The sequence below is a fragment of the Engystomops pustulosus genome, chromosome 5, assembly GCF_040894005.1.
Source record: "Engystomops pustulosus chromosome 5, aEngPut4.maternal, whole genome shotgun sequence".
NCBI lineage: Eukaryota > Metazoa > Chordata > Amphibia > Anura > Leptodactylidae > Engystomops > Engystomops pustulosus.
In genome coordinates this window covers 185,400,012-185,976,727 of record NC_092415.1, presented here as the reverse complement: position 1 = coordinate 185,976,727, position 576,716 = coordinate 185,400,012, and the positions used below count along the sequence as shown (strand labels likewise).

The 576,716-nt window shown below is 41.7% G+C and overlaps 1 protein-coding gene across 17 annotated transcripts; it reads right to left on the bottom strand.

Moving 5' to 3' along the window:
- Positions 1–117,602: 117,602 nt before the first annotated feature.
- On the bottom strand, positions 117,603–537,872 carry PARD3 (par-3 family cell polarity regulator). Of its 17 annotated transcripts, none has more exons than XM_072154020.1 (31): positions 537,539–537,872; positions 482,094–482,195; positions 406,385–406,565; positions 381,754–381,932; positions 377,504–377,635; positions 359,582–359,670; positions 357,975–358,058; positions 344,533–344,658; positions 340,119–340,498; positions 333,963–334,102; positions 331,765–331,893; positions 327,737–327,775; positions 318,615–318,803; positions 315,478–315,645; positions 305,744–305,894; positions 300,439–300,628; positions 296,925–297,076; positions 292,913–292,957; positions 282,330–282,557; positions 276,838–276,885; positions 276,724–276,762; positions 276,349–276,399; positions 275,620–275,667; positions 275,107–275,154; positions 274,696–274,918; positions 251,356–251,472; positions 234,338–234,595; positions 136,073–136,193; positions 129,069–129,196; positions 123,143–123,187; positions 117,603–121,664 (listed from the first exon to the last, which is right to left on the bottom strand). In XM_072154020.1, exons 1-31 carry the CDS (start codon positions 537,656–537,658, stop codon positions 121,274–121,276), a joined length of 4,341 nt encoding a protein of 1,446 aa, XP_072010121.1. In that variant the 5' UTR covers positions 537,659–537,872; the 3' UTR covers positions 117,603–121,273. The 17 variants fall into 17 exon arrangements, with proteins under 17 accessions (XP_072010121.1, XP_072010122.1, XP_072010127.1 ...); XM_072154021.1 differs by having other exon boundaries at positions 296,925–297,073; XM_072154026.1 differs by lacking the exon at positions 251,356–251,472.
- Between the last annotated feature and the right edge of the window lie 38,844 nt (positions 537,873–576,716).

The window sequence follows — 576,716 nt, the reverse complement described above, 5'->3', positions numbered from 1 at the left end:
CATTTGTTTTTAATCTTCCTCCCCAGGGTGTTAGCCATGATCTACCTTTTGTCATCTTCTATTAACTTAAAATGCCATTTGTATGCTAAAGAGTCATTTTACTCGAATTATTTTTTAAAGTGGCATCCAATCTCACTTTATGCTCCGTGTCATATAAAAAATAAGTTTTTCCACTTTAGATTCAATACTTTGCCTCCAGGCAATTAGCGCACAATACTGCGGACCATTCTCACGATTAAGTGATAATGTGCCGGCGCTTGCGCATATTGAAACAATGTTGCCGGCAACACAAGGTAATAGTCAGGTGTACGCATGCGCTATGTCGGCGGCTTACAAGTCTCGCGCGACTTGTCACATGACTTGACACGTGACTTAGGCATCGCGAGACTGCCACCGGGTCACATGACCAGCGGATGGCTGCCGCGATGCCGCGGACTCCGACAGCACTCAGCTGCAATACTAATGTAAGGTTTGTGAGTGGCTACTTTGCACCCTGGGGAGGGGCACTTATGTATTTATGGCGGACTATTGACCGCCAACATAATATGGACCCCTGAGGAAGTCGCATGTAGCGACGAAACGCGTGGGGACTCTTTGCCCACATGACCCTTTGCACACGCTGTATTCTTGGTCTATCACTTGGATGGGTAACCTTATATTTTCCACTTATCTTTGTTTACTCTAGAGTGTGCCGTTTTGTTCTGGTCCCTGTCACATTATTTTTTGCATGGTGTTTAAGGGAATTATTAACAGTCTATTTGGACTTTTCACTGTGCCACAAAAGCTCCCTTTTACAGATACCTTTTTCACAGGGAAGTAACAGGCTACTGATACATTGCCTTTATAGGGTCATGTGTTATGCATAGACCTATTGTGGTCATTTGCATGGGTCAAACTGTATGTACATTTGTACGTTTTAGGTGTTTTTAACAATATATATGCATGTTTTGTAGTGTTTATTATTTGTGACATTAATAAAGATTTGTATATAGATATTTTTGGCCTATACACACTCCCTTTTGTCTTTTCTCTGGTTACATATTGCCTCAGAGTGTGATGGCCGCTTGAGACATACTCTAAGTATACATTTGCTGTGCGGGTTTCCACGTTTTAAGGTATTTCGGTTCAGCTAGGTCCCTCTCTGTCCATAGGGACCTTTTTCTGAAACCCTTTGTGCACGCTGAATTGTATTTGTTTATTATTCATTTACTGTGTCAACCATGGACCTCAGAACTAGGGAGTCCTTTTGGTCGAGTCAGGCGGGTTCTTTGTTTGACTCCCCTAACACAGATAGAGGTACGGATGAATTCCAGACAATTACCAAGGAGCTTATGAAGGCACACAAAACTCTGACCAAAACCTATTGGAACATCAGAAGTCTGGAAGAATACATGAAATTGAACCTAGTCCCAAGGGGGTTAAGGGTTCAAATCTTTCCCTCATGGGAGGTTGAGGAGGAATTCAAATGTAGCTGGGAGAGGGGCTTGGCACAGTGCTCCCATATCATCATGCACATGTTGTTGACACATGACAAAGAACTCATGGCACAAACTAGAGAGCAGATCAAGGGGTTGGAAAATAAACTTAATGCATTTGATCAGACTACATTAGTACAACCCTTCAAAATTGAATTAAAGGACGTTATTGATAAATTGGAAAAAGACGTCATCCAGGGTAAAAGAACTAAGATGTGCAGGGACAAGACAGATTATGATAGACATCGTGCATACCATTGGAATCATAAGGGCAATCGGAGAAAGCTTTACAGGGGTCCCCGAAAAACAACATCTGTACAAGACAACACATCAAGTGATGATTTTTTATCAGGAAGCAGCGATATGGAGGCAAGGTCAGACGGGGCAGGTCCAGATCCCATAAATACCAGAAAGAGGCGGCCAGGACACACGACCAGATCCCCCTCATACAAGAGGGGCAAGAAACGTACCTAGAATTTCCATCTGAGACCTCAGGTACTAACAAAACTGACTTATGTATCATCAACTTGTCATCTTATGTATTAAACGCTGACGAGACCAAGGTCCTGAGTAAAGGTCTCACTTTCTCCCCAATGAATAGACTGGACAAATTTGAACTAATAAAGGACATATTTCTCTTCTGCAGACAGATAGCTTTCAAAGCCTTATACCAACAACCGTCACTCATTGAGAACTTTCCCGAGGAGGACCGACAAGTCTTCAGGGATCTGCTTGATTTACTACATGAAAACGAACAACAAGAACGTACAGGTAGGCAACCATGCCCTCTCCGGGTGCCATCTCAGATCACCCCAAACTGGGGTTGGTCCCGGCCTTACAACTTTTTTATAACCAGGTTGTACGTGATATTGAGGCCCTACCATTGAATAAACACACCCATGAGAATCTGACCCACAATGAAAGGATGGCAATTAAATCTTTGAGGAATAATCCAACCTTCCTGATAAAGGAGGCAGACAAAGGGGGGAATATAGTACTCTGGCCAACTGAAATGTATATAGACGAGGCTAGACGCCAACTTAATAATGCAGCTTACTATACCCCCCTACCCTCCGATCCGACGCAGTTTTTCCAGAAAAAGATGGACCAACTACTAGATGCAGCCCATCGTTATGGTATAATAACCAAAAGTGAACATCGCTTCCTAAAGGTCCCAAATCCAGTCACACCTACCTTTTACATGCTTCCCAAGGTTCATAAATCTCTCACACGTCCCCCCGGAAGACCAATTGTATCAGGCATAGGGGGATTGTGTGAGAGGGCATGCATGTATATAGACCATTTTTTGCAACCATTGGTATTGAAGTTGCGCTCTTACATCAGGGATTCGACTGACCTGATTGGCAAAATTTGCAATGTGACTATACCTGAAAATACCTGGATTGTGACGCTTGATGTGGAAGCGCTCTACACCAACACACCAGGATGGGCTGAGAGCCATAGCCTACTATCTAGACATGTGTTGCACGGGTGATCGCAGGCATGATTCTTTTCTGTTGGAACTTATGGAGTTTGTGTTAAGACAGAGTTATTTTACCTTTGACTCTAAATACTTCAGACAGATTTCTGGGACTGCGATGGGTGCACGGTGCGCGCCCTCCTACGCCAACCTATTTCTGGGTTGGTGGGAGGACGCGCACGTGTACCCATCGGAACAATTCACCCAGCATGTGCTGGGATGGTACAGATTCATTGATGACGTCCTTCTGTTGTGGAATGGACCATTGAAGCTATGTGAAGAATTTATTAGTGGCCTTAACAACAATGGACTGAATATCTTTCTTACCTCACATTTTTCACAGGAGAGCATTGACTTCCTGGACCTGAAGATATTAATCCGTGACCAACATTTACATACTGACCTGTATAGGAAGCAGACTGCCACGAATGCGCTTCTACATTATGGGAGTTTCCACCCGCGACACCTGAAGGATAGTATACCGGTGGGACAGTTCACCCGTATCAGGAGGAACTGCACCTCCAATGACGACTTTCGCAGAAACGCAAGTGACTTGACGGATCGTTTCAAACATAGGGGATACCCAAGGAAAGTCATTTCCAAAGCGTACCTCAGAACTGCACACAGCAGTCGTGACCAACTTTTGAGACCACGCGAAAAAGACACAGAGTTCAAACTGGGAGTCATAACTACTTACAACAATCAATGGAAAGAAGTCAGACAAATTCTAGAAAACAACTGGAACATTTTGAGAGCCGAAAAACGCCTGGACTCTTGGATCCCCGAAAAACCATCCTTAATTGCAAGGAGAGCAAAAAATTTGAAAGACAACCTGACAAGAAGCCATTTTCAACGAAACAAAAGAACTTTGGGACGCGGAGAGAAGATCAAGGGCTCTTATGCATGTGGGGGATGCACGGTTTGCCCCTTGATGTTACCGTTGAAACGGGTGACCAACCCTACCAACCACAGATCTTTTGAACTGTACCACTATATCAACTGCAAGAGCAGAAATGTGATTTACTGTCTCATTTGCCCGTGTGGAAAATTCTATGTGGGACAGACAACGCAAGAATTGAGAAAGAGGATACAGCAACATCTTTCGAGCATCCGGAACTCCACAAAATACTTTAAACAGGGTAAGGTTCTTTCCACTGTTGCAACACATTTCAGACTCTTCCATGGGGGTCTCACACATGGAATTAGAGTAGTGGGGCTGGATATGGTACAGAGTAACATACGTGGTGGGGATCTCGTGCCCGAATTACTGCGCAGGGAGGCCCGCTGGATCTATAATCTAGGCTGTATTGCACCCACAGGTATAAATGAAGATCTCCTCTTCACAGGATTTTACAAGCAGCGATAGGAGGTGTCCCAAATCGTTGGTGAGTATTACATAACTATACCTACTTCTCCAACAATATATTGTATCACATATACATATAGTGTTTCATATGTTTCCAATTGTTGTGCACACACACATACGCTTTCCTATATTGCGTCTCTATGGCCAATTTTGGCTCACCTAGCACATCACTAGGATTTCTATATTATGTGAGTTTATACTTACACATTGGTTGAGTCATATCACAGCTACAAACATTTATTCCTCACCACACTGGCACCCCCTCTGTGTGGGCTCTCTTATAGACTTGGACCCTTATGGTCCCCTATCACTACACCATGCAACTCCCCTGGTAGGTCACTCAGTTTGGACCCTTATGGTCCCTTACCTCAGCATCACTTATATTTTGGACCCTCATGGCCCACACTCTCCCCTTTTTTTCACATAGGGCCCCTCACACTTTCATTTCCTCCCTCCCCTTTTCCTCTCCTCCTTTCCTTCACTCTTCCCCTCCTCCCTCCTCCCCTCCTTCCCTCTTTCCTTCCCTCCTTTTCCCCCCCCCCTTCCTTTCCCTCTTTCCCTTGCACTCTTGTTTCATTTATATATTACTATCATATATAAAATATATTTTTCTATCTTATCACAGTCACGTCCACCTCCTTGTGCAATAAACTATTGGCTTGTAATAATAACAACCATATATTTTCTCTCTCTCAAGAAAAGGGGAAAAAAAACTCGAGTGGAGCGCTCAGAACACCATTTTTCATAATCTTCTACTAATACTTACCTGGAACTCTCCTAGTCAGCAAATTGAATTTTCCTGTCGTGGCCTCTTGGAACTTCCTTGAACAGAGTTCCCACCCCACTTCGGTATGGGGAACTCAATATTGGACTCATTGGATTGAGAAGATCGAATTTAATGGAACCCTATTTTAAAGGGTGTTAGTCTGCCATTACAAGAGAATGTAGTATAAATTGAATGAACTCTTTGGGAAAACGTCCACCTCTTGAACACAATCTATTTTTAGGCATTTTTGGGGACCCTACCTCAATCAAACGGACTACTGTTGGTCTGATGTCAACATGGATGGCACACAACTAAATGAAGTTATTTATTTATGATCTGTATTATAGATACTAACTATGAAATTATGAAAAAATTTTTCTTTATCCTGCATAACATGCATTTGTTTTTAATCTTCCTCCCCAGGGTGTTAGCCATGATCTACCTTTTGTCATCTTCTATTAACTTAAAATGCCATTTGTATGCTAAAGAGTCATTTTACTCGAATTATTTTTTAAAGTGGCATCCAATCTCACTTTATGCTCCGTGTCATATAAAAAATAAGTTTTTCCACTTTAGATTCAATACTTTGCCTCCAGGCAATTAGCGCACAATACTGCGGACCATTCTCACGATTAAGTGATAATGTGCCGGCGCTTGCGCATATTGAAACAATGTTGCCGGCAACACAAGGTAATAGTCAGGTGTACGCATGCGCTATGTCGGCGGCTTACAAGTCTCGCGCGACTTGTCACATGACTTGACACGTGACTTAGGCATCGCGAGACTGCCACCGGGTCACATGACCAGCGGATGGCTGCCGCGATGCCGCGGACTCCGACAGCACTCAGCTGCAATACTAATGTAAGGTTTGTGAGTGGCTACTTTGCACCCTGGGGAGGGGCACTTATGTATTTATGGCGGACTATTGACCGCCAACATAATATGGACCCCTGAGGAAGTCGCATGTAGCGACGAAACGCGTGGGGACTCTTTGCCCACATGACCCTTTGCACACGCTGTATTCTTGGTCTATCACTTGGATGGGTAACCTTATATTTTCCACTTATCTTTGTTTACTCTAGAGTGTGCCGTTTTGTTCTGGTCCCTGTCACATTATTTTTTGCATGGTGTTTAAGGGAATTATTAACAGTCTATTTGGACTTTTCACTGTGCCACAAAAGCTCCCTTTTACAGATACCTTTTTCACAGGGAAGTAACAGGCTACTGATACATTGCCTTTATAGGGTCATGTGTTATGCATAGACCTATTGTGGTCATTTGCATGGGTCAAACTGTATGTACATTTGTACGTTTTAGGTGTTTTTAACAATATATATGCATGTTTTGTAGTGTTTATTATTTGTGACATTAATAAAGATTTGTATATAGATATTTTTGGCCTATACACACTCCCTTTTGTCTTTTCTCTGGTTACAGAAGAATGCAAATAAGTTTTCCAAGGTGTTAAATGGAAAACAATACCTCCTTTTGCTACCTTGAAAGACAGCCCCCTTAACATCAAGTATGACTTACAAGAAGTCTTACATGATGTGGGATTAAGCCAAACCAGAATATCTATTCCATAAGGAACAGACTCCCAACTGTAGACAGCGCTGTTTCGACCAAGAATATATTACACAGTCTAAAATATGGTTTATCAACTCTTTAAAACAGAACAATCCAATCATTTCAGACAGAGCTGCTCTGACTTTAGCATCTATTCACTGTGGATCTTGTAAGCGCTGTCTGCTCCACTTCACTGGGTTTATCAGCTCAGTTGGGCTGTGCCTGGCATAGCAAATAAATTATTACTGCTAATCGATTTGCCTGCTTCCTCCAGACCTATTTATGAGACTCTGAACTAAAGGCTTTTCAAGTACAGAATATGCTGAAATATAAATGTAAATATATATATATCCAGATAGATAGATGCCACTATAATTACATTTATAATGTACAAGCAATACCGTAGATTTTTGCCCCCCCCCCCCCCATCACCCAATATATGAAACTAGCATTGTGTAGGGCAAATAATAAGATGTCGAGAAATATCCTTCCTGTTCCCCAGGACTTTTTTACTTTTTATATTTGTTGCTGCGCCGAATTTCTTATTTCTTTGTCGCCCTGCATTACACATAAACTTTTTAATAAACATAAACAAGATCCTGCCTATTAAGAAGGCAAAGAAAATAGGTACAAAACTACCTCTGGACTAAAATTTGTCTTACATCTTATGCCCCATAAAACGTGTACTAACACATTGGGGCTTATTTACTAAGGATCCGTGGACGCACTTTAGTCAGTATTTCCAATTTTTTCGTGACTTGCGCCACTTTGAAAGGTATTTAACTGGGGATTGTGTCGCACACAAAAGGATTGTGGCGTGGCTGCGTTGGCTTTCATGCAACAGAAACCCGGGGACGGGTCATCGGACGATCCGACTGATCCGGCCTGAGTGCAGGATTTAACTTCCAAATTGTGTCACAAGAACTAGCACTTACATGCACTGGGAAGAAGAAGGTGAACTCTGTCGGACCTGAGCGGGGAAGCGACACATGCAGGATATTGGGCGCACGATGCACTTTGGGGGAACACGTCAGGACGGGTAAGTAAATGTGCCCCAATAAGTTCCTGTTTTGTGCTTTTGATGACTTATACATTCATCATATACATCATATTGGTGTGGGTCCAATACTGGGGAACCCCACCCATTATCTATTTACTTCTACTTCTATTTACTTCACTGCTGATCAATGGGAATTGATCCAACTTTCTGAAGTGTTGGAATCAAGCCCATCAGGTACAGATACAGATGGAAGCCCTGCACTTTCAGGACCCTTCAGAAAGTATTGATGAAACAGGTATTCCATTATTTAAAGGAAATCAACCATTTAAAAAAAAAAACATCTAAGGATACTCACCTACGCTCCTCTTCATTCTGATCCCAGTGCTGTCCTTCTCGAGATGAAGGGGAGTATAGATGAGTATCCTTAGATGTTTTATTAAATGGTTGATTTTTTTTAAAGGTGTATGGTCATACAGTAGTGGAGATCCAGTAAGAAGATACACAATTTTCAATTCTCCAGTGTCTTAAAAGGTTTGGCCTCTTTTACTCATGTCTTTTGTAATGTGTGTGCAGGTGTGGGGTGGTGCAGGATATTAGGTAATTTACCAATATACATCTTTTAATAGTTCTGCTCCGCTTTCTTGATATGTAAGTGAAACCTCCTGTCTATTATTTCATCAACCCAGACATTCCTGTCCATAAAATGTCTGCAGATGGAGGGTCAAGTGATCCGTGGATCTGCTTGTGAGCAATTGCCCTGCCAAGAGCTTGATTTATATTCATGAATACTATCATAATGTTCTGACAGGGCAATTGTTAATGGACAGATAAGATCACATGACCCTCCATCTGCGGCCATTTTATGGACAGGAATGTCTGGCTGATGAGGTAAAAGACAGGAGGCTTCACTTCACATATCAAGAAAGCGGAGCAGAACTAGTAATAGATGTATATTGGTAAATTACCTAATATCCTGCCCCCCACATTTACACACACATTACAAAAACATGGGGTAAAGTGGCCAACGCCTTTAATCATGATGTATCAGCCATGTGTAAAAACATTTTTATATCAGTAGGATAACTCATCAATACCACATACGTGAAACACACAAAGAAATACATTGATAACTGTGTAATAGGGATGAGAGAATCTATTCATTGGTCTCTACATTTGGCACACACCTACCATTTTTCTTGCACTATATCGAACCCCAATTTTTTGCTGAATTGGATACATTTTTTAAAATGGTTCTAAAATGGCTTCATCTTAGGTGAAAGAAAATTTACAAAGTGAGATAAGACTTTCCAACTTTCAAAATAATTGAAGCCAGGTTCATTGACTGAATGTTTCGAAAAATTTGGCAAGGCTTTAAAAAATCATATTTTGGATGTTTCATCTTCAGTGTGGATCCACCACCCCTCCTGACATGTCTACAAATAAGAATTTATAGACTACAGTAAATTGTCATCGGGATATAACCAGTTGGAGCTGGGACTTTTGACACCCTAAGGGCTTTATGCGTACCCGACCGGATCCCGGGCAAGCACAGGGCGTGGATGAGGAGGGGTGAGGGCTCGTCCTCCCTCCATAGGCAGAAGAACGGCCTTTCTGATTATCTGGGGAATTGTAGGACAAGACCTGTACTTTGTGGCACAGTCAGGTTGCTTGACCTGGAGGCATTGAAATCTATGGGGGCCATGATCTGGACCCAATTGAGCCCTAAAACTATCCAATCGGTGATGAATGGCAGTAGATAGGGAAGTAGTAACATCCAATTGTCAATTTATTCCAAAATTTCTGGGAAAAATAAAAGAGGATTGGTACTGTAGAGTTTTAAGGAAATATGATTCTCAACTGAATGTAATACATTATATTTACAATTATTTAGTATATATGTCACATCCTACTTAACTGTTGATTGAATATTTGGCAAAATTTTTCTGACCTAAGCAAAACTCAACTTCCATTCCATGACAAACCCAAACACACGCGCACAACAAATTAACAATGACAATGTTTGGTCAGTTGAAGGCCAAAGACATATCAAACTACATTATCCATCTTCACCGTAGACAGATCTATACCAACCACCAATTATCCCAACATAGCACCAGCTGTTGCGGCTGAATAACAGCCGGCTGTCATTATGCAACTCTACATCCCTCACATTTCAGAACGATCACAATGAATTACAAAGGCATTAAATAGAGGAATAATTTATGAATTATAAATGCTACTTCGCAGCCAAGGGATTCATTGCAGTTCATAAATGCACACATTTACATAGAACACAACAGATAGTTCATTGTGTGCTCCGTGTGGGGAACAAGTTTGCGATAAGGCTTTTATCGGAGCTGCTTGGAGTGTGGAGTGGCACGACTTTCTCACAGCAAAGGCCTGTAATTATGGGCACGCACGCAGCCATCAGGCGGACAAAACCGCCCTATTCCAAACAATAAGAAGTGAGTGTATGGGCACTTAATGATGCATCAAATTCCATTAACTTGTCAGTGTGTTCCCAGGGCCAAATGTTGTCAATGCCACCGCCTTGTGTCAAAATGTTTGAAATAATTGCTTTCTATACTGTGTTATTGGAATGGATTACCCAACATCAAACATGTCAGCCTCCCAAGAAAATGCAACAAGTTCAAGAAATTTAATTTTTTGAAAGACAACAAAACGTCTTTCAAAACTGTAAGGATTTTGCAGATCCTATCACAAAGTTCTAGATAACGACGGCATTCATTATAACTTCAAGTATGCCATGGTCCACATGTGGAATGGCCTATACCCTATAATATAGGATATTTAGGTTTTAAGAGTTCATGTTGACTTCTTGACAGAATGATAGGTCAGTGACCACCAAACTACCAACAAGTAACTCACATTGTACTCTATGGCCATCAGCCCCATTCAAAGATTTCTTAATTGTTTTTCTGCATGATTCCTACAGATTCATGTCCCAACTTGTCCCAACTTGTTCCAGTCCATTTAAAGCACTGTACCATCTCCGAAAACAAATGGAGCCTCCAACCTACTAAGTAGACACTATTGATTTACAAAATGTTTTGATTATTAGCTTGGAGAAATGTATGGATGATCATCTACGAATGACTAGACCTTCCTTTGGAGGACATCTGATCCTTGTGTCGTGAATTGCCAGCGCACAGGATGAATACACATCCTATCCAAAACACACAATGCCCTTCCAGGGAGGACTTTTTCTCTTATGGCTTAGGTCTTATGACCCATTGTCTACATTAGAACTCATTCATAAAACCCATTTTATAAAATAAGTTCAATACAATAAGGCAAAATGCACGGCAAAATCACAATGAATGCGCAGAAGGGGTTGTCCTTGGCTGTTCCAGAAATGACCTTTTTGTCTTTACTAAACTAAATGGCACTTGTCTTCTCCTTCAGGACAAATTATACATCTTCTATCTGCTTCTTTGGGAAACTGTCCTTCTATGAACTGTCTGATAAGTGTCATAAAACATTCAATTAAAAAGTAGTGACATGTATAATTATGACAGTCCCTCCGTTCCCTTAGTGTCGTGATTAATTCAAGATTGGAATGGAGCCTGAGTTTAATAGAATAGTCCCACAGACAGAAGGTCTAAGTAATATCTTAAAATGTAACCACTGAAATTTCTATGTTACTCTACAAACCTTAACACTAGGAAGGTTTTTCAAGGACTATCCTACATCATTAACAAACACTGTTTGGGATATAAAATTGGCCACCCTTTCATAATAGGACCTTTTAGTGAAAAACCCAAAGGGTGTGCAACGGATATCCACATTCGGTAATCTAGGAACAGCCTCCAGACCTTCCGGAAGCCCACAGAGCAAGTTTCCTCAAATTACAGAAGACCCATACACAACTAATGTAGGTTCCTCAAAAATCTGTAAGTTGTCAATTATGCACTTATTAGAGCAGGGGCCTTGAGACAGAATGATACCAGTTATTCTTGGAATTGTTAGTTCTGAATATGGCCTTATTATACTTTTTCTCTCCTTTAAAGATTTTTTAAAATTTAGATAAAAATTTAAATGAGATCTAAAGTAAATCAAATTCCTACAAGATGTCCCCATTGTGTTAATATTCCTCAAGATCAACTCTCAAGAAGAAATACCTTGAATGTGATGCCACATTGTGTGTGTACACTGTACAAGGTAAGACATGATGGAAAAACAAGGCTTGTGTTCTGGCAGCAAGTTCCTAACGTGTTTTTCAATAATCTTAGAAACCAACAGAGTTTTCTTTTCAAGGTTATTTTCTTCCGCTCTATGTAATTTCTCGCAGTGACCTATTATTGTGTTGAACCGGCACAGCCCACATGTGACCTGACAGCGGGGTAGCGGACAGATGTTAGAATTTACAAGGTCTGTCTTTTTGTGCTTCAGTCCTGGAAGGAGTGGCGGTTTCTCGGAATATAATACATTGTCAATTTTTTTTTTTACCACTAGAAAACAAGGACTCTTCAAAAAGCCTAAATCTTACAATGACCTCAAATAAGCTGCTCCACTATGGGTCTACTGTGGGATGTAGTGAACGGTCAGGTTAATGATGGAAGCAAATTACTACTTTTAGAAAACCTTTCCCAGAATATCGAGTGAAAAATGAACATTTTCTTTATATTTTATTGGCATTGACATAGGTCCGTCCAGATAGGTATGAAACTATGAATGATAGTCATCATCTCGGTAATGAATTTTGACTCCATATCTTCAATCTACAGGTCCCCAGGAATAACTCCTAAAATAATATTCCTTTATACTGTGAAACTCATTACGTTCTGTATAAAAACTAATCTTCATGGGGATAATGTGTGAAGTTCCATAGATCTGGTGCACTTGACCATAATTAATTTGAGGTCAGACTCTATAATACAACTAGAGCTGAGAATTGATTAAAATATTCAAATTCAAAACACTTGAAATTACATTTCTTTAATTTGTGGGGGGGGGTTTTCCGGAATAAAAAAAAGTTATTTTTAACCTCAGGCTAAAATAGTTGGAGCATTCTCATCAAACTTTTTACTGATGTTCCAAAAATAATAGATGTTTGCATGTGTTAAAGATCTTATTTGAAATGGAAGACCATGATGTCAAAAAATATATGAAAGCCCTTTCTCTCCCATAAATTGTTCACAAATTTGTCAAAATCTGTGTTATTGAGAACTTCTCCTTTTTCAAGATAATCCCTCCTCCCAGATGTGGCACATCAAGATGCCAGGACAGGAAACGGATGATAAGATGATAGGACACGATTACTGCACCGGTTTGCCATGGGTTGCCTCAATAAAAGGCCACTCTAAGGGTAAGGTCACACACACCGCTCTGACTTTGTTAGGAAGTGGAATCAAATCGCACAGGGATCATACCAAGGCCTGATGGCATATGTGTTTCTATGCAAACGCATGTGATCGGTAACCAGCACCCAATTTAAACAATACATCGGGTGCTGGTTACTGATCCCATGTGTTTGCCTAGAGACGCATATGCGATCAGGCCTTGGCATGTCCCTGCGCTCTTTGATTCCACTTCTAAATGTAATCAAACATGTACGTGTGACCGCACCCCAAAAATGTGCAGGTTTTTTTTGAGGTTTCAGGGGTGTCAGAAAACCAGTATCTGGTGTCTCCACCATTTGACACTCGTAGCCTAACAAATCTCTTCCACATTGATTATTGATCAACACTACAGATGCCATTGAATATGAGAATTTTCTAACTCGATTCCAACATCAAAATGCAGTCATGGACCCCGATGAGGACATTGAGCAGGCAGATTCCTTGAAACAATTTCAGACAGTTTGTGCAGAAATTCTTTGGTTCTGCACGTCAATAGTTGCAGAAGCTGTTTGGGTAGGTGCTCCCAGAACATCTTGGAGGTATGATTACACTTGGTCTGCAGCCGGTTGGATCTTCTGCCAGATTCTCTGAAAAACCTTTGGGCAGAAGGTCTGGTGGATATTCCAGCAGTGAGGCTGCCCACCGCATGTTCCCTCAAGACTTGCAACATCTGTCGCATTGTGCTGTGAGATAAAGGAGGACATTTTAAAGTGGCTTTTTTTTTGTGCCCGCCTTAGGCACACCTGTGCAATAATCCTACCGTCTAGTCAGCATGTTGATATGCAAGACCTGGGAGGTGGATGGTTTATCCCGGGAAAGGTGTCAGTGCTCTCTTACACATTGAAAAATATTTGAAAAATATTTCAACAATATTCAAAAGAAAAAAGGCCGTTTGTGAGCTCAGCTCATAATAAATGAATTTTTAACCTAGAGGAAAAAAAATAAAGGTTGCATGAAAAGAATTTTTAACCAACTTGAAGTTTTTTCTTAATTTGCCTCAGGTGGTGTTAAAGTAAGAACTCATACTTGCCTCTAGTCCAGTGCAGCATCTCCCATCACCAATGACTGTTGGAGTGCACACACATAAGGGGGTAATCCAGGATTTTCTCTTTTATCCTATGGATCAATATGAGATTGGGGGGGGGGGGGGTCCCATCCATCTCACACACAGATCTGCTGTTTGAAGCCGTCAAAGAGCTCCACTGAAGGCCATGTTGTCTTCACAGACGTGTGAGTTCAAATTCTTCCATCACATGGCATGTTTTCAGCTTGAAGGAGTCAAGTAAATCCCAATCATGGCCATCGCATAGTGTAGGTCGCTGGGCTTGGGAAGAAGTGAAGAGGCACAGGGGATGTCTGAATGGCTGCTTGGTAGGATCTCATTGCTTGGATACAACCAATCAGCTACTTATAGCCTATGCATATTATATGGGTGTAAAAACATTTTTTTAACATGGAGTTTCCTAAGTATTCACTGGAAACACTGTAGTTTGTTTTCGTGTGCATACAAAGTTTGGCCATCAGATCCTACCCCTACTGCTGCCTGGCATTTGTCTTTAGATTAAAAACTTGGAACACACATATATATATATATAGTGTAGCTCTTGTATTGTTAGATAAGCAATAAGCAGACTGCATCTACTCAATTACCATCTGTATCAGCCTTCACCCTATCGACTTTCTTTCAATTTGTGCAACATGAACCATGTATTGGTGTATGACCTCCCAACCATGGTATACCAGCTTAAATTAACATGAAATCGTGTCTATATTACCAGGGTAGTACTACCATCTAGGACTACCACATTACAATATCTTAGTAAATGTAGAGTAACAGGAATGACAAGGTAAAATTGAATTATAATATAGGTGATTTGGGTGGTAGCCCAGGGCCCAATCCTAGGGGGCCTACGGCCACCCGAACCATCCATTCAAATTTGATACTATGAAGGACATTCACCCACAAGAGCCATTTCTGGACCTTTGAAGGTCCTCCAACTGTCCTGAAACTGCAGATTGAAAGCAGGTAGAAAGGATGCATCCTCAATTCCCCAAGAAGCTGATTCTAGTACCATATGGAGGAAGTGATTCCAGACTTGTAGGGTCTATAATATTCATCCAGATCCAATGGCAGTTCTGAAATTCCCCCTGTGGGCGCTATGGCACCTGTATCTACTAAGAGGCTCCGGCCTCTTAGTAAATTGGGCACTATCTCTGTCAGATCAGACATGTTTAGACCGGGTCTGACCTGGCCAAGTGTTGTGCTATAGCCTCCACCATAGTTTTCCTACTATAGTAAATTCAGTGGGCTGGGCATTCATGTCCACTGCCTGCCCTGCTCCCCGACATACCCAAAGTGGTGCACATCGTAAAAGCCAAGAAAACTGGAGGTGGGTTTGGGGGTTATATTTATGTGCATAATGAATCATCCCCGATTGTGTATGAAAGTGGCGCTACTTCCAAGTAAAAGACGCTTCTTAGTTATTCTTTTAACAAATCAATAATTACTTTTTAAAATAAGCCAGAGAACCCACAGGCTCTTCTGATCTCCTTGTTCTCCTTTGACGTCGACAGTGTAAATCCTTATCGACTGCTCTCTGCACTGAGATTTATAATACACTGGCTACCAAATAGGCACCTCCCCTGCCAGGAAGTCACTTAGTTCTAAAACAAGATATTCCAAAATTGTTCTTACATGTAGAAGGCTCTTATTTACTGGTGGTCACTTTGTCATTCGCAACGCTCCCAGTCACTTTTGCCGTAATGTGGAAGAACACTATAATTTAATAATGTGCTATTACCTTTAATGCTTTACCTCATTTATAGCGTCCGCTCGCGGTTACTAAAAATGTTCAGCTGTAATTTAATTATACACCGTGTCTTATTTCTCCAAATGCAGAATATCAAGGAGTAGATCTACCTTAATCACAATATTAATATCTAGGACAGAAGGAGGATATCAGTCACACAATAATCAGAAACATTCACAGTCATCATGAGATTAGATGCACAATCCTGGTTAGATTACAGAATTATTCCAGGGAGCCCATGTCCAGGTTATATGAATAATAAATGTAAGTTTCCTTTTACACTTTCGGCAAATACGGAGTTTATTTTGTTGATGAGTGTTGCATCTTTTTGAGGTTTTGGGGGGGGGCAGGTAATATTAATGGGACTTTGAAGTAAATGTGACTATGTTGACTAGACGTAGGCTAGAGAAAGTGCCTGTGTGCTGCGAAACGGCCCGTTATCTGCCGTGGCTTGTGTTATGGTATGTCATGTATGCTGCATGTGGAATAAAGTTGTTAAATGCATCGGGTGAGTGCCGCTCTATCTTTTTTATGTATGAAATGTGGCGCAGGGCCATTAAACTGAGTGCACCCAATTGCACTCAGTTTAAACTGGTACGCCAAATTATTGAAGACCATGTACTTTAATGAGGTAAACTGCACTAGGTCAGTTTGCCTCGCTAATGATCAATCTGGGCCACAATTTTTAGTTCATTCCAAAAATTTGGAAAAAAAATTTCTGCCATACATGCAACTTAGTAAAATATTAAAAAGAACCTTCATGACCCCCATTTAAGACCATTTAATCAAAACACAATGTGCATACATATACACGGTTGTAACTACAGGGGTATTAGCCATAGCAGCCGTTATGGCACCCACAGAGTCAGGGGGGCTTGGTATCTGGGGCAGGATTGGATCCAGGTTTCTTGGGCAATAGAGCCTCAGTGGGCCCATTTTCAGTAAACTCATGAATTAAAAATTCATAAACTAAAACAGTCTCCTGTTCCCTAAAATATTTCCTAGTTTATCATACCAATCATTTTATTTTATATAAAGCCCCCTCACCCCCTATGGCAGTGGTGGCCAACACTCGGAGCCCTCCCTGTGGGCACCCGAGCAATCACCCCAGCATGAAGTTCACCAGACAGGACTCAAAGAATCTTCCTATAAAATCTTCCTACAATGATAGGCGAATTTGCCCTCCTCCTTTCAACTGCATTGGTGTCTTTAGGAGGCTGAACGATTGAAAGTTGTCAAAAAACAAGGAAAAATAAATTACTGCTTAAATTGCTGTGCTGGCACTTTGCTATAAATAAGTGGCTTTTGGTTGAAATTTGGGCACTCAGGCTCTAAAAGGTTCGCCATCACTGCCCTATGGATTCATTAGATACAGCCTCCCTCACCTCCATGGATTCCTTATGTATAGCCTTATGTGGGCCCCCCGCCAGCTCCAGACCCCAGCACTTGCCCAGGTATGCCCAGTGCTTGTGCCGGCCCTGATCTGGGGTATTGGATGTGTATATACTATGTGAGTGTATTTATGCTATATGTCTGTATATGGTATTCTATGTATGTGTGTATATTCTTTATGTAGGTATGTACACTCACCGGCCACTTTATTAGGTACACCATGCTAGTAACGGGTTGGACCCCCTTTTGCCTTCAGAACTGCCTCAATTCTTCGTGGCATAGATTCAACAAGGTGCTGGAAGCATTCCTCAGAGATTTTGGTCCATATTGACATGATGGCATCACACAGTTGCCGCAGATTTGTCGGCTGCACATCCATGATGCGAATCTCCTGTTCCACCACATCCCAAAGATGCTCTATTGGATTGAGATCTGGTGACTGTGGAGGCCATTTGAGTCCAGTGACCTCATTGTCATGTTCAAGAAACCAGTCTGAGATGATTCCAGCTTTATGACATGGCGCATTATCCTGCTGAAAGTAGCTATCAGATGTTACAGGGTACATTGTGGTCATAAAGGGATGGACATGGTCAGCAACAATACTCAGGTAGGCTGTGGCGTTGCAACGATGCTCAATTGGTACCAAGGGGCCCAAAGAGTGCCAAGAAAATATTCCCCACACCATGACACCACCACCACCAGCCTGAACCGTTGATAATAGGCAGGATGGATCCATGCTTTCATGTTGTTGACGCCAAATTCTGACCCTACCATCTGAATGTCGCAGCAGAAATCGAGACTCATCAGACCAGGCAACGTTTTTCCAATCTTCTACTGTCCAATTTCGATGAGCTTGTGCAAATTGTAGCCTCAGTTTCCTGTGCTTAGCTGAAAGGAGTGGCACCCGGTGTGGTCCTCTGCTGCTGTAGCCCATCTGCCTCAAAGTTCGACATACTGTGCGTTCAGAGATGCTCTTCTGCCTACCTTGGTTGTAACGGGTGGCGATTTGAGTCACTGTTGCCTTTCTATCAGCTCGAACCAGTCTGCCCATTCCCCTTTGACCTCTGGCATCAACAAGGCATTTCCGCCCACAGAACTGCCGCTCACTGGATGTTTTTTCTTTTTCGGACCATTCTCTGTAAACCTTAGAGATGGTTGTGCGTGAAAATCCCAGTAGATCAGCAGTTTCTGAAATACTCAGACCAGCCCTTCTGGCACCAACAACCATGCCACGTTCAAAGGCCTCAAATCACCTTTCTTCCCCATACTGATGCTCGGTTTGAACTGCAGGAGATTGTCTTGGCCATGTCTACATGCCTAAATGCACTGAGTTGCCGCCATGTGATTGGCTGATTAGAAATTAAGTGTTAACGAGCAGTTGGACAGGTGTACCTAATAAAGTGGCCGGTGAGTGTATATGTGGTGTGTGTGTATACAGCATGTATGTTTATGCTTTCTTTATATGTATATAAGTATATAAATGTGTGTATATGGTGTCATGTATTTATATATAAGTGTATAAATCACATGTCTGAGTGTACAAATATGCATATTTTTTAAAGGGGGACAGGGGCGCATTAAGAATCCTGCTATGGGGTCCTGCCTCTCCTACGCCCCTGTGCACATAGAAGACAGACATACATTGATGTTTGTCTTTCCATAGAGATGGCCCTGTTATGATTTTTGCATCAGAGACCATGAGCCTCCACTAAATCCGCTGTACTGAGCACAAGCCGACATCAAACAGGGAAAACAAAGATCCCATTCTATGAAATATACAACAAATCCTGCGCGACTTTCACACAAGCCCAACCAATATCTGTTCACACCCACTGCTTCATGATGAAAATGCGATGTGGATAATGACTGCTGGAAAAGCTAATGAAATCCATAAACAATTGAATGTAATATTTGGAATAATTCCACTTCATTAGAATTCAGCGCATTAAGAGATAAACAAAAAAAAAAAGGATTAAAAAAAAAATAACGTGAAGATCCTAATCTGCGTTCGTTCCAGCTATGAAGACCGCGGGTTCTTATCACGCGACGCATTGTCTTGTGAAATATATTTCAGCCTGAATTACCCAAGTTGGAAGATTATTTGACTTTGTCTTCTCTTTGTGAGAAAGCAAAAAAAAAAAAAAAATAATAATTATTTGTTCACAGCCTTGACAGACATTGGATGCGGTAAAAAGGTTTATGACAGAAATCCATTCCAGGGGAGATGCGCGGCTTCTGTGATGTGATTTAGATCTGGTTTACACATGGCAGGACGCTCTCAATCTTTTTAACCTGTGTGATGAAAATGATAATTGCTGCGGAGAACGGGGGACGTGTGTTTGTATCTTGTGCAAGTCGCATGCAGGTGGAGTCTGGCGGGGGCGTCAAGCGCTGACAAATATGTATGAGCCCCTCTGGAGGCTGACGAGGACCAACATGAAAGATTTGGAAATACTCAGTCGATGACAGAGGAACTGATACGATGTTATTGTAGAGGGAAATAGAAGTGGATTTATATTCACAGAAAAATATATATACCATATATACTCGAGTATAAGCCTAGTTTTTCAGCACAAAAAAATGTGCTGAAAACCCAAACTCGGCTTATACTCGAGTAAATATAATATAGGTTTTAATAGGGTTTTGTGGTAGAATTAGGGGCCTCGGCTTACACTTGTGTCGGCTTATACTCGAGTATATACGGTATATACAATTTATACATCCAAGATGGGCTACTGCCAACTTTAAAGGGGTTGTCCATTTTCAGTAACATAATTGATATACCGTATATAAAAGCCAAGTTTTTGAGCACAAAAAATGTGCTGAAAAATCCAAACTCGGTGTATACGTGAGTAAAAATAAAAAAGATATTCAAAACTCACCTTTTTCCAGCGCCCCCTGCAGGTCCTTTGTTCGATCCGTCCATCAGTGGCAGGTCCATGTGATGTCGCAGGCTCCGTCGTCAGAGCTGTGCACCGCACGGATTTGCCGCTGACGGACAGATTTGTTTGTGTAATGAAAAGTGAAACAATTTTCCAGTGTACTTGCTGTATCAATTCCTCATGGTTTTCTAGATCTCTGCTTTACTTCCAATGGATAGAAATCTGTCCATGGTCATGTGATGTCACACAGGTGCACGGCTCATTATATCCCTAGCAGGGTCGGCTCCAAGTTTCAGTAGGCCCCTGGGTGACAGAGCCTCAGTGGGCCCCTTTGCAGTGAACTCACATGGCAGCATTAAAAGTTCAGAAACTAAAACAGTCTCCTGGTTCCTAGTTTATCATACCAAACAGCCCCTCATGGTTATTTTATATAAGCCCTCCTCTCTCCCTATGGATTCATTAGATACAGCTCTCCATCATCACCATGGATTCCTTAGGTACAGCCTTATGTGGACCCCCAGCAGCCCTGGGCCCCGGCACTTGCCCAGGTAAACCGAGTGCTAGTGCCAGCCCTGATCCCTTGTCATGTTATGTCACACAGTTGCACTGCTCATTGTATCCCTGGTAACGTGATGTCACACAGGTGCACAGATCGTTATATCCCTGGTCATGTGATGTCACACAGGTGCATGGCTCATTATATTCCTGGACATATGATGTCACACAGGTGCATAAGCTGTCATATTACACAACTCTCATTACTCTCTGTGATACTAATGGCTCTTACACTTGTGTGACATCACATGACCATGGACAGATCCACTGGAAGTTAATATAAAAGCTTTCTACAGAAGGACAGCAAGCAGAGATCTAGAAAACCATGTGTAATTGATAGAGAAAGTAGAAATTGTATAGCTTGTCATTACACAAACAATATCAATTATTTGCTGAAAGTGGACGACCCCTGTAAGTGATTAGACCTAGAGTAGGAAATGCAGAAGGTTTGGGAAATTAGTCAAACTAATTGATATAGGTATTTGTGGTTAAATATTTAGTTAAGAATTTATTCATAGTATTATAGTATAAAGTTGAAAACAGTTTATTAAGTCCAGCTATAATTGGACTGTGTTGATCCAGAGGAAAGCAAAAAAACCCTACAAGCTTAATGCTAACTGGCCCATAGTAAGAAGAAATTATGTTTCCGACTCCAAATTTGTCAATAACTCCTTGGATCAATATCACATGAACCTCTTCACGACCACCCAATGTAAATATATGTAGGACAGTCGTGAAGGAATTTATGGAGAGGGTTCACTGAGTAAATACGCGCCAGGCATCAGCTATATTACAAAGCTGCCGGTAGCTGCCCTGGCCACTGGTGGCACATGGATGCGGCCATTTTTGAATGCCAGTTGCCCCCCCCCATGTGATGTCATCAGAGGTAATCAATCGGTTCAATGACAGCTGGAGGCCAGAGACAGACTGTAATATAGAAGCTGTAAATAAACAATATACTGCAATAGACTTCAGGTACAATTCAACTAGCTGCTACCTTCAGAAGTTTTCTGATGACTCTGCTATAGTAGACTTCTTTACCGAACAGGGAGTACAAAGAATTGATCCAGGAATTTGTTGATTGGTGCCAACAAAACCACCTTAGGATAAATGCTGAGAATACCAAGGAGATGGCGGTGGACTTCCATAACTGCAGTTCTCCTTCTCAACCAGTGGTTATCCAGGGGCCAGACATTGAGGTAGTGAAGTCCTATAAGTACTTGGGTGTCCTCCTCAACAATAAACTGGATTGGGCAGAGAACATAAACGCACTTCACAGGAAGGGTCAGAGTAGATTATACCGGCTGAGGGCATTTGGAGTGCAGGGGGGCTCTTCTTAAGACCTGTCTCTGTCTGTAGTGGCACCAGCCATCTTCTTTGGTGTTGTCTGTTGGGGAAACAGCATCTCAGCTATGGAGAGGAGCAGACTGGACAAACTGATTAGGAAAGCCATCTTTGTCCTGGGGGTCCGCTTGACACAGTGCAGGTGGCAGATTAGAGTAGGATCCTTTGGAAGTTGAAATCTGTTTTGTAGAATAGCTCCCATCCCGTGAGACATTGGGATTGGGTAGCACCTTCAGTGAAAGGGAGCATTATCGGAGGTCATACCTCCCCGCTGCGATCAGGCTGTTCAACTAACAAGGTTATGCTCGCCACCTAACCAGTCCCTGCAGGTCCCATCCACAGACTGATTACCAAATTGCTGATTTGCATTTCTTTTTGTTTTCTTATAAATTTGTTCTGTCATTGTATATACATTACTCTCCCTTCTGCTGTAACACTGTGAATTTCTCCACTGTGGGACTAATAAAGGATTATCTTATCTTATCTTAATACAGACAATAGCGACTAATTGTCCAAATCAACACTTTTTTGCCATTTTGCCACCAATGAAAACTGAATAAAAAGTGATCAAAAGTTCACACAGTTGTCAAATAATATCAATGAAAACATCATCCCATCCCTCAAACAATGACACAGCTCTGTACACAGTATAAAACAGTTACAGGTGTCAGAATATGGAGATGCAAACCATTTTTATTGGTAAATGCAAGGTTTTTGCATTTTTTATAGGTATTAGGACATAACTAAACTACATAAATTTGGTATCCCTATGATTGTACTGACGCAAAGACTAAAGAAAAGTTGTCATCTTGACTGCTCATTGAAAGAAGTAAAAATGAAGCCCATTCTACCACATTTGGAATTGTTCTTCCCAGTATGTGGCATGGAATATTAAAATTTGCCTCTGGAAAGACAGCATTTTTGTTATAAAATCTCAGGATCCATGTCCCTCTGGAACTTGTACATCCACCATTACAACATCTCGGGGTAGAGAGTTTGATAGTCTCTTACAGTAAAGAATCCTTGTCTATGGTGATGGTAGAACAGCCTCTCCTCTAGGTGTAGAGGATGCCCCCTGTCTATGGTGATGGTAGAACCACCTCTCCTCTAGGAGTAGAGGATGCCCCCTGTCTATGGTGATGGTAGAACCTCCTCTCCTCTAGGTGTAGAGGATGCCCCCTGTCTATGGTGATGGTATAATCTCCTCTCCTCTAGGTGTAGAGGATGCCCCCTGTCTATGGTGATGGTAGAACCACCTCTCCTCTAGGTGTAGAGGATGCCCCCTGTCTATGGTGATGGTAGAACAGCCTCTCCTCTAGGTGTAGAGGATGCCCCCTGTCTATGGTGATGGTAGAACCACCTCTCCTCTAGGTGGATGCCCCCTGTCTATGGCGATGGTAGAACCCCCTCTCCTCTAGGTGTAGAGGATGCCCCCTGTCTATGGTGATGGTAGAACCACCTCTCCTCTAGGCGTAGAGGATGCCCCCTGTCTATGGTGATGGTAGAACCACCTCTCCTCTAGGCGTAGAGGATGCCCCCTGTCTATGGTGATGGTAGAACCACCACTCCTCTAGCTGTAGAGGATGCCCCCTGTCTATGGTGATGGTAGAACCACCTCTCCTCTAGGTGTAGAGGATGCCCCCTGTCTATGGTGATGGTATAACCTCCTCTCCTTTAGGTATAGAGGATGCCCCCTGTCTATGGTGATGGTAGAACCGCCTCTCCTCTTGGTGTAGAGGATGCCCCCTGTCTATGGTGATGATAGAACCACCTCTCCTCTAGGTGTAGAGGATGCCCCCTGTCTATGGTGATGGTATAACCTCCTCTCCTTTAGGTATAGAGGATGCCCCCTGTCTATGGTGATGGTAGAACCGCCTCTCCTCTAGGCATAGAGGATGCCCCCTGTCTTTGGTGATGATAGAACCACCTCTCCTCTAGGTGTAGAAGATGCCCCCTGTCTATGGTGATGGCAGAACTGCCTCTCCTCTAGGTGTAGAAGATGCCCCCTGACTATGGTGATGGCAGAACCGCCTCTCCTCTAGGTGTAGAGGATGTCCCCTGTCTATAATGATGGTAGAACCACCTATCCTCTAGGTGTAGAAGATGCCCCTGTCTATGGTGATGGTAGAATCACCTCTCCTCTAGGTGTAGAGGATGCCCCCTGTCTATGGTGATGGTAGAACCGCCTCTCCTCTAGGTTTAAAGGATGCCCATGTCTATGGTGATGGTAGAACCGTCTCTCCTCTAGGTGTAGAGGATGTCCCCTGTCAATGGTGATGGTAGAACCCCCTTTTCTGTAGGTGTAGAAGATGACAATAGTCTATGGAGATGGTAGAACCTCCTCTCCTCTAGGTGTAGAGGATGCCTCCTGTCTATGGTGATGGTAAAACCGCCTCTCCTCTAGGTGTAGAGGATGACCCCTGTCTATGGTGATGGTAGAACCGCCTCTCCTCTAGGTGTAGAGGATGCCCCCTGTCTATGGTGATGGTAGAACTTCCTCTCCTCTAGGTGTAGAGGATTCCCCTGTCTATGATGATGGTAGAACCACCTCTATTCTGGACATAGAGGATTCCCCCTGTCTACAGTGATGGTATAATCACAACTCTTCGAGGAGTAGCGGATGCCCCTATATCTTTCCCATATTTGAAAGATATCTTTACTGCCCAATTATATATTTGTACACTGTAATGGGATCCCTTCTTACCCACCTTTTTTACAAGTTGATTGACTCCTTTATTTAAAAGTCCAGTAGGTAGTCCTAATCAATGAGTGATAGCATTATATTCAGAAAGCTGTTAATAACTTAATAGGAACGCCCAATAGACTACTAAGGCAGCAATCAGCAACAAGCTTCTCTCTCAAAACCACATATCAACCTGTTCAGATCACTCTGCTCTAAACCAAACTGCCCATGAAATGGGCATTATTCTCAATATGACAGGTCCCTTTAACATCAGCTTACTGGAGACATCTTGAAAAATGGCAGAAAATCACTTCCTGCTGTTTACGGTCGTTCCTGCTTTCAGAGGTTGAAGGGCTGAACATGAAGACATACCCACTTATACGGTGTCCTCCCCCATGGCGGCCCACTGAGAAAGGGAAGAAATAGGTGCAATTTCTGTCCGTATGCTGGAATTGCACCTACTACTTGTGATAAATGACCGTTTTAAGCACTGGGCATCACAACCGAAGATTTGCACTCTCTCTTTATAGTTGTATACAGTACAGACCAAAAATTTGGACACACTTTCTTATTCAAAGAGTTTTTTGTATTTTCATGTCTATAAAAATTGTAGACCCACACTGAAGGCATCAAAACTATGAATTGACACATGTGGAATTATATACTTAACAAAAAAGTGTGAAACTACTGAAAATATGTCTTATATTCTAGGTTCTTCCTTTGATTACTGCTTTGCACATTCTTGGCTTCTCTTGATGAGCTTCAAGAGGTAGTCACCTGAAAAGGTTTTCACATCACAGTTGCCCTGTCAGGTGTAATAAGTGGGATTTCTTGCCTTATAAATTGGGTTTGGAGCATCAGTTGTGTTGTGCAGGTGGATACACAGCTGATAGTCCTACTGAATAGCCTGCTAGAATTTGTATTATGGCTCAAAAATAGTAGCTAAGTAAAGAAAAACGAGTGACCATCATTATTTTAAGTAATGATGGTCAGTCAGTCTTAAAAATTGGGAAAACTTTGAAAGTGTCCCCAAGTGCAGGAACCAGGCCACTGCCGCACAGAGGTCTAGCAGCAGACACATCTCTACAACATCTGGTAAGAGGAGACTGTGTGCAGCAGCCTTCATGGTAACATAGCCGCTAGGAAACCACTGCTAAGGACAAGCAACAAGCACAAGAGACACGAGGAATGGTCATTACACCAGGGGAAATCTGTGCTTTAGTCTGATGAGTCCTAATGTGAGATCTCTGGTTCCAACCATCGTGTCTTTGTGTGAAGCAGAAAAGGTGAACAAATGGACTCTACATACCTGGTTCCCACCGTGAAGTATGAAGGAGGAGGTGTGATGGTCGGGGGGGGGGGGGGCTTTGCTGGTGACAGTGTTGAGGATTTATTCAAAATTGCAGGTATACACAATGCTGTGTAAGGGCTATTTGACCAAGAAGGAGAGTGATGGGGTGCCAGATGATGACCTGGCCTACACAGTCACCAGACCTAGACCTGAACCCAATTGAAATAGTTAGGGGTGAGATGGACCGCAGAGTGCAGGCCAAAGGGCCAACAAGTGCTAAGCATCTGTGGAAACTCCTTCAAGACTGTTGGAAGACCATTTCAGGTGACTACCTCTTGAAGCTTATCAAGAGAAAGCCAAGAGTGTGCAAAGCACTAATCGAAGCAAAAGGTGGCTATTCTGAAGAACCTAGAATATAAGATGTATTTTCAGTTGTTTCACACTTTTTTGTTAAGTATATAATTCCACTTGTGTTAATTCATAGTTTTTATGCCTTCACTGGGAATTTACAATTGTTTTAGTCATGAAAATACAGAAAACTCTTTGTATGAGAAGGTGTATCCAAACTTTTGGTCTGTACTGTTTATCAAAATTTATACATTTGAAAAATGTTGAACTGGGTTTAAAACTAATAGAAATTCCGAACCTTAATCAAAACCTAATGTAGAAATCTTACCAATCTGCTCGTGGGTTTGTTTTATGTTTGGGCAAAGCAGTCCAAGTTTTTTAATGCCTATATATTTCAAGCCATGTAGTAGTAAGTCATAGCCTATAAAAACATGAGGTAATAGTATAGTGTAATGTCAACAGTGGATTTCTGATTGGGGGGGACAGTCCAAGAGGCGGCCATGGATGCTGCTCAGCCAGGACTTTGTTCAGTCATATATTTTATATTTGTCTCGTAATAGAGAACAGGTTGGAATAATAAGAATATTCCAAGATTTTCTATTTTTGTTGTAGTCATAAAATAGAATCCATCATGATAAACCAGGGACAGTTACTCATAGATTCAGACACTGTGGGGGTCATTTACTAAGGGCCCGATTGGCGTTTTCCCGACGTGTTACCCGAATATTTCCGATTTGCGCCGATTTTCCCTGTATTGCCCCGGGTTTTTGGCGCACGCGATCGGATTTTGGCACATCAGCGCTGGCATGCACGTGACGGAAATCGGGGGGCGTGACCGAACGAAAACCCGACGGATTCGGAAAAACCGCCGCATTTAAAAAACCGAAAGTGTCGTGGAGCTTGCACTTACCTTCATCTAGGATAGGCCGGTGTATTTCAGTGCGTTCCGATGCTCTTCAGCGCAGCAGCGCCACCTGGTGGACGTTGGAGGAACTACCTTAATGAATCCCGGCCGGACCCGAATCCACCGCAGAGAACGCGCCGCTGGATCGCGAACGGACCGGGTAAGTAAATCTGCCCCTGTGACTGTGGTAATCTTCTTATATTTGTTATCCAAAATCAACTTTAAAAAATATGCTAATTAGCCTGAAGGGCTTCGGTGTTGTTACCACAGCCCCTTCGTACTGCAACTTCACAGGCTATTACACTGTTTTATCCTCTTCTTTGCACCCTCCGCAAATCCTCCCTTTGCCTGATGTAATCTCACTGCTGCAGAAATTTAAGAACACAGTGGGAGGGGGCTCCTGTACAGTGTAACAGCCTGTGAATCTGGTAACACCCCCAAGGAGCATTTTGTGCTCATTAGCATAACTTTAGTTTATTTTAGGAGGAAGCAGGCCAAGAATAACAAATATATAAGATGATTACCACAGTCATGGTGTTTGGAGTAAGTGTCCCTGGTTTATCCATGTTGACGGTAGATTTACTTTAAAGGGGTTTTCCCACAAAACTTAGGCCTTATCCTGAGACCTCCACCAATCAGAAAGATATGCCCATCCTGTGGATATGGCCTAACTTATTTGGTGGGGAAAACCCCTTTAAGGAGTCTTCCTCCCTGAAGTAGATGAAATAGTGAAAGTTTTTAAAAGGTGTGTAAAGTCAGAATGCTTTAAAAAAATAGAAGTATTAAAGGGAGTCTGCTTTTCTTTCCTTTGTGTCTCACAAGCCGTCCTGGTAAATACCTCTTGTGTCACTCGCTTCCGACTCATAGATTGTAAGCTCTTGGGATCAGGGCCCTCACCATGTTATAACTCTGTGATGTCTTATATTATTGTATATGTCCCCCATGATCTGTACAATATGATGGCGCTGAATATTCTAAAGATTTTTTATTTATTAGTTTTTCTAACGTTGGGGGTCTTAACAATCAGACCCCCATCCAAATTCCTGTGGATAGAGAGTTAACACTTGTATATAACAGCACAACCCCTTTCATTTTGTAGGTGAGAAGCCAACACCAGTGTAAAGCATGTGCTGATTAACAATGCGTAATTAATATGCAATTCCCCGTCGCTTTTCCTTCTAACATGAAGACGAAAAGATTCATTTGTGCGTATATTTATATTTTACTTACAATTAATTATCTCTCGTTAATTACATTAGTTTTTTTTTTCCCCCACTTTAAATGGATTTCAGACAAAAAGTGCATTGAAGTAATGGAAAGTTAATGCATGGCAATAATTGAAGTATACAATATGGATTTTAAAATCTAATTTTTATCAATCCCGAGACTATTGGCATTCGACTACTCACAGTTCTGCCAGAGGTAATTCAATTATTTTCTCCCGATCCTCCACCATGTCCATTAAGTTGCGTAAACAACAAAGAAAAACTTGATGAATAATTCCAATTTTGGTGTCTTGCGCCTCTCTACAAAGCCTTGGTTCTTCTGATCTGCCCATTCCAAGTGCTAATGGACAGTGAGCTTTGAAGAAAGCCTCGAAAGGATTTACATCTGAATACACGACATTTCTGTATTTATTAGGAAAAAAATGTTTATTTTTATGCAAATAAGCTTCCATTAAAACTCCATTAAGATGACCTTTCATTGTATAGTCGTTCTCACAGTTAGGTAAGGAGATACGTTTTGCTTTGGAGGTGTTTGTGCAATCAAGGATTATCCGAGACCCTAATAAAAATACATATGTGGCCTCCATGGTTCCTACCGGTGCCCTGCACCGCCATCTCTCCGGTTCATGCCCGTTTGTTTACAGGGGCGCGGAAGCTTCAATGTGAACAGTTTTCGGCCTGGACGTTCCCACCACTGTATCGCTGTATCGGGCACTGAGATATGGGGACGGGTGGGCATGGCGGGCCACCGCAGCCGGTTGGAAACGGTTCACAGTGCACTAGAGAGACGGCAAGGCGGGACACCCGTAGGGGCCACGGAAGTAAGTTCAGGGTTATTTATTTAAGTAGCCCCCCACCAGTCACATATGTATTTTTATAAGGGTCTTGGACAACCCGTTTAACCTGATCCAAACTAGTTCTGTTGGTTACGGCACTTCCTACACCGTTTTAGCAATACTTGAAGGAACGCACCATCGTAAATCCCAAGCAATGGTTTCCTGTCTGGGAATTATTGTAATAATCGGAGGTATGAGTAGTGTTGTGTTTTCTTTATGTGTGTGAGTCTGGAGTCAGATTCAGACTGTATTTGAATACAAATTCTTGGATGGAAGGTAATGAAAGGCAGACAAGGGCATCCGTCATTGCCTTCCATTCTGCGAAGGAGACAGATCGGCCTGAACTTTTATAATAGAATATTGTGTAAGTGACAAGCTAGTGCCCAGATAATGAACTCAACGCCGGGGTGAGATGTAACCAACTTCACCAATAAGTGATAGAAGAAGGAATCAGGATCTGTATTTGCAGCTATGGAAAATAATGTTTCAGCCTAAAATTTTTATGCACGGTATTTTATTGATATTTGATGCAATATTTATTACCAGGCTAGCATCGTACTCCAATTTCTTTAAGTGTCTTGGGAGATTTGCGCAAAACAAAAATACTATTGACACAATCCTACTTCAAAAACTTTCTTCTTTTTATTCATAATTAGACAGTAAAAATATTTAAAAAAAAAAGTCTTAACTGACCAGTAACAGTCCACGTAATCGTTCCACCATGTGTAGACACAAGCAGCACCTCACCGAGAGTATAGCATACTTTTGCAATGTTTTGGAGGCTCCGCCTCTTTCTAAGGGTGTGGACTGTTACTGGTCACTTTAAAAAAAAATAAAAAATTATGCTATCTAACTATGATTATAGAGAAGAAAGGATGTTTTTAAAGTAGGATTGTGTCAGTGGTATGTTGGTTTTGTGCGAGTATCCCCGGTATCTAGGATATTGGGTGTATGATGTATGTGTGTGTGAAGTGTATATGCTTTATGTATGTATATGGCACTGTATGTATATGTATGTTTAAGCTATATGTATGTATATGTGGTGTGAATACTGTATGTATGTTTATTCTTTATATCTACATACTGCATATATAAGCATAATATTGTGTGTTTTTTTATTTATAGTATGTAGTTTTTATGAATAGTATGTATATTTTAAGGGGGAAGGAGGGCCCAAATCAGAAAACTCCTAAGGGCCCCAACCTCTCCTATTTACGCCCCTGATTGGCCTGGTAGCCAACTCAAGCTGGCATGTCTTAGTTTTAGAAAATTTTATAAAAAGGTAACATTGGGAATGTGGAAACATCCCTATATTAAGCATATTGCTCTGCCTAAGGTTGAAGAGCACCACAAAGGGTCTGGGTCATTATGTTTTACTTTGACATTCTAAGTGTGAACAGTGGTCTGTGTTTCCTGGCTGTATTGATTGATTACATCTCACCTATCACTCTCCAGCTCTTCTACGGGTCATCAACAGCTAACCGCTGTGACTGACAGAGCTCTGCTCCAATCATTCCTCGGGCTGGGACTCTGGCTTCACATAAATCATTCACTCACAATTAGTTCTGTGCTTGCAATAGTCATAGGCACAAATTTATCAAAAGTGGTGATATCTGCCTTAGTGCGTTTTGCCTCACCTATGTGCAGGTGGTGCCAAATAATTCAATAGCGACACACTTTTTTCAATTATCGGCACTGTTATCGGAAGTGTGCACCTTTTTCTTTTTGGTGCACTTTCAGTTTTTCCGCTCTCAGTAATAAATGTGTCTGCCTGTATTCAGACTACCCTTCTGCCTTGCAATTTTGTACTCTGTTTGCTCTCTCTGTTGTTACCTGACTCTGGTGACCATTCTTCTGCATTTGTTTAGTCTTGTCCTTGTTTCCGTGTTCTCTGGTGCAGGGAGGGATAATCTTCTAGTTCTCTACCCACGACCTAGGTTGGTACTGAAAATAATCAGGGAAAGCTGGGAAGGGGGTTTAGTCCTGGAGGCCACTTTCTCTGTCTGTGTCTAATTCCATTCCCAGACCCTGCATTAGAGTATGTTTAACTTTCACTACAGCCCAAGATGTGGACTCATAACTGCCCCTTCTTTGCAACAGTAGGGGTCCCAGAGGTCCACCCATGCAAATTATTTTTAAGTTTCCAAATTAGGTAGCTCAAATTTTAGGAGTCAAAATGGTCAAATTTTAGGAATCTCAAGCTTCTCCTGAAGTCCCAAGTTCCTCAACCATTCCATACAATATTTTGACATACCAACAAACCCTTCGAAGGCAACAAAAACAATCACTTAATGATCACATATATTAAAACCTTGTGACTTAGGACCACTGTTTCGTGTTTTGCAGAATTGGTCATTTTTTGAGAAACATATCGGAACATGTCTCGTCACAAGGAAAGATACTTGTGAAACCTGTAGCTAGGTGACAAGTAAATTTCAATCACAAAAAGAAGGCGGAATTCAAGAAAACAATAGGAAAGAATAGGATACCGAAGTTGTTATCTAAAATTAATATTTTTATTACTTCCATCCAAAATTAATTGGATAAGCGCCTCCACTTTACTCCTCGAGGGACTCAAATTGATTTGTCAATGCAACAAACCTGACAACCCAAAAACTTTTGTTCTCTTCTGCTTATGTAGAATAAGAACAAATGTCCTTGGCAGCAAGTAGAGAACTAAAAAAAAGTGATTCTTAATCAAAAAACTATTTTTTTCGGAGAAAAATAGATCTACCAAGTGCCAACTTCTCCACTCATTTGCATGGCTGAGCTTGCAGAGCACATTGTAAATCATAAGTTTTGCTCATTATCAGATGATAATAGAGACGCACATCTGTTAAACTAGGAAGGAACATCTTTTCTCCATGCAAAGTAATTATTTAGTGTACGGCTATTCAAGCTTTTAAGTGACAAACAAAACAAAAAAGGAAAAAAAAAAACAATTGAATCAAGCTGGAATTCACATACAATCCCCTGTCTAGAGAACCAAAAAATAATGTCCTATCAGAGCAAGCTGTGATTTATAGACCATGTAACAGCTGGGGAAACAAAGACAGAGAGAATAAACTTTATATTTGTATAGTAAGACAGTTCTTCCAACATACAGTAATACAGCACAAAAATCACTGACGTCCTCAGAAGACCTTGTTGTGTGCTGTCGCTTTAAATTTTTAAGATAAGGAATTTAAAGGGACCGTGTCAAACTGCACCAGATGCATCATCAAGCACCAGGCACCTTCATAGATTCTAAGAAAAATGTTGATTAAGAAAGATTGATAGATTCAGAGCACAGCGTGGACAAGCCCAATCAAATAGCTGGGGGCAAAGCTTTTCCAGAAAAAGACAGTCCCACTGGATAAGTACATCAAAAATAAAAAAAACACTCAAAAGTATAAAGCGAAACAGTAGTTCCTTTGGTTCATATACAGCATTTTGATCTATAAACAGTGTTGTATAAAATTTGATAGGACACTATGTACAATCTGCTCAGCTCCTCCTGTTCTATAACATGCTGCCTGCAGATAGGACACTATGTACAATCTGCTCAGCTCCTCCTGTTCTATAACATGCTGCCTGCAGATAGGACACTATGTGCAATCTGCTCAGCTCCTCCTGCTCTATAACATGCCGCCTAAAGAAATGACACAATATAAAATCTGTTCAGCTCCTCCTGCCTTATGACATGCTACCTGCAGAAATAACACAATATAAAATCTGTTCAGCTCCTCCTGCTCTACAACATGCTGCCTGCAAATCGTAAACTGTGTATGTTCTGTGGAGTTCCTCTTGCTCTATAACATGCTGCAAGCAGAAATGACACTATATAAAATCTGTTCAGCTCCTCCTGCCTTATAACATGCTACCTGCAGAAATAACACAATATAAAATCTGTTCAGCTCCTCCTGCTCTATAACATGCTGCCTGCAAATCAGAAACTGTGTATGTTCTACTCAGTTCCTCTTGCTCTATAACATGCTGCAAGCAGAAATGACACTATATAAAATCTGTTCAGCAACTGTTGCTCTATAACATGCTGCCTGCAGATAGGACACTATGTACAATCTTCATAGCCCGTTCTGCTCTATAACATGCTGCCTGCAGATAGGACACTATGTACAATCTTCATAGCCCATTCTGCTCTATAACATGCTCTTTAAAATTTATTTGGTGGCATTTTCATGGCGACTGGTTCCCCTTAGTATCATTTGTATGTATGAGTAATGTAGTAAATCAATCACATGATGGGGCTATAAATTGCTGTACACCCTCAATCACAGCAAATGGGAAGGAGGAGGCGGAAGACCCTTCTCACATTTATTTCTCAGTAGTGTAATATCCCGACATACACCAGGAGGTGACTCATGTTCTGTACATTCACTAGAGCCAGGTTCACATTGAACCAATTAACCATTAATTATTCACTGTCAAGAATCGGGAATGTTCTTAATAATCTACACTGCACTTTTCTATCTGTATATTTGATTTCAAACTTTCTCAAGGAGAATCTATTTTCCGTACAGACCTTGGCGTTGACTAGACCCAATAAATATGTATGTTTTCATATCACGCTCTCAGTTTTGGTATGTTAAAAAGCCATGACAGATTTATTCTGCAGATGGAGCCGGGACTATTTTACTCAAAGTAAATGTATAATACTCTGTAGTTGAAGTTTCTTATCCTCAGATATAAATGTCATCCTGGTGCTGGAGACTCAGGGAATGCAAAATAAATCTATTGCCCCCTTTATTGATGTAAACATTGATGTGTCCTCCGGTTATTAATATTGAAGGACGGTAATGGGCCTGACTGATTCTATAGATATGTGTAAAATAAGACTCCCAAATGTCCCAAAATGCTTCAAAAGGCTTTGTCATTGTCAGTTCTTGAGATGTAGAACTAGTATTGTCATATGGGGTATATCAGCTGTCAGTGGGGCACCGATGGGGCACTTGCCGGCTCTTTTGTATGATTTTGATGTCCTCTGCATCCAGTGACAGACGAGCCCACCATAGAATCAGAGGATCCTCCGGTGGGCCCGTTTCTAACCCAATAATACACACCATAGATACCACAGGGGCGGCTCTAATATGGAGGCCATTACAGTCTTCAGCCTTACAGTTGATGAAGGCTAGAATAATTACACCTGGTAGGTTCAAGGACCCCCAGACTGAAACTGACCATGGTTTATGTTGGTATTGCAGCTCAAATGTATAGAAATGAATGGAGGTTAGTTGCAAGTGACTTGTGAGGTGGTTTGGGAGATGGTAGACTTCTCATAAAAAGTTTTAATGAAAAGCATATGATGAATATCACACCAAGACACAAAAATACAAACAATGCTATTTGTCATACAAAATAAAAGCTGTAAAAGAAAACACACAAAAAAACAAAGGAAATAATTTTCCCATAAAAAATAAAAAAAACAGTGCTACTATATGCACTGGAAACATTCCTCCAATATATACCAGAAACCATGCTACCAGATAAAACAGTAATTGTGCTACCATATATACTGGAACAAGGTTGGCTCCAGGTTTCAGTAGGCCCCTGGGGGAAAGCGCCTTTGTGGGCCCCTTTGCAGTGAACTCACGTGGCAGCATTCACAATTCAGAGACTAAATCAGTCTCCTGTTCCCTAAAATATTCCCTAGTTTATCAGCCCAAACAGCCCCCTCATGGGAATTTTATATAAAATAACCAGGAGGGGCTGTATATAAGCCCCCCTCACACCCAATAAATTCATTAGTTCCCTCACCTCCATGGAGGCCATTCCTTATGTGGGCCTCCCCAGCAGCTCTAGGCCCCGGGACTCAGGACCAGGCATGCCCAGTGCTGGCGCCAAACCGGACGCTGTGCCTGCGTATGTGCCTAAAACATATATACCTTACTCTATGCTACCATATGTACCTAAAACATTCCTACCATATACAGGCGGTCCCCTACTTAAGAACACTCGACATACATACAACCCCTAGTTACAAACGGACCTCTGGATGTTGGTAATTTACTGTACTTTAGTCCTAGGCTACAATAATCAGCTATAACAGTTATCACAGGTGTCTGTAATGAAGCTTTAGTGTTAATATTGATTCTTATGACAATCCAACATTTTTAAAATCCAATTGTCACAGAGACCAAAAAAGTTCTGGCTGGGATTACAATGATAAAATATACAGTTCCGACTTACATACAAATTCAACTTAAGAACAAAGCTACAGACCCTATCTTGTATGTAACCCGGGGACTGCCTGTATATCTAAACCTATGATACAACATATATCTAAAACTATGCACCATATATGCCTGCAACAGTGCTACCAGATATAACAGACACTATACTACCGTATATACCTATAACAATGCTACCAAAGATGCCTGAAACTATGCCACCAGATAAACCTGAAACTATTCTACCAATGCAACCACTTTGATGCTATGCCACCAGATATACTACCATATATACATGAAACAATGCTACCATATATACATGAAATTATGCTACCAGATAAAACGGAAATAGTGTTTACGGATATACACCTTAAACTATGTTCCAATATATACTTGAAATAATGCTACTAGATGTACCTAAACATGAATACAAATTTTTAAAAATGACTCCTCCCACAAAAAACAAGACCTCACATACATATGGTTGATGATATGAAGGAATCAGTATTACTGAGCATACAAGAAAATCAGAATGATAGATACATTTCTTTTCTCCAGCTCATAAGGAATAATTGGCCCGGATTGTGTTATTGTGTAGCAGTATCTGTGTGTCGGGTTGTTTTGCAGCCACGTTGTAAATGCTTTATACACTCGCTGTATTTCTCAGCCAAACTGTTTAATTGGATTGACACGCTCTGAACCAACTGATTGAATAACATCCCTGTAAACAAAGAGATATTTACTTGGTGATAATAACAAGCAGATACCTGCAGAGAATACTTAGGATTTGTTACTCTTGTCTCTGGTAATTCCTTAGACGCCCCTCATCTATGAGAAATCCATTTCTTTCCTATTTATAACTTCTGTTTATCTGCTTCATATTATCATGCATAAAACCTCCAGAACATGCTGTGATAATGCTCTGCACAAGTTCTGAGATGTTCATAGCAGTAAAGGAACACCTACAGAATTTTAGGGGTCCTCAAATTACCATAATATGGTAATAATACTAATCGCCAAAAATAATTCTTCTAGGACAGACCTCCACCTTGTGTTTCCTTATGAATATATAAATGTTCACACATTTTCATAGGAATTCACAAAAATGTATCATGACCCCACCCCTGAGCAAGCATACAGCTTAAGATTTCATAACCTCACCCCGGAGCAAGCACACAGCTCAAGATTTCATAACCCCACCCCTGATCAAGCACACAGTTCAAGATTTCATAACCTACCCCAGAGCAAGCACACAGCTTAAGATTTCATAACCCCACCCCTGATCAAGCACACAGTTCAAGATTTCATAACCTACCCCAGAGCAAGCACACAGCTTAAGATTTCATAACCCCACCCCTGATCAAGCACACAGTTCAAGATTTCATATCCTACCCCAGAGCAAGCACACAGCTTAAGATTTCATAACCCCACCCCTGATCAAGCACACATCACAAGATTTCATAACCCCGCCCCGGAGCAAGCACACAGCTTAAGATTTCATAACCCCACCCCGGAGCAAGCACACAGCTCAAGATTTCATAACCCCACCCCTGATCACGTACACAGCTTAAGATTTCATAACCCCACCCCTGATCAAGCACACAGATCAAGATTTCATAACCCCACCCCTGATCAAGCACACAGCTCAAGATTTCATAACCCCACCCCTGATCAAGCACACAGCTCAAGATTTCATAACCCCACCCCGGAGCATACCTCTATCTTTTCACAAGAAGGAGGGGTGTTCTAAAAAAAACATCTGCTGTATTTTTTTAGTTTGTCTCATCCAAGTTTTATTCTGTTTAAATGTCTTTTAGTTTCAACAAGGTTTTATTGATGAAAAACATGGGAAAATGCCTAACAATAAGTCAAGGCGCAAGGTGTACCCCACGCAGGGGGAATAGTAATGAAAACAGAATTTTTTTTATATAAGGCAGTTTCTGTATCATTCAAAACAATAAAATATAAGTGAGCCATTGAGGGGACACAGGGGAAAGGAGAAAAGTAAAAATCTGTATAGTGTAGAATATGGATAGACCAAGACTATGGGGCACATTTACTTAAAGGGTCACCGGAATTGACTAAGATCGTGCGCCCGATATCCTGTATGTGTCGCTTCTCCGCTCAGATCCGGCAGAGTTCACCATCTTTTCAGTGGTGCATGTAAGTGCTTGGGCTTCAGACACAATTTAAAAGTTAAATCCCGCGCTCTGTACGAATCAGTCGGATCGACCGATGCCCCGCCCCCTTATTTGTCGCATGGAAGCCAGTGCAGCTGCGCCAAAAAAGGGTCCTGTGCACCACAATCCCAGCGCACTGACTTAAATAACTGTGCAAGCCTTTTTAGCCCCGAAAACGGCGCACAGTCTGACAAAAGTGCGCATGCGACGCTTAGTGAATGAGCCCCTATGTGTGGAGAAGTGCTGAAGCCATGCTGTTGCATATTGCACTGTTAGGGTGACAGGGATAGAGCTCTCTCCAGGGTGGGGGAACCTTGTGAAGCGATCCACGAGTTTCAGAACCTTTAAAACAGCTGGAAGGTGTCTTTCCTAGTCGCCTCAATTCTCTCAAACAGCATCAGTAGGTTGATTCTGTTCTTAACCGCAGTAAAGGAAAGGTCCAGAGATTTCCATTTAGCTGCGAATTCTATTCGCTAAAGCTATAAGTTGAAGTTAACGATGGGCTTTATTTTTAACCTTGTCTGGTTTATCTCCTAGTAGGAGGATTACTGGGGTTACAGGGGTTGTGTTACCTAACAGAGCGTGGATGAGGGTTTTCAGATGGTTCCAGAGGGAGGCAACTATAGGGCAGAGCCACCATCTATGGGCCATATCGCCCAGGGCATTGCAGCCTTGGAAGCAACTGTTGGGCTGGTGGCGGTACATATTGGCAAGACGTTCTATGGATTAACCTAAGAGAGGTCTCTGTTAACGAAACTTGCTGGCTGCATAGAGTGGTACAGCTGTGCCTCCACCTTGGCATCGAGAACTGGTGAACCAAGTCAGATTCCCATTGTTCCATAAAGTGGGACTTGATGGAATTGAAAATACTGTAGAGCAGTGATGGCGAACCTTTTAGAGATCCAGTGCCCAAAATGAGACCCAAAAAACACTAGCTTTTCTCAAAGTGCCAACACGGCAATTTAGGCAGTAACAAACTTATTGCTACCAGTATTTTGGAGCTCCAATCCAACCCTGTCCTCACCTTTTCACTCTTCGGACAGGACCAAGCAGCACTGGATGGGTCACTTTAAAATAGCAGGGCACTACTATTGGACTGCCTGAGACTGCAGGAAGATGCCATGTCTGGCAAACTCTGTGTCTGGGAGACAACCCGTGTGCCCACAGAGAGGTCTCCGAGTGCCATCTCTGGCACCAGTGCCATAGGTTCGCCACCAGTGCTGTAGAGTATAGCAGAGAGATTGTTCCTCTACCAATTGGGTCATTTATTAAGATATTTTTAAATGTCGTGTGGCAGTTTGAGGACGTTCCTTGTTGGATTGATTGCATAAAATGTAATAATTGGTTAGGTCGAAAAAATTCTGCGGGCGGAACAACCTAATCCAAGAATCTAAGAGAGGGACAAACTTTAAAGGAGTGAAGTGAAATATGGTAAAGGGTCTGCAATAAGCTCGGCGAAGGGCCTGTCATCCAGAATTGGCTTGGTAGTGCGAACGTATGCATTAGCGACATCCATCTGGGTGCGTTTTTGGGTGTGGCAATAGAGGCAACTTGGGCTACTTGAGTGTTTAAATGTCTTTTGCTCCTAGCACAAAAAAAATTTAACAGGGCCTCCCTCCCTAAAAGCGCCATTTATAATATGATATGATAGCGAAACACCAAGTACAGGGTCTGACTTCGACCCTTACGACCCCTAAGCCTATGCTCCTGATAATAATGTCTTCCTCCAAATAGATTTGTGCTCCAAGTTACAGATTACGTGTTCACCTTGTACCATTGTATAAAATATTATACGCTCTTAAGTGTCGGGGCTATTCAGACGGCGTATATTGAGTACATTTAATAGAAATAGGAAAGTAAAAGCTCGGAGTCTGCCAAATCGCATACAAATCATTATAAGAGAGTGAATAATAAAATTCCGAAAAACAATAGAATTTTCTTCTAACTCTATAAAAATAAAATCATTCTCGGTACAAATCAGAGTAATGGCTTTAAACCTGTACTCGATGCACCTCACATCCAATATTTCACCCTTTTTTTCTGAAGGATGTGTCTAAGTATGAAATTAGATCACAGCGTGAAGCCCCTACCAGGATAGATAATCAATACTCGGCCTTCTCAGATTTTTCTTATGACAGGAGCGACCCGCTGTTTTATGAAACCCTACAAAAATCATTGGTCCATTAGATAATCTCGAAGCCGTTCCAATTAAATCACCGACTCTGCAAACTGCTGATGTAATACAGCAGGACAACTTGTCAATATCCCTGGTAACTGTCATGGTTAACTATGAAATATAAAGGATACGGCGAGGCTGTAGTAAGCGCTCGGGGATGAGCAACCAAAGGTTTCATGTTCACTACATAGTAAAGTGATTTACTAATACAGAGAAAATTGGATTCAATGACAGGAAAAAAATAGTGCAAAATTTTGTTAAAATTATATTTTTGGGGTTTATTATGTGTATTATAGATATATTCACTAAAGGTAAATTTCTGAACTAAAATGCCCCATTTTTTGTGGTTCACCAACAGAAACCCTGTTACCCTTGTGGTCACAACTTAAACAGTAGATATATGTCCAGAATTCTTGCACATCGATTTCTTAGCTGATGTTGTGATGAGGCATCATGGGATTGATAGGAAAACACAGAAGGAAGTGGCAACAGGATATCATAAAAACAAGGAAGTCTTCTATTAAAGGGGTGGGCCACTTATAACATGTCCTGTGGATAGGGGATAATCTGGTGATTTAAGGGGTCCTAGTGATGGGACCCCCATGAATCACTAGAATGGTGGCCAATGAAACAATGTTGTGACTGATTTAGGAAGCTCTGTGCTGCGCTGTGTAATCTGTGAGTGCTACGGTATATAAATTAATAAATAAGGAATTATTATTATCACCCCAAAAATGCACACTGCCACTCCATTCTCTGTCTATGAAACTGACGGAGATAGCCCGGTACAGCACACAGCTATCTCCGTCAGCTCCGTAGAGATGAATAGAGTAGCAGGGCACACATGGTTTCAGCTGCTCTGTTCATTTGGGGTTCAATAGATCCCCTTTCTCGTTATCTGTGATCCATTACTGGAATCCCAACCGATCAGTGAGTTATCCCTGTCAGTGGATAGACAACCCCTTTAAGCAGAGGAGGGTCTGTACTGCAAAGAATAAGTAAAGTATATATAAATGGACTGTAAAGTGTAATATACAGGAAAATCAGTCCCTAATGTACATTTCGATAACACATCATCAGGTACAATCGACATTGCTGTCAGGCAGGGGCGGATTAAGACCTTCATGGGCCCTGGGCTGTATGAATATTATAGCCCCTACCAATGGCTTAACTAAACGCTGATGGGCCCCAGTGCGAAGTCTGTGCCAGGCCCCCAACTACAATGTAGGGTTTATAGTAATAGTCTTCTCATATGGGAAACTGACACCATAAGGGCCCCCTAAACCTCTTGGGCCCTGCTGCGACCGAAACCTCTGCACCCCCTCAAGTTACGCCCCTGGCCCCTACAAGTCTGAAATCACTTCCTACATACTTCCTGGTACAAGAATCTGCTGCTTGGGGAATGGAGGATGTGTTCCTACTGCTGCTTTCATTTTGCGGTTTCAGGACCTTTGGAGGACCTTCAAAGGTCCTGAAATGGCTCTTATGTACATGTGTATTGATAGCAGAAACAGATTTCATGGGTGAAAGTCCTTATCAGTATAAAATTTGGTGGGTTCTTGGGTGGCCCCCATTAACACCTATGGAGTCTGGAGGCGCTTAGGCTCATTTGCATACAATCTTTCATTTTGGTGGTAGATGCCCTTTAAGTGTCTTAAGTGAATCAAGCAAGAAAAAGCTGGAGAACAGACGTTAACAGGCCAAACATCTTGGGGCAGATTTATCAAGCTGTCTGAAAGTCAGAATATTTCTAGTTGCCCATGGCAACCAATCACAGCTCCCCTTTAAAATATTCATGAGCACTGGTAAAATGATAGCTGAGCTGTGATTGGTTGCCATGGGCAACTAGAAATATTCTGACTTTCAGACGCTTGATAAATATGCCCCCTTGTATTTGGGCAAAATGGTTTCACAACATGAGATATTTCTTTTCTTTTTCTCATATTATATAAAGTTATATGTTCTATATTCTATGTTCACTTCTTGTGTTGCTGTTCGCTAGCTTAGCTGATGTTGTAATGAGGCATCATGGGATTAATAGGAAAGCATAGTTTTCCTGAAATCAAGATAGAGTCTTCTTTTAAGCAGAGAAGGGTCAGCACAGCATTCCAAATATAATATTTGGGGCTCATTTACTTATCCGTCTGCTGGAGTTCACATAAAGTGCATTGTCCAATGATAATGCACTGTGCCGCGATTCACTAAGATCGTGTGCACGATATCCTGCATGTGTCGCTTCAGGTCCGACAGAGTTCACCTTCTTCTTCCCGGTGCAGGTAAGTGCTTGGGCTTGCCACACAATTTGAAACTTAAATCTGAATCAGTCGGATCGACAGACGGCCCGCCCCCACGATTTGTGTTGCATGAAAGTCAGCGCAGCCGCGCCAAAAAACTTTCGCCTGCGACACAATCCCAGCGCAGACACCTGTTAAATACCTATGTAATCACAGAAAAAGCTGCACAGTCTGGCGAAAGTGCAGCACGCAACCCTTAGTAAATGAGCCCCATTATGTATGTATTGTATTATGTAATATGCTCAAGGGCAGAATGATGGGGCAGATTTACTTACCCGGTCCATTCGCAATCCAGCAGCACGCTCTCTGCGGTGGATTCGGGTCTTCCGGCGATTCACTAAGGCAGTTCCTCCGACGTCCCCCAGGTGTCGCTGCTGCGCTGAATTTCCCCGAGGTCCGACGGAGTTCACGATCCTATTCCTGGTGAAGGTAAGCGCGTGTCCCGCGACACTTTTTATTTTTAAATGCAGGGGTTTCTCCGAATCTGTCGGGTTTCCGTTTGGCCACGCCCCCCCCCCCCCCCCATTTCCGTCACATGCACGCCGGCGCCACAATCCGATCGCATGCGCCAAAAACCCGGGGCAATTCAGGGCAAATCGGAAATATTTGGGTAACACGTCGGGAAAACGTGAATCGGGCCCTTAGTAAATGACCCCGATGTGTTCCCATTGGAGGTTATCCAGAGTAAAGAGAGACGCTCACAAGCGCAGATACCTCTCATGTGTAACTTCTACAATATTTGCCTAATGGATGAAAGGACATTGATGATTGAGATTTGATGATAGATGAATATAACAATAACGTCTGAGATGTCACGTCTCCTCACCGTAGTATCTCTAATGGAAGACCTTTACTTTTATAATCTCACTATCCATTAATCAAAGGCAAATAGCAAAAACATCAAAGAATAAATCATTTCTTCCATTAAATTTAAAATGTTTTTTTTTTAATTCACAAGCAAAATTCCTTCTCTAATTAACCACAACTATAGATTTATATCAACACCAGATGTTCCCCATCATTAATAACAAAAATAATCATCAGACATCAACAGATAAATTATCCTCCCTTCATCAGCAGATCCACAGCACAATGCAGGTGTTTAGATGTTTAATTAAATGGGAAATTTTACTGATTTCCCCCCATTCACCAAAATGGTAATAAATGCTGGAGAAATATGCAAATACGATAAATCATGAAAGCTGTAGATGTAGAAAACATGTCACATATATAATAATGTATAGAACAACAATATATACGGAGAAGAGTTACTGGTAGACCTTGTCTATGACATCTCAGATGGTTGTGTAGTCACTGCCTGTGGATGTGTTTGATTCCCATAGAATAAAGCTGATTCCTAATATCTATGGCTCGTAGGCCCAAACAGGAAGGGGTTGGATTTTGGGAACAATGCCCAGGATGCACCATTGAAGGAAATCATCCAGTCCAAAAAAAAACAAAAAAAGTAGAAATACTAGAAATACTCACCTCCGCTCCTCTTCACCTTGATCTCGGCGCTGTCCTCCACTAGTCTTGACAGAGCGCAGGGATGAGATGTCCGGTGCTCCAGGCTGCTTATTATGCATGCCCCAGCACGCCCCCGCATGTCCCTAATAAGCAGCCCGGAGCGCTGGACATCTTGTCCCCACGTTCTGGCATGTTTTTTATAACTTTCTTTTCTATGTGATCCCGGCGTTTCAAGACTAGCGATGGACAGTGCCGGAATCAGGATGAGGAGAAGCAGAGGTAAGTATTTTTAGGGGGGTTTTTTTGTATTTTTGCAACTGGTTGATTTCCTTTAACCCTTGTACCATTTACAGAAAGTACCTTTCCCCCAGCAGCCTAGACCTGATCCCCTCCTGTATTCAGCTCACCAGAATGGCAGCCAAATCTATAAAAAGCATCTATAACCAGATGTTCCCCCCACATAGCAATTTAAAAAATTGCAAAAAATACACATACAAGCTGTGACAAGTCAGTTTTAGAGACAGGAAGTTGGGGTGACACCTCAGATGCGCGCCTATCATGAACTAGGACAGGGGTTCTAGAACCATCTAAATAATAAATCTTTATTTGTTAAATGGATAATCTGTTCTTTTCAAATTGCATTTTACAATTGCATTTTTTTTGAGCTACAGAGCCATACAGGCAATTAAAAACATAGTTGATTACCTATATTTCTGGTTCTGTTTTACACAAAACCATAATCCTGTTGCAGTTTCTTTACAATGGCACCATAGGCATACTATAGAGGCCGTCTTAAGGAAAGGTGCATTTCATTCTATAAAAGTGACTCATCTCAGGTAAAAAGTGACTCATCTAATTGCATATGATTTTGATGACAAGTTTATAAATTTAAATAGACAACAGAGGGAATTCTAGAAAGGATAGATCATATCCCAGATAAAGGGGGGGGTGTTACTTTAGTGGGGTACACAAAAGATAGAATATTCATGATAGTTGACTTTCAGAATCCTTGACAATAAGTAACTGTAGGAAAAAGTCACAAACTCCACCGATCTTCTTTTATCCATATATCAATTATATCCAACTTTTCGAGTTCAAAGAATCCACCGTCCTTGCCCGGCTGCGCATCCTTTCATAGAGCGATAAAGGACCCAATCTTAATTAAAGACAAAACCTTAGTGTCAGGATAATATTGTTCATCAGAACTGAAGCTTCACTTCCAAAATGAAACATCTATAATCTAGAGGTTAATTTTAATGAATAATATAAAGAAATTGTAAAATGTCAGATCTCTGCTCATGAAACAGAAGAGCTGCTCACACACAGAGACAAGGAAAGCCAAGGTGAGGACATAGTCCGGCTCTGCACAGTGCGGAGGATACAGTACATAGATATGGAATATGTGTCTCATTTACTTATATACAGAGATAATCTGTGACCGTACAAAAAACTCTCTCTCTTTAGCTTTAACACTAAGCATCACCTCTCTACTGTGACATCACTATATATGTATATTCTACTGTGACATCACTATAAGCATCACCTCTCCACTGTGACATCACTATAAGCATCACCTCATTACTGTGACATCACTATAAGCATCACCTCTCTACTGTGACATCACTATATATGTATATACTACAGTGACATCACTATATATGTATATACTACTGTGACATCGCTATATATCTCTTGGGATTACCGCTCTACTGTGACATCACTATAAGCATCACCTCTCCACTGTGACATCACTATAAGCATCACCTCATTACTGTGACATCACTATAAGCATCACCTCTCTACTGTGACATCACTATATATGTATATACTACTGTGACATCGCTATATATCTCTTGGGATTACCGCTCTACTGTGACATCACTATAAGCATCACCTCTCTACTGTGACATCACTATATATGTATATACTACTGTGGGATTACCGCTCTACTGTGACATCACTGTAAGCATCACCTCTCTACTGTGACATCACTATATATATGTCTACTGTGACATCACTATATATGTATATACTACTGTAACATCGCTATATATCTCTTGAGATTACCGCTCTACTGTGACATCACTATATATGTATATACTACTGTGACATCACTGTATATCTATAGGCATTACCGCTCTACTGTGACATCACTGTAGGAATTATCCCTGCACTTTGGCTAGGTAGTGCTGTTGCATGGTGTCCTTAGCCTTATAGTGACATCACCATGTGAGTATACCTACTCGGTGATGTAATTGCACACATTTGCATGCTGTGACATCACTGTGTGCACAATGGGGCTTTCTGATAATACAGAGTTTATTATATTTTTGCAATGTATGTTTATAAAGATTTCAGCTTTTTGCATTGGCATCTGTAATCCAAAAACCTAGGATTTCAACCTACAAAAAATAAGTCTTTCGCCTCCAATTATGATTGTGACTTCCAACAATACAGACAAATGTACGATAATATTGGGGCACATTTCCTAAGAACCTTGCGCCAGTTTCCTGTTGGACTTTGCATGTTCTTTTCAGGCCAATCTACTTGCACAAGTATTTATTAAGTGTCTGAGCCACATTTGTGTCACATGTGACCCTTCACTGCTCATCATGAGAGTCTGACAAAGTGTTTTGTGCACCCCATGTTAAAGGTGCACCAAAAAAAAAAAGGTGCACTCTGTCGGGGCAGTACAGTGAGCTCCAGATTCATGAAGAACGGGTGCCAGAAATGCCCTCTACACACTACACAGGCAACTGCACATAGACTGCAGAATGCACTGTTCTTACCAAAATGTGGGCATTGTGTCTGTTTATTATCTCTGTAGTGTGACATCACAGTGTGTATTATCCCTGTACTGTGACATCACTGTGTGTATTATCCCTGTACTGTGACATCACTGTGTGTATTATCCCTGTACTGTGTCATCACTGTGTGTTTTATCCCTGTACTGTGTCATCACTGTGTGTTTTATCACTGTACTGTGACATCACTGTGTGTATTATCCCTGTACTGTGACATCACAGTGTGTACATTATCCCTGTACTGTGACATCACTGTGTGTATTATCCCTGTACTGTGTCATCACTGTGTGTTTTATCCCTGTACTGTGTCATCACTGTGTGTTTTATCACTGTACTGTGACATCACTGTGTGTTTTATCCCTGTACTGTAACATCGCTGTGTGTATTATCTCTGTACTGTGACATCACTGTGTGTATTATGCCTGTACTGTGACATCACTGTGTGTATTATCCCTGTACTGTGACATCACTGTGTGTATTATCTCTGTACTGTGACATCACTGTGTACATTATCCCTGTACTGTGACACCACTGTGTGTATTACCTCTGTACTGTGACATCACTGTGTATATTATCTCTGTACTGTGACATCACTTTGTGTATTATCTCTGTACTGTGACATCACTGTGTGTATTATCCCTGTACTGTGACATCACTGTGCACATTATCCCTGTACTGTGACATCACTGTGTGTATTATCTCTGTACTGTGACATCACTGTGTGTATTATCTCTGTACTGTGACATCACTGTGTGTATTATCCCTGTACTGTGACATCACTGTGCACATTATCCCTGTGCTGTGACATCACTTTGTGTATTATCCACGTACTGTGATATCACTGTGTGTATTATCCCTGTACTGTGACATCACTGTGTTTATTATACTTGTACTGTGACATCACTGTGTGTTTTATCTCTGTAGTGTGACATAACTGTGTGCATTATCCCTGTACTGTGACATCACTGCATGTATTATCCCTGTACTGTGACATCACTGTGTGTATTATCTCTGTACTGTGACATCACTGTGTGCATTATCCCTGTACTGTGACATCACTGTGTGTATGATCCCGGTACTGTGACATCACTGTGTGTATTATCTCTGTACTGTGACATCACTGTGTATTATCCCTGTACTGTGACACCACTGTGTGTATTATTCCTGTACTGTGACATCACTGTGTGTATTATCCCTGTACTGTGACATCACTGTGTGTATTATCCCGGTACTGTGACATCACTGTGTGTATTATCTCTGTACTGTGACATCACTGTGTATTATCTCTGTACTGTGACATCACTGTGTATTATCCCTGTACTGTGACATCACTGTGTGTATTATCCCGGTACTGTGACATCAGTGTGTGTATTATCCCTGTACTGTGACATCACTGTGTGTATTATACTTGTAATGTGACATCACTGTGTGTATTATCACTGTACTGTGACATCACTGCGTGTATTATCCCTGTACTGTGACATCACTGTATGTATTATCCCTGTACTGTGACATCACTGTGTGTATTATCCCTGTACTGTGACATCACTATGTGTATTATCCCTGTACTGTGACATCAGTGTGTGTATTATCCCTGTACTGTGACATCACTGTGTGTATTATCCCTGTACTGTGACATCACTGTGTGTATGATCCCTGTACTGTGACATCACTGTGTGTATTATCTCTGTACTGTGACATCACTGTGTATTATCCCTGTACTGTGACACCACTGTGTGTATTACCCCTGTACTGTGACATCACTGTGTGCATTATCTCTGTACTGTAACATCACCGTGCTATTAACATTTCACACCATGGTCCTGTATATGTCTCTGTGCACATGATTGTGATGGATAATTGTTCCTATTAAAAGATGTTTTGGAGCCTCACGAGAAACATCAGAGTAACTTCTTGCATTATATACTGTGGATACTTTCTCACCATTGCAAAACTTCCTGGAGGACTCTCTAATCGCATTTACCGTACCGCGATGGTAAGTAGCAGGAAAATCCAATACTCGTTCTTTTTTTTACTATATAAAATGTAAGTAATGAGACTGTGACGGATGAATGGCTTTTGGATAGATTTTAGAATGAACCGTTGTTCGCTTTTTTTTCTTTTTTTTACGTTAAATCAGCGCAGCGTTTTGGCAGCTCCCCACATGTCCCTCTTCAATTTGTTAAGAAATACGGAGAAGTCTATTTTAATGAAGTGCAGGTGAGACGGGTTAAAGACTGACTTTAATGTGTCAGACGGCATTAAGTAACTCCGTCTTTAAGCAAATCAAGAATGAGCGGCGTAATGGCATTTCCAATAATAATAATGAAGTTGATTGTCTTGAAACATCTCATTGATTTTCTATGATGCTCTAAATCCATATTACAAACAGAAAAACGTGCCGTCTGGATTTTTCATCTGATTTCAATTTGAGCGAAACAGAAGTCTATAGACACCGAGATGTCGCTTATATATTGGAAATCCTCCAAGGAAATCATTAGCCCAAGTGGAGTCCCAATTTTTGCTAATTAGTTGCTCTTCTAGTTGCGGCAGGTTTGCTATGTTCCATGTGAGGACATCCTCAGGTCCAATATCATAATGAGAGAATCTTTTCATTGGCTGTAGATTTGGTACAATTTTGCAATTTTTCAGGCACCAAACCTTATCCGAATATTTATTGATTGGCTGAAGACATATTTTTCAAAACGGCGGTAAGATAATACTGTCTTAGGAAGGGGCAAATGTACATACCAATTTCCAGGACAATTGGAGCAACATCAGTTTGGTCCAATAATATTCGCACCAATTGAATCTTGGATTACTGTATAAACTCAAGTACTCAAGTTCAGGACCATTTTTGCACTGCAAAAGCTCAACTCGGCTTTAACTCGAGTATATAAAAATAATAAACTTAGTACTTACCCTCCAGAACTCCCCACAGCTCCACCTGAGCTCTCTGTGGCTCCTCCCGGCAGTGCAGGCAGCAGTGCCGACTATGTCCGTGCACACATTATGAGGCAGCAGTGTCGCCACCCACTGACATCATACTGTGTGTGCAGGCAGAGGGCATAGATGTGCCTCTGTAAGTAGCCAGGAGAAGCTGTGGGGAGTGCCAGGGGGTAAGTACTAATGCCATACTGGGCATTTTATTATAAAGGGAAGCATGCTGGGCATTTCATTATAAAGGGGGGTATGGTGGGAATTTAATTATAAAGAAAAGCATGCTGGGTATTTCATTATTAAGGGGGGCATGCTGGGTATTTCATTACAAAGTGGGCCATGCTGAACATTTCATTATTAAGGGGGGGCATGCCAGGCATTTCATTATTAAGAGGGGCATGCCAGGCATTTCTTTATTAAGGGGGGCATTCTGGACATCTTATAATTAAGGGGGGCATGCTGGGTATTTCATTATTAAGGGGGAAATGCTGGATATTTTATTATTAAGGGGGGCATGCTGGATATTTCATTATTAAGGGGGACATGCTGGATATTTTATTATTAAGGGGGGCATGCTGGATATTTCATTATTAAGGGGGCCATGCTGGACATTTCATTATTAAGTGGGGCATGCCGGTCAATTCATTATTCAGGGGGGCATGCCGGGCATTTCATTATTAACGGGGGCATGCTGGGCATTTCATTATTAACGGGGGCATGCCGGGCATTTCATTATTAACAGGAGCATGCTGTACATTTTATTATTAAAGGGGACATGCTGGGCATTTCATTATTAAGGGGGGCATTCCGGGCATTTCATTATTAAGGGGGACATGCCGAGCATTTCATTATTAAGGGGGGCATGCTGAGCATTTCATTATTAAGGGGGGCATGCTGGGCATTTTGTTGATAATGAAAGACTACTGGACATTTTATCAAAGAGTAGTGGCATTTCGCAACCCTAAGTTAATATTGTTAATATATTAAGTTTTTAGCTGTAGCCCCCAGCATTTCTTGGGATAGTAAATAGTTATAACAAATAGTTGTAGTAAGTTGTAGAATGGGTTAACAAAAATATTTTATATCTATATCTTTATATCTATGTATGTATCTATCTCTACATCTATCTAAAAAAAATGTAAAAGGCTGCCTTTTTTGACTTTTCATATACATACTTGCTGTTGGACAAGGATCAAGGATAACATCCTATCTTTCGGCTCCCTTGGGCTGTGCTGTTGTGTCTCTATCTATATATATCTATCACTATCTATGTCTCTCTCAGTGTCTCTCTTTCTCTGTCTCTCTCCCTCTCTTCCCCTCTCTCTCTCCCTTACTGTCTATCTGTCTCTCTCTCTCTCTATTACTATTACCTTACACATAAGCTGTCTTATACTCATTGCCTATAGCAGCTCAGAGCTCTTATAAATTAGTTGTTCCCCTACTTAAATTCTAGGCACTTGTTGTGTCTGTTACACACTTACAGATTCATTTTAAGTTACTGCACAACCGCAGCATTATACTAAAACTGGTCTGGAAATATAGCAAAACTGGAAGTGATACTCACCGGTGCGGGCCAACAGATCGTTAGAACCAGGGTCTGTTGTACCCCCAAATGCATAGAGCAGTTGGTTGCACATGTGCCCTGCTGCTCTATTCTTTACTCTTTCCGTATGGTACTGAAGGAGATAGCTGAGCGTAATACTTGTCCACTTCCATCAATGCTATAAATAGTGAATGAAGTGGTAACATGCATGATCCGCCGCTCCATTCATTTAGGGTACAAATGGACAGGGTTGCACCTTCCATGAGGCAAGTTGAGCCTCTAGCCTCAGGCGGCAGCACCAGCAGCTTCAAAAGCACAGTCTACCACTACAAAGCTAACAGGCCACTTAAAAGAATCCATTTACAATACTTACTAAACAGAGTATGGATGTCTTAGCTATTGCCTTACCTACACTAGCATCACTGTACAAATGATTTCTGCCTGGGCAGGAGACACTGCATGATCAAGGCGGCACCTTTCTATAATGGCCTAGAGGCTACTGGTCCCCTACAATTGAGCAAATTTAGATTAGTAGATTTGTCATGAATGGAATGTCCCTTTAGTTCTCTGTTGACATTACTTGTTCCGTGAACCAAGAATAATTCTGTGTTTTATGTAAAGTAATAATGTGTTGCTACTGGAAATGTACTGATGGGGGCGCCACTGCTACCATCACTATGTCATGTAATACCAGGCCAAGATTTTCTTCACGCATTCTGAAGTCTCATCGTAAATGAAATCAGTAAATACTAATAATCAAGACTATCCAACAATAAGCCCTAATTTATTCTCCCCTTTTATATTGTTGTCAGTCATGATTGCCGCCTTCGGTTATTATTACCTGAACTTTTGTGCGCTTTCTTTTTTTTTTTTAGCTTGAACTTAGACATGAAAAAGGGCAGAATTTCCACGATGAATAAATCATCTACAACAATGATAAAAACACAAATGTAATAACACAATAAATGAAGTAAAAAGCAATCATACCAAAAAGTAGGGGGAGCGGGCGAGGGGAAAAACAAAGGTTATGTCAGTCTCTTCTCCGCGCTCATCGGCGACTGTCAGGCGACAAAAAAAGTGAAGAAAATAGGAGATTTATCACTGATAAGCAGGGGGAAGATACGCGCTAATCTTAAGTCATAGAAATCTGATGATAAATGGGGAGCCCCGTTCACGTTTTCAGATGGGGCAGCTGCTTAAAGATCCATTAACATTTCTTTAATAAGCTTTAGTGAATTACAGATTTGCATTAATGTGAAGTTAACGTTGCATTAGACCGGCCTCGTGAAGACGCTCGACTGTACAAAATATGACTTTTTAACTATTGATGATTTGTAAATGGGATGTAGCAGCTGGAACAATTAGAAGGCGGCTTAACAAACTTGCTCTCGATATTATAGGCGATATTATAAAGCAAATTTATTTCATATACTTTCGGAAGGAAATTACCATTAGTTCAGGCAATTTTGGGGAAATGAATATGAAGAGTCTGGTTACTGAGACCTTGGATTGTGCGGCAGATATCGTCAGAGGGATAATCCTGAGCACTACGGAATATTTCTGTGCTATTACTATTATTACGGGACCTGAAATGATCGTCAATGGATCATATAAGGGAGGTAGTAACTAGCAAGGCAACTTTAACCCATTACTGACTCGGTGTACAGCTTCTAGGTTTATAATATTTTTCCTATTCATTGCAATAATGCAGCTGGTCCCCTACTTAAGGACACCCCACTTACAGAGGGACCTCTTGGCCTTAACCTCTGGGGAAGATCTCTGGATGCTTTATTATAGTCCCAGGCTGCAATGATCAGCTGTATTGTGTCTTTATTGATAATCCTTGTTCCCATGACATAAAAACATTTTTGAAAATCCAATTGTCACTGAGACAAAGAAAAGCATTTTGTCTGCAGCTACAATTATAAAATATACAGTTCCCACTTACATACAAATTCAACTTAAGAGCAAACCAAAACCCCAACTTTAAACCCAAACCTATCTTGTACATAATCTGGGGACTGCCTGTAGATTTAGCTTTATTGGTCCCATAGGAAATTGTAGTGTACATGTCTCCATCATATAGACACACATATGCACACAAAAGAAAAATCATAGATAGATCAGGGATGTGTCACTTCAGTCTGATTTCAATCTGTGGTTTTAGGACCTTTGAGGACCTCTATGTGCATTGAGAACATATGTACGAGAACAGAATTTCATTGGTGGAGGTCCTTCTGAGAATAACATTTGTCCCCTTGAAGGCTTGGAGCTTGGCCTAGTGGCCTAACGCCTATATCTTAATCCACTATGGACGTGGGTCCACTAGGCTGATATGTATTCGGTGCTGGGTGAAACCAGGAAGCAGGAGCATTCTACCATTTTAAATTGTTTATTCCAGAACCCTCCCAACAAAAATTTTCCAGTTGCTACCCACAAAAACAAGAGCTCATTAAAATGGGTTGTACACACAGATGGTAAAAGATCAGAGAGAAATTAGTTAGATAGTCAAGGCAGGAGAAACTAGCTCACAGCATTAGGCAGGCTTAGGCCAAAGTGGGTGAAGTTGAAGCCTTCTAGAAAATAGTTCTTATAAGCCAAAGAAACCAATCAAAAAGGGATGGATAATAGCTTGGCAAAATACTGGGACAAATATACCTATTGCTAAGGCAGTGGAACATTAGGGGAAGACAATTAAACTGTGTCCACTGATGGAGGGACGAGTACTTTTATGTAACTTCCCTTATAAAAAGCTCACGTGTGAGGGGCTATTTGCAATGCCTTGGTGGTGAGCAGGAATCTCGGATTAGGAAAGGAGGCCGCAAGGTGGGAGTGTGATAATATCCCACTGCTGGGACACTCACTGAAAACGTGTACTCTGTATGGAAATCCAGCCCCATGGACATGACTGTGTGAGGACCGGTGGTATGGCCACACATTGTGCAGCCTTATGACGGCTCCCATAGAGGTCTATGGCACCCGGTCGCAGTGCAGTGAGCACAGTGTCCAATATTTTGCTGAAATACAGCAACAGTCACTCGTCTTTCAATGGAGAGGAGTGAGGAGTGCTCATGCCTTTCTCCTTCCTCCTCCACTGGACCATTTACTACACCCAGGTAATGGCCAAGGCGAGCACATGTGTGCATAAGGCCTTAGGGTGTCATTTTCCTGAAACACCATCACACGATAAATAAATGGATTCTCAATATAGTTGTCTGTCATGCCTGGTCCTCCAGAGACATCTTTTGTAGACTCACTCTGGCTCGTGGATAAAGGTCATGAACATGTGAACATACAACATTTATCCAGTAACTAAAGTAAAATTAAGTTTTCATGTCTGACTGTAAGCTGAATGGTGGAGACAACAAGGATCATGAGAATGGGGGTCCGGAGGATAGTTGAGCTTTGCACTCAGCCATGTCCATCAGTGCCATAGACAATTTATGGTGTGGCAGTGCGCTTGTCCAGCCTACAACTCCATTCATTTGAGGTATGACAGGGTTATAAAAGGCCCCGGATCTCAGTATCCAGGAGGTCCCTACTGAACAGCAAGTTATCCCGTATTCTATGGAGCGGTCATCCCTTAGATTTTTTTACCCATTAACTCCTTTGCCTCAAAAAAGGTGCCACATTTCTCCACTAAAAATCTCCACGCCCAGAGTTCCCCCGATGATGGGCCTATGGCTGATCCATAGTCCAAACTGAAGAGACATTGAACAAATATTCACATTCAAAAATACCGAATCGGTTCACCGGTTCTAGGATAATAATCCTTTTCTAACTCACGGGAGATAATAATATGTCAACATCCTCAAGAAAATGAAAATGTATCTAAGACAAACAGAACATAACAATTATTTAAACATATTGTTAACTCTGGGATTTGTTTTGCGTCACATTAAATTTATTCAGCATAAATATTAAAATCCATTATGTGCTGGATAAATGACCCCAGAGTTACTGGGATGTGATCCTAAATAAATTAGGCAAACATTAGGATTAGGCTAATTTGTAGAACCAGACAGAACATTGATAGAAAGAAACTACTCAGTTGGAAATCCATGTAACAGATTATCTTATAACTGGGTGGTTTTCTATTCATTGTTATGTCTCCAGATTTTCACGTGTAGCTAATCCTTCAGAATGAAATATCTGTCGATGAATACAAATGTGGCCTGGAGCTCACGTCTCTGAAATGTTAGATCTTGCCTGATGTCAGAAAGTAGCAAATTTTGAAAATTTCGTCATGCGTTTGGTAAGTGATGGGACCCAAACACAATGGGGCACATTTACTAAGGGTCCGCACACCGCATTTCCGTTGGGTTTCCCGACTATTTCCGATTTGCGCCACATTTAACAGGGGTTTTTGGCGCACGTGATTGGATTTTGGCGACTTTAATGCGACACAAAAATGGGGGGGCGTGGCCGTCGGACAACCCGACTGATTCGGACTGAGCGCGGGTTTTAACATTCAAATTGTGTTGCAAGACAATGCACTTACATGCACCAAAAAGAAGATGGTGAACTCTGTCGGACCTCAGCAGGAAAGCGACACAAGCAGAATATCGGGCATACGATCTTAGCGAATCACGCCGGACTTCATCATTGTCGGACAGTCCGGATCAGGGAGCACGACAGGACAGGGTAAGTAAATGTGCCTCAATATGGTTTATATGATAAACAAATCTCTCAGAGGAACGAAAAGTCTAAAAAGATGATGGCATCATTAGTTACAGTTACCTGGATTAATAAGGGAGGTGATGGCCCTTGAATAGGGAACAATGTCGTGTATAGGCAAGACAGCTCTACCAGAATCGGAGATGATCCTAATTCTGGATCACATGGAGTAGTTCTGCCTGTGAAATCAAATCATCCCCTTGTTGGAGCTTTCGAAAAAATGCTGTGGAAGAAGAATGTTCCGGTACTTTGGTCTATTAAAAAGTAGAGTGTGAGTACATGTACATGAGAGATTACCTATCAACTGCAGGCTGTGATGGTTTGCAGGATATTGTAGGTAGAAGACCATGCCACCATGTTACAGTCACTGGACCAAATGGATGTTGAGTAGGGACCTGCCATAACAAGGCATATGCACAGTTTTTTTTTTATAGTAAAATATTTTTTTAAAAAAAGAAAATTTATGGCGGTGAACAATTCCCTGAAACAGCATCTGTTCTTCATTTAGCTGTTAATATTTTTTTTAATGAAAAACAACTTTTAAAATATGCAAATGAGCATCAGGGGCTCCTTTGTATGTCACTGAAGCCCCTCCTGGCTCAGTTGGTTGTCACCGCTCTCTGGTAGGGGAAGGATGGGAGGTGGCAGGCATGAGCGCCAAAGGAAGCGTGGATAATTAGAAGCCGACAGAGCCAGAAGGGGCATCTGTGACGTATACGGGAGCCCATAAGTCCCATTTGCATATTTTTAAAAGGCGTATTTTCACAAAAAATAAGCCATTAAAAGCTGAATGAAGAACGTATCCCATTTCAGGGGTTCACACCAGTATGTAAGTATGCATGAGTTAAACCCACTAAATCCATGTGGTTGATTTCCTTTAAGCAATCAGGTGATGCAATAGGTGCTCAAGTTCCCTGCAGTGCCCCTGCTGGTGATAGAAGGTAATACACCAGAAATCCAGCAAACTCTCTGGGATATTGAAAAGTAAACAAAGTGAAGGGACTACAAAATGACTTGATATTCACATATAGGGTATTTTAGAATCATTTTATAAACTATATGCAACATCCCCCAGCAGGGCCTAGCCTTTTCTTGGGGTCTGGAGGCAGCCGGGGCCCAGAATACCGGAGTGCCTGGCGATTGCAGCCTAGAGCGTGCTGATGTCACGGAGGGCTGTCATACAGCCTGAATGGTCTCCAGCATGTGATGTGTGCAAGAAATATGGAGGGAGAGGCTGATGTTCTTCCTGGGGCAACCCCTGAGTGTCCGTAAGATAAGTCCCTGGGTGATGGATGGGGAAGCCCGTGGTGGTGACAGCCGTATCCAGGGATCAGATGTATTGGCAGGGGTGTTGCATATACATTCTTATTTGTGCATCAAATTATCATCCATCTCCATATCTACTGTTACAATCTCATAAGAAACATATCATGGAGATTTGCTTGAAGATTTGAGTCTAATAAAATAAGCAGCAGAGAACGTGTAATTGGAATAATACCTCTCTTCTCCCGGCCATGTTGTTGTGTGAGCAGCTTCTATGCAAAGCCCCACACGGCGTAATGAAATGGCAAAGAGCTAAAAGGTAAAAAGAATCAGCGTGATAACACTTGCCACCACAAATGTTAAAATGACCCCGCTGGGCAATAAAAATAATGTAATCCAAAATGTTACCAGTGGAGAGAAGTGATTAAGAGAAAGCTTCGGGAAAGGTGAAAAAAATAAGAGAAGGTTTTCATCATGAGAAAGAAAAAGGAACCGGTGCTGGATCATTTAAAGGCTGGTTGAACGTGGCCCCCAAAGACAGACGTCGGGGAAAAGAAAACGGAACTGATGAAAAATAGGATAGAATAGATATTGAAAGTCTAATTGTGTAAAACTTCTATGATTGCTCCGCTTTCAAATATTAGGATGTAAAAGTGACTATACTTCACAGGAAAACTCTAAAATGGCTATTATACAAAAGAATCCACGGCAAATTCTAAGGGACAAGGCATAAGGGACACGTGATGACTCAAATCTCAAACTTTTAACTATATTAACTATTATACGAGTCACCAATTTAAAGGAAATCTACCATCAAAATCCATCATGATAAACCGGGGGCATTGCTCATAGCCTCTTTGTGATATAGCTTCATAGACTGTTACACTGTGCAGGAGCACATTTCACCCCCAACCGCTCCCTCAGCACTTCCTCCCTCTGCCTTTTGTAATCTCACACAATGGGGAAGGGGAAGTGTGACAACCTGTGAAGCTACAGCACAGAGGGGCTCTGGTAACACACCCCAGAGCCCATCTGGCTCATTAGTAAATTAAATTTCAAAAGGAAGGAGGCCATGGATAACAAATATAAGATTACCACAGTCACTGTGCCTGGATCTATGAGTAAGTGTCCCTGGTTTATCAGGCTTGATTTTGATGGTAGATTTCCATTAACCCACTTCTCCAACCCCAAATCTTTCCATAAATTATCGGATGTGTTTTGTATTTCCCTCTTCTTCAATGCGCCCTGCACACATCAGCTGATACTTAATATTATTTTTTTGGATAATATGTTTCAAGCTAATATTGGGCTCTTCATCAGTAACATAACAGCAGGCTTGAAACACGTTCTTTATCTAAACAAAGAAGAATTTATTTTTGAAGAACAGTATCAGTCCGATCTGTGCGGTGAAGAAGAAGGAAACACAAAACACATCCGATTGCTTCCGCTCTTCCATGCTTGGTGTTCTGCTGACCACGGTAATTTTATTTTTAATAGTTTTTTTGTTTTTCAATAGTAGACTGTGTTTAAGGGATTGGATGAGGAAGTGATATAAGGGAAACCATTTCATATAACATAACCGTCAATGTTATTTAGGTGTAAAAAGGCATCTAGACCCTTCTTGAAGCTCTCTGCTGTCCCTGCTGTGACCAGCGCCTGAGGCAGGCTATTCCACAGATTGACAGTTAATTCCAGTAAAAAAAAGGTTTTGATATTTTGAAATATTGAAATTTTTATCCATTCTAACAGTTATGTTAGCCTGATCACTGTCACTATTTGGTGACATCAGTTATGTAATAGCCAATACTTTTGGCATAAACAGAGCTATAAATAAGGGAACATAAGGGCATGCTGTGGAACTAAGGGGCAGGACATAGGTAAAAAAAATTTTATTACCACATTTTTTCCTCAAAAAAATGATCTTAAAGGGGTTGGCCACTTTACAATAAATCTATTTCTTTTGACATGTCTCTGCATGTATATGTACCCATGTCTTTGCTTCCTTTGAGAGCTGCAGCCTTTCCATTTTCTTACCGTGGTGCCCTCTGCTGTCTCTCTCTAGGCTTTTTTGAATGGCATCACACCCTGGTTTTTCTCACTGACATAGACTGTGAGAGGGAAGGGGAAGGAGCAGGATGAGTCATAATCTCCTGCTTTTCAGCAGAGCTCAGACATGTAAACAAAGCAGCATGGGTAATCTGCACACAGCACAAAAGTAAGTAGCAGGGCTGCTGAATCACTTGATGAACATTCAGAGATTATCCACAAGGCAGCAGGGCACATGGGTAACTTATGTCAAAGATTACTGTTATCTGTTAACTTTTGACAAAGATGAGTCAGCCTCAGAGGCTGGAGGGGAGCATCATTTTCGATGGCTAATCTTGGGTTCTACAGAAGCTAGATCCCTGGGTCATTAACTGAAGCTCATATTGTGAATTATGAATTTACCTTTATTTGTGCTTTTTGTAGAGCACATCACCTGTGATTTTTACACACATTCTCCATTCCAAAGAAGGGGAGAATGATTTCAATTGACTCCTATCGAGTATTTATATATACCAGTCCAACTTAATAATGTATGCCTCTATATTACATCTGGATGAGCATCGTTCTGTATTTCAGGTACCCAATCCTCTTCCATTTAATACTACATCCTATATTGCACATGGATTAGTATTGTACTGTATCTAATGTATGCAATTTTCCTTTATCCTTTCTGGCCTCTGGGCTAATTCTGACTCTGTCTGTGTTCACACTAGATGGTTATTGCCGCAATACGATCCCCCACATATACTTTACTTATTGAATAACCAACGGGAGAGTAAATCCAATGTCACGGACCACATGATTAGATACTTAATTTGTGCCTCGTGGGAGATGACACTGTCCTGTCTTGTAGTTATTCTTGGTGACATGCTGAAGTTCTCTCAGTTTGTCTCCAATCCTGGGCCCATGTGATTGGTTGCCCAGATTCAGCCTTGGACAGCGTGATTGGCTGCCAAGGACGAGCCCTTGTGTTAAGGGAAGGCCCACTGTCCTCTGATTGGTGGACCATCGAGTGGGACCGCCCAGTACAGGAGACTGGGTGGAGCAATTCCTTTATATACGGCGCATGCATTCGCACGCGCACGGCCGCAACAGTGCCGAATAGACGTGTCGATGCAGCTGAAAAATACACTGTGTGCAGCCGCGATTATATACAAACCCTGTTAACATCTACATGCCTCTGATGCCGCAATACCCAGAATAGGATACTGCAGAAACGCGTCAGGCAGTGGGTGTATAGGCGGAATTTACAACTGGTTATCAACTTACATCAGTTGTGATTTTAGTTCCGCTAATCGGCACAGTGCTTGTACCCACAACTGGATCCAGCACGGCTGCTAGTGTCTTAAGCAGCAGTTTAGTCAGCAGTATAGGGAGATATTAAAGTGAATGGGATCCCAAATTGTGATCCAATCCCCCCTTAATACATGCTGAAAGCCTGAATTTTGTGTATGCATAGTGGCTAAAGAGTGGCCCCTTTTTTAAGGTTTTCAAATAAAGATTATATTTTAAAGTGTTCTACTCAGGCAGAATCAATATGAATTTACCTGCCTATACTGTATCTCTGGTTCTGTACATCACAGAACAACAAATCTGATGATGTTTAAAAGATTAAATTATCTTCTTTATAATACACATAACGATACCAGAAGCAGCTGCTATTGAATCTGAGATATAGGCCAAGTGATGCTCTTCACCCAGCCTCTCAGCTTGACTCATCTCTGGAAAAAAGATGCTCATTTTCATATAACTTTGGTGGAGATTTTTTTTATAAGCAAATGGGTGAGATTTCACATAGAAGAGGAAAATCTAGAAGTTTCATACCCTCCCCGGGGTGGGCTGGTAGTGTAGTGGGGTATATGTAGGTGAAGGGTTCCCTTTTATAAGATATATTATTGTTTTATGTGGAGGGGTAAGCATGATGTCCATGATGTGTCTGTGTGGAGGCCACAAGCTGTCTGCACTGTGCTAGATAATATCAAATAAAAGGAAAACATGAACTATAGATCATTCGTATTCCTATCATGGAAGCAGAATTCCTGGAGAAGCAGCTTATCTTTGAAGCAAGACATCACAGTGCTTATAATTTGCCCGGGACTTTTACATTTTAACCCCCCGAGCCTTTTTGGATACATTTACATTTTTATTAACATTCTGTGCTAAGTGCTTTGGCTTGTGTTTCAGCCGCTCATTAGCTATTATTAGTTGTTATTCAAATTTCTGTGATGATGTCTTTTGTGTTGCCCGTAAGGCTGTATGGCTCATAGTAATTAAACTAGATAAAAATATTGACTCAGGCAAAGAGTAAAATAAAGTGAAACACATAAAACTCTTCATTTAACCTGGTACTTAAAATGAGCCTGTTCTGGGTCAGAGGTAAAGAGAGAGTTCAGAATTTTATATTGCTATCATTTGTACAATTACTAGAATATTCAATATGGAGGCTTCGTGGTTAGCATTACAGCCTTGCAGCGCTGGGGACCAGCGTTCAAGTCCCATCTAGGTCAACATCTGCAAAGAGTTTGTATGTTCTCTCCGTGTTTGCGTGGGTTTCCTCCGGGTGCTCCGGTTTCCCCCCACACTCCAAAACATTCCGTATATAAACTCCAGAAACATAACCACGTATACACTACATATGCATAACACACAGGGGCAGCGGTGTAGCTTGCAGCTGATGGGCCCCAGTGCAAAGTTGGGACATATGGGTCATATGGGAAAGTGAGACCTTATGGGCTCCCAAAGCCTCTTGGGCCCGGTTGCGACCGCAACCTCTACACCCCCTCAAGTTACGCCCCTGAACCTAGGCCTCCTGTGTTAATGGCAATGTCCCTGTATTTTCTTGGATCCGCTTTAGTTTTAATGGTCAATTTGCTAGCACCTCCACTTTTTGTCTTTAGTAGTATATATATATATATATATATATATAAGAGTCAGTAATACATGTCACTGGCGTATAGATTATATTGTTTCCAGGTTCATTGCACTCCGTAATATAATATAATTAACTGTAAATTCAATTTAATTTCTCAACCTTTTCGATGATCCTCAGTGTAAAATCCTCACAGACGGCACAATATGCATATAATGACATTTTCGTCTTACATTGCAATATGTAATCCAAACAAATGAATTTAGATTGATCTCTCTTTGGAATGAGAGATTAGGTATCAGCAGGTGCTTCCAGCTTAGTATTGATCACTTTAGATGTCATAAGAGATTGCTGAGCTTCACTATTCCTTTCCATAGGAGCCGCACAGAAACAAAACAAAACATGAGCTGACTTGGTGACATTTACTGTTCGTTCTACTTGGGCTTTCGGAAGTTACTGTCAAACATTTTCATACGCAGAAGAAAGATTATAGACGTTTTCAGTGTGTTTGACTCCTTTATAAATCCACTGAATCCAATGATCTTGTTATGTTATGTTAAAGGACTAGGCAATGCCCAAACTTTTTGTTCTTGTGGCAAATATGCTGCCAACAGTAGTGTATTATAACATAGGGAGGATTGGGTGGTAGCCCAGGGCCCAAGCCTTCTAGGGGGCCCATGGCCACCCAAACCACCCACCAAATTGTATACTGAGAAGGATCTTCACCCATGAAATATTCGTACATCTGTTTATGTACTTTATACATAAGAGCCATTTCAGGACACACAAGGGCCATTTCAGGACCTTTGAAGGTCCTTCAAAGGTCAAGAAACTGCAGATTGAAAGCAGGTAGAAAGGACCCATCCTTCATTCCCCAGGAAGCTGATTCTAGTACCATATTTAGGAAGTGATTCCAGACTCATAGGGGCAATAATATTCATATAGCCCAGGGCCCATGGAGGTCTTTATCTGTCCCTAGCTGCCAACTGAGGTGTCTACCATCAGGTTACTTTCATTGCCCGATTCAAAACACATGCACATAAGTCTGTATTAATGTCCGTGTTTAGGGGGTCATGGGAAAGCAGTCATTGGTCAAACTAGATAATGGGCAACTGCTCAAAAGAAGGCTTTTTGGCTTCATAAAAACTGCAAAATGAAATATTATACTCTAACATACTCTAAGGAAAACATAACAATAAAAAATGCAACTGAAAGTACACTATTATATCTAAATGATATGATGGTAATGTTATCCATCTAGAAACCAATAAAGCATGGCCTGGTAACAAGGATATGCAAATCAGGGTCTCCAATGAATCCACCAAATCTAACCTCCTATAACTCAATGTCCAACTCTCAAGAAGCCTTGGGACATGATGGGGGATTAAGCCAATCCAGTTCTATTTCCTGATGTCCTAGATTTTTACTTTTTGAATACCGCAGATTTCAATATTCCAAAAATAGAAAAACCAGATATATTTATTGCAGCTGATTATGAAAGTTTAGAAGGTATTTTTATTCTGAAACTAAGCGGGAAGTGTTACTATAGCAGGAGATGTTATAATAAACAAGGTGGCACAGTTACTAAGGGGATGGCATAATAAAAATAGGGCACTGTTACTATAGGGGGTGTTATAATAAACTATGGGGGCCCTGTTACTATAGGGTGGAGTATGTTATAATTAACATAAGGGGGTACAGTTGGTAAGGGTGATATGTTATAACAGACGTGGGAGGTTAATATAGGGAGGATGTTATAACAAACTACGGGGGCACTATTACTATGGTGGATCCTCTAGTAAACATGGTGGCACTGTCACTATACTAAGGGGGCACTGTGACTGTTGAATATGCACTATATGTGCTATACTGACTACTGTGGGGACACTCACAATATTGATTACTGTGGGGGCACTGTGACTGTATTGGTTACTGTGGGGGAATTGTGACCATATTTGCTACTGCAGTTAACTGTTAATATTATGTGTGGGCACTGCTACTGTGGGTCACTGTTACCATATTTGCTAAAGAATAAATAATAATAATAATTTATTTATTTCTATAGATTCTGCAGTGTTGCACAGAGTTTGCCAAATCAGTCTTTGTCCTCATGGGGCTCACAACCTACCAGTATGTTTTGGAGTGTGGGTGGAAACAGAAGAAACCCACGCAAACACGGAGGGAACATACAAACTCTTTGCAGATGTTGGCCTGGATGGGACTTGAACCTGCTGCGGCATAGCTGCTGGCAACAGTTTGTGCAGCCAGTTCACCCATGAGCTCACAATCCTGCACCGAATACGCAATATTTATAAACAGAGCTTGGTTCTGCTTTTATGTATTAAAGGGAACCTGTCACCAGTAGACCCATTTTTAGCACTCCCACAGTCCCCACAGAGCATAGTACATACACTGCCAAAGTGTTTTTGTATTAAAAATTGGTTTTACAGAATAAAAGATATGTTATATTGTACCTTTCATTAGCATCTGCTGTGTGACTAGGCACTTGTCCACTGGGAGGGGCTGGAAAGGAGCTGTTTCCCCCCCACCCTTGGGAAACAGCTTCTCCATGTAACCTTTTCAAATATATGAAAACACCCATCACTTGGCTTAGCGACGCCCCCTGCTCCTCTACAGCCAATCCCGAGTGAGGGGAGTTATTCATATATTTGAAAAGGTCACATAGAGAAGCTGTTTCCCAAGGGTAGGGTGGAAACTGCTCCTTTCCAGCAATTCCCAGTGGACGAGTGCAGTTTAGTAGGGTAAAACCTGTTGACAGGTTCCCTTTAAAAATAAAACCTTTACAAGTCATATGGCTTGGTCATGGTCCCTCCAAGATTTAAGGCGGTCAGGGGCATAACTAGGAGAGGTAGGGCCCCATAGCAGACTTCTTAATGGGGCCCCCTTCCCGCTTAAAATTATATTAATCTCATATATATACACACATTTATATACCTATATACATAAACATACAGTTCTCCACTCATACACAGACATTTATACACTCTTACACATATAGAGCATATACACATCACATATACACACACATATAGAGCCATATACAGATGTACAGCATATATACACACATACAGTATTTACACACCATACACCATATACACATACAGCATATACACATCACAGATACACAAACATACAGAGCAATATACAGACGTACAGCATATATACACACATGAAGTATATACACACCATACACCATATACACATACAGCATAAACACATCACAGATACACAAACATACAGAGCCATATACAGACGTACATCACATATACACACACATGCAGTATAAACACACCATACATCATATACACATCACATATACACACACGTACAGTATAAACACACCATACAGCATATATACATCACATATATGTTATATAGATGTTATGCTGTACAATTTGCTGCATAATATGTATATAATGGTGCACGTCCTCCACTCTTTAGTGTAGATCAGATGACGTGGCCCCCTGACACTGTGGGCCCCATAGTAGCTGCTACCACTGCTACCACTGTAGAGTTACGCCCCTGGAGGCATTTGCCCTTAGTTTATGAGCTGCAGAGTTTTGAAGGTCAGGTATGAATTAGAACCTTTACTTATTGTCTGCTTTCCCTCCTATCATCATTACGGGTGCATATAGCATTTTGAAAGCCGCTATCTCCTGAAGGTAATATTTTCACAATCCACTTTCATCTCACCCTCTGGTGTAGTATTTATCAGCGTGTGTTTACATCTGCAGGTACTGATAAGGTAGAAAACACTACCTGACTAACATTATTAAGACGCTTTCCTTTTCTTCCCTTTAAACTGAGCTCCTTTCAGATGATTACGGCCTGCGGGCACTTAATAGTTATGAGCTATAAGATAGTGTTAATTTTCTCATGCTTCCTCCATCACTTTGAAGCCCTGAAATTGCTAAGCTGACATATATTTTGTCAGTGTGACAAAGAAATATACTGTGCGGTAGCGGAAAGAAAGGAACACAGGGAAATTATATTCTGGGAAATTCCAAATTCTATTTTATATGAAGTAATTATGTAGAGTGAAAGAGACAATGTGCAAAACATGAGCTCAACAATGCAATTTCCCAAAACTAATATATCACTATATGTAACATATGAGAGTATAGAGAAAATGAGCTTCTTTCTGGAGTAATGTATATATATATATATATATATATATATAGTCCATTAAGTAAAATACTCGGGGAAGGAATCCATATTTAATATAACAGAGCTCTTAGAGGACTTCCTTCAGTTTACTGATGGTAGACGAGTCCTAATAAGAAGTTTCTGAGGACTTCTTTTACTATAACTACAACATCCTCTGCCAGGGCCTAGACCAGTGATGGCGAACCTATGGCACAGGTGCCAGAGGTGGCACTCGGAGACCTTTCTGTGGGCACTCAGGCCATCACCCCAGGACAGAGTTCACCAAACAGGACCAAATCCATCAAATCTTCCTGCTGTCCCAGGCAACATGGAGAGAAGCTATAATTAAAGTCTGAATTTGCCCTTCTTCCAACTGTATTGGTGGCCACAGGGGGCCGATAGAATTGAAAGATGTGGAAGAACAGGTAGCAATAAGTTACTGCTTAAAATGCCATATTGGCACTTAACGGTAAATAAGTGAATTTTGGTTGTAGGTCGGGCACTCTGTCTCTAAAAGGTTCGCCATCACTGGCCTAGACTTTTCTTGGGGCCTAGAGACAGCCGGGGCCCAGAATACTGAAGTGGCAGCCTGGTAGTAGCTTCAGGCTGGGCTGGTAGAAATGAAGCTGAGTCCGGGTCGTGGACCTCAGCTCTGGGTCTTGAGACTCCAGAATTGTCCTGGGTGCTAGGCAGGGGTCTGAGGCACCTGTGGTTCCTGGTTTTAAGACACGGGCTGGTGCAGCACTGTCATGTGCTGCTCACTCTTCTGCTCATTGCCCAAACAGACCATGAGGTCTGGTTCTCTCAGAAGCCTAAGACTGAGTCCTGTGCTCTCACCCACCAGGAGTTCATATTCTCCCTTGGTCAGGTGGTAAAACTTCTCCAATGAGCTTCCAGCTTACTTCACAAGAACATCAACGGGCAATAACATTTGGCATTGTTACTCTTGCCTTACAAGGCAGTGGCTACCTGTATGTGTAGGAGTTACCTAATACTATGAGTGTCAGAGCAGAGGGACCACCCACCCAGACATGTGCTCAGTGTGTGTGTCCTCAGTCAGTGAGTGTGTCCTCAGTCAGTGAGTGTGTGCTGAGAGTGAGGAGAGTGTCATCCTGACACAACAGCAGGAGAATGACCACAGGCTAAATATCATCATCTGCAGCTCACAGAGAGGGAGAAAGACCACACCATCACCGAGGTGAAAGACTAAGGACCCCCAAGTCACCTAGTCTCCAGGAGCAGCTGGATGAATGTCCCAGTATAGAGGCCACGGCCTACAACAAGGAGACCATAGAGAAGCCAGAGGAGCTTAGACCCAGATATAAGGGTCCAGTGAAGATAGAGCACTGCCACAGGAACAGAGGAGCTTAGGCCCAGACATAAGGGTCCATAGAAGATAGAGCATTGCCACAGGAATAGAGGAGCTTAGGCCCAGACATAAGGGTCCATAGAAGATAGAGCATTGCCACAGGAATAGAGGAGCTTAGGCCCAGACATAAGGGTCCATAGAAGATAGAGCACTGCCACAGGAATAGAGGAGCTTAGGCCCAGACATAAGGGTCCAGTGAAGATAGAGCACTGCCACAGGAATAGAGGAGCTTAGGCCCAGACATAAGGGTCCAGTGAAGATAGAGCACTGCCACAGGAATAGAGGAGCTTAGGCCCAGACATAAGGGTCCAGTGAAGATAGAGAGCACTGCCACAGGAATAGAGGAGGGCAGCAAAGTGACAGTTTTGGGGCTTGGATCTTAAAGATACAAGATACATTATATGGACTTTGTAAACTGAGCCGTGAGCTGAGCCTGTTGGATCACCACTCCTGCCTCCTGGTTCTTATTTTACCATCAAGGGCACCCCGATTCACCAGCTATAAAGCAGGAGATTATAAGCCGGGTGTATGCCCCGGGGTTATACCAATCCACAACCCCCTTGCGACGCTACAGTGAGCCCCACATCAGTCAGCAGACTGCAGAGATTGGTGGGATTAACCCGCTAGCCACTGTGACCCTACAGCTAGCAAGTTATTCTAAGAAGCAGAACACGAGGGACCCGCCATCTTATAGCCTCTGCGTGGGCCACTACAGTGCCCGTGTTAACCCCTCAGCTGCCACCTTATGTGAGAGGGGTTCCTGCCTGCTGACTGTCGCCCATGGGCAAAACAGTGGTCCCGCTACCTGCACATGACTAGCAGTGAGGTTAATGGACATAATCTAAAAAATAGGGACACAGGGCAAAGGTATATTTTTCTAGCAGTTTGCCTTCATAAACTGTATAGAATAAGGTCAAAGGATTTGCAATGTTTAAAAATGAAGACTCCAAAAGATATCAAAATGTTGTACAACACCTGGTAGGTCCATCGGGCTTGTGAACCCTATTGCAACTCAGTCCATACTGATTTCTAAAATTACTCCACTAATAATGGGGTTTTCCAGGCTCAACCGGGCGGGCGGGTCCCGCTGCATGGAGAGGGCTCACGGGCTGAGCCCTCTCCATAGCCGGTATGTCTTTGCTGCATATTGCAGCAGCAAAGACTTACCGGTAACACCAGCGATCGGTGTTAATACAGCGATCGCTGCCGGCAAAGCTGCCGGCAGCCTCAAAAAGCGGCGCATGGACGATGCCATCTTGCCTAGGATCGTCACTCCCCGTGACGCCATTGTAGCCTCGGGTCTTCCGAAGATCCGAGGCTATTTCGTTTTAACCCCTTCATTACAATGTGCTGATTGTAATGAATGAGGAGGAAAATCCCCATATACTACCATACTACTACCACTAGTATGGCAGTATATATTAGGATCGATCAAACAACCTAGGGTTAAAGTACCCTAGGGAGTCTGAAAAATAGTAAAAATAAAAATAAAAAAAAAGTTTAAAAAATATATATATAATCTAAAAATTCAAATCACCCCCCTTTCCCTAGAACTGACATAAATATAAATAAACAGTAAAAATCATAAACACATTAGGTTTCAACGCATCCGAAAATGCCCGATCTATCAAAATATATTAACGTTTTTTTCAATGTGTTTAACCCCATAATGGAAAATAGCGCCCAAAGTCGAAAATGGCACTTTTTTGTCATTTTGAAAAATATAAAAAAAATCTATAAAAAGTGATCGAAAGGTCGTACAGTCCTAAAAATGATATCATTGAAAATATTATGAAATGTCGCAAAAAATGACACCACCCACAGTTCGGTACAACAAAGTATAAAAAAGTTATTAGCGCCAGAAGATGGCAAAATAAAAAAAAATAATTTTGTACAGGAGGTTTTAATTTTTGTAAATGTATGAAAACATTATAAAACCTAAGAATAAAGTAGACATGTCATTTGGGGCGCTCAGTGAAAGCCGTAATATACAAGCCCACAAGAAAATGGTGCAAATACGTTTTTTCACCATTTTCACTGCATTTGGAATTTTTTTCCTGCTTCCCAGTACATGGCATGAAATATTCAATACCATCACTATGAAGTGCAATTTGTTATGCAGAAAACAAGCTGTCACACAGCTCTTTACGTGTAAAAATAAAAAAATTATAGATTTTTTATGGTGGGGAGTGAAAAATTGAAATGAAAAAACAGGAAAGGGCCCGGTCCTTAACCGGTTAAAGTAATGATTACCTATCCATAGAACAGGCCATGAGTACTTGATTGGTGGGGCTCATCCAGAAATGAGTTGTTTCAGATGGAGCACATCCCAATATATAAACTAGCCAACACCGAAATCATATTAAAATATATATAAATAATTAGTAAATGTATCCATTAAAATGGTATAACAGAGACAATCACAGGTAAAATAGCCACAACACCACAGCTGTGGAGCTCAGACATCATCCCAGACAACCAACAAAACATCATATGTATTATCACATTGGTGTATTGCACAGACAAACAATGGTGACTATATAAAGTAGCTAAAGGAGGGACTAAAATGTTGTCAATGCCTGTTCACAAGCAAGTGCTCAATTTGTATATAAAAGCAGGAAAAAACAAGACACCTACCCATGTTAATAGTAACAGTTGCTGGGAGGTCATTGGGATGACGCCAGCCCCGACGTACTTTTTGGCTGGACATACGTCGTGGCTGAAGTGAGGAAGTAAGGAGTGCCAGTAATCATGACAAGGGTGAATCAGGGCAACAATTAGGGTTTCAGAGGTTTCCATAGTCAGGAAAGAGCAGATTCTAGAAATGTTTTTGAAGTGCATGCAGCAAGAGCATGCAAGTGATTGAATATACTGCGCAAAGGAGAGGTTGGAGTTATGTTGAGACGACAGACAAAAATGAAAGTGTCAGAGTTTCCTCGGTTTCAGATAGAAAGAGGACATGATGTTAGAGACAAAAGACTAACAATCACTGGTGTTCTGCAGTAAAGCAGGGATGATTTTATGTGAAGAAGTAAATAGTTGAGTATCATGAGCATGGTACTGAAAGCCAAATCTGCCCCCAAATGGGGGCTGTGTAGTCGGAAGAGAGAAAAGGACCAAGGACAAGGCCTTGAGAAACCCTGACAGCAAGTAGAAGAGGAGAGAAATCCAAAAAGCTATACAATGAGAATAGGAGGTTAACCAAGAGAGCGCAGTGTCCTTCAGACTACTAGAGTGAGGCATCCTGGAGAGGACATGGCGGTCTACAATATCAAATGCTGCAGAGAGATCCTGAAGAACTAGGAAAGAGTTGTAGAAAGAGCAGTTTCAACGGAGTGATAGAAACCGGATTATGAGGGAGTTGACAGAGAAATAACGGATTTGGCGAAAATAGACAAGACGTTCTATCGTAGGAGTTGCAGGAGGAAGTAGAGAAGTGTTATGTTAATCACGAAGATTAAAGAGGTTTCAAGGCACAGTAAATGCTTCTGACCTTCTACCAACACGGGGCTTGCAGAACCCATCAAGCAGTACAAATTTGGAATTTACAATAACATGACCTGTGACCATATACAACACCATGGGGCAGATTTACTTACCCGGTCCATTCGCGATCCAGCGGCGCATTCTCTGCGGTGGATTCGGGTCCGGCCGGGATTCACTAAGGCAGTTCTTCCGACGTCCATCAGGTGTCGCTGCTGCGCTGAAGAGCATCGGAACGCACTGGAGTTCACCAAACCATCCTGGATGAAGGTAAGCGCGTGTCGAGCGACCCTTTTTTTTTAAATGCAGCGTTTTTTCCGAATCCGTCGGGTTTTTTCACGGCCACGCCCCCTGATTTAAGTTGCGTGCGTGCCGGCGCCGATGCGCCACAATCCGATCGCGTGTGCCGAAATCCTGGGGCAGTACAGGGAAAATCGGCGCAAAACGGAAAAATTCGGTTAACCCGTCGCAAAAAACCCGAATCGGGCCCTTAGTAAATGACCCCCCTTGTGACACTTCTGCACCCATCTTGAAGTATTGGATAAAGAACAGATAATTCTTAAAAGAGGAACATAAAGAATTACATAAAATAAAAACAAGTTTGATTGAAACTTTTGCAGGGATATGTTGGTTCCCAATAAGAATAAAAAATTCTGAGTACATAGAACCATCTTGACATTTGCAAGGAGTTGATTTCTTCTTTAATATTGCTCGAAACCCTGCATGAACTTTCCTGTGAGCAGGATCACACCCCATTGTTCTCTTGCTCTTTGGAAGTAAATATCAAACTAAATGCAAAGATTTGCTCCTGTTGTTTGTTTGGAACCGGACTGAAAAAAAAATGTGTTTCCGTATGAGGCGAGAGCGCCGATTCACTCCGTCTCACGCAGTTAAGATTCGAGACATCACTCATTGGACTTTGTGGTTGTAAAGTGTAATTTATTCGTAAGGAAACAACAAGATGATGCTAATTAATAGATTATTATTTCCTTATGATAAAGTATTTATAACGGGGCATCAAGCAGCTGTTCTGTAATTATGGTGTGTCAAAAAACAGCATGTTCGGAAAGATATGCAGCGTCCTTTAAATCTCACTGACATCTTCTTGCTCATAAATTTATTCATGCATAATAAACAATAAAACAACTACAGCAACACAAATGCCATGAAACCATAGAAAACCACCTGTTTTCCAGCCCTGGAGCAGGAAATCTTAAATGAGTCACTTAAATGAGACTGAACTGAACAGGCCTCGTGACTTATATACGTGACATCATAAGCAGAGGTGAGCCAACCCAAGATTTCCTTTCGGGTTTGTCCCACAGAATCTGGACATATAGGCAGCCGAACAGTCAAACTGGCAAACTGACTCTGCTAGCTACTAGCCATGATTGGCAGGGGGACATTGCTAGCCATGGCTAGTTAGTTGGGGTATCAATTGGCCAGATTGGCTGTTTGGCTGCCAATCTGGCAATATGTTCAGGTCATGCAGCACAAAGCAATGGTGGATTAAAGGGGTATTGCCACAAAAACAAGATTCTTAAATATATTCATGATAACAAAATAACACCTTCTCTAATTCACTGTTATTAACAAAAATACAGCATTTCACAGGTATAAGTCCAACCTGTCTCTTTCAGTCCTGATGAAGTATGTACACAATTTTGGTTGTCCCTGAATATGACTGTAATCTTCAGACTAAGGTCAGATTCTTCTCATGAATAGCTTCTCTTGTCTGCACATTGCAGTGCTCTCTGCCTCCCCCTCCCCCCTGCATTACAAGACGAGCTCAGACACAGGGACTTCCTGCCAGCAAGCAGCGTGCAGTGACTAATAATTACTGAGACAGAGATAGTATGTGCTGCATGTTAATAAGATGGTGCTGGCACTGCATATGGAGTGCTGATGCTGTAAATATATTAATTAAGTGATTTTGTGCCATATAAAAAATATACTGTAGGTCACTGAGCTATCTTTAGGAGCGCAGTGTGGAGATGTGCTAAAGGGATCTGTAGTCAGAAGGCTGGTATATTTTTCAGCAGTAAATCATGGCAGGAGAAGTGCTCCACCAGGACGGAGCAGCACAGCACAGTATGAGAAGGAAGCAACTATGATATGCATGTACATTATACATTATATGCTTTTTTAATGCACTAACTGATATAGATATATACATTCCAGCCCCTTCAATAAGTGTCTCATGGATTGTCCATTTTGCGTTCTGGCTGATAAGGACATGATTGTGCGGAAGACCATCAGACTTTGCAGGTTCTTTTCAGGTCAAACTGCTTGTACAGATAAGAAGTGTTGAGACATCGTTGTGGCGCACGTTGTACTATACCAGACTAAAATTGTCATTTCGGTGCACAGTCGGACCATGCGCCACAGGTGCTCAGGAGAGGAGGGGGGGGGCAGATGAAGACAATCATTGCTCCTCCAAAGCCGAGCCGGTAAACGTCTAACAGCAAATGAAGAGAAGGTAGGAAAAGGTTTTCGGGCACTCAGGAGAACCTTTTCATACCTTCTCTTCATGTGAAAGGTGCACCAAAAAAAATTGTGTACTCTCTTGGAGCAGTGCAGTGGGCACCAGAAATCCTGAATCTGGCGCCCCCTGCACACTACACAGGCAACTGCACATAGTACACACTGCACTGTTCTTAGTAAATAGGGGCCATTATAATTCACTGATGGTCACAGACCTTTGAAGTGACAGTGAGACTCACACAATACTGAGAACACTTCAACTGGATGATCACCAGAGATGCTGTTTGTTAGATCCCGGCTAATAATACATTGTTTTCCTACCAAGGAGCAGCATGGAGATAGGTTGATCGACTACTGAAACCCTCAGAGAACAAGAAAGTTGATAAAACTGGTACATAAGTTGCATTCAAGCGCATGGTAAATATTATAATATTTGGAAAGGTACATAATATCCTCCTTATAAAATGACCATATGCCATGCACAGGTCATAGAAGTTCAATCTCCCACAATTCCATGAAATGTATTATCTGTGCACTTTATTCATGACATTTTTGCAGTACATTGAGAACATTGTGCTGCATCTTGTCAATTTGTCAACAGCAAAAACCTTAGCTGTATCTAAGGTGGGAGTACAATTATAGAAAATGCTGGGATTAATTTCCGGTGTAGGTTTCCCATGAATACGACATAATTTAAAGCCATCTCCATTTTCTGTAATTGACCATAGTAATTTTCCTATACAGAGTAATGAATAGCATCTGCTCAGGCCTGTTAGCTCCTAGGGAACAGAGTAGTCAGCACCTTCGTATTAAGGTCACAAGAGGAAATTTCTGCAACTTTCTCGGTCATCTCAATGGAACTTCAGAAAAAAAACATTTCTCATTAATAAAATAACGCACCAAAAAGGAATTTTTGAAACCGAATGAAACTTTCTCTGTGTAGTGATGATATATGTAAGTATTTAGAATATTAGAGTGAGAACTATTGGGGAAATGTACAAATGTTCAACGACGGTTTTGGGCTGCCTTTAGCCTGGATACAAGATAACATAAAGTTGGGCATGAAGACATGGACGTAGAAGTCTAGATGAAGGTGCCAAGACACCTGATGACCACCATGACTCCAAATTTACTCCTCCTATGCTCCAGATGATGTGACCACCTGTGTCTGGATGGTGGGCAGCACAACAGTTGTAGCTTCGTCGTTTTGGGAAGATCAAAAGATCTTCCGTGCTTTTTGGTCATCGTAGTTCTCTCAGTCCAATAGTCGAACCCTTCAACCTGTCCACTTAGAAAAATGTATTCAAGGTCATCATACAGGCATGTCCAAAAGTCAGTGATGTCTCACTAAGATGTCTGCCCAAAAGTAGCCTCTCAGTAGCTTCTAATAAAATAGGGGAATTAGATCTCATAAACATAAACATGTAATGGGGCCGTGAGCTAGCAGTTTATATAACTTGCCCATGGCCGGTGCATGAAGCTGGCGTGAAAGTTCTACGCTCAGTCCTGCCTGGCATAGAATCGTGCAAGCTATAGCAAGAAACAGGACTGACGGGCACAGCCCCCTTCACTTCCCTCCATGTCAAATTGGTGTGGAGGTGGCATAAGAGAGGTAAATAGTCACAATTTCTGGTCATGCACAAGGAAATGTGACTATTTGAGGGCCTATATTTTAGAAAACTGGTGAACAAGTCCTGATAAATCTCCCACATTGTTACAAAAATAATTCTCTTTTTTATGTGAAATACACATATTTACTCATCAGTGGGGGTCCTAGCAGTCAGCCGTCCACAAAGAGTAAATTATGACATATCTTTTTTTATTGTGGGAAAACTCTTTTTTATGCGGAAGGTCATAAAAACCCACACAAGTTCTCATGACAACTACAAAAAGTTTATAGTCTCTTATAATAAATCCAAAGACGGTTTGAGAATCAATTTAATCTCAAGATTCATTATAACTGGGAAGAAAGAGAAAGTACGAACAATGGTTGATTTATCATTTCCATAAGTAAAGGTCCAAGCGAATTCCACCGAGATCCTATAACTGAGGCCTACACAGGAGTCTTCTCAGTTGGGGGTTACTCTGATTCATCAAGATAAATATTCTGTGTATATTATCTTAGTAACACGACCAATTGTTTTCTATGAATATTTTAACTCATGAATATATAAGACATTAGCCAAAAAAGAGACAAAAATAGACAAAATTCTTGATCAGTGCATAGAAAAACAGAGATTCTCCAAAGCAGTGTCCTTGCCTGTATGGAAGATGAAAGATGTTTCTGATTAGTAGAGATAAAATAATCATGAGGAGGGAAGTTAAAATGCATGTCAGATTTCGGGAACATCAGAATAAAAGCCAGAAAGGAATAATCCTCTGATACCGAGTTTGGCCAAATGAGGTCGGACATGTTTCAGTTCTGTATGTGCTGAGCAGAGCATGAGAAAATCAATGTGATCCAAGACAAGTCTAGGGATAAAAAAAAAACAAGATAATGCACTACCGAAAAGCAGTAATTGAATGGAATAAACAATATAATTAACTAGTGCGGCTGGGGGTTGCTTGTATATCATTAGACTCGTTAGAAACAACGACTAGTATCTGCATGGGAAGAGCAATGTGCGTGGGGGGGGGGGGGGGACTGTGCTGATCCATATCTGTAAAACCGGTTGTTTTAATTCAGAATCAGATCTAAAATACTGCAGAGTATATTGATGTGAACAGTGTCCAGGAGACTGATTAAAATGGCACAGCTACTAAGCCACAGCAGGTTGTAACCTCTGACAACCCATTGGCACCTTTGCAACATAATTAAGTTGTAGTCCTAAGTACAACCTCTCTAACTAAAGACTACAGTCCTGAGGCAGATGTGGCAATATGTGACGATTATAATCCTTCCAGTCCACAACTTCATGACAACTTCTTCCAGTCGTGACTAATTACTGCTGAATTTGTCATCGGTTGCCCACAGCTCCTTGTATCACATCTCCACACTGTGCCCCTAAAAATATAATAGTCACTTACAGTAGAGTGTCAACTGGATAACAACACCGTGCTCCTAAATAATATATACCACAACTAACCAAGCTGTCCAGATCTAAAATACTGCAGAGTATATTGATGTCAACAGTGTCCAGGAGACTGATTAATATGGCAGAGCTACTAAGCCACAGAAGGTTGTACCCTCTGACAACCCATTGGCACCTCTGCAACATAATTAAGTTGTAGTTCTAAGTACGGTCTTCCAGGTCTGCCATTAGTTTATTCCTTTTAAATACTGTACACTATAAAAGACGTATTGCAATGTATGATCACTGTGATCAGGGCTGACATCAGGCAGAATACCAGTTTACATTTACTATTGTCCAGCTTGTTACATAAATATCATTGTCTTATACAATGAGGTTACCTAGAGATTACAGTCCTGAGGCAGATGTGGCAATATGTGATGATTATAATCCTTCCAGTCCACAACTTCATGACAACTTCTCCCAGCCATGACTTATTACTGCTGAATTTATCCGCAGTTATCTCCTTGTATCACATTTCCACACTGTGCCCCTAAAAATATGATAGCCACTTACGGCAGAGTGTCAACTGGGTAACAACACCGTCTTCCTAAATAATATATACCACAACTATAAACAACTGTACCTGTGTATTAGAGACACCAGCACAATTGATTATTTTAGTGATCAATAGTTTAGTACTGGACTGTTCTGTACTGGCCACATTGAGTATTAAGTGCAAAGAAAGGGGGTTCTGGAACCAAATTTCCTTTTGGTAGCGCCATGACAGCAGTACTCCCTTGATGAGAGCCCTGCCTATAATCAAGCAATTTAAGACTATATTGGGATTTTTAAAGAAGATTGTAAAGAAGAATTTATAAGAGTATTAAATTAAAAAAAAATCCTCAAAAAACATAACAAAAACTACAGTGATGGACATAACTAATCATAATGACCTGTTATTATGTAATGTATTAAGTTATAAAATTTTAAATATTGGCTTTAGCACAGATAGAAAAGTACTGGAGCGTTGCCTTCGAGATACAGAGAGGACATGACAGCAGTGACAGCTTCTCTCTGGAGAACAGGAGATACTTCATAACAGGATATGTATGGAGTTGGGTGTCATCACGAAAACTAACTGTGCTGAGAGAGTCTCCTACAGAGAATGTGCAGAGAGAAAACAGAACGGGGCACAGCATGAAGCGCGAATATCTAGATAATACTTCCTGGTACTCAAGCTGCTACGGTTTTATTTTGTGTAAAGCTCATCTTGGTGTATTATTATGTGCTGCTATGTTAGCGTTATAGTGACATGGCCCGGAAGCTACAGGCTTATTACAGACAATTGAATGGAATTGGATAAAGTGTAAAATTAGATTTTTTCGAAATTTGTGGTGCTGAAAATCCAAAATCGGGAAATCAGTTGTTCACTTTCTCTAAATAATTGATATTGTTTGTATGTTTTTTATCAATACACTTTCTGTATCAATTTCTCACATTTTTCTAAATCTCTGCTTATTTATTCAACAGGAAGCTTCATTGTTTACTTCCTGTGAATAAAAAACAGTCCCTGGTCATGTGATGTCATACAGGTGCACGGCTCATTATATCCCTAGTCATGTGATGTCAAACTGGTGCACAGCTTGTTATATCCCTGGTCATGTGATGTCACACAGGTGCATGGCTCATTATATCCCTGGTCATGTGACGTCAAACAGGTGCACAGCTCCTTATATGACAAAGAGTAATCAGAGCTGTGTGATATAACAAGCAGTCACCAGTGTGACATCACATGATCAGGGATATAATAAGCCCTCACCTTTATAACATCACATGACCTGGCACATAACAAGCTGTGCACCTGTGTGACATCACATGGATATAATGAGCCGTGTACCTGTGTGACATCACATGACCAGGGATATAATAAGCCCTCACCTATGTAACATCACATAACCTGCGATATAATGAGCCATGCACCTGTGTGACATCACATGGATATAATGATCCGCGCAGCCGTGTGACATCACACGACCAGGCATCAGGTTTCCGCCGACAGGAAGTAAACAATGAAACTTCCTGTTATATGACAGCAAGCAGAGATCTAGAAAACCATGAGGAATTATTACAAAAAGTATATTGGAAAATTGTACATCACTTTTCCTATTGAAAAAGTGATTACGTTTCATTTTTAATTATGGTTTCTCTTAATCATATTAATTGGTATATTATGTTTCTTGACCTATTAGGTGTCTTCCACACATTGCATATATCTCCGTCTAAGCTGGGATACTTTGTTAGTGTGGATTATTTATGACCAGATTCATTATTGATGCTTCATTAACAAGACGTCCGCTGGGATCTGTTTTCTTTAACATGTAGCAGGTCTGTGAGGAGAAATGAAGGCATATTCCGAGCTCATAAATTTGAACATGAAACTTTATTGTTTCTTCCTCCCTCACATCTGTGTTGTGTCTTATATCATAATGTAGCGCGGTAGAAAAACAGAGCCCGGTCTCAGTAGAGAAGTTTCAAATTATATGGTCCTGGAGAAGCCCATGAAAAACAATTCTATCATCAGGCCGGGCTGGAGGGACCTATTGAACTGTAACTTTGCACATGTTAAATTGGCTGAAAAATGGGATGTAGTTTATGGGGTAAATGTCTGCTTTTGTTCTGTGGAAACGTTTGGACAAACAGAAGTAAAATGTCTGCATCTTGCTGCATCATATTACAAAAAGTTTCATCAAGAGAAAATTAGACCAATGATATTATCCAGGTCATGGTTCTGGATATTCGCTAATGAAAGTACATGAGGTCCTCTCAGCTATACAGTGTATTTTCTATGCTGTTGTTTGTGTTCAAAAAAACTTGCAGAACTATGGTGGCACAAAGGAGACAACTTAGGTGTTACCTGCTCGAGGTTCAAGTTAATTTTTGGCAATGTTGGACTCTATGTTTTCTAGGGCCCAGCAGTAAAATCCTTTCTAGAGGCCCACCACTGTGCTTGTCTCCCATTCGCAGACTCCTTACTTGCCAAACTTTGCCCTTTTATAGAATTTTTGATATATTTTATGCCTAATATGAAGTGACTCTTTGCTATCCATCACTCATGCAGGGTCTAGGGGCCCGTCTAGCAAAGGGACAGTCCAAATTTGAACCAAAGGGAAAAAAAATACTCGAGTATAAGCCTAGTTTTTCAGCACAAAAAAATGTGCTGAAAACTTAAACTCAGCTTATACTCGAGTAAAAAGAATATAGGTTTTACCAGGTTTTTGTGGTAAAATTAGGGGCCTCGGCTTATACTTGGGTCGTCTTATACTCGAGTGTATACGGTATTTCATATATCCCAATCAGTACCAAAACTCCACACCTATAAGCATGCTATATCCCCCTCGGTCTCCTACTCTGCAGTTACTGGTATTACATAATGCCAACAATGAGGGGTGCCCTACTATGATTAATTCTACCCAAGAACCCATTTCTATAAACAAAGCCTCCAGGATTGCTCCCTAAACAACCGTGACATATTTCCCTTTGAAAATGCCCCACAGCTACGATAAGGCCATAGGGAAAGGGTCTTACATTTGACTCAACCTCAAATTTCACCCCCCACTCTAAAAAAAATAACAAAATATACCACAGCAAGTAATGGTTGAGAGGGCCTAACTTTAAGGCTATGTCCGGAACATGGCCGCCATCTTGAAAGCTACTATATTCAGTGTCGGACTGGCCCACCAGAGTACCAGAGGATCCTCCGGTGGGCCCCCAGAGGTACAGCAGAAGACAAGGCTACTAGAGTCTGTTTTCTAAAAGTTGTTGGAGGGTGGCCGCCAGCGTAAATTATCTGGTGGGGCCATGGAACCCAGTCCAACACTGTCTATATTGGATGAAAGGCAAATTTTCCCAATGGGAATGTGGTCATGTAGCATGACCAGAATTGTCTCAGTTGTAACTTTCTGTGCTGATAACTTTTGAACCACTAGAGATATTCTTCTCTAATGCTACATAACCAACTTCCCATTGGAAAAACTTGCCATTGATCTCTTATGGCAGCCGTGTTCCAGGCGCAGCCTAAAAGTTATGCCCCTTACCCATTACTTAATGGGTATTTAGATATGTCCTGTTCCCATTGTTCCTGTACATGAGTATAAAATACTGACCTATCTGTAATCCCTCGTTCTCTTATAGTAAACATATGCCTATAACACGTCAGTGAGCAGATCACGTCACACGCTTCCAGAGGATGGAAAGTTCGGCAGATTCATCATACAAACAAATGTAATGTTCCACAGGCCATTAAGACTCTGGTCTGTACAGTCTGATTGAATGAGTCACTCTCATAAAGGGTAAAAAAAAAAGTCAATTATAAGCCAGGACCAAAATTATTTCTGAAATGTTACAGAATTCGGTAGATGAATAAGCAGAAATGTCATTACAAATACAAATGAGAGAACATGATGACTTTATTCTCATGATTTATGGCAACTGTAAATTAGCTAAATCCTATATGGACACATACAGTACTAATTTTCCTCTTCTGTATATATAGGCACAGCACAAGAATACTACTCCTGTCCTGTATATATGGGCACTGCACAGGACTACTACTCCTGTCCTGTATATATGGACACTGCACAGGACTACTACTCCTGTCCTGTATATATGGGCACTGCACAGGACTACTACTCCTGTCCTGTATATATGGACACTGCACAGGACTACTAATCCTGTCCTGTATATATGGGCACTGCACAGGACTACTACTCCTATCCTGTATATATGGGCACAGCACAGTACTACTACTCCTATCCTGTATATATGGACACTGCACTGGACTACTACTCCTGTCCTGTATATATGGGCACAGCACAGTACTACTACTCCTATCCTGTATATATGGGCACTGCACAGGACTACTACTCCTATCCTGTATATATAGGCACAGCACAACAATACTACTCCTGTCCTGTATATATGGGCACTACACAGGACTACTACTCCTATCCTGTATATATGGGCACAGCACAAAACTACTACTCCTATCCTGTATATATGGGCACAGCACAGTACTAATACTCCTGTCCTGTATATGGGCACAGCACAGTACTACTACTCCTGTCCTGTATATATGGGCACAGATCAGTACTACTACTCCTATCCTGTATATATGAGCACGGAACTACTTCTCCTATCCTCTATATGTGGGCACCGCACAGTATTACTTCTTCTATACTGTATATATGGGCACTGCATAGTACTACTCGTCCTATATAGGGGCACTGTAAAGTACTACTTTTCATATCCTGTATATGTGGGAACGGCACAGTATTACTACTCCTATCCTTTATGTAAGGGCACAGTACAGTACTACTGCTCCTATCACGTAAATATGGGAATGGCACAGTATACATCTCATGTCCTGTATATATGGGCACAGCGCAGTACTACTTTTCATATCCAGTATACAGTCATGGCCATAAGTTTTGAGAATGACACAAATATTATATTTTCCCTCTGTTTTTATGTGTGTTTGTCAGATGTTTTTACCACATACAGAAATACAAGTACAATCATATTATGAGTAACAAAAGATTTTATTGACAGCTAGAATGAGTTACTGCAGAAAGTCAGTATCTGCAGTGTTGACCCTTCTTCTTCAGGACCTCTGCAATTCTCCCTGGCAGCTCTCAATCACCTTCTGGACCAAATCCTGACTGATAGCCGTCCATTCCTGCACAATCAATGCTTGCATTTTGTCACAATTTGATGGTTTTTGTTTGTCCATCCGTCTCTTGATGATTGACCATCATGATTGGCCATGGACCCAAAATCTCTATGTTTTGTTCCCTGAGCCATTTAGTTATCACCTTTGCTTTATGGCAAGGTGTCCATCACGCTGGAAAAGGCATTGTTGATCACCAAACTGCTCTTGGACGGTTGGGAGAAGTTGCTCTTGGGGGACATTCTGGTCCCATTCTTTATTCATGGATGTGTTTTTAGGCAAGACTGTGAGAGAGGCAATTCCCTTGGCTGAGAAGCAACCCCATGAATGGTTGCAGGATGCTTTACAGGTGGCATGAGACAAGACTGGTGGTATCGCTCACCTTGTCTTCTCCCAACAAGCTGTTTTCCAGATGTTCCAAACAATCGTAAAGGGGATTCATCAGAGAAAATGACTTTACCCCAGTCCTCAGCAGTCCACCCCCTGTACCTTTTACAGGATATCAGTCTGTCCCTGATGTTTTTTCTGGAGAGAAGATGCACTCACACCTGCCTGCTGCCATTCCTGAGCAAGCTCTGCACTGCTGGTAGCCCCATACCCAAGCTGAAACACTTGTAAGAGACGCTCCTGGCACTTGCTGGTCCTTCGTGGGCGCCCTGGAGCCTTTTTGGCAATAATGGAACCTCTCTCCTTGAATTCCTTGATGATGCGATAGATTGGTGACTGAGGTGCAATCTTTCTAGCTGCGATACTCTTCCCTGTTAGGCCAGTTTTGTGCAGTGCATTGATGACTGCACGTGTTTCTTTAGAGATAACCATGGTTAACAGAAGAGAAACAATGATGCCAAGCACCAGCCTCCTTTTAAAGTGTCCAGTGGTGTGATTCTTACTTAATCATGACAGATTGATCTCCAGCCCTGTCCTCATCGACACCTACAGCTGTGTTACTGGAGCAATCACTGAAACCATGTTAGCTGCTCCTTTTAAGGCCTGCAATGAAGTTGAAATGTGTTTTGGGGGAAAAAGTTCATTTTCTAGGCAAATATTGACTTTGCAATTAATTGCTGTTAAGCTGATCACTCTTTATAACATTCTGGAGTATATGCAGATTGCCATTATGAAACCTGATGCAGTAGACTTTGTAAAAATTAACATTTGTATCATTCTCAAAACTTTTGGCCATGACTGTACATGGGAATGGCACAGTACTACATGTCCTATCATACATATATAGGCACAGCACAATATTACTACTCCTATCCTGTATAATTGGTTTTCCCTACATCTTTGTAACCTTTGCACTGGGTGCACAAAGTGTATAAATACACAGTCAGTATTATCCACATATGCAGATATAAGGGAATTTATTAAGATTGTTAATTGAATGTTTTGTCCTGCCTCTGGATCCGGTATCTGAAAGTGTGCTGCGCCACCAGAAAGAAATGTAATGTCGGGCGCTTTTCTATTGAAGACTACTGTAATTACAGCCGGCTGGTGCATTGACCCGCTCCCTATTGTGCCCAATTTCGGAAAAAGTGTTGTGCAGAGAAGGAAAACCAATAAAAATGTTAGGAATATTTTTTTTACATGCTATAAAACTGGTGTAGAAAGCATAGTGAATGCCCCCCATAGTGTGAAGCACTTGATGTTAATATTTTTTGTTTCAGATAATATCCAAAAACCTTCTTCCTAAAATAGATGAGTAACCATGGTCTGGAGGGATTGGAGAGCAGATGACTACATCATGCGGCTCCATTAGACTACATTTAGCGTGGCCCGGTGAGATAAAACACTGACCATGGCGAGCGGGATCTTAATGCAATCTCTGGCTTGGCAGCGCACAATATGTCTGCCACTTAAAGAAACTTTCAGCGTACTTGATAGGCTGAAGACATATATAAATGGCATATTGTATCTCACCAGTGGTTATGATTTTATGAGCGCCGCACTCATATGTCAAGTGTCACGCCACCAGCGCTGTGTTTCCCAGAAATATTACTTTATATTCAAGTAAGTAAAGTTTTTGCTCTTGCATTAACCAAAATACTGCTATTTTTCTTCCCAAAGTCAGGCGCAGCACTCTCACAGCCGTCTGGCCTCAAAGTGCCTCTTCTTTATGCCATTTTTTCTCTCTTGATGTATTAGGCTGTTGCCCTATTAAACAGGAGAGTGATGACAAACAATAGGTCATATATAGATATTGATCTGATGAAAGCCTACTTCTCGCAGGATGCAGAGAATTCTCCTCCTGAAACGTACAATCTGAGCTCCTCAGTGGTAATAACCCCGGTACAAGCCACCTTAATGAAAATAAAGCACCATTTTACTCGACCCGGAGTGTTTTCAGCTATATATTTTCTGTCTATAGTCCAATATCAAGTAGTTTCCAGACACCACATAAGTAAAGCAGGAATTTCTCCATAACTGACTTGTATTTTCCACAGAAAACATGGCTGAAGCACATTTTCTCCTCCTATGGCCCAGAACTAAATAAGCATGGCCCAATCTGGTTATTTTGACAATTGTTGCTCTCCTGATCATAGCCAACAAATTGACTTTGAAAATTAAGCATACCTGGTGGACTCCATACTGTTCTATGTTCCTCCATTGTTTTATATACTTCTCTTATAAGGACTTTTCTATATTTTATATACTTCTCTTACTCCTTGTAAGACATGGGCAAGCCCTCCTCCACTAAGAACAACGTCTTGTCAGTGACCTGGAGTTTAGCCCACACAGTCTTGGGATGTAAGTTCAACAGACAGATTAGGGGAACCAGGGAGGAATGGGATGAATACTCTCCTAGTCCACCAGTGTACAAGCTATGAAAAAAAAAATCACAATTCTTACGCCACCTCCACGAAAAATGGGCAGGGAGTGGTCAGAGTGTACCATGTCGGGGTGCATGCTTTGGTTGCTCAAGGGTAGGGGATACACTGCATTGTCAAATTAACAATAGCCTGCGCCAAATTCTGGTGTACGCTACAACGCAAATCTCATTCATACAGGTCCTGTTTTAGAATTCATCTAGATACATGGTCGTGCGCTGGTTATACTAGGAAGACAGAGTCTCATGGTATATACAGTGTGACAAGCAGGGGGGACATCAAGAGCATGAGATGTCAGCTCTTGATAAATTCCCCCGTCGCATCATTGGTTTACCTGACCTACAAAAGAGGTAGAGTTTCATAACAGTCTCACATAATCCTCCTGTATTGTACTCTGAACAGAAGTAGTCACAAGCGGATGGCCATCGGTAAATGTAGTATATGGAACAACCTGACCAGCAGGAGTGTAACTACAGCGGTAACAGCCATAGTGGCTGTTACCGGACCCACAGTGTCAGGGGGCCCCAGCATCTAACCTGACATACTAAAGAATGGAGGATGTGTACCATTATATACATATTATGCAGCACATTGTACAGCATAATATGTATATCACAGTGCACATCTTCCACATTACACACCTGAGCCTACAACTCAGATAAGAAATTTGGAGGGAAAGGGAGGGGATACCAGAACGACAGGAATTGGGATTTCTTATCTCTAATTCCAGACATCTACTTCCCCCATGTGGTCGTCAGCTACTGAGACAGACTTGTGTATAAATGTATATATCATTGCATAAATGTGTGCGCATGAGTGTATAAATGTGTTTATGTGTGTAAAAGTGTATACATGTGTGTATGTGTATAAATGTGTGAGTATACAAACATGTACATTTTCTGAGGGGGTAGAGGTTACTATGGGACCCTGCCTCTCCTAGTTAGGCCCCTCTGATGACCAGGATTGTGTATAAGGGCAGTAAGGCTGGCTTTTTAAAGGGCCACCATGGCTTGTATAATATGTGTACTCACAGGGCTCTAATGATGACAAAGCAGCCATGTCACTGCTATCCACTCTATTCCTGGCAGAGAATGAAGCTTTGATGTTAACTACAATTAATAAGTAAGCTCTGAGCTTCTGATATTCACATCCATTGAAGTCCGGTAATGTGTTCCTCTTAAAAACTTTTAGTATTCAGAGAAATAGTGTTGATAATGGAACAGACTCATTTGTGCTGGCGGCTTGTATAATGATCAGTAATGCACGGCGTATGAAATCCCACCTATAGAAATGACTCCTCTCATGTCATAATGCAGCAGGGGGCTATTCTTTCATCATTATTTTGTGTATAATAAAGATGCTAAAATGTTGAATACTGTGGCTAAAAATAAATATTCCATTGCCTGCGTATGTATCTGGTTATTTATTGGGCGCACAGAGGTGATTCAGCCGCCTTTGTTACTGGGTTTTGTGCGGCATGTAATGTATGTGAGTCATAGCTCGGGAGTAGGTGAGTAATGGGATGTTATGTGGAGATGACTTACATTTATTGTATAGTCCACTTTACATACATGTAGAAAGAATTGTGGTAAAAGCTGTACTCCTACACATAAGTGCCTTAAATGGGATCAGGATTTCATCAGAAATCTCATCTCCGCTTTGAGGTCACTGAATCAGTGTTCTTATTCTTTACCTTGTAAATGGAGAAACTACAAGGACTAGTAAACAGGGGTCTACTTCTTCCAAAATCACCAAGTAAAACCAGTTCATGTGGGTTGTATTTATCCTGACATTTACAACATCACCCCACAGGGGCCTGGGCATTTGGCTGGGGGCAGCTGGATTCCCTTGGTGCCTGAGTGGATGGCTGAGCGTGGCCTAGTGCTCGATTGGGTCACAGACGCTTGATTCAAGTGGAACTCATTCACGCCAGGCAGGTGTCCGATAGGTGGGTTGCAAGAAAGAGGGAGATGGTGTAGGTGGATGAAAACAGTTCACCCTAGGGCACTCCCGGTGTATGTGTGTGTGAGGATCCCCGGGTAGATGGTAGAGGGGAGGCCCTTTTATGTGGCTTCCAGGGATCACACGGAGACAAGGGATGTGAAACATCAACTCACTGTTCCTTTATCTCAGAACACCAACTCGACAGAGGCAACAGGCCAAGGTAACAGTCTAAGGCCCGTTACACACTTGCTAGTGTGGTGTGATGAACTAGCATCACCCTTACAACGCGTGCTGCCCAGATCCCCTGCACCAAACGCTGCAAACTGGAGCTGAACTCAGCATGTCAGTTCAGTTCCGGTTTGTGTTGTTCGGACAGCACGCGTTGCGAGTGTGATGCGAGTTCATCGCATCACACTCGCAAGTGTAGAAGGGGCTTAACTGGTCCTGGTCCAAGGTCACTATCTGGATTGTGTTTGGCCAAGGTATCAGTCTAACTGGTTCTGGTCCAAGGTCACTGGCTGGATTGTGTTCGGCCAAGGTAACAGTCTAACTGGTCCAGGTCCCAGGGCGACCTCCGCGACCTGGCACAATAATAATAATTCTTTATTTATATAGCGCACACAGATTACGCAGCGCTTGGTACCTGTCCCCATGGGTCTCACAATCTACCAGTATGTTTTGGAGTGTGGGAGGAAACCAGAGGACCCGGAGGAAACCCACGCAAACACAGAGAGAACATACAAACTCTTTGCAAATGTTGACCTGGCTGGGATTCGGACCCAGCGCTGCAAGGCAGAAGTGCTACTCAATCATCCACCGTGCCGTCCAGAATGTTCCTGCAGCTGTCAGGCTATCGTTTTATAAGTGTTATAAGCACATTGACGAAGATTAACACAAAAGGATGTTGCTTATTGAGAAAGAGCCATGGTGTGGTTAAAAGTTGGCATGACCTAAGTTACAACACTTTGTGCTAATTTTTGGCATATATTTTCTGTACCGTTCGCCTATACAGTCAGCTGAGACAGTCTGGCTATCACTTTGAATCTCTGGGGCCTTATAATACACTAATCTACAGTATCTAGTTTAACTTTATCTTTATCTCCCGTGGTATGTCCCGGTAACGTCCGACATATTGTATAGTGTGATCAAAAAAGTGTCACGTTCTGATATATTTTCATTCCGCTCAGAGCACACAAAGATCTTCCATAACAAAGCTGAAATGTGGCCAAGTTTGGACATCGGCCTCGGACATCCAATATGCATTAGTCTCATCATGATACTCTGCTTGGGTTGACCTTCATGTTATGTGTATGGCTGTGCCCTTATTTTAACATCAAGGCAACAAATTTAAGGGGTTTTTCAGGGAATTTCTGCAAAACGCCTATGTGGGCCGCGGCAGGAGTGGCCAAAAATCGAATCGTACTTACCCTGCCTCGGCTGCTGGATCTTGTGTTACTCTGGTACTTCTGTTTTTTTTGCCCCCGCATCTGGCCAGAAATTTCAAGGGGTCACAGGCTCAGACCTGGACATAACGAAATGAGTGGCCTCCCATGTCGGAACAAGTGGTCTCCACATGGTCTGAGGAAACCTTTCATTGGCCAAAGCAGGTCCTTCGACCCCCGTAACCTTCACCCAGGTAAAAGATTGGAAACCGAAAGTGACAATGACAATGGGAGCCAAAACAGGTTACACTTCCTATGTTTTTGACAGTCAATTTTCATAAATTCTTGAGGAGTCAAGAAAACATTGGTTTATCCACAAAGTAAAATTGTGGCCAATAATGGAGCGTTGTTCTCAGTCTGAGATGTCTGCAGACAAGTTAATAGGGGATAAAGTTGCACAATGTCCAAGTTCAGCCGTATCTACTTGAAAGTAAAGCAGGCGACGAAGGTTGAAAGGGATCACTGCTGGTGAATGTGTTATTGTATGATGGCACAGCACATGATTAAGTAAGATTAAATGGATTACACCGGTGAAGGCTGGAGGGTCAGACATACTTGGTCTTGTACAAATCAGCCTTAATTGCCCCTCTATACATAACATATAGACAGATCCCCATTATCCATGTCCCGGAAAAGGCCTTAATGAACCTCTTGTGTATGTTCAGCACATTCATGTCTCTGCGGATTAAATGCAAACATTTGATCCAGAAATACTGGGAGTTATCAGCGCTGTGTCATTAGTGTGAGAAGACCCTCAAATATTTCCAATCTCACAGACATGGATTTGTTAAGTCCAAAGTGGCTTCAGAAGATAAACGATGGGAAACCAATTTATTTTAGCTGTAATATTCAGATTATCCCTCAGCACAGACATATATTTCTAGGCGATTATGGAGAAAATAATTCTTCTGTCTTTTGGTTCTTCAATCCTAAAATTAACATTCTCATTAGGAAAGGTCCCGGTTAGGGATTGTATTTGGGAACCTAATAAAAAGCTATTTCCTACAATGCAAGGTACCACCCATAGATAAGAAAGCCACTGGCGCCAATCCTGAAAAATAAGGTGACCTTTCCTTGTGATTTCAGAAAAGACATTTAAAGGGATCATTTAAGTCAATGACAGAATGCAAGGATCCCCACAGATCACAAGAAAATAGAGGGGCTTCTTGCATATTGGTAAATGGCAGTAGAAGTGTGTCTTGCTCGATAACATGCTGCCTCCATATAGGAAACTACAGTATGCGGAATCTGCTCAGCAAAATCATCTCTATAACGTATTGCCTGCAGATAGGACACTATGTACAAATTACTCATCTCCTCCTGCTCTATAACATGCTGCCTGCAGATAGGACACTATGTACAAATTACTCATCTCCTCCTGCTCTATAACATGCTGCCTGCAGATAGGACACTATGTACAATTTGCTCAGCTCATCCTGCTCTATAACATGCTGCCTGCAGATAGGACACTATGCACAAATTACTCATCTCCTCCTGCTCTATAACATGCTGCCTGCAGATAGGACACTATGTACAATCTGCTCAGCTCCTCCTGCTGTATAACATGCTGCCTACAGATAGGACACTATGTACAATCTTCTCAGCTCCTCCTGCTCTATAACATGCTGCCTGCAGATAGGACACTATGTACAATCTTCTCAGCTCCTCCTGCTCTATAACATGCTGCCTGCAGATAGGACACTATGTATCTGGTGAATATTTTCAAATATGTAGGATTGAACTCTAGATGCTACAATAAGCACCACAGTTACACCAAAATTTGGGTGCAAAGTAAACCTAAATATGGTACCAGTCCTATTTTAAAGTGTTTCAAAATTAGAACTAAATTGTTTGTCTGCCGCACTGGATCAGAATAATACTGATGTGGCCTTTTTCACAAATTATACTGTATTTAGTCAAATTGTGAAAAGAGCAAAACCTTCTTTGAACCATTGGAGTGACCCTAAGGGTCGTAGACCAAATCCTCCTATGGTTCTGGAAAAGCGATGACATTACAGGCGGTCCCCTACTTAAGGACGCCCAACTTACAGATGACCCCTAGTTACAGACGGACCCCTTTGCCCACTGTGACCTCTGGTGAAGCTCTCTGGATGTTACTTTAGTCCCAGGCTGCAATGATCAGCTGTAAGGTGTCTGTAATGAAGCTTTATTGATAATCCTTGTTCCCATTACAGCAAAAAATTTTAAAACTCCAATTGTCACTGGGGAAAAAAAAATTTGCCTTGAACTACAATTCTAAAATATACAGTTTCAACTTAAGAACAAACCTTCGGAACCTATCTTGTACATAACCCGGGGACTGCCTGTACATTACATTTTAGCAAATGATTAGCTTATACTAAAACAATGACCAAATACCGACACCTTGTACACTAGGTCTTATATGTACATAGAAAAATTCTCTGTAAGACTCATTTGCATCTGTCATTCTGCAGAAAAATCCAATTTTCCATTTATTAAAATAATTTGGGATCTTCCAGGCAGGGAAGGATGAAGCTCGGCTGCGGCCCAGCACACTGTGGCAACGCAAATGGACTCAGCAATGTGGAAGGAACACGTGTAGAGTGACAGACACAGAAAGTTGTTTCATGCAAGATAGGTAATGCAAAGTACACGGTGACATCCCAATCAGGAGCCAGCGCAAGGCAAGTCATGGGGAAAATTGTACACTTTCTTCAGCATACTGCTTCATTAGCACGGCCTACTGCACCCTCCATACTACAGCCACCACAACTCAGGACCAGGCCCGGGGAGTCGCAACTTACCAACAAATATTATTGCATATAACACAGTAATAAAGTAATGTTGGACTGTGTAGAAAATGCAGTTTCATTTAGATAGGGCAGTGTCATCACAGAACCTACACAATGTTAGTGAAGAATATATTGCACTTTCTCACTTTTGAATGTGAAATGTTAAGGCCATGGACAAACATACTGTCTGTGTTAACCACAGTACTGGCACCACCGGTATGGGTCTGATATGTAAACTGCATTTGGATTACAATAGGTCCAGGAAAAGGCACCACTTAAAGCGGTTGTGACATTAATAATATTTATTGATTAGTAAAGCCATTGCCCATAAGGGTTTCACATGTGAGTCATTGTCAGGCACCAGGGGTAGTGGATCCTCTGTACCACCACGGACGATGACGTAAGCCGACACCTGGAACCAGAGTCTAAGTGCTACCAGGTTTTCACCAGAGTCTGCAGCAAAGCAGATTGGACTTTCCACGGCGTGGTACCACCAGGTCGTTCCACAGGCGTGACCTTGTCTGGTGGCGTACAGAATCGTAAGGCACTCGTGGTCGGGGACAGACAAGGAGGTTGAGACAGGCAGCCAAGAATCAGAGTCAGAGCAGAAGGTCAGGACGGGCAGCACAGGAGCGAAGTCAGGAACGGAATTGAGGTCACAATGGGAAATCAGGATAATCGCACAGGGCATCAAACAAGCTTTCTCTAAGGCTATGAGGCACAAAGATCTGGAAGGGGCTGGGAATTTATCAAGGAAGGCTGCTGGCCAGCACCAATTAACGGCACACTGACCCTTGAAATTTTGCATAGCCGGTGCGCATGCATCCCTGCCTCCACGGGAGACACGGCTGGAAGCCGGCAAGGTGAGTGGCTTAGTGGGCCATACGGAGGCACATCGCATTGGACTACCAAGAAACCCTGACCCTGGCACATAGCTGGTATTTTGTTTGATTCAGACATGACGCTTGTCTGTGTTACGATACATTGAGCTAAAAGTTGAACATGTCCTACTGTAATTCTGACAAAAAAAAGGCCAATTGAAGTCTATAGGTGCGTAATGTAAAACTGACTGCACTACCAGGCATCCTAATGTGGTCTGTTATTCCTGCACAAGTTTCTAGGAAGCAGATGAAAGATTTTTTTTTTTTAATTATAGTTACAAAAAAAAAAAATCACATTATTGCATTGCCCTTGGACTGAACTCTGAACACACTGTGACCAAAGTCTTGTTACCATTAGATTATTTTCTTGTGGTGTTGCTCTTTTATTCCTTATAACAATTTATAAATAATAGTTAATAAATATATTTATTATAAATTTATAAATAATAATTAGTAATAATTGGGGGTTGGCAATTGACTTTTGTAAAGGGGGTGTGCACCTACATAACCCAACTGGTGACACCCATTTACAATTTTGAATTCTCCAAAGATGTTGAAAATGCGTGAGAAATATTTATGTGGTCCTTATTACATTACAACATAAGAAATATGAATTCATGCTTGTTTTTACCCCCACTTTTTCAATGACCTTCTCTATAGACTCATATGGAGGGATATATCATACACACCATATAAATCTGACAGGGTTGTGCCAACAGGCAGTCATACGCGAGGTCTGGCCTGCCCTAGAAATGTGCAATAGCCTGAGACAGGCAGGAACACCCTGTGTCGGTCCACTCCATTTCCGGGTACACTCCACCTCATGCCCTTCCACGACCACTTAGTGTGGACGTGGCATAAAAGGGTAAATAGAAACAATATGCGGCCGTTCCCTGGGAATTGCGCCTATTTCGGTGCTTGTACACCAGGACACAGAAGCCTTGATGAATCCCCCCTAGAAACCTAAACGGACTGTTCAAAAATAACGAAAAAAACCCTAAAACTTTCAACCTTTATTTTTGGAATACCCTGTCCTTATAAAGAAATAATATAGTGATGCGAGTTAGAATAAAGCAAGAGAAAACCATCGCTCTTGAATATTCTCTTTCCTATGTAATTGCCTGCGGTCGCCCTTGTGTGAAAGCCCCCGTTGGATTACAGGATTTTGTTGTATGTAAATTGAGGACTAAATGCATGGTAGCACCTTTTAGCTCTGCAATGCTGGAAATGAGTTTTTTAATAGGAAATTAGATTAGTAATATTTTAGTCAACATAAAAAAAAAAAAAAAGTTCTGCATGAAGATGAGAAAATTATTCGAGCAATCAGACTTCTAAATCCACGAATGAGCAATTGTCGAGATCTTTGTCGTCTGCTTTCTACAGAGTCAGGCGTTCTGAGTAGAGATTTGAGATAGATGTGTGGAGCTACTGTTACCATCCCCAGCTATGGGCTCGAAAAGAGCGTCAATAGCTCGGCCGCTATCCACAGAATTCATGAGATGATCCTCCTGGGAGGTTTTTACAATGGTTTGTATTCTGCTGACAATGTAATCACAAACATAACATGCGAAACAAAGTGCAGTATAATATGTATATAATGGTGCACATCCTCCATTCTTTAGTGTTAGATCTGTAAGAGTGAGACTATGGAACTCTCTGCCGCAGGAGGTTGTTATGGCGGACTCTATGTACATGAGAGAGGCCTGGATGCCTTTCTGGAGAGCAAAAATATCACGTGTTATGGGGATAAAACATTTATTTAATTCTTAATAGACTTGATGGACTTGCGTCTTTTTCCGGCCTTATATACTATGAGATCGGATATTGGGTCCCCGCGACACTGCAGGCCCCATAGGAGCTGCCATGGCTGCTACCACTGTAGTTAAATTCCACCATTCTAAATTCCACCTCACTACCATAGGCGGACAGATGCTCATTAAGTTGTCAGTTTATATAAAAACTTTAAGGAGATGGGAAGGGAGAGCAGAGAGTTGCAGCAGCTAGGTCTTCCCCAAAGCCTTGGCTGGAAGAAGCCTACATTGTGGTCTGGGAGGATTGGAGAACATATGTAATACAATTGTCATCTGTGAGCCATTGAATATAAAGGATATTTTTTCAAGTGTCTCCTATATGTAGGGGGACATGGGGAAGAATCAGGTTAAGTTCTGGATCCATTTTTCGTCTCTTGCTCTTTTGTAGGGAAAGAATTTAGAAAAATAATATGGATTTAGAGCAAAAATCTCTGCCGCCACATCTACTTTAAGGCGATACAGTACCATCGGAGAATTACTGACTTCATTATAGGAGATCTGTCAATCCCGGGTAAATCATTACTGCCTACTATCCACTCAACTTCTCCGTAGCATGACTGCAATCAGAAGGGATTTGCCTGTAAAAAAGAAATGATTGTTAAGAAAAATTAAATTGTTATAATTACATTTCTTCTGACATCAGGATGACAGCTGAAGCTACTTCTCCTTTTACTTCTGCGTGGAAAGTCAATGCCAGTGAAGTTCATCGTTCATACAGATTCAGGCGTCTATTACAGTCGCTATTTTCGGTGTTCGCAGTTTTCACGAAACCATTCAAACTCCATTTTTATCCTTATTCCTTCGAGATTAGATATGAAGTAACTTTTTTGTTCTAACTTTTTTTTTATATGCACCTTTTCGGTTCTCTCAATGGAAAATAAATTAAGGGTTAATTAGATAATGTCCTATAGACATCTCTACAGGGATACGATATATACAGTATATAGACCCTATAATAACACAAACTATACTAAGTGCATCATATAATGTATGATGTGGAGTCATTGGGGGAAATTTGTAAAAGGGGTTTTCCCACAAAGGAAATTGGGGTCTGATCATTGGGGGTCTCAGTGCTGAGACCCTCGCAGATCGCAAAAACGAGGGGACGTCTGTCATCGCTCCGTCAGATTAATGAACCAGACGGCCGCGCATGACCGTTCTGCTCCATAAATCTCTTTCGAGTTGACTGAGATCGGTGAGTGCTGCGCTTGGCAATTTCCGTCCATAGAGATTAATGGAGCAGAACGGTCATGCGCGGCCATCTGCTCCATTAGTCAGATGGACTCCTCGTTTCCGCGATCTGCGGAGGTCTCAGCACTGAAACCCCCACTGATCAGCAAGTTAGGCCCTAACCCATGGATAGGGCCTAACTTTCCTTTGTGGGGAAAACCTCTTTAAGACTGGAGCCAATCTTAAAATTCGCCCTGGCCGGCTCTCCAGCGCCAAAGTCTACTGAAAGGTTCCAACCTCTTAGTAGATAAGGGCGCAAACTCTGCTAGTTTGGGTCTTATACCAGGTCTGATCTGGCAAGGTTTTCTGTTCAGTTTTCTGGTGCTCGGGGCATTCACGCCCTTCCAAACCCAAAGTGGCATCAGGACAGAGAGGAAGATTTCTGTGCCTTCTACATTGTCGGAGAATCCATAATGAATCTGTCCCACTATACACTATAAGTGTTCTGTGGGCCTATTACAGTGTAGTGTTAGATAGGCCACAGTTATTGCACCCTCTTCCCTACATTTCTGTTCTCCAAACCCCTCTGTACCCAAGGCTGAGACAGCGATTAACACATCACAAGGCAAAGAGGATCCTGTACAAGGCGATTGACTAAAGTAGTTTCTTAAAGGACTATATATGGTTCCCCCATTGTTCGCATGACATAATGACCCTTTCGGCCCACAGGAATAACATACTATGCATTATTGTGGGATGTTTTCACTGTAGTTACCTCCATTATTGATGTATAGTAATAAAAACATACACTACATCTATAAAGTTTAGTATGCTCGATAACGCTGATAAACAAAAAATTTTTGAAATGAAGCAAGGACACCTGTAGCAGGTCAGATGCCGGGGCCCCCTGACATTGCGGGCCCCATAGCAGCTGCTATGTCTGCTACCCCTGTAGTTACACCCCTGTGCCAAAGGACTAGGTGAGTATAAAGTTTGTTTTTTTTAAACAATCTCTTAAAAATACTCCAAAGCAATCTGGGTCACTAACCCAAGGATCAGAAGTTTCCCTGACAGGTTCTCTTTAAGTGTAAAAGAACAGCACAGGACTAGTATCGAACAATCCTGGCGCATGCGCAGTAAAGAGATGAGGCCGGGGATGTAGACCTGACTTCATTACGCATGCGCTAATGATTTATCTGCACAGATTTCTGTAGGTGGTGGAGCTGATGTCAGGGGGAGGGGAGGCCTAGCTGACGGGCAACAGGCAGAGCTTGATTTTTTTAGACCTGGAATTTGCATCTTATTTTAAATGTGACTTTCTGGGAAGCAAGATGTCACATAAAGTAGATAAGGACAGGTCTATAAAACTGACCTTGCCTATAACACTCCAAAGCTGGAGACAGGTTTTCTTACATTGGAATTTACGCTTTATTCGGTTTAGGTTTCTAAAATTTTTTACTCTCTTGTCTTCACGTTCCACTTATGATTCTGATCTGATAAATAAGTTTTTTTCACTGCTACATCTGGGCCATTATTAGGACTGGCCATTTATTTTACTGCAAATGGGAACTTTCTTCCCTCTATACGGAGTACAGGCAGTCCCCGGGTAACGTGCAAGATAGGTTCCGTAGGTTCGTTCTTAAATTGAATTTGTATATAAGTCAAAACTGTATATTTTATAATTGTAGATCTAGGCAAAAAATTTTTTGGCCCCAGTGACAATTGGAGTATCAAAATTTTTTTGCTGTAATGGGACCAAGGATTATCCATAAAGCTTCATTACAGACACTTTACAGCTGATCATTGCAGCCTGGACTATAGTAACATCCAGAGAGCTTCACCAGAGGTCACAGTGGGCAGAGGGGTTCGTCTGTAACTAGGGGTCGTCTGTAAGTCGGGTGTCCTTAAGTCGGGGACCACCTGTAGTAGCATTTCTGTCCTTCTGATAAGACTATAGAGACTTATGTCTATGTATCCGAGGACACAAGACCGCACAGAGAGAGCAATATGTGACACGGAGGAGACTCGTGCCCTGACACATGTGCTAGTAATAGATTTTCCGTAGCGTGATGATGTCACCTCCGCCGCGCGCCTTCTACAACATAGTGGCGCTTTATTGCACTCATTTCATATTCACCGGAGGAACTTTTCAATTACGTGCACCTGCTGTGCCTCCGAATGTGTCCTGTTGTATTTGGATAAATATTATTGCTACATTTCATTGAAATTGTAATGTAAATTATACGCACTTCAAGGGAAATGGGGAAAAAATAAATTCTGGAGGGAAGCAATAAAACAAATGTAGTTGGGAGCTATAAATCCAAAAACCACAGCTTTATTTGGCATTAAAGCCACAGATCCATTACACGTAATTTAGGGAAATTTAGACTCAAAATTCAGAACCGATTTATTTTTTTAAGTAGTTAATTCAGAACAGACTGGAGATGAATGTCAAATATTTAATTCAGATTTGTGTTTTATGTCCCTCTGGGAGAATATTCCATGTGTCGCCTCTGGAGTTTTCCCCTCTAGATGCCTAATACACTGTGGAATGTGAGAGGGGAAATTTTTGTTTTAGCCAAAAGTTATTATTATTGATTAAAAAAAAAATCTGGAAAATTTTGGTCCTGACACAACTTGATAGGGAATGACTATTATGGGCTAAAATTACACAACAATTTGGGGTTATAAGAGGGTAAATATAGTGGAATTATCTTTGAAAAGTTCTGACTTATGGCAAGTTTGCTCTCATTCCATGGGGACAAGGATCAGTCCTGGATCTGAGCTTCAAAATGAAGTAATTGTTGCAAAAAGTACATTGGGAAATGTTTAACCTTCTACTATACAAAGCACAGCATGCTAAAATCTGCTAAAATCCGAATACTCAGTAGTTTTGACCATACAAAGCTGCAAACAGTGTTAGGTATTAGCCCCAGAGATCTGTCTACTGTGAAACCATACATTGTGTGTGTTGTTAGTAGCAGCAGGACTGTGAAAACTGTGTTAATATTTACATCAGCAGGATTGTAGCTGGAGCACTGAGGAAAGAGTCCTCACACTGCTGTGTATTCAAACTTCTCCCCAGAATATCCCCTAAACTTTAATATCTAACCAGAAGCCTGCTACAGCACTTATTCAGAGCAGAATGGTGGGGCTGTGCTGTGAGATCTGACACTCGAGTGCTTAAAGTCCAGCTACAATACTGAAATAAACATCACTGTCCTAATGCCACTAGCAACAAACACTAAACAGATTTCCTGGGCCAGTACTTAACACTGTTTGCAGCTTTATAAGGTAAAAGCAGCTGACTTGGTTTAAGGATCAATCGGTTTAAGGATTTTATCATGGGCCTGCAAGAAGCTAAATTAATGTAAATTTTGGTGCATAAAACAGGACTTTTATGGTGGGTCACACAGATTGGGGTTAACAGCCAAACATGTCTCCCATGGGCCAGATTTACTAAGGACCTTGCGCCAGTTTTCTGTTGGACTTTGCACGTTCTTTCTCCTGCAAACTGCTATCACCGGTATTTATGAAGTGTCTGCACCACAATTGTGTCACACGTGACCCATTTGAGTTGCAGCTGCACTATTCTTCATGCGACACAAATTTCTGCACTAAAGGGGCGTTCCGGTGCTCATTCGATCGTGCAACACATTTATCATGCAAAATCCGACAGAAGTGTGTTGCACGCCCAATGGCGGTCATTTACTAAGGGCCCGATTCGCGTTTTCCCGACATGTTACCCGAATATTTCCGATTTGCGCCGATTTCCCCTGAATTTCCCCGGGGTTTTGGCGCACGCAATCGGATTGTGGCGCATCGGCGGTGGCATGCACGCGATGGATATCGGGGGCTGTGGTCGAACGAAAACCCGACGGATTCGGAAAAACCGCCGCATTTAAAAAAAAAAAAATCTGTCGCGGAGCTTGCACTTACCTTCACTCAGCCCGGCTTGGTGAACTCCAGTGCGTTCCGGTGCTTTTCAGCGCCACCTGGTGGACGGCGGAGGAACTACCTTAATGAATCCCGGCCGGACCCGAATCCAGCGCAGAGAACGCGCCGCTGGATCGCGAATGGACCGGGTAAGTAAATCTGCCCCAATGTTTAAAGGTGTACCAAAAAAAAGAATGTGCATTGGAGCTGTATACAGTAAACGGAAGATTCATTTCCTACATTTCATCAATAGATATTTGGTTACATTCCCAAATACAATATGAGGCGCAATATCCCTGAAATAACTTTATAAGGATTCACTAGAACCCTTCATCATTCAGTAATTACCGGGAAAGATCCTTTCCGGGAAAATGTTTATCGGAAAATCTTCTAACCCTGTTTAGAATATTCCACACTTATGCACAGGGTTCAGGGAGGTAACGAGACAATAAGACATTCGGGGTGAGCCTTGCCAGGACATGAAGGGGATGCTATAAATAGTCCCTACTGTATGGGGCGGATCACTCACTTGTGACAGATTCCTCAGCATTTGATCTTGGCACAGCTCTACAAATCCTCGTCGGACAACGCACTGCGGGATTGCGGCAGGACCGGGTTAGTAAATCTGCTCCCATGTCTTTCTAGTTTGCATAATAAGCGCCACTTCCCCATCTGTGTCCATATGTAGGGAATAAGAAGCCGAAAATCTAGCGCTGACAACGGGGGATGAGAAGGAAGCAGGAACAATCAGCCAATAGGGAACCTCTATGAGAGGTGCCAATGCTATAAATCTGTATCAGGCCCCGATCACTCGGCCGTAATTGTCGCCGTGATCTGGCCACAATTTGTACAATAGAAGTCTATGGCACCCAGACTACGAAGTAGCTGCCGGACGCATAGTTTTCAGTGGAAAGGGGTGAAGGACCCTCACTCCCATATCCGCCCAGCCGTGTGTTATGTTGGGATCAGGTCCGGCCAAGCACAAGGCCATGTGGATGAGGCCCAAATTTGCATTATGGACGGATAAGAAAATTGATCTGATCCTCAGATATCAAGAGGCGACGTCTCAGTCTGGATCATCTGAAAAATTAATGATGGAAGCAACATGACACAAAAGAGAAGGAAAACTTCGCCGGCTAAGCTTTCGGCAGGCCTGTACATGGAATGGCCCCCTGGATCCACAGGCCTCATAGTATCCGCAGGGTCTTTCTCCGAGGTACACCACTAGTTATGGAGACATCTAAAACACATGGGTGGACAGGACCTATTGTAAAATTTTGTAGCAACAGCACCATGTAGTAGAAACAAAAAAATATAAAACTGGGCTCTCTCCATGATATTTTCTACAAGTCTGATGTGACTTTTTAGAAGGTTTCACAAAAAGACCTTGAAGTTCCTTGAATTCCCCTTATAATGACTGGCTTGATAAAATATTCACAGTAAGTAGCCAAAGTTTCATGCAGCCCATTGGCTGAAATAGCCGCACCTTTGACACCTGACATTGTGGATATGTTATTACATAATAATAATGTGTGAGCAAAATTAAAAATATTAGAAAAATTATAATTCTATTAATAAATCTAAGGATTAATATGGGGGAAAAATAAGAAACTGGTAAAAAGAATAGATTTTAATATTTGTTGATAAATTTGTGAAAACATGTACCATCATTACACTTATAGCCGACATGTTATACAAGAATAGTCGTAGACATCCACATATCCGCACATATTCCTGGATTCCTTCTCTTCACAGTCCCCGGGAGAGGCCATGAGGAAGAGAAAGAGAGAACTGATTGATCTTTACAATCAGGAGTCGTAAGTATCAGAGACTCCATCTCCATGTCACTGATGTGGATTATTTCTCAGAAACAGCGCCACATTCCTCCACTGGCTGTATCTGGTATTACAGCTCAATGTCACTAGAGCTGAGCGGAAATATCAGATGAATGTAATGGATAACGTGGCTCTGGTTATGGAAAATAATATCACAACCATTTATAACTCCTTACAATATTCCCGAAAGAAAATTATAGTATATAAGTCCTGATACTTTCCTATGTCTCTCTTCTGTCACAGTGCACGGCCCGACAGCCCGAAGGAGACCAAGAAGAAGAAGACGGACACCGGCCACTGCCAGAAGAACGGACGGCCTTCTTCACCCTCCTCAGTAAAATCCTATGTCTGATGCGGAGAGCCGAGGCCATTGTACAAGATTTAATGGGTTAAATATCCAGCTGTAAATTTGTGGCTGCCTCTGCCCCCACATCCGACAAGCACAGCACACATAACATACTGACATTATACATCCCCCCGCCCCCCGTGGCACTAAGCCTGCCCCAATGTGACACAGAGGGAAGGCGGGGGGAGGGCGCTAAACTCCTTCATCCCAACAGAGACCTGCTGCAATATTCTAGAGGCACCTGCAGGGGGAGCTCAGTGCAGGAAGAGATTGTAACAGTTTATATTGTTCTGAGTTAGTAGCACTGAGCTCCCCCTAGTGGTGACTGACAGCTACAGAATACTGGAACAGGTGATAGCTCAAATGGGAATCCTGTGTCACACACTGGATCCTGTATTATTAAGATTGGAATACAATTCCCGAGTTTTAATAAATCAGCCTCACGGTATTTAAGTTTACATTTTTTTTGGATATTAGGTAAGACATTGGAACATTTGTGAAATAGATGGAACAGATATAACCTTATTTCCATTGTTCGTAGAGGATGAGTTCATCAGGAGATTCCTAGACAGGGACAGCTGCCTCCGGATGTCGGACAAGGTATCATTATTATACAGAGGGAAGTAGGGGAAGGAATCAGTAACATCAGGATACATAGTATACAGGATATAGATAGGTGTATATACTGTAGGTAATAACTCTATTACCATTGTCTAATGCTCCTTCTCCTCCCCCACCTCCTCGCCATCGCCCTGGAGTATTTCCGGAGAGCCGAGCTCCGCACTGAGGAATATCGCACTTATTCCTTCCCCGTCTGTAAGTTTTCTTTTCTTTTAATATAGTAAATGATTTGTGTCCAGGATATTGATGACCGATGCGCACTGCAGGATAGATCATTAATCACCATCTTACTGGATAATCTTATCATCTGTTCTTCCAGGTTTTTAGGTAACCAGCTGGAAGAAGACCTGGATTTCCACCGTGAGATGTCCCTCTGGGCTTCTGGATTGACCTGGATCGGGAAGAAGGACCACCTGCCGAGGAGACGGGACGAGCTGCTGAGACGTATGGGATTCCCAGCTTGGGTTGGTAAGGAAACATGTGATCTGGTTATGGCACAGGACCCCGACCATTGGGCATGGAAGCGAGACAGGAAAGACCATCACAGCCGGGCCGTGCACTGGTGCCGGAGGGATCCACAAGAATTTGTCATCAGAGGCCCCTGGATCACCCCTCCACCCTGCTCGCTGTATGTCACCACTCTGCACCCATCCAAGGAGGAGGAACCTGAGGACCCAAGGACAAAGGAAAACCCTGGATGAGGAGGTAATGCACAAACATCACTACACACAATACACACACAATATCACAACTTACATACACCATGCTACACACACACCACTACACACTATACACACACACATAATATCACTACATATAATCACTGTACACACACATAATATCACTACACACAATCACTGTACACACACACAATATCACAACTTACATACACCATGCTACACACACATCACTACACACTATACACACACATCACTACACACAATCACTGTACACACATAATATCACTACATATAATCACTATACACACATAATATCACTACATATAATCACTATATACACACATAATATCACTACATATAATCACTATATACACACATAATATCACTACATATAATCACTATATACACACATAATATCACTACATATAATCACTATACACACATAATATCACTACACACAATCACAGTACACACATAATATCACTACACACAATCACTATACACAAACACAACATCACTACACATAATCACTATACACACACATAATATCACTACACACAATCACAGTACACACATATCACTACATATAATCACTATACACACACAACATCACTACACACAATCACTATACACACACATAATATCACTACTTACATACACCATGCTACACACACAATCAATCACTATACACACACATAATATCACTACATATAATCACTATACACACATAATATCACTACACACTATACACACACATAATATCACTACACACACACATAATATCACTACACACTATACACACACATAATATCACTACACACTATACACACACATAATATTACTACACACACTGAACCTTATGTTCTAGAGGCGACCGCCCTTAGTATGCACAGAGGAAGGGCAGGACGGCGGCCATGGTTTCCCTGCAGGTTTCCTCCACTGGGAGTTTTCCTGCCCTGAGTGTCGCTGTCCGCTCCTGGTGAGTGATGGGGGTCACCTGCACATAAAATACACTCATAACTTATAATAAACTTTACGTACTTTATACATATTCTCAATGTCTGTGTCGTTCTTTTGTTTCTTGTGTTCAAAATTAACCTAAAATCACAGTGTGGGTGATAGGAGGGCCGCAGGAAACCAATATCATCATCCTGTAATGTTGAGCATTTTTTGGTATAGATTTTGAGGTGAAAGACGACTCCAATCTCAGGGGCGCAGTGTGGAGACGCAGCCAAAGACATTCAGCAGTTGTAAGTAATCAGTCCTAGGCCCCAGGAGAAGCCATAATGCAGGCACATAACCTGTGGAGCAGGATTGGCCCTGGTGGGCTGCTATAGGACGCTTCTGCCTGATATAGTCACTATGGGAACGGCGGTAAATTCCTGCCACAAGGTCCATGGCCAATAATACACAGGAAATAATAAGGAAAAGGAATGGACAGTAACACACAGAATCCGGTGTCACCCATAAGGTGCATCGTGTTATCCGGCCTGCTCCGTATACCCGGCTCCTCTCCTGACAGCAGGGCACATGCGCAGCGCAGTGTAACAGAGCCACAACGTACAGGAGAGAGAAGAGTGGGAGCCGCCGCACTACAGGGGGGACACTGAGGGCTACTGGGGAGCACTCTGACTATTGCCTAAAGTGGACCAGTATCAGTGTGGGTTACTGTAGGGGGTCACCTACCCCTCACCCACCCCCACTCATGTCATGTAGCATCACCTACCCCCCTACTTATATCACACAGAACCACCTACACCTCACTCATATAGGAGCACCTACCTCTCACCCACTCATATCATATAGGAGCACCTACCTCTCACCCATCCACTAATATTACACAGAACCACCTACCTCTCACCCACTCATATCATATGGGAGCACCTACCTCTCACCCACTGACATCATATAGGAGCACCTACCTCTCACCCACCTGGCAGCAGCTGCAGTCTCCTCCTCCATCACTGATGAGCGGGTCACACATTGTACAGCAGACAAACCCATACACAGCACTGCCTAACCTGCTGCACAGCCGGGGGAGGAGCTAAGAGACGCAGGATACTGATTGGCTGAGGCTCACTGTTAGGCTTCACCTCGGTCCTGCTCTGAGGATCTAGAGCAGAGTCTGTTGGAGAGGAAGATAAGGGGCTGCCTGCACAGGAGATAAGGGGCTGCCTGCACAGGAGATAAGGGGCTGCCTGTACTGTGAAAACTAAGCAGGAAAACCAGCTCACCTCCCGTTCAGGACATGCCGAGCGAGGCACGGCCTCCCCTCTGCTGGGGTAAGATATGCAGGCAAACAAAGTAATGGCTCAGCCAGGCTCCAGGCAATGCGTTTAGCGTCCTTTATTTATTCATTGAAAAATGCAACATCCACGATGTGGAGAAACAGAAACAGCTTACGCGTTTCGGACGGATTGACCGTCCTTAGTCATAGCTAACACATAGTATCCTAACAAACATTAAATACTAAAAACAACCCCTAAAACCACGCCCAACTTCCGGTTGGGGCGTGGTTTTAGGGGTTGTTTTTAGTATTTAATGTGCAACACCCTCGCCGATGCAATGGCGAGGTAGTGCTTGCGAATACGTCCCACCTGTAGATAACACCACATTACACTACATGGTCCTTATAGGATCAAGGGGAAATTGCAGTGGTTAATCCTGCCTGGCAAGGCAGATGTTAATCTGAGATGTAATTATGTCAACCAATGTCTGTGTTACATCCTGTCTCTGTGCACTGAGAGGTAATTGGAGGAGCAGCCACCACCTGACCAAAGGGAGGTAATAAAACCTCTGGCCAGGAATGTTCTAGAGAAGTCTCTCCCAAGAGAGAGAAGAGAGCAGTCTCTCCCAGAAGGGAGAATAGACCGGTCCTAGTCAGGCCCTCTGGGTCTGCAGGACGCAAGCAGAGAGTAGTTAGCTGAGCAGCAGCTCAGAGACTCTAGCATACCAGACCAGTGCAGGAAGAGCCTAGCCCCTGCCTGAAGTGGAAGATTAGACTAGAGCTAGGGTAGTGAGGAAAGGGGTATCATCCTACCTTCAAGGGTGATACCTGAAGAGATCCAGGACCGAGCTGAAGCATCCTCTAGGACACAGCTGCCTCCCAGCCTGCCCTCCCCATCCAGGCTGGTGAACTACATCCTGTGGCTCCCTCCAAATACCTCTCCAGTACTCCACCTGTTAAAGACACGTTTTCTGCAGTTCCTGCCGGTTGCAATAAACGAACTGTAAGTTGTTTTCTTCAACCTCTGTCTCCGTCTGGTCCCTGCTACTACAACTACCCTCATCACCGGCACCCTGTCCATCACCCAGAGACTCACACTCGGGACATTAAGGGGTTGCCCCAGGGAGATCCGCTATAGCAGCCGCTCCCTCATCATTTCTTGCCAACACCACCCTGCTGGAGACCTGCCAGGCTGTAGGACAGCCCTCCGGTTCCCCCGTACCAAGCACCGTGACAATAGCGTGCTTGGGCCGCAACCGCCAGCCACTCCGGTACAGCGGGCCCCGGCTGTCTCCAGGCCTCACCTCAAGGGCTAGGCCCCGGTGGGGGATGTTGCAAGTGGCGTCACGAACAGGATTGATACTTCTGTGCCTTATTACGGCATTAAAGACTTTCCTTTATTAAAAGACTGTGCTGCCTAACCCTGCTGACATCCGGGTTTAGGCCCAAGGACTTGTGTGTTTCTGGAATGAACTGTGTTATACTGCTGCCACGTGCTGTCGAGCGCCGCTCCCGCACTCCAGAGGTTAATCCTGGCAAGAACTGTACCAGCTCTGCTACATCCGGCGCTGCCGCGCCTGAAGATTTTTACCTCAGAAACTGTGGCACAGCAAATAATTCCAGCCCGCCAAAACCTTCACTGGCGGGAAACCCAGATGACGCATCAAGCTCCACCCACGCGCGAAGCGCGCGAACCCCGCCTCCTGTGGCGCAGGAAAAATTAGAACCCGCCACAGCTCTTGGCGGGAAGGACTCGGACTCCTCCCACTGGCTCGAGGCGGACTTCCTGCCCTGCCTCAGAGAAGCGCCAGAACTGGAGTGGACTTTGGACAGAGAGGACAACGCCATGTGGGGTCATCCGCCTTTCCCTCCTGTGGAGCGTCCGGAGTTTTATGAGGTCTTAGAGACTATGGTGGTGGTCTCTGCGCAGCCCGTCCGAAGACCCTCCGCTGGACATCGGCTGCACCGAGGATTGACTCGGGCCTTCGTCACCAGGACATGCTACCAAACGGTGACGCAGTACCAAATCCCACCCGGGCGGTTCCTCGTCCCTATCCCGGCTACCATCCCGGTACCGCGGGTCCACGTGGAGGCGCCACGTGGGGAGGCCCCGACTCCTGCTGAGCCAACGCCTGGGCCTAGTGTGGCCGCTCCACCTGCTCCGAGGCCTACTACTCCTGCTGCGCGGCCTGCTAGCCCCGCTGTAGTGGTTCCTGACCCTCCGGTGGTTCCTGCTCCTGTTCCGGCACCTACCTGTCGTCCAAGGAGATCCGAACCTGAACCGGAGCCACGAGCCCCAGCACCGAAACCTCCGCAGCCTCAAGGCCGAGGTGAGGCCGCCCGTCGGCGACTCCGAGACGCTGTCTCGGACCAGCGACGCCGAGAGAAGGAGGCCCAGCGGTATATGGCCGGCAGATCCACAGCGGGAGCTTGGGTCGAGAAGAATCGCACCACCGGCATGGTCCGGTTCTTTGACAAGCGGAAGGGCTATGGCTTCGCCACCCAGGACTACACCGGACGGGAAGTATTTATACCCCGCCGGTCCGTCAAGAGACCTGATCTGCCGGAGAGCCTGCACAACCTGAAGCCGGGAGAGTGCATCGAGTTCTCCCTGCAGGAAGGACCTCGAGGACCCTGGGCGGCTGGCGTGATCCGGATCCCCGATTCCGACGAGGACCGCTACTTCCCGCAGGACGACTGGTATGAGGACGACGAGTGGCCGGAGTCTCCGAACACCTCTTCTTCCTCGGCTGCAAGTCCCCGGGCGGTCACCCACGTGAATGCCCCATCCACAGTAATTGTGAGTACGGGTCCCATTGCCATCCATGGGCCGGGCATGATACAGGGCGCCACCCCCACCAGTTCCCCTGCCGGGAGCATTGCCAGGTCCCGCGGCTCTTCTGTGGGAGAAGACATCCCGGCTAGCGAACCTTGTCCGGAGGTTCCATCTAGGCCCGCATCTCCCCTTGCCGGTTACCAATGGGGTGATGACCCGGCCCCGGAAGAACCGGAGCTGGAAGGAGCCGCGGCGCGGCCGCTGGGCTCCGTTTATTTTTTCCTGGACCCCTCTGTGGTCCCTGGCTCAGTTGAGCCCCCGGCTGGAACGGCCGACACCCCGGGCGACAGCGCTCGTCCCCCTGAAGGTCCGGAGGATGTTGCTGCACCTGCAGTACCCACTGCTGCCACCGGGTGTCCCCAGCCGGTACCTACTCCCGCTGAGGATGCACAGGATTCCCTGCAGGAGCTGGATCCTGTCTTTGCTGAACCCAGCGATACTGACTAATCCCTGAAGGGCTGTAGCCCTCTCCAGGTACTTTGTACATATTGTTTATATTTTTCCACTTTCCCCAAAGAGCCAGAGACAGTCCTGAGACTCTTACCCTTATTTATCTCAGTCAAGAGATTATACACTGTCATGTGCTATGATAGCACCCTTCCTCTGCCCCAGCAGAGATTTCTTCAAAGGACTCTGTCCCTCTACACATAGAGGAGACCCTTTGCTTCTACTGCACTTTTCCCCCACATCAAGGGCTGTACCCAGAAGATGGACTTTGTCAGTAGAGACCTTCTGTGAGACTTTTGCCAGATACTACCAGGGAAAAGTTGCTATGTCTATTGACTATTATTTTGCACTTAATGCCTTCCTTTTTAGGTACGGACATTCTGCTTGCACTTTTTATGCCTTTTCTTTACAGGAAAGAGACATTTACTATCGTGCTACTCTGAGTAGCCTATCTACTTCTGTAACGTTTGTAACGTTCAAGATGTGTACCCATTGGGCTGCTAAGCCAATGTGAGTTTACAAAAATATTTGCACACTGTCAATATATGCCAGTAGTATGCATTAACCCTTTCATAGGCTTTTCAGGTTGTAGTGTGGCTGTGTCGGACCGTCTTTTGTGTAAAACACTGACCGCTACCTGATCCCTCAAACTGAGGTTTGCACATGGGGGTAGTCCGTAAACTGCGGGTCTTTAGGGGACCGGGGGTGTTACACAGATAGCACCTGGATGCCACTCATACATGGGTAAGGTTGTCAGTCAGGAGGTACTCGTGTCGCATATGCTCATGCAATGCAGATAGACACCATATAATTGCCGCCAGGGAAGAAGCGTTGATCAAACAAATATACAGGCCTTGGTGCAAGGAGTGGATTACAGGACATGACACCACACCTTTCCTACTGTACAGTTCGGTTTAATGGCGTCAGCGACCAACTGTCATACAGCTCTTACATATTTTTGTCTTAGTCCGACACCAACCCAGGTGCCTGTCTCCAGGACCATGGGCGGTTTGTCCCTACACCTCACACAGCCTGCACTTCCCAGAAGTGCCCTTAGCCCCCTCTGTGCCCCAAAACAACTGTAGTCGAGCCGAGGGCGGCTCTTTCAATTGCCCCCGGGGTATGCAACACCCTCGCCGATGCAATGGCGAGGTAGTGCTTGCGAATACGTCCCACCTGTAGATAACACCACATTACACTACATGGTCCTTATAGGATCAAGGGGAAATTGCAGTGGTTAATCCTGCCTGGCAAGGCAGATGTTAATCTGAGATGTAATTATGTCAACCAATGTCTGTGTTACATCCTGTCTCTGTGCACTGAGAGGTAATTGGAGGAGCAGCCACCACCTGACCAAAGGGAGGTAATAAAACCTCTGGCCAGGAATGTTCTAGAGAAGTCTCTCCCAAGAGAGAGAAGAGAGCAGTCTCTCCCAGAAGGGAGAATAGACCGGTCCTAGTCAGGCCCTCTGGGTCTGCAGGACGCAAGCAGAGAGTAGTTAGCTGAGCAGCAGCTCAGAGACTCTAGCATACCAGACCAGTGCAGGAAGAGCCTAGCCCCTGCCTGAAGTGGAAGATTAGACTAGAGCTAGGGTAGTGAGGAAAGGGGTATCATCCTACCTTCAAGGGTGATACCTGAAGAGATCCAGGACCGAGCTGAAGCATCCTCTAGGACACAGCTGCCTCCCAGCCTGCCCTCCCCATCCAGGCTGGTGAACTACATCCTGTGGCTCCCTCCAAATACCTCTCCAGTACTCCACCTGTTAAAGACACGTTTTCTGCAGTTCCTGCCGGTTGCAATAAACGAACTGTAAGTTGTTTTCTTCAACCTCTGTCTCCGTCTGGTCCCTGCTACTACAACTACCCTCATCACCGGCACCCTGTCCATCACCCAGAGACTCACACTCGGGACATTAAGGGGTTGTCCCAGGGAGATCCGCTATAGCAGCCGCTCCCTCATCATTTCTTGCCAACACCACCCTGCTGGAGACCTGCCAGGCTGTAGGACAGCCCTCCAGTTCCCCCGTACCAAGCACCGTGACAATAGCGTGCTTGGGCCGCAACCGCCAGCCACTCCGGTACAGCGGGCCCCGGCTGTCTCCAGGCCTCACCTCAAGGGCTAGGCCCCGGTGGGGGATGTTGCAAATGTTTGTTAGGATACTATGTGTTAGCTATGACTAAGGACGGTCAATCCGTCCGAAACGCGTAAGCTGTTTCTATTTCCCCACATCGTGGATGTTGCATTTTTCAATGAATAAATAAAGGACGCTAAACGCATTGCCTGGAGCCTGGCTGAGCCATTACTTTGTTTGGCTGCCAGTACTGTACAGGAGATAAGGGGCTGCCTGTACTGTACAGGAGATAAGGGGCTGCCTGTACTGTACAGGAGATAAGGGGCTGCCTGTACTGTACAGCAGATAAGGGTTTGCCTGCTTGTTCCCGTCTGAAGAGTTAGAAGGTGTGCACAGGGTCCGATTTGAGCTAAAAAATTCTGGTAGCAATAAGTTTATTACTGCCTAAATTGCCGTGTTGGCACTTTGGGAAAAGTAGTGTTTTTTTGGGTCTCATTTTGGGCGCTCGATCTCCAATGGGTTCGCCATCACTGCTACAGACCCTACAGAGCTGCGGCTGTGGGTATGGATCTACAATGTTTCTTCCTGTTACAAGTCAGGAATTATCTTATACATTTCTGTGACTCCCGGTTATATGAACAGAACTTGTTGAAATCCATTTGTATGAGAGATTTACACATAGAGAAATCTGTCACATGTGAACATTCCCCTATAAGATGAGAGACGTTCCCCCACAGACAGTTCCTGGGACTGGGACATATAATGTGAGGCTTATTTTAGGCTCAGCCAGGAAATTTAGCAGGAAGTTTAGGTCCCTTGAATAAGTCAGAAGTGAATGTGTTAATATAGGCCTAAGTGACAGATAAATGACTTCTCAGTGGCCTCCATAATGATGAATGTCCTCAAGGACAATGAAGAGGAGCCAGTCAGGGTCTGTCCTGAAACCTGACAGCCATGTCACATCAAGTTCCTTAGTCCTGGGCTGGAAAACTCAATCAGTTATGGCCTGGAGGAAGTATCTGTCAGGCTTCCACCTTCTCAAACAAAACCTGACGTATCTCATGAAGACCCCTTACTGAGCGTCCCCCCTCCCCAGCCCTAATGGCCACAGAATGTATGGAGATAATGAACAGGAATGGCTTGTGGGCCGGTTCTTACATCATTACGACTATCAAAGGTAATGCACAAAGACATGGCGAGGCCTCCTCAGACACTTGTCTCCTTTAGGTGCTTTTCTCAGACAGTGGGCTACAGAAACTACAAGACAAAGGGAATATCACCGCGAAACGTCTCTCGTCTGGAGATGAAAGAACTTCTAAAGTATGGAATAGGAGCAGGAATTGGTGGAATGGAGACTCCTACAAAGACTCCATGACTGGAGGTGTAATACAAGGCTGATGGCAAGTTCTTCTGAAAGTCCATCATGTGAGGAATCTTCTAATTCTGTGAAGTTGTTGTATCTCTAGGTATTTGATATTCAGACTATGAACAAACATTCTGCATATCTCTGTATGAATCACCCAAGTTCTCATAGACATTCCCTATCCACATGCTGTTTGGTAGGGATCGGAATCCTAGTACTTCTAGGAAGTCGGGCCCCAATCTCCACAACATAAGCACAAGGTGCACACGTCTAATCTGGACCTCCAATAACCAGAACACAGACCCAGATCCCCAAGTGCAGGAAAACACTTTATAATTCTTGTTGCTCTGGCACTATTGGGTGAAATGGACCTACTAGGGACCTTCCCTGTGATCCAGGTGGTCTACAGAAAGCAACAGAAGTTCCTCCTCAAGTAGACTGTCTGGAGAGGATGATGCAAGGGTCGGCACCAACTAAGTTTTATCAGGATATTCTGTTTTTAGACAGATCAAAGTACAGTTTGGGCACATCAAAGGCAATAGTGAGGACTTTTTTTTATTTTTTTTTTATTTAAAGGAAATCTACTACCAGGATGAAGATTTGTAAAACAAGCACACTCACATACTGATGTGTGCCCCCTCTGGTAGGATTTGTTGTTCTTGTAGCTTCTTATGTCCTTGTTTTTATGAAAAAAAGGCTTTAAAAATTATACAAATAAGCCTGAGGGGCTCTGGACTCAAATAACAGCTACGGAGCCTTGAGCCCCTCAGGTATATTTGCATAATTTTTAAAGCAACAGATCCTTGGTTAACAATCCTTCATCCTGGTGGTAGATGTGCTGTAACTACCCAAATGAAAAATAAAAGTTTGGCTACATACACACGGACATATGCCTGCATGGCCGTAGCCTGGTGGTCATACTGGAGGGGGTGGGGAGGGGCTGTAAGTTGTGCACCAAAATAAAAAATACAACTGTCAAGCAAAAAAACAAGCCCTTATACAGAAATGTAACACATGATGTATGACTCCAAGAACTTGAACTGTGAGACACAAATAAGTCTTAAAGGCAAGTGTAACCTGATTTCCTAATAATGGGGGGCACCATCCAACCTAAGCCTCCTGCCAAGAGGAACCGTGTATAACATGCAATCCTCAGATATAGTGCATAGTCCTAACACTGCGGTGTATTATTATACTAACACTTCCGGGAGGCCCCATACACACACAGAGCAAACACAAGTGCAGGATTTCCTCCACTACATCAACGTGTTCACACATTGTCGTGTATCCAAACATTTATTTACCCCCCTCGGCTCGGTGCGACACACGCTCTGAATTTCCTTATTTTTTTGAGTTTCCTTCAACATTTCCCACACTTCAAGAAAACACATAGTGGCCATTGTCCTGGAGCCAAGAGGAAGTCCCATGTCCCGCGTTTTCCAAGTTTTATCTCAACACTTGATATACAGGACACAATAGGCACTCGCATACACCTGCATGCTCAGCTGTGCCAAGCCTGCATGTCTTCTGCACAAAATGTTTTATATTTTCTTATAAAGAGATGAGCAAAAGCTGGGACAGAGGAGATGCTGTGGATCTTGTGTTCTCGGACTTAGCAAAAGTATTTTGAGAAACATTTTCAAATTTGCCCTTTTTCCTATTGAAAAAAATATTTAAAATCATAAACAAATTAGCTGAGAACAGTCACTTTTTTCCTCAGGCTGAAGGAGGGGAGGGGGGGGGGGGCTTCACTTCAGATACCTTTTTTCGTGGGCTCTTTAGAAATTAGAACCAGGGTGTCATTATAAAACTAAAAATGTGATCTTCCAAAACATCACCAGGACTCTGATTCTCTGTGTTACAGAACTAGAGATAAAGGTAGCTTGTTATGGATCAAACGTCTGCCTCCCTCAGTGTATTAATCTCTGCTCCAAATCAAATACACACATATATATAGAGCTATGTGGCCGGTATGGGGTTGATTAAAACAATAAAATGTACGGGCAGTCCCCTACTTAAGAACACCCAACTTACAGACGACCCCTAGTTACAAACAGACTTCGGGAGGTTGGTCATTTACTGTACTTTAGCCTAAATCACACTGTAGTATAGAGTTAGGGGATATGGGCAGTATAGGTAATGTGCATAGGCGTTATCCCCGCTCAAAATACCATACAGCACAAAATTCACAACGTGAATGAATAAGAAAAAATATGAACTATATGAAACAATATAGTCCACTCCCATTGAAAAAGCCTTTTGCGAAACACGTGTCGGGGTCGGGCAGTGCATAGTCACATTCGTGGTATGGTAATTATGGCTTAGATTTGTAGTCTGCATTGTTGCACAGATACTCTGTGCTACTTACCATTGCTCTCTTGTCTGCCAATGTTTGTATTACCCTTCCACCTCTGATTTATACTTGTCTTATACATTATTCTATGATTACATGCACTGCTTCTCTGTTTTTAATCTATTTCCATTGTTGTGCCACCTTAATGTCTCTGTATACGTATTAATAAAGACTATATTGTTTCATATAGTTCATATTTTTTCTTATTCATTCACGTTGTGAATTTTGTGCTGTATGTACTTTAGCCTAAGCTACAATAAACAGCTGTAACAGTTATCACAGGCGTCTGTAATGAAGCTTTAGTGTTAATCCTGATTCTTATGACAATCCAACATTTTTAAAATCTAATTGTCACAGAGACCAAAAAAGTTCTGTCTGGGGTTACAATTATAAAGTATACAGTTCTGACTTACATACAAATTCAACTTAACAAACCTACAGAACCTATCTTGTATGTAACCCAGGGACTGCTTTACTTACCTCTGTGGTCCCTTCTGATGTGCAGCATTGTTGTCTCGCTGTGCCGTGCTCCTGTTTATTTGCAGGGGCATGGAAGCTGCGCCCAGTAGAGCTTTTGGTCGACCGCCCCCACCTGTCCCTGCCCTAAGTTATGGAAACGAGTGAGTGTGGCCGGCAACTTCGGTTGACCAGAAGCTGCCATCTCAGGCCCAAAGAGATGGCAGTGCGGGGCACCGGGAAGGACTGTGGAGGTAAGTACATGTTTGTTGTTTTAATCAGCCCTATCCCGGCCACATTTTAGTTTTTTTTAGCTCTAGGACACCCATTTCATTTATTATTGAACTACAGTGTATTTATCTCGTGTAGGAGGGGGTTTCCTTTCCGTTACACTTGGCTTTTATTGGTTCATCTTATTTGGTCAGACTTCCGCATCTGCGCAGTAGCAGGATGGGCATTAGCCAATAAATAACATGAGATACACACATCATGGTGGTCAGAGAAAGTAATGGATGAGCTTCTTCAAGGTCCTTGAACAGGGCCGGCGCCAGCATTGGGCATACCCAGGCAAGTGCGAGGGGGGCTTTATATAAAATAACCATGAGTGGGCTGTATGGGATGATAAACTAGGGAATATTTTAGTTTCTGAATTTTTAATGCCGCACGTGAGTTCACCACAAAGGGGCCCCCTGAGGCTCTGTCACCCAGGGGCCTACTGAAACCTGGAGCCGATCCCGCCCTTGAAGACAGGGGACTCCTCCTTGAATATTACAGGTGGTCCCCTACTTAAGGACAACTCATAGTTACAGACGGACCCCTCTGGCCACTGTGACCTCTGGTGAAGCTCTCTGGATGCTTTACCATAGTCCCAGACTGCAATGATCAGCTGTAAGGTGCCTGTAATGAAGCTTTATTGATAATCCTTGGTCCAATTATAGCAAAAATTTTGAAACTCCAATTCACTGGGACAAAAGAAAAAAATTTGTCTAGAACTTCAATTATAAAATATACAGTTCCGACTTACATACAAATTCAACTTAAGAACAAACCTCCGGACCCTATCTTGTATGTAACCCGGGGACTGCCTGTACTAGAAAATAAAGTCATATACATAACAGTTGAAGGGAACCTGTCACCACATTTGCACATATACTGCTAGTGACGGGTTCCCATAGAGCCTCACTGGTAAGTTCCTTAAAAGTTTACAAAACTAATTTTTAACATTGCAGTCATGGAAAGGAATCATTTAAGGATAAGGGCGATGCTTTTTACTCACAGTTTTTAATGAAGTATTTATTTTGGGTGGGTTAATTTACACGACAGGTTCTCTTTAATTTCATAGTCGGGAATGTTTAATTTTCTGTATCTCTCGTTTTATAAGACACAGAACCACAAGCTGGATGATGTTTCTGACAATGACAGTGATTCTGGGTAGAGATGAGTGGACCCAACGTTCAAGCTTGGGTTTGTCCACCTGAACCAGACATATTACCGACCAAGCAGCCAGCTTGGTAAATGGATGCCCCTAACAACTAGTCATGGCTATGATTGGCCAAAATTAGCCACGGCCATTTACCGGATTGGTTGTTCGGCTGCCAATATAACAATGTCTGGGTCATGCGGACAAACCCAAACTTGAACATCAGGTTCGCTCATCTCTAGTTCTGGGTACTATAGAGCCCAAGATAGGGACATCTGAAGTGAGACTCCTCCGGCATCTAAAAGTGACTCTTCTCAGCTCATTTACATATGATTTTGGAGTATGTGAAATGGATAAGATTTAATGTAAAAGAGAGAATGATAGAAACCAATTACAGCGACGAGTTCTGGATAGAAGCAGCAGCGGCCCGGAGCTGGATCAGTCCTCACACTGGACTATTGATTTATGCCGAGTAGATGACAATGACAATGACTTTTCCCACCACATCTTTGCTCTAGTAGTAAATAAACTGCAGGCGGATGCTGAACCTTCATTGTTTTATCCCTTTAATGTGGCGGTGGTTTTCCTCCTGTAATCTCAGGGCTGCGGTTTACGCTTCCGTCACGTCGACATCAATGATAGTGAGAGGAGAAGCCGCACGGAGAACTTTACCCTCATCAAAAAACAAAACCAAACAATGAAAAAAATATGGATTCCACCCGACTGCAGCGCGGACGCTCTCAGCCTCGGCTTTGTTCTCTCCTCCATTGACGCTTTCCAGTTGCCGCTAGAAACCCATGAAATTCCATTTTATCTTCTTCCCGAGAGGCTCCTCTGCTGCCTCCAAGGCTGAACCTCTTCTCCCCTGGAACATTTCTGTGCCGACTCCTCCACATCCAACCTCTCATTGTGTGTGCACCAAGGTGAGACAAAGCTTCTCTCCGAGTAATCTCCATTGTGTCTGTACTATATTAGGTGAGGGGTTTAGTAGCGGATTGTTGCTGTGTGTGAACAGATGCATAGAACACTATTACTATGTAATGAGTCTCATGGTGCTGTCATGTCCTACACCTGTATTATTCACAGGTAGAAACACTGCAATCCTCCCGTCTAGCGGGGAGTGAAGTAACTAAGACTGACGAAGGGATTACAGGCAAACATGGATCTCCCTGGTGACCCAATGAGAGCCGCGGCCAAAGTTATGGTTTGTTTTTATGAATTCTTCAAATAGGACCTATCACCATGTACAGGCAGCATGTTATAGAGCAGGAGTTGCTGAGCAGATTGTACGTAGTGTCCTATCTGCAGGCAGCATGTTACAGAGCAGGAGGAGCTGAGCAGCTTGTACATACAGGCAGTCCCCGGGTTACGTACAAGATAGGGTCCCGGAGGTTTGTTCTTAAGTTGAATTTGTATGTAAGTCGAAACTGTATATTTTATAATTGTAGATCCAAAAAAAAAAAATTGGCCCCAGTGATAATTGGAGTTTAAACATTTTCTGCTGAAATGGGAGCAAGGATTATCAATAAAGCTTCATTACAGACACCTTACAGCTGATCATTGCAGTCTGGGACTATAGTAACATCCAGAGAGCTTCACCGGAGATCACAGTGGGCAGAGGGGTCCGTCTTTAACTAGGGGTCGTTTCTAAGTCGGGTGTCCTTAAGTAGGGGACCGCCTGTAGTGTCCTATCTGCATGCAGCATGTTATAGAGCAGGAGGAGCGGAGCAGATTGTACATAGTGTCCTATCTGCAGGCAGCATGTTATAGAGCAGGAGGAGCTGAGCAGATTGTACATAGTGTCCTATTTGCAGGCAGCATGTTATAGAGCAGGAGGAGCTGAGCTGATTGTACATAGTGTCCTATCTGCAGGCACCATGTTATAGAGAGCAGGATAAACTGAGCAGATTGTATACTGTGTCCTATTTGCAGGCAGCATGTTATAGAGCAGGAGGAGCTGAGCAGATTGTATATAGTGCCCTATCTGCAGGCAGCATGTTATAGAGCAGGAGGAGCTCAGTAGATTGTACAAAGTGTCCTATCTGCAGGCAGCATGTTACAGAAAGAGCTAAGCAAATTATATATTGAACCAGATAGTACACAACACAATATACAATATATACATTACACTCCTATAGATTCCACTGCCTGTTCAATGTTACAGTATAACTTGGCCAATAACAATGAAGTAACAGGAGGACCAGACTAGGACAAGAAATGAATTTTATTCTAATGACTTATATACAAGTATAAGGCGAAATGCCGCTCTTTTCCCATGATCCTGGTAAAAAGGAGCGTTCGTCATCCCGTATCACTGTGCTTACATTAGTTCTCATCGAAACACTGTATACAATAACAAAAACCTCTGATAGACAGTTACATGTGCTTGACTCCAGATATACAGGGTTTTATTTTTATCATTTTCTTTTTTACATTTTTATTAAAACAAGCTCATGTGTGTGACCGGTGTCAGTAGCCAAATGTTATTAGGTCTATATTCATTATTATGCATGATTTTTATTTTTTAGATTTTTATTCCCCCCCCCCCCAATCTTTTCAGACGTGATATGTTCAGCTCGGTTTCCATGTTCAGGAAAGGATTTATAGGCACTTGTTGCGAGGGGTTTACACAGGACGTGTCATGTAACAGATTGTTTGTCAAACAGATTGACAGAAAGACTTTGATTCCCTTAGAAAGTTCTCAAAGAAATCGGATACAACATAGAAAACAATATTACATTGGATTATCAGCATAAGAACAGAGAAACCGTGGAAAAAGTCTGAAGACATCACCAGATTCCGATTTCCACATCCGTCGCTTTGTCTGGGCCGTCACAGTCCAGATACATCTTGGAGATGGAATAGAATTTTCTATACACAACTTTCACTCCTATCCACAGTCGTAGAAGATCCTCCGGCCTATTACAGTGGTTAAGATCCCGATTCCTTGTATAGGAAATAGTCACAGTGAGTCCAGAAGGAAAATTTGTGGTGTTACCCCCCCCCCCCCCCTGACCTGATCTATTGTAGCATCTAACAGTTTTGTGCATCCAATGTCTAATACCCACAGGCTAAATGTCTCCAAATGAAGTATCGGCAAAGCCACCGAACCAAATACAGCATTTCCCGGCATTGGAAGGTGATGGACAACCGGTATGGAGAAGCTGGATGATAGAACTATGGCAGGATGAGGAATGGGTGTTATTATGAGGAGAAGGAAAATCAATATTTGTAACTGCTTAAAGCAACAAGAAATCACTTTAAGTGGTTGGGGACTGTTGGGGTGATATTAGACCAGACGTAGCCGTAGGGAGGGCAAAGGTGAGGAAAAGGGCATGGAAAGGAGAGGCTGGAGGTAGAAGTTTGCCCATGAGAAGATGTGGTTAAAGTTGACCATACATGGAAAGATCACCAAACATGGTGGCCATACATGTTAGAAAACTGTTAGCTAAATTGTCATGTGGCTGGTATCTGTTCTGCCTGACTCTCCAATATCTGCTTTAGGAAAGGGGAATAAGAAACTTCTAGATTCCTCTGGCAGCAACTGAAGTCAAGTTGGAACAAGATGATCTGGTGAAGAGGTGGGAAACCTCCAGGAGAAAAGTTGGGAAACCCACGAAGAAGAGTTAGGAGGCCTCCAGAAGAGTCAGGAATCCCACTAAGAAGAGTTAGGAGGCCCCCAGAAGAGTCAGGAATCCCACGAAGAAGAGTTAGGAGGCCTCCAGAAGAAAAGTTGGCCAACCCTTCAATCAATGGGTTCAGTAGACATTTATGTAATGTGTATGGCCACCTCTGGGTGAACATATTTCTATTCCAAAGTCCTAGATGTCCCAAAGACCTTTCTTGTATAAAGGAGGAGCAGGTTACTAAAATAAAACCTTATGATGTAGGCCCGATACCAGGTAGGATTAGGTAACTTTACAAACAACTACCTGCCATAAAATATATTCCAGAATACTTTGTGTTGGGTTTTCACCAACTTGATATACATGGGACCGGTCTATAATATAGACATCAAAGCCAAATATTTTTAACATGAGAACCTGATGTGACGTGAGCAGCCAACAAAACGGCAAGAGGTTTTCTCCTGGGAAATAAAGTCTCCCACCTCTTCAGAAGATACACTATAGGCTGAGGCATGGGGCAGTATCAGGATAGCTGTATAGGGCAGGTAAGTTGGGTAAGTGAGGAGCAACTTCCTCTAACAGTGTAAATCTCACTGAGCATGTTTTACAGTTATTAGAAAATATAAGATAGGTCCTTAATATCCACCAAGTCTCCAATGCTTCATTCTGTGCTTCTGGCAAGATTCATAACACTGTGTAACAGTCTTCTCCATTCATTCACACATTGTCAACACATTATGTAGGGCATATGGAAGCGCAGGACAGCATTGTCTACCCTTGGTACAAAGTTAACATTGTTTTCCTATAGTTTTCCCTTTGTTCTGTAGTAAACCTTTCTCTCAATCTGTTTGGGCATGAAAGGACTTTCAGGGAGGCGGCCATTTTGTCACAACCAAATGAAACTGAGACATGTGGATAAATACAGGTACAAACTGAAATCTACTAAGCACTGGCTACCATCCATCCACTTACAACCCAAATTCACACCTCTATTGTCTTGTGGACTTTCCTGGTCCATAATTTTGAACCATCTAATGTATATGGAGATTTTCCCGACGCTCCATCAACAGATGTCGTAGGACAATGCAGGATATATTTCAACATCACAGATTTTCTGAAAGATGATAAGTCACCACCGCAGATGTCTAGCAATGGATTGTTCTACTCTCCATATAAAATCAGATGTCCAATTGTCGAAAATAACTATGGAGATGTTTGGGTAGGTAAGGAGAAATAGTAAATCGAAGGTGGATGACTTAGACTTCATCTACTTCAGTTGTAAGAAGACTTATCCAGCAAGATATTTATTTCAGGACAAAAATACCTATTGTCAAGGACTTAAGGGTCTGGGAGGTCCTTCACAAATCAAGAACTAGAAGGAGACCAGGAGGACACCTAACATGTCCACATTAATAAGTCCTTCATAAGATCTTGAGTTGGGAGAATAGTTGAAACTTGGGTGATGACTGCAGTAAATTCATAAGACCTGTAAAACAACGAGACTACAGGAATTTAAAAAAAAAACAAAAAAACAAACCATTTGTGATCTAAACATTTCATCGACATTCCTACAACTGATATATTTTCAATAGGGATTGCATCTTTAGTGGTAAAAGGAACAATTCTTACTTTCTTAGTTTTTTTTTTACAAATGTCTCTTGAGATGAAAGGCATTAAAGACAGTGATAACATCACATACATTAAATAAATCAAAAAAACACCAGTATTAGGTCTATGCATGATTAAAAACAACAACAAAAAGCAACATAAGTAGTGTCAAAAGGTTACATGACCAATGATGAGTTGTCCTGATAACACAGAAATAATACTTTAGTAAACCATCCAACATAAGTATAAAAAAAAAAAAGTAAAAGAAACCATTGAGTACAAACCAACTCGTTCCGTCCCCCACAATATATTAGGTCAGTAAAAAAAATGCATAGCAAAATAAAAGACTCTAGCGCGGCATGGCAGACTCTTGAAAATTAGCTGAACGTTATGATTTTCGGGGGCCAACGTAATCATCATCTGTGATTGTCTTATCGTGAAACATCCTTCCATGTACTGATCACTTCAGTCCAAGAGAACAAGGGCAGAGAAGAGGTCCACCGTTACGTTGCCCAAAAATGCGAAAGGCACTGAAACAAACATGATATGCACCGTAGTACCGTCCAGTTAAAAAATAATACAAAGTCTTTCAGGAAAATATCTGTTATTGCCTATTTTTTATTTATTTAGTGTTCATTGTCCCTCAGGAGTAAAACGGTCTTCCCTGTTCCGGTGGTAATCTGTTGAGCCGCGCTACCTGAGACGGAGATGGTGGTACGTCCTGGCGGAAAGGACCTTTAGCTTGGGCGTAGTTGGGATCAGAGACCTTCTTGTAAGAGTCATAATTATTTGCTGCATCCGAGGGCACTTTCTTTTTCAGCTGCTGTTCCTTTCGTCTCTGTTCCTGCCTGAGAAGTTCTTGAGCTTCCATCATAACTCTGGCGTTAAAGCCGTGTCCGCCCATGTAACCGTTCCGCGATCCCTGATAACTGGAATACCTGGGATTCTCCTTGGCACTCTGAAAACCTTCTCCAGGTGCATACACTTGGTCCCATGAGTCTTGAGACACAGAACTGGGATTCTTCCTACTTTGCCTGGACAAATACAAACAACAAATTAGATGTATGTATGAGTTGAAGAACGGGTTTGTATAGGCCGATGCTGGACATGACACATACACCACGGAAGCACAAAATGTTACTATATACAACAAGGGTAACGTAATATGTCAAATGTACAAGCACAACAAATGACCTATAGAACACATGGACAACACAAGGACAATAAAAGGAACATCTCTTCACTGGGCAACACCTAGCGGTATGATAACACCAGGAGGACCACACATAATTAGACTAAAGAGATTGTAATGAATCTATGTATCAAAAATCTAACAAAAATATAGAATATAAAACTGAGGACCAAACATAAGGGTAGGTCACAGTTCACCAATACTAGCACAACTCTACACAATGGGAAACATATTGCCTCACTCAATGAGCTTGAAGAACTTTGGGCACTAGAAAGTATATGGAGATAATATTTCTGGTGCAATGCGGTTATGTCCATCAGATGACTGGGCAGTAGTGCCAGGATTTGATGGTAATGGCCTATCCCAAGGATAGGTCATTAATATTTAGCTGGCTTATAATATGAGTCTCTAAAATTTCCATAATATGGAAGGTGGCATGTGGTGGCACCATGTAGATACCACAACACATAGGGGTTCTTCGGGATTGGGGCCACATAGCAGGTTAATTAGAATAAGTGTACCAAGTATAATCTACATGGCTCTGTCTTTGTTACAGGTAACAAAATCTTCAGAAAAATTTTTTAGGCAGCCGTGACTAAAGTAATCGAGCATTTTCGCTGCCAAGGTGACACATTTCAAAGAGGCTTCACTGGCAACTACTGGGCCGATTCTACTTGGTTCCTGTCCTTCATCGTGTCTGATGGATTACTTTCCATTCGTCCACCTCCAGCACTACTCCCTTGTTGCTGGCATTTCCCTTACAAGTGGTATTCCTGACAGTAGTGTCTGGGCTGGCTCTACACGCTGTGCCAAGCTACATTAAGTTTCAGTACTGTAGGAAACTGAGTTGTTTGAGAACTTCAGTAGACACGAGGTCATTGAAGTTACTGCCTGGAGATATGCAAAGCACAGCGGATGCCAAAAACCTTTCCGTTCTATGAAGGTCAGTCTATGAAACAACCGCGACTCTTACTGGTAGTTAAAAAAAAAAAAAAACTATTGGGTTGCTATATATAGTCAAAGTTATAGTGAAAACTGATAGTGAAGTCCTGGCTTCCAAAAATGACACCAGATCCTTCAATCCACAAGGGTGGAAACTACATCGATTCAAAATAAAAACTAAAATAAAGTCTATAAGAAATTGAATTCCTTTCACCCCCATCGTAGGGCACTGTTAGTTGTGTCATAGTGACCTTCATCTTCTACAGGTAACACTGTGGGCCATGTAATGGTTATCTATAGGAATGGTCACCAAGCTAACTTCAGAGGGTGAAGATCATGGAGAGGATGGGAAGATGCTGCCTACACACAGATGACTACCTGCCCAGTAATCCAAGAGCAAACCTCCAAACCGGGCAAGGGCACCTAGTAAAATAATTGCAGGTGCATTATTAGAAGGTGAGATCTGATGGTGCTGGCATGAACATGTATCACATTGACATATCACACACAACGTAGCCATAGTATCATTATTGTGAATTAGTTTACACTTGCCAGTGCTGCCTGAATCTCCCGGCCCCAACACTGCAAACCGGGACTGAACTCAGCATGTCATGTCAGTTCCAGTTTGCAGCGTTCGGGCTGGGAGATTCAGGCAGCACTCGCAAGTGTGGAACGGGCCTTAGGTTCACGGACTTTACATAGACACATTTACACCAATATTTTCTAGATTCTGGTCAAGACTCTACCAGAAGACAATAGCAGTAAGATTGGTTATCACAGCTCTGTGGCGTCAACCGAAATGAAAGGGGTTCTCCTAGGACTAAAACCATACGATAGATCACAAGTTCCTTACTTCTAGAGATCCTACTGATAATGAAAACTAGAGGCCTATGTCCCCCTTTGAATAATGGAGTGATGGAGTATACATGCCAACACTCCACAGGAACGTATGTGACTGCAAAAGGCAACAGACTTCAACTCTTGCCTATCTCCAGCATTTCCAAAAACCATGAACGGAGGTTGCCAACAGGAAGCCCATTCTTGTGATTGTAACTTTAAATTCATCTATAACCTATCCTATAGATTGTTGAGCATTTTCAATTTTCAGACCACCTCTTTGAAAGCAACAAGATAATCCCAACGACTTCTATGAAGGGATCTCAGTCGTTATGACCAAGCCCATAAATCAATGTATCCCTGATGATGATGGCTGCATCTCCACTAGAAGTTTAATAGTGACAAAGGCTGACATGGTCAGTGAGGTTAGTTAGGCAATTGTAGGTTGTCACAAAACTGTCCCACGAAGAAGAGGGAGCTGACCAACCTACACTCTTCTCAGAATTCTAGTCAGAGACTTGCCCAATATCATCGATGTTGGAATAAACACTCCATTCAAAGCTAATTCATTGAATACTACATGGTGCAGGACCTGAAAGGTGGAGCCAGGTTAATATCTAATGTATTCCTAGACCTTTGCTCCTCCCTTCAGGCCCTACAAATGATATAATTCAATAAATAAGCACTGGAGTGTTCCTTTAAAAGACATCCACCACCAGTTTTTCGGTGATAGACTGTCCTATAACGTATGCACATTACCTCTAGGGGATGATGAGCCCCTTTTCAGCTACATCCGAAGGGTGCGTATGATGGTGCAAATTAGCTTGAGGCGCTCAGGCTCACATCACCTGAGTGCTCCTATGCTAATTAATTTATGTACGCCACCCGGTTCATTAATATTCTCCCCTACTTCATCCGGCTGTCTGGAAATCTCGTGCATGGATACCTTGCAGAGCCGCACTGCAAACCTTCCAGCTGGACAAGGTAGATTTCCAGACAGCCGGATGACGTGCCCGGCTGTCTGGCCAGAGCAAGTGGTGGGAGGGGTGAATATTAATGGTATGAATATATTAAGCAGCGGAGGAGCCATGAGGCGCTCAGGTGACGCAAGTAAGAGCACCTCCGGTTAATTTGCATATTTTTAAAACCTTCTTTTCTACATTATACCGACCCTCAAGATTTAGCCGGAAACGGGCTCATCATCCCCTAGAGGTGACGAGCATAAATTGTAGGACCGCTAATTTAATGGCAGATGTCCTTTAAGTCTTCTTGCTTTATTACCTCGTAGGCCGTGTTTTAGACATCACATTTTCAGAGGACCATTGGACAAAAATTTCCAAACAACTGTTGCTGTATCATAACGTTGTGTGGTAATATACAATTTATTTCTGCTTAAACCACATATATATATAATTCTGAGGGGGAAAATTAAAAAAATCGCTCCGTGAGGTTTCATACCCACCAAGACCCAAACATTACAAGCAAAGTGGTTAAGATGATTTTAATAGTGAAGAAGCAAAGTTCTAGCTCTCATTGCATTCCCATTGATATCCTTTAATTTAATTTGGGATCACAGAGCATTACTGAATTTTCATTAAAGCCGGGGCCCTTCGATCATCATATTACTAATTGGAATCGGATCAGCCGCTCATCTCATCCAAGTATAATATCAATATATTTTCATTACTGTATGCGATATAAGAAAACAGCTCAGGCCCTGGGGTTTAATGAGCGGCGTGATCTAGAGTCCGGCTGCCTCCAGATTTACTGCTCAGCGATTGCAGCCGCTAGAAACGCTTCAAATACGACTTATGGATTTCGTTGGCATAAAAGGCAATGTATAAAAAGGAAATACACTGACACGGAGCAGGTTGCCAGCGCAAGACAATTAATCACACCATATTAATGAAATTATTTTGAAATAAATGTTCCATGACTAATGCCAAGTTTGCCTGGAAAGCAAAGCCACAAATATTGCCTAATGTGTAATACAGAACAAATGTGCAATAGAGGAAAAACTGCTGTATCCAAAGGCAGGGGCTTACCAACAGGGGTAGCAGCCATAGCAGTGTGTGTAATTGGAGTCTATATACTACATGTGTGTATATACTGTATGGGTGCATATGCTGTAAGTCTATATGTTGTATATATACTATATGTTTGTGTATATGATGCATGGGTGTATGTATGTATATATAGTGTGTATATACTGTATGTGTGTGTATATGTTGCATGGGTGGGCAGCACTACAGCCCTGCAACACTGGGGTCCTGGGCTCAAGTCCCGCCATAGTCAACATCTGCAAAGAGTTTGTATGTTCTCTCTGTGTTTGCTTGGATTACCTCTGGGTCCTCCGGTTTTCTCCCACACTCCAAAAACATACTGATAGGTTGATAAGATTGTGTACCCTATGGAGACGAGGACCGATTTGGCAAGCTCTGTGCAGCGCTGCTTAATCTGTAGGTGCTATATAAAGAATTATTATATGGTGTATGTATAGTGTGTGTATATAGTGTATGTATATAAATATTTGTATATTTAAGTATTATAAATGTGTGATTGTAACTCACATGTGTAAGCAAATACGTACAATTCTATTTTAGAAAAAAGGGGGGGACCCTATTCAGAAGTCTTCCTCCCCTAGTTACGTCCCTGAGAATGTTTAGACAATAAAGCTAATCCATTACTTTACAATTTTACTCAATTTTATTGCTGTTTTAGCTCCTATCACTCTGTGATGGTCAGTGTAAGATTCCAGAGTGTGGACGGGGACTCTAAGCAGACACTTCACGATTCCTCTGTGCTATGAGATACAGTGTGTTGACAATGTGCTTAGATTCTCAGGGTGCAGGGTTTAGCTACACTTTTATTTAGCTTCTGAAGAATCAGACACATAGAAAAAGAGAGGATACACACTGTCAGCTCTGCTACATCTCAGCTATAACACACACAGTGCCTCCCCTGGATAAAGACCTAATCTCTATCTTGTAGAGCAAGTCTATGCACACTGCTGCTTGCTGGCAGGAATAAGTGATGTGTCGTTCAGAAATGAGCTGGCTATTTTACGTGAACGATGGGATTGTCTCACTTTACCCCGCCCCTAACTGGCTCACCATGCCCCTCTAACCCGACACAAGTGGTGTGGAGTGGGGTGACTGGCTGGACTGTGGATCCCTACTATACATATAATAGGGAGCCGTTCAGGAGCTAGAAGAGCCGACTCTTCTTTATCAGTGGAGCCTAATGAGCCAGATTGCTAAAAAGTGCTATAATTCCCATCACTAGCAGGAAATGTCAGTGTCTGAGATGGTCTTGCAATGGATGGAGGAGAGGCTGGATGCAGAGAGTACTGCAGCATGCAGACAGGAGAAGCTATTCATGTGTATAATCCCAGGCGGATGCCGGGGCAAACAAAATTGTATACACCAGGACTGATAGAGGTAGAGAATGGTTGGACTTCTATCTGAGAAATGCTGTATTTTTGTTAATAACATTGAATTAGAGAATGTGTTATTTTGTTATCTTGAGTATATCTAAGAATCATTGGAATAGCCCTTTAAGATGGAAAAGCAAAAGAACGTATTCTAGCTAATTCTGCAGTAATATGCTTATACGTGTGACAGAATGCATCCCTAGCATAACTCTGTCTCTCTCCGCTTGCATTAAACCTTTAAGAACAGCTGTTCCTGTATCTCCGCGGTCAGCGGCTACCTCCAGCCATGCATCTTATGGCTCAGCACAATGCACACATTTACGTTCCCGTCTTTCCTTCCCTATGAGTGGCTGCTAGGAAAAGTTTAGCGTAATTGAACAACTTTTCAGATCAAAGGCTCGCTGGCGGTGACGAATCGCAATGTAATGCTGCTTCAAAAAGGAAAATTTATGCTCCAGAAACGCATATTTCCGGACTCTTATTAAAGGAAGATCCCATTTTTAAAAACAAAATGAGAGCCGGTTAAATCCCTCTCTCGATGCACGCACATGCATTTTCTGACTGTAGATCAGAATCTGTAGTCACATAGTCGTCCTTATGACCTTTGTACGTTTGGCTTTGAGAAAAAAAAAAAAAGCTTAAAGCTTATTAAAAGAAATCCTCGGTTCACCGGTCTTAGAGCTGGAGCTGGAGATGTGACTTAGGGTCAGGCAGTTCTGTGCAAGTTTCATGAATGGTTATGAATATGTATTAGCTGAGACCATAACTACAGAAGAGGAATGATACATTTTTAGCTGTAACGGTTCCAGGATTAGAATGTTGATAACATATCCAAAGATTAGATCCTATCCAGACAGCTTCACTCTCTTTGTAGTGGTCAGCGAGATTACGGCAGATCGGCTTCCATTTATTCCAATGGGAGTTAGGCTGCACTGACCTTATCTCGATTCAGCCGCTACACAGACAGTGGCGCTGTCTGATTCCTGTTCCATTCACTGTTTATCAGAGAAAAGCTCATCAGTGCAGGGTGCCAGACCACCAATAATCTGAAATTGATGAGCAAATCCTTAAAGGAAATCTGTCAGTTAATCTAAACCACACTGACTAAACATACATAACTGCTATTATACAGCTGTACAACTATCCCTATATTGTTCCTCCCCATGCCTGGAAAAGCTCCACAGTCGGTTCATAAAGTTGACCTACAATCTATGCATAATCTTGCTCTCTAAACTCAGTCGCACCTCCACCTTCCTGATTGACAAGGGGCGTGCTTTCTCTCAACTCCGCTCAGCTACCTCATCCTCCCCTTTCATTAGGAATGAGAGACACATTGACTGTGTGTAACTCACTAAAGAGGAATCAGCTCCCTCTTTCCCCTCTCCCTCGGGAATTCACTTCAGTGAGTTACACACAGCTCAGTGGAGTACTCAGCCGAAGAGGAGAATGTCCTAGATGACGAGTCAACTTTAAGAACTGTTGTTCTGCTGTAAGATATCTTTAATTAGTGTTGGATTGTTTAACTGAAAGGTTTCCTTTAAGCAAGGTCATCAATATTTTCTAGTTCAGAAAAACACTTGCTTTACTTCAAGTACAATGGCTAGGTTAAACAAAGGGACAAAGATTAGGCGCCTAAGCTAAATTTGAAGGAATACTGGTTTACTGGTAAACTCCTAAAAACCAACCAGACCTAACCCAACAATGCTCATACACTGCACCAAAAGGTTAAACCTAAAATAAAGGACATTTAAGAGCAATATATTTACTGTATTAAAGGAAAGCCAATGATTCCCAAAATATTTGGGAAACACACAGTGAGGCTGAGTAGTCTATGACTTGACAATATCCCATAACGTAGACGAACCAACTCTGTATTCAAGGCCACAAGGTGTAGGGGTGGGGGGTGGGTGTCACTCAGATTTATGGGTGCTGGTTCATAGTGATGTGCCAAGTAGTCTGTGGAGAAACGACTTCACTGCCTGAAAACAATCCATTATTCTACCATGAATGATGGGGGTAATGGAGCCATGTTACCTGGGTAATGAACTGTACTGGCGTTGGGCTTGCTGGAAGCTCTCCCGCTCCTCCTGTCTCTGCCTTTGCATCTGTACTTCCACAGACACGGAGTGCCGTCCGCTCTGATTATACGTCGTGTTGTTTGGCTGGAGAAAAACAAGGAGTGTGAAAAGTGATTTTCAAGCAAAACACAAAGATAGGGCAAGGCTGTTTGTTTGTATGTAGTTCATGCCATTACATGGATGGATGTTGTCCTAGTAGAGGACATTCACACGTTGTGTTTGACAAGGAATGTCAAACAATTTGACAAGTCCATGAAGGCTACTCTGGCGAGGCGCGCTCCTGACTTTTGTTTAGACTGGGGGGAGGGTCGTAAACAAATATCAGACATTCTAGAAGGCCTCATCTAATTAAAGTCACATGAAACTTTTTGAAGATCTGAACAGGTTTACTGGTAAAGGAGTGAGAAAATAGAACAGAAACCAATCAGACCAATTTTCAGTAGTGATCCTTATCGTAACAAAACCACCACGCACTTAAGGGCCATCACATTTGGTGAACCAGTCAAGTAAACCACTTTCCCACCAGTAGTGATCATAAATCTAAAGTGATATAAAGCCAACAATGCAAAACAAATAGAACTTTACCATTACCATAGCTATTAAGGTCCTTTGAGATAAGCAAATTAATTGATTAGGGGGAAGGTGTTTGGACTATATGATCAATTATTTGTACAATTTTTTGATCATTAACCTTTTACTCGGTTTCCATCTCCGAAGAGATGACATCAACAAGAAATGCAAATTGTTGAATAGCTGGATCGATCTTTTTTGGGACAGAAAAGGGTTCTTAGTGTTGATCGGACAGAATGAAGTCTAGTGGTTGGAGGATTTGATCATTATATTGTGTGGTGTGTAATATTTTACTATATAATATTGATGTAACTTTTGTTACATCTTTGTTGTGTTGGCTCCTCATTGTGGCCTACGCTTTACAATGGACATTTTGGTTGTTTTCATACAACGTTTCGGTCTATTACCTAACTATAATGTAAAGTGGTCCAATGCCCAGCATATCCATGCACCTGCACAAACAGCACAAGGTGTAATTACTAAATAGAAGCGGTCAATCCATCAAGATAGCGCAGGTCTCATCTGGTTGTGATTGTAAGGAGGAAAATTTCTAGGGGAAGGAAGAGAACCGTAGAAATTGTTGCCATGAAAAGAAAACTTGACCTGAAGAATGTCTACAGAACGCCATTATCAATAATGGCAAGAAGATGGCTCATGGAGTGATACAAGTTGACGAGAATAAGGGATGACTTGGAAGATGTCTCAGCAACACGAATGGTTGGAAAAATCTGGCATGTCCAGCTGAAAAGAATAAACTTATTGTCCTGCTGGGTCGGGCTTGGATTCCTTGACTCTACCAATGTAAAATGACCTGTGGCATCTCAAGATGGTCTATTTTTGAGAATAACCCTAGAGATTATTGACCGACTCCAAAGTCAGCTCCAAAAAGAGTTGTCTTCTTCTGAACTTTTGTGGAGAATAAGTGATTCAGAGCAGGAGCCCAATGAAGGTTCATCTGGTCCGTCTCTCAAATCTCTTTCAATTAAGACAGATATTCAAGCCTCATTCTCATCAATGTGGTCGAAAGAACATATCACATGTTGGAGGTCAAGAACATCTTCTATTTAGATTACTAAAGCGTAGTACGGGTGCTCTGTACCCAACCGTTGTCTAAAATACTGAGCTTTTCAAGGCCCTTCATAGTACTTGCTTACTTGGTTAGTGTGCTCGAGCCATTGAACGTTTCTGCATAAATACCAGTTCTATAAATCTTAGCGAGCGCACAATGTCACCCGAGCGTTTACAAAGCAGTACCGGGACTAATTGGAAATATATAATTATATGATATATTCAGTACAAGGAATTGAATTCCAGCCATTGTGCATCAAAATTACAACCCTGTAATTCAATAGCTCAGGAGATGTCCTTGAATGTGTTTCCATCTTACATTTTAAGGTTGCTAAGAGGAACATGCAACTTTTTTTTTTACATTATTAAAAGCCAGCGCAGCAATGGGTAGCAGATGTATTAATTCAGACAGAATGCAAGACTTCTGTGTACCCCCCGTGTGGTACACAAGATGAAAATTGAAAGCAATTCTCTGAAGGGCATTATGACTCTTGCAGGAAGCCTTGAAATGAATGACTGCCCCAGTAACTGCTGCCACAAAGTGAGATCTTCAAAGAATGCGCACCCCCCAAAATGCACTATAGCCACTTAAATCCGGGAAGGTTATTCTTTGTACCAAGTTACTGAACTCTAGAGGAAATTCTCCTATTTTCATGCAGTTTTAAATGACAGCAGAATTTTTATAAATGGCAATGGAAAGAGAAGTATTCCCCTCCCCCGATAACTATGGATTTCAGTAATTTAGCAAAAGTTTTTCCATTTTTAACACTTACAAAAAGAGTAAACGGTGCTGGCTGCATGTAGACTGGTGCAAAGAAATTCCTATATACATCGATATGATCCTTCGTATGGTAGTAATTACTATATACATGGATATCATGCTTCGAGGGCTCATTAACTCATTAGGACATCAGAAGTATTAGAAATAACCCAACATGTTGCTGGCTCTAAATATTCCCTACTTGTTCAGCCCATTCATTAAAAGGTCTGGTGCCCAGAATCAACATCTATCCCCTATTCACAAGATGACTGCTGGGACCCACACTAATCATGACAATGGGTTACCACATTATCTAGATCCTTGGAATCATACTTAGCATCTAGACCTTGCAACTAGATCTTTGGAAACCTGCAAGGCTCCATATTAAAGGGGGTTTCCCATGAAGAAAAGGTCGTCCCTATCCACGGGATAAGGCCTAACTTGCTGATCAGTGGGTGTCTCTGTGCTGAGACCCCCGCAGATCGCGAAAACCAGGGGTCCTTCGTTGTTTCACCAGATTAATGGAGCAGACGGCCGCGCATGACCGTCCTGCTTCATTAATCTCTATGGAGAAAGACGAAGATTGGTTAGTGTGGCGTTTGGCAATTTCCGTCAGCTCCATAGAGATTAATGGAGCAGCTCCATTAATCTGCTGGAGCGACTGAGCACTGAGACCCCGACTGATCAGCAGGAATCCCGGGATAGGGTCTAACTTTTTTTTTTGTGGGAAAACCCCTTTAAGATCCTAGTAATCCTGCATGTCCCTTATCAATTTCCTTGTAATCCTGCATGACCCCACATTGAGAACCTTGGAATCCTCCATGACCCTCATCAAGGTCCATGTAATCCTGCATGACCCTAATCGACATCCTTGGAATCCTGCATGATCCCACTTTGCGATACCTGAAATCCTGCATGACCCCATATTGAGATCTTTGGAATCCTGCATGACCCTCATCAAGATCCTTGGAATCATGCATGACCCCACATTGAGATCCTTGGAATCCTGCATGACCCCATATTGAGATCTTTGGAATCCTGCATGACCCCACATTGAGATCCTTGGAATCCTGCATGACCCTCACCAAGATCCTTGGAATTCTGCATGACCCCTCATCAAGATCCTTGGAAATCTTTACGACCCTACGTCAAAATGCTTCAAATCATGTATGAACCTACATCTAGATCCTTGGAATAATATGTAACCCAAAATCGGTAGAATCATGTTTGACCCTGTAACTGAACCACGTGACTCATGTGCAGACCTGCACCTAGAGATTAAGATCATATACAGCCCTGCATATAGTTGATTAAAATTATTTATAGCCCTCCATACAGGTGTCTGCGATCATATAAGATACCTGCATCTCTATCATTACCATCATTTTATCATTTTATTTGTATTTCAGCTAGGACCCATTTTTCAGTTGGGTTGCAATACCTCATCCAAGGGTGGCACCATTTTTCCTAATTTCATTCAGTCATTTTTACCATCATGGAAATCCTTTCACTTATACTTTAGATATCATGTGACCCTCTCTGGAATTTTCAGAAACTTTGATCTTCTCTGCATCTTTGGCAACAAGGTATGACGCATAGAAGGCTAACACATATATGGCTTCTAAGAGGTCACAGCTGGCTCTGGTCTTCATACAGTGAGATGTACAGTATGCCGTGTGCTTTGGTTAGATCATCTTAAAGCTGTTCTCGGCAGCAGAGCCCTCAGTTACACATGACGGAGATGAATCACTCTGTGAAGCACATGCCAGGATCTAAATCTACAGAGTGAAACGTTACCACCTGTTCTCCCGTCACATCTGAGGTGCAGCTTACCTTTGTATGCAAACCATTTCATTACAACTTATATCTGTTTGGTGGCTTTATTCATCCAGCATAAAAGTGGTTAAAAATAACAAAGATAATATCTGTTTTAAGGTTCCCATTCAGAAGGACGGCCATCTGCTCAGCGAAAGTATTATTTGAAGTCTGAATGTTAAGTATGTAAATGATATCGCTTGCATTCTCCAACACGGCACTGGAAAACAGACATCTGCTCAACAAGTATCGGAGCCCAGAGCTGCGCTGCCACTTCTACAAGGGCTTTTATTTAACTACTTAGTGATCAAACTTCTCATCAGTTTGGTCTTCAACAAGTGCTATGAGGTAGAAAATGAAGTGTACCTACCCTACTCTGGCTCCATTTTTGCTTCTGCCACCTGCTACGGAAATGTCTCAGTAATTGGACCCAGTATGTTCAATTGCCTCAACGTCGCTTGTTCTACATCACCAATGGCCAACAAAGCTAACGATTGGCCACAGTGTGTCCTGTAAACGCCAAGAGGTTCACCACAGGCGTCATTGATGGTGTACGGATGGCAGAAGCGTTGGTGGAATCGGGAGGCTGGGAATTTTGCTCCTCACTCCGGTCATGGACCTCATAGGGTTTTGGTTTCCATTTTTCAGAATCTTGAAGTCCAAACTGTAGCATTACAATGACGTAGCTCTCACCGCGTGAATAACTCGCAAGAGAGCAGAAAAAAAGCAGAAATATCTGCTGTACCGAGGATCGGAGAGAACTCCAAGGACATTCCGCCCCAGCTCTATCAAGGCATATGGCACAGATGTGAGCGGCTGATACAAAGATATTTCCAGTCACCAGGAGAAATTATAAACCTGACCGTGTCAGACATAAAACTAATACCAAGATATATTATATCTCATCTGCTCTCCTGCTTCTGGCGTATCAAGTTCACCTAGGCCATTGTCATGCATAAGACATCCTGCAGGATCTAAGAGAAGCGACAACTAAGTTAAAGGTCAAGAATCACCTAAATGTAAGATGATCAATAATAATAGGCACATTTTATTGGCTCTTTAACTTTGCAAACTTACAACACATGCAATTTGTAGATGAGATGACTTTTATAGACTACATTACTCTGATGACACCGGACAGAAGCTGAATAGCTGCAACTTTATATAGGGCTATAAGTCAATGAAATATCTCAAAACTAGCGGTGGTGCCAGGACTGTGATCCCAAACTCAACTCTAGGAGAAGGTGAAGCAGGATAGTTCTCTTTCAGAAGGATGAAAGCTGTTCCTTCAGTGCCACCTATTGGGAGTATCTATTCTAAAAATCAATGGCTGACCCTTTAACAGTCCTTGCTACATGAATGAAGATACGGTAGGCCCCATGCACTCTGCTGTTGTGGGGACACATGACTGTATTTTTAATATCTCTCGGACAACCCCTTTAACCGCTTCCCTCCCAGGAAACATTGACAGGCCTCCAAACAGGATGGTCTCCACATAAAGAAAAAGAACCCTAGAAGTCTATCACCTACCAATCCATGAAGGAAAAGAACCCCAACTCAGCAGTTAATCAATACTTCTCTTTTGGAGAGGAGGTTTTGCTAACACAAGGTCTGGACATTGACTTATAGGGTAACTACCTCCAAAAGGAGAAAAAAATGGTTATTCTATAAGCAGCACTTATCTGCATAATTTTTAACCCAGGAAAAATGATTTGAGCTAGAAGATTTCCTATGCCATCTTGAGGTCTCAAACAAGAAGAAACAGTAGCCCTTCAAGCAACCCCAACATATGACATTTTGATGGCTAATATGAATTTACTCCTTCATTAATAAGAAGATTAGGTAGGTGGCCCAAAATATTTAAAAAAAAAATCTAGATTTTCAACTACAGTATCTTATATATGACTGACTGACTATTAGTGGAATCTGACTTGGAAGGTGACATTTTTGACAGGTTTTCCATGGGTTACTCTTAGGTTTTGTGTATTTTTTTATTTTACTAATAAGCAACCAATCTGGAAAGAAGTCAAAAAAGCCTGGGGGTGTTTTGTCTATGGGCAACTCTGGATTGAGGGAATCGGCATGTCATAAAGTGAAAAGGTTTTCATTCATTAGTAACTCACAAAGGGACTGTTACTATAAGCCATTAACAATGGTCTTCCCGGGTCTATTGAAAGACGACCGTCAATTACAACTGAGTGACCACGATAAATGAGGGCCGGAGTAGGTCTTCAGAAGGGCACATTCAGGTCTCTGCACATACATTTTAATATACAGGCAAGGGGATGACAGCCGGTCCCAATATGCCCAATTTAGAGGAAGGAAGATAATGAATAACGTAGACTAACGTAGATCTAAACCACTGTTCCAAAAAACAAAAATATAATGAAACAAAGAGGGGCGTCAAAAAGTAAAAATTTTTTTTTTACTGTTTGCATTTCTCAGTAGAGATATTTTTAATTTCTGGAAAACTGAAATTCTTACGGCTCATTATACTCGCACATCCATGACTTTTGGATTTGCTTCATTGCAAAATAAACACAATTGGATACGGCGAAAAAACAAGGCAATCTGATATCACTTAAATAACTAGGCAGATGGTGAGGCCAGATATGAAATTAAATTATCCATAATGGACACATGCTGTGAGAATAAGGACACGGGTTGAAAGGTCATGAGCTGGTTGTATGACACCAAGGAGTAGGATCCTATTGATGAATAGCTAATGGATGTAGTAAGACACTCACCCAAGGTTGTTCAAAACTATATGTACGCCTGCGTTCATCCACATCGTCTTCATGCCTGGCTTGCTGGAATTCCTGACGAAGACGCTGTATCCGGTCGTGATTGCTTGGGGTTGATCGATTGCTGAAAAAAAATTGGGAAATTTCATTAGTGCCTTTCGGTATAATTCCTCTACATTGCTTGAACATTGGGAGAGAAATTGCTGTAATGAACTATAGTTACAAAAATAAACCAAGTAAACCTAAAGATTTGATGAACCTGTAAACGGAAATACAGACTCAATGAGATTGTTCAAGGAACAGAAGTGACCAGACTATTCATTGGCATAGGCATATTTTAGGCACCCGGTCCTTTTACAGTGGTATCAAACCAATAGAGCCCGGCATTGCATCAGAAATATCATTGTCATTAAGAACAAAACAAATTACTCAAAATAAGAGATATTTTTTTACAACTTTATGACATTGAATTAATAATGATAAAATTATTAACTATAAAAATTGAGAAAACGGTTTTAAATATGCACCAATAGGTAAAAGTTTCTTGCCATTGCCGGGCTTAGGATATAGATTTGATTAGACTACATCAAACGACTCAATAAGATTACTTTGCCTTTTGACTACTACAAAGAGGAAAGTAATGGATAGTCACAGTATATTCTTATTCTTTTCATTATAGAAGAAATATTTTTCACAACTCTGTGCAATGTATCTGACAACTCATACTCTGAAGCCCATTGGCCACAAATAAGTTTGGTCCAGCAAATGTTTAAAGGATTTACTCCAAAATGAACATCGAGTCGATGAAGTGAACGGTCAGACCGAATTCAGTTTTGTGATTCAAGGTTCGGTCGAACCAAACAATCTTGTGCCAAAAGGCTTGAAAATGTCAAACGTCCCGGTAAATTGAAATAATGAAAGGAGATGAGATTTTCTCTGAAGACTTAGCCTTGAATATTTTAGATTCAAGTTATTGGTAAAGCTTTCTGGACCTACACCAACTTCAACTCTTTGCATCTTTGTGTTGCTCTGCAGAATCCACCCGCCTGACCATGAAGAGCACCTTTAGCATATTGGGTGCTGGACCTGATCGCAATGATTGGTCAAGAAGGGTGGAGGCTGAAGATTATATTCCAAATACACCAGAATCGGCAAAGTAAAGCTTACCAAATGATACAAAAAGTTGGAGTTGGTGGAGGCAGTGAAAGGTCCTCTTCAAGGGCTTTAAGATCAAAACTATTAATTCTGTTCACCATTGTAAACGAAAAAGGGGTCTGGTTGAGTGTTGTCTTTGTTCCCAAAGTAAGGAGTCATGTTTGTGTTGTCTTGATCACTTAATACAATATCCCGCTACCATAGGCCCGGAGACAGAACTTTATATAATGCATTCTAGGGCAAAAACAGGAAAAAATGTCCATGTCTGAGCTTCTACGGTTAAATCAGTTTTTGGCTTCACAATAGGCGAGATTGACAATGAAAAAAGCTGGAGGACAGCGATTAGTGAAGCGCTCCCTACATTACGCCTTCTCGCTGTATTGAAGAGCTTTATTTTCCACACATGTTCACAGTCTAAACTTGTTTACTTGAATGTTTCACTGCATCGGGTCAAGGTAAATGCAAACCATTGACATTTCTAAGTAATATGATTTCAAGAGAAAACCTCATCCATATAATGTGCAATATAACATTGTAGAAAATTCTGCTTTGTGCACAGCAGCCAATACAAAGCCACGGGCACTTAAGCCTTGCTCTGGTCTCAAAGACGAGACTAGTGATGTTACGGCAACTTGTGCGTATAGGCCGAGCGTGAGGTGATCAACAAGTAAAATAAAAATTCAGGAGATTCAGACGAAGATAACATCTGCTTAACTTCTGGTCCTGCTTGTCCATAGTGCACCATACATGATGAAGTGTTGGTGCACACCATCAATGTGGAGTTGCAGTTGCAAAATTTGAATTGAAATGAACCAAAGTCAAGCAGGTTGTCCAGGAATAGATGCCATGTAGGGCACCTTTAGGTACATATAACCCCCTTTCTCTTGATCTTGTGGATTTTTGTTGGATACCCAGCAGTCAGAAGCTTGTCCCAAGTTCGTTAAAAGGTGACAAATGTTCTACAACTCGTATTTGTTAAATAGACTTGGCACTTTTGTAAGAAAGATGCCATTCTTTTCTAAATCTATAAGCCCTTTGCCACTTCTTTCCCCAATCTCTATCTCTAAATGTTATCTACATCTACAAGTCTATTAACTATGCACCCTATTTTTCTTTTCACTGTGACTGCAAGACAACTGGCTGGAGCAGAAGGTTTCCATCGCTGCCCTTGCAGCATGAAGCGACGCCCCTTTAAAGTGGTTGTACCAAGTCAGCAAGTTATCCCCTATCATTGCACACTACTAGCTGTGAAGCTATAAGAATGCAAGATCATAAAAACAAGAATCCCTAGCAATCTGGAGAATCGGGATCCTATCCTCACTAGGACGAGTATACATCCTGCAATTCAATACCATTGGAGTTTCAGAAATTGCCAAGCACAGAGTATCTCTGGTTCTCAGAGTCTAAGTCAGTGTCAGAGATGTTGGTTCTCTGCAATTTCAGACAGTCCCATACGTTTTGAATGGAGCTGTAGGATGCATGAACAACCTGCTGCTCCAACCATTAGTTAGACTCCTGTTTTCCCGATCGCTGGGGAGACCCTAACCGATTGCTTTGCTATTCCCTATCCTGTTGATTGTTATAGTTGATAGTGGATAACATGCAAACTTGGTAAAATCCCTTTAAGCCCAACCCCATAAATCAGACTAAAAGTGAACATGAAAAAAACCCTGTATACTCTGCAGGTCTTCAACAAGACTTCAAGAACATGCAGAAATGTTGATAACACGGGCAAGACACTTGATCATTTCTCCCTATGTTTAGTGTTCATTGATCCATCGGTTACACAACACTAAACATTGATCTAATATATATTTTAGTTATATTCATTTCTACCCATTCATGGAGCTTATTATGTGCCTAAATTTCAGCACTAATGTTATTCAAGCAATGGAGGGAACAAGAACAGAAGCAAGCGAAGTGTAACCTGCTAGGACTGCACTGCTGTGTTCAATGTTGCGGTCAATGGACCGATCAAACGATATTATATGGAAAATAATTCTGTGTTACAATATTCCCCTACTGGGGGCAGCCATTCATTTACCGGAGATTATATACAATTTAACCGCTTCCATAATACGTATATCAGAGATTATATAAGAACAAGAGAAAACAAGGTCAGCCCGAGTGTCCGCTATTATGTCCTGCAGAACGTTCCGCCATTAAACTCTTTGACGCTCGCCGGTTCATTTACACTTCAAAGCCGAACCACATGACGCTGCTTTCCTTCTTTTCACGATGACTAAACTGCTCTTTGCAATGCCCCCTAAACCCAGGAGATATATGGGCATTTTCACACCTCCAGAGACACAGGAACGGCACAAATTCCGTGTGTTTTCCAAGCAAACTGCGAAATTGATCATAATAATAAGCCGGATATTTCCAAGGCGGGATGCTGCAAAGTGTAAAACATTGCAGTTACCTGACGATGGGTAGTGAAGACCAATTTTAGTTAACGTTAAAAAAGAAATTAGAATTAAATTTTCATGGCGGCTAATTGAGAAGGCAAAACAACATTCGGCGCCGTTATCCTAAAGTGACGGCAGGTAAATCCAGTCTATATTGGAAATTTACCCTCTGAGCAAGGACGAGCGGGGAAAAATTTTCCGAATTTATAGCAACGGGCACGGTGTTACCTAGATACATTTTGTAATATTGTATTATACCATTATTATTTCACGGAAAGAGAGATAGTGCTCAGATACACAAGGTTTACAAGACCGAGGAATACTAAAGATGCCCATTCACAATTGATTCTCCATGTCTGGACCCGACCTATTCTAAGGATAGGTCATAAACAACCGACTTGTGGGGGTGCTACATTCATCCCACCCAAACATCAGCTGTTCTCAGAATGGAACAGGAAACGGACAGCTCCATCTTCCATTTAGTGGTCAGACCGGATTACTGCACATCAGCTATTATCTATAAGAAGTAGAGTGCTGGTGACCAACCACTACACAGAGAGCAGAGATGTTTGCCTCCTAATCAATTCTAGAGGAGAACCACTGACCTGTGGTGGTGCCGGGGGTAGGACCCCCACCAATCTGAGACCTATCCTTAGTATAGTATTATTGATATTATTGGGTATGGGCACCTTTAGAGTTCCTCTACGGTGTAGGGCTCATATAATCTATCCTATTCTATGGATATTTTATTAAAAAGTAGTTTGGGAAAAGCATTTGAAGTGAAGTATCTGATAAATAAAACTGTAGAACTGGAGGAGCTTCTTAGAAAGTCAAAACTCAAGTTTTAGTTAAACTTATTTCATTTATGGAGACATTCGGGTTTTTCAAGTTTAGAAAAGAACATATTTTCCTTAACTATAATGTAGAATTACGAGTTGACAGAAAGATTTCGATGGAGTCAGGATTCTCATCTCTAGTGTAGAGTAGATGACCTGTCTTGCATTACACAGACAGTCCACTGTTTTGGACTGGCGCTGTGACATGATTGATTTTCTCACATGGGATAAAACAAAATAGCTCTCAACAGGTTTCTTTGCAGATTACAGATCCCGAGCACAGGTAGACTTTCTAATAACTCTTTTTTTTATTTTAAAAGGAAAAGTAGAAATGAGACAAAATAGACAAACACCTGGAGTCCACGCATCTAAACTTCTCATAATTGTAAATTTTGTTGTGCTATAAATTTATAAATTTATAGCACAGATAAAAATTCTAAATCTATTTGTATTTATGCTAGATATTTGACACAGCACCTTCAATGAGTAGCTGAGAAACATGAGAAAGAAATAGAAGGAACACTACCTTTTTGGGCATTAACAAAATATAAAACAGAAATGAGGGAAGAATGGTTATAATAAAGTACATACAGTACAGTACACACCCACGGGCATACAGTACACACACCCACGGGCATACAGTACACACACATACAGTATACACACACAATGGCATACAGTACACACGCATACAGAACACACACAGGCATACAGTACACATACACAGTACACACACAGGCATACAGTACACATACACAGTACACACACAGGCATACAGTACACTCACACAAACAGGCATACAGTACAGACACGCACACAGGCATACAGTACAGACACGCGCACAGGCATACAGTACAGACACGCGCACAGGCATACAGTACAGACACGCACAGGCATACAGTACCATACACGCACAGGCATACAGTACACGTGCAGGCATACATTACACACACACACAGGCATACATTACACACACACACAGGCATACAGTAGATCACACAGACATACAGTCCATACACACAAAAAACACACACAACTTTATCAGAAGTGTGACAGCATAACTGTTCTAATTGTCCATGTTAACCAATCAGAGCTAAGCTTTCATTTTGTAAACAGCTGTGGAAAATGGAAGCTGAGCTCTGATTGGTTGCCATGGGCAACTAGAACAGTTCTGTTCTCAGACACACACATGCACACTGAATGTACATGCACATACATGCATATAGAAAATACATACACACATGCTTATAGTACATTCACACATACATGAATACAGTAAAACATACATAAATACACACACACATACTTTATAAAATATATTTAACATTTAAATAATCAAAAAGTATTAAAAAATTTATAGCTGTAAAAATGCCACCGCAGGACACTACACTACAAAGACAGATTGTAATATTTTTCACAACTCAAAATTAATTGAATCCTTAGAAAATGTATTATTATACCTATGCGTGAACTCATAATTGAACGTGATGCAAACATATTCCAGCCCAACCAGCAATTAATTTTGTGGAGTAAAAAAAAAAAAAATCACATTAATTTAATGAAATGATCAAGCGTCGTTATCTGGAAGTAAGATGTGAACACAAATATGATTATTGATATGATAATAGTGGCAGTAAGTCAGCATCTTAAAAGTGTTTTATTATTTTCTCTGCAGATCCTTTGAAGCAGAAGATTACCATCATAATTTTTATTTTAATTACCATAAAAGCCAAAGCAAAGTGTTCAATGTAAAAAAAACATAAAGATGTTTTATGCCGTCACACTAAGACAGGGGATGGGAGTCGTAATGTGGTAATATTTATCCTTCTAAAATGAGACAATCATTAAGAATGTTACAGTGAATAATTATTTTATTTTTATGATTTTTTTTTTTTGCTAGACCTTTTAGACTGTATTAGACAATGTTTTAGACAATCTAATTTCCCATCAAACATGTCTATAATTTTAAACCTTTCAATAGATTTTTCTCCCACCCCCCAAAGTGGCTTTATGAGAATCTGACATTATGTGCAATCAAGGGTGAAAAAAAAAAACCCTAACCCTAAAATTGCTGGATAGGCTAGCTCACTCCAAATAATACCTCCCAGTGGGAGCGCGGCGCAGAGAAAAGTGCCAATTTTTGTTTCTGCGCGAGTCCTCCTTGTAGGGGGTGCGACAGCACAACAATTTTGTGTGAATTTACCTCGCCTATCCAAGCAAAGATAAGACAAGGAACTAAAAAAAAAAAAAAAAAAAGTCTTTTTTTATAGAGTGGAAAACAAAAAAAAAAATCCAAACAAATAATCTGGCAGACATTTTTACCGCTCGCTGTGGGAGTGTGGAATTGTACTAGAAGGAGCTAAGATAGGAGGAGGAAAAGGCAATTTAGGCATTGGGAAATTAGGTATAACAAGGTATGTAATTGCAAAGTAAGACGCGCTACCTTCTCCCCACTGTGTGCTTTTATTGAAGTGGATACTGAGATTGCCTTCAAAAAGGTATAATCTTCTGTAATCATTTTTTGGTGTTCAAAGCAATTACGAATCAACGGGGAAAAAAGGAAGAGGAACAATGCCGCCCAGTCCTGGTGGTTTGACCTTCCTAGAATGCTATATTGGGCCAGGTGGGGAGTGGGTGGAGAGCTGACTGGTAAGAGCTTCCAACACAGAGCAGGTCAACAAGAAAACCAGACATAGTTTTTCGATACATATTGATGATTTTTGGGAGTAAAAATAGTGTCGTTTTGGATTTATGGAGCTAAATCCAAAATTACTAGAAATAAGAAGCTTGACTTTTGATACGCTTGGTATTACAGAGTCTCTACGCCAGGGTAAGTGTACAGCAAGTGTTTAATCCTCTGACGTGAATTCTTTTAAGTAAAGCTGGGATTGTTAAGTGACGCGACTTATGTGGCTTTTTTTTATCACGTAATGGAAACCTATTCATTTATGTAAACGAAGGAGGGTGAAAATATCACTTCAAAAATAGGCAAGTTTGCCAAACACGATAGTTGGGTAACACACGCAGGGTATTGGAGGCCATTTTAAAGATCCCATTTCGAAAACACATATAGCTATAACAATAGCTTAATAATTTTATTATTATTATTTTTTTTTTTTTTTTAAAGCAAACCTGCCACCAGGATTGTGATTTTAGGCTGGTGACAGGTTTAAAAAGCCTATGCTATGCTTATTTTTAAAAATGCCTTAGTCAGTATTCTGAAACATTTCCGTATCTTATATAAGTTTATTTCACATTACCTGGCTCCCTGCCAGCAGTGTGTGGTGAGTACCGGGGCTGCCTCCTCATGCATTCTTCCACTCCTCCAGACCATTCCCCTCCTATCCCTGCCTGTTTAAGGCACATGACAGGTAATGGAGAAAGGGAGGGAGCTGCATGAGTGTAGAGGAGAGCAGACTGAGACAAAAGCACACAGAGGTCACAGTTGCTCCTTTCCCAAGTCTCACCACACAATGCTGGCAGGGAGCCAGGTAATGTAATATAAACTATTATAAAGAACCAAAATGTTTCAGAATACTGACAAAGGCATTCTTAAAATAAGCATAGCATAGGCTATTGGAAGCTGTCATCAGGTAAAAATCACATTCCTGCTGAAAGGTTTGCTTTAAGTCTAAAGTGGGAGAATCTCATCAATAGGGTTTCTGTTTGAAAGTATTCATACTTAGTTGGAATTTTAGATACAGGGTCAAGTTTGTGTCTAAACTTGCAACCTGTAGCGCGATCTGCATCCCTTTAAAAAAAAACAAAAAAAAAAAAAAACAGGAGGCGTGTCTAGCTGGGTCTTAGTGGTCAACTCCACCCAACAGATTATGATTCGAACATAGACTATTATTCACTATTCAGGAACCCTCCCAATCCATAAAGAGGCACCTCCCTCTAAAACTGAGCGCATCATCTCTCTGGAGCGGACACAAGCCAACCCAGCAATACTGTAGACCAAAAGAAAGACACTATTCCGGTATATACCTTGTGTATGTGGGTCTAAGGAACAATCTGACATGTACAGATGTGAGCTGTGAACAGAAGAAGAAGAACTATTCCCCACAGTCATCCCGCCATTGCCGTAATGTTTAGTCAAACTGCTCTTTAAACCTTTCGGTGGCTTCCATTAGAATTATATACGGCGCCATGAAAAATAAAATCGGCGGCAGGTATCTCCTGCACTGATGCACAACTTGTGAGTATTTGGCAGGAGAATTGCAACACAATCCGGGTTATTGCGCATAAAGTGTCCTGATTAATAGAACACATCATCCCCTGAATAAATCATTACAAATACTCGTAGATACATTCGCGTTCCGTTGCGCTCTGCCTCATGGAGAAGAGAAACTGGCAAGGAGGGAGTTTTATCAGACACTTCGCAGGTACTCGGAGAATATCATTTACACTGAGACAATGAGGTAACAGAAGTCATGTGCGGGAGGGATTCATTTTCAGAGGCTATTGTACGAAATACCAAGGTACGCCGAACGCCAATGTCAAAACCTCGCCAGGCTCTTCATCATTTGTAAATTATTAACATCCTCCACTAATGAAGAAGCTTCCCTCATTAAACATTTACCAGCTATGTTTTAGGATGTTTGCCAGCACAGACAGAAGGTGTGTATGATAAATGGGCTTACAGTAAGGTGGGATTCTTTCCTGGGGTTTAGGGCAGGATAGACTCCGGGGTCATAATGTAATGGTGAACCTCAAGAGAGCAGGCCAGGTCAAAGGTTGGGCCCCTGGTAATGGCAACACATGGCCGTGTAACGTGAGGCTCCGGCCATGTTTCAATTATCTTTTTCAATTAGTTCCAAGGATCAATGAGTGCAGTAAAAAGCCTTGAGGAAGATGATCAGTGTAGACAAGGAGCGGCCATGGTTTACACATGTAACAGCTGTCTCCCAAAAGAGTCCGCAGACAGCTATCATTCACTCGAGTCTTAAATATTTTACAAATATTCCCCCACTGACCGGTCTACGACTTGTCACAGATCCTTCGTAGGAAAGCAAATGGTCTGAAGTGTAACAATCCCATCACAACATTTACTGGAGGGTCAGGAGGGGTCAATGTGCGACCACAGATGACCTCCCATCTAACTCCACTGATAGACAGGATGGTGAAAGTCAGAGGGAAGAACTACCTGCCCCGAATACTAAAGGTCAGAGAGGAGAAACCAGTTACACTCTCACGAGATTATCAGATCAAATATTCTGGAGCATTGGGCAATTCGTACATTTTAAACAAATTTCTACCATAGATTTAGAATTTTTGATTTGTTTTTGACGCAGGTTTTTCTGCGATGGTTACCAAATTAAATATAAAAACCTGGTTTAGGCAAAAAGCTGCAAAAACGCCAACACGCTCCATGTGTGTCCCCAGCCTTAGGTATAATCTAACTCCTACTTCTATGTCTGTAGAGATTACGGAGGAAAACCTGTCACCCCTACAACTTTATCCATCTGCATGTCACCAGATGACAGTGGCCATACACCTACAACGGCTGACGGCCAAATGTTGAGCTATTCATCTACAGTCCAATACACTTGTATACTTGGCGCTCATATGTTCTAAAAGAGGTGATGGGAATAAGCCCACATCCGATACCTCCTCTTGTGTTGTTTTTTTCTCCCCAGAGAACTAAATGATAGGAGCAAAAAAAAAAAAAAAACCCAACAAAAAAATTCACCTTTCAAATTAAGGGGAGAGTTAGGACAACGCTATGCACATCAAAGAATTGGTCTGCAAACCAAGTTGTTCCGATTTGGTTAATGTTAGGGTGCGTTCACAGCACTTTTTTTTTTTTTTGTATACACTAAGCACCTGACATATGCACTTACAAGACAAATACTGGCATACGGAGGGATAGTTTTTGCCTCCTGTATGTAAAATAATTCAGGCTGGAATGATGTAGGAAGCTACGCCTTCGGCAAGAGCGACATATGCGCTCAGTGGAGGAAATGGATGACTACGGGGAGTGAATACAGCGTATTGCATCACTACCCACAGAGTGCATACCTCACTCAGCAGGGGGGAGGTCCCGGTGATGTCACTGTCCATATTAGGTGACAGTGACATCATTAGGGGAACACCCTGTTCAACATGTACACTCCTCCACCCGCATTCAGGTGGTATTTGGGTCCCCAGGCGATGTATTACACTCACGTATGGCAAATAACAGGTGTGAACCCAGCGTTAATCTAATATGTTCGGGCATCTTTAGAAGCTATAACTTTTGTTTATGCTTTATCCGATTTTTGTTGTCTAAAGTAACTGAAAGGATGTCGGAAATTCACTGTTAATGTTAGGCACACCTTTATGTATGGTCTACTAGGGTCTCGCCCCTGATCTGAACCCCCCTTATCGTCCCCCACACGGGGTTTCCTGATATTAAGATCAAGTAATATTTTTTTTCTATAAAAGGTAAAGCCACACAACAACTACAATGACTGGGACTACAGTGTCGTGTCTACTTTAAGGGCTACTGTCTTTTACATTTATAATGTTGGATATAAATATGGACAGCGGGGAAAAAAAAAAGTTTGTTCCTAAAAATGGTTGTGAACAGAAGTTTGCAGTAATTTTTTTTGCAACAAGACTTCCCTTGGGGCGCTCGGAAGAGGAACGCTTGAGGCTAGGAAGCTTCGCTTTGAAGCAACTGGGTCAACTCTTGATGGGTTGGGTAGGGAATTCTGCTGCTAATTCTGCAGTCGGATACCGAAATGTCAAATCATGTTTCTTCCCGAGTCTAGAAGCAATGGGAATCTCTGTAACGCTGCAAATATATTCACTAACACATCTCAATAATACATCTTTTCCTTTGCACAAAAGTTTGAGCATCCGAGGAGAACTCCACGGAACAGAAGGAGAGAATCACATATTTTGTAAGGCGGATAATGAAGTCCCATGTCACCGAAATTAAACAGACGGCATCTCAATAGTGGAACACGGCTGTGGAGAAAACTTAATCTAACCTGCTCCCCAAATAATAGACTGGAGATACAGTTTTCTCTGTGATGAATATAGTTGACTGATATGTTACCTAAAAGGAAATTTAATATCATACAAACTAAACTGTAACCTGTAACCGGTTTACATGATCACTGTCCTTACACCATCTCGGAAGTCTACATTTTAGCTATGCAAAAAAATGTGCTGAAACCCCCCCCCCCAAAAAAAAATATAGGTTTTACCAGGTTTTTGTGGTAAAATTAGGGGCCTCGGCTTATACTTGGGTCGGCTTATACTCAAGTATATACGGGTACATCATGTTCATCAATCATGTGACTGCTACAGCCAATCAACTGCCTCGGAGTACAGCAATCTGACATTAAAGGGGTTGTTCACATACCAGCAAATAATTGATAACGTTTCTGTAATAAAGGGTTATACAATATTCCAAAATACTTTCTCTATCCTTTCCTTCCGTTCTTTATAAATCTCTGCTTGCTGTCATGCAACAGGAAGCTTCATTCTTTACTTCCTGTAGATAAATATGGCCGTCCCTGGTCATATGAAGTTACGCAGCTGCATGTCGTTATGTCACTGTGTGTTATCAGAGCTGTGTGATGCTAACGAGCGGTGCACCTGTGTGATATCACATGACCATGGACCAATGTTTATCGACAGGAAGTCAAGAATAAAGTTTCCTGTTGCATGACAGCAAGCAGAGATCTAGAAAACCATAAAGAATTGTTACAGAAAGTATATTGGAAATTTGCCTAACTTTACGCAAACAATGTCAATGATTTGCTGGAATGTGCTTAAAGTGGACAAACCCTTTAAGGATTGACAAAAGTGGAGAGGCAAAACAGCTGTCCCTGATAGGAGTCGTAGTGCGCAGGCCGTGCTGTATACGTTATCAGGATTCTGGCCTGTTCTATAGCGAAACTATATCATTGAGTTTCTGCCACGTCTGTAACAAAGCTCAGCCGCTATCCGTTCTGTGGAAGTCAATTTTGTGCATCGATTATTACATCTAAATAGCATTATAATGATATTGGATATGACACAGCAGTATACACAAACTAATGTGGTATGAAATTAATGATGTGAAAAGATGCTTCCAGATTTCACATTTACACAGACAATATAAGTCATATGGGACATGAGGGACTCGAAGCATTAGAGAAAATATGTGAGTGTATGGAGGCCGCTGCCAAAATGTGCTCGTAAAAAGTTCTGTAATAGAAGACAATACTCCCTGACTACTATAGTACGGCCTAACGCTGCTGGAAGGTTTCCATATATAGAAAAATGGCTGAAATTCCCCTTTAAGAAAACATGCATGTATAGCTTAACCAGATTGAACATGTCTTGGGTGGAGTTCAGGAGGAAGGTGAAGTAGTACGGCCGCCTTATAGCGAGAAAGTATGGCTATAGGTTACAAAAATATAAACCATTAGTCACAAAATTCACTGGATGGGTGCTAAAAGTTAAAGGGAATAAAAGCAGTCATGTGTTTCAACTGCCAGACAACCCCTTTAAGATTGAGCTACATCACGCGAGCGCCTAATATATGCACGCCCGATCCATGTCACCTGGCCGCACCCCCCAACTGTGACATCAACTGATCAGTGGGAGGGGCCAGGTACCATGAAAACAAAGGGATAAGCTTTGGAAATCTACCGTCAGTAAATCTGATGGAAGATGTCCTTCAAAGGGTTTGTCAGGGAATAGATATTGATAGGCCATCAATGTCTGATCGGTTGGTAAATATAAATTAAAATAATCAGCTGTTTGGCCTGGAATAAACACAAGTGTTGGCACCTATAGAAGTTAATGAGAACCACACCTGCAGTTACGGCTTCTGGCCACTATGCAGAGCACAACATTAAAGGGGTTTCCCACACAAAGTTAGGCCCTATAATAATAATATAATTTGAGGATGAGGGGGTGACACAAGAGCTCACAGTCTATGAGGAGGAGGGGATGACACAAGAGCTTACAGTCTATGAGGATGAGGGGGTGACACAAGAGATTGCAGTCTATGAGGATGAGGGGATGACACAAGAGCTCACAGTCTATGAGGATGAGGGGGTGACACAAGAGCTTACAGTCTATGAGGATGAGGGGATGACACAAGAGCTTACAGTCTATGAGGATGAGGGGGTGACACAAGAGCTTACAGTCTATGAGGATGAGGGGGTTACACAAGAGCTTACAGTCTATGAGGATGAGGGGGTGACACAAGAGCTTACAGTCTATGAGGATGAGGGGATGATACAAGAGCTTACAGTCTATGAGGATGAGGGGGTGACACAAGAGCTTACAGTCTATGAGGATGAGGGGGTGACACAAGGGCTTACAGTCTATGAGGATGAGTGGTGACACAAGAGCTTACAGTCTATGAGGATGAGGGGGTGACACAAGAGCTTACAGTCTATGAGGATGAGGGGGTGACAAGAGCTTACAGTCTATGAGGATGAGGGGGTGACACAAGAGCTTACAGTCTATGAGGATGAGGGGGTGATACAAGGGCTTACAGTCTATGAGGATGAGGGGGTGACACAAGAGCTTAAAGTCTATGAGGTTTGCAGCCAGATCTTGTGCAGTGAGCTCTGCAGATTTTTGTGGCCGATAACTTTAAAAAAAAAGCATTAGCAAAGCGAGTGTGTGAGCTTGGCAGCGAGTGTGCACTGATCCCAAGTGTGTGCAGTGTCATAAGTGTGACTTAGGTTTAAGGGACTTAAGTTTGAGGGGCTTTAGCAGGTAACTGCTGTGTTTTGTGTTACTCTGACTGTAGATTCTTCTTTCTGTGCATATTTATATTGTAATCCCCATTAGAATTATGGACTCCATAAGTGGCATTGCTACAAGGTGTACATCCTGTGCCATGTATGCTTTCCTTGAACAGCCGTTCGAGGGGGAATACTGCTGTGTGGGGTGTGTGAAAATTGCTCATCTGGAAGCCCAGATTCTGGATCTAAATGAGCAAGTTTCAAGGCTGCGGGCAATTGATAATATGGAACGAAGTTTGCTGCTCCTGGAGCACAAACTCTCTGGGGAAGATGGTTGTGGGGAGGGAAGTATGGAGGTGCAGAATGAGGGGGCAGCTAGTTGGGTAACATGTAGAAGGCGGGGTAGAGGGAAGAGTTGTAGAGAGTCTAGTCCTGATCTGGTGCACCCCAATAAGTTTGCCAGGCTGGCGGATGAGGGGGATATCAGCTCTGGGGTAGCAATGCTGCAGAAAGATGTGGCCGCTAGCAACCAGGGGAATGTCTGCTCCAGTAAGAAGGGTAATGGGAGCAAAGGCAAAGTCAGACAGGTGCTGGTAGTGGGAGATTCCATTATTAGGGGAACACACAGGGCAATCTGTCACAAAGACCGTGCATACCGAACAGTGTGTTGTTTGCCGGGTGCTCGGGTTCGGCATGTTGCGGATCGGGTTGACGGATTACTGGGAGGGGCTGGTGAGGAACACATTGGCACTAATGACAAAGTAACAGGTAGGTGGAAGGTCCTTAAAAATGATTTCAGAGATTTAGGCCATAAGCTCAGGGCAAGGACCTCAAAGGTTATTTTCTCCGAAATACTGCCTGTACCACGTGCCACACCAGAAAGGCAGCGGGAGATCAAGGAGGTAAATAAGTGGCTCAAAAGTTGGTGTAGGAAGGAGGGGTTTGGGTTCATGGAGAACTGGGATGACTTTTCTGTGGGCTACAGGCTCTACAGTAGGGATGGCTGCACCTCAATGGGGAGGGGGCCGCTGTTTTAGGGGAAAAAATGGCTAGAAGGTTGGAGGAGTGTTTAAACTAGAGACCTGGGGGGAGGGCAATTACACTTATGCAGGGCAAATAGACGGTGTACATAGAGAGCTGGGAAGGGTCATAGTCCATGGGGGAGGAAGGGGGGCTGGAATGAGATTGGGGAATAAGGACAAAAGGAATACGGACAGGGAAAACCATCTAAAGTGTATGTACACAAATGCCAGAAGCCTCACAAACAAAATGGAGGAACTGGAACTCTTGATGTTGGAACGGAAATATGATATAGTGGGTATCAGCGAGACATGGCTGGACAGTAGCTATGACTGGGCTGTTACTATAGATGGTTATAGTCTTTTTAGAAAAAATCGTATAAATAAAAAAGGGGGAGGGGTTTGTTTATATGTGAATTCTTGCCTCAAGCCCGTCCTGCGAGATGACATCAGTAACGCAAATGTGGAGTCCCTATGGGTGGAGATAAGAGGAGGGAAAAAGAATAATAAAATATTACTAGGGGTTTGTTATAAGGCTCCAAATATAATGGAGGCAGCAGAGGAAATGCTGATAAGTGAAATGGATGCGGCTTCAAAGCGCAGGGAAGTACTTATCATGGGGGACTTCAATTACCCAGATATTGACTGGGGGGCAGAAACCTGCAGGTCCTTCAAAGGTAGCAGGTTCTTGTCAACAACAAAAGACAATTACCTGTCGCAACTAGTCCTGGAGCCAACAAGAGGGGGGGCACTGCTGGACCTTATCCTTACCAACAGACCTGATAGGATATCAAAACTACAGGTTGGGGGGAACCTGGGGAATAGTGATCATAATATCATTGATTTTGTATTACGCTTTACTAAGCACGTTAGTGAAGGGGCAACCAACACTCTAAACTTCAGGAGGGCAAATTTGCAGCAACTAAGAGAAGATAATGCTCTCAAGGACAAAAGCCCCCCCCAAAAATGGGACTTTTTCTCATATATTCTGAAAAAGTCCTGTGAGAAACACATACCTTATGGGAAAAAGCATAAAAGGAACAAGAAAAACCCTATGTGGCTAACTAGTCTTGTAAGGAAAGCAATAAGCGAGAAAGATAAAGCATTTAAGGTGCTAAAACGTGAAGGTAGTGATGAGGCATTACAGGATTATAGAGAGAAAAATAAATCCTGTAAAAAGCAGATAAAGGCCGCAAAAATAGAGACTGAGCGAAATATTGCCAGGGAGAGCAAAAATAATCCCAAATTATTTTTCAAGTATATAAATGATAAGAAACTAAAAACAGAGAGTGTGGGTCCCCTTAGAAATAACATGGGGGTCATGGTGGAAGGAGATGAGGAAAGGGCCAATCTACTGAATGTCGCCTTCTCAACTGTCTTTACCCAGGAAAATCCCCTGGTGGAAGACACAATGAGGAATAATGTTAATTCTTTTTATAATGTCAACAGTTTAACCCAGGAAGAGGTACGGCGCCGCCTCGCAAGCACTAAGATAGATAAATCACCGGGGCCAGATGGCATACACCCCCGGGTTCTGCATGAATTATGTACCGTGATAGACAGACCGTTATTTTTAATATTTGAAGATTCACTGAGGACTGGTTATGTTCCACAGGAATGGCGCATAGCAAATGTGGTACCAATATACAAAAAAGGATCAAATAGCGATCCTGGAAACTACAGACCCGTAAGTCTAACTGCTGTGGTGGGGAAAATATTTGAGGGGTTTGTTAAAGATGCTATCCTGGAGTATCTCACTGTGCACAACCTTATAACCCAGCGTCAGCATGGGTTTATGAGAGATCGGTCCTGTCAGACTAATCTGATTGGTTTCTACGAGGAGGTAAGTTCAAGACTGGATCTGGGGGACGCTGTGGATGTTGTATATCTGGACTTCTCAAAGGCATTTGACACCGTGCCACATAAAAGGTTGGTATACAAAATGAGACTGCTGGGAATAGGAGAAAATCTGTGTATCTGGGTAAGTAATTGGCTTAGTGATAGAAAACAGAGGGTGGTCATTAATGGCACATTCTCAGATTGGGTTGATGTTACCAGTGGAGTGCCACAGGGGTCAGTATTGGGGCCACTTCTTTTTAATATTTTTATTAATGACCTTGTAGTGGGTTTACACAGTCAAGTTTCAATATTTGCAGATGATACTAAGCTGTGTAAAGTAATAAATACTGAGGTCGATAGTTTAGCATTACAGAGGGATTTGTGGAAGCTTGAGGGATGGGCAGAGAAATGGTTGATGAGGTTTAATGTAGATAAATGTAAAGTTATGCACTTGGGCCATGGAAACAAAAAGTATAATTATGTTCTAAACCGTCAATTACTTAGTAAAACTGAAGCTGAAAAGGACTTGGGGGTATTGGTGGATGGTAAACTTAATTTTAGTGACCAGAGCCAGGCGGCTGCTGCTAAAGCAAATAAAATAATGGGATGTATCAAGAGAGGAATAGATTCTCATGATAAAGACATAGTTTTGCCCTTATACAAATCCCTGGTCAGACCACACATGGAATATTGTGTACAGTTTTGGGCACCAGTGTATAAAAAGGATATAATAGAGCTGGAACAGGTGCAAAGGAGAGCAACCAGGATTATTAGGGGAATGGGGGGATTAGAATACACTGACAGATTACAAAATTTGGGATTATTCAGTTTAGAAAAAAGACGACTGAGGGGAGACCTCATTACAATGTACAAATACCTGAACGGACAGTACAAGGATCTCTCCAAAGATCTTTTTATACCTAGGCCTGTGACCAGGACAAGGGGACATCCTCTACGCCTAGAGGAGAGGAGGTTCTACCATCACCATAGACAAAGGTTCTTTACTGTAAGAGCAGTGAGACTATGGAACTCTCTGCCGCAGGAGGTTGTTATGGCCGACTCTATGTACATGTTCAAGAGAGGCCTGGATGACTTTCTGGAGAGAAAAAATATCACGGGTTATGGGGATAAAACATTTATTTAATTCTTGAAGGTTGGACTTGATGGACTTGCGTCTCCTTCCAGCCTTATATACTATGATACTATGAGGATGAGGGGGTTATAGAAGAGCTTACATTCTATGAGGATAAAGGGGGTGACACAAGAGGTATGTATAATAGACCAGCCATTCTTTATAAGGGAATAGAATAAAAATAATTTAATAAATAAAAATTCTGCAGCTTGAACCATTAATCAGCCGCCATCTTATATACAAAGTCTAAAGTAAGTGGGACTGCAGAGAGTAATCTTCCGGATAACAGACAGGGGGAGTACCCAGAATTGGTTAAAAAAGAGTTGAAGTTGCATGCAGTTACGAGTGTGATAGGCCTGCCCTGTCCACAGGATAGGGCCTAACTTGCTGACCAGTGGGGGTCTCACCTCTATGTAGATGACAGATTATATGTATGCTGGACTGACCAGATGATCGGGAGAAGATGTGTTTCCCCCCTGGTACACTTCCCTCGATAAGACGTTGATGTTCTATTAATCACATAGGCCGACAAACTAAATTCCCCCCTTGAATATTGGTGCCTACTATAGAAGACTCCTCTTTTTGGGTGTGAACATATCTTACCACAAACCAATTCAGATTTTCCATCATGTCCGATATGAATATATGATTCCCCTGTTTGGAAGACACAAGCTTCATAGATATATATTACATCAACAGCCGTCACGAACTCCGTCCTAAACAGAACGTGTCCGCCCATAAGATTACCGGGAAAATAAGTGTCTTATCGGGACGTCAGCTCCTATTAAACTGCAGATTTAAGTCTCCGGCAAGTTAAATATTTGATTTAACTCCTGGTCGACACAACCTCGGTTGGCAACAAGTACGCCTTTTTATAGAAATACATTTCTAAACGCATGGAAATGAAGCCATACATCAGCACGGCTGGCAAGTCTTCAATAGTTCATACATAATTTAATAGCGCAACAAATCATTTCCTTTACACTCTTATTTAATAACAATTCTCAGCCGAAAAAATTAAATCTCACCGTCTAACGCAATCTGAAACAAATGCTAAGATATGTAAAAACCTTTCAAAGATATTTCATCTGCCTTAAAACACTAAGGAACAAATGGATCTGTCAGAGCAAGGCCACCGCTACGGCTGAGAACGAACCCGCCATTAACCGTTCTTTAAGCCTTTCGAAAATTACATTTGATGTAAGTATGGCAAATAATTATAGAGGCCAATACACACACAAGTTCTGAAAAACCAGTCAACAACAGGACTCGAGACTTGTCATTAGAGAGCCGGGAGAATAGATATCCAGTCCTCCTCGTGATACTTCAATGATTGGTTTTCATGGTGTGAAGTGTTTCCTCGGCTTTGCGGGAGGTAGAGGCAACACTTTTCTAGACCGACTGCTTATATGTGGTCATTTGACGGCACAGACAATAAATCGGTGTGTAGTTAGATGGAATATTCCAAGATATTGGGATTTTAAAGAGTATTTAACCAAGTTTTAAACTTACAATACATAGAAGACATGAGGAATATACAAAGAAATGGGAAACATTGCGAATCAACCACAATAGTTAGATGGATGGTTACTGGTCCTCAAAACCTTTGGCACTGATGGATCACATCAATTAATTACCCATTCTTAGCAACATTGAGATCTTATAGCAATTTCTCCTATTGAATCACAATCACTGTGCAGGTCTCTAGGACCATGGGCACATGGCTAGAAAACTACAGGTGGAAAAGAGAGATGGGACCATCAGGAAAACTGGAATGACGGTTGATCAAATTGCTCCTGGACAATAACACTAAATAAAGGCTTAATCTGGACCAGACATCACTCCCTGTATTGTGATCATGACCTACAATTAGTATACCAGTCAGGAGCATCATATGAAGCTTGAATTACTGGTGCAGTAGGAACACGGGACAGTAAGAAACTTCTCATAAACGTTGAATAGATCAGTCATGGTCGTTAAATAACAGTAGACTTGATCTGGAACCCTCATGGCCCATAATCAACATGCCAGCCCAAACGCTTAAGGTGCACTTTGGATTCAAAATGGTGAACTATTGGTGCATTAGCAAACTGGGACGACTGGGATACATCTCATGAAGGTTGATCAGATCAGCATCCCAGCCTATAGGTCTGGGCCTAGGTTTAAACCTTACATTCATATCAACAAAAAAATTATTGGTGCATTAGGAAAATGGAACATTTGGAAAACTTCATGAAGGTTGATCACCAATGGAACCAAAAGTTCTAGGACAGTGGTGGCGAACCTATGGCACGGGTGCCAGAGGTGGCACTTAAGAGCCCTCTTTATGGGCACCTGTGCTATCAACCCAGCATGGAGTTTGCCAGACAGGACTCAAGGCCTCTTGCAGTCCCAGGCAGCCCAGGACTATAGAAGTAAGCTACAATTATAATCGAAACTTCTACTGTATTGGTGTCCTCAGGTGCCTATACAATTTAAACCTGTGACAGAGCAGGGAATAATAAGTTATTGCTTAAATTGTCGCATTGGCACTTTGCGAAACATACGTGGGTTTTGGTTGTAGTTTGGGCACTCAGTGCCTAAAACGTTTGCCATCACTGTCCTAGGACAACATTGCTGTCACATTGATGGATAGCTACTTGTGCGTTAGGGAAATAGGACAAATCGGGAAAGTTCTCATGAAAGTTGATCAAATTACAGCCCGTCTGGGACTACACAGGTTGCACTATGCATTATAAGGCTAATTTGGAGAATCATCCCCTATTAAATGAGCAAAGTAATGAACCTGGTAACTTTTGTCTTCCTTGCTGCATTCTGATTGATCTGAATCCTTTTACCAGTCTAATTGATTTAAATGGATCTGAATGAACATCATTAGGTCAGGATACTAAGGCAACCATCTATCTACAGGCTGACCGCTGGGATGCTCTCCATAATCATTTTACTGTGTCGGTGATTGGGGAAACTTGCATAATTTGGAGAATGATACTGTCACATGAATGCAATGCGCTGGAGATCATATAGAGCAGTGATGGCTAACCTATGGCACTGGTGCCAGAGATGGCACTCAGAGCCCTTTCTGTGGGCACTCAGGCCATCACCAGAGATGACTCCAGGTACCTTCCTGCAGTCCCAGGCAGCCCAGGTCTTGCTGTGCACAGAGCTATTTTAAAGTGACAGTGCTACCTGGGACTATTTTCTGCTGTATTGGTGTCCTCAGGTGCTGGTATCAATGAAAACTGTGACAGAGAAGGGAGTATAAATTACAAATTAAATTTCTGTGGTGGCACTTTGCGATAAATAAGCGGGTCTTTGTTGTAGTTTGGGCACTCGGCCTCTAAAAGGTTCGCCATCACTGATATAGAGGATCATGTACCTGTCACATACATAGCTATATGCAAAGACATGAAGGATGATGTGCACTGAGGCATAAAAGAGAGGAAGAAGCAGGCGACAGTCTAATCTCATCTGCTTATTGGTGTCAAATACGTGATCAATCTGGACACAATCCTTTATCATAGTGGTGCTGGGACACACTGGACATATGTTGTCAGGTCTTCATGTATGCACATCTACAGATTACAGTCAGGTATCCGTGAATCTGTAATACCATGCTGTGTCTCTATTAGTATTAGGGATAATACAGCTATGGACTGGGGAGTCACTGTCAGGACATTATCTATGGCTTCCTACAACACATCACATAGAGCGGGCTGGAGGGGCTACGACGTGCTGCTCACTAAACTCATACAACGTGGTGCCACAGATTGCAAAGGATCATCCAGAAGTAGGTTATCATCAGGGATTTGTCTGCGGTTTTTAGCTTCACTTCCACTGAAGTGAAGATATGCCTTAATTATTGAGAGGTATTGTCTTCGTAATAATATTAGAGCATCACCCCCATCATTTCCCATATCCAAATCAACTGTAGATGGAGTCACAGACTACTAAAGCGTGGTGTGTACATAGAAATCTTAGAAACTTAAAGGCGTTGACCACTATTACAAAACTTTACTAGGGTAAACAGAAATAGAAGACCCTAATAGGGTCACCCATGTAGGACTTACCCTAGTAAAGTTTGTATACAGCTTCTGAGACTGGTAGGTCATGTGCCCTTTGGATGACAATATTAATACTTCCTGTGATGTCCTGTATCCATGTGCCGGAAGCTAGCCTGACACAGATCGACACAAGAAGCTGTGAGTCCTGCCGCTGGCAGGTGAAGTTTACACAAACTTTACCAGGGTAAGTACTATATGGGCGACCCCAAGGCCAGATTATAGAGAAGGGAACCCAGGGCACAAGCCCCAGGGCCCCCACCAGTCATAGGCCGGGCCTGGGTGACAATATTAGGCTATGGTACTTACCCTAGTAAAATTTTGTAATGGTGGCCATCCCATTTAATATCTACAGCATTTTCACAGTAATGAAACTCTGTGAATTGAACAGTAGGGCACTGGGTTATTAAGATTTTTTCCCCCAAGAACTGTACAGTTAACTTGCCTCAACATTATATGAAAGCCAGAAAGTAGGAGGTATCTTATACAGTTCGTCTTCACAGTGGAATTTTTAGAAATCATTTAGGGGATGCAACATTACACATGTCATTGCACAGACGCCCTGGTGTGTGAACCCAGCAACATCTGTAACAGTGCCCCCCCCCCTACCCTAACCATCTATAAGTCATTTATAGATCTGTAATGCTTTTATGTGGATTTTGGACCCCCTCGGGTACCAGGGCCAGATGCGTCCCACTGAACCACAATTTCATCACGGATGATAAACAATGTTCAGACTTTATTTTGAAGCTTTATAATTCTGTTTTTCAGCTTACAAAGTGAAAGATTAATCACGCTGCTATAGTTTTTAGTGCCTTTAGAAACATCTGCATCCAGTACTCCTTTATGTGCACCATGTGGAGGTTTAAAAACAACAACAGGAAAAAAAAGAATGTAAAAAAAAAAAAAATAAAAAGACTCTTAATGATGACTTATTCGCCACCAACTCGAAGTCTACAGGGCAATTAGACGGGCTCAGATGTAGTGGCGTCTCGGTGTCATTTTGGCAGGTTGATGTGATCAAGGTAAAGCGCGGTGACACTGCGGGGGTTCGGAGAGTTCTAAGCGAACATCACAGATGCTTTAATGTGGGAGCAGAGAGAGTGGGAGCTCCAGTCCTCCCCCCAGTGCTCGATAGGAGGGGGGCACCGAGCTGTCAGACACTGTCGCTATACACTGATCACTGAATAACGATACTGAGGTCCCTCTGAGGCTGAGCCGCAGATTAGGATCATTGTGTAAGTCTGTAACACAGATTCCCAATTACTAATGGAGGGGAGATACTAGAAGCAAGGTCTATGCAACTACAAGACTAAACAAGTGCCGCCACCAACAGGACCAGAAAGTCTATTCAATCACTGCATCTTGAACACGTAAAATATTTCTATCTACAAGTCTGAAGGTTGGTCTACTTCTTTATTTCCTTCTCAATTACAGGGGGTCAAGACATATGTTAAGCGGGGTCCCTAACACTGGAGACTGGAATTTGGAAGGAGAAACAAACCTCATGTTTTATGAACAAAGTCCATCACATGACCAGGGATATAACGAGCCGTGCACCTGTGTGACATCACATGACCAGGGATATAAGGAGCCGCGCACCTGTGTGACATCACATGACCAGGGATATAAAGAGCTTTGTACCTGTGCAACATCACATGACCAGGGATATATAGAGCCGTGCTCCTGTGTGACATCACATGACCAGAGATATAACATGCTGTGCACCTGTGTGACACAACATGACCAGGGATATAAGGAGCCGTGCACCTGTGTGACACAACATGACCAGGGATATAAGGAGCTGTGCACCTGTGTGACATCACATGACTAGGGATATAACGAGCCGTGCACCTGTGTGACATCACCTGACCAGGGATATAACGAGCCGCGCACCTGTGTGGCATCACATGACCAAAGTCCAATGTATATCCACAGAAAATAAACAATGAAGCTTCCTATAGAATGACAGCGAGCAGAGATCTAGAAAACCATGAGTAATTGATCCAAAAAATATATTGGGAAATTACATAAACAAGATCAATTATATAAGTGGAAAACCCCATTGAGTTTGGGTAAGGATATGGGTAAAGGTGCAAACCCACGCCACTAGTGTATAACACACAGAAAGCATGGTGTCATTTTTACTATCACAGAACAGCTTCTTACTAATATTGTTTATGTAATCTGAAAATAAATGGGGGGGGGGGGGGGGGTTTGCACAGGTCGGGAACCACCAATAATTCCATATTCATTTTGTTTTATGAATACAGTAATTGTGTAAAGGATAAAGTTTGAGGAAACTCTGCACTCTCTTTAATATTGTATCTCTCCTTCGGTAATATAATTTACTGATGCGAGCGGCTGCGGACGGTCTTGGTCATAATACAGAATGAGTCTACCTGCTGACAAATGATTCCCTCATAATGGAAAGTACACGGGGAAAAAAAAAAATCAATCCTGCAGCAATAAAACAAAATGAACTTTTAGTTTAAGGTCAATCATTGGGATTTAACAAGCTTCACTTTTTTGCCCAACAAATTCCCTGAGTAAATGTAAAGATAAAAAGTTATGGACTGCTTCCTGAGCATAACGAAATGAAAAAATCACTTCTGCAACTATGCTGGGGCTGATATAAGGCATAAGTGTTTGTAACTAGGGGTCGTCTGTAAGTCGGGTGTTAAGTTGGGGATCGTCTGTATTAATCATTGGTCCATATGTTCTCCTAAGTAATTCTTCACACCAGTAAAGCAGCGTAAACCACAACACTGACATCTATAGGTAACAAAGTGAACTGCAACCTTATTAAAAAATCAGGACATTGAATACTCTATGCATAGGATTTAATATAGCGGGACAGAAATGTGTAATATTAAAAATTTAGAAAGTGATAAGATTCTGACTTCTGATTCTACATCAGTTTTCAGCAGATCAGATTTTTTTCCCCATATATAATTTGCATTACTATTTATTAGCCTTTCAATGCATTAAAACTGATCACAATGTGTTCCATACAGATAATGATGACAGAATCCCATACTAAAGTTACAGAATAATCCCCTCGCTCGATATAACGACGGTCTCTATACATGTAACAAAGCAGAAGCAGTGAGATCTTATCACCCTAGAAATTAACATCATCTGTGTTTATCCATCTGTGACACTTGTGAAAGAGCGGAGGTTATCGGGTCAATCATTCCTGCATGGAGGAAAATAAACCTTTTATTACCCCACAGCTAGTTACTTATCTACCACACTAGACAAAAGGTGGAAAGCCGTCCTCATCCATGTCCCCTATCCAGGGGTCTGGGCCACCCAACGCTTGTGTCAACAGCTCGCTAGGACATAGGGATACATCACATAGGACCGAGAAACCTTCAGCCTGTACATACTGCTCTATAATGACATTGATTTATAAATCCCATAGCAAGGAAAAGTCATTACAAGTGGCGGACAGTAAAGTACAATGGAGGGATTATAGATACTGAGCAGCGCGACACAAATGGTCAATGAAAACAATTAGGGAATTCCTCTTGACCTTCGTTTAGGTAGTCAGTAAATAAATCAGGATTTCTGTCAATAGGTATTTTTGTCTCTACTACCTGATAACTTTCCCAGGTCTTCAACAAGCTAGAAAAACACAAAATGTCACCAGACTAAAGTCTTCATTATGGTAGAGGTTGTTGGACCGCAGCTCCTGGCTAACATTGGAGGAACAGTTCCATCTATAGGCGGTGGGAAGAAGGACCTACTGAAAACCAAAGGCGACTCTATGGAATCCTATAGCCACAAACTTATGTGCCCATTATTAACCTAATAAAGTCTAAAATACAATATCAAAACATGCACCAAGGTCTAGTGGACAGGTTTGAAAAAAGAAAGAAATTTGAGTTGATTCCTGATCCTTAGTAGAAGTCATAGATGGACATGGCCAAAAGCAGAAGGTTTCCTCCACTATAAACTGGCAATTAAAGAGGTGTGGACCGAAACTTTAGGTTTGGCGTTTTCTGTTTGGCAGTTCTGTCTGACCCAGACATGTGGCTTGATGGGCAATCCGGCAGCCGGACTCCCCTACCAAATAGACATGGCCATGACTGGCCAAGAGGTCACCTGGTTCACACACCAAGTCAACCAAAGCCATGCCTAATTTTTAGGGGCACAAGACTGCCTGGGTGGCTGCTCTGAACACCAATGCTTATGTTTGGGTCCACTTATCTTTAGTGGTAATGCCAGAGATAATGCAAGTTATCTCATCATTTAAGCATGCTGTGGGGGTCTAACACAAAGCAACCGCACTAATCTATGTCCAAAAAGTGATATAATAAGGCCATGAACAAGCATATAAAACTTATCATAGGATGAATAAAGCATTATTTTGAAATATGTTTTGCACTTCTTATGATCAATGTCGTACCTGTGGGGGTCCAACATTCAGTATCCCCACCAATCAATTGTTTGAAGGGTTACGGCAGTCCAATTAGGGCAGTTTCTCTTTCCCATGTCCCATGATCTGTTATGTATGAGGCTGAGCGGAAATAACCCAGCATCAACATTATAAAATATATGGCTATATAATTGGTGAGAGGTGTAGGTACCTGTCCAAATACTCTGGCCTCTTAAAAAAAACTGAATGGTGGTGGTGAAAGGTTGATTAACAGTCCATATATATTACCTTAATCAATGCCGAAGTAGTAGCAGAAATACACAGGCGTCATCAACAACCAATGTTCCACATTATGGACCAGGCAACTCGAGGCATCATGAAGACCAAGCTTCATGAGAAACATAGGAGAAGGCTTAGATATCGGATTATATTGTGACTGTCCATGTGGCCCATTATGGTCAGGAAAACAGGTTTACTCTCGATGACTCAGTAATGATGAAGGAGATGTGTATTGTGATTTACAGCTATACTGGATATAAGACTTGAAAGTAAAATTAGACATATTGTAAGACGCCTCATGTTCTTATTTACGACATCCATCTGTTCATGCCTTTTCTTTTTTAACTGTTTTCTCAATGTCAATTAACCTTCCTCATTGATTTGCTTCCGAGAGAGAGAGAGAGAGAGAGAAAGGGAGGGAATGTTGTCGGAGCGCTCGCAGATGACAATGTGACAAGCCAGCCTTTGTTTTCAAATGGCAGAACCTTGTTCTCTTCCACTACGGAGTCTTGCTGTGTGGCGTTGTGCCGATGGGAGCAAGGACTACTTGATGTTCTCCATAACCCTGACAATCTGCCACACACAACCAGTAGAACATATGTAGCCCAATAGATTTCCACCTCCCAATGACAAATTCATGCAAGACATTTAGAAAAGTGAGCAGGTGGCATGCTATGCCTTGCTATGACATGACTATGGTATACAGCAGTATTTCACAACATATTTACAAGCTCATTAATACCAGATAATAATTTGGTGTTATTTTATAAATGAATGGCTTCTTATTTCTGAAATCCAAGAACACGGAAATGTCCCAACTATAGAACAGAATATGGCCACAGCTTATGGTCTTCTACTCTTATGGTCTTCTGCTCTTATTTACCTCTGTTTGTTAGAAAAGTATCCCAAAAATACAATCATCAGGTTCCCCTTCAGCTTGGACCATCAATGATCAGTTGTAATCAAAAAGAAAGTTTAGTAGTCGGAGTTGTCTTCCACCACAGTGCCCCCTCTGGGGTAATAAAGTATTACATGGTGCCTGTGTTTGTAATACTTGGACATGCCAGGTTATGAACAGTTTTTTTTCCACTTAATTGAAACATTAAGAAACCCAAATTTATAAAATGAAATTACCCAAAAGTCCAAATCCTTTTACTTGGTAGGGAATATCATAATCTAGAAACATTCCATGAATCCTTGAAAACTTTTTGGGGGCTGGTCCTGTTCTGGTTCAAGTAGTGTGCCGGTCTGTCACGAGGGATGTTCCATAGTCCGAAGAGGTCACCGATTGCCCAAAGGTGGTTCGACTTTCGCCAAGCCAATTATAGCTAAGACCTGAAGAGCGACACGGGAGCTGGTTGAGGATAGGCATATTTTCAGCTCCCAGGCCCCAGTCCCTATGGGGTTTTACAGGATCCCTAGAAAACCGCTTTAATCTTGCCAAACACAAAAGATGTGTTGTCGCCCAACGTGTCGATTAAGATAGCTTTGTTTAACTGCTTGAAGTTTAGATGTAAAATTATGGGTGGAGATGAACATCATGTAGTTAGTAGTTGTGAATATCCCAAAGAGTAGGCCACAACACACCCAATACTCTGCCAAACCGAGCTTTTATTCATTTGGCGGAGTCATGTGTAACAGCTGCTATTCCAGTAAAGTGAAGGACCAGATTAGGTCCCACTTGCCTATTAGAAGAAGATGCATGTACTTCACATTTGAGACAAGAGAGTCACGTAAAGTGTGTCCATCAAGAAAGGAGACCTGATGGTGCAATACGGTATCATCCTCAGCGACATTTATGGCTGGAAAGATTGGGAGAACATTGATATGAGAGGAGATGTTGCAGCCTGGAGTTTAATGTGGAATAAAAAACCATTTAAGTAGAGAAGTCTCGCAGATAACTGTACCTAAAATAATGTTATTTTCAGGGACAAGCGCCAATGACAAATCTTCTTCCGCTGACAGGACAGCTGTTTACATTTTCTAATTCCCGATCTCATATTTTTCCATGATAAATGGCCCCTTAATTATCTCTTCTCTACAGTGAATCAACTAAATACTAACGCAAACAGAAAAGCAAATCCTCCGTGAAAGAAAGTCTCTTCTGCAGTTTTATTTTATTGACATTACAAAGTGCAGCCATTTTACATCCTGCTTTATTTATTGCTGACATTACCCTGGGAAGCCGGCAAATTGAGAGAATTCACAGCAAGGAAATTAGCAAAATACTCGGAGCCATTTAGAGGCAAACGCTAAAGAATGGCAATTGTTATGTGGAGATGGTGACATTTATGGAGATATTTTTATAGGAGCGTTAGTTTATATAGGGGTTTACATGATGGATTATGGATTGCTTTAAGTAACGCTTATCTGGTGGAGGGGACTGACTACGCTCCACCCTATTACATATCCAGATTGGTCATTAACATCACTTTTACTGCAGAGTTGCCCAAAAAATTCCAATCCCTTTGTCATATACAGGCAATCCCCAGGTTACGTACAAGATAGGTTCTTTAGGTTTGTTCTGAAGTTGAATTTATATGTAAGTCGGAACTCGTGTATTTTATAATTGTAAGCAAGCCAAAATTTTTTTTGTTGTCACTGTGACAATTGGATTTTTCCAAACTTTGTGCGGTTATGTGAACAAGGATTATCAATAAAGCTTCATTACAGACCCCTTACAGCTGATCAATGCCGCCTGGGACTAAAGTAACATCCAGAGAGCTTCGCCAGAGGCCACAGAGGGTAGAGGTGTCCGTCTGTAACTAGGGGGGCAGAGAGGTCCGTCTATAACTAGGAGTAGTCTGTAAGTCACGTGTTCTTAAAGGGGTTTTCCCACGATTCAAAGTTAGGGCCTAACTTGCTGATCGGTTGGGGTGTCAGTGATGCGTCCTCCACAGATCACAAAAACTAGGGAGTGATGGGGTCTCAGTTACTTCAGTCGGACCTCTCATCGCTCCAGGAGAGTAATGGAGCAGACGGCCGTTTTGCTCCATACAGCTCAATGGAGCCGACGGAAATTGCTCCCCGATCTCGGTCAGCTCATTAGAGATGAATGGAGCAGAACGGTCATGCACGTACGTAAAAGTACTGGGGTAATGCAGTAACTAAAGTAAAAATGCTCACTTTTTTTCTCCACTTTTGCCCCAGGGTGATAGCTAGGTAGATAGGTAATAAGGTGATGGAATTTTAACCACTTATTACCACTAACATTATTGAGCATAACTAACAAATCGACCATTGCATTACAGTGACTATACCGTATATTCATAGTATCATAGTATATAAGGCTGGAAGGAGACGCAAGTCCATCAAGTCCAACCTTCAAGAATTAAATAAATGTTTTATCCCCATAACCCGTGATATTTTTTCTCTCCAGAAAGTCATCCAGGCCTCTCTTGAACATGTACATAGAGTCGGCCATAACAACCTCCTGCGGCAGAGAGTTCCATAGTCTCACTGCTCTTACAGTAAAGAACCTTTGTCTATGGTGATGGTAAAATCGCCTCTCCTCTAGGCGTAGAGGATGCCCCCTTGTCCTGGTCACAGGCCTAGGTATAAAAAGATCTTTGGAGAGATCCTTGTACTGTCCGTTCAGGTATTTGTACATTGTAATGAGGTCTCCCCTCAGTCGTCTTTTTTCTAAACTGAATAATCCCAAATTTTGTAATCTGTCATTGTATTCTAGTCCCCCCATTCCCCTAATAATCCTGGTTGCTCTCCTCTGCACCCGTTCCAGCTCTACTATATCCTTTTTATATACTGGTGCCCAAAACTGTACACAATATTCCATGTGTGGTCTGACCAGGGATTTGTATAAGGGCAGGACTATGTCTTTATCATGAGAATCTATTCCTCTCTTGATACATCCCATTATTTTATTTGCTTTAGCAGCAGCCGCCTGGCTCTGGTCACTAAAATTAAGTTTACCATCCACCAATACGCCCAAGTCCTTTTCAGCTTCAGTTTTACTAAGTAATTGACCGTTTAGAACATAATTATACTTTTTGTTTCCATGGCCCAAGTGCATAACTTTACATTTATCTACATTAAACCTCATCAACCATTTCTCTGCCCATCCCTCAAGCTTCAACAAATCCCTCTGTAATGCTAAACTATCGACCTCAGTATTTATTACTTTACACAGCTTAGTATCATCTGCAAATATTGAAACTTGACTGTGTAAACCCACTACAAGGTCATTAATAAAAATATTAAAAAGAAGTGGCCCCAATACTGACCCCTGTGGCACTCCACTGGTAACATCAACCCAATCTGAGAATGTGCCATTAATGACCACCCTCTGTTTTCTATCACTAAGCCAATTACTTACCCAGATACACAGATTTTCTCCTATTCCCAGCAGTCTCATTTTATATACCAACCTTTCATGTGGCACGGTGTCAAATGCCTTTGAAAAGTCCAGATATACAACATCCACAGCGTCCCCCAGATCCAGTCTTGAACTTACCTCCTCGTAGAAACCAATCAGATTAGTCTGACAGGACCGATCTCTCATAAACCCATGCTGACGCTGGGTTATAAGGTTGTGCACAGTGAGATACTCCAGGATAGCATCTCTAATAAATCCCTCAAATATTTTCCCCACCACAGTAGTTAGATTACGGGTCTGTAGTTTCCAGGATCGCTATTTGATCCTTTTTTGTATATTGGTACCACATTTGCTATGCGCCATTCCTGTGGAACATAACCAGTCCTCAGTGAATCTTCAAATATTAAAAATAACGGTCTGTCTATCACCGTACATAATTCATGCAGAACCCGGGGGTGTATGCCATCTGGCCGAGGTGATTTATCTATCTTAGTGGTTGCGAGGCGGCGCCGTACCTCTTCCTGGGTTAAACTGTTGACATTATAAAAAAAATTTACATTATTCCTCATTGTGTCTTCCACCAGGGGATTTTCCTGGGTAAAGACAGTTGAGAAGACGACATTCAGTAGATTGGCCCTTTCCTCATCTCCTTCCACCATGACCCCCATGTTATTTCTAAGGGGACCCACGCTCTCTGTTTTTAGTTTCTTATCATTTATATACTTGAAAAATAATTTGGGATTATTTTTGCTCTCCCTGGCAATATTTATTTCAGTCTCTATTTTTGCGGCCTTTATCTGTTTTTTACAGGATTTATTTTTCTCTCTATAATCCTGTAATGCCTCATCGCTACCTTCACGTTTTAGCACCTTAAACGCTTTATCTTTCTCGCTTATTGCTTTCCTTACAAGACTAGTTAGCCACATAGGCTTTTTCTTGTTCCTTTTATGCTTTTTCCCATAAGGTATGTGTTTCTCACAGGACTCTTTCAGAATATATGAGAAAAAGTCCCATTTTTGTTTTCCTGTGTAACCCTGTGATGTCTTTATGACGACCCATGAAGTCATCATGACGTCCAATGATCCCGTTATGACATCACTGGATTTCCAGCATGACAGGAGGACATTTCTTTAGGCACAGGTGTTTTCTGATGTAATACAGGTACATATGCAGGAATGCAGGGGTAACACTTCATTCTCATCCCTGCCTACTACTACCACAATCTGGCAAATTTAAAAAATAAAAAAAAATCAAGTGTTTTTAAAGTAAACTGTTACCCAAATACGTCTGGTCACCATGGAAAGATTAAGTGTAATAAGTGTTAAAGCAAACCTTGGTGAAGAAATCTATTGGAAAGGCTCTTGAACGAGGAGGCGATGGTGTGGAAGATTGCTGACAATAGCTCCTCAGCAGCAAATAAAACATGTCAGGGGTTTTATCTTTGACCTCTGGTAAGTGCCTGGGATCACAAAGTCATGATTCATCCAGCCGTGTCTCCACAAGGATACGCACTTACCGGGGCACTATCCTGGCGCCATTTGTCTTCTGCTCAGGTGATGGCCGCCCAGGATTTATTACAAAGCCTAAGTAATCCGCCATGTAATACTTTCCCAAATACAAGAGGGATAGGAAGGAGCATCCATGAGGCAATGGATGAAAACTTCAAGCACTTCAGCGATAATAGTTTACAGATCATTGCTGAACCTAAAACTATAATAGGATATGGACTACATAACCAAATAATAAGGTATTGGATAAAGACTATAACAAAATTGGATTCCGTTGGTTAATAGCCCCCTACTAGTATTAATACTGACAAGAATCACCTTTCACCTCGGGATCAGAGCTGGTAAAGTCATGTAATACCTGGATGAGTAAAAAGGGGTACACGTGCGGGGTCACCTCTCAATCCAGTCATGAGACACCCCATGTCTGGAGAAAGCACAGTGAAGAAAGGTCAACTTGACTTCACCAAGCATAACTCCAGGGACTGCTGTGGACTTTAAGGGGTATTTGTAGGTTTATCAGAAATATATGACAGATGTGGGTCACACCAATGGGATCCATAGCTATTCTGAGAACCGGTGTTTACCTCTCTCCGCCCCCCCCCCCCCTTTCCATCGCTGGGCAGAGTTTGAAACGCATGATTGGTCAGCGCTAACATAGACCAGGATGGGTAGAGGCAGCCCATGTGCAGGAAACTCTCCGTTTAGCTTAGGTGCGGGAAGGGGGTCCTTCTCAAGACAGGTGTGAGTCCCAGAGGTGGGAACAACATCTATTATGTATGTATGTGCGTATTCATAACATATTCTGTGTGTATGTCATAAATATTAAACATGGGAATACCCCTTTAAGTGGCCATTGTGCCTAGCAACACCAAGTCACCTTCCTACAACGTGCAAACAGATGGTGACACATAAAACTCAGCTACATAAAGGGATGCTGGAGGATTAGTTGTACATATGCCTTTAACCCTGCCCTCTGAGTGCTAACTTAATGGGCTGTAGAAAATGTCAGCATTTTGATGACGGCAACTACCTCTAAGCCTTGTCCACCTATATTTATTCTTAGAAAAATCTGATTAATAATTCAAGATGACATTATCAACAGCGGAGAGCTTCCTGTCAGAGATTCCATTAATCAGATTTTTTTTTTTCTAAAAATAAAAAAAACCTCTTGAAACTCCTTAAACTGTATTTGTGATATAAAATGCGAATGCATAAAAATGTAGACAATAACAGCGCCGGGGCCATGCTAATTAATAACACCGGTTGATGAGACTGTGGAATTCATTATACGACAGCTTTTTCCATAATAGGAATGCTCTACTCATCTCCACAGATGTCTAAGCAATACTCAGATCAATGTGGTAAAACCAATGGGTTAAAAAAAAAAAAAAAAATCACACAAAAAGCGACCAAGACAGAAAAGGACCCCGCACCTCAATAGCATTGGAAAACCAATTTAACAAATTGGTCCTGAGGAATTTGTATTATCTGGATTTTAGAGATTAATGATGCATGAAGGATATTCGGGGGCGGTGAACCTATCATTAGTGGTTACGCCATTAGAAAGAGTTGATCAATCCGAGATTGATCACGTATTTAAGAAATGTAAAAGGATCAAAATGCCTTTTTTTCCTCATCGAGAATGACTGTTTACAAACATACGGAGCAAAGAGGAGTGCGCGGCCCCCCGCGAGGAGGCTCATTGACAGCCCGGGGAATCAATGTTTCCAGCACACAAGCCTTATTACAGGGAGCGAGCGGTAAATGACTGTAGCATCCTGGAAACGAGCCCGTCGTGCTATCTAGTAATGCCGCTGGTGCAGCATGTGCACATTCATTAGAAGGTAACACACCTACATGACTTAATGGGGGCTTCTCTCTGGCAGCTTACTTTGCAGTGTTCATTATAGATCTGTAATTTGGAGCCATGTCTGTGACCTGAGCCCGGCTACACAGACAGCTCCTATTTTTCCCCTGCATAATATGATTGTTTACTGCAGGAACCGCTGTCATATATAACAAGTAGAGGCGCAGTCATATATAACAAGTAGAGGCGCAGTCAGGGCAGATTCTCCATCAGTGTATGGAAGAGGAGTGACTGACGATTAAGTGCACTTATTGTAGGAGTATGACACCGGTGGTATAGATGATGGCAAAGAATATATAATAGTGGACTTCCTACAATGCAGCTGGACAAATTAAAGGCATTTACTAACAGCGGTGGCTGTGATACAACAGAAGGCTGGGCATATACATGATTGCTTCCCTGATCAAAGCAGCTTTATGCACCAAGATCACCCTGATCAGAATGTCTAAAACTGGAATAGACTTGTTCAAGTTGTACAAGACATCACCTTTTAATAATTTAAAGGGATTGTCTAACAACCAGAAAACATGGAAGCTTTTTTGCAGTGTCAAGAACGTCACCATACATGTCCATGGATTGTATATAATAGTGTACCTTAGCTCAAGTGAAGTAATTAAGGGGGTTTTCCATGAATATGGAAAGCTCCCAGGAGAGCAAGGCAAAAATCGCACCAAAAATTCCTGTGTTACTCCAAAACTTCTGGTTTCAGGGCCTTTGCCCGACAAAGTTCTGGGAGTCATCGCACTGGCTTCATCCAATGATTGGGCTCCTCGGAAATGGGACACTATTTCCATTTTCGAGTGGGCAAGAAAGGAAGAGACGTCCTCTGGAAAATGAAGGCCACCCACTGCATATATTAGGGTGACGTGGGAATCGGAAGCCAGAGCAGAGCACGTATTCTTTTTCTTTCCATAAAAATCCATGTATGACCATGAATACGATTGTGTTAGTTGAAACGCGTCAATTAGTGGGTCTTGCTGTCCACTTTATGTGATTCAATAAATAAGAAATATTTTTATGGGATCCCGTGTGCTGTAGAGCATTTTTAAAAATTTACTATATGGACAGCTCTGTACTTAGGGGGCGAATTTTCCGTGCACCAGGATCCAGCCGTGCCTAAGGTGAGTAGAGCTTCGGACTATATTTTTAAATAATGCAACAACGTTGGAGTCTTGTTTCTCTGGGCAACTACTAGGTAGGGTATATTCTGACTACAATTTCAGTTAGAAAAAGACCACTATTACGGTAAAGCGGGAAGTAATATTTGTATAAAAACAGCTATAAAAGTAAATAAACACACACACAAAAAAAATTGCCATATTCGCTGCGTTGTGGTTAGAACGTTCCCCCGGGTTTATACATAAGAGCTAAATAATGTCAATGTTCTGCTCAAATAACCCGAAGGCAAAGAACGCCACACGAGTAACAGAAACATAATATATACAGTGGAAATTTGAGGCACGCGGCCTGGAATGAATGAGTTCCATGTGGAAGAGATCTTGGAGTTGTCTCTCAGCGGCATCATAAATCTCAATAATACTCCATTGAGGCCGGGTATCTACTAGGGAGATGATCCTTAACCTAACAAAAAGCCTCTGATGTGAAATTGGTCTGTATGAAATCTATACAGGCAACGCTGTCCTTAAATCATCCCTGTGATTTCTCCATAAGCCTCTCCGGGGAGGTTGGTCAGTGCCGGTACTGCAGCCTCAATGCTGGCGGGATCGGATAGAAGTATAAAACGCGGCTTCTGCTTGTACACATCTAGATGACAAATTAGTTTGTTCCCTGTCGGCGGGTAGTTTTGCATGGATCAAAATTTTTAATCTTTGGAAAAAGAAGTGACAGCTCAGAAAGTCTGATAATGACAGGCAGACAGGAGGGGGGAGAAGATCTTGGAGGAATATGTCGTCATGATGAAAACAATTGACCTGATTATGTCATGGAGATTAATAAAAGTACAGAGGAGACGAGCAGACAGCTGCTTCATAATGTGTCTATGGGGTTCTATCAAGTGACAAACATAAGAGCAAAGGAATAAACAAAACAGATACAAAAGAAAAAAAAATAGGAAAACTTTGACAAAACGGAAAGTTTATTTGGGCTACAACTTTTTTCTCTTTCCAATATACTTGGCCTTTTAAATGAGCAGTAATTTTGTAAAAATATTTTTTAGAATTATTTGTTTGGAAAAACTCAAGAGGCTTTTTTTAGTGGGAATCTGGTGATTGGTGCCTAACACCCAACGATTACAAGAACGGAGGTCTCCGCTTTCACCATTGAACAGAGCGACACGGGGAACATGCGTCCTGTGCTCCGCACATTGTCTAGCGAGGTAGTGGAAGTTGATGAGCCCAGTGATCAGCTATCTCTGGGACAGTGCTGGGTATACTCTAGCGCTGTGCTCTGCAATGTCTGGTACTCCCATAGTGGCAATGCATGCTTCATCTGTTGCTCCATTCATTAGTGACAGTTCTCGAGACAATCCCTGCTGTCCTACTCCACCAATATGACTTATCAACTTCTTTGAGGACCAAAATAAGACCATTAGCTGCACAAATAGATGAAAATGTTACAAAGCATCTGCAGGTATAGATAGCTTAAACGCAATCTAGCATTATTTAAAAAGTTGATTTTACAAGGACAGAGGCCATGGATAACACGTATAAGAAGATTACCACAGTCCCGGTGCCTGGATCTATGAGTAATGTCTCTGGTTTATTATGATGGATTTTTATGGTAGATTTTCTTTAAGAAATGTTTTACCAATGCTTAATACATCTCCTCTGTACAGAAACAGAGCTGATATAGGTATGAGTTCTGTTAAAGTATAGAATATTGGTGGATAAGGTAGGTTAGGGTTGTGGCCAGTGATTCGCTAAGTGGTAATTTTTTGTGTTATGAGAAGAACCAGGAAGCAAAGACCATGAGTCTGCCCTGAATAGGATCAGTAAAAGCACAACAGGTTCCTGACCACATTGTCCAATTTCCATCAACGTTACGTCCACTATATAAAGCTGGCTTTGGGGAGTTTACAGATATGCATAGCTTCGTGTGTGTGGTTTTGTGTAGGGATTGCCCTTAGGATCAATACTAGAACAAAGCGAACAAATTTCAGAGCACTCGCTAAAGAGTTTACTTTCGGAGAGGCTCTCTGACCTCAGACTCAAAAGGGTTTCGCTTACATGCTACGCATCACATTGGCTAATCGTCTACATGTGTCCAGAGACCATCCACAAAAACAGGTCCACCTTATCAGCACATACACATGGCTTGTAGAGTGCAAGTGTGGATAGGTGGGTATCTGGTATTCTTTACCGAATGTCAAAAAGGAGAATCTTGAGTAAGCAGTCCAGAAGAAAGTTCATTGTAGAGTAGAAGTCTTCTCTTTAGGTCTGATCACCTGTCAATCGTTTAGAGGACGTTGGTCAAAAAGTCCTGGAGTGAGCAGTCCAGACGAAAGAGTATTGTAGACATCATCTCTGAGGACCTGGCAGAGAACCATAACTTGTCCTTCCTCAATAAGAAGTCTTCTCTTTCTGACTTCTACGGTCTGTGATCACCAGTCAATCGGTTTGAGAACGGTTACCACAAAAGTCCTGGAGAAGTGAAAAAGGGAGCCTAAGGAACTATATTTAGCCAGATCCTAGAGCAGTGGTGGCAAACCTATGGCACTGGTGCCAGAGGTGGCACTCAGAGCCCTTTCTGTGGGCACTCAGGCCATCACCAGAGATGACTCCAGGTATCTTCCTGTAGTCCCAGGCAGCCCAGGACTTGCTGTGCACAGAACTATTTTAAAGTGACAGCTCTACCTGGGACTACAGGAGGAGTGGGAAGGTGTGGACAGATCTGGATGATCATTGTAGCTCCTGCTCTGGTCCTGACAATTCTTCCTGTTTATGGGACCCTGGAGGGAAGCTACAATGATCATCCAAATTTCTTCTATTTTCTGCTTTATTGGTGTCCTCAGAGTGCTGGTATGAATGAAAGCTGTGACAGAGAACGGAGTATAAATCACAAATTAAATTTCTGTGTTGGCACTTTGCGATAAATAAGTGGGTCCTGGTTGTAGTTTGGGCACTCGGTCTCTAAAAGGTTCACCATCACTGTCCTAGAGGAACCTACCGACTACCTGTAAGGTTACAGAGCATCTATGGAGGTTGAAAGGATGTCAACTTCAATCGTCAGCTCGGCCATGTTCATGGATCCTAAATTGAAGTAACTTTTGATCCACTTGCTGCTGTCACTAGTTGTTCTTCTTTCCCCACTGATCTATAAAACCATGAAAGGATCATCTGCCTTGGTGATAAATGGGCTCACACTGTACCAATAGTAATGAGGTCTGTATTTACTAAACAGGGAACACAAGACTAATCGGCCAATATCAATTTCCACATTGTAAACTGTTCTCTCGGCAAATGTGTCAATTTCTTATGTTTCTGCCGCCGGACGTGGGGTGTTAAATATGGAAGAAATTTACGCTAAAAGTTATTTGCGGGATCCCAAGGGTTTCCTTACTTTGTGGAGTTGATAAAATTCATTTCCATGTTCTGTCATAGTGATTTGTTGTCCGTTTCACACCATCTCGGTGCAATAAATCACCACAAATTAAAACCAGACAGGAATAATATCTGCTTAAAAACATGCGGCTTATTAGAGGCTAATGGAGGAGGAGGAAGGGGGGGGGGTCTTTTGATGTGATTTCTGCGGTTATGAGGATGTCTGGAAGCCACAGTGTAGGTCACCTAACTTTGAAGGAGTCTTTTAACTCCTTGGCCCAGATGTGGCTTCCTGCCGCCCCCAGTGGTCCTTTCGGAAGAAGAAACATCATTTTACAGCCAGTGAAATGTGAGGAATGCAGCCAGGACCCCTTTTATTATCCTCATCCGTCTTCCTGATTACCCTGTCACCGGGCACATGGACACATAAGGAAGATCCCCAAGTATATCAAGGGATTTCCTTTAAGTGAGAGGGGAACGGGAGCCAACACTTCACTACCCAGACAGACGGACACTGCGATAACACCCAAGCACAACCAGAGGATGAAGACTTAGGACGATAGTACAAGGCGATGTCTACATCAGCAATCGCTGGCAATTGTAGATGATATACAATTGATAGAATACAGAGCAGACAGCAGCAGCTTTTGGCTACGACCACAAGGGATAGGATGAGATTATAAACATCTCCACCAATCTGCTGCTTCTGTCACACACTTCAGATGTCCAGAAAGACAGAAAATGAACAGCATAGTTCATAAGTGTGAGGGTCACACTAGGTTCCCCCCATTAAGGATGTGCACATAAGTGTAAAAGGTTCCCTGAAAAGTTGTCCCAAGTGTCCTATCTGCATGCATCATGTTATAGAGCAGAAAGGAAAGATTCAAATATGTTTTCCAGAACGTGAAACATTGCATCAAGCATGACTTTTACAGAAATTGTGTGGGATGGAATACAAAACAGTCTCACATACAGCAGGAGGAGCAGAGCCATGTTCATAAATGTGTCCTAAATGCAGGTAGTAAAATATAGTGTAGTAGAAACTGAGCAGACTGCAGCCAGTGTCCTATTTACAGGCAGCATGTTATAAGAGAAGATGAAGCTGAGCATATTGTACAGAGTGCCACATCTGCAGGCAGCATGTTATAGAGCAGAAGAAACGTAGCAGATTGTACATAGTGCCCTTTCTGCAAGCAGCATGTTATAGAGCAGGAGGAGCTGAGCAGATTGTACATAGTGTCCTATCTGTAGGCAGCATGTTATAGAGCAGGAGTAGCTGAGCAGATTGTACACAGTGTCCTATCTGCAGGCAGCATGTTATGGAGCAGGAGGAGCTGAGAAGATTGTACATAGTGTCCTACCTGCAGAGAGCATGTTATAGAGCAGGAGGAGCTGAGCAGATTGTACATAGTGTCCTATCTGCAGGCAGCATGTTATGGAGCAGGAGGAGCTGAGAAGATTGTACATAGTGTCCTACCTGCAGAGAGCATGTTATAGAGCAGGAGGAGCTGAGCAGATTGTACATAGTGTCTCATCTGCAGGTAGCATGTTATAGAACAGGAGAAGCTGAGCATATTGTACATTCTATCTGTAGGTAGATAGATTTATAAATTTATAGATTTTTAATAGACATTTTATAGATTCATAGCAGATAATGTACGTAGTGACCTATCTGCAGGCAGCATGTTATAGAGCAGGAGGACCTGAGCAGATTGTACATAGTGTCCGATCTGCAGGTAACATGGTATAGAGCAAAGGGAGCTGGGCAGATTGTACATAGTGTCCTATCTGCAGGCAGCATGGTATAGAGCAGGAAGAGCTGATCATATTGTACATGGTGTCCGATCTGCAAAGCAGCATGTTATAGAGCAGGAGGAGCTGAGCAGATTGTACATAGTGTCATATCTGCAGGCAGCATGGTATAGAGCAGGAGGAGCTGAGCATATTGTACATGGTGTCCGATCTGCAAGCAGCATGTTATAGAGCAGGAGGAGCTGAGCAGATTGTCCACAGTGTCCTATCTGCAGACAGCATGTTATAGAGCAGGAGGAGCTGAGCAGATTGTACATAGTGTCCTATCTGCAGGCAGCACGTTATAGAGCAGGAGGAGCTGAGCAGATTGTACATAGTGTCCTATCTTTGGGAAACTTATATTTTCATTCCACATCTAGCCATAGGGGCAGTCATAACAATTAATAGGTTCCATCAGTGATTGACAGCTCTCTCTGTACGAACAGTCTGACATCTGTAGTTACTTTACAAAGTAGTACATGATTTTGTGGAATCCAGATGTAAAGATGATTGGGAAGCCAGATATTATATTCTACACACCAATATTACATGTAGAGGCATCCTAAGGTCACAGTTCACCATCTATGTCCCTATAGGAAGGTGTATAGAATGGAATATGGGGTTGTAAAATGTGAATGACTTGCTCCCAGCCATCAGTTGTCTTACACACGCCTACAGTGACGCTATCACTAATGACAAGTTTGGAGACAATGAATCCCCCATTGTCTATCCCAGGACTTGCCAGCTGCTGGCCACGAAGACAGATGTAGGGCCCAAGGGGGTTTCATCCAGTCCCAAACCTCCAGAAATAAATCAGACATGGCAGTAAAGGAAACCAGTAGGAACAATGTACAACAGATGGAAAGTCAATAGATGACTTGGGGCAAGTGCGCGGCACAGAACGAGAAGGCGGGGGCACGAAGTCGTGGAGAAGTTTCAGAGCAAAGACGTAACTCAAGAAACATGAAAGAGGAAGGGTGACAATATGGCTAAAGGAGGGGGGGGGAAGCCCCAGCACTAAACAAGTTCATTAGAACTGCATCAAAAGTTGCACTATAGCCCCAAGTAATGCCGGGCAGTTAACCCCGTCATGGCTTGTTTCTATTTCAGAGCACTGGGCAGTATAAAGACAAACACAATAAAGGGGGAGGTGGGGGGGGGGGTATAGAGAGACACATGCACTGTGCTACGATACTAAGCATGGGACGGAGTCTGGTTCTTAATTTTTGGATATCTGCCAGCACTTCCTTACTTTGTCCTTAGAATATCCCTCCCTTTATTGCACGGTATGCCACCATTGGGACCCCCATCTATCTAGAGAAATGGTGTCCTCTTACACTTAAAAGGAACCAGTCAGCAAAAAAACTGACCTAATATCTTTACACATACACTTTTCAGTGTGCCCAGTGTACTTGTATCATCTGAAAAAAATCCACTTTGACGAGAGATATAAATGTAGATGTCAAGCTCTCCGCACCACAGAATGGCCTTCTGTAGTCATTGATGTTCCTGCATCCATGGATAGGCTCTCCTGAAATCTGGTGAATGATGCCAATTAAAGTTGGGAAAGAGTTCTTAGGTGGGGAGAGCTTGACTTCAACGCTACACTCTCCGTCTCAGTGACATTTTACAACCAATTTACATCTCTCTTCAAAGTTGATTTTCTGGATGATGCTACCACATTGGGCAATGAAAGAAACTTGATCTGGATGGTGTGAAGATGCTTGACCACATAGCGGTGGTGGTTTATTTGGACAATTTCTGGTGACAGATTCCATTTATACAAGTGACTGATCAAAACATTTCATATACAACTAATAAAAAAAGAGCAAAAGGTCAAATCTAGAGTCCTAGTAGCCACACAGTAGCCAGGAAGCGTCACAGCACATGATGGAGATGTTAACCGACTCAACACTCATTGGTGACAATATGATAAGGTCAGCAAATCAGGCAAGTAAGGGATTTGGAGAACATGCTACCTCTGGCCTTGCCCTTCAATCTCGGCTTCGTAATGGATGTACGGTCAAGGCAGATGGTTTTGATCCTAGAGATTTGGAATCCCAGGCTCTGAAGACAGCAGGCAAGAGGCCGGGAGGAAGTGTGTTGTCTTGCTGGGAAAGTTGCCAAAATTCATCTGTTTGATCTTATACGTAAACTGAGTGGATTTTCCTGTGTTTGCTGGGTCCTCCGTGGTCATCTCCATTTGCTACGAGTTCCGTTACGCTATTATTACAGACTGTCAGTCTTTGTTCTATATGAGGAGGAGGATGAATTTTACTAGGGGCTTCCTGTGTGTTCTTCGAGACATTATTTTTTCCAGTCCCGACCCCTGAGCTGCTGTAGTAGAACCATTAGTAATACTAAAAAAATTCGAAGTGGCGCAACCGTATGGAAAGGAACGGATGTTGGTGATTCAGTAAATTCATGTTATGGACGACGTAACCGGTCAAATTTGTTTACAAGCAGGAGACTAATGGCTTTGTTTGTGCCCCGAGACCATCAGTTCATGACGGAGAGGGAAAATATTTTCTGTGTGTTTATACTCCGCAGTGCTAAATGTCCTCTATCCAACAGCATCAATTACTGTGATTATCCAAAGCCAACGCCGGCGTGTAAAATATATATATTGTTTCATTTCACTCCCGGGCAGCCGACTACCTCCTACTGATTAAATATACATGCTGACAAGCCCAGGCCCTGCAAGAACGTCTCCACGCAAAACGCTTAACACGAACTCAAGGAGGAGACGAGAACGAGAGAGGAAAAACAACTAAAACCTAATTTATCAAGTGCAAGAGATATTTATGAGGGATAAAATGACAACACGCTGAGAGAAGATACTAGATGAGAGGAAGAAAAACACAACACCATCAAAGGGGGGGGGGGGGGTTCTAGGATGAAAATTATGATCCAGACTAATTATGTCTTGTAGAAGTTGGATTTTTCCTACAAACTATATAACCATCTACATCCGAGGAAGTTATGCATACATCTACCAAAAATACACAGAGTCTTACATTAACATGTAAGGGAAAAGCAAGGCTGCTGCTCAGACACCATAGTATCTGCTGCTCTGACTCTGTCTCCCTCTGTTGGACATTATTACTACTTTACACAATGAGGCACATGACGACCCTCATACTTCATGTGTGTAAGCACTGATGTGACTGCAAACATATATGCAAGCACAAGTAAGCACAAGGAATAAGCACACACAAGGAATAAGCACACACAAGGAATAAGCACACACAAGGAATAAGCACACACAAGGAATAAGCACACACAAGGAATAAGCACACACAAGGAATAAGCACACACAAGGAATAAGCACACACACTGTAGAAGACATGCACACAGACGCACAAACATGCAAGGAATGATGCTCAAATGCAAATAAGCAGGAGCGCACACGCAAGCGAGGAATGACGGGCACACGCAAGCGAGGAATGACGGGCACACGCAAGCAAGGAATGACGGGCACACGCAAGCGAGGAATGACGGGCACACGCAGGCGAGGAATGAAGGGCACACGCAAGCGAGGAATGAAGGGCACACGCAAGCGAGGAATGAAGGGCACACGCAAGCGAGGAATGACGGGCACACGCAAGCGAGGAATGACGGGCACACGCAAGCGAGGAATGACGGGCACACGCAAGCGAGGAATGACGGGCACACGCAAGCGAGAAATGACGGGCACACGCAAGCGAGGAATGAAGGGCACACGCAAGCGAGGAATGACGGGCACACGCACACATGCAGGCACGGAATGAAGGGCACACGCAAGCGAGGAATGACGGGCACACGCACACACGCAGGCAAGGAATGAAGGGCACACGCAAGCGAGGAATGAAGGGCACACGCAAGCGAGGAATGAAGGGCACACGCAAGCGAGGAATGAAGGGCACACGCAAGCGAGGAATGAAGGGCACACGCAAGCGAGGAATGAAGGGCACACGCAAGCGAGGAATGAAGGGCACACGCAAGCGAGGAATGAAGGGCACACGCACACATGCAGGCAAGGAATGAAGGGCACACGCACACATGCAGGCAAGGAATGAAGGGCACACGCAAGCGAGGAATGACGGGCACACGCACACATGCAGGCAAGGAATGACGGGCACACGCACACATGCAGGCAAGGAATGACGGGCACACGCACACATGCAGGCAAGGAATGAAGGGCACACGCAAGCGAGGAATGACGGGCACAAGCAAGCGAGGAATGACGGGCACACGCAAGCGAGGAATGACGGGCACACGCAAGCGAGGAATGACGGGCACACGCAAGCGAGGAATGACGGGCACACGCAAGCGAGGAATGACGGGCACACGCAAGCGAGGAATGACGGGCACACGCAAGCGAGGAATGACGGGCACACGCAAGCGAGGAATGACGGGCACACGCAAGCGAGGAATGACGGGCACAGGCAAGCGAGGAATCAAGGGCACACGCAAGCGAGGAATGACGGGCACACGCAAGCAAGGAATGACGGGCACACGCAAGCGAGGAATGACGGGCACACGCAAGCAAGGAGTGAACTGCACACATGGAATAAAGTGCAAACACACCAAAGGAATGAAGAGCACACACATGCATGCAAGAAATCAAGCACACTCGCACACAGGGAAGGAATGAAGCACAGACTAAATGAAACTCACACAGACGCGCACCTGTAAGAAATGATGCGCACACACGCAATAATTGAAGTGCACACAGAGACGCACACACACATTGAGGCCACAGAGACATGCGAGGGACGGGGCGCACACCCCAGGGAATAGGCGCAGAGGCAATAGTCACATACTGAGAGATCACCATGGTTCGGGAACAGGACATGATGTTTCACAGAGGATTCCCCTTTAAGTATAGATACTGCATCTACCAGAGTCAATACATATCAATAGGCTAAAAGCAGGTAACAAGTAAAATGCTGCTATTTAGCTTATTAAAGCAGAATAGGCCACTAACCAATTGATTGTCTCCCTTGTAAAGGTAGCGGAATTGAAATGTTTGGAATAATTCATGCATAAAGATGATGCGCCAAAACCGATGCTGAGAGCTTATTGATTAATAATTATTTGCACTCACAGACTCAAGTAAAGCAATATCATCAATTACTGAAAACTCCCGCAGCATCAATCACGACCCGGACGACGCGTGACTGAAAGGCTTCAGTACTTTGACATTTTGAAAAGTTTCATTACAGATTCAGCATCTTTTAGCTGAGAGCATCAGGAAAATGTGAGGCTTCTGCAAGTCCGTGCATTTCCATATTGGGGGGGGGGCTTTCTCCGAAGAGCGCCAATCACTCTTGATGGGTCGGAAGGAGTTCAAGTGAAAGTTCACAGTTTATTTGCTTTTCATGACAACACCACTAGGGACAGGAAAAAGGGGGAAGAAGCCATGTGAACACATAAAGTAGCGTGATATTCACACTGCGAGCTTCTACTGCTTACATTGGGTTAAATGCTAGAACAAAGGCTTAAAAATGTGGGAAATTGGCAAATCTGAAGAAAATCTTCCCACAAGTGAAAGAGGATTTTCTCACCGGGCGATACGTCACTTTTTGATGTATTCAGTGAACATGCGATGTTACCCACTGTCTTAATACAATGTACATTCCTGTGGTTTAGTAAAGAGGTGGTTTAACAAGTACAATGCACAAAAAGGTGCCAAAAACTGCAAAGAAATAACACGTATACTAGGAGAGAGATATGAGCAATAAAAGTAATAAGTGTAGATTTCATGCAGTAAACGGACAAAACAGGAAGTCGGTGCTGTGAAATATCAGCCAATAGTTGCAAAGCAGGAAGTGATGTCACAGAGAGGGTATAGTTTTGGAAACTACCACTGTATACAACTCAGTCTCATACCTCCCAATTTCCGTAGCAGAGAAAGAGGGACAAAAGATGAAGGAAATGTTTTTGTATTAAGCCACGCCTTTTTTCTCTAACCCTTACTCTTCCCCATTAGTGCCCTCCATCTCCACCTCAAATAGCGTCCCCCAGCTCCGTGACATTGTACCCAGAGCTCCCCCTCATATTGAGGCCCACTTCTTATTGTCCTTTCCCAGCTCTCCCTCTTATTGTACCAATTCCCCCCTTACCATGCCCCCCCCCAACCCCACCACAGCAGCTTCCCCTCTTATTAGAGCCCCGAAGTAAAATCAGCAGTGGCCAGGGATAACGCAGGGAGCTGCCAGCACTCTGCAATATCACTGTAACCAGTTCTGTCATGTGTACGACACAGTTGACGCCCCGGCACATAGCCCCCTTCAGACGGGACAGTGGGAAAGAGCCAAAAAAAACGGATTGTCCCGCTGGATCCGGGACAGTTGGGAGGTATTGTAAAAGTTTTTTATAACTTATCTGAGCAAAGTGTTTCTTTCTCCACTCTCTGCTCCTTCTCACACCCAGGACTCTCTTATGATACAGACACTGAAGTTACTTAGAAGGGAGGGTAGCGAGTCACGGCAGCTAGGCCTTCAACAGTAATCAGGGACAACTAAAAATCACACCTGCTAGAAAACTAGTAAATTATTCAACAAATGGGTAGAAATCGAATAACTCCTCATATGCACCCACTGTGCCACTCAGGTACATTGTAATAAATGCCAATTTCATTATTTTGCTCAGGGTAGTTTGATTTGACATACAAAGTGAATCAGACAGGGCGGGGGCACCGAGCATGGAGGGAATTACTTGATGTTACAAACTGTGGTGTGGTGATCCATCGCCAAATGATGAGTGCAGGGGATCTGCAGTGTAAGATGATACTTTTTTTCCGTAAAGTATTTATATATAATTATACAAGCGATGTTAGTAAATCTGCTGTGTTACATAGTAGATGGTCTCGCAGACAGCGCGGGGAGGTGCGCCGCTATCGTTTCCTCCTGTTTGCACACACATTAAACTCATGTTACGTTCAAAGAGCTACCAGGAACCTGTGCCAACAAGGAAGCAATGATTAGGGAATCGTCGCCAGCCTCTGACAGTGGGTTCTCTAATTACTGAGCAGATGTAACGCTGAAGTGCTCCACCGCCATCCCCGCACTGAACATATATCAAAAGCCCAATCCTACCAACAATAACATACAACATACATATTGGGACAGCACATAATGAAGCCATTTTATTATCCCTCTATTCATTTTTCCTGCGCTGTCAGAGAAGATTGATGCTCGCGTCTTTCGACATCTTTATTTGCATGTTCTGCGGTCTCAGCAAGTGACCTGTGTAAAAACAGCAGCGAGCTGCATTGTGATTCTGAGCGTGATGGAGGCGGCACAATATGGTTTCAGTTCTCCATAGAGGGGCCGACTTGTAGAACTGCTGATTTATCTCCTACTTGAACAGTCGTCGAGAGAACATCGGGAAGGTTCGTCTCGCATTCGTTTGATCGGGTGACACTTTCAACAGAACAGCAGATTCAGGAGCTGCCGCGACAGCTGCAATATGACGACGCACAACTCAGCAATTATATATTAGCACGCTATGGAAATGATGCACTTGGTGAATATGGAGATTAGCACGTTAACAAATTCAGACATAATGCTACATAACTATGTGGAGTGCACCGGGGCAAAGACTATTGCTGCACCAGAAAATAGTCCCTCAGGCTACCCTATTATAGGTTGGTTGGATCAAGCATCTATGTATGTGTTGTCAGTCAGGAGAAAAGCACACTTTTCAAGGTTCTAATCTCCCTCAACATCATCAGATTTCGACAGGCTTAGTCAAAGTCTATGTGCATGAAAGTCTGGATAAGCCTCTAGGGGCCAGACAAAAAATACCCAAATTGTACTTCCATCTTGTGCCAACCTTCCGATGATGGACCCGATGGCTTAGCTGGAAGTGCTGAGGATAACGGAACCAACCACAGCCAATCAGAAGCCTGATCATACCTTGGGACTTATCTAACAAGTGACATGACATGGCCAGAGGTGGCCTCTGATCGGTTCCTAAATCCCCAACACTTCGATCAAAGCCATGAATGAAACTGAAGCAACTGGGATCCCTGGATCCACCATTGTGGGTGGATTTCCCTAGTGCCTCAACCAATATATGGTACATTATATCACAACATCCATCAGAAGAAAGGCACAACTGGAACGAGAAGACAGATACTATAGATATTTTTTGGACTTTTGGAAAACCTATTAAAGTACTATTGTATTAAATTTCTATTACAGTATCAAGAACGTAACACTCAGTATTTGTGATGTCAACTCAAAGTCACACTTGAGAACTAGTCTGAAGCGCATTATTCTCAAAAATCTGGTATTAGGGCCCCTCGCCTACCATATGTCTTCTGTGTAACTGAGGTGTTCTTCTCTATCAATGAGGTCACTAGGCCCCCTTTTGTTACATCCTTGATCGCTTCTAAACATGTCAACATGTTCAAAAACAAGGGCGTAAAAACCATTGTAGTTCGAAACTACCAAAGAAAGAAACACATTGAAAACTTTGGTGGAATAGGAGGGGTGGGGGGAAAATCTCTGTACTTTGCAGACCAAACCAAAGCCCTTTGTAGTCAATCAACATGAAAACAATGTATATCACTTAAATAAAGAACAAGCTCCAAAAGTTGCAGTGTTGTAAGTATCTATAAAGTTGTGACCAAGTAGGCTAGCAATTCATGGTATGCATCGTCTATGTATATATAGCACACAATGGCGCAGTGACCGTGAATTGTAGATGTTACATAATCTAAGACATGGGTAGAGCGGTTGACCGGACCCCCCCTCCTTCTTATTCTGAACCCACAGAGTTTTTAGGAACTTGATACGGTTTCCTTGTTCATTCTGTAGGTATACAGTGCGTCGTGCAAATAAGATCCGTTATCTCCGTGGGTAACTGTGCTTTCCATTCTTTTGCAATTCAGCAAGTGCTTCCAATCTTTTTCCACTTCATACGTATCAGCCGACACACAGACTTACGAGGAGATGTAGCAGACTAATTTAATGTAGACAAGCCGAGCTGTCTACATGCGGGAGAACTCTGTGCCCCGCAGTAAGTAGTTAATAGCATTTCCAATTGTGCATGGAGAAAGCGGACACTCTCGGAGCCGCCGCATACCTGCTCCATTAATACATGTTACAGGTCAGTGCGCACCGTGATAGGACCGAACCCAGCGACGAAGAGAGACGCAATGTTTCCATAGATAAAGACGGTGGCATTTTAAGAGGTGAGATTCGGTCATTCCCTCAGTACTAATTTGTCACTTATAGCATGTGATACATGACAAAGTGTAACTCCAATCAAAAATCACAGTCTTACACGCCCACCCGTACAAAAATGTTCTTACCGTGATATGAAATGAAGCAAAGAGAACATTACACAGGCGACCTGTGTAAAGGGAACTTGTCACCAGATATTAACCCATTAAACTGATACACCCCCTGTCCTTTCTAGATTTCCCTCCTTTAATCTCAACCATTTGCCTATTTTTTTTTTTAATCTCCTCCAAAGTTGTGTGAGCAGAGAAAAGTCACACTTTGCCAGAGATGAGACAAGTTTAGAGGCTGTAGGGGGGCGTCAGTTAAGACTTCTCAATCTTCAGTTCTGGTGTTATATTAAAAGATAAGAATCTCATCTTTCAGATCACATCAGGATTGTGGTTCTGATCCACAGATACAAGCAGTTACAGATAAAGATCCAGTTCCTGCATTTATTTTAAACTTCCCGTATCTCCGGCTAGTTTAACTAAAACTAGAACTAAATAGTTAGACCAATACTATTCACAATGCCAACTCCAATACACACATTCACATGTCCTCCCTGGCGTGGAGGTAATGGAAGGGGGAAATAATCGCAAGTGGGTTATTTCAGAACATTTACGGAACTGATAAATTGCGATAAATACCCCCCGCCCTCTCCCCGGGTCTGTGTCCTCCGAGTGGTAGCCACAGGTTGTACCTTTAAATCACTACCAAAACAAAACCTAAAATGAAGTCATCTATCCCACCCAAGGGATAGGCCGGAACATATCTACAGTTGAGGTACTAAGGCTACAAGGGGTTAATTGAATCTTAAGAGAAGGGAACATCAGGATATATTACAAATTAACCTAGACTATAATGCTGCCATGTTTCTTTCATTTGCGGAGGAATTTGTAGTAAGGAGTGTCAGGGAGGAGAATAAATTGTGCTGGACCGTAATATTATTTTACAGGATTGGTTTCTCCAGGGGGATGAGGAGAAGACCTCTCGTTCGGCCACACATATTGAAATATGAGCTCTGAGGAATTGCAATTAAAAAAAGTTTCAGACTATTCAGACTACTCCTCTGCCAAGAGCTTCAGCATTACCTAAGACACAGTAATGAGGGGGAGATATAGTCTAGAGGTTACATTACCTCCGCTTCAGAACTTCAATATATTCAAACCAGTAAACATTTCTACTAGTCTCAAGACAAGCCTCCATGACCACTAATAACACACAAGCAGACAGCTCCGTTATTTAAGTAGTGGTCAGACCATGTTACTACGGATCAGTTCCTATTCATTTGAATATGATACAAGATGCAGTTACTTGGTTCAGCCACTACACTGATAACAGTGCTGTTAGCGTCTGGAACCTTCTGAGAACTAAATATAAATCTGCTCTTTTTTAAGATTCTTATGCCCTGATTTTCATTAAAAAAAGGCCTTTTAAAATTATGCTAATGAACCAGAGGCTCATTTTTTTTCTTAAAAACAAGGGCACAAGAAGCTTAAATAGGAGTGGACTCGGCTAAAGGACGCACACATCAGTAGGTCATTGTGCTTGGTTTACAATCCTTGATCGTGGAGGAAGATGTCCTTTAAAAGAAACTTTTTAGGGCCATTAAGCGTCTAAGAGTCCTTACAAAGGTGATTTTGTGTCCCCAATCTTACCTTGGTTGGCAGGCCCCACAGTCATTTAGTGAACACAGTAGTATGGTATGGCGCATGCGCAATGATGTTCTTCTTAGGTAGGACTAAACACAAAGGTACACCAAAAACGTGTTGGGCGTGGCTCATCAGAAGTCTCTCTAGGAAAGTATAAGTGTTTGCATTTTGTATTTTTAACTAAGGGATAGGGTGATTTGGGAAACTGAACTATAGGTTCCTAAGGATGTGTGTCAGGGGGTTTAGTATCCAAAATCACACCTTTAAAATATTCTCAAATTCAATTAATGATAAGCAGAAATATAAAAAATCACCAATTGATAGAATTTTCATCGATTCTAGAAAGAAAAAGAATATACTGTATAAAAGCATTAACAATACATAACACCTTCCTTTTTAGGAGCAGCCTGTGTAATGCCCTTGATGATGCATTATAGCCGGGGTGTGGACTTTTCGACAAGGTCTCCAAATAGCGCAAAAAAAAAAAAAAAAATCAATTTAAAAGCTTACTTTCAGGAAACCACCAGTGAAAACAAGCTCTTAATCTTTAAGATGGATATTGTTTACAGCACATTGAAACAAATTACTGAACTCACCAGTGAACAGATAGCGGAACGGAGAACTGTTAAGCAATGGGATCTGCGTGTGCCAAATAAGATAACGCCGATCGCCCGCTCGTTCAAGGAACAGAAGGTCAGGAGAAAACTTAAACCTATTCCGAAACTTCTGCTACTTTTTTAGATAGTCAACCATCCCCCTCACTCTTCAGCTAATAGACTGGGCGAGACCGCCACTCGCGGCAATTAGGCCCGTAACAATAAGCATTTAGTAATAATGGAAGCAGAGGTAGTCGAATATACACTCCCCCCTCCCCATAACTTCACAAACCTATAGAAGGGAACATTAAAGTCACATTTTTGTGCCGTAAATGTGTTGCCTGGGTTCCAGCAGAAGCTTAACCTTATCTCCCCATGCCACAGTCTTCCTGAAGTAATTGATGCTCAGAGTCTACGATTCGACATAAACTCAGGCACAATGTTATTGTATACAGCAATCAGACGGACTGCAGACAGGAAACCGCACTGAACCCAGATCAATAGACATGTCAACAGTAAGCGGCTTAATCTAATTCTGCCTATCTCATCTCCCGAGCGCACAGTTGGCAATTTGGCTGTGAGGTCCCTTTCGGCAGGAAACGGTTTTAAAAGTTTCGTTTTAAGGATTCTATGGGCTGTCCACCGGAAAGTTTGTTCAGAGGAATGGGCACATCCATTGTTTCTACTAAGAGAAATCATGTTATGTAAATCCTACTGAATGTGTAAAACCGGCTAACATGGCGGTCTAACTTGATGCCTTAAAACTAAAAAAATTCATTTGTTAATCAAGTCATCCAATCACTTGAATCACTTGGCATATATACTCAAGAATAAGCCTAGTTTTTCAGCACAAAAAATGTGCTGAAAAACCCTAACTCGGCTTATACTCGAGTCAAGGAAAAAAACAAAAAGTGAGCTCACCTTCTGACGCTCCCCGGCTATACAGGCGGTCCCCTACTTAAGAACACTCGACTTACATACGACCCCTAGTTACAAACGGACCCCTGTATATTGGTAATTTGTTGTACTTTAGTCCTAGGCTACAATAATCAGCTATAACAGTTATCACAGGCGTCTGTAATGAAGCTTTAGTGTTAATATTGGTTCTTATGACAACCCAACATTTTTAAAATCCAATTGTCACAGAGACCAAAAAAGTTCTGTCTGGGATTACAATGATAAAATATACAGTTCCCTATCTTGTATGTAACCCGGGGACTGCCTGTATATTTGAGAGGGCTGGCTGGCTATATACTACAGGGGCTGGCTGGCTATATACTACATGTGCTGGCTGGCTATATACTCCAGGGGGCTAGCAGGCAATGCATTTCCCACTCTCGGCTTATACTTGAGTCAATAGGTTTTTCCAGTTTTTTTGTGTCAAAATTAGGGGTCTCAGCTTATACTTTGGTCGGCTTATACTCGAGTATATACAGTATGTATTTTCTCTTAATTCTGGAGAACCCCTCTGGGTTGCGACACCAAGGGAAGGTGCCATAACTGATAATCCTCAGAAGCCAATCCCCCACATTAAATGAGCAGAACAGATAAGGACCCGAGCCACCATGACTGTTTCAGATTTGAGGAGATTACCATATTTATTCGAGAATAAAATTCCAAACCTCTTACACGTTGGGGGAGATTTATCATTAGTGTCTGAGAGCAGAACTGGTCTAGTTACCCATGGAAACCAATCAGAGCTCCATTGATATCCCCATAGTGTTCCATGGTCTCAAAGACCTCTCTACTAAATAACAGAGATATAAGCATGCAAGTAATTCGCACCCCAAGAGATTGCCTATCGTGGTTTAGATTGTTATTAGGCTTCATACACAAGACCATAATGGGGGCCAAAATCTGGCCACACAATTTATCGTCAGAATATGGCGTTTGTAAAGGTCTATGGACATGATCACGGTGTGGGGTCTCACCCAGTCATGACCTATCCGAACAGCCGGAGTGCACGATAAGGGACTATATTTTGCCGGATTAGGGCGGCAGCCACCTGGCTTTCCATGTCGAGGGTAGGGGTGAAGAGTGCTGACCTCCCTCCCCCTGCCAGTGTGCTATGCCCAGGTTAGGACCCAATAGAACACACAGCATTACAGATATAACCGATCCTGAGAAGATAAAGGTCCACTTTGATGTCTCCTTAAGATACAATACAAAGATAAGGTTAATGCAACTCAAGACCTAGTGAGGTCCCATAGAACCCAATTATAATGCAATAGTACATTTCATTGGGGACTAATCCTTCAATAGACATATTTTCAAAAAAAGGAAGCCCTTTAGTATTTCAGTTCTTTGTATATTTGTCTACAAAACCAAAAGCAGAGAAAGCAGCACGATTCTTGAGTTTTAAGAGGAATATGCCGGGCTGTGAAATACAATGAAGGTTTGGGTGTATACACTATAAGATTATGTTTACATCTGTCATGTCTTACAGCTTTCAGAAAAATAAACTGTAGTGAAAGATTAAGTCTTTGCACATGGAAGGAATTTGTCAGCGACGTGGCAGCAAAAAAAACAAACAAACTTTATAGGGTAATTGTCGCTGGTTAAGGTCGGCTCCATCTTATGTGTTAATTACTTGACTAACACGATCCACGTGACTGCTGTATACATGACGGATTCTGGATAAGACGTCCCTGGGATATTCAGTATGGAAGCTATTTAGGGAAAATTGTCTACCTCAAAGGATTCGGCATTGTTAAGATTTCATTGCAAGCAAGTCTGTGAAAGATCTGATACAGATCACTCTATTTAGGACAGTAAAGACAAAAATAAAAAAATAAAAGAACTTTAGTACTAGAACGAAAAAAAGATGTGAGCCAAAAAAAAAAAGGCTGAATGGGCAAGCAGAGTGCATCAATAATTATGCAAAAATTTGCTGCATTTTTGTGCTGTAAACAAAGCTAACTAATAGGTGCAATTTAAAGGGGATTTCCACATTCATCGTAAACAACCATGGGAACGGTGAGGGGGGGGGGGGGTTTGGGTAGGAGAACGCCATATCCTATATATGGCCAGAAATTCTGTGGGTCACGGCAGCTGCCTCATCCAATGAATGGCCTTCTTGGAATAAGAAATTTTACTTCCGTTCTCCAGCAGACCTCACTTATTGAGTTGTCCAAAGGGGCCACTCAATTGATAAAGTGGGTCCCGAGACCCCCTGGAACTTTCAGTTGGATTGAGGCCCAGTAAATGCAAGTGCCGAAGCAAGTATGTATGTGTTCTTTATTTTCCTACCACAGTAGGTTTTACATATTCATAAAAAACCCCTTTAAGATATGCCCTGTCTATTTTTAACACTTTTAAAAAAAAATCTTTCCTATTGTGTTCAGGTAGTCTGGGACACACCCCTTGATCCTAGCTGACCCATTCAAAAGCAGAAGTGGGGGGGGGGGGTACTAAATGTCTCATACTATCAAATGATTGTGTGCAGTACATAGAATAGTCCAAAATGCCAGAAATTAAGGTTTTCCTTTAAGGGGTTCTGACTAGTCAAGTCGCTAGATATAACAAAACAAAGTCACTGAGGTTACAGCAAACTACTTAATAAATGGCTGAATCTCCCCACATATCCGCAGGTGAAAGTTAATCTTTAAAAGAAGAAAATCTCCGATATTTGCCTTATAAAATGGACAGTTTTTCAAAGCCTCCTCCTAATCTGTTTCATCTTGTCTAATCCTTTAATGTAAATGACTGTTTTCATGATTACTTATGACGCGAGTCTCCAGATTTCGGGAAATTTGTCACTTTCAGCTGAAAGTTTTAGAAAGTGCAGAACAATCAGCGGCACTTACAATGTCTGACTTTCATCTGAATTAAGAGGCTTAATGTGGCGGCCTGAAACGCGTTGAGCGAGCGGAAAAAAAAAATCAACAACTGACGCCTCAATGAGATGGTAAAGCTACACACCGGAGTAACGGCGCTAGAATATCCACATAGTATATGTTCCAATGACCCTACTAATACTACGGGGAGCTGCCATATTGCTGTGACTGATAAACGCAGGATTATAGCATCAGGGTCTGGGACATGAATAGAAGCACAAACATTGCAAAAAATCTCAATATTTCAAATGCTTTCAGACATGTGTGCATTAAAGAAACCTGTCAGCTTCCCTGACGTGTCTGTACATATTTAATTCTAGGACACTCTTCCTCCGACTCAGCATTTTTCTGCTGTCATTCTCTATGTTACTTTTGAAAATGTCAGAATAAAGTGACTTGGTAAATGGGTTACGTCTCTATATGAAAGTCCAAAACTATCAGAAAAGAGCATGGATATAGCTGGTGATTTATTCATACATTTCCAGGAGGAACAACAAGAGGAATGGTGGCGGAACAGCGAATCCGGTAGATTGACGGCCACTAGAAACTAGCCATAGCTCGGATTGGCCGGGGGAGCTCGTAGCAATCATAAACATGGACGTCAGTTTGCCGCATTGGTTGTTCAGCCGCCGATCCGGCAATTTGTCCCTGGTAAATGGCCGAACCTGAACACAAGCGTCGGGTCTGTTCATCTCTACTTACAATCGAAGGCTCTGTTTATACTAGTGTCAAGGTTTTTGTGAGTTATTGGAGATCCTTTTTTTCAAGCTTTATAAATGTTTTTCTAAAAGGTGATGCTATAAATTTTACTTAAAAGTCATCTAGAAACAAGATGAAGGTTTGTAAACCAAGCACACAGACATACTGATGTGTGCCCCCTCTGGCAGGATCTGCTCTTTTTGTAGCTTCTCATTTCCTTGTTTTTAAGAAAAAAATTATGCAAATAAGCTTGAAGGGCTCTTGGCTCCATTGGCATTTATGGAACACTGAGCTCCTCAGGATCTTTTGCATAATTTATAAAACCTTTTTTTATCTAAAAACAAGTTCCTAAGAAGCTAAAAGAACAGCAGAACCTGACAGGGGGGAGGCACACACTAGTATGTCAGTGTGCTTGGTTTACAATCCTTTATCTTGGTGGTTGCTGTTCTTTAAAAGGGGGCAGTGTTGACCCCTGGTCCGAGAAGCATCCAGTAAAGCTGCTCCTGTATGGGCCAGAAAGTACCGGGGCAATAACTATACTGGGAGCCGGGGTGAGGTTAGTGTGTGTGTCATTATTCCTATCCCGGCCCCCTGGGAGGGGGGGGGGGTCATAAATGTAACCAGCGAAATGGACATCAACATTGGCCACCACAATCCTGTGTTCCTGACCTCTTCTCATTCTAACTAATCCCATCATCCTACTGCACAAGAGAAAAACAAGAAGTCATGAATAGCGGGACAGAAACCTACGGGCTAATAAAAGGTTTCATCAAATATACGACAGAAATGTACCTTATCACATTCCTTTATTTGTGTGGCCATATAATGACCCCGCGCACCCTGACATTGTCATGTACAAGCTGCCTGCCATCACTGTGTGCTTGATTTCTATGCACGCTCTCGTCGCCCATTAAATCCAATGTGCATCTTGCCGAAGAGAGCGGCGCTGTCCATGGAAATCACGTTAGGACACTGATGACTGACACCTCATCTCGCTATAGCAAAATATTACAGCAGCTAAATTGCGCTGTAAAGGGCTTGCTGAAGAGAAGATTGGCACGTCAGGGCGGGTATGACAATATGCTCGGCAGAATGAACACAGATTTAAAACATTTATTCCTGCCGCTATTAGTATGTCAGGGTTTCGCACTTAAAGGTTCAAACGCCAGAGCGGAGCGTGCCATCGAGGCTCTTGATGGCTGCGAAAAAGCCTCATTATGTTGATTGATTTAAAGAAAATCAGCATATTTACATTCCAAAAACAAAAAGTCCCTGATTTGGGTAATCTCTATTAAGCGATGAATAAGTGCGCTTTTTACATATGCAAAGCCGTTATCAAGTCGAGGAGATCTACATAAATCATAAAAGAATTAGGAATAAAAAAATACGTTTCTTGTAATTAAGACGCTGTCTGACTACGACGCGCACGCGAGACACCTCGGCAAGTTCAATTCACGCTTTCCGTGACCTCCCCCCGGCAAATGGATCCTTTGTCTTGACTGGACTCGAATAAATGACTTGCAAATGCAAAGAAACATTTTTATGATTCAATGCCGCTGCCTGCGTTCTGAATGCGAGGTTAAAAGTGCCGAGTGAACCTTTTAAGGTTATTGAAACTAAATTATTAACGCTACATTTCACCTTCCTTTTGTCCTCCTGGTGGTGGCTGAGCTTATTATTTGCTGCAAGTTCATTCCAAAAAGTTGTAAATCAAAATCGGAATGTCTGCAAAGCAAAAATGTTTGGGATGAAGAGGAGGAATTTGATTTATGCGTTGCGACCTGGGCATGGGTTACAGCCTGGTCCCAGAGATCAAGTACTGGGGGTCCTAGATAAGTGAGAGGTGTCATATACATTACATACATAGAGAGATCTATATGTATAAAAAGAGCATACATAGCTGCACATTATAGAAGAATTTGGGGACTCCAAACTTATATCCAAACTTCAGGTTTGGTGCAAGCGCCCCCCAACCCGGAACAGACTTCAGAGCAGCTAATCTGGCAGCTTTACGCTACTAGGCAAGGCTGTGATTGGCCAGGTGTTTCCACCAGGCGTCAACCTAGCCAATCACCTAGTTGCTAGGGTTGTAAAGATGCCTGGTTGGATGCTCAGCAGCCTATCGAGCAACATCTCCAGGTTGGACTAAGCTGGCCGAACCTAAAGTCCAGGTCCCCTCATCTCTAGTGACTGCCAAATACATCTGCCTAAACTCCTGGCGCAGAAACCGGAATACATGCTCTGGAGTGGATAGGATTGCATACACAAGGAGAACAGTAGGATAAGACCAAGTTCATACCTTCCAAATCTTTAACACTGTATTCAATTGACCCTGACTGAATGGCTCCATACGATTTCATCATTTTTTCCAAATTTTGAGCCTTTCACAGCAGATGTGAATGTAGTCTAAATTACTATTGTAGTGGTCTGGTCTGGGGTCTAAATTTATTCAGTAGTAAAGTAAAAGGATCATGAATTACTGGCAATTAAAGGGATTAGGTTGAATCCAAGGCCTAAATAAATGGCGACGACAGACCACCACTTCCTACAGTCTTATTTTTTTAAGATCAGACAAAGCTATACAAACATTCTGTCCAAAGAGTAAACTAAAGTAACCTGAAATGTCCAAATGCTCGCAAATATGTTCCTTTAAAATACAACTATCCCCTTAATCAAGAAGGCCAAAATCTCTAGTAGCTCAAGATTACAAAATTTGGTGAATGGGCTTCGGTTGCTTAAATGACATTCTAGTTACTAAAATTCAAATAAAAAACTTCTCAAAAAGTTTGCCAAACTCATCCCCATTAACGTAACTAGTGGCTCAACTTTTGTTTTTTTAATAAAAGAAAAAAGTTTTAATTTTTAAAAACAACCTGGAGCCATCTCCCCAATTAAATCATTGGGAGTCTCTACTAAACGAGGGTCAGGACCACCTAGCAAAATGCTGCTTCCTATTGAATAGTCTCAGGTGGTAACTGGTTTTAGGTCACATTGCCAGCCCAATGCCCCTTTGAGCCATAGTTACACCACCTGATATACATTGATTAGACCCTTCAATAGTTGGTTTCCCTGTTACTTCCGCTTGGCTATATCTCCGCGTTTTATTCCTTCGCTTTGTTCTGAGATAAAGTTCCCTCACATCACCACGCTATGACCTTGGCATTTTCACTATATTGAAAGCTAATGTGATAAACACAGACAATGGAGACTATTGGTGAGGAATGATAAAGCTGCGAGTGAGGTCACTGAACTTAATGGCCGCACACCAACAGTTACCTTACAAGACGGTTCACACACAATGTTATGGGAGAAAACTGCCTTTTATGACGGGATATAAAAGAAGCTGAAATCTTTCTTCTGTCGCTGGGGCTGAATATATAAAAAGACACGTTTTTCCAAGAGGAAAACCAACTAAAAGTATATGTTCTCCAAAAACTGCTTTGCAGAATATTTTTGGGGATTCCCGTATATCCCACATATTAACCACAAACGTTCAATAGCGCTAGATGAACATGGTGCATTCAGACTCTTTGGCATTACAGGCTTTTAAGTTTTTCTGAACGTCCCTGTGCAATTAGTAGAACAGTGACAACCCCAGAAGACATATGAATCACTCAGAGGGTGCCCAACTTAAAAAAAATTTAATCCAGAAATCTCGATTTGTATATTGACTTTGTTTCCCAGTTCTCTCACCTGCAAGAAAACGATGATGCTAAAAGTTTCAGTTCAGTAACAGGGAATGCAAAAGAGATTCCTGGACTGAACTAGCTCTGCGAAAACCAATCTAAAGGTTTTACAAAAGTTTGAGGTCTATAGGGGTGGTAACCTTGGATTATCATCTACTAGGCAGAGCAACACAGATGGGATGGGGAAAAAGCATTCAATCAATTGGGGTCTGACTGCTGGGCCGCCAAAAATCACGACAACAGGGGGTCCCGATCTCCCTAACTGGTGTAGTGGCTTGTTGAGCGTGCGTCCTGCTCCTCCATTCAATTTTAAGAATGTGTTCCTAAATCTCCTAACTGCAAAGCATTCAGATATTTCCGGTACTCCCATTCACTTTCGACGATAGCCAAGCATTGTGCTCACTGAGGTTTCCATAGTATTGAATGAACTGGAAGGACGCATGTTAGACCTGCCGATCCATCGTAATCCATGAGGGTCCCAGGAGTTGGCCCCCACCAATTAGAAAGTTATGCCCTATTCTGTGGCTAGGAGATGACAATCAAACTTGGTACAATTCCTTTAAGTCTTGCCTAGTATCAAACTCCCCCCCCCCCCCCCCTTCAAATCATTGGTTAGCTGAATTCCGACTTTCCAGATCCTCCCAATATCTGCTATTGTAGTAGAGTACAGAAGCTGCATACACATAAGATGATTGGTCCAACACACCTGCCCCGCCAGTTCCTATACCCTTGTGAACAAAGTGAGTAGGTAGATGAGTACACAAGTTAATAGACTGATGATACTGAATCTAGCAGACACTTTCAAAGATTTAGTCTAGTGCTAAAAATAGGAAATTGAATTTCCCTGGATAATCCTTGTTAGGATTACATAGGCGAGACTTGATTAAGATGAATTCTTGCCCAACACATACATGGACGGAGTGGTACACAATCTGAGGCTTCCTCGCCCTGGCGGCTTCTTCAGCAGCTGTCTAACAGCACGGTGGGAATTATCACAATGGTAGGTTGGTGTTTCAACACCTGTTGGAAGTGTGCAGCTCATTTTTCTTGTTCCATAGGATGTCAGATGGGATTTACATGGATTTAATTCATATTTAATACAGCTTTCATGCTTAATATGCTGCATTTAAGCAGGAGAATTAGTGATGCTTCTGTTTGCTGGAGCTGCCAGGACCCACAGGCGAGCACAGTGTCCCAGATATCACACTTAGTCTAACAATCCGGCTCTGGCTACACTTCCAAAAAGAGAACCAAAACCTTGGGATGTGAGATATTTGAAAGCGTAGTGTTTAGTCCTACAGTAAGAACTATACAGATTCAAATAGAAGGCTGCTACAGTATATTACAATGTTAAGGGTCTGGGAAATATGGATGACCCGAATAGGGGACTGTACCTACCCTTTCTTGTATATGGCAGACCACATGAAAGGCTAGGTGCACACAACAGTGTCCTTCATACGAGCCACAAAATGGGGGGTAGTTTGCGGCAGGGCTGTGGAGTTTGGGACACTTTTGGTGGAGTCGGAGTCGTGATAGAAAGGACCAACTCCACAAACATATAATAAATTATAAAAATGCTAGAATTTCTTTTAAATGTCTGTTCTATTCCTGATCCAAGCATTTCGCCCATGGGTGAGCAACATTTATTGGTCCAAGGGCCATACTTTCATACTGCTCAACTTTAAGTGGCTGCATCGGTAGTCTGCACCCTCGATGCTCCAACAAACATGGTACAGCTCCAAATGCCACAGCACAGGAATAAATACCACCCAAGAAACCAAATACTGCATTCATAATGTTAACAATGCATTATCTCAGCACCAACAGAGGGATCAGGAAAACAGGACTGTCCTCCACCAGGACATTTTGGTGAACTGGAGTCAAAGTTCTGGAAATTGAGGAGTCGGAGGTTTGGCATGCCGACTTCACAGCCTTGGTTTGCATCCCATGGGAAATGAGAGTTGTTAGCGCTTCTCAGCCCTCCCATCTCTACAGAAGCCCGATGCCGTGCCGCTTGTCCAGACCGAAAAAGGACCTGCTCTATAACTTAGGTCGTGGCCGGACCGATTGGTCACGGTGCTCACCATGCAATAATGCAAGTCAACAGCAGCTGTGATGTGGATGGTTCACTGCTTCCATATGCAGTCGTGTGCACTTACACAATAAAGGAGTAAGTGTACTTAGTAAAAAACTAAGCAAAAATGAAAACAAAACAAAAAATCTAAGTTTATGTCAGGCATAGGTTCAGACCTTTTATCCAATGTGGGACCAAAAAATATATTCAAACCAAGTTGTAATGGAAAAACCTAAAATGTATTTCTGCAGTGATGGACACCAAACATAAAACATTTTGAAAAACATTAAACAGATTTTTCTACGCACCAAAAACATCTGCTTACCCAACCACAGCCACATGCTACTGACTACAGCACAACACCCACTCTACCTCCGCACAGCTCATGCGTCCGAGGTGTTTTCTCATATAATAGGATTTTTGCACACATTATAGTAAGATCAAAAGACTGCTTTATGTGTATCTAGCGAAATTTGTTTTTAGCTTTTATAATACAAGCTTTGATGTATTCGATGCTAAAAGCTGGGGATACAAAAGTGAAATGGAAAATACAATACACAACATTAGGATAAATACCGGCTGTCAGACCAGAGAGGATTTTCCCCCCAATGTTCTCCGTATCTCAAGGTTTAATTTCTAATTATATCCATTCACAAATAATGTTTTTACATTTCAATTTTATGAAAATTCTACCAAAATGTAAGAAATATGTAAAGCAGAACAAGCACTTAAAATTTGTGTTCATCTGGTAAAAAAAACAAGTAAAATCAGTTTGTTTTATTTTTTCTGGGTGACAAGACATAAAGCCATCCTCACAACTTCCTTATGTCCCCCAAAAGGGAAGCAATCATAGCTCCCTATATGAAATGAAAAACAAGTCCTACTACTATATACTACCGGACATTTATTTTCCTCAGAACTTTCTACTTGGCTCCATTGGACTTGAGCTGAGACTACAGATTAGCTGCAGAACCTAGGAGCAGTCTGAAGTAGTCTTAGACACACCTCCTGTTCCACCATTGGCTGAAGCTGCAGCAGTTTGAGCCAATGAGGAGATGGAGGAGTGGCTCTACATAATATTATAAAAATACATAGTATTATAAAAATAAAATAGTATAAAAACGGTTACAATTAAGTGTTTACACCTTAACTAAAGAATTGGTTAAATAATATGGGGTAACATTACTATCTCAAGTGGTGAGAGGATGCCGACTCCACAGCCCTGGTTTGTATCCCCTGGGAGATGAGAGTTGCTAGCGCTTCTCACCCCTCCCATCTCCACAGAACCCCGATGCTTCACTGGCTGTGCCCGCCAAGTCAATTGTGTTTCATATATATAGGTTGTACATATTAAATTAAGGAATTTAGGTAGGGGAACCACAATTTTCAAACAGCCCAGGGCCATGGCAGTCTTAAAGGAAACCTACCATTTCAAATGGTAGGTCTAAGCTGTAAACACCGAGCACCAGCTCAGGGTGAGCTGGTGCCGGTGCTTAGTTTCGTTAGTGTTAAAACCGCGGTATCGCGGTTTTAACACTTTTTAAACTTTATAGCATAAACTGCTTCGGCGCTGCGTGCGCACGATCGTGCGCGCGCCTACATAGGAAATGCTGAAGCGGCTTCTGCCTATAAAGTTTAAAAAGTGTTCAAAACCGCGATACCGCGGTTTTAACACTAACGAAACTAAGCACCGGCACCAGCTCACCCTGAGCTGGTGCTCGGTGTTTACAGCTTAAACCTACCATTTGAAATGGTAGGTTTCCTTTAATTTGCACTTGCCAATAACAGCTATCAGCATAGACCAAATACAATTAACCACTTTGGCTGAAGGAAAAGATTTCAAGGGTGAAAATTGTCACTTAAAACACTAAAATCATATATGATAATGGTTTCCAAACAAGACAATTATGTCATTGGTGGCGGCTGTCACTATACCCGTCTCAGCCCAGGCCAATGTATGCCTTATTCATGGCACAGGTATAAATTAGCAGGATAGAATATTAAACCCAATAGGGGACTTGAGTCAATGTTAGCGCAGAGCCCGTTGGTTGCAATTTTTCCCACCATTGCCAAACCCCCTCATAAGGGAGTGGCAGGGGTGGGCAAAAGACTCAATTTTTGCAAATGAAAAAGATGCAAACCGGTGGTATGATCCCTTTTCTATGCCAAAAATGTGTTAGTAAATGTATCAGTAAATGCCTCCATTGTCTTTACAAGCTCAACTCCAGAATAAACTAAAAAAATACAAAAATATTTTAATCAATGCACAAAAACAATTAAGAAAGAAAAAGGTAAAAAAAAATTAAAAGAAATGTCATAGTCTGGTGGTATTTTCCCTGATCCTGCGTGTGCTGACAGCGGCCTGACATGTAGAAATGCCAACACGGAAATACCACTTGACTAGGACCACAGTTTTAAAAAGACAAATTGAGAAATGTGCGGGTCAGAAATGCCTCGTATCTGTCAACGAGATGGTCTAAACAAAACGGGCATAAAAAAAAAAAAACACTTTCATTAATCAAGGATTATTTGTGAAAGGAAATGGTTTCAGTAGCTTCAAAGGGATTATGGGATGACATTTAGCCATATGTTTGATGGGATTTTAGTCTCGAAATGGAATACCCTTTAAAAAACACACAGCTCCAAGCGACAGTCACAGGGCCTTTCTACAGCCATTATGGGAGCGATTTTATGTCAAAAATGGCAAAAACAAAAATTGTGCGACTGCTTTCATCAAAAGGAAGCAGAAATACTGCAGAAAACGGAGAAGCATGGGATATAAATCACACCGGTGGGCCAGCTCAATGCTGTAGGTCACATCAGGTGAAAACTTCGATTCCATTATTTGCTTTAGGGAAGTCCAAAGAAGTCTGTGATTCTGAATTAGTAAAGAATGTGGAGCGGCTCGAAAGATTTTGAGTCCACGCTATAATAGTAATGTTCGTAATACATAATTTCTCCTGTGGGAGATTTGACCTCACATGCTAGCCCTACAAATATGGTATAGACAAGCCCGGTCTGCCAGAGCAGGAGCCTCTCTGAAAGGGCACTCTTCTAGACTCATTGTTAGATTATGGAGTATGTTAGCCCAAGAACCACGTCTAACCCCTCGCTCTGATAAAATCGTATGATAGACAAATTATTTAAAGGAAATCTACTATCTAAATCCATCAAGATAAACCAGGGACACTTAAAGGGGTATTCCCACAAAGACAATATCCTTAAATATACTCAGTATGCCTAAATTTTCTAATTCACCGTTATTAACAAAAATACAACATTTCACAGATATAATTCCTACCTGTCTCTATCAGTTCTGGTGTATACAATTTCTGTTGCCCAGGGATCTAACCCTAAATCAGAAGTCTAGGGTCGGGCATGGCAGATAGTTCTCCTGTCTGAAGCTGCACTGAGCTCCGGTCTGCAGTGGCATCTCTCCTTGCATTCCTAGACGAGTTGATTTTAATGTAGGAGACCACGGAAAAGACATATAAAACAATTACCAAGGTCACGGTGCCTGGATATAAGAGTAAGTCTCCCTGGTTTATCATGCTTGGTTAGAATGGTAGCCAATCCTGCAAAAAGTTTGACTTTTACTTCACTGGTCATCTGAAGTGTCCAGATCGTGTCAGTTATCACAGTCGAACTTTTAAAGATAACCTACGATCAGAAATCTTACTATTAAGGTAGATCTGATTAGGTTACCAGTTACCAATCTATCTTTGAGCAAATTCTAGAATACTACCTACACTAAACTACATTGTAAGGGCTCATTCAGATAGTTGCATGCTTGTCCAGACCGGATCCAGGCCCAGAAGAAAGAGGCACAGAGGACAGGCAGGTGACATGATTTTGCACCGCAGTCGCCTGACTCACCGTGTGCTCACTGCATCGTGACCGGGAGCCATAGAAGTCTATGGGGGTCATGATCTGGTACAAATTATGGAGGCAGTGATCTGGTCAATTAACAACAGTCTGAAGGTACCCTAACTAATACGCAAATTTCTTGTAGAGGCTACTGGAGCTTGGAGTTTCCTCTCTGGGCAGAAGGAGCAAAGTGCAGTACATGCCCCAGTATACTCTGCTCGTCCCTGCCTACCTGCTCGTTCCTGGGAGCTGCCTCCCTGATTTATCATCCTCCGTTCCTTTAGGCGCCACTACGTGCGCGTGCTCTGCATATACTATGCAGAACACACGAGTAGTAGCTTAGGCTCTTACATAGATACGGGGCCACGCACACGTATAGCGGTGGCTGAAATAGCTAAGGACATGGAATCATGGAGGCACCGCCCTGGGGCAAGCAGGTAGACAGCAGAGGCCAAAATTAATAGGTAGATTTCTGATGGTAGGTTTCCTTTAAGTCCTTCAAGCTCTACCAGTAGTGCTCACTACCTTACTAAAATACCAAACACAAAAGGAAAAAGGAAAGAGGAATGATGTGTATGATAGAAGATCTTATACATAGAGTGTACGTCTATAAGTCTCTGTACTACTACACTAGGAAACATAACGATTCTACCGACAAGTGACAGCAACATCCACCCACCGCAGTCACACTGCTTTATACTCCCAGGACTGGTGGAAAAAGAGATTTCTTAGTTTCTGAAAAATGAACGCTGTGATGCCAAATACTGAAAGTTCATTGAATATCATGTGTCATCCTACTGACTATGCAGTATGTTCACACATCGCACCCTAGCATTATCTGTCCCTGGTAATACAATACCAAAGCTGCCCTTCTAATATTATGAAAGTAAACCAAAGTTGCAGACAATTGCCGACCAGCCAATCCTAATGTGCGTGAGGATCTCCCAACTTTTATAACAACAGAGGAGAAGGTTTGAAGTAGGCGAAGGGGATTCTTCAATATTTTTGCATTATTCAGGGTCTTCTGAAAGTCAGTAGGCCTTTATGGGAGCTTTTGGCATATTGGGTTTGTCGACAAAATACCATGAGCCTTGGCAATGCCAGGAAGAAAGAACATCCACATTTGTTGTATATTCTGTTTATTGAAAATATATTGTATGCTTTCCTATCAAAGGTTAATAAAACAGTGTAAAGTATGGAATCCATAAACGGCTTTCCCAGAGCAATAAAGCTATAAAACACATGTGGTCCAACACCAAATCAATGGCGCGGCGGCTCATAGGTCTCTGGAGAGTGTTATTTACGAGTGTTATGGAGATATTGTTCTACATGAATGCTTCCATCGCTCACATACTTGTTAATATTAATCAAAAACACTTCAATCACAATATAGACGCAAAGCATAAACTTTCAAAACAAGTCATCGGGGCCTGATCCCTTTATGGCTCCTAAACATATAGACCCTCTTTCTAGGTTCCCAACATAGAAAACTCAACAAAAAGAAGAATTCTTTCATCAGGACTCACATGCCACGAGATCCCCTGCCCCTATGTGTAACATCAATGATAAAATGAAGAGATCCTAAATTAGTTTAGGAATTATAGATTTCCAAAAAACGCCAAGTCATTGGGAATTTTGGTGGAAATGGACAACTATGTTTGGAGGAGTCCTTCCAATCTTAAATAATGGGTAGGACATGTACTGGTGAGAGTGAGTTGTAATATTGCTCATAAAATAGGTGATTAAACCAAAGGGATTTTCCAGAAATATGGAAGTTCCCCAGGGGTCCAGTGCCAGGTGGGAAGGTAAACAATTACCCATTCCTATACTGGATCTTGGGCGACTCCTGTACTTCACACTTTTAGACCACTACATCCAATGTGTGACCTCTCCAACCATAGTGACAACACAGGTAGTCAAGCCCCCTGAAAAATGGAAGAAGCATCCGGTTGTCCAAGGAGGTCACTCATTGGATGAAGTAGGTCCCGTGATGCCCTGGAACGTGTGAGCGAAGTGGGTTTCCCTTCACCCCTACTTGGTAACAAACCCCCTGGAGCCATTTAAGATTAGTGTGGTTCCAACATCTGACAGGCCCTCTAAACAACTGTTGGCTTTAGTTGAGGTGCTCCTCACTCATTGGCTAGTGAAATCCATCACGTGGCATGTGTGCAACTTACTCTCATTTAAGAGGCTCAGATGTAATACCAATAACATCCACTGTACTATGTATGGCAGTGATGGTGAACCTTTTAGAGAACGAGTGCCCAAAGAGAGACTCAAAAACCACTAGCTTTTCCCAAAGTACCAACACAGCAATTTAGGCAGTAACAAACTTATTGCTACCAGAATTTTTGAACTCCAATCCGACACCTTTTCACTCTTTGGACAGGACCAAGCAGCACAGGATGGGTCACTTTACAATAGCAGGGCACTACTTGGACTACCTGAGACTGTCTGGTAAACTCTGTGCCTGGGAGATAGCCTGTGTGCCCACAGAGATGCCTCCGAGTGCCATCTCTGCCACCAGTGCCATAGGTTCGCCACCACTGATGTATGGTATTGCTCTGGGATCCAGTGCCACCATTTAAAGGGCAAGTTTACATATTGCTAATGAGTTTCCCTTTTACTTCAGAGGGAAACCACACAAGTAGTTCAGTTCTTCAGAAAACGTACTTGGTGGCCACATGTCGTCTAGTCCCATTAAAGGAGTTATACTACATGGGGACTGGTGAGAATTAACCAAATATAAGGCGTTTCCATTGGCTTTGCATTCCACCACAAGTTCCATCTGTGTTCCTAGACATCATGTATCCCAAGAGACGTGTCTCTTGGCTGCTCTTTTGGCTTTATGGCTACCTTTTATTCACTTCTATTGGATCTTTGAAATAAATTCAGCATCTTATCCAATTTTTAAAATCGAACAAGTGGCAAAAATTATGGAGATTAGTTGAGTTAATGGGTTGGGTTGACATTAGCCAATTTGCATACACTTTTTCCCAGGTAGCATTGCCTACAGAGCCATCTTACGCATCCGCATAAGAATCAGTACCTTCCCGATAGCCGACTAGAATACTTTTAGGCTGATTTAATACATTTCTGGAGTTGATCGCTCTGTCACGCCTGGAGCTTCAATCATCATTCAGAATGGATAATCTGTGCATCTGTAACCATCCTATACGGAGTAAACAGAAGGTGTCTCCCCCCCGTGATGTCAACCTATTCAGAGACATTGCACTGGTAGCATTTGTGTGTATGTTGGGTCAGATTTAATTATTAGCATCCAAAAATAATAATACCTTAAATGAAGCGCAGCAAAAACAGCTGAAACCTAGTCGTGTGCAGAGCCCCAAGGACAGACACTGTGCAGAAGCCTCACCTACAGCCTGTACTATAGCCATGGTGGCTTTGCAGGGACTCTTTAATTTTCCAAATCACATTAGCCTCATAATTCACTTGCTATAATAGGAAGCGATAATAAAAAAAAAAAAAAAAAGAAGCTGCGCATCCCTAACACGCTAATTATATTTCCAGCGATCTTGGTGCTAATAAACACGTTATAAAATATTTAGTGCTTTTATTACAAAATGCCACAATTAAAGGAAACCTACCACTTAGTATGGCAGGGGTAAGCTGTAAGTACCGAGCACCAGCTCAGGGTGAGCTGGTGCCGGTACTTACTTTCGTTAGTGTTAAAACCGCGGTATCGCGGTTTTAACACTTTTTAAACTTTAGGGCAGAAGACACTTCGGCGCTGCGTGTGCACGATCGTGCGCGCGCCTCCATAGGAAATAGCGGAGATGTTGCACGCGCACGGTCGCGCGCAGCGCCGAAGCCCCTTCTGCCCTAAAGTTTAAAAAGTGTTAAAACCGCGATACCGCGGTTTTAACACTAACGAAAGTAAGTACCGGCACCAGCTCACCCTGAGCTGGTGCTCGGTACTTACAGCTTACCCCTGCCATACTAAGTGGTAGGTTTCCTTTAAAATAAAGTCCTAGAAAGTGGGAAAAAAAAAAAAACTTCACGACTCGTCTCTAAGAATAGTCTGCTAAATGATTCTAACACAGTGTTGATAGTATTACACTAACAAATAGGTGATTAAACCAAAGGGATTTTCCAGAAATATGGAAATTCCCCAGGGGTCCAGTGCTAGGTGGGAAGTTAAACAATTACCCATTTCTATACTGGATCTTGGGCGACTCCTGTACTTCACACTTTTAGACCACTACATCCAATGTGTGACCTCTCCAACCATAGTGACAACACAGGTAGTCAAGTAGTCAAGCCCCCTGAAAAACGGAAGAAGCATCCGGTTGTCCAAGGAGGTTACTCATTGGATGAAGTAGGTCGCGTGATGCCCTGGAACGTGTGAGCGAAGTGGGTTTCCCTTCACCCCAACTTGCTAACAAACCCCTGGAGCAATTTAAGATTAGTGTGGTTCCAACATCTGACAGGCCCTCTAAACAACTGATGGCTTTAGTTGAGGTGCTCCTCGCTCATTGGCTAGTGAAATCCATCACGTGGCATGTGTGCAACTTACTCTCATTTAAGAGGCTCAGATGTAATACCAATAACATCCACTGTACTATGTATGGCAGTGATGGTGAACCTTTTAGAGAACGAGTGCCCAAAGTGAGACTCAAAAACCACTAGCTTTTCCCAAAGTACCAACACAGCAATTTAGGCAGTAACAAACTTATTGCTACCAGAATTTTTGAACTCCAATCCGACACCTTTTCACTCTTTGGACAGGACCAAGCAGCACAGGATGGGTCACTTTACAATAGCAGGGCACTACTTGGACTACCTGAGACTGTCTGGTAAACTCTGTGCCTGGGAGATAGCCTGTGTGCCCACAGAGATGCCTCCGAGTGCCATCTCTGCCACCAGTGCCATAGGTTCGCCACCACTGATGTATGGTATTGCTCTGGGATCCAGTGCCACCATTTAAAGGGCAAGTTTACATATTGCTAATGAGTTTCCCTTTTACTTCAGAGGGAAACCACACAAGTAGTTCAGTTCTTCAGAAAACGTACTTGGTGGCCACATGTCGTCTAGTCCCATTAAAGGAGTTATACTACATGGGGACTGGTGAGAATTAACCAAATATAAGGCGTTTCCATTGGCTTTGCATTCCACCACAAGTTCCATCTGTGTTCCTAGACATCATGTATCCCAAGAGACGTGTCTCTTGGCTGCTCTTTTGGCTTTATGGCTACCTTTTATTCACTTCTATTGGATCTTTGAAATAAATTCAGCATCTTATCCAATTTTTAAAATCGAACAAGTGGCAAAAATTATGGAGATTAGTTGAGTTAATGGGTTGGGTTGACATTAGCCAATTTGCATACACTTTTTCCCAGGTAGCATTGCCTACAGAGCCATCTTACGCATCCGCATAAGAATCAGTACCTTCCCGATAGCCGACTAGAATACTTTTAGGCTGATTTAATACATTTCTGGAGTTGATCGCTCTGTCACGCCTGGAGCTTCAATCATCATTCAGAATGGATAATCTGTGCATCTGTAACCATCCTATACGGAGTAAACAGAAGGTGTCTCCCCCCCGTGATGTCAACCTATTCAGAGACATTGCACTGGTAGCATTTGTGTGTATGTTGGGTCAGATTTAATTATTAGCATCCAAAAATAATAATACCTTAAATGAAGCGCAGCAAAAACAGCTGAAACCTAGTCGTGTGCAGAGCCCCAAGGACAGACACTGTGCAGAAGCCTCACCTACAGCCTGTACTATAGCCATGGTGGCTTTGCAGGGACTCTTTAATTTTCCAAATCACATTAGCCTCATAATTCACTTGCTATAATAGGAAGCGATAATAAAAAAAAAAAAAAAAAGAAGCTGCGCATCCCTAACACGCTAATTATATTTCCAGCGATCTTGGTGCTAATAAACACGTTATAAAATATTTAGTGCTTTTATTACAAAATGCCACAATTAAAGGAAACCTACCACTTAGTATGGCAGGGGTAAGCTGTAAGTACCGAGCACCAGCTCAGGGTGAGCTGGTGCCGGTACTTACTTTCGTTAGTGTTAAAACCGCGGTATCGCGGTTTTAACACTTTTTAAACTTTAGGGCAGAAGACACTTCGGCGCTGCGTGTGCACGATCGTGCGCGCGCCTCCATAGGAAATAGCGGAGATGTTGCACGCGCACGGTCGCGCGCAGCGCCGAAGCCCCTTCTGCCCTAAAGTTTAAAAAGTGTTAAAACCGCGATACCGCGGTTTTAACACTAACGAAAGTAAGTACCGGCACCAGCTCACCCTGAGCTGGTGCTCGGTACTTACAGCTTACCCCTGCCATACTAAGTGGTAGGTTTCCTTTAAAATAAAGTCCTAGAAAGTGGGAAAAAAAAAAAAACTTCACGACTCGTCTCTAAGAATAGTCTGCTAAATGATTCTAACACAGTGTTGATAGTATTACACTAACAAATAGGTGATTAAACCAAAGGGATTTTCCAGAAATATGGAAATTCCCCAGGGGTCCAGTGCTAGGTGGGAAGTTAAACAATTACCCATTTCTATACTGGATCTTGGGCGACTCCTGTACTTCACACTTTTAGACCACTACATCCAATGTGTGACCTCTCCAACCATAGTGACAACACAGGTAGTCAAGTAGTCAAGCCCCCTGAAAAACGGAAGAAGCATCCGGTTGTCCAAGGAGGTTACTCATTGGATGAAGTAGGTCGCGTGATGCCCTGGAACGTGTGAGCGAAGTGGGTTTCCCTTCACCCCAACTTGCTAACAAACCCCTGGAGCAATTTAAGATTAGTGTGGTTCCAACATCTGACAGGCCCTCTAAACAACTGATGGCTTTAGTTGAGGTGCTCCTCGCTCATTGGCTAGTGAAATCCATCACGTGGCATGTGTGCAACTTACTCTCATTTAAGAGGCTCAGATGTAATACCAATAACATCCACTGTACTATGTATGGCAGTGATGGTGAACCTTTTAGAGAACGAGTGCCCAAAGTGAGACTCAAAAACCACTAGCTTTTCCCAAAGTACCAACACAGCAATTTAGGCAGTAACAAACTTATTGCTACCAGAATTTTTGAACTCCAATCCGACACCTTTTCACTCTTTGGACAGGACCAAGCAGCACAGGATGGGTCACTTTACAATAGCAGGGCACTACTTGGACTACCTGAGACTGTCTGGTAAACTCTGTGCCTGGGAGATAGCCTGTGTGCCCACAGAGATGCCTCCGAGTGCCATCTCTGCCACCAGTGCCATAGGTTCGCCACCACTGATGTATGGTATTGCTCTGGGATCCAGTGCCACCATTTAAAGGGCAAGTTTACATATTGCTAATGAGTTTCCCTTTTACTTCAGAGGGAAACCACACAAGTAGTTCAGTTCTTCAGAAAACGTACTTGGTGGCCACATGTCGTCTAGTCCCATTAAAGGAGTTATACTACATGGGGACTGGTGAGAATTAACCAAATATAAGGCGTTTCCATTGGCTTTGCATTCCACCACAAGTTCCATCTGTGTTCCTAGACATCATGTATCCCAAGAGACGTGTCTCTTGGCTGCTCTTTTGGCTTTATGGCTACCTTTTATTCACTTCTATTGGATCTTTGAAATAAATTCAGCATCTTATCCAATTTTTAAAATCGAACAAGTGGCAAAAATTATGGAGATTAGTTGAGTTAATGGGTTGGGTTGACATTAGCCAATTTGCATACACTTTTTCCCAGGTAGCATTGCCTACAGAGCCATCTTACGCATCCGCATAAGAATCAGTACCTTCCCGATAGCCGACTAGAATACTTTTAGGCTGATTTAATACATTTCTGGAGTTGATCGCTCTGTCACGCCTGGAGCTTCAATCATCATTCAGAATGGATAATCTGTGCATCTGTAACCATCCTATACGGAGTAAACAGAAGGTGTCTCCCCCCCGTGATGTCAACCTATTCAGAGACATTGCACTGGTAGCATTTGTGTGTATGTTGGGTCAGATTTAATTATTAGCATCCAAAAATAATAATACCTTAAATGAAGCGCAGCAAAAACAGCTGAAACCTAGTCGTGTGCAGAGCCCCAAGGACAGACACTGTGCAGAAGCCTCACCTACAGCCTGTACTATAGCCATGGTGGCTTTGCAGGGACTCTTTAATTTTCCAAATCACATTAGCCTCATAATTCACTTGCTATAATAGGAAGCGATAATAAAAAAAAAAAAAAAAAAGAAGCTGCGCATCCCTAACACGCTAATTATATTTCCAGCGATCTTGGTGCTAATAAACACGTTATAAAATATTTAGTGCTTTTATTACAAAATGCCACAATTAAAATAAAGTCCTAGAAAGTGGGAAAAAAAAAAAAACTTCACGACTCGTCTCTAAGAATAGTCTGCTAAATGATTCTAACACAGTGTTGATAGTATTACACTAACATATTGTAGTACAAGCGTCTGTAGCTGGGGGGATAGCAGACATGAGAGCGGTATTATATTATGTACATGTGACTGCACTCCCTGCACAACCTGTTATTACAACACCCCAGTGATAAATGTGACATTACCTCCAAACTATATCTCAATCCTTTGCTGCAGAGCTGTACGTACCGTATGTTCAGATGTAGCAGAGCCGACTCCGTTTTGCATGGAATCTGCGGTTTCACGGCTCAGTAACACATTCAGCTCTGCTACATCTGCATTAATTTGGTGATTTAGATGCAAAAAAAGGTGACTACCACTTTCACATGTTTAGACTTTAGGAAAATGAAAGCCAGGACCTATTCCAGTTACGATACGAGTCAAATCACTTCAAAGGCATATTTCACTAATACAAACCAGCGAATGGAGCCCATGGTTTGCGAAGATGATGAGTGTCCGTAATAGGCTTCTTATTGCCCAGCAGAGTCCACTTTACAAATCAAGGAAGAAAATGATGGGTATATGATAGAAATCCTATAAGTGATCATCTCGGTAACCTACCGTATTCTTTGGCAGCTGTAATGATATGGATAATGCAGTAGATACAAGCAGTGAATCAGAGATGTCCTCTTCTACCTTCACCCCTTGCCTGGATATGACCAGATGTGTCGTAAGGTTTACAGGACAATACAATGACACACTGGGGGGAATTAAGTCTTTGGCTGGAAAACATGGGTCTTTTGCTGCATCAGATTTATTGCTTTGATGATAAATTCTGATGCAGTATAAGACAGTCAGTTCTTACTTTAGAACTAGCTTTAGTGGGTCTAAACTATGTGCCTAATATTTTGCAGGATCTCTGCTCCCCCGTCCCAGAGTATAGAAGGATTTCTGCTCCCCCGTCCCAGAGTATAGAAGGATTTCTGCTCCCCTGTCCCGGAGGATAGAGGGATTTATGTTTATCTGTTTCAGAGAGTTGGTGCATCCCTGTTCCCCTATTTCAAAGGGTAGTGGGATTTCTAGTCCCCTGTTCCAGTGGGTAGTGGAATTTCTAATCCCCAGTTCCAGAGGGTTCTCTATGCCTTTGTCCCAGAGGGAAGTCCCTTGTTCAGGAGGATAGAGGTACTTATGCACTCACGTTCTGGAGTATAGCGAGATCTGTACTCCACTGTTCCGTAGGGTAGCGGGATCCTGACTCCCCTGTTCCGGGGGGTTGCAGGATCTACACTCCCCTGTTCCAGAGGGTAGCGTAATAAGGTTATCAGCTCCATTGCTTGCTGTGTTCCTTGCTACCTTTTCCTACACAAATAATATCATTTTCCCATTTCTTTGTATTGGGTGCGATTTCCTGTCTAGAGTTCGTGTGATCTGCCTTCCCTGATTTAAGTGAGACTCAACAGGACAATCTCTATGCAAAGGGGTTGCACAAACTCTACACCATCTGAGAAATGTTTAATACAAGTTTTGAAAAATTATGTGGTTTTGCACATAGGAGAAAAAGCAATAGAAGAAAATATCCTTAAAAATCCAAAATGCAATTGGTAACCCACAAGAAATTCAGTTCTAACTCTAGGACTGTGTCTCGGGAGGGCATTTCATACATATAAACATACAACGAAATATGACAATCCTACACATGAAATAAACATTAACCTTATCATATGTTGCAGTGTGAAGTTTCATGAACTCCCTGGAGTAAGAGCCGCCTTTAAGTAGCTGTCAAATTACATTGAAGTTGTTTCACTTGGGTAAACAACGCGTTGCCTTGTGCTTTCTTTAAAAATGAATGAAGCAGCCAGTGAAGCTGTGCCTTTAAATCGACAGCTCACTTGCTTTGCAGCCTGAAAAAAATTAATATTTATGATCCACTGGAAGATGTGAATTTCCATCTATAGTTATAATAGAGTATGTGAGGCGCTGCTTGCATATGTAGGATGAGGCCAGGATGGGAACACTCACTATTTCAGCATCCCATTAAGAGCTAATGCGGTGGCGCTCTAGAACTCGGCAGAGGACATTACACAGGTTGTAAGCCAAGAGGCATCATTTTAAAAGACAAATCTAGAAAGATGGGCTAGAATTCTTAAATGGGGATCTACACAGAGCCCAATGACTTTCATTTACTCATTTAATTTACTAATTTAATATTTGAGATAAATCTTCCAAGTGTTGAGCCCTATTGTGTATTGTGATCTGCTATGGATGTCTCCCTTGTGCCCACATATTACGGTAGTTGACGGCCGGTTAGATAAATAAGATAAAGAGATTATATCACATTTAACAGCTTCAAAATTAAAATAAACTCCCCCTTTTATTTTCATAAGGTAGGTCCAAAATTCTCTACCTAAGTGAAGATAGATAAATCCAGCCCTCCACAAGGTAGTAGAAATTCTTCAGTAACCTTTATTCCATAAAATCACGATACAAATCCATATACATAGGTGAATATGAGCAATCTCCTCTGATCTCCATGATCGCTGATGTCTACCGATGTACCGTATTTTCCGGGCCATTAGGCGCACCGGAATATAAGGCGCATCAGTCCGATGCGCCTTATATATGTAATAATTGCATATATAAGGCGCATCAGACTATAAGGCGCAGGGTGCGGGGGCGTGGCGGAGGTCCGGGGGCGGAGCGGAGACCCGACGAGAAGAGACGCGACGCGACCCGAAGACTAGACCCGACGAGACGCGGCGACGCGGGGAAGGTGAGCGGGGAAGGTGAGGGAGCATATTGTATGCTGGGGCCCCCTGACGCTGCGGGCCCCATTGCAGCCGCTATGGCAGCTACCGCTGTAATTACGTCCCTGCTGAAGAATTTCTACTACCTTGAGGAGTGCTGGATTTCACTCTTTTCATATTGGTTCTTGATGGCCTCTGAACTGTCCGGGCACCTCAAGTTATTAGAGCATTTGAAACGATGAGCGCTTATTATTTTATTTTGTGACTTTAATTTTCTTAAAGGGAATCTACTGTCAATTTTAATCAAATGAAACTAAGTTTATGCTTTTGCTTATGTTAGTAGCAGCGGGACTGTGAAATATTAACATTCCATAGTATCTCCAAGCATGTCCTCAAAGACTTGGCCTAGAATTTGGAACTCTGTATCAGGTAGAGAGATGGAAAAGCAGCTACAATGAATAGTACTCTCTGGAGATGTCCAGATGGAAGTCAGTATCTGTTCGATAACCTCCAAAAGAGTCTGAAAGTAATTATTTAGTACGCTCAGCTCACACATCAAGGAAGCAAGTTCTTGACATTCATAAGATCACAACAATTCACCAAGAAACAACTTCTTAAGAATTTATAGGGTATGTTTGAGGAAGGCAGCTGGGTTTTAGTTCCTTGTGCCTCTTTGATGTGAGCCAAATATTACAGACATATGAAGGCCTACCTCTACTCATGGGATACACTTACAGTATTTTTTGGACTATAAGGCGCACCGGATTATAAGGAGCACCATCAATAAATGCCTGCTAAGGTCTAGGTTCATTTATAAGGCGCACCAGATTATAAGTCGCACCTGATTATAAGGTTGAATGACCAGCAGGTGGCAGACCTGTGCACAGTTCAAGGCAGCTGTTGTCTAAGTACGGTTCATGTATAAGGCGCACTGGACTATAAGGCGCACCTTTGATTTCTGAGAAAATTTCTGAGGATTTTTTGTGCGCCTTATAGTCCGAAAAATACGGTACTTATTATTACCTGTGGTTATGATAATGGGATTGTTTATAGCATATTTTGTGGTTATTATTATAGAGAAGGTGATATAATATGGGAAGGACCCCTCCACAATCTAGCGATTCCTCTCTTGGCACAATGTATGCCAGAAAGCCTGAGACGCTCCTGTAGACCCGGAGATGGACCGTACAGAAATCTTTACACGCATGTGATTACATTAAGCCTCAGTCTGATGAGAAGACTCCGGGGTGAATTTTTTTTTCTTCTTTTTTTAATTCTCAAGAAACTGCAAAATGAGAATCCATGCTATGTACAGCAATTTGCATTATTTCTCTCTGAAATTACAATTTTCGCTGCCTGTGACCCAGCTCCGATCCTGCAGCTGCTGGTAACATGCATATCCAGTCGCCTAGCAACAAAATCAACGTGTCTGCTTATTACTTGGGTGACACCAGAACTTCATTGCATTTTAATATAGAAAGTTCTATGACAGGCTCCTAAAAATAGACACCCGTCCAACCCAAACATTTCATCATCAACTTGTAGAAGAAGAAACTTAAGAAGAGAAACTACTCAACCTTCATCCTGATCACGTACAGAGGGGTGGGCGGGCGACGATGAAAGGATGGACAACCAATGGCCTACATTGACTTAACCAATGAGATCACAAATCATCTTATACTCATGATATCTTATGTGGCCTTATGTTAATGACAAGTTCTATTGGATGCATCGATACTATAAGTAGAGATGAGCAGACCCGGACATATTGCCCGATTTGCATGCTTGGCCGGTACCCCAATCACAGTCATGGCTAGTATGTAGGGGCATCAATTTGCTGGATTAGCTTTTCAGCCAACAAGTCCAGGTAACGCGGGATGCATCAGAACCCCAGACCCAAATGTAAAGTTTGGGTCCGCTCATCTCTAATTATAATATAACTTATAGGTCGTCTTATGTGGATGACGTCAGCATAACAAAAAGCTTATGAAAGCCAACAGCATTGACATCTAAGTCAGTGTTCAGGAAAACTTGCTTCATGTGTAGGATTAAAGGAGTCGTCCCAAGATTAGAAGTTTATCCCCTATCCACAGGACAGGGGATAACAAGGTGTTAATTTTGGAACCAACTTTTGGGACCGGAGTGATCCAGAGAGGGGATGCCATTCTCACTAATTGATAGTGTGGGGGGCTGATCATGTTCCTTTCCACTCCATTCCCTAGTTATACGACAGCACATAACATGAATGTCATTTGAAAAAGTTGCATGAAAAGGAAGGGGAAAAAAAAGCAAATGTAAAAATGTAATCATATAGGCAACAACATAGATCTAATAGGCCCAGAGGTCATCCTTGGAAAGGGGGCGACAAGCCAATGCAACTGTATATTGTATCCGTATCTGCTCATCTTTTAGCTTCTCATGCACTTGTTTTTAAGGGGAAAAAAAACTTTACAAATTATGCAAATGAGCCTGAGTGGCTCCAGGCTCCATTAACTCCTATGGAGCCTGGAGTCCCTCGTGCTCATTTGTATAATTTTAAAAGCCTTTAAAAAAAAAAAAACCCGGGTATAAGCAACTAAAAGAAGAGTAGATCCTGCCAGCGGGGGGCACACACCAGTATGTCAGTGTGCTTGGTTTACAATCCTTCATTTGGTGATGGATGTCAGTTAAGTACAAACCTAAAGAGGAACAAAGGGAAAACCTGTAAGTGTATCTTGAGTTTTAGGGGAAAAAAAAAACATTTATATAGCAGGTCCGGCAGGTCATTCTCTGAATTATTTCTTAAGACTGAAAGCCAAAACAAATTTAGTGGTCCACAATCTATATGATGCATCTGTGATTCACATCGCCATAAACCGAGTTCAAAATAAAGTCACTGTTGCTCTATGATAGGAGTTGGTTCTGCGGCAGCTTAATGCCAGTCACACACTACATAATCCTGCTGCTTGGAATGAGCTCTGGGCAACATGATGTCCTCTGGCATCACACAGGCCTGTTAGTACAGCGACAGATAACTGTACTGACACACCAGCAGCCAAGATGCCCAATGTGGAGCCGCTTCATTTCCAGCAGATTACCGGGCAAGGATTTCTTCTGGGATCGAACACATGTTGCACTTGTCCATCAAAAGGGCTTATAAAAAAAGTGGTTGCCTTCATTTTCTGCTACTGCTATTACCTATATCCCACAAAACAATCTTTAAAATAATTTTACACCCAAGATGCATAATTTATAGCTAGTCTGTTCAGTTCTATCAAGATACAGAAGTGTGTGAGTAATTGGTATTGACCCTTTCACAAACATTTTTAGAGCATGAAAAGTATGCGTCAACAGGAGCAAGGAAAATAGCATTAAAGTGTTTAAAGGGGGGGGTTCCTGCTGTTACATAATAGCTATGGTGGCCCCTGTTGTCCGCTTGATTTCCCCTCCAAACACCCACCTACAGTGGCCATTGTTGATGGTCACACATGCTCAGTAGCTTAGTCTTTAACTAGGTCGTCTTCTACAGGAGCAAAATGAGTGGTGACCGACATTGCGTAGGTCATCCAAGGAGAAAACTTTGTCCAAACATATATGTTATACCAACTTCTGATGATCTGTCATGGCGATCTCCCCTAATGCGTACCTGAATTAGGTGCTTCTAATTTGCTCTCGAATGAGTGTGCATGTACAATAGCAAAAATGAATCTTGAATGCAACTTTTGTAACAAAATGATCGTTAGGTAGGACTGAGATACGGGGCATGTGTGACCACAGGTAGTGAACACATTGGGCCTTATTTATTAAGGGTCCACGGATTTTCAAAGTTTTTGGGATTTGCACCGCTTGGACAGGTATTAAACTGGGGATTCTGTCGCACGTGATCGGATTGTGGGTTTCATGCATAAATCGGGGGGCAGGCCGTTGGGCGATCCCACTGATTCGGACTGAGTATGGGATTTAAGCTTTAAATTGTGTCGCAAGACATACACCAGTATGCGACAGATGCAGGGTATCGGGCGCAGGATCTTGGTGAATTGCGGCAGAGTGCATTCCGGTCTAACAATGCACTTTCTGGGATTGCGACAGGACAGGTAAGTAAATGTGGCCCATTAGTTGTTCTTCGAAGTAGTTAAAAAAAAAAAAAAAAAAAAAAAAAAGCAGATTGGGGCGCCTTATCAAGTACAACAGCTGTGGTAGTTGGTAGCTGCTTGACCAAACTCAATAAATGAATGATCCTATGAGTACGATATTGCAAATGTCAAATGTCGATTCTATAGGCAAATAACTACTTCTAAAGATTAAACACCAAAAGTTAAAGGAGTTGGTAAATAAGGTTACACTAATAGGCACACTTTAATAAAGTATTAACGTGTTCTTGCCTAGAACTTTTCCGTGAATCACATTTACGCAGTACTCATTCACCCTGCTAAGTGCTGTTAATATGATACACTAAACAGCTACGGGCCAGATTAGTGCACTGGGGAGAAAACGCACGCACAGTAATTGGTCAACGAACGTCAATCAGCTGTCCGGCAGATCACTGACATGGAATGAAGCAAAAGGCAAATGTGCAATTTCAGACGTATTCAGCAGAAGCGAAGACAAGAAAATGGCAGAAAACACATTTTTCAGAAGTGTCCTTCAGCTTGAATTATTGTTGGCTGCCTATTAACTGAAAGCGCTCTCAGTGGACGTGGACACGAAATGATGTGTCAAGCTCCTCGTATCCGTGAACGAAAAGTAATGGAAATATTTTAATCAATGAATTATCATCTAAAGCCTTTTACTAGGGTGAACAGGGTCACTGTGATCGGACAATCACAAACTCTGCTGGGCATGGTCTCCCAAACTAAAAAGGACTGTGTACAGGTCCCACAGAGCATGAACAAGACATGTGGTTTCAGAAAATTTCAACTTTGTATAGGCACATTTTGTGTCATTGTAAGGAGCTTTCTACAAGGCAGTACAATGTAAAGCTCCATTCACATGGACGTATGGTGGCCCCTGATATTTCCACACAAAGAGCAGACACGTGACGACCCCCATAGATGTTGTCTCTCTGCACCATGACCGAGCCGGGCATTTGCATGGAAAGATCTAGGACATGTTCTACAACTTGCCATATTACAGCACAACCGCTGGGTTTTCAATGGAGACAGGAGCGGTGAAGAGCACTCTTCCCTCCTGCATCTTTCTGTATGGTCGCCCAGATGAGAACACATTGGGTATGCATGTCGTCTAATAATGGTACCTACTATCTGTAAGGAAAAAACTCTCAGAAATGACTTGCTCCGAGTTTTGCAGCTCGGGCAGTCGGTAAAAAAATTGAAACCATCCCCGTGCTTGTGTTTGAGCCTGTACATGGGAACATGTGCTAGACGTCATTTCAATGGCTAACACATTTCCAAAAACTACAGCAGTGTGCAGGGGGCCTAAGGAGGAACTCACAATTCCCTATATCGACTATGGAAACTTTATTTATATTGTGTAGCGGACAAGAAAGTTGGGGTTCATTCGAAATTCAGCTATGGCACACCTCCAACAATAGCTTCCAGGGACCCATAGAAATGAATGCAAGTTTTTTTTTTTCAAGAGTAAACGTCAAACATGGACATTTTTCAAAATGGCCTCCCTAGCCTATAACAGTGGTTTCTTTAAAAACAAAGCATCACAATATGGGCCAATAGAATTCTACTGTACATGAGCTCTCACACCTCTTATGAAATTCTGAAGGGACCCTTTTAATCCTATAGAGAAACAAATTAGAGTATTAAGATAATTATTTCAAAAAGGTTGAAATAGAAAAAAAAGCCACACTTTTTTTTTAATACTGTGGTAAATTGAAGGAATTACCATGTGCCTATACAGTAACTGTGGTCAGACACTGTCACTAAAAAACCGATGCGGCCAAAAAGGTCTTTTTGTCCTACATGACCATGCCAACACGACATGATAGTTGGACCCATGAGACCCGTGAGCTTCCAATTCCCCAACCCCTGGAGTATAATGATACATTTTCTTTTCTTTTTTTTTGATACGACTCCAAAATGGACTATACCCAAATAGGAAACCACACAAAAAGGAGCTTTCATCATCAACCTAAAAGCAAAAAAACAGAATAAGTGGCCTTCCCATCCATATTCCATATCTCGTCTGTCATGAGAAATGAATTTTATTTGAAGGCTTGAGGAAAAAAGCAAAAAAATTCAAAACACCTGCCAATTACCAGAAAGCAAATCCTGAAAATTTGTATACTGCCGGCATGAATTTCTAACATGTATAATGTAATGACTGTTTAGAAATGATAAAAACCCCATCAAGAACACCATTTATTCTGCAAATTTCCTGCACATAAATAGAATGTTATTTGAGAAAGGTGAGGTTATTCCTTGATATGGCGCATCAATGTCAGGAGTGGAAAGTAAATCTGAAATAAGCATGAAAAATATGTATTTTATGGAAATTCTCTGCACCTAGAACCCAGCGCCTCAGCAAAACTGCCAATAGAAGTGGGATATCACAAGCAAATTATCATACTGCAAGGTGGTTATTATGAATCTTTTTGTTTAGGTAATTCGAAAAACGAGATTTATTAGGAACGTGCAGTAAAGTCCCCCGCCCCGGTAAGTTATAGAAGTCAAGATTTCTAAGAGACAACCAGTAGACATCATCTGTGAAACTGGAGTCTAAGGGCTACTTTTTTGCCGGACTATCCCAGATAGTAATTTTCTTTAATATAAGGCCTTCCCAAAAGATCTATAGGGAGGGGCGTGTCCCCCAAAACATTTAATCTGTGATATCATTGCTCGAGTGTCTCTCTTTATTTCCCGATGCATTTATGATGGTAAATATAAGCAGTGGGTATCATTGTCTGCATTTCCATTTCCATGTCTCCGAGTATTGAAACTTCAAGTAGAATTTTGTACATATGTGTTGATCATAGGATACAATTTTTGTTGAAAACTGTAAAGAAAAAATTTTAGGCATCAAACGGGATAGATTTTTGAAGGGGTTATCGATTGTGATATTGGGGGAGACCTTTCATAGGCAGACTTTCATCACCTCGCTTTCCAATTGCTCTTGAGGCCATCCGTAACAGTTTCCCTTTCTGGTGGTTTGGAGATCAGTTACGATTGTAGGAAGACTCCTTTATAAGGTGTTTGCAAGGAATTCTGAAAAACCATGTGGGGGTCAGGGAAGTTAAACCCTATTTACCCTAACTCTCAATGTTTCCCATGTCTTGGCGGAAACTGAGGGAAGTCATGGGACCTGCTTCTGCCAATGAATGCCGTCTCAGACCACGGGGCTGTATTCTCTTTGCTATCCTCACGTCAGAAGAAGCAGCTTGTTGACCAAAGTGGGCTCAGTGATCACAGGAACTTCTGGATGGACACAGGACCAAAAACCGAAAGTACTAGAAGGCTGTTGAAGCTGCACTTTTGTCTTGCAACCCCTCTCCGCACGAGGTTTTCCAGAATTCCTGGTGAAACTCTTTAAAGGATGCTATGGCAAACTGATATTATCAAATAAGGAAGCCACTGACTGCTAGCCTTGCCACTCGCAGGAAAGCATAGTCTCCATTCATCAGAAGGTATATGTGATACATAGATGGCTTGAGACCTTCCATCTATGATGGTTAATAGGGCACATGGACAAAAGTTGTCCTCATGAGACTTGAAACTTCCATCCAATGGTCCATTTTTATGACCTCATACTAATGGTGATGTCCCGCTTTTCCGGCAGTGTAGCAAGACGTGGACATGTAAGACTCGGAAAGTGAGGAGCATCCATTCCAAATGCTTTGTCAGTGAGCAGCTTAAAAGCCCACGACTGACTCATGAGACCGAATCCGGACGATAATCAGTTCCATGGACTTATTCATCATTCTGTTTCGAGGGCCATTATCTAAGCAGACTTCTCATACGGGAATACAAGTGAAAATTCCACTTAAAATGAAATAATCCTTGACTGCTATTATTTCACTAACATAAATGATTAGTGTCCGCTGAAAGATAAGCTGATTAATAATGGATTGTATGCACATTATCAGCCCTCTGTCTGCTCAAGAAACTTTCTCAAGTGAAAAAAAAATCTTTTCTAATAGCTCAGCTGTAACAGGATCCGAAATTTCAACTTCAATTTAAGGGAGAATGTTTTTAAAGGGGTCCTCCCAAAAAAGTCTGATCTGAGCGAGCATGTAAAATTCAACATGCCCGATGCTTCTCTTTCCCCAACATCATCTCTCATAGAAGAGTCATTTTCATACAAACCAGATGCCACTTGGCAGGTTTTTCAGATGTTGATGTTGGGAGTAGTGGTGTAAGGTCAATGTGTGGACTTCGAATGGTCAGAAAACTTAACAAACTCAACAGTCAACAGCTCAAGTGAATGCAAACAGAGCATAGCTTATAACAGCAAAGTTTCACTACCTTTACATACTTTGCTTCTTATCATCCTCTCTTTCCTTATCCCCTTTTCAATTCTTGCTGAATTCTGTCTTGCTAGCAGGATGAAATGAAGATCATACAGGTATCGGACTGTACAGTAGGTCTATGCAGAGTGAAGGGGTAGCAGTGAGTCAGAGCAGCTACGTCACCAGCCACTGCAGAGGTACTGCTGCTAGAATCAAGTAGAGACAGTGGGGGGAATTTATCAGGGCTTGTACGCCAATATTTCTGGCGGTGCAGCTACCTGCTGCCCCATGCCACCCTTACTGCAAGTGGGTAGGAAATGGGACCTGGTGCAGAACTAATTTGGGTGCCGGAGACTCATGTATATCCTGTGCACCCTACTCTAGTGGTGGCAGTAGCACAACTGTTGCACGATGAGCTCATCCGTAATAAATCCCCCTATTGTTTTACACACACTGGACCACTGATCTCTCCAAAATTTGTTGAAAAGTCTGGTATACAGCAAATTCACATATTGCAGATTTACACTTTCTTGCTAATCTGTAACAATCTGCAGCAAGCAGCAGAAAAGTTGCATGTGAATTTTATGTGGATTTATACTGCACAGATTTAACAGACGACCTGGTCGCTTGCACATTGCTCCATTTTAGTTGTGCACAATTCGTACTGTAAATCCAGACATGAAAGAAAATGTAATGGGACCTGAAGCCGCAACTGAAATAAACTAAGGTTTATTTTTGTAATTTTTTTTGCATTAAAAACAAATAAAATAAAAACAAAGGTAGTATAAACCAGTCTGGTAGTTCAGGAACAAGAGTGCGGAGACTCCAAGGCACCTGGCTACCTGGCGTATACTGACCTATAAATGGGGGCATCACAGAGTTAATACTTTGCTGCTTCTTTTCAAGTTCATAAAATTTGCTCAGGACAATGTCAAAAAGGAATGAGCAAATCTGACGATACAAAAATCTTATTATTTATTCTAAATTGAAAAATCTGCTATGTTGTGCCCTCTGTAATACTCAGGGCCAGGGCTGGAGGCTTCGCATAAGCCTTTAATTAACAGTACCAAGGGAGCTTACTGCTGCTAGAAAGTAATGGGAAAAATATTAATCATGCAGGAACATAAAAAAGTAGCCTGACAACCCACCCCCAGGAGGGCAACACTATTTAAAGAAAAATGACCCTAATAGATAAACCATTACCATCCCGCTCCACCCGCTTTACTTTGCCGCTCCAATATCAAGTGAGGTGACGGTCAGATGATTTGGCTAAAAAAAAGGGTGAGGGAGCCGCTAGTTTCTCACTTGTTATATGATTTTTCTCTGCAGCACATATCAAAAGGGATAATAATAGTTCCTTTATTTATAGAGCGCACACAGATTACACAGCGCTGCACAGGGTTTGCCAAATTGGTCCCTATCCCCATGGGGCTCACAATCTAATCAACCTACCAGTATGTTTTGGAGGGTGGGAGGAACCGGAGGAAACCCACGCAAACACAGAGAGAACATACAAACTCTTGGCAGATGTTGACCTGGATGGGACTTGAACCCAGGACCCCAGCGCTGCAAGGCTGTAGTGCTAACCACCGAGCAACTGTGCTTCCCGGGTAAGGCAAGCAACAAACGCAAAGTGGTCACTTCTTTTCCTATAGCTCATAATAGAGTGTCCGCACCAACTGTTAATTCAGAGCCATAACTTATGTTTGCTCAGTCTGCAAAATCTCATTTTACAGTATAAAATAGCTTTTAAGGTGGAAATAGACCCAATAATTACTAAGCTTCAGTGCAACGACAATGGTTGACCTAACCTTTGAAAAATGGCAGTCAGGCCCAACACACAGGGGTTGCCTCAAATTCTCATAGATCATGAGGAGGGGACCTTCTACTGCTTTTGGATGTGTCCTAAAACTCCATTCGTTCCCTAAGAGGGTGTTGGAGATAGAAGTCTCATAGATATAAAATAAAGTGCGGGGGGAGGGGTCACATGCTCAGTCGACAGATAGTCCTCTACACTTCACTATGAAGGCGGATGCTTGCCTTGTCCAGATATCAATCTGTTTTTGGGGAAGAGGGAGAAACCGCTGCCCAGGCACTAGCCGTTAGCTAACATAATGTCGGTACAAAGGACTGGGTATCTTACAATCCAACATCTAGAATTGGATAGATATTAATTTGGATACAATTTCTTGTCAAAATCGTACGGCTTGGTGTCAATACTTAGGGCAACCATTAGGTTTATAATGTGCACTACCTGAAGAAGAGGCAAATTCTGGCCATGTAGAATATGAAGGCAACTTCCTCAACATGAATCCAATGGCATTGCAGAGATTGAAACACTCTTGGATAAAGTTTCTTGGTCCCTTTCCAAACGATAAGAATTATATAAGGAAGAAAAAAGAGAAACGGCGCCACTGTAGCGTATGGGCAATGTCAGGTATTACAGCACAGCTCTGTGACATCAGAAATATCCCACACACCAGATGATTTCGTGGCACAATTCATCTAGAATACCGAGTATTTAGAAGCTCTAACAAACAAGAAACTTGTTGAATGAGTGCGTCCTATTTTCCATCCACACACAGGGACACAATGCTGACCAGTATGAAAAAGCCAGCAAATGTAATGTGATTATCAAGCACACATCCACATCCCTAATAGCCCCGATCAATTAGTGATTCAAGAGCCTAAAAACGCACACATCTCGCCATTGTCTCCAATATAAAAGAAACACATCAGCGGATGGAGAAGGAGAAACATTAAATTATGTCTGCTGCCGTAATGAATCAGAGCCCAGAAGGTGGTCGGGAGGAATCAGCGGGTTGTGATGAAATATTAAAGCTAGTGATTATTGATGAAAAATGAATTAGCCTTTCTGATTTCCGCAACCTTTAAATCATATCCACAGTTCTGGAGATAATTAAAACCGCTCCGGACACGTTGGGCTTGTGCCTGAGCAGCCATTTAGAGATCTGCGTAACAAAAGGCTTTTAAAGGTCATATTTCCATATGTGCGGGTGTGTATGTGTACATGGGGAGGGGGGAAGGGGTAAAACAATTACAGTTATACACTAGGGTATTAGATTTGGGAGATCCTGGAGTAGACTTCTCAGCTAATCAGATGAGTGATGAACCCATTGCTTTAAGGCCACAGACGTAGCCATTGTGAGGTCTATTCTGACGTGTGGTCAATCAATAGAAAAAGTTATCTATGACATTAAGGAGAGTAAGGGCTAAGAATAGCTTAAGGCGGGGGGAATACCGGAAAGGAAGAGCACCGCTTACACAGCTGTAAAGTACAATGGCATCATACTAGAGGTGGTAGTGTAACCTAATGTAAGTGCCGGGTGGACAACTATGGAACCATCTATGGTACCAAATTGTTCATCTACTCCCAAACCATTGGCTGATCAATATTGGAGCATGGTATGCTGAGGAGCCCCCTACTGTTACTACATAAATCTGGAAGCTTAGGTCGGTAAGGTTTCCCAATGGATGAGCACGCAGTAGAATAGATCACCTTTTAAAAAAGGAGCAAAAAGATACACAATGTAGACATTTTTTTTTTGAATTTCTTACAAATTTAGAGGGATTATCTGGATTTGTAAATGTAATGTTTGTAAAATTGGCTTGTAAGTGCCAAAAAGTAAGGGTGGTGTTCGCTAACCAAACCAAGAAAGCGGTAGTTCCTGGTGGAATGTGCCAATTTTTTACCAATGTAAAAGTTGCCTTATTTTGGGAGGTTGAGAGCACAAATTTTACAGCTGCCCCCACATACACATACTCAAACCAAGATGGCAGAGAACAAAACCTCTAGTTGTGCAGCGACTTCATCGATGTACACCATCCATACTCCTATGCCCTATTCGCTACCATCTGCGCACCCCACTTCCGATGCACTCCCACATATACAATCCAATTAGACCACGGTTTCCTAAACTTCGACAGAAGTTCTTTTTAACCTTCATCCTAATAGTATTCAGCACTGAGGATGGATTCAGCACTTTGCCTACCTCTGGTGGACGTGCATCAATAAAATGGCTGCTATACATATTTGGACAGGATATAAAAACTTTATCTCTGTCCTTCACTGCCCAAAAAACCCCCATAAAAACAGCCCCCTAAGCACCCTGCCAATCAAGCTCTGCACCCACTGCTTCTCTCGTGGATAATTGGCTATTTGCTAGGAAAGATTAACTAGGAGGGGGGTGTTTAAAGGTCATAGTCAAATCATTGGGGTAGTGACTTTGATTGGCAGTTAATAGCCATAAACAATGCAAGATCGCACTCAAGTGACTAGAACGAGAATATATAGGGCAGGATATTTCTTTATCTCGTACCCTCTGCTTTCGATTCCTCTACATTTATTAGTCTATGGACCATTAAAGCTGAAACATTACATAAAAACAGGTAAAGAACACAGTGGAGAAATCCAAAATGGATTTGAGCGGCCCGATGATCTGACATTGTCCATCCTAGGCGTAATTTAATTAAACCTCTAATTGTTATCAACCGTATAATATCCAATGATGAAAAAATTAATTATGTTGATAACCTTCAAGGATTAATACCTCCTTTCACTTTAAGTAAATTTAGGAGAGCATGTACTTGCATGATGAGTCTCTCAAGCTACTGGAGAAGGTCATTGAGGACATGACCACAGTTGTAGAGGAGTGGGCAGGCGGGACCAGTGTCCAGACAACTCGGGTGATGGTACTAAATAATTTCTCTAAAGTTTGGAAATGTACCCACATCAGATATGGTAGAAGGAGATTTACTAGGCAAGTGATACCTTAGGGCCCCTTCCAACCCATCTATCCAGGTTCAAACCAATGCAACCATACATCTGGCCAAGCACTGGAAACTCAATTCAATTCTATGTATAAAAGGAGATGTCCTGACCCATGGGTTGATCCACCTTTAAGATGGCTGTGCAGTAAGGAAATAAGGGGCGTGGTGCAAAAACGGTCCGGGTCTGGTACTGCCTTCAGGCTGCCAATTACAAGGACTTTCATTCGTATTGTAGGATTTTGGGTCTTGTCCTAGCTATTCCCCAATTTATATTAAGCCTCCTCTTACATTCACATTTCACCTCTCATCTTATGTTTAGGACGAAAATGAGCGCAACTTTACTCATGTAACTTATTATAGGTGATTGGTCTGGGGATATTTTAAGCCATCATTTCCCCTTTACAATGGGTTATATCTAATGGGAGCTTTCAATGGGATAGTGGGATTATGGTTCCTATGATTGTAAATGGAAAGGAATGTGAGCACCTGCCATGTTGCTCCAGGCCAATATCTGGATTTCATTACCAGCCATAAAGAAGTGTATAAGCAATGGAGGCCGGCGGTCGAGGACAATGCTCTCTCATTATCTGTCCAACTAGTATAAAAGTAGGGGAAGTGGGTAAGAGAGATGTTCCTTTAATCCCTCTTTTATCTTACTTCATTGGAACACAATTTTTTTTTCATCTCCTTGTACTTCCAGGAAAAACATTTGCTTTAAGTTAAGTCGGAGGCTTTCACTTCTTGTAAGACGTGCTGCCGAGAGTGTTTCATCAACACGAAAGGCTCTGCTATTCCTACATTTCCTGGAGGGAGAAATCACTATTTGTTGCCGACCATGACTGGTTTTTGTTTCCCTTTCATATGCCAACCTCATCTGAAGGATTATTATTGTATCCGCACTGCTACACATTGAAAACACAAGTTCCATCTCTCATAGCAAGGCAATGCATTTACAAATGAAAACACACATCCGCTGTAGAAAGACAATGGGCTGTAGATTAGACGTATGGGCGTCCATCTAGTGGTTTAAATATGAATAGACAGGTATAATAAGTGTGCGAGGAGGCAGACAATGAGCAATAAAGGGTGCACGGCATGGGCTGCTGTAAAAAAAAAAAAAAAAAAAAAGCAAAGGAGGAAAAGACCGGGAAACACATTTGTAAACTGTACCCCATGTATGTATCCGATCACATGAACTCACAGCAGCCTTTTTCTAGAAGTACTTCAAGGTCGAACACCAATTTCCCTTTCTTGAGTGTTTGGTTGAAGTGGACAACAACTTTGGTGGCGGGGGGCTTTGAGGTTGTTGTGGGTATGATAATATTATAATAACTATTGTGTCCTCTATTATATTTGAATTTTCAAAAAAAGGCCAGAAAACCGGCCTCACTAAGACCCATTAGTCATATATGTGGGGGTAATTATATTCCCCGTAAAACTTATAACCTTTATTTGTTCATTTAAAAAAAAAAAAAAAAAAAAAAAAAAAAAAAGTGTTTTTGATGACAATTATAAAGAAAGAAACCCATTAAAAATCTACAAGCAGGGACTCATAGGAATTCATAGGATTGTGTTTTCATTTGCGGCTCAGGTGTGGTATGTTTTGTGAGCATGGGACCATAGTATTTCTTGCTGTATGGAGTATATGGAGTATAGTGAGAAGTGTTGTTCCCACCACTATATGGGTCCTTGGCAGAAAAACTTCTACCCTTTTTCCAAATGATGCACTAGTTAACCATAATTGCCAGACGTACTGGTCAGATAAACGTGGCTTGTATCACTGTTACAAAGTAACCAGTGCGTAAATGTATCTATGGATCTCACTCAACTAGTGCTCTTTCTATCTCACTATATTCTCCAGAGACATCTATCGGTCCAATTCACACTTTCATACTTTAGGTATTAGGATTCCCATGCCACTCGCACAACCACAATCACACATTTATTGCCATTATTTCTAACACTAATAGTCGATTGTTAATTTAGAGTCCTCCTGCTGCTATCTAAAACCTAACAAAACACTAGAGCCCCCCCGACATGTTTCGCCACTGCGTGGCGTCCTCAGGGGGGTGCCGGGGCTAAGTGTACACTTTGTAACAGTGATACAAGCCACGTTTATCTGACCAGTACGTCTGGCAATTATGGTGCATCATTTGGAAAAAGGGTAGAAGTTTTTCTGCCAAGGACCCATATAGTGGTGGGAACAACACTTCTCACTATACTCCATATACTCCATACAGCAAGAAATACTATGGTCCCATGCTCACAAAACATACCACACCTGAGCCGCAAATGAAAACACAATCCTATGAATTCCTATGAGTCCCTGCTTGTAGATTTTTAATGGGTTTCTTTCTTTATAATTGTCATCAAAAACACTTTTTTTTTTTTAAATGAACAAATAAAGGTTATAAGTTTTACGGGGAATATAATTACCCCCACATATATGACTAATGGGTCTTAGTGAGGCCGGTTTTCTGGCCTTTTTTTGAAAATTATAATTTTGATGTGGACCCAGTCCAATTTTCATCCACGATCTACCTTTTGGTATTTTACTCTATTATATTTGCTCTCCTTTTTAAATGTATCTTAAAGTTTTTGGCTGTGTAAGCCGTATTTTTTAGTTTGTTTTTTTAACATTTACAGCAACCTTCATGGACTCCTATGATTGCATATGATCAGATACACTACACACATGGTGTACAGTTTACAAATGTGGTAAAAGGACCTTCGATGTCATCACCCTGGTCACAAGACATTAAGTGCTGAATGCTGAGAAGGAAGCACTGGACATGGGAAGGATCTGCTGGATTTAGCCATAGAGGCCAAACCCCCTTCGACTCGCTCTAGATATGGCGCTGAGGCAAAACTACGAAGTTCACTTAATGGCAGTGTGAGGGAAGCCATTTTTAAAGCAAGGGTGTCAATTAGTTAAGAGGGCTATATGGAAACCTGCCACTAGCTGTATTTGTGAAGATTGTGGTGACACTTTCCCTTTAAAAGCCATTTTCTGCCATCAGATCGGCAGCAAAGTGTTATCAATGGAGGCAAGTATGAGCAATTATTTTTTTTTGTTTAGTTTTTAAACACTTGTGTAACCCTAATCCATGGCAACTCATACTAGTCAGTTCTAATACAATACAGCTGAAGACTATCTGGAATAACACTTTTACAAGCTTCCCTGAAAAGCATGATGCAAATCACTTTAAGTGACAGAACCATAGTCCAAGGGGTAGTGTATTATTATAGAAGAAGGATGTAATCTAATGCTCTAAAAATATCGCCACATCCCATTAACCATTCTACGAAAACACATAGGAAAGTGAATTAACATATTTGAAGAAACAAACAAAAGCTCGGAGTGATTTACGAGCCGCGGCTTTCTTTCCCTCTCTCTAGACAATCTCCTGTTGACATTTCTGAATAGCACTTACATAACGAAAAAAAAAACACAGTTCACTAAAGGTCCTCTGTCTGAAATGGGCATTTTCCCAACAGTGGTAAAATGCATACGGAAAAAACATATGATTACGGTATTTATGTGTCCATTAAAGCGTCCACAGAACGGTGTGAGCGGCTAGCCGACCATTTGCAGGCTATTTAGGATGCCTGTAGCTTTGTGCCAATTTCGTGTCAATCGTATCTGCAGGACAATGCCGTCTACAAGCCCCGACACAGAACAGCCGAATAGGTTTCATGAGACCCGTGCATCTTCTTGGAGGGAATACAGCCAACGTATATGTTTGCCACCCTTCAAGGATGATGCAACAAAGCCACTATATCATTCCATGTCAATAATGATTCAGATTAGTAACAACGACCTGATAGGTCCATGATGTAAGGATTCCAGAAAGGGATATAATTTTCACAGAGCTCACATCTCATAAACTTCTGGTCCGGGTCTGTCTAGGAGAGACTATTATGTATTACAGGCAGTCCCCGGGTTACGTACAAGATAGGGTCTGTAGGTTTGTTCTTAAGTTGAATTTGTATGTAAGTCGAAACTGTATATTTTTTAATTGTAACCCCAGCCAAAAATTTTTTGGTCTTTGTGACAATTGGATTTTAAAAATGTTGGGTTTTCATAAGAACCAGGATTAACAATAAGGCTTAATTGCAGAAACCTTTTACAGCTGATCATTGCAGTCTGGGACTAAAGTACAACAAATTACCAATGTCCAGAGGTCTGTTTGTAACTAGGGGTCCTCTGTAAGTCGGGTGTTCTTAAGTAGGGAACCGCCTGTAGTCTGATGTGGATTATTATGTGGAGAGACTGAAGAATTTAAAAGGGTTCTCCACAGGATAGGAACTAACTTGCTGATCGATGGGAGCCTCATCTATGGGACTCCCACAGAGAACAAGGGTCCTCAAAACAATGGGGCGCCCGATCGCACATGCCCTTCGCCACTCCATTTACTGTCTATGGAACAGAGGGATATAGCCGAGCAAAGCAATCGGCAATCTCTGTCAGCATCATCAGAGATAAATAGAGCAGTAGGACACGTGTAACTGGCTTTGTTCTCATGGTGCATGGGGGAAACTATCACTTAGACCTCCACCAATCAGCAAGTAACCCCTTATTCTGTGTACAGGGGCTAATTTGATGTCACTGGACAACCCCTTTAAGCAAGCCTCCAGCCACAGAAGATCTGTGGTTAGTTCTGAAAGATGTTCATAAGAAACACCCTTCTTTTGTCCATATATACACAGTCTTATCCTGTACAATAAGGGCAGGTAATGTCATGCCAAGAGGAAAGTCAAAAACTACTGATTGTCTTTTTTGGAATAAATAAAATTTAGCAAAACGGCAATTAAAAATTTTTTTTAAACTAAATGTTTTCTTATACAAAAAGGATTTTTGGGTTAAACCAGAATACTCTTAAAAATGTTTTACAACCCCAGGCCGGTGTTAATTGAACAATGGTCGCTTTAATCATTTTATCTCTATTCTATTCTCTACACATCTAGAAAGAAGTTATAAAAAAGTGTAAACCCCGCAACTCAAAGATGTATCATGGTATTTCACATTTCAGGGAGAAATCTGTCAGATTCCAGTCTAATCTACCCTTTCGGGATGAAGCCAGAGCTTTGAAGAGTTGCCTTTTAGGGTAACCTTAGGGCTCGATTTAACATTTTGCAACTTTCCACTTAAATATAGCTAAGAGCAAACAAATTGCAGATTTTTCTTCCTTCTTATTGTGTTCAGCAAGAAGGATCCCTCCGTGTTCTGTAGGAAATGTGTCATCTGTTGGAGAAACGTAAGTCGAACTGGAAGATTACAAAGCAGAATTTCGACAACATTCCTAATTAGGTCAACGAGAAAGACTCGGGAGTAGAGTCAATTACTGCTGAATGGATCTTCTAACACGGAGGGGAAAAAAAAGCTACAAGTAAAATCCCCCTTTATCAATGGGACTTAATTGGAGGCCGTGAAAATATCCAGGAGAATTTCTAGTGGTAAACAAAATATATTTCACTTAAATATCAAAGAGTCAAAGGAAGAAGTCAACAGAGAACCTAGAAGCCCAACAGACACTGAAATGCCACAACAACATGTAGGAGAAAGATGGTGACTAGACAATGATATTTTCATCTATTGTGTGACTTAAAATAGACCTAAAAGAGAGAACCTAAAATACTCAGAAATTGGCCTTTAAAGGGAACCTACCACCACAAATCTACCTATAAAGGTAGATTGGGTGGTAGGTGAATCAACGGGACGTGAGGATAGCCCTTTTAAGGGCTAATCTTCACGTCCCTGCACTTTTTTGATAACTTTTATTAGATATTTATTCAAATTTACCCCGGTAGCCACTTTACCCCTCCTACTCACCCATCTTCGGCGCGCAGCTCCGCGTAGCTGCGCGCCCTCGTCCGGCGATCCTGCCGTCTGCGCATGCGCAGAAGAGCAGGCCCGCGCCTGTTTCGGAGTAGTGACCGCGCAGGCGCGGGCCTGCTCTTCTGCGCATGCGCAGACGGCAGGATCGCCGGACGAGGGCTGGGCCGAAGATGGGTGAGTAGGAGGGGTAAAGTGGCTACCGGGGCGTGGAGTAGCCGCCTCGTGTAATCTCATTTTCGGCTAATCCACGCCCCAGTAGCCGCATAAGTAAATTTGAATAAATATCTAATAAAAGTTATTAAAAAAGTGCAGGGACGTGAGGATTAGCCCTTAAAAGGGCTATCCTCACGTCCCATTGATCCACCTACCACCCAATCTACCTTTATAGGTAGATTTGTGGTGGTAGGTGCCCTTTAAAGGAGACTTATCATAAAAAGTAATGTGATCATTTACAGAGATACAATCTTTGAAGTTTTATTTGATTAAATTATCCAAAATTGTGTCATGTTCTGTTATATGCAGCTCTCTAGAAGGCTTTACTGTGCAGACTCTGCCAGGACTATCTCAGATCTATGAATTTAGAGGGAGCCTGTAATCACATTTTTACAAATACAGCTAGTGGCAGGTTCCCATGAAGCCCTACTACTTAATTGACAACCTTCTATTAGCTAAAAATTGTTTCCCTTAACTCAACCTTGTTATATTATTATCAAGGGAAGGGGGCCCTGCCCCTCTTAACTACTCCTCCTCATGTTCCATGCCTCTTCTCAGCATGTCATATGACCAGGGTAACATCATCTAAGGTCCTGTTACATTTGCAATGTCTACCCCAAGTATTAGTCTGATCACATGAAATCACAGCAGCCTCCAGGGAGGCTTGATGTGATTTCATGTGATCAGATATATACACATGGGGTTGACATTGCAAATGTAACAGGACTTTAGATGATGTGATCCTGATTACATGACTAAGCCCCGAACGATGTAACAGAGATCTCTCAATGTTCTATTCAGCAGAATATCAGATCACTTAGACCTGTTTATTAGGAACAAGGAGGCAGGGCAGTGCAAGTAAATATTAATATGTAGGACTCCGTGTGAATGACTCACATCAGAGGAGTTGCATATAAGTTTACATACTGATTTTTTTTTAACATTGCAGCCATGGAAAGGAACCATTTAGGGATAAGGGCACAGGTTCTCTTAAAGGGACTATATTGCTGTAGCTAAGACAAAGGGTCAACTCTAGGCAAATAAATAAGAATCATGAGACCCAGAAACAAGGGAGTGACTGTGGCGCTGCATACATTTTTTTTTCCTGAAGACTATTTTAGTGTTGCTCTTATTTCTAGGAAGCAAGTACCATTCAGTGCAGCTATGCATACCCGGCTGTAGGGTCTTCACTCACAATATATGAAGGGAGTGCATATCTATAAGATGGTCCCAGTCTGGATTATTAATGTTTGGGATTTTCAAATCGAAAACCTATTATTTATCTTCTAATTCACTCAAAAGAAAAACATTTCATGTAAGTAGACTATATCAACAACGAACATAAAGATTTTCTTATATAAAATACTTTATTGCAGCTCTGTTAAAAAAAATTTGTATAAGAGTTTTCTCAGTTACAAAAGACAGATTTGGCCACCAAAAACACATCAATGATGGACAATCCACAATTAAAACATTAGACATTAAGAATTCATGGTAAAGGATGCATTGAATCTTGGTGCCTACCTGTCTACAGGTGGAGGCTTTGAGTTCCTCGGTTTCTTTACTTGGGCATACAATGCTTCCATTTGCTTGCTATCTCTTGGGCTTTGGGGTCTGCTGTTCATATTTAGAGTACCACTGCTTGCTACGGTGTCATAGTGGCCTGTGCTGGCGTAAGAGGGATCATCCGGTCCTCCGTAACTCTTTGAATATTCTTGGATCTCGGCATAGTCCTTTTCTCTAGCTTGCCTTTCACGTATCTCTCGAGTTTTTGCCTGAATCCTGTAGAGATAAAATAAAAATACTGGGTATTTGTCTTACAAATCACTTAGCTGTTGATAAAGTTGAAACAGACTAAAGCTATTCATATACAAAAGATTACTATCCATTAAACTTCCTATTAATGGTAGGACTATGGTGACTTGGAGAATTGGGAAGTGCAGGTATCTCCACTCCAGGTATCTCCACCAAACTTTCAGTAAGTGCCCGCTCATGGGAGTTGTAGAAGATTCTTCTCCCACACCCCTTAAGTTAACCCCTCCTGCACAAGTGTCTTCCACCACTACAGCTTAAACCCATAGGTCCCCGGAAAAGTAAACATATACTCCCTTCTGATCACTGGGGTAAAAAGAAAAGCACTGATGTGCCACCGCCAGGCATCTTCACCAGACCTTCAGTAAGTTTACGCTCATGGGAGTTGTAGAAGAGCCTTCTCCAACACCCCCTCAAGTATCATCCTCTCGCACAACCATCTTTCACCACAATGCCAAAACAAAAAGTTATATAATTTTCTCTCCAGAAGCCAATAAAAACAATCCATACTGTATCCTAAAATCCAGGCCTTCCATTGAGCACAAAGTAATAGTCTTATGAAAATCGCACTCATGAGTATGAGTAACGCATTGACTCGTGTTATATTTACACCTGGAGACTTGGCAAAAAACTTCACAAAATTGAAACAAAACTTGGGCAGAGAATTTGGCATGCGCTGCAAAAAATAGCTTCTCTTAATAGAGGTGCAAAGAAAATAATTAACCAGACCTTGGCGGGAGTGTGCAGCTTGTACAGAGGGGATGATGAATTGGGCGACACCGAGCAGTACGAAGGCTTTGGGCACATTTTCCCATCACGTATTTGTGACTGCAGAAATGAGCAGGAGAAGAAGGTTTCTTGCGCTCTAGCTAAGCCGCTGTTCCAGACACACTACTTACTGTAAGCTATGCATTTTAAATGCACACATATGCTTCAAAAGAAAGTTGAGAAATGTCAAGCCTGACGGATAGTGATTACACAATATACACAGGTGCCAGTCTGATGGACCATTACAGTGTGCTGCAGGGCTGCTGCCTCCCCAGAAAGCCCTGACAATTAGGCGAGCTGCTGAGGAAGCAGGCTCACATATTCAGCGCGCCACTCCAACCAGACCATATTTTGACAGCCTTCTCTCTGCACTTCCACATCTCACTGCACATTACAATCCACCGCAAACCTATAAGGCAACATTTACATTACTGGGAGGGGGGGGGGATGAGGTTCGGATTCAGCCAAAAACCTAGAACACACTACAAACCTCAGCCTCATCATATACATGTGAATTCAGGGGGGTATTAGGCAATAAAGTCACCCCGATATTAACTTTACTTTTATCTGAGCTTTGAGTCAGAATCTATTTGCTGAAATGAAAAATGTGATAAAATTCTAAAAGAAAATCCTAAGAAAATCACCGTTGGGTGATGTAATGTATATATACGGCCGCCGTATATATGTCCCCCGTAGGCCTGCAATGGGCGCACAGTGTGGTACAGTGCAGCACACATGCGGCACCCTACTGTTCCATACCCAGGAAAAGATAGGACACCTATCTTTTCACGTATTACGGCACCGCGCACCATATATCTCCATGGAGAGGGACGGGGGGCGAGCAGCACTCTCCCCTCCTCCTCTCCTGTGTGCCGACGTGTCACTGCCGTGCTATGGCACATCGGTCAAACACGTTAGTCTGAATGTAGACTTAAATGGCTTTTCTGTGTGATGAGATGTGCATCAATCTCTAAAAGTAAAGAGCAGAAGTTGTCCGTTTTGCACAGTACCCCTTGGGCTTTGTTCATCCTTGCTTGAAAATACAAGCAGAGCATTGTTTGGACTTGACTTTACTAGTAATAAATTGGCGTATTGCTGACCCTGCCTCAGAATGGACACTGGTTTATCTGAGTGTTTCTGCCCCCTTATTAAAGTGGACCCTTCACTCATCAAAGCTTTTGACTTCTCACTTTAAGGCCTCATGCACACAGCTGTATATGCTGGCTGTGAGCAAGCCGCAAAACCGTCAGGTAGCCCTCATCCGCCATTGAGGTTTATTGTACACCAGGACTGAGTGGCAGAGGTCATTCGCCTCCTATGGAGATCATCTTCCCTTAGCTGAAAAGTGCCGCAACTTTCTTTTGTTTGCGGCCAATTTTAAGCGCATGGTCGCATGCCTGAGGACTAAGCAAAAGGGGTTCCTAAAGCTGAAGGAACCCTTAAAGATGTGATAACTGCATAGACATGAAGGCATTTAAACAAACATGTTACTATCTATTTTAATCTGAAATAAGGGTGGTGGCCACAGGATTGTGCCTAATTACGGCTTTTTGAATTGTTTAGACCAATACTGTATCATAGGGGGAGAATTATCAGAGGTGTCTGAGAGCAGAACTGTTCCAATCTGAGCTCAGCTTTCATTTTTCCCAAAGCTGTTTATGAAATTAAAGCTGAGCTCTGATTGGTTTCCATGGGCAACTCGAACAGTTTTACCTCAGACACTTCTGATATATCTCCGCTTATGTGTCCATTTTATAATTATATGTTATACCTTCCTTGCATTGATTGTCTTATAAAAAAAAATTACCGAGAAATTCTCAAGTAATTGGTAAAATGCCTAAAAATCATTAAAAATCATGTGCAAGATAAAATTAAAAAAATGTCTGTTTGACAAGCAAATTGGCAGAAACAATAAGACCTCTCCGGTGAATAGTTTCCATCAAACAATCCCTGTTAAATTGTGAGACGCCCAGAAGAGACATAAAATTACAGAAAAAGTCCTCCAATTTGCTCAGGGCAGGTTCACAAGTCACCAGTACATACAATGAGCGGATCCATGTGTCCTTTTGTGAGTAACATCTGCACCATATACTTTTTATGACCGGTATTTTATAGTCACTTTCAATAAGAAAAATCCTTTCAGTCGACTGTTTTACTGCATTAGATCAGAGGCTGAAAGTGCACGCTCAGGTCCTCCAAGACTGAACCGGTGCAAAGGGTCACAAGGCGAGAAGCTGACATGCCGTCAGATAGAGGAATATTGCCTCCAGAATAAGAATAGATATAAAACACGGGAAGCTTGAGGTTATCAAGAGCCACATCCCCGAAAGACAATGGAAACTAATGAACAACACCATTGGTTTTTTGGTATAGGGTAATGGCTGAAACGAGCCGATAGATACAAGGGCCCCAAGTATTCATGGACCCATATGCAGTCTACGTTCCCTATAACTATGTTACTACATGGACTACTTTTAAAAGTTCAATAAAGAGAAGATTTTGTTTGCTGGATCGTGTTTTACACAGTTCAACTGGACATGGTGCCCTGAAACCTGTAGGCAGACCCCTTGCTCCAGATTCCATTTGGATTTAAGAACTCAAGCTTCCCAAGGGGTGGAAAGCATTTTTCTACTATTTACCTACTGTACAGAGAAACTCCTCTAACACATTGCTATTTGACACCATCAAGGCTTATCATTCTAATTCAAGTACAGGTGGTCCCGTACTTAAGTACACCCAGCCCCTAGTTACAGACGGACCTCTCTGCCCACTGTGACCTCTGGTGAAGTCTCTGGATGTTACTTTAGTCCTAGGCTGCAATGATCAGCTGGAAGGTGTCTGTAATGAAGCTTTACTGATAATCCATGTTTCCATTGAAGCAATAAAAATTTTAAACCCCAATTGCCCTAACCACAGTATTAGATAAGACAACTTGGAAAAGCCGTGAACGGAATTTGATTTCTTTTATATGAACTTTAAATGAGCTCCTCAAGTTTCCATCATGTTTAGATTTCCTATTACAGTCCAAATCCCTGCTGACAGGTTACCTGGCTTTGTATAAAGCTGGCCACAGTTTACACATCTTTGGAGCGTAAATCAGTTTGCAGAGTCCCCTGGTGGCGGAAACAATCCGATGGAATAAACAGAGTTGTGCAATATGTCAGCACTTTGTAGATAAATCAGACAAGCAGCTGGTTATTTACTGAATTTAATCCAAATTTCCATATATAAAAATTTACAAGCTCGGCAAGACTGCACAGGCTAAAACCTATAATAATTCTTTATATAGCGCACACAGATTACACAGCGCTGCACAGAGTTTGCCAAATCAGTCCCTGTGCCCATTGGGACTCACAATCTAATCAAACTACTAGTATGTTTTTGGAGTTTGGGAGGAATCTGGAGGAAACCCATGCAAACACGGAGAGAACATACAAACTCTTACACAGAACAGGGCTCATATTAGTTCCAAAATAGTTAAATTATTAAAAATCAGATTGTGAGGAGTTCTTCTCAAAATGCACCAGTGAACAGTCCAGAAGTCTGGAGGCCCGATCACTCTGGAAGAAATAGAGGAAGTGCTAGATAACTTAAGTCCCCAGGCGCGGGCGATCTATCAAGAAAGGAGCTTGCCACACACTCTTTCTGTAGCCATTGTAGTGGTCCTATTAAACTGACAAGGACCCCCTTGGAATCTGGCTCATACAGGACAATTGCTTTACTTCATACAGATTGTAAACTTTTAACTTGCATTCCAGGGAATTCTGTATCTTATTCATCATGTCCAATTGGGCTTTATGCCTGGACGTCCAAGTGCTAACTGAAATCGGGTAGAAACCTTGGCGTCTTTAGATTCTATAGAGTGGCCCTTCCTAACAGAATTCCTAAAATGCTCTAACTTTGGACCCAACTTTACACCCATTCTTTAAAAAATCCACAAGTAGTAGATAATTAATAAATGGCACACTCTCCCCAGAATTTCAGGTGCGTGTCAGGGATGTCCCCGTTCCCCCTCAACTATTCATGCTAGAGATGGTGGGAATGTGGCGAGCGCATGTCATGGCGTACCCTAGATGTGGCTCAGTGGAAGATGACTTTCTACACACAATATGGATTTCCTGACTAGCCACCTCACTCTGAATGTTCCGTGTGTACCTGAAATTTGCTTGTAAAACATAGTGGAGGAGGAGTGGTCCTATCATATTTTCCTGCAAGAAACACTTTTCATGGCAAGGAAATGCATAGAATTATACTGGTATGATGCCAATACACCGACATTACAAATGTGGAAGACACTTATCAACCAAATGCTTCCATATGAAGCAGTAATTTTTTAAGGAATAACCTGGATAAATTTGGATGGATATGGAGTATCTGAGACTATTCCAGCTTAAAACACTATTCTCCAAACTGATTCAGTGCATCTGTAGCTAATACACATTCAAATATGTAAGGTTACCCTGCATAAGGGTATAGCACTACACCTTAGAAAACCGGTGGAGAGGATTCTATTCTTAGGCTACATTCACACGGACGTATGAAAACGGCCGTATCCGTACCGTACCGTTTTCTTACGGATTACATACGGCCACATTCATTTCAATGGACAATACGTCTGACCATTTATATTGCCATTGTTAACTCCGTTCCGTACCGTACCGTATAAAAATATAGAGCATGTCCTATTTTCTCCCGTATTTCAGTTCCGTATGCCCTAGAAGTCTATGGGGACGTATAAAATACGGGTTACATACGTGCTGCATACGGATGAAAAACGTCACGTATATACGGCCCGTAAATACGGGACTGGAGAAATCATACGTCCGTGTGAATGTAGCCTAAGGGCGACCTCCTGGGATCGCTCTATTTAAGCGCTGAGATGTCACATAATAAAAGGGATATCAGGCATCTACAGCGTTTAAGATTAACAGCTTACAACGCAAAACAAAGGTTACCAGGTTAAATGTTTTGTTATGTTTATTGATATATTCTGTCGCATTATACTGCATATTGTTTAGCAACTGTAATCTGTACATCGACTTTTGGGAAGCCGTTACTGGAAGCAATGTGCTGCTTATATCTCCTGGATCCAAGTTTATTCTAACTGTATATATTGTCAAATTACATGTTCATACTATACAAGAAAAGTATTACGTCAAACTCTAAGTGTCATCATCTTGTTCAATAAACAGTTAAAAAAAAAAAATCTGTGTTTTCGCTTTGCGTTCAAGTAGGCAGTGTAATTGGTGTATCCTTATTCCCACAATGCACAGGTAATGGGAAACTCAAAGGATTCTGGAGTTAGGGTGACATCAAAAATAGGAAAACTTCACATACACTCACCGGCCACTTTATTAGGTGCACCTATCCAACTGCTTGTTAACACTTCATTTCTAATCAGCCAATCACATGGCGGCAACTCAGTGCATTTAGGCATGTAGACATGGTCAAGACAATCTCCTGCAGTTCAAACCGAGCATCAGTATGGGGAAGAAAGGTGATTTGAGTTCCTTTGAACATGGCATGGTTGTTGGTGCCAGAAGGGCTGGTCTGAGTATTTCAGAAACTGCTGATCTACTGGGATTTTCCCGCACAACCATCTCTAGGGTTTACAGAGAATGGTCCGAAAAAGAAAAAACATCCAGTGAGCGGCAGTTCTGTGGGCGGAAATGCCTTGTTGATGCCAGAGGTCAGAGGAGAAAGGGCAGACTGGTTCGAGCAGATCGAAAGGCAACAGTGACTCAAATCGCCACCCGTTACAACCAAGGTAGGCAGAAGAGCATCTCTGAACGCACAGTACGTCGAACTTTGAGGCAGATGGGCTACAGCAGCAGAAGACCACACCGGGTGCCACTCCTTTCAGCTAAGAACAGGAAACTGAGGCTACAATTTGCACAAGCTCGAAATTGGACAGTAGAAGATTGGAAAAACATTGCCTGGTCTGATGAGTCTCAATTTCTGCTGCGATATTCGGATGGTAGGGTCAGAATTTGCCGTCAACAACATGAAAGCATGGATCCATCCTGCCTTGTATCCACGGTTCAGGCTGGTGGTGGTGGTGTCATGGTGTGGGGAATATTTTTTCGGCACTCTTTGGGCCCCTTGGTACCAATTGAGCATCGTTGCTGACCATGTCCATCCCTTTATGACCACAATGTACCCAATATCTGATGGCTACTTTCAGCAGGATAATGCGCCATGTCATAAAGCTGAAATCATCTCAGACTGGTTTCTTGAACATGACAATGAGGTCACTGGACTCAAATGGCCTCCACAGACACCAGATCTCAATCCAATAGAGCATCTTTGGGATGTGGTGGAACGGGAGATTCTCATCATGGATGTGCAGCCGACAAATCTGCGGCAACTGTGTGATGCCATCATGTCAATATGGACCAAAATCTCTTAGGAATGCCTCCAGCACCTTGTTGAATCTATGCCACGAAGAATTGAGGCAGTTCTGAAAACAAAAGGGGGTCCAAACCATTACTAGCATGGTGTACCTACCCATAGTTACAGACAGACCCCTCTGGTGAAGCTTTCTGAATGCTTTACTATAGTCCCAGGCTGCAATGATAAGCTGTAGGTGTCTGTAATGAAGCTTTATTGATAATACTTGGTCCCATTACAGGAAAAAATGTTTAAGCTCTTTTTGTCTGGATCTGCAATTATAAAATATACAGTTTCGACTTACATACAAATTCAACTTAAGAACAAACCTCCGGACCCTATCTTGTACGTAACCCGGGGACTGCCTGTACTGAGAAATTTTCCAAAAATAGAATCATTTGTAGCTACATCTATGGCAAACCCTGGACAAGATTTTAGTTTCATCTTGCAAGTCTACACCTAAAGACAAGATTCCACTCTACCACTGGAGTCAGAGAAAGGAACCAGGACTATAGGTTGGCAACATTTACTTTCTACTCGCTGTGTTAAGCTTCTTTCCATTACATTTGGTTTCTCAAAATATATGAGTAATTCTTTAAAATTAGACATCTTAGATGTAAAAAGAGGAGAAAAACAAAATAATAAAAATTTGAAACCCCCCCCCCCCCAAAAAAAAAAACTTTGAATTGCTGCTTACTCTCCTATACGTGATATACGTGATCAAGTGATATAGGACTAGATCTATTAGATCTAGAATATTAGATCTAATAATAACAAGCTACAGTAACTAAAAAGCTCCCGACTGTTTTTGGGGGTCTCGGTTTACTTCATTTGTATTAGGCTCTAAATGTTAATGAAGATTCTTTAGGTTAAAAAAAAAAAAATGAAACATTTGCTTTCCGGTATAAAAATATTATGGTCTTATGGTAAGCTTTATAAAAAAATGCCAAAAAAAGTGCCCTGCTGCTCAACTCTCGTGTAGCTGATGGTTTAAGCGTTCCAGATGGCTACTGCAGAAAGATGACACCGCTGTCATCAAGTGCCTCACTTTTTTTGGGGTTTTAAGGTGCTAAACAGAAAAGGGGAAACTAAAAGCCTGGAAACCTAAAATTTTAGTAGTGCTTTTTTGGTAAAAAGTATATTATGTACTAAGAGCTATCATTACAAGAATAATCCCAGAAAGAGCAGACATTTCTAGAACTGTGAAAGCTTTTTATTTTTCAGGAAATAAAGGGTCCCATGTTGCTTACTGACACGACTGATACTTTATTAAAGCGGTTGGTAACTCAGGCATTTTGTAATGTGTGTGTAAGAGTGCCGGGGCGGGGCCGAGGGGGGGTAGGATATTAGGTAATTTACCAATATACATATGTTAATAGTTCTTAACTATTTTTCTGAAATGTAAAGTAAAGCACCTGGTTCTGAAATTTCTTTTACCGCATCAGATGCCATTCCTGTTCATAAAATGGTCACAGATGGAACGTCATGTGATCCTAACTGTCCATGACCAAACTTCCTACCAGGAACTTAAAGGTGTATTCCTTCAACAACACATTCTCCAATTCACTGTCATTAACAAAAATACAGCATTTCATAGATATAACTACAACATGTATATCAGTCCTGGTGTATTCAATTTCAGTTTTCCCCGGATCCGACCATAAATCTTCTGACTATGGTCGGGCATGAAAGATTCTTCTGATGAATAGCTTCTCCTATCTGCACACTAAAGTGCTCTTTGCATCCAGCCCCTGCTGCACTTCATTAGTAGACACAACACTTCCTGCCATCAATCAGCTGCAGAATTTATTCCAGAAGCTACAAATAAGATCATTGTCCATGGGATATGGTGTTATAGCCGAGATGTAGCAGAGCTTAAGAGTGCCATTGTGCGTTTTGTTCATCTCATGAATCTCTGATCTGTCTCTCTCTATTTCTGTGTGTCAGATATTAGTAGAATGTTCAGAAGCTAAATAAAAGTGTAGATAAACCTGTACCCTGATAATCTAAGCACATTGTCAGCACACAGCATCTCATAGCACAGAGGCATCATGAAGTGTCTGCTCAGAGACTCCCTGCTCACACTCTGGACTTTTACACTGATCATCACTGATTGGCGCTAAAACTGCAATAAAACTAAGTAAAATTGTAAAGTAAGGGGGTTAAAAATGAGCTTTGTGTAAACATCACTAGGGGATTAAAATTTGAGAACTTTCTTTCATGGGAAAAGCTCTTTGTATTTAAATTTGTAGTCATGAAAACTTTTAATAAGGTCCTGGAAGGTAGATTGGTCATGCCCTCCATCTCCATACCATACTCCTGTAAAGTCTCTGGAAAGACTTGCACCTGCTTTATGTGTTTGACCTTTTGGCTCACAATAACTGATTCAAATAACTAAAGACCTAACAGAGATATGAACTGAGCCTTAAATGAAATGAGGAAGTCTACTTTCTTTTCTTCTAAATCATTCGACTATTAACATCGGCATTGTTTCGGACACTTGGTTTTTCCATGTACTTTGCGATTGTTAAGTTTTTTTTTTTTTATTTGTGCAAAAAAAACTTTTTTCCATGGAAGGGGTGCACTTGCTGCTGTACTCATTTTCTGAACATCACCTTTTTCTACTTGCTATTATGTGCCAACAAACCCCTGGTGCAAAGAGAAGCTCATGTGAACAAAGATCAAGTTAAAATGAAAGTTCTCTGAGAAACAAGAAATATATGTAAGGAATAATGTGCCCTACACTATACCGTTTTGACTTGTGGTGTGATCTGGTACCTGGTAGACCACCATTAAAGGGGTTTTCACAGAAATCGAAGTTAGGCCCTCATTTCCGTCATCTCCATAGATATGAATGGAGCAGAGCGGTCATGCGTGGCCATCTGCTCCATTACTCTCCCAGAGCGACAACGGGTCTGACTAAGGAAACCATCGGACCCCTGGTTTTAGTGATCTGTGGGGGTCTCATCACTGAGACCCCCACCAATCAGCAAGTTAGGCCCTATCCTGTTGATTCGTGGGAAAACCCCTTTGATTAAACATAAAATCAAAAGCTACAAAAGTAGCAGTGTGGGATATGTAAAATATTGTGAAAAGGTTGGATGATGAGTTATAAGTGTAACCAACATAGCAGGCGTTGGCAGACATTGCTCTTGTCGGGGCCAATAAAAAATTGCTGGTCATCGGGGAAACCTTCTCATTCTTCGAGCAACAAACAAAAAGATCGACCTCGAAAATGGTAAAAAGTAGAAGTTGCAAGGTACAAGGCAGAAATATGATACAGATGCAATAATAAGGCTAATTCCTTCCCCGCTGTCACTAAACCCACATTAGCGGTCTCTTTTCAGCTTGACACAAATTAATGATTTTAATTCTAGACACTTGTCACGCCGCTCACTCGCCTTTCTTCTAATTAAAATGGATGAAGCTCCGAGATCAAGAAACGGCACAGTTCATTTTTTTTTTTCCAGCGCTGCTTGTTACATTTCTATTCATTAGAGAACAGCTCCTAGCACCCAAGGAGCAGGACAGAACGAGGAAACGCACGGTGCCAGCTGACATATGGGGGAAGTCGTCTTTTCCCCAGGGGTGTTGTACAATTGAGGCCCCTGGGAATGTTCAGTGCTAGATCATTTTAATTACTGCATCGCACAAATGGATTCATTACAACACACTGTGATTAGGAATTGGCCTCTTCTCTTTCAGTGCCAGAGGCCAGGAAGACATTTCACAGCAACGAGAAACACACCCCTTTAATAACCACGTCTAGCATTATTCCTGAATGGAAATAACAATAGACTGACGCTGGAAGGAGACAACCTGTATAGAGGGTAAATAGCCAAGTGATGCCAAGATATGGTGTCGGTCATGCTCCATATAATTCCAGGGGGACCCTAAAGACGACTAGACAAGTAGGGAATGAGAATCCCCAATCTCATGCATCTTTTGCCGTTGAATAAGTTAGAACCCCACCAATCTAAAAGCCATCTCCTATCATCATATACCCCTTCTTTATTAGAAAAGGGATACTCTATTCTGCACCATCATCTCTTATGAGTAAGGGTTTTTAAGCTAAGGCTATATTCATGACTTACCCATAGGAAAGATCAGCACTATCGGACCGATTGGGGTCCAAAACGTAGGTAATGGAATAAACAAAAAGAACAAAGTCTAAAGCATCACTACTTTCTCTCCTTACAGTCCATGTTGTCATACTGAAGCTCACATTTTTGAAATGAAGATGAGCTGCAATTCCTCGTTTTGGCCACTGCACAGAGAATAGAGCTGTTCTTCTGACTCTTTGTGGGGAATCCATATCTGAGGGCAGCTAGCATTCATTAATCTATAGAGGTCAAGAGTATGGGATCTATCCTATGTATTGGTTGTCAATATTACGAAGGTGGAAAACCTGGTCCCAGAAAAAACTAGCTGCAAAGATGGCGCGGGATGGGTGAGATTCTCCAGGATGTGTGGAGTGCATCCGGTAAAGCCAACGGCACTACGCTTCATTGTGTGGTCGCCCAACATACAAAGCATGCACCAGTGATGGTATACAGAGGAAACACGTCAACTTTACAAAAAGCTTTCTCTAATGTGGAAATGTCAGAGGGATATGTATGGGACCCTAAACCCAAGTCCATGTGAAGTAACCATTCAATGAAGCTGGAATTGTCCAAATCGAAGAAGCCCCATTAATAAAACCTGTAACTTACGGTAAATTTGCGGTGCATTTGTAAGGGCACATACATGAGTACGGAATAGCTACCGAATACATCAACTAGTGAAAAGAAACTGCTCAAAATATCTGAGACTGACAGTTCATACCCACAAAAAAGTAAATAATTTTTAAAATGTTTTCTCAATCCAAAAGTATCTGATAACAGGGTTAAGAGAAATGAGTAAGATCAGATTGCTCATACATCTTAATCTGCTCAAAAAGTGGGCCGACGGAGGAGACAAAACGCTCTCTATTTTCGCGGTAGCTGGAGACAGGCTTTTTACACCATCTGTCCATTCTCGAATATGAAAGATGAGAAATCTTGCCGCTTATCCCTGGAAACATACGTGCCATCTGAATTCAATAGTGCCAAAGAGATGCAAGGTCAGCCAAGCAGGCAGCTTTATGGATCTCCGTGTAAAACCCAAGGCTAAGGTTTTAACATAAGAGAATATACAAGGTGATGTAATCAGACAACAGAAACACAAAAACAGAAACTATAGATGCGCTATACAACTTTATAGGTAACCTCCTGCAACTTAAGAGAAGAAAAGTACAGAGCTCAGTACTAAACTTCATAAAAAACTATAGCAAATGAAACATAATAATTGCTTTAAATAGCGCCAAAAGCTTGCCAGAGCAGTCCCTGTCGCCATGGGGCTCACAATCTAATCAACCTACCAGTATGTTTTGGATAGTGGGAGGAAACCGGAGGAACCAGAGGAAACCCATGCAAAAACGAAGAGAACATACAAACTATTTGCAAATGATGACCTGGATGGGACTTGAACCCAGGACCCCAGCGCTGCAAGGCTGTAGTGCTAACCACAGTGCTGGTAGAGTAATGATATAAGGTGATTCAAATATTAAAGAGAAGAATCTCATCTTTTAGATTGCAATAGGTTTGTGGTTCTGTCATCTACAGACAGTCTTGATCTGAAAGACAAGATCCCTATTTTTTTCTGTGCTTTTTATGTTTCTAGATACTATAAAACTGAAGTTAGGGGCACCTAAGGTGACAGTCACATGCAGCCTCGATACGCGACTCATCTCAGGCAAAATATGACTCTTCTCTGCTCATTTTCACATGACTTATGTGGGAATGTTTTCATAGGAAACCGATGAGATTTCACATAAAGGAGGGTATTCAAGGAAGTACATTTCATACCAAACCAGAGGAGAATAGTAGTTTTGGGGGTAAAAATCTCATGAAAAAGTTCCTTTAAGTTCATTAGGCTGTGGAGGGCATATGCAAAAAGTAAAAATCAGCTACCAGAGTCCTAGGGGGAGGGGGATACAACCGTATCAGGGCAAGGTAGTTCTACAAGGTAAGTTGCCCTAGTTCCAAGATGGGACAGGCTCCGGGTATTTGGGAGTTTCTGAAGTTGGAAAAGTTGAGCAAATGTTTTCAGTTCTGAGCATAGGATTGCCCGGATCTCTCTCCGATGGGAGCCTGACCGGCTGCAAATAATAAATATGGATACATGAAAAAGCCCTTTTATTCAATCAATGCTATCCAGCACCATCATGAATATGTTTGCCCTGTCCTCAATCAATAGGAGCAGATATTAAGGCGCGGGAGGCAGGAGTCTCTGGTAAGCCTATCATCATTATTATTATGAGAAGGATGAGGTATGGTGTTTTCTCGATAAAATTTGTAGACTTAATTGATTTTCATTTTAATGGACCATTTGCTTTTTTTTTTTTCCCCCTCCGGCCTTACAAGATTTTTGTTTGATGCTGCTGCGCGCTGTAAATTCATTATTGCCGACCCATTTCCCAGAAGTATTACATCATTAAAGAAATAAGGCTTGGCGGAGAAGGAAATATGCAGTAAATGGACAATCCTAAATGAACTTCAGGATAGCGGGAACTAAGTTATCCGTGGACAATAGATGGGGGGGGGGCTCTATTCATGGTGTAAATGAAGCAATACCACGCAGCGGTATACGGTAGGGAACACAGGACGGATCTCTTCTCCGCAATTAAAATCAAATTAAATATAACTTTACTTTGGCAACTACACACCCCGGACATTGCACCAGGCTCGTACGGCTAATTGAGAAGAAATACCAGCGGGTTTATTAACACTTCCTGATTTCAATGCTCTTCAGCCTCGCTTGGTAGGGACGGTGTTAATACAAAACCGGTTTCCCGACACCACTTTCCTGGCATCTGTAAGGCATTATTTATGGAGCCGGGCCCAAAGACCACCACCCCCTGCACAGATCCCACTCTGCCGGGATAAAGCTACTAATATTAAGGAACCTACAGTCCTGAATCCTCATTTACATGAGCTGGCCCTCAACACAAATATATACAAGAGCACTTGCAGGACCTTCGAAGGTCCTTAAACTGCAGAACTGAGAGCTAACAGAAGGGACCCCTCTACTCTCCCAAAAAACTTGGTACTGGTACTGTAGATAGGCAGTACATGTTAAAGGAAATCTACCCTCAAAGTGAAGCATGGATAACCAAGGGACACGTACACATAGATCCAGACACCGAGACCGTGGTAATCTTCTTAAAGATATTTGATATCCATGGCCTTTTAAAATTATGCTAATGAGTAAGAAAGGCTCCTGGGGGTGTTATAAAAGCCCTCTGTGGTCACAAGTTGTTACACATCTCAGTTTTACCCTGCCCTCCCTGCACTTCCTGTAATCTCAGCAGCAGTGAGCACACAGTGTGGATCCTTCTGCACAGTGTAACGCCTTGTGAAGCTACATAACGGAGGGGCTCTTCTAGCTCATTATCACAATCTAAAAAGTTGATTTTAGAAGGAAGGAGGTGATGGATAACACATATAAGAAGATTACAGGAGTCATGATGCCTGGATCTATGAGTAATGCCCCTGGTTTATCATGATGGATTTTGATTTTCATTGCCGTCCTGCAAGCTACTTTTCACCAGTTTGCCTTTGTAATTTGTGTCCGAGAAAGGTCTTCGATTAGACTGAAACATTACACTTTATTGGATTGCTTCACGCTATCCTCGATAACTTTGCATCAGGTAAGGAGTGTCATATGTGTTATGTGTGTGCAGACTTTACAGACTCTCAGTACAATAAAAACTACTACAACTCATTATTACCAAGTGATCTTATGAGTAATGGAGTAGTTTCCTTATTACACATTTCTGTCTTGTGTTACAGAACGGGCTATCCCGAGTATAAATTTGGGCGGTTTGGATCGAGAGAAACTGTTCCCTTCTCAGTTACTCTGAGCGTTTCCCATCTTTGACAGACTGTAAGAGATGATTATTGCTCACATCAAAGTTGATTTACACAATTTACCATACATAATATATGTATCCACTACATATGATCTGTGACAGGAGGTGTGTGGCGGTGGATGCTCTCTCTCTCTCAGCATTCACTCACAGCCCAGTGTGCATGTGCAAGGACGAGGCAAAGAGGAATAGCTGTTGGCTAGAGAGGAGCACAAACTTTAGGTTCAGCATTCAGCTCTGCCTCTGTTGCTTGATGGACAGCAGAGCAGCCAATCAGTCCCCGTGCAAATACGAGTGGCTGCAATTGTCCAAGTGGACACCAGGTGAACACAAATGGCCAATCATAGACATGTCTGATTGCTAGGGGCACAAAGCTGTAAGATCAAATACAGGGTAAGGCTACATTCACACGACCGTATGGAGGACGTATATACGGCCGATATACGTCCTCCATAGACGGCAATGGGCGCACGGCGCCCTACGGGAGCGGTACGGTGCAGCACACGTGCGGCACTGTACCGCTCCGTACCCGGGAAAAAGATAGGACCTGTCCTATATTTACCAGTAATACGGCGCCGTGCGCCATCACCTCCTCCTCCTCTCCCCGTACACTGCCGTTGCCCGCTACGGTACGGGCGGGCCACGGCAGTGTGAATATAGCCTTAGGCTACATTCACACGACCGTATGATTTCTCCAGCCCCGTATTTACGGGCCGTATGAGCCCATATATACGTGACGTTTTTCATCCGTATGCAGCACGTATGTGACCCGTATTTTATACGTCCCCATAGACTTCTAGGGCATCCAGAACTGAAATACGGGAGAAAATAGGACATGCTCTATATTTTTATACGGCTAGTATACGGTACGGTACTATACAGCGTCAAAAATGGCAATATAAATGGTTAGACGTATTGTCCATTGAAATTAATATGGCCGTATGTAACCCGTAAAAAAAAACGGTACGGATACGGACATTTTCATACGTCAGTGTGAATGTAGCCTGAGTCGGAGCTGCCAAAACTCTTTTGGGTCCGCTCATCTCTACTGATCTCATATAACAGATAAGGCAGAGGCTATGAAATGTGTATGTGTGGGCACAGAAATTTAAAAAGCATGCACACAGGTGTAAAAAAAAATAAAATAAATAAAAACTCTTGTAAATTAATTATTTTAAACAAGGTTACGAGCTTGCTTGCATGCAATATTTCTTAAAAAAAAAAAAAAATCAACAAAATCACTAAATATTGAAGAACAAAATACTGCACCATTCTAAAACACAAACCAAAATATAACCGAAAAAGTGGAAAAAAAAATTGTGTAGATAACACGTTACTAGAGAATTAGAACAATCTGCACAAAAACACAGTGGTGCTCTACACTGCCATCTGCTGCTCACAGGCGGTACTGCAGACCGGCGCTGAACATCTCTTGCACATCATGCACTGCTTGTGAAGGGGACACATAAGCAACTAGTTAAAATACACAGGAAGCAAACAAAGTGATATTTCCAGAGTCTGGGTGCTTGTATAAAGGTTATGTCAGTAGCTTGCAGGGTGACACAAGGCGGGCATGCTGCCTGGTTAGAGAAGATGCTAATTAAGCAGCGGTGGAAGTTTCTACCTCTCCTGTTCTTGCCTCATTCGCATCCTGTCATCTTCTGAGGGGTGGGCTTCTTGCATTTTCATTTTCCATGATCCCCTGTGGTCAATCTTGTCATCTTTTCGATGTTTGCCAAACCTGTCAAGAAGAAGCGGAATTCTAACACTGGTCTGCGAATGAGAAAGTGACAACAAGTGTCTGCCGAGCAAGTGACTCCGCTTACTCATAGCTATGTGTAACTGCTGGATTATGTATCCTGTGCATACAACCTGTGCGGGGGGATTCTACGGGGATCATCCTCGCCACTCAGCTGCACAGGATAATCCTAGATTGTAAGCTCTTGTGAGCAAGGCCCTCATTCTTATTGTTACTTCTGAGCAAGTTATTACTCCGTTATGTCCGATTTTACTTGTGAATGTACCCCAGTATCTGTACAGCGCTATGTAATATGATGGCGCTATAGAAATAAAGTTCTATAATAAAGTTTTGGGTACTTGATGCAAAGTTTGGCATTTTGTGCAGATGTGCGGCACAGACACGATACATCTTATAGGATGCGACTTAGTAAGTTGTCACATGTGTTGTCACATGAGTGGTGGTGGGTGAAAGTATTCTGTTGAAGGGTCAACTTAATAGTCATTAGGAACCGGTAATGTTCGGTACAGGGGATGTACATGGCTCTGCTGGGGGGAAAAAGTCATTAAAAGTTGGTAAATCATTTTTGCAAGTTGGATCTATTTGTATACGTCCCCTATGATTTGTAAAGCGCTGCAGAATTTGTTAGCGCTATATAAACAAAAATTATTATTAGTAAAAAGACTTTATTTGGGACTTTTTAAAATTTGCACCGCACCATTTACAGGAAGGTCCATCACAACAACATGGAGTGTCACAGGTTGAAGCTCATTATAACTATGACTACAGTGCATGTACCACGCAGATCCATCACATCCACATGGCATGTCACCGGCTAAGGCTCAGTACCTGTAACGATTCACTAATCTAAATTGCGCCTCACTGCACTACTACATGTCATGTACTGTCCTCTACCTGTGACAGGAGGGTTACTACTTGGGGCCCAGGTGGTCTCTCTGGAATACCATCTGCAGTACAATCCTGAAGAAGAGCTGATCATAGAAAGGGGCTTCCAGAAGTTCTCTGACTTTATAAAACAAAGACACGAGTTAATCTGCATTTTTGGAATGAGGAGATGAAGTTTGGGGGTTGTAACCCAATAATGACTTTACGTTCTCAACTTCCGATGGTCAACTCAGAAACCGATATTACATCGTGGAGGACCACCGTTTAAGTTTTATGGGCGACTACCATACACAAGGACCAGCATTTAGTGTGGGAGAAACTAGAACAGTTTTACCTCAGAAATGTATGATAAATCTTGCCCAAATTGAGTTTATTACAACTCCGCCTATGTATCATAAAGTGCACGAGTCTATAGATGTATCTATTGGGAATTTTGGAACGTTGTGGAGACAAAACTTATCCATTTAGTATAAAAGGAACAAAAAGTGAAAACATTTCTTGCATCTTGACACAAGAGGAGTTCAGGACAAGGTATAATCTTGTTCCAGCGATGTAAATGGGCCAGACATATATAAAACGATGGGGGGGCATAGAAAGCAGTAATTGTGCCTTCGATTGGTGGTAGCGTCTACACCCCAACAGAATCACAACAAGGCTCTATAGTGTATGGCACCAGCGAGGTTAAAGACTCCCTTCTTTCCAAATGTGCTGAATTTTCAGCGCAACAAAACCAAATAAAATCCCAATTTAATCTGTTAAATGGGCTAAACTTGCTGCGTTACTGATGAGATCATTGTAGCCTGCCAAATTACCTACGGATTTCATTAGGATAGCGAGCTATTGAAGAAACATCCATTAGTTGATTAATGAAGAAAAACAAAAACTGATTAAGACATAAAAAGTCCCATAGTGTTAAATTGGTTATGAATGAAAGAAATGGGGGGGAGAAAAAATAAAAAAATAAAGAAGCGAGAGTAATTTATTAGCCGGCCGCTGGATTTTATTGTAATTTCACAGCTGCCGTTTTAATAACCATAAAGCAGAAGCAAAACATGTGCAGCCGGGGGAGGACGTTCCTGTGTATCGCGGATGACCCAGAGCTCCAGCACAGAGGGGGTTAAACATCCATCACTCACTGCGGCCTAATTCAATAAAATGTCCCTGATGCAATTAGATGAAATATGGATACCACTAGACCGGCGAGTAAATCTGTATCTCCCGTCTGACATCCCCTCCCCATATTTCATGCATCTCGCCCTTAATGCGCTGCCAGAGTGCAACTATCTCTTATTATCTTAAAAGGGACACTAACCTCAATTTTGCACTCTCCATATTTGTGCGCTATCCATACAAGTCAAGGAAATGCTTATTCTATCAATTTTATCTTCCTGGAGGGTAAAAGTGACTTAATTTAATAACATGGACTCAGGGGAAATATACAAGATCCCCCCCCTCCCTTACACCTGCATGAATTAGGATAGGGGCCATCATACAGAAATCCGAATTGGGTGACTATACATATAAAAATAAATTGGACTCCTTTACCTACACAATTCTCCATTGGGATCTAACCACCAATAGAAGCATTGGTGCCGCGCTGGAAGGTGCTACTAAGAGATTGGGGGTTACCAGTGGAGATCCTGACAAGGTCATACCAATTATAGGTGGTATGTCCACCAGTCTTACGGGTCTTCTGCAATCCTGGGCACAGCCACTATACAATGTGTGGAGCTCTGTCTGGTATGTGGTAAAAAGTTGAAGAGCTCATCCAATTGTGCTGGTCCCAAAATCAGCTAATCGTGGGGGTGTCAGGACAAGGTCCTCAACAGAGCTGATGACACAACCAAAGGATAAATCATGAATATGCAAGTAACAATGGACAGTAATGTAAACAGCACATAGGATTGGATGGGCCTATCAGAGATCCAGGAGATGATCTGGTGGGCTCAGGCGCTTACATAGTAAAGGACCCTAGACGTCTAGCAGAAGACAACCCAGATTGGTGGGGATGAGGAATGGTGGGGCTCAACAAAAATCTGGTGGATCCAACAAGCCAAGCCAGATCCAGACCAACAATGGCTCATGGCAAGATGTGGTCAAGACTGTGTCTTGGGACCTAGAAGCTTTAACTTATACAACAATCATTTCTGGTGGTCGAAATAAGTCAGAATTTTCAATCTTGGCCCAATAGTTGACAGACATTGTGAGTGAATCAGCCTGTACATGGACAATTTAAGTGTTGGGTCCATGACGTGAGAACATGGTAATTTAGTGTTTGCAGCAGTAAAAAAACAAACAAACACAAAGCAGAATAAATGAGAAGCTTTACAGTAACAACCATACATCATGACGGCCTAAATGACCAGAGAGGGACTTAAAAAGTGAACCTTTGTGGATCTTCTTGTATTTCCATGTGCACCTCAGCAGTCTCTGAACATCACATTATAACAAAACAGCAAACAATACAAAACCGAGAAGAGCATTAAAATGTAAAATAGTGCACAAAGTGGATGATGATGCAGATATCTGAAGCTAAAACTTACGGATGCAAATCTAATGAGACATTTGGGAACAAAAACAGATTTAAGCAGGTAAGAGGCTGGGACCTAATAGGAGTACACGACCATATGGGGCCGAATTCCATACAGGACGGTATATAGGGGCAGATTTATTATCATTTTACCACTCCATTTTGGGCTTTTGCATCTTTTGTGACAGATTTTCTTTATTCTTTTATTGTTCTGTTGCATCAAAAAGATTTCATTTTGTGTTAGTCTTTCAGGTTTTCCATAATTCTGTCCATTTACGAATAAACCATACGGAAAAAATAGCTTCAGGGTGCAAAAAACTGGGCCAAGTCTAAGCCAGTGCCACCCAATGTTACACCGCCCCCCCCCCCCTTCCCCGCTCAGCACTCCCCTCTTTTGCTGCCTAATGTACAGTAATAACACTGCAGCACAGGAAGTTTCAGCAAACAACGGGCGGAGGTGGTGCTCCTCAAACATTGTAACAGCTTGTGAAGATGTAGCACAGAGGGGCTCTGGGAACTGCCCCAGTAGCCCTTCAGGCTCATTAGCATAATTTAAAAAGTCTATTCTGAATGAAGGAGGCAATGGATCAAGAATATAAGAAGACTACCACAGTCAACATGCCTGGATCTATGAGTAATTAGTCTATCATGCTGGATTTTAATAATAATAATAATTCCTTTATTTATATAGCGCACACAGATTACGCAGCGCTGCACAGAACTTGCCGAATTGGTCCCTATCCCCAATGGGGCTCACAATCTAATAGACCTACCAGTATGTTTTAGAGTGTGGGAGGAAACCGGAGGAAACCCACACAAACACGGAGAGAACATACAAACTCTTTGCAGATGTTGCCCGGGGTGGGACTTGAACCCAGGACTCCAGCGCTGCAAGGCAGAAGTGCTACCCACTCAGCCACCTTGCTGCCCTATTTTGATGGTAGATTTCCTCTAAGCAGTCCGACAGCTTGATATATCACTAACGACAAATTAACATTTGTTTGAAACTGAAACTGTATCACCATCTCGAATAAAAGGTGGTTATGTGTGACTTTCAAAAATCGTGCCTTAGGCTCTATCCTGTATTAGAGCTCATTGAACGGAGGTGCAAATCATTACTTGCGAACAGAAGGGTAGCATGAGGCTGCTGGTTCCCCAATGCAAAATCAGAACCGGGTCCCCAATTACAACAAACCTTTCAAAGATCTGATCTCATTGTATTGGAAAGAGACTCAACTGAGTGCAACCACAACCTCTTCCCTTACTCAAATTATGACTTTGCCTCTGGACCCCATTGGCGTCTTCTCTTCATTTCAAAACGCCTATAAATATCTTGCTCTCTTCCCAGGTGCAGCAAACCATGGTCAATATTTTATTTCAATCTAAAATTGGATATACGTTCTCCAGAATAAGTGCAATTTTAAACAAGTTGCTCGAGGCACAACTAATTTCCAAGGTATGATTCCAATGAAATAAAAGGACAATTAAGTTGTTGTTGGCAATTAACTGCACACAACGCCTTGATGGCAAGGAAATTAACAAAATATTGAGATGGAGGACAGGCAAGGTCAGTATCCCCAAGCCTCTCATTTGGTCTGATGTCTGCTAATTTACTATGTATTAAACTATCTGCAGGACGTAAAGAGAAAACAGAGAATTGGCAGATTATTTTATGTGAGCATTTCAGTGCAGCGAGAGTGACTAAGTGCAGGTTGTTCCCCGACGCCGATAATTGTAATGTATATAATACATAATGGGCATGCGTTCCCCTTTGTGCTATATTACATGGCGGTGGTTATAGGGCTAGACCCTTGCTGGGGGCAATTATGTTGAGAAACATCTGCTTATCATGTTTCCCTAATGCAAAACGACTGTCAAGAGCACATTTGTGTGTGTGATACTTTTCTCAGTAATTCCGATCTTGGTACCGCACCGTCTGAGACTCATTTGGCTCTTGGGGAGAGTAGCACCGGCCCCGATGGAGCTCATCACTCTTACTCAACGCCTGTCAATGGCTCAGCGCAAAAAAAATAAGCAGCTGCTATTGATCTCCACACTTCGTATTTCAATGAAGGAAGAGCAGCCAGAGACTTTCTATATTAATTCACTCTTATTCCTGTACACGGAGGTTTTACAGACTGGAATAAATAGAAAATGTTCCATCTGTTGTTACTGCCGAGCTGGAAATATTATGGTTTCCTAAGAACTGTAGAACAAAGTGCAAGACCTCAGGAATCGGTGTCCAGCAGAATCACTTAACTCAGCCGAGCCATGCTTACATCGACAATGAGGCCGGCTAACAAATCAATTTCTCAACAGTTGTTCAACGTTTCCATAACCTGACGCCTGACACGTCGGGATTGAGACATAATGGCAGCTTGGATGACCTTTGACTTAAGGCATTAGAGTCGCCTACTCCGATGGTTTTGGACACAAGAAAGTAATTTTGGGTCAATGTAGGGTTAGGTGAGATTTTATCAACGTATTCTAGGTACAGTAACTTCTCATCAGTTGGGAACACAAATAGAAGAAGCTCTTCCTACCTTCTATAGTAACTATTGGAAAAGGAATTTAACTCTTTACTATACCAACGGTTTGTAAAGTTCTCGAACTAGAATTTAGCAAGGGACCCAGAATTTACAGCTTGGTTACTGACTTATGTATGACTTAATGTATCTTAATCTTAGGTGCAAAACAGCACTCAAATGTACAACCACTACCCGCTCACTAGAAATAGGGTCCAATGTACCTACTGATTCCCTACAGTATGGCCAAGCTAGGGAACCTTTGACATGAATGGTTCTTCGGAAATGGTGGAGTACCACAATGAGACAAGGATTCAGGTCTAGGTAGAGAGCAAGCCTCAGAAAACCAGACTATAGCCAAACTAAGAAAAAATGCAAGGACTCAGCGCTCCTGAAGATTATGTACCTTGAAAAGGTGCACAATTATCTGCCAATCACAGAGTAGGACTACCTACTTGACTCCAGAAACCAAAAGTTAAACACTTACTGCCTACATATGGGAACAAAACCAAAACTTTTTAAAAAAGAAGAAAGGGGGCGTCCCATCTGCCAGCTTTTAGTTATGAAGTTTTAATGGTGGACCTTTAGGGTGCTGGAATGGCTCTTGTGTACATGTGTAACAAGAGCAGGCACCATTGTAGTGGACTTCAGGACTGGAGAAACACTTGGAAGCCTTTGACCACAGGTTGTTACCCAAACCGTCCATATTTTAATCCACTACAGGCGTCTCGATCAACCTGCACATTCAGTTATAACCTGCATAAACAGGTATAAGACAAAAGGTCAAGTGAAGGCAGCAGACACTAGGTAAGAACGCAACATAATGGAAAGAACAGGCTTTAATGCATACAGATCCCTCCATTATAATTTCCTATAGCATGTCATCTGATAAGCCTGGAGAGGACACAGATTTGGTAACTTCTCCCCATAGCGAGTTTCTTGAAAGGAGTAGAAGGAGTAACTGTTCTACTTTGGATTTCTTTGTACTTCTTTTGAGGTTAATATTCTTCATGAGCTACGTGACACCCCCTTCCCATCCACGCTCACTTCTCTTATACTTGTCTACACTTCTACATTTGCCTTTGAGTTCTCCCACAAGGAAACACAGTGGCAGCGCAGCTTGCTCACCATTGACAGGCCTCATAGGGATCTGTCTTCAGCTCGCAACCATCCATTTTCTTTAGAAGCTGGCATGCACAGAGACGCTCATTAGCAATATACAGAGCGCCGTTTCCCTGGGGTATCGGCGCACTCCTACCAAATGGTTAACTGCTTCACCACGGGGCATAACAAAGAATCTTCTTTGTGTCGATGTCTGATAAAATATGTATACGCCTGTACATTTTATTGGCGTATCATCCCTCGTACAAGATGAGAGACTCGGCAAAATGATAAGAAAATGCATAAAGATGATACGGCATGGAAGAAGTCGCCATCATTCTAGAAAATATTTTTTTTTTCTAATTTATAAATTCATATAAATTGCAAACGAGACAGACTGATATCTGCATGACCTTCATTTACCTACATATGGAGCAGGACTGCAAAAATGTAAATTTTATCTAAACATATGAAAAAAAAAAATACTTCTGAACCCCTCCAACCTTGCTGGTTTCTAAGAGAGGTTTATGATATGGGTGGGGTCTCCGATAGAGTTGATCATCAGTTAAAGGGGTTGTGTCTAGTTTGATTGTTAGGAATAAAAATCGGATCAAGTGGGAGTTTGGATGCTGGGAACCCCACGAATAGAAGTTCTCACTAGTTTAATGAAGCGCCCTTGTGCACAGCAATTTTTGCCGTTCCCATAGTATCGAATGCAGTGGTAGAACGAATGCTTCACCAGACACTTCATTTAAGTTAGAAAAGGATTCTTATTGTTGTTAACGGCCAGGATCCGTTCTCATGAGCAAGTGGAGGTCCCATCGGTTGGACCCTGCCGATCGGGCTGTCCTCCCCGATCTTGTTGAAAGGGGATTACAACCCATCTAAAACAATTTTCTGCCGTAAACAATAAAAGGAGTCTAAGCAAGCTTGGAATTGATAAATTTCTTAACATCACCTGTAAAATGCAGAATTGGACAAAGTCTTAGTATCAAGAGGATAGGACTGGTAGTCCAAAGCCCAATACTGGATGTCATAGATCAATAAAACTCATATTGGAGGTTATTAAGGCGTTTTTCCTAGGAGCTGATCTCGTAGGCCAAAGAATTTCCGGTTTGACAGTGGATAAACCTCCACATCTGTACACAATATTTATTAGACTACAAAGCGGACAGAATTTAAAGCCTCGACCGAATAAAAATGTCCTAGTGCAAGACTTGTCAATGTGTTTAGCATCAGAGACACGGACGGCAATGTGATGCACTTACCCGAGCCCTGCTATTTACTTTCTCATGATTAGACGCTGTGCGCAATTGCAGCCATCATTGTTCTTCAGTACAATAGTGCAAATTATCAACCGCATTTGGTTTAAGGACCATTATGGAGCACAAGACTATTGCTGTGTCTGCTTGAATAACTCTGATAATAAGTATAGAGCTATTGTGCCCCGAGCGGCCCAAATGATGAGCGGGGTCAATCTGAACATTTCTATTAAATGCCTTCGTTAAATTCAGCAATTGACTCCGGTGTCACAAGCAAATGATTGCGGAGTGGAGAGATCTGTGCTAAGCCTGGGAAAAGGTGAACCTGTGCTACCATACATTCAGAGAGTAAAAGACTAAATTTATCCAGTGGACAGCTGTAGAAGCTGAAATTCTGGGAAATTCTGAAAACCTCACATAGGGGGCAACAAAAATACGGGAGATTATACACTATGTGCTCCCGTAGAATTTGATACCCCTTTAGGTTCATCTGTTCTCATTAACCTGAAGACAACCTCAGTCCGAAGTCAGAGCGTTGAAGCTAAAACAGCAGCAACTCCTCTCACAGCTGTTGGTAGGTGGCGGGATATGATCCCCACTCTGGATGATGTCACGGTGGATGTTCTCGCCTGTACCTCTTACACTGGAGGTGTATCTATTGGTGATACTGGAGGAGGAAATATTGACTAAATATGTAAAGATTTTCCTTAGATGGACGAACCCTAGATCCCCCATGTTAGCTATGTGGAAGGGATTAGTTAACAATATTGTCCCAAATGAAAAGGTTGTTTACAAGAACAGGAAGTTCCCGTATAAGTTCCATAAAGTTTGGGATTATTGGTGCTCATCTGACTATAGTTCTTGCAAACAACCTTTTCATATGGGACTTTATTGTTAACTAATCCCTTAGCTAACATGGGGGATCTAGAGTTCATCCATCTAAGAATTATGCCCTTCCTGGCCAGGAAAAGAGTTACTGTTAGGAAATTGATGTGGGCTCTCTCTTAAACCCCCCCAGGTCCTTGTACCAGTGTTCAGGGTCAGCTCCAGGTTTCAGTAGGCCTTTGGGCAAAAGAGCCTCATCGGGCCCCTTTGCAGTGAACTAACATGGTGGCATTAAAAATTCAGAAACAAAACTAGCCTCAAGTTCCCTATAATATTCCCTAGTTTATCATCCCAAACAGCCCCCTCATGGTTATTTTATATACAGCACCCTCATGGTTATTTTATACAAAGTCCCCCTCATCCCCATGGAATCCTTATGTACAGCCTTCTGTGTGCCCCCCTCAAGCAGCTTTGGGCCCCTGGCAATTGACCATATATGCCCAGTGCTGGCGCTGGCCCTTCCAGTGTCCCCTGAAAGCTTACAGTGTGTCATAGCTACATCTGTATTGTATTGTGGGTTGGGCTCTCTTACTATGTACAAAGATGGAGTTTTTGTTTGGTTTCTTCTATGCACCTTTGTATTTGTAAAACATACTGCAGTTATTGATGTACATGTTCATTTTGTACTGCAGTGGTCTATTGCGTAGGTCTTTGATTACCTCTATAAGTATATTGCTGAACGACTGTTATTGTACTGTTTTGTCTTAATAAAACAAACAAAAAAAATTGAAGCAATCAGATGATCGCTATCCTTCATCAACCATTATTATTTGAAAGTCATGTGACAAGGATGGCCGCCGAGTTAGGTCACATGCAGCCGATCATTGTGACCATCTGACATTATAGGACATTTGAACAGGGGTCATCTTTACAGGGTAACCTTATTAAAAAAAATTATTGAAAGTGGTTAGAACAGTGGTTTATCATCAAGATTCCTACACTGTAGAGAAAAAAAAATAAAAAAAATACATTTCCCCATCGCTCGCCTGAGCTGAGCCGACAGTTAACATCAAGAAAATAAAATGCTTACAGGGAATGCATGTTATATGAAGAGCGTGACATAACTAATAAAAGCTCTAATACACTCCGTCAAGGTGGGCCCGAGGATACACACACCAAAGCGTTTACAATGTTAATATTCCTGCCTATAGACCCCTTTGTGTTCCCAGTAGATCTCATTATCTGAGAGCAGAACTCAGTCAGCACTTAAAGGACCCAACACAACATCCTCCCTTACTATGTCAAAACACAGAAAATACAAGATGATAAAAAAATCCCTGTATCCTTTATGCCATTTACCCACCAACGCATTTCATCCCGACCATTTGTCAAACGCTGCTATAAATATTTCGCATCAGTAGATCCATTGTTTATGCCGCGTTCAGATGGTGTCAGCCTTGTCTGCGGTGAATCTCAGGTCAGAACATGATGCAGTTGATAACCTCAGGACAGAAACCGTACAAATCTGCAATCTAACGTTCAATTGGATGTAACGCGCTTTACCAATATACACAACGCGCGGGAGAAGAAAATCATGTGCACACTCGGCCCCCACAGGGATCAATGAGATTATTACTTGAGACTTATGCTCTGCGGAATGAAACGGGCTACGCAGGGACATTGGGGGACATTTATGTTTGGGTTAATTTTAGCTGTCATTGATAATACAATAACGTATCATCACATGTATCACAGAAATCAATGCACAATTACTTTTCTCCCTTTGTTGTTTTCCTAACCGTATACATGCTTTGTTGTGTAATGGACAGAAAAAAAGGTATCTCTCATGGCCTGGGTACAATAGGAGAGCAATGAACAGTAGTCAACACATTTGAGAGCTGTAGTGGCAGTGAAATTTGGGAAAGGGAGCGGGGCGGCAGACCGAGGGAAAGGGAGCGGGGCGGCAGACCGAGGGAAAGGGAGCGGGGAGGCAGACCGAGGGAAAGGGAGCGGGGCGGCAGACCGAGGGAAAGGGAGCGGGGCGGCAGACCGAGGGAAAGGGAGCGGGGCGGCAGACCGAGGGAAAGGGAGCGGGGCGGCAGACCGAGGGAAAGGGAGCGGGGCGGCAGACCGAGGGAAAGGGAGCGGGGCGGCAGACCGAGGGAAAGGGAGCGGGGCGGCAGACAGAGGGAATGGGCCTAGGAAGTGATCGCAGACCTAGGGAAGTGGCCGCAGACCTAGGGAAGTTTCTTGCACCTAATACGATGCAAAAGTACCTGAATTTTGGATCATTTTTATAGCGTGAATTAAGTCAAATAATAGGAGGTGCGAAGCTAGACTATACAGTCTCTCCTGATTATAAGGGTTCCAGTAGTTTGACAACCACCGACCTGACTGCTGTCCTCTATAACAATAATACCTGGAAAACCTCTAAGAAATCCATGTAGGGAATGAAATCCACTTGCAAAAGAAGCGATTCCAAAGAGATATATGAAGAACAGGACTTTTCATCTTTTTGTTCTCTTTAGGATAAAGGGAAATGTACATAACACCAATAGTGAGAAAACAATTATTTAATCTGCTATAAAAATTTTACACCGCCGACGCAATCGACTATAAGAGGTTTCCTAATTTATTAGGCTTGTATTACACAGTATGAACTACTACAGATGGCACTCCAAATGGCGCCTGCTTTCCCTTGAGCTCTTCCACAACAACGATGGTATTACTACAATAAAAAAGGCATTAATATTGGAATAGGAAGCAATATGGGATATTCATATTTACTATATTACAACCAAGTAGGGAAAAAAGCATGTGATGATCCAAGTTTAAAGGAGGACATGGGTGAAGAAAATAAAAAAAGATTCCAATGTAAGTTTTTGTTTGCAGATTCCAGCTTTCCCAATTAGCTAATGTATCTGAATGCACTGGATGATAAATCCCCCATACACATAAGATTGCTGTCAGACAGATTGTTCATCTGATGGTTATAACTCTGGACTCCATCATCCACATGGACGATTGGCTCAACAAAAAGTGTACATCTAATGAACACAGCTCCACAACCAGACATCTCTGCCAGAACAAGTGGATGAGGAAGTAGAATGCCAGCATGTCCGATCCTTATCTCCTCTATACCTGCCACTGGATGAGTGTTTGGAGGCCAATTAAAAGCACAACAACAGAAATCTAACAACAGGATGAAGGATTGTAAACCAAGCACACCGACATACTGATATGTGACCCCTTTGGTAAGATCTGCTCTTCTTTTAGCTTCTTAAGCTCTTGTTTTTATGAAAAAAGGTATTAAAAATTATGCGAATGAGCCTGAGGGGCACTAGGCTCTATAGGTGTCAATGGAGCCTGGAGCCCTTCAGGGTAATTCGGAAAATTTTTAAAACCTTTTTTCATAAAAACAAGGGCTTAAGAAGGCTACCACATGGTTTACAATCCTTCATCTTGGAGGTAGATGTCCCTTGAATAACTTTTAGCCAAATTTGTGTATGGCCATCCCCCCCCCCCCCCCAACTTCATCACAAATGTGCATGATCAACTCTACCCTGCATGAGAAAAGGGATCTTGTTCCAAAAAGTGCAGGAGTGGTTCCAGAAATTCATTCAATTAGTGAGAATGGGACTCTGTTCTCCTGATTATGGGGGTACCACTACTTGTTTGACTACCAATGACCACATTGTTATCCCCAATAACAATAATACCCCTTAAAGAAATCCACGTTAGAAATGAAATTTCCTCGCAAATGGAGCAATTGCTAAAAGGGTAGCACCCCTGCAAGTCTTCTGCACAAAACGAACGGATCAAGGAGCTGAATGCCAGCTTGCCGAATCCTTATCTCCTTTAATATCCGCAGTCCTCACAATTGGTGGAGTGAATTTTCTAATTTACCCGCAGATTAGGTTATTACCAGGTAGAAATCTCTGCCTCTCCTTGCACCAATTTGGAACTTATGTGCTACCTGTGAGGCGCAGGCAAAGTCTACAGTCTCCCCTGTGCAAGTGGAGCACATCCCATTGTAATCCACACTAATATATAACATACACTTATACCGGTACATATACACACAGCTAAAAAGTGACTATATTAATGCATCCTAAATGCAACATTAAATATGTAGCTCAGTGTCCGGGTGGAAGAGCAAGCGCCCCTTACTATTACATACAAGCCCTTTATCTGCTTCTGTGCACTTTTCCCCCCAAAACTTTTATCTACGCCCTTTTGCTTTCATACAGCGATGGATCGGATCTGCAAATGTTTGTGGATAGTTTCCGAGGAAGAAAATATTAATGCAGAAGAACTGCTCCTATTTATACAGGATTCTCAGTTTGCCTATAATCAGAATCCTCCCTCGCTGTGAATGGCAGCGCTGATATCATCGTCTGTTTGCACTTGTTCTCTTGGCACCTGTCACTCTTCACTGGCGCTGAGTGCAAACAACCAACATTATGCTGTTCTTTTCTTACCTACTGCTTCCTGACTCATCACTTATGTATGTTAATGTTATATATAACACTGTGCGAGATGAGATGATGCCATACCCTAATACATACTGGTAGGTTGTTTAGATTGTGAGCCCCATTGGGGACAGGGATTGATATGACAAGCTCTGTGCAGTGCTGCGTAATCTGTGTGCACTATATAAATAAAGGAATTATTATTATTTTTTATTAATAATGATCATCTAAAGCAAGAATGATGGGGGTACACAAGTTGTCGATACAACCCATACCTGTATTAGGGTGAAAAGCTAAACAATAAGTAAATGGTGAGTATGTAAATTACTTCTGAGCTCCCAAAAAAACATCTGTATGTCAGTTTTTTTTTATTTTAAGCAGCCTGTAGAACTTAAAATTATATGATTTTAGTATATATCTTTAGAAAGTGTGACATGGTGTCCCATCATTATCTGATTGGTGATGGGCACACACACAACCCCTTCACAGATCCACTGTTTTGTATAAGCAAAACATGGATCTGAAGGAATGTGGCTCCATGGTCTGTGTAGCGGCAATGTGCCTTGACTGCAGGTGCGGCTTTCATTCCCAAGATTAAGACCCGTGTCCGCAGTTACAGCAACTGGCCACTAAGCAGCCCACGGCACTAAGCTTTTTAAGATCTATGTTCACTGCTATCGTGCTGAGCTTCTTCCAAGAACATAATAAAAATAACAATATTTTTAGATGTTACCTTTAATTTGTAAAAAAAAAAAAAAAAAAAGTAACTTTAACCAAATAGTCCAAATCAACAATGCACATGATAAAAAAACTTTATAATATATTATTATTATTATTAAAGGAAAGGTTCCTTTGTCCTGTCTTTCCCTTTCCTTTCTTTCTGCTTTTAGCTGCTGTCCATGAACAATCTTATGATAGTATTCATGAATATAAGATCAAGGTCCTGGCAGGGCGATTGCTCATGGACGGTTAGAAATCATATGATCCTTCATCTGCGGCCATTTTATGGACAGGAATGTCTGGCTGATGAGGTAAAAGACAGGAGGCTTCTCTTTACATATCAAGAAAGTGCTTTTAACCCCTTACGTCACATGTCGGCTGGTGTATGGAGAAGGCTCATGGACTGAGCCCTCTCCATACAAGGTCGGTGTTTGCTGCATATTGCAGCAAACACACACACCGGTAACACCTGCGGCCAGTGCTGGCACTGATCACAGGTCTTAACCATGCCGGAGGCATTTAAATCCTGGCGGTGCATGGGTGCCACCATATTGGATTAGATCACCGCTCCCTGTGAAGTCATTGGGGGCTGCGATCAGTTACTATGACAGCCTCAAGTTTCGTTTTTAAACTCATTCATTATAATATGCGATTTGCACATTGTAATAAATGATGTGGTAAATCCCCATATACTGCCGTACTGCATAACAAAGCAAAAACAAAAAAGGGCCTGGTCGTTAAGTGGTTAATAGATGTGTATTGGCAAATTACCTAATATCCTCCCCCCACACACACATTACAAAAAACATGCGGTAAAGTTTCCAACCCCCTTAAGTAAACAATCCCATACATACCATATTCATGGAATGATAAAACCAGTTGTCAGATTGATGGAAACCTCTTTATGTGGATACTTGGATGTAGATTATTGAGATTGTAGCCATGCTGATAAATACGAGGCTAAGCTAAGTAGCTTGCACTTTCCTGTGGATTTTATTTGGGCACCGAATATAAAAATGTTTTTGTTTTTTTTCCCCCGACTCCCTACACATAAATTAAATGTCAGGCTGACCCGTTACCAAAGACAAGTTCATAGTTGCTAATAACATATTCTCCTAGTATTCTTCTCTTTCTTGTCAGGGAGTTTAAATGGAGAACCTCTGACATTCAGCGCGCAGCGTCTGACTACAAAGCGAGGAGAAGGAGGCACATAGCATGACAGCTGAGCCTTCTAAGACCCTTTCTGACGTCCCCCCTAACATTCCCTTTCCACAGCCGCTCCGATTCGGTAGCGGAATGCGAGTGTCAAAGATGACACCTATTTTATAATCACCGCAGAGCTAATCTTTTCTCAAAAGATGTTGCTGACAGTTCTGAGGTTCTTAGTCAATTTCCATTTCAGCTTATGTAGAAAATGTGAAATCATTTTTTTTTTTCTGTAATTGAGTGAAAATTAAAGGGTAGAGTCTATTCAGCTTCAAACAATGCCTGGCTAGAAAAAAAAAAAAATCACATGAAAGGCTGGGGAACCATTCACGGCTATAAATTCTGGGAACCTGAGCGTGTCAGAGAAGGACTGATAAGGCGGAGGTTGAATACACTGTTCACGGGAGATATAGCAATTACACCGACTCTGTTCGGGTGTATTAATACACTTTTTGTGAGGGTACATAGATATGCACACAATTTACACCCCTGTGGGCACACACATCAGTACCATGGTGATGCTATATAGTGAGTAATGTCAGTAAGCTGCACGAAAGTCAGTCTTTTCTTTAGGGTTCTGCGTTGATCTGCGCTTCACAACCCATTTTAGGTTGTGGATACTCCAGAAGGATGAATAGGAACGTGAATCAACAGTTTTGCGACTGCCTGTTGGGTTCACTGACAGCACAGAGCCCGTGACTTATGCTGACAGATGGCACTCTACGGATAAATATTTTCTAAGTGGGGTTAAAGTGGCTTGCCACAGGAATTTGTTGTGAGTATTCCCCAGCCTAGTGCGATGACAGATGATTTCGGTGTATGCATATGTCACAGAAGTCCAAGAATATTGCCTTATGGACCTGTATAATTCACCAGGGGGCAAAGGATGTAGTAGTAGAGGGCACTGGAGTTGCAACTTAAAAACATACCAGTTCTGACTTGCATAGAAATCCAACTAAAGGACTATGACCAATCTTCTTAAAGGGGTATTCCCATCAGGGAATTTACATTTAATTAAATTCATTTGCCATATGTAAACATTTCTTCAATTAGATGTTATTAAAAAAAATGTTCCTGTGTGAAGATAATTTCTCATAAATGTAGAAACCAGATGGCTTCCTCGGATACAACCACGTCACACTCTGGCTGCGGTGGCCAGACTTGCGCTATTGAGTCCTGCCTGACCTCTTGGCTTCAGTGATCAGTACCACAGGACGGCTGTGGGACCTGCAGTAACTCACAGACACTTCATATACAAAAACAATTTGTTTCTTTGTGCAATCACTCCAGCAGAGGTGGTCGTATCCGAGGAAGCTATCTCGTTTCTAAGGGACCAAATCACTACATTTATGAGAAATTATCTTCACACAGGAACATATTTTTTAATAACATCTAATTAAAGAAATGTTTATATATGGCAGATTGATGAAACTGAATGTGAATGCCTAGACGAGAATACCCCTTTAAGACCATTAAACTTATAATATAACAGTAGATTTTGCAAAAGAAATGAGAATGAGAATGATGTACCAAACACAGCAATGAGAAATTTAAGTGCCCTCGCCATTCCAAGTAGATGGGTGAGTATGTGACTGTTCTAGACATACGCATGAGGAGCTATGACTGATCGGACCAGGGATCTACATGGCCACAACAGTATGTGTTATTATTATGAAAGCAAGCCCAATATATTTCCACCTGAAGAGGAAATTAATAGGACAATGTGAAAGCGAGGAGCTTGCAACACGCCGAGGACACGTCTTGTACGAATCGGCACTGAGTGAACAGGAAACAAATGTAATTTCCAAGTCTTTCAGGACCGGCGCAGTTAAATAATCATAAAACACAATTGGATAAAGACTTGCACAACAGATCCTACAGCAAGTTGTTTATTACAAAGCGCTCTCCTCCTGTTCTTGTAGAGATATTCATACGTGCAAATCAAATGAATAGGCTTTCAAGGGAAAGTCACTTTAATGTCCTTAATAAGGCGGCTGCGTATATTAAAATGTCTATTACAATTCCGCTCCGCTTATCAATGGCAGCGTTTATAAAATGAATACATGTTCACTCCGAGGTTTATTCCAGCAATTTCAGTAAACACATACTCCCCAGGTGCACTCCAGCCGGCCGTGGAGCGCGCTTCTGCCAGAGACAGCTGCTATGGAAGACTATCGGAAAACGCTCTCAAACTGTGCTGCCAGACCTCTACCGGGCTCCAAATAAAATCATCTACTAGGACACGGAGATGTGGAGATGAAAGGTTTGTTAGTGTAAGTCACATGCCAAGTAGCCCTCTGGGAAACCATAGGTAACCTAGATCTTTTCCCGTAACTAGGAGAAGCCAAGCAAATGCTGAGCCATGGTGCCAGGCTATGGATGCTATATGAAAACCTATGGAGTATGGATCATGCAAACTAGGAAGACGTGCAATAACAGTCTACTAGAGGGGAGTCAAAAATACATCCAACCAACAGCTCCGAATAGACTGGTACCAGTACAAATGAGAAAGTTATTGGTTGCATCTTCCTGGCTTCACACCATGGCTTGTGCGAGCATCAATCATTGCGACCACCACCACCACGATATGCAGACTGAGCGGGGATATTGCCTTATAAGGTGGAGAAAGGTGATGGGGTACGGATCCAAATACGACTAGGTGAAGGAGCCTCAAGTTTTATCTACGCAATTGGGCTGTGTTTATTACACCCAAGTCTAAACTTTAATGGGTGAGAGCTGGTCAGTAAAATGTGGTTGGATTAGTTTTAAAATAAAAAAATAACAGAATATAAATTTTTCATGTACAACTATAACTTTATACACCGGGCAAAGCACCATGGGAAGAAGGTGAAGGAGATTTGTGCTCTTCCCCCGAGACAAAACAGACATCTCTCCTTTCCTGCTGGCTCAGGCTTCAGTTTACCAATATCCTTAGTTACAAGGCTTGTTAAAGGGTTGGACATGTGGTGTCCGTGTGGTTTGTAGCCATTTTTTCTTGAAATTAATATTAAACATGGCACAAATGACCTTGAATTATATAAAATATTGTTGTTCTATACATGGGGGTGGGAAGTATCCAAAATCTGATTCATAACAAGGGGAGGATAAACAAGAAGCCAGACAATCTTACATGTAACATAACAATGACCACCAATAATCATAGTGTCTGTAAAAATATGTCCATTGCCTTGAATTCCAGGTCACAGAATAAAAAAAAATAGCAATTTTAATTAATAAAAACAAACAAAAAATTGAATCTATGTTTTCCTGCTCCTGCCTGCATACAGCACCAATTCCTATGTGAATGTCAGGACAGTATAAATTAGAGTTTGGGCACATTAGTGAGGGAGTCTGCCGGCTGATTGGCATGTCATTTGCATCGTTCGGCTGCAATCTACGAGAGATGATATGCTAACAAAGCCTTCAGAAGAACTCAGGAGTACACAAAACAAATGCGAGAAGCAGAAACAACTCCAGCCTAATATATTCTGGATGAAATGGAATATGGAACAGGTAATAGATTAATCTGCTGCTCTTAATTATGGGGAGAGACTGCATTAGTTAAGATAACACAATGTACAATAAGTAAAGCCAAGTGACTAATTGTTCCGGTAAGTATAAATGACTCCACGTCTCGCCATTACGTCTCATAATCTTTTTGTTTGTTTTTAATAAAGTAACGTAGCGGTAAAATCATAACCATCAACAGTCCCCATCACAAGACCTTGTGTAGCGGGTGTGTGCTTTTTTGGGATGGGGAAGAATGGATTTTACATTATGATAGGACATGAAGCTGTGATGGGTGGGAGTCTGACCTTGTGGACTACAAGCAACGTACAAAAAGAGGAGGGATAATTTATAACTGTCTGAAATACCTCGTTCTAGAAAGGGTTCTAGAAAGTTTTAAGACACTTTTCCAACTAGCATTGCAAAATGTGGGACGATATTGCGGAATTAAGTCAGTCGGGGACATGGATCTTTATTTTGACTTGGACTTTTCTTTTTGCAACTTTTTGGGAGTATTTGTGCAATTTTTTTCAGGTGTGAAGAAGTTTGCCAGTATGTGTTTTTGTTACAAATGTTTTCTTTGGTGTGCGCCTTCTTCATCTCTTTTTGAGCAACGTAGAGACTTTTTAGGCACCATTGAAAGTACAGCTGACCCCCCCACAAAAAATGAGCAAATTCACACCACCCCAAAAACATTTTGCGGTAAATGACATACATTGCACCTTATATTTTGCAACAATAAGAAATATGGGTATCAATATATCATCTATTGGAGAATGGTGTGTTTTTCATTTTTGTTATTTTACATATTATGAGGTATCTACGTTCCATAAAATGTTTTGTTGGTCATACACAAAATCCGCAACCTGCCTTCTATTTCTTGGGCATTTGCAAATTTGCCAAAGGCTTTTGTATATTCTCTACTACAGATTGCTTTGCAACACAGCGCCCTTATTGTATTTGCAGCACAATCTAGAGGAAATAAAAGGGTTAAGTAGCTTCCTTCTGGATTGTACTTTGTGTCTTTGTTAAACCTTAAATAATGCATTGTTATTCACAAGAGGGTGAATTAACTAGGCTTTCGTCTAGGAAATTTCCTGTGATGTACACAAACGTCTTTTTTTACATATCTGTGTGGGTGGATGGTGCAGAACTTCAAGTCAACAAGAAAGAAATGTCAATTAGTAGTCGAGAAGATTGATGGCCATCGCTGTCTGGGACCAAAATTTTGAAGATTTATGTCAGGACAGAAGATGCGAATGTAACCAATGTGGAAGAAGTGTACAAATTCTGGAAACCAAATATCCATCATGCCAAAGTTCTGTAACTTCGGATCCCCGTATGTTTTTAAAACCATGTTGGGTTTCTTCATGAAGTATTAGAGGCACTAGCTATTTTTTTCCTAAATCCTCTTGGTCTTAACAAATACCACCAAGTAATTGAAGAGTGGAAATCCACTTAGAAGCGGCTAGCTGCTCAGTATCTTCACCTCTCTACAGATACATTGTTGACCCTACTTGGTGGACTGGAAGATAAATCGAAAGAACGGTGTAAGTGTATCTGGACAGGGGAAAAAAAAATCCTCTCTGCCGATGAAGTAATTTAGTGTCTGCAGAGCCTGGATAAAAGTTTGTAAGAGACCGACATTCTCCAGAATACTTGTCATCCGCACTCTACTGAGACTTCCATTTTTTATTTTTTTTATTTCTTGCCCCGAAGCAATCATCCTAAGAACACAGCTTATAAATTCACCAAGAACCACTCACATCTCGGAAACGCGAGGCTACAAAATAGAAGTTAAATGAATAGACCCACGGCTTCACTTTTATACTTTTCAATGACAAACTGAAGTCCTCGGCTCCGGCATCGTGAACGTTTCGATGTAACACATTGCGAGAATAGCCAGTCAATTAACCAGCGCATTCCCCACATTCTGTGCATTACAAAAGGCCTTGGTGAAATAAGGAGGCGAGAAGAAATCAATGTTTAATGAACACCACAATAAACGCTTGCTATTAGACCTGGAATGACAGGGCTTGATGTAGATTAGTAGTTGTGTTGGGATGGGAGAAGCAAAGTCAAAGCAGAATTTAATCTATTTCTATACAACGGCTCAGGCTTCCAATAAAGCCAGAGGTATGGATCTCATTTAAAGACGAGGAACGTGTTTTCAAGGCAAGATATTAACTTTGCCAGGTATAAAAATAAATATGGAGTTTGCAAAACATAGGCCCTCATTTACCGAAACTGTCTAACGTGGTCACTGACTTTGTCACCCTCGGCCATCAATCAGAGCGCAGCTTCTGTTACACAAAATGATAACCTTTTATAAAAAATAGGGATGTCTACATAAAAAACAAACTTTAAAGGGGTTGTCTACTTTCAGCAAATAATGGATATTATTTGTGCAATGAAAAGTTATAACATTTTCTAATGTATTTTCTGTATCAATTCCTCACGGTTTTCTAGATCTCTAGAGCTTACTATCCTACTAGAGGAAGTTTCTATGTTACCTTCCACTGGATAGAAATCTATCCATGGTCATGTGATGTCACACAGGTGCATGAGCCATTAGTATCACAGAGTAATCAGAGCCGGGTGATACTAACGGCTCATGCACCTGCGTGTCAATCACATGACCATGGAGAGATTTCTATACACTGGAAGGAAACATAGAAGCTTTCTATAGCAGGACAACAAGCAAAGATCTAGAAAACCGTGAGGAATCGATACAGAAAGTATATTAGAAAATTGTATAACTTTTCATTGCACAAACAATATCAATTATTTGCTAAAAGCGGACAAGAAAAATACCTCTTCTTTTATTAGGATACTTTGATCTTTCATGTGTTTAACAAAAAAGTATATAGAAATGGAAAAAAAAACAGGTTCTAGAATAGAGAAATAGCATTTTTTTTTACTTTATTATATATTCTGTAAGCCACCACTCTCCCGTTGTTGTGGGAGTTTATATCGGGCGGACTGCCGACTTCCATCAACAGATCTTTGTGTGAGTCTGAATATGGATACACACATAAAGGGGTTTGGGTGACAACAAGTTGGCCCCCATTCACAGGATAGGGGTCTAACTTGCTGATCGGTGAGGGTTGCAGTGATAGGACCCCCACAGGTCCATTATAACCCAGATGAAGTGAGCTGCCAGTCTTGTATGTGCCACTGCTCTATTCATCTCTGTGGTGTTGCCAGAAATTGCCGGACAACGTACTATATCCGTCAGCACCAAAGAAATGAATACAGCAGCCGGCATATGTAAGACGGGCTGCGATCTTCATCTGGGGTACAATAGATCCCCGTTCTCAGAATCCAGGAGCCTCTATCCACAGAGGATAACTAGTTGTCATTAAAAACTACTTTAAAAGGTGATGGGCAAATTTCCTCATGTTTTTCATTCCTGACCATAAAATGGCAGCAGATGGCGGATCCTGTGATCTTTATCTGTCCATGACCTAAAGCTTGTGTACATGAATACTATCATAAGGTCCTGGCAGGGTGATCATTCATGGGCCGATAGAGGTCACATAACCCTCTATTAACAAACATTTTATAGACAGGAATGTCTGGCTGATGAGGTAAAAGACAAACATTTAATAGATGTATATTGGTAAATTACACCAATTACCATTACGTAAAAAATTCTGAAGTAAAGTGGCCAAACCCTTTAATATTTTAAGAGGTTTCATATGTTTGGCTGTACTGCAATTATGAAAACATGTTTTAAACTAGAGGTATATAAAAATCTTGGAGTTCACTTTAGTTGTTTTGGCGACAAAGACAGTATTGGAAAAGGTTTTGATAAATGGGGCTCAACAATCCTTTTGATATTTGAGAGATCCGTAACATTTTCAAGGTATGCCACGAAAGGGAAAAAAAAAAAAAAAAAAGATGTAAATTTTCAGAAATCCAGATTAATTCTAAATATCTGTGGATGAGAAAAACTGTTCTTCACTGACCACAGCAACAGCTTCTTCATCTCTCATAGAACATTAAAGCTGCACTGTGATTGGATACATTTGCTTCAGCTTATTAAAAAAAAAACATAAAACTATTGTGAAACCAATTTCAAACACATCCTGATGGACTCAAGTGAGAAGATCTTTGCACATATTTTATACCAGAGAAGTCCCCAGTCTTGTTTTGTAGAGATGACTTACCGGAACATGTCACCCAGGCCCTTAAGCACTCCGCCTTTCTTTGCTTTACTTTTATCCTTATCTTTATCTCGGTCTTTTTTCTTTTCCTTTCCACTCTTGTCCTTTTTGCGGTCAGACTTGTCTGAGCCATTGATTTGCCTCTCTAAGGAATGTGAAGGTTGGTCACTGGCAGTAGATACAGACTCCCGGCCTGATCTGGAACTCTCTTCTGTGTCTTCTTCCACTAAAAAAAAAAAAAAAAGCGGGAAAATGTTACTACTTTCATGATTCGGTAAAGGTCCGACACCAAATTTTTAGACCACCGGACCAAATTGGTTAAAACAAGGACTGTCATTGACGTGAAACCCATTGTGCAGAAGACTAAAAGTTGTGCTTCCAAAAAGTGCTCTTATGATTAATAGTTTAACCTACCCAACTCTGTTGAACCGTTGTTTTGCTCCATCACTGATTTATTATCACCTGGCAAAGTATTGGATATAATTAGATATTTCTCTAATTTGATGTTTCTAGTGTAAATTAAACTATGCTGGGGCACACAACTGGTCAAAAAGTAGTTATTGGAGAAATTTTGATAATTCTGATGAAAAAAACCTCAAAAGGTCAAACAAGGCCACCTATTGACTCAAAAGCTGACAATCTGTCGGCTCTTTTTGTGTCCAAGTGAGGTTTATTTGTCAACGGCCTTCTATAAACTGTCATCAACGTTCCGAGTGAAGGTTCTCAGTGAAATCTTGACAAGAGGTAGGATCCTACATGTGCAGCTCTCCTTGTAATAATGTTCAACCATCACACAATTACGAGACTTCAGCTTCTACCCAACACCAGTGTATGAGCAAACTGGGAATCAGATCTTTGATTATACATCAGTAATAAAAGTTTACACCAAGTATCAAAAATGTTGTTTTTGTGATCTAAATTACCTACCCCACTCAATAGAACAGTTCAATGACTCCAGCTGAGACTTAGTGGTACCTGATAAAGTATTAGTTGGGTGGTATTAGTGGCTGTAAACCATTAAATTCAGCTAAGCATGATATATATTACAACATATGGCTCCATTTGTGTCAAAAGATCCTTACTTTGCAGATAGACCTAGCCTTGGCCAATGGTGCCATGGACATCAAATAGCTCATTACATCAATTTAAATGCTGAAAATGGGGCTAAGCTTATACTGGGCGGCTGGGGTTGGCTAAAGTTGGACACTCATGGGTATTTCTGACCATCTTTCTTCAACTACTTTTTGAGACTTTTTCATCTTAGTTGAGACGTAATCGTCTCAGGTAAAACTCATTTGCACGAGTTGAGACAAGAAAAATGTAAAACAGTAGTAGCATAAAACCAAAGTGGTGACCCCCCCCCCCCTCCTCCCAGACTTCTCTATCCTGAGCTAACTCTACCAAAGATGAGCCAAAAAGTGCTGGTCCTTAAAAGACTGAAGGAAGAATAAATTGCCCTGAACAAGTATCCTAGAGCCCCACTAATACACAATACTGACCAATAGATTAGTCATGGACTGTCAGAAGTTTTAGAGAATGCCAGAAAACTCCAAGTAGAATAGTTGATACCCCAAACACCAATATTCCATCTTTAGGGAACTTCCAAAAAACTGTTTAAACACTGTGCTTGGAAATTTTCCACCAAACCTCACCTACCCAGCTCAGAAGAACTGCTGTTGAATGGCTCCATCTGTGACCTATTAGCAGCTGTTAAAACATTAAGAACAATTGGGAGAGCCAGACATAAGGAAAAAGTCAAAATAATATCGAGAAGTTTCATTATATGCTGACCTCGTATAGAATAATTAGCAAGTCATAAAGTTTTCGCAGTCAGATATTATTTCCCTCCATGTCTTACACTATCCAGAAGGCAAAATAACAATCCTATGTTATACATACGTGTTCTGATAAGAATACTCGATCCCCAGTGAAAATGTATAAAACTGCAAAAAACACCACAGCACCATGCGCGAAAAAGAAGTTACAACCTCTCACCCTGTGCAAAAAGTGTTTAGCACCTGGATAACATACCCCATTCCAATGTACTGTTCAGATCGGTCCTATTAGGATCTGTTAAAGGAGGACATACATATTATAGCCTGTGTCTAGATGTATAGGGAAGCATTTTTGTAGTATCTCACCTACCCCACTCTGCAGAGCTGTTGAGTGGCTCCAGATGGGACTGGACATCACCTGTTGATGTATCAGATAGAATCAAGGCATTTCTGAATCATTCCTCTAGTTTCTTAAAAATTTATGCTTTGATGCTATGCCAAAACCTACTGTGGTTTGTCCTTTGGATGATCTATGGTCTACTAGCCATTCTACAACCAAGCGGACATATTTTTTAGGATTTACAAGGACAGGTCTACATCCTAGTTTGGGTATTGACATTGGAGATCAAGTGTGAGGAGAAGATATACAACAAATGTTATATTATGGAGCTTTTACCGGATGGCATGGTAAGAGACCCCAAGACAAAGGTGTAGCTTCTAATTGCTGCCTGTGAATAGGTGTCTTCGCTTTATATCTTGGTCTTGATTAAGGGTGTATTCCCATGAAGGCAAAATTCTTAATAACATTAAGAATACAAAAATTAAAAAAATTTTTATTTGATATAATAAAAAAAAAAAAAAAAAAAGTGTTTCAGAGATATATTTATAACCTGTTTCTATTAGTCCTTATTTGTAATTTGGTTTCCCATGGTTACGACCATAAAGAACCTTAGCATGGTCACGTAGGTGATCCTGTCAAGTCGGACGGAATACGCATCTCTAATTTATTATGTGCCGATACATCAGCTGCACTGTCCCGGCACTGTCATATGTTTTGATCTGCTCTACCACCCCACCCTCCAGCAATGGCCCCAAACCCGTCATGTGTGACATCTACCTTATAGCAAACCTTCGCACCGGTTCCTGAACTATGTGATCCGCTCTAGTGAGCCCCTGACGGCATGCGGTGTTTGCTGAGAAGGAGAACTGACACACCAGTGTATGTGTCCACTATGCTTCACTGGAGGCTCCACACTGGGAAGTAGCTAGAGTTTAAGTAGTACATGGCCAAAGTATTTACTGAGGAGCCCTGCACCACTCTACACTGGCATCTTGTGTAGAACGAGCCCGCTCCAGTTCCTGGTTCAGGGAGTGAGTGGGAGCCTCCGCAGTACACATCAGACATAAGGATCGTAACCACAACATCCAGTGCACAGTGCAGAACCGTTTAGCTAGTGTCTTGGATATTCCGAGTGCTTAAAAGTTATCTTAATCTCCTAGTGATCCCAACAAGATACATTTGAGAAATTGCTGTTGTGGGCAAACTCTTTTAAATCCTAAAGCAAGCCCTATTACAGAACCAGACTTGATTTATAAGGTAGCTACCAATTAAGTGGCACTAAAAAAGCTGATGTTTTCCTCTGGGGAAATTCTATACAACTATGGGGGGTGGGTTGTCGGGTCTATTAAACTACCTACAACAAATAATAGTCTCTACACAAAGAAACTATTCCATCCACATTTTGGTTGAATCTGAGTATATTATTGAAACACTGTTTGGATCCTGTATGTTTTCTAAATGTAAGCATAATTATATACATATCAACATATGTGTTAATGTCACAGAAAAAATATGACCAAATTGCAGATCTCAAAAGTTAATACCCCATCTGAACGTCTTATACAACGACAAGACACATGACAGCACTTTGTAATCTCAGCGAAGGCGAAGAGCAAGCTCAGTGTTTTTTGTGACTAGAAACCCAAAACAAGGCAAGCTGCTCTTATTTGATTATGTTCAGGCTTCTCAACCTTCCAAATCTAAAGAGCCAATTTGGGAGCCAGCTGGGACCCAAGAAAACAAAGAACAGCTCTCTATGGGTAGGAGGGGGGGGCTTAGCCAAGAATGATGTAACGTTTTACATGCCGACAAGAATGTGGAATCTATTACATACAATGACATCCTCAAAATATTATATAATAAAGGAACTACGCGTCATCTGCACCCAAATTACGGAGAAAGGGTTTATGGGCATGGACAACTTTGCACAATGTTGATTGTATGAGACATTAGTAACTAGACCTTAGAGAACGGAATATTGCCATATGTACTCCATAGGCAATCACAGGGTTCGATAGAGTCTGAAAGTTCATTTCAGTACAACAATGGGAGGTCTAGAGTCTGACTATAATACTGTCTGGTACAGAAGAAGAGACTGTCATGGGTATAATGGCACAGGTTACATGATCTAATACTGCAATGTCTTGGCTTATATCCATTATAGGAACTTTATAAGGTTAAAAAGCCAAAGAACTGAAGGGCTATGGGGATATTTTTGTAGAAGCGCCACAGCCCGGTTGTCAGCACATTTCGACCATTGTCTTTAGGATCCCATTATCGAAAGATGACAGTGATACCCTTTAGGCCAGGCTAATTAGGATCACTTTACACAAGTCTAACCTCTCAGCCAGCGACGGGTCCGACACGGGCTGACATTTAGCCTTTGCGTTGCATGAAATCCTTGGCTAGACAAAATGTAATCTAATTTGTTGCCATTCATAAAGAAACTTCCCATTGTGGGATGACCTCAGCAAACATAATTTAGTAATTTAAAGAGACGTATGGTGGGTGGAGAAGGGCAAGGCACAATTCTAAGAGGTGGCTGTTCAATGTATGGAAACAGAACGATGAATAATTACAATTCATCATTTTGGCGTCATTAGCGAGGATGCCATCCCCCAAAGTAGGAAAATACAGGAAAATACCATTTCCTCACTTTACCCTCCTCACCCACAGATTGTGTTTCAGAAAATCCTGTAATTATTCTAAAAACGAAAAGAAACAGACACAACATTCTCCAAAAACTTGTATTACATACACACAATAAGCAATTTCGTCAATGAAGCGACGGAGGCCGCAAATCCCCGAGTCTCACAGTTCTGTGATTAAATACTTTCAATGTTAAAATTTAAAAAAAATAAATAAATAAAATCTGTAGATGTTATGTGAAAAACATATGTAGTTGTTACATGGCGGAGAATCAAATAATCCAACAGGCATTGTGGATATACACATTTTATATTACCAAAGCTGCAAAGTGTAAAACTGTCTCCGACAACAAAAATGTCATGTGAAGCGAGTCAGCCTGTCACGTAACAGACACTTCATTCTTCTGGAGCTTTGCTAGTGTCTATCAATATGCTAAGAAATAGATATAACACAAAAGCATGAAGCTTCTCATGTCCAAGGAGAAGCCAGAGTGAAATTCTTATAAAGTCACCAGCTGAGGGCACACGACAGGGGGATTACCTTTTGGTATATGGCAAGGAAGAGACGTTCCCTTCCCAAATGCCACTAACTAAACCTGTGACACCCGACTAGGGCAGGTGATAATAGTGAACGTTGTAATATACCATACTTCATTAAGTAAAGCAGATTCTCTGTGTATTTTCTGCTTCTTTCTCCTCTAGGGAGCAGTGTATTGTAAAACCTTCTAAAGCCTTTCCAGTCAGACAGATAAGGAGGCTAATGATTAACTCTTTCCAAACCTAGGAAGTATTCCCTTAATTCAGTTTTCTGATGCGATTAGACAGTCCAGGGACTGTCTGTAATGAGTTAGGCCATTTGACACTTTATCAGGTTCCTATATCTGTCAGTGGATACAGGACAGAAAGCTGATTTACACAAACTACTTAAATCAGGATGATCTTGTTAATAAAGTATATTACAAAATTTACCATTATCATCTACCCTATTCATTTGTAAAATTTTGTTGTAAGACGTTGAAACCTCTATAAAGAGAGGGTCAATTAATATTAGACACTTATATATAAATTTCAGTATTCACTTATACTGGAAAATAATAATACAGGCAGTCCCCGGGTTACATACAAGATGGGTCCTGTAGGTTTGTTCTTAAGTTGTATTTGTATGTAAGTCGGAACTGTATATTTTATCATTGTAAACCAAGCCAGAACTTTTTTGGTCTCTGTGACAATTGGATTATAAAAATGTTGGGTTGTCATAAGAATCAGGACTAACAATAAAGCTTTGTTACAGACACCTGTGATAACTGTTACAGCTGTTTATTGTAGCCTAGGACTAAAGTACCGTATATTACCAATATCCAGTGGTCCGTTTGTAACTAGGGGTCGTATGTAAGTCGAGTGTTCTTAAGTAGGGGACCGCCTGTAGGGTTCTTTAGGATGGTACTCTCTCTAGCTGACCATGTGATCAGGAGATTCATAACCAACAAAATAGAGGAGTACTGAAGGACTTCTCTAAGTTCTTAACAGGTTTATATATCGCCGGGGGTGTATTAAAAGAATAAAAATCTCATATTTACCTCTCCTTGATCCCGTTTCCCTGTGGCGCCGCCCGTTGCTGCCAGCGTCTGTTTGCTTTAGTGTCAATGCAGTAGAGCGGCTATAGACTCTACACAAACAGAAGACAGTAGTGATGGTGCCTCAGGAGTATGGGAGCAGGGAGGCGAGCATAAGAGGTTTAGGCTTTTAATACACCCTCCAGGCATATATAAAAAATTTCCTCATCCCAGTACAGAGCCATTTATTCTGCAATTTATGCCACATATGAAACCATGCCTTATGGAGTTGCATTCTCTGATAGGGTTGTATGGATCATGCACAGTATTGTCAGAAAGTCATGAAGGATGGACAATTGACTTGCGGTAAGAAAGATGGCAGTCAATCAACTTAATTTTTGAAGGACTAGGAGTCATCATAAGTAAAGATGAGCAGTTCTGATGTCCACGTCAGGGGTTCATGTTCGGCCACGGCCCACCGGACATACTGCCAGATTGGCAGCCGAACAGCCAGTCCGGCAAATTGCTACCCCTGGCAAATCGTAGCTATGTCTAGTAGCTAGGGGCGTTCTAACTGGCTGATCTGTTGCAAATATATCCGGGTCATGCGGCCAAACGCAAATGTTGGTTCCCCTCATCTCTAATATAATGGAACAAAGGACCATGCCTGACAATGACTGCATCTAAAGCAAAAATTGCATTTTGTACAGCTGTCTTGATAGCAAATTTCTGAAGTCAGGTGTTGACAAAACAACGCACAAATAAACTCTCAGATAAAAAATCTGAAGTGCTGAAACTTTAGCGTGGCGCCATACGATTGTTGTCTAGAGTAAAAATATTGTATTTTCAAGGTTTCTGTCGGTGATGGTCTATGACATGGCCTAAGATGAGGAGCACTCTGTCAGGATTTTCTGTCTTTAATCAATTAAGTGGACTCTTGTATTGAACTTTCCTCAATAAAACCTTACTAATTCTACTACAAGAAAAAAAAAAAATCAATTGTCTAAATTGGGTACATTGCTACTCTGGGACATTACATGAAAATGGAAATAAGCACTAACAAGATCTGTTATGTATCATTTCCAGCCGGCTAAGATGTCTGGAGAGAGGAGAACGGAACAAGAAGTATCCGCAGAAGACCGGACTCTCTCTACTTTCTAATTGACGTATGTAAACTGTACTGTAGGATAAGGATAAATTTGACAGCTATCCCCATTTACCGGCTGTGGGAAGGAATGGTAATTAGAAAAAATCTCATGGCACCATTAAAACAAAATGGCCTGTCCTCCCCTATGGAGGAAATATGCTATGCGTAACTTACATGTCTCCATTCCTTCATCATCATCATCAACTGGTGGCTTGTCGTAGGACTTGTCAATAGCAGCACGGAAGCTTTCATTGCAGCCTCGTCCTCGAATGATCCGTGGGCGTGGGCGATGGAAAGGAATGTCACCATTCAAAGTCACCTCAGCCACGGCTGTCTGCAGGCTTTCTAATGAGCTGGATTTCTTCAGGCCTAATGACGGCCCTACATCTCTGCTAGGGGAACCTTAAAAGGTCAAAAAGAAAAGTTAATTGGGATAAGTAGAAGGCATGACTGACTGTTCAAATTTTCTTAGAAATAGTGTTGGGAGGTGTTTCTATTATACAATTTTTCATATTAAGAAGTTCATTTAAAGATTTAAAGTCATTTAAAGATGTTTAAGGAACAGTTCTACGAGCAATAACAGAACTTATTGAAGTTCTGGTATTTCTTTAGCACCACAGCAGTCTTGGATCCACAGCTAGGGGTATAACTGGCTGACTCAGAACATGTGACATCAAGGGGTCCGCAGACCAGTAAATGGCTGCAATGGGAACGATGACCCTTGGCAAAGACTGCCGCAGTGCTGCTATAGGAAGCCGGAGAAGGGCAGTGGAAAAACCTATTTTTTTTATGTGCATTATGGGATTTTCCTGGATGCATTTTGAAAAAAAAAAAAAAAAAAAAAAAAACTTACTACCAAACAATAATAACTGCTCCATCAATGTGGAGCAGGCCAGGAAGCCTTGCTTCTACAATTGCTTCCACCCCATTTCTGGTTTGTCTTTTGGGTAGAAGTCATGGGGGCAAGTTCTTGGTTGCTAACAAACATTATAGAAACATACAGATATCTAAAAAACTTGTGACCAAAATCACTACCATAGATAATGAGTAACGTAATTTGTGGTTGTAGACAGAGTTCATCAAATTTAAGATCAGTATTTGCAAACCCAACTTAAGACACGGTAACTAGATGAAAGTTTGATTTCATTTTTTGATACATAACAACCATTTTTTACCCTTCTTAAAGTCATTCACTGCGGATCAAAATCTAAAAGGAGAGAACGTCTTTGGCATGATGTTATTAACCAGCGGGGCACTCTGCTGCCTTTTGCCGTCATTTACTGAAAGCACAGACACCGCTTATTAATTAGTATTGGCTTGTCAAGTGCGAGTTCAAGATGCTTTGTACAGATAGTTCTTAAATGACAAGCGCTCACGCAAGATGCCAGACTCATTACACAAACCTTCATGTCCTTAAATCAATCCTTATTTGGACAAGTTTTTGGATGAAAAAATACATGTAAAAAGGAGTTTCAGGGCAGATGCTAGAAACAAAAAATCTTACAAAAAAGTACAAAGTAACTGGTCATTGTAGAAGAGGCGGCAAACACTGACGGGCATGTGGTTACTTTACGGTTGCAGATTATCTACTTAAATGACTTCTTCCTCTTAAAGACCAGTTGCCCACACGTGAGATACATCCAAGAAAAACCACGTCATGCACTGGAGGGGTTTCCTTAATCACGTAACACTGGGCTAAACCGGTTGATTTTGGTCCGGGGATACGCGACTCTGGGAAATCTGTACAGCGCATTACACATTTTTCTCGGACTGAACTTGCTCCTGGGAAAAAGGTCTAAAGCAGATGTCTTTGTATAGGATCTGGTCAGATACAGAACTGATAAGTAAGAAGACCAGGTGACAACCTTGCCATCAATCAGGTATTCATGGTCCAACAACTAACAGAAATACCTCGAAATGATGCTAAACTACAATACACATGTGTGGAACTTTTTTGTGGCAGTCATCAATTCAGCCATATTTTCTAACCTTTTATAAGCCCTTTTATGCCCTGTACTTCACCGGTCACTTTCTTGCACTAATATAAACTTTAACAGAACTTACATTGGTAGCTTAAAAAGAATTAAGGCAATTCTCTTGCCCTTTGAAGGATAGCCTCCTATCTATGTAGAGTAGCCTCTTATTTACAATCAAAGTCTACAGGAAAGTAACTGAACTGATGGTAGGAGCTTACATTGCTAGACTTGTGGAACGGAGAAGTAGGCTCTGTCTATGTGTACATGCCTGGGTGGTTAGCATACGACTAAGGACAGTGACCCTTAACCTTCAAAATGGCCGACAGCAGTCTCAATCTTCTCAACCTATTTACAATAGAGTACCTTCTACACAAAAGCAGAAAATAACCTAAATACTTTGCACACTTAGACAAAAAGACTCATAAGCAAAAGAAAGTTTTGCTAGAAGGTAAATTTTACAGCATTTTAAAACAGCATATTATCAGACAGCAGAAAACAGTGATTAAGCACCAAACGGAAAAAAAATGTCTCTCTTGAAATCAATATTACATTTCATTAAATATTTTACAAGTTTAATCATTTTATTAATTCTTTTTGTCTTTCTGCTTTCACCTGCGTTCTTTCAGTTTTCGCTCAAATAAAAGGCAGCCTATTAAACGCCATTGGAATTCCTAGCAATTACCTTCCAGAAATCAACAGAACTGAATCAGTGCGTTTAACACTAAGTGCTACTTTGATTGGCCACTTATCCGGAGGGCAAGGCAAGGTCAAATATAGTCTGATTATATAGTATCGTCCGGAATATTCCTCGTCGCATAAAGTTAATGAGGAAAATCTACTTTTAAACAAGCCATGAAAATTCATTTGTGTGGGAGTACTGTTTTAGGTTGCAAGCCATATGGATTATCAAAGAGCATGAAGAAGGTTTTCTCCATCACTATCCTATAAAACCAACCTGTTCAGGAATAAAATATTCTAGGATCAGTCTAGTTTGTTGACAAGGCTAACCTCAACGTACCCATGGTCCATTGTTTGTGCCGTGAGAAGTCCGCTTGCGAGCCGATAAGAGCAGGAATAACCACCCGAGCCACAAACCCAGAGAGGAAAAGGACCTGCTGTATAATTTGTAGCTCAGTCACTCAGCTCACGGATGGGACAGCGAAAAACATAGCCATAAGTGATCCTTGGAAAAGTATATGTCTATGTGTACAATCCTGAATTAAGAATTCTCCTAATGGAGACTTTTCCAATTAAGGTGGCTTGCAGGTGTGTGGAGACTTACAGCCATTGATGCTCCACTTTGAGATTCTGGCAAATATACAACTATGTTTTCCAGAATAGAAAAAGAAAATATTGCCTATTGACTACATTTTAAGATAGCCCCCTTATGGTAGTCGCCCTTACAAAGTAGCCAAAAGAGGAAATGTTTTCCTTATCCCATCCGGGAAAACATATTCGCACTTTCCTGTAGCCCAAGTCACAGGTTTTGGCTGCCCATATGGTTATGAATGTAGGGTCCGGTTGTAATACTATCATTTTTTTCCTAGATTCCTGCTCCTGCACACAGCTATGGACACAACCTTAGGGGAACCAAGAGATGAATGTTCCCTCACAACCACAACTACTAAACCATATCATTTAGAAGCTGGTTTAGGATGTTTTCAATCCTAGGGTAGGGGGGGTTCAGAACACATACTGCTCCCATACGGCGTTGTGCGCCCATTGCAGTCTATGGGGGATGTATATGCGGCATTTATACGTCAGCTGTATATACATACCCCATACGGCAGTATGTGTATCTAAAATAGGGAATTTTTATTTTCACTCTTTCACCTGCAATTCCTCAGGTTTCCAGATCTTCCTTCATTTCTGTAAAATGGCCACCACCTTTTCGGACTGATCTTTGGTAGTCCATGGACATAACTACCGGCAAAGCAGCAGAATTGGCACCCCATTTAAAATCAGATAGGTAGCATGTAGTATAAGGCTCAGACTGGCCGGGCCGCGACATCACCGAGCGCATCATGGATGGGCCGCGACGGCACCAAGCGCATCATGAACGGGCCGTAATGAGTACAAAGTAGTCCGAAAATCAGGTGGCTATTTTACAAAATTTGAGAAGTTAATGGTAGTTAAAAAAAAAAAAGAAAAAAAAGAAACCATACAATAAAACAATGTTGTAGTGACTTTAAAAGGGATGGAAAAAACAGAGGTAACCAGCAGTAATATTTGTGGAGAACATCATAGTATCTACTCATCTCATCTGTTGATTAGAATCTTGATGACCAAAACAGGGGACAAAAATTATTACTCTTATGACCTAAATATCACAATCAGATATCTCTCTAACTAATCATTTGACAAGATGACAATGTGCCATCCCTTTGTGTGGCCAAGTCAATGTCGTAAGAACCGTTTGTCACACAGAAGGTGTCACTGTTTAAGCCTAAATCTTTGCAAAACACGTTAACTGTGCTAATGCTTCCAGCAGGATGAATGATCTGTGATTTACCACTCAAGTTCACTCCAACCTTTGCACTCAACTCTAAACAATCACAAAGATCAGACAGCCCAAATAAACCAGAGAGAAAAATAATTAAGGGTCTATTAAGTTGCCCGCCGGAGGAGGTGTTTACTTTACATTGCTTATCAATCTAACAGCTTTCAACTGGAGGCTCCGCAACAAGGTTTTTACAAGTGTTCTGAATCTAAACAAAAAAAAGAAGAAAAAAACTAAGATTTATTAACATAATTTTGACACCTACTTTTCTCTCGGCAGTTGTATATTTCTTCTCCATCTCTTTCAGTGGAATGTGTTAACCTCTGACCCTCCTCAAGACGTAAGGGAGAAATACAATTATTTCATAACTCGGAGACAGATCCCTCCATTATGAGATGTCTCCCCATCAATCCGACCACAGCGGTTTCATAAAATATTTATCTTTTTACAAACAGGTAGCCGTGTGTTTAAAGGCGAGACCTTTACCCCAGAACATCATAACTCACGACCCGCCTGACAGAAAAGGCTTTTATCAAAACCACTTTTACGAGTCTGGCTAAATCTAATTTGTGGAAATAAAAGAAAGGATTGTACGGGATTAACCTGACGTATGCTGATCGCCAAACGACAGGCCCTTTCGTTGCTGGAACGTAAAGACTTTAAATTTCACTCTTAGTATGGTCAACAAGACACATTTAGACTTCTTCAGGAAGCTAAATATCAGCTAAAAAAAGGTCACAAAGGAATTCATTCTTCAGGGGTTTGGAGTTTTCAAAGCCATGCATGTTCTACAAGAGATTTGGGGCAAGGAATATGCAAATACATTTTCAAGAGTGGAAAAGGAAAACTATGCTTTGCTGCCATAAATTAGTAGGCTTCCTCTATGCCTATAAGAAGCCTGGTGAAAGGATGTCACCAGGAAGAGACACCCAACTTTAGACAGCAAAACCAATTCACTCTACTTACCCGATGAGACCTAATAACCTCAAAAGAGTGCTAAGTGAAAAGCCATTGAGGTGGGTTAGGAAGGAATTCAAGCGTCCAAAGTCTAATAAAGCAAAGGACAACAATTTTTGAAAGGCCAGATGACAAATTATCTACTGCGTCAGGGTATCGTGGACATAGGCATATAGTAGCACTACACTATGTCCAAAGATATGTTGAACTAGGGTAGTGATAGACATCTAGGGCTCAAAAGTATCCATGCCTAGTGATTTTGTATGCATGGTGACCATTCACAAGTGGTCATCCAGCCCAATACAGAAAATAAAAATGGCACAGTACCGATTCTCTAATGGGGACCTATGCAATGTGCCTGTGTAATGGCACTTAAGGTCATAAACTCGGCTAGCAAACAAAGTTAAAGTTCAATCTCAATGGTTGCCTGCTCCTCGAACAGCCTGTGGGTAGTGAACTCTCACTGCAGTATTGTCAAGAATTGTGGGGGTCTCCACAATCAAACCCCTTCTTCTCAAATTAAGATATAGGAAATAATATAGGAGGGGCAATTTGTAAGAATTACATGGATTTAAAACTATACTGAAATTCAGGCCTCATGCACACAACCATCAATAGGGGGGCACGAGTTAGCCACGAAAACCACAACTAGCTCACGGCTGCCATTGACATACAGGCACAATGCGACAAGCACATAGTGCCTCACTGTGCTGAGACCGAGCCGGACAGCAGAACTAAAAATTGTACAGTAGGTCCTATTGTTGCTCCAGCTCTTACTGAGATGAAAGGGAAGAGGAGCACTCATCCCCCTCCCCCCTCTCCACCCGGATGAAACAGGAAGCAAACATCCCCCCGTTTTTCTGCTTATTTTAAGCACTTGTTGTGTGCAGGAGTTTTTATTTGATTTTATTTTTAATTGGAGCTAGATTATCAAATTACTAAATTAAAGGACAACATAACCACAACTTTTGAACAAACAATTAGATTTAGGCCAAAACAAATAGCTTCAGTTTGGAAAAGTAGAATAAAAAGGAACTGAATGTAGAAGAGCAAGGACATTATGTCCTTATAATAATATATCATCCTTAGCAGCAGCAAAGAAATATAGGGTAACCATTTTACTGCACAGATGTCACTATATTATGGCCATGTGTACGTGTCATTCATACGCTGAGCTCTGCCATGTACAGTATTCATCTGCCGCCACTATTATATAGACCTGGCAGCATCTCCTCATCTGTCAGTCTAGACTTCAACTTCTGAAAGACTAAGGCGAGGTCCACACATTAAGATTCTGACCCCAATTAGAACAATGTCCTAATAATTCAGTATTGGGACAATTAGCAATGTCTGGCCAATTACACACACAGATGTTTTGTTATTATAGGAACAATTTTTAGGACCTATAAATAAAAGGCCGCTTCCCAAAATGGGTCCTACAAATGGGATTACAGCTTACATAGCACTAGTGTGATAGGATAGATCACTTCACTGGATCTGCCTGTACGGTAGGTATCTTGCAGGCAAAGTGGCATCATTGTAATGTTAGGCAAAACTGTACTTACTATACTCTTAAAGGAAACCTACCATTTCAAATGGTCGGTGTAAGCTGTAAACACCGAGCACCAGCTCGGGGTGAGCTGGTGCCGGTGCTTAGTTTCGTTAGTGTTAAAACCGCGGTATCGCGGTTTTAAAACTTTTTAAACTTTATAGCAGAAACTGCTTCGGCGCTGCATGCGACCGTGCGCGCGCAACGCCTGCGGCATTTCCTATGTAGGCGCGCGCACGATCATGCGCACGCAGCGCCGAAGCAGTTTCTGCTATAAAGTTTAAAAAGTGTTAAAACCGCGATACCGCGGTTTTAACACTAACGAAACTAAGCACCGGCACCAGCTCACCCTGAGCTGGTGCTCGGTGTTTACAGCTTACCCCTACCATTTGAAATGGTAGGTTTCCTTTAACTAATTCCAGTAAGAGCAGACTATAATTCTACCATCAACATAGACAAAGGTTCTTTACTGTACGAGCAGTGAGACTATGGAACTCTCTGCCGCAGGAGGTTGTTATGGCGGACTCTATGTACATGTTCAAGAGAGGCCTGGATGACTTTCTGGAGAGCAAAAATATCACGGGTTATGGGGATAAAACATTTATTTAATTCTTAAAGGTTGGACTTGATGGTCTTTTTCTGGCCTTATATACTATGATACTGTGAATGTATCTCCTAAAAAGGCCCAAGTTAAAATAATCTACTAGGATATTCAGAGTTCATCGACCAGTAATTTAATCATCTAGCCGAAGAGACTCACCAATGGGCAATTTTCAATACCTACAGGAATTGCCGAACATATTTTTCAGATAGCACATATCCACATTCATTACAATGGGCAATGCGGTTACAAATGGTCACATTGCCCACCGCCCTGTACCGTAAGCGAGGTGTGCAGCATAGGAGTATCTACAATGGGAAGCCAAGGAAACCTTGACTTGTGATCGATACGGTAACATATGTGCTCATAAGAGTGAAAAATTACCTAAATACAACTGTATATACAGAAAAACTAACATGTTTGTGTGAATGAGGCCTTACTCTGCAACAGAGAAGCGGAAAACGGAAGGGAAAGAAAAAAACCCATATGTAATTACTTCTCTTCATTTTTCCATTTTCAAAGAAGCAAATAACCCTAGAGGACAGCGGTGACCTGCCCCGAGCAGGATGTCATTGCCGATATAAGCTAAGGGATTAAACACATGGGGCAGAGTAGCCCCATGTGTATATATTTCTGTGTGTACCCTCTGTCACTGTAGAATATTTTACAACCCAGGGGTTTCTGCAATCTATTGTCGTATATATAATCTGTTATTTTAACATTCAATAATACATAATTCCTGGAATTTTTGGATTGGCTTTTGGACAGTAAAACCAGAAAATAATTTTGAATTTGAGGATTTAAAGCCCCGGCCGAGCAGCAAGTGCAAATGGAGTGTATCCAATACAGGAACGCTGTTCCCACATAAGAGCGGTTTCGGCCTAAAATAGCATTCCAAAGGTCAAAAGCTAACTCGGATTAATAAATCACAGAAACTCATAATTGCACAAGGCACATTATTTTAATTGCTCTGGAAAAAAAAAACATTATTACTCAGCTGATCATTGAAAAAAAAAAAAAAAGAAAGCTGTTAAACTACATAATTTATCGACTAATGGCTATCGCATAATTCTTCCCGTTAAGGATAAGTTGAGGTCTAAGTTCAGGGTCAGGCAAATTTACTAAAGGAGAGAATTTAGATCCCCATGGATAAAATTCAGAATATTTGTTCTGTTACTTAGTTCTGTTAAACCATGTTACCGATCATCATTATTTTTAAGGAATTTATACTTAATCCCTAGAGAAAATGATAGATAGGCAACAGCTGATCATATACCAGTTCCCGTATAGTTTTACTATTGCCATTATTATAAGGGCTATACAAAAAAATTAACTTATACCTACTTTTTCTGGTGCTCCCGATGTCCCGCACAGCGGACTGTCGGTACCGTGACAACTTACACCCAACTGGCACATCCACTTGTCCTATGTTCCAGTGCCAGAAACACATCAATACTAATGCTGTATCATGTGCTGGGACAGGGGGAAGGTGGACTTGCCAGGCGCACACAAGTTCTCTGAGGTGCGCCCGTCTGCCCCTTAAACAAACAAGAGCATGACACTCACAGACAGCGAAACAGGACACCGGGAGTGCTGGAAAAGGAAAGTATAAATTTATTTTTTGTACTGCCTCCCCCCAGGCAACCTATATATAACAAACTAGGACAACCTTTCCTATGCACTGGATTGTTGATTACAAGATAATTGATGAGGGTCCAACTGCTGGGACCTCCCACGATCTCTAAAGAATGAGAAACCCATTCCCAACAATGAATAGAACAGAAGGACACGCATGCGCCCTGCCACTCCATTCATTTCTCTATAGGCGCGGTCATAGAAAGCCAAATCCTGTGCTGGGCTGTAGCGATATCTAGTAGCATCTAATCTCTTTTAGACACAAATTATTATTCTTCAGCATGAGGAGGAGCTGCTGGATTCAGTCTGAGGAGGCCATGCCCACCTCAACCCGATTCTTGTGGAAGATCGGGTGCAGTGACTATAGTTTTAGGGCATCACATGTTTGCATAAATTTCCTGGGTTGTAAACAACGGGATAATTTAGCCCATGTGTCATGAGCATTCAATATCACCTAACATCCTGGTGTAGCAATTGTACAAATTGTAAACTTTGGCTTTCGAGTCTCGGGCATGTGTGCACCTGCCCATATAAGTGAATGGAGATGTAGGTTGGCCATCCAAACAACAGCCAGCACACGTCAAAAATATATGTACGGGTGCGTGCAAACGAATGGGGGAAATATGTAGCCTGTTGGATGGGAAGGGGTGAGTGCTCCTCAACCCTCCGACACCATAGGAAGCCAAGAGGCTCAGACAAAAATCGGAGCTGCTCAATCTTTTGTGGTGTGGTCTATTGGCTTTGCCATGGTGAAGCGAGACATCGAGACATAGTGGGTTAGACCTGATTGGTGCCTGTGAAAATGGACTCTGCACCTGCTCGTATGGGGCCTTAATCTGTGGCTCAGGGAAGCAAAAAATCAACACACCGCCATATGAATGATATGGCCCAGACGCAATAGTTCCACAACACGGTGAGCAATGGAGCATGCATTAAGATGATAATAGATGAGGGCATGTCACACCACTCTGAACTGAGGCTGTAAGCTATCATAAAGCAAAAAGCAGCGAAGATATTTGTATGGATTTCAGGTGAATTATGATGAAATTGCTGCAAAAACTGAAGGAATTTTACTTTGTGTGACGCCACATTATTACCGCCTCGTGTGAATATATTCTTACATTGTAACAAATCCAGCAGCGGAGACGAGATTTCCTGTAGCACAATTTACATAAAGTGGTTTCCCGCTTGTCAAACCTCATCAGTGCAAGAAATACAGATGTCCTGCAGCGGAGGCTTTAATAAAAACATTTGTTATTTTTAGAAATAAAGCGAAATGGTTAAAGGCCCCCCCACCCCCCATCGTATAGTGAAACCTGGACATGAAACTAGGACAGAGCAGCACTTCTAGTCGCTGATGAAATCAACCGCACTTACACTGGTCAAATCCTCGAGCGCCTGCAATTCTGTAATGAGTACTCTTAAGAGCGAGAGAGACCTGCCAGCCTCACAAAGGTCATGCCGACATGCAATGCGAATGCTACTCCTGTAGTAATCTGCTATGACCTGTATTTCTATAGCAACTGCATAATCTCTTACCTGGATTGTGGTCAGCCATTGCACTGATCCTAGCCTCGTCAGCTACTGTTAAAAAGGTAAATGTAAGAAGGTTAGCCCAGTTAGTGCCCACATTCCACATGCAGCAAACACATGATTGTACATTAATATGACAAGTCTCATGCAGACCCCAGAGCAGTAACAACCCCCTCCATGCAGTAGTTGACCGGCATTCATGTTATTATTGCAATCCATGTTAGCGTCACCCCCTTTAGATGGAATTAAAATGGTTAATTATTTGCGTTGTTGGTTCATGCCGCAAGCGCACACACAATAGAGTAATAGTATCTAGTAGTCATTGCAATTAATTCCACTGGAATTGTGATTTCTACAAAGAAACAAACTGCTTTGTGTCTGCCTATCGCCTGTGTATGGGCAATGATATCCATGTACAAGGCCTTCAGATATTAGACCTGTGATGCTGGATCTGATGAAGAGGATGTGACAGGACGCTGCCCGGGGCCGGCAAAGTGAGCAGCAGAAGGGGAAAGAATGGGGCCATGTAAGGCAGAGGGGAAGCCACAGAGCCATGAGACAATAGGTCCATATGCGGCTGTGTAAGTCATTCAGGGATATGTGTAATACGGCAGATGGATTACTGCAACAATACATAAAAGAAAAGGCTAAATAGTAATACAGATTTCAAAGAACAAACGGTCTGTCTGCTGATAAATGTTAGTACACATCTAAATATTAAAAAAAAAAAATAAAATTATATTAACTAAAAAACAACAACAACAACAATCTGCTCTGCTCCTCCTGCTCTATTACATGCTGCCTGCAGATAGGACACCATGTACAATCTGCTCAGCTCCTCCTGCTCTATAACATGCTGCCTGCAGATAGGACACCATGTACAATCTGCTCAGCTCCTCCTGCTCTATAACATGCTGCCTGCAGATAGGACACCATGTACAATCTGAACAGCTTCTCCTGGTCTATAACATGCTGCCTGCAGATAGGACACCATGTACAATCTGAACAGCTTCTCCTGGTCTATAACATGCTATTTGCAGAATGGACACAATGTGCAATCTGCTCAGATCAACCTCCTCTATAACATGCTGCCTGTAGATGCCATGTACATTTGGCTTAGCCGCCTGCTCTATAACATGCTGCCTGCAGATAGGACACTATGGACTATCTGCTCAGCTCTTCTTGCTCTATAACATGCTGCCTAAAAGATAGGAAAGCATGTACAGTCCGCAGAGCTACAAAAGCTCCAAATGCATTATTTAGGCTAAGGATATTAGTATTTAAATGAGAATAAAACCTAAATATTCTGTCCATAAAATGTATATAAAGTACCCGTGTAGAATACCAACAAAGGAAACCAAATAAGTTCATATTAGTGTAGTCCTTTCAAGCACTTAACTCAAGGTTTAGGTAATCTGTATATTTGTTAAATTAAATTCCTGCATAATTCCCCAGATAATGAGCACCATAAAGGATCCCCAGTGCAGGTGACCTCGGTACCAGTTGGGTATTTAGTGTTGCTGGTGCTCCAGGGTTCTGTGAGATGCTAAATGTCCATGCCCAGCATAATTGTCTCCAGCCTCACTATTGATTGGCCTTATTATTACATCTAAAATTCTACATTGTGATCCATTTAATCTGATTATCCCAGTGAAATAATACCTTGCTCTCCCCTGGCTGGCAAAGTCACATTGCTTTCATAAGTAGTCTGGCACCGGCAGTCAATTAAACTAATAGCGGCTGAGATTAAATCTAAAAGTAAACACTTTGTTTCAGTAGCTGTGAATCGAATGTCAAGAGTTTGCCCAGTTCCAGAGCATTTCCTACCTAATATTTTGAAATCAAGATCTTTCAATGTCCGCCCGTTCTCTTAACACAGCAGTAGCCTGGGATGACTGCAGCTTTATTCACAGGGCAGCATTAATAATACTGCAATTCACATAAAAATGATCAAAGATGACCTGTATCATTAAAGGACCTCTACTACCAGGATGAAAGATTGCAAACAAAGCACCAAAGAATTACTTTTCTTTAAGCTTCTTATGCTCTTGTTTTTAAGAAGAAAAAAGCTTTACAAATTATGCAAATTACCCCTAGGTGCTCCAGGCTCCATTAATACTGATGGAGCCTGGAGCCCCTCAGGCTCATTTGAATAAATTTTAAAAGCTTTTTTTTTTTGTAAATCCAGACTATAAGAAGCTAAAAGAAGAGCATATCCTGTCAGAGTGGCCACACACCAGTATGTCAGTGTGCTTGGTTTAACAATCCTTCATCCTGGTGGTAGATGTCCTTTAAACTATTGTAACAATTCTCCATCTTTTCACATAACTTTATGTTCCTTATAAGGGCCTGACCCTTCTCTGCATTTTCTAACATTCTCAGCAGTGATTGGTCAGTAGCAAAGTCACACCACCAAGTGGCAACTCCCAGATGGCCAACAAAGTAGACCTGTATGATGTGCCTTTCCTATGTTATTTCTTATAGTAGAAGAAATTATCATGTAGTTGTTACTAGTTTAGGGTATAACCCTGTGCACTCTGCCACAACCCAACTAGACGGCCATCTACTTATGCTGTGCTATTTCTCTACTAGTCCTCCAGAAAATATATTAAAAATTAGTCATGTGGGTGTGTTCTTACGCTTTATGAAATGGTCATCCCTGATTGTCCATTGCCAAGAAGGCTAAGGGTCACACCTCCAACTGGTTACACCCACTTGGTTAAATACTCTTACAAGATAAGAAATATATTTTAATATATGTTAAGCAAAATTCTCAATTTTACTGCTATCACTTTATTTATAAACTTTTGTGTAAAAAACAAAGTGTTGCGAATGCAGCCCTGCTAAATACATGAGCTCACAGTAAATTGTGATGGCATCACTAAGATGCCCATACAAAGGATACAGTTACAGGGACCTTTACTGTAATAGACAACTTTATCAGGATTAAAAAGTTAAAGTTACAACTGCTTCTTAAAAAAAAAAAAAAAAAAAAAATTACTGTATATACTCGAGTATAAGCCGACCTAATTTTACCACAAAAACCTGGTAAAACCTTTATTTTTTTTTTTACTCGAGTATAAGCTGAGGTTGGGTTTTCAGGACATTTTTTATGCTGAAAAACTAGGCTTATACTCGAGTATATATGGTTAATAGGAACAAAAATTAAAAAATAAAAGATAATGGAACATTTTTAAAAATTTCGTTTTTTTACCTTTTTATGTTCAATCATTAAAATATCAAAAGCAAAACGGAGTTGACATGTTCTAGGCATGACGTGTATGGGTTAAATTAAAACATAAGATGCTAAAATCCCTAGATTTAATAATGAGCTGCAGCATGTGAGTCTGATATTCCACATCTTGCCTTTCAGATAATGCCGCTATGATCCAGTTTATCAGTGGTAAGCCGGGAGATGATGACCTTTGAATAAGTCCCTGTATCTGCTTATCACAACTCAGAGCAGACGTCACATACACACGCCGCCAATGCTTGCCCAACTGCTGTGTATCCAGTCACATCTGCTAGGTCTCAGAAAAAAAAGTTATTTAGCCAATTAATCTACCCACTGAGTGAGAAGGGAAAAGCGCTGAGCGCTTTTATCTATGAAATTGTCAAGAAGGATAAATCCTATCTTATTATGTTATTCTTATAGTTTTATGGCCAACATTAGGAACGCAGGGAGCCCCCTATGAGACTTCAGGGAGGTCGCACCTTGTAAACCCGTTTAATAAGGGGCATTAACATTCCAGATACAGTACACGACCGCATCCAGATATAATGCACGGTGATGATGGAAATACTGCATTGGAGGAATTTTAATTAGGACTATTAGGAATTCTCTATCGGGGCCTTCCTAAAAGGATGCTCAGCTGCTGATAGAGGATCACAGCAAACTCCCAAATGTACATAAGCGCAGCTTAATGGGAAAGTCCGACAATGGCTCGGGAACCGTTGGCCACGTGCACATTTGTCACTCTGTGGAAAGAAATAACGAAGAAACACACACATTTTTTACCTAAATCCATGCTTTTCGATTTCCGTGTTTTAACAAAGTCTATTTGACTGGCGTCTCCAAACTGCTTGGTGCGCTTTTCCGACATGCTCTGGCGTCCAAATCCTTCTCTCTGGAAGGCAAGGGACGGATCTACATCCGGACTCAGAGTGCTGCTGGAGGGAAAACAAGAAGGGTCATAATTTTGACCTTTGTCAGAACCAACAACAAGAACCTCTGATACTTTGGTAAGCCAGTCCAACCTTGTCTACAGAACCTTAAGTGTTAACCTAGTGTAAAGCTTATGAGCCAGAGAAAAAAAAACTACAAGTTTTGAAAATGTGCGTTAAAAATAAAAACAAATGTAAAAAATAAAAAAAAAACTTTCCTCGAAACAATAGGTAATTTTGCATTTTTCCAAGCAAACAATTACTTTTTGTACCAATTCCAATACAGGTTGACTTCCTTTATGTCACGCAATGTAATGATGGCTACTATTGTCTTGGTCGGAGAGTCATGAGACCCCCCTATAAGGGAAGCCTAGAATGCTTCATCACTTAGAGAATCCCATTTCTATTTTTCCATTTTAATATTAAGATTCCTTTCATAAAAAGCTGCAACATTGCTAATTGAATTTAGAGACTTGCATGTGACCCAAGCTGGGATCCGGTAAGTCACCTTGTCCAGCTTATTACAGAGCGCTGCCATTAAGCTGCATCCCACCGGCACATTCATCTTTCTAATTTCCAATTATTAAAATATTCATCAGATTTCCGAAGACGCACATCTTATCCCCAAGACTGATTTGGGAAGAGCCTAGCCACCCGGTGACCCTGCATATTATTAACATTCCTAATATTAATCCCTTCTTATTGCACACTTTGTTTTCATAATATTTTCATGAAGGATTAAGGAGATAATGTCACGCTGGACGGCGTACATTTCCCTCGGTGATTCGGAACAGCTGCCAGGCTTGTTTGGATAACCCGCTTTTGTCCATGGTCCATGTCTCGGAGTTAGAGGTTGTACAGAACATGTGTCTGCCCTCAGTCTGTCTGTCTCAACCTATGGACTGCAGGAAATGTAACGGCCGGGTCTACACGTAGCGTAACGGCTGTTGATTTAGAACTTTTATGGGCTTTTACATGTTACTATTTTTACTATAAAATGCTCCATTTACTTATGATATCAATAAGGATACAACACTAGGAAGAGGCACAGCTCAGATTTACGGTGGGAATGGGCAAATAAAGCAGACAGCAAATTAGTCACTTTCACCGATTCCGTTCCAAAGTTGACCTGATACTTATAAATGTGGAAGACGGTTCAGTTTACAGTCAAGAAATTTACACTTTTATTCTTAGAATACAGGAAACGAGCACAAAGAGCACAATATTCATAAATAATACAATGATCCTTCCCCCAATCTATTAGGAGTGTGGTGTAGGAAGGAGCTGGTTACGAATAGGTTAAAGGGGGGAGTCCAGATTTCTAAAAAGTTTTAAATGTGCTCATTCCAATAACCAAGTTCTCGTCTCCATTAGAAAGGGGCAGGCTTAGCTGTTCCATTTTTGGGGAAGTGTAGCAGGTTTATGTAGATGGTTTTGATGCACCTTCAATACAAGAAGCCCATCAGTAAATCGGTGGTTTAGTGGTTAGCATTACAGCCTTGCAGCGCAGGGGTACTGGGTTCAAGTACCAGGGTCAACATCTGCAAAGACTTTATATGTTTGTGGGTTTCCTCCGGGTCCTCCAGCTTCCTCCCACACGCCAAAACATACTGTTAGGTTGTTTAGATTGTGAGCCCCCATTGGGGACCGAGACCGATTTGGCAAACTCTGTGCAGCGCTGCAGAATCTGTGTGCGCTATATACATAAAGAATTATTAGAAAATTATTGTTAATTAAACAGCTTTTAATTCCTTAAACCAAAACATTTCTACATTTTATTGCATTAAACTTAGGGGATGTGGCATATTACAGGGGAAAAAAAATTTCTTTGCAAATTTTTCTTGTCTTTTCTTATGACAAATATGCTTTAAACTCCCAAAAAGGCCTTGAAATACAGGGATGTCAGTACCATTATTTAATTCACCCTGGGTCAGGGTGATGGTGAAGGCAAAAAAAAGACAGATGAGGTTCTCAAAGGAAAATACACTGTAACAAAGCAACAATAACAATACATGCATCCAGATACAACACATCCTAGCACTGCACCAGATAGTATTACATCTCTGCCAACACATGGGCTGAGAGGGTCTTCTGTTCTATAAAGCGAGGTGCATATGACCGGAAAGGATCTCCTCGGAGACAATTTCTATCCTGCACTACTCTTGGCTAGCTCAATACTACTCTGATCGACTATAATAAATATATTACCTTTATAAATAACTACCTTCGATAGCAAACTCAGTATTTTCTTGCGTGCATCTACATAAAGGGTTCAAACAACTTTGCTATAAATTTATATTGCTCCGACACATACAAAATAAAGATAGGAAACTTTTCACAAACTATCCTCTCATCAGGGGGTGCAGCTGCCATGAGGCAAGTTGAGCCTTGCACCCCATGCATCAGAAATCAGAACAAGCAAGATGGTGGTAGGGAGAATTTTTTATTTTTTTTCCCCCCTTAACGCTCTCCTAAATTTTAAGGTCCCACAGAAGGTCCCAATAAAGTTGGGAATTTAGCCTTAAGTTTGTTTATAAGTTATATAGCACATGTATTTGTTAAAAAAAAAAAAAATCTGGTTGCAAAAACTGAAATTACTTCTGTACCGTTGATAAGTTGCCAATAGCCATTTGACCATGCGGTCATCTTGGTGATGTGAATACTGTAATGGAGGTTGCACCCAAGCCATCTTACCCCACACCAGCAGCTGTGTGTAGAACAGCTGAGCGGGGCAGTATCGGGAAGGTGCACCTCCTCGCTCATTGCTCCACAATCTTGCTGATCTACTCAAAGGGAGCTCAGGAGAAGACCCGACTGCAGAAGCGGCATATAATAATTCTCATTGCTGGTGTTAATTATCACCACAGCCTTAGGAGGTGGCTCCACAGAGAGGCTTATTTTGCTTATTGATGTACATAATTACTAGGCTGGCAAATTAATGCATAATTCCCCAATTACACGGGGAGGACTGCAGTCTTCAAGACTGTCTAATAATTATCAAATTCATGTCGACGATCATCTCTTTGGGTATCATTATGCTCTGAAAGCTGCACAAACCTGCAAAACAAAGTGGAGTCTATAGGCAATTTGACGAACTACAACTGGTCTCGGGGCTGCAACACTACAACCTCCATCATCAATAATTAGTGGTTTATAGCACTTGGGGCTTTTAGTCGGCGGCAGATGAGACAGCGGAGAATAAATCAAAATTGCATATTTTCTGTGGTCTGCTTTGGGACAAAACTAATTTCAACCTCGACTCTAAATTATTATTTTGTATTTTAACACATGTGAATTAGTCTCATAAGCAAATTGGGCTCCGGAATATCGGCAATATTGTTTGGAGTATATGAACGGATAATACCCACCTCTCAGTAGATTCACTAGTTACGGTTTTGGACCAGGCTCCGGCAGAATCTGTAATGCATCCTACGTCATCGTGGGAGCTGGAAGACGATTGGTCGGAGAGCTGAGAAGGCAGCGGTAGGGCCCTGTCATCTTCAATGATCACAGTGTCATCGTGAGGCATGTTCACCGTAGGGGAAAGTTGGTATTTACCTATAGAAACACACAAAACTTTACAACTGTGGAAAACTACTGCAAAATTGTAGCATTTTATGCATCAGAAAGAAAACAATTGCTGTTGGTTTCTGTTGCAAGCAGAATGGCTTCCGATTATCGCTGGGGTAAGTCCGGCAGTCGAGTTGTGTGTAGATGGCTTAGGCGATTATATGGCGGTTACTTCTGCCCCGAGATCTGAGTCTTAGCATCATATTGACACACGATGAAAGGAATCCTTGCATTACTTTGGGCCGACCACAAAGTGCTGAAAATAATAAATCGGTGTAGGGTGCAGAAGGCCATCGGGAAAGTCGAAACGAACTATAACATGTATAACTATAATGCTTAGACTACCCAATCCCCAAAGTGATGTCCGGTCAGTAAAATAAAATGCAGCCACCATACAGTCCTTTCTTATGCTAGCTAATAAACCATAACTCCCAGTACTCCATCTCTAAAGTCCGTTGCCCACAAAGCTACTTCAGTCCGACAAGCTCATTTGTGGGATTTCCCGGACCGAACCTCTATTCACTGAACTGAACTCAAATGGTCCATCTAGTTCGGTGAATAGAGGTTCAGTGTGGGAAATCCCAAAAGCTCAAGGACTAAACCTTCTTGCAGGCAATAGACAAAATGCCACAGATTTGGGCATGTAGGCTTTCACAGCAGCAGAGGGAGTCTACCAGTTGCCAAATCAACCACCCAAAGTAAAATCAAGACATAACTATGGGCACGGCCTTCTTGCATATTACAGTTTTTAACAGAGATGTGAGCAAAATATAACAGAAAGCAACAAAGAATTACAAAACGAATACAAAAAAGCTATAAAAAATAATAGTAAATTATACAATTCCGTTCCATAATATTCTTAGACGCCCAAATTTACTCGCTTTATGTTGCACCTACATTACTTCTGTGACCATTATCCATAAATGCACATGGTTATCCAGCCAATTCCCCTTCCTGAAGTTTACTAATAGAGATAATAACAATTGTCTCATTTATTTTGATTACTTCATTACATCTTTAAACCCCCCCCCCCCCCCCCTCGATACCGCAAGTAATGATCTTAAAGTGATCATGGTCGGAGAAAGGGAAAACTGTAAGTGCTAATGGTGAGGTTACATAATAATGGCTTTAGCTGGAAGAGACTATTATTGATATGGATCAGGAGAGGCAGGAGATGTCGGCGCTGTCGTGGGTTATTGTAAAAATCAAGGCTGGCTCGGTGCCTGGAGAAATTAAAAAAAAAAAAAAAAAAAGAAATAAAGCCCCTGAGATGAGTTTTATTGCTTTAACAGTCCAGGTGAAACATCGTTGTGTAAATCGGCATTTATGAAGACGCGATACACAGGGGGAAACACTGAGGAGGAGAGGATTTATGGGTAAAACTTACACAAGACATCTCAAGTCTTCCTGTGGACCAGTCTATTGATGTCCAAAATATTATTTCAGTCCGTGGCACCAGAAAAAAAATAAAAAATTCCTTGGGTTTGCAGCCCCTCGGTGACTGCACAGTGAAAAGGGCGTAAAACTCCCCTGTAGTTGGTTTAATGCCCCAAATTTTATTTACGGGTTCCCTTTAAGAGGTGCACCCTTCTTGAAGGGGTAGGCTCAGTTTATAACATATTAAGCCCATTTCAGCTAGAAATGATGCTTCGTTATGGAAACAATTACAATAAATTTGTCAAATTTTGGCATGTCCCCTGTTAAAAAAGGTGGCTGAAGATGCCCTCCAAAAATTCATATTTTACTCCAGAAACTGGCATTAAGTGACAGCTTCCCACCCAGTGTGTGGTCAGCTCATAATCGCGGACCATTAAGAGACCTGTGCCCACATTGCAGGGATTGAAATAAGATACAAGGAATCACAGTTTCTCCCTCTAAACTATAGAACTAACACTGCAATAGTGCTGCTGTTTAGAGATGGTAGCAGGGATTCCTTGCATCATATCGATATATGATCCTGTCCTTGCAGTGTGGTTATCCCCCGTCACAGGACTCGAAGCTAGACCCCCCTCAGTATAAAAACAAACCTGTGTTTTAGCTTTTCAGACAAATCAAAAGAATAAAAGAATGGTCAATACACTGTGGACCTGAAAATGGAGCAGTCTGCAACACTGAAATTGGGATCTCGAAGCAAGGTAAGTCAATATGGCCGTCTGAATCTGACCCACAGATGCAATATATAGAAATGTCTTTTCTAAATTGTATGTAATATAAAGGAAACCTGCCTTCAGAATGAAGTGTGATAAACCAGGGACACTTACTCATAGATCCAGGCATAGATCTAGACTCTGGTAATCGTCTTGTACAGCATGTGAATCTACGGCACAATGAGGCTCTGGTAACGCCCTTTTGGTTCATTAGCATAATTTTAAGAGTTGATTGTAGAGGGAATAAAGCCATGGATGACAAATATAAGAAGATTACCACAGTCACAGTGCCTGGATCTATGAGAAAGTGTCCCTGGTTTATTGTGCTCGATTTTGATGGTAGATTTCCATTAACCAGTTCAAGCCTGGCTGGGAAGGAAAAAATTGAATTTTCTTTGATACTAAAAAAATTCCACATAACCTTGAGATTACCCGGTCAACAACAATTCCCTCCGATCTACAACACTGTCTCGTGTTTACCAAAGCAATGTCCCTTTTATAGCAAAACATGACGGTAGATTTATATGAACGCCACAAAAAATAATTATTATTCTTAATTGCAATGTTAATGAGCTCATTAGAAACATTGGAATTTGAAAGATCTAATAGCTCGGCTTAGGTCTTTATATTCAAGAAGGAGAGGGGGGGAGAAATGAATCGCCAGTATGAAAAAAAATATTTTTAATGTCAGGGGTAATTTTAATCAAACAGCTCATTGTGTTTTAAATGCGAAAATCCTTACAAACTAATCCCGTGATGAGCGAGTCGGTAAATCCAAGTCCTCCCGTGGCAAGACAAGTCTTTATTAACTGGGTCTGTTAAGGGAAAGCTGGATTGCTGCAAAGCAAGCGCTAATAACCTCATTGGCCACAGGGGAGGACAGAGCCAGCGTGATGCTTCATGCTAACAAAGGATGCAGAAAATTATCTCTATGCACTCAGAGCTAATGCACTGAAAAATACAAAAGCCAAGCAAGTCCCTCAAATGACCCATTCCACCGTCTCACATCCAAATGGATACAACTTCTCGTCTTCTAAAGATTTTAGGAATGTTAAAATAAAAAAATAAAAATTTGAGAGAAGAAACAAATGTCATTTAGTCTACATTCACACCACGATTAACCCTCCGTTGTAAGAATACATCGGGTGGGTCATTATCATACAGTTAGATACATCCTACGGGTCAACTCCTCCCACCAAAATCAGGAGGAGGAGTGAACACTGGCAGCAGGACGTAATTGGCTGGTGGTGAGGTCACTGTCCTTATATGGACAGTGACATCACTCGGGACCTCCCAGTGTGTATTGCTCAGCAGAGGCTGGGGGAGAGGTGAATTACTGTTGCAACGGTTCCACCGACTGAGCATATACATTGCTCTCCAACAGAACACAAAATGAAAAGAGGGGGCTTGTTGTGACTTTAAATCCCATAATTCCTGCAGAATCCGATTTATACTGTACAGACAGAGGCAAACAAGATGAACCCGTCTGACAGCATACGTCTATGGGTGCGTTCAGTGCCCAAAGTTTTGCCGCTAAAGTAAGCAGCTCCTAGTGCTTGAACAAATGCCGCAATGTTAGAAGTATAGCCTTAGCGGAAACCTCCGACGGGGTACAATGCAGTAGGGTACAGTGTAATCGTCCGGTCTTCCATGGACCGCCCCGCTCGCTCCATAGGGTAGCGGTGACAGACGCGCGTCATGCGACAGTCGCCGCCCCAAACCACGCCCCAAACCCGCCCCCTCATGAATACGTCGGACAGCTTTGCGTTAACACTGCAGCGTTTGTTCAAGCACTAGGAGCTGCTTACTTTAGTGGGTGACAGGTCCTCTGTAACCTTAGGACTCACAAGCTTTTCCTGGACTCCAAAACACAACCATGGTCCGTTTCTGCAGTCCTTGTGTTGTCATTTCAATCTCAGCTGTAAGTGTCCTAAACAGTAAAACAATGGCGTTCCCATAGACTTATATGCAAAGGTCCAAGATGCAAACAAGGACAAGAAGTGGACCTGCATTGAGTTTTGCAACTACAGCCGGGTTTGAGGCACTTTAGGCGCTGTATTTTTTTATTTATTAAGTCCTGATTATGATAATTTTTATATATATTTTTTTCATCTTTATACCTCTGTACATACCAACATGCCTCTCAGCTAAAGCAAAATTCCTCTATAATGTCTAATATATTAAAAAGACAAGCTATGTGATCGAGAACTCCATAAGATCTTGGAAAGGCGTATTTCAGCAGTTTATTCCTGAAGAAGAGTCTTGGTGGCAGCTTTCCAAAGTGTTCAGTAACCCGTACTCTACTAAATGCTTATCTCCAGCGCGTAGTGCTGACATATGCAAGCCAACATACGAGACGCGGGAAAGCCTTGCATTACACAATGATGCTGAAGTCAGAATCTGGAGCACTCTCAGTCTATTAAAAGATTAATGAAGAAGACACAAAATAATCGAAACTTCAAAGACGGCAACAAAAAAGTTTACTGTACGAGAATCCCATCTGGAGGACGGGTTGTTCAGACATGAAGCCTTCTCCTAGCGGAGGCATTACCGAAACATCAACCAGAGCAATGTGCATACATTACAAGCTAGCCTTCAGGACGAACACAATGAGAGGGCTCAATGATTTACTAATAAAGGGCTTACCATGTCTAATGCACATCCTCTAATCTAATAGGCCCATTGTAGGGTGAAGGACAAATCTAAAAAAGTAATCCAATAAAGCCCGGGCCCAGCGTAACGCTCAGCGCAAATTTCACCTGTTTTATTGGGGAAAAACCACTTTGTCAATCAGGTTACAATCCTTTTTATCCCGAACAATTCCCGCTGCTTACAAATAGGTCTTGGGATGTTGTATGCGGCGCTGTCACCATTGTAAATAATGTATTAATCACTCTTCAACGAACAGCAAAAAGGACAAAAACAAGACATGATTAGTGGAGTCTACTTGACTCACCCATTATCCGGATTAATGTGGCATTCCTTGTGGGCGATTCGTCAAATCCCTCAATGCCGCTGTACAGAGAGTGGGAAATTCTTCGTTCCCTGTCGTCCAGCATTGTCTCAATGGCCAATTCAGGCCCGCAGGGGCTTCCAGGTGACTCCAGCTGTAGGATCAGGAAAGAAGGGATATCAGCGCTGACGGTCTATGTAACAGCATGGGGGAACAATAACAACGAGCCTGAGGCCTGCACCCGGCTGGGTACCAAATGAGCTAGAACTTTTCACCCTGTACCAAAATAATTTGCACTGACAGTTCTGCTTAATGGGCAACTTTCGATGCGGCTTTGTTGTGTACCTCCTGTGGAGCGCCTGTCATATTTCAACACCCTTAAGCAAAAAAAATAAATAGTACAAAGACAATGTCTCTGATCATATTAGACCGAATTTGCTCACATGTTTATGGTCTTTTAACCCCCTCGTTCTCCGCTCTCCTATTTGTCTCGTGATTGTAAGAATAGAGTTTTCGGCACGGCTGCCCATCATAAGACAAGCAGCTGATTGATGAAGTCTCAATTCTTACGCATGTAGACTAAACATCCGCAATGAGGGAATAATACACAGAATTATGTATCGTGTTGTGTCATCACACCGTACTATAGCGTAGAGATGCATCTGTTACTTAAGAACTACTGGGATTTTAGACTTGGACCAATGTAAGCAAGAAGTCTCCAAGAAAACGAGAAAAGACCTCAGAATTTTCTGAAATAATAATTTTTTGTTTTATCCATATTTTAAGGGTCTTATTGATGTAGAAATTCCAGAATTATTACTGTCATTTGACTATTTCGGTTACACCCCATAACCTCCGACTCAAAATCAGGCATTGACTTCACTGAGAACAGTGATAAACTTGCTTTGAAAGACCAACCTCCCGATCTCAGGAGTGAGAGACTTCACACTGTATCGGTTGTAGTGTTCTAAATATACAGTCAACATTAAATCATCAGACTATGATGGACTATTATTAGATTGGCCTTTTACCATCAGCCAGACATTCCTGACCACAGATGGAGGGTCATGTGATCTCTATCTATCCATGAACAAACGCCCTGCCAAGACCTTAAGATAGTATTCCGTAATATAAAGTTAAAGGGAACCTGTCACCAGGAGACCCATTTTAGCACTCCCCCAGTCCCCACAGAGCATAGTACATACACTGCCAAAGTGTTTTTGTATTGGTTTTACAGGAAAAAAAGATATGTTATATTGTACCTTTCATTAGCATCTGCTGTGTGACTAGGCAGTTGCCAAATGGGAGGGTCTGGAAAGGAGCAGTCCCCCCCACCCTTGGGGAACAGCTACTCCATGTGACCTTTTCAAATATATGAAAACACCCATCACTTTCTTAGCGACGCCCCCTGCTCCTCTACAGCCAATCCCGAGTGAGGGGAGTTATTCATATATTTGAAAAGGTCACATGTTCCCCAAGGGTGGGGGGGGAACTGCTCCTTTCCAGCCCCTCCCAAAAGGCAACTGCCTAGTCACACAGCAGATGCTAATGAAAGGTACAATATAACTTTTTTTTTTCTGTAAAACCAATTTTTTATACAAAAACACTTTGGCAGTGTATGTACTGTGCTCTATGGGGACTGGGGGAGTGCTAAAAATGGGTCTCCTGGTGACAGGTTCCCTTTAAGGTCCTGGCAGGGCGATTGATCACATGACCCTCTATCTGCAGGCATTTTATGGACAGGAATCTCGGGCTGATGAGGGAATAGACCAGAGGCTTCACTTTACATATCAAAGAAGAGCAGATCTATTACCAATATACATCTAATACCCTGCACCCTTCACTTACACACACATTACACAAAACATGAGGTAAGGTGGCCAACCCCTTTAAGGGTTTGTCCACTTTCAACAAACAATTGATATTGTTTGTGTAATGAAAAGTTATACAATTTTCCATTATACTTTCTGTATCAATTCCTCACTAATTTCTAGATCTCCGCTTGCTGTCTTTATACAGCAAGCTTCAGTGTTTGCTTCCTGTGGATAAATACCGGTACTTGGTCATGTAATGTCACACAGGTGCATGGTTGATTATATTGCTGGTCATGTAATTTCACACAGGTGTACGGCTCATTATATACCTGGTTATAACACACACCTCTGATTACTCTCTGTGATATAAGGAGTCATGCACCTGCGTGACATCACATGACCAGGAATATATAACGAGTCATGCACCTGTGTGACATCACATGACCAGGGATATGTAACGAGTCATGCACCTGTGTGACATCACATGACCAGAGATATGTAACGAGTCATGCATCCGTGTGACATCACATGACCAGGGATATATAACGAGTCATGCACCTGCGTGACATCACATGAACAGGGATATGTAATGAGTCATGCACCTGTGTGACATCACATGACCAGGGATATATAACGAGTCATGCACCTGGGTGACATCACATGACCAGGGATATATAACAAGTCATGCACCTGGGTGACATCACATGACCAGGGATATAACAAGCTGTGCACCTGTGTGACATCACATGACCAGGGATATGTAATGAGTCAGGCACCTGCGTGACATCACATGACCAGGGATATAACAAGCAGTGCTCCTTTGTGACATCACATGACCAGGGATATAACAAGCAGTGCTCCTTTGTGACATCACATGACCAGGGATATAACAAGCAGTGCTCCTTTGTGACATCAGATGACCATGACCCAGTTTTTATCCACAGGAAGCAAACCATGTAGCGTCCAGTTAACTTACAGCAAGCAGCGATGTAGGGAACAGTGAGGGGTTGATGCAGAAAGTCTATTAGAAAATTATAGAACTTTTCTTAACACAAACAATGTCAATTATTTTCTGATAGTGGACAATCCCCTCATCACCTACTTAGTGTCTCTAATGCTAGCCCTCCTTGTCTCATCCCCAAATCACATAACACATGTTTGCCTGCCCAATTTCCATTGGCTGTATGGCCTGTATTACCTTTGGATTACTCAGATTTTTATTCATATTTTAATTGATCATTATTACAGTCACAAATGTATACGTAAAAATGACCAAAAAATAATTGCAGCGAGATTAAAAGAGAACTCTATGAACGCAAAGAGCATGGCGGGAAATGATGGAAAAGGCAGGATAGACGGAGGCAGCCGCCTGCTCCGCTGACACACTGAGGCCTGTCTCTTGTTTTCACTTGTAAGTAATCAAATCTGCATCAAGTATTCCTTAAACAAAACTGTCACCCACAAAAGTGAAACCATAATTCACAGCTGCCGCTGGAAGAGACGATTGTGCTTGTAAGACTGAAGCTGTCAAAGCCGATCAAATATTAAAACTGGAAATGGCTGCACTAAACTCTCATTCCGAAGAAGAAGACGCTTCTCCCGGAGAATGAGCGCCGTCATCCACGATGCTGCTATCCCACCGCCCCCCCACCCCCCCAACATTAATGTTATTTTTCGATCAGCAGACTCTCACACACTCCCATGTGGATGGATTCTGCTCACAGTACAATGTAATGGTTTTATTTTAGCGCTGTCGCCTGTCAGAAGGATATATCTACCATTCACTATAATTGTGTGTTTATTCTATCTTTTCCCTCCAAATCTGGCTTCCCTCACAGCTTGTCACCAGGTATTTCCAGTCAGAAAAAGAGGGCTACCATTTCTGAGGTAAAATATGATCTAATTGGTTACGTGAAAACAAAAAATGTCCGATTCCCCAATGATGAGCCTGTACTTGAAATGTATTTTATCTTTCGATAGGAAACGGAAAGGTCCATCCCCCAGAATGGTCCATTTTTTTTTTTCAAAACATTTTGATGAAATAAAGTTTTTTTTAAAGATTTTCAAAGATGTTTTCTGACCAGAAAACTTGATATTTCTGCCTGTAAACAATGTATTATTTAAACCCAAGTTTTTGAGCAGGAGAGGAACAGATGGATGGGGGCGATTGTACACACAGAGACCTCCTAAAACATTGAGGGAAATATTTAACTAAAATGGTCTACAAAATAGACAGTGTGCAGTTAGACTATACAGCGCAGATTTACAAAGTGTCAAAAAAAAAAAAAGGTGTCAAGTGTCAAAAAAAAAAAAAAAAAAAGGTGTAGTTCAAGATTGTCTAATCTACTCTAAGACGTTTCCCTCAATGTTTTGGGTAATAGCCGTAGCCCCTGTAGCTACTAAGGGCAGGGCGGTGGCTCAGTGGTTAGCTTTACAGCATTGCAGCACTGGGGACCTGGGTTCAAGTCCCAGGGTCAACATCTAAAAAGAGTTTGTATGTTCTCTCCGTGTTTGCATGGGCTTCCTCTGGGTCCTCCAGTTTCCTCCCACACTCCAAAACATACTGGTAGGTTGATTAGATTGTGAGCCGCATAACAGACAAGGACCAATTTGGCAAGCTTTGTGCAGCGCTGCATAATCTGTGTGCGCTATATAAATTAAGGAATTATTATAGCTACTGGTACCAGACTAGGGTGAAGCCCCCAGTAGCCCTTGCAGTAATTTTGCATATTATAAAACATAATATAAATACTGGCGGGGTCACCTTCAACAGAGGCTAAGGCTATTACACTCTCTCTGTGAGCATATGTGATATATGAGAATGTACAAGTGGGTCCCCAGTAGTCCTTGTAGTAAATTTTCATATTATAAAACATCTATTTTGGGGACAAAGGAGTCCATACAGAGAATAATGAAACAACTTCAGGAACGCTGACGTGGGAAATAGAAAAAAAAATTCGTAAAACAACATTTAAAAAATTTGCAGCAATTATACCAGAATTTCAAAGCATTGTTAAAGGGTTATTCCGAGAAGTTATTTTTTAAAAATTGCTCCCCATAGCAGACAAATGCTGTGGACATACACTATGATGAAGAATTAAAATGCTACTGGCCCATATCAGTCCTGTGACTTTGTCCCTGTAGAGGAGACATAGGACATAAGATGGGCTGCTGGTCACATGTCCACATCACATGTTCTGCACCTGCCTGGGTAGGTCATGTGATCATCACAAGCTTTGGCTGTAGACGGTTGGTTGCAGTGCTTCCAGTATAGTCAGTGTTATGGTGACACGTCATCTCAGTGAGGTAATGTGCAGTAATGGCAGTTACACATCATTACTATGGTAACGAGCAGGACAGTGTTACATCATCACTGGGAGCAGAACATAAGAGGGAGGAGCTGTTACTGAGAACTGCAGGATCATGGGAGTTGTAGTTGTAGATGGAGGCCATCTTTAAGTTAACTCCTCCTACTTTAGAAAGCCCATAAAATTTTATTAATCATAAAAGCAAACAATTTAAGGTCTCTTTTTATGATTGACATTGAGTTTTGTTGTATTCATTTATACTATTATGGGGTTTTGTATCAGACATTCATATCCCCGGAATACACCTTTAATATAGTTTAACTTCCCCATAATGTATTATTTCATACAAAGACCACAGAAAGGAAAATAAATGACATCCCATATTTGTAGAAATACAAAAATAAAAAAAATAGCAAAATCGAAATTGTCTCCACACCTCCAAATTGTATTTTCTCAGGATGCAAGCGAAAAATTTACATTATACTCCCAAGGGCAAGGACATAATGGAATAGGTGAATTCTCTGTAAGGTGCTAGAGTAGATTATGCTTATATTTGGGGAACCCATAGGTAAATCCTTATTTGTGCCATTACGGTGGGGAAAAAAAATCCTTTGGAAGTGAATAAAACAGTGTGGGGATTTGGCTGAAGGCCAAGGATATAAATAGGGGAGGGAAACAAGACATTCCAAGCACATGAGCGGAGGAGGTCAGCGAGTCTACTAAGAAGATTCCCATTCCTACACTCAGCCTTCCTAATACAAATGAGATATTTAATGAAGCTCTGAATGGTAGCCTTATCTCCCCCTGTTTGATAAGCGCTGGGGAGATTTACGGCAATAAAGGGTCAACGCAATTACAATTGGAAGCACGTCAAGCTGCAGGAGAACAATAAAGTTGCAGTGCCAGTGAATTAGACTCAATAAGGCTTAAATTGCAAAATAAGGATTTGTTTTATTAGTTTTTACATAAAATGCAGATTAGGAGTGACAGCTTCACTAAAAACATGAATTAATCACAGCTCAGAGCGGCTGCAGGCAGAAAAGTGAAATAAATAAGGTGAAATTAAGGAGTTTACAAAAGGTACGGGGAGGATCAATCGGATCGTCTGTGGATGTAATATCCGTCTGGCGATATTGTTACATGGGAAGGGACACTCCGCACTTCTGTCCAGATCTACAGCTGATAACATTTCCACCTTATTTTATGCTGTACTAAGAATTATCTGTACAATTATCTTTTATATAAATCTATTTTTAACTATTAAACCAAAAGGTAAAAACAGGAATGTTAAAGGGGCATTGTGATTTGGGAACTGACATTTAATTTATCTGTCAAATATCTACATTTCTTCAATTGGATATTAATAATACTGTAATGTGTGAAGATAATTATCCTATAAATGTAGTCATATGGTCCCTTAGAAATGGAGGACAGCTGTCCTTGGATACGACTCAAAGTTCATAACTTACTGTATTATGCCTAGTACAGGGTCTTAGTGGGCAAAAAAAAGGACATCAATGAAAATATTCTTCACAAGTACCACCTTGTAATACAGGTTAATCAGTCTATATATTAGTTATCTTGGCTGTATTATGGTAATACTTGTGCAGCTTGGCTCCTATCAGACACAAGCCAAAGCAATGTAGGGAGTCTAAGTAATACCTTGGTACTGACCCTTTATCAAACCCTTAAGGAAAGATCTAGGCTTTGCAGCAAGGAATCCCTACTCAGTCTTCTGTGATGCTTTGGATATTCAGCAGAAGTGCAAAACATAGTTGGGCTAGTCATAGCTGGGGGAGTAAAAAATGTCAGTCACCCCACTATACGAAGACGAGGGTCATAGTCAATATTTTGTCTATGATATCAGGAACCTATACCATGGTCAAAGGCAAGGAAACAAAGACCTCCAAAAAATGTTGCATCACTAGATGCTGAACGGAGAGATCTAGTTGAGTCTATGTAGTAGGTCTGATAAATGTATCTCATTCCAACAATTGGGCACCAATGTTGGGCAGAAGCTTCTACAGTGTCTTGAACAAACTCAGTATAAGAAATAATTAACCATTACTCAGCTGCAGGAGGAACAAAAGGAAAATACCTAGATAGGGAACCTGTCCCGGTACGAAAAATACCGGACTGGTCGCCATTGCATTCATAGACCAGGGAGCATCATGCAAGGGACACTATATCGAAAATAAAAAAAAGTTTAGCCAAAGAGTGGAAAACCATTAAAGACAGAGTAAAACAAAATACAAGTTCTGCAACAGAGGTCATATCAGGTGCAGTATAAAGACTGGAGTGGAAATTGGAATCTTACGGACTTCAATCATTCTTCAGGAAGTTGCGATATCACGGGGGAGCTTTGAAGTGCCACATGGTTTATTAATGGCACTAAGTCACGTGAAAATCTATAGAGCATATTGCCATAAAGGTTCTCCCTCGCTGTGTGAAGTGAATGACAGAACCCCCGAACTGTAAAGAGGAACAAACAATCTTCTGCTAAGGGTTTACTCAATTTTGGCTTTACGGCCATCACTGATGTTGCCCCCCCGAGGAGAAGGGCTGACACTTTCTGCTCATCTGTCCCTGTATGGATCCATCAGTTCTGTGGAGCGCAGTCTGCTGTACATATGTTCTCAGGTTCTATATAAAGGATGTAGAGTATTCAAGACATTTGGATCTGATTATACTTGGAATTATTTTCAGACTACAGCTATTTACTGGTGATCCTTATCTGTTATTTTAAATGGAAACATTCTAGTGATAAAGATGGCGGACACATCGGAATGAATAGGTAAAAGAGGGAAGAATACAAGAGCACGCTAAGCTTTGTGACCTATAGAAGTTACATTGTGCATGTAAGCAGCATAGCGGAGTTTATAAATGGAACTTGTCTGGGTGATTTGGTAAACACAAAACTTTGGGAACAATTTATTTAATTTAGTGTGGGTACGTTGTGTCCATGCCCCCTATTACTTGTATCTGTGTCTAAGATGTAGCAAGTATCAAAAGATAGGCTTAGTCTATTGCACGCTACAGGAACTGCAATGGATGTGCTGAATTGAAAGCATGGAGGGGTTCTGACAATTCCCTCAGGAACCCTTAAAGGGGTATTCTCGTCTGGGTATTCACATCCAGATTCAATAATCTGCCATATATAAACATTTCTTCAATTAGATGTCATTAAAAAAAAAATACCTAGGTAAAGATAATTTCTCATAAATGTAGTTATATGGTCCCTTAGAAACAAGACTTTGTCCTTGGATGCGGCCACCTCTAGAGTGATTGCACAAATAAACAAAAGGTTTTTGTAAATGAAATGTCCGCGAGTTACTGCATGTCCTACAGCCGTCCTGTGGTAATGATCGCTGAATCCAGGTGGTCCGGCAGGACTCAATAGTCTGGCCCCCACTGCCAAAATGTGAAGTGGCCGTATCCGAGGAATCTCTTTTCTAAGGGACCATATCACTACATTTATGAGAAATTATCTTCACACAGGAACATTTTTTTTTAATAACATCCAATTGAAGAAATGTTTATATATGGCAAATGAATTAAATTTAAGTGCCCAGATGGGAATACCATTTTAAGTCGCATTAGAAAAATGTTAAAAGTTGATTTTAGAAGGAAAGAGGCAATAAATAACGAATATGAAAAGATTACCCCAGGCATGGGGTTTGTTTTAAATACATCCAGTGTCCTAAAGCAAAGATCCATTGATACAAACAGCCAGTTCAGGGTTCCAAATTCTCCCGACACGTTCCCATTTACTACTAGTAAGGAGGACTACATGCGGCCTAACAATTTCAAGCATAAAGGACATAAACACTTATAAATATAGTCACCAACCTTATGGAGACGCCTAAATCTTTTAAAAATTTGTGTTTTGTTTACGTCCCAATACTCTTAGATTGCAAGCAAAACCCCTCCCTTAAATATCAGAATTAAAAAATACAAAAAATTCTAAACTAAATAGAAATTCTATCATTATTACTATAAATAATAAAGACTATACATAAATTATTGTTTGTTTTTTTTTGTTTTTTTTATAGTTTCTACAATCTGGTTACTAAATTCTAGTTTCTAGTTAATTCTAATACTAGTTTCCTTGAACTCCCCCCCCCCCCCCCCAAATTGTCATTAAACAGACAAGGTGTCGTATGTGGATATATATATTTTTGTTTGCTAGTACTGTAGATTCAATTCGTACATCACTACCTACTTTAAAGTGGCAGAAAGGAAGCCTAAAAAGACCGGGATAATTATCTCCAATTAGAGCTGCATAGTTAATTAGGTTTAACCCCTTTCATGGAACTCCATTGATAACAATGTAAACAGCGCCACCTACAGTCAACAATCTGGAACTGAATGAAAATAAAAAAAAACAAAGCCAAAGGATTGCGGTTTCTTAATATAATACAGATTATACATATAAAGGCTCATAAAAAATGCTAAAATCAATGTGCTTAATGAGGCCTCTAATAAACAATGTGCGACTTTGCAGAAGCCATGACCTATAGATTTGGCTAAATTTGATACATTTCACTATGGCTCTCGCGCTCGAAACTCAGATTTTCAACTTTTCGTTTCCAGTAACCGTGAGTGTGAGCTTTACCTCGCTCCTCTTTATTCTCCTGGCTACGATGAGCTGAATCATTCCTCGCTTGTTCCCTTCCGTTGACATGGATTTGCGCAGAGTTTCCATGGCATCTTGATTTGTTTTTCCTAGCAGAGATTCGCCATTGACAGCGACAAGCTGGTCATTTACACGGAGCCGTCCATCCTGGCAGGTGGGAAAGAACAGGTGTCAAACATGTGTGCACCGCTAAATGTTACTGCAAACTGTACAAGTTTATCTTCAGCTTATGGTCCCTAGGGGCAATGTATCAAACAAAATCCTCAAGTCAAGGCAGCAACTTTTTGGGTTCATTTCAAATGAGTGATTCTTTACTTTTCACACCATTCCCTACATTTTGGAAATGTAGAAAAGACTAAAGTTTAATTACATTGCTCCAGAATATGGGCCCAGTGTCGCTGTGGTCTTTGGTTCCATGGAGCGGCTGGTTAAACCAGAGGTGAAAAGGATTCTCCCGAAGTTGAAAAAATTTAGTGACATCTGACCATGAGTAGTATTTCAACTAAGCTCCATTCCTTTATATACAGCTGAGATGCAATACCTGCACAAACCATAGTCAGGTGTGGCAGTGTTTTGGGAAGAAGGCAACCATGTTTTTCAACCTCGGGAAAACCTCTTTAAAGAATATTCCGTGGTCAATCAGTGGGCCACAGTGACGTAGAACAGGACATGATGTCACTGGGGTTCTAACTGGGTCGCAAATACAAAAGGACCAAAGACTACCGAAACGGTGGAACCGGGAGCTTTGTAAACCAATAATTAAAAAAGTCAAAGGGTCATCCCCTTGCAGCAAGTAATTTATATGGTTGTGCAAAAGTTATACAATTTTTCAATATACTTTCTCTATCAATTCCTCATGGTTTTCTACATCTCTGCTTGCTGTCAATCTATAGGAAGCTTCATTGTTTACTTCCTGTGGATAGAAACCGGTCCCTGGTCATGTGATGTCACACAGGTGCACAGCACGTCATATCCCAGGTCATGTGATGTCACACAGGTGCACGGCTCGTCATATCCCAGGTCATGTGATGTCACACAGGTGCACAGCTTGTTATATACCTGTTCATGTGATCTCACATACGTGCACGGCTCATCATATCCCTGGTCATGTGATGTCTGTCACACAGGTGCATGACTTGTCATATCCTTTGTCATGTGGTATTATGCAGCTGCATGACTTGTTATAACACACAGCTCTAATACCATGTCACATCACATGACCAGGGATATATAACGAGCGGTGCACCTGTGTGGCATCATGTGACCAGAGACTGGTGTTAATTCAGAGGAGGTTAACATAGAAGCTTCCAACAGAATAACAGCAAGCAGAGATCTAGAAAAATATGAGGATTTGATACAGAAAGTATATTGAGGAATTGAATATTTTTTCATTATACAAACAAAAGTGCACAACCCCTTTAAATGATGTGCAATGCTGGACTTACTGGGCACAATTTACCCATACGCAGACTAATCTTTAAATATATTCCTATAAAGAGTTTTAAACTATATTTAAAACTTCCTTCTAATATACAGAGCTTCAGTTTCCAAAGAAATTTGTAGCAATAAATAATGGTTAAGTACATCTGGTGGGTTTTACTGTAATAAAGATGCACAAATTGACTATTATAATCAATGTGCTTTTTCTATTTATTATCTCAGCCCCCTGGGCATTCTCCATATTCATGGAAAACCCCTTTAAATAAAGTCAACCATCAAAATCCATCATGATAAACCAGGGCCATTTACTCGTAGATCCAGGCACTGTGATTGTGGTAATCTTTTTATATTTGTAAACCTTCCTTCTAAAATCAACTTTTAAATTATGTTAACAAACCAGATGGGCTCTGTGGGGCATTACCAGAGCCGTGCCATGCCTAAGCTTCTGAGCACTTTCTCCCTCTCCCCATGTACATGCAGTGTAACAGCCTGTGAAGCTACAGCACAGAGGGGCTGTGACAAAATCCCCCCATAGCCCATCTGACTCATTACCATAATTGTACAGGTTAAATTTAGAAACCATGTATAACACATAAGAAGATTACCACAGTCACGGTGCCTGGATCTGTGAGTAATGTCCCTGGTTTAATATGCTTCATTTCATTTTTCCTTTTAAGTTTATATGTTTAGATTTCTGAATGTTAAAATATGTGAGGGACAGACTGCTTCAAAAAGGCCCAGAATATTAACAAAAAATGTAATATCTATGAAAATAAAAATGAGTGACAATCGAGAAGAAGATCAGAGAGAAGTGACAATACAATAGTGACTCAGTAACAGATTTCCCCCTGATCTCTCTAAACAATCTATAACACACACCTAAGGGACCTAGAAACCGAAACACAACTTTATTGGCTCAGATATTATTTTGTTCAATGTCGACCTGAAAATCAACAAATGAATAGTGCCAGTAGATAGAGTAGAGGTGTACAACTCCCAGAAGAGACACACAACTGGATATAATCTCAACATATAGATTGATTTTCATCCCTCTCAAAGGGAGAAAGAAGTAATTGGAAGCCCGGCGCTATCTCCATTATTGATCGGAATATATCACCGCTACTTTGCAGGATGTAACATTGGGATTATGCATTGGCAATTACGTCCTGGCAATTATCATTGGCAAACTATCAAAAGTGGAGATTACTGGGAAACAATCGCTGCGTGGATCTCTTCTGTCTCTTCTACAATGTTCATAAAAAGCAAATAAAGACAATCCTCAAAGAACTTAAACTTCCCGTACTTTATATACATTACAGATGGCCAAAAAGGGCAACTAATAAGTTTGAGAGATGCAGAATGAATCTGGATATCTGTGGGAAAAAATACTGTACTGTAGTCAACAACAGATGTGCCTAAATAATAGATCATAATACAAAATAAATAAAAAATATAGATGAATATAAAGATAAATATATAAAGATAATAAAAAAATAATAGTAAAAAAAAATTAGAACCCCCGGTCACAGTTCAGGGTAAATATCTATTATCTATTGTATGTGCACAAACACAACTTATTCCCTTTCCGCAGGATAGGATGGGTCAATAGAGACTAACCACTGCTTACGGAAACAGGGATCATCAAAAGTGCTCTATTTGGACCACTGGTAACTTACCTTAGAGGCAGCTCCACCATTGATGATTGATTTTACAAAAATACCCAGGTCAGCGTGATTCTCTTTAGACCGGTTCCCCTTGACGCTGACGCCGAGGCCAGCCGATCCGGAATCATTCAATGGAATCTCAAATGTTAGGAATTCCCTCGTTCCATCTGGTGTGAGAACAAGGTCGTCTTCTTCTGGTTTCTAGAAGAATAAGAGAGCAGCCGATGAAATAGTGACATTCTGAGGAGTCTTGTTCATATGATGAAGCAAAAAAAATGTTATTCATCAATTTGGTCAGAATTTGGCAATTAAAAGTCACACAAGAGAAAGTTCTACAAACTTAGTGGATTTGAAATCTTTCCATTTTACTATTTCTCCCTGTGGGATGAGCTTCTGGTTTGGTATTCTGAATACAGATAACCTTTTAAATACGGAAATTTGGGGCCAAAAAAAAAAATTGCATTGCCTTGGAGTTACCTAGGATTAAAAGAGGTTGCAGCAAGTTGGCAAGTAATGTATAAACAGGATATACGACTGCTAAGACCCTTATAAGCATAAGAATTAGACACCCAGAAGGTCCGATGTTCAGATTTGGTCGCTTGACCCAAACGTATTGCTGCTTAGCCTTCGAGCAGCTAATCCGGCACATTGACGCCCTTAATGACTGGCCATAGCCATGATTGATCATGGGACCATGGCTAGCTGTTATGGGCGTCAAATGTGCCGGATTACCTGTTTGGCTGTCAATACATCCGCGTTCGGAGGCCGAAATCGAATGGGAATGCCAGGTTTGATCATCTCTATTGCTAAGCACAGTGGTCCAACTACCTTTCCCTATCCAAGCCAGTGCTAGAGATAGTCAAGCACTGTGCTCAGCAATTTCCTTTGCTTTGAAGCAATTAAATAATTCCTTTATTTTTTTTTTTATAAAGCACACAGATTATGCAGCGCTGCACTGAGCTTGCCAAATAGGTCCCTGTCCCCAATGGGGCTCACAATCTAATCAACCTACCAGTATGTTTTGGGACGTGGGAGGAAACTGCAGGACCCGGAGGAAACCCACGTAGACACAGAGAGAACATATAAATTCTCTGCAGATGTTGACCCTGGGGCTTGAACCAGCGCTGCAAGGCTGTAGTGCTAACCACTGAGCCACCGTGCCGCCTTAATATTAAACAGAGTTTCCACTCAGTGAGAATATCATCCCCGTTCAGATGAAAATCAATTGCCTTGTTATCTCCTAGCCACACCTTTGTGAACATTTTCAGACCCAACTAGTATGACAAAGGGCTGTATCCTAACAAAAGAAGGTGTGGCTTCCCAGGGGAGGTGGTGATCGCTGTAAACCATACAAGTGTGCCAACAATCTTCTGCATAGACTAAGCTCCAGCGAGCAGGGACCTCACTTCTATTATTCCATACGAATGTTTCAATACTCTGTAATGTAATATTATATTTGTATCTGTCCCCTGTGATTTGTAATGCGCTATGGAATATGATGGCGCTATATACATAAAGATTATTATTATTCTAGCACAAACTACTAGGTGTAAAGTTAGATTACACGCACTCAAACTACGCCAGATTTTCACCCACCACTAAATCTTTCATACATTTGGTCAGTCACATCATGACTATACTTTTTTTGCCATAAAACATAAAAACGAGCATAGAAAAACACACATTTCTCCTGAAAACCCTGACAGATGTTGCTCCTACAAAATCGCTTGCATCTAATGGACACATAAATGATATTAAGTGGGCAGCGATAATGAAAGGTGTTCACACGTCGTCTCATCTTAGCCGAAGATACCGAAAACACGAGCCGAAACTTTGCAGTAATTGCTCAATTACTAAATCACACATTTCCGGGAATGGGGAATTCAGAAATAAAAATGTGAAATTCCCTATTTACCTTTCAGAAAAGGTGAGAATTTATTGAGGAAAAGTGAAGAAAACTGTAAACTTGTAGATGTCCCTATTGATTACAGAGACGTATATTCACAAGATCCTAGCAGTAACACAGCCTCAGGCTTACGGCCTGGTAACTTGGCAAAGAGGATATTAAACAGTTTTGACATTTTTAATGTAAACTAAAGGGAATTTTATATATTCATTCTGGAAGAGCTCTGCAGGATAATTTTCTTCTCAATTAGCTTCCAGTTTTCCTCTTATGTTTGACTTCAAATGTTTCTCACATGTTTTTCTTGGAATACATTACTCATAAGGCAGTGACTTATTCTAGGATTGTACTAGGTCAGCAACACACAGACTAATATTCTGCACATTTCTGTTGTGTCCTATCTGCAGGCAAGATGTTATAGAGCAGGAGGAGCCTAGTAGATTTTACATAGTGTCCTATCTGCAGGGAACATGTTATTGAGCAGGATGAGCTACTTACATTGTACATAATGGGGCAGATTTACTTACCTGGTCCGTTCGCAATCCAGCGGCGCGTTCTCTGCGGTGGATTCGGGTCCAGCCGGGATTCATCAAGGTAGTTCCTCCGCCGTCCACCAGGAGGTGCTGCTGCGCTGAAAAGCATCTGAACGCACTGGAGTTCACCGAGCCGGACCAAGTGAAGGTAAGCGCATCCCAAGCAACACATTTCTTTTTTTAAATGTTTTTTTCGAATCCGTCGGGTTTCCGCTCGGCCACGTCCCCAGATTTCAGTTGCGTGCATGCCGGCGCCGATGCGCCACAATCCGATCGCGTGCGCCAAAATCCCGGGGCAATACAGGGGAAATCGGCACAAATCGGAAATATTCAGGTAATACGTCGGGAAAACGCGAATTGGGCCCATAGTAAATGACCCCCAATGTCTTATCTGCAGGCAGCATGTTATAGAGCAGGAGGAGCCAAGTAGATTGTACATAGTGTCTTATCTGCAGGGAACATGTTATTGAGCAGGAGGAGCTGATTACATTGTACATAATATCTTATCTGCAGGCAGCATGTTATAGAGCAGGAGGAGCCGAGTAAATTGGCAACAATCACATGTTGTTTGTACAATCACTGGTCACCACTGTAGAATCAGCAAGTCACTGCTAAAAGATTGATTGGCTGCAGTCGTCACATTTGGTGTCCGTCATTGCTAGATACATGAAGAATTGCGGAGGTCCAGGATACATTAGCATAGGATCAACAACGATTTTGTAAAGAATAATCCCATTTTGTTGCATTCTAAAAGATTCCAAGCAGAAATCCATTTATTGATTTATAGATTGTATACTATTGCTCCACATATAGTAGGTGTGGCTTTATTCAGTTATCACAAGTCTATTGTATCTATGGATAAAAGTATCATGATCAGAGACATAAAACTAACAAATATAAAAGGTGTGAGAAGGTGACAGTCACAGAAAGTAGTAATCAATATGAACATCCCCATCCGTAACAAGCGACGTATCCTACTCCCAGTAGATCAAGGAGAAAATCCTCCCACCCCCGACCGCTTATCTCCGCGACTCCCTACTTACATATTCATTACCTATTCTAGCTATTAGGTCTTTCCCATGTTTCATTCAAAACATTTACTTGACACAAAGGTCATTGGAAATGACTTGGGCTGATTGAAGCTGCTCATGTATATAATTTCTAATAAAGAACTGATGAATGATAAAATATGTTGAATACTTTTTCTTTAATATCAGGTCTAATATGAAGGTGACGGGGCAGCAAGTTGCATTCGGTAAGCCGATGCATTTATATGCAAATGTAAGAGAAAATGGACGGCGGTGATTGATTAGTGAGGAGCGAAAATCTGCCACAAAATGTGACTGAGCCGCTTCAGAGCTAACCTCACACTATGATATGATATTTATGTATCTACTTACTTCAAAGGTGTGGGGGAGGTTACCTTTAATTTAAATTTCAAAAAACTTTTTGAAACCGAAAAAACGATACAATTTAAACCACATTAAAAAATATAGTGGGTCTTATTTACTAAGGGTCCACGTGGGCACTTTTGGACTTTCCGACGTATTTGGGGATTGCACGGCTTTGACAGGTATTTAGCAGGAGTCAAATCGGATTTTAGCACAGCTGCACCGGCTTTCATGCTACAGACATTAGGTGAGAGTTGGTTTATAATATAGGAATCACATTGATGGGAACAATGATACCAAGTAGTATGGAACGCATTGACTAGCTGGGGTGGGCAACTGCTGCGCAGAGAAGAGATGCGACAGATATTGCTTTGTCATGTTACATTACGAGAATTTAACATACCGAATTCATAAAAAATTTAACAAAAAATAAATGAATAGAAATGGAAAAAAATATTCCAACTACTTCGTAAAGATGGCATTTTATAGAGTACCTTATACAATAAGACAACAAGTCCAGGTGTCTTGGGGTTCACCATTCAGACCATAGGGTTAACCATTCCATATGTCTTATCATTTGCTAGCACCATATTTGGTAGTTAAAGGGAACCTGTCAGGAGTAATTGACCTAATAAAACTCTAGCAGTATATAGTCAGGTTAACACCTTCCAGTTGATGAAACTTTCATGAGTGCAGTGGCTTTATATAGAAAAATCAACTTTGATGCGAGATGTAAATTGGTTGTATAAAGTCAAGAAAGTGAAATGTTTAGCACTGAAGTCAAGTTCACTTCACTTCGCCCAGGTAAATCTCTAATCGGCTCTCCCAAAGGCTGGTAATTGATATCAACCACACAATAGAATTTACTCTGAGGCCTAGAGAGCTTGACTTCAGCACGAAGCTCTCCAAATCCATGACATTATAGAACAAATTTGCATCTCACTTTAAAGTTGATATTCTAGATGATTCCACAATAATGCAAAAAACATGATCTGGAAGGAGTTAATCTGCTTGAAAACATACTCATAGGGGGATTAATGGATTAGTTGCTGCTGACAGGTTCCCTTTAACGAAAACTAAATACATTAAATGCCGCCAAAGTGAAAATCCCGATGCAACGTGTCAATCGGCTGTGACCTCCAGAGGACTGATAGGATGACGATTATGAGGACGATGTTTGGCGAATTTTGTTTTCTAACCACACTGAATTTCGACTACTGCCAACGCTTAGTAGAGAAAATATTTTAATTACCTCCACATGCCAGCTAACTCTTATTGAACCCTATTTGCACGTATATTTAGAAATTCATTATTCCCATTATCTAAGCTATTACGACACATCTGGCGGGGATTGTTTTTATGTAATTTAGCGGCAGCTGTGAAATATAACTTGCCAAACATAATTGTATTTTTTAAGAACGTTTGGAAAGTTTAATTTGCCTCCCAGTCTAATAGCAAACGCTTGTTCAATAGGACTTAAGCTTTTAAAGGCAACAGCGACTCATAGAGGGAAGGTTACTTCGAGCTTCATTTAATCCACCCTAAAACTGGAGAACAGTCGAAAAGTTGGACTGGGCCACCATTAAGATGGCCAAACTTTCTGACTTGAGCTTATTGACCACAGGAAGTTTGTTCCAACAAATTCTCTCCAAGCACAAACTGGATTGACTGGACTGAACCTAGAATCACTGAACTGAAACAATGAGTTCAGTTCAGCAATTCGAGGTTTGGTCAGGTAAATCCAGAACACACAGAGAGTAATGGTTTTCAAATCGGTAAGTTTGGCCATCCTAAGGGTGACCCAATCCAACTCTTTCAAACATTCCCTAGTCAAAACTTGAAACACACGACCCCCAAATATCATCATTATGGGTGCACCGAAGAACTTCCATCATCTGTTCATAACTTTATTACTTTATCATACATTCAGTTGGGGTGACTACATGCGGTTTGAAAGTAGTCGGTTACCGTGGAGATACATGTCAGAAATCTTCAATTTTAGAAGATATCAGGGAAGAAACATTGACAGGTCTCAGTTGAATGCACCAGAAGCCTTTGTTCACTGGAGAGATGAGAGCACTGGAGAGATGCCATCAGAAATGTCTGGATGGGACTGATCCCACATTCACAGCATCAAGATGGATCCAAGTATTGAAGAAAAGTAGTGGAGGTGGTGGGGTGGGAGATATGAGAGTATGAGGAGTAGTAGTAGACTGAAGAAGGAATGGTCTAGGCTGCCCTATCAATTATGGTTTATGCAAGGTCTGCCATGGTTTATGGCAACCATACTGCACCCATGCACATTTACATGATATATGTGGTGCATGGCTACAGTATCCTAAGCATATCACATTAGTCTGAAGAATCCCATGTAGAGAGAAGCGGACCCAAACTCCCCACCAGAACCCCCAGCACATATCCACCTGGCAAATCAGAGCCATGCCTAGCTGCTAGGGGCATAAACCCACCTGATTGGATGCTCTGCAGCCGATCAAGCAATGTATTCGGGTTAGGTGGTGCTGTGAACAGAGGACGTTGAACCTAAACTTCAGGTATGCTCATCTCTAGTCCCAGCACTGATGAATGTTATTAAGGACAGACCAGAAACTAGCCAACTTTTGGCTAATAGGAACATTGCACTAGCTTATTCCTGCGTGATCTACATTCAGCACAATAATAATCCAACCTTCTAATTCATCATCAAGCTACAATACACCCAAACTTTGTGCCTCAAGTGTATCAGTAGACCGTAAAGAATGTGCTACCTCCAATTCTTTAGTCCAAAAAATATCTATTCCCACTATATAGAAGTCTATAGTCCACTCCACTTTTACCCTGCAATGAACTACTTTAATAAGCTAAAAAACCTTCCATGATAAACGTCAAGCATAATGTCTTACAAGCTTTACCGGCACTTCAAAGATAAGTCTGACTTCAATTTCAATGTGCGCTCGGAAAAAAAAAGAAGAGACGAAACTGATGGGTATTTTCAAAGAAATAAAATTTATAGCATGTGATTTTCATCCTTTAGGAATATCAAAGCTATGAGAAAAGGAATCAAATAACTACTTCCACATGTCTTATTATTTGGCTGGTCTTCGGCAAAGTCACTAGGTGTCTCCTTTAATATGTATCCCGCACACGTTCACCGTCTCGCTCTTCTAACCTGCTGTGGGGACGGAACAAAATCAACATCCTGTACAATAGCCACAAAGTGGATGCAACATCAAGCGGGAGCGCGGTATTTTTATAAGACCGTATTAGCTAATTAAAACGGCACAAGCCGAGTCTCCTGCGGCTTCGGGAACATTCTGCAGACAGACAATTGTTCATTTTGTTCCCCCCTGGAAGAAGCAGTTTCCCCTAAAGAGTTTTGGAGATCTAGTTACCGATGAGATATTATTTTATTTACTTTAGAAATTGAAAATAAATCAAATTACCATTTTTACCATAAAATAAGTGATCTCAAATGTCTTTTACAAACTTGGTCTATTCTATCCCCTTATCCCTCATGTATTACCATGTGTGAGGGGCGAGGGAGTCTTAACTTACAGAAAAAACATCTTCAGGGGATAGAGCCAAGAATGCACTCAACTATCCAAATATTTCTGCTTTTGGGGATGTTATTGATTTTAGAGAAGAGAAATGGTCTGACGTGCATGTAACACTGATAGGAAGTCCTATAGACATATAAACACACATAATATTATATACTATTAGAGTGTGTGTATATGTATCTATCTATATATATCTATATCTATCTATCTATCTATATATATATATACACACACACACACACACACACATATATATATTCTGGCTCACTAGATGCAACAAAGGGGAGGTCTATATATGCATATTTACATTTACTAGACAACTATACATACAACTTTTGTAGAACCTATAAGGTGTGTAAAGCACATCATACCATATCAGTATTGATATGCCAGTATTGATAACTCCCTACCCTTCAGTTCTAGTAAAAGTGAGTGTAGCTGCTCTGGCCTCAGTGCCCTTAGCTGATGTCACAAGCAGAAAGTGTCCTCTAGTGATGTGTCGTTCACAAACCTATGTGCCGGCTATTTTATATGAACGACGGGAGCAGGCTCCTCTTGGTGAGCAGATGGCTCACTTAACCCTGCACCCTAACCTGGCTCACCACGCCTCCTTTAACCCGATACAATCGGGTGAACAGTAGTGTGGAGCAAGGGAAAAGGCTGGACTGCAGCTCCCTATTATAGGTTTAATAAGGAGCCGTTCAACTCAGCTAAGAGCCAAAATTCCCATCACTAGTGTCCTCCAACTTCGGTAGCAGCTTCAGAGGATTTAATAGATAAGATGTTAAAATGATAAACAGAACGTATCTCATGTTTCTGTTAATTCCATGCAAACCTTTCCAGGTTCAATTGGATGTTGTACTACAATGTATCTAGAGCTTAATATGTAGGAGATGTATACTGGAAAAATTTGAGCATTAAAAAAAACATTCAAAAAAATTTTGAGAAATAGTTTGATTTCTATGGCATCAATGTAATAAATTAAAAAGGAAAGAAATTAGAATTTGACTGAAGTCGAATTGACTCAAAAATGTGAATTACGGGGGGGGGTGTTAAGGCACTTTCAATGCTAACTTTGCAGTATACCCTGGGAGGGCACCACAGGAACTCTATTATACCTATAAATCGGTTATGGTGTTTTCACATGGTGTCTAACCAGTATGTGATTTCCTTGACTAAGAACCCTTTGTGTAGGTCTCTGTAATGCCAATGATGTAAATTGTGATTTTAATCCCATAAAGAATAAAGATTGATTTTTTAACTTCAGAGCAAGTGCTGGGTAACCCACAATTCTCTGCTACAAATGTTTCCAAACCAGTGTAGGCCTAGCTCACACCGGCATTCAGACCACAGTTACTATTTTGCATTATTAAAATCTTATTATTATGTATAAAGTTAAAACATCCATCAATTTGAATTCAATGGTCTATTATTGGCTTCCGTTAAGTGTCGAATCACACCACTCAAAACTAACGGAAGTCATCAAAACAGACAAAAACGGACAAAATTGGAAACCCACTGAAACCAAAACAGAGATTATTATTATTAAGATTACACCATCTTAATGATAAGATAATAACGGAGGTCTGAGCAATAATTCGAACTTGGCCTTAGAAGAATGTGGGGCAACAACAATCACTCAACAAAAAACAGAAAGTCCTTAATAAATCACTATCCATTAGGCACCAAAAACTGCCACTAAACACACTGTATAGTATAGTAGTACACAATTATATAGCAACTTTCTTACCGGCTCTCTTGTATTGGGCACTGGAATTGTTTCAGGAGCCTAAAATTAAAAGAACACGAATTTATTTGTTTAACGAGTATCACTTCTATTACAGTAAAGGAAACCTTGATAAATAAAATAATTTTAAGAAATTAAAAATAATTAATAATAAACAAAAATTATGTCGTTGGTAACGCATTTCGAGCCATAAATGGTTAACTCATCTAAAAGTCAGTGTTCTTTTTTTTATACACTTCTCATTCATATGGAGGTAATGGGAAACAAATTAAGCTCTACAGATGAAATGGACCATTTATGGTATTAGAGAATAAAGCCCATTCCTCAGCATTTATTCCTGTAAGTAAAAACATTAACACACACAATTAATTCCTGATTAACTCCTTAGTCAAGACACAAGATAAAATTAATCAAAATGCATATAAATGGAGGCCCCGGAATATTTAGCAAGGATAATTAGTCAAAAGAAATCTGAATAACGGCACCATCTGGGCATGGCATGAACATCATGCCAGCGCGGAGAAGAACGACAGCCCAGCCATGCGACTGGTTGTCACTGACACCAACTCAAAATACAGTTGTCACAGCTTGTGTCGGGATAAATGATATTCAGAAGCCCAGCTGTACTGTGAATGAGAGGCTCATCTGCTTGACGCACAATACAGGCGCCAGATCTCCAGATCTTAGGTCAACACAAGTCATACTGGAGATGAACAGGGCAGACAACACTGTAAAAGCAAAGCAGAAAGCTGTGGGAAACCAACAATGAGGTTTCTCCCCACAAGTATTCCTTGAATTATTACGGAGAATCTGGAAAATTAATGTGTAGCATTATTAGTCGTAAGATATAGGTGCCTGTACAGATTTGAGTAAGGACTGATCATACAACATATTTCACTGGAGTGAAAGTCTTCTCAATTTCCTGATGACCCATATTGGGAGGAAAAACAAAGATTAGGCATTCTGTATAGAAATGAGTGGAACTATACTTCGTCCTTCGTTTGCCAGTTCTGCCTAACCGGGAAAAGGTTGCTTGATGGGCTGTAGGGCAGCCAATCAGGCAGCTTTACTGCTAGCACCTGGGCATAGCTGTGATTGGCTAGGTAGACACCCGGTGGACATGCCTGGTCAATCAAAGCCATGCCTAGTTGCTAGGGGCATAAAGCTAATTGTTGACTCTGCAGCCCATCCAGCAACACGCCCAGGCGAGGTGGAGCTGGGGAACAGAGGATACCGTACAAATGTTTGGGTACAATCATCTCTAATGCTGGATTCCAATACAGCTGATGCTTTTTTCCCTCAAAAGATAAGCACTAAGTCATCTAGGAGCATTTGATTTACCCTTCACTAAGGAGGTAAGTCAGAATACAAATAAGAAGAGAAAGTGTATTACATTAACTCCTTAAGGACGCAGCCATTTTACAGCTTAAAGCTCAGCCCGATTTTTTGGATTCTGACCTGCTTCGCTTTATATGGTTATAACTTTTGAACACTGTTACTTATCAAAACGATTCCGAGATTGTTTTTCCCCACATGTTGTACTTCATTTTAGTGGTAAATTTTGGCTGATAAGTTTTGCGTTTATTTACAAAAAAAAAGAAAATATGATAAATTTTTTGAAAAATTTGCCATTTTCGAAATTCAAAATCATTGCGTTTTCAGGCAGATAGATGTACCACCTAAATAAGTTGCTGAATAACATTTCCCATTTGTCTACTTTACATTTTCATAATTTCTGAAATGTTTGGATAATTTATTTTGACGTCACGCGGCCTACAAATCGAATATCGCTTTTCCGGATTTTCAGAATTGACTATTTTGGGGATAAATACAGTTTTGAATGAAATTTTACATATTTAGCATCAAAACCCCCTATATAACCAACCCATTTTCAAATCTGCACCCCTCAAGCTATCAGAAACAGCTTTTACGAAGATTGTTAACCCCTTGAGATCTTCATAGTAATTGAATCAAAATGGGGGTGAAATTTAGAATGGTCATATTGTTCCCTTATACGTTCATTTAGCACTAAAATTTACACATTTCCAAAATATAAAAAGAGAAAACCCACCATACAATTTGTTCTGCAATTTCTCCTGAGTACAAAGACCCCCCACATGTGGCCGTTACTTGTTTTATGGGGGCACAGCGAGGTGCAGAAGGGAAGGAGAGTGCTGCAGCTGCCAGGATTTTAGTTTCCTCATTGGCCCCTTTTGAAGGCTATAAAATTTTCGCTTTTTCGTTATTGGGGCCATGTGATGCCATTTCTTTTGCGGGATGAGATGCTTTTTCCAATGTTACCATTTTGGGGTTGGTATCACCTATTGTTGAAAATTTAGGAACTTTTTTTGAGGGCAGGAGTAGAAAAGCATCAATTCTGTACTGGATTTTTTACTTTTTTTTTTTTGGTGTTCACCGTATAGACTAATAATCCTGTTATCTTTATTCTATGGGTTGATACAAATACAGGGAAACCAGACATGAATATATTTTCTTACGTTTTACTAAATTTGTCAAACAAAACCCTAATGTGGGGAAAAAATCTATCATTTATGTATTGCCGTCTTCCAAGTGGCATAACATTGTTACTTTTTTGGCTATGGAGCTGGTTTATGGCTTGTTTTTGCGGGACATGTTGTACTTTGCACCAGTATCATGTCGGAGTACATATGGTTTTTTTATCACAATTTATAGCATTTTTTGTGGGATTGAAAAGGTAAAAATCATAATTTTTGGAGGGTTTATAACAGTTTTTTTTTACGGCGTTTATCGTGGGGGTTCAATAATTATTTACTTTTATTCTGCGGGTTGTTACGGACGCGGTGATACTATATATGTGGGTTTTGTGTTATGATTTAGACTTTTTTTTAGTTATATGTCTCTTTATATGTTTTGGGGGTTTGGGACATTTTTAGTGATTTATGACTTTATTTTTTTATTGAATAACTTTTTTTTTTTACTTTTTCACTTTTATACCGTGGGACATGAACAAGCAATCATCTGATTGCTTGTTCATGATAATATTCTGCAATACTCATGTATTGCAGAATATTATCAGTGTCAGCCTATACACTGTCACAGACGCCATCTTACCGGCAATTCTTGCAAGTAACTCTGGGGTCCGATCTTGCTATAGCAACGCTCGGCGCTCCCTGAAAACGGTTCGGGGGGGGGGGGGCGATCGTGGGGGAAAAACCCCCCAGATGCATGTTAGATGCCGCGGTCGCGCTGACCGCGGCATTTAACGGGTTAAGCACCCGCGATCGGAGACAACTCCGATCGCGGGTGTTACACTGGGGTGCCGGCTATCAGTCACTGATAGCCGGCACCCCGTCTTTCCTGATGCTGGTTCTGCTCAGATCTTGAGCCTAACCGGCATCAGCTCAGCGTCCGATATATCGGACGCTGAGCGCTAAGTCACTGAGCTCAGCGTCCGATATATCGGACGCTGAGCGTTAAGAGGTTAAAAAAGAAAAAAAAACAACGCCTCAGGGTGCCCCAACATGAGCTAATTCTGTAGGAATGGGTCAAATCAGGGATAAAAATAAATATAAAGGAATATATTTAAAAAGTTCCACAGGAAAAGACAGTGTTGACTTCGTAATACAGGCATGAACATTGTGTTAGGCTGCATTCACACAAATGTATGCCCTCCGGGGAGAAGCGGGGTGGCCCTTCCCCTCTCCATTGCGATGCATGGCGGCCAGCTATCTATGCACGACTTGTCTTATCTTTTCCCAGTGTACGGAGCAGTACGGTGCCGCACCACATCGCTCCGTGCGCCCATTGCCGTACATACGCCCGCCCCCCCATCACGTGAATACAGCCTTGGGCTATCAGCAACGATCATGGTACTAGTGTAAAACTTGGTTGTCACCACGACTGAAAACTACCTAGTACATCTATACAACCAGTGTCATAACTACATGGTGGGGACATGAGACACCGATATCTGTAATAAATATCTGTAATATCTGTAATGGACCAGAGAAAACAGAGTTATGGTAAATGTGGCTAATAAAAAACCTTACCAGCTCACGTGGTTGCAAAGTTTCATCTTGCCGGAGAACTAAGAGATTCACGGAGCCTCCCATTTTTGTGCTTCTCAGTAATGATACAACTTCCTCTTGGGTCTTTCCGTTCAAGTCTACGCCATTCACCTTTATGAAGATAAGTAAAGAAAGTCAGCAAGTACCTTAAAGGAGTTTTCCATAAATATTGAAAATCCAGGAGGAATCAGTGGCGGAAATAACCCACACCAGCTCCCAGTTACAGCCTTGCCACAGCACTTCCAGTTTTCAGACACACACACACACAGCCGGAATTTTCAGAGACTTGTGAAATGCACGTCGCCTAATGAGTGTCCTAATTAGACCAAATCACTTTGATTTCCAGGGAAATCTCACTTCTTGATGTTCCCTAGTCCAAGGAGGCCACTCATGGAATGAAGCGGGTCCATAGACCCACTAGAACTTGTGGCCGGAAAACTTGAAGGACTAGCGCAATCTGGGAAACAAGATTAGTATGTGTTTAGTTTTTTTTAAACCCAAATCGGGGAACAAGTCCCTCCCACCTGGGGGCTTTACCATGAATATAACTCAATACTCAAAACTTATTGGATTCCTGAAAACCAACTTCAGTAGGCCGAGATTATTCACACTTTTTTTTTTTTTAGTATTTGATCAGTGATTTTCATGGGCACTATGTTGACGCTTTATTTTCTGTATTTTTTTCATGTCCGTATCTTTTTTAACTGATTAGTTGAAAAACTTTAAATCTGTCCTATTTTTATTTGCTGATCACAGAAGACAATAAATGACCAAGGATTCTAAAAAAAAAAAAAAAAATGAAAAGAAAAAACTGACGTGCATTCAGTTTTTTCCCAGATGATGCTAGTGAAGCAAGTGTTATACTGTACCTCCCAACTAATGTTAAACCCATAGTTTTTGTTTTTTGATTTAATTTTGCAGACGTGAAAATAACAGAACAACAGATGCCAAGATACATAAAAAGACAGATCTGTTATTAATAAACCCACAATGGACACGTCTGAATAAGACCTTTGACAACAATAATCCAACGGTAGATTTCGTTTCTTGCCGAGAAGCCAAACCAGATGGAGTTTACATAACAGGAGTATAACAATAGCAGCTATACATTGATACAGCCAAAACAGTATGTCTCAATATCCTTACAAGCTTATAAATCCACAATGTACTATATTAAAAAAATATAAAACCTAATAGAAAATGCTTAATCTATATTCATAGATTATATCATGTGCTTTATTAAAATGTATAAAATATAATATACATATAAACGCATACAGAGATTTTTAATAAAGACAATAATTACTCTGAGTGATTGCTTGACCCACAGAATTTCCCTTTTAAATGTGGCATTTAATAAATTCCTTGACTGATTCTCCCTCGCAGATATTCCTGAGATCCCGCAGGCCACCGTGAATTGCCGTCCTAATTACATTTCACAGCTGCATCGCATTCGGTAAACATGTGTTCTGTGGGCGACTGCAGTGCGAGGTCAGGCCAGGTAGTCTCTGATTTTATACGGGTAGCGGTTTAACTAGCGCTGCACAAATAATACCGCGCTGCTTAAGTGACTATAAAAACCAGAAATAGCGTAAGAGAAGAGGAGGTGATGACTACATTTAGCCACTCAACCCAACGTTTTAGCAGCTGTAGGCAACGTGAAAGACAGCCAAAGAAAATTGGTTGGCCAGAGCTACCTAAAATCGTTACCTAAGCTCAACTATGGGATCTATGGATCCATAGAAGATCAATGAAGATATGGAAACGTAGCTGTAGATCAGATAGATGCTAAAAGGAAATTCGACCACAACACAAACCACCATTAGCTCTGGTCAAATTATTTAGAAAGGTAAATTTAGAGACCTGAAAAAACTTTTGTTTAAGGAACCAATTTCCATTAACTGTACACATATGTTTTCACTACGAGGAATGTAGACAATTTCCTTAAAGAGGAGAGGGAAGTCATTATCTTTTCCATCATTGGTGAAGGTGACTCTAATGAGAGCTAAATACGCTAAGCACACAAATAAAAGGTCACACTGGAACAGTAAATCAGAAAAGAACACAAGGCAACAAAAATTAACAAGGCAAAAATAATAAAAATAGAATTTTCTATCATTTGACTGTAAATTTATGAAAGGAGTAATAAAACAAAATTGACAAAATAAAGTAATTAATACCTCTAATAGTCTATCTGCAGCTTTTAGTCTGCCATCTTGGATAGCTGCTCCTCTTGGAAGGATGTTTTTGACGTAGATGGGCGCCGAACCCCCGAGAGGGACATCTCTAGATGTTATGCTGAATCCCAACCCTTCAGCACCTGAAATAGTATAAAAGGAATAAAGTAAATATTTCTACGAAGAAAAAAAAAACAAAATAATAAAGATGGAAATATATACATTTTAAGGAGTTGAAAGGCCACTGGTTACCTAAGGCACCTCAGTGAAAGATGCCAATGCTTGGCCACCTTCGTAGAGAACGGGAGCAGCCATTTTGAAGAGGTATAAAGAATAGCATTGCAAGTGTTTAAAAGGAACCTACAACCACTACATATAGGTTAGGGCTAGTCATTACTCAAGGCCTCCTCCTGCAGTCACAAGCAAAAGAATGTGCAGCATATTTTCGGCTGCCTGGAACTGCAGAAGGAGCAGGGAAGTGCGGGCAGGACTGGAAGCTCCAAGCCCTATGATTGTAGCTTTCCTCCAGGGCCCCTTGAATAGGAACAAAGATGATCCAAATTTCCTCTCCTTTCAATGGCATTGATGACCTCATAACGTTGATACAATTGAAAGCTGTGGCATAAGAGGGAGCTATATGGTATTACCTAAATTGCAAACTTGGCACGATATCTTAGTGGGTTTGGGATTGCAGTTTGGGCAACCAGTCTCTAAAAGCTTCAGGATAACTGGGCTAGGGCTGCATTTCGGAGTCTGTCTGACCCTAGTTAAAAAGCATCTCACACAGCCAAACCAGTTCCCTACACTGTACTGAAGAGATGCAACCACATCAGGACAGTGCCGTCCACAGTTGGGTATCTGTTCCTTCTGGAACAGATATATTGGTTTATTATTAATCCCACATAATATCATCAGGCTTCCTGAAAGTCATGCTTGATGTTAAGGGGGCTGCCTTACCAGGTAGCTAGAAGAGGTGCGGTTTTCCTTTTCCCATCTTGGAAAAAATTATTTGCATATTTTCCCAGAATCCCATAGTGGAGTGTCAATGGCTACAAGTCTCCACACCCCCACAAGGAGGCCTTAAATTGTCTCCTTAAAGGGGTTTTCCCACAAAGAAAATTTAGGGCAAGGGAATTTATCCCAATTTATCCCAAGTATCCAAGGGATAGGGCCTAATATTCTGATCAGTGGGGGTCTCAGTGCACTGCAGAACGCAAAAACGAGGGACCCCGTCAGACCCCTCATCGCTTTATTAAATTAATGGAGCAACGAGGGGTCCGACGGGTCCCTCGTTTTAAATATGACCATACGAGGTAGATTAGGTGGGTTCATAAATTTCTTGTTAGACGGACAACAATCAAATGCTTCTAGCTGCTACTTTTCAGAGACATCAACACAATGGATGATGCTCTTTTTTGACTTTCAAATGTGACTCCTATCCATCCACTCAACAAGCAGTCCTATATTTAAATATATCAGAATTTTACATTACATAGTTCTAAATCCAATTTGCCAAATTGCAGCATTAAATTACTGTCTACAGTGAGAAATTCAGATTTGGAAGTGGTAAACGGAAAATGATTGTATAATCCTTTGTTGTTGGAGCCTCTCCACAGGGGTCCGGCAGAGGGGATGAGAGGCATCATACATCCCTGCCGGCCTCCTGCTGGGGTGAGATACAAGCATGGGATTAAATTATATGCATTTAATAACATTGTGAAGGTCTTGTGATAGGAGTAGAAGCAATTATTACAGATATTCCTGGCTTCTATCAGTATATAAGGACAGCAGCCTCCATCTTTTAAGGCCCTGGAAATTAATCCATTTGTAGAGGACTCGTGAAATTCACCCGGAGAATGTGATAACCATTCATTTGCTATATGTCAGTTTATGTACAAATGACCACAAGTATCTCGGGACTCGGTTACATATTCAACGTTAATTGGAAAAAAACTTCAAGACTGCATAATTAAAACTCAGAAACTTCTCGTTCTGGTTTGTGCTAATTAAAAGCTTCCCGCTGAAGGGAGCATACTGTAATAGACCTTGTATCATTAGATAATGATAAAATATGGAATGATCCATCAAGAGACTGTACACAAGGTTAGGTGGGAAAGTCTACTTTTTTGGCTGCCATTTGCAGGTATTACAACTTCTCTTAGAATACAAACCTAAATCGACTCGGAATTTTACAACAAATTTCAGAAAGGTTAGAAGTGTAGAGGTTGGCAGTCACATCACCTGGGTCTTGTATGAATAGACTTGGCAAAAGTCAAAAACCAATGTGATCTATGAATTTGGCTTCCAATAAATACTTTAGGATCCCATCCAAGCTCCGCCAAGTCATGTATAAACCTTATCTGAGTGGACTTTCCATTTATTTTGAAGCTCGATGGACTGTCATCAGGTGCGCCGTAAAACAATGTGTTTTGCTATCTACAGAAAACATTCAGACAGGCTTTTACATATTTTTATGATAAATCATATCCCTTGCAACAGAAAAAAATGTCTGTCAGAATAAAATTTTATGTGATCAGACAGTCGCATTGTAGAGCAAAAAGACCATTTAAAATGGTGACTGTGCAAAGGCACAGAACAGTCCAGAATCTCCTGAATGGGTCATCCAATTTGTTTGGAAAGTCTTAGCTATTCTTAAGGTCTGTTCACATGGTTGAGTTGGACTTTGCTTTTTCTAAGAAACAAATTGTACAAAAACTTTATTAAATGGGAAGTTAGAGAGTATTTTCAAGCAACATTTGCATGGATTTTGCTAAAAAAAAAAACACACAACTATAGGGCAATCCAGGCAAAGCCTACTTTCACAGGTTAGACTGAGGAAAATTTCCATTGTAAAAAGCAATGTCAAATTCTGCTTTGTGAACATACCCTTAAGCTGACTATGTACGTTAAGACATTGTCTGCCAAACACAATCTGTTTGGGATTGAAAGCCTTTGTAATATGTAGGGGAACAAACCAACTTGCCTTCGAGGCCAAAAGGTGTTAAAAAAAAAAAAAGTCAAGCTTTTGAATCCAACGTGCCTGAACCTGTAGTCCACAGGAGAAATAATCTGTCTATTAAGAAGTTCAACAATGGCTTGGGCCTGAAAACATGCACTCCTGGCCAAGCCAATGCTGTATGTGTGTATGTGGGTGGAGGGTATGAATGTATGGCCAATGTCTAGGCATTTTAGGTTGGTTGGTACGTGGTTGTATTTTTGCGACCACAAATAAAGTTGGCGATACCTAGTGTCCAATGGTTCGACTGAACTGATTGCCAGATAGCCCTAGTGACTTACATTCGATGTTGAAGTCTAAGTAAAGCACAGCTGCATCAATGTGGATATTGTTTGGTTCACATGTAGCTTCATTTTGATAATAGCCGCCCCGCTCGCTCCATAGGCCGGCAGTGACTGCCGCACGCCAGGCAGCAGTCACCACCCCTAGCCACGCCCCAACCCTACCCCCTCATGAATACGTCGGAGAGCTTTGCGAGCTGTCCGTCAATTACACTGTACCCCGCCGCAGTGTTTGATAGCGTTACCGGAGGAGTTTGTTCAAGCACAAGGAGCTGCTTACTTTAGTAAGCAGCTCCTAATGCTGATAAATTGGGTAACAGGTCCTCTTTAATGCTTTACACCCCATAATTGTGGGCCAGACACAGGTAGTACGAAGGTGCCCGGAAACCCAGGCCCAAGAGCCTTAGGTGCAGAAGAGAAAAATGGAGACATCCCAGCACGCTGGAGGCACAAGTAAGAACCGTGTACATGAAGAACATATTTATGTGTTAGGAACTCGACCAGTTCTTAGACTGTGCTGAGATGTTTTTCTCTCCTGTTCCTTTGAAGCGCTATCCTGATGTGTGTTAGGTTGACACATGGAAGTATCTAACATTGATCGTTCCCAGCGGGTTTGAAGATGAACAATGTGTTGGGTGTATACAAGCGTTTTATGTTGACCAATATGGAACTTCTCCCAACGCAAGATGATCAGATCTCAAACCAATACATTACAGATGAGGGAGTGGTACAGATTACATAAATACTTCATTTGATGCTTAATGTGCGTAGAGATGCATATGAACATCTCCAGGCACCATCTAATGTCCCGCATGGACCTCATGTTTACCTGATGGCACAAACATGAAAAAAAATTGTTGACTGCAAAGCCAACAAAAAAGACACACATCCCAATTTATCTATGGATCACGTACAAACATGTATCCAGCTGTAAATCTCTCAATGACATAGATAATTATTTCTGTAATTAAAATTAGAGACAATTATCTACAAGAGCAGCCTCCATTACATTGCTAATCTACTTGGAAACATTCAATTACTGTATGTCTAGCGCAGATGTAATAGACACGGTTATGCATCATAAAAAGCATTCGATGTTCAAAAACTCTGACTCCATCATAACTTGAGGGCGGATATAAAAATACTCCCAGAGAGATGGCGGGTATTTATATTTTCCTCAGGATAAAATTATTTTTTCCCCACAACATTTAAATAAGTCAATTGAATTATTGCCTCAATTGTGGTCTAAGACACAAGATTAACTCGACAGACATAATGAGACAGGCAAAATAATATAAGAGTGTCAACTCTACAACATATGTATTTCACCAACCACCAAGATGTCGTCATGTGACCTCGATGATCTCCCCCATCTCTGACCATAATCCAAGGAGTCTTAGCTTCTCGATCATTCATCAAAGAAGACTTGATGCAATCCATAAAACATCTGACTCATTGAGAGCTGAGCTCTGCTGACTATTACAGCCCATAGAAAATAAGAATTAAAGGCGAGACGTTCTGAAGCGGCTTTGACATAAGGAAAATAAGTTATCAGCAATTTCCTGCTCATCTCCAATACTGTATATCCATTTACAATAACATTTATAGGACATTAAAAACTTTCATACGTCAACTCAGCCTTCATTGCTTATGTTCAACTAAATCCTGTTTCAAAGTTAAAAGTGAAGTGGTCAAATTTAAAAAAAGATGTCTTATTAGCAGGTGGCATGTTATAGTACAGAAGATGAAAAGAAGTTAGGGAGTCCAGTGGGTGGTGCACCTATTGCTTTCCATTCCCTGTGTTACTAGCATCTCCGACCTGTCTTATGTTAATGGACAGTCTACTACTACTTTTCAATTTCCAGTGCTTGTTGCATCCTCTTCCTGTCTAATATGTTGATGAGCATTTGATTCCTCCTATTTCTTTCCACTTCCTGTAATTGTTACATCCGCTTCCTGTTTGTTATGTTGATTGACAGGTGTGTCCTCCTATTGCTTTCAATTTCCTGTACTTATTGCATGCCCTTCCTATTATGTTGATTGACATTTGATTCCTCCTATTTCTTTCCACTTCCTATAATTGTTACATCCCCTTCCTGTTTGTTATGTTGATTGACATGTGTCACCTCCTATTGCTTTTCAATTCCTGTGTTTGTTATGTTCCCTTGCTGTCTGTTATGTTGATTGACATGTGTCTTCTTCTATTGCTTTCAATTTCCTGTACTTATTGCATCCCCTTACTATTATGTTGATTTACATTTGGTTCCTCCTATTGCTTTCCTATACTTGTTTAATGCCTTTCCTGTCTATTGTGTTGAATGACATACGTCATCTCCTATTGCCTTCCATTTCCTGTGTTTGTCATATCTCATTTCTGTCTATTGTGTTGATTGACAAACGTCTCCTCCTATTGCCTTCTATTTCCTGTACATGTTGCATCCCCTTCCTATTATGTTGATTTGGTTCCTCCTATTGCGTTCCACTTCCAATGTTTGTTGCATGCCCTTCCTATCTGCTGTGTGTATTGACATGTCTCCTCTTACTGCTTTTGCATTTTCAGTTCTTTTCCTGCAATCTCTGCACAAAGCAGAAACGTGTTATTTTATTGAATAAAACAACGTTTCCAGTAGCTATAGAGTCCATTTTTCAACTGCATCTTTTTCTCCATTATACATGTTGCAAGGAAAAAACATTCCAGTGTATCCTATAAAGACTATTAGCACACACAGGGTCCAAAAAAAACATGTGAGGAGGTACATTTGTGTGTCAGAGAATAGAAACTTCAGCCAAAACGAGAATCTACATCTGGATCGTGGAGCATATCGTATTATACCTTACCAAGCATGTCACCGACTATCTTACCTTTCTTCAGCTGAATGTATAGCTTCTTTCCTTTTTTGGTAGTATAAGCGCTGGCTGGAGGAGAGTTGACACCCCGCTGCGGTGATGGCGTTAGGCCAGTTGGTGGTTTTCCTGCTGTATTGATATTATGAGGTAGATGTGAGTAAGAGTCCATAGGCTCTGTCTGGTTTACTTGGCGGGGGACTCTCTGTAATGTGTGCTCAGGACCAGGGCTGTGGAAATTCCTATTCTCCATGTACTGATCGGGGACATGTTGGTTTGAGTAGTAGCTGTTGTTCTCGCTTTGGGATAGTTGTTCGTAGGGTTCTTTGTTGACGGCTGGAACCACATGAAACCAGATCATAGGAGATCGCATGGCTTGGCGGAACATGTGCTGAGCTCTGGATAAACGAGATAAGATTAGCAATCACCGTTAGTCGACTAGAGATTGTTATGATCATAATTTTGCTTTCTAATTATGCAAAGTGGGCCGCCTCGTGCTTCTACAGAGACGGAAGATTATTTATGTCCTTTGGTTGAGAATTAAGTCAGTCTTTATGTTCACTTGTTAGCGAGTCACAGTCGGCCCCATTTAATTAGTGTTTGTAAGTTGTAAGGAAACAGTGAGGAACACCAGGATAAACAGCAGTACAAGAAGTATGGTGAAGGACACCTTCACAAATCCCATTTTATGCACTTATGCTGTTTTTTAAGTCTCTACTTGAGAAGAACTGTGCAATTAAATTTTACGCACTTTATCATACACGTCTGACGTTGGCTCAAAAAGCTACCCCAAAAGGGCAAATGTGAAGGCGCGCCCTATATCTAATGCTTGTTTAGCCTGTAAAGAAGGTGATAAACTGCTGCTTTCAATAGAAAAGCACCGATATAGAAATTGGAAGATGTTATAGCTAAGCGAGACAGAGGATCTCGAGCTGGATTTTCTAAGGTTCTTCGGTCAAGGATTGTTCTCAAAACAACAGGAGTTCTCCAATTTACAGAAAACATGGCACATTGGGGCACATTTACTTACCCGGTCCGTTCGCGATCCAGCGGCGCGTTCTCTGCACTGGATTCGGGTCCGGCCGGGATTCATCAAAGCAGTTCCTCTGACGTCCACCAGGTGGCGCTGCTGCGCTGAAGTTCGCTGGAATGCCTCGAAATACACCGGCCTATCCAAGATGAAGGTGAGTGAAATTTTCGCGACACAAATTTTTTTTTAAATGCGGCGGTTTTTCCGAATACGTCGGGTTTTTGTTCGGCCACGCCCCCCGATTTCCGTCGCGTGCATACCGCCGCCGATGCGCCAAATTCCGATCGCGTGCGCCAAAAACCCGGGGCAATTCAGGTACAATCGGCGCAAATCGGAAATATTCGGGTAACACGTCGGGAAAACGCGAATCGGGCCCTTAGTAAATGACCCCCATTATTTCATCCTGCTCACAGTCTTGGATAGAAGGGGCATACAAATTGGCCAATGGATTTTTGCTAGAAAATAAAAGATAAGGCTACTTTTTCATCACTTACAAAAGTTGGGATTACCAAAATGTTCCCCTTGAAACATAGTTTATGGAATTTATGAATTCATGGGAAAAGCTGCCAGCATGCTACTCATGCATGTAGGGGAGCTTTAAGTGATTGCCGAGAGGAGACTGGAGTGCTGACCTCATGGATCCAGTCCAGTGTATCCCTTTCCTAATAGCCAAACAACTCAACCTAGTGCTATGTTACTTCAAGTACTTCAGATTACTAGGGTAGCATAAGAAGCCAACAGATCTGTTTTACTACTATTCACTATGGAGATGGGGTAATAGAAGGTTGTTTTTTTTTAATTAATACTTGGTTTCAATGGAACCATTAATCATCATCTAGGACTCTAAACCCTAAAAAGTGACTATAGGGCACCAATGGGACCAGAGACCCAGGAACTACTCCATCCTTTTCATACGACGAAATTTTTACATTAAATACACAACAAGTCAGCAAAAAAGTAGATATTGCTCTTTTGAAATTATTTAAGATGTGTGTACTTTTGAACATATTTTCTTATTGATGTCTCCCATGGAGAATACCTTGAAACTTTCTGCGGTACCTACATCCAAGCCATGCTTAGAGTACTCCAGCAGCTCCACTTATCTGAATTCTTGGCCAGACGGGAAAGACAGTTGTATATTTTAGTGGAAACATCTAACACCCAACTGACAACCTATACATTTGAGAATGCCAAAAACTCTAGAAAGCCAGAGGCATTGCAGCAACATCCTGCCGTTCCCAGGATTTATCGCTGAAATATTAACTAACATGTTAAATACATCAAAAGCAGCAGCAAGGTTTAGGAAGGGACGGTCTCAGAAGAACTAGAACAAGAGGTCATGGGCTAGAATCTGGAAAGTAAATCAACGATGAGGAGTACGGATAGGGCCAAGGACAGATGAAACTTTTCATGGAAGTTATAAACTACATTAGATAAGAGTTCAGAAAAGCTTCATGAAATATTCTTCATGGCCACCCACTGAAACACCCAACCTTATACATTAACATTCCTACCAATCCTAGACTACAAATCCCACATACGCTCCCTACATGTGGCACTGATAGAAAGATCGGACTAGCTATTACTTTACTTATAAAGAAAAAGAGGGAAGGTAACTTATTGCACTTGGATGCCCCCTGCGACCCCTGCCATTCTTGTAGTAAACCACCTGTAAGTATGGATGCTAACCTGCTGACCTCTTCCATTGTCATTAAGAGACAATGAGTCAAGATTTACATTGTTCTGATGTTGAAAGATAACCGGGTGGAGGAGTCTGTTCCAGCCAGTTGTCTTACAACTAGATGGTTCTGAAATATTTATTCGGAAAATTAAAACAAAACAAAAGGAAAGGTCTGAATAGAGATAAAAGGAGATCTAAAGAATTATATATTTTTATGTATATTCCTGAAAAATTCATAGACAAATTTACCATAAAACCTACATATCTTATGTCAATTTTAAGGGAATCACAACTTGTAAAACTTGAAAATGAAGGTATTTACAATGAATTATCCACGTATACATACAAAACATAAACGGATAAAACAAAAACAACGCTTCATTCTTTACATAAGCCATAAATCTCGTTCTCCTACTTTTTTTGTAAAAACAAATAAAATAAAAAGGTTATCTGCTCTGCCAGTGAACACTCTCGCTCTATAAAAGAATGACTGATATTAATTTATCTCGGGGACAGCTCATCTCTTACATCCTGAGCTCTACTGTAGGCATTTGCTTTAATCTACTTGATAATAACCATGTGTAAATATGATTTGTGGTTTCTAATAAAGCAATATCGATCTTAAGATGCAGAGCTAAATTTATTGACCAAAAGTGTTGACTTACTCGCAACAACTTTTAGTCATCGATTTCAAGTGCAAAGAAAAATATTTTTTTAATTAAATGGAATTTTCGGGTATTTTGAGCTGTATGTCCTGTCCTTAGAATAGGTCACTGATATCAGATTGATGGGGGCCAATAACTGGTACCCAAATAACAGGCTCTTCTCTAAAGTTTTCAGTTTCCAGAGCTACACAATGGAAAGTTTGACTGGGGCAACTAGAGATAAGCTCCTGCTAAGAGCCACTGAACAACTGGCACAGACAATACACAGTGGACAACAGAGTATTGACTCCCCTACTCCAAGCTCGGACTACTTTGTGGTTGCCCAATGAAAAAGTGAGTTGGGACCGGCACTCCATACGGCTAAAAATCTTTAGTCTTTAGACTTTTAAAAGTTTGTGTACTACTTTGTGCTTGCGATGCTAAAAGCTACTGCCAAAAGCAAGATGGTAGTGGTTATTTCGTGCTCCACCTGATAGGATAAAAAAAGACAAAGAATAGAACAACAGAATTAAAGTCCTGGGAAAACTCCTTTAAGTGGACACTCTGTTTCAAGGTCTCTATTACATTAAAATCAATGGTAGGCTACCGTGGCTCTTTTCCAACCCGCCCAGGCCTGTATATGCTGGTTGAAAACAAGACTATGGATTTTGATGATGTATTTGACCAAGTCAAATACCACTGTGTTAAGTTAACAAAATATGCTGTGTGTAGACTAAAAGATGTACTTTTATACAACACAACTGAATCACTTAGGTGTCGTTTGTGTGCTGCAGGGGCGTCTTACATGCGGATGCAAAGCTACAACTCCCAACATGCTCCGACAACCACCTGCGGTTTTGGTTTAACTATAAAATAGCATACTATGGCACAAGATGCCAAATCCATAAGCCACGAAGTCCGTGCACAACATACTCCATCACTTCTACACTTATTGCAGGATTACTAGACAAAAAACCCCAGAATCTCCAATGGTAAATTGTCTCCTTTCCACTATTTTTTAAGTGAAAGTGGAACATTCATGCTCCTTTTCTTGTGACTTTTTCGAGAAGGACTTACTGTTCAAATCTCTTGTTGCGAAGGTCACCGTTGTTAATTCGGACGATACAATCGTTTTCGTGAAACAGATTTTCCCGCTCAGCTTTACCTCCTTTCTCCAGTCGTTTTACTAATAATCCAAGGGTTCTGCAACATTAAGATTGCAAATGATTACACATACAAGATTTACGCCAGCGCCTAATGACTTGTGTCAATAGAAATATTCACACAATACACAAGCAAAGCACAATGTGAACTCAGGATGACATAATGCAAAGAAAAAAAAATTCAGTTTGAAACAAACGCTGCTTAGTTTTAAGGGATAAAAACCACCACAAAGGCGGTGAATAACAAGACAACTATTATTCTAATAAGCTTTTCCGTATATACAGGCGGTCCCCGGGTTACGTACAAGATAGGGTCCGGAGGTTTGTTCTTAAGTTGAATTTGTATGCAAGTCCAAACTGTATATTTTATAATTGTAAATCCAGACAAAAAAAATTTTGGCCCCAGTGACAATCGGAGTTTAAACATTTTTTGCTGTAATGGGACCAAGGATTATCAATAAAGCTTCATTACAGACACCTTACATCTGATTATTGCAGCCTGGGATTATAGTAAAGCATCCACCAGAGGTCACAGGGGACTGTCTGTAGCTATGGGTTGTCTGTAAGTGGGGTGTCCTTAAGTAGGGGACCGCCTGTATGTAGATGGTGAAATCGGGAGGAATAGTTAAACTTTGTCAAATGTCTTTCAAAAGATAAGTGTCTTTACAATAATCTTATGTTGCAGGCGATCTTGATCTAGATTCAGGTAAGGCCCAGTTCAACCCAACCGGTCTCACCGTACAGTCACATGTGCTCACCCGAGATCCAGCCCAGGCAAGTTGTGAATATAAGGTCAATGCCAGCTTCACTCAAGCCCATCCAATCTGGAAATTCTGGACATTTATATGTTGATCAGCAAAAGTTTTGGGACAGAACAATGTACCAGAACCTTGAACCCATAGCTCTTCAATCATCTATTATGTGGTGTGACATTGGCAGTACTCAATTGTGACCATCCATTCAGTACCGGACAGTTGTCCTATGGGGAGTATGATCGATCCCGTCAATCCAGGATCAAAAAAAATATATGACAACACATTTGATCATAAATTTTGTATTTTACAAAGAAAATATAATATCCTACACTGTCTGCAATTATCAAGGTAAGAAAGGTTGAGAGAGAAAAAGGCCAATACACCCTGCAATTTAATTGAATTCAAATTAGCAAGAAATAAATTAACTCTTAATTTCAAAGCTAAAGCTAAGTGGTGGAGCGCAGTGTGAGGGTGATGGATAGTGCAGTAACAGAAGAAGAAGTTATGTGAGATCCAGGCTCTTTCTAAGTCCATGGAAGAAATTATATCTTAAGATATTGCTAATTAAAGCAACATGGTGCACTTGTGATTGGTACCAGAGAATAAACCTATGGAAAAAGTATTGTCCTAATATGCTCAGCGGGGCTAATAAAACTCTTCCTGTAATATCCAGCAGCAGCGGTTCACGTGCAATCATTCCATCTACAGGCGGCTATAGAGATAAATAACTGGGCCCGTTAACCCTTCGCCTTCCTCTGAATTTGACAAATTGAAACACAAAATGATATTTCGCACCATAGATATTTGCCTTTAAGCAGCCGCAAAACTCCCTTTATACAGTGACTCTCCCTGGTGTTTTGATAATACAAAGCTGCAGATAGCGTTAGATATAGGTCCTGGAGATCTGTGTACCGTTGTGTGTGTTAGTAGAAGCAGGACTGTGAAAGATGCATTTACATTCTAGGACTAGACTTTGTGGGAGTGTAAAATTTTGTCAGCGTAAAATTTGTTTTAGCTGAATACTGCAGCATTTACTCAGAGCAGCAGGGAGAGGCCATGAGACGGATAAATAATGATATATTACAAAACTGTAGTGTGCAGACACCTCCCTCTAAATGAATTTTCAACAGCCCTGCAGCTACTAATACCACACACAATGGTATGATAACACAGATCTCCAGGTCTGCTACCTATGACTACATGCAGCTCTCTATGGTCCCAAACAAGTGAACATACCCATGAACATACAGTGTGATCCGCTGCTGTCGTCCGTTACGACAGAGGGAAAAAATAAAACACATGAATGTTGTGTGTTTTCAACATGTCAACAAACACTGTAATAAAGCTCTGAAATAGAATGTTTAAAATGAAGAATGGAACAATGTTAATAGGCACTATTAATAGTCCAACATCAATAATAAACTGCATAGGTTTGGCATCTGTACAGATACTAAATACTTTCAAAACAGAATACATTTAGACACATATTAATGGGGTTCTGTGGCCCGAAAGTCGTAAAAAAAAGAAAAAAAAGATACAAAAGAAAAAAAGAGAGCAAGAAGGAGAGAGAGAGAGAGAGAGAGAAAGAGAGAGAGAGAGAGAGAAAGAGAGAGAGAGAGAGAGAGAGAGAGAGAGAGAGAGAAAGAGAGAGAGAGAGAGAAAGAAGGAAGGAGAGAGAAAGAAGGAAGGAGAGAGAAAGAAGGAAGGAGAGAGAAAGAAGGAAGGAGAGAGAGAGAGAGAGAGAGAAAGAAAAAGAAGGAAGGAAGGAAGGAGAGAGAAAGAGAGAAAGAAGGAAGGAGAGAGAGAGAGAGAGAGAGAAGGAAGGAGAGAGAGAGAAAGAGAAAGAAGGAAGGAGAGAGAGAAAGAAGGAAGGAGAGAGAGAAAGAAGGAAGGAGAGAGAGAAAGAAGGAAAGTGAGAGAGAGAGAGAGAGAGAGAGAGAGAGAGAGAGAGAAAAGGAAGGAAGGAAGGAAGGAAGGAAGGAAGGAAGGCGAGAGAGAGAAAGAAGGAAGGATAGAAATAAAGAGAGAAAGAGAGAAAGGGAGAGAGAGGGAAAAAGAGAAAAAAAGCAAATAGGAGATGGAGATAAAAAAAAAAAGGACAGAAAGAGTGAAAAGGAGAAATGAAGAATGAAAAAGTTAAAACGAGAGAAGGAAAGAGGGTGGGGGAGGGGAAAGGAAATTGAAAGAAAATGGGAAATGAGGAAAGAAAGCTGGAGCTGAGGCTGAGGAGCTGCGCAAGTGCATAACACAGCCCAGCGGCTGCGCGATCTCGGCTTTAAAGCTGGAGCTACTGTGCATGCGCAGAACTCTGGCTTTGCAAGACGAGTGCGTGCAGCTCCTTGTAGCTGCTCGCTGAAGATGTCAGGGTAGGAGGATCAACGAGGCTACAGGGGCATGGAGCAGCCACTCCGTGTAGCCTCAACTCAAGCTACTCTTCGCCCCAAAAGCCTCTTTAGAAAATTTGCATATTACCCTGATTAAAGATTAGAAAAGATAAAGGGGAGTAAAGGATTAGCCCTAATAAGGGCTATCCTTACATACGTTAGAAGCACATACCACCGGATCTACCTAATAGGTAGATCTGTAGTGGTAGGTTTCCTTTAAGGTTACCAATATAATCGCTTTATAGGATTTTGCATAAATAGAATAAAACTATTGGCCAGTCGCTGCCTCCCTGTCTATGCTCTAATGAGCAGCGCGGTTACTTTATTCCATGCAGAGAGCTGATAATCTCCGGCAGGCGTCTTCCGTTATGTTCTGATAGACGCTGCGTTTCACAATCAATACCAGAGCACAGACTAAGCTCAGGAACAGGGCGCAATGTCTGCTAATACTGGGAGTGGAATATGGGTCTTTATGTGCTTTTATCCCAGATGTAACAAAGATAAAATCCAACAATCTAGTAAAGTGCGGCCACTAGTCGGAGAGCCCAGAGCGGGTGTTAGCCACCAAGTGGTACCCCGACCACAGGAATACTCTACTAACATTATTGAATACAAACAGAGAAGCAACAGATTATAGGATCTGCTTCCAATGTGCGCCGCAAAGACTGAAACTTCACACCACATGAAGGGTTGATCGCCTCTCCTAAGTCTCAGTAAGTAGAGCAAATCCACACAGTCAGGAGAGCTTTCTCGTGTAATCCGTTGGAAATCACAAAGAGAACAAAAATCAATCAAAAGTTAATAGAATGAGCATAAAAGAGATGAAACCACAGGGGGCTTATGGGCAATCGGGAAAAAGGGAATAAAGAAAAGTTTCCAAATTCTGACAAGCAGAACATAAACCTGACAGCTAAAGTCATCTGTTACTTGTCTGACATCTAAATGATCCTATTCACTTGTTTCATAACACTTTACTTCTGTATGGGTGGAAATCCCTAAGCCAATACCCCTGGAGATAACACAATACAGTTTATCTTACCGAATACTTCTAAATGTTATCTATAGGTAACACAAGTAAGAAATAATCACAATTACTGAATTTACAAATCAGGATTGATGAACACAAGAATTCTCTGTGATATATTTTCTGATGTTTCTAATATCCCTCCTTAAAAGGGTTTTCCCACACAATAAGTTAGGCTCTAACCACAGGATAGTGCCTAACATCCGGATCGGCGGGGGTCACAGTGATGGGACCCCCTCACATTACAAGAAGCAATCTCAGTCAGTTTTAAACAGATTAGCAGGGCTGTCCAACTTTATGTTACCAACTCAGATCATTTCGGGGAACGCTGAGGGGACCAATTGGGGTACATCAGACCCCATTGGATGCCCGTTCTTGTGATCTGTGGGGGTCCCATCATGGAGACCCACTCCGATCAAGTTGGGGGTATAAATAACTCGACAACAGGGCGTGATGTATTCTTAAGTTGAACACAATGGTAACATCATATCTCAAGAACTTTTTGATTCTCTTTTGCCCTCTGTGACCCATTTTGCAACCAGACATGGCCACTTTCTTACAAAGGTTTATGTTAGTGACTATTAGTGTTCTTACCCTTTAAAGGGAACCTGTCACAAGGATGGTGACTCTTCAACAATGACAGATTCCCAAAGCCCATTACATAATAATTCCAACACTGCTTTAGGCTACAAGCACAGTACTGTTGCCCGCCGTATAGTAGCATGGCGGGCACACGGCAGTGCCGGGGGAGAGGAGGATGGGGAGAACACCGCTCAACCCCGCCCCTCTCCATAGGAATGAGGGGCAGAGGTGCTGCACCGTACCGCTCCCGTTGGGCGCCATGAGGCCACTGCGATCTATGGGGGACGTATATCAGCCGTATATACATCCTCCATACGTTTGTGTGAATATAGTCTTAGTCTCATTTCAAGAATAGAGTTTCTTTACGATCGTTTACTGATTTCCAAGGAAGTGGAGAGTTTCAAAACTAAATGGCTATGTGTTCCTGGACCCCTCCTCCCTTTTTACACACCCCGGGCCTTCCTACTTCCTCTCGTTACTGGCGTCAGCTCACCGCAGCAAGCAACTCTTAGGCTTGCGGGGTGAGCACTTTCCCTCCGTCCTGCAAACTGAGAAGTGAAGGCGAGTCGCCTCGTTATATTCTTAACATGAATTTGTTCTGCTACGATAAGCCAGCTGGGGTACGCAAACTCCGTACCGAGTTAAGACGTCTTATTCCACAAAATCAATGTGGTAGCAAGGCGATAAAGTGCCATGTTGCTCCGATCTATTGCATTGCTAGAGAAAGCAAGGTGTCCTGTACATATTAAATAGGGGGTGGTGCTAAGGCAGGACCCGTTGCTTTATTCAAATACGTTCACAGCTATCGTCATTGGGCTCAAATTTGATCAGGGGGGCTTGAATGCTGGGACTTCCACCAATCTCTTTGAGTGTCTTCAACTCTGTAGTAAGGTGTACAGTGAATCCACATGAAGGTTGCCCAACTTCAGTGGGGCAACCTTGAAGTATATAGGGCTACTCCACAGACCTTCATAAGGGAAATAAGGAGATTGGGGCATATTTACTTACCCGGTCCTTTCGCGATCCCCGATCCGGACAGTCCGACGTGATTCACCAAGATTGTGCGCCCAAGATCCTGCATGTGTGGCTTCCCCGGTGAGGTTCGCCAGAGTTCACCTTCTCCTTCCTGGTGTATGTGAGTGCATGTCTTGCGACACAATTTGAGATGTTAAATCCCGCGCGTTGTCCGAATCCGTTGGATTGTCCAACGGCAAGCTTCCCCCAGTTTGTGTCGCGTGAAAGCCAGCGCTGATGCAGCAAAATCCAATCGTGTGCGCCAAAAACTCCAGTTAAATGCGGCGCAAAGCAGAAAAAGTCAGGAAACCCGGCGGAAATGTGCCCCATTGTATTTATGAATTGGGTTACAAAGAACCAACTAATATCCCATTGAAGTGTGTTGTAAGTGACGTGGTAATCAAATTCTTAGCATGTAACCAGGGAATCAATGATGAAGAACAGATCTATCAATGAAAACCTTAAAAGCTAAACCTACAACTGTCCTGCATAAATACTGTAGAAAAAAATTAACACAATTTAGGCCACATTTAAAACTAAAACGTTCACGTAATACGAGCTTCCATTACAAACCGTAAAATCGACATCGCCAACTATTACACCAGATACAATGTTAATGATTGCCGATCAGTGGAGACAAACAAGTGGCGCCAGGAGGAGAGGGGAAAATTGAAAGCAGTGGAAACGGGGAAAGCAATTCTTTTAAATAACAGACAAGGTAAAAAAAATAAAAAATAGCGCTCAATAAATGAACAAAAAAACCCTGCAGAGATTCCAAGACAGAAGTCAGCTAAATTACGGACAATCAGAAAGCATTTAGGAAGCGTGCTTCGTGTTTACCGAGAGCGCATTACATTTATTTTTTTCCCTAGGATGCTCACTAATCACAATTTAGAGGTTGGGAAGACGTTTATCTAAAACAATAGTGGGATAAGTACATGCCTTGAGCAAAGGAATTTGGCTTTCCATTACACCTATCGAAGGCATCCACAACGTGATGTAGTGATTGCAACTAAAAGCCCAAACCCTGCTGAGTCTCATTTCCCACACAACTGCTCGCCCCATGTGGAGCACAAGTTCGGCTACGACCGATTCTCAGCGAGAGGCAAAGATTGCGAGCAGGAAACAAATTTAATTTCCTCATGTTAAAATTTTTACAAATTGAGTTATTACTTAATATAAATATCCCTTCTTAAGAGAACTGTGATAGAGGTACAATTCAACATGGCATCATAGGGAAACATGGTGGCTCAGTGGTTAGCACTACAGCCATGAAGCGCTGGGGATCTATGTTCAAGTCCCAGGGTCAAGATCTGCAAGGAGGTGTTTGTTCTCTCAGTGTTTTCTCCGGGTCCTCAGGTTTCCTCCCACACTCCAAAAACATACTGTTAGGTTTATTAGATTGTAAGCCCCATTTGGGACAGGGCCAGATCTGGCAAGCTCTGAGCAGCGCTGCGTAATCTGTGTGTGCTATAAAAATAACGGAATTATTAATTACCTTATATACTCGAGTATAAGCCTAGTTTTTCAGCACAAAAAAATGTGCTGAAAAACCCAAACTCGGCTTATACTCGAGTCAAAAAAATAAATATATCTAAACTCACCTTTCCGGTGACCCCTGTATATCTTCTGTGCGATCTGTCCGGCAGCGGCGGCAGGCTATATACACTGGGGCAGGGTCTGGCAGGCTATATACACTGGGGCAGGGTCTGGCAGGCTATATACACTGGGGCAGAGTCTGGCAGGCTATATACACTGGGGCAGAGCCTGGCTGGCTATATACTGGGGAGGCTGTGACCAATGCATTTCCCACCCTCGGCTTATACTCGAGTCAATAGGTTTTCCCAGTATTTTGTGTTAAAATTAGGGGCCTCGGCTTATACTCGGGTCGGCTTATACTCGAGTATATACAGTATTTTTATGGCAGCCAAAAAATTCCAGCAGTAAGAAGTAGTAATCTAAATCCGCACAAAATTTGACTAATAATTTTGGATTTCAAAATGTACCCAATAGTGGACAGTCTCCCTGAACCCATGGCAAATATTTTGTCGAATTGAACTTTGCCGATTTTTTTGCCTAGATTTTACCATAGATTGAGACGTTGTTCGAGAAGTAGTAGGATGAAGAAAATTTTGCCTAACCATAGGATACTCAGTTTCTGATCAAAACGAGGGCAACAGCTGAGACTACCAGGACATAGGGCCCCCAAGTTCCTGCCTATTTGCATATATCTTCTAATGAATTTGAATGAAGTTATTCAAGGGTGTACAAGCATCCCCTACAAGGGGGGGTTCAAACTCATATGTTTAAGTCTTAAGACCACCCTCTATTAGGGCAACTCTGTAGCATACGTTGCATCCATGACTTCACCCTTTAAATTATTTTTAAGTGTTAAAAGCACTGCTATAAGAGAATAAAGTGATATCTTGAATTTAGGCACCTATGGGTGAAAAAGTTTTTAGAGCTAAAATAAAAAGGTAAAAATATCATACACCGCCTCTTATCCGATAAAAGCTTTATGCCCTGTGCTTTCCATTTATGGCATTTCCCTTACATTTTACATAGAATCACTGTTAGGAATCGAGTCTTTTGATCAAAGTTCGGGAAGATTTAATGAGCCATAAAGATTTAATCTGACATCTGATCATTGGATTATTCTTTTGTTTGTCTCGAACGTCTCAATTCCTCTACAGATGGTGGGATTTCAGAAAACTGCTTAAGCTAATGAAGAAGATTCTTTATGATCTGAGGCTCTTCAGAAGGGTAAGCTTGTCATAATGATAAAAAAAAAAAGATTAGATTAACCAAAAACATATTTATCCTTCTCTATAATGAAGGAACGGGCACTGTGGGAAACATTCCACAAATTCACCCTAAACCCCCCCCCCCCACACACACACACAAGCTTTCATGAGCTTTCATTTGATCATCATGCTTGGTTGTTGTTAGGGATAATTTTGGCAACGCAGGTTATAACCAACCATCACCGCTTCTCATCTTCAAAAATGTATTTTAATGTGCAGAAAATGAAAACTGATCGGCCATCCGAGTAACCTGAAAGTGCCTGAAAGTCCTAATAGCGACAAGCCAGCTGAACTTCCAGTTTGGTTCCGACAACTCTTGGAGTCAACACAAGACGGGAAAGGGAGGACTGTGATGTTTTCTATTATACAGTATTTTTCGGACTATAAGGCGCACCGGAGTACAAGGTGCACCATCAATAATTGCCTGCTAAAACGTCTCTGTTCATATATAAGGCGCACTGGACTATAAGGCGCACCTGATTATAAGGATGAATGCCCAGCTGATGGCAGACCTGTGCACAGTTCAAGGCAGCTGTTGTCTGTAAGTAAGGTTCATATATAAGGCGCACTGGACAAAGGAGTTTTTGTACGCCTTATAGTCCGAAAAATACGGTAGCTTAAAGAGGACCTGTCACCCAAGCTCCTAGTGCTTGAACAAACGCCGCAGTGTTAGAGTGATAGCGTTACCGGAGGTTTCCGGTAACACTATCAAACACTGCGGGGCTGCCTCTTCCCTGGACCGCCCTGCTCGCTCCATAGGCCGGCAGTGACAGTCAACGCCCATAACCACGTCCCAACCCCGCCCCCTCATGAATACGTTGGACAGCTTTGCGAGCTGTACGACAATTACACTGTATCCGTCGCAGTGTTGGATCGCATTACTGGAGGTTTCTGGTAACACTATCCTACTAACACTGCGGCGTTTGTTTAAGCAAATTAAGTTATAGAGAGATATATGTAGAGAGCGAGGGATGCTCATCTGAAAAAATTTTAATTTCTACAGTAAGAGAACTAAGAAGGATCTGATTTGATCTGTAGATCCATTTTTAGATCTTTATATTTGAGAAAAATCTGTAAATCTATATCTTAATAGCAAATAGTGTTATGAAAACTTTTAGTTAACTCTACCTCAATTAGCACAACTCATTTAGCTACATGTTGTATCACAACTACCAAAAAGATTGGTAACTGCCTGTATAAAAAGTTCTATTCTTCAGTGTTCTTGGGGAAAGTTTAGAAGTTCTGTGAATAAAGTCTCCCTGCTCCAGCGCGGCACTGACTGTTCCAGCCAACAATATAAATGAAAGACAAAAGTGTGCGCCGATAAATTTAGTTCTTATTATACAGGTGTAAAATCACCTCTGACAACATGTTCCGCTCATTGAAAGATAACAGAAAGACTTGCATTTATGAAGAAACTATGTAGAAAGTTTTAAACATTCCAAGGAAAAATATGAATCACAAAGAACTTGATGTAACAGATTAGAGACCTCTAGCGTAACTGCTGGGAGTTATGGATGTCACAGACTTTTCTAATGGATCACTTATGTTTTATTTAGCTAAGACATGGGCTGATCGGGAAAGTAGATAACCCAAAAAAAAAAAATTCACCTTCTAAGGAATTCTGATAAAGTGGGTCTCCATTTAAAAAAAAAAAAATCCCTGAATAGTAAACTTACGTCTGAAGTCTCTGTAAAGTCCCTTTGATGCCGCCAGGGCTTTCTGTGAGCAAGTTTCTCAACGTGAAGAAATACAGCTCAGATTTGTGAGCAACTTAAGACTGTACAATAGTAAAAGACATCTACCATGAGGAAATACTGATAGCAGAGTCCTATAACTGAATTACTCTTTCCTATACTGTTTTTATTCAATCTTGGGACAGTGCGATTAACCTGAGAGAGTTTTATAAAAATATGTTAACTTGTCAGAGACGCTAAGGCTTACGTCACCTATGCGCCTCCTACCTCTGATAAGAAGAATAGGGGTGTATATAAATGAACACAGCAATCTGTAACACTCCGGCTATCTGAAAATCTTGCTGAGACTTTCCTTGCATACAGACGGAGTCTTGCATGTCATCGGCAGTCTGAGTGATCTGAAGGCAGAACCTGGGGGCGTACATAAATTATCAGTACCCAGGTCCAGGAGGCTTATCATATTTTATAAAACCCTTTTAGATCAATCCCTCTGTCCTAAGATTCAATAAAAATAGCTCAGGAAATAATAATTATTATTATTTATTTAGGGCACACAGATTTTACAGCTCTGCAAAGAGTTTGCCAAATCGGTCCCTATCCCTATGGGGCTCACAATCTAATCATCTTACCAGTATGTTTTGAAGTGTGGTAGGCAACCGGAGGACCAGGAGGAAACCCACGCAAACACTGAGAGAACATACAAACTCTTTGCAGATGTTGACTTGGGTGGGACCCAGTGCTGCAAGGCTGTAGTGCTAGCCACTGAGCCACCACCAACATCTTGGTGAGTAAGTGGATTATAGGACTCTACCATCAGTATTTCTAATGGTAAATGTCCTTTAAGAATGAAGGAGCTGAGGCAAGGAAAACATTTTCTTACCTGGTCCCTGTCCTAACTAGGCTATTTCAGGAACCTTATCCATAGCACCATTGACCGCACACTTTTCACTTAGCTATGGTCTTTGCAGCCCTCTTTGACACAGAATGGAGGAAGAAGCAAACTGATCTGGCTGTACAGCGGTGGATGGCTGGTATGAATGTAAATGCCCCAACTTCATCATGGATTTAGCGGCACCACAGAAACCATTGCTCTTGAGTCACCACTGGGAATTCAAAGTGTTGCATTAACAACCAGTCCTATAAAATGGCTATTAATAGAGAAGAGCAGACCAGAAGTTTTCGTTCCAGGACATATTGGTGGCCGAATAGCCAATACAGCAAAATGACACCCTCTGCTACTAGCCACGACCATAATTAACTATAGGGCAATGAGGTGCATGGTCGAACCCAAACTAAAACCACAGGTCCTCTCATCCCCAGTTATTAAAAGTTTTTCCCGACAAATCCATTCAAAGGATGCAAAAATATGGAGACTGCGGTGAAAGTATTTCTTTTACGAACCCCGTCAGTTTTGACAACGTAAAAATCTGAAGGTTTCACCTTTTAATGATATTTCAGAAACATTTGTTCTAACCTCAAATAGCTGAACTGAAAATTCCAAATCAAACTTTCCAAAGGTTGTTGTAGAGCACATTTGGCCGTGTGCCCATCCCCGGAACGAGTGTTTAGATCTAAATCTACTAATCAGATTTGGTTCCCAAGTAAGACATAAACTTACCTGATGGTGAGCGCGAGACAAGCCCCCCTGATTTATTATGCACGGGGAGACTTTAGAGGAATAACAACTATTTATCAAGCCTAAAAAGCACACGATTAGAGCCTTTAATATAAATGTCATTTGCCTTTAATCAACTCGAAGCAGATAGAAAAGTTCACTGGAATGTTATGTCTTTAAATGGCAATTTATGGGAGTAATTTTACTTAATATGAGCATTTATCTTCCTGCTCAACACATCCGGCAACAAAGCCAACATGCAGTACTTCAGCAGGAAGATATATATATATAACCCCACTGTACCCGATATTTCACATGCATTTTTGCAATTGACATGTGAACACTTTAGGCTTGATCTATCTGTTGAAGATCGGGATTATAACCATGGAATGAGCTATAAATTTGTGATGAGGAGAAAGGAAGTCAAATTGCTGATGGATATAGAAACATCATGCAAGTATTTATGGCCCAATTACTTTATACAGCACACCGGCGTATAGCATATTCAATGAAAATATATATAGGATATTCACTGACCGTGCATTGTAAACGGTAAAATGTGCACGGCTTGCACTCAGAGGTTAAAGTTTGATCTAAAGAGCCAGACAGAGGCTACACAACTAGAAACTCAACTAGGCTGTAATAACATATACAAGAGGTCAAACTATTGTAATAAAAAAAAATCTGTATAAAGCAGTTATAAAAAAAAAAAAAAAAATCTGTAAATAAAAGTTGTGATTAAAATTGTAGGTGTCAGATGGGTCTTGTCCTCTAGGTCCTCCCTGTCCATAACATAGTAGCAGTCAGGTGGTGGTCGAGCATGTGCACTGCCACTCCAGTTATCTCTATGAGACTAGCATAAGCCTTGTATATTACTTATCTTTCTCTGGCTGGCCTATAGAGTTAAAGAGAATAGCAATGTGATTTGTAGTGTTATGGCATCGGTAGACTGTGCTGTGATAGAGCAGGGTTAATATTATTCAATGCTTCTGCTCCTGGCATTGTAGACCCTGTTACAACGCAACACTGCTCCCTACATGAGCATATTGGTAGGGGTGTAGGGAGCAGGACAGATCTGACATTAATGACCTTATGCCAAAGATAAGGGCCATTATTCAGTTCCAATTTGCTAAGGTCCTCAAATTGAAAAAAAAAAAAAAAAAACACTTAACACAAGGCACAGAAAGTAGAGATTTTGAAAATTTACATTTTTATCTTTGTATCATGTACCAGAAACCTTGCATTTACCCTAATAAAAAGTCATCAGCCCTAGAAAAGAGCTGGACTTCCCTTTAGAGCTAATTTAAAAAATATGAAAAATAGAGAAAGCATATTGAAATATTACAGAAATAATTATATTAATAATGAAATCCATGTATTCTAGTAACTTTTCAATAAACCACAACATGTTTCTTGTCTGTATAATATGTAATGTGTCTTGTACTGACAAATGTGTGAACTTGAGTGACTGTAAACATTACCTTCCGCCTCGGGCACTGTAAGGCACTACATGGATCCCTAGAGGTCCGCCATCATTGGAGACTTCCACCAGCTTCACCATGTCACTGTAATGCAGACGAATGAAGGATCGTGAGCACAAAACAACCATTAAGACTCTCAAAAGTCAGGAAGGGGGGATGCAATACATCACATTAATGGCCCCCGTGTGTACACACACAAGAACACACTGCAGAGGGAATTGTGAGAGGAGGAAAATAATGCTACATACCTCAAGATAAGCCTGATGGCATGGAAAAAGAGGAACAGCGTCAAGGCGTTAGGAACACAGAATCATAGACTACTGAATGGAACAAACTTACATGAGAGCCCTAAAACTTTAATTGGAGGATAGTATCCACCAATGTCTCTAACATCCCTTATTATCATGACCTGCCTCAATCATATTTACAACAATGTAGTGGAGTCGTAACACAAACGCAACCCATGGAATCTAGTAGACCATCTTGGTTTCCTTATCATAGATGATCCATATAAGGAACATTACGTTTTTTAAATTTAGGTAGTCATGACCGTGATGGTTGGAATTTGATTGTATACAGGTAGTCCCCAGGTTACGTACAAGATAGGTTCTGTAGGTTTGTTTTTAAGTATAATTTGTATGTCGGCATTGTATATTTTAGAATTGTAACCCCAGCCAAAAATCTTTTGCTCTCTATGACAATTGGATTTTAAAAGTTTTGGGTTGTCATAAGAACCAGGATTAACAATAAATCTTCATTGCCAACTGCTTTGATAACTCTTGCAACTGATCATTGAATTCTGGGACTAAATTAAATGACAAATATCCAGAGGTCCGTTTGTAACTAGGGGTCACCTGTAAGTTGGGGGCCGCCTCTATTTTATGAAAGAATCCAGGATAAAATATATGGTTTTAATCGAAAGGTTTTTAATTTCGTTACTAAGGGGGCAGATTTAAGATTGAAAAAGAGGGTCCAGCTGCGGGAACAAGGAGCTGAGTGACGCTACGTGCAGCGGACGATAAGAGAGACAATCCAAATCTTGTCGGAAGTTAAAAATTTTTTTTATTCTGTTCTATGCTTGTGTCCCATTTCCTGGTAAGTTATATAGATTCCGGAAATTTAAAAAAAAAAAAAAAAAAAACACACAAACTCCTCAGGGGTCAAAAAAGATTGATAAATCTGGTGCAAGTCTTGATGCCATTTGCACCACAATTTTAGTACATTTTTTAATTATATTTTTTAGCATACTTAGAATATATATTTTTGGATAACACTTACTCATGGCTCCTACAAATTATATTAGCCGTGGGAATGTCCAGCTCCAAAGCCAATCAAGGTAAAAAAAAAAAAAATTTACAAAAAAGCAAATTAATGTTACACCTTCTATGATATATTCTCAGATTTCTTGTCAGGTTTAATTAGAAACCAGTGATGAATCTCCTACAACCCAGTTCTTATTAATTAGGACGAGGCTCTTTATGACTGCAAATGAAAAGCCAGCAAAATAGCAAGAATTACACTGATCAGAAGTGCCACTATTTTATTACGGGTAGGTGTTTGGTGCATACGGACTAGCAGGGCAGAGAGGAAGGACATGGAAAACTCACTCAAGGGAGAAGCTGGAGGTTCGTTCCAAGCCGGAGTCTGCATGACCAACAGGTTCCACCCGACTGTTCTCCTCTCCATCATCTTCATCCTGAAATAGAAGCAACATTAAATGTGGGATGAAGAGCTTTCATAAGGAGCAAGAGAAGAATAATGACAAGTGATGTAAATGTTATGTCTGGTGCTCGAATGATCAATCAGCACAATTTACCTAAGATCAAGTTAAAGAAATCCAAGCAAATAAATCAAAAAACGAATAGCGAGTTATGTTCCACTGATGCGAGAGGTTGCAGGACCTTACAGTTATTGATCCCAGGTCAAGAGGGTACATTACTACATGTACAAACCCTTTATAATGATTATTATTAATAGAGCACATTAATTCCACGCTGCTGTACATTAAATAAAGGGGTCACATACATTAGATATAATCTGTCAACAGGGACCCAACCCCCCAAACCGCACACAAATGCCTTTATCAATGTTCCACTGACACCTCCAATCATGGGTTTAGATCCACCATTTTTGTGAAAGACTTTTAATTGATGTTCTTGGTTCCAGTCGTGGAGGTGGGAGCTGCAGTATACAGTCAAGCTATCCCGCCCTCCTCATGGACACTGACACTTCTTACTGGGCTGAAGGGAATTCCTGAAGGTGGCGTAAAAAGGAGATGAGAGACAGTGACTTTGTGTTACTCTGCTATATCATTAACCACTCTCACAGGAAGGATGGGGTTAGGGTGACACTGTCTGTGTGAAGTTAAACCAACCTTGCTCCTCTACCCTTCCTCGGGAATTCTCTTAAGCCAAGTTAGCGGTGTCAGTATCAGTTTTTACATATTGTAGGCGCTCCAAAACAGATGGGGTTTCAGGTTATATATGAAGGTTTGGAAAGTGGGGGGGGGGGGGGGGGCAGTCTGATACATTTTGGTAAAGTGTTCCAGAATTTAGGGGGATGCACAGAGTTCTGGACACGGCTGTGAGAAGGGCAGATGGTAAGAGAGTGAAGAAGATGGAAAGGATAAAAAAATTACATCTGGAATTTTATTGCGAGACCAAGAGATATTTGGAGGGGACAGGGTGCAGACAGTCATGGTTAATATTTTAAACTTTATTTTATACCTCCCTTTCTCATTTAAGGTTAGCACAGACTGGATAGACCGCAGGCCATAACTACATTTGGGGGGAATTATTAAGCCCTGTGTTCCAGAATTCTAGCAGAACAATGCGCAAATTTACCGTAAATTACTGTTGTGCCGGCAACACTCATATTTCAAGTTAAAGATTATGCTTGACAAAGATTCATTGTGAATCGAAACGTTGCACTTTTTCTATGCCTGTGTGAATAAAGGTTTAACCTTTTTTCATCATATTGGATGCTGTGGCCTTCTCTCCCCATATTTCAAGTTTTGTTTGTTTTCTGATATCTGCTTTGCTCTTTGTGCTTCCCCAGACATTCTGACTTATCTCTTCCCCGATGCCCGAATTTCACAGACTCTGAACTCATTGTAAATGTACTCCCCTTCTACCAACATCTTTCCCTTGGACAACATTTTTAACTGTGAGTACCATTGAGGTAGTGACCAATGGTTACCCTGCAGTCCAAATTTAAAGCAGTTCATGGGTGACTCCTTTCAACTTTTGTTTGCAGGTTCAATACAAAAAACCCAAATATGTTGTAAGGCAGTGGGTCCTCACCACCCAACACCAAAATGTATTTTTACTTTCAAAATGACAGAAAACCACTACAAAGCCTCAGCTATATTTTGTGCATGTCTATAGTCATGGTGGAAGGTCATGGCTCATTATAAGACATGAAGTTGTGTGAACACAGCTTCATTATAACCAGTAGGGGAAAGGAGTCACTACTCTCGTTCGCAACAACCGTAACAAACCGTGCAGCATCCATCAAAGCTTATAGCAGTATCTGTGATTCTGTGTCCTCGAGAACATCCATTATAAAGCGTTATTATAGAATGTAAACAGGATCGGAGCACTTCCCTCTGCCGGCATCACGCAGGGTACACCGAAACACTTCATCAACGCAATTAAAACATGCGCCATTACAGAAAAATAAGGAAAATAAAGCTCATTTTATGATCTAGACATTTTTTTTTTCTCCCTCCCCTTTTTCAGGACACAAAAATAATTAAGAATTTATATCCCTCATTACTCATGTGACTAAACAGAATTATGCATGGAAGAAACAGCACGGTTCCTAAACAGATTTAAGAATCTGTGGAGCTTCCGTATCAATCAAGAAAATGATAAGCAAAGAGTTGGCACTCAAACAAAATATTAAATTATTAAGAATCTACCGAGGCGACAGCACAAACAGCGCGTAATGTTATACTGACATTTCCTCCGTGAGCTTGAAAAACAAGCGCGTCTGGATGCGTCCGGCCTCTGTCTGTGGATTTACACTGCGCGCCTTGGATAGCAGCTCTCCGCGTGAATCCGGGCGGCTCGAAGATTGATGGTCTGGTGTTCTGAAAGCCTCTAATATACACTTCTTACACATCTATCTCTCCTAAGCACCAGCCAAGTAATGCGTTTTAAAGGTTAACCAGCGTCTTGAACCCACCAAACAGCCATATTAATGTAAACAAGCAACCTAAATAGGTTAGTTTTTAGGCTGCGGTAAATTGCAATTCTAGTTGCTGCTGGGGATGTCCGTAATTGCATGTTCTAAACGCATTAGGGGGGCGACGAGAGGCACAAAGGACGGTACGGCTTTCATTTGCTTTGCCATTTTAAAGACATATTAGACTCAAAACCAAGAAAGATGCTTCCTAGAGGGAAAACATATCAATGTATGAGTATCTATGAAAAGTTATGTCCTTGCTATATCAGAAGCACCGAGGAGCACGTTAGGCAGATTCGGAATTATACATGTCTTCAGCAATTTCGGCACAACCGGAGAACAATAACATTTATGAAGCAGGAGATTTTAGGAAATTTCAAGGTAAAACAAAATGCAATATGTGAAAAAAAGCACACAATAGATATATATAAAGATAGGAATGATCCTAGTTACTATATGGATAGATTTGCATTCCTAAGAACTTGTAAACTTGGGTGTAATAACACTAGTACCAACACCAAAGGACAGGAAAAAAGTTTCATTGTTTACTTACTGTGGACAAAAACAGTCCCAGGTCATGTGATGTCACACAGGTGCAAGGCTTGTTATGTCTCGTAATATCAGATAGTAATTAGATTTGTGTGTTCTATCGAGTCATGCACCTGGGTGACATCACATGACCAGGGACTTTTGTCCACAGGAGGTAAACAATGAAGCTTCGCAGTTGATTGAAAGTAAGCAGAGATCTAGAAAACCGTGGGGAATTGATACAAAAAGTATGCTGGAAAATTATATAACTTTGATTAAACAAACAATATCAATTATTTGCCGAAAGTGGAGAACCCCCTTAAAGGGGTTTTCCCACGAAGCAATGTTAGGCCCTTTCCCGTGTATAGGGCCAAACTTTTTAATCAGTGGGGGTCTCAGTGCCGAGCCCCTTGCAGACAGTAACCCGGCTTGGCTACGTAGACAATGAGGTGCCGGGAGCTACACAAACTACGTAGCCAACACAAGCCGGCAGCTCAGTGTGGCGCATGCGCAGACAGATGGAGGGACCTTGCGGCCAGCAACGCCTCATCTGCGCAAGTCCGTGCGCACAGTACGAGACACGCTGACCGCGCAGGCGCGAGAATGCCTGGCGGTCAGCGAGAATTCAGGACAGCGGGCGGGATCTGGGTAGGTGACATGTGCAGGGGGACGAGCCAGAGGCCGAAAGAATAAAGGAGGAGGGCGGGTGAGGGGCGGGAGAATATTTTTGAAAATCTCCCACAAGGAGGAGCGGTTTTCCAAGGTTGGGGGGAAACTACTCCTCTTCAGCTCCGTCCAGGGGGCGACTAGACTAGTCACACAGTACATGTAATTGAAAGGTAATATATAAGATACCTTTTGTCCTCCAAAACTGATTTTTCATACAAAAAATGTTTAGCGGTGTATGTGCAATGCTCTATGGGGACGGGGGTTGCAAAAAGAGGGCATTGGTAACAGGTTCCCTTTAAGAGGTATACAACATCTCTCTGAGCACTGTCTGGTACTGTTCAAGTATGGCAAATATAAGAAACTACAACACAAAAATGTACATATGAAGTGTTCCAAAGCCCGTAGAAAAGTTCCCAAGGTCAGTCTAGGACAACCTGGAAATTTGTCACTCCAAACTCTTTATTTTTATTTCTATATCCCGTCTATTTTATTTTTTTAGATGGCAGCAGAAGACTTAGAGAAGGGACCGTCCCTGCTGTCCTGTTGCTGTAATAATGATAAAAGACAGCTACTTGCAGGATACATGTCCCCTGCCATTGCCGGTGATTTCTTGTGCGTCGTTCCACCAGATGACAAGGAAGGCTGTAAAGCGAGCTTAAACCTACATAAAATCACAGCACACTATAACCCTCTGTTCTTCCCATGGAACCAATTCAGACGACTGTCTATGCTGGAAATAAACTGCGAGGAGTAACTGAGGACACCGCTTTATATTCTTCTCCGAGAAGTTTGTACCCGAAACCTTAATAGAACAACTGTATTTCTAACCTTAGGGAGACCTTAATTAACTAACTATTGACAAAACAGGCATATAAAGCTCTAGCCCAAGGAGCAGAAGAATTAATGGGCTTGTGGTAACCACTTTATTATTGCCAACAGATAAGGACTTCCGGCTGTTATCAAGTTTTTCCCAGTATTATTAATCCTTTAAGAATAGTGCCTTGAGCAGGTATCTGAATATGTATATGGACAGCCAGACAATCCAGGCTATAAATCCATAATACACTGCAGTACTCCGAAAATGAGTAATTGCCCTATCTGAAATAAGTAAAGAAGTTTACGTGCTCAGTCAATTTAATGATTATCTTCCATTTCCTAAAAGAATATTCGTAGTGTCTTCTGAATAAGCTCATTTTAATTTAATCTAATTCAATACCTAAGTTCTTAAGGGAATCAGGTGTGTAACCTAAATCTACAGGAAAGCCACTTTAAATTCAGCATCAGGCACCATTTATCATAGAGGTGGCGTTTAAAGGGAACCTGCCATATATACCGCCAGTAACGGGTACCTACAGAGCCCTATTAACTATTAGCCCTATTACATCCACACAAATCAACTTTATCTTATACATGACAATACAGTTTCTAAAGTCAGGGTCTACTTGTGGTTCAACAGTAATAGGCAAGTGCCAATGACAATTGAAAAAGTCTGCCCAAAAAGCAAAGCTCATGTAGGAATAAAATCTGCGCTGCCTTTTGTAGAATGGGCATCCAGTTCAACCTCGTGGCCACCATGAGGAGGATGCCACGAAAAATAATGTGGCCATACCAGAGAAGTAAAAACAAAAAAAGGCTACCACACAGCCTAGGTGAAGAAGGGCTTAAGGTTATAGCTAGCAGAGCTAGCAAAACAAAACAAACGGAATGATGCCTATATTGCGCTGCTTGCCCTTTTCTTTCCAAAGTTATGGCATTTTTTGTTCTATGGCATCTTTCTCACCAGTGGTGACGTGGGTGGAGACTAACTGCTTCCTGTATCTGCCTTGAAGCAGAGTCCAATTCTCTCTGCCCACAGTTCCCATGATACCTTATCTTCTTTCATTCAATAATTGAGCAGCAAATCCAGTGAGATTCCTACATGTAAATAAAATGAACACTGCATAGTGAACATACAAGATGTATATAAGGACAAGTCTGACAGCTTTCATCACATAGAGGAGATGGGGGAGTACAAGTACAATGTGAGGGAGGAGGTGCAGCACAGTATGAAGAGAGACAGAGAAAGTTCTGTAGAATCACAGACTGGGATGTGTCTGTATAGGAGACTGTATCCACAGCACTGAACAGAGAGAAAGAGAGAGAGTCAGAGAGAGATCACATGAAATCCCCTTCCTTTCTCCTCTGTGAGTAAGGAGCAATAGCCCCTCCCCACCTCTGAGTCAGTAGAGTTGTTTACGGGATGGTCTCCAGGGCTTGTCAGTAAGTGAAACAATAGGCAAAGTTCATACTTCCCAAGAGTTATTGATTTGTGAAAAATAATACCTTTAATGACCTAAATAGGATTATTCCTAGTATACACACACTATACTATATGCAAAGTTTCTTGAAAAGTTATGCTTTCTTTCAGCGAGTTTCCCCATTCCTAGAAGAACTCGTAACTCCCCCCTCCTCTCAACAATCATCAGTAATAAATTTATATATACAAAATATATCAATCAAAATTAGAGGAACCGTTTTGGCTTGCAAATCTAGAAAGGGGAATGAAGTAACAATTAAGCGGTTAAAGTATGTATGCCCTTATTTCGACGGAACTGTTGGCACAAGAAGCAAGGGATTTGATTAAAAGATGTAGGGGTATAATTTGCACATGTGGGACCAAGCTGTTCCATGGATCTGCTCCACACAGCTGACTGGCAGAAAGTAAAGGCGTCCGCTTAAAAAAAAAAACCACACACACAACTAATAGGGAAATAGCAGTAATGGATTTTCTTTCACAAAGAGCGATGGTGGCATGCAATTTGGCACAAATCATACAAAGGAGAATTGTAAGCGTTGTGGTAGGCGGACCACGTTGTATGAAGCAGCTGCTCCCTGTTAATGTGAGGGATGAATGCTAGCGGTCCCTCCATGTTGTCAGCCATTGTGAAATCCAGGTGCCACCTAATGTCTAGCAGCAAGAGCCTACGAGATAAGGGAACAACTGAACATAGGCTATATTATAATTATATAACCAATGTATAGCCTTTTTTTTTGGCTTAAGCTTCTCCGCTCCAATCACATTACGCTGTCCCTAAATACCATACAATCAGCTCTATACATTAATAAGCAGAATGGCTACAGAGCCTAATTGTAGAGTACATTGTGTTTAACCATCTGCTAGTCATGTCCCCTATGAAGAAAAGGAAAAAGAAAAGTCAAAGCACAGCAGATTTATCCTTATCCGGTGGCGGTAAGTGGGGTCATTTATAGCTAATACATGTATAAGCCTAAATACGTCCACATATTATACAGCATTCAGCCATAATGAGTATAATCATCGGCAAACTTCGCAGGTGACCGAACACAAATGTGTCTGAGACGAACAACCTGTGCCCTTCCGCTGAACATCCCTGTGGTTGTCCGACAGTACACGACTTACATTCGCACAATTTGCGTTGACCTAGAAATGGTGATCTTGCTAATTCTTAGCAGAAGGGAACATAAGCAAAATAACTGGAAAAGAGGAGGACAAAACAATGAGCAGTCTAGATGCCAACACTCTATAGGCGTCCCTCAACATTAGTGGAAAAGACTCCAAACCGTAATATCGAAAGCGGTACTGTGTGTTCTAAAAAGTATGAGGGGGGCGCTACTTGACAAAGTCAAAACGTCTGTTCACATGTGTTGAAAACTTGTGTAAAAACATTCATAAAACATGCATAAGACATGTCCTTCCACATAAGTGGTATCAAAGGGGAAATTACCACACATACATGTGAATGGGGGTTTTAGGCTTTTATGCAAGTCCGAGTAAAAAGTGCCAATACAGGATCAGAATCAGATCAGAATTTCCATAAACACAAAAAATGGGATCACCACTACGTCTTTCTACAACTGTACATCAAATACAGACTCTTAGAAACTCTCTGAACTCTCTGCACTCTTAGAAACACTGAAACCCTATCCACAATGGCGATGCCAGGAATAGAGTAAGAAATCTTGTTAAAATGTCTTCCTTTCCTTAAACACAAAGTGCTTTTTGCTGCAAACCTTTCATAAGAAGGCGGCCACAAAGCAAGACTGTTGTGAAGTCATAGGAAATGGATCTAATATGTTCCCAAAAATGTAAGTTTTTACAAGCTGGCATCTTATGAGCCTTTAAAAAAAATAAAACTACGAGGATGGTTTTTCTGTCAAATAAAATAAATAAATGTTCTCCACTTAAGAGCCCCACCTCCTCCCCAGTCCCAGCAGTGATGCTTCCTATAATGGCGGTATCAGGCTCATAATGCACATGATCTTAAGCCAGTCGATGGGCTTTGTAGTATGTAGTTTGGAGTATACAGAAAAAAAAATAATATGCTCTAAAATAGATGAGACTTAACAAAAAAAATGAAGAATCCAGATCATACCGCTGATAAGGGCAGGCAGCATGAGCACCGTCACTAGTGCCGACTAGACGGTCTATTTATAGGACAACTCCGATGGGAAGTGACTAATGGCTCCAACTCAACAGTTCAACCAGCAGTTATCATGGGAAAACATAGGAACTGCATATAGCTGGGATCACTAGGACTTTAAAATAAAAATTCTTTCCTTTGAATACTGGATGCAAGGCAAAAGGGTGAGCCAGCCATAAAGTACAAGGGATGCAACGAGATAAGAGAAACAGGGCAGGAGACGAGACTTTTAAGCATAGACGGGGATTTAGTAATGCACTGGAGAGAAGTACGTTTCAAAGCACACGGGGGCTGCGAGGTCACCATGTGAAAGGGAAGTGAGAGCAGCATTATAAGGAGACGGAAGAGTGACAGAAAACGCTCCGGTAGAGGAATGATTGAACCAGCTCCCTGCAGTGAACACATCCCGAGATGTGAGAGACATATCGTCAGATCTGACTATTTAAGGTAGACAGAAAGGTTGGAAAGTTGTAGGTCATCTCTGAAGAAAATCCAAACACCTCAACTGGCAAGAAATCTGTCGAAAAATCATCCATGACGGTCTTTACAGACGGCAAAAAGAGGAAAGAAGATTCTAAACGACATGAATAAAACTTTGAAGACAGATTCTACAGAACACACACCATCCATTCAATAACGCAAGGTGTTTAAAGGGTTTGTCCATCAACATCAAGTACCATATCAAGTTTTCTTCTATGTACAGGACTGAATACAATATTGTACAGTACATAAATCTCAACACCAAGTTGAGTACAGGGGTTAATTGTATCTTAAACGTACTCCCTTTTAGAAGCAACACCACTGAAGACATGGCCATATCTGCATTGGAGTCCCTGACTGTCCTTCCACTTGGCTGTCCACCTTCCATGCTTGCAAGTTTACAATTAATGGTGAGAGGGAAGGCTGGGTGAGTGAAAGACATGGTGGAAGAGGAGAGATAAAAGGGTTATTAGATTTAACCTCTTGGAACCTTTAGCACACTCAGGTAGGGTCAGGAAGGGAAACGCCCTTTCTAGAATTCCTTATTCTTGCCCATTTACCTATTAAAAATTCTTCTTCGAGGAATAAAAGCTCCATTTAGGTCCTCTCATTTTTAGTTTCCGTTACGCTGTCCTTAAATGGTTAGTGTAACTAAATGCCCAAACTAAGGTGTGAACAGGGCCTTAGGGCTCATGCACATGGCCGCAATTGAGGCAACAATAGTAGTCTAAGGCTCCCAGTCATGGCACGGTGAGCACACAGTGGCTGCTCATCTACTTATGGAGGGAGGAGAGATGAAGAGCGCTCACCCTTCCCCCTCTACTACAACCCTGTGCTTGGCCAGGAATCTGGTACGGGCAAGCACACGGCCCTCTGATACCACCCTCAGTGTCTACCGACAAAAAGATAAGAATTGCATAAAATGCACAGCACAGCGATTTTTGCAGTAGACAAAAAAAAGTCCATTGACCATCTATGTGCTCTATACAACTTTAGTAAAACTGATAAGGAGCTTGCTGAGCGTGGAGAAACCAGGACCCCAACAGTGTAGCCGAGACCCTCAAGCATTCCAGCCTGAAGCTGCAACCAATGTTGATGTCATTGGCTATGACTTTTTGCAGTCCTATCTGCCTGGGGTTCCGACACATTTTCTCAACAAGCCCCCGCCCCCCCCCCCCCCCCAGAGTAATAAAAAACTCAGTGGGAAGCGGGAGCCATTTTTTATCTTATCAGACTGTAATTTCAACCCTCACAAACTCAATGGAATATGGAATAATTGAAAATAGAAACTGTGAAGTCTTATTAAGCAAATTACGCCATTTCAGATCCAAGTACTTAACTTGATAAAAATCTATATTTCATATTATATTGGAGGCTAAATAAACACAGTAAGAGAATACTAAAACTTCAATGAGTGGAACGTTAATGCACTTGCTAAATTTATCAGCCATTTCAGATCTGCAGCATAAATATAATGAGTGGCCCTAAAACTAAAAAGAGAACCGAGACAAAGCCCAAAATAGGAAAAGTTCATGAAATCTCCATTAGTCTCCAAGGTTTATTCATATATATTTTTTTCCAGTTTATTCCTGCATGATGCCACAATGATCTCAGCGGCTATAAAATGCTACACAGCTGGAGATTAATCCCACTGTGTAGGAAGATCAGGACTATATTGGAATTCTTTTTTTTTTTATTTTCTAATATGAGGTTTTATTGCAATTGAAATCTATAAGGAATGGCAGATACGCTGATTATCAAAAGGAATACTCGACCCTTCAGAAAAACTTGAAAAGTAAAAATATAAGTTGATAAAGTCCAGTAAAGAAAGTGGAAAGAGAAAGAGTGGAAAGGGCAAAGCTGAAATCAAGGATTGGCTCAAATGGTGACCCCCTCCAAATAAAAGGGAGAGATTATGGTAGCTGGTACTAACCCCTTACCTTTGTGGCAAGTGAGGTAAAGCATAACTCACAATGCAAAACATGTGGTGCCTGTTACTGATCTTACAAGTTTTCTTTGAATTGCTGATGTGAGCAGTTGCAGTACAAGCCCCTCCCAGTTCCGGTTGCAGTACAAGCCCCATCCCAGTTCCGGTTGCAGTACAAGCCCCTCCCTGTTCCGGTTGCAGTACAAGCCCCCACCCCTCCCTGTTCCGGTTGAAGTACAAGCCCCCACCCCCGTTCCGGTTGAAGTACAAGCCCCCACCCCCTCCCTGTTGCAGTACAAGCCCCATCCCAGTTCCGGTTGCAGTACAAGCCCCATCCCAGTTCCGGTTGCAGTACAAGCCCCATCCCAGTTCCTGTTGCAGTACAAGCCCCATCCCAGTTCCGGTTGCAGTACAAGCCCCATCCCAGTTCCGGTTGCAGTACAAGCCCCATCCCCGTTGCAGTACAAGCCCCATCCCCGTTCCAAAAAAAAAAAAAACCATTGCGAACAGAACGTGTTCGCAACACCCTCACTAAACATCTGAAGCAATTTATTTATTTCAGAAAAGGTGATGTACTATCTGCTGGTGTTGGTATTTTGTCTGGCCAAGTACCACCCATTGATTATTTAAACCCACTCTAAACCGCCTAACAAAGCCAAATTCGGCCACAAAAACTTTTGTGCTAGCCGTCATTGCAAAGGTTAGCAAAAGGTCTCAAATATATGGGAGATGCAGCCTCTCCCAGCATCGCAAACACCGGTGACATGTTTTTACATTTTGATTGACATGGCTTTAATGATGCAGTTATTATTATCATCTTCGCCAGTGCTTTTGTTTCCGCCTTGATTTAGGAAGCAGGGAGAGTTCACAATCTAACTCTGTACATGTTAATTTAAGCTTGAGTAATTTTTAATAGTTTTTGATATATACCAATAAAAAATTGGTTTTTATTGCAAAAACAGTTTTGACACATGACCTTGAGCTGTGGTTATGGCTTCATAAATACTAGTGTTAGGCTAGTGGTATATAGCTATATCGGGTTACTGACACGTAATTAAAGCAGTCACTATGATAAATAAATGGAGGTTAAAGGGGTATTCTCATCTGGGCATTCACTTTTAATCTAATTCATCTTCCATATATAAAACATTTCTTCAATTCAATGTTATTTTAAAAAAATGTTCCTGTGTGAAGATAATGTCTTATAAATGTGGTCATAATGTCTATTAGAAACATAATGGCTGTCCCTGGATACGACCAGCTCCACAATCTGGCAGTGGTAATCAGACATGAGCTATTGATGCCCGCACAACCACCTGGACATGGAGTATCTTCAGCCATTTTCTAGGCAAAAAATTGGTTTCTTTGTGCAATCGCTCCAGCAGCGGTGGTCGTATCCAAAGTCAACAATATGATTTCTAAGGGACATCATAGCTACATTTATGGGAAATCTTAACACAGGTACATTTTTTTTATACTATGCAATTGAAGAAATCTATCTATATACCAGGAGAATCTAATTTAATGTGTATTCCCAGATGAGAATATCCCTTTAATTAAAAAAAAAATAAAATTAAGTAAAAAAGCAAAACCAAACTGAAATCAACGCTGTTCCACAGCACAGAAGCAGATGGTTAAAGCTGGCAAAAGGAAAAAAGAAAAAAAAAAACCTCAGATTCATTCAGAACCAACAGATGCGATGAGTTTAAAATATTGCTGCTTTAGGATACACAAAGACTGTCAGCCCAGATTGTGGGTTTGGGCCAGTCTATCAGTTATTAATGATCTTGAAGAACAGAAGTCCTAGAACACTCTTGTGAAAAGAGAAATGGTACGACAGACACGGTGCGATGTGGGCTGCCAGTCTCCTTAGAGATGGAATAGGAATATAGGAGACATCACTGGGAAGAATCCGAACACACTTTCGGTTTCTTCCTGCGTCATAAGGTCCGGAAAGAACGTTCTACAGCGGCCATCGTGACTCCAATTAGAAACTTCGAGCTTAAAGGACACCTGTCATCAGGTCTGTGTCACTTGTCCTGTCACCTCTTCCTGTTGGAGCAGCTCACAAGGATCCCATCCCAGCCTTTATCTAGTTATTTCATACATTATTCATTGTAAAATCACATTTTTTATCATGTAAATGAGGCTGGTCACATGGTCAGAGGCAGTGATGTCACCCCTGTTACCCCTCCCCTCTCCTCCCCCTGCTCATGTCTGTGTGTAATGTATAGTAAAGTATTGCTGGTATCTGTGCTGCATCTGCTGACATGCTGCATCCTCCTAATATACAGGTGAGAGACACAGACATCAGCTACACATGAATCTGACATGTTCTGCTGTAACATGGCTGCCTGGAGCTGCTGTATCTTTCACATACACACACATGCACACACAGGCTGCAGGGGGCGCCAGCACCAGGAAGCACATCATTATACAGCCTCACAGCATTATACAGGCTGTCAGTCATGCACTGGGGGTGTGGCTGTGCCTCCCACTCATGAATAGAGTGGACAGCTTGAATATGCTAATGCTTCATTGGACATTTCACAGGTCATTTGCATACAGCTTTATGACCTCATTGTTTAGGTTTACAGGCATGTAGAGGGAAAATGAAGGGATAGAGGCAATGCTCTCTAATGGCAGTTTATGAAAATATATTTAGTTTAGGGGGGTTATTTTGCATGACGGGTTCTCTTTAACACTTATGTGAATTAGTATATGTTGCTTTCTACTGACACTACGGACTTTAATCTTCTTCTGGGGTCCTTGGAATCTTTAATTTGAGCAATTATTTAGAAAGCTAATGCACATCTAAGCATCGGGACGGTCACTGAATGAAGATACAATTACTGCTTTCATGTATTACATTTCTACGCAAGGTCCATTACTTTTGGAAAAAGTAAAAATTAAAAAAAAAAACAAAACCCTGGATTCTAGTTAGTTTACTTAGGTTGTTATGCTGACTGTCCTGAGCATGTCCTACTTTCCAGAACTGTGTTAACTCTCAGTGACACAGTATAAGAACTTTATGGACCATGAGATCAGGACACGGTCAGGATAGCTTCGTACCTGGTTTGCAATAGAATGCAAAATTTACAGCATATTAAACACAAGCAACCTCAGGTTCCAGGATCCAAATTTCGACATTTGCCGATACCTGGGGCAGCTTCAATATGAAACAGTGTTATCTACACAAGGTATTGAGTATAGAGTAAAGTTACTACACATAGTTGTCATAGTAAGCACCTTAAATATGGCTTAATCATCAAGTATTGACTATCTTCAGCATCTAAACATAACATACTAGACTAATAGTCCATGGCACTCTACTTGTGCGGACCGAGTGGTCCCAGTATGACTACATCAATAACAGATTGGAGCCTACAACCAAAAAGCATCCCAAAAAGAAACCACAGTCTTAGATGGTTGTTGCAGCCTCTGCGCTTCTCTACAAGCCATCAACTACAAGAACCCTTTAAAGGAAGCCACCAGGATGAAGGATTGGAAACCAAGCCCAATTAGGCCTCATGCACATGAACGTATGCTTGCCCAGGCCGTAGTGCAGCCGGGTGAAGGAGAACTACTTACCCCTCTCCTCTCCACTGAAAGCCGAGCAGCCAATCAGCTATGTAGCCGCTGGGCTCAGTCACCGTGACAGAGTGCCATAGATGTCTACGTTGGCTGTTATTCGGCTTGAAATTGTACGGCCATATCAACTGGTTCATCTGCATGAGACCTTATGTGCTGGTATGAGGTCCTTCTAGCTGGATCAACTCTTCTTTTATGCCCTTTTTTTAATTTACAAAAGAGGTTTTAAAAACTATACAATTAAGACTGAGGGCCTTTGGGCTCATATGGAGTCTTGCGGGCTCTTTGGCAAAATTTTGAAAATAAAAGCAGAAGCTACTGAAGGGAGCGCACATCAGAGAGGACATTTAATTGTGCTTGGTTTACAATTCTTGAACCTGATAGTAGATTTCATTTAAAGCTCGAAGCGTTAAATAGTTGGTCTTGAAAGACACTGGTATTGGACTGGAAACCTTAAAAGGTACCAAGACCTTCACAGTTCCAATCTGGCCTGGGGACTGAAGATTGGAAGATGCTTGACCAAGCAAACGCAGCAGAGCAAGTTCTTTTATTTAAATTTTTTTTTTTGCTCAAACCTGCCACAGAGCCCATGTTATTCACAGGCCAAGAACAATGGATCAACAGTCCGTGAAGTCCAATCAGAAGCTGATGACAAAATAAAAGACCGCCCCATGTTTGCTTGTACACATAGTGGTGGTTTCTGATTACAGTAGATACAAAACTTCTTTACGGTCCTATTTCAGCTCCGACACTAGCAATAACAAGACATCAGAGGAATTTTGTGGTTCCGGTAATCGGCTCAAACATGAGTCCATGGAAACCACCACCACGAGTACAAGCAAACTGCTGAAATTAACTCTTCCTATCTGACCTGAACACAACCAGATTCTGCAAGGTTCAGAAAAAAAAAATCCCCTAATTTTATGACAAGAGATTTTATTTAAATTTCACATATAAATTTCTCACAGCAAACCTTTAGAAAAAGCTATTTTTATGCGAAAATTTACTGTCTCAATATTACATAAAACTACAGCGGCATAAATAAAGCAGATTACTTGGTGTTTTGTGAAAATGGGACACAATTTTATTTTATTTCATAAACCTCAACTCTGTGAAAGGAAATAACCTTCACATATAAAAACTGAAAAAAACCCTAAACTTCATTTTTCAATCATGTCAAAGTGTCTAAATGTAGTGCGAACACAAACAAATATTAATTTGAACGGATCTATATTTTATTGCCAGAATTACCGGATGAAAGTATAATGGTAGCTGTCAATTCCACTAAAGTACTCAACTTCCCCAACCACAGTAATATCAGGCTCTTTCATATCACTGTAATGCATTTATATGAATGGTAGACCTTGATAAAATCTCAAAATTGTACATTTCAACAAGACTGCTCAACAACATTAACCTTATATTCAAGGCCTCGTAGTATATTTGTTGTAAATAAAAAAAAAAAAAAATCACTTGACTTGAGTCATAAATGGAAATAATTGCATGAATAAACCCATAATACCAGTTTTGGTTAAGCTTGGATTGTTTGGCAGTCTTTATAGAACCAAAAATAACCGTACACATTCAATACGTGACACAATGGGGCTTACTTACCAACGGCCCGCGGCCGTATTTCCGTCGGGTATCTAGTAAGCGCATGTGTCGGACGCGATTGGATTTAGTCGCGATCGTGCCGTCTTTCATGCAACACAAATCGTGGGGTTTTCGTCGAATGATCTGACAGATTCGGACAAACCACGGGATTTAACTTAAAAATTGTGTCGCAAGCCATGCACTTACATACACCGGGAGGGAGATGGTGAACTGCTGCAGACCTGATCGGGGAAATGACACATTCAGCTAATCAGGCGCACGATCTTCTTGAATCGCGTCACAGTGCATTGTCGGATAATGCACTTTCGGAATCTCCTCCGGACCAGATAAGTAAATGTGCCCCAATGTCTACTAATGTCCATCAAAGGACATCCAACCAGAGAGAGAACAAGTTTAGGGAACTCTTCACAGTGCCATCCTCTCCACTGATAGGGAAACCATCAACGAAGCAGAGACTGCAGTGAAGAGTTCTCCAAACTTTTTTGCTCTGGTTGGATGTTGTAGATACAACTAACATGACTTGTGAGGTGGTTTATGGGACCCGGTTTAGCAGGTATCTTCTATTTGTGACCATGAGAATGCACAAGATTTTATTCTAGTGCTGCTCCTTTGATTGTACACTGGTAAGGCAAGGCCAGGGCAGCTTTTTTAGACTAGCACCTGCCATTTTTTTCTGCAAGTGCTACTCCAAATGTTCTTAATTTTTGGTGGGGCTTTTACTGTAGTTAGATATTTCCAAAGGCCCCAATACTTCATTGTCTGCTTTTTGTCTTTTGGTTATAGACCACAGAGGACAGGGCCCATCTAACAAGATCCAGGACCCAATGTGGTGTTACAGCTTTGGTTACCATGAAAAAATTACGTTTCCCATAGACTTTGACCTTCGGAATATCGAAAATCGAGGTGAATTTGGATTACCAACTACATTTTACTCCTGTAACACTTTCCATTTTCCTATCTACCAGCAAAGTATTTCCACCGAGCTTTTGACAAGGCAGAACCAAGAAAACTAAAAGAAAAAAAAAAAAGTCTGAATTTCTCTTTTTTTCCCTGTTTAATAATTTGCAGAGATTAACTTACACAGGCCTGTATTGTTTTAATTTAGTTCTCTGCTGTGAGTGATTTTCTACAATTTGATTTCTTGAAATCAAATTTTTGTATCAGTCTGAGAAGAAATGAAATAAGGAGGGCAGACTGGTATAGAAAATAATTTCATTGCATAGGGGTGAATTACGATCTCATCTCTGGGAGGAGGAGGAGCAGTCAAACACATTGTTAATCAAAAAATATTAGACTTTTCAGCCTAGGATAATACCAGGAGATCTTTAAAAGACTATATAAAAGGATAAGGCACATTCAGAAAGCCGTCATCTGGGGATGTTTAGTGAAGCCAGGAAATATAAATCACAGAAACTGAATAGAAAAAAAAAATCTTAAAAATAAAAAAGTGAAAAAAAAAAAATTAAATTAAAAAGTATAATCAAAAAGTACTGTTTTTGCAATATTTTGGCATCTAGCACTGAAACTAAACCTCTTAATGGGCTCTTTCAGGATTTACATATGGATGGCCTATACTTAGGTCATCAATATCTGAACAGTTGGGGGTCTGGATCAGCCGATACCCAAAGTAGCTCCATCAATTACTAACAGCTGTGCGGAGACAGGTCAATACATTCAAGTGCATCGAAGCTGCAGTACCACGATCCAGCCACTACATAGCGTAAGGAGTTGTTCGGACCCAAGCTACAGTCAGAGGTTTGGGCTTGGGTCTGGCTAACCTCACCAATGATACATATGTATAGAGATAAATATCTACAGTGTACATAGTAATCTCAGATGAAGATGTGGTATCTACCCCATTCTTTTCAACAGTAGTAATTCCACTATTTATTATCTATTAAAAATGAAAAAAAAAAAAAAAATTCAGCTAGTGATCTCATATTAACATTCTGGGAGGTGTCACCCTCAGCTATGTAGTAATATGATTACATAAGGGCTCATTCAGACTAGAATATTTGTTTCACCAGATGGGCCCATATTAAGACCAATTGATTTTTACATTGTAATGGAGTATAAAATTGGGAATGTATTACCTGCTCCTGCCTCTCTAGCCACTTGTCCACCAGGGGGTGACTGGCACTCAAGGAAGAGCGAGCTTTATCTCTTTCAAACTGTTTAGACCAGTTACTGGTGTCCCTGGGCAGACTCCTGTAGTTCTCATCTTTCTGTTTTAAAAGAAAGAAAAATACATTATTGAAGGGGAAAGTATATAGCCACTGTATATACAGTGTGTATCCTGCTATAACATGGGTATACTGTGCCACTTCTGGCATTTCTACGCATACTTTTTTGGGTAACAGATTCCATAAGCCACATGGACCACCATAAAAGACCACAAGAAAATACAACTCTAAAAACTACAACAAAAAAACTAAAAAGATATAAAATCAAATAGAGAAAATCCTTTACAACTGTAACTTATCGGTGCACAGAGTGTAAATTTTACGACATAAGAAAAGAGAAAAAGCTCTATTACATTTGTTTGCTTTATTTTCAGAATCTTCAATGTTTCTGGTAACATGTTAGCTATGGATGTAAGATAGCACTAGACATATTGGGGGGACTAAAAAAAGAAGGTCGGATTATGGGGTGTTTAGAATGACCTGGGCAATGACCGTATCCACTTTTGTAATCACTTAGATTATACATTTAAAAAAAAAAAATACAACTAATTACAGGTTCCCATAGAGGCCTATTCACTAAAAGCCCCCTTTCTTTTAGCCAAAAATGTTCCCCTCATATAATCGTAAAATCAACATTATAATCTCATCTTGCATGTATTCAGATCTAGCAGGAGTCGGGGGGGGGCATGGCCTTCTCAGGCTTAATCCAGAAGCTCCTCCCCATCTCCCATGCCGCCTCCTCAGCAGTACCTAATGTCATGTGACCAGGATGATGTCATCTAAGCTTCTTTTACCCCTTAACTTTGCAAACTGTACCGCAAGTATGCATCTGATCACATAAAATCACAGTATTTCTCCATGGAGGCATGTGGAGAAGTAGAAGCCCACAGAGGCATGCTGTGATTTCATGTGATCAGATACACACGAGGTACAGTTTGCAAATGTTAGAGGGTAAAAGGACCATCAATGTCATATGACCAGTGTGAAGTTAAGTACTGAAAGCAGAGAACATGGGAAGGAGCTGCTAGATCTAGCCGAGGTGGCCCGGCCCCCTTCGACTCCCTCCAGATCTGAATGCATGCAAGGTAAGATTACAAAGTTAATTGTAATGGGGATGTGAGGGAAACAATCTTTAGCTAAAAAGAAGAATGTTAATAGGTGTCTATGGGAACCTGTCACTAGTTGTATTTCTGAAAAAATGTGGTGACAGGTTTCCCTTAAAAGTAGAGAAGTTTTTTTAAAAATTGGGCTATGGTATCAAAAGTTTCAATGTGCCTTTAAAAATAAGTGCCAAAATTAGTTGTGAACGGATAAAAAAAATCTGGAGCAAGGTTTGACGCTATGCTTGCCCCAACAGAAGACAAAAACATTTTAGAACAGATCTTAAACGTAGGTGGGATTGGTTGTTTCTGGTCTTGTCCTGGATCAACAGCTCAGTCACTAGGGTAAATAAATATCAACCAAACATGGTTTATTTGTGATGACCACTCTTTATGCAACCACCTATGACTAGGCCAAGCACATATCTGTTTTGGTTAAAAAGAGACTGCTACCAGAAACTTCCCATCTTTCTTGAAATACAATTGTCTGATCTGTTTCTTCCCTGACAACTCTGCAGTCAGGAGACTTCCATGGCCCATAGATGGTTCATCTGGTCCTGACCATGTAACAACAATCAATACCAAAAAGCAATCCGTGGAAATTTTGCATATCCTATACAGGCAGTCCCCGGGTTACATACAAGATAGGGTCTGGAGGTTTGTTCTTAAGTTGAATTTGTATGCAAGTCGAACCTGTATATTTTATAATGGTAGCTCTAGACAAAAACAATTTTGGCCCCAGTGACAATTGGAGTTTAAACATTTTTTGCTGTAATGGGACCAAGGATTATCTATAAAGCTTCATTACAGACACCTTACAGCTGATTATTGCAGTCTGGGACTATAGTAAAGCATTTTGAAAGCTTTACCAGAGGTCAGAGGGGTCTGTCTGTAACTATGGGTTGTCTGTAAGTCGGGTGTCCTTAAGTAGGGGACCGCCTGTACTGTCATATCTGATTTTGCTATAGATTTCCATAGCTGCTTCTTATGTATGAGATACACAATACAGTTATTTCTCGGATGATAAATGACGGCTGAAAGACAATGGTTGGAAGCTCCACTAGTGGTCCTCACAATAAGATCCAGGGCTGAAGTGATTTATATGGATGAAGCGTACTCCTTGCTGTGAGCGTTCACCGGTTTCGGGCTTATTGTTTAAATTTACAGACTGTCACATATCTCCATTCCCTACAAAGCCTGCCGAAGGCGTGTGATGCAGGAGCAGAGTCGCCACTTAGGAGAAGAACAGAGTGCAAGCGGGAGATACCACACGTCGGCAAAGCTCAGACGAATCTATTAACTCTCAGACATGGACAAGATCTAAAAATCGCCACACAGAATTTAAGAGGAACTTGGCTTCTGGGTGGTTCTACGTGAAAACCTTCATAGAACAGGTTTGATACTAGATCTTTCACAATTAAGAACTAAGAGGAAAACAAAACATTACTACAGACAATGAGCCTAATCTGCACAGCCGTAAGTAGCCGTTTATGGATATTTTTCAATTGTGTTTAATCACAAACATAAAGCTCATAAAACTTACACTAGGATTGGTTCTACGTTTCCGATCATGAAGGTCCAACTTCTGGTAACCCCAACAATTAGCTGTGGTGTCCAGCTTCATCGTTGATCCAACACAACTTTGAACTCTGTATACCACGCAGTTGTTGTACTGGGCACTGAAATGCTCAGAAAATCACTGAATTTAATTGAGTTACAGTACCAAGTACAACCACTACAAAATGTATGGCACTGTGTCCTGTAAACCATGACGTAGTCACAGTCCTATGAGGACTACTACAGCCCCATCATTAGCTCCTTTGACCTCCTCCTTTGGACTTGGGATTCCGCAGTAGAGTTTATTGCAGATTTAGGACATTGGTGGCCCTCTAGCATTATAACACTTATCATCGGGGATCTGATCTGTGATTTGGAACCATTTCCACACAAATCACTTTCCCGTACTAGCCAAGCATAATTTTAAATACTCAAAGAGAAGTCATTTTAATATGTTGACCTACATTAGGACACAAGTAAATACCATAAAAGCACAAAAAAATGTTGCTGTACTACTACCATAGAAGTGGTTAAAGAGTACACTAGTCACACGATACAATTTCGTCTGTATTTATGAGTTGAGAGCTTGATCCGCCTCCTCCTTTCCTTTTGATGGTACTTGTAGGCTGATTTTCAAGTTCATACAGAACAACCTCACATCCATGGCACCCACGTCAAATGTCCAAAAACTTTGCATCCTTGAATAGTCTTTCAGCAATCTGCCGATTATAGACAAGCCCTCTGACATTCTACAGGGATCGTTAGACTAAGGTATCCTTTACTAGAGACATCTAGAAAACTCCTATAAATACTAATGTGCTTCACGTAATGGGAGAATAGGGTGGCCATTGTGCTGACCTAGGTAAATGTGGTCATTGGTATAAGACAAATGAGATCAAAAGCACAAATCGGCTTAGACTGAAAAAAAGCTCCCAAATATCCCACTGATAACGCACACTTCTACACATGCTATAAAAAAATCAGTTTGTTTCAAGTAAAAATAAGCCAATATTAAAAGCAAAAGATAAAGCGTACCAAAAAAAACTCATAATGAAATCCAGATAAAAGAGGAGCGATCACTACAAAGGACATAAAAACGTAAAATTACCATTGCCAAATCGCTTCCCAGAGGCTGAGCCTTCCTATGTAATTTTTACACCGTAAAAGGCTCTTTGTAAATACTCACAAGCAGCTTTAATTGTAAGATACAGAACAATTTATAAGCTGATCAAAGAAAAGTTCTGAATCCAAAGTATCCCTGCAGCATATGGGATTACAGATGGGAGAAGGTGAACTTGGAGCGAGCTAATTGTTTCAAAACATGTTCACGTGTCTCTGACCCTCTCGACGGGGGACGTGAGAGCTCCAGACATAACAGTTGTACTTTTCATAGGGAGAATGGCTGCCTGAGGGCTGAAGCCCAGCGGAGGATGCTGTATAACCGCATCGACATGAAGAAACAATTACAAGGAGAGCAGAGCAGAAAATCCATGCGATCCATACCTTTCTGTCGCTGGCGTTCTGGCCGGTAGGAGGGTTCTTCTTCGTGAACCCTGCAGTTGTAGACCATCTAGTTGGATTTCTACGTGACGGCTCTTCGGAAGTGAAGTTGGAGTCGCTGACGGAAGTGGTTATGCCAACGAGAGCTGGGTCACTACTTCGGCGTACGTGCAGTGGCATATCTGAAATTAGAGGGGGGGAAAACAGACATTTTAGAGTGTGATTTTATTTACGGAAAAAAAAAGATAGATAACAATCCAGAGACAAGTTAGGCATTAGAAGGAGACGTTGATATTATTCAACATCGCTTTGATTGCTTCAAAGACAAGTAGATCACATACAGCCCTAAGCTAAGGGACAGGAAGTTCATTAAAATAAAAACCATTGCACACCTGACCATGGGTAGTGTGTGGTACTGCAACTAAGCTCCATTTATCCATTTATAGTTGTGCTGCAATATTTGCGCATACTATGGTTAGTTGTGGCACAATTTCACCTAACATCCTATACTGTACATGGTTTCTCAATTGGGAGATGGAAATAGGTGTAGGATTATGTTCCATTGAAGGGGTTCTCCAGGATCAACTGGATATGGTTGCAATAAGCAGGAGGGTAGATTGCTATGTCTTTCCACCCTTCCTTTCTCCCCGGAAATCTATATTGGTCAGAAGAAATCAACAACGGTCTCTGTCTGACATTATATGTCAATTTATAAGCTCGGCGCATACATCGGGAGCTTTACCGACGTATACAAATACTGTATGTGAGCCTAAGGTGTTCCAGCTAAACTCTCTTAATCTGAAAGCTTAGATGCTATATCAAACATAATCTCTCGACAAACAAGATACCAAGTTATTGAATCCATGAAAATCATTTTAACTTGTTACATACTTTTAGTAAAACCAGTTTCCCATGTAGAGGAAGCGACATCGAAACGTACGTTGGGGTGCTGTGGTGGTGGTCAGTTACCCGTTTCAAGTTATACCTTGGTCTTATTATGCAACGCCCGGGTGGGTAAAGTTACAGACCACATTATATATGGAATGCTTTGTAATAGTCTTTTTTGGAAAACTGTGGTATATGTTTATGAATTTAATTATTATGACCAACACCACACTTTTTTTTGTGGATTTTATTGGTTGTTTTTAGTCTTTTGTGATTACCTTGTCATTTTTGAATAGATTTTTCCCAATTTTGGAGTTATTGGGGCAGATTTAGCAAGCGTCTGAAAGTCAGAATATTTCTAGTTGCCCATGGCAACCAATCACAGCTCCCCATTAAAATATTCATGAGCACTGGTAAAATGAAAGCTGAGCTGTGATTGGTTACCATGGGCAACTAGAAATATTCTGACTTTCAGACACTTGATAAATCTGCCCCAATGTGTTGTGATAATTGGGTCCTATATACTTAAATTGGCATTCATAAAGTAGATTGGCTCTTCTACATAAGCACAATGATTATCTCAACCAACAACACACAAGTGGATCTACAATTCTTCCATCTAGAAGAAACAAACTGAACCTGTGTGTGCTGGACCGCAACGAATCTTGAATCACTGAACCGAACCGATATGCATAGTTCCATTCAGTAGTTCTTCGGTCGGACAAACTCAATTGTGAGCAACCAGCCTGAGACTAGTAGAGCTTTTTTTTAACAATTCTACAAAGTATCTGTACAAAACAGCTAGGAAAACGGGAAGGAAACAAAGGGGGTGGAGGAGAAGGCAGAAGGAGTAGGAAGGTGTATATTTTTATTAAATGTTGACAGCAAATGACCAGGGCCTTAAGGAGTGCAGAACAGCGAGTCCAGTTATAGAAGTATGCTTGCGGGTCAACTGGATATACTGGATATAGTCCTTACATAAGCCCTTCACCCAAGACGATAGTGTTTGATTCTATTACAAATTTTGCAGCATTTTATAAAACCACATGGAAAGCGTTTTCAGCAGCTAGTTGCTTAGCACACATTTACCAGGATATATATATTTTATGAAAGGCAGACAAGATAAGCGGCCATGGATATTCTGCAGCTCTGGCACATCACTAGGCAGAAACACTTAATATCATCTGGTTTCACTGGTTTTCCAGTAACAACTACAAAATAAAGTGCCAAATGTGCTGTCCACAAAATATTGTAAGCAAAGGCCACGGGAGCAAAACTAATACCGTTCAATAAAAACCCAAGGTCACCTCTATGAAATGTCACCAGTGTCATTCAGTCTCTCAAAGGACAAGTAATGGGCAGCATCCTGCAGGAACATATGGGCCGAGCCTTTCCAATGTATTTATTAACCAAAATGTCAAGTGAAACCGTCAAAGCTCCGACTCCATAAGGACGTGAAAGACTTTTCATACAGATATTTGATGAGATAAATATAAAAAAAAGAAGGAAAAAAAAAAACTGGTTTATTCCAACATAGAACTGCAAAATGAAGAACATCAATAACACAAAAAAAAAAAAATCATCCTGAAATATCAGAGATTCTGCCATTCGGTCTACTATAGGATTCCAGCAACTAAAACTACTCACTCCCTCGGGGTTATGTTAATGTGCATTAATACAAGTTTGACATAAATAACGTAAAATACTTTCAATTACAAAGTCCAAAAATACAGCTTAAAAAAAGGATGAATGGATCAGCAGAAGAAAGCCAAGAGGCGGTTCGGGTTTATTCTGTGGGATTGTACACTTATTAGCCTCATACAAAGGCATTTGAGTGGACACCATGATGATTCGGCTACGGATTGGGCAGGATGCTTCTTATTCCTCTCTGGTGATAAAAGAAGCGAACATCTCAGACTATCCGAGGAAGGGGGTTTAACGAGGAAGACATTTTGGCAGAAGACAGTTTATACAGAAGGTATGGGATAGAATTTTGAGGCAAACAGAACAGGTTAAGCCTGTTGCCCATAAGCAAGTTTGGTCCTAGAATCTTGGTCCGTACCAATGTTGGATTTACCAGAACAAACTCATAATTCCTTAACTGAACTCAACAAGTCCGTTCAGTTCAGTGATTCAAGGTCTGTTCGATAAATCTTTCCGGTGCGTGGAGGGAATTTGTAGGACCAAACACATTACGACATTACCGTAACTCTGGCAACTGGAATTACTAAGAGAATAACAATAAAACCCACCAAATACCAGCTTGTAGTAAATAAGTAAGGAGACCACACTAAGGTTAATTCAAAATTTGGGCTAGGTTGCTAAAAAAAAGCCTAAACTAACTAATTATTTTCTTTGTTTAGTCTCGCTCTCTCAATATTAAAAAAAATGAAGAAAGGAAGAAAAAAGACAAATTTTGTAATTTTTGTACATTTTGATATCTAATGGTAATATGTTGGCTCCAAAACTGCATTTTTCTAACATCCAATAATTATTATAGTTATTATATAACTAGGACCTAAAAACAAGACAGAAATACAGCAATATATAGTGAATAGTAGTCTGACACCGGCGCCCCCCACCCCCTGCCTGTGCACTGGATGGAAGTTTGCACAGTGACTGTAAACATCGGGCTAATATTTAGGCAATAATTCATTTTTCAAGTTGACAGATATTGGCTCTGTAGGCAAAGGATAAGATAGAGGGTCTAGAAGAGATTATTACTTCTGCAGGAATCGAACTGTCATCAGAGAGAATGAAATACGCCGTGTCCCAGAAAGAATGGATAGGTAATAGCACACAGGAGCACAGGAGCTTATTAGGACTAAGGGAAGCATTATGGGGTCAAACGCTTCTCCCACATGGAGACTGAATTTATGCTTCTGGACTTAATTCTCTGTGGCAAGGGCGGTAAGAGAAGAAAAATACCGGCGCTGTGACTGATCAGCCTGAGATACACTTGCTACCGGATCTCACGCAGAGGAGTCACACAAGGAACATGGAAGGTTAAAGTAACCCGGTCCAGGACTTCAAGAAAAACACATGGTCCCTGAAGGCACAAGCAACACTTCATAGAGAATATATTACTTAGGTGTGTTTTGTGATGGACGGCTGAACCTATAGGAGGCATCAAGGAACCCCTCAAATACATGCTCCTCCCTTCACCGAGTGCAGATTCACAGAAGTTAGGGGTTGTGCTTGAGGACTCCTCCTCTACTCAAACAGGTGACAAACCAGTTGATGGATGATTGTCACCTGTTTGGGGAGAGAAGGAGCCCTTGATCGCAACCCCTAATCTAAATGTGAATCTACATTGAGACTCTATAAGGGCACACTCTGGGAGTGCAGCTCCTCCGGATAAGTATCCTCTTTTGTCAGAAAATTGTAAAGCTTATTTTGTAGGTGCCCCTTCACCCAGTGGCTGGTTGTACCAGTCTCCTGATGATTGTGGTTCTGCTATTGCTGTATTCTGAACCTGTGCTTTTTGTCTCACGATTCCGTACTTCGCCGCCATCTTGGTCTTGACTTGGTTACCCCGACTTTCTCTGTTTGTCTTTAATTCTGAGCACTTACTAGAGTATGTGGGTGCTGTCGAGTTGATGCCTTATGCATCATGTGACCGCACCCTTAGTTCACATTATGCTCTCCTTAACGGGGATCTCCCAATGTTGAAAAATACTACTTTTTTCCAAAAATAGCACCACACCAGACCATGGCTTGTGCAGTTATTGCAGCTCGGCTGTATAGAAATGAATGTAGCTTAGTTGCAATACCATGCACTACCCATGGTCAGGTGTGGCGCGGTTTTTGGAAGAAAACAGCCATGTTTTTCAACCTCTGGAGCCCCTTTAAGAGTGTTACAGAAAGCCCAGAAACAATTGAACTGGGTCTTTCTGATGCCCCACTATTCTACTCTCAGCCAAAATAATTGCAAGACCAGGAATCTGAAAGATTGCAACTTTGTCTAGGTATCAAAACCCTCAATTTGAAGGGCTTCGCAGGAAGCCCTAAAAAATAAATTGTATGAACAATTCAATGTAAGAGATATATAAATATATATAATATGTTTTAATCGATGAATGAAGCGACTACCCCATCACATATACTTCTCACACGAGTGTGTGACCACAAATGATCCAGGCTTTGCAGATGGCTAATATCGGTTTTTGCTCTCCACTTTACTACATGTTTATGAAGTTCGACATCCCCCACAGACAGATAATACAGTTTTGCTGGGGATGTCACCCGAGATAATCATAGGTAATCAATAGCATGCACAACACACTTGCCATTCACAGAGACAGCTCAGGAAAGGAAGCAGCGGGTCCTTTTATCAGATTGCTTTGTGCTTTTCTGTCTGCGGTTTTGAGGTTTCTCGGTCTAATTGGAGAAATGCCCTATTCAACAAGGCCCTGTCTACTGCGTGTCAGGAAAACACAACCTGGCAGCTCGAATATACAGCAAATTTATTGCTGCAGAGAAATATGGATTACTGTGGATTATCCGGGAGAAATGAGGAGAGAGCAGGTCAAGACCGTCTCAAGATTTGCAGGCATATTTTTTCGGTTTCTGGGAGCTATTTCGAGCCTTCTCATTGTACAAGATGATGCCAGAACCAGCAGATTTGGATAAAGTTTTTGATTTATTATTGGATTTTTATTACTCATCTAATTTATGTATTTATTTGCTCTCTGCACCTACATCTCAATATTACCAAGAACAAGCAACATTTCACTTTTTTATGTGCTATGGTGACCTATTCTGTATAAACATATGCTATTCTCTGAAAAACATTTTTTCTTATATTATAAAATTATATATTTTGTTTAAGGAACAGTTCTTGTATGTACAGATCATAAAACTAGCAGGCAGGGCTTTTTATTTTGGAAAGCACTTTATGGTTTAACTATTATCCATTGTCATGTCACTAGAATTCTTGTAATTCAAACATTAATGTAGAGGGAACTGCCTTTACAGTGGGACTGAGGCAATTTTTTCTTCCTCTCACCCTGGAAAATGTGTTTTCCTTCCCAGAATCCCGCAGCAGTACATGCAAGACATTTAAGGGGAACTTGTCATTTCGATTTGGGACACTAACCAGGACTACAGGTCCTTATGGTTTGGTTGTTTAATCTCCCAAAATTCCTCTTAATAAGATGTGTAAGAGGTTGTGAGTCCTATAAGACACATTGGACTTGCATCTGAAGTTCTCGGAGCCGGCACCTCCTCTGACGAGGCAGCATAATAATGGACATTCAACGCACATGAGACGTTGGCTTCACATCCCACATCACAGACGGTGATAGCTCAAGACTGAGGACAGGAATCATAAATGGTGGTCGCCACAGGTAAGGCCGCATAAGGTTGGTTTTGGGTCTCATAATAACGAGCCCTTCCATCAGCAAGGGCATTGAAGATGAAACATGCCTGGGTCTTTCAGCGTGACAATGATCCCTAAAACACCACCAGGGCGACGAAGGAACGGCTTCGTAAGCAGCACTTCAATGTCCTGGAATAGCCTCGCCACTATCCAGATCTGAATCCCATAGAAAACCTTTTGAGGGAGAAGAAAGTCCATATTGCCCGGTGACAGTTCCTAAATATCACTGCTCTAGAGGAGATCTGCTGAGAGGAATGGGCCAACATACCAGCAACAGTGTGTGACCAACCTTGTGAAAACATTTGACCACTGTCATTGCCAACAAAGTTTTGAGATGAACTTTTGTTATTGAACAAATACTTATTTTCCAATTGCAAATAAAATTCTTAAAATTGCACCATTTCATTTTCTGGATTGTTTTTTTCTTATTTTGTCTCTCATAGTTCAGGTCTACCTATGATGTTAATGACAGGCCTCTCATCTTTTCTACACAATTGGTGGCTAACTGTATGGACTTTTCTTCACTACAATTCAAAAAAACTACAGGTCATTTCCTAGGAGATTAAGACGCCGCCAACCTAGATAAGTTACCCAAAATTCTTACCTCCCTAATGACTAAATATAGTCAATTAGTTTAAATTAGCTAATTGCTATATTTAGCGTTATTAAGGGAATGGGGCCCAATGTTAGTCATTGGAGAACCCCTTTAAGAATTTATGAAAGAATCCCCGAGTGCCCTTTTAACCCTCAGCATAAAGTGTTAAATAAAACCATTGGTGGATTTTCATATTAATGATCACACCATGTAGGAGAACTAGGATTTTTCTAGTTCTTAAAAAGAGAAGAAAAAAAAACCCTTATATTTTAAAACTTCCATGAAAAATTTCCACAGCCTTATACCTCCCGGTGCTTGTCAAAATGTCTCTCTTTAGGCTTACACTATTACAGACGCCTCTGTGGAAATGCAGGTAAGAAGGTGACGCAAATAGATGTTTACCACCGCACGTCACATATACAAAATGAAAATAAATCCTGTAATAAAGAGGGTATATCATTCATACTGAACATAAAAGGCTTTGTGAACAATACCTGAAACATGACAGATGAGAGAGACGTGTCAAAACTCTCAAATATACATTCTCCACGCACAATCCTGACATGACAGAAAATATAATAACTGCAAAAAGCCAAGAAATCTGTGACATTTACGATGAATTCCCTCTGAGATTGCAACTGATTGGATGATATACGACCCAGGACACAAGGACCATGCAACATAATGAAGTAAGCGGGTATTGCAGTCTTCTCTCTCCAACCCAAGATCACACCAATTAAGCTTAGGGTTGTCAAGTGATCACTTATGTAATAAGTTATTACATTTATACAAAGATGATCCAAAAAGTTGGGAAAAAATATATATATATTTGTATATAAAGGCTATTGTGGTGCACGCAATCGGATTTTGGCGCAATCGCGCTGGTTTTCAAGCGACAGAAATGGGGGGCGTGTCATCGGACGATCCGACTGATTCGGACTGAGCGCGGGATTTAACATTTAAATTGTGTTGCAAGATAATGCACTTACATGCACCAGGAAGAAGAAGGTGAACTTGCGACACATACAGGAAACCGGGCGCACAATCTTAGTGAATTGCGCTGGAGTTCAAGATCGTTGGAGAATGCACAGCGGGGATCGCGACAGGACCGGGTAAGTAAACGTGCCCCACTGAATTGGAATGACACACATTTACCACTGATTACTTACAATGTCTACTCTTGTCCGCAAGAGTTGGACGAGGTGTCCTGAATCTGTGGCAAACCAGCGGTTTTGTAACCCTTCAAATAATATTCCAGCTTTGGGTTGTAATAAGGCATATTACAACCATAGGAACCTACAACCCCATAACTGATAGCTTCAATTCCGTTCAAAAACGGTCAATTTTCACTCGAAAATGTAGACAAAAATGAGAAGTGATGGTCATTGGCATCTTGGAGCGATGGGCATATGGGCATTTAACGTAGCGGCAAACATGCCAGGTTTTTTTTCATTGCAGCAAGGGTTAACGTTGAATCAACGCTACTCTGAACTATGTTAATATACATTTGTGCTATCCTGGATATGTGCTACTGATATCACAGGACATATTAAGCTAATCTGTTTTGACAAACTATCCTGAACCATTGTACAGCCAAACCCTGTAAGAGTCCGCAAAGCCATCTGTATAGAGACACAATGAAGAGATCAGGTCACAATGCCAAATGTCATGTAAAAAAAATATTTTGGAAAAAATAAAATTCACAAACTAACATCTTTCGACTAACCTTTTGTCCAGTTACGGGTATACCAGTTACACGGGTATTTTCAAATCCATGTGCTATCAGTGATGTAGTTAGCATTTCCGACGTTTCTATTCACTTCTTTATTTCACAGACTTGTGATCTGAAGCATACACTATTTATTTCTTAGTATTTATTGTTGTTGTTACTGTTAGGTAAACTTTCCCAGGGGTATTAACTTTGGGTGGGGGATTTTGTGGGCAACATATATTTGCTAATAGTCAAACAGACATGGCTTTGGGCTTAAAATAAATAATAGGGTGCATATGAGACCTCCATCAGTGCAACCACTACCTTTTTTCTTAATTTTAGTTTTGAGCTAGTTTTTTGGAGAGACATTTTACTTGACATTTAGTAAGGTCTCATGCAAACAACTGTATATGACTTCTATTGTGCATGGTCCCAGTATGGGCGCGAGTATGACACCTACAGAATACTTTCTCCAGTCTCTTTATTAACCTCATCATTACAGGTGGTCCCCTACTTAAAAACACCCGACTTACAGACGACCCCTAGTTAAAGATGGACCATTCTGCCCACTGTGACCTCTGGTGAAGCTCTCTGGATGCTTTACTATAGTCCTTGGCTGCAATGATCAGCTGAAAGGTCTACCCATTACAGCAAAAACATTTGAAACTCCAATTGTCACTGGGGTAAAAAACCTTTTTTTTTCTGGAGCTACAATTATAAAATCTAAAGTTTCGACTTGAATACAAATTCAACAAACCTATGGAACCTATCTTGTATGTAACCTGGGGACTGTCTGTACAGTGTGCTTGGGCCAGATTGGGATTGGTAAACAAATGGATCAATTTTCCCAAGTCCTAACCAACCAGCCCCTAAGAAATACATCAGAATGTTGATATTTGAGCAGTAGTGCATGGGAGGACATACATTTGGGATTTCAGTTCTCATTTTTTAAAAATGCTTTTTCAGAGGAAGATGTAATCTGATTGGTTACTGCTCCATTTTTAAGGTTACACTTTGATAAATCTGACCTATGATCTATGCCACAAACCTGACCAATTCGAGGTCTTCTCTATCGAGATCCATTTCCATTCTAATTTTGGTCTTTAGCAGCTTCATTTCAGTTGGTGACAAGTTAATCTGTCGTACACTAATTAATGCAATGGAAAGCCTAAATGTCTGGATGTGTTTTAGGATGGAGGTTTTTATCGCCATTCTCCCCGTCTCACATTTCACAGATTCCAAGAGGAAAAGAGTGGAAAAAGAAATTAAGGGAGATATCAAAGAAAGGATCTTTAATTATTAAACCCCGAGAAGCCGTGCGTGTGGGAATACGGCAATGTCACTGATTCCTGAATGAAGGCTAATTACGTTTGATGTCTACGCTTTCTTTGAAGAGCGGATAAAACGGCGATGAACTCTAATCACAAGGTTTCATATTCTCTGAGGCTCTAATGCTCTGTAAATATTGATTTGACTCTGAATGTAAGATAGGTTTTGAATAAACCCCATAGCAATGTTAATTAGGATTAGTAAAAGTTGTGTGTTTTTGTTTATTCAGTCAAAACTTCCCATCGTCTCTTTAAAATTCAGGGAAATTGGACTGACGGCTGTACCTGAGTTGGAGTTCAGCACAAGTTTATTATGGAGATATTGAATGTCTGAAAAATCTGTGTAAAATAAAAGCCAAGTGGGAATTTATTATGATCTTTTAAAAATTTTCGTAACCTAGACCGCTTAAAGTCGATATAGATTTCCTTCGACCTAGCTCCTGGGTTGCTTTAAGCTGAGCTACAGAAGATGACAGCTATAATCTGGCAGGTTTAGGTATAGTGTATAGGAGGAGAATAAAGTAGCCCAGGTCAAAGACCCCCACCCCCCGTCTTGTCGTTAGTTAAAGCCGCTCTCACCACCTCTCTAAAGCACCATCTCAAAATTGTCTGCCATATATGATCCGTCCCAAAAAAGATGGTTTTAACTACTGCAGGACAATACATAAACTACTAAACCACCAAAAATTAGTTGGACATTAGGTAAATGAGCCCAAGATTACATTCAGACAACTGAAAATAATCTTTATTGCAGTCTCTCAATTGCCTTTCAGGTGGAGGAAGATGTGAGAAAGTTGAGTGTTTCATTGGCTCGGTCAAAACACGATAAGGCGTCTCGGTGGCTTTTATACAAAGAACATTTCACGACCTTGCAATGATGTCTTCTTCCAGTCAGATAACCTTCAATAGAGGAGTAGACCATAGAATACAATATAGTTTAGATGTTCTTCATCAATAAAAAGAAGGACATCATTCCAATCCCGTATTGTTGTCATGTTCTTTGAATGAAATCCACTGAGACGACCAATTGTTTTGTGATCATAGTCTCTCTCCGGGACAGCGCCGATATGTACATTCAGGTTTCACGACCTTCTACTATTTATCGATGTGACCTGGATCTTAGTAGCAAGCAGTCAGGGGATACCACAGTTTGGTCCAAGAGAACATGTCTAAACCAAATAATGCAGCCAGTAATGGGGGGGGGTGGGGAAGGGGGGAGATCAGTCTCCCATTCGTTTTTTCACATTTACCTTGCAATGCAGTCTCATTTTTTTCTTGGATATATTCGTCTGGTGTGTCAAGACCAGGATATTGGGGTTTGCACCCACAAAGTTATTTGGCAATCTTGGTGCTGCTGGACTTTTCAAATGTTATATTATATATATATATATTTATTTATTTTTTTTTAATTTTTTTTTAATATATTTTATTTTTGAAACACCAGGTACTCAGGCTGGATATTTGAGTAGCAGGTGGCTCCACATCATATCGAGTGTGTCTCTTCTGCAGCATGCCAGTCATGGGCAACAGTTTATAGGAAGTGCATCTGGACATGTGAATAAAGGCCAACTACACAGGAGTGTCCCTGGCTACAAATACTAAACAGCCAAGAGAAGCCAAAACAGAAAGGACAAACTCATGTATATTCCATTTCATGGATAAATTAATGGGAAGGTCTCATCAGAATTTAAATTTAGGAATGTCCGATTTTTTTTTTTTTTCACCTGTAGTTAAAGACGTTGCACCAAGTTTGCATGTTACTACTTATCCATAGGATAGCGCATAACAATTTTATTGGTGAGGGATTAACTGCTGGGACCCCATTGATCAAGTGTAAGGATTGCGAGTTGCAAAGAACTAATAGGTGGAGCAGCAGGTTGAGCATGAATCCTACCCATTCATTCGTTAGTATGGGAGTAACAGAAATTGGCCGACACACCAGCCTTCCTTTTCCAGTGCTAAGAGCGTTGTAGATAGTGTAGAGACGTGCTCAGCCATTTATGACACTCCCATAATAATGATGATGAATGGGACGAGAGGATGAATACCCTACGTCGCTTTATTCTACTTGGGTGTACGGGTCCCCTGTTGTGTGGATCGCTTTGATCGGTGGGGGTGGGGTCACTGCAGTTGAACCCTCACCGATCAGATTGTTATTCCTGATCCTGTGGATAACATGTACCATATTTTTCAGACTATAAGGCGCACAAATAATCCTTTGATTTTCTCAGAAATCAAAGGTGCACCTTATAGTCCAGTGCGCCTTATATATGAACCGTACTTATAGACAACAGCTGCCTTGAACTGTGCACAGGTCTGCCACCTGCTGGTCATTCATCCTTATAATCAGGTGCGCCTTATAATCCGGTGCGCCTTATATATGAACCTAGACATTTTAGCAGGCATTTATTGATGGTGTGCTTATACTCCGGTACGCCTTATAGTCCGAAAAATACGGTAAACTTGGTAAAACATTTGTTCCATATCCTAAAATGTCATCTCTGGCCACTGAGCTACAGTTTTTAGCAAGTCGAAAAATCTAGTTAAAAAAGTGGTGATAAACTTACTATAAGAAACTGTGTTCTTGTGCATTCATTTATCATACATTATATACTCTTAAAATAGTGTATACTTTATACTTTACAATTTCACATGAAATCGCCCTAGAGCAACCGGAGTAATTGAAAAAAAAGAAATCTAAAATAATTTTGGAGAAACTATATTTAGAGCTGCACAGCAGGTGGGCTGCGGGTAGAATTAGGATGAGAAATTGTTTGTGACATGCAAATGTCTATAATAACACGCCATTCCTCACGCTCATTTACTTTGTAATGAAAACCCACAAAATCTTCATTAAACATGGAGCTGCCTGCATAGAACCGAACAAAACAAGTTCAGAGCGTTATTTTTGTAAAATCAAGTGGAACAAATGGGCCTCCATATTTGGGAAATGTATTCTGAGCTGGTAATGACATTAAATGAGATTAATGAATGTGATCATCAACTTCAAAGTTAAGTCACTGCATATGGACATATATGGATATCCCATATATACTCAAGTATAAGCCTAGTGCTGAAAACCCAAACCCAAAAATGTATAAAAACTCACCTTTCTGGCTTCTCCCACTGCTGGCTATATACTGTGGCAGGGGGCTGGCTATATAATGGGGGATATGGGCTGGAAGGCTATATACTGGGAGGCAGTTGCTGGCTATATACTATGGGGCAGGGTCCGGCAGGCTATATAATGGGGAGGCTGTGACCAATGCATTGCCCACCCTCGGCTTAAACTCGAGTCAATAGGTTTTCCCAGGTTTTTGTGGCTTATACTTGGGTCGGCTTATACTCGAGTATATACAGTAAATAACTTTTTAAAAATGGGATTTTATTTTTTTTTTTCTACCCCCAGAGGTCATCTTCAAAAAATACCAACTTTAAAAGGGATGGCCAATATATGGAACTCAAACAGGGAATTGCATAACTAAATAATGAACACAACTCACATTTTAGAGGTCACTGCCGTTTTTGGACTTTGTTGGATCGGGAATGATGATGGTCTGCTAAAGGCCATCACTGATTTCAATGGTTGTGCAACCAATGGGACGTCGCTACCAGTACAGCAAGGACCAGAAACAGCCTAATAAACCAAAAATACACATTTATACTTACCTTTATGTGAGTATGATGAGGCACATCGGACTCACATCAGCAAATTCTGCACCAGAACCCCCTCTCGAGTTGCGGGAAGAGAAGCTATAACAATATGCTGGCTTTGCTGCACATGCGCTGTACCTACAGGTCTTGCGCAGTAAAGGCGGGCTGTACTATGCTGGCTTTATTTGCCAGAACGCACAGGCACCACTTTTTTTAAGGTTAGGGGCTGATTTGGGTCACTAAACCACCATTCCACAAGAACCTGTGTGTGTATTTGTGTCCCGAATGACCCTAACAGGTTCCAGGTCAATAGGGGCCTCTTAGTTAAAGAGTAAACAACCAACGAGAGAGAACCGAGAGGAAAGGCTAATACTTTTCACAAATGAATCAATAAAACATATGATCTTTATTTGAACACAATAGATAAACAATAACAGTACATACCATGAAGTAAAACATACCAGCGAAAACATTTTATTAGAAAAATAAGAACCTAAACCCAAAATATTTTCGCAACCCCCCCAAATGTATCATTATGAAACTAGGCCATTAACGCCAGCCAACTCTTTAACCATTGAAGAGCAACGAAATTATGTAAAATGATCAAAAGGAAAAGCTGACTTTCTCAAACATCTTACCTGCAAAATTCATAAAATCTACAGATTCAACAAGAATTACATATAATTACAGACTACTGAGAGGGGAAAATGATACAAAGACGTATCCACCGAGCACGGAGTGAATCCTCCCTTTGTCCTACTTTTTAATAATATGCTTTTGTGAAAGGTCTAGACTTACCAGTCATAGCGGGGTCCGTAATAATGTGGACTTGTCATTACTTCCACATTCACAGACTAGAACCAAGACTCAAAAAAAAAAAATTCTATTAAGATAACATTATGGGCTGCGCTCACGGGTCAGGCAATGTTGAACCTCTAACTTTTCACTGTAAGGTTTTTCACGAGACTCTTGGCTTTCTCACATGTTCACGTTGCAGAAGATAATTTCTTCATTGATGTCCAGTCTCCTGACAATGACAGCTCTTACACAAAAAGGGAATAACTAAATTCACTTGGTAAATGAGAAGTAACAAAGACCCCTTCACAAAGCCCCTTCATTGTGGTCAAAGTGTCACCAAAACACCAAATTGGATAGAAGGTGGATACGGTGGATAACCATTTCAGATCACTGATGTAACATAACGCTAGTTAGGAGTTCAATTCTTTTTTTGTTTTCTTAAGAAGGTCCATGTGTCGTGCTGAAGAGCCAAAACTCAATACCATGAAATATTAATGGTACAAGACTATTCCGCTCAAGCAAACATGTGCCCCTCGCCCAACTCCAGCTGAGAGAAGAGCTGACTGTTTGCCAAATGCAGTTTTCACTGCATATATTATGCTCATTAGCCACTTTACACTCAAAGACTTGCCAAACTCAAGCCCCCCCAGGATACCCGTTTGGGACTCCTTGAGGAGCTTCTAATGGTGGCACTCATTAAAAACCACTATCCAATATCTATCTCATGGGTACATTCTTCCAATGACAAGTGCCAGAAATACAATCTATCCCTTACTCTAGACGTCCTGCTCCGTGCCCATACAATTGTCAACTATAAAAGCTTCAACTATAATATCTGTCTGAAAACACAAGAGCAGAAAAACCAAACCCTCGCCAACTTTCTCATCCCACATGGGTCTACTGAAAGGATATCCCCATTATTACCTCATGAAGTAGTAGGATGGGAATGCACATTTGCAAAGATAAAAGGCTAAATAAATATTCCAAAGCCATAAATGGGGCATCTTCAAAACGTCTTCTCACCTTGTCACGGATGTTTGGACTGAAATCTAAACTGAGACATCGGTGCTCTTCTGTACGTAAAAAGTCCTTTCGAGTCCAGTTCTAAAAGACTCTCAGCCCCAAAGGTGATAATAGACTGAGGATTTCTGCCATATTGTGCAGATGTATAACGGATGGGAATAGATTATGTTCGATCAACTGATCTATAGGAAATGTTCAAGACACATTTACTGGTCTGGGAAACCTCAACTGAATAGAGGAACCTTGGAAAGGTAAGTGTAAAGGGGAGTTAACAATCACACTGTAGTGGTAAGTGCAATTCATTCCCAAAATAAAGCGACTAGTGACTTTAAAGTCAATACTAGTTCCTAGAAAAAGTTTCATTGTCTGATGAAATATTAAAGGGGTTTCCAATAAGCATTTAAATGGAACCTGTTACCAGGTTCCAATAGCCTAGGCTATGCAGATTTCAAAAATGCCTTTGTCATTATTCTGAATCATTTCAGTAGTTTAGAATAGTTTTTACATTACCCTGCTCCCTGCCAGAAGCATATGGCGAGTCTCGCAGGTAACCCCGTGTCTCATTGTCTTCTCCTCCATACCCCCTTCTTCCCCCTGTCTGCTCAACGCACAAGAAAGTATGTGGGGAGGGGTGAGGGAGTTGGAGGAGTGTATAGGAGAAGAAACTGACACAGGCACACTAAGGCTGCACCCCCCTTGAACTCACCACACACTGCTGGCAGGGAGCATAGCATTGGCTATTGAAAAACATTACTTGTAGCAGGTTTACTTTAACCTCCATCTACTAGCAGCGGGTGATGAATTACTGTATAACCCCTAGGAACTCAACAGCGTAACTGTATCCGGTTTTAAAAATACAAAACTGTTCATGCATGACTCATGGGACTAAAAGGACCGTGCTCAGTAAGTGAACAGAGGTGTAGTCAAGCATACACACTACCACACATGAGATTCAGAGATCAGACATTTTTGCAATCAGTGGGGAATCACAGGAACCCCTTATGCAAAGAAATAAGTTACAAGTGTTTATCATAGGTCAACCGAGCCATATACACAGAAACTTTGCATCCTGCTTTCAAGTACCATAATTATAGAGATTCTCCCTTAAGCAATGACGACCTTCCTCCTCCTACCAAGCAATAATGGAAGATGCTGGTAGGGAGTGCTCCATTCTCTATGTTCAGAGTATGCACAATTTTCCAAGTGTACGGCGGTGCTTGTTTACCGATCTTAAACACCTTTTCATCCTTTCCGAAGACCCCTTTCAGAACCATTTGGGTGGTATGTTCCAATTGAATGCTAATTGTAGAAGAACTCAGTCTCATTTGCCTTGGAAAATTTCCCTCTAACAATAACTTTTGAAGCCGTAATGGAATAAAAATAAAAAAGTCACAGAAAAGCCACAGAATCAGCATAATAAAAAGGGAATGAGGGAGGGAAAGAGAAAAGGTGTGCAACGTGACATGTTCATCAGGCGGCCCGCGCTACTCTCATTGAACAGACTTGACATTTAAAATAAAAATAAAAAACTGTACTCCATTTTTTTTTTCCATCTTCATTATCTTTATAAGAATGCTAAGATTTTTGTGATGAAAGGTTATCTTTGTGACAGGGAGAATGGCTTTCCATAGACAAACATACAGCGGTATTGTTCCCCATCAGATTTGGACAAGGTTCTCTATGTGTAAGGGGCCCTGATGCAATTGAAATCTCATTTCGGAAAAAAAGAATTTTCAGACGAACATTTATTCCCCGCTTTAAAAAGAACGGGTGTAATCATAGGAGCTTTGTCAACACCAACGGAAGGGAGTAGCTCTTGCCATAAAGCAGCCAATCGGTAAGTGCCACTCGCTCCGCACCGATCTCGAAGAAACTATCTTACAACTACTCGTTCTGTGCAACAGTAATACAAGAAGCAGCTTATCAGATGCATCGCTTAATATTTTTTATATTTTATTTTTATTACTTGGTCCTAATAAAAGCAACAAGGACATAACGGGAGAAAAAAAATACGAGAAAGATGAATACCGAAAGAGGGAATCGGAGCCAAGCTAAACGTGTAACGAGGGACAGGCTGGAATTGGAGTCATTGATCACTTTCTGACACTTCTTTTACAGCAGTAAGTGGAGCTAATGTGCAGACGTTCCAAAGATATGCACGCAAAGTTGAAGTGAAACTTTGAAGTAAATTACAAGGCGGTTAGCAGCAAAGTGATAAGAGCTTCGTTGAGGACACAGATAAGGGAAAGTGAGAACTTCATTGCCGAACATTAGTGGTTGCAACAATATGACTCAATACATACAAGAAAGACTTCTGAGCGTGTGTGACTTATGTGTGGCATGGAGAACATTGGACCCGCCAATGTCTTATCATAGAACATTTTTTTGAAGGAATTCATATTTGACCCATATATAAGTATATATGATATATCATGCAACAATATCACTTTTCTTAAAATCTCACACTTCCTCCTTTTTGAAAAAAAATAATTTCAGTAAAGAAAAAACACCAGTAAACAGTCTTTTAAGCCTTCAGTGGTACCAAATGATTTATGCTTATTCTCTGAAGAGATGGAGTATAAAAGTTAACTATACAAACATCAGCGGTCACATGTCGAACTGAGCCTAGTGGGGTCTTAAAGGGGTTGGCCACTTAAATATAGACTTTAAATAAGGCCTGGGGGCTGTCAAAAACGTCTGTTAAACTTCCCTTTGTTAGGAATTCTCCAGAATTGGCTTGATCCTCCGATGTGATCCAGTGGACCCTGGTCTATCTTTTTTATTTTTGTCTTCCAAGCCGTCCGCCCACATTATCTTCCTCCTATTCATCGTGCATGTTCCTCTTTTGTCTGTCAGGCGCACGCTCAATGATGAAAGTGGGCCGTGATGAGCGCAACCCATGATGTTCATTGCCTGCTGATCTTGCCCACTCAGGGATGTCGTGAAGAACCAGGAAAATTAGCAGGTACCATGTAAAAAATTCTGCCTTTTACAACATTGTTACAAAACGACTTCACAATTTCTGAAAGGTAGCTGCTCCTGCTGAGGTCGACTGCCAACCACATGGCTGCTTTTACATCCCAAAAATTGGTTAAGCAACTTTATCGGAGTCCCCCCATTTCACATCTGGTTAGCTCTAGCTCAAAAAGATAAATGGGAGGAGACAATGTGTGACTATTTTAAAAGGTACACGAGAACTCAAAAGCGAAAACATTGAAACGCAAGTCAAATGTGTAAGAGAAAAATTTGGCAAGTATAAGAAATTACAATGATCATTAACAGCCTCTAACACAGTGAGGCTTATTTACTAAGGGTCCACGGATGCACTCTAGTCTGATATTCCGACGTTCTCGGGATTTGCACTGCTGTGACAGGTATTTAACTGGGGATTGTGTCGCATGTGATGGGATTGTGGCGTGGCTGCGCTGGCTTTCATGCGACAGAAATCGTGGACGGGCCGTTGGACGATCCGACTGATTCGGACTGAGCACAGGATTTAACTTTCAAATTCTGTCGCATGGTCAAGCACTTCCATGTACCAGGAAGAAGAAGGTGAACTCCAGGGGACCTGAGCGAGGAAGCGACAAATGCAGGGTATCGGGCGCACATTCGTAGTGAATCACGGCAGTGTGCATTCCGGTCAGACAATGCGTCAGGACGGGTAAGTGAATGTGCCCCAATGTGTATTATAATGGTTAATCTATGGTTGGTCATAAACCGACAAAACTTTATTTAAAAATAAATAAAAACATTATGAGCATTTTTATTTCTTATTACATGGGATTATAACTTTTCTAATTTACTATTCCCAAGTTTCCTTCTGTAAGGGGTTATGAAGCAAATCAGGAATGCGAGGCCAAGCAATGAAACACACAAAGCTATTCTGGCGCCAAGAAAAGCGACTAAACCCCTTCTGGAGATCTCAGCAGTTAACAAGATTTTTATCAACTGGTTGTAGCTGACATCAGTGAACGCTGCTCAGAGCCAATATTTTTTTTTTTCTGCCAAAGCTCAGCATAATACAGCATGGCCGTGTTCAGAAAGGCGCACCAGGACTGATAACGCTGTAATGCAGGGGGATTAAAATATAATCTGACTAAAAATAGGAAATGAGGATACATGACATGGAAGCGGAGTGAACACTACAAATGTTCCAGCTTTAGAAGTGTTGGAGGCCTATACTGCTGAAAACTGGACTGAAACCATTCTAAAATAATTTTTATAGAAAATTGAATAAACGCTACGATCAAATACCTAGGGCAGGTTAAGGATACATATACATGATGAGGTTAAAGGGTCTTCAGATATTAGCCCTCTAATTACCAGACCCCTCAAGTATAGCATTAATCATTCTTTCTACTCTTCACTATTTTACAGAAACTCAACGGTTTAACTATTCTTACCATTTTCTTTGTAGAGTTGTAGCAATTTTCTGTTCTATGTCAAATATCTTCCTCAGAAGAGAAATGGGTGGAGACCAACCTCTTTCTGTCATTGCTCTAAAGATGAGTGTATCAACACCTGCCCGCGCTCTCATCAAGTAAGAGAAAACCCAAAGAAATTCCAACAAGTAAATACAGCGAGCTAAACACATTTCTATATAGCATGAGGCAGGGAAAAATCTGTGAAAAAGATCCATGAAGTGTATATGCTGCTGTGTGAGGGTGCCCTGCTGTAAAAATAGTGATAGGGAAGATTCATCAAGGTTTCTGTGTAAAAAGATCTAAAGCCCTAAAAGATCAATGCATTTTTCTGCTGTGCACTCTTTAAAGCCTGTTAACATTCACTTGTTTATTCGTAGACACCAACCAGATAATTCAGGAGGTCCCACAGACTGGGATGGACGGACTGATTGGGATCAGGGAGCTCTGTTACCTTACTATTCTCTGCAGGAGACATCGGCACTTGCACAGACGCAGACACAAGGCTCTTCTGCTAGCTACAAAGAGCGCCATCACATAACCTCCCCTACTTCAAAGAGCTAGAATTTATCCAGTTTCTTCTGTAAATCTTGTCTAGCAGCAGGGTTTCAAATCCTCTGCAGCGTCCCCTCTGGTAAACTGAAGAATTGCAGGTCAACCAGGCACCGCCACCTTATTCTAAACATTCTTCCCGATCGTAGCAATAAAAGACCCTCCCATGTATAAACCAAGATTCCATAATAGAACATTGTAAAAATGTATTCTACGCCAGGGCACCAGCACAATGCAGCCAAGCTGTGCAAGTGTAGGTGATACCGAGATATAATAGGATCCTAACACAGATGATCCCTTTAATGGACCACCATTACTAACATTAGGTACTCTGGTTGTTTATGCCTTTTCTGCAAGTATTGCATGCCCTATATCCAAAGCTTCCCTTTGTTTCCCCGCCTGGCTTTATAGCTCCTTACTGACTTTAATGCCATATACAGCAAAGTAAGGGGAATGTGATCAGATACACATTGTAAATATCCCGGACTTACAAAACATTGCCCTATTTTCTCAGAACCCATTTGAAAGATAAAATAAGGCATTCACAGCAACCCATCCCTACGTGATAAAAGCGGCAGCAATTTTACATTTGCATCATCCTCTGCGAATCCGGGGGAACGTTTTCATTCAGTTTGTGCTGTCTGAAAAGATTGTGTTTCATCACTTCTCTCTCTTTGTAAATGTAAGCAATGTGTTTCTAAACAGATTTTATCCCCGAAGACTCAATCTGAATAAATAGCTGGCGTATAACAAGGGACGGGAGCGAGCGCCTGCTACATGGCCGCGCTGTAAAAAAGCCGCGGTTACCCGGACCCTTATTTTAAGGCTTCAGATTCGTTACGGGGAGGTAAACACTTGCTTGAGAAAACTGCGGGCTCCTCTCGGCCTGACATCACGTTTGATCTGCCAAATTGCTCATTAGGATTGCCAATTTTCACCTGCGTCTTGTGTTCCGATTTCAGCGGGGAATAAACATCAGTTTGCTTTAACAATCATCAGCTGTGAACTACCCACCTACAACCGGGGGACGCGGGAAAACACATCAACATCTAGTTATAGGCAGGAACTCTACAGGGAACGCCGGCTTGAGAAATACTTGCAAATTTATATATACAAAAAGATAATAATTGGCGTGGGATTCATCTGTTGTAGGTCAGGGCTTCATGGTGGTCTTCATGTCGACAGAGGAAAGAGCGGTAACATGAAACATACAACGTTTTGTATTAAAGAATCAGCACAGTTCTGTCCCCCCCCCCCCCCACTTTAAGGAACCCCAGATTTTTGGAGTCCCTCTGACATCTATTGGTACAACTGAAGATGATCAAATACCTTCATCCATGTTATTAGGACAAGTCAAAAAATGCTTGAAATACACCAACCATACCCACTTGCCCCATAAATAACTAATATAAATGAACCATCTGGAAGATATTAGAATCCCTTACAACTATGGTTGCCACTAGAGAAGAACAAACCAGATGTTTGTGTTTGGGTTCGGCCTGCACGACACTGACATATTGCTCGACTGGCGTCCAAACAGCCAATGTGGCCATATGTCTGGGTCGTGCGTGGCAAACCCAAAAACTGGAAGCAAACACAGGGTCCGCTCATCATTAAGTTGTGGCATGAACAGACCCAACACTAGCTTGTTGATAGTTCCCAGGTAGAAACCGATGATTGGACCCCTTGCACATAATCGTATGGGGCCACGATCTGACCCCACAATTTGAAGCCAAATCAGTGTCCCCATTAAGGTCTATGTCAGTGTCCCACTGCATCTTGACTGAGCCGGGTGCTCGACTGTCAAAGGAGAGGGGAGGGTTGAGGAGCACTACCGTCTGCTGCCTCGTGCACCCAGAATATGTTTGTGTGCACGAGGCCTCATTCAGTATCGCAGAGAACATGAATAAAACTACAATTATTCAATGGCCATGTTAAATCACTGAAATACACATAATTTTTAGATCACTGTATTTTCCCAAGTGTACACTGTGCAGAAATCTAAACTCATCTAAACTGGTCCTATGATGGTCCTTTAATGTGTTCATGGATTTAGGACCGGACAGCATGAATAGGATTTGATTCACAGTGTCAGATGACAATAGGATCCAGGGTAAGCTTTTGGCCAGAAAAATTTAAGCTGTCTAAATAGGGGTGCAAGTGATACACAGCTCCGTGTCTAAATGTTTATCAAAGGCAAAAGATTTAATGCCAAAAGCAGCGGAGAACAAAAGATGATTGGGGATAGAGCACACCGGACACCCACCACTATGAAACCCCTGACCTAGCCAAAGTATAGGCCATCTCCATCAAATTCCCGAAAAAAATATTTAAAAGTTAACTGGTATGATCAATGCATAAAAGGCTCATGTCCCATTTATTATTTCAAAAGTTCATGCTGAATGGTGAATTTCGAAAAGCTCATAATAAAGTTTACGCCTGATCTGGATCAATTTCATCAGTGTATTGTGAGACCATCTGGATGTACAGATGTAAAACGTTCGCAGTGCCCAATTACAAGATGCAGCAGGGTCCCAAATTGAAGTCCTTCAAAACTCCGTCATAAAAGTCTAAAGCACAATGAATGTGGCTTTATACATACGGCACAAGAAGCGGACCTTATAATTACCGGCACAGCCTATTTACGCAATTGAGACACATCCTACATCTCGGTCTCCGCGTTCTATTAAAGTAAATTATACTGGTTACGTAAATGTCCTCACAATGACGAACGCATTACTAGGCTTTTGTGCCATGCTAAATTAGCCAAAGGTTTTTACAAAAGAAAAAGCATAAGCTTAGTATTAAAAAGCAAAGAATATATGACCAAAAAATATGCAATTTATTTCCCTTTCGCATAACAGAATCTGCAGCCTTTGTGAAATGCGGCTCTTCAGTCACACTGACCTATGGCACCGGCTCAGAGCATTATGCACTGGGGTCACCGCAGCCTGTTTATAAAAACCCTCAATCATTTCCAAGACCATTAACTATTAATTCAACATACATTTACTGACGCCACCATATTTTATTACCTCGAGCCGACAACCAAGAGGAGAAACTGACACAATGGGAAAGACAAGTCAAGAACCGGAATATTGAAGGATTAACAGTGCGGCATTAAAAGGGCAATTCCCATTTTAGCTCCTTTTGGCTTAGAGTAGAATAAAGTATAAATATATATGGTCTAAGGAATAGCTGATGCACTTTCATCTCTGTAATTTTCATAAATGTAAATTAAAGCCACAGACATTGTCCTCACTAGGAGCACAGTGATCATAGCGGATAATGTAATCCTACCCATTTCTGTATACAGTATCAGAATAGCCTTAAAAGGCTTAGCCATGTTAAATTGATAACCCGTCCTTAAACAATTCACCTGGAAAAACGCTATCAGTATAAATTCATAGACAACCCCTTTAAATGACTGGTGTAGTAACACCTCTCTAGAGGAGAATCAGTGGTAAACGTAACTGAACTTGTTCACTAAAATAACTAATGGTCCAAAAACCTTCACCAGCATCTCCCACTTCCTGTCTGGCTCCAACAAAGGTCACATGACAGAAAGCGTCCTCTCCATTATACCGATCACCAAGTCTAACTGTGCCAGAACTTTCACCAGCAGTTCCACTTCCTGTCTAGTTCCAATGCAGGTCACATGACAGAAAACTTCCTATCTGATCTACCAATCACTAACACCTCCTGTCAGGTTACAACAATGGTCACGTGACAGAAAGCTTTTCTCAGCCAAACCAATCACCAGTATCTCCACTTCCTATCTAGTTCCAAAAAAGGGGACATGACGGAAAGCTTCCTTTTTGCTCTACTAATCACTAGAGCCTCCACTTCCTGTATGGTTGGAAAAGTTTTTTTCCTTCCTACACTATGATGTATTAATAGTGGCAGCACATGACCGCCTCAGCTGTTGAATGGAGTGTGCCAGCGAGGTCAAACTGGAAAACTTGGATGTATCGTTAGGCACAGAGGTTGCCCTTTCTAGGTAAGCCAAGAGACAACAAATGTTCCTTCAACATGAAGCCCATACAAACCAAGATCTATGATTATTGAAGGGTTATCCTTTTAAAATGCCATTCTTAAAGCCAGCACACAACTTTTTCCACGACAGTCCAATTTCACAAAGTTTTACAATTTTTGTCAACCAAGAATGTTAACCTTCTTCAGGTAATCAAGAGCTCATATTCACATACAGCCAGGATATAGTCAAGATAATTTTTCCTGAAAGTAAAAATGACTTGTTTTTCTGCATACTCATTAAATGCTACCTACTTGTTCGTAGGACTGAAGGGGTGACCTCAATCTCACTTGTTGCTTGGTAGGGCTGGAAGGCTGACATACTGTTCGTTCCAAGTTCACTGCCAAAGATTTCGGGGCTCTGCGTGCCAGTAGAACTTGCACTTGTGCCATCTCCTCCATGATGTGGATCTTGTTCTTCATATATAGCTACAAGCTGTTGATGGAAGAAAATAAAAACTTATCAAATTTACTCCAAGACGTGCAGAAGGCTGGCACAAGAAATACTACTAGCAAAACAATAACACAGAAGGCGACAGATATGGACACCAAGTCATAGCTACTTTTATATAGTAAAGTTATAGGTTAAATGTCTCTCTGATAAGTTAATAAATTTTGTAGTGATTTTTTTCCATTATCTCTTAATATTCAAAAGTAATTGCACCCCAAATTCATATTTTGTTAATTCATGTAAAATCTATGAATCACCTAGCATAAAAATAATGGAAAAGTAATGACAAATATTACTGCATATTAACATTATCTTCTTCAAAGAGTTATTTAAATGTCCTTCCTTAATGAATGGGTAGAATAAAGAACATCTAGACCGCACATGCACACAGGAGCAGCATTTGAATATGAGGAAATCATACGATCAGCACCATAAAATGGTTGTCACCATATTTCAAAGACTGGGTGCTACATGGGAAGCCAAACCAAACAAGAGCCTATATATTAATAAAGCACAAAAACAAGACAAACACAAAAAGAACACACATTTCCTCTACGCAAGACGACCGGACACAAGACGACAATATACTTGGACCCACATCTAGACAATTAGGAGCACGGCATTAGTGGGAAAGTGCCTAGCTTTGTGAGGTCTACGTTGTGACACAGTGAACCATACATGTGCCAGACAGGGGGCTTAACTACAGCAGTAGCTGCTATGGGGCCTGGCAAGGTCATGGGGCCCCCAGAATCTGAATTGACACACTAAAGAATGGCAGATGTGCACCATTACTAACATATTATACAGCATAATATGTATATAACAGTGCATATCTTCCACGGTATACAGCATGAATTGGCAGTTTAGATAAGAAATGTCGGAGAGAGGGAAGGGATAGTAGGACAGAACGAAGGATCTCTCATCTCTATTTCCAGCTGTGTACTTCCCCCATGTGGTTAGCTGCCACTGGGACAGATCTGTACAAGTGTATACGGTAAATGTATATATCACTGCATAAATGTGTGCACATAAGTGTATAAATATTAAAATTTCTCATTGGGTAGGGGGGGGGGGGGCATTCGTCTATGTCTGCTATGGGGCCCAAACTCTCCTAGTTACGCCCCCGGTGCATAAACCAAGAGAACTCAGAACTGAGAGTTCTACAACCTATGCAACAGTTTTATCATCCAGCATTCGCCACGGTGAAAAGGCTGGTACACTGCCTAAAATGTTATTAAAAAGTTTATTAGTAGTCGGTGGTGGTGTCCTCTTTAAGGCCGGCTGCAGACAAATGTGTTCATACCATGGAAATAGACCCATATTGCTGATCCACAATGCACAGGCAAGATTCTTTGCATCATACAGAAACATGATACAAAGACTCCCTGAAGTGTAACATTTCAGACAGCAAGACAGGGAGTCCTTGCACCATATTTCAGTATCACTCAAGCACTGCATCATATGAAATGTGTTCAGTCCTGTCAAATGTGTTTGATCCATTTTCATGAGTTGAACGTGTTCATCGGCAGCGGTCGCCCGGTAATATTTACTAAACCACCAAGTTGCTTCTGAAGCGCACTCATAACATCTATACCGCACAAGCATAATAGAAAATCAATATAAAGACACCAACTTCGATAATACAATTAAGTAAAAAGCAGGTAGTCGTCTAGTAACTATGTTCATAAACACAACAATAGAAAAGCATAGCAATAATAAGGTTACATGCCATGAAATGTTACCACTCATTACTCCTCCACCAATCATCTGGAGAAATAATCGACTTGTACAAGGACCGCTGCAGCCTGCCTCTCCGAAATAATTGCTATGTCACATATACTACATCTGAAAATGAGAATAAGCAGCTGGACGGCAAAACTAGTCAAAATTGACCTAATGCGATCATTTTCTCTTGTAGGAACAAAATTATGGAAAGACAGAGACCAGGCCAGAAAAAGACTATGTGAAATGTGTCATGTGCTGTGATGCGTTTAGTCGAAAAAAGCATTCCGGGACATGACGATTGTCAACCCAAATTTTGAAAAATAAATGCATCTAACAAAATTTCAGAAGTCTGCTCCATTATCCTAAAAGGACACGGACAGTCCTGAGAAGAGTCACAAATTTAGGCATTTCTTACCTAATAGGTATGGCATCTGGTTACCAGCTCAAAACCACCAAATATAATGAATGAAACTTCACTAATATTGTACAGTAGGATATGTTCTAGTAACCAATAATGAGATGATCATTAAAGGGAGGTCTACCATCTCCACCAAGTCCAATAACCTACTGGTAGCACGTCGCAGAGAAATATAAAGTGATGTCCTTTATTATTTCTACCTTTATACAATTTACAACATGTTCCCAGCTTATTCCATATGCTAATGAGGCGGTTGGAGCACCTGAGATGTATCCTCAGCACCCAGACCTCTTCAATTCCTACCTCAATCAAGTTTCTTTTATTTCAGCGTCACCCCATACTTCTCACAACGTGGTCAAAGTAGGAATAGCAGTGCTCCAGTTGCTGAGGGTGCACAATCTGGCTCATTAGCATATGGATTAAAATGGGAACATCTTGGAAAACACATGAGAGAAATAAAGCTATTTTTTATATTATAGTGAATTTCTCTAGTCTATAGTCAAAAGGTAAGATGCATATACAAACACTTATCTGTACAGAGGAATGCTACGGAGATACCTTTTTTGGAACACTGAAATCTTCTAAGACTCTAGATACTTTCTCTAAAGTTATGTCTGTCTACATCTGGGGAGAAGAATTGCAAACACATTGAATAATTCATGACTTGAAGAATTAGTAGTGACTTTGAGTGTGAAGTGATGTTTGACAACCACAGGAGGCAGCGAGCAAGGGGAGTCATAGTTATCAGCCTGACAGAGGAACGTGTCCTCCATTCCCAGTGTACTGCTTTGAGTTTCATCCCCAGAATCTAGAGGAGACCAATACATCCCAAAATAAGGGAAAAAGAAATGGGCTCCTTCAACAACAACCACAAGTGTTCTTCATCTCCTTAGATCAGAAGCTGAAGTGCCAATGTAATATCCAAAAAGAACACAGCCATAAGAGAGCCGAAAGAACTCAAAGAAAACAACGTGACAGATGTGACATCTTAGAGCGATCGTAGACATACAGAAGAGATCCAAATAAGACAAAGACAAGGGGCGCACGGACATCGCAACCAATTGTGTTTATAGGTCTCCTCCGAGTCATAACAAAGAAGAGACATTGTATTTACTTATACACAAAGAGTCGCCACGTGTAGGCGATCACCGAAAGAAAGAGGCGCCAACGCCGTATGGATTTAGATGATGTTGCACAGTGGTAAGATATAGGCACAGTGTGCAATGATGGGCACTACAGAGCCAGGCTCGGATCAAACACGGCCGGCAACGCTTTCCTCAGTGGGATTTTTCTTGTTTTTACATTTTCTTCAGGTTCTTTGATCGTAACGCTGATGAAATTTGGATTTCTAAGAGTAAAAGAAGGAAATGTTTCCAGTGTATTCCAGTTTCTCGCTCACCGGGAGCTTTTCCTTCACAATGTTCTGAGATTCAGTTTATCCTTTTTGAACATTAGTTGAATAGATAATGGGGGTGGACGTCTGGCTTTTATATAAACCTTGGACAAAAGACGCTATTAACACAAGGATGTGAATAGTTAAATTGTTAAAGAAATACTAAACACTGAAAATCCCCACACAAAAAAAGGAAAAAATTCAAAAATGATCTCAATCCTTCCTATATTGATCACCTTCTTTACCTTGTTTTTATTTTGTAAAGATTGTGAACTATATAAAAAATGCTTTCCTCCTCCTCCTCCCAGTCCTCAAAGGCAACTGGATGGAGCAGGAGCCACTTAGCTTAGTCGTCCCATCTACAGTAGAATAAAAGAAGATATGGAATTACAGTGTGCGAAACCACCCCCTAAGTCAGTGAGAACGAACCTTTTATAGACCGAGTGCCCAAACTACAACCATAACCCACTTATTTACCCTGAGGTGCCAATGTGCCATATTAAGCAGTAACTTATTGCTACCTGTTCTTCCACTTTTTTAATTGTATCAGCCACCTGAGGCCACCAATACAGTTGAAAGAAGGTGGGCAAATTCAGACTATCATTGTAGCTTCTCTACATGGTCTCTCCGTTTATGAAGAATGGTGGGTCCAGCAGGAGGACCTCCAAAGATAATGCACTTCTTTTAACACCTTCTCAACTTTTCAAGCAGTTACAAACAGTCCGTGAAGTGTTGCTGTAAAATAGTGCTGAGCGCAGCATCTCATGAGTAGCCTAGGGCTGCTGGAAGATTTAATGGATTTGGTCCTGTTTGGTGAACTCTGTCCCGGGGTGATGGCCTAAGTGCCCACAGAAAGGGCTCTGAGTGCCACCTCTGGCACCAGTGCCATAGGTTCGCCATCACTGCCCCAAGTAGTCTTAGTACAAAATCCATCTATCTTTCGTTATGGTGATAATAGTAAGTCAACAATTTCAAAAAGCTCCACAATCCTTTCTGTCCACTGTGTTGCTGCAAGTAAATGCAAGACTTGTTACAAGGGTAAAGACCTTCAAACACCCACCGTGTAATTTCAGGGTGACGATAGCATCATAATGAAGTCCTTCTATTTTGTGGGAGATTCAGCTTTATGTTTAAAAAAAATTTAATGCTTCATTCAAATTGTTTAAAAAAAGTCACAGGAACATAGAAGGGACGAGTACTGAGTCAAGAAGGCGTTGAATAGTCATCTTAGGGGGTCTCTTCATGACCAAACTGATGTCCCATAGGTCAGGTACCTCAAAAGAAGAAGTCGTCTGCAGCTGAAAGTAGCTTAGGAGTATTTACTACTCTTGTGGGACATCACTCAAGTCAGGAGGGAAAGGGGTGACTCTCTTGGAGGGGGCATGAAGGGGAAATTAATGGCAACTACTGGCAGTTTGCAAGTAATTACCATTATTTCAGGACTTGGATGCCCAAAAAAATGTCCTACAAGTCCTGAAAAATGTCCTCCGCTAACACTGACTATGAAGAGTCAAAGGAATGTGGAGCATACAGCAACATCACTGTAAAACAGGTTGGTGGTGGTTTGTGGAGCAATGCCCTCAATTATACCCTCAACAGTGTCAGACTGGGAGCCACCAGATGAAATAGTTGTGGAGCCCAACTTTCATCATCCTCTACTAAATAGACCCTACTAGCCTCCAAATTAGGTTGTGTATGCTGTATTTATAGTGCCCTATATCAGGTTAGAGCCGAGGCCCACCGGAGGATCCTCTGGTGCACCAGTCCGACACTGGAGGAGAACCTTGTCTGGTCTCTTCTATGTTATAGCAGCGTAAATAGTAATTTCATATCATAGTTAAAAAGCAACAAAAGAAAAAAAAAATGCAAAAAACGGAAAATAATTTTTCTTTAAAAAAAAAACAGAATGCTTCTTCTGGTTTCAGCACTGGATTGGCAGAATACCGAAACCATCTGCCACACAAAGTTAGGAGCATCTTAAAACATCTTCAGTCCGGCAGATGGCATAAAACAGCTTTGTACCACTGACAGTAGAAGCAGAGGGATGGGATAAACTTTTCATAGCTTTCCAAAAAGAGCATGAAAGCATTTTGTTGTGCAAAGGAGGGGAAATGAGGAGGGGCAAGGGCATTTCAAAAGGATTCACATTTGGCCCCTTCTGTTGAAAAAAATCTGACTGGCAATAATTAACCTCACAAGGCACAGAAAGAGTTGGCACGTTCAATCATGAATTGATAATCAGTCAATTTAGATACATAATATAGATTTTAAATCTAAAAGTATAATATGTTATATAAAGGATATAATGTGCGTTCCAAAAAGTTTCTTTTACTTTTGGATAAAACACATAAAAAATATGTGTGTCAAAATTGATATCAAAATCTAAAATGCACCCATAAGGACACACCATGACATCACGTAAGACATATCAATTACAGGGAGGTATAAGCCGTGATTCGGCAAAATTTTGTTTTGTTGCCAAGGAGATAAATAGCAGCTTTTTAAATTCATACACTATCTTTGTAGAAGGTGATTAGGTTTTCTTCCAGTTTGTAGAGATAAGGCCGTTTAACAGTGGAGAAGACATGAGAATAAATTTGGTAGAATGACAGAAAAGGAGATACGGGACAGGTCTGCTAAGGGAGATAAACCAAGAATCATTAGGGATTGTGCTGTCTTCCTGTTGAGTTATTAATGACATCATATAAAGTAATAATCTTTGGACATGCGGCTAGATATGAGAATTATTGCCCTTACTTTAGTACCTCAGGCCATGCCAACCATATATTATTTCACAGAAATGCTACAGCCACCTGCATTTCTTACTATTAAAAGAGGGTATATTTATGTGGTGTATAAAATACTGAGCACAAACTGGACTTTTGGTTAAATTACTTTTGCAGGCGGGCACAGCCCCGAGAGCCAGCGTGGGGCGGGCACAGCCCCGAGGGCCAGCGTGGGGCGGGCACAGCCCCGAGAGCCAGCGTGGGGCGGGCACAGCCCCGAGAGCCAGCGTGGGGCGGGCACAGCCCCGAGGGCCAGCGTGGGGCGGGCACAGCCCCGAGAGCCAGCGTGGGGCGGGCACAGCCCTGAGAGCCAGCGTGGGGCGGGCACAGCCCCGAGGGCCAGCGTGGGGCGGGCACAGCCCCGAGGGCCAGCGTGGGGCGGGCACAGCCCTGAGAGCCAGCGTGGGGCGGGCACAGCCCCGAGAGCCAGCGTGGGGCGGGCACAGCCCCGAGAGCCAGCGTGGGGCGGGCACAGCCCCGAGAGCTATAGAGAAAGCTACATAGTGAGGAAACAAGAGCTACAGAGATATCAGAATAGATGGAACACAAACAATAGTAAAGCAGAACAAATGAGAGACAGCAAGACATGCAACAGAAACATAGTGAGATCGAAGGAGAGAGACAGGAAACAAGAGCTAGACTGCGACAATGACTGCTACTTTTCTGCTGGGTCAAGTGAGACATTTATTATCAGTCATTTTCCTAGTATGTTCAGGACCTTCTGTGACAATCCCACGTTCTCTTCAAAGTCAAGTACAGTTTGCGACAATGGATTTAACGCCTCAACAGCGCTCTCTAATTCTCCCAGCTTAAGGGGAACAGCAGTGAAAACGTTATGATAGAATATAAAACAAATGAGCAAATCAAACTGCTAATGCTCAGTCTCCAGGCTCCGGCACAGTCATTTTAATGGCTTACAGTTGCTCTATCAACAAAACACAGTGGAAAAAAATAAAAGTATAAAGTCCTTAAATCGGAAACTAATGATTTGGAAAACCTGCTAATCCGGCAACTGCTAAAATGTTTTCAGCACTTGAACAGCAGGAAACCAACCCCTGGTCAGGATGTCTGCAAGTGTAGGATCATCATTCCCAAAATTCGGAGCATCACAAGCGACGCTGTGCGGAAGGATGAAACAGAGAATGTAAAGACCCAAGAAAGCATCAAAGAATTGTTCAATAGTCCAAATTCTGCACCCACTTAATCCTCTGGCTGATATGGCTTCACCATGCTCACAGATGACCACGTTTTCCACTGTTATCCAAAGGAAGGACTATATATATACAAACATATACAAAGGACCAGAAAAACATTAACAAAACTAAAATTAACTAAATTCAAGAATAACTTTATATTGATTCCAGCTTCTTCCATATAAACGTGTTGATTTGGAGAAAGTGTTGTTCAGATTGACTATCTTTGTATAAGTGTCCAAGAGATTGTCTAGAAAACACTAAAGGGTTACAACTCCCCTATAGCCTACTCTACTAAAACAAGGAAAATACAGGAACACAATGGTGGGGCTGAGAGCTGAGGAGTCTGCAGCACAGACAAGTCACATGTTGATTTTTAAAATGCATCCAAACCATAGCCCAACCCCTGGGACTTAGCAGAGGATTCTGTCAGGGTGCAAGACAAGTTCTAACACAAAATTATGTTTAATGCAAATGCTTAGAGAAAGCAGAAAGGCAGATATGCAATGCAGCAGTAATGGGCTTCTGTAACCTGTGAAAATGCGGTCACTGGTAACTTTAAATTGTGGGCTGTACATAGGGTACAATGGGTACTTTATTTGGCACTTCATGTCTCATCGGTGTCTGAGGTCCCATGACAATAATAAGAGACTGCCTAATTCATACAAAAATCCAGGGATAGGAGCCGCTCTATAACTTGTGGTGGTGGAAATGGCAGCTGTATGTACAACCCCATAGAAATATAGAGGCAAGTGCCGTCTGTTGAAACGATGGTGTGCATTAAGTCCAAGAAGGAATAAACTAGATGCAATTCTCAATTCCATCAAGAAGAAGCATGAGAGGGGTCTACCAAACCCTTATTGTTCTCTACGGAGATTATTCAGAAAACCATGGAAAAAAAGGAAACAAGGCTCATAGCGTCCACACAAAAGAAAATGGAATTTGCATGTTATTATATGTGCAATACACGGAATCCTCAATTAAACAGACAGAACAGAAGAATAACAAACCCTTTGTTAGTTATTTTCTAAATTCCCATTCACCGAGAGGAAGAAAACCCGTCTTAAGCATCAGTATGAAATAACAATATAAACTGCCCGACAAATTAAATGTTTTATGTCTACTCAAGAACATGCCCTGCTATTAGGAGACGAGCCGTCCCACCCTCTCCGCGCGCTGACTGTCAGCTTCAAAGTTCAACAGGAAGGATATTCTCAATGTAATGTCTAATTTCAGGGTGTGCTGCTATGCCGGCTCATTTACATACCAAAGCAAGGGGAATGTGATTTAGAGGGGAAGGGGGGGGGGATCCATCTAGAGACAGACATGAAAAACTTCAAACATTCGCTGATTCCCCAACGTTCCAGTCATCATTTCAAACCTTCACTACAACAAAAGGCGAAGATAACGCGCGTCCTTGACACTAACTTTGCTTGTGTTATTCTCTATTTTACATTCTAGCACAAATTAGTAAAATATATAAATATAAAACGCAAAAGATGTATAAACAACAGCATCTGCAGTATAATAAAATTCATAAAGAAATATAAAAAAAATGAGAACTGGTTATGTTCTTGAATGTGCAGTCTATCACCAACGACGGTATGTTCTGATGTCATAGATGGGTGCCCCCCTCTCGAAAACAACTATTAGTTAAAGTAACAACTCTGGAGGACCACCACAACCAGGTCTTAATTTCAAGTTAGGCTGCATTCACACGGACATGTATTTCTCCAGTCCTGTATCTACAGGCTGTATTTCTGTATAAATACGTGACGTTTTTCATCCGTATGCAGCACGTATGTAACCCGTATTTTATATATCCCCATAGACTTTTAGAGCATACAGAACTGAAATACGGGAGAAAATAGGACATGCTCTATATTTTTATACGGCCAGTATACGGTCCATACACTCCAGTGTCAAAAACGGCAATATAAATGGCTGAACGTATTGTCCATTGAAATGAATGTGGCCGTATGTAACCCGTAAAAAAACGGTACGTATACGGCCGTTTTTATACGTCCGTGTGAATGTAGCCTTATACTGTGTGTGACCAGGTTTCTCCTACAATGGTTGCAGAGTTTTAGCTACTTAACTCGCAGTGATCCACTGATTTAGAGAAAAAGTTGAATTAATGCCACGTGCTAAGTTGACACCAAAAAATGTTGTGGATGAGGAGTACAAGGTTGAATCACCAAAAGGCCCAGATGTGATTGGTTCTGGTCTTCCATTCCAGAACAGCCAAAGTTCTCAATGGTAATTGGATCTCCAGGTCAACAATTTGCAAAGAGGGTACATTAGTGCATAGTGCGCATTCGCACCATGATCCATGTCCCACCAGGTGTTACCCATTCAAAATGGCCCTCGGCATCTGTAAAAATAATAAAATAATAACATTTAGGCCTCACTACTGATTTTTCTTGGCTATGAGCTATCGTCCAGGTCCTATTCCTGCCTGGTTGTGGCGTGGCCACTCATTTAAAATGGACTGCCCCCCCCCCCCCCCACAATAGCCTCAACCTGCATTGTCCAATGAAACAATGCTTTCCATGTGGCACAGACACATTTGTGTGCATGAGGCCTTATTCTACACCTATTCCTTATGCACAGTGGATATTTATATAGTTTCAGTGGGTGCAGCTGGTGGAGCAAGTGGCAATCAGAAAAATGGAGGTTGTCCAAAGTATGGACACTCCATCAATCTTGGGAGCTTGGTTTTTAAAAATGAATGGGCCACATAGGAGTGAAGCACGTGGCACCCTGCTGCTCGATTCGGGGACCATATAATTGTGATTCGTATTGGTTCAACGTTCAGACCCCCACTGAACCATATGTTGCTGCCTATGTAGAGGACGTTAAATATTGTCTAAACCATTCAATGTCAATAAGTGTCTGATACTCACAAGAGATGTCTCAGGCAAAGTACCTATACCTACCTAACAAATGTAAAGAACAAAGTATATTATGTACATTCCTGTATATATTTGTCTGACATGTAATGTTATTATAAAAGAAAAATTCAATAAAAACTTATATTTTAAAAATAAGTGTCTGATACTACGCATAAAACTTTGTGATGCACGGACTTAAAGGCCATTTACGACCAGGATGAAGGACTGTTTGTAAATGAACCTGATGGGCTCAGGTTCCATAGAAGTTAATGGATCCTGGAGCCCCTCAGGCTCATTTCCATACAGTCTTTCATCCTGGTGGTAGATGTCCTTTAAGATAAAAATTTGCACAAAAATCTAATTATTTCTTTACAGCGCATGAGACATTTATCAACAAAATAATGAACCAGACTGCAAAAATAAAGCACACGAATTATTTACAGCCTGGGCGGACAACCAATGTAGTCAGGGTCAGAGCATTAACAGAAGTCTACCCGGACCGCAACGAAAAAACAAACCAGACTCTGCTGATACGTAATATTTATCATAATTAAACCACGACCTGAGAAATAGTGGAGGAAAAAAAAAAGATGCGTTAAGTGTAAAGGTCATGGAAGAACGCAGCATCTCTTAATTAATGTGGGCAGAGGGTAAGGGTCTCTACAGTACAGCAGTTCCCAGAAAACGTGTTAATGGTTTTACTGTTATGACTAATCTCAAGAGGTATGGAAGGAGAAAGTTGAAAGGGGAAAACCAGAATTAATCACTGAAATCCATTTCCCGTATAGATGAATTAACTGATCACGTTAAAAGTGATGTTATAAAGGGGTTCTCCTCCTCAAGATGACTCCACGTTATAGGCTTTACTCATGGGGTCATGTAACGTCTGCCAACTAACTTTATCTACCTGGCTTTCATCTCTCTTATTCATTGGAGATTATTTTCAGCCAATCTCAGCAGCCCAAGTACAATGATACATTTCAAAGACTCGGGACATATGAACAAGATCAGAATTATTTAACAATAAAAGGGCAGAAGGTGAGGTTCGAAAATGGGGGCATGTGGCATGGGAGATGGTAATATTGGTGCTCAAAAAAACTACCCAGGCATCAGGGGAAGAAAATTTTGCAATACCAGAGTCGAAAGGTTAAGAGTCGAAATCCCAAGACTAGGATTGTCCATATAACAATCTGCATCCAAGATCTGTGGTCTGAACTCCAATATGTTTCGAAAAGTGTCTGCTGAGTTCCTTCACACCATTAAGTGACCTCTACCACAAGTTATTGTTTTTCTACATTATTTTGTAGTGTAGTGGTTTCCAATAACGTAGGAAGAGGTTTTTCAACCAGTCGTAAAGCAATTTTACAAAGTTTTATTGTTTAACACTATCAGCCTGTGGGAGCTGCACCGATCACGAGAATGGACGCCCATCAATTACGAGAACGGGAGTACCGTAATGGTGGAAGGTTGAAGACGACTGAGAAAGTGCCAAGCAAATTCTAACACTCACATACAGATTTAAACACCTACTCCACCTCCAGTCCTTATGATCAACAGGGGATTATGCTAATACTCATAGGCCGGAATTAACACCCAGAAAAAGGATAGTAATCAAGATTGGTACAACCCCTTTAAATAGTTAATTACAGATATCTTCCTGATAACTGCCCTACATTTATTGACCCAGTTAGTGAAGGGTTACAGGAACATTATCAGCACTATAACCTAGAGCCGTACATATTCTCTATTCATGGAGCCGACATTTCCATGAGAGCAATGAAGAGAAAATGTGCCGACAGTACACTTCTATTTTATACTCTGCATGGGGGAAAGTACATGCTTCTCCCGGGCACAGAGATAAGCAAATATACGGAGGAACATTGCAGATTAAGAGCGGCCCACCCGGTGAACAGGTCTTTATATAACAACAACAACAATAGAAAAACAAAGCGTACACAATCATCAATGGCCATCTAAAGCAGCGGCCCACCACCTAATCCTACTGGGAGCAGACAGATTGCTTTTTCACCTCCAGTGGAATCAATTGAGCCGGCTTCCACATATTATATTTTTATTTTGGACTTCAGACAGCTCTTGTACTTTTCTTGATACAGAACACTAAATGAAGGCAATACTTTTCAGAGTGTCTGCAGGACCCCCTGCGGAGCTATAAAACACAGTTATTATTATGACTAAAGATAAATATTCACAACACGGAAAGCTCCGCCGCCTTCAATCTGAGAGGGAAGGAGCTGAACTTTGTGGATGACAATAGACATTGGATATTTGCTAACATGAAATGAGTGTGAAGGCTCTCGGCGGCACAGCAAACACTGGGGGTGTACCAGGCAGACACCGGGGGCGGTAGGAATGCAGTTAGGTTTCGGGTTCAGGTACATAGAACCATCTGGCTTTTTAGTATTCAGCTCACACTCTGTACAATGCAGTCAGTAGATCTTTCGGTACAGAGATTGTAGGCATTACCATCATCAGGCATTTATCTCCATGTAAGCACTTAAGTTATCTAGGATGGCATAAGGAAAACATTGTCTCTTTACCTACCTTGTGAGGCAGCTCCCTTATCATCAAGTATGACTTTAGAGAAGCTTATTGAGGTGATGCGGGTTTAAAACCTAAGCAGTATATCTATTCCAAAAGGAACACATTTTAAAACTCTAGACAGTGCTGTTTCTACATCTTTGAATGTCGTCAGATGAGTGTAGGTAAATGGTTTGGCTGAATGAGAGGCTTTTCACTAGGGTCAGGAAGAGAGGGCTCTCCTTACAAAGATTTTGCCAATAAGGCTACCTTGCAGGCGTGTAGAGACTTATAGCCATTGATGCTCCACTATGAGTTACACTATGTTGACAAGATGCAAAGACATACAAACAGCACTGTCTATAGTTGGGAATCTATTCCATCTGGAAAATGCCCTTGAAGGTAGCTAAAAAAAGGCATTGTTTTCCTTATTCGATCATGGAAAACGTATTAGCATATTTCCCAGAGTCCCCTAGTGAAGCATAAATGGCTGTAGGTCTCCACATTCCTGCAAGGCGCCCATAATTGGGAAAGTCTTTGTAAGGAGAGTTCTTCCTTCCCGACACTATCCAAGATATTGCAATATTTGGCATACAATGGTTATCTGCTGCTGCAGTCCCATACCCAGGGCATCATGAAGCAATGGTATTGAAAAGCTAAGTCGAGACATGTGGAGGTCAAAAGTGCAAGGAGCCTTTTTATATCAGAATCTAAAAGGACAATGACAGATCTGAATAACCCAACAAGTGATGGGTGAGGAGGCCTATATTGGGCTGTCTTGAAAGTCGATAAACAGAAACAAGGGCAAGATATTTCTATGTGGTCATGTGGCAGATCAAATTCGACCAAAACGGTCTCAAAACTTGAGTTCCCAAAGTTCTCAACACACAGATTCCCTACAGATTATCATTCAGGATCATAACAAGTGGATCCAGAGTCTTCATCTTTCAATTCAGCTCCATAGAAAAGTCAAATAGCTTTACATGACAGTGAACCTTCCTGGTTGTTGCTACAACTTTTTATGTTGAACCACAAGAGAGATTGAAAAATTGAGGAGACAAAACTGGTCTCTGACACGCAACATGACTAGAGATGAGCTGACCCGAACTTGAGGTCTGACATTTTTCTGTTGAGTAGCTCCTCCTAAATCAGACATGTTGCTTTACTAGACCGCAGAGCAGCCAATCAAGAAGCTTCACGCCCCAAGCTGCTAGGCATGGATGTGATTGGCCAGGTGTTTCTAGGTGTGTAAAACTGGCTGATTGGCTGATCAGCAGCCCATGAATCAACATTTCTTGGTTAGGCGGAGCATACCGAACCTAAAGTTCGAGTCTGCTCATCTCCATCCATGACCACTGGAAAAAAAGATGGTGGCCATGTTAAGGACAGCCTTGTAGATAGTAATTTTCCCTTTCATGCGAGAAATAAAACAATGTCCTGGGACTTCTGACTCCCCTGTGTACATATGTATACATTATATTATGTGACTTAGTAGATTCTGAAAGCTGAAATCCCCTATTTATCACGTCTCAACAGGTTATAGCACAACATCACATAAATCATTATAATGACTCCCCGCAAACGAGAAGAAGAAGAAACTTGGTTATAGTAATGGAGAGGAGTACAGATGTTGGGTGGTGAGCGCCGGGCGGAGGGTGTGTCGCTGCATGCACAGACCACATCCCTGGAGTGTGACAAGATGGAGATATATTACCTGTCTATCTCCAGAGCTCATCCTCATTATTACTAATTTGCTCCGTTTCTGGTGCCTGCCTGGCTGCGGCTGCAATGACTTCTGTACCTGTTTTTCCCTGGTAATTTTCTCTCTAAACTTCCCAGCTGTTCTGGTCTCGTGAGTGAATGGCGGAAGCGTTCATTGAGATTCAGGACACATGAAGTTAATAAAGTGGATGTGCGCTATGTCACATGCAGGCGATACAGGAGCGGAGGAGGCTGACATCCCTAATCACCTGGGGGCGCACCATCCTAGTGACAAACACACTTGGGTCTATGCATCCTCCAGATCTACTTTTTTTTTCCAGAGATAGATAGAGATATACATCTATATATGTATGTTGCCAATGTATTACTGTAGAGAGTGCGCCATATTTTACTGTAGATGTTGCCATTGGGGCCTACAAGCTTATAGCTAACTAAAAGAAATTAGATGAAAAAGTATAGAAAAAAAGGGGCTTTAAGAATAAAGAAATTGTTACTTTACACCTCCTGTCAGGGTCAGCTCCTATTGTGCCCACAGTGTCAGGAGGCCACAATATCTGGGGTATTGGGAATACAGGCATACAAGATAGGGTCTGTAGGTTTGTTCTTAAGTTGAATTTGTATGTAAGTCGGAACTGTATATTTTATCATTGTAATCCCAGACAGAACTCTTTTGGTCTCTTTGACAATTGGATTTTAAAAATGTTGGGTTGTCCTAAGAATCAGGAATATAATAAAAGCTTCATTACAGACACCTGTGATAACTGTTACAGCTGATCATTATAGCCTAGGAGTAAAGCACAATAAATTACCAATATCCAGAGGTCCGTTTGTAACTAGGGGTCGTATGTAAGACGAGTGTTCTTAAGTAGAGGACCGCCTGTATATTGAATGTGCTGCATCACTGTACATAGTGTTGCATGTTTTTGCTGTATATATGCTGTATGCTATATGTGTTGTGATTTTTATATGCTGTATGCATGTGTATATGATGCACGGGTGTTTGCTGCGTATAATATATCTATATCTATATATATTCATCTAAGGCAGTGATGGCGAACCTATGGCACGGGTGCCAGAGGTGGCACTCGGAGCCCTCTTTTTGGGCACCCAAGCCATCAACATAGAATTCAAAGAATCAGCCTGCAGTCCCAGGAGACTCAAGAGATGATGCTCTCAGTGCTATTTTAAAGAAACACATTCTTGATTGCTTGGTACTGCAGGAAGAGGTAGACCATGTGGAAAAGTGAGGATTAGAGCTCCTCTAGGCCCCACATTTCTTACTGTACAGGGGAACCATAGCGAGATGCTACAACATTAGTCAAAATTTGCCCTTATTCTTTCAACTGTTTTGTTGGCCAATATGATTGAACAGGTAGCAATAAATTACTACTTACATTTCCGTGCTGGCACTTTGCAATAAATAAGTGGGTTTTGGTTGTAGTTTGGGCACCCGGTCTCTAAAAGGTTCGCCATCACTGATCTAAGGGGTCCTTATTCAGAAAATTTGAAGGAGTCCAGCTCACCTCACACCAAACAGGAGAATCCAATGAAGCACGGACTGCCCCACTGCAAGGGCTGCAACAGGTTAACAGACGTAGGAAAAAAGGATTCCGTGTCCAGCTTCATCCAAGATAATCCACACTTTTATTAGGGCATAATTGTTAAAATTCCAGAGTGTTACATGGCCAACATGTTTCAAGCGGGCAGACCGCTCTTAATCATGGCTTAAAAATCATGTCCTTATTCAGAAGCCTGCTATGGGGTCCTGCCTCTCTTAGTTACGTCCCTGTCTCTCCGCTGATCCATCACAAAATGTTCAACCAATCACTGGTTGAGGTAGTTGAGGTAGGGTCTCTCCAATTACTTCCAGAGTGTCTCCCAATAATAATTGGAGAGACCAGAAATAGAGTGCAGCAAAGACTGGGAACTTTTATTTCTTCCCTGTAAGACACACACACAAAAGGTGTTTTTTTTTTACATTTTTTTTTTTTTTTTACAGGCCAAGTGCTTTTATTGTGTGAAAATTATAGTTTCTTGCATAACCCGGGAAGAACACAAAACCTTCCTGAATACTCTTCACCTTGGATAATAAGGGGGCTGACTACTAACCACCAAACCACGTTGTGCCTATTCATGCTATTCAGGTTTAGGCTACAGGTGCATGATCCCCCTGGCTGGTAAAGTCAAGCACTCCAAGACAAAATGTTTCAGGAACTAGATTTTTCGGACCCGATTTGTCAGTAAACACTGCCATCTGCTGACCAGGAACGGATCTGTTTTCACAGCCAGTCCAATGACATTTTCTTCATCCTGGCAGAGATAAGGGCAGCCTGTGCCAACAGGGCATCAACAGATCACAGAAGTCGTAGTATAGCAGGTGGTATGGTTATAATGTGTCCTGTATACAGGCAGTGTACACACAGATACAGAATGACAGCAGCCATCCACGTGGTCCTGGTGATACAAGCCTCTCCATGAGAAGTCATGTGTGCGGGATATCTAGCCGCAGTATTTTATTACATAGAAGAGCTCGGGAGATGGGAAATACTCCAGTCTGTTAAGGCAATGAGAATGCATTAACATTAGAAATTAATATACTCTTTATGGAGAGCTCCACAATTTACTACTTAGCGGCAGAGAATGACACAGGCTGAGACCTAGAGTCAGAAAGAGAAGAAAGACTTAAAATAAACAGTTTGGGGCATTGATGAATACATTAAAAAAATGGAAATTTACTTGAAGAAAAAGCTACTTAGAGGGGTTGTTTCACAAATGAATATTATACTTTTCCCAATTGTAGTAAATTAAAGAAAATTTTCCTGTGTGTGGACATACTTGTGATGGCAAGTGGTGGTCACACATGCTCAGTAGCTCAGTCCTCCCTCCCAAATCCTCTTGAAAACAAGGGTGTTCTATTGTTTATTAACAGCAGGACTGTGAAACATGTAATTTATATGTCAGAATTGTAGCATTGTGGTGCACTTCTGTGTGGGATGTCTTAAGCAAACTGATCCAAAACTTCATCCCTCTGTGCTAATTTCTGTAATATACAAGCCTTGAGTCTTGTTCAACTTACATGGGGCAGAGATCTAAAAGCATAGGGGCCCATTTACTAAGGGTCAGTAGACCGCATTTAAAAGGGGTTTTTGGCGCATGCGATCATATTTTAGCGCAATCACGCAGACTTTCATGCAACGTTGTGAAGACCCACCCATTTTTCTTCAGATACCGTGGAATAGCAGAAAAATCACTCCACCATGCGTTGTCAAAGATGATTTGGAAAGGAGAGCCGAGTTACTGAGCATGTGTGACCACCTCTGCTGGATATATTAGGTGGACATTCTGTGAGTGGTGCCCATTGCAAGAATGTAACCGGAATATCTAACATTACACACAAAAGTTTGGTTAGTCACCTTTTCAGAGCTGCCACCCAGTCAAAAATGTGGGCAGATTCCTTATAAAGGGAACCGATCACTAGGAATGTGATTTATAGCTGGTGACAGGTTTCAATAGCCTTTGCCATGTTCATTTAAAATCCCTTTGTCAGCATTCTGAATAATTTCAGTAGTTTATACAAGTTTAATTCACATTATCTGGCTACCTGCCAGCAGTATGTGGTGGGCAGCTACAGCGTGTGTATCCCTGTGTCAGTCTTGTCTCCTCCAAACTCATGCATGAAGAGACACCGGAACACACTGCTGCCTGTCCCATGCAACTCACCACACCCTGCTGTCAAGCAGCCAGGTAATGTGAATTAAACTTGTATAAAGTACTGAAATTATTCAAAATTATTCAAAATGTTGACCCGGTTCCCAGCTAAAAATTACATTGCTGGTGACAGGTTCTCTTTAATGTTTATGTGTTCCTTATCCCAAGGTCAAGGTTCTATCCTACAAAACACAAAGTATTATGGCAATGCAGATCAATATGGAATGAAAAACTGTCCAAAAGCCAAATTTGTACAAAAAAATAAAATTAGCACAAATAAAACCAACAGATGACAACATATGTAAGAAGATTCCTGCATCCTACAATTAGCATCTGCATAAATTTCTCCTCCATCTTTTGGAGGTGAGAGGTTAATGTCAACATTATACATTTAATAGAATGATTTACTGTTAATGAGATTCCACCAAGAGAGAACCAAACACAAGAAACCCGTCCTGCAAACACGGCACGGGGCCCTCGCCATTTATTATACCAATTATTTTAATTATAACATATATACTGCCTGCACTTATTGTGCCCAATTATTTCTGCAACCTTTCAAAGGGCCTATCTAAGGCGGCGGAGGAGGGAATAAAAGTCTGCCCTCTAGTAACACGTGCATTTTATCGCCAACCATCTAGAGACGAGAAGCGGAGAAGAATTGATGGTGGATGTGCTGCTGGTTCATTTGCTTTGCAGTTCCCCGCTGCTGATCACAAGCTCCAGAACCAATTAGCACTTTAAGAATTGTGTAAATATTTCAAAAACATGTCTGCAATTAAGATAAAGACAAGAAAACATGGCTGACACCACGTTATTACGGTGGAAGGAAACATGATACAGGAGGTAGCAAAGACTACCGCTCCGATGCCAGAAATAACAGATCCTGCATCATACAAAAGAGGATTATAGATGAAAGAATTACTTAACCGATGTCATTTGTATAATGAAAAGTTATACAATTTTCCTACATATTTTCTGGTCAATTTTTCAGTTTTCGAAATCTCTCCCATTCAACAGGAATCCTCATTGTTCACTTCCTGTGGTTATAAACCGGTCCCTGGTCATGTGATGTCACACAGGTGCACTGCTCATTATATCCCTGGTCATGTGATGTCACAGGTGCATGGCTCATTATATCCCTGGTCATGTGATGTCACAGGTGCCTGGCTCATTATATCCCTGGTCATGTGATGTCACAGGTGCATGGCTCATTATATCCCTAGTCATGTGATGTCACAGGCGCTTGGCTTGTTATATCCCTGGTCATATAATGTGACACAGGTGCATAGATCATTACCGTATATACTCGTGTATAAGCCGAGTTTTTCAGCACAAAAAATCCCCTCGGCTTATACACGAGTCAATAAAAAACTTCCATACTCACCCTCTGGAGGCCCGATGGTCCGCGTGGCTCCCGATGTTCGGCGGCTTCTCTTCTGTCTTCCCCGCAGCTGGTCTTCGGTCTCCGGTCTTCTCTGTGTTGTATCTGCCGGCTGGCACACAATATCACGCGACGGCAGGATGCATACCTCAAGGGGGCTGGCAGGCTGCATACTGGGAGGCTGTGACCAATGCATTTTCCACCCTCGGCTTATACTCGAGTCAATAGGTTTTCCCAGTTTTGGGGGGTAAAATTAGGGGCCTCGGCTTATACTCGAGTATATACAATATATCCTTGGTCATGTGATGTCACACTGGTGCACGGCTTGTTATATCCTTGGTCATGTAATGTGACACAGGTGTACAACTCATTATAGCGTTGGTAATGTGATGAAATAGAGAGAAGTTGATAATATTACATTTTGTAAAGCAACTTCTTTGAGTCTTGTTACTGATTCTTTCTCTTGTAGTGAGCAGTGTATCTGGTTGCTTCTGAAGTCCGAGCACATAAGACTGAGCCATTACCTAAAGAATATTTTCAATCATAATTCAGTTGATTTGACTATCCAAGGACTGTCTGTAAAGAGTTAAGTCATTAGACACTTCATCAGGTTCCTTTATCTCTCAGCTGTCAGTGAATGTACCAGTGAGGGGCCTAACTCAAGTTCGTGGGGAAAACCCTTTTAAAAAGGTTTCTCCAGTGACATACATGTTAGTCCCTATCCATAGGATAGGGGCTAATTTTCTTATCAGTGGGGGTCTCAGTGATGGTACCTCCACGAATCACGAGAGTGGGAGCCTGTTGTACCCAGAGATGGAGAGCAGCCAGTGGCGCATGCAGCTGCACCAGCATACACAATTGGGACACACTTATTGTGATTCGGTTGTAGAGACAGATGTAAATCTTCCCAGCCGCTGTCCTATTTCATACAATGAAATACTTTAACTGGAACTGGAATTTGGAACACGAAAATGAAAATAGTTTATTTGCTGCAAAGTGTCCTTATATGTGCAACACATGGGATAAAAAGCAAAACTCCCGACATAAGACTGTTCATTCGATTATTGCAACAAAATTATATTAAAAAAGAAAAAATGTAAAATATGTAAAACTTTTATATTAAAACTTTCATCATAACTATTGTTGGTACAGCATACATATCCCACCCACTGAAAAACAAATCCTATTCTATTATCCCCCACCTAACCCCCCGATAAGAAATAAGCAGATATTAGCCTGTCTCGTTGAACATGTCTCCTAAATAATCTCATCGTCACATTAAACCACAGGCAAACAACACAAGATTAAGGGGAGGGGGGGATGCAGAGAACGTAAGCCGAAAATTAAAATGTAAATAGTGTTCCTCTACAAAATTCCTTAATCTATTCGGAAACTAAATCTGCCTGGCGACAGCCTATTCCGCCTCATCTTGCTGAGTATAGAGAGATAATGAGATTAAGTATTTAATATGCATTATGTAAAACACTTTATTAAATGCCTTTAATAAATGTTATTAGGGACAAGCCAAAACGTTGGTGGGGGAGACGTTAAGGCGCACGCTGAGCGCACCAGACGCTTACAAAGCCGTTCGTCTTTCTTGCAGGCAAAAAACTAATTAAAGTTTCTACAAATACTCGGAAAAGTCTTGTATCCAACTTGTTTTCCAATGGTCGGAGGTGTACCATTCCGAAATACGGCGGCCACCATAAAACGTAATAAGATGATTTAGAACAAGAGATTGAGTCTCTTGTTTATCCACTTGGACTCCACTAATCTGATACTTGGCAAAAGGGTGTCTACGAACAGTTTGACCATACAAGTTGTCAGGTACTGTACTGTTGTGTAACCATAACTTTTTGTGTGTGCGCGTAGCAGCAGCAATGTGAAAATATATTTATATTCCAGGATTGTAGCTGGACTTGGGGTATTGTGCTGCACTGGTGTGTAAGTTTCTCTCTCCATTGAACACAATACACCCCCTTCCCCCTGATTCGAGAATAAGCAGTTGTTCGATATATCAGGGAGAGATATATATATCAGAAGGGAAGGACTGAGAAACAGCTTAATGGTGGAGATTAAAGAACGCAGCAGTGTAAAGGCACTACCCTACAGTCCTGCTACAATCCTAGAATATAAATGCATGCACAAAGGTATGGTTATGCTGATCTCAATGACTCCTATAGCTTAACAGTTTGCAATTTTTTTATGGTGAAAACTGGTTTAAGACTCCCTTTATCATAGAACAAGTATTCATTAAGATTTATGGGGGTAAAAACCCCTTGTACACACACAAAACAACTTATCAGCGGCTGATACAAAATAGAAGAGAACAGGAGGCAGACAGCTCAGTTTCCAGTGTAGTGGTCAGACTAGGTTACTACACATTTGCTCTGACTCATTTGTATTGGAGCCAAAATTGTAGTGTCCAGCTACAACAAAAAGAAGAACAGAGCTGTGCACATCAGACTTGTAGATTGATATAAAATTACACAATTTTTAGAGCCATTCTTTCAACCAAATGCATAAACCCAGAAAAACACATTTTAGAGCAAAGACGATATATGTAAACCCTGTAAAAAAAACGAAACATATTTCAACGAATTCCAATAACGCCAAAAAGACATTTCAAGCCAAAGGTGACCAATAGCCACCAAATGCAAAATTACAGCCACAATAATCCAGACCAACAGAATTTGGAAACGCGGCCAGATGGAAATCTCCACATAACGATGCATAAGCAGCTGCAAAAGAACAGATATAGCTTGTTGTTCATGTTTAATTAGTGTTTTATCTAGTGGCTGCCAATTCAATCATTCCACAAATTTCACATGCCATGAAAAACAAAACCCTTCTGTTGGCTAGACGGGAGCAGGTACAACCACCGCGCTGATCCGGTGACAGGGAGCCGCCGCCGTGTATGACTATTCACCGTGGCTCATTGCCAAACCAGCCAAGTGCTCGTCTCTCCACAATTCAATCACAAAACAAGCGATTAGACAGCCCATTGACGGATTTAGTGACCTTTACGAAAAGAAAAAAAGAAAATAAATAACAGCGGGAATTGTCTAATGGAGAGAAAGACGTGAATAAAAGCAGAAGAAACAATGTACTTCACCAAACAAAAGGTATTTCCTAAAACGAAGGAACTGCGGGGTTTCATCAACCGAAGCTAAAAGCAACATTACTTGTAGTCGGGAAAGTCATTGACTTGATCAAGTAGGTGCTTCCCGTCAACTCATTCATCAATGGAAAACAAAGACCAGGGAAGGAAAGGTAACAGGTGCCTAGTGCAAGTTGGGGTTGGTCCAAGAATCCTGAAAGCCTATTGTTCCATCAGTTGTGTTGGGGTGTTCCAATTCAGAACCAGTCAATAGACATAGAACGGAACTGAAATACTAGACACAACCTGTGGACAAGTGGGTTGAATGGGTTAAACCAAGTATAATTGCCATAGTCAATACAACGGATAGGGGATAATAATCTATCAGTGGGGGTCCGGCTGCTGGGAGTTTTACTGATAAACAGAACAAGGGTCCAATTCATGCAAATTCATTGGAGCAGCCAGTTGAGCATGCTTTCTTCCGTTACATTCAAAACCATGGTGATGATGGAAATTGCTGAGCACAGCGCTGGGCTAGAAACACATGCGTTTCATTAAACAAGCAAGAAGGGACCTCCAGTTCTTGTGACAAGTGGAGATCCCAGGATTAGATGCCAAGTTATTAAATTGTTAACAATTCATGATAAAATTTTAGGGGTTTCATTTATATAGGTCGAGAGATCAAGACCATAAGAACAGCTCCATTCCCTGTGCTGTGGCCAAGAATAGCAGAACAGCTCCATTCTCTGTGCTGTGGCCAACCTGGGTAACTGCAGATCAACGATCATTGACATGAGTAGCTGTAAAAGAGCTCAGATAAGTCTTCAACTTATAAAAGCCTCATCTTGCAACTGGAACAAAGAACAATTAAGGTCAAGCTTTTTATTGTAATACTTCCTTTCTCCTGCGGAGGCACTGTAGGTAAACTAAAGGGTTGCTGTTGGGTTCCTCCTACTTTTAATTTCCAATTAATTTGGGTATAAATGAGCATATCCTGTAAGTATATAAAATAATTCATATCTAAAACAAGTTTGTCGTAGTCCACAACCAAGATGTGATACTGCCTCCTAGACTGCTCCATTTGGACTACACCAATGTAATGCTTACAAGTTTTTATTTTGGTGAAGTAGAGAAGCAAACATGGAAAGCTATGGAAATTGAGTGGATAAAATGAACAATAAAATGTGTTTGTATAGGAAAATACAAGTAAGATCTAAGAACTTGGAGTCACATATGCCGGTAGGCTGCACGGCACAAGACGAGAAGCCAAATTCATTTACTCTTTAGTGAAGATAAATGGCTTTGCTGTACAGCGGTGGCTTAGAAAAAGAAATACTCGCAGTGGAACTCCCAAGCTTTTACTCTTGACTAAAAATGAAACGTATCACTCATTTGATTTCCCTCACTTCATCTTGATAGATGGGATTTCATTTCTAAGAAGAACTTGCAGAGACTCGTACTGTGAGAAGAACAGAGATCCTATACCACAACACTGAGCGCATACAAAACCTTTATAATATGTACAACCATATCCCGTATACAAGGCTGCAATGGTGAGGGGTGACTGTTCACTGGGGTCACCTATCACAAAGGTCACCTCATAGACAAGACGATAAACCTGTAGTATAAAAGGTATTTAAAGAGCAACTGTAAAGGTGTTTTTTCCCCCCACAAAATCAATAGCTCTTGGGATGTAAAATAAGTTTGCATATCATCTTTGTTATCTTTATCCAGCAGTTTCCTTGCTATCCCCCTCAGATCACCTCAGTGCTGCAATGGGTGCCTCCTCTCCATGTGCTGATAAGCCCTATGAATCCATACTTTGTTTACACTTTGTTTCTCTGTCGGTTTCATGAGAGGTGAGGAGCTGCTGCTCCCTGCTCACAGAGGAGGAGGTCATGTGACAGTATATGTAGCAGAGCTGGATGTGTGAATGCAGATCTCTTCTGCACAGAATAGTGAGGTACAAGATCTCCCCTGTTCCCAATCAGTTCGTCCATCCCGGTTTGTGATTCTACAGAACTTTCTCTGTCTCTCTCCTCATGCTGCTCCCCTCCCTAACTTGTCATTTTGTGCTCTGTGCCAATAAGTAATTAACCCTTAGTGCTCACACAGTACAGGCTATAAACTTCATGTAACTGGTTCACTTATGATTTCTTCAACATATTACATGTTTTATGCTCCTTCATGTGATAAAAAGCTGCCAGGCTGTCACCATATACACCCTGTATGTGCAGTGTTCAGTGGATATACTTGTGGGAAACTAAATGGATTTAACGCTAAACTGGGGGGGAACTAACTGGCCTCAGCTTGAGGGCATAGACTGACAGTCTCCACCCACTTCAACTCTGGTGAGAAAGTTTTTGTCAAACACTTTCAGAACAGAAGATGCCAGAAAGAAAAGGGGGCGAGCAGCACAAAGTAGGCCTCGTTCTGTTTGTTTCTAAAGGGGAAATTCACATAATAATTTAGTAAAATCACTATAGACATACAGTTGCGCTTTACATTTAACATTACTAATAAGCAGATATATGTGTACTTCAGGGAAATTAATCACATACAGGCAGTCCCCGGGTTACATACAAGATAGGGACTGTAGGTTTGTTCTTAAGTTGAATTTGTATGTAAGTCGAAACTGTATATTTTATCATTGTAGTTCCCGACAATTTTTTTTTTTGCCCCAGTGACAATTGGAGTTTCAAATTTTTTTGCTGTAATAGGACCAAGAACTATCAATAAAGCTTCATTGCAGACAATTTTAAGCTGATTATTGCAGTCTGGGACTATTTTAAAGCATCCAGAGAGCTTCACCAGAGGTCACAGTGGGCAGAGGGGTCTGTCTGTAACTATGGGTTGTCTGTAAGTCGGGTGTCCTTAAGTAGGGGACCGCCTGTATTTGAATCTCTAGGCAACATGTTATAGAGCAGGAAAAGCTGATCAGATTGTACAATATGGTCAGCTCCCCCTGCTCTATAAAATTCTACCTGTAGATAGTGTACTATCTGCAGGCAACATCTTATGGAGCAGGGGGAGGTGACTATTGTACCCAGCGTCCTATCTGCTGTCCAGTGGGTGGCATAACTTTAGTATTTGAGTGACTTATCTCTGTCTGAACAGGTATATGAGGAACACTGTCATGCATTAAACCCCCTATAGAACCAATTAAAACTAGATGATTCTTTATACTTTAAGGCACCAAAATGTGCGCATGTTTATGCTGCCCATAAAAATAAAAAAACTGCGAGTGCCCAAAATATACAAACATCCAATAGAATCTCTCCGATACGTCATTTATATGTTCCTGACAGAATATGCCATAAAGTCCAGAGACAAAAATCTCATAAAGCAAGAAGTGTGTGTGTAATCCATGCAGACTGACAGATTATAGCACTATGTTTCCCACCAGCCAAGTGACGATGAAGCTTAGACTGAGGGGAATAGTGTAGACCTGTGTCGCTGAACTGAAATAACCCCAATATTAACCAGTTCCATCAATCTACGGTCCTTCTCCTCTAGATAAAACGCATCCACCGCTTTCAACTTTGCACGACTCCTGAAACAGTAACCGAGTAATTGGCATATTAAAGGGTTCATGTCTGACAGAAGTGCGGCATTACAGGGGGAAGGACGCTTTATTATAGAGAGGTGGCAGCTCATTTTAAAATTCATCTCGCTGCCTCAAAGGGGCTTTACTCGCTTCCACTGACACTTTTGGGATAAGATTTTGAAAGGCGGCTTCAATTAAGGCCTCAGTGCCCAAGGCACAGGAATAGGGAGAGCGCGGTAATAACTTGTCAACAGTCTGTTTGTCCTTTAATCTGTGCAACTGGGAAATGAAGAGGAGAGAGGAAAAAATATTATATATATCATAGAAGCCAGGACCATGCAGTATATAGATCCTCATACAGACTGGAGGTGGATCATGGGGCGCGGATTATGTGTGCACTGTATATGTTCAGAAGATGCAAGAGGGAGGAAAATAAGGGTCATTTCCAATAGAAGAGGCAAAAATATTAGTTATAAAAGTGATCTCATATATAATATATGACCATTTCTAATCTTTTGTACAAAAAGAGGCTGAGTCAGTATGGGAAAAAGCAAGAACTAAAGAAAAGGAAAGGAAGGAGAGAGACGGAGCGAGGGTAGGGCAGGGAGGAGAGGGACGGAGCGAGGGTAGGGCAGGGAGGAGAGGGACGGAGCGAGGGTAGGGCAGGGAGGAGAGGGACGGAGCGAGGGTAGGGCAGGGAGGAGAGGGACGGAGCGAGGGTAGGGCAGGGAGGAGAGGGACGGAGCGAGGGTAGGGCAGGGAGGAGAGGGACGGAGCGAGGGTAGGGCAGGGAGGAGAGGGACGGAGCGAGGGTAGGGCAGGGAGGAGAGGGACGGAGCGAGGGTAGGGCAGGGAGGAGAGGGACGGAGCGAGGGTAGGGCAGGGAGGAGAGGGACGGAGCGAGGGTAGGGCAGGGAGGAGAGGGACGGAGCGAGGGTAGGGCAGGGAGGAGAGGGACGGAGCGAGGGTAGGGCAGGGAGGAGAGGGACGGAGCGAGGGTAGGGCAGGGAGGAGAGGGACGGAGCGAGGGTAGGGGAGAGGAGAGGGATGGAGCGAGGGCAGGGCAGGGAGGAGAGGGATGGAGCGAGGGCAGGGCAGGGAGGAGAGGGATGGAGCGAGGGCAGGGCAGGGAGGAGAGGGATGGAGCGAGGGCAGGGCAGGGAGGAGAGGGATGGAGCGAGGGCAGGGCAGGGAGGAGAGGGATGGAGCGAGGGCAGGGCAGGCAGGAGAGGAATGGAGCGAGGGTAGGGAGGAGAGGGATGGAGCGAGGGCAGGGCAGGGAGGAGAGGGATGGAGCGAGGGTAGGGCAGGCAGGAGAGGAATGGAGCGAGGGTAGGGAGGAGAGGAATGGAGCGAGGGTAGGGTAGGGAGGAGAGGGATGGAGCGAGGGTAGGGGGTAGGGAGGAGAGGAATGGAGCGAGGGTAGGGTAGGGAGGTGAGGGATGGAGCGAGGGTAGGGTAGGGAGGTGAGGGATGGAGCGAGGGTAGGGTAGGGAGGTGAGGGATGGAGCGAGGGTAGGGTAGGGAGGTGAGGGATGGAGCGAGGGTAGGGCAGGGAGGAGAGGAATGGAGCGAGAGTAGGGGGTAGGGAGGAGAGGGATGGAGCGAGGGTAGGGCAGGGAGGAGAGAAATGGAGCGAGAGTAGGGGGTAGGGAGGAGAGGAATGGAGCGAGGGTAGGGAGGAGAGGAATGGAGCGAGGGTAGGGTAGGGAGGTGAGGGATGGAGCGAGGGTAGGGTAGGGAGGTGAGGGATGGAGCGAGGGTAGGGTAGGGAGGTGAGGGATGGAGCGAGGGTAGGGCAGGGAGGAGAGGAATGGAGCGAGAGTAGGGGGTAGGGAGGAGAGGGATGGAGCGAGGGTAGGGCAGGGAGGAGAGAAATGGAGCGAGAGTAGGGGGTAGGGAGGAGAGGAATGGAGCGAGGGTAGGGAGGAGAGGAATGGAGCGAGAGTAGGGCAGGGAGGAGAGGAATGGAGCGAGAGTAGGGGGTAGGGAGGAGAGAAATGTAGAGAGGGTAGGGAGGAGAGGAATGGAGCGAGAGTAGGGGGTAGGGAGGAGAGAAATGTAGAGAGGGTAGGGAGGAGAGGAATGGAGCGAGAGTATAGTAGGAAGGAGAGGAATGTAGGAGAGGGATGAAGCTAAGGTAGAGTAAGTTTCACAAAATTTAAGCAGAGAATCTAAAAACACAACTATAGTTTACACACCCCAGAAAAGGTAATGTAAGACATTTGCCCTTTCCTCTATAAGAATTTGCTAATATTTGTATTTTATTTGTAAGAACAGGCACCAATGTAGTCAGTGTATTCATAATTGTGTATACTTTTATGTAACAATAGACCATGGCTGCCTCATAGCAATACCTTATAAAAACACATTGTGACGGCTTGATAAATCCCATTATAGGGGATATTTGCTGTAGCTGGAACATCTATCAGTCAGCGGGCACTAAAGAGGATTTTAAGCTGTGGTCTGCGGTACCTAAATGCAATCAGGTCCCAGCTGTCCAGAGAGCGGCACAGTATGCCATCCGAATTTAAGTGGCTCCTAACACAGAGGATTTACTAAATAATTACTTTTAAGCGTAAGCCAAATAAGAAAACTGACAGTGGGAATGAGTTTGGCAAAACACACATTTTTACAATCTACTCCAGCCGCCATTCATTAAACTCTGCAGCGCTGATTTACCCATAAACTGCTGCACTGTTCTACTATGAGAAGGTTTACAAGTAAAACTAGTGGAAGGGCTACACAGAGACTGCCTGAAAGCAAAGGAAAAGTAAACTATGGAAAAATACCAGACAAAAAGGGGGGGGGGGGGTGCAGCAAGAGCAAAGAAATGCTAGAAGATTCAGATCACATTGGTAAGATGGCAACTTGTGGCATTGGTCCCACCAAAAATATGATAGAAGGACTGAAGTTGCAAGGCTTCGCCCAACCTTGAGGGTGTTACTATAGCCCCTCCGTGCTGTAGCTTACACTGTGCAGGAGCACTTCCCCCTCTGACTGTGTGCTGAAACTTTTCTGTATTGATATTACATCAAGGGAAAGGAGAGAGACAATATAAAATATGTGTGAAGCTACAGCACAGGGATGGGGGGGGCCTTGACAGCTGCAGCACTGTGTGTGCCTGTGTCTCAGTCTCCTCCGCACCTAACCAGCTCCATTTGCCCCTTGCCACTTCATGTGCATTGAGCAGGCAGGGGAGTGGGATGGTTTGGAGCACAGGAAGAATACAACAAGGAGACAGGCGCAGGCTGCAGCAGAGAGCCAGGAGATGCGAAAAAAAGTTTTGTAAAGTAGTGGCAGTATTCAGAATGCTGACAAAGGCATTATTAAAATCAGCCTAATATTAGGACCCATCATCAGTTAAAAACTATAATCCCTTTGAGTTCTGTCATGTCAACTCTATTCTGGGGTGATGTCCAGGGTGCCCACAGAAAGGTGTCTGAGTGCCGCCTCTGGCACCCGTGCCATAGGTTCGCCACCACTGGTATAGGTTATTAGGATCTATCATCAGTTAAAAAGTATAATCCTGGTGACATGTTCGCTTTAAGAACAATTATGGAATGATCCAAAATCGACAACTTTTATTCAAAAGAAAAAGCTTAAAATTGTTCAATAAGTTTCTCTCTATATTACTGATGAAAATTATAAAACTGCGAATCATTATTTAAGCCGCCATATACTAATATACAGTCGTTATAGAAAAACAAGTATAACACGGCCACACAGTAATAACTACAAAGCCGCATCTTACCTTTATAAGTCGAGATACAAGAGGATGATACTAAATCTTAGTTCATCTCCAAAAGGGAACAAGGACCCTTAATAAGTTGTTGACTTCTACCAGTAACAAATTACCAGTGTGGATGGTCCTGTTATATTTCGTTCAAGGGTTCAGACATTTACGAAATTAAGTGCAGAGTAAAAGCCGTTCGAGGCCTCTCCAAACACAACAAATTAGAGGAGATGACAGCGGCACAGAGGACGAGAGACATCGACGGCCGCAATCACGTTATACTTTACCATCTTTATGTGATTACTCCACAAGTTCAAAAGTGTAGAGATCATCCTGCCAAACGCAACGCGTCCCAGAAACCACTCGTACTTACCTGCAGTTTATGCTTTATGAACAGCTCCTTTAGGCTGATACCCATTGAATGCAAACCAATCACTGCCTCAGATTTTTGATCAAAAAAATTGTGGAACTTCTCATGTGGAATATAGATGGATCTTTCCGTGGCCGTGTGAGCTACGGTGTATGCTGCCACGTTTATTGAGGATTTTTTTTTATAGAACATAGGAAATCTGTGAAGATGTATCTCACCTCTGGCCATGATGCACATGAACGTAGTCTTTATCCATGTTCTTTCCATTGAAACAACAAATCAGGCAAATTATTTTCTATGGCCTCACACAGGGCTGTGGTTTTTATGGCCCCATACGTGAGCTTAATGCAGGCTGTCCTTTTTGTGGTCATCAGCATTTTAGTGGACATCACACAATGGGCGCATATCCATTGGTTGTGACCTGAAAAGCATAACTTTAGTGTGATAACTCCTTAAAGATGGCCGCTAGTCATAGGTCCACATCACATGTCCTGCACCTGCCTGGGCAGGTCACGTGATCACCACTATGTTTGGCTGTAGTTGGTTGGTTGAAGTGCATCCAGTAAGGCCGGTGTTGTGGTGATGTGGAGTGAAGGCAGTTACACATCATTACTATAGTAACAGAGCAGGAGAGTCATCACTGGGAGCAGAGCAAAAGATGGAGGAGGAGTTACTGAGAACTAAAGGATCATGGGACTTGTAGTTTACAGTGGCAGCAATCTTGGTGATTACTCCTTTAGAAAGCCCATAAGATTTTGTGAATCATAAAATCAAACTATGCAAACTCCATTTTGTGACTAAATGACAGAGTTTTGTTCTACTCATTTATTTATAGCATTATGGGTTTTTGTATCCAAAATCCCGGAATATTCCTATAAGCTTCTTATGCCCTTGTTATTAAGAAAAACAGCTTAACAAAGTATGCAAATAAGCCTAAGGGGCACCAGTCTCCATTAACACCCAAGTAGCCCTTCATAAATTTAAAAACCTTTTAAAAAAAAAAAAACTAGGGCTTAAGAAGCTAAAAAAAGAGCAGATCCTGGCAGAGGGGTCACACACCAATATGTTTGTGTGCTTGGTGTACAATGATTGATATTGGTGGTAGATGTCCTTCTAAGGACAAAGCAATTTTCCTTTTTGCATTTCCATTCTTCACTCCCAATCTTTAAAAATCTGTAATTTTACAATCACAAGGATACCAAATTGTTATAGGTTTAATGGTTTTTTTAATACATTTAAAAAATTAGAACCTTTTGTGTAAAAAAAAAAAAAAAATTTCTTCTTTTTGCCCTATATTGACACACAGAACTTTTTCTTACTTTGGCATACAGAACTTTATAAGGGGTCATTTTATGAGGGATGTGATGATGTTTACATGGCTACTATTATGGGGACTGTATGAACTTTTCATCAAATCTGTTCTGTGTTGCAAAATGACAAAAAAGGGGCATTACAGACATATGGGTGGTATTTTCCCATTAAGGGGTTAACTGCTGGGATTTACTGTTTTAGATACTATAACGCTTGGGGACTGATCATTCAGTCAACACCACAGTATATGAAGAATTTGCTATGGATGGAAGGCACAGCGTTATAGACCGGTCCTGGAATCTCATGCAGACTCCAGGCTACCACGGGAACGGATCATCGCTCACCGATGATGCAAGCACCAATCACGGGTGTGAACAGTGGGTGTTTGTTGCATAATGCAGCCAAACACCCTCTATGTATGAAGAGGACCTGACTAGATTGTTCCTTAATGGGCTCAAGGCGACTTTTTTGGTAAAGTGGTGGCATAGCATGCCCGGCCGCCAAGAAGTAGTCAAAACGGAGCTTAAATGGATTTTGGCGCGGGACATCAGGAGTGCCAAACGAAAAGTTCTGGTACCGGTGGACATGTCTGGCCGCCCCGGAAGTAGTTGGAACATACAGGGGCACCTCTGATGGATCGTGGCCTGGGATACCAGGAGCACCAGACGAGGTGCTACTAAATCCCTAGATTTAGTAAACACCCAGGGATTTCTTAAAGGCATTGTCCAAATTGAAGATTTTCAGCAATCAGTAAAGCAAAATGTCAATTACCGAAAGTTCACAACAGTTTACGCAACGCAACTTTCACCGAGCTTCAAAACTTTTACACGAGCCGCAACGATCCACAAGTGAAAATTACATTTTATGAGGAGTTACAAAAGCAGAGACTTGGGAATGATTGAACAAGGAGAAGACTGGCAGAAGACAGAAAATGTTATCAATAAAAAGCACACTTTTGTCCTACAGTGAAAACCACCTCCCATGAAAATCCCCCCACAAGCCCCGGCGATTACGGGAAATGATGTTTGAGATGCCATGGGCCTGCAAAGACAACTCGCAATCAATTAAAGTTGTCAGCGGTGAAACTCAATTTTCTCCGCTCCATGTGGAGGTGAATATACAGAACAGATTGATAATTCCTGTCGCGAGTGAGGCTGAGTGTTTCTAGGCAACATCCCTTCATCATCTTCTGTGACAAATACAAGCAGAAGAGTCTAAACTGCAGGCTGCTGGAGCTGTGAATACTAATGACTGGCACAAGGAGGGCATCATACAGCCCACTTCTAAAGTCCTCCTGACAGACGCTCTCAAACTTCAGCCCATTTATTGCAGGGGATAAAGTGCTGCATAATTAGCGCTGGACCATGAAGGCGTCTCCTGGTACACGACACAGCGGGAAGAGCCAAGTGCCACGTCTGAAGGACAAAAAGTCAGAGGGAGACGCAGCATTACAATGCAAAAACTAGACGTATATCCCCTCCAAATGTCATTGATGGGGAATGATGAACCGCACCGATAGATCTAAATTCACTTTTAATAGATATAGACTGAACAATTAATCTTCACCCCTTATACATATACATACCTGGTTCACAAATAGTGAGCTAGGAAAATAGGAAGAAGCCTCTATAAACCTCACTAGTTGCACAACATCTCCACAAAATCAAGGTATTAGACACATTTTTATCCACTAGGGGGAGTGTCCTCACACTGCTGTTCTCTTAGCTCTGTGCACAGTAAGTGCTCTTACAGTCCCTCCCATCTGAGTGGCTGCTGAAGTATTCAATCATAAACCTGCTAATGCATTTACTCGGTGGGGAGGGGCAGTGGAGCAACTCAAAACAAAGAGCCAAGAGCACAGCAGTGTTAGGATGTGATGGAGGGGGGGGGGCATGTGGTTGAATATGACTAAACATTGGTCTCTACTTGGTTCAAGTATGCAACTCATTGGCTAAAGTGGCTTCCATGACCCATGGCACTTTTGGGCAGGTGGAAGTACTGAAGACTAAGTACTGTCCCAGCAGGGTTATTCAGTGTGTTCCTGAAAAATCGCTTAAAAAGGAACCTGTCACCACATTTTCACAAATACAGCTAGTGACAGGTTCCCATAGAGCCATATTAACAGACACTTATTTTTTAGCCAAAAATGTGTAGTTTAGTGTAATTTAGTAGGCTTGTCAAGTAGGGGATGAAATGCCTTTTCCTGAATTCCCTCCTATGTTAAATCTCATGTTAGCTATAAAAAAAAATCCCTGCAAAGACTCTTTTCGCCTCATTTTCACATGAGATGAGACAAGTTTAGTGGTTGCATGTAGAGTAGTTTAAGATGCACATATTTTTGGTTCTTTATTACCTAGAAACAAGCTTTTTGTGTCATATTAAAGCTTATCTTTCATATACCATTAGGCTTATGCTTCTGTGAGCTACAGAACTTGACAAGCAGACATTTGAATCTTTATCTGCACCATGCATTTCCAACTATGTATTTAGCTGTGTGTGTTCTAAAAGACGAGATCCTTATCTTTAAAGGAAACCTACCACCACAAATCTACCTATAAAGGTAGATTGGGTGGTAGGTGGATCAATGGGACGTGAGGATAGCCCTTTTAAGGGCTAATCCTCACGTCCCCACACTTTTTTGATAACTTTTATTATCCCTATATTCAAATTTACTTATGCGGCTACTGGGGCGTAGAGTAGCCGCATCTGAGGTTACACGAGGCGGCTACTCCACGCCCCGGTAGCCACTTTACCCCTCCTACTCACCCATTTAAGGCGCGCAGCTCCGCGTAGCTGCGCGCCCTCGTCCGGCGATCCTGCCGTCTGCGCATGCGCAGAAGAGCAGGCCCGCGCCTGTTTCGGAGCAGTGAGCGCGCAGGCGCGGGCCTGCTCTTCTGCGCATGCGCAGACGGCAGGATCGCCGGACGAGGGCGCGCAGCTACGCGGAGCTGCGCGCCGAAGATGGGTGAGTAGGAGGGGTAAAGTGGCTACCGGGGCGTGGAGTAGCCGCCTCGTGTAACCTCAGATGCGGCTACTCCACGACCCAGCAGCCGCATAAGTAAATTTGAATATAGGGATAATAAAAGTTATCAAAAAAGTGTGGGGACGTGAGGATTAGCCCTTAAAAGGGCTATCCTCACGTCCCATTGATCCACCTACCACCCAATCTACCTTTATAGGTAGATTTGTGGTGGTAGGTTCCCTTTAAAGGGGTTCTCCAGCCATAGCAACAGGATAGGACCATTGGATAAGGCCGGACTTGCTGAATGGTGCAGGTCCCACAGATCTCGAGAATGGAGGTCCATTGCAACCCTGTAGCACGCAAGATGACCACGCATGTGTTGGCTGTTCCGTTCATTTCTATGGCAAGCGCCAATCTGTTCAATCCTCGTCAGCACCAAAGAGATAAATAGAGCAGCCGGTGAATGTACGATAGGACCTAATTTTCTGTGACTGGAGAACCCCTTTAATATGACTCCTAATATTAGAACCTAATATAGGGGCACCTAAAGCTACTACTTCTGCAACCAGTAAACTTGACTCTTCATGTGAAAGAAGAGTCATATTCACCTGACTTTGGGGAATTTTTTTTTTTTATCGATAATCAAGCGATTAGGATAATCAGGATTTCACATAAAAGAGGGAAGGACCATTCATACCTTGCCTGAAGGGGGCTACACATTTAGCGGGGTAAAACTTGATGACAGGTTCTCTTTAAGCTGGTGATAATACAGCAGCAGAAGGTTATTTTACATGCGTCTTGTAAACATTTACCAAACCAAGGAACATTTCAAAGTTCTAAACCCAAGAAAACGGAGCGAGTATCTGCAGCAGATAAGTGGGATTGCGATGGGGTGTTCGGGATTACAGATAATCATTACTCTTACTTGTATAAAACATGTTTATCTATAATTATAACTCTGCTCCGCGCCAAGCTCAGCTAATTGCCTAATTTTAACTCTGTAATTATAACAGTGTGTAGTCAACAAACAGGTCATGTGGTCAGAGGAGCAGCGGCACCTCATCCGCTCCGAACACGGAGGCAGGGAACTAATAATTCACTCGTGAGAAGAACGTTCACTGGCGCAGGAAAATACTATTTAATAAATTGTGGGTTTATCATACAATGTGTCAGTGGAAGAACGCGAGACGGAAAATGCAGTCTAAATAGAGCGGGAAAAACAGGGCTGAGCTACAAGAGGCTGAGAAATAATAACAGTACTGGAGTTTATTCGCCAGATGTTATAAGGCGGTGTGTGCGCCCACGTCTTCCACTACGGGGGATCTCCGAGCCAAAACTGCCATTAAAAAAAAATTTCTTAACTGAACCGATAACACACAAGGATCTTCTGGACATGTTCTCCTATAGATGTGAGAGGTCACTATGTTCTCAAAGCAAAAGGAAACTGTTAAAAATTAACACAGATGATTAAAAATTGAAAACAGATGATCTTGGAGATCTAGTTCTTACATTTATTCCCAGCGTTTAACCCCATAATAGAACATAACGCCCAAGACGAAAATGACATTATATCACCATTTCAAAAATTCATAACAAGCGATTAAAAGGCTGTACAAAATTGTAGCATTACAAACATCATCCCCTCCCGCAAAAATGACACCACACACTGGAATATGAAAGTTAATAGCGCCAGAAGAGGGCGAAATGAGGATTTATTTCTGTACCGAAGGATTTCATTTTTTGAAATATAAGAAAACATTATAAAATCAACGATAGGTGACATTAAAAATATGCAATTTGTGGCACACAATGAAAGCCGTAAAATCCAACCCCACAAGAAAACAGTGCTGATGCATTTTTCACCAATTTCACTACATTTGGAATTTTTTTTCCCGCTTCGCGCAGCACGGAATATTAAATACCGTCACTATGAAGTGCAAATCAAGCCCTCACGGAACTCTGTACATAGAAAAAAGTTTTTAATTTTTAAAGGGAGTGAAAAGTGGAAACACAAAAACGAAAAAGGGCCTGATTGATATGGGGTTAAAGGAGAAATCCCGCCCCCCCCCCCCCCCCCTGTCCCGACCACTGTCAGGAAGAGAGATAAGGGAAGTAGTGAGGGAGCAGGAGGTAGAGTGAGATTACAGAACAGAAAGTGGATATGTAATAAGGCTACCATATTTTTACATACGGTAAATTGCATTTAAAAAGTAAAAAATAAACTTAAATTCCCAATTGTACACGGCTCAGGAGCACTCGGTAGCCATACACAGCACATGAATAGGGCTGCTAAAATTTTATTAGAAAAGTGAATACAAACAATTCAATAGTCAAATTTCGCTCTATCCAATCTGTCTTTTAAAGGGAATTTTTTATTATCCATCCTAAAAACCAATATTGTGCCCTCGTCCATATGTAGTCTGGGATATGACCCGGTGGAGTTGTGCTTCCATGTATTGTGATGGACGCTTTCAGGCCCCCATGAATGACAAATCAGATAATAGCGGGCGGAGTGGCTCATCTGTAGTTGGTAATTAGGAGCTAATCACCGACCACCTCTTCAGACAAATCTAATTTCAGACTATTGTGTTGTAAAGGTGGAAAGCGGATGAGGAGAATGATTAGAAAACTGGATTTAATGCAGTCACAGACCCTCAGATTTTATGCATAAAGCACTTCAGAAATCACAAGCCTCTTGCTCTTCGCTAGATCAGATGTTGAAATTGATGGAACCACCTGGGGTCTACACAGCCGCATTCATGTCGGAGGCTCCAAAGTACAGGAAAAACAATGGAGAGAAGATGGGTTATTAATACAAAAGGTAGAAAAAACGATAGCCGAGTCTTGCCGGTCACTGTGCCCTTTGTCTACTTTTTTCCCTGATTAAATTATATACACAGAATGGCAATAGTGAAGTACAGAAATACTAATGTGCATGGACACTCTTCAGCTAGAGTGATTACGACCGGTCATGGCTTTGGAACTAGTTGACCAACTTGTATGGTGTTTCGATGGCAGATGTCCAACACGATAGAGAATTGGAATGTGGATGGTGAAGTTCCATCCACCATTTCTTGGGTAGAATCGGCGCTACGACAGGTATCTGACAACGCCTTTCTCCGTAGATGTCCATCTGAGTGTGTGTGTGTGTATGTAACCTGGTGGGTCTATCATTTGCCGATAACATGGCACGGTTGCACGTCTCCTTACGGAGAGGATAGTGGTGAAAAGTGCTCGCCCCTCCTCTTCTCCAGTCGGCCGTATACTTACACATGTAAGTGACCTACCTACATGTTCATGAAGCCTATGATATACAGAGTCTTTTTTTCAACACTATGGTCATACCATGAAATCCGTCCAATACGTGGGCTGACAACACTACACCGGCTACACAAACACTACCAGTGAATTCTGACAATTAAATTGGTGTTTCCTCAGCCTTCTATTGGAAGCTCAAAACTTTCTTATTCTTTTCTAATAAGATAAAATGATGTATTAACATCGTAAACCATTTAAAATCATAAAAAAATAAAATAAAAAAAGCAAAGCAAGACAGGTATAAATCCAAAAGCATCAAAAATGTCTAAAAATCAATATATTTTTTTAAAAGCCTATAAAAATGTAAAGAGAATGTAAAGAAAAATGTAAAGAAAAGATGTAATGCTCCTATAGAAGACGGGATCACTGATAGAAACTAAGCCTTCCTTACTAATAGAAGTGGAGAGATGGAATCCATATGAAATTTTCTGATAAGAGAACTATTAGCGCGGAGTAATCGGGCCAGATACATATGGACTTCCTGGTCAGAAAAGGTAATAATGGTGTTTAGAGGAGCACTATCCATGTATTACCAGCACAAATCTACAGCCATTACATTGTTATTTAATTACCGCCCACTTTGCTCAGCAGTTCATGGAGCTCGACTTACAATTAATCATAATTAGCGATACTCACCGTCTAATACGGTATTACATAATCAAGACGGCTGTCGAGATCAGAATAGCTTGTTTACGTGTTATTTATGTTGCTCTAGTTACAGAGATCAGAGTCACATGGCCTCGATCGTATGATGAGCAGAATTAATAAAATACATTAAATTAACATGCCCCCCCCCCTCTCCATCCTCCAGCATTGTTCTTCTTTCTTCCATTAAAAAAAATAAAAATCATGTTCCTATGGTTCACTTATTTTTCTCTTCCTTTTACAACAATCAATGACCATATAGTGTGAAGAGCGTGAAGCTACACTGATAATTACCATTTCCTGCTATAGGAATAATTACATTTGGAGATCATTAGGAAGTGTCTAGACAAATGTAAGAAGATATCTGGGATCCTTCTCGTTTACTATTACTAGAGAAAAACACATACAGTTTAGGTTTATACAAAATCGTGTGTCCTACCCTCTAATACGGTTGAGAAGACCCATTCAGGTTTGGCCAAACTATGCTTGGGTACCCGAGCGCTCAACCCAACGATGAGTTGTTACCTTCTAAGTGGTGCCGGCAAAGCCACATGGGCGCTGCCATTTTTTGCTAACTTTGTATATAATATATATATATATATTTTTTTATTATCTCGATCGAGGAATCCCCCCCGTCCGTGTCTTGGTTAAATACATACTACCAGGTTGGTTCCTCACCCTATACAACCCCGCTACGAACCGAGCTTATATTAACGGAGAACTGGTGGCAGCTTATTGGTTTGATAATAAGGGTTGTGATTTATTGTTGTGCCATAACCAGAGGTTGTGTAGACAACTCCAAATCCCTTCCTGCGCCTCTCAGAACCCCTTCATGGGTCCGAAATGTCACGTTTTCCATCACAACAAGTAATGAAGGCGATTATCTACCATTTGAAAGGTGGGGCCAGGCTGTCCGCTCAGGTCTATACGATGGCAGAGAGCCTAATTAATGTGTTTGAATACTCAAACTATGCTTAAAGGATTTTGTCGAGCCCACACTCCACTACAATTGGATGGAGAGTTAGAACGCATGATTGTCCTGCTGCTCCACCCATTAGCGAGAAATAGGGGGATTTCTGGGGGCCCCATTCTTGTGATTTAATGTAATAGTAAAAAAAAAAAAAAAAAAAATTCGAACTAACAATAAGCCAACCTAATATAAATCCTAATAATTCCTTTCCCACATTATCCAGATTTAAAATTATTATTTTTATATTACCTAATAATGACCCGTGTGAGTGTACGGAAGATGGAAATAATGTCATGATAAAATTATTGGGGGGAAAAAAAAAACCTGGAATGTGTGATGGAAAAGGGGAGATTGTTAAAGTGGGAGGGGGAAGTAGTCTGCTAAACACAAGGAATGGAAGTTGGAGATAATTGCCGCGAAGCCATAAAAAAGTAATTTGAAATTGTAAAAGAATGTACTGAATGTGAAATTAAAAACCCTGTGAGACGCATTAATGATCCTTTCAAACGCCTTAAATAGAAAAGCAATAACCAAAAGCATTTCGCTCCCTTATCTGCTGATAGGAGTCGATCACACAGTTGGCCAGCGCCATGCTGAAAACTTTTTTTCCAGATATGCAATAAGAAAGCTATCACCTTACTGAAACTTTAACTAATTAAACTGGAGGTGTATAAACGAGACATAAACCCCATAGAAGAACAAGGAGGCCTTTATTATAGGCTCAACACTGACTAAAATGATATCTCTCAGCGATAAGACATACTGGAACTGTGCGGTATAATGAAGGCTCACAGTAAGGTACCAAACACTTACCCAAGCATTAGAAATATTGGGTGGCGGAGGGATCAACCAGTTCTCAAAGAAATACTAACTAAAATTAGATCAGATCTCTACAAACTATTGAAGCTTTCAGGATCTCAGGCCGAACCCAATATCACCCACCTCTAGATAAGAACCCAATACGGTATCCGAGATCTGACTCCACATAGTAATGGGACCTGTTCCATAATTTGCGGTGTGGCCTCTCGGCTCGGTCACAGTGTGCTCATCACACTGCGACTGGGCTCATGGCTGTGCAGGTTACGCAGCCCTGCACAGAACTTGCCATATCGGCCCAGGTCCCCATGGGGCTCAAAATCTAATAAACCTACCAGTATTTTTTGGAGTGTGGGAGGAAACCGGAGGACCCAAAGGAAACCTACGCAAACACGGAGAGAACATACAAATTCTTGGCTGACGTTGACCTGGATGGGACTTGAACCTAGGACCCGAGCTCTGCAAGGCAGAAGTACTATGTTTTGGAGAAACTCAACTACTGAGGGTGAAGACCACCTAGTCCAGTTTTTTCCACCAACTTTTTAGCCCCAGGGTTTAGTATTGGTAAGTGGTAGTGGGGGCTAGAAGGTCACCTGAAGTGGTGCAGGAGGAGGAGGCCAGAGTGGCGCTGACTGATGGAGTAGTGGAGTTATCTGACTGTGGGATTTCTATTCCTCAGTCCTGGTACTGCTCATCACTTTGCCTGGTGTGCCTAATGCGACCAAGGACAAAATAAACCCTGGCCCAGGAATGGGACACGGCCCGAGGGTTGGGGGAACATTGTTCTGGACAACACCTGGTGAAAGCAAACGGGAAGTCTTTTAGAGTCATATAAACTGATACGTTGTAACTTTTCTTAGTTCCTATCATAGGCTACACATACACCATGGGGCGAAGCAATGCCGAGTCTAAACTACCTACATCTGGTAGAAGCTTCCGAGTAGAAGATTCATCATCATAAAGATTCATTTAAGATTGTAGGTTAAAAGGTTAATGCATTTCATGTTTCCGGCATGGAAGAGGCCATTGAGCAGGCAAGTCGTAGAGTTTAATGGTAGACTGTAAGCTCTGTGGCAGCATCATGTAAGCTGATCTTGAAGTTTGCGAGCAGGAGAAATGTTCTGATGAAGTGATGTCTTCCTTTACCCCGTTCTCTTGTGTTCCAGATACCGGGGGGGTCTAAATGTGGTAAACCACATCCCCCACCAGTTACACTAAAATAGAATCTAATGGATACAAAGTAGTAACAGTCATGTAGTTTTACAAACGTGAAATTCTGAAATATGATGTGTAAAAGTTTAAAAGGGGGTGGACAAGATTGACAAAACAGACTCCGAAACTAAATCACAAGACTTCTACAAGTCATGTAAGACACCCAGCCAAAACCAGCAACAAGACCCGTGCTGGCTGCTAAACTGTATGTACATATAATCTAGGTGAACAACGCCAAAACTGCCCCCGCTTACAATCTGTAATGCTATACTGTATCCAACATGTGAAATATGTATCAAAGCGCAAACATTTCTGCATATATTAAACACTGTAATGTTTTATTATAATACCATGATAACATTTACATAATTTAACGTTCTAGACTAGTATTAATGAGTCATCCATAAATGTGGACCACTGGATGATGGGTTAAAGTACAACTGTAAAGTATAAAAACTTTTGTCTAACTCTGCACTAAGCAAAAGTTTAGTATCTAGCAGAGGTTTTACCATGCCCCCAGGCTCCTCTCCATTTACCATGCTTGCTGATTGCCATGGGAATCCATATAGTACAGCTAGAGACCACAGGAGTCTTGTTGAGATGGTCTGTAGGGCCTGTAGATATGTCACAAGCATGCTTCAGGCCGGCCAATTACAAACCAGCTGTCCTGCATCATTGGAAAGTACTTCGTTCAATGCAAAGGACCTGTAGTGATGTCAAAACCATGTGACTCTTCACATGCTTCAGATCAGCCAATTACAAACATGCTCTCTTCTTCTGGCTTCAGTGGGGTCAGCTTATGTCACAACCAGGAAGTGCCCACCCACATCAGAATTAGCTGAATCTAAATCTAATTTTATATATACCAGATATAATCTCAGGATAGAAAGAAGCCAGAAGCGTGATTAAGGTATTGTTGGAATTGTTAGTAACTTTACAGTTACTCTTAAAAGGGGGAGGTTCAGATAGTTGATGTCCTAGAGGGCATATTTACATCTTTATAGGGCACAAGGAGCTGAGCAGTTAGGACATTGGGGCAGATTTACTTACCTGGTCCCGTCGTGATCCTGCGGTGCGTTGTCAGGCGAGGATTCACAATTCTTTTTTAAATTCTGCGGTTTGTCCGAATACGTCAGGTTGTCCGACCCCCCCCCCCATTTCTGCCGTATGCAAGGCGGCACCGATGCACCAAAATCCAATCGCGTGCGCCAAAATCCTGGGGCAATTCGGTGCAAAATAGAAATCATCGGGAAACCCGACGAAAGCACGGCGTTCTGACCCTTCGTAAATGAGCCCCTATATGTACAATCTCCAGGGAGCAGGAAGAGCTGAGCTGATTGTACACAGGATACATAGTAGGAGGAGCTTGTTATACACATCATAAAGCATGGTCACTATGCACTTTCCCACATGTCGCTTTCCGTGGTCTCTTGTTTCTGGGGAAATGCTGTAAAGCAAATCGCTGCAAAAGCTGTTAGCAGCTTGGAGAAATAAATCTTCTCATTTAAATCACGGAAATATGCAGTAAACAAAGAAAAAAAAAGGAGAAAATAAAAGAAAAGTATGCTTCAGTACAAAAAAAAAAAAAAAAAATTGTAAAATATAAAAGGGGTAAGATTCCCTTTTAAGGATCGTCTGTGAGCGTAGAGCTGTAAATAAGAGTAAGCACTTATAATCTGGCTTGTGCGCAGCATTTTATTTAGTATAATATCTAAAATATTACAATGTGCTACACAGACAGAAGGGTCCGGCCAAGGGTGTAGACCCAGCACCTCCAGCCAAAGTGCTCAGAAATCTTCTCACAATGGCCGGACAACAGAAACCTTCCCAATCCCGCAGCCTGGGAATGCCGACTACGGCCGAGTGGTTGCTCCATCGCAGGCACTTACTGGCCACAGTTTTAACGCTTCCCATATAAAAGCTTCAACATGTTAAAGATTGTAGAAAGGGTTATCAGGAGAATTGCATCTTGAAAGGAGCCAAATCTTTTTATGAGATCTCGTCTTGGCTCGATGATTTATGCAGCCTGGCAGCTAGATAGAAGGATAGAGGAAAAAAGTTTTCGGTAAGGAAGTTTGGACTAAAAACATCAGGATTCTGGGGGTGAAATTCTCAAGATATTAAAGAAAAAAAAATCCAAGGTGGTCTCCGCTGATGAGAATCAGAGACAATACGTAGGGGAAATGCCAGTCATCTCCATAGGTTGAACAATATGTAAAATAAACAATGTATAATAACGTCCCCCGTGCCTACACGTTCCTGTGGTGCTTACAGGAAAAACACACCTCCTGAAAACATTAACATTGATTTCTTTAGATTTTTTTTCAATTCTTCTAACGTACAAAACAATATGACATTTCCTGCCTCAAAAGACTTAAGTTCAATCTCAAGACGTCCCCCTAGAAACCTCAGCCCCCTCAGACCGTACTTTACTTTTCCAAGTTAACTGCTCAAAGTTCTGATTTCACGTTGCTTGATATTCATAAGTTACTTTACACGGAATCTTAAAGGAAGCGTCAAAATCCAACTGCACGTTGTTTGATATTCATACATTTTACTTTATATGGAATCTTTTTAGTAAGTTACATAAATATCTGACTTGTAGGAAGTCTTATGAAATGACATGGGTAGTGCCCACATCAGTAAGTCTCTTCTAGAAGGAATAGAAGCCAAACTGCAAACAGGGCTGAATAGATGATTATCAATACAGAATAGGGAACTGCATTGGCTAGGTAAGAGGCCATGGACATGGGTTAGGAAGGGAATTAAACCACTCATGGTTTGGCGCACAAGTGGCACATTGTTGTATAAGCACCTGTCTCCTTTAAAGGGGATGTCAGGGAGATTATAAAAATGTATTGGTGGCCTTTGTGTAAAAAAAATCAAATAACTAAAACTTAAACCTACCTCCCTCCGGCGCTACAGTTGTCCCGGACCGCAACTTCTCGTGCCAGTTCCCGTTTGCTTGCAGAGGCAGAGCCGCTTCGTTTCAACAACATCCCGTCCCCACGCTCAATAAAGTATTCGTTTCCATGAGTATAAGGCGCCGTGCCAGGCGGGAGGAAGCTGTCAGAGCAGGGCGTGCCAGGCGGGAGGAAGCTGTCAGAGCAGGGCGTGCCAGGCGGGAGGAAGCTGTCAGAGCAGGGCGTGCCAGGCGGGAGGAAGCTGTCAGAGCAGGGCGTGCCAGGCGGGAGGAAGCTGTCAGAGCAGGGCGTGCCAGGCGGGAGGAAGCTGTCAGAGCAGGGCGTGCCAGGCGGGAGGAAGCTGTCAGAGCAGGGCGTGCCAGGCGGGAGGAAGCTGTCAGAGCAGGGCGTGCCAGGCGGGAGGAAGCTGTCAGAGCAGGGCGTGCCAGGCGGGAGGAAGCTGTCAGAGCAGGGCGTGCCAGGCGGGAGGAAGTTGTCAGAGCAGGGCGTGCCTGTCTCTAAACAAACATCTTGAGCGCCAGAGGAGTTAAGTATACATGTTTTCTTTTATTTCTTCATTTTCACCTCCGCCCCTACACATTTTTAGAAACTCTCAGACAACCCCTTTAAAAAGTAACACTGCAGGCAAAGTACTCCTTTCCTTGCCACCTACAAAAGATATTTGCATATTCCTTACCAGAAGTAAGAAAATTTACATATCATTTAACTTCCTATGCAGAAAGGTGAACTTGCCAGATATATTTGGGCCGTCTTCTATTACATAATCACTTTCTCACTGGTAGGTTGTCATTCCATACACGTTATGAAATTACCCCAATACTGGACATCAGCTGAACTTTATTCCCTTATTTTTTACAGCAACCAATCAGGAGAGAAAGGGCAAACATCTGAACCAATGAGCAGATAAATGGGAGGATGTCAGACTACCTGCAGGCATTTCAGCTAAACTATAGAATTGGATAAATCAGACTGAATAGGAAACAATACAAGAAAAAAAAAAAAAAAAAGTGTAAAAGCAGGGACTGGGGGCTATAAATAGACACACGTTACCCATCACAACCTAAGAACATTAGTATTTTGAAATTAAATGTGACTGCAGTTTCCATTGCCGCCATTAATGACCACGACCAACAAAAACAAAATTGGATTAATGGATTGTATGTCTTCCCATAACAAAAAACGTGATGGGGCGCACAGGAACACATTAACCTTGGTACATTCACTCATTATGAAAAATGTCAACAACAAACTCAAGGTCTTCTAATGAAGCAAGTAAACAACATTTATTAAACATTCAGTTATGAGAATAATCCGTAGGTGCCGTTCCCTCCGTTGGAACATTAATAATCACCAAACAAACAACAAAAGGCACAAATGCTAAAATTATCGGAATAGTAAATGTGCGTGTAAGTACAATCTAAAAAAATCATGTGGGGATGCCGGATAACAAACTAGTTCTCCAGCCGTATAAACATAAAAACTAAAACCACATGATAAAATGAGTCATATGTACTTTATTGTTCAACAGCGACCCCTCTTTCCTTCTAAAATCAACTTAATAATTTATGATAATGAGCTTGAATGGCTCCAGGGGGTGTTACCAGAGCCGCTTCACAGGTTACACTGTGCAAGGAGCACATACTTCCTCCCACTATGTGCTGAAGCTTCATCTGTTGCAGTGTAATTAGAGCAGACAGACGGCGAGGGAGACAGTGTAACAGTCTGTGAAGCTGCAGCACAGAGAGGATTTGGTAATACCCCCAGAGCCTGTCAGGCTCATTAGAATAATTATAAAAGTTGATTCTAGAAGGAAGGAAGCCACGGATAACAAATATAAGATTTCCAAAGTCACAGTACCTGGATCTATGGTAAGTGTCCCTTGCTTATGAGTGGTCTGACCCCAAAACAGAGAATATGAAGGATCGCCGTCTGATCTAAAGGTCAGAAACGGCCCCGATTTTAAAGAATAAATGACAAGTAGAACTTTCCTTTTTTTAGAACATTATATCAGTAGATAGAATTTTATTTCCTGAAGGAAAAATTATTACAGTAAATGGGAAAATGTCCAGAAAGAGAAGAAATATAAAAAAACAAAGTGATAACGTTTCAGAAACTACGAGCCATCCAGCTACATGATCTCAGGCGGTCTTTAGTGTCAAGAACAAGACTCCCTGTAACTTTACTCTGCAATACAAGAATTTAACAAAATAGACTTCAGACATCCTAACCACAGAGACTGACACAAGGCAGCGCGAGCCCAGACAAACTGGAGGGGAGAAAGAACAAAATTAAGAGAAGCACATCAAAGACATGAGAGAGAGAACTCATCTCAATGTGTATGGAGCTACTGCACTATAGGAGACCTTCTAAAGCCCCCATGCTATAAGACTTAAAGGGATTGTACCAGGTTGGCATGCAATTTATAGGGCATAATAAGATCATCAGTGAAGGTCCGAATTCTGGGATCAGCACCGATCACAATAATGGACCTCCCCCCAGCGGTTATTAATGGGTGGAGAAGGAGGTCACCTCGGCATTCAAAAGTATGGGAGTGTCAAAAATGTCTGTGCACAGTGCCACCGAACAATGGTAAAAGACAGATTGAATTAAGTAATAATTCTAGAATCAGACTGTACATGGCTTGTTTGTAGTCTGTTACTATAGAGACACATAGGTGGCATGGGAGTGTCGAAGATTACAGAGCAAAGTCCCAGTGAACGCAGCAAAAAAAAAAAAAAAAAGATAGAAGAGATTACTGTAAAACCAGACTACACTAGGCTTGTTTGTAGTCTGTTACCATAGAGATTCTGTACTGGAACGGTTGATACAAAGTATCTAAAGGGATTTTCTCATTTAAAGCTATTCCACAATTGCTTTACTTAGAATTTCTGATTGTGTTTGTAGAGGTGGACACAGCCATTACAATAACTTATCAGGATTAGGAATACATCAGTAAGAATTAACTATTTCACCCTCTAGGGACTACACAAACCTTAAACATGTGCAACATGGACCTTTTGTCCACCAGCATCCTGCAGAGGAGACATCAGCAGCTCTACAGACAAGATAAGCTCTGTATCCAAGGAGAGAGGGGCATAGCAGTGCTGACTGTACTATATGCGAGGTAGCAGACCTGAGTATGTCTTTGTTTCTTCTATCCATTTCTCTGATCCGATCTCATCCCTTTTTGTGTCAGATGCTAGTACAATGTTCAGAAGCTAAATGAAAGTGTATATAAACCTGTACCCTGATAATCTTACCACATTGTCAGCACACAGCCTCTCATAGCACAGAGGAATCCTGAAGTGTCTGCTAAGCTTATTCCCGACAACACTGCAGAATTTTACATTGATCATCACAGAGTGCTCGTTTTATTGCAGTTTTTGTTCCCGAGTAAAATTGCAAAGTAATGGGGGTTAAAAATAATCTTTAGGGGCGTGGCCTGACTGCCGATGAGAGAGGACGTGTGAGCTCGTGGCTCCGTCCCTGCACCCACCTTATAGCTGCAGACCGCCGCTAACTTGCCTCTGATGGGGAGAGGACGGCAGAAGAAGACCCCCAGCAGCTCCGTGCCAGCTCCGGTGAGCCCTCCCGGAGGCTCCATAGAGCCGTTCCTGCTGAGGAACATGCGGTCCGCTCGCGGACAGGCGCCATCTTGGCCTGAGGCGCAGCAAGCCGGCTCCCCTCACATGCAGCGCAGCAGCAGAGCGGAGGTGACGGCTCCAGGAACCGGAGCTGCTGCCCGATCCTACTCCTCTCCCCCTGCGAGATGGAGCTCAACACCTGAGGGTCAGAGCCGGCCGAAGACGACACAGCAGGTACAGCGGGAGCCCGCAGAGACACGGCAGGAGGGGCAACAACGTGACCATTGCCCATGCTCTCCTCCACTGCCCGCCATTGCACCAGACCCGCGGCCCGCCATTTTACAGCCCCAGCTTCCCTCTGCTAATGAGCAACAGAGCTCAGACTGGCCTGCGCTACCACCTCCAGCAGCAGCACTACCCCAGAGACAGAGGGTAGAGGCACTCTCTGCCCCTCAAACGGGACTTCAGGTGCCCCCTTTATGTGCCCCCCCGGGGAATATGACCCCACGCACGGCCAGAGGTGTGACGGACGGGGAAGGGCAGGGGACCCCACCAGAAATAGTGGAGCCGCGCTCATGGGAAGATGATGGCTCAGAAGACAGCCTAGGGGCAACCCCCTCTCTATCTCAGTTTGCCCAACCATCCGTGATGACTGGGGACACCCCACCCTCCCCCTCCAGGCCTGCCTGTGCAGACTTTCATGGATTCCCACTAGAAATTTCACAATTCTTGCGCAGTCTTCCAACAAGGCAAGATTTTCAACAGCTCATCTCTGAGGTTAAGGGAGCTTGCCGCTCTGAAATCGCATCGGTCCGGCAGGACCTGCAGCATATTGCCTCCAGAGTAGAAACCCTTGAAGGGGATCATGACACTACCAGAGGATATGTCGCCCAGCTCCAATCCACAGTCTCTGATCAATCAGAAGCCCTCAGAGCAATGCAACGCCACATTGAGGACATAGATAACCGCGGAAGGAGAAACAATATACGAATCCGGGGAATGCCAGAATCTATTACAGATGCAGATATTCCTGAGACACTTGAGAAACTCTTCAACTCAATACTAGGCAGACCTGCCACTCATAAGATAAAGCTAGACCGGGCCCACAGAGCATTGCGCCCAAAGGGCTTGACTCCGCAACCGCGGGATATTATATGCTGTGTGCACGATTTTCTCACCAAAGAGGCAATTATGGCAAAAGCGAGAACGACAAGAGACTTCAAGTACGCGGGTTCACAAGTGCAATTATTCCAGGACCTATCATGGCTTACACTTCAAAAAAGGAGGCACCTGCGCCCCCTCCTGGCAGTGCTGAAGGAACACCAGATACCTTACAGATGGGGATATCCTTTAGCCCTCACAGCAAGGCGAGATGGCCACTCAGCCACCCTACGCTCTCACGGGGAGCTACAGCATTTCTGTAAAGAACTGGACATTCCAGTCCCGCACCACCTTCCCCTCCACCAGCGTGGCAACCAGTCCGGGCAAAGAAACGACGCCCCCCATCTGCTAGATCGACGCCTGGAAGGTCCCCAACTGTCACTTCGATCGACTGACTCTATAGCACACAGTGGAGGGCTTAGAGGGTTTGACGCATATGCGCTTTCATCAACTCTGTCTATTTTTTCGTTTCCCCTATAGGGGTATAATAGCTTCGTACTAAGGCTTACGAGGTGGTCTAAAATTTATGTTTAACATTAGATGGGTATGTCCCTGAGTAGGGGACGAGGTGGGTGTGGGGGGGAGAGGGAGGTGGGGAGTTACGGGTATGTTGTCTCTTGTTGGCCTACGGGTCACCTTCCTAATACTTAGGGGTATTGCCACTATCGGAGACCCATTTGGGATCCAGTTGGTAGGCGGGGGGAGTAGAAGCCCAACGCCATCCTACCCCTTGCCGGGTGCTCTAGGCCTGGCTTTACTAATTCAATTTCTTTTAGTTTTAATGTTTTTTCTATGTTTTTTATTCAATGTTGAGATATGTGTAATGTCTTACGTGCCCCCCATTTCCTCTTTGTTCTTTCCTTCCCCCAGGAGCCGCAGCTTCTCCAGTACAATGGTCTGTATATTGGCCAGCGGGCCATATACAAGGTGGTGTCGGCCTCGAACACGTGCAGGAGGGGTGAGCATGACTGGATTGCTAATGTTTATCTTTGTCCTATGTAATGGTTAACTGTGTCACGTTAAACGTCAAGGGCCTTAACACTAACGTTAAACGCCGACTTTTACTAAGAGAGCTCCGTCTGTTGAAAGCTGAGGTTGCTTTTATACAAGAGACCCACTTTGACCAAGCAGGGACCTTCAATTTTGCCCGACACCACTTCCCACATGTATATTCAGCCTTCCAAGATAGGAAAAGAGCAGGGGTGGCGATCCTATTATCAGGTAACTGCCCAATAACTATCTCTACCACCCACATAGACCCTAATGGCAGATACGTTATATTAGAAGGTACACTAAGGGGTCAGCCTCTTATACTAAGTAACATATATGCCCCAAACACAACCCAGATCCCATTCCTGAAGCGCATACTCCGGAAGTTACAGTCAATGCCCCCGGCGGCCCTGATATTGGGAGGGGACTTCAATATGGTTTTTTCCCCTACAGTAGATAGGTTATCCTTGTCTAGTATTCCTGCGTCAGGGGCTCAGGAGCGGTTAGCAAGGGAATTCCGCAAGTTAATTAGAATGCACTCACTATATGACCTATGGAGGGTCGACCATCCTGGAGACCGTTTGTTCTCCTTCTATTCTCACCCGCACTGCTGTCACACTCGCATTGATTACTTCTTTGGAAACATATTGGCTTTGCGTCTTTTGAGCTCGGCAGACATTGGAACCATATCATGGTCTGATCATGCACCTGTCACAGTCACCCTCTGCCGCACAAATTTGCCAACAAAACTATGCAGATGGAGACTAAATGAATCTCTGCTCAAGGATCCGGCGCTCCGTGAACAAATGCGGGCCGCACTCAACACATTCTATGCAAAAGAGAGTTTAACTCTCCCTTCTAAAATGGCACTCTGGGAGGCGCACAAGGTGGTGGTGAGGGGCGAGTGCATGGCTATGTCTGCTAGACTGAAAAAGACAGCATCGGCCTATTATTTGAAGATACTGGCAGCAGTGAGGGAGCTGGAGGGGAAGATGGTGTCACGGCCTAACACTACTACTTTGCGAGCCCTGATAGCAGCTAGGGAACGTTTGAAGGAACATGCGCACCAGAAGGTAGAAAAGCTCCTGATATTTTCCAAACAGCGTTACTATGAGAAAGGCAATAAGGCTCATACAATGCTAGCTCGTATGCTTAGAGAGCGGCACACGAATGGCACTCCGCAGGCGATCAAAGATGAAAAAGGGGACCTTAGATACCACCCTAGAGATATAGCTCAAGCATTTCAAAAATACTACACTAAGTTATATTCACTACCAAGTGGTCTGCCACAGGATATTAAAGTAAGGCAGCAATTGCTACAAGAATACCTGTCCACTTGCCACTTGCCGAAGCTGACGGAATCCGCGGCGGCCGGCCTTAATGCCCCTATCTCTAGGGAGGAATTAGATGAGGTAGTGAAAATGCTACCTTCGGGAAAATCCCCGGGCCCGGACGGGTTTACTTACCTATATTATAAAGTCTTCATCGACGACTTAGCTCCACATATGCTTCCCCTATTTAACTCCTTTATGGAAGGGACATGCCTACATAGGGATATGTTGTCATCCTTTATATCCCTTATACCCAAACCTGGCAAGGACATAACAGCCTGCTGCAATTACCGACCCATTGCCCTTTTAAATTCAGATTTGAAGATCTTCACCCGCATCCTGGCTAATAGGCTCAATAACCTGCTCCCCTCCTTGATTAATAAAGACCAAGTGGGTTTTATACCCTGGAGGCAGGGGTCGGACAACACTAGAAGGGCAATTGACCTTATAGATGTAGTCAACCTGGAATCAAAATCAGCGTTGCTCCTTAGCCTGGATGCGGAGAAGGCCTTTGATCGCCTTGATTGGTCTTTTATGTTCGCAACCTTGGAGGCATATGGCATAACAGGAAGGTTCATGGCGGCTATACTCTACAATTTCCCTACGGCAGTAGTGCGTTTCCCTCACGCTATGTCAGGCCCTCTCCCTATCCGGAACGGAACCAGACAGGGATGCCCCCTCTCTCCCCTTATATTTGCCCTATGTATTGAGCCCTTAGCGGCCAAAATCCGACTGCATCCAGATATTAAGGGAGTATTAGTAAGGGACAAAGAATTTAAAGTGTCACTTTTCGCAGACGACATATTGCTCACATTAAGGTCTCCCCATACCTCTCTCCCAAATTTGCATACTGTTCTGCAGGAATATGGGCGCTATGCTGGTTATAAGGTAAACACCTCTAAGACAGAAGCCCTCCCATTGAATATTCCGACTACGGAATTATTGTTGCTACAGCAGAACTTTAATTATCAATGGAAGACGGACTCTGTCAAGTATCTTGGGGTACAAATAACAGCATCATATTCCTCCCTATATAATGCTAACTACCCACCCCTCTTTAAGGAATTGAAGGCAATGCTAACTAGATGGAGGGGACACCATATTTCCCTGCTTGGTCGAGTGGCAGCGATAAAAATGTCTTGGCTACCAAAGCTACTATATTATTTCCAGACGTTGCCTCTGAAAATTCCACAGGCGGAGCTCAAGGCCCTACAAGGAGCAGTTTCTAACTTTATATGGGACAACAGAAGGCATAGAATGCCAAAATCAGTCATGCTCGCCCCCAAAGCTCGGGGAGGACTAGCAGTACCGGACATAGCCCACTACTATTGGGCTGCTCAATTGCGATACCTACCGTACTGGGTGACCTCAGCGGCCTATACTAAATGGGTCGAGATTGAGAAGCTGTGGATGGCACCGGTACACCCGAACTCATACTTGTGGGGTTCAAATTCGTCTCTCCCTACACAGTCTTTATTAGGTCCCATAGCATTTACTCTAGCGGTTTGGCAGGTATGTAAAAAGCGCTTTAACCTATCCTCCAGTAGCCCGCCATTGATGTCAGTCCTCTATAATCCAGACATCCCTGACAGCTTGACGACAAATATGGTCCAGAGATGGACCAGGGCAGGAATATTTCATCTGGCAGATATGGTGGACCCACTTACACTGGAACTAAGGCCTTTTACTTATCTATTAAATGAGCGGTCCCTCCATAAGGATGAGTGGTACCACTACCTCCAGGTGAAGCACTATATAACTAGTTTATTTGGATCTACTAAGGTTTCTAAGCCTACTGAATTTGAACAACTATGCAAATTAGGTACATCAGTAAAAGGGACGATTTCTAGAATATATCAAATATTATGCACCCCACCAGGTGATGCCCCGCTAACACATAAATATATGACAAAATGGGAGGGGTATCTCAACAAAAAGATCTCGATAGAGACTTGGCAAATTATATGGAACAGAACAGCCAAGTCGTCCATTTGTACCACTTACAAAGAATCTCAATACAAGGTACTAATGCACTGGTACCATACCCCAGCGCTGCTACATAGGCTGAATCCAATGGTTCCGGATGCCTGTTGGAGGTGTCAGACTGAGGTAGGCACATTGTTCCATATCTTCTGGACATGCCCAATTATAATCCCATTCTGGCGACGAATAGAAGCTCTCACTGGGGAGCTGTTTGGTAATGTCGTCCCGTTAGACCCTATGCAGTATCTTCTCAATGTCCCCCCACGCAATCTGAGAAAACATCTTTCTAGTTTCTTCTTAAGTCTCTGCACAGCCTCCAAATGCTTGATAGCAAGGGCATGGAAGCGGAGTACGCCCCCGGCAGAATCCGAACTATTCGCTCGATTGAAAGAGATGTGCTCCCTAGAAAAACTAACGGCCTCCCTCAGTAATACAATTGACGCCTACCAGAAGGTATGGGAACCCTGGAACTCCTTTTGTGTACTCAATGATTTGTAAATGCGGTGGGTCCTCCCCGGGTGTGAATGATGCATCACCTTTGAATCACTAATAATGCGGCTCTCCTCCCCCCCCCTCCCCATCACAGATCCTACCTTACCTAATGTGTGTGGTGTGTCCTGTCTAGTGTGCTATCCCGGTTACTCATCCTTTGATGTGGGTGTTGTAGCATTATTGCAATTAAGGGAATATTGGAGGCTTATTGGCACTATTGGTATAAGGCTACAGCTTTATTTAGTTTAAGGGGTAAAGGCAGATTTGCATTGTATCGCACTATTAGCATGTCTTCCACCCGAAAGCTCGTTTACTTGAATGTGCATATACCTCTTATTTACTGCTTGATACACTGTAAATGCAGAAAAATGTATGACTTATCAAGCAATGCATGCATTACCCGCTGTTTTATACTGTGTTTTATCCTATGTTATTACAAAAAAAAAAAAAAATCTTTCAATAAAAATTTACAGTTAAAAAAAAAAAAATAATCTTTAATGTGTAAACATCACTAGGGGATTTGACCATCTTTCATGGTCAAACTCCTTCGCTTTCCATATAAACCCAAGCTCAGTTTAAGGAAACCACTAACAGAAGGATTGAACAGCAAATTCAAGAACTTGGTGCTTCAAGCAAAGAGATTTTTCAGGTTCTGGTAGGCAGCTGCCACATGCAACCAGCTGTACAGAGCAAAGAAGCTCTTGACGTCCCCGACTGAACTCGGAGAAACTTGGTTACAGATAATGCTCCTTAGTTACTAAGCTGCACCAGCAGACACAGCAGGATCACTGGTGTAATACTGGAGAGCAGACACAGAAGTGCATCAAAAAGTCAGCAATACTTTAAGGGATTCACAGAAAAAGAGAACTGTAGTCTCTGCAAAATGGATTTTGTATGAACATGGTATTTAAAGGAGCACCTAGACTATACTCACAGGATGTACTATAAATACCCTGCAGGTAGGTGTTCTGCGTCTAGAATCATCAACTATCGTAAAAGTAGCAGGTATGCCGGGTTATTCCTGATGGACTACTCAGCAGAAGAATAGTTTATAATGGAATTTGTTTTGTTTTTTTAACAGGGCTATAGACTGACTCCAAAAATATTTAGTAAATTATGAAAATTATGAAATTTCATTTTAAATATCTGCCCCATTTCTGATCTAAGGATTTAGGGCATAGGTGGACAACATTTATTGATCCAAGGGCTACATTGTCATACAGCTCCACTTTAAAGCGCAACTGCAAAGTTACTGACACAAAACACTTTTAGCACAGCCGGAGAAAGAATTTAAAACAATTCCAACAATAACCCTGTATTATGCTTCTAGCTTCTTCCTATCCCAATATATAGCCTCATGTACTTATCAATGCTTCTTATAAAATCATATTCAGCTATTCCTTAAGTGGGCGTCACTTCCTTGTTGTGACATCAGCTAAAAGGCACTGAGGCCAGAGCACTGAGGGCATTCTTCATATTAATCAGGACAGCATGTTTGTACCGTATAAGGACGACCTGTAGCATGTGAGGAGTCACATGCTTGTGACATCACTCTAGGTCCTATTTTTCTCTACTACTGCCCCTCTCAACAAGAGCATCCTCTCTTCTCCAGCCGTCTGTCTGGTTTCCCATGGTCACCAGAAAGTATGATAAAAGAAGAGTAGCCTGGGGGGACAAAGTGGAACCTCTACTAGCTGCATATAGCCAATTAGAGCAATTAAGAAAATTACTTACTTTTGCTTAGTGCAGTGTTAAGAAAACGTTTTCATACATTACAGTTGTAATTTAATAGGGGTCACCCCAGTAAACAGCACTCGAGATTCCCCAGCAACCACAGTCCAACATAATATAGTACAATCAATAAATACCACACCAAAAATTAAAAATATTACTTAAAACAAAATACTGCATTCAAAGCTGAGAACCCCAGAGCACAGCAGCTTCTCTCCACCATGTGCCATGCTGGTTGCATGTACCAGCATGAGGACCCAGAGCAGGACTGTGCCAGGAGCAGAGAAGGACCCGACACAAAACTGGCTTCCACCAGGCACATTGTGCATGTGCCAAAGGACTATGCAATAATAATTTTTTTTTTTAAAATGATGTGTAATAATAGACTCAAGGTCAATGTATCGACTAAAACATAGTGAATATCAATAAACTTCCAACACTTTTTCACGTGTGGGGGTCTGTGTCTGTAACATGAATTGTTAAAAAAAAGAGCAAAAAATATGCCAGATTCCTCATAAAACCTGAATTAGGTGATCTTGGATTCCAGAAATCACTCAAGCTGCTCACGTCTACCGCTATGTCTTCACATTTCATATTGGAAGATGAGCTCTACATAAAATATTTTGCCACTACCAATAAATGAGCAGTTACAATGTTATGAAAATATAAAAGTACACACACACACACACACACACACACACACACACACACACATACACACATACATACATCCCGGACACTGAAAGGCCGAAGCCACCGACTCCTAACGAAGGTGCAATTTCCTTCTCTATGAACCTCGTCTACGAGAGCTCATCAATGTTATTCCATATTCAGCGACGGCGGCAAATTAATTAAATTGCAAAAACCGGAAACATCTGTTAGTTAGCATTTTTCCATTTTACATTAGTCATTATTTATGACTACGCTTACATTAAGGGGAGGGGGGGGGGGGGAGAGCAAGAAATTGAGAACTCAAGGTATAACCAATGCCATTGATGTACAGAATGTTCATCTTCCTCCTACTAGACATAGATAACCAACAAAGTACTGGATGAGTCTCTTAAATGCTGAAATGACCCGTCACATGTGCCTTGTAGAGAATGCTAGACTTTCCCTGATCGGTTTTCAAAAAAAGCAAAGAAAAAAAAATATATATATTTTTTTTTTTTAAAAATGATCATTTCTAAAGCTACAGTGACCTCTGCTGGAAGCTGGAAAAATTACTCAAAACAAAAAAATGTCATTCATCTGCAGTAAATTTATGTAAGGAGAGAATATTTTGATCGGAATATTGGTTCTTCGGAACAAATGTGTGCGGAAAAAAAAAGCGTGAAAATAATAGTAAAAAAAGAATGCAATCGAAATTTAACATCAAAATTCCAGGATTTACAAGGATTAAAGTGGTTTTCATAGATTACAATACTGGCCAATTCATAGGACAGATGGCGAGGGTCCAACTCAGTGACTCTACCAAGTGTTAGACATGTGATATCATACAGATACGCGTATGCTCTGGAGTCACAGGATTCTTCCTGGCTCCCCCCTTACCTGCAGCTGACTGACCGCTTGCTTTCTATGCATAAAAGCAGGGAGCAAGCTGTCAATCAGCAATATAGTTCTGAATATAAGCACTAATTTTGCCTTAATTATACCCAATAAAGTGTGATTCTATAAAAACTACTACAAGAAAACCAGTTATAACTGCCGCTACATAATCAAGGCCTCATTAGGTCACTCCACTAGGACAGCCTAACAAAGTCATGTATTGTTTTCAAAGGGAACCCCTCATCAGCAATGGACCTAAAAGACCACTTGCAGTTCGTTGTGAAACAGACTGACACGTTCCAAATCCTGTACCTTTTACGGACCTGCGTTATGGCAATAACCGGAAAATCAACTTTGAAGTGAGATATTAAGAGCACAGTACTGAACTCAAGATCTCACCGATCGAGAATGTCCCCTTCACTGTAATTGACAGTCCAGGATCCAGGGACATCATAACTTGCTCTCTTGACTCCCACATACATGGGGCATGTTTAAGTGATACATTTACAGTAATAATACGTTTTTTTTATGACCACTATGATACAAAAACCAAGTTATTTAGGTAGAAAAAAAATATTTATAGGAATAGAACACAGAAATATAAATTGGATACATTGTAATTATGCAAAACAGTGGGAAAAATTTCTGGAAACAAGACCTCAAATGTGTCAATCTGCTTCACAATCAGTGGTGTATTAGGTCAGTGCCTGCTGACAGGTTCCCTATAAACAAATTGAAAATCAGCTAGAATGAATTGTGTTCGAAAAATACGGTATGTTACATATCTAGAAGACCATTTTGAGGATGAATGACCAGCAGGCGGCAGACCTGTGCACAGTTCAAGGCAGCTTTTGTCTGTAAGTACAGGTCATATATAAGACCCACTGGACTATAAGGCGCACCTTTGATTTCTGAGAAAATCAAAGGATTTTTAGTGCGCCTTATAGTCCGAAAAATACGGTACATTGGGCATTTTTTCATCATTCTGTTTATGACAATAGTACCTTGTGTTAAAATGAACACATTACATTTATGAAGGTTTGTAGATAAAACAGGACATGGCTTAGTGGAAGGAGCCAAAATAAATATTGATAAAAAATACTTAAATATTTAATATTTTTAAAATTGGTTTTGTTTAACTTTTAAAAACCTAATAATATTTTGAATATAATAAAATCTGTTAGAGAAAGATATGATATAGAAAGCACTGGGGGTCTTCTCAGCGCTGGGGTCTTCGGTACCAGCTTCCTGGCAGTATTTTCAAGCCTGGTCTATATCTTGTGTTAGTGTCAGAGATGTTTATCCATTACCGGCATCACTTGCATCTTTACTGGGTTATTTATCATGATAGACATCCCTTTCATATCCTGGTGAAGCACTTGAACCTTGATACCTGCATTTCTCTCGGATATAATCTAAACCTGCTGCTCCTCTATCTTTATACGGTAAAGCGATGCTTAAATGAATGACGGGATATAATAATACGATCATAAGCATCAATCAGTGATAAAATGGAAACCTAATAAACGTCTGCAGAGGATCTCTCCTGGCATGTAAACCGCCACTTACAACCTGCATTATAGTAAATGGAAATGTGATTGGACCTTTATGTGCATTAATGAAATAGGCTGCACAATAAGACAGACGCTCTCCTCCCCGCTAATGAGACTGTGCAGGGCTCTGATAACATAATGGACCTCGTAACTGGATAAATCCAATGGCCGTGGTAACTTCTAGTCAAGTAAATAGGGTCTGACTGGTCGCTTATTTAGGAGATTATTTATTTTCCAAGCTTTCAGGGATGTGATCTGCAGATATGTATCTAAAGTTGGGAACAACCAAATGGAAGAGGAGTATTTATACAAAGACAGAATGTGCATTAGGCTGCATTCACACTAACGTTGCCCGCCATACCATAGCACGGCAGGTACACGGCAGCGCGCAGGGAGAGGAGGAGAGGGAGAGCGCTGCTCACCCCTGCCCCTCTCCATAGGGATCCATGGCGAAAGGAGCCATATGCCGTGAAATAAATTGGACGTCCTATTTTTTCACGGGGTACGGAGCGGAACGCGGCGTGCCCATTGCCGTCTATGGGGAACGTATACTGGCCGTATATACGTCCCCCCCATTGTGTTAGTGTGAATGCAGCCTTAATAGTAGGAAAATAATACTAGCAGATCATAAATACAAAATATCAGTGCAAGAGGCCCCAGTATTGAGTGGCAGGGGCGCAGGCGTCACCAGGGGTGCAGGCGTCACCAGGGGCGCAGGCGTCACCAGGGGCGCATATTGTATTGCTTCATAGACTAATTGCAGGGTTCAAGTACAAGGAGCAGGGGATAAGAAAATTTCAAAGAAAAGAAACTGGAATGTGCAGCTCCAGGAGCAAAATCCGAAATGAGCAACCAGCGAGTGTGTGTGCGGTGAGTGACTGCGTGGGTGAGTGAGCTTGCGAGCGTTTACATCACACACATGAACAGCTCCAAGAAATTAACACAAAGAAATTAATAAATGCTGTAAAAAGAGTCAGACTTCTCGTGGCCACCTGTAACACGGCAGCCATCCATCTCCCGGGGAGTCAGGGCTCACCACTGCTGACACCTCAATTTCAGCTTCTGTGCGAGATATTCTGGGCCATTATTCACCACCTTTTAAGCACCTTCTATTGTACAATAAATCAAAGCGGAGGTGCGCGGCTTTCATACCCGAGATTCTCTGCCAAGGAACCTGGAACACTGGCATATTAAATAAGGAAGGGAAATAGGGCGTCACACTGGCGCCTGCATAATTCACCGCTAAGTGCGAGCTTCACTTAACACATACAGAAGACATCAGGTAGATTTCCTCATCGCTTTTTTTTGTAGGTTTGTAATTACTTGTAAACAATAAATTAAACACATAAACAGTCACAATATTGAACAATAAAAAATTCTACACTTACATCCACAAAGACCTGTCATATAATATCCTATATGCAGGCAGCATGTTATAGAGCAGGAGGAGCTTAGCAGACCGTATATAGTATCCTATCTGCAAGAAGCAGGTTATAGAGTAAGAGGAGGTGATCATATTGTACATAGGATCAGAGGGCAGCATATTATAGAGCAGCAGAAGCTGCGCAGGTTCTACATAGTGTCCTACTTGCAGGCAGTATATTATAGAGCAGGAGGAACTGAGCAAATTACAGTGTCAGTTGTGCAGACAGCATGTTATACAGCAGAAGCAGCTGACCAGTTTGTGCATAGTAATTGGAGAGGGTCGCTAAAGGTGAACAAAAATTTAAGTTTGCATTTTAAAGACTCAAATTAAATAAAAACCCATCAACACAATTAGGCCCAGTTCACACATGATTTCGGACCACAGCTATAAAAGTTCTAGTTCTGTCCTGGATCTGATAAATTGCCCATTGATTCCAACAGACTGAACGGCTTCAGTTAGCGCGTTTTGGCTTCACTTCCATTAGAACCTCTTATTTGAGCAGGAAAAACCGGTAGCTACGGCGCTATTTTACCTGACTCATGTAACGTTACAGGTGCAAATGGACTCTAACAGAAGAATCCAAAAGTCCAGCGATGGGCATTTTAACACATCTTAGACTTCTAATAATATTTTTTAAGTGACCAAGGTCACTGGGACTTACAAGTATGGGTCACTTATGCTCCTTAATTCAGTGTTAGAAGTGATATAGGCGTCTAATAGCCTGGTACTATTTGTGAGGTATCTTGACTCTATATGTAGGAGGAAGGATTCTGCTGCAGAACATCATGCCTCTTTAGTGAAGCCACTGACCTAAACTCCCACCCCCTCCCCAATACATCCCTGGCCAGCAGATGCCCCCCCATCTTTCAGTTTAGCGGCAGTCATACAATACGCGGCTCCTCGTCACGTGACCCTCGTTTTCTGGCACATTTCAGGTGATGGATCCTCTGCCTGGAACGCAGACAAAATTGTTGCTGGAGATGTGATTATAGATTCATAAGTTGTTAGACCATTTAGGGAGTTTAATTAAAACTTGGCGCGCGGACAAAAAATAAAATTTAACGTGAACAGGAAGGAGTACGTGCAAATCATGGAAAGTGTGAGATAATGATGTCTGCTCTGTGATTGATGTGCAGGAGAGTTAAAGGTAAAGCTTCTCGGTGACAGTAAGGGAAGCAATGCTGAGAATTGTAGGTGGGATGCCAAAGACTGGGAGACAACGAGTCTGGCAGAGGGAATTGCCAAGGTTTGCTGGAAGCAGCCGGATGATATACCAGGTAATGACTACTGGAGCCTTAAAGGAATATATATCCTTTTATGTTACTACCTCATGCCCCAATACAAAGGTAAGGGTGTCATTCCAACTCCCCCACCCCCATCAATTATGAGAACAGGGGTTCCCATTTACAATAAGTGATGGAGCGCCAGGCCGAGCATGCACACTGTCTATCCATTCAATTGTATAGGGGTGTCAGAAATTGGCAAGCACTCCCATAGACAGTGAGTGGCAGTGAAAAAGATAGCCAAGCCAAAATTTTAAAAGCTACAATATCATTGTATGGGTATGGATATTACCCCGGGTAATGGGACCATCCGACATTATTGAAGATGAGATACCCCCGACGTTGAGAATGGGATCATCCCACATTATGGACTATAGGTCCCCTACCCCAATTATCGAGGATGTCCCGCACCACCCACCTGTTAAGAATGGGATTATTCCATATTTGTGAACAGGAGACGCCCATTATTGAGGATGGGGTCTCTCTCCTAATCACCACACACAAGGCATTATTAAGAAGTAGCTTCCCTCCCCGCTTCGTAATCGAGAATAGGATCCCACACTGTCCTTATTATGAATATGATCTCCGGGATGTAATTGATAATAGGATCCCCCAGTCATTGGGAATGGGATCTTCACTCCCTGTTGTAATTGATAATAGGATGGCAGCACAGTGGCTAGCACTACAGCCTTGCATCCAAGGCCTCCCATCCAGATCAACATCTGCAAAGAGTTTGCATGTTCTCTCCGTGGGTTTCCTCCAGGTCCTCAGTTTTCCTCCCACACTCCAAAACATACTGGTAGGTCGATTAGATTGTGAGCCCCATTGGGGACTGATCTGGCAAGCTCTGTGCAGCGCTGCGTAATCTGCGTGTGCTATATAAATAAATTATTATTACAGGATCCCCCACTGCCATTATTGAGAACGGGATCCCCCTCTCTTCATTATTGGTAAAGGGCTCGTGTCCCTGACATTATTAAGACTGGGGACCCCTGTAATCTGAGGGGGTCCAAGCAGTCTGACCCACATGTATCAGATTATTTTCACCAAGTTGGTTTGGGGGAAAATTTTGGGAAAACAATTTAAAGGCAATTTTATTTGGCTTGAAGCCATACAGCACATTATTATAATGCTCCTAACAAGAGCTTTTCAGGAGATAAAGGAGGGTCAGTCCCTCCCGGCTCTTGGACACTTGCGGATCAGCTGCAATTATACCTCTATGCAGGAGACAAACACTTGAGTCGTTTCTACATATATGAAGTGTGATAAACATTGCCGCATCTCTGATTTAGTTTTATTTTTATCTCCACAAGTGGGATGAGAGCTCTTCTCTGTGGGAAGCTCATCAGCCTCCGTGCCTTGTTAATAGGGATCTGGAGGGATAAGGTGTGAAGTAGTACAGACGACACCATTTACACATTAGTGATATTACAAAACATCTACATCCACAAGTGCCTGGCTGTAACAATGCATACAGATGAAGACGTGATATAACCATCATAGGGGGAGGAGGGAAACGGAAATTAAAAGTTGTGTGGGGGTAATGAAGAGCAGAAGACGGAAGAAACTAGTTTGCAGTATAGAAGCCGTAGTATGAGCAATGTTACGGTTCACACTATGGAGTCGGAACAGCAATGATGGATACATTTTTAAAGTAAAGCTTTGTTCACACTAGTATTATCACTTACTTTAAAAATGGAACCAGAACAGCGATGATGGATGCATTTTTAAACCAACTAGTGTGAACAAAACAGAATACACCACCAAGACGACTCAATAATCCTATAAATGGGTCGACAAATGGAGAGTTAGGGTGCCTTTATATAATGTGACACTGACCACATTCATCATTTTCTAATTATTCTTTCACACAAAGCTGCAGACAGTGTTAGGTACTGGCCCTGGAGATCTGTGTGACCGTACCGGTGTGTGTTAGTAGTAGCAGCACTGTGCAAATGCATTCATATTCCAGGATTGTAACTGGACTTGGTGCCCTAGATATATGTGTAACCGTGTGTGCGTGTGTGTTGTTGGTAGTAGCACTGGGAAAATGGATTTATATTCTAGAACTGTTGCTGGACTTGAGCCACCAGTGCATGATATCTCTTCATGGAGCACAGCTGCTGTAGTACTGAAACAGAAGCAGAAGGGACGAGCTATGTAGTTTTGAACAATGAGTGCTCCAAGGCATTCAGAGTGCTCTGAATCCAGCTACAATCTTGGAATTTAAATTTAAAGACAATGCAAATGATAAAACGGTTTCAGTTTAAGCCAAACTAATTTTTAGCATCGGTAAGGTTCTGCTTAGAACTCATTTTAGTCTAATCCTACCATTATTACACTTTCTAAACAACAAAATTTTGGAGCAGAATGTCAAAAATCGGACTGTGCCGCCTTCCCCCAAAGCCCTTTACAATAGAGCCAAGAAACATTAACGTAAAACTTGGGGACACTGCTAAAAGTTACAAAAAGATCTTCAGTTATTCCACTCAAAATTGGCCGCTTCTTCCGACCTTAATTGAATGTGTATGGCCACCCTCACAGCCAGCTGGTAGCAATATAAAGATGTCAATCCGATTTCACCCCAAAGCCTAATACCTTGAAATAAACCAAAAATCGCAGCAATTCCCACTAAATGGGCCAATAACTGGAGCCAAGTAACCCCTCTCTGCCGAATCCCCAGGGAAGGGTGAAGTGTTCTGTACTCCAATTGCTCCTCACAAGGAATTTCCAAATCTTTCCTAATGATAACAATTATACATCTGGTGACTGTGACCTGTTCCTGGCTGGAATTCGTGCAGGCCTCGCTCCCATCATTAATTATGCAAACAGCGAGAACGGGGAGACCATTTAACCGTATGCGAGAGGAGTGCAAATCTGCCGGATGAGGGAGGAGTACGACCCAGGTATCTCCCCGCTGTACTATCTGCTAGGCCGTATTACGGGGCCTTGTTAACGCTCTCGGTTTGGAGAACAGATGCTCCATGAAAATTGCACGAGCCCCGAGACCGAGCACGTGTGCCGGCTTCATACAAAACATGCGGCACAGAGACAGACGCACATTAATCATTTAATACAGTGCTGGAGAGAGGCAAGGAAGGAGCCAAGCTGTCGGGATTCTTGCAGCATACCGGTTATGTTTTTATAAGTCCCGCTGACCCCTCAAGCAACAAAACAAAAAGCCGATGGTGGGATTGGACGGCAGTCAAGACTTGGCGAGCGCATAAGAAAAGCCCTATGGCGCTCTACGGAGAGGAGAAATAAATTACGCTACTTTATTATGTCCACATCCCGGGCTGGACAAAGCCCAAAAACAAGTCATTTACTGCCCTCGTCAACGTTTTTGTGGGTGATCTGTAATAAATCACTTCTAGGCCCCCAACGTTTGCCTTTGCTTATGGCGAGGACTTTAGCAGAGTCACCGATTCCTACATCCCAAATTGTAGGGATATTGCAATTTTGGCGAGTCAAGAACATGTCCCATAACGCAACAGCTGCAAGTTTCTATAAGTACTTCCGCTGTCAGAGGGCTGCAGGTTTTTGACAATTTTCTGGGATGGGAAGTTAAAGCAGGTTTCCAACAGATAGAGGAGTACGCAAAACTGCTAAATAAATGCGTTTACGTCTTTGTTGAGCCCCTTTCGGGACATATAGGGCAATACTAATAGAGGTGGCGATATGGATAGAAGAGCAAGATAGGAAAAACTAGAGTTGTGCAAGTCCTGATGAAGGGCTGTACTGCTCACAGTTGTGTGTCTGTGGATGGGCCCTATGCATTGCCTTTTGGATATATAGTAACACTCTGTATATGTATTCGAGTCTTGAGACCTTCTATAGCAGTGGTTCTCAACCTGTGGGTCGTGACCCCGGCGGGGGTCGAACGATCAAAACACAGGCGTCTCCTAAAGCCATCTGAGCCACGATTTTATTGCATTTTTTGGCACGAATACAATATTCTTGTACATGGTTTGGGGTCACCGCAACATGAGGAACTGTATTGCGGGGTCACAGTATTATACTGTTCTATAGGGACATGTTCTGTATGGATTGTGTTTAGGAAAGCACACAGCTGTATGATGCTACAAAGAAAACTTTATTATTGAGAGGAGCATGTACAAGAAACTCCCACAAGTGCGCATGTGTAATAAAAACCTTCTTCCAAGACTCAAAACGAACCAGAAAACCTTCGATTGTGCTTACTATGAATACAGCAGGGCCCCTCCATTGTGAAGAGATCTACAACAGAAGGTGTGAAAAGTCCAGCTACAACCCTGGAATCTAATTTTTTGTCCTGCTGCTCCATGTAGATATTGAAGCGCATCTTATAGTAAATCCCGAACATGGTCTGCAGCTTTACATGGTCATATCTGCTGGAAGACTTCCTTTAAAAAGGAAAATAATCACAGCAATAACATAAAATACGTCAATTAAAAATAAAAAAATTCCTAAAACGTAAATCTCTTCTTGATCCAACAACTTGAAGAGTTAACGTTTTATGGTTTTCTCTAAAGAACATTTCAATGCTTATTACGTTAATTGCCCAGCTAACCACCCCCTGTGCTCGCCAGCTGTTACACTGTGCAGCAGCATATGCAGCATTACACTAGGGCTGAGGTGTATATAGACAGGACATGCTGTATATAGACAGGACATGCTGTATATAGACAGGACATGCTGTATATAGACAGGACATGCTGTATATAGACAGGACATGCTGTATATAGACAGGACATGCAACACTTTTTAAGCATTTTCTCTGGAGAGAATCTACAATTCCTCAATGAGTGTGTCGACAGAAGCCAAAATCACTGCCCCGCTTGTTATTATACTGAAGCCCAGTGTGGAGGGGAATAGTTCTGTAACCACAATATCCTCCCACACGACGCACAGAACAAAATGTGTACGTCTGGGGACGCCACCTACTCGATAACGGAAAAGCCGCTTCAAGCTCAGAAATCAGTAAAATCTCAGACACCGGTTATAAAACGTATCATGTAACTGGTGAAAGCGGCAAGTGCCGAGATCAAAGCTGCCCCGTGTTAGAGAAAAATAAGATTTTCTTCACTATATGGACGTTTCAGCTTCTTGAGATCCAATACTTCAGGAGGATAACTATATAAAACATATTATACTTATACTGTTATAGTTTGCCGTGGTTCACCACTGATCATGTGACTCCCTGGGAAGCAGGACTCAGGACTTCCTGTGACGTCGCATGTCCTGCTGTTTTCCAGTGAATGGAGTTAAAGCAGTTTTATGCACAATGCAAATTAGGCCCTATCCACATATTGCTCCCAGAGATTAGCGGAGCAGCCGATCTAGTAAGGCCGGGCTGCTATGAAGCTGATGGAAATTGCCAAGTCTGGTACCCCTGTTCTCGTGACATGTAGGGGTCTCATCACCGTAAACCCCACCAATGAGCGAGTTGGTGCCGAACTAGTTTCTCCTGTAATACTGTATGTGTGCAACCACTCTGAGATAACCATTCCCAAATGGTTATGCTGGAGGGGTGTGCCAAATACATCCACATACCCCCCTTCAACCACCGATATGGGAGTGGCGATGATGCAGGGAGTGTTTACAAAGTAAGGACTGCACAGCCCCCCTAAATCTACCGATGGAGACAGGACGTCACATAAAGTCCTCAGTTTTACTGCTGTTAAACACCAAAATTGAACAGGGCAAGAATAAGGATGACCCTATAAGGGCTCTATACGTACCCTGTTTGTTATAAGTAGTTCACCCCTTTAAGCCACTTGATAAACATTGCCTTTTCTATTATGTGAATACATCATCCATATGAAAAAATATTTGTCTACATAGTTCGACTACAAAACAAACCCTAAGTAGTCAGAACCTGCAGGTCACCCTCTTTTTTTTTTATCACATCCAAAGAGGTAGAATTCTTCTATGAAAGTGTTTCTTTTACTGTTCCAGCCTACACACAACATGAAGACACAATTATATATATTATAACCATGTGACCACCAATCACAATAAAAGGCCACTTGTCATGTATGTACAGGAGACGTCCTGCGGCTTTGTCAAGTACCTACTTCTCGTCACACATAGGCCGGTAATGTGTTGCTTACATCCTATTGATCAATTGACAACACGATGACGTGCTTTGTGGGGAGGGGGAAGACTGCAATGATTCATAAATGATGGATAATGGCCATATCCTATACGTTAAGCAATATTTAATGGTGAGGGGGGGGGGGGACCCACACCACAACGACGCTCGGAAAAAATTCATCAGGAATGAGGAATGGCACAACAACAAGGAAACAGTAGATTAACTGTCCAGCGAGAAAATAATAAAATTACCATAAAACAACATATAAAGCTTAGGCCTCCACCTAGTGGTAGCAGTGATGATTACACACAATCTTCAAGAACATTCATACTCGATATATAATTATTCTGTCAAGAAATTGAAAGCAAAACCTTTGAAGTCAAATATAAAAATACATTTTTTTTTAGTCTGTGTCCAAATCTTAAAAATATAATGGCTTCAGATAATAATAATTGCCTTTTGGCACCGCGTATGAAATCCGGCGTCACAAAAATTCAAAGTGAAATATAATATGCTGTACAGCAGCTGAGAACATGGCACAGCGATTACAGAGTCACAGTAAGAGGACATGTTCTTTTACAGGAAATTGCAGAGTTATTATTATTATTTTTTTTAATAATGAAAGCCTCCGGCGCTGAAGGTGCATTGTCTACTATACAAAGTTTTGCCAGTGTCACTTTCTATAGCTCAGGCCTCATGCACACCACCCTGTACTAGGCTGTGGGCAGCAGGAGTTGATGGGACCTTTTAAAATTAAAAGGTACATTTAGGATGGTGCGAGTTATAGGAAACCACCGGTGGCCGGTTCCGCTAATGTATAGTAGTATAGCCCGTTAGGGCTAATTCGTTCATGATCCAGAACATTTATACATTTTAATTCCCCTAATATGCAAATTTTTTAAGGAAGCTACTGGGGCGTGGAGTAGACGGAGCTGAGGCTACTCCACGCCCCAGTAGCATTGGTAAGGTGCATCTTCAGCGCGCGGCAACGAGGAGCTGAGCTCACATGTTTGCAGAGCCGGGTTCTGCACATTACGCAGAGAACAGGCAGCCAGCTGCACAGTTTCGGCCCTGAAGACTTAGCTACTGCGCATGCGCAGAACCCAGCTTTACAGGCGGTGTGTGCAGCTACTAGGAGCTGTGCGCTGAAGATGCATTGGTAGGCGGAACGCAAGAGGCCACTGGGGAGTGGAGTAGCCGCACCGTGTAGCCTCAGCTCCGGCTACTCCACACCCCAGTAGCCTCTTTAGAAAATTTGGATATTAGGGTAATTAAAATGTATAAAAGCTCTGGGCCACAAACTAATTAGCCCTAAAAAGAGCTATACTAGTAAACATTAGAGGAACCTGCCACCGGATCTACCTTTAATCCTTGCAACCATAGAGGGTGGAAAATAAACCTTTAAATTGATACCCATACAGTATATACTTATTGATGGAAAAATTAAAGTATTTAAAGGGAGTCTACCATATACCGTTATAATCTGCTGGCAGCAGGTTGTAAAGAAATGCTCTGTCATTCCTAACATACTTTTAGGGATGTCCGTTAAGCCATTTCTGAGATATTCGCAGTTTAATCTGTATGCAAATTAGGTATTTGGTGTACCTGGGGCACTGCTATTCCCACCTAAATACCTTTGTTTTCACCTCAGTGTCACCTCATGCCTCTCACAAAACCAAAATATTCTTCTGGGTAATGATCCAGGCAAGAATAGCAGTGTTCCAGCTGCTGTGCCCCTTTCAACACCTCATTTGCATAAGGATTCACATGGGAATGTATATGTAGAGTTGAATATGGCCACATAGCTCAGTGAAGACAATATATTAAAATATATGGGATACTTATAGTAGGTTCCATATCAACACATCAGTTTACGTTCAGCATCCCATAGACCCCAGGACCCCGATGCCATCTATAGGAGGCAATAATAGGAAAAGGTGGTAGTAATAAATAGGGTAAGCAAGAGAAACAAATGCAAATAGGAAATGGGGGACATTCATACTATAGAAAGGCAGCCATGTATGTAGGCTTCTTCCCATGGTGCATTGCTTTAGGAATGAATTAGCATACTCGTATTACTATAAACTAAAGTAGACACCCATCTGTATAGACTGAAGTCTCAGAGGCGGACGAGATGCCACAATCACTTAATTCCATACATTGTACAGCCATTAGCAATAGTAACCACAATCATCGTCCACTGGGTGGCAGCACAGGCAGGTGAAAGACTCCTGAATAGATGTAAACATTGTATCTTATAACATGCAACAAAAAACATAAAACATCAAAGTAAAATGATAAAAGATTAAAGAAAATCTACCATCAAAATCAAGCCTGATAAACCAGGGACACTAACTCAGAGCACCGTCACTGTGGTAACCTTCTTATATTTGTTACCCGTGGTCTCTTTCCTTCCAAAATCAACTATTAAAGTTACGCAAATGAACCAGAAAGGCACTGAGGAGACGTTATCAAAACCCCGTCCTATAGCTTCATAGGCTGTTACACTGTGCAAGGAGCACTTGCCACCTCCCAGTGTGAAATTACAGCAGTACACACAGTATCTGGATCTATGAGTAAGTGTCCCTGGTTTATCATGATGGACTTTAATCCTAAAGTTCATTTATGGAAGCAACATCACAATTCACTTACAGAAAATACATGACAAATGTATATATTATTGTCAATCTGGGGTGATTATCACGTGATAATATGATAAGTATCCATCAGACAGTCTTATCTATACATATAAACGTACAGAGGGAAGATTAAATAAAAAAGATATTCACCACATAAAACAATCACGTTGCTTTTCTATAATACAAATAAAAATTCTGAATTAAGCCGAAAGTGGCCACTAGGGGGCATATAAAAACCATGTCAAAGTAGTGTGTACAGAGGCACATTATAGGGATAGGCTCTATATCACCCTTTACAGTCATGAAGACTTCAGGCCTTGTTCACACTACGCACTACACGGAATATGAAAGAGGAAAGGGTTATAATGTACAGATATAATACAAATCATTACCATCCATCCATCAAGGGCGTATTCCTAAACCCCCCAAAAACACGGATCTGAACAATAGAAGAAAGGTGAAACCCAGATCTTTGACTGCAAATGTGTATATTGTGAACACCAAAAACCTCTCTAGAAGACCACCCCCCTAAAAGATTTTTCCAGGGTCCGATTATTTTTTTCCCACTATAATCTAAGGAAGCCTAGCTTTCCCAACCCCCCCCCCCCCATGAGCAAACCACCTCTTTAAAATACCAATTTTCTGGTCCCTATCAGCCGGTCTGCTCAAAGAGGTTCTACTGTATTTGCAAAATCAGCCTCTACAACACAGTCTATAGACACAATATTAAGGGCTGCCAACAGGACGGGCCGCGGCCTCACAGTAAATATTACAGCTATTAATAGAAGCTTTACCAGAAGGGTAACCGCGATCTAAAGATGATGAAATCCCAGCTCTGCGGGAACACCCAGGTGACAAACCGAGGGGAACCAACACCCCCCCCCCCTGCCCCAAATCTAGGATTATACAGACTTAGAAGACAGGAAGAAAGTCTTCAGTGTGATCACCATTCATGAGCCTCACAGATCCTGCACTTCAAGTCTTGCAAGATTTGGTAAGAAAGGAACAATTTTGCACTCGACTTCTTTCCCGTCTTTCAGGAAGTTTAATTACCTGGGTGAATAAGTGTTTGGGACACGGAGGGAAGATGTACGAAGGGTTCATGGAGTTACCACTCCCCCCACGTTATAATCGTATAAAGCCCCCCACTCTGAAAGACCACAAGCACCTGCTGTGAGTCCATGGTCCGGGTGTGTTTGGTTTGAGGAACGTGACAGTTGTCAAGTGAAGAATTCCGGAAATCCTACAGGGGAAGCCGGCGACATGACATATACAATGTATGAGGTTTCACGAGATAATCTGGATGATATTACATTATAGTGTATCCAAAGCAGCCATGTAACACTGAAACATAATCTCTATAGATCATAAAGGGGACAATGAACTGCAATCCACAAAGAATCCAAGAGGCTCCCCTGTTCTAAAATGTATCTATATCCCCTAAAAGAGAGAGCGGAAGAGAATTCAGTGACTCCAAGTGTATAAAACAGGGTACAGAAGAGCAGACTATAGCGGCGTCTTTACTTTGTGATATGTGGAAGTCTAAACTCTTGGACCCCACAAACTGCATGTTCCTGGATATTATTTGGGACTACAACTTTCAGAATGTCTGATCCAATGCAGAGATGTGGACACACATTGCGCGGCTATTTGATAAAACCCTATACGAATGCAAATTTTGTGGGGAATTACATGAAAAAATTTAGCTATGGGTGACCCTTAGTGACACGTTTATGCGTGTCCCCGACCTTAGAGTCAAACAGGAGTCAAAGCAAATGATTAACGCGTGCTAATAGGTTTATCAGAAGAGCTTACAGGTACTGAGCCGGACGTATGACCTCTACACTGCTAAGCCAGTTACAGTCCACGCTCAGCAGAGCCGTATCCATTAAAGGGTTTGTCCAGAGGTGGAAAAACATGGCTGCTTTCTTCCACAAACAGCTCCACCCCTGAATATGGCTTGTGCTGGTATTACAGCTCAACCGTATAGAGATTAAATGGAACTTGGGAAATACCCATATCCATAATAATGATAATAATCTTTATTTATAATATCGCCATCATATTCTGTAGCACTTTACAGATCATTCGGGACATATACAAATAAAGAAAACAATTGAGTAAGAACTCAGCCATATGAAACAACCAGGGTGAGGTCCCTACTCGCAAGAGCTTACAATCTATGTGACATGATTTTCAACCTCTGGACAACCCCTTTAACTCTCACCTCTACTGTCTGTTCTAGCATATTCCTCAGTAGTTTTAGAGAATCATTCTCTGCATTAGGTTGTTCTTGAAATGGAAAAATAAATGAACAATGGGGGAAGGGGGGTGCTTTACCCTGACCAATACTTCCTTACAGACTTTGATCATTGATATACATGATGCAAGGAGTCCCTGCACACTGAAAGCTGTAGGAACTCCTTGTATCATGTATAACTCTGATGCTTGGGTTCCTGACCCTGGAGCATTATTCAGTCTGAGAAATGCACTCACCATACTGTCTGTGGCGGGCTGTGGTCTAAAAGCAAAGTCACCCCTTCCCCCGGTAGTCATTTTACTACATAAAGACACTGATATATGAATGCCAATGCATACACAAATACTAGTGATTAAAATTAGTGGCGAGTTGAATGAGTCTAAGAGAACTTCCGAAACTAACAAAAAAAAAAATTGACACAGCTAATATGATTATTTAAGTCATTAACCCCTCCGTGTCTAAGCCATTTTAGACCTTTAGGACCAGACCTGATTTTTAAAATTTGCCCTGTGTCATTATAGGAGGTTATAACTTTTTGACACTTTAACATATCCAGGGGATTTTGAGATTGTTTTACCGTCACACATTGTACTTCAAAGTAATATTCAAATTTTGATGATATCTTTTGTGTTAAGTTATGAAAAAAACTTAAATTTGGCAAAAATTTCTAAAAATTCTTCATTTTCATAGTTCAAAATGTTCTGCTTTTCAGGCAGATAGTCATAGCACCCAAGTAACTTTATAACTAACATTTCCCGAATGTCTGCTTTATATCGGCATAGGGTTTTATGCATCTTCTCTCTTTTCTAGGTTGTCAGGAGGTTCAGAATTTTGGGAGCAATTTTTCTCATTTTTATGAAAAACGCCAAAACCCTTATTTAGAGCCACCTCCTCAGCTTTAACTGACTCTGAGAGGCCTAAACAGCAGTAAACCCCCATAAATCATGCCATTTTAGAAACTACACCCCTCAATGTGTAAAAAATCAACTTTAAGAAATATGTTAACCCTTTAGATGCTTCACAGTGGTTAAAACAAAATGGAGGTCTAATTTACAAGCTGTCATTTTTTTTAGACAATATATTAATTTTGGCCAAAAATTAAACCGTCACAAAGTATTAAATTACAAAAAACTCCACAAAGTTTGATACCCAATGTCTCCCGAGTATGAGGATGCCCCATATGTGGTGGTGACTGCTGTACGGGCGCACGGCCGGGCATAGAACGGAAGGAGGCGCCATTCAGAGCAGATCTGCAATGTCACATTGTACAGGCTATAAAATGTTAATTTTTTTGTAATTTGGACATATGGGGGATTCTTTTTTTGTGGATGAGATCCACTTTTCAGGTACATCATTTACGGGGGGCTCAATAGCCAATAATCAGATTTTATTAACTCTTTCATGGTGATGGTTAAAAAAATAATTAATTCTTGTTTATGGTTTTTAGCATTTTTTTCCTCGGACGTTCACCGTACCATAAAAATAATGTGTTATCTTTATTCTACGGGTCATCACGATTACGGCGATACCCCATTTATATGGCTTTTTTATGGTTAACTTGTTTTGCAGAATATAGAACTCATTTTGTGAGACATTTACTTGTTTTTGTATCACCATGTAACAATGGGCAGAACATTTATATTTTTTTGTTTACAGCGCTGGTTTAGAGCTTATTTTTTGCGGGACAAGCTGTACTTATTCTTGGTATCATGTTGGGGTACATTTTACTTTTTGATCACTTTTTATGCACTTTTTATGCGGTCAGATGTGAAAATTTAATAATTTTTGTGAGGTTTTTTTGTGTTTTTTTTTTACGGCGTTCACCGTACGGGTTCAGTGACCATTTTATTTTATTTGACGGGTTGTTACGGACATTGTGATACCCAATATGTTGTGGTTTTTTTTGTGATTTTCACTTTTTTTATGTTTTATATGATTACTGCATGGGACGGGACTTAAGGGGACTTTTATTCTTTTTAAATCATTTTTTTTTAGTTGCACCTTTTTTTTAAACTTTTTTTTACTGTTTTATTTTGTCCCAGGGTGGGACATGAACAAGTGATCATTTGATCACTTGTTCATTGTAATATGCTGCAATACTAATGTATTGCAGCATATGACATAGTCAGCCTATGCATTCTGCACAGTGCACGATCTTAGCAGGCAGCTGCCATAGGCAGCCCAGGGGACCTGATCGTGCCTCTAGGTTGCCATGGCAATGATCGGCACCTCCGTGCCCTGCACGGAGGGTGCCGATCGACGCGCCAATACACCATAGACGCCGCGGTCACTATGACCGCGGCGTCTATAGGGTTAAACAGTCGGGATCGCGATAGTCGCGATCCCGGCTGTTACTGCGGGATCCCAGCTACCGCGTACCACTGGGATCCCGCGGCGATCGCAAGGGCTCTGCTTCTGAGCTCGGGCGATCGCCATGACGTGATTCTACGTCAAGGTGCGGGAACTACCCGCATCCTATGACGTAGAATCACGTCAGGGTGCGGGAAGGGGTTAAGACCCTAATAGGCCCAGCGCTAAGGAGGAATAAAAACAAACAAACAATCACTAAAACATAAAACACGCTTTTGCTGAACAGAAATCATTGTAATGCACAGATCCCCATTCAATACTTTCACTGCCTGCTTAGACCTCAGTCACATACCACCATGCACAATGCTCAGATCTGGACACTAGAAGCATCCAAAACAAAATAAAACTGCAACCTACAGTCACATATAAAAGGGAAATAAAAGAAGATTTCCAAATAAAAGGAGATTTCCCACTTACTCTGTCTTTGTCGTCAGCCACATCACACAGTATGTCATCCAGATCCAGGATCCCTCCGTCCCCATGTTCTAGTCGGTGAACTTGTATCCAATAATTATGGTCCTGTCCAAAGAAATAAAAAAGAATATGTATAAGGATACATCAAAATCCATCATGATAATCCAGGGGCACATACTCATAGATCCAGACACTGACTATAGTATCTTCTTATACTTGTTATCCATGGCCTCCTTCCTTCCAAAAACAACTTTTAAAACTAGGATAATGAGCCTGAAGGTCTCTGGGGAGGGTGTTACCGGTGTCCCTCTATGTAGTATTTACACAGGCTGTTACACTGTAAAAGAGCACTTACACTTCCAACTGTATGTGTACAGCAAGCAGAGGGAGTGGGAAGTGCTGAGGGAGTACAGGGGAAGTGGAGACAGTGTAACATCCAGTAATGCTCCAGCAATGAGGGGCTCTGGAAACGCCCACTCCTAACTGGCTCATTAGCAGAATTATAAAAGTTTATTTTAGAATGAAGGAAATCATGGATAACCAATATAAGATTACCGTAAGTGAAAAATAAAACTTCTGTTTATTTCATACAAGATAAAAACATGAAAATGGTACCATCGCAGGGAAGGGGGCCTGACGAGTTTCGAACAAAAACAAGTTCTTAATCATAGCCCAAGCACATAAAGGTACGTGACAGGTTATATACTTTTTAAAATGGAAGTAGACAAAATACACATCATTGATTGCGGCAGTGGCAACAGGCGGAGACAATACATGCAAACATGAGTATATGTGTAGAAACAAAGAATAACGAGCATTGGAAATAGTTGTAAATAATTCATATATATACATAAGATTCTTCCTTTGATTTAGAACATTGGGAACTCTAGTGAGAATCCAATAGGCTTCCCTATTACGCTTTAACCCAATCCCCTAATCTTTTGGGGCAGGGTACCTGTTTTATAGGGGTAATGCCATAAGAAGATATATGCCCAGTTTTGCAATTAATAAATGTACGGATCTTGTACTTATTTGTGTAAATTGAAGTGACAAATGTGGTTCTTTTGTATATATTTACATAGTGTGCATTGGGAAGCTGCACATCCGTAGCTCTGCAAGTCAATGATAACCAGGAATTATGTCGATCAGTGTAGGAAAATAAATTTTGGAGATAGCATGTCTCCTAAACTCAAAGGTGAGCTGGAAACCCTCTCTTTATGTGTATACACAACAATTTTTGCTATTGGTAAGTATACCTGGTTTATCAGGCATGACCCTAAAGGTGATGGTGTCACCTCCACTAATTTTTGCATGGATGATCAAAAAAAAAAAAAAAAAACTCTTACAATAAGAAAAATGCAAGCAAAAAAAAAAAAAAAAAAAAAAACACAAGTAAATATTTTAAGTGTCATCTACCACCAGGATGAAGGGTTGTAAACCAAGCACACTGAAATACTGGTGTGTGCCCCCTTTGGCAGGATCTGATCTTCTTTTAGCTTTTTGAGCCCTTACGAAATAAAGCTTTATGCAAACGAACCTGAGGGGCTTCTGGCTCCATAGGTGTTAGCCCCTCAGGTCCATTTGCATTATTTTTAAAGAATTTTTATCTTAAAAACAAGGGCATAAGAAGAGCAGATCATGCTACAGGGGGCACACACCAGTATGTCAGAGTGCTTGGTTTACAATCCTTCATCCTGGTGGTAGATGTCCTTTAAACAAGCACTCTGCAAGCCATTCACCCTGCTCGCCGTGTGCTAAAATAAAACACATGGAGAACAGCCATATGTATAAAAACCAAAAACTTTTAGAACAGACTGGAAAGGGCAGACCTATAATTTGCTTCCCCAAACTCTGGTGAACAGCGCAGCTCGGTTCCTGTTCTACACAGATGTCGGTTAACAAGACCAGACAAGTAATGATCACAGCTCGTCTTACAGGAAGTAAAACACTAAAAACATCCAAAAGTAGACGACGGCTTTAGGACTATGGGAAATTATAGGTTAACTTAAAACGAGATTATTGTTGTGCTCGAAGAGGTTATCCGGGCGCAGCGGGGAGAAGCGGATTCTGATGGCAGGGGTCCTCAAACCTGAAGGCTTGCAATCCGGACGCAACGACATATGTTTTGCGTGGTTTACCTGAAAAATCACATGATGATGGATATTGCATTTCAAAAACAGCAGCATGTGAACACAGCCTAAAACTATATCGGTTAAAGCCTCCATCACACACACACCTAACATAGCCACATATACTGTCATGCCAAACACGTTGGAGGTGTTGTTCCTTCAGCCTGATGAAGGACAAGAAGACTTTTTATGATGTGCCATGACATCAACCAGAGGTATTCAACGCTGTTCAAGGTTGTGGGTACTAACATCCATCGTCTACCAATGATGAGGCTCATTCACACTTGTAGAGAGAGGATATTTTATTCTCTGTGGACCCTCATGCCACAGGTAAAAATATGATTGTTTTAGCAGTTCATGAGATGCTGTGCTGAGGCATTATGGGATTGATAGAACAGAGAAAGAAAGATATGAAAACCTATGCAATGCACTGTAAAAAATCAGAAGAGGGCTGCAGGGATCGAAAAATAGAAAAATGGGTTTTTACTGGACTCCTTTCATTTTCAGGTGTCAAAAGAACATAATAATCTTTCTCCTTATCGATGCTGTAGACATGCAGCGAACATGGGGAGGGGGTGCAGAATAGACTAGTAGGACCAGAGGTCGCACTAACATTTTTCCAGAAGGGTAAAAATACTCCTCTCACCATTTTTGAGGAGTATTTTTACCCGAGGAGGAGTATGAAAATTTCGGTAGCACACTGCGCACACACTACACTCGCACACTGCGCACACACTACACTCGCACACTGCGCACACACTACACTCGCACACTGCGCACACACCACACTGCGCACACACCACACTGCGCACACACCACACTGCGCACACACCACACTGCGCACACACCACACTGCGCACACACCACACTGCGCACACACCACACTGCGCACACACCACACTGCGCACACACCACACTGCGCACACACCACACACTACTCACACATACAGAACACAGCACACACTACTCACACATACAGAACACAGCACACACTACTCACACATACAGAACACAGCACACACTACACACACATACAGAACACAGCACACACTACTCACACATACAGAACACAGAACACAGCACACACTACTCACACATACAGAACACAGCACACACTACACACACATACAGAACACAGCACACACTACACACACATACAGAACACAGCACACACACACACACTACTCACACATACAGAACACAGCACACACTACTCACACATACAGAACACAGCACACACTACTCACACATACAGAACACAGCACACACTACTCACACATACAGAACACAGCACACACTACTCACACATACAGAACACAGCACACACTACTCACACATACAGAACACAGCACACACTACTCACACATACAGAACACAGCACACACTACACACACATACAGAACACAGCACACACTACACTCACACATACAGAACACAGCACACACTACACTCACACATACAGAACACAGCACACACTACACTCACACATACAGAACACAGCACACACTACACTCACACATACAGAACACAGCACACACTACACTCACACATACAGAACACAGCACACACTACTCACACATACAGAACACAGAACACAGCACACACTACTCACACATACAGAACACAGCACACACTACTCACACATACAGAACACAGCACACACTACTCACACATACAGAACACAGCACACACTACACTCACACATACAGAACACAGCACACACTACACTCACACATACAGAACACAGCACACACTACACTCACACATACAGAACACAGCACACACTACACTCACACATACAGAACACAGCACACACTACACTCACACATACAGAACACAGCACACACTACACTCACACATACAGAACACAGCACACACTACTCACACATACAGAACACAGCACACACTACTCACACATACAGAACACAGCACACACTACTCACACATACAGAACACAGAACACAGCACACACTACTCACACATACAGAACACAGCACACACTACTCACACATACAGAACACAGCACACACTACACTCACACATACAGAACACAGCACACACTACACTCACACATACAGAACACAGCACACACTACACTCACACACAGAACATTACACCTACAATTACACACTCACCCGTCCGGATCTGCGGGCAGGTAGAGATGGAGCAGGACAGGGAGCAGCAGCCCCGCTGTCGACAGGTATCGCGGGGCCTGCGCTCTCTCTCCGGAGCGCTGATGACACAGATCACTGTGTCAAGTGTCGCGCTGAGCGGTCCGGCGCGCGCTGTGATCGCGCGACATTTACCTCTTTTGCAGCGCGCGCCGAGCCGCTCAGCCTGCGCGCTGCAAGGAATAATTGCCAAGCGTAACTTTACGCATGGCAATTATTTTGGGGGGTAATGGCGCCTCATCACGCGTCTATGACGCGTGGTGAGGCGTTAATGCGACCTCTGAGTAGGACCATGTGGTTTTTAAGAGTTCATGTGGAAAAACTTCCAGGCTGCTCATTTTCAGGACCACAAAAATGAAGTGCACAATCATTACTGCAGATCTTCAACTTTCACCGAAGGAGAAATGACCACAAAGCTGCTGATGCTGCAAAACTTAAAAATTCTACATGAATTATCTGCCGGCAATACAGGCCCTAACCACACACACACACACACACACACACACACACTTTGTGGACAACATAGAAAATAAGAGGGCATATAATATTGTTATACAGTACAACTGCAAGACTCAAACCTCATAATACCCTACATTAATTCAACAGCCCCCCACCCACCCCAAAATTTAAAAAAAATAAATAAATAAATTTAAATAGCCATAGTAGAAATACCATATATCTTCTAAGCTCCGTCACCCCCTGCACTTTTTCCACATAGGGCACCCTGCGCTCTAATCCGGGCCGTCACAGTTCGGCCATGGTAAATTAGAGACCTCAGCAGTCACAGGACCTATGTTGTCGCCTATCCCACTCCTAAAGCCACTGATTGCAAGTAGTAACATGACCAATTTACTGCAAGTTCAATCAGCAGCGTACAGAGCAAGAATGGGGCGTTGCTAAGAATAATAAAGATCATTATCCATATTGAGCAAAAATATTATATACACAGGTGCATGGCACATTAAAGGGCATCAACCACCAGGATGAAGGAATGTATGCAAATAAGCCTGAGGGGCTCCAAGTTCCATAGGTGTTAAAGGAGCCTGGAGCCTCTCAAGCTTATTTGAATACAGTCTTATATACTGCTGGTAGATGTCCTTTAAATAAGAGCTGTGCACCTGTGTGACATCACATGACCAGAGATACAAGGAGCCATGCGCCTACGTGACATCACACGACCAGGGGCATAGCGAGCCATGCGCCAGTGTGACATCACTAGACCAAGGATAACGAGCCGCACTGCATCACATGACAAGGATATATCAAGCCATGCACCTGTGTGACGTCACATGACCAGGGATATAATGTGCCGTGTACCATCTTAGGTCCTAATGCTTTTTTTTTTTTTAGGGCGACAGGTCCTCTATAAGGGTGCGGACACGTTCAGTTTTTCAGATGCAGTTGTTAAAGCCAAAAGCAGGGGTGGATGATAAAGGGTGAAGACATAATTGAAAGGTGCTGCTCCTCCTGCACCTTCCTTTACTCCATTCCTGGTTTGGGCATCAAAAACTGGACGAGTGTCCACACCGTAAACAAAAAGTTTTAAAGGGGTTCAACACTAACACATGTTTTAAATCTTGACAAGCAAAAAAATATATATATATCTGTAATACAAGTTAGGTGTCCCCCGATTCCCCAGCACCATTTCCAGCAATTTATATAATGGATATTTTTCTTTTGGTTGCCATGGTAACATCCAAGGATACGTAGATATCTGTATGAAGGTAATTTCGATCACTCCTCTTCTATAGTAATATACAGAACACTTTATTACATGTGTGGGAATTACAAGGTTCCTCCTGGCAGCGAGAGATTACAGATAATTTATTCCTATTCTTCTAAATCTACCAGTCCATCGTTCCCATCCAAATCCTAGGTAATAATTCAGGCCTTCTACATAATACACAGAGAGAGTCAATGCTCAACCTACAGTATGACACAAAGTGTACTAAAGTGTTCTTAGTTTCCTCTAAAGCGAGAATTGTTGAAAAGCTGAGCTATAAAAGCCAGTAATCACAACCTGTAGACAGGGAAATTCACCCGAGATTAAAGCAGATTAAATACATTAAAACAGGACTTGACCCTTTGTTCCCCTAAACCCTCGAGTTATGCGCCTTATTAACCAAAAATACCACAGACTCCAAGACGTGTCCTTTCTACAACCCAAGACGTAAAAGAATGCAACACGGATCATAACATAGACACAAACACCTTTCACTGAAAAGCCATGTGAGATTATACAGGTAGTACTGCCCCATCTATTAGGACAGGAGCTGACAACCACTGGTGGCCACATTTTGGAATGGTATCCCCCATCATGCTTCAAAGATGGAATACGTATGTCCCAACTCATGTCGTATTACAGGTCAATATTGCTTATTCATTTATGGCACATAAAATCAATCAATGAACAAAACATCTGCATGTGCCTCAATACTGTCACAAATATGGCCCCCAAATACCAGATCAAAACCAAAACACAAGATGACCAGTCACACATATTCAACTTGGCTGAATATTACAATTTCTACCAAAAGAGTACAACAGGAGGCCAAAGAATTTTAATTTAAAAGGATCCTGTTAAAACTAATTCAAACATCTTTGAAATTCGCCATTATGCAGAACAACTATCCCTATATTGTTCCTCCCCATGCCAGTCAAGTTCCACAGCCTGTTCATAAGGTTAACTCAGCATCTGTGCATATTTCCGTTCTTCTAGCTCAGCCGCACCTCCAGCTTCCTGATTGACAAAGGGGCCTGCTTTCTCTTCAGCCGAATGAACATGGCTCTGCCACACCATTCACCCTGTGTGTGACTGTCTCTTGAAAATCAGCTACCTCATTCATCCTTCCCCTCAGGAATTCTCTTCACCACACAACCAGAGTCTCTCTTATTAATTGTTGAGGGAAGGGGGAAACAAGCTGGAGGTGTGGCTAAGGAAGGTCAACAACATGCCATATTCATCTCAAAGGAAAGATGATTGGACTTACACGGGTCATTGCATAGATAAGTACTTATTAACGGACTGTGGAATTTACAGGCATGGGGTGGAACTATATAGAGATCGTTGCACTGCACGATCTAGAAAACCGTGAGGAATTGATATAGAAAGTATATTGAAAAATTGTATAACTTCCTTTCACAAACCATATCAATTATTTGCTGAAAGTGGACAAGCCCTTTAACGTGGTTTAGTTTAACTGGCAGGATCTCTTTAAAATTCTGTCAAGCATTTTTGCTCATCTTTGCCATCATCTCAGTACTGGTTCTCAAAAAAAAAAAAAAAAAAATCAAGGAATTATTCAACACTTGAATCAGTATTTATATGCTATGGGATTCCTGTCTGCACTAGTAATCAGATTTTTAAAAAACTGAAAGTCGTACCTAGAAAATGTAAAGAAAATAGTCAATGACTGTGTATATATGAGATTGTGGATTTTGTAGTAGTCTTATCCCTTAATAGAATCAATACATAGCATGTATGTAAAGGGAATTCCATCTGCACTATTAATCAGATTTTCTTTCTAAAAACTGAAAGCAGCACTTCAAAATCTTAAGTAAATAGTAAATGATTGGGTAAATATTACATAGTGTTATAGGGAGAGACTACAACACCCTATACAATCAATACATAGTATTTATACATTACCGCATTCTTATCTGCACTTTTAATCAGACTTTCTAAAAAAATAAAAGGCAGCACTTAGAAAATCCAATGTAAATAGTTAGTACGATGTGTAAATATTAGGTCGTGTTCTAGGAAGAGACTACGACAATATACACAATCAATACATAGTATTTATATGTTACAGCATTCCGACCTGCACTATTAATCAGATTTTCTTTATAAAATCTTGAAAGCAGCACTTAGAAACCCCAGTGTAAATAGTTAATAATTGTGTAAATGTGACATTGTATATGTTGTAGTAGTTCATGTAACACAATCAATAGAGGTGTTCACCTTCCACTGAAGAGACTTGAGAGGATTAAGGGGAAGGTGTGTCCGGCTGGCGTCAGTGACATAACATCCCCCAATGATCAAAGACAGAAAAAAAAGATTCACAGAACTAAGTATGATGCACACAAATATTCCTTCTTCACTTGCAAGGATGATCATATTCAGAAAAGCTGCACATAATCTGCATTTCTTCCACGTTGGGTCACATCGACCTCCGCACATACAGACATCATTAATAGCAATGGGAAATTATTACTTTAAGGACCAAGCAACTGACTGTTCATAGGATAAACAGCTGAGATTTCCTGTACATGTCGTACAACTACATCTTATCACCCTCCATCAGTTTACTTTGTAAATTATGCAACGTAAATTCTATACAGTCTAACGTGTGCCTGGAAAAAGAGGAAAAGCCACATGAGAATTTTAAAAAGTGAATGAGATAGAAAGTCCAAAATCTAACACATATTATAATAGGACGAATTTAGGAAGTGCAAACCAGCAACCCATTACAGTGATTCTGACAAGCAAACTCTGTTCTTTTTGTGCATTTGGTCAAAATTAATTTTGTCTTTACATTAGACAGAGTAAGCTTACAGGCAGGCTTAATGCCGACAATCGGCCTCCTCGGCACCAAATTGTGTTGTATGTTGGTGCATCTTATAGTATTGAAATGGCCTCTACCAAAATCATCATTCCAATTCTTCCCCAATCTGTTGTCCGAGGAGTGACCCTTCTCAATCTTCTGATCCCAAGAATCCAATCGTTGTCTGAAATAAGTCCTCTGGCCCCTGGAAACCACAGGTCAGGAGAAGGACTAAAAACTTGAACACAACCCCTGAACCAGGAGTAAGTTTTTTTTTTATTCATATTTTTTTTTTTTTTTCAATAGTAAATAATTGTTTTAATGCACCGACAAGACCCTTTAAAAATTGATTGCTTTTTAATTTATTGGTTGGAAATTACCTTTAAAAAAGAAATTAAATACTAATTCACTATACTTCCATTGTTTACCATACCATTGGTTTTTTTTTCAGCCAGCCCTCTAAAAGACATGGCCCTGGATGTTTACCGTACATACTTTGAGTATAAACAGAGTTTAACACTGTACTCACCTATCCGGTGCCCCCTGTAGATCCTCTTTTTGCTTTGGATGCTCTGACGCCCCTTTGTACGTATCCAGCATCTCTAGGGGACCCAATCAATGACTTTGACAAGCTGCTGACGTCAATGTGGGTACCAACTGTGCGCGGGGAACCGAAGAGGCATCGGAGCATCCGAAGCAAGAAGAGGATCTACGGGGGTGTCAGAAAGGTTAGTACAGTGTTAGGCCAGCTACACACAGTGGAGGGCTGGCAGGCCTGTGAGGAATGCCTTTCCCACCCTAGGCTTATACTCGAGTCAATAGGTTTTCCCAGTTTTTTTGTGTTAATATTCAAGTATATACGGTATATGTGAATAAGGTCATACCAGCCAAGGGGAAGGTAACCTTATATTTTCAAATAATACACAGTTCATAGGTATGTAAACCCACATGTAAATCCAAAAAGTCAATTTGCCGTTGTAGGGGGCAGTAACCATATACTTCTTTATCTTTGATAAATGGTTGGGGGACACACAAAAGTGATCAAATCCGATAAGTCAAATCTAATAAGCGATGTCCTCTACTCGTGTACTTTGTGTATTTTTCCGTATATATTTTAAAAGGGACATTTTACAAACCATTAACCCGCACTTCTAGGAAAATGGTAACATGAGACAAAGTCATCAAGATGGAGAGAGACAAGAGGTCAGATAGACAGAGGACATCCTCAAGCTGGATTAGACTGCTCCTAAGCCTCCGAGTGTGAAGGCAATATTAGGGTTTTTTTGGAAAGATTACAAAGACAAATGTAATGATTTTATCCTTAATACTCAGAGATAATCCACTTTAAGTTTCTGCAGCTAAGCCAGTTACCGGGGCGAGAGACGTGCACAGAATACAGAAACCTGTAGGAGGATCAGATCTATACTCCAAGCATCAAACATTAGAAACACTTGTGCAAATAAACATTTCAATAATACATCTACATTACACCAAATACAAAGTGATAACTACCTGCTTCATTGCACTAGGAAACAAGGAAGGGGGATACATTTTACATTCTAGTCTAGGGTTGCATTAAGCATCCCAGTTCCCATTGCAGTTGAGTCTCCGCTATTAACTAAAAATAATAATGTAAATCCATCAGATCTGATAAAATGTTCCTTGACTTCAACTGACTTATCACTGCTTCCGTTAGTGTCCGTTTTTTAATAGAAAATTGTAGGAGAGCTGCCGTGTTCATTTTTCACTCAAAGAATAGAAGCGTTACAGATAGGAAGCAGCGTCCATGGATATTTCTATAGATTCTACCATTGACGTAATGGAAGATAATAGTGGAGGTGCGAGCGCAGGTATGAACTGGGTCTTACCAACTTAGGGAGCACATGACCCTCCATGTAATGTTAAAAATGTCTGGCTGAAGAGGTAAAAAGATTATAAAACCAAAAAAAAGGTAAAGTAGCTAACCCCTTTATAGGAGCTTCAGGGGAATACCAGTCAGTACCCGTGGTCAGAAGAGGAACGGTTTTTGGAAGACATCCGTCATGTGTTTCAACACCTCCAACAACTTCTTTAAGGAATCTGAGGCAGGTCGCTCCAGTGTTGCCTCAGGGGCCAACATAGGCGACTACCGGAATATGTTGGTGATATAAAAGCCAAATTGAAAACTGTGGGATAAAAGTAGAAGCCTCCAGCACAGAGGAGGCATTATATCCCGAAATGAAGCAGCAGTTTCAGTATTTGCTCATTAGAGTCGCACTTCAGAACCTCCCTCACAAATGAGCGGATAAACATTTACCTAACCTTTTAGCCGCGCTTATTCATCCCATTGTCACCGGCTGCTTACTTTAGAGCTGGAGGGACGATCGTGGGATCGATGTGTTACACTGAGTCACCTGCGCTAAGCTATTCGTGTTCAGTCATAGTCTGGGAGGAGGGGCGCAGCGCACCTGCATAATTCATCCAAATAATAGAGAAAACACCCGATACATCCAGGTAATCGCCACCACTTACACTGCCCGGGGAACGTTACATCTGCTCCCAGCATTCCTCTTACACCCTACTACTCCCAAAATATGTGCAATCCCCAACTGAGAAAAACATTCACACTTTACCATATTGCTATATGCAAAAAACAATAGTTGCAAATTCTGTTAAATTAAATCTGCATCCGATGCAGCTCATATATAACATATTAACGCAAGACAGGGCCTGATGTATCTGGCGTGCCATAGGGGTGAGGATTAGATCATGCACTGGCGCACATAGCATCTGCGTATGTTGAATGTCCCCCATAAACTCCAGACAGACGTTACACTCGTTCCCAGGGTTTCCCCACTAAGCTGCCACTCCTTTAAAAAAAATCTACCACCAGGATGAAGGGACAAAGAACAGTTTAATGTTTGTTCATGCTCTTCTTATAGCTTGTTCTGCCCTTTTTTTTGCAAACAAAAGACTTTAAAAATTATGCAAATTAGTCTGAAGGGCTCCAGGCTCTACTAACAGCTATGGATCAAGGAGCCCCTAAGGCTCATTTGCATACATTTTAAGGCTTTTTTTTTAAAAAAAAAACAAGGGCAGAAGAAGCTTAAAGAAGAGCAGATACTGCAGATGGGGGACAAACCAACATTTTAGTGTGCTTGGTTTACAATCCTTCATCCTGGTGGTAGATGTCCTTTAAAAGAATCAATGTAAAAAGGCCCCTATGGCAAGGAAGAAAATATTCTTTACTAAAATTCCTTCCTTTATGTTAAAACTGATCCGTTACCTTTAAAATAAATCACCAAAGTCATATGCAAATGAGCAGAGAAGAGGCTTTTTCCCTGAGATGTGTCACTTTTCAATTTAAGTCAGCTTAATAGCACACAGAAGCATGTGTTTTTGTGCCATATTAAAGAAACTCCTCTTAAAAATTATCCAATAGGCAGGAACTAGATCATTATCCGCAGATCACAGATCTCCAATCTGAGTCTCCCATTTTGTAGCTCACAGAACCACAAGCCTGGTGTAATTTTAAAGATGAGATTCTTTTCTTTAATATAATACGAGAGTCATTTTGTTTAGCTGCTATGGAGCCCAAAATATTGGCATCAGGATCAGATGAATCTCTTCCCAACTTCCTTTCCCTTCCAATTTAAAAAAAGTAAAGCGATGAAAAGATGGAATTCTAGAAAGGATCTTTGACACCAACCTGAGGGGGGCTACTTTTTTTTAAGTGGGGTAAAAGCTGTTGACATTGTCCCTTTAAATCTACAGCAATTCATATCTGAATAAAGATATTTTTTTTTCTTCATCCACATCCTGTCTCTACCAATGTCATATGATTAATTAAAGGAATATTCCAGCTTTATTGTATAACTGCACCTATATTGCTTGTATCAGTGTTCAAAATCAGATACTTGAGACCTTCCCCCCCCCCATCAGCAGATTAATATAAGTCCCTTCCTATGTGTAGAGGGGGGAGCCGTGTTACTCAGCCCTCTCATTCATTAAAAAATCTGCAGCAACGTGTGAACATGCCTTTAATGTATTTCATTACATTACAACTTCACAAGCCTCAAACAGATGCAGTAACTACCACACACAGAAATCCCCAATGGAGCAGATAACCGAATTAGTCAATAGTATTAAATCAGATCGCTCAATTATGTAGTCAAAGGAGGATCAGATAGAACATGATTCATCGGCCAAGAATCAAAACAGGAAATATATTTGCTGGGAGCATTACCTATGCACAAACATCCCCAAGGAGCAATTGTATGTGAACGCATCAGGCCGACTGTCAGCCTTTGTTCTGCGGCCAACTTCACAACCAAATTTCAAGGGATAAACAGAGTGTGTCCAGTGTAAGAGAACCCACAGGAACTGTTCTCCTAGACCTGATCCCGGAGATCAAAGCCATAGGGAGCGTCGTCTCCTTGTACTCATACATATGAATGAAGAATCTCTGTACTGCATAGACAAACATGCAGGAAAAAAATCAGGGAGAAAATACATATTATCTACATCGATACCCAAGCTGTAGAATATGGAGGCTCATTTACATTCTGTTTTTAGAAACAACTTTTTTTAATAATAATAACCATAAATAAAAACCATAAAATAATAACCATAAATAATAATAACAATTCCTTTATTTATATAGCGCACACGGATACCGCGGCGCTGCACAGAACTTGCCAAATCAGTCCCTGTCCCTAATGAGGCTCATAATCTAATCAATCGACCAGTATGTTTTTGGAGTGTGGGAGGAAACTGGAGGACCCAGAGGAAACCCACGAAAACACGGATTGAACATACAAAAACTCTTTGCATCAAGTCACTAGGCCTCTAGAGGTTAACCAACATGACAAAACTTTACTAGGGTAAGTTTAAAGACCCCAAAAATTTAAAGACGTGCCCATATACTACTTACCCTGGTAAAGTTTGTGTAAAGCCACCAGGATCTGCAAAACACGTGACCCTTGAAAAGCAGGACTCAGGACTTCCTGTGATATCCTGTGTCCTGCTGGCTTGATATGGGAGTCGTTATGAGAAAGGATGAGCGGAACCATCGGTATATGGGTCTGGTAGGTTTCTGGACCCAGACCTGAATCCAAAAGGTACTAGCCCTTTTAAATGGGTCCGCTCACCCACTGGTATAATTTATGATCAATGCCGGCAGCAATTGCAGGAGTTATCCTTTACATGCTGGGGGCAAGTATGCCACCATTTTGGCAGCTATTTTTCTGATCCCTGTGACATCACATGGGATGAAAAGCATAACACCCGTGTGTTACCGGTAGGGGGGGGGAAGGGGAGCTGTACTAAACCAGGACTTCTGTGTTCATGTTCTGCGGACCTCAACCCACAATGTTCAGTACAAACCCAAACATTGCAGTTGCATTGCATGTTGGAAGCCAGAAGTCCAAAGTCCCCTTTACAGTGGGTCACATGACCAAAAACAAACTGCAAGCTTAATTTGGGTAAGTTCTATATGAGTGACCCTATTATGGTCTTAATTGCCCTAGTAAAGTTTTGTAAGCCCTTTAAAGAAACTTCCTTTCAAGGTAGAAATGAGGCAAAGTTGGAAGAATTATTTGCATATTCCCACAATCCCCAGCAAAAACATGCCAAAACATGGACGCTTTCTTCCAAAAACAGCGCCACACCTGACTATGGTTTGTGGTCTTTGCTGACCTGTCCAGGTTACTAGGCAGTAAAGGGCAAATACTTATGGAAGTTACCGGATAATCTCGGGGGGGATATTTCTGATACAAGTAATCTGAAGACATATACATTACATTCACCGGCCATCTAACAGTTGTGGGGTCTACAAACCCTCCCCTTACAGCAGAAGTCACAGGAGAGAACATGCTGGATTACAACATGTCCCATCTCATCTGTTCTCAAGGAACAAAAGCTATCCGATAGCCTATCCACTGGAAGGGCTGCTCCCTGTCCAGCTCCGATAAATAAGAAAAACCTCATAAAGGAGAGGTGACAGGTATTGTGTGGTCACTTCTCATGTGAATGAAGTTTGCAAACATTAAATACAACCCTACAATACAATCTGCTCCACTACAAAGGCCAGAGATCCATAAATCTCACTGCTAGAGCTGGCGGACAATACATAAATCTCACGTGTACATGCGGGTTTCATTACAATCATTATACTGTTCAGGTATTTGTCTACATGTGTACATAGCCCTTAATAACCCATCTGTCACCTTAAGTGTAACGTACACCTTCATTATGGGAGTATGTAGACACTATAGGTCAGCCCCTTATTTATTTGGAGAAATGTGTGATCTAAAATCAAGTAGAAGTGATTATTGAGTGTATAACCTTTAAAAAAAATTTTTACATACATCAGGGAACATTTATTGCCATTATATGGCTGAATTTAAGCAATAAAATTCTGATTCTCAAAACAAGCGGATAGAAACTGGCTGAAGTCTCCTATACACTTCACAAGGCTTAGTAGGTGGAGACTAGCTGCTATGATGTCTCCCATACACTTCACAAGGTTTAGTAGGTGGAGACTAGCTGCTATGATGTCTCCCATACACTGCACAAGGCCTAGTAGGTGGAGACTAGCTGCTATGATGTCTCCCATACACTGCACAAGGCTTAGTAAGTGGAGACTAGCTGCTATGACATCTCCCATACACTGCACAAGGCTTAGTAGGTATAGACTAGCTGCTATGATGTCTCCCATACACTGCACAAGGCTTAGTAGCTGGAGACTAGCTGCTATGATGTCTCCCATACACTGCACAAGGCCTAGTAGGTGGAGACTAGCTGCTATGATGTCTCCCATACACTGCACAAGGCTTAGTAGGTGGAGACTAGCTGCTATGATGTCTCCCATACACTACACAAGGCTTAGTAGCTGGAGACTAGCTGCTATGAGGTCTCCCATACACTGCACAAGGCTTAGTAGGTGGAGACTAGCTGCTATGATGTCTCCCATACACTGCACAAGGCTTAGTAAGTGGAGACTAGCTGCTATGATGTCTCCCATACACTGCACAAGGCTTAGTAGGTGGAGACTAGCTGCTATGAGGTCTCCCATACACTGCACAAGGCTTAGTAGGTGGAGACTAGCTGCTATGATGTCTCCCATACACTACACAAGGCTTAGTAGGTATAGACTAGCTGCTATGATGTCTCCCATACACTGCACAAGGCTTAGTAGCTGGAGACTAGCTGCTATGATGTCTCCCATACACTGCACAAGGCTTAGTAGGTGGAGACTAGCTGCTATGATGTCTCCCATACACTGCACAAGGCTTAGTAGGTGGAGACTAGCTGCTATGAGGTCTCCCATACACTGCACAAGGCTTAGTAGGTGGAGACTAGCTGCTATGAGGTCTCCCATACACTGCACAAGGCTTAGTAGGTGGAGAATAGCTGCTATGATGTCTCCCATACACTGCACAAGGCTTAGTAGCTGGAGACTAGCTGCTATGATGTCTCCCATACACTGCACAAGGCTTAGTAGGTGGAGACTAGCTGCTATGAAGTCTCCCATACACTGCACAAGGCCTAGTAGGTGGAGACTAGCTGCTATGATGTCTCCCATACACTACACAAGGCTTAGTAGGTGGAGACTAGCTGCTATGATGTCTCCCATACACTGCACAAGGCTTAGTAGGTGGAGACTAGCTGCTATGATGTCTCCCATACACTGCACAAGGCTTAGTAGGTGGAGACTAGCTGCTATGATGTCTCCCATACACTGCACAAGGCTTAGTAGGTATAGACTAGCTGCTATGATGTCTCCCATACACTGCACAAGGCCTAGTAGGTGGAGACTAGCTGCTATGATGTCTCCCATACACTGCACAAGGCTTAGTAGGTATAGACTAGCTGCTATGATGTCTCCCATACACTGCACAAGGCTTAGTAGGTGGAGACTAGCTGCTATGATGTCTCCCATACACTGCACAAGGCTTAGTAGGTGGAGACTAGCTGCTATGATGTCTCCCATACACTTCACAAGGCTTAGTAGGTGGAGAATAGCTGCTATGATGTCTCCCATACACTACACAAGGCTTAGTAGGTGGAGAATAGCTGCTATGATGTCTCCCATACACTACACAAGGCTTAGTAGGTATAGACTAGCTGCTATGATGTCTCCCATACACTACACAAGGCTTAGTAGGTGGAGACTAGCTGCTATGATGTCTCCCATACACTACACAAGGCTTAGTAGATGGAGACTAGCTGCTATGATGTCTCCCATACACTTCACAAGGCTTAGTAGATGGAGACTAGCTGCTATGATGTCTCCCATACACTTCACAAGGCTTAGTAGATGGAGACTAGCTGCTATGATATCTCCCATACACTACACAAGGCTTAGTAGATGGAGACTAGCTGCTATGATGTCTCCCATACACTTCACAAGGCTTAGTAGGTGGAGACTAGCTGCTATGATGTCTCCCATACACTGCACAAGGCCTAGTAGCTGGAGACTAGCTGCTATGATGTCTCCCATACACTGCACAAGGCTTAGTAGATGGAGACTAGCTGCTATGATGTCTCCCATACACTGCACAAGGCTTAGTAGCTGGAGACTAGCTGCTATGAGGTCTCCCATAAACCTCTATCTCCAGTATTCTCATAGAAAGTGAAGGGAGCACTGCGCACTGCACTTGTAATCACTAGCCGTAAGTGTGAACATACCCTTAGCGAGAACATTTTCTGGATTCTGAATGGGTGGTCCCATTCTCCTAGTCGATGGAGATCCCAAGAGTCAGACCTCCACAATCAGATTGTTACCTGCTATCAGGTCAATAGGGGGGATAACAAACAAACTAACTTGGTACAAGCCCTTTGAATAGAGAATCATTTCCAAATGGAAGGAGCCGTGACTGGTATACGATGAAGCAAAAGTAACATCAATGGATGATCCGTCCAAAACATGAATTCGTGTAAATAAGAAAAAATAATATAAAGAAATAAAATGACCCTTTAATTTATAAGAGATGCAGCAGTGGAAACTCCCAATAATGCCAGAGGAGGTGGATATGTGATACCCAATACAAAACTAAACAAGCCTAAGCATAAAGCGCCATACAAACTGCTGCGTATCAAGTGCTCACAATCCATCATGGAGAGTTAATCAATTATGAATGAGGTTCCAGAGAGTGAAAGCGTTGGCGGCGATCCTGACTGAAAACATAAAAAGAGACACTTAAACGATAAAGTAGCAACAACAAAAAAAAGCCCCAAAAATACAAGAAAGTACCGTAGCATGAATATACTGAGAGGGGTAGGTTGTTTTATTTTCCCATACTGACATTTACCGACCTTGGGGGATGTATGAGGGTTGGAAAAAAAATGGCTTCCTTTATCCAAAAACAGGCTACACTTGACCGTGGTTTGTACCTTAAAAGCTTATTCAGTGAAAAGGTCACCAAAAAAAAAGAAAAATAGAAAAATAGGCAAACGCTACGTTAGAATGAAAAATAACAGACAGAAAATGAATTTAAAAAATGGAAAGAAAATAAAGCACAAATAAAATAAAAAAATCTTTCACTTCATAGCCATGTAAAATCTGCTCAGCTCCTCCTATTCTATAACATGCTGCCTGTAGATATAACACTATGTACAATCTGCTCAGCTCCTCCTATTCTATAACATGCTGCCTGTAGATATAACACTATGTATGATCTGCTCAGCTCCTCCTATTCTATAACATGCTGCCTGTAGATATAACACTATGTACAATCTGCTCAGCTCCTCCTATTCTATAACATGCTGCCTGTAGATATAACACTATGTATGATCTGCTCAGCTCCTCCTATTCTATAACATGCTGCCTGTAAATAACACTATGTATGATCTGCTCAGCTCCTCCTATTCGATAACATGCTGCCTGTAGATATAACACTATGTATGATCTGCTCAGCTCCTCCTATTCTATAACATGCTGCCTGTAGATATAACACTATGTATGATCTGCTCAGCTCTTCTTATTCTATAACATGCTGCCTGTAGATATAACACTATGTATGATCTGCTCAGCTCCTCCTATTCTATAACATGCTGCCTGTAGATATAACACTATGTATGATCTGCTCAGCTCTTCTTATTCTATAACATGCTGCCTGTAGATATAACACTATGTATGATCTGCTCAGCTCCTCCTATTCTATAACATGCTGCCTGTAGATATAACACTATGTATGATCTGCTCAGCTCCTCCTATTCTATAACATGCTGCCTGTAGATATAACACTATGTATGATCTGCTCAGTTCCTCCTATTCTATAACATGCTGCCTGTAAATAACACTATGTATGATCTGCTCAGCTCCTCCTATTCTATAACATGCTGCCTGTAGATATAACACTATGTATGATCTGCTCAGCTCCTCCTATTCTATAACATGCTGCCTGTAAATAACACTATGTATGATCTGCTCAGCTCCTCCTATTCTATAACATGCTGCCTGTAGATATTAGGGCTCATTCACACTGCCGTCTGCGGGGCCGTACATGCGGCCGCAAATTTGCGGCCGCATGTACGTCCCCATAGACGGCAATAGCGGCACGGCGGGGATCCGGTGCCACACATGTGTGGCACCGATCCGGGCCGCACACCGCAAAAAGATAGAGCAAGCTCTATCTTTCGGCGGATGTGCGGCCGTGTGCCGCTATTTCCTATGGAGGGAGGAGGGGTCACCTCCTCCTCACCTCCAGCACACGGCGGTATGCCCGCACGGCGGGCATACCGCGTGTGAATGTACCCTAACACTATGTATGATCTGCTCAGCTCCTCCTATTCTATAACATGCTGCCTGTAGATATAACACTATGTATTATCTGCTCAGCTCCTCCTATTCTATAACATGCTGCCTGTAAATAACACTATGTATGATCTGCTCAGCTCCTCCTATTCTATAACATGCTGCCTGTAGATATAACACTATGTATGATCTGCTCAGCTCCTCCTATTCTATAACATGCTGCCTGTAGATATAACACTATGTATGATCTGCTCAGCTCCTCCTATTCGATAACATGCTGCCTGTAGATATAACACTATGTATGATCTGCTCAGCTCCTCCTATTCTATAACATGCTGCCTGTAGATATAACACTATGTATGATCTGCTCAGCTCTTCTTATTCTATAACATGCTGCCTGTAGATATAACACTATGTATGATCTGCTCAGCTCCTCCTATTCTATAACATGCTGCCTGTAGATATAACACTATGTATGATCTGCTCAGCTCCTCCTATTCTATAACATGCTGCCTCTAGATATAACACTATGTATGATCTGCTCAGCTCCTCCTATTCTATAACATGCTGCCTGTAGATATAACACTATGTATGATCTGCTCAGCTCCTCCTATTCTATAACATGCTGCCTGTAAATAACACTATGTATGATCTGCTCAGCTCCAAAAAAAATATTGCGTACAAGAGGCTTTATAGTTCTAGATACACAAGGTGAAACTAATGCTACAGGTTAGTAACCAATTCCAGGAAACATCAGGACTGATCAGAGAGGTATTTACACCACAAACAACAAAAGGGAAGGCAAAAATAATATGCACAAAAGCAGAAGTAGTTGGTCATTTCCCTTTTTATCCCATCATACAAATCTGTAATTTCCTTACCAGGACCAACACTGACAGCGAACTTACAAACCAGTCTCCGCATGCGGGAGTATAGCCTCTCCGGACATCTCTATTACAGCAATCCTGGAATTTCCATACAATTATAACTTCTTTATTGCATTTATTACTGAGAGCTGCAGAGGTGTCAAAAATGTAATTTTTAGGGATAAGGCAAGTATTTACTAAAATGTCCATATCTATTGAGAAGGAAACTGCACTAAACTACACAATAGAAATGGAGCAAAATTTTGATAAATCACTAAACTATTAACCCAACGCTGCGTATTACACAAACGACAGAACAAGTTGCTGAAATAGTAGTGTCGCTGGATACAAAGATATGTAGATCATATGTAAAGCGATGGTGGTACATGAGTAAACAATCCAACATCTTGTCACCTTCACATGTCATTCACGTCTAATAACGAACATAAAAGGGTACAAAGCCAAAAATTTACAGGAAACCTTCAAAAGGCAAATAAGTGTCTTATCTCCCGTAGACCACGCTAGCCCTGTAGGTTATTAACTTTTAGGGTTAAGGTCCATTTCTTATCTCCGAATACGGCCCCTGTATACTTTCCCATAGTTCATGTTCCACAAATGTCCCTTGTCCTTAAAATAAAAAGGGGGGAGAGAAGGACACACCAAAAACTACAACTACTACTATATGTGTGACTACAGATGATAATTTACATACAACATAAAAAAGCGGATCAGACTTGTTAGGGAATGACCCCAGGGTCTACATACAACTAACATTTAGGCCGCTTCCCACGGGTTCAGCAGTGGTAGATTAAGTCTAGTAAATCCGGCACAGAGAGAACATGGGTAACTGAAGGTGATGATTTAGTTTAAAGATATTTGGCCCAGAATAAGTCTGCTATCAGCCAGGTTGTCCATGGGGGGAGGTCTGGCTCTCCACTTATTGCTGTGTATCGAAGCAAAGGCTCAGTCCACATTGGTCCACTTGAGTGAGATTTGTCCAAAATCTTGATCCCTATACTGCAAATTGTCGGCATATATATATTACAGCTATAGTTTGCATATTAGACAATAAGGCACATGTTAACTAGATGACAACCACATGCATGTGAATACGGCCCTCAGAGCAGGGATCCTGATGTATCCCGCCGGTGGCTTGTGCTTGTATACAACAGAAATGCGCTATAACCTGCGAACGTTCCGTCTGGAATGTTCGCAGGCTGTAGTAGTTGCGCTGCTGGCCATGCCCCTTTACATTCTTCCATGCCCGCCTGCAGTGGAAGTGGCAAAAAAGGGGGAAATAATAGTAATTACTGGCAGTTCACTAGCAATTGTGATTATTTCATGGCTTGTGTGTCAGAAAACTGACGTTTAAACCCAGATAAATGTCCCCCCATTGTGTTTGCAACTACTAGATTTTTATGCATATCCAATCTCTCAGCGGACTTTAAATAGAACCTGGCATAACATTTAGGTCCCATAAACTTGGGTTTGGAGGGGCCCACAAGAAAATCCGCTGCCCAATTACTGAGCTTTATGGAATTAAAGTTGCTTTCCCACTTTCAGCGAATAACGGCTATTGTTAGTGGAATGTTAGCTTTAAAAGATTCCAATATACTCTCTGTATCATTTATTCACAGTTTTCTCGGTCTCTGATTGTTGTCATTCAACACGAGGGTTCCAGTGGATAGAAATCTGTCCATGGTCATGTGATGTCACGCAGGTGCACGGCTCATTATATCCCTAGTCATGTGATGTCATACAGGTGTACAGCTCATTATATCCCTAATCATGTGATGTCATACAGGTGCACAGCTCATTATATCCCTAGTCATGTGATGTTACGCAGGTGCACGGCTCATTATATCCCTAGTCATGTGATGTCATAGAGGTGTACAGCTCATTATATCCCTAGTCATGTGATGTCACGCAGGTGCACAGCTCATTATATCCCTAGTCATGTGATGTCATACAGGTGCACAGCTCATTATATCCCTAGTCATGTGATGTCATACAGGGGTACAGCTCATTATATCCCTAGTCATGTGATGTCATACAGGTGCACAGCTCATTATATCCCTAGTCATGTGATGTCATACAGGGGTACAGCTCATTATATCCCTAGTCATGTGATGTCACACAGGTGTACAGCTCATTATATCCCTAGTCATGTGATGTCACGCAGGTGTACAGCTCATTATATCCCTAGTCATGTGATGTCACGCAGGTGCACAGCTCATTATATCCCTAGTCATGTGATGTCACGCAGGTGCACAGGTTGTTATATCCCTGGTCATGTGATTTCACCGAGGTGCATTTTGAAATACAATAGCTGAAAGGAGAATGCTTGTATGATAACATTGCTGTTAACATTGTGTTTACAAACGTTAACATGTATGTTAACATTATCTTAAACTCCATGTTAACAGCAATGCAATCAAGCAAGTCTACTCTTCTCAGCTGCTGTGACACATTTACGACACGTGCGAGTGCACCCTCAAATGTGTCGGCAAGATGTCAGATGACAAATTCAGCTGTGCACATTAGTGGCGCTGCAGTCTGTGACCCAGGAGCGAGGCAGTCAGGAACCTGAAATGCATTATTTATGATGTTTACCCTGCCTAAAAGTATGAGGCACAGCAGAAAAGCATGTCATTGCATGATCCCGACACACCTCAGAGGCTCCAGACAAAAGAGGCTTTCAAGTTCCCATTACAGACACTGCATGTTCAGCGCACACCGCTGTCATACCACTATTTTACTAGTTGGCCTCATGAGGAGGGGGGGTGGGGGTTGACGACGCTCCCCTAACTAAAAAGAACCCAACACTAAAAATAGAACTTCCTGCATGCAAACAGCGACGTGGATCTCTCCATCAAAGTGAGCGAGTGTCCTGGAAAGATGTACTGTAGTTTTATTTTTCAGGCTACATGAGGGGACAGCAGAGTGCGGCCGCCGTGTCGCCTGCCAGCATTAGCCGCTCTGATGCTGATGAATGAACTTCTTCAGCTTACGTTGCGATTTAAGCCGCGCTGCGAATCAAGAGGAAGTGGAAACTGGGTCAGACTTAATTATGAAGGGTCAGGACAATCTCCAATGTGAAATACTTGAGGATGGGGCTACACATCACAGCCTTCCCATTTCCTGAATAATAATTCCACAGATCACAATTTTCCCGATGTCTGAGTCTAGGTCAGGGCGAAAGAAGCAATTATGGAGTTAATATACGTTACAATTGGGTCTTAAGAACAATACAGGGAATCTGACAGTTTTGACCACACAAAACTGCACACTGTGTTAGGCAGCAGTCCTGGAGAGATGTGTAACCATACCTTTGTGTCTGTTGCCTCTCCATGCTGTAGCTTCACAGACTGTTACACTGTGCAGGAGCACCTCCCTCTGCTGCCAGAGATGACCTCAGGGAGGGGTGAAGTGCAAAAAAAGCAGGGAGGAGAAAGTGTAACAGCATGTGAAGCTGAAGCACAGAGGGGCCCTTCTCACTCATTAACATCATTTTAAAAGTTGATTTTTAAAGAATGCAAAAGATTTTAAGGATTGTAAAGATTCCATGCATTTACAAGGGGTCCCAAAAAGTTACTACCATGCAGTCCGTGTATTTGAGGGACAAACACACTGGTGTGAATAAGCCCTTAGTCTAATTTTAGCTACTGTCCTAGAAATCTAAACCCCATTATTTGCCATAAAGCAATGAACCACACACACAGCATGAATGAGAACGTAAACCAGAGAAAAACTCAGCTTAATTAGCTCGTTATTGGCGATCAGCAATGCTTTAATTATAACCAAGCGTGAACAGACCCAGGAAACTTTCACAATGGGGCTCTGTAGATGCTCCCGAGTGGGAGGCAGCGCTTTCAGTGGCATTTACAGAACGAAAAAGAGTTTAATTGAATATAGAAACATGGTAAGTACACGCGATGCCCGAGTGCAATGAAATATTAAACTCCTTGTTATACTCCACAAGCACGAAACCTGTCCCCCCGGCCCCCATACTGCAAAGCTGCAAACTAACACTCATTAGATAGTATTGTATTCAAAACAGGATCACCAAGTGGTAATACCGACTTACCAGCCGTCTAGTGGGCGACAGATGGCATCAACCGATTGCTAATCATGGCCCAGAAATCAACCTAAACACATCAATACACTGCTAATACACCGCTAATACAGGGTCAATCCTCTTATATCAAAGCCAAAGTATGACAATTACAGGTCTCAATACATACACCTGCTAATCAGATCTTTAAAGTGTGAGTAAATTTTCAACAAAATTTTATAAATGAATAGTGCAGATGATAATAGTAAACACTGTAATATACTTTGTGAAAGAAATCTGTTCCCGTGTTCCCTTTTACTTCTTTATTTAAGCAGTTTGTGCAGATCAACTTTCTGTTCTGTATCCACTGACAGTTGAGAGATAAAAAGGAACCTGATAAAGTGTCTAATAACTTCACTCCTTACACAGAGTCCCTGAATAAAGCAATCTCATCAGAGAGTTATCTAGGGAATAAGTCTTTGGGTATGGAAAGAGTTAATCGTTAGCCTCCTTATCTGTCTTAGGTGGACTGCAGCTCTTAAAAGTTTTCAAACACACTGCTCACTACAGGAGAAAGAAGCAGGGAAAAAAAAATCCTTTACCGGCACTTAATGAAGTCTATTACAAAGTTTACGGTTATCTCCTGTTCTATTTAAGTCAGCAATTAAAAAAAGAAATTAGCAGAAAAGATTTACTCTACAATATTATACATCTACAGCTAATGGAATTGCAAAGAATATAATACAGTAGTTTTAATTAAAAAAATAAATAAAAATCTGCAAAATGTTAAGGTTTATGGAAAAAAAAAAATATTATACATCAAAAATGTCATCCAAAAAACAGCATGGGTGTGGGACCACACAAGAGATGGAAATTGCCAATATGTAAGCTCCCTGTAGCGCCTGCTCACGTGCATCTCTACGGACTACAATAAAAACTATTTTTTCTTCAAAGCAGATGATGTCACTCTCCACAGGACTCTGCCTGTAACTATTTCCCGTTACCCGTGTCATAACAAGGGCAGGTTGTTTATCTTAACACGTTTCCCTTTAAATATCCTGTTTCGGAAAGATGGGGGGGGGGCATGATGTGTAAGAAGAAACAATTATTGTAGAGGTGCCAGAGAGAGAGGTGTCTATGCAGTGAAGCAAACGTCGGACATCTAGTTGCCAATATTTTGGTTGCCAAAATAAAGCGGAGGACATTTATACATGAAGGGGCTTCAGTCACACTGCTCAAATGGATGTTAAAAAAAAAAAAAAAAAAAATACAAAAACAAAATTGAATGGAACTAAAAAAATAAAAAAAAATTGAGTATTTGGATAAACTCTGTGGTCTCTTCCCACCTCATCAGGCACTACACGATATGATGTATAGTGGCTATTATTGGTAATGCAGCTCAGCCCCATCCATATAAATAGGAGTTAACTGCAAACAAGCAATGTGACATCACAAAACTAAGATGGGAAAGAAGCAGGCCGTCACATATCAGACCCCCTCCACCCAACTATTATCCATAGAATGGGACATATTGGAAAACCTTTCCAGGTACAGGCAAATCTGTTCAGATCTTGAAAATGGACCCATATGCCGACCAGATGCAGTGGACTTAACACATTGTACAGAACGGGAGTCTTTGCATCATACAGACATATGTTGCAAGGACTCCCTGGCTGTCAACGAAACTACAGTGATACAGTAGATATCTTGGAAATGTCCTGCTGCCAGAAGAATCCTTTGATGCACGGAAACTTCGAAGTTTAAGTACCATGGAGAAATTGATAACTCCGGCACATTACCAAGACTTTTTTTTTTTTTTTATTAGGGACAAATCTTACATCAATAAAAAACACACAAACGCATTTCGGCAAAAATACCTTAGTTAATACACTACAGCTGCTGACATTTGGGGACAGACAGGGAGTCTGCGTATTATATTTCACTATGGTGCACGGACTTCCATCCAGTGCACTATTTCATTAGTGGGATCGGATCCGCACATGTCGGTTTCCATGGGGGTAACACAGTCTGCAACCAGCATTACAGAGCAGTTTTCATGGTTCCCGTACGTTCCACTCTCCAATTATTCAGATTGGGCGAACAGTTCTGCAGATGCCTAGTGAATAGTCCATGAATGTCCAAGTTAGGGGAATCTCTTAACATCAATAATAAAAATAGATTTTATATCTCATCCTTCTTTCTGGAAATTTAAAGCTCAGTTCTATATAAAAATGATAACCTGACTGCGCTCCTAAATCATGCGTGGTCTTGATCCTCTAAACTAAACTTATAAATCTCAGCAGCCTTTAGTTTCTGGGCCAGAACGTTCTTGTTTACCAGCAACAATATAACTGCTAAGACGTTGCATTCAGATGGGACTAGAGCCTTTACAATACAAGTAATCCTAAATAATAGGATGTTACACTGTGAGGAGCACCCCCCCCCCTCCTACTGTGCACTGAACTTCCTCTGCTACAGTGATACTACATCAGGCAGAGGGATGGAGGAAATGCTGAGAGGGAGTATAAAAGCCTGTGAAGTTAGATCACAGAGGGGCTAAGGTAGCCCTTCAGACTCATTAGCATAATTTAATTAAAAGTTGATTTTTTTTTTCAAGGAAGGAGGAGGCCATGGATAACAAATATAAGAAGATTACCACAGACACGCTGCCTGGATCTATAACTAAGTGACCCTGGTTTATCATGACGGATTTTGATGGTAGGTTTTATAGACAGTCACCCAGTTTTGACTGTACAGACTAAAGGTGCTCATACCAAGCGGTTTAGGTCAAATTTATAGAAATAATACCTGTGAACAGGATACATTCTGGCTCTCGTGTTGGCCATACAATCATCTACTGTGGAAAAAAACTCTGCTCAAAATTAAACTAGCATAAAAGCCAAATCCTCTGGAAACACAGGGCATGGATAATAAGCCAAACGCCTAAAGCTTAAACACAACTTGTTATTTACCTGGGCGTGTGCCCGTTATTTACGATCATCTCCGCGCAGCCAACTTAGTAGATGTTGCCGAAACGGAGTTCACAGAATCAAATCGCGGAGGGAATTATCACGATTAATATTAATGCCCGGAAATGATGCATCGCCATAGCAATATCAAAAGCATGCTAAAATTTTCATAACATCCTAAATTATTTAGAATGCAGATAACCAAGGATTTTAGCAGGATTAAAGCGCAAATCAGCTCACGTCATGTTCCCTTAATGGCGCACGGCCCTGACTTTCCTTAGGCATAAATCTGCTTTATATAGATTTCAAAAGGACAGGAGTCTGTGCCTATAAGAGATCTGTATCCTCCACATCACTGATGAGAAGGATAAACAGGGGAACAGAACCCATCAGTTCAGAAGGAGGTTTGGATGATAATAGATTACACAAAAAATCCATAGTTTTATTGGAAAACATACTTAATACTAACCTTCATAGAACCTAGAAACATTCTAGAATGCTGGGAATTCCAGATAGTAGAGCGCTGTGCAGATGGGGAGGTCATCTTCCTAAAATATCACTACTACTAGGACTGAATGGGAACAACTTCAAGTACCTCTTGTTGGACACCAACTATTTTATAGGGCTTTTGATTTATGCAAAGTTTATCAGGTCAAAGTGCTGCCTTTTTGCCGTCTTGACCCTTATTATAGTTCCTTATCTTCTTTTTCTTGTAAAATCTCGGCTGAATTCCATCTTGCCAACAAGACAGACAGAAGGGGTCGTATTCAACAAAAAAGTCTAGGGAGTGGAAGGAGGAACAGCGAGTAAAACCAGCACAGAGAAAACAAAAATTAAATTGAACCTTACACCACTAAACATCCCACTCGGAAGGAGGATGAAATGTCCTTTCTAGAATTACCTCTTTTATGTCTAATCTTTCCTGTCTTCCTATGAAAATCCTCCTCCAAAGTGATGTGAAAATGAGAGGAGTCAATGTTAGGGGCATCTGAAATTACACTACCTTTAGTCTCTATCTTATCTATGCTAATGAACCAGAAGGGCTCAGGAGGTGTTACCATAGCCCCTCCATGCTGAAGCTTCACAGGTTTTTATACTGTGCAGGAGCACTTCTCACCTCTCTCTGCCTGCTGTAATCAGTGGGTGTGGGCAGAGGAAGCGCACCTGTAAATCAGTACATAAGAATCTCTATTTAAAAAAAAAAAAAAAGTTCTGCCTTTTTTGTGATTGGAAATAATGAGATTCTTATCTTTAATAGGACACCAAAGGCACGTTTCTATGTGCTACTGAACAGAAGATAGAGGGGTCTGAAGTGACACTTCCTCCAGCCTCTAAATGTGACTCATCTCAGGCAAAAAGTGACTCTTCGCAGCTCATTTGCATATGAATTTGGAGGTGATCAGGGGAGTTTTCACCAAAAAAATCTGATGGGGCTGGTAGGTCTGTAGGGTTAAAGCTTGTGAGAGGTTCCCTTTAAATTAGAGGGCTGGACTGCAGAGACTAATGTCCCTCATGTCCATGCAGTAGATCACTGAAGTATTGACTGTTCAAACATCTACAAGATGCATGTAGTACACACAGGGCCTGAAGTGACGTAAGCCTTTTATGGGTTAATTTTATATGATGATATGGAAAAAGATCATTCGAAATTTAGAGCAGAGCATCTCATGTGAACTTAATCCGAGCGACTAAACCACTGAACAGCTTCAACCACAGATGGCAATGGCACATCCCACAAAGGATCCGGGCAACTTTCCAGACACAAAAAAACCTCACATTTATTTTAAAATTTTTCTATGGTGAAAAAATCCATTATTTAGACATCCCACTTGTCCTGACAAATCTCCATAGAGAATAGTTACCTCGAGTCTCCCATTTCTATAACGGAGGATGAAAACAAATAGAAAAAGGGCTCCAGATTTACAAGCATCCGAGGATGAGAGATCCCAGGAAGACAATTCCCAAAATAACAAGACTCCAGGTTGGCTGGCTACATAAACTAAATACAGCCAAGATAAATAAGGAAAGCCAGAGGGTACATAATGGGGTTAATGGTTCATATACACAGTTATACTAACAGCAGTGCATGCTGGGAGGCCAGATGAGGAGATTAATATTAATTATTACAGGTCCATAAAAGTAATAACCAATTTTAATACAAATAAATAACTCCTAGGTGTATATAATGTTATTAGACATCTATTTATACAAGAAAATTATTACGGCCTCTATTTTCTGTGCTAAAATAGCCAAACGAGGCAATAGTATAATCCTGCACCAAGCATTAAACAAGTGGTGAACAACCTTTTTACACCTCCTCAGAAACATTTAGGACCAAAACCATGGCAGCTCAAATTACTCTGTGATATAAAGAGCCGTCCGCCTGTGTGACATCACATGACCAGGAATAAAAAGCCTTGCATCTGTGTGACATCACATGACCAGGAATAAAGAGCCGTGCGCCTGTGTGACATCACATGACCAGGAATAAAGAGCCGTGCGCCTGTGTGACATCACATGACCAGGAATAAAGAGCCGTGCGCCTGTGTGACATCACATGACCAGGAATAAAGAGCCGTGCGCCTGTGTGACATCACATGACCAGGAATAAAGAGCCGTGCGCCTGTGTGACATCACATGACCAGGAATAAAAAGCCTTGCATCTGTGTGACATCACATGACCAGGAATAAAAAGCCTTGCATCTGTGTGACACCACATGACCAGGAATAAAAAGCCTTGCATCTGTGTGACACCACATGACCAGGAATAAAAAGCCTTGCATCTGTGTGACACCACATGACCAGGAATAAAAAGCCTTGCATCTGTGTGACACCACATGACCAGGAATAAAAAGCCTTGCATCTGTGTGACACCACATGACCAGGAATAAAAAGCCTTGCATCTGTGTGACACCACATGACCAGGAATAAAAAGCCTTGCATCTGTGTGACACCACATGACCAGGAATAAAAAGCCTTGCATCTGTGTGACATCACATGACCAGGAATAAAAAGCCTTGCATCTGTGTGACACCACATGACCAGGAATAAAAAGCCTTGCATCTGTGTGACACCACATGACCAGGAATAAAAAGCCTTGCATCTGTGTGACATCACATGACCAGGAATAAAAAGCCTTGCATCTGTGTGACATCACATGACCAGGAATAAAAAGCTGTGCGCCTGTGTGACATCACATGACCAGGAATAAAAAGCCTTGCATCTGTGTGACATCACATGACCAAGGAACGGTTTTATCCACAGAAAGTAAACAATGAAGATTCCTATAGAAGGACAGCAAGCGGAGATCTAGAAAACCTTGAGGAAGTGATACAGAAAGAATATTGGAAAATTGTATAACTTTTAGAATAAAAACAATAACATACAAATATATAAAATATTAAATATGATAATTATCAAAAGGGGGTTTCCAGGTTATAATTTTTTGTACAGCAAATTTACAAAAATGTCACAAATACTTCTTCTTGAATGCAGAGTTTAAAGTCTCACCTTCCAGTCTGTCATGTGACCGATATATACCCAATGATCATAGAGCTAATAGAGCACTTGACTGCTACGGCCAGTGATTGGCTGCAGTTGTCACATGGCATAAGCATTCAGACAGATACTGGAAGCAGTAAATCCCAGGGGGCACTGGATCGCCAAGTCTTTATGTTTTTTTACTTTGTGTGTTATGTGCATGAGTTTAAGGAAGGTTATAATCCGGACAACAAGGAAATCTATAAAGCAGGAAATTATGCTAATGAGTCGGAAGGGCTCTGAGGGAGGCTCTGTCTTAAATTAAATGGATTCCAATGGGAACATCAATACCACGTACCATATGATCCTTGTGAAAGCGAGTTTACAAGCTACAAGAGTTTAAAATTGTGTCCAAGGAACATGGCTGGTTATTTCAGTAGCGGCGTCTACAATGACTGGCACATAGTTTACACGTATTTATAACGCTACAGTAACCTACACGGTAAACAGCTCCCGATCCAGGACTCTTCAGACGCCCCACAGCATAATAGAAAGAGATGTCCAGACGTGACTACCGGAGATGCCGAGATTACTAATTTCAATCCAATTCAAGCCTCTACACCCCAAAACCCTTCAAGGGTATGTACCGTACACCGCAAGGTTTTCTGACAAATTTCAAACATTGGGTTTTCCCATGTTGATTTTGGCTCTTCTGTGCAATATAGCAAACTCCATGTGAAGGCATGACCGCTCTTTTTTTACACTCCCAGGTACTGAACCCACTGTTCTGCCACCGAAACCAATAGAAAGTGAAAAAAATACAAAAACAACTGTGTTAACAAGAGCCTTAGCCAAAATAAATATAAGCATAAAAACACATGAAAAAGCTGAAAGCACATTGCACATTCCTGGGACGTTACACACATAACCCGGGTCTGATGACCTTTGTGGTAGTGACATCTAAAGCAAGCAATGTATGCGAGATATTCCTTATTTTTTCTTTCAATTTCCTCAATAGTGACAATTTAAAAAAAAAAAAAAAAGTCTCAAAATAGAAAAAAAAAACCACCCAGAGATAAAGTGATAACGCACATCACCGGTCCCCTGCTGCTCTGTCCAATCATGAAACACGAGAAATGCTGCTCAGCCAATCACTGTCTGGAAAGGTGACCTACCTCAGGTTTTTGTTTAATGTGATTTACCCTGTATGTTGAAAATTTGAAAACATCTGGACCCTGCCAATTTTTACTTTTCGGTTAAGTGGAAATGGCAAGAAGTTTAGGGAAAAAGGAACAAGGGGATTATTTTAAAATAAATCTACAATCAAAATCATAAAATCATAATGATCATAGATCCAGGCACTATGCTACCAATCTAGGAGGGGTGTGCTGGACGTTACCAGAGCCCCTCCGTGCGGTAACTTCCCATGCTGTTACAATGTGCAGCAGCACTTCCCCTTCCAACGGTGTGCTAACACTCCTATCTGTCGTGAGATTACATCGGACATAATGAGTGAGGAAGTGTGGAGGGAGCAAGGGGAGGGGGAAACAGGCACAGTATCACTGCCAGTGAAGCTAAACGAGGCTAATTGTAAAGATTGATTTTGGAAGGAAGGAGACCATGGATAATATAAGAAGATTACCACAGTCACGGTGCCTGGATCTATGAGTAAGTGCCCCTGGTATAGGAGGATGGATTTTGATGCTTGATTTTATTTAAGCTTTCACCAATGCCCAGCCAATTATCCTGGATGAACAAACCCTTTAAAAGACATCTACCACCAGGACGAAGGACTGTATGCAAATGTGCCTGAGGGGCTCCAGGCTTCATAGGTGTTAATGGAGTCAGGAGGCCCTCTGGCTCATTTGCATAGTCTTTTATCCTGGTGGTAAATGTCCTTTTAGTAGGAGTCCATGCGTTTTACAGAATAGTTACTCCTCAATGCATTTATCCCAAAAAAACATGAACTTGGGAATGAGAAAAAAAACGTGTTTGGTCAGTCCAAATGTCCCCGATGCTTGGAAAGAGTTTCTAAACTCAATTTAAACGCAATATGTGAACGTGTCCTCAAAGTGATCGACAAGGTAAATACTTTCAAAGTCAGCGGCTGAGGGTTCATCTAACCAACAAGTTCAACGTTCCCGCAGGTTTAATAACAGTAGCACAGCATTGGGACATCAAAAAAACCTTCCCCTCCTCCTGGCTGTGTCAGTGTTTGTTCAGGCTGGAGCGGTGCGAGATACCGGCCGATGCTACCGAGCCGATGACCAGCGCTAAAGAATCCAAGGTCAGAGAAAAATTCCTCAGCGAGAAAACACAACATCAACCAGCCAGGATATTTCTCACCATTGCACGCCTCATTACGGGCCCAAGCCTATGCACCCAGGACCTCACACTATGCAATTAGGTGGAGATTAATCCAGGATCGGTTCACTGCACATATTATCCAAGGACACTTCAGACAAGATCCCCGTGATTGTCCACTGGGCCGTTAAATGGGTCATTTTTCAGTACAAAAGGAGCGTAGTAGGACGTCTACATTACACAAATGGCAACAATGTTATTTCCCTAAAGAATTGGGGGGGCTTTGAGTTAGCCTTTTCTAATTTTGGCAATATGGCGGGTGAAAATGTATGAACCTTAGCACAATACTGTGCATGAGAAAATGTAAAACTGCTCACTCAGCAATAACATAATATCCCAGCAGCCCCACCCCTACACCACTTCCTATGAGGACACTCCATTTCCTCTTCGGGATCCTCATCCATCATCCAGGAAGGAGGATTGCTCAATCTATGGTAAGACCCCCTAAATACAGACGGGGGCAACCAAGTCAAGCAAAAAAAAAAAAAAAAAAAATAGAACACAATCTGTTCTATAAAGAGAGCCTTGAACTATTTCTACAGAAATCTGCATATCCAATGGTTTATACATGGTATAATACACCGTGATGCAAGAAATTGCTGCCAAATAGTGAAAAATTTCTTACACAAAAAGGACACAACTACCGTCTACAGCATCACATCTTAAATGGGTTGTTTAGAATTTAAAAAGCCATGGCTGCTTCCTTTCAAAAAACAGCGCCCCCACCCTGACAATGGCTTGTGCCGGCATTGCAGCTCATTTCTATAGAGATGAATGGAGCTTAGTTGCAATACCAGTGACTACACAATGTCAGGAGAAGACTATGGACAGAACTAGCAATGTTTTCAAATTCTGGACAACTCCTTTAAGGCCTTATACACTTGAAAATTAGTTCCTTTCAAAAGTCAGTTTTGCTTTACCTTTCTTTTATCTTTATTATGTGGGGGGGGGGGGGGGAGGTTTCTACCAACTGCCCCTGAAATATAGGGAGACTGGAGTATTGGGTATGAAGCGTTTTATCATACCCAATCCATAGCTTTCTCAGAGCATAACCTGCATCCAAGGGTGCCCCTGGTGACAAGTATTCTGCTTTACTGATGTAAAACACATGCAAACTCTCAATAAACTGAGCATGCATGTCTATAGATCCCTCTGGGGGAATAACAACAGTGTACACTGCCAGAAACATCACCTGGAAAATATACTGCACTTTGAATGATTGGGATCAGATTACCAAGAAAGAAAAATATCCACCCATATGCAGGGCTATAACGAACCGCGCACCTGTGTGACATCACATGACCAGGGCTATAACGAGCCGCTCACCTGTGTGACATCACATGACCAGGGCTATAACGAACCGCGCACCTGTGTTACATCACATGACCAGGGCTATAACGAGCCGCGCACCCGTGTGACATCACATGACCAGGGCTATAACGAGCCGCGCACCCGTGTGACATCACATGACCAGGGCTATAACGAGCCGCGCACCCGTGTGACATCACATGACCAGGGCTATAACGAGCCGCGCACCTGTGTGACATCACATGACCAGGGCTATAACGAGCCGCGCACCTGTGTGACATCACATGACCAGGGCTATAACGAGCCGCGCACCTGTGTGACATCACATGACCAGGGCTATAACGAGCCGCGCACCTGTGTGACATCACATGACCAGCGGATGGTTTTATCCCCAGAAACTGTTAAGTATTAATAAACAAAATAGATTGGAAACCTGTATAAAACTTTTCAAAACACAAACAATATCAATTATTTGCTTAAAAGTGGACAATCCCTTTCAGTCCAGAATAAATACACAAAGTTGTCTCTGGGGTCATGTACACATGCATCAGACCCCTGACCCAGAACGAATAAGATATGACACAAATCCTCTTTTCATAAATGCTAAGTAAATGGGATTTTCATCAAGAGCAAAAATTAGATCAGCCACAAGTTAAGGCTCCCGAGAGGTTTTTCCCAAGACTCAATTAGAAATCTCAGAAGGGTTATATTACCAGCGATGGTGAAGGCGGCCCATTAACTGATCCACAAACAGGCATTTCTGTGATGTTTAGCACAAACTTGGCGCTTCTATAATAAACAGTAAAATCAGTCAAATAAATACATGATGGAGGACGCCTTATTATTGTAGCTGAGACCGACTGAGTGTTAAAAGGGAAAATAAACGAGCGACACACGTCCGGCGGCTGCCAGAAATCCTGAGATCTTATCTGCAAAATAAAACACTTCTACAGGCAGGGGAAGCCGCACACTACTACCAGGGGAGAACTGCACAATACATAGGTTGTGACTACATAGTGGGGGCTTTTCAATCTTAAAAAAAAAAAAAATTAAAACTTCCTAATTATTTGTTTTGTTATGGAACTTTTTTTTTATTAAAATAAAGAAAGAATTTTTTTAGTGTTTTTAGTGCAATTTTGTTACACTAAACAGGAAACAAATCAAGTATCCTTGGGTCCACTAGTACAAGGCGGCCACGCTTGATTGTCCTCTAATACACCAGAACTTTTTCTTGGGGGGGGGGGGGGGGGGCCTGTCCGAGTCAAAACAAAAGCAATGGACTAATGCAGGAATGAGCCGGACTGTGTGTTCTCCTTTTTCCTCTACTCAGCCCCCTGGGGGTTAAACACATTCCGAAAAACTTCTTGAATAAAATCTTAAGGCAAATTTATATGAATTTTTAAAGTAAAATCGCTACATATTTGCAACACATCTGCAGCAGAAAAATAAATCCCTTGTGCCGGCAATATAAACATAAGGCACATACCATGCGGAACATACTGGCCTCATTTACATAACGAGATTGGCAGGTTTTAACTCTACCTGCTAAAAAGGACTGGTATTTGAAGGACTGGTAATGCATAAAAATACATCTACTCTTTGGGGCAGATTTATCAAGCCGTCTAAAAGTAAGAATGTTCTTAGTTGCCCATGGCACTAATTACAGCTCCCCTTTAAAATATTCATGAGCACTGGTTAAATGAAAGCTAAGCTGTAACTGGTGGCCATGGGCAACTAAGAACATTCTTACTTTTAGACAGCTTGATAAATCCGCCCCTTTGTGTTGTGGGGTAAAGTCCTTCAAGGGGTTGTCCAAAATAAGAAAAGACTCTACAAAGAAATTTGCGCTTCTACACTGCAGGGACCCAAACAGGAGACAGAAATAAAAGGCCAGTGATTGGCTGCTCGACCTCTCCTAGTATTTCCTGGGAGACGCCCACAAAGACGTTTTACGGGAACATCAGTAAAGGATTTAGAGGGAATTGTACAATTGTACAATTTTTTCCTTTGTCCCATGACCACCGCCACGTTTGCCCAACTTAAATTTGATGTGTAGGAATAAAGTTTTGCATATCCAAATTCACATGCAACAAGAAAACATGCAGAAGGATTGTAAAATTGCAACCCATCATGTGCCCTTTGTGCTGCGTTGCAATGGAATGCGGAAAATCTATAGTATTTCCCACCTACGGCACTAGAGAGAGTATGGTATAGCAGCATAGTGTCTGTGATAAGCAGGTCACCAGTACCAGCTGTATGCAGTCCTCTAGGCCAGAACACTATGCTACGTGTAGTGCACCCTCGTAACTGGTGCAAATGGGTTTTTTTTTAATCAAGTTTCCGTGCAGGACGACTGGCAAATAAAACCAGCGGAGTCAAGTAAACCTTCCCTGCAGTGCAAATGCCGATTAGTATGTTATCAAGGAAGGGCTCCAACCGGATGGCTGCCCGGCAGATTTTCCATCAGGGAAACAACATCAACATGTTTAACACCTCTGCAAAAACCACCTAAAATTGGGTTTTTACAACCGTTTTAATTCTGTAATGTCGATTTAATCAAACAGATCACAAATTTTGTATAATTTCTTAGGACATCATTAGGACTTCTTCCATTAGGGTGATGCAACACATGGCGTTTTGAACCTGTTTTTGGTGCGTTTTTAAGCAGTCTTAAAAAACGTACGCGTTTTTTGAAAATGCATTCGTTTTTTGACCAGTTTTAATTAAGATAATTGGTAAAACCTGTCAAAAACTGATGCATTTTTTAGCGGACTGCTTAAAAACATCTTCAAAACGCCACGTGTGGCATCACCCTTAGGTCTTTGAGCCTCTCGAATTCCAAGTGAAAAAAGTGAATTTCTCACTCTGAATAATTTACTCAAAAAGGAAAAATATTTCGTCAACAATAAGACTTCCCCCTCTTTTTCCAATGTATTGTAGCCTGGCACAACGTATACCAAATTCTGCCCAGCACAGGCCGTCACCTCACAGCAAGCACTGGACAAGATGCCATACAGGAGCGCAGTGTGGAGCTGGGGAGGGGGGAGCTTTGGCCTCATCCTCTCGCATATTAATAATCAGGCTCTCCCCAGTGCACTTATCTCTGGAAAACCAGCAAAGCCGTCAACATATGTTGGTTAACATTCGTGGCACGGTACCAGTCAGATTAGGGGCAAATCCAATCAAGACGCATATGTGGCCAGACGCATTGGAGAAGTTATCGTGTTGGCATGGCCACGTTAGTCAAGAGGAAGAAATCAGAAACTAACCGCGCTTCATCTGTGCAATGGGCTTTTATAGAAAGTGCCGATGTCAGCAGAAAGCTGCGGTTTCACTATGAGCGGGTTTGGTTTCTGAGGGCAGAAATGAGAGATCTTGTAAACCACAAGCTACAATTAATGGCATCTAAATAAGTGAAAAACTATACACATACAGAACAGAAAAAAAAAAATCTGCACACGTCAGGACTATGCCTCTGCTAGTCGGCCATCAAAACTCCCACTATACAAGCATAAAAGTAAAGCTAGCCATCACACTGGAATAAGCCAACAATATAGGGGGGGGGGGCAGACGGTCATTTGTGTGCAATATCTCTTCAATGTACTGCAGCAAGCTCCTCCCACTTAATTTTGAATCAAATAGTAGTTACTTGAAGGGTAGGGGCTTTGCAGCAGTACAGTGAAGAGACTTCACACACCAGAACTCCAAGTCCAGCTACAATCCTGGAATAATAACACAGTCCTGTGAAACATACAACAAGATATGGTTACACAGATCTCCAGAGCCAATATCTAAGTGTCTGGAGCCATTTAAGGTCAAAAGAGAATCACTGTAAATGTATAGATATTAGATATGCCTTAAGTAAATCTTCGCTGCGGGAACTCATCAGACTAATAAAACATAGCAGACCCACTCTTGGCGATAACATGTATTAATTTACTAGTGTCAAGTTGGGACACAGACAAGTGTAAGGAATAACAGGTACAATATCTTATCTAAATAGCCCCGAACATGTACAATAAAGGAAGTAATAAGGAATAATAATGCACACAATAGATCCTGGTAATGACTAACATAGAACAAGAGGTCAATGAAGACGTTACATAAAGATCAATCCACAGGAAGCCAACGAGCCTTCAACGAGTATCGGGCTCATTAGCAAATTAATACTGAATGTACATCCCACCGTCAGTGTCACCGCAGGGAGCAGCCTTGTCTCTAACCTCAGGGTTTTGGAGGGAACGGAGACTATTCAAGCTTTTCTATGACACTAATGGGTATGGTAGAAACATTGCGGCATAGCTGCAGGCAGCAAACACACAGCCAAGGACTAGTTCTGCTGACAATAATGTTCGGAGATCATACAGTATTGCTAAGGGTCTAATAAGTGAGCGTGTGCTTCCCATGGATCCTTGGAGTGAAGCAACTAACATCATGTATCCAGAAAATTAACAGTGTAAAAAACTAAAATATGAAAACACAGTATACAACTCCCCAATCCACCACCACTGTCCAGATCAGTCCCTACTTCTAGTCCGTTATGTAAACAGGAAATGACTAGCTCAGCTTTGTGGCTGCTGTGATTGGAAGATTGACCACTTCCTGTGTATCGGTGGAGAACAGGAAGTAAATATGGGCAGGTGACCTAAGCAGCAAGGAACAGAGGCAGCAGGGAATCAATGAGGTGCGCATGGCTTGTGAATAGAGTGGATGGGTATGTAAAGCATGCGCAGTGAGCGGGGCGACCCGTTTGTACCGTTGGAGCTGCCCTCCCTGTGACTCGCTGGATGTTGCTGGCAGGGTACCAGGTAATTTGAAAAAACTTTTGTAAAGCATTGAAAGTAGTCAGAATGGAAACAAAGGCATTTTCAGTCTGTCATCATGCAGGCATGACATTCCGATTGACAGGTTCCCTTTAAATATCACATGAGGAGAAAAACTCTGATTTCTGGAAATGGGAAACAAGACTGGCGAAAACTTTGTGTTGCTCCGTTGTGCTCTCTACCCCAGGAAACTGGTGACCACATTGGCTTGGATGATCTCACAGACGTTAACAAAAGCATTTCGCTTTCACCATAGTGCCAAAATAAAGAAGCCAAATCTACCTCTTCTTCAGATTGTTAAAGGTCCTAGGATAGAGTCCTTCAAATAACATTTATAATCCATGGGACAGTCTGAAAGGATACTCTTCAGATCAATTAAATTAAAATCTACAAGCACCCAATTAAAGGGGTTGTCCGAGGTTACGCTTCTTGGAAACAAATGAGTACTACACCCAGGCCGGGGACCCAGGCGTAGCACACATTCGCTGGATGATCCCAGTTCTGTCTGGTGCCCATACTAAGCCCTGATCCACAATGCGGATATACGGCACGTGAATACTCAAGGAGGTAGAGCAAAGTCATTTTTTATCCAAAGCTTGCACTAGGCCACATCATTTGTAAATCCATGGGGCTAATAAGGATTTACCAATACTTGGCATAGCCATCGTGTCTGAGCTATAAAGCGAGGCCATGACATTAGCCTTGCAGACACATTACAAGCTTTCCTTGAAAACCTGGATGAAATCCATGACAAATACATCACAAAAGCAGCGAGAACGATCCGCGTTCCTTCTACAAAAACAAGCTTTCATCTCCAACGGGAGACAGAACGGTGCGACTGTCATCACTAAGGTGATTGCAAACAATTAACATAATAAAGACAAAGGCAAAAAAGATTTTTTAAAAAATCCAATCAGAAGCCAATGATACGCTCCTTATGTCAGACAATCCTCGTGCGCTTACTACCGGCAGTCATCGCGTTCACACATAGGTCAGCAACAAGAACATGGTGAATGATCAGAGCCCCGAGCAAAGGAAACAATTACTGCAAATCTCCCGATCGCTTCCCTTCGTCCTCCAGGCCCTTCTTAGCATGCACAGAAGGACTCGCGTTATTAAAATGAGCTCTTTATCTTTCTGAAGAATCTAAATTAAAAAGGAAATTGCATACACATTTTTACTAGTATTAATTTATATAAGTCAAAAAGTAATTTGTGTGAGGCGCCTCCTGGGCTGACCTCATTCTGCCCAGAAACGCCACCATGGCTTCGGCCTCTTAGTGAATACGGGTGCAAACTCCTAACTACAAACTTTAGACCAGAGCGGAATTGGTGGAGTTTTCTACTACAGCAGTGATGTAGAACCTTTTAGAGGCCGAGTGCCCAAACTACAACAAGGACCCGCTTATTTATCGCAAAGTGCCAACACAGAAATTTAATTTGTGATTTATACTCCCTTCTCTGTCACAGTTTTCATTGATACCAGCACCTGAGGACACAAATAAAGCAGAAAATAGTCCCTGGTAGTACTGTCACTTTAACCCCTTCCCGACATTTGACGTAATAGTACTGCATCGCGGGAGGTGCGTTCCCGCAAAATGCAGTACTATTACGTCAAGCTTCTGGCGCTGGCTCCTGAACGGAGCCGGCGCCAGAAGCTGCGGGTGTCGGCTATATATTATAGCTGACACCCGCCTCTAACACCCGCGATCGGAGATTTCTCCGATCGCGGGTGTTAACCCCTAACACGCCGCGGTCGCGCTGACCGCGGCGTGTTAGAGGCATTTAAAGCCAATTATAGCTGAATCGGACCCCCCCGCGGCGCTTACCGGGGGGGTCCGCTGCTCCGATCGCAGCCCCGGGACTGCCGGTGCCCGGGGCTGCGAGATCTTGATCCGGAAGCCGGGTCCGTGCCTTCTGGCAGGACCCGGCTGTAAGACACTGGGCATGCACAGTATTGCACTGTGTAACCTTTAAAAAAGCTTGAACAAGTGATCAGAAGATCACTTGTTCAAGCTTAGATGTCAATTACTGTAAAAAAAGTAAAAATAAATAAATAAAGGTTTTTTACAATAAAAATAAATAATAAAAGAAAGTGAACGTCCCCCCAAACACCACATTTCCCTTTACACAAGTAAAGTATAAAAAACACTAAATCACGAAAAAACCCCACTTATTTGGTATCGCCGCGTCCGTAACAATCTGTACAATAAATCCTAATCATAATTGGACCCGCTCGGTGAACGTGGTAAAAAAAAACCCCCAAAAACTTGCCAAAAATTAAAACTTTTTATCAAATTGCTTTACAAAAAATGTTCTAAAAAGTGATCCGAAAAAGTTACAAGCACCAAAATGATACCAATAAAAAGAGCAACTTGTCACGCAAAAAATAAGCTCACAACCAGCTCCGTAAACCAAAAAATACTATAATTATGCTGCTATAAAAATGGCAATACTAAAACAAATGCAATTTTTTCTATTCTAGTTTTCCTTCAATAAAATTGGACAAATAAAAATAAAACTATATAAATGAGGTATCACCGTAATCGTAGTGATCCGTAGAATAAAGATAATATATTATTGTTATGCTACAGTGAACACCCCCCCCCAAAAAATGCTAAAAATCCAAAACAAGAATTGATGATTTTATTTTCCTCCACACGTAAAAAGTTAATAAAATTGCTTCAATAAGCTAAAAACCCACTAAAATTAAGTTTTTTACAGTGCATCTCGTCTCGCAAAAAATAAGCCCTTATTTGTCTAGATTGCTTAAAAAATAAATAAAGATTGTATAGCCTATTCCCAACGAGCGTTGTTATAGAACGGTGCGGCGGGTAGTGACTTTCCAACACCGGTCAGGGTAAGACGGCGGCTGTTCACTGATCAGGGTAAGACGGCGGCTGTTCCTGACAGCCATCCATCCTGCCCCATGGACCAGAAGGGTTACGTTCCCCCCACACACCCCCAGTTTATTATCGCTGCTATTGGCTCATCAATTCAGACGAGCCAATAGCAGCGAATTTACTTATGACGTCAGTAATACCGGTCACCATGTCTGTAGACACGGTGATCGGGGCAGGGTGGCGGCTGTTCCTGACAGCCACCAATTGTGCCTTGCGGTCCAGAGGGGTTTTGTTGCCCCCCTCTGTCCATGTTTGCCGCTATTGGCTGGTCGATTTGGTCCAGCCAAAAGCAGCAATATTCGTCACAATGGGCATCGCTAGGGTGAATAGGAGCAACACTTGGCGATAATTTCCCTACTAAAACGAAGAAAAGCGCTGGCCGTGCACATTGTTCAGATGATGCTGTACAACTCTTACGGGCTGTTCCAATGTGCACGTCCTGCCGTATCATTTCTCCGTTTTCAAGAGGAAGATATTAGGAAACTAATATTGGGACAAGAAGGACGGGGCCCCAGTACCTCTGGTTTAGATGTTCCTGTGTTTTGCCAGGGCAGCATTTTCCCGGTGAATTCTGCTGCTTCTAATGGTAGGACTCAATAAAGAGTCTGTTCCAAAAGAGGAGCTAGGATGGACACTACATACTAAGGATGGACACCATATACTAAGGATGGACACTATATACTAAGGATGGACACTATATACTAAGGATGGACACTATATACTAAGAGACCTGCGACACCTCCAGAGTGACAAAAGTTTAGTTGGTCCCCTAGTATATTCTACCTCCTTATACACTAGACATTCACAATTCACGCCCAACCTGTTGTGAATTAATTTCGGTAAAATGAATAATTGTAACAACTGTTATGTCCCGTTGCTCCCTATACCCCTCCATTATTTCATAAGGGGCGCCACATAACGGGCACTGAACTTTCCAGAAATAATTGAAATTTCCATCTTGGACTCCATTGCACATCATATTTGGAAACCACCTATATGTTCAAAATGCTCATTTCACGACGTGTATTACACTACACCACATATTACACCTTGCTATATTCCCCAAGGGGTGTACATTCAACAATTAGGGTCACTTTTCGGGTTTTCCTCTGTTTTGGTACCACTACGGCTCTCCAAATGTATCCTGACACATGTGAAGGATTTCTTGCAAATTTGGCCTCTAAAAGACAAACATCCCTCTTTTCCTCTACTGTGCGCCCATAATGCATTTTATATGCACATGTGGGGTACTTCTACACTCGGGAGAAATAGTTTTACACCTTTTTTGGGGTTATTTAATATATTATCCCTTGTGGCTTACATAAATTAGGGGTAAAGTGACATTTATAGGAACATTTTCACCTTTTTAATGATTAGGGCCTAATTGGATCATTCACCTATAGGGGCAAATACATATATTACACATTGCAAAATTCTCTAAGGGGTGTGCATTCAAAGATTAGGGTCACTTTTCGGATTCTTCTCTGTTTTATACCACTAGGGTTCTCCAAATGCATGTCAAACATTTCTGTCAAATTTGGCTTCTAAAAGGCAAACATTCCCCTTTCCTTTTACTGTGCGCCCCATACAACATTTTATATACACATGTGGGGTACTTCTACACTCGAGAGAAATAGGTTTACACATTTTGGGGGGTTATTAAATTTTTTTATCCCTTGTGGCTATATAAAATTAGGAGTAAAATGACCTTTATAAGAAAATGTTCACCTTTTATCTATTTAAGTCCTAATTAAAGCAAACACCTTTACGGACAAATACACATATTACACCTTGCTAAATTCTCTAAGGGGTGTGCTTTCCAAAATGGTGACACTTGTTGGGGTTCCCCTCTGTTTTGGTACCACTACGGCTCTCTAAATGCATGCTGACACATGTAAAGGATGTCTGTCAAATTTGGCTTCTAAAAGGCCAACACCCCTCTTTCCCTTCTGAGCTCCACTGCGTACCCATACAACATTTTATTTGCATGTGTGGGGCAATTTTATACTCGGGAGAAATGCTAGTACACATTTTTTGGGGTTGTTTCATCTTTAATGCCTTATGGGATACAAAAATTAGCCGTAAAAGTGACTTTTTTGGGAAAATGTTCACCTTTTTCCTTTTAGGGACCTAATTGAAGCAAACACCTGTAGGGGTAAATACACATATCACACCTTGCTGAATTCTCCAAAGAGTGCACTTTCCAAAATGGTGACACTTGTTGGGGTTCCCCTCTGTTTTGGTACCACTAGGGCTCTCCAAATGCATCCTGACACATGTAAAGGATGATTGTCAAATCTGGCTTCTAAAAGGCCAAAGCCCCTCTTTCCCTTCTGAGCCCTACTGTGTACCCATAACACACTTTATATGCAAAAGTGGTGCAGTTCTGTGCTTAGGAGAAATAGTTTTACACATTTATGGGGTTGTTTCATCTTTTATCCCTTGTGGCTTACAAAAATTTGGGGTAAAAGTGACTTTTTTGAGAAAATTTTCACCTTTTTTCACTTTTGGGGCCTAATTGAATCAAACACCTGTTGGGGAAAATACACAAATTACACGTTGCTAAACTCTCCAAGGGGTGTACTTTCCAAAATGGTGTCTCATGTTGGGGCTTTTCTCTGTTTTGGTACCATTATGGCTCTCCAAATGCATCCTGACACATGAAAACTTTTTCAGCCATATTTGCCCTGCAAAAACGAAACAACGCTCTTTCCATTCCAAGTGCCCCCCTGTGCCCGTACAGCAGGGTACAGTGACAAAATGGGTATTGGCATACTCAGGAGGAATTGCCCTAAATATTGTAAAATGCATTTTCCTTTTTAACCCATTGTGAAGGTGCAAATTTTAGTGTTCAATGAATCTATAGTAAGATAAAATTACATTTCTCTAATTTCACTTTCATTTATCTTTCACCCTCATGAAACGCTCAAAGGGTTAACAAAATTCCCAAAGGTTGTTTTGAATATTTTGAGGGGTGTAGTTTCTAAAATGGTGTAATTTGTGGGGGTTTTCTGTCATGTAGGCCTTATAAAGTCACTTCTAACTAAATTGACCCTCCAAAAGTAGGTTTTGATGATTTTCGTGAAAATCTGAAAAATTGCACCTAAAGTTATAAGCCTCCTAACATCCTAAATAAAGGAAAAGATGTTTGAAAAATGATGCCAAGTTAAAGCAGACATATGGAAAATGTTAGTTATCAAGTTATTTTAGTGATATGAACAACTTTCCAAAAAGTAGAAAATTTTGAATTTGGAAAACATTGTTTTTCTCAAAATTTTTGCCAAATTTCCATTTATTTCATAAATAAATACTAAATATATTGATTAAATTTCTCAACCAGCATGAAGTACAATGTGTCACGAAAAAACAATCTCAAAATCAACTGGATATGTTAAAGCGTTCCAAAGTTATAACCACTTAAATAGACACGTCAGATTTAAAAAAATGGGCCGTGTCAGGAAGGTGAAAAGTGGCTTCAGCGTTAAGGGGTTAAAGTACCACTGTGCACAGCAAGTCCTGGGCTGTCTGGGACTGCAGGAAGATACCTGGAGTCATCTCTGGTGATGGCCTGAGTGCCCACAGAAAGGGCTCCGAGTGCCACCTCTGGCAGTGCCATAGGTTAGCCATCACTGTACTATAGCGAATGTGACAGTCTGGGTGTTCACGCCCCAGCCGGCCCTTCATGCCCGATCTTCGCCCCAACACACCTATGGTGCCGTGCGTGTCGGAGAAAGCCCGAAACTAGCGGGAAGAGGGAGATTTATATGGTTTCTCCGACAGCCAAAATTAATCACCACCAATCTCTCTTCTTAGAACAAGGATGGTTTCCTTTTTGGGTATTATGATTGAGCCCTGGGACAAGCGTCTACCACCAGTTCCATCGATAACAGTAATGACACACTTTCTCGAATCTCATGAGCCCACCAGCTTGGGAAATCTATGTCAAGTGAAGAAATCTTTCTCAAATGCCATTCATTAGCAACATTTTAGTAAATGCTCTGATCATCTACCTCCTAGACTGCGGCAACATCCTTCTCCAGGCAAACCCTTGTGCTCCAACTTATGTGTCCGGTTAATCTACCTCTATAGTTACTACTCCTAAACCTCTTCCATCTGCTACATCATTCTCTGGCTTCTCGTTGAGAAAGTACAAAACGAATAGCCATGCTTAACATGTCCCCTATATATACACCACTTCCCAATTCTCGAAACATCAAAATCTTCAACGGGTGATCCTCTCAACCAGAGGTCGCACTAACATTTTTCCAGAAGGGTAATAATACTCCTCTCAACATTTTTGAGGAGTAATCTCAGCCGAGGAGGAGTATGAAATTTTCAGTAATACAAATATATAACTCCTAGTCATATTAATAATATGTCATGTTAATAAACTTTTGTTCCATATGACTGTTTGTTCTTTGTAATGTAATATAGTTGTATATGTCCCCTATGATTTGTAAAGCGCTACGGAATATGAAGCGCTATAGAAATAAAGATTATTATTATTATATAGGTCTATTTATAGAAGAAAATTTGTTACAGCCCCTGTTTTTATAGCTTCTTGGGACAATTATAGTACTATTTGGGGCCGACCCCAGACCCCCAACCACCCACAGAGTTGCCCAAGGCTGAAGCTGCGCCCCAGACCCCACCCACAGAGAGGGCCAGAGCTGACGCCCGCCCAAGACCCCTCCACCCATAAAGTGGGCCAGAGCTGACGGTGGCCCCAGACCCCCACCACCACCCACAGAGCGGGCCAGGGTTGACGTTGAGCCCCAGACCCCTACCATCACCCACAGAGCGGGCCAGAGCTGATGCCAGCCCAAGAACCCTCCACCCACAGAGCGGGCCAGGGCACACTCTGGCCCCAGATCCCCCCACCACCCAAAGAGCGGCCCTGCGCTGACACTGAGCCCCAGACCCCACCCACAGAGAGGGCCAGAGCCGACGCCGGCCCAAGACCCCACCACCCACAAAGTGGGCCAGGGCTGACGCTGAGCCCCAGACCCCACCCACAGAGCGGGCCAGAGCTGACGCTGGCCGCAGACACTCCACCCCCATGACCCCCTCCCCCATAGACCTGGCTGATGCCTGACACCGCTAAACTTATTAAATTTTTTTTTGGGGGGGGGGGGGTTGGGGACATATCGCTTTTTTTAAACTGTTTAATTTTTACTTTTAATGTCATTTTTTTGGTTTTTTTTAATTACTTTTTTTTTTACTTTTTTTACTTTTAATGTCATTTTTTTGGTTTTTTTTAATTACTTTTTTTTTTTTTTTACAAGGTCGCATGTGTTCCCTGCTAAACTTATATATAGATCACAGATAACAGTGACCTAATGGTAACAGTCTATTGGATCACTGTTATCAGTGATCTGTATACAGAGTTATGCAGGGAGGATGCATATAGCACCTTCCCTGCAGCCTCTCACTGTATACAGGGGCTGCTCTGGCTACAAGATTGGGCTGTCACATAGACAGCCCAATCTTGTTCATAGCTCTGTGTGCACAATCACACACGGCCATGGGGGGGGATGGGCGGAGCTACTCACTGCTTCAGCCCGCGGCCGATGTAGAACGTCATGTGACCTGTGCTCCGGTCACATGACTTTCCATCGGAGCCGCTAGATAGCTGGGCAGGAGAGGAGGGACTGCACTATATTGTGGGTGTTGCCGAGTGTTGCGGCGTGAGCTGCGATCCTGGGCAGCAAGCGCCGGCAGCCAAGCACCCAGCCGGCAAATAACTACCAAGCGTATTTATACGCTTGGCGGTTTTTTGGAAGGGTAAATCAGCCTCTACAAGCGTCATAGACGCTTGTAGAGGCGTTATCGCGATCTCTGCTCTCAACCCATATTTTTTATCTATCTCCTTCACTTTGCCAAGCCTCCTGTGCATCTCCCAGGAGCTTGTACTTGCATTAGACTGCATCCCGTAACTAAAACCTTTGAAAGGAACCCGAAACCCACAACTTCAGGAAAGTCTATAACCTGCAGTAACCTCGACACCACGAAAATAGAAAAAAAAAAAGCAGCTTCTACCCTCACTAACATTCTTTATAAGACCGTAAGCTCTCAAGGCTTGGGTCCCCTCTCCGTGGTCACTTACTTTAGCAAAATTTATTGTTCAAATTTTGGGTTCACTTCCTATCCCATGTGCTGTGGGCTTCCAGCAGTAATGGGGACAACATATTACTGCATACAAGTCCCATTTACGAACACCATTCCCATGTCAGTGGTTGGAGGGGAGTGCGAATGGTAAACTTTTTTACCTTGTTCATCTCATGCACCAAAAAATACCCTGTCAGTAACTTTCTGGAGCAAAATTATACATATTTTTTGGACCAATCCCAACACCCCTATTTTTCTGGGACTTGCTGTGAGGGTACATATATTCTAAAAGTCATCAAAAATGTATCAGCATTGCCACTTAAAAGGGTTGGCCAAAATTTTACTGTAGAGGTGAAGCCACATTGACGGGAGCCATATACGAGTATACAGAGCCAACTTCTAGGTCCTGTTGGTGAACTGTATAGGCCACCCACTAGTTACACTGCTTTGAAACTGGAGTAAAATGACAACCTAACCATGTTGACAAATATGCAAATATTGTCTATAAATATATGTTAAGAATTAAGTGATCAAAAAAATTTAAAACTGTACAGAACACAAATCTCTTTTTCTTTTAAAATAACCTCTAACCAATTGCTTGCAAAATATTCATGAGGAATAATATGAAAATGAGCACGAATATCCCAATATCAGCAGTTCAAGATTCGATTAAGACGCCCAAGACAGCTCCGGATTTAACACTTGAGGAACCACAGAGACATCTTACGAGTCAGCAATTTCTGTCATTTTCAAGGCATTTGTGTAATCTATCCGCAAACACGATGGCATTACATCGCTTCTGACACAGAACAGACTAAACAATGCCGAAACAAAGTGCTGACTGAGCAGAATGCAGATTACTCACCTTCTCCTGTCCACATACTATCGTAGGACACTGAGCAATGGTGGAGACTCCATACACTTTTAGCCCAGAGTGTAGTAAACTATGGAGATAGACACAAGCCTAAAGTTTAAAAGAATAAGGCAGATCCTTCTATATCAATGCCTGACTTTCGAGAAGCCTAGTGACACGGTGTGGGATATTTGCCAAACCAAGAAGTCCCACCCAAAATTAATAAACTCTGGACTATACACAATGGTGTTTTGATGTTATTTCATCTTGTCAGTGTGGCATAGGTAACTGACTAGACAAGAGGCCATGGATCAGGGTCAGGAAGGAATTCACTCTCCTTATGGAAATTCCATAGCAGGAAAACGAGACATCAATTACTTAGTGAAAGGTTTATCATTCCGCAGGTGTCAACCCCAAGTTGACAGATGAAAGTGCAGCATCCCGAGGTAGTGTAACTGGATCCTATACAATGTGTTAGAAGGAGAGTAAAAAGGTGGCCTAATAGGTAATGACGCTGCCTAATGGGGTGATCATTGCTCATCTAACTTAGCGCTAAGAAGAGACAAAATTCCCAATGTGAATGAGCCTTGGAAAAAAAAAAAACTCAATTTGCAAAACCACTTAACAAAATAACTTCCTATATTATAGAAAATGCTTTATCTACAGGTGGCCATATACTTGCAAGATCGGTTGAGCCAACAATAATTTGGGCCAAGTTTCCGCTCAACCCTTGGTTGGTCCAGTCAAGCTTACATGCAGGAAGAGGAAGAAAAGGTGCTACCAGACGACTCTTCTAAAGGCTTAGTTCTTTGGATTGGGTACGCTGAAGATAAGTTGGTTTTCCAGCCTTCTATACTGCTGATTTATCCCAGGATATATGTCATTAGGAGTATAGAAGCCTGAAAACTTTGACCAATTCCTTCAGATTTGTTGTGAAAATTTTGTTATATTTAAAAGTACCGAGAGACGGTGCTAAAAAACACAACTTTATTAAAATAAAAATAATAATTGAGCATTTTAAACCACAAAAAGGTCAGAAACTGTATGACATATTCCTTCTATAATCTACATTTTGGTAACAATGCCATTGGATTATATAGCGCCACATATTCTGCAGCGCAGTACAGATCTCTCTCTATGATAAAGTGAGCAGAGACCATTAAGTGCATATTCCTTGTATGTGCAGTGTAAAGTGACAATACCGAGCACGTAAGTAGATTAGCAGGTATGCCAGGAATGTCTGACCGTCCTGTACCTACCAAGAGGAGTGCGAGTCATCTGACAGGAGATCCCATTACACCGCACCAACCTGTGGAATCTATCAAGTTCTGGAACTTTTTTTATTTCGAAAATCTAAAATAAAAACATCCTATAAGATTTGCAGGACTAACCAGGGACTGTTCTACGATAAGCAGCTGCCTTGTTATTTCTAACATGTTTTCCCTAAGGCGTCTAGTGCCAGAAAGAGAGTTCAAGATCCATCCAAATTGTGACCAAAGAAAGAAATGGCAACATTTGAGCCATATGTATTGTACACGTCGATATAAGATACATTCTAGCTTCACAAATATTACAGCTTAGGCCAGTGATGGCGAACCTTTTAGAGACCGAGTGCCCAAACTTCAACCAAAATCCACTTTTTTATTTTGGTTGAATAAATATACAGGGTGCTAATTTACCGTGAAGTGCCAACATGGAATTTTATACAGTAACTTAATGCTCCCTGTTCTTCCACATCTTTCAATTGTATCGGCCCCCTAAGGCCAACAGTAAAGTTGACAAGAGGAGGGCAAATTCAAACTACCATTGTAGCTTCTCTCCATGGCCTCTCTGTACAGGAAGAATGGTGGGTCCAGCAGGAGGACCTACAAAGATAATGCACTTCTGTCATCACCTTCTCACTTTTCCCACAGTTCCAAACAGCCAATAAAGTGTCACTTTAAAATAGCTAGCGCTTAGAGCAGCATCTCTTAAGTTGTCTGGGACTGTAGGAATATTCAGTGTTTGGTGAACTCTGATGGCCTGAGTGCCCGCAGAAAGGGCACTGAGTGCCACCTCTGGCACCCGTGCCATAGGTCCGCCACCACTGGCTTAGGCCATATGGCGGCAGTTGCTGAGGAACATGTTAGGTACGGGCAACAAGGTCCATGTGCTGGCAAAATTTCCCAGACTGAAGCCCGTGCTTGGAGCGAGAATCCTAGTCCTGCCTTCCCATGGAAATACTAAATATGTGGAATCATATTTTCAGCACGAGACAGAAGAATGGAGAATTTCTGCTCCCATGTACAGCTTAAGACACAGTCGTCCCAGGCTAGGCCAAATACGCTACGTAGTAGCCGGCCAAACAGACAAAAGGCAATGTAACTCTCCGCCCACCATAGCCGCTCATACGTTACGTTTACATTGTGTTAACGAACAAGTTAAAAGACATCTACCACCAACATCAAGGAATGTACACCAAGCACACTGACATACAGGTGTGTGCCCTATATGGGGGGTAAAAAAAAAGTTTAAAAAATTATGCAGCTGAACCTGAGAGGCTCCTGCTCCATATATGTCAATGACGCCTGAAGCCCCTCAGTCTCATTTGCATAATTATTTTGTAAAAGCAGAGTATAAGAAGCTATAAGAAGAGCAGGTCCTGCCATTTTTTTTTGCACTTCGTTGATGCTGCAGAATTGTGGTGCACGTCAGTAATAAATGTGGCGCAAACTCCAACTAAGCCCTAACTCGCCCCTCCAAGATAAACATTTTTTCTGTCTTGTCGGACACAAGTGCAGTGCGACACAAAACTGGCGCAGACACTTTAAAAATGCAAGTACAAGCAGGTTGCACATTCTTTTTTTTTAGTGTAGAGTCAGACAGTAAACTGTCGGAAACGCTTTAATAAATTTGGGCCACTGTGTGAGCGCATACTTACACACATGCGCATGTTGAGGTCCAAGGAGGGGGTAACAAGTCACTGCCAGACGCCTCACTTACCAGAGAATACGTTTTTCTGGAGAATTATTTTCCTTTACAGCAAATATACTCAAGAGCTCCACACATGCAACTAAAAGCAGCAGAAGGAGAATCTTATTGTATCTTCATTCACAGATAATTATCAGGAATTACCAAATTCCATGACCAGATATCAGTGGTACCGTAGTTTCAGTTCAGGTTTGGCCATGATAAATAACAAGGGGAAAGTCACTCATCTCTGCATATGACAAAACGCGGTAAAGTATGAACATAAATAATAATAATTATAATAATTCTTTATTTATATAGTGCACACAGATTATGCAGCGCTGCACAGAATTTTCTAAATCTGTCCCTGTCCCCAGTGGGACTCACAATCTAATCAACCTACCGGTATGTTTTGGAGTGTGGGAGGAAACCCACACAAACACGGAGAGAACATACAAGCTCTTTGCAGATATTGACCCTGATACATGAACCCAGGTCCCCAGCGCTGCAAGGCTGTAGTGCAAACATTTATTTAGGGAGGAAGATGCAGTGTAAAGCATGGTGGAAAAAACTAGAAGTAGCTCGAGAAATCATATCTGACAGATGTGCACCAGTAACGCAGCCGATAGTTGGCTATAAACACCGTCGAAGCAAAGGAATATTAATAATCCCTGGAGATACACATGTCCCTCAGTTAAAAGTAGATTAGTATTGAGCTGTCACCGCGATGTCCACATACCAGACCCCGAGGAGAAAATACTGAGCAGGGAGACGACTACTGTCACATGCCTGGAGTCACCGCACGTCAGACTCGGAACTCGCCGCCAGACAAATCGGGAAGAGTTTCACGGCAACTACAAGCCTTTCACGAGTTAATAAATCTCACTGTATGGATTGTAGGATAAATTCCCAACAAACAGGGACCAAACAGAACCAGAAATCTGTAAGAACCGGATTCAGAATCATGTGCTACTTTAACTCTTACCAGGAATAAGAAGAAATGTTTGGTTGACACAAAATTTAGAAAAACAAAAAAAAATTTCCAAAAAAATAGCACCACCGTTTGTCTACAGGTTGCAGTTCGTACTGCACACAACATTGCAAGTAGAAGCAACCACCTAGGGTCCAAACATACCGGAACCATGCATTTCTGTAGCTCACAGAACCACAAGCCTAATGTGATCCAAAAGACGAAATTCATATAGTATGACACCAGAAGCTTGTTTCTAGATGCTATAGAAATAAAAATAGGACCATCTAAAGTGACGCTCCCCCTGCAGCATCTAAACGTGACTCATCTCAGGAAAATATGACTCTTCTCTGCTTAGTTTACCTGATTTAACATACAAGAAGGAATTCTAGAAAGAACATTTTATACCCAACTGAGAAGGGTAGTAGTTTCATGGGGTGAAATCTGGTGAGAGGTTCCCTTTTATGAAACTACTGAATTTCTACACAAGTTGTAGCGATGATGCACATTTACTGTGACTCACCAGTGACCGAAAGTTTCTGTGGAGCCCTGGCCTTACTCACTGCCTACTCTTACATGTGAGCGGTGTAACGCAATACTGAAAGCACATTTTATGTTCAGCTTTGAAGTTCTCAGATCACAAATCTCTTAAGGACTTTACCTGCAAGCGGATATTTTACACCAAAGTGAGGACGTACATGACATATAACCTGGCCTAAAGCTTAGCCCAATTTAAAGGAAATCTACCATCAAAATCCATCATGATAAACCAGGGGCACATTGGTTATGTTATATTTGTTATCCATGGCCTCCGTCCTTCTAAAATAAACTTTTAAAATTCTGCTAATGAGTCTAAAGGCCTCTGGGGGGGGGGGGGGTGTTACCAGTGCCTGTGTGTATTGTAGCTTCAAAAGCTGTTACACGGAGCTCTTCACCCTCCCACTGTGTAAGATTACAGTAGGGAGTGAGAGTGGGGAAGTGTATAGGAAGCAGAAGAGGTTCAGATAGTGTAACTACTGCCTGTGTAGCTGCAGCATGGAGGGGCTCTGGCAACAAACACCCTTCAGAAAAAGTAGCATAATTTTAAAGTTGATTTTTGAAGGATGGAGGCCACGGATGACATATATAAGTAGATTACCACAGTCAGGATGCTTGGGTCTATATGAGCAAGTGTTGGTTCATCAGGCTTGATTTTGATGGTAGATTTCCTTTAATATCAGATTGGTGGAAGTCGACATTACAGCTGATCCTGGCACTTGTCCAGCTCCGTTCTCTGTGTAGGGGCCGATGCCTGAAGCTGCAGATTAGCTCCTATACCCATGAAGAAGAGCTCATCCGTAGTTAGGAGTGCCAACCACTAAACAGAGTGGAGAGCTGGACTTCTGGATCTGCTAGACTTCTGCTAGAATCAGCTGAGAGGTGTTGGACGCCTACAATATGATACTGATAACCTATCCTATAGATATAAATTTTAATATTCCTTAAAAAATCAAAGAATCACAGAGTAACTCGGCCTAAAGGTCCAGTTAGGTCAACTTTTGTACTAAACCTTCTCCTACAGCAAAGAGCACATGACTGGGCTGACAAATGGGGACCTCCCATCCCCCAGATCAGGTGGTGGCAAAACTTTTATGACTGCAGGACAGTACACAGCACCCAATGCAGTAACATTGCACTGGGTTTAAAATTTACATCCCAGATGTACCCGATTACAGGCCCTCATGTGTGACCTGTCGTCCATTAGGCGCTAATTTTTTTTTCCGCTTACAGGTTGCAAAAATCGTACAAAAGTTAGGACCATGCAACGTCAATCGCACAGCAAAAATATGCATCTAATTCCAGGCTAAAAACCACAGCAATAATAAAAGGTAAAGCGGATGGCGAACCCTTCCACCTCCATCACTGTTTGTAAACACAGAAAGGACAGCAATAAAGAAGCCTAGAAGTCTAGAACAAGGAGCAGTGCAACAGGGTCCGCAGCCTCCATCCACCAGTGTACATGGCAAACACAGCATCACTATTCCACACAACACTTAGCAGAGTTTAGTGCTGATGACACTGTACCCCCCTGCCAGATCAAAGAGTAGAGAGATCCACCATAGAAAACTCACCAGACGGGCTGCACCACCCCTAAAATATAGGGGGGACTCAGTCATTACATCCCCGGCGCACACACTGCACCCCCGGGATTAGGCAGAGCTCTCCCCCGGCCTCACTCACCTTGGCTATGGCCTTCTTGTACCTGGTCACCGCTTGCTGTATGAGGCTTGAAACTTTCAAGTTCCCGTCTCCACAGGGCACCACTACCCGGGTCCTACCGAAGCTCACCGTCACCTTCATAGCGCCGCCCGGGGAGTTAGCGGATGCCGCCTTGTTCTCCCCGCGCTCCTACCCGAAGGGGTTAATCCAGGGTTCCGGTTTTCCCTCCGTATTCTCCGGTGTGTGCGGGGCCTGCAGCAGCAGCCTCCTCCCTCCGCCTCCTCCTCTCCTGCATGTGAACGCGCAGCTCCTCCCACCTCTCCCAACAGGATTGTGTGACCGCCACTGGCGCATCCAACGGGACGCGGAGTGCTGCGCGCCTCCACCAATCAGCTTCAGCTATATTAGAGAGACAGGTACATTGACCAAAGAAGTGTTCGCGCTGGATATAACCACGCCTCTTAATCCTTGGGCTTTATAGTGATTGGTTGGCGGCATTTTACTAATCTGAATATTGACTGCGCTGCTGATATTAATAATATTATCACAGAGCACAGACCTGTACAGGAGAGGGCGAGACACAGAGCAACTAATACAGCCCGGCTGAGAGTGTCTCTATCTCATATCTATCCAATATATATCTCATATCTATCTATCTAGTATCTAGCTCATATCTATCTATATCTCTGTCTGTCTATATCTATCTCCTATGTATCTAGCTACTTATATCTATCTGTATCTAAAATAGAATAGCTCTCTATATTCATCTATCTATCTCATATCTATCTTTCATCTATCTATATCTGTCTTTATTTATCTCACATCTATAGTTGATCTATCTCATCTCTAACTATTACCAATATATATCTATCTTCATATCTCATATCTAAACCTCTAATATTGATATCCATTAATTGGTCTTATTACCAGACTCTATAAGTCAACTCATATCGTACATCATAGTATTATCTATCTTCTGCCCTGTCTATTATCTATCTCTATGTATTATTAATCTTTCATAAATCTATTGGACTACTTTCACTTTCCTCAGCTGTGCCATCAGCACAAAAGTTAATTATCCTTCTATCTAACTCTTATTATCTGTCATTTATCCATTCATGTATTCAATCCCTTATTTGAACCTCTCACTCACGTCTCCAGAACTTCTCCCAAGCTGCACCAATTTTCTGGAATTCCCTTCTCCGGTTTAAAAGACTAATACCCAACCTCCAAAGATTCAGACATGCTCTTAACACCCATCTCATTGGGCAAGCCTATCATACTCACTAACTGCATACAAATCTAACTCTCTTTTTACTTACCCTTCCTGTTATCTCTTCCTATCTGTTATCCGGCAAACACCAGATACCAAGCTCCAGGCTTTTCTTCAGTTCCTTTACCTTGGACCTTGTATATAATATGGCGGCTGATGACTGGATAAAGCAACTGCATTTCTATTTATTAAATTATTTTAATCAGTTCCCTTATAAAGTATGGCTGGACCATTATAAATATCTTATGCCTGTTGTGTCACCCCCTCATCCTCATAGACTGTAAGCTCTTGTGTCACCCCTCATCCTCATAGACTGTAAGCTCTTGTGTCACCCCTCATCCTCATAGATTGTAAGCTTTTGTGTCACCCCCTCATCCTCATAGACTGTAAGCTCTTGTGTCCCCCCTCATCCACATAGACTGTAAGCTCTTGTGTCACCCTTTCCTCCTCATAGACTGTAAGCTCTTGTGTCACCCCCTCATCCTCATAGACTGTAAGCTCTTTTGTCACCCCCTCATACTTATAGACTGTAAGCTCTTGTGTCACCCCCTCATCCTTATAGACTGTAAGCTCTTGTGTCGCCCCCTCATCCTCATAGACTGTAAGCTCTTGTGTCATCCCCTCATCCTCATAGACCGTAAGCTCTTGTGTCACCCCCTCATAGACGGTAAGCTTTTGTGTCACCCCCTCATCCTCATAGACTGTAAGCTCTTGTGTCACCCCTTCATCCTCATAGACTGTAAGCTCTTGTGTCACCCCCCTCATCCTTATAGACTGTAAGCTTTTGTGTCACCCCCTCATCCTCATAGACTGTAAGCTCTTGTGTCATCCCCTATTCCTCATAGACTGTAAGTTCTTGTGTCACCCCCTTATCCTCATAGACTGTAAGCTCTTGTGTCACCCCCTCATCCTCATAGTCTGTAAGCCCTTGTGTCACCCCTCATCCTCATAGTCTGTAAGCTCTTGTGTCACCCCTTATCCTCAAAGACTATAAGCTCTTGTGTCACTCCCTCATCCTCATAGACTGTAAGCTCTTGTGTCACCCCCTCATCCTCATAGACTGTAAGATCTTGTGTCACTCCCTCATCCTCATAGACTGTAAACTCTTGTGTCACCCCCTCATCCTCATAGACTGTAAGCTCTTGTGTCACCCCCTCATCCTCATAGACTGTAAGCTCTTGTGTCAGCCCCTCATCCTCATAGACTGTAAGCTCTTGTGTCACCCCCTCATCCTCATAGACTGTAAGTTCTTGTGTCACCCCCTCATCCTCATAGACTGTAAGCTCTTGTGTCACCCCCTCATCCTCTCCTCATAGACTGTAAGCTCTTGTGTCACCCCCTCATCCTCATAGACTGTAAGCTCTTGTGTCACCCCCTCATCCTCATAGACTGTAAGTTCTTGTGTCACCCCGTCATCCTCATAGACTGTAAGCTCTTGTGTCACCCCCTCATCCTTATAGACTGTAAGCTCTTGTGTCACCCCCTCATCCTCATAGACTGTAAGCTCCTGCGTCACCTCCTCATCCTCATATTTTCTTCCAATACGACCATTGCATAAATCAATAGTGCAATGATAACAATAAATATTGTAATATATTTAATTTAATAAATATGTTCTTGTGTCCTTCTCTTTCTTCCTATGTTAAGCAGTTTGTATAAACCATCTTTCTGTCCTGTATCCACTGACAGCTGAGAGATAAAGGAACCTGATAAAGTGTCTAATAACTTAACTCTTTACAGACTGTCATGGAATAGTCTAATCTCAAAGAGCAGAATCATCAAGGGGAATATTTTCTAGATATGGAAAGACTTAATCACTTAGTAACCAAGTCGCTCATCGATAAACTCTCTCCAGGTCCATTATCTCCTTTCTGGCAAGTGGAGCTCAAAAATGGAACTCTTCTATCTAAGTGTTTATCTAATATAATGTAGATAGTTCTTTTATTTGGTATTTCTGAGCTGCACAAGAGAAATGATGATTTAAACTGTATGTTTTTTTACTGTTTGTTAATACAAAAATCAATAAAAAAATACCTGATGAAAAAAAAAAAAATCTAGATAGTTAATAGTATATACCATAAACTATGGTTTATATTTTTATAGTTCCTAGTAAAAGACTAATGACACAATATGAATAAGGTAGGGGGTCATATCATCCAGTGAATGAGTGGCGTTCCTGCGCTAGAGAACAGCTCCAGACTCCAGCAGAGAGCTTAGCCTGTAATAAGCAATCGATCCGGCCGTGGATCAATGTCTGGAAGTCTTAGGAGGAAGTGGAGCTCTAATTACAGGAATAATCATCATAATGCACTCCATAGCCCCGCTCATACAGTCATGGCCCGCTCATACAGTCATAGCCCCGCTCATACAGTCATAGACCTGATTGTATGTCTTTTTTGATACCATAATTTAGCCCTATGTGTTCATATCAGAGAGAGGGGCAGCGGTCCATGGGATCAGGGTCTGATTTGTCATCTGTAGGAACCGAAAGGAATCCTTTCTACATTACAGATCCACTTTTTCAGTAGAGGAGCGCTTTTCCTTCTCTAAAGACTTTGGAGGAAATTTATTTTTTTTACCCCTTCTCCAGTAAGTGTATTACTAGTTTTACACCTCTTACACTCTGTTACCATCACACATTTTCTTCATACTTTCAGCATATACAGCATTGCCCTGAATGCATCCATATATACTAGCAGGTGGGGGGACCCTTTCTACGTCTCTCTGGCCTTGTACCCCAGTATACCGTGTATCCTGTATGTGTGAATTTATCTGTATTCATTTCTAGAATACGCAATTTTAGATATGTGACCGTACATTTTGTCTGGATTTTTATCTGCAGATGATGTTTCTTTGGCCTGATGAAGACGCCAATTCAGCCTTACAACATGTAGCCCTAACAATAAAACTTTTCTGTTACCTTTACCAACTCGTTGTGTAGTGTATCTATCTTGCTGCCCCATTTTTGATCTCTTTGTCTCGGCATTTAATGGAAAACACAGGATGGAAAGATGCAGCAAACTATGTCCTTCCATCCTGCTCCCTCCTACTGAGCAACATGTATGCGGAGGCCATTAAAGACAATGGGTTGCGGATGCAAATTATTGTATCCCTCCCCCAGCCTCCACTAAACCACTCAGAAAGGTCCCTAGTGTTGTCACTGTCCATATAAGAGAGGGGAACAACACATCTTAGCCATCCGTTGGACATGTCACAAGTCCTCTTGACTTATCCTTGCAATGGACAGTGATGTGAACCTAGCCTAACAGAAACAGAAGGAGGTAATCCTACTAGTGCATGTAGTAAGTTGTGAAAGTTTCTACAGCATGATGACCAATACATAAAAAAAAGCAACATAACCCCCTTCTCTTTATTCAAGAAACTCACTGCTTAAAATGGAGATCCCAAATCATTTGCCCAGGATAGGAGTGACCTCCTGGAGAGTCGCGGTGCCACTGGCTTTGTAGCACAGACATTGAATGGCCTCTTCTACACAAATGAGAACCTGTCAGAGAGGTGAAAGGTCCTCTTTAATGTTCTCTATGTATAGGATTGCTGCAGCCCCTATAGGTTACAGGCCATTGTTCCATACGTAAAAGAACTCGCCATGTGGAGGGATTCATGACTCCACATATTTCTGCTTTTTATTTCAATTAGTTTTTATTTAGGAAGAGCGTATACATTGTATAATATATATATATATTTTTTTTTTAATAAATCATGATATTATTTACTATTGAAGATGCTGTAATATTTCTAAAATATAAAAAAATATTTATATATATCTTATAAATTACAATAATTAGTCAATTAAAGAATCCAATTATTCTCGGGATACACAATGTATCTTGTTCCTTAATTTTCGGATATTCCTGTACTGACTGCCCGCACCTGGTCTACAGCTGACCGTATACCATACATCTCAGACGCCAGAAAGGCAGGTGATTGTGTTCATCTACTTGTAGGCTGCAGTTATGAGACATTATTAATCTTTTCCTGCAGATTATTCCTATAATGGAATTGTGGGTTGCACATTTGGAAGGTGTCCAGGGTCATTGTGTTAATAAACTAGGTATCTTTGCTGAGGCATCACAAAAGTTTTTACTCTGGCGGTAACTCAATATTTTGGTAATTACTACAACCTACATATAACCTGTACTACATGCAGGTCACAAGTGATCACTTTGGTTTTTTTCACATGTAAATAATATAGTGGTAGAATTATTTGAAGTAGAGTAATCGTGGGGTAGTAATGTCATCTTGAGGATGTTAAGTGGCCCAAACCAAGAGAAGTCCTTCTTTTTCCAAGAGGCTAAGTCTGTCTCGAATCTGGTTAGTAGGGGGACAAAATTGTCAGTAAAAAGGGACAATAGATCTTTACGTATTTTAATTGAGGTAGAATTATTCATTGAATATTAGCATTATTATTATAGTTGATTCCTTTGGACTATCCCAACATCTTTTTTAAGGAGAGTGGTCCACAACAGAGGTGTCCTGTTACTGGGATAGTAAGCAATCAGCTGTAATCTATGTGATAGTCTTATTCCCCTGCACCCCCATCACTTGGGAAGAGAAGCAAAACACAGTTTCCTCTAAAATGAATGGGTTACCCATGTCATTGACCGAGGTAAAAATCCAATGGGTAAAAAGAGGGTGTCGTTTATTCACAGACGGGCGACGTATGCACCGAAATGTCGCCAGTCTGTGAATAAACTTCATCCTCTTTTTACCCATTGGATTTGGAGTGCTGCTTCATTTTTTACCTTTAGATAAATGGTTAGACAGATAGACAGATATATAGATAGGAAATAGACAAATTCGTAGATAGATAAATAGACAGATAGATGATAAGCAATGCCGGTTGAAGAAGCACAAGGAAATATTAAAGAATATTTTGGATGTTAAGTCTAATTAAATGCAGGTTTTTATCCTTAAACCCCTGTACAGGGATCAGGACCTCGGTGTTGTGAATACTGAGTTTGGCTATACAGACTAGTCACTAAATCTTCCATTATGTGACACTTAGGGGTAGAGCGCAACTCTGTGAAAAAGAGCAGTAAAGTCAGAATCCTTGTAAAGCATCAATCTGCGTGTGGTATAGAGTCACTCATAGTCTAGAAATATGCTAGAAATGGGCTAGAAATATAAACTTAGGTGAGGTATGATACATCAAATAGGACACATTACAGCATGTTCTAGTACAGGTCTGTGTACAGTCCACCAAAAATGTTCTACAAAAAAATAGAAATACCAGCAAACTATTTTACAGATTCTGTTCTCTGAGATGAGATCTAAACTATAAATTAGCAGTTCTGCAGGACTGTGTTCTGCTGATGGGATAGAGCCTCCTGGAGTAATTCCAGTGACTACATTATACTAAGGGATTGTTCTTAATGTTATATGCAATTCTGTAATATAAATGAGTACAGTATTGCTAAGCTTCTTCAGGTTGTTAATTTGGTAATAAGCTCAGCCAGCCTCCTTCTTGTAACCTCACCTCCCTATTGTCATGGATTTGGGTGAGAAGCTTTTTTTCTGGTCAAATTACCCCCAAAAAAACAAAAAAGAACATGTCAGGAAGTGTATTGGAATAGATCCCTCAACAGATCCTATCCATCTCTATTTGACTGAGAGACAACAGTTTGCATCCAACAAAAATTAGGCCAAACTGGACCTGAGTACAAATTGGGCTACAAAAGAAATTGTGTCACAGTGTCTCTAATTTATGGCCCCATCTTGAGGAAATGACAGTGATTGGCTGAGAATTACAGTTATTCATTGAATTGTCCCTTGAAACCCCAATGTTCAATGCATTTCTCAATGCTGTACTCCTCAAGAGAAACAATCATTTCAGCAATGAAGCAATTCCGATCAGCCTGAGATTGGTCATTGCCATACCCCCAACTATTAGAGGATGGAAAGACACTACTTGCATATTAAAGCACGTCCTTTAAATCAAGCCCACTTAGTCCCCCCACATAGTAGAATGTTCCTTTTAATGTTCCCACGGAATATAATCAAGGGTGTAACTTGAGGGGATGCAGAAGGTGTGGTTGCAACCGGACCCAAGAGGTCTAGGGAGCCCATATGGTGCACTTTTTCTATATGAGAAGACTAGTAAACAATACATTAAAATTGGGGGCCTGGCACAGACTTTTCACTGGGGCCCAACAGCTTCAAGTTACACCACTGGATATAATGTCCCTCTTAGGCTACGTCAGGGGTGTACCAAGCCTGTCTGCTGCCTGAGGCGAGCTATAGAGAGACGCCCCCCCCCCACCCGCCCATATATGTAATATTTCAGGGAGTGTCAGGACCAGATCCATCATATTGGTTTGGTGTGAAAATAAAGCAATGCAAAAATGCATACAGAGTACCGCCCTGTAGTATTTAATGCATACAGCATGCCGCCATGTAGTATAAAATGCATACAGAGTACCGCCCTGTAGTATTTAATGCATACAGCATGCCGCCATGTAGTATAAAATGCATACAGCATACCACCATGTAGTATAAAATGCATACAGCATACCACCATGTAGTATAAAATGCATACAGCATACCACCATGTAGTATAAAATGCATACAGCATACCGCCATGTAGTATTAAATTCATAGAGCGTACCACCATGTAGTATAAAATGCATACAGAATATTGCCATGTGGTATAAAATACATACAGCGTCCCCCCATGTAGTATAAAATGCATACAGCACCCCCCCCCCATGTAGTATAAAATACATACATCATATTGCTATGTAGTGTAAAATGCATACAGCGTATACGGCATGTAGTAAAAAATACATACAGAATATTGCCATGTAGTGTAAAATACATACAGCGTACCACCATGTAGTATAAAATGTATACAGCATATCGCCATGTAGTATAACATGCATACAGAATATCGCCATGTACTATATAATGCATACAGCATATCGCCATGTACTATATAATGCATACAGCATATCGCCATGTAGTATAACATGCATACAGAATATCGCCATGTACTATATAATGCATACAGCATATCGCCATGTACTATATAATGCATACAGCATATCGCCATGTAGTATATAATGCATACAGCATATCGCCATGTAGTATAAAATACATACAGCATATCGCCACATAGTATAAAATGCATGTAGCGTATCGCCATGTAGAATATACCGCATACAACGTGCCACCATGTAGTATAAAATGCATATGGAATACATATATACACATATAAACACGTACATATACACATACACATCACATACATATACACATACAAATCACATACATATACACATTGCATACACAAATCACATACATATACACATTACATACACAAATCACATACATATACACATTACATACACAAATCACATACATGTACACAAACATATACACATACATATATACATTACATACACAAATCACATACATGTACACAAACATATACACATACATATATACATTACATACACACATGACATACATATACACATACATATACACATATACACACATACATGGACACATCACATACATATACATATATATATATATATATATATATACATATACATTACATACACACATCACATACATATAAACAGATAAACTTACTTTATTTTCTTTTATTTTCCAGGAAGGTTCTCCAGGAGCGGGGGAGGGGGGGGCTTGGGCGTACAAGGGGGGGGGATCCGAGCGGAGGGGGGGGGGGAGCGCAGCGGAGGAGGCCGGGAGCGGAGCAGAGTGGAGGAGAGGGGGAGGACTGAGCGGAGGAGGGGGGGAGGACTGAGCGGAGGAGGGGGGGAGGACGGAGCGGAGCATAGCGGAGGAAGCGAAGATGAAAGGGACAGAAGGAGCGGAGCAGAGTGGAGGAGAAGGGGGAGCAGAGTGGAGGAGAAGGGGGAGCCGAGCGGAGGAGGGGGGGAGCCGAGCGGAGGAGGCCGGGAGCGGAGCAGAGTGGAGGAGAGGGGGAGGACGGAGCGGAGGAGGGGGGGGGGGGGAAGACGGAGCGGAGCATAGCGGAGGAAGCAAAGATGAAAGGGACAGAAGGAGCGGAGCAGAGTGGAGGAGAAGGGGGAGCCGAGCGGAGGAGGGGGGGAGCGGAGCGGAGGAGGGGGGGAGCGGAGCAGAGTAGAGGATAGGGGGAGGACGGAGCGGAGGAGGGGGGGAGGACGGAGCGGAGCACAACGGAGGAAGCGGAGATGAAAGGGACAGAAGGAGCGGAGCAGAGTGGAGGAGAAGGGGGAGCCGAGCGGAGGAGGGGGGGAGCGGAGCGGAGGAGGCCGGGAGCGGAGCAGAGTGGAGGAGAGGGGGAGGACTGAGCAGAGGAGGGGGGGAGGACGGAGCGGAGCACAGCGGAGGAAGCGGAGATGAAAGGGACAGAAGGAGCGGAGCAGAGTGGAGGAGAAGGGGGAGCCGAGCGGAGGAGGGGGAGAGCGGATATGAACGGGACAGAGGGAGCGGAACGGAGCAGAGTGGAGGAAGCGGAGATGAAAGGGACAGAAGGAGCGGGGCGGAGCAGAGGAGGGGGAGAGCGGATATGAACGGGACAGAGGGAGCGGAACGGAGCAGAGTGGAGGAGAGGGGGGGAGCGGAGCGGAACAGAGCAGAGGGGGTGTCAGCCTGGGATGGTGGTCAGGTGGACGGCAGGACAGGCCGGCGGGCGGCAGCAAGGTCCGGTTGGCGGCAGCACGGGTGGATGTTCCAGCGGCAACTGGCGGGTGGTAGCATGGACGGCCGGGCGCACAATGCCGCCCCTCGTCCAGCAGGTGGCGCGCCGCCTGAGGCGAGATTCTCAACTCGCCTCATGGCAGGTGCGCCCCTGGGCTACGTGCACATGACTGTGTGCTCACCCAGTTTGGGTCCACTCAGAAGAGATGATGGGGGATTGCTCCTCACTACTCCACTCTCCACAGAAAGCTGAGCGGCTGCAATCCGGCAAAAGATAGAACATGCCCTATCTTTTGTGGCATTTACACTCACAAATTGTTGGGTGTACAATTTGGGCGCTGCTTTGGAATCCCTCACTTTTCCTGATGCATCAAGTTTCCCCAAATGTTTTTAGGCTAAATTTTTGGTGTGAAATTAGACCAGAAAAAAGCTGTTTTAAGGAGTTCTATTTCACCGTCATGAATGTGGGGACATTTTAGCCATTTTCAGTCCTGCACCACTTCATTTACCCCTTGCGCCAAAATCTTACATCCCAGTCAAAATTAGATCAAGAATTGTGTGCCAGAAACAAGGACCTTGTGCCAAAATTGATAAATTCCCCACATAGGCCCACATTTATCAAAAACAGTACAAACTGCACTAGATGCAATCTGCCTGTGTAATGTGCAGGGGGGTGCCAGATTCAGGAATTGTGGCACACGTTCTTCATGAATCTGGCGCCCCCTGCACTGCTCCGACAGAGTGCAACACAATTCTGACGGACACTACATGATAAATGTCCGACTGTGCACCATTGTGTGAGGTGTTGCAGACACTTTAAAAATACATGTGGAAGCAGTTGGCACTAAAAAGAATGTGTAAAGTCAGACAAAAAAAACTGGTGCAGGGGTTATAATAAATTTGGTCTATAGGGTACTATAGACCTCTAGTGTGGCTATGATCTGGTGTAGCCTTAGTGACAGACTATAATGGGGCACATTTACTTACATTCCCAAAGGAGTTCACCGAAAGTGCATTGTCCGACGATAATGCACTGTGTGGCGATTCACTAAGATCATGCGCCCGATATCCTGCATGTGTCGCTCAGGTCCGCCGGAGTTCACCATCTTCTTCCTGGTGCATGTAAGTGCATTGTCTTGCAACACAATTTGAAAGTTAAATCCTGCGCTCAGTCTGAATCAGTTGGATCGTCCGACGACACACCCACTAAATTGTGTCGCATGGAAGCCAGCGTAGCGGCGCCAAAACAAAGATCACGTCCGCCAAAATCCCTGTTAAATACCTGTCCAAGCCATGCAATCCCCGAAAAAGGTGAACAGTCCGACAACAATGAGCAGCGCAACCCTTTGTAAATGAGCCCCAATGTCCCTCTTAGAATCCCCACACAGTATAACGCATTCTTAGTAAATGTGCCCCCCATGTATCCATTATGCACAGTATAATGCACCTCTCTAGTGTTCCCACCAGGAATATTGTCCCTTCACATGGTAAAATGTTCCCTTGTGGCCCATGCACTGTATGTGTCTCCCTAAAAGGATATTGCCCCCTGCCATCAAAATATAAAGCCCTTATATCCTCACAGTATAAAACCCTTTTTGGTATATCCACAGGATATCTCCTTCACTGATGTCATTGGTATGAAGCAGCAGGCACCTATCGCTATATCATGTCCGACTGTGACCACAGGATAGAATAGTAGAACAGGAAGCTGAAAGCTCATTGCTTCACCATTGGGGTCAACTCCAGCGCTGTCCCTAGAGCAGTGATGGCGAACCTTTTGGAGACAGAGTGCCCAAACTAAAACCAATATCCACTTATTTACTGTGAAGTGCCAACATGGCATTTTAAGCAGTAACTTATTGCTACCTGTTCTTCCACATTTTTTAATCGTATTGGCCACCTGAGCCCACCAATTCAGGTGAAAGAAGGAGGGCAAATCTCCAGGGTCTCTCAGTAGAGTAAGAATGGTGGGTCCAACAGGATGAGCTTCAAAGATAATGCACTTCTGTCAACACCTTCTCACTTTTCCCGCAGTTTGAAACAGCCAATGAAGTATCGCTTAAGTTGCCTTGGTCCTATTTGGTGAAGTCTGTCCTGGGGGGATGGTCTAAGTGCCCACAAAATGGCTCTGAGTGCCACCTCTGGCACCCGTGCCATAGGTTCGCCACCACTGCCCTAGAGGATAAGGTTGTTACCTACCAATTGGTATAACACCTCAAATCTGTATCTGCCACACTCAATTCAGGATGAATTCAATTATTTTAACAGAGCATCACTAAATAGAACCTGAGACTTTATGGTGCCTTAGGCAGCTGCCTACTCTGCCTACAAGCACAGAGTCACTCTATACTATGTATAGAATGTAGTGCACAAATAACCACTGCCATTGTAACCAGTGTAAAAAAGATTTTGTGAAGTTTTGACTTTTGTGATGTTTTATGGCTCTATTACTGATCCTCTTCAGATTTCCCCGTTGTTTCCGGCAAATAAGAAGGCGATAGACTGGTAAAACAAAAACACGATGTGTAGAGCGAGCAGAGAACAGATTTTCATGTTTCAAGTTTGTACATGTTACCAGGCAGAGTGGTTTTCCTCTGGCAGCATTGTTCTACAGTAAATTTTGTAGGAACGTTTAGGTTTCAGCAGCGATAATTATAGGGCGCCAGGAGACTGCAATACTGCAATAAAAAAGGAGCAAAAAAACAAGCACAAGTTTTTGTTGGAAATACGGTTATTGTTAGATTACATCATAATGCGATTTATTCCAGATGGAAAATGAACAGTGGATATTGATATGTGTACAATGTAGGCAGACTCATTTACAGATAAAAGAGATGTTTTGGAAGAAGAAACCTTGAAGAGAAGAAAACCCCACAAGAAAACCCCACTTGAGGCCCATAAAAGAAATTCCATGATGGACAATGCCTTTAAGAGCCACTATGAGAGCAATAATACCCTGCAAACCACAGAGGATCCATATAGAAACAGTCACAATCCTAAGTAAAATTTAAAGGAAAGCTACCACGGAGACTTATTTGTAGATCCAGGCACCATATATTTTTTTAAGTCGGAAGGGGGCCCCATTCAGAAGCCTGCTATGGGGCCCTGGCCCTCCTAGTTACACCCCTAAATCCTAGCATGGCCTCTGCTTCTTTTCCATCCACTTATAGGTTTTTGGCCCTCTGAGACAGCTGGAACATCTACATTCTTCAAGGTCCAGTGATCCAACGCCAGCAATTTCATACTAATGACTTGTCCTGAGGATAGGTCATCGGTATGTACTCCCTGGAGGGACAAGAACAATCTACAAATTATACAAGGTGAAAATACTGCACTGATAGTAGGGGGGGTCATACTGTACCTCCGTATACATCTATTTCCATTCTGCCTAATGGGAAGAGTCTGCATAATACATTGTCACATATAGCTGTGCAGTCCTCTATACCAATGTTATTATCATGACCCTAATGGAAGAATTCCAGCACCAGGCGGCACCAGTCCGACTGCTATACTATACATACATATCATAAGAAACAATGAACATATAATATAAATACCCCCTTTATTTGGATTACCTACATGGCTCTGAGCGCAGCGATTGATGATAGCAGTTACAGTGTATTAATATGCAAATTTAACATAAAATGTGAAGGTGATATATAATAGGGGCATAACTAGCGGGGTGGGGGTGGGGGGGCGGCTGAGTAGGTTGCTGCCAAATCCACAAACGACCTAGAAAAATCAATAAAAAAAGATCAATAGAAAGCGGCTGCAGAAGAGATCTGCTTACACTACAAGACCCTACAGGTGTATTACAAGGACAACAACATCAGATATGGAGAGATGTAAACCTGGGGCTGGGCACCATGACAGAAGGCCGCGCTACTCAGCAAGAATTGTGAATCTATTGCCCAGACACAATGAGCAGAATATATACGGAACGCGAAAGCTCTCGTCCTATATAGTAAACAGGATGCACTTTGCACTTTTGCTCTAGTTCCCACACCTATAGACTTGTTTGTTTCAGCTTAATTATGGAAGGTATAATTATACTGGAGGAAGAAGAGAGTTGGAATATTAAGGAATATTTTCTTTAAAGGACATCTAACACCAGGATGAAGGATTGTAAACCAAGCACACTGAAATGCTAGTCTGTGCCCCCTCTGGTAGGATCTTCTCTTCTCTTAGCTTCTTATGTCCTGGTTTTTATAAAAAAAGGGCTTTTAAAATTATGCAAATGAGCATGACGGCTCCAAGGCTCCATATGTGTTAATGAAGCCTGGAGCACTTTATGCTCATTTGCATAGTTTTGAAAGCCTTTTTTTTCCTTAAAAACAAGGAACTAAGTAGATAAAAGAAGAACAGATCCTGCCAGAGGGAGCACAGACCAGTATATCAGTGTGCTTGGCTTGTAGATTTTTTTTTGTGATTTTATATATGCGCTGTGCTAGTTTTGTCTTTAGGGTCAGGTGTCAGAACTGAGGTCTTCTCATTTTCCACTTTAATTCATAATTAATAATGAACCATCCATTGTTAAAGGGGTTGTAGCAATTTAGATTATCCCCTATCCAGAGTATAAGGGATATCAAGGTGATAAGTGAGGGTCCTTCCACTGGAACCCCCGTCAATGGCAATGGGACCACCAGTGATGTGAAGAATGAGGTATGATGGAGCACTATGCTCCAGAATCTCTGATGTTTCCGATTTTGGATTTGATAGTGTGGCAGGTCACATGCTCGTTTTGCCCAGTTAGTGATACCAGCACCTCTGTTCTCTCAGGGTCAGTAGTTGACCCTTACATTTTAAAGGGGAGCTGCCTAAGTTGATACAAACCCTTTAAAGGCAGCATGTATTTGAGGGTGAACCTTCAACATAATGGCCCAAATTTACTAAGGGCCATGTGCAAGTTTTCTGTTGGACCTTGCACGTTCTTTCTAGTGCAAACTGCTTGCACAGGTATTTAAGAAGTGTCTGCACCACAATTGCGCTATGTGGCGCAGCTGCGCTATTCTTCATGCAATACAAATTAGGGGGCGTTCCGGGGCTCAGTCTGTCCATACATTTATCAAGCAAATCCAACATAATTGTGTCACAAGCCCTAGGTTAATGGTTCACCACATAAAAATTGGTGCACACTGTCGGGGCAGTGCAGCGGGCGCCAGATTCAGTCAGAACGTGCGCCAGAAATGCTGATTGTGCCGCCCTCTGCACTATACACCGACAACTGCATATAGCAGTATAACTACTTGTAAATGATTTCAACTCCTTTTTTTAAAATTTTTTTAATGATTTAAACAAAATAATTTCACCAGTTATGCTCATTTGTTATTGGTTCTTTTTTATATGTTAAATGAGGAAAGGAGGGGAACACAATTTTGTGACAGTATGTGACATTTCTTACATTTTCAGCATATGGAGGTGGTGTTTGACCTCAAAATTAATCCTAAAGAACTACATTATAGGATTATAATATTGAATTCCTGCGGACCTCCCATCACCCAAACTGTGATTAGAGATTAAAAATAAATTTGAACACAAGAAAAGAAAGGATGTCACAGACACAGTGGGGCAGATTTATCAAGTGTCTGAAAGTCAGAATATTTCTAGTTGCCCATGGCAACCAATCACAGCGCAGCTTTCATTTTACCAGTGCTCATGAACATTTTAAAGGGCAGCACAGTGGCAGAGTGAGTAGCACTTCTGCCTTGCAGGGCTGGGGTCCTGGGTTCAAATCCCACCCAGGGGCCCCATGGGAACAGGGACCAATTTGCCATGCTTTGTGCAGTGCTGTGTAATCTGTGTGCGTTATATAAATAAAGAATTATTATTATTATTATATTATTATACTTGATAAATCTGCCCTGGTGAGTAAGTATAACATATAGTTTATTATATATGTATGAGTGTATTATATATGTGCTGGTGACCCCCATCACTCACCAGGAGCGGACAGCAACACTCAGGGCAGGAAAACACCCAGTGGAGGAAACCTGCAGGGAAATCATGGCCGCCGTCCTGCCCTTCCTCTGTGCGTACTAAGGGCGGTAAACTTAGTACTAAGGGAGAACCCTGCCCAATGGTCAGGGTCCTATGTCATGATTTAGAAATAAACAGACTTTGAAAAAAAGTACATAGATCTTAATTTTATTTTCACTAGCCAGATCACGTGTCCTTACCAACCCAAGCTGGGAGTCCCATACGTCTCAGCAGCTTGTCCCGTCTCCTCGGCAGGTGGTCCTTCTTCCCGTTCCAGGTCCATCCAGGAACCTAGAGGGACATCTCACGGTGGAAATCCAGGTCTTCTTCCAGCTGGTTACCTAAAAACCCGGAAGAACAGATGATAAGATTATCCCGTAAGATGCTGATTGTCGACATTAGATTTGATATTGACGATCTAGTATAGAGATACATTATACGCTATATCTGATTCTATGCTCTATTGTATATACTGGATTATATATACAGTATATACATACATATTTATATTTATAATGATGAAGATATATCATTTATATCATATATTTTTTGCTTCTGGTATAAAATATCCTAAATAAATTAAAAGTTTAGATGCAGGATAGTTTTTATAACTAAACTGAAGACCATTGGTGTAACTACACCCATCATATCACTTTTCATAATTAGCTTATCATCTAGGTAAAGATAGATTAGTGTTAAGAAGATTATCAGGAACTTACCATCAGATCTACCTTAAAGGGGTTTCCCAAAAACTAAAATTAGGCCCTATCCACAGGATATGGCCTAAGTTGCTGATCCGTGCTCTCCGAACTCCGTCAGCTCCATAGAGATTAATGGAGCAGAACGGTCATGCGCGGACGTCTGCTCCATTATATCACTCCTTCAGAGTAATGGAGCAGACAGCCGCACATGACCGTTCTGCTCCATTAATCTCTATGGAGCTGACGGAGTTCGGAGAGAATGGCACTCAGCAATTTCCGTCAGCCCCATAGAAATGAATGGAGCAGAAGGGTCATGCGCGGCCATGTTCTCCATTAGTCTGACGGAGCAACAAGGGGTCCCCTCGTTTTAGCGATCTGTGGGGGTCTCAGCACTGAAGCCCCCACTGAACAGCAAGTTAGGCCTATACCATGGATAGGCCTTACTTTAGTACTTGGGAAAACCCCTTTAAAAGGTAGATTGCTGATGTAGGTTTCCTTTAATTAATAAAAGTAGCTTCTATTAGCCACCACTGGGGGGAGCTCAGTATTACCAAGATAAATCCAGATAAAATGTTAAAATATCTTCTGCTTCAGCTCCCCCTTGAGGCGCTTGCAGAACATTTCTAGGAAGAAGTTTTATAAGAAGAGTTTGGCCCCTTCCCCAATGTGTCCCTTTGAGGCTGTGCGATCTGATTCCATGGTGATCATATGTCAGGTCATGTGTCATTGTTACAAAAGCGGCACATAGGCGAGAATTTCCACATGGAGTGTAGGTGGTATAGTCACGATAATAATAATAATTCTTGCCGAAACTGGCGTAGAAAATGTACCCCATAGTCTGTGAAGGGGAGTTGGCACTCTTTCATAATAAATTATTGTGGCAGGGCCCTGACTATTTACATCTAAGTCACATTGGGTCAGGTTTAGTGCCGTGTGCTGTGCTTATCGGATATGGGCACATAAACAGGGTTAAAAATCAAGCTGAAAACTTAACCCATTAAATCTTGTACAATGGCCTATGCACTGGATGGAGGATTTTACTGAGGAGGGTGAAGAAGGCTGTCCGTTCTTCTGGCAGTGGCCGGTCTTCTTGGTCTCCTCCGGGCTGTCGGGTTGTGCACTATGACACAGGAGAGACATAGGAAAGTATCAGGACTTATATATTATATTTTTTTTTCTGGAACATTGTACGGAGTAAGAAATGGTTGTGATATTATTTTCCACAACCAGAACCACGTTATCCATTACATTCATCTGATATTTCCACTCAGCTCTAGTGACATTGAGCTGTAATACCAGATACAGCCAGTGGAGGAATGTGGCGCTGTTACTGAGAAATATTCCACACCAATCATATGGAGATGGAGTCTCTGATACTTACCACTCCTGATTGTAAAGATCAATCAGTTCTCTTTCTTTTCCTCATGGCCTCTCCCGGGGACTGTGAAGAGAAGGAATCCAGGAATATGTGCGGATATGTGGATGTCTATGACTATTCATGTATAACATGTCGGCTATAAGTGTAATAATGGTACATGTTTTTACAAATTTATCAGTATTAATCTTTAGTCACCTGTATCTTTTTTCTTAAAGGGCTGTTCCAGTTTTTATTTTTTTGCATTCATTTGGTTACAGAATAGAAAAAGGCAATATTACATTATGTAACATTTTATACAGTTAACTTTATTGACATTATTACCTAAATTAACTCCCAGTAAATCAGTTATAATAAAGATCTGTATCCTTCATTATTCCTATTTCAATTCCCATGGGTGACTCCAGTGTCTCATCCAATCACAACTCTGAAACCCAGTTATCTACCCGATGTCAGGGGTCACGTGACAGACGCCATGTTTTGCCCAGTCTATGTTTTTTTATATAAAGAACTGATCCATGGGCTCTACCATCCAAAATTATATATGCAGATAATAGAAAATGTATAAAATCCTATTCTCTACACAAAAAAGCAGAAAATATCTTTATTGAACCCTTCCCGCAGAGGCCCTTTTTAGTTTTTGCATTTCCATTTTTTACTCCCCACCTTCAAAAATCAAAACTTTATTATTATCATGAGATTTCTGATTCTGAATTTGGAGTGTGACCTTGTGACACCCGGTGGAGCGGAGGCGTGCGGTTACCTGCTGCAGTTTCCATGCAGTCCCTTTGAAAGTTATGGGAGGCAGATTCCATGCCAAAATCCACATACAAACTCCCTCTTGTAAACATCCCCCAGGAGAAACTGCAAACACAGCAAAAATAATATAAACTCTAAAGTAAGACCAACTGCAGCGTGAGCTGAGGATTTTAGTCATTACTTAGATTGAAAACAGTTTCCCTATAATGACAATTTGTGTCATATCATGGTAGGGCCAGGATATGTCAATCTGCATCCAAAAGCAAATGTACATTTTTCGAAGAAAAAAGGGGGATGCATATGTACAAAGTTAAACAAAATAGATTTTTATTATACAGCATATACAGAGACATACAGTTTAAAAACCATTAAAAGAGTCCTAATTCGGACATATATGGAAAAACAAGGTCAAACAAAGGTGTGGGACTTGTGTGTACGAATAAGTGTGGCAAGAGTGACAGAAATGTGCTTGAACTGTATATGATGTATGACCAGGGCAGTATGTGTATAATAAATAACCGATCGGTATAACAAATGATACCTGTATAAGGTAGGTCTAAATTGCTGGTCTACATAGGTCTACATGAAGTAATTAAGTCAAGCACAATATAGGCACATATCAAGCAGATAAAAGACAAGTTTTTTACGTCCCAACCTGTGTTTGAAGAGGGATGACCCGACGCGTGTCGCCTATCAAGTAGGCTTCATCAGGAGTGAATGGGTAATGGAGGAGGACTGCCCTATATACCCGTAGCTGCTCAGCGTGTAGTTCCGGTTCAGATTGTAGCGCATGCGCAGTGCGTTGCTCATTGATCGGAAGTGCGTCATCAAGAATAGGTTGCCTGCTACATGGAACGCAAGCTGCGTCTCACCAGACTGAGACGAAATCAGCGCATGCGTAATGTATTACACCCTGATCGCTGCGTAAAGCCTAGGTAATCAAGTAGATCAGGCGCAGTCTATATATCGGTAATACCATGTCGCAAAATCACAGAAACAGTAGCGCCGAGTGTTGATAGCATAGGTAAGTATCCCATCATGCCAATTTGCGTGAAGAGGCTATAAATTAACAACGGTGACATATCCACAGAAAGATGTATGATGGTGAAATACCACGGAGCGATTATTATAGAAAGGCTGGTTGTTAAAGGTATTCTTTGGGCGATTTGCATAGTTTAAGCATACCTAAGTTGTCATAAGGTGTATATTCTGAGTATAAAGTCAGAAGTATGTTAAACAAAAGACATATGGTGGTAAAAAATCATACATATTATATATAGCACAGCCCTAACTAGAATGTTCACAATAAATTGCCAGACATTACGTCTCTAAAGTACAGTGTAGTCCGATGCAATTCATCCATCAATACAGTCAAATTGTGCGATCTATTGGCTGAAAAGAGATCAAAACTCCAGGCAAATATCGGGGAGTACTATTAATATCAAGTAAATCGGGCGCAAGCCGTGTATCACCAAGTTGGAAAAAAGTCAAATAGTCAAGGTTATACCAGAAAGAAGGTGCTACTGGTCATGATGTGAATAAGTATGCTATAAGTCACAACCCAGGTAAGTATCTCGTAGAGCCAATTAGCGGTAAAGATCGATACTACAAATAAAGGGATATGTATATATGATGCCCACAAAGGACGTGTGGTAAAGAATTAGATCAACGAATTCTTCTAGTACAATAAAGAATAAATAGCCAATATAACTTGAAATGTACCAAAGACGATTTACAGGGCTTGGCATGCGCAACATATCATAAAAGTGAGCGATTTGCATGGCTTAACATACCATAAGGTGTCAAAGGGATGGCAAGAAAAGGATATAGATATCTCGTATGGACTATACGATTCGTGCTGCGTAAGAACATACATAAAGGAGCTAAAAGCCATACATATTAGGTATGGCGGAACATAGACTAAAGTGCTCATATAATAAAGTGATTTGTGCTGTACCTTAAGGTGCAGTGTGCACCCTATGGGTAATTCATTATAATTTGTGTAAAATACATCAATTCAACAATGTTATGCGGCCAACAATATTGATAGTAACAAAGCCCAAAGCCGTACAGCTAAATACTACTAAAACGAGCGATCTGCGATGTGGATATTCATAAGACATAAAGTGACTAGTGCTAATAAGATATGAGTGAGCACAATGGATTAGGGGTGGGATACCTAGAATCACGCTATCATCTGTTCTAGATAACGAGGGCATATGGGCAACGCAGGGCGAGAAAAGGGCAGTCCTCCCCCTAAAAAAGATATATATATTTTTTATATGTTATTCCTCTTAGGTTAATTAAGGTATAGCTAGTAAATATGATATGTTACATAAAAGAAACTAGGTAACTATACATATAGTGTTTTACCTGGTCATGATGGTAATAATATGGTCATGGAGGCATTATTTGGCATGGCATACAAGAAAAAAGAAGGAAGAAAGAAGAAGAAACCATGCTGGTTGGCAATATACATCGAGAAGAACAGGTGCTCTTTAGGTCCAGCTTGCAGAATCCAATTGGCCAAAAGGGAGAGGTGCTCTGTGTAGGAATAAGTCGGTCATCGATGTACAACTCATCCTATGGATATGATGGTTAACGGGTGTGGGAAGTTGGATCATTACTGCGGAGTCCCGGTGGATCAAATTGTAGTGTTAGAGGTCAGCCAATATACGGTTTATGAATACTGTGACTTAAAAAGAACAAACAGAGAAAGAAAAGTGTTACCAATAAAATACAATACAAAGGCATATGATTATGTTATAAACCCTGGTGTGGACAGGCCTAGGTATAGAACTTGTGGATCTGCTGATGTGTGAGGTGTAGAGACTGTAGATTAGGGAGTAAGGGTTAGGGGCGTGTAGTGATAATGGTGATGTAGGGGGTCCGAGACACACATGTAAGTATAATAGGGGGCCCGATTAAACAGAAAACCAAATAAGGGGTCCAGAGCTATAATTACTATAAGGGGCCCACTGGGTGTACAAACAAAAAAGTGAATGGAGGGAAAGTGAGGGGAGTGGATAATGAATAGTGTATTTGGAATTACTTTTTGTAAAAACCCGTAAAATTAAGTTCCTCGTTGAGTCCCTTAGGGGAAATGCAGTCCAGTGTATAGATCCAACGGGATTCTTTTTGTAGTAGTATGGAGGTAATGCTACCTCCTCTAATGTTTTGGGTGATTCTCTCTAAACCCACCACCCGCAAGTCACTTGGATTACCTCCATGTTGTTGTAAAAAGTGCGAAGCGACAGAGGAGAGCATCCTACCTTTCAGGAGATCTGATGTGGCATTGTTGATGTTCGATAGGTGTTGCTGAAATCGTCTTCTCAGTTCTTGAGAGGTTTGTCCTATATACACTTTTGGACAAGGGCATAGTAGGGCATAAATTACAGCTTTAGACTTACAGTTAATATATTGTTTTATTTTATACTTACCTTGGCCTACTGGGTCCTCGAAATGTTCTGTGTTGATGATTTTAGGACATACGGTGCAGGCTCCACATGGAAAGGATCCTTGTAAACGTGTCCCCCTTCCCAAAGGAGAAGTGGGGCGTTGGAAGTGGCTGTTGGTAAGTAGGTCCCTTAGGTTCCTGGCCCTTCTGGCCGTGAGTTGGGGTTTATTGTCCGTGTGAGGAAGAAGTCGTGCATCACTTCTCAATATGTCCCAATTGCGTTCCAGGATTTTTTGGATGTCTTGCCATTGGTTATTAAAGGTAGTTACAATTCTCGGTTTGTCTGATTGGGAACGCGTTTTGGGAGTCAGGAGATCTTTGCGTGGACTATCCCTTGCCCGTATATAGGCCCTGGAAATTGTCTTGCGTGGGTAGCCCCGTTCTTTTAGGCGGCACGTAAGATCCTTGGCATGAGTTTTGAATTCTTTTTCCGAGGAGCAGTTACGTCTGATACGTAGGAATTGGCTCACTGGGATGCCACTTTTTTGGTGATGTGGATGAAAACTAGAAAAGTGTAACAAGTTATTTGTAGCTGTTTTCTTACGAAATAAAGTGGTGGACAGTCCAGTTCCCTCTTTACGAATTGAGATGTCCAAAAAATCCACGCAGGTCTCCGAAATATGTGAAGTAAGATGTATTCGCCAGGGGTTGGAATTCAGCATCCCAATAAATTCTGTACATTCCTCAAGGGTACCTGTCCAAATGATCAATATATCATCTATGTAGCGGTACCAGCCCGCTACACAGTTTTTGAAGTAATCTGAAACATACACCACCTGTTCCTCCCATCGTCCCAAAAACAGATTCGCGTAGGCGGGTGCACAGCGTGCCCCCATTGCCGTACCCGAGATCTGCTTAAAGAACGACCGGTCGAAAATAAAGTAATTTTGATGTAGAATTATGTATAATAAATCCAGAACGAAGGAATCATGTCTGCGGTCATGGGACCATTGTTTATCCAAGAAATACATGGTGGCTTCCAACCCCACTTCATGTTTGATGATCGTGTAGAGGGCTTCTACATCCAACGTCACTAATAGACATGGTTCTGTAATCTGTAGGGCTTGTATTTTCTGAATGAGGTGTGTGGTGTCCCTTGTGTATGAAGACAACTGTACCACTAGGGGCTGAAGATAGAAATCCACATAGTTGCATAATTTTTCATTTAGCCCCCCAATTCCGGAGACTATTGGACGTCCAGGTGGTTTTGAAACCGATTTGTGCACTTTGGGTAACATATAAAATGTAGGGATAGTGGGTTGATCCACTGTCAAGAATTTCTGTTCACTTTTGTTCACAATTCCTGCTTGGAAGGCCGCTTCCAAAAGCCGATCTATTTTCTTTTTAAATATTTGAGTCGGATCTGAGGGAAGAATGCAATAAAAATCTTTGTTGCTTAACTGTCGATGTGCCTCCTCCCTGTATAGCTCTACTGGCCAGATAACAATATTCCCCCCCTTATCAGCCTCCTTTATAACAAAATCCTTATGTTTGGTAAGTTGGTTAAGGGTACGTTGTTCGGGGGGGGAAAGGTTTTGGCATCTATTGTTATCAGGGCTGAGTTGTTTAATCTCCCGTAGGGTACATTCATAAAAAATATGTATGGCTGGGAACATGGTTAAGCTGGGTGTTTTCTGGGATGGTGTCCTGTAGGGGAATTTCCTCTTACCTGTGTACTCAAGATTTTCTTCCATTAGTTCCATAAGGTCTCTGAAGGTCTGTCTATCACCCTCCGGTAGAGTATCCACCAAGGAGGGTTCAGAGTACAGGATCTTAAAAGCTAATTGCCTGCAAAATAGGTAAAGGTCCTTTGTTAATTCGAACTTATCCAGTTTGTACATGGGCGAGAATGACAGGCCCTTTTTTAGTACTTCACATTCAGTTTCTGATAATTTGTAAGATGACAGGTTAATAATTTGTAAGTTGTTAATGTTACCTGTATTGGTGTTTTGACGTCCACGATTCGGCTTGTCTCGTTTCTGGTATGGTGAGCGCTCTCGATGGCTCGGCCCTCTTTTTTTACTTGTTCGTGTATCCGAGGAGGAGTCTTCCTGTGAACTTTCCAGATCACTATATTCAGATGATTGTCAGTCTCGTGCTGATTGGGGATTGTATGAGGGGGTTGTTGTAGCTTGTGGTTTGAATCTTCTTCTGTTGCCCCTATGAGTCCATTTATAGGGTCTGCCTTTTTCGTAGTCCAATTTATCACGGTGAAATTTTTCTTGTTTGCCCTTAATAATCTCCTTTTCGTAAGTGTCTATAGTCTCTTTGAGCCTTTTCTTAAAGGGTTCAACCAGACTAGTTGCATCAAATGCCCCCAGTGAGGTTTCCAAATTCTTTATCAGTTCACGTTGTTGTACCAATAAACCTCTATCATGATCCAGTAACATATTCGTAAGAATAAAGGAGCATTGGGCTAAGCCCTTCTCCCAGGTCTCTTTTTCTTTGGAGTCAACTTCCCATGAAGGGAAGATTTGTACTCTAAGTCCTCGTGGAAAAATTTTTTGTTTCAAGTATTCATCAAGACTCCTAATGTTCCACCAAGTTCTAGTCAAGGACTTGTGTGAGTTGATAATTTCATTAGATAGCTTATTGAATTCAGAGTTTGGGTTTATGGCGTTCTCACCCTTGAAGATCTCAGCAGTTTTGTTGTTCCAGGAGGCTTCTCTTGACTGTAGGTCCATGTCTCCAAAACTACCTCCAACCCAGAAGGTCTATACAAGGAAAAGGTGTAAAAAGGTATAGAAGTACAAGTTCAGTAAGTCAGTATAGGTTTAATGAAAAACATATAAGGTTATTGTCACTAGTTATGTAAATATACCAAAAAAAGATGCTAATAATGGTAATTTTTTACATATCAAGAAGACCAGGATAAGGTAAAAAGTAAGGCCCAAGAAGGACAGGGTAAGGGAGCCCTGTCTGAGGTAACTATTGTGTCATATCATGGTAGGGCCAGGATATGTCAATCTGCATCCAAAAGCAAATGTACATTTTTCGAAGAAAAAAGGGGGATGCATATGTACAAAGTTAAACAAAATAGATTTTTATTATACAGCATATACAGAGACATTCAGTTTAAAAACCATTAAAAGAGTCCTAATTCGGACATATATGGAAAAACAAGGTCAGACAAAGGTGTGGGACTTGTGTGTACGAATAAGTGTGGCAAGAGTGACAGAAATGTGCTTGAACTGTATATGATGTATGACCAGGGCAGTATGTGTATAATAAATAACCGATCGGTATAACAAATGATACCTGTATAAGGTAGGTCTAAATTGCTGGTCTACATAGGTCTACATGAAGTAATTAAGTCAAGCACAATATAGGCACATATCAAGCAGATAAAAGACAAGTTTTTTACGTCCCAACCTGTGTTTGAAGAGGGATGACCCGACGCGTGTCGCCTATCAAGTAGGCTTCATCAGGAGTGAATGGGTAATGGAGGAGGACTGCCCTATATACCCGTAGCTGCTCAGCGTGTAGTTCCGGTTCAGATTGTAGCGCATGCGCAGTGCGTTGCTCATTGATCGGAAGTGCGTCATCAAGAATAGGTTGCCTGCTACATGGAACGCAAGCTGCGTCTCACCAGACTGAGACGAAATCGGCGCATGCGTAATGTATTACACCCTGGTCGCTGCGTAAAGCCTAGGTAATCAAGTAGATCAGGCGCAGTCTATATATCGGTAATACCATGTCGCAAAATCACAGAAACAGTAGCGCCGAGTGTTGATAGCATAGGTAAGTATCCCATCATGCCAATTTGCGTGAAGAGGCTATAAATTAACAACGGTGACATATCCACAGAAAGATGTATGATGGTGAAATACCACGGAGCGATTATTATAGAAAGGCTGGTTGTTAAAGGTATTCTTTGGGCGATTTGCATAGTTTAAGCATACCTAAGTTGTCATAAGGTGTATATTCTGAGTATAAAGTCAGAAGTATGTTAAACAAAAGACATATGGTGGTAAAAAATCATACATATTATATATAGCACAGCCCTAACTAGAATGTTCACAATAAATTGCCAGACATTACGTCTCTAAAGTACAGTGTAGTCCGATGCAATTCATCCATCAATACAGTCAAATTGTGCGATCTATTGGCTGAAAAGAGATCAAAACTCCAGGCAAATATCGGGGAGTACTATTAATATCAAGTAAATCGGGCGCAAGCCGTGTATCACCAAGTTGGAAAAAAGTCAAATAGTCAAGGTTATACCAGAAAGAAGGTGCTACTGGTCATGATGTGAATAAGTATGCTATAAGTCACAACCCAGGTAAGTATCTCGTAGAGCCAATTAGCGGTAAAGATCGATACTACAAATAAAGGGATATGTATATATGATGCCCACAAAGGACGTGTGGTAAAGAATTAGATCTGTGTAGGAATAAGTCGGTCATCGATGTACAACTCATCCTATGGATATGATGGTTAACGGGTGTGGGAAGTTGGATCATTACTGCGGAGTCCCGGTGGATCAAATTGTAGTGTTAGAGGTCAGCCAATATACGGTTTGTGAATACTGTGACTTTCAGGAGATCTGATGAGATCATAGGATGAGTTGTACATCGATGACCGACTTATTCCTACACAGAGCACCTCTCCCTTTTGGCCAATTGGATTCTGCAAGCTGGACCTAAAGAGCACCTGTTCTTCTCGATGTATATTGCCAACCAGCATGGTTTCTTCTTCTTTCTTCCTTCTTTTTTCTTGTATGCCATGCCAAATAATGCCTCCATGACCATATTATTACCATCATGACCAGGTAAAACACTATATGTATAGTTACCTAGTTTCTTTTATGTAACATATCATATTTACTAGCTATACCTTAATTAACCTAAGAGGAATAACATATAAAAAATATATATATCTTTTTTAGGGGGAGGACTGCCCTTTTCTCGCCCTGCGTTGCCCATATGCCCTCGTTATCTAGAACAGATGATAGCGTGATTCTAGGTATCCCACCCCTAATCCATTGTGCTCACTCATATCTTATTAGCACTAGTCACTTTATGTCTTATGAATATCCACATCGCAGATCGCTCGTTTTAGTAGTATTTAGCTGTACGGCTTTGGGCTTTGTTACTATCAATATTGTTGGCCGCATAACATTGTTGAATTGATGTATTTTACACAAATTATAATGAATTACCCATAGGGTGCACACTGCACCTTAAGGTACAGCACAAATCACTTTATTATATGAGCACTTTAGTCTATGTTCCGCCATACCTAATATGTATGGCTTTTAGCTCCTTTATGTATGTTCTTACGCAGCACGAATCGTATAGTCCATACGAGATATCTATATCCTTTTCTTGCCATCCCTTTGACACCTTATGGTATGTTAAGCCATGCAAATCGCTCACTTTTATGATATGTTGCGCATGCCAAGCCCTGTAAATCGTCTTTGGTACATTTCAAGTTATATTGGCTATTTATTCTTTATTGTACTAGAAGAATTCGTTGATCTAATTCTTTACCACACGTCCTTTGTGGGCATCATATATACATATCCCTTTATTTGTAGTATCGATCTTTACCGCTAATTGGCTCTACGAGATACTTACCTGGGTTGTGACTTATAGCATACTTATTCACATCATGACCAGTAGCACCTTCTTTCTGGTATAACCTTGACTATTTGACTTTTTTCCAACTTGGTGATACACGGCTTGCGCCCGATTTACTTGATATTAATAGTACTCCCCGATATTTGCCTGGAGTTTTGATCTCTTTTCAGCCAATAGATCGCACAATTTGACTGTATTGATGGATGAATTGCATCGGACTACACTGTACTTTAGAGACGTAATGTCTGGCAATTTATTGTGAACATTCTAGTTAGGGCTGTGCTATGTATAATATGTATGATTTTTTACCACCATATGTCTTTTGTTTAACATACTTCTGACTTTATACTCAGAATATACACCTTATGACAACTTAGGTATGCTTAAACTATGCAAATCGCCCAAAGAATACCTTTAACAACCAGCCTTTCTATAATAATCGCTCCGTGGTATTTCACCATCATACATCTTTCTGTGGATATGTCACCGTTGTTAATTTATAGCCTCTTCACGCAAATTGGCATGATGGGATACTTACCTATGCTATCAACACTCGGCGCTACTGTTTCTGTGATTTTGCGACATGGTATTACCGATATATAGACTGCGCCTGATCTACTTGATTACCTAGGCTTTACGCAGCGACCAGGGTGTAATACATTACGCATGCGCCGATTTCGTCTCAGTCTGGTGAGACGCAGCTTGCGTTCCATGTAGCAGGCAACCTATTCTTGATGACGCACTTCCGATCAATGAGCAACGCACTGCGCATGCGCTACAATCTGAACCGGAACTACACGCTGAGCAGCTACGGGTATATAGGGCAGTCCTCCTCCATTACCCATTCACTCCTGATGAAGCCTACTTGATAGACGACACGCGTCGGGTCATCCCTCTTCAAACACAGGTTGGGACGTAAAAAACTTGTCTTTTATCTGCTTGATATGTGCCTATATTGTGCTTGACTTAATTACTTCATGTAGACCTATGTAGACCAGCAATTTAGACCTACCTTATACAGGTATCATTTGTTATACCGATCGGTTATTTATTATACACATACTGCCCTGGTCATACATCATATACAGTTCAAGCACATTTCTGTCACTCTTGCCACACTTATTCGTACACACAAGTCCCACACCTTTGTCTGACCTTGTTTTTCCATATATGTCCGAATTAGGACTCTTTTAATGGTTTTTAAACTGTATGTCACTATAATGACAATTTATCACCAAATCACATACAAGATGGCTGTAAGGGTCCAGTCGCTGGGGGTATCTAGGGGCACATTGGCGTGTGTGCTCAGCTTCCATTGGGCATCCATTGGGGCACATTTACTTACCCGGTCCCAGCACGGTCCCCGATTAGGACTGTCCGACGAGGATGAACTCTGCCGTGATTCATGAAAATCGTGCACCCGATATCCTACATGTGTCGCTTCCCTGATCAGGTCCGCCGGAGTTCACCATCTTCTTCCCGGTGCATGTAAGTGCTTGGGCTTGCGACACAAATTTAAATGTTGAATCCCGCGTGTAGTCCAAATCCGTCAGATTGTCCGACGTCCCGCACCCCGGTTTGTGTCGCGTGAAAGCCGGACGATTGTGACACAATAGGATCGCGTGTGACACAATCCCCGGTTCGATCCCCGAAAAGTCAGGAAACCCAATGAAAATGGGTTACTTTCGTTTTGTCTCTGCATATGTAAAAACCCTGAAGGTTTAACATTGCTTTTGGAAACATCACACTTGGTTTCTCAGCCTCCTCAGGGAAAAAAAACCTTTCATCCGTTTTTTTTGCACCCTCATAGACTTCTATGGGCTTTGGTGCTTCGCATCCGTGAAAAAATTAGGACAGGTTTCATAATTTTTTCCACCAATAACAGATCAGTTGTTGCTGTATTATAAACAGCCCTGTTTTTATAATGCATATGTCATATCCTACCACTACCAACAGGGTCGGACTGGGGAGCCTGGGGCCCACCAGAGAAATTGATTCTGGGGGCCCACCATACCGCTGCCTAGAAATATTCGTTATTTAACAGGAGTTCACAGTGGCTGCATTATGCTTAGCACTAACTTACCAATAAGAATAACTTAACTATAACCCTTCACCTTCATATGTTCTCTGCACCACAGAAAAATAGTCAGTAATTACAGTTACCAGACTCAGAAGTGGGATTCAGTACCTCACATGTCACACGTCTTCTCCTTTGGGTACTGAATTGCAGGACGACTTCTCCCTTTTTATTTTTCTTATCAATGGTGAATTTTCCACCAGATATCTTCATCTGTGTGTGGCATATCTCCACACTGTGGAACTAAAAATATCACCGTCACTACAGCACAATGTCACCTGGATAACAATGTCCCACTCTGTGCTCCTAAATAATATTTACCACTCACAACACAACTGACCACACTGTGCCTCCCATAACAAAAGCCACACTGTGCCCTCTGTATAAATCAAATATTACATTGCGACTCCTCAGTACAGTACTGTATATTACATGCGCACCCCTGAGTAAATAATATGATACACCTAATAAATTAAATTGGACTTCATTCCCTTTCATAATATATCATTTCCGATTAATCTTTTCATTTATACAGTCTTACAGTGCTCCTACTTATTAATTATATTTTATTAATTATTATTCTTATATTTAGTGCCCCTCTTATCAAATATTTTATATAAAAGTCCTAATAAATACTCCTATTCCACATATATTGGCACAGTACTACTACTCCTATCGTGTATATATTGGTACAGCACCGTACTACTACTCCTATCCTGAATATATGGGCACAGCACCGTACTACTACTCCTATCCTGAATATATGGGCACAGCACCGTACTACTACTCCTATCCTGAATATATGGGCACAGTACAGTACTACTACTCCTATCCTGTATATATGGGTACAGTACTACTACTCCTATCCTGTATATATGGGCACAGCACAGTACTACTACTCCTATCCTGTATATATGGGTACAGTACTATTACTCCTATCCTGTATATATGGGTACAGTACTACTACTCCTATCCTGAATATATGGGCACAGCACAGTACTACTACTCCTATCCTGTATATATGGGCACAGCACCGTACTACTACTCCTATCCTGAATATATGGGCACAGCACCGTACTACTACTCCTATACTGTATATATGGGCACAGCACAGTACTACTACTCCTATCGTGTATATATTGGTACAGAACCGTACTACTACTCCTATCCTGAATATATGGGCACAGCACAGTACTACTTCTCCTATCCTGTATATAAGGACACAGCACAGTACTACTAATCCTATCCTGTATATATGGACACAGCACAACTACTCCTACCATGTATATATGAGCACATCACAGTACTACTACTCCTATCCTGTATATATGGGCACAGCACAGTACTACTACTCCTATCCTGTATATATGGGCACAGCACAGTAACTACTACTTCTATTTTGTATATATTGGAACAGTACTACTACTCCTATCCTGTATGTATGGACACAGCACAGTACTACTACTCCTATCCTGTATATATGGGCACAGCACAGTACTACTACTCCTATCCTGTATGTATGGACACAGCACAGTACTACTACTCCTATCCTGTATATATGGGCACATCACAGTACTACTACTCCTATCCTGTATATATATGGGCAAAGCACAGAACTACTGCTCCTATCCTGTATATATGGGCACAGCACAGTACTACTACTCCTATCCTGTATATATGAGTACAGCACAGTACTACTACTCCTATCCTGTATATATGGGCACAGCACAGTACTACTACTCCTATCCTGTATATATGAGTACAGCACAGTACTACTACTCCTATCCTGTATGTATGGACACAGCACAGTACTACTACTCCTATCCTGTATATATGGGCACAGCACAGTACTACTACTTCTATCCTGTATGTATGGACACAGCACAGTACTACTACTCCTATCCTGTATATATGGGCACATCACAGTACTACTACTCCTATCCTGTATATATGGGCACATCACAGTACTACTACTCCTATCATGTATATATATGGGCAAAGCACAGAACTACTGCTCCTATCCTGTATATATGCGCACAGCACAGTACTACTACTCCTATCCTGTATGTATGGGCACAGCACAGTACTACTACTCATATCCTGTATATATGGGTACAGTACTACTACTCCTATCCTGTATATATGGGCACAGCACAGTACTACTACTCCTATCCTGTATGTATGGACACAGCACAGTACTACTACTCCTATCATGTATATATGGGCAAAGCACAGAACTACTGCTCCTATCATGTATATATGGGCAAAGCACAGAACTACTGCTCCTATCCTGTATATATGGGCACAGCACAGTACTACTACTCCTATCCTGTATATATGGGCACAGTACTACTGCTCCTATCCTGTATATATGAGCACAGCACAGTACTACTACTCCTATCCTGTATATGTGGGCACAGCACAGTACTACTACTCCTATCCTGTATATATGGGCACAGCACAGTACTACTACTCCTATCCTGTATATATGGGCACAGCACAGTACTACTACTCCTATCCTGTATATATGGGCACAGCACAGTACTACTACTCCTATCCTGTATATATGGACACAGCACAGTACTACTACTCCTATCCTGTATATATGGGCACAGTACTACTGCTCCTATCCTGTATATATGAGCACAGCACAGTACTACTACTCCTATCCTGTATATGTGGGCACAGCACAGTACTACTACTCCTATCCTGTATATATGGGCACAGCACAGTACTACTACTCCTATCCTGTATATATGGACACAGCACAGTACTACTACTCCTATCCTGTATATATGGGCACAGCACAGTACTACTACTCCTATCCTGTATATATGGACACAGCACAGTACTACTACTCCTATCCTGTATATATGAGCACAGCACAGTACTACTACTCCTATCTTGTATGTATGGACACAGCACAGTACTACTACTCCTATCCTGTATATATGAGCACAGCACAGTACTACCACTCCTATCCTATATATATGGGCACAGCACAGTACTACTACTCCTATCCTGTATTTATGTAAAATAACCCCCCCCCCTTACTACATATTGTGCCCCCTTACTATACTGTATATTTCCTCTAGTGGCCATTAATTATATAACCAGTCCCATTAATGTATTTAGTTTTCTAGTGGCCCCTTGGAGTCCCTTATTATACGTTTCCCTAACTATTGTGGCCCCCTATAATATATTTAGTTTAGTAGATGAAAATACGGTAATTAAATTCACTTACCTGTCGCAGCGCTCCCGCGTCCTCCGCGAATCTTCTCCCTGCGGCAGAGGAACTGTCAAGAACAAGGCGCGCGGCAGCGTGATTGCATCATCACGCTGCCGCGCATCGGAGGTCATAGTGCGACGCGGGCCCGGTAAAAGAAGAGGCCGTGCCGCGCAGGCACAGCAATGGCCGCGCATTACATCAAAGGTGGTACTCGAGTGGCCGCATCGAGTACCACTGCTGTTACTCCCTGGCAGGGGCCTCAACAGGGGATGGAGGCCCCTGCCGCAGCGGAGATATCGGGGGCCCATTGTGGGCCAGCGCGACCTTGCTGGCTGGGCCCCCCGATGGGGATGGCGGCCCCTGCCACGGCAGAGGTATCAAGGGCCCACCGGAGGATCCACCGGTCCTCCGGTGGGCCAGTCCGACACTGACTACCAATGACCTTGTCCTCACTATATTCTTACTTGGAAATGTCAGAGCGGTGTAACGGCTGCTTACTCTATAAAATGGGAATGTGACTTGTACCAGTGCTCATACCAGGGTAGTATGGAGCCGTGCTATGACATTCAATTACCCGACTATTCCCTTAATCTCGGTGTTACGTGTTATACATTTGTATGGTCGCTATGTCTGAAGAGTAAGTGGGTGTTACATCAAAACATCCCTGCTATGTCCACATGGAATCCCTTTCCACCACAGGGAACGGGACTATACATAAAACAAGCTGACATCTTTATACAGCTAGAATTATAAGCTTATAAAATAAAAGCGAGTTACGTACAGGATAGGCTCTGTAGTTTTGTTCTTACGTTGAATTTGGATGTAAGTCGGAACAGGTAAATTTTGTAAGGGTAACTCCAGACAAAGTATTTTTTAATCCCTGTGACTATAGAATTTTCATAATATTTGGAACAAAGATTAACAATAAATTTTATCCCAGACACCTTTTTTTTTTTTTTTTTTTAGAAAAATTTTATTGATCATAACATTAAAACAGGTACAATGAAGGGGGTTGCGATAGTACAAAATACAAAAGTACAAAATTACCTCTTAAACAGTCACAGTAAAGGAAGTTACAAAATGCAAAAAATACAAGAGTACCTCTTATTCATTTAATTATGCTTATATCTAGGTACTCTACTCCTCTATTTTTCATTTTACTCTTTCTTCCTTTTTTTTTCCTCTTTTTTTTACCCCTTTTTCCCCTCTTCCTTTATTCTTTTTTCTATCATTTCCTTCCCCTTTCTTCCCTTCTTGCTCCTTCCCATTTTCTTTTTTCTTTTTTTTTTTTTCCCCTTTCATTCCCTCTTTCTTTTCCCTTCCTTCCCCTTAACCCTTTTTTCCCCCCTTATATATCCCCGATAAGTTTTTTTTCGCATAATTCATAGCGTATAATTTGGAGATTTTGGGATGTGTCGTGATCGTGAATAAATTTTTATTACTTTCTGCATGTGCAACGTGTTTTAATTGTAAATACCTAAAAAGGTCTAAATCAGTGAGAAAAAATGTGTGTTTCAGTTCACCAAACTCTTTAATTTGTCCTCCCTGGAATAACTGTGCAACATACCTAAGCCCTTTCTTCTGCCAAAAATCCTCCCCTTCAAATTTAAAGAATTCTCCCAAATGCCGATTTCCCCATACCGGTGTCCATTCTATTGCTCCCTCTACGCCTAGTAACACCTTATATTTCTGCCACACCCGGTGCAGCATTACTTCTATTGGGCTAAGCTGTGATGATTTTTTCCTATTTATATTCAGTGCGCCCGACTCCAGAGCAGAAAAGATATTTTCATGTACTCCCCCAATTTGATCTAATATTCTTTCAAAAATATACGAGTTCCTATTTTCCCCAATAAACAGGATTTGCGAGGCAATATAATAGTGAAAAAAGGATGGGAGAGATACTCCTCCACGCGTAATACTTTTCCATAAGAACTCTTGCTTAATGCGCACTCTTGACCTCCCCCATAAGAGTTTATTCAGGATAGCTCTCAATGCTCTAAACCATCTGTCCTCAATCCAGCAGGGGCAATTCGTAATAACGTACAGGACTTGTGGGAGGATAACCATTTTAGCCAGTCCAATCCTATCTCCTTTGCTCAGAGGTAGTTTACTCCATATACCGACTCTCTCTCCTAATCTCTTGACCAAGGGGGCTATGTTCAATTCGGGGAAATCAGTGACCTTAGTGTTGATTTTAATGCCCAGGTATTCGAAGGTACCACTATTGTCTATTAGGGCAAGTTTCTCAGCAATCGCCCCTGGAAAGTCGTCAATTTTACATACTGTAGATTTCTTCCAATTTATTTGTAACCCCGAAACTTTCGAAAACTGTTCTATTGAATTCATTGCTTTTGGCACCGACTCCAAGGAGTCCCCCAGGCACAGCAGAATGTCGTCTGCATAAAGCAGGATTTTATCGCCAGGGCCCCCGCATCCACACCCCCTAATACCCTCATCCCTCCTAATGGCAACCGCTAGAGGCTCAATGAACAAGGCATATAGGAGGGGTGAAAGCGGGCAACCCTGACGAGTGCCCCTGGTCAAGGTAAATTCCCGGGACAGCCCCCCATTGACCTTTACTTTAGCCCTGGGTTTTGCATAAAATAGCTTTACACACTCAATGAATTTCCTTCCCAGGTTGAATCTTTCCATTGCTTCCCAAAGGAAGGCCCACTCCACCCTGTCAAACGCCTTTGCAGCATCCAGGGACAGGATGGAGCGGGACCCCCCCCTGCCCAAGTTGGATGGCACCGAACAATCTGTGTAAGTTTGTCTTGATACAGCGCCCCGGGATAAAACCCGTTTGATCTTCGTGTATTATATCTCTAACAACTTTTTTCAGACGGTTCGCAAGCAATTTGGCGAACAATTTCACATCTGTATTCAGAAGTGAAATTGGACGATACGACTCTATTACCGTCGGGTCCTTATTCTTTTTGCAAATCAGGGTGATACACGCCTCGTACATTGACATGGGAAGATTACCCTCCCCTTGGCTTGCCTCCCATATGTGAACCAATAGGGGAAACAGAATATCGCCAAACTTTCGATAGATCTCCATTGGAAAACCATCGAGGCCCGGCGATGAGTTCCCAGTAAATGTACCGAGCGTCTCCTCCAATTCCTGAACTGACACAGGGGACTCCATCATGTCTCTTTGATGTTCCGATACTTGGGGTAATGGAATGTTGTCAAGATATTCGTGGATTTGGTTATATGTGCTCTGTAGGTCTGAGGAGTATAGATCCTGGAAGAAGAGCTCAAATTCTCTCACAATTTCGCCCTCATCGTTAGTCACCTCCCCAGATGTTTTTTTGATGGCATTGATCATGTGTGTTTTAGCATTACATTTAATTCTCTCGGCTAACCTTTTCCCAGGTTTGTGTCCCTCGCAAAAATCTTTTTGTCCCTGAAAGAAGATTCGCTGTTGTGCTTTATCCGACAAATATGTATTGTATTCCTGCTGGGCTTTAACCAAATCCCCCCGCGTCTGCTCCGACTTATCATAAATGCTTTTCTCCTCCAACTCCACTACCCTGTTTTCTAAGTTCTTTCCCTTTATATAGAATTGCCCACGTCGTTTTTTTACTTCCCTTGAAAGGTAGTTCCTAAGGAACATTTTGATGGTATCCCAGACAACCAGGTCAGGGGCAGTGCCCCAGTTAGTCTGAATAAAGTCCTTCAGGTCTTTTCTAATATGTTCTAGATTCCCTATCAGGTTGAACCAGTGGGGGTTGAACTTCCACTGGGTCGGTCTCTTTCCACTGTTTCTAACCAAGAGCTCTAGGAAAATCGGGGAATGGTCTGAGATGGTTCTAGTGCCGTACTTCATATTTTTAATTAATGAACATCCTTTATCATTTGTTAAAGCTATGTCAATGCGTGATCTAGATTTATAGGTCTGACTATAGCAAGAAAACACTATTTTATTACCGTATAGGGACCTCCAGACGTCTTTTAAACCTATCTCCTCGCAAAAACCTGCCAGCTGTGTATACTGAGCCCTATTTCAATTCTGGTGGAGAACTGATTCTCTATCCAACTCATTGGACAACACGCTATTAAAATCCCCCACCAGGAACACGGGGTGCTCCATTCCGTCGCCCACAAACTCCACAAACTTATTCAAGACCTGAAAGTTAAATGGGGGTGGAATGTACACAAAACCCAAAATACATCGGACGCCGAAAAGGAGCCCTTTGAGAAATATAAATCTCCCGTCGTGGTCACATAGTGAGCGTTCGATTTGAAAATTTACCGACCTGAGGACGAGGACTGAGACACCCCGTGAAAACTGTGAAAAAACTGAGTGAAATTCCTCTGAGCTCCAACCTTTCCTAATTAAGTACGACTTGTCATACGTCAGATGGGTCTCGAGAAGGACAACAATTGCCGGTAGATGCCTATTTATTATGTCCGTTAGAATGCATCTCTTTTTTTTTTCGTTAAGGCCCCTTACATTCCAGACAAACAATCTAACCGACATGGGATCTTAGGGAGAAGCACACACGGAAAAAAAAAAAGAAGAAAAGAAAAAAAAAACAAAAAAAAAAAAAAACAAACACACCCATGCAGCATCCCCTGCACCCTCCCCACCCCCAACTGTTCCAGTATGCACCGGAACTCAACCTATTGGAGCAGCCTCTGTGCTCCCTATCCACCAGCCACAGTACCATAAAACTTAACTAAGCCTTATTAAGAGAGATGTGACTGACACCGGGGAATTAAAGGCCCTTTGCGTCCAACCATTCTGTTACTGTGTCCGGTCCGGAAAAAAAATGCGTTTGATCTTGATGTACAATTCTGAGACGGGCCGGAAACAGTAAAGAGTACTCCAACCCTGCCAGTCTCAGCCTTTTCTTGATTTCAACAAAACTCATTCTTTTTTTTAACGTTTGAGCTGAATAGTCTGGGTAAATAAATACCCTTGACCCGTTGATGCAGGCTTCTGAGACTGAACGGTTCCATCTTAAAATTGCGTCTCTGTCACTGGACACCAGCAATTTACAAAGGATTGGACGTGGTGGCGCCCCTGGGGGTGTTCCTTTCCTAGGATCCCAGACACCTTTGATAACACAGTTGATCAGTATAGTCTGGGATTAAAGTTCAGTAAATTACCAGGGTCCAGAGAACTTCACCTGAGATCACAGTGGGCAGAGAGATCTGACTAGTGACTAGTGGTCGTCTGTAAGTCAGGTGTTTTTGAAGGGAACTTGTGCACCCTTTTTAAGCCTCCTCCATGTCCCAGCAGATAATAAATAGCATATTCCCAAACTTTTTAGAAAAAAAACTTCTGGAATTAGTGGTTAAAACAATAGCTTAAATTAAAGTTTACCTGGCTCCCTGCCAGTTTGTGTCCTGGGTCCCTATGGACTGTTCAGTTTGGAGCAGAGTACCTCTACCTCCCTCCTTTGCAAAATACTTATTTGGGAGTCTGAAAAAAATCCCCACTCAGATGAGCATGACCTTCAAATGAGGAGTGCTAAACACTCCATAGGGACACAGGACACAGGCTGGCAGGGAGCCAGGTAAACTTTAATATAAGTTATTATTTTAACCACTAAGCTTTAACCATATACGTTTTATAAAAACAGTTTGGGGATAAGCTATTATTTGTGGGGATATGGAGGAGGCTAAAAAAAGGTTCCTGGTGACAGATTCCCTTTAAGCCGGAAATAGAACATCCTTGATCTTACAAGAAAAAGCAACAATTATCTTTATAAAATAATCCAAAAATTACTTAAAAATCACTATGAAACATGTTAAACCACTTGTGACAAATCTTTATTTCTATAGCGCCATCATATTCTGCAGCTCTTTACAGATCATTGGAGATATACACAAACAATATTCCTCCAGGTCCTCTGGTTTCCTCCCACACTCCAAAAACATACTGGTAGGTTGATTAGATTGTGAGCCCCATTGGGGAGAGGGAGCGATTTGGCAAGTTCTATTCAGCGCTGCGTAATCTGTGTGTGCTATATAAAATAAAGGAGTTATTATTATTAAATATAAGACATATAATATAATAATAATATAATATAATGACATGGTCATGGGAAACCAAAGTAGTACGGGTCTTGCTTGCAAGAAT

What these genes read in the sequence shown, in the direction of transcription:
- PARD3 (XM_072154020.1), bottom strand. Translation starts at nt 537,658, where the DNA reads ATGAAGGTGACGGTGAGCTTCGGTAGGACCCGGGTAGTGGTGCCCTGT. An exon ending in GAACAGTACATTGGAATGGG is followed by an intron (nt 276,400 to 276,723) that starts GTATGTTATCCA and finishes ATGTTTTAACAG; the next exon opens with CTGCTAATAGGTCACAGATG. An exon ending in GCTCTTGGATTACTGGGCAG is followed by an intron (nt 121,665 to 123,142) that starts GTAGTCATCTGT and finishes GTATTTGTCCAG; the next exon opens with GCAAAGTAGGAAGAATCCCA.